At 38.2% G+C, this 576,716-nt stretch overlaps 1 protein-coding gene across 1 annotated transcript; it reads left to right on the forward strand.

Moving 5' to 3' along the window:
• The first annotated feature begins 69,277 nt into the window (after window positions 1-69,277).
• Window positions 69,278-70,962, forward strand: LOC149160099 (uncharacterized). The gene is made up of 2 exons (XM_089433644.1): window positions 69,278-70,353; window positions 70,463-70,962. Exons 1-2 carry the CDS (start codon window positions 69,372-69,374, stop codon window positions 70,480-70,482), a joined length of 1,002 nt encoding a protein of 333 aa, XP_089289770.1. The 5' UTR covers window positions 69,278-69,371; the 3' UTR covers window positions 70,483-70,962.
• The last annotated feature ends 505,754 nt before the right edge of the window (window positions 70,963-576,716 follow it).

The following is a 576,716-nucleotide window of genomic DNA, read 5'->3' on the forward strand; positions in this document are numbered from 1 at the left end:
ATCACTTAGAACCAAATTTCCTAAAAATGTATAAACACTCGAAAATGCATTCCATTCCTATAAGTTCCACTTGCACGCAAGCTACCACCTAATGTATTGTCAAGCTATTTAGACATAAATGACAACAATAGTTCGCTAATAAATCTCCAAAATAAATAGAACTAAAAAATCCAAATTAATTCATATTCATTTCATGGGTTTCCCAAATTTGATCTTGAATTGTAATTGATTGGGATTTGGTAAAGTTATTGATAGGGTTTTAGTAATATTAAGGGAAATAGGTATCACAAGAAGTATAGAAATATGAAATGGGTATGTGTTAATCGATGTGCAAATTTAAACATTACATCTTGCATTAGTCAATGCAATATGAATAATGACCAACACAAAAATCAATTCCTATAGTCTAGGTACTAAAAAATTGATATTTGAAGTGGAGAAATTAATGTCCTACTCACACACAAGGACTTGTATAAATTTTGGTGGATAGTAACAACTAGTAAGTCTTCACATTTATAGTTTTACTCCTACTTATTAAGGTGCTAAGGAACACATAAATAATGGTGGAAAATAACTCTTAGTAACTATATCTATTTACATCTTATTTATGTCCATTTTTTTATGAAAAAACTTGCTTAAATTATCGTAGGTTGTATCTCATGGTAAATATTTTATTTACCTTAGTATGATCTCTTTTCAAAGATTTTAATTTTGGGTGATTTTCCTACAAATATTAACAATAAAAAAATTTCTACAGAGATATTTAAAAATCATGACATGGATATTGCAACTGTAGAAAATCTATGAGATAGTTAACTACATGGCATTGTATTGGTCAAATGATGCAATAAAACCTTCATATCATGGTCTAGTTAAATATTTGAAAAATAATTGGTGCAGCCATATAAATTAAATGGCTAGTAAACACTTATAAGTATCAATTCAATGCTAATGAGTGTCTTCATTGTCCTCATGAAAAATTTAGCAAGTGGATCTGCAAATGAACTATTACCATTATAATACTAAAATAAACAAACAACATCAATAAAGAGTCACATGAATGAAAATGATCTAGATAACTCTAAACACCACAACATAAAGACATATTGTGTAGACTTTGTAAACATAACAACAAACAAAACAAGTTTAAACACATCAATGAAGTGAGAAAACTTGAGCTCTCACACTTGGGCCTAAGGTATGTTTAATAGGGACTTTCATCTTGAAAAAAGAATGAATTAGGCCTACAAATGAACAATTACATTATAATGCTAAAATCCTAGAGTAACAATAAATTGAAATCGCAGATACCCCATAGAAAATTGTATTTGACATAATATACTACTTCAAGAGCACATAAATTAAAATATTAAAATAAATCAACCAAAGGCCAATATTGTTATGAAACCATCTCAAAAAAATATAGAAAAGATAGATCAACGACTTAGAAATTAGCCTCTTCGAGGGGTGTTGACAATGTTAATCCTCTTTGCGGACAGAGATGATCCCTCTAGCCCAATGAGTGGGTCTAGCAACTAAAGTGACAATCAACTAGACATATTCCTATGTTATAATTGAAGAGAAAAACAAAATAGATGACCTACCTCATTCTGATGCTATCCTGATTTCCTTTGTTGAGGGCCTTGAACCGCTTGTGTCATAGACTTGTTCCTGCTTCTCTTAGTGTTTATGTACCTGCACAAGTGATCAAGAGACAACAAAGCATGCCAAAACCAATAGCAAATCCAATAGAAACCTACTTAACTAATCAAAGAATGTCAAGCTAAATAATACATGAACATATATATTTTTGGAAGATGAACCTGCAGTTGTATATTATTAGGAAATAAAGGGAAGCTTATAACCAAAGCCTTGATGTTGAAAGGCTCTCCTTGAGTGGTAATCCAAGTCCAAGCCAAGAAATCTCCAAGGACTCCTTCTCCAAGTCAAATGAATAGTCTTAGGCAGAATCTCAGCATAAGGGTGGAAATAGACATAGACCAATCATTTGGGAATGGGAGAGGATGAATTTATAGATTGGGAAATGGAGTTTCGACAATTTTAGGGTGAACTGAAATGTCAATGGGTAGGGTTGCAATAATGTTTCCCATATTACCCTCCAACAAGATAACATGCACCAGGATAGGTGTTTGAAGTGCAGGTTGTTGGCTAGTTGAATTGTTTATGAATTAAACATTCAAGTACCACATTAATTGTCAACCAGGGAAAGTCTTTTTATTTCAAAGGCTACTGCGTACTGTATGTACTTCAAAGTCTAAAAGCATTGAAAAGCTGTAGTATACGTATTTCTTACGCTATGGCATTACAGTACTTGTTAAAGTAAAAGCAATTAATTAAAACTACGAATCTGGAAAGCGAAATGATGGATGCTCTGTTGGCAGAGGATCAGGACCCTATCCTCCAAATGGGGACGTTCAGCACCTACCCCTGTAATCAGATTTACTAACGCACACTGCACTCTCATTCACCGGTGAGAAACAAACTCAAGTGATTAATGAAACAGAGTACTAGCAAAACAAAGAATACCAAAGGTAATGCTATCAAATCCAAGCAGAGTACCAGAAAGAAACTATTGCACACTTACACACTTGACAAGAAAGTAAATGGGTGAATCTTGTGAGGAAGGTGGGCCCAGTCCCTCTCACAAGATTCCCCAGGAAAACGAAGACGGGATTAAGTGCTCAAAACAGTTTTATATTCATCTGCCAAAAAGATTTAAATACAATTGAGTTTAGACTTGCTGATGTTCTCGGAATCTCTTCTTACAAACTGACCATAGACACTGACTAATCCCTTTTCATGTAGATGTCTCCTCTTTATAGAGGAGACATCTATTACAATAAAGTATTACAGCCTATTCAGTTAACCCATCTTGTCAAAAATAAGCAATTCAGAGTGTTGTTACAACAGTATGATAATACATTCTTTCTTGAGCTTTGGCTGTTACACAGCGGGTAACTGACTTCGACCATCTTCTCGGGATCTTCATATTCCTTTGCCATTTCCCCATGCTGTTCCTGATTTGGGCCATGCTGACTGCGTTCTTCTTTCTTTAGACTTCCGCTTGATTATGCCACGTCAAGGTTCTCTAAATAGTTGCCATCTGTTGCTCGTGGCTGTTACAAAATAGCTTGCTTTAGGTAATTGTTGTTGCTAACTGTAGCAACTACGGAGTTGTTGCTTCTGGTGTTGCAGCAACTGTGTAGTTGTTGTTTCTGGTGTTACAGCAACTGCGTAGTTGTTGTTTTTGGTGTTACAACAACTATACATTATAACTCCTGCAAACTTAAGGCAATTATTTGACAATTTAGTCAGCGTTTCCAAGGATAAGTATAAAGATATTCACGAATATGAAATAAACAATTAAACATAGATATGTGGAAGGTTACTTCATACCTTGGGGTCAATATGTCATTATAAAATAAAATCTTTCGACTTATGACTGCAAAAGGATAATAATACGGCAAAAGATAAGGTCAAAAATAGGTCAATTGTGAGTCCCAACATCCCCCCCAACTGAAGAGATTGCATGTCCCCATGCAATGGCTACTCTGAGTCTGAGTCGGAGAACTGGGACGAACAATGCAGATTACTAAGACAATAGCTGTAGGGAGTAACATCAAACTTGTCTCTGAAACCACAAACAGTTCGTATATGTTTCCATGCTGCTGCCTCTTCTCTGTTAGAAAGTCCAAACTGGCCCTTATACTGATCACCCGACAACCATAAAAGTGGGAACTTAAATTTGTAACCCATCCAATTTTCAGCACAACGCTGCACGCATTCAACATACCGAGGTACCCTTGATAATGCTACTTGCAGATTTGATGGGTTATACGGGTAATATTCCTTCCTTTCTGCGGGGTAGTTATCCCAAAATAGTTTATTTGCTTTAACAACCAAAGATGCTTTGGTCTTCACATACTGCTGACAGTCTGTTAGGACCTCTGTTTGCAGTCTCATAACATGATCCTTCATATCAGCATTGCTTATCATTTTTAAGTGTTGTGAAATGAAAGTGGCAGCGTTCTGTGGTTCAGATCGAATCCACAAAAGACAATTCTGTTCGTTTTGGAGGCCTGAGACATAGGCATTTTGCCAGGTAAGCTGATTAGCCAAAAAGGAGATGAAGGCTCTCAATTGTATGTCACCCACTACAGGTATCATATTCATGTTTGTTTCTTCAGACACGGCCTCATTATGGAGGTACAATTCACATAGCAGGTTTTGGTCGCTTTTGGGTGCCTCTGCAAAGGTCTTCATAAACTGATCCGCTATGACCACTTGATGAGGCCTCCCTTCTTTGATAGCCTTCAGCTGAATGAATGCAAGTCTTTCCCTTAAAAACGTAGCATAGTTAAAAGAGGGTTTCCTTGTGGCGAGCATCCTTTGACATAACTCAAACATCTGGGACATTCTGTGTTTCAGTTCCTTAATTTCTTTATACTGGGCCCTACACTGTTCCAGTGCTTCCCAGTTCTTATAAGCATGATCAAACGAGGTCCCTTTCTGTTGTTCGAATGCTTTGCCTTGAGACTGTTGATATTCTCTCCACCATCTACGTTTCAATTCCTGAAAGCTTTATGTTTCTATACATGCATCACTAACAGTGGGAAGCTCTGTTTGCATACAGGCATCAATCAGGATCATCTGCTCTGTTGAAGTGGGTTGGGATGATCCAACATCTCTCTCCTCATCTCTAATCAGAGTTTCTTCCTCCTGTTGGACTAATCCATTTTGCTCCAAATTGATTTTGGTGGACCAGGGTGAATTTGTCTCTTTTTCTTCATCTGCTTCTTGCTTCTTGCTAGGCGAATTCAATTCTTCTTTATTCCCTTCTGAAACTATTTGCTCTTCTTCCATAGTAGTCTGGGCAGGCCGTGATGAATCTGTGTCTTTTTCTTCCTCCTCTATAATGCTCTGGGTATGCCGAGGTGAATTTGTACCTTTATCCTCATCTTCTTCTATATCTTTTTCTTGTTCCGTAACACTTTCAGTGTTTCTTTCTTCATTTCCTGGTTCTTGTGTAGCTTCTTCTTGCATATCAGATTGGGTAGGCCGGGGTAAGTCCTTGTTTTCTTTTTTCTTTTCTTTCTACTAGGCGTCGGGAAGCTCCTCTGTTTGTTCCTGTGCAGCCTCTGAGGAACTTACTGGTTCTTGTGTGTCAGTAAGTTCTTGATCTTGTGCAACTTCAGGTGAACTTACTGGTTCTTGTGTGTCAGTAAGTTCCTGGTCTTGGTCTTGCATGTTCTCTGGATGACCTGTTGGTTCTTGTGTAGCAACAGGTCTCTCTGACTGCACTTCTTCTGAAGATCCTGTTGGTTCTTGTGTAACAACAGGTCTCTCTGTCTGCACTTCCTCTAAAGATCCTGTTGGTTCTTGTGTAGCAACAGGTCTTTCTGTCTCAGCAGAGAATTGTGGGATTTCTACTTCAGCATCAGCAGACTCCTTTGTTTCATTTTCAGCATCGGGGGCTTCCTTTATTGGTTCTTGTACTACCTTATATCCTGCCTGAGCATATATCTCACCACAACTTGTGCACATATATTCGATATCTTTGCTTTTCTCTGCTGCCGACGCTACTCTTGCTAAAACATGCAGGCTGAATTCTTTCTGATATGCTTCCCTGACCCTTATTATCTCTTCCTGGTAATCGTGAATCTGAGATTTCAGAAACTAAATTTCTTCTTGCAGGGTGGGTATAGTAGGCTGATCCTGTGAGACAGTAGATTCCAATGGGGGCAGAGGTTCTGCTACGTCAATTTGATCAATATTTCCCACAGGTGGTTCTTGTGTGTCACCTGGGGCAGTGGCTGGTTGTTGTGTTGCAGCCATTTGCTCACTATCATTCTGGGTGTCGGCAGCTGGTTCTTGTGTATCAGCTGTCTTAAGATATGATGCCACGAAGCTATGAAAGCTCTGCATCTCAGCCTTTGTGGGTGAGGGAGAGGGGTTTCGAGGAGTGGCTGGAGTGTGCGGTTTTAAAGCGATGGGTGGTGAGCTGGAGGAATTAGGGGATCCAACTACTGCCGATTTTCGTTTTGGTAGAGAGGCAGGGAATTGAGGTATTTTTCTCTTCCTGCTGGCTCTTGAGGTTGGAACAGTAGTCGGGGTGGTAGGGGCTTTGCTTGAAACCCTCGTCCTTCTTCTTTTTGCTGGGGTTTTATTTTCCTGCTGCATTTTTCGTTTAAGCTGCGTAATTGGGATATTATCGTCGGAATCATCACTAGAAATACTGAGTATGGGGGCAGGAGAATTTGTTCTTTTGGGAGACGTGGTTAATTCCGCTACTGCTTGTTCATTCTCTGTAACATGCAGAGGTGTTTGCTGAGGGTTTTCCAAAGGGGTTTGTTCAGGGGTGTCATCCGTTTGTTGAGGAGGCTCCTGGTCTCGCTGAGGTGTGTCCTCAGCTTGACGAGAAGTTTCCTCTTCTTGATGAGGACTTCCCTGCACAGGCTGTGGAATTATTTCCTCCGGATGGGGATTAATGGGGGGTGGAGGGATGTTTAGAGCAAGAGCTCTGTTAATCAGCAATTGGATTAGGAGATGGTGTTTTAGGGAGAGAACTGGATGCTTCGCTTTCATAGCATATCGTGCCATATTTTTAAGACAACCCAGCAAATAATATGGCATGTTCAATAATTGACCATTTCTTAAATGATTTAACAGGACGAAGTCGTGCTGGTAGATTACCTGGTAACGACCTTCGCATGTCAGATATTGCTTGACGAATTCAGTGACTTTTGGCCATGGTTGAGGTAACTACTGCAATGCTACACCTCTGCCCTTGGTTTCTACTTCCTCGCCTGGTCGGAGAAAGCCTTGTTGCGCGTTCAGAATCAGGTGCTTCCTGCTGAACCACCGTGTACCAGTGGCTGGGAGTCCGGTGACTTCAGCTATGAATTGTTCCATAACCGGAACTTGAATTCCTTGGACGACAGAGAATCCTTCTGTCAAATTGCATGTGAATTCCAGGACTTGCTGCTCGTCAAAGTCCGAAAGTCTCCTGAAATATTCTATCCATCCAGCTTGCAAGAAAATTTGGTAAATTTCCGGAAAGAGTTCCAGAACTGCTGTCGTGCCTGGTTCATGAGTAATGAGGGTTCCTCCCATGGCTGTTGTCTCGGTAAATCTTCAGAATTCAGATCCGAGCTACCGATTTCAACTCAGAGTATACATCACAAATGGTAACATGCTGTAGTTTTTACATACAACCGGGAGGATTAAGGGTGGCGGTGGTTGGCGTGGTTTACCATTATGGGAATTGCTTTGGTAATCCCCCCCTTCCTACGTGTAAATGATATGATTGGGAATGCAATCATTTGATGGACCTATCAACCTTTTTCCGCTTATCTATTATTTAATGCTTATTCATAAACGTGCATACCTTCGTCCTTTACCTTTTTGATCGCTACGTCAAAAAGTCTTTTCTCGTCTGCCGTCAAATTATAATCATTACCGCGGATCTGAAAGCACGGGAATATGGGTGATTTATAATGATAATGATGGGAAGTGACAGTGAGGTACTGTAATCATCACGAAAGGTGGTATATTTCGTGCGGAAAGGATATTTCGTGATTAGGAAGCAATATCGTGGCACCGGGATTGGTGTTGCAGCAACAGAGAATTGTCGTTGGGGCAACAGGGATTAGGGGGAAACGTTTGTGAAAACGGGGAATGTGCTGGAGTAATGGAACTAGTGTTACAGCAACAGGAATAATGTTGGGACAACGGGAAATGGTGTTGCAGCAACGGGGGTAATGTTGCAGCAACAAGAAATGGTGTTGCAGCAACGGGAAATGGTGTTGCAGCAACAGGAAATGGTGTTGCAGCAACAGGAAATGGTGTTGCAGCAACAGGAATTCGGAGTCCACCCAGTAATTCCTTTTGAAGCCTTTGTTCTCAGCTACTTCCCCATGCTACATCTGCAAAATCTCGAAATATAATATTGCAATCCTTGGCAGGATTTATTAGTTTCTAAAAAAAAAATGTCTAATCCTAGAAATTACATAAATAATAGAAATTCAAGTGCTTTGAGGGACAGCAAGTTCCCCTGGAAAAGAATATTGTTTTATTGCCATGCAAGTGGCTTTAAAGTCCTCTTTGGAAACCGGCCGCTGATATAACCGAAGTCGGTAGCCATTCACTAACAGTGGTGTTCTGCTTCCATCAATTGTTAATAGTCTAACCGTACCATTTGGGAAAACAGTATCCACTTCATACGGTCCCAGCCATCTTGTTCTCAGCTTCCCTTGAAAGTTCTCGAAACGTGAATCATAAAGTAGAGCCCAGTTACCTTTCTGGAACTGCTTTTGCTTAATGGTTCTGTCATGCCATCTGCTCCTTTGTTGCTGTATCATAGTTGTTTGGTGGACGACATCCAGTCTTTTCTCGTCCAGTTCCTGCAACTGCTACAACCTGGCTGTCTGTGCATCAGTTAAATCAAGGTTAACAGCTAAGGTAGTTCTTAAGGTTTTAATTTCAAACTCTACAGGAAAAATAGCATTCTTTCCAAAAACCAATTCATAGGGTGAAAATCCTGTTGTGTTTCTCCAAGTGGTTCTGTAGGCCCAAAGAGCCTCGGGCAAGCACTGAAACCAGTCCCTTCTATTCTCGTTTATTGTTTTTGTTAAGATAGCTTCTATGACCTTATTTGTGCTTTCCACCTGCCCATTTGCTTGGGGGTGGTAAGGTGTGGTCATCTTATGCTTGATATGATATTTTTGAAGCGTATCTTTGAAACCGTGAGAAATGAAAGGAGGTCCTCCATCAGTGACTAATTCTCTGGGTAGTCCAAATCTAACAAAGATTTCTTCAAATAGGAATGTTAGTACTGCTTCTTCATTAGCTTTAATGAGTGCTTTGGCCTCTACCCATTTAGTCATGTAATTTGTGCATACTAAAATGTAAACTCTTTGATTAGATGGAGGATTAATGGGACCTACGAAATCTAATGCCTATTTCTCAAAGGGTTCGAGAGTTACCAGGGGTTGAGTGGCATTTCATCCCTAAGGTTGGGCTGGCCCATTCTCTGACTGATGTCACAAGCCTTCACATATTTTCTAGCATCTTTAAAAAGTGATGGCCAGTAATAACCCATTCTAAGTACCTTGTGAGCTGTTCTTTTATCTGCAAAATGTCCTCCACAAGGACCATCGTGACAAGCTTTCAATATGTCATAAATCTCAGCTTCCCGAACGCATCTCCTGATTTCTTGATCTATTCCTGTGTGGAACAGACACCCGCTTATCCAGCTGTACCTAGCACTTTGTTGGATGATCTTCCTTCTTTCCCTGTGTGATAGGTGTGATGGTAATTTTCCTGCAACTAGATAATTGGCAATGTCTGCATACCAAGGTGAGTGAGCAGATACTCCAAATAGATACTCATCGGGAAAAGAATCATCTACTGGAACATTTTCATCAGTTTTTAAATGAGAAAGAAAATCAGCAACTACATTTTCTTTTCCTGACCTATCTACAATTGTGATATCAAATTCCTGTAATAATAATAACCACCTGGTGACTCGAGCGTTTGTAATTGATTTATTCATTAAATACTTGATGGCCGAGTGGTCAGTATGCACAAAGGTAGTATAGCCAGTAATATAATGCCAAAATTTATTAATAGCATAAATAACTGCTAAAAATTCTTTCTCGGTTACTGTATAATTTAACTCAACTGGTGTCATGTTTTTGCTAATGAAATAGATAGCATAGGGGAGATTGTTTTCTTCCTGACCCAGGACAGCTCCTATTGCCATATCTGAGGCATCAGAGGAAATATGAAAGGGTAATGCCTAATCAGGTCCTCTCAAAATAGGAGCTGTGGACAACTGATGCTTAAGTTTATTGAATGCATTCTCACAGTCATCAGTCCACTTGAATTCAGCATTTTTCATTAATAACACAAACAAAGGAGAAGCTATTTTAGAAAAATCCTTAATAAATCTTCTGTAATATCCGACATGTCCTAGAAAACTTCTCACCTCCGTTTGTGTTTTGGGGATAGGAAGGTTCTAAATCACCTGAATCTTAGCTGGGTCGACTTGGATTCCTAAAAATGAAATGAAATGACCTAATACAATGCCCTGATTCATCATCATGTGGCACTTTTCAGTGCTTAAAGCGAGGTGTGCTTCTATGCACCTCTTAAGTACTTTTTCAAGGTTTTGCAGGGCATCTTCAAAGGTCACTCCATAAGGAGTAAAGTCATCCATGAATATTTCTAATGAATCGTTTAACATATCAGAAAAGATTCCTATCATCGCTCTCTGAAATGTCGCTGGAGCATTACACAACCCAAATGGCAGTACTCTATAGGCAAAGGTTCCCCATGGGCTGGTAAATGTGGTTTTGTCCTGATCCTGGGGTGAAATCCTGATTTGGTTGTATCCACTAAACCCATCCAAGAATGAGAAGAATTTCTTACCTACTAGATTATCCAATACTTGATCAATAAAAGGTAAAGGGAAATGATCTTTCTGGGTTGCTTTATTTAATGATCTATAGTCTACACATACTCGCCATTTCCCATTCTTCTTTGGTACAATTATGAGTGGAGAAACCCACTCACTGTCAGATATTGGATATATGAATCCTGCATTTAAAATTTTTTGGAGTTCCTCCTTCACAATTTCTCTGAGGTTAGGGTTCATTCTTCGCTGGGGTTGACAGACTGGCCGGGATCCCTCCTTAATGTATATACGATGAGTACATAATTCAGGGGAGATCCCTTTCATGTCTGTGTAGTCCCATGCAAATGCCTCTTTGTTTGCTTGGAGTAACTTTATTAATTTCTGTTTTTCATCATTAGTCAAATCAGGATTTATATTCAGCGTTTTACCAGGTTCAATTTCAACTGTTATGCTCTTGGAAGAGTTGCCTAATGATGTCTGGCATAAGTTTTCATCTTTCATATTCTGCTAGGATTCAGGTTCTAGGATTGCAGCGAAGTGATTAAATGTTTCTGGATTAACCGAAGAGGGTTCAGAAATAAAACTGCTAATTAGTTCATCTTCGGTGGAGTCTTTAAAAGTCAAAGCTTGCCCAATAGTTAATATCGGTTGGGTTTCCTCATCCTCATAGTCTACCCATATGGAATTGTCACTGTTAATCATGGGAGTGGCATGAGGATAGAGGGTCAGCTGTTTAGTCTCTTGTCCATTGGAGATGGTCATTGATCCGGATATACAGCTGATGAAAGCATCTGCTGTAGCCAACTAAGGTCTCCCTAGAATCAACGAATGACCCCCAAACTTTGTTTTAGTTTGTAAGACCACAAAGTCAACCGGGTAGTTCCAGGATTATACAGAGATTATAAGGTCTTCAATGACCCCTTCAGGCTTGATTGTAGAACGGTCAGCTAATTCTAAGATAGTAGGAGTTTCCCTGATAAAGTTTTTTAGCTGGAGCAATTGAGCTATTTCGAGTGTCATGATATTTATTGCAGCTTCCAAGTCTACTAAGACTTTAGAGATAAAGGTTTTTCCGACCTGGACTGTTACTGTAGGGTGACCAGGGTCACCATACTTGACAGGATAATCTTTTTCAGTCATTAAGGCAGTTAATTCCCCCATCACATGTACTGTGAGGGGGTCCTTAGCCTTCCTTCCAGGTTTCTTTACACAAATGTCTCTAATAGTTCTAGCATATATAGGAACATCCCTTAGTGCTTGTAATAATGGGATTTTGACATACAAGTTCTATAACTCCCCTAAAAGATTGAAGGTAGGTTGTTCAGGTGTTTTAGTGAGAGTCAGCCTTTCAGGGAATGGTGGATCTATCGTTTGGTCATTATTGTTAGGTGCTGATTCTACTGTTTCAGCTCTAAGGTTAGCTGGTTTCTCTTTTCTAACCTCTTCTTTGTCGGAGTCCGTGATATCATCTATAATAGGTTCGACTATTCTCCCTGAGCGAAGGTGAATATCATTACATTGCAGGGGAGAAATAGGCTGATTTTGAATGTCAATAACTTGCAGGGCTTTATTATTATTTGGATTGGGGTTAGGTTGTACAGGCAGCTGCGGTCTCATTGCCTGATTATTCGGAGGATTGTTAGATGGTAAGGAGAGAGATTGTTGTTGTTGAGGAAAGGGTATCTATTGAGCTGCCCAGTTTGGGTTCCATTGATTGAAGTATGGTTGCTGGGGATACCAAGGATTCCACATAGTAGGGTCAGGAAAAGGGATATTTGGTTGCTGCATAAGTGGAAAGTTCATTGTGTTGAAGGGTGGGTATTGCATTTGATTCATGGGTGGGTAAAAAGGAGAATTATTATTCCAACAATTGAATGTTGTATTAGAGCTCGTACCTTGTCTTTGCGGCCATTGCCTCCTCTGTGTCATTAGGTATACTGCTTCAGCTTCTTCTTCAGTTGTCTGCAGTGCTGCTTTGATTCCAGGCAGAGAGGGGCATTGCTGTGTTTCATGATCCTTCTCGCAGATTGTGCATATAGGCATCCTATCCAGTGGGCATTCTCTAAGTGGATGTTTTTCTCTGCATTTTGAACAGAAAATTGCCAGAGCAGCTTCTGCTTCTGCCTGTTTCTTCTTGACCTGCAGAGCATCAATTTGTGAAGCAAAAGAACTTAGCATTTCAGTCTTAAATTCTTCTAATAAGTTACCTATCTCAGCTCTTGTTGCTCCTCCACTGGCTGACTTCTGAACCCTTGAATACACATTATCTCTGCTTTTTGATTTGCCTGTCGCTTCCCTTGAACACCGCATACAGAGCCTAGTAATTTCATCAAAGGGTTCTTTAGAAATGTCCCCTTTTCCAAGCATGTTCAGCATGTCCAGGCAATCATCTCTTACCACTTTCAACAGTATGGTCTTCAAAATGTCTTTGCTCATATTAGGATGATCAGACCGCTACAGATTATACTATAATCTTTCCACGAAATCTTCCAAATTCTCGTCCTCTTTCTGGACCATTTTAAACAATTCTTCCTTTCTTTCTCTTGTCCGGCAGTAGTCTTGATACTTAGCCAGAAATCCCTCTTTCATCTGGTCCCAGGTGGTGATTGCCTGAGCTCCTAAGCCCATAAACAACCTCAATGCGTTCCCTTTTCGTGTTGTTGGAAACAATTTCAGCTTCTAATTAGGACTTATGTAATCATAGCTTCTACACAGTATGTCGAATTCAAAGAGGAATTCGTCCGGGTCTTCGGAGGATAACCCATGAAAATTGGGTAATGCCGAGAGTGGAATATTTTTCATGGGGGTTGTTCCTCTCGGGAGTTCCCCAATAGGAAATTCCAGGGTAGAGAGCGAGTTTTCCCCTATCCCTTCTATTCTGTTATCCTCCATTGGTCTTTTCCCTGAATCACTCGCTTTATCTTCTGTGTCTTCTGTTTCTTCAGGCTCCTCTACCGGTTCCTCAGTGTATTCTGGTGCTTCCAGCTTCCTTTCAGGTCCTATTACTTCCTCCGTCTATTGGTCTGTTTGTGAGGAGTATTGGATCTGGGGTCTCCGGGAACTCGTCCTCTGTGATGCTTCGGCCTTAGAGATGATTTCGTCGATGTAAGTCTTCCTTCCTCCTTTGCCACCTGTAAAATTAGGTTTCTTGCGTCCTCTCATACACCTGTTATTTTCAAAAAGAAACCATTAATGCTTTTAGAATTCTTTAGTTGCCTTCCCCGGTAACGACGCCAAAATGTTGGCTAGTTGAATTGTTTATGAATTAAACATTCAAGTACCGCATTAATTGTCAACCAGGGAAAGTCTTTTTATTTCAAAGGCTACTGCGTACTGTATGTACTTCAAAGTCTAAAAGCATTGAAAAGTTGTAGTATACGTATTTCTGATGCTATGTCATTACAGTACTTGTTAAAGTAAAAGAAATTAATTAAAACTACGAATCTGGAAAGCGAAATGATGGATGCTCTGTTGGCAGAGGATCAGGACCCTATCCTCCAGATGGGGACATTCAGCACCTGCCCCTGTAATCAGATTTACTAATGCACATTGCACTCTCATTCACCAGTGAGAAACAAACTCAAGTGATTAATGAAACAGAGTACTAGCAAAACAAAGAATACCAGAGGTAATGCTATCAAATCCAAGTAGAGTACCAGAAAGAAACTATTGCACACTTACACACTTGACAAGAAAGTAAATGGGTGAATCTTGTGAGGAAGGTGGGCCCAGTCCCTCTCACAAGATTCCCCAGGAAAACGAAGACGGGATTAAGTGCTCAAAACAGTTTTATATTCATCTGCCAAAAAGATTTAAATACAATTGAGTTCAGACTTGTTGATGTTCTTGGAATCTCTTCTTACAAACTGACCATAGACACTGACTAATCCCTTTTCATGTAGATGTCTCCTCTTTATAGAGGAGACATCTATTACAATAAAGTATTACAGCCTATTCAGTTAACTCATCTTGCCAAAAATAAGCAATTCAGAGTGTTGTTACAACAGTATGATAATACATTCTTTCTTGAGCTTTGGCTGTTACACAGCGGGTAACTGACTTCGACCGTCTTCTCGGGATCTTCACATTCCTTTGCCATTTCCCCATGTTGTTCCTGATTTGGGCCATGCTGACTGCGTTCTTCTTTCTTTAGACTTCCGCTTGATTATGCCACGTCAAGGTTCTTTAAATAGTTGCCATCTGTTGCTCGTGGCTGTTACAAAATAGCTTGCTTTAGGTAATTGTTGTTGCTGACTGTAGCAACTACGGAGTTGCAGCTTCTGGTGTTGCAGCAACTGTGTAGTTGTTGTTTCTGGTGTTACAGCAACTGCGTAGTTGCTGTTTTTGGTGTTACAACAACTATACATTATAACTCCTGCAAATGTAAGGCAATTATTTGACAATTTAGTCAGCGTTTCCAAGGATAAGTATAAAGATATTCACGAATATGAAATAAACAATTAAACATAGATATGCGGAAGGTTACTTCATACCTTGGGGTCAATATGTCATTATAAAATAAAAGCTTTCAACTTATGACTGCAAAAGGATAATAATACAGCAAAAGATAAGGTCAAAAATAGGTCAATTGTGAGTCCCAACATAGGCGTGGGACAATGAGAAACAAATGCTTCAAGACAGGAAGGCATCACATCAAGGCTGGGAATAAATGAAGAACGATGATGGAGATCGTTCCATGGAGTTTCGTACAGAGAAATGACCTTAACGATACTCTCGTCGATGGGGAATGTCTCATTAAAAGGATCTGGAGAATCCCAAGAATGAAGCCAAGGATATGGCACATAAGTGTCTAGGTTCATACTGAAAACAGTATGACTTTATGAAGTGACCATCGAAGCCAAGACAATTTCTTTATAATTTTTCTCCAATGGACTTAAAGGAATAGAATCACCAAAAGAATCAATTTGATATATGGTAGGGATAATCCAAGGAAACATAGAAACTGAGATCATATTGATTGAGTTAAAATGCGGAGGTGGGAGAGTAAAAGTACCCATTAAAGTAGAATCCTTGAAGAGATCTGCCCCCACACTCTCATAAGGAATTTCAACATTTCCCACGTAAGGGACATTTCTGTTGGATGAACCAAAAGAAAATAAAGATAGTTGATCAACGGTGACAATTTTTCCTTCTTGAGGAATACAAAGCACCCGAAACAAAGAAGAATCCACACAAAACATAACGTGGGTCTAGCTTCACCGGAGAAGAAGATTATAGTTGAAATTCACATCTACAACTTCTACTTCTAATTCAACAATCTTTCCTTCTAATGTAATCAGCAAGTTCGTGAGAATATTGTATGGACGTGAGCCTCTGCCATCAAAGGCTTCCAAGGTGTTCAGGGACTGGTTAATAGAAGGAGATCCAATGGCTTTCCAACATGAAATAGACATGGTGCAAGTAGAAGAACCTTCATCAATAACAGCCCGATGGATCATCTTTCCTTTGATAAGAACTTATATCAGAAAAGAAATCTAATGAGGAAGACAAGGCACATAGTTTTCAACATCAAAGGTAATCAGACTCAAATCAGAAGGATCAATAGCACCTATAGATGACAAAAGTGACTTCCGTTGCATTGTACAGGTTTGGAGAACATCCAAGGTAGACATCATCGAAGGCGCCTGAGGCAAATCCTCAACAATATTATAATGTTGCACAACTCTAGCATTTGGATTATAAGATGATTTATGAAGTACCCCTTTGGGAGGTGGTCGGATTACAGACTCACTGTTAGGGTGCTTGATATGGAGCGGACTAGAACAAGATGGAGTAGAAGTATAAGGGATATCAGTGACTTCTTTATCCACCATCTTCTTATGCATGGTTTGATAGTCCTTTGTTCGAGTAGCAATCGAAATGGGTGATGAATCTTGCATCATGAAAACCTAGGAACTAGAGGAGGCAGAGGACTATGGTTGATCTACCAACTATGTCTACTGGGATGGAAAAGGTTCTTTTAAAATAGTTAGTGTCCCTTTCAAAAAGTGGTCAACTTCATAATGTTGGGTACAATCCTTGGTGTAATGATCCTCCTCACATATGAGGCAAGGATATTTCGGCTTTCTCTTAGAAGCATCATCAGCATATGATTCAGGTGGGTCCTATTTTGGGGCATTAACTTTGGATTTACCTTTTCCCTTCTTCTTACCTATAGAGGCCTTATCTGCTGTGGTAGACTGAACATAATGTACCTTAGATGTTTTACTAGGACTGAATGAATTCTTCGAAGGATTATAGGAACCAGTATTTGAAACATATTTATGCTTCGAAGAAGCTATCATTGAAGTCTGAGACATGGGACCAATCACACCATCCACGGGTGGTACATCAGGAGACTTTGATGTTGTCAGATATGATGATGGTCTCAGACCATCAGGAAACATCTCATACAACGTGCCAGATTGTGAATAGACTAAGTCTACTTACTAGGCACGGGTGATAGCTTGCTCTTCAGTAACACCTCCACCCATAGCTATATCCTTAGAAATATTTCTAACGAATGATTTTTTGAACCATTCAGTCAATAACTCATCAGTAATCTCAAATTTGATGAGGTGATGTCGATGTCTCCATTCATGGATATGATCAAAAATGTGGGTCGCGGTGTCTTTCTTAATGGATGTGAGCAAATGAGTGCCAGTTTCATATTAACCCGGTAATTGGAAGTGGGTGCAAAGGGCCATAGCCATATAGTTGAAGTCAACATACATACCTCGAAGCAACTTAATATATAATTTTGTAGCAGCACCTATGAGGGTTCTCTAAAATAGGCGAAGATGAATAGAATCATCGACATAGGAATTGGAGGAGCACCATAGGTGATACGTAATCACATAGGCTTATGGGTCCTCCTTAGCCTTTCCTTCGAATTTGGGGCAATCACTTGAAATTTTAGTTGGAACTGGAGGTGAGTAAGGCGAACGAAGAATGGTATCATTCATGAGCCTCGAGACATCGGGAAACTCCAAGGTAGCCAAGAAAGGAAATTGCTTTTTGAACGGCATATAGGGTCTTTGAGGAGACCCAAACTATAGGTTCCATCCTTGCTGGTAAGGATTTTCCCCCCAAAGTGGAGGATTTTGCTTGTACGAGACCTAATTTTGTCCCCACTGAGGGTTACCTTAACCATAAGGTGGATTGGGTCCAGGGTAGGTTTGATATTGTCCTACCAAAGGCTGCTGATAAGCATTGTACATAGCGTATGGGTTATAAGGGTGTTGAACCTGTTGACCCTGGAAAAAAGGAGATTGACCCTGCTATTGCAGGGGTTGACCTTGTGCTTGCAAGGGTTGGCCTTATGGATATACATATTGAGACTCCTTCATAGGTTAACCTTGCTGCTGCAAAGGTTTACTTTGTTGCTATAAAGGTTGACCTTGTTGCTGCAAAGGTTTGGTAGAATACTGAACAAACTAAGTTTGCAGCTGTAAAGGCTGTTGAGATTGTGGAAAAGGTTTCCCTTGCCACTGTAACAGTTTCCCTTGCTGCTGCAATGTTTTCCCTTGTTTTTGCGAAGGTTTCCCTTGCTACCGCAAAGGTTTCCCTTGCTGCTGCGAAAGTTTCCCTTGCTGTTGAAAGGGCTACCAGATAGTTCCTTGGGATATACCCTATAGGTATTGATAATTTCTGAATTGAATCTGACCATATCCACTAGGAATGACGAAGTGACTAGGCAAGACATAAGCTCCTTCTTGAGGAATGTAATATGGATTAACCAAGGCCTACGGACCATATGGGACATCAGCCTATTAGAGTGGAATCTGAGCCATATAAGGTTGTTGATATTGGATGTTTCCTAACATGGGTGGACTAACAAGGTTAGGGATACTACCATAATAAGGTTGATTAACTCCAACCATGTGATTTTGTAATCCACTCACATTGGTTCCACCTGACATAAGAGGAGTATTCGGATCTTGCCCCCCAGGTGGTGGAGCATTCTATCCACTCAATGGAGGGGTAGAATAACTAACTAAAACCTGACCTGAAATAGTCAATTGAACCAGAAGGGTCGGTTGAAATGACGAGACAGGCTGTGATAGAATCATAGGTTGAACAAGAACTGAGGTGACAACAGTTTGTACAGAAGTTCGAGAGGGAGCGTTTGGAATGAACGGACCCAATGTAGGCATGGCATTAGATGACCAAATAGGATTTTGTTATAATGATGAAGTATTGGGCACTCTTGAAACCAATTTTACTAAGGTGGTATAACCATGTGGAAGCAAAGGTCTAATGGTTTCAGGGAACGTGCGAGATGGGGTTCTTCCTAAAAAAGGAAAACCTTCAGGAGGAAATTCATAGTCTTGCTCCTCATGCACCTGAGGAGTGTGAGTTGTGGAAACTTCTGGATGACCCTGAGGAGAGTTTTGTATTTCACCCTTTAACTCCATAGATGGAAACAACTGGTGACAAGGAATCCGATATGTGCGAGGAGATAACTCCAAAGGAATACCATGCCGATCATACGAACTGTAAGGATGCTGAGGAGATATCACAACAAAATCGAATAATGGATTCGACAAATGAATAACAAGCCTCTGTGGACTCTCACAGATCTGAATAGGATTATTAGGGGTATCAAGATCAAATTCTTGAGGTGACCAAGAATCCAATGAAGGTGGATGAGAAGACAGGGGTTGGATACTTGGAATAATCCCAAGTTCAAAACCTTGATCTTCAAGTGACTGAGGAAGTTCCAGATGAACTCCTTGGGAGGACCCTTCAATATCAGACAATGAAGGGGAACTGTGAGATGAACTCAATGGTTCAGCCACGATGACTTCCTCTCAAGCGCAGAAAAGGAAAGGATATTCATTGAGGGCTTATTAATCTTGAAATTAAAAGGGAATACTCAATATTCATCCAAGAAGAAAATTCTTGGGTTCGACATGTTGATCGTGGGCAGTTACTTTTAGAAACAAAAACTTTTTCTTTTCATGTTTTAAGAATCGAGAAAAGGATGAAAAGGTGACTCTAGTTGCTTTCGATGGTTTAGCCAGCTTGAAAGGACAAGTTTTTCAATGATCTTTTCAAATTTAAGGAATCAGAAAAGATTGAAATGACCACTCAAGTAACTGTATGAAAAAGGAGTACCAAGTAACTGTGAACTGCAATATACACCTTAGAAAATAAATTTACCAAGGACTTGACGTACGTGCAGGAAATCTCCCCGAATGTTGTGTTCGATGTATCATGTTTACAGGGAGGTAGACTCGGCTTCCTACAGATAAAGGTTCGCAACCTATGGGGGTCTCCCTTTATATACGCGATGGTATGGGGAGCACAAGTCCTTGCTAGCATTGTCTAATGCAGAAGCAAATGAAAATTGCTAAGTTTTAAACTTGCCAAAACACGTCTCTAGCCTAGACCACTAAGTACAAACATTAATGTTTCAAATGCTCCTTAGATTAATTGATATATTTTAAAGTTGATCTTGGAATTATGTTTTGATTTCAAGGCCTTAACGATGTTACCTATTCCTAAAATGCAGCTATATGACGAAATGAAATCCTTCAATTCAATGAAATCTATCTATGTAAGGAAGAAGATCACCCAAATCATGCATCAAACAAGAAAACATGCATCAATGACAATTTCCAATGCTAAATGAAAAACATGAAATCTAATCTTTCACTTCACAACAAATGCAATTCCCAAAAATGATTTCAAAGTAAACTACCTTAAAATGCAATGATGATTTTTTTATTTTTCACTTTTGTACAATCAATGTAATCTAGTGCAAAAAGTAAAAGAGAATGCAAGAAAGCCAACAAACATGAAAATCCCTTTCACATTAATGATTTGAACGCAACAAAAAATGATTTGGAAACTATGAAAATATAAACACTTTCACTTTTGCTTTTCAAAACACAAACTCAAAGCAAACACTTCCTTTCAATTCAAATGAGACAATCAATTTGTAATATATTGCTTGTCAAATGAAACTTAAGCTACTTTCATAGTATCTACTCAATCTGACACTAATGAAACCAACTTAAGACACAAGAACCAAAAGTGATTTGCAAAGGATGACCAATCACACAAAAGACTCTTTAACACAGGTAATTGATCTTTGATGAGGAGATCAACAAGTGGATGAAGGATGACCTAGAAGACCTAGAAACCCTAAAAGGCTAATCAAACTTCAAACACACTTAAACCAAGTTAAAAGGAAATTGCATTTATACAATAAAGGAGTCAACTAAGAGCACACTAGTAAATAGCTGGGAGAAGACAAAAAGAACTGAAAACAAGAAGACAAACCCTAAATTTCTTTAACTTTTGTAATCAATGCACCTATGAAGAGAAAAGAAATGATCATCACTACCGTAATCAACAAATCCATGATATCATCATGACTGACAGGGCTAAAAACATGATGGCCAAGAAAACAAAGAAGAAACACAAAAATCTTCAAGAACAACTCAAATCACCAACTTCAAGCATCTACCAGAGAGTGAGACTGACTACAGACAAGCAATGAAGTTTGAGAATGAATGGTTGATCAAAATTGTCAAAAGACAAGGTGAAGAAAGATAATGAAAGGATCATAGGCTCCCCAGTGGAGTCTCCATTTTTTTGACAAGGTTAATCCTCTCTGAGGACAGATATGATCCCTCTAGCCCAATGAGTGGGTCTAGCAACTAAAGTGACAATCAACTAGACATCTTCCTAGGTTATAATTGAAAAGAAGAACGAAAGATATGACCTAACTTGTTCAGAAGTTATTCTGATTTACTTTGTTGAGGGCCTCAAACCGCTTGTGTCACGGACTTGTTCCTACTTCTCTCATTGTTTCTATACCTGCACAAGTGATTAAGAGACAACAAAGCATGCCAAAACCAATAACAAATCCAATAACAACCTACTTAACTGATCAAGGAATGTCAAGCTAAATAATACATGAACATATATATTTTGGGAAGATTAACCAAAAGTTATATATTATTAGGAAATATTACAACCAAATCCTTGATGTTGAAAAGCTCTACTTGAGTGGTAATCCAAGTCCAAGCCAAGAACTCTCCAAGAACTCCTTCTCCAAGTCAAATGAATAGCCTTAGGTATGATCTTAGCATAAGGGTACAAATAGACATAGACCAACCATTTGGGGATGGGAGAGGATGAATTTATAGACTGGGAAAGGGAGTTAAGACTTTTCCAAAGATAGGATTAGGCCCTCATCTCAAGGAGGTAACTCATAGGGATAAGACCAAGAGGCCAAGCTGAGAGGATTCGACCTCATCTATGAAAAACTCCTGCTCGTTGCTCTGGAATCTTCTAGACCATGAACCTTCTCATCCTCTTTGGGAAAATTACCTCTTTGGGATCATCGTAGGTATGCAAGGGAACAAAGCAATTCCATCACTAGTCAAGTATAGTGCAATAGGCGACCATCATGGTTTTAAGCCTTATAAGAGCGATGACTCTCATTTTAGGGTTTTAAGAGCTATTTCTTCAGGGAAAGTTCAAGGTATTTTCCAATCAAAGTCTTAGGAGGGATCTGAGTTGTATACATAGATGAGTATATTGTATAATGGTCATGTTTCAGGAACTTCAGGGTATGTCACACAGAAGTGCAGGAGGCATGAAAAAATATTGTATAACAATGGGGCAACCCTTTTTACATTAAATAAATGAACAATTCTTGGATGATACAAATGATAAGACCTCCTTCCTATATATAGGATTCTAAGGGGTCATAATATAATCAAAGTCGACATAATAATAATAATGTAAGGGCACAACATTAACAATAGTAGGCTTCTATGGGGCGCAATAATAAAAATATGGGGACTACATGGGCACAACAATATAATAAGGGGGTTTTACAAATAACAATGACGTCACACTAGTAGTATAGGGACCTAACATGCTCTTCTCCTTGAAAAATTGTTGTCCTCAATGCTTGAGTAGTTATGGATGCTTCTGTATAAAATTCTCATCCTCCCATGTGGAATCTTTAGTAGGTAATTTCTTCCACTTGATGAGATACTCTGAAATTGATCGATTTCGTAGCTGTCGGGTTCTTGTTTCCGTGACTGCTTCAGGTTCCAATATGAATTTTCCTTCCTCGTCAAGTTTCGACAATATTGTTTGAACTGGGATCTTGTCACCTATAACCTTCTTTAGGCATGAAACATGGAAAACTGAGGGCACTCGGGAAGATGTAGGAAGCTCCAATTTGTATGCCAAAGTACCAATCTTTTGCAGCACCTTGTAAGGACCATAGTACTTCGGTGATAATTTATTATCCTTAGCTTTCTTGAGGGACATTTGTTTGTATGGTTGTATTTGTAAAAATACCTAGTTGCCTATATCAAAACATCTTTCACTGCAATGTTGATCTACCTGTTCTTTCATTCAATTCTGATCGAAAGTGAGGCTATACTTTTTCTTCTTGATATGTCCTTCTCTCTTTAGAGTTTGAGGAGTGGTAATTCTTGCCAATGCATTACAATATATGGTCAGATTCATTTATTCTTTCTCTGGGTTTGGGTCCTGGTGTATATCCTCTTCTTTTGATGTTTCTTGATCCTTTTCTTCCTCCTCTTCACAATTAATGTAAAATAATTTCTTCTCAGCACACTTATGACCTTTAGTGTATTTTCTATCACAACTGTAAGAAAGCCCCTTTGAATCTTTTTCTTCCAATTGTTCTGGTATCAACCTTGTAGGTTATGGAAGGCTAAGGGAAGCAACACTTCCATCTTTATAGTTGTGAGTGGTAGGCTTCCTTGTTGCCATAATTTTTCTTGCCAACCTGAATGCCTTCTCCAATGAATCAAGTTCCCAAAGGCGAACCTCGTGTTGGATGTTATCCTTTAAAGTCCCCACGAACACATCAATCCTCTGCTCCTCTGGAATATCTTTTAAAATTATATTCAATTTTTGGAAGTCCCCAATGTGCTCCATCATTGAACACTTTTGTTTGAGATTTATCAATTGGCTAAAAAAATTGTTGTTTTTTGTATCCTCATAATGTGCTATCATTTCTTCCGTAAAAATTGGCCAAATGACAATTTTTTTATGTTGAAAATAGAAACAAGAAATGATAAAAATAGAATCGAGAAATTCCAATTTTAATTTTTCCTTGAATTAAAATTGTGAATTAAAATCGAATTTAGTCTCACCAGCTGCTTGGAATTAATTAATTCATTCATTGTGGATTAATTAGTTGGAAAAATTCAAGTTATAATTCTTTCTAAAGTCATGCAATAGTTATCCCTTAAATTAAGGAGATTATCCCTTAATTAAGGAGATAAGATTGAGTTATATTTGAGTTGTAATTAGTTAACTCAGTTTACTAAGTTAAGTCCAGTTAAATTAGTTCCAAATTGTTTGAGGAACTAATTGTGAGTTATCAGTCAGCTGATGCATGCGTGCACTCAACCAGTGTACTCCAGATAATTGAAGATTCCCTCATCAGAAACTCATGCATTTCTATTCTGAGAAAGACCCAATTGAGCTAAATTTCAAGGACAATGTACTATTAGTTGCATTTGTTTTCCTATAATGGAAACTCATGCATGCAGTCAACAAAAAGTTCCTTGAGGATTGCGTAGTTTTGATAGTGTGTTAGAGAAATGTGTGAGAGCAGTGTTCCACTAGGTGAAGGAGATCATCCAAGAGGAACTACGCAAGGAAACAGGAGCTTGGAGGGTAGAGGAGAAGGCTTGTGAGAAGCTTTTAATGCCTATGAGCATCCAGGAGGATTTTACTGAGAGTTGGCTAGCTGTGAGAGCTAAGGCTTTGTATAATCTCTATGTATTTCCACCTTGAATGATAATACAGATAGTGGGGTTTTTAGTTGAGGCTTTCCCATGAGTATTTTCTGTGTTTCATGTGCATTAATTCTTCTTCTTCTAGTTATATTGTTCAGCTCTGATTTAGCTCGATCTTTAAGATTCCGCAAAGCAAATTGATAGTAGAAGTAGATTATAGTATTTTTCTTTGGTATATTACATTATCGGGTTAATCTACAGTCAGATTTTCTACATGGTCTTAGAGCAATACTTGTAGAGAATTTTCAAAATTTGTACATGGTATCAAAGCTAGATGATCTATAGAGAAATTTCTACATGGTATCAGAGCTAGTTGATCTATAGAGAAATTTCTACATGGTATCAGAGCTAGTTGATCTATAGAGAAATTTCTACATGGTAGCGGAGCCAAGTTAATTGGAGCTCTGAATAGTATATGGAGAAGAGAATTTGAAGTTTGAAGTTCGGGGTTGCAGGTGCAAATCAAATTCATATCATACTTCAATTGAGATGGGACATTATTCGACTAATTCCCCATCGAAGAAGTCCAAGAAAGGATCCTCAAAAGGATCGGAAGGTGAGGCATTAGCCTCTCAGTTTGGAATGGACTTTACCCTCATCGCATGCATGGTGTCATCGGTGATGGGTTGTGTTTGGTATCTTGACAGTGGAGCCTCATTCCACATGACCAGTGATAAAATTTTATTCAATTCCTTGGAGGAGAAAGACCTAAATATGCACATAGAGATGGGTGACAACGGAAGGTATAGTGTTACAGGAGTGGGCACAATTACTTTTCAGAGGGAGCTTGGAGCTCCTATCACCTTGACAAATTTGAAGTATGTGCCTAGATTGAAGAAGAACTTGGTATCGGTCGTGATGTTGGAGGAAAAAGGCCACGATGTTGTCTTTAGTAAGGGAAAGGTTTTCCTTAGACACATCACCACGAGACAGGTGAAACAAAACAATTCACGATTTAAGAACCTATATGCTCTTGAGATTCAAGATGCATGCAAAGCCTTGAGGAGCAAGGAAAATGTGAGAGACTTGGTGGTTGAGAGGGAGAGTAAATTACCTCTCAACATGCAGCCCCAGAATAAGTCTCAGACAATTGTGGAGGAGACACAATTGGAGAAGCATAGAGGAGACTGAGTGAAAAGATCCACTCATGCAGATACCTCCATTAGGGGGGAATTTTGATCCAAGTGGGCAGAGGGATCACATGCAGCCATACCTCCAAGTGTGAGATGGGGCAATGTGAAGTGATAGTCCCAAGAAGGCTAAAGTTGGGCAGGGTCCATTGAGAGGTTTTATCTCATTGTTCGTACCTTGCTATAGGAGCACAAAGTACATAGTAGTGGGAGGAATTAGTGGGATTGATGCAGTCAGAGATCAAAGTGACAGAGGCTAGGAAAGTCAGATACTGAATAGCATAGAGAAGGACTAACAACAATGCAGAAAGGCAGAGTCAGTAGAAGCACAAAGTTTTCAGTTGATAGAGGCAATAGCAGTCAAAGACTTTGATGAAAGATGCATCATACTGATTTAGGTTGGATGTTTTTTTTGTTTCCGGAGTTGTTGGAGCAACAGCACTAGAGAGACGTTTTTCATGCATAACATTCCAAAGGTTCACGATTGGGATCAAGTTGAATTCCTTTCTTGTTGAGAGGGAGTGTTGAAAATAGCAACAAGAAATGATAAAAATAGAATCCAGAAATTCCAATTTTAATTTTTCCTTGAATTCAAATTGTGAATTAAAATTGAATTTAGACTCAACAGCTGCTTGGAAATAATTAATTAATTCATTATGGATTAATTAGTTGGATAAATTCAAGTTAGAAGTCTTTCTAAAGTCATGCAATAGTTATCCCTTAAATTAAGGAGATTATCCCTTAATTAAGGATATAAGATTGAGTTATATTTGAGTTGTAATTAGTTAACTCAGTTTACTAAGTTAAGTCCAGTTAAATTAGTTCCAAACTATTTGAGGAACTAATTGTGAGTTATCAGTCAGTTGATGCATGCATGCACTCAACCAGTGTACTCCAGATAACTGAAGATTCCCTCATCAGAAACTCATGCATGTCTATTCTAAGAAAGACCCAGTTGAGATAAATGTCAAGGACAATGTACTGTTAGTTGCATGTGTTTTCCTATAAAGTAAACTCATGCATGTAGTCAAGGGAAGGTTCCTTGAGGATTTTGCAGTTCTGATAGTGTGTTAGAGCAATGTGTGAGAGCAGTGTTCCACTGGGTGAAGGAAATCATCCCAGAGGAACTGCGCAAGGAAATAGGAGCTTGGAGGGTAGAGGAGAAGGATTGTGAGAAGCTTTGATTGCCTGTGAGCATCTAGGAGGATTGTACTGAGAGCTGGCTAGCTGCGACAGCTAAGGCTTTGTATAATCTCTATGTATTTCCACCTTGTATGATAATACAGATAGTGGGGTTTTTAGCTAAGGCTTTCCCTTGAGTATTTTCTGTGTTTCATGTGCATTGATTCTTCTTCTTCAGGTTATATTTTTCAGCTCTAATTCATCGCGATCTTTAAGCTTCCACAAAGAAATTGATAGTAGAAGTAGATTATAGTATTTTGCTTTGGTATATTGCAATATCGGGTTAATCTACAGTCAGATTTTCTACATGGTCTTAGAGTGAGATTTGTAGGGAATTTTCAAAATTTGTACAGTTTACAAGAGAAAATCCATCTATACCATACAAACTGATTTGGTTCCAAATATAAAGTTGCAATGCGTACCTTTTGTGTGTTTTGCACATTATGGAGATCGAAATATTGCTCCATCTAGTATCCATGTAATTGTATCCTTGCCATCAAAATTCCTCATATTGATATTTGGAACAGGGTGGGTCTTCAATCCACTATTAGAGTGATATGGGGTAAAATGCATGGTGTATGTAAGATGAAAACTACCCTCAAAGGCCTTCCTGAGACCTTTGATAGACTGTAAGATTATCTGCAGAAGCTACCAAGTTATGCACATGTTCATCTATCAAACATAAATTGACAACGTATGAAAAGAGGATCACCTTTATTTCCTTCTAGATTTGTTTGGAGATCTCTATGTGGCAAGAAGAACTCCCTCAAGGTCGGCTCCAAGACAATTCCTGCACAAAGGAAAAGGTAAATTAATCACAGCATATGCTCTTGAAAACTAATGTAAGAATGCACAATAAACATATATTAGTGTATAGCTTAACTACTCATCTCGACAAGCATCAGAATGAACAACATTACCGACACTATGGAGTAGGGAACACAACTACAATTCTATATTTATAATGGAAGAGTGATTATAATCATATGTTCTATCAGCCTTCCTTTACCCCTTCTTCCTATCTCTCTCTCCCTCTTTCAGCTCACTTCTTCAAGTTTATGACAGTTCACAATAGCTCAATGGGCTATCCTTCCAAATGCTCTGACCCCTTTCACAATGGCCCTCTCGCTGCTTATGTAGCAATCGAATTAGGGCTGCCAAGCTCCTCTTAGAGTTCATTAGGGCAAAAGCCATGAACCTGCCCTGTTTTCAAGCTTTTTCCCATTTGCCTTCATTCTCAGATTGGAATTTCTCCAAATATCTTGATTTTTGGAGTTTCCTTTCTTTTCTTGAGCAAATTTAGGGATTAATATCTAGATATTTATGAGCAAATTCATTGGCTTGATCTTCTGAACTTACCTTAGGTTCACTAATGCTCCCCCTGGTCTAACAACTTGAGTTAGCAGGGTGACTAACGCTCCTCTATGCTTGGTAACAACCTTTATAAAGCAAGTTAGAAGTGTGCAAAGAGCGTTAGTGTGGAATCAAGGCCTGCAATTGTGGTCTTTGCTTCAGTCATCTTGTCTTTCAACTCTGAGTTCATGAGGAGGTCATTTTTTCCTATAACAGATGCCCCCTAAAGTATGAGATCAGAGGCAGAGACAATGGCCGAAATACTTTAGAAAAAAATGTAATTTTCTGTCAAAATTTTTGTAGAGAGAGAGAGAAGTTTTGGGCGGCAAGGAAAACCTGATACAACACATACATATATATAAACTGCTAAAATCATGTCTTGAGTTGGGCATTCCTATGCTCAGTAGCTATGTCAGAGTAATTTTCTCTTCTGAGATATAACAATGCTAGTTGTCGATAAGCACAAAGCAGATCCAGTGTCATAATAGATCATCCTGAAATCGTTGTCTCCAAAGAACAATATTCACAGCTTGGGAGAGGAAACAAGGCTGAATGATGCAAGCCTCCACCCAAGGTCTTGATTTCCACTTCACTGAATAGATCAGTACATGTGATAATATGTGTTGACTTTGAACATGCACGAAATCATCTGATTACCAGTCAATAATGGAGATCGTTAACAGATGCGAGGAAGGCCACTGATAATGGTGATGGTCTCCAAGATGCACAGTGCAAACTAGCGAGTTTGAAAAATTTATTTGTCATCGAACACTTGTAGAATCGCTTAACCAAGAGCCAATAATGAAAACGCATGATCAAGCACAAGGTAACCTACCACTAATGTCTGCAAGTACCAAGGCACTGAACGTGTTTCTGGGTTATCTTCCTAGACAGAGTGTTGAAGTCGATAGGAAGAAACCTATCGAAAGGTAGGCAATGACGTGTCCTACATCAGTCAACACGAAACCAGACAAGAATGATTTTGTTTTTTGAGGAATATTTTGAGAATTTGGGTCTAAACAATGCAGGGAATGATGAGAGGATATGTATGATCGGTTGATAGAGGAAACAAATGGGGACCCTTGAACAATAGAAGGCACAACAACAGTTTTAACCAGACAGCACTAGACTCATGAACACTACAGAGTGTTAAGATATGGAGATGGAATTACATCAGGGTATATAGGCTAAAACTCATAGGTTGGTAGGGTTCATATTGAGAGGCTATCAAAATGAAGGTTTATCTTAGGGAGTGCCATGTTCAAGGGAATGATTGCTGCCAAACCACACTTTCAAATACGGAATGCAGTTGTATTTTCCACTTTCCCCGTTTGATTTTTTAATGAGTCCAGATGAGTAAACTCATTGATCTTTTCATGTTTAAAGAGTCTGAAAAGGATCGCAAAAAGAACGACTCTTTGCCCTATTTGATTAGTTTAATGAGTCCAAATAGGCAAACTCGTCGATTTTTTCATGTTTTAAGAGTCTGAAAAGTATCGTAAAAAGAACAACTTTGTATCTTGTCTGTGTATTTGAAGAGTCTAGACTAGACATCTCGGTGGTCTTTTCATGTTTAGAGAGTCTGAAAAGATCATAAAGACAGACTCCATGGTGGTCCCTTTATCATATTTTTTAACCCAGTGCGAAAAAAGGTTAATAGTATACCCGGATTGGTTACTTTTCCGTCTTTTAATCTATTGAACCCGGATAAAGAGAAACCTTTTTCCAATAGATGTCGACCTCATTTTGTTACGAGTACGAGGCAACGGACTAAACTCGTGTTTTTGTCGTGAATTTTTAACGAGCCCAGTAACAAAAAATCGAAATTTTTCAATTTTAACAAGCGTGAAAAGTACCTAAAATAATGCTCGGGTCGTCTTTAGCAAGTTTAATGAGTAGCAAGACATAGCTCGGGATTTTTTTTTCTTCAGTTTAAAGAGCGAGAAAAAAGCACCTAAAAAGAATGATCCTTTGGCCTTTTTCAGTTTATGAGCTGGAAAAAGATCAAAAAAGAGTTTCTCAGAGAATCGTTACATATATTTAACGAGCGTAATGATGAAAACTCGAAGATGTTTATTATTTTTTAAAGAGCAATAAAATATCACAAAAATTTCTCTGACCATCATCGCAAAGATTTAACAAGCTTGACAATGAAAACTCAGAGATGTTTATATTTTTTAAAGAGCAATAAAATATCCCTAAAATTGTTCTATTGATCACGGTATATGTTTAACGAGCTCCGCGACAAAAAACTCGGAGATGTTTATATTTTTTAAAGAGAAATAAAATATCTCCAAAAGTACTATATTGATTATGGTATATGTTTAATGAGCCCCACAACAAAAAAATCAAAGATTTTTATATTTTTTAAAGAGCAATAAAATATCTCCAAAAGTTCTCTAATGAGAATTGCATGTAGCTTTTACTGCTTTTCATTCCTGAAAGTACTTTCATCAAAAGCGGTAAAAAGTATAAAAAAGCAGCAATTCCTATTACTGGGTTCATGCATGATAAAAAATCATGGAGAATGGACTACTTCCTCTTTAATTATTGTCAAAAAATCATGTCTCTCAAATTTATATAAGGAGATGCTTTGAGCTTTCACATGCATCATTTTCACTATTTTGAAGTTTGTGAGAGCTTTCTGGAGCTAAAGAGGAGCAGATTTTCCGCGAATCATTACAGGAGATCCAGGCAACCATTTGATGTGCCATCAGTCCCAGGTGAGAGCTAAAACCTTTCTCTATGCCTTACTAAACCTTCCTTAACAATTTTATGGGTGGAATTTTGTAGATCTGAGGTGCCCTAGAGCCTTATTTGCGCACTAACGCCCTCCAGATGACCAGTAGGGAGCATTAAACACTCTGTATGAGCCACTGAAGGGTATTAATCCTCCCTGTGCAGCACTAGGGGTAGCGTTAGGGCTGTAGGGCACAGTTAAAACCCTCATGCATGGATTCCTTAATTGTTTTTTCCCCATTTTAACTATTTTTAAGGTTATTTTGTGCATGTTTCATGCTGAAATGACTCACCTATGGACAGAATGTGCCCATGACAATGAGGAATTTCTAATGAAAAATGATCCAGTATGCATACTTTCATTGTGCCGCTGCAGTTTGTTGAAGCATGCAAAGCTAGAGCTGATGAAAGGACAGGAGGATTTACTGAGATGGATCATATAACATTGGGATGAACACGAGAAAGTATTCAGGATTGAATATCAGGTGTTGGTGATTGCCCGAGATGACATTTACTTTTTGACTGGTTTGTCGTGTCGTGGGGCACAAGAAAACCTTACCGGTGGCAGGTCAGATCCACGATCTACTTCAGAGCTGGTATAGATCTACTGCATCCCTGAGAGTGGGCTAGTCAGCAACAGAGTCCCTATAGAAAGGATTCGATCTCAGTCTGTGAGGGCAGTTTTATGATTGATTGTACAGTTGGCGGGGTCAAAAAATCCCCACGCAGTGACAAAGGCCCAATTGTTGCTTACGATTGACTGTGTCCATCCAGAAATGTTCAACTGGTGTGAAGCAGTGCCTCGCCAGTTGAAGGTAGAATTAACAGCATGTAAGACCCGTACGCAACACAGCTTTGGGTATGGTACTATCATAGTCTTTTTTTTCCTTGAGAGGGTACCTGTCATGCGCCCACGGATGAGCGTAGGTCCCTTTGATCTGAGGGAGCCAAGGCAGGGTCGTTGGTCATCACTCGATTCTCGTATAAGAGGATGTTGTAGATCTATTCCAAAAGATATATGACAATAGAATTCACCCAAGAAATAACAAGATAGAAATAGATAGAAATGCTTCACTTTATTGATATCAAACCCTTAAGGTAGGGCAACACCATACATTCACTCCTTAAGGAAGGAGAACACTCCACAAGCCATATGCCTGTTCATACAATAATACTTCACTCTTCATATCTCTCCATGTGGAGTCTCTAGCCTCTATATAGGCCTCATACATACAATACCATGCATCATTACCATGGTTTCCTCATACCATCAACTAATACCATGGGCCCGTTACATTATTATTAACTACTTGTGGTCCCTTACATGACATGGGTTAACCACCTTATTTATTACTATGGCCCATCCCATTATTACATTATTACCTTGGGTACCTCCCTTGATACCCCATATTATCCCCCCTAGGTATATAACATTCCACCCCCCTATGCATGTTTCGTCCCCAAAACATGGGAAGAACATAAATAATAAGATCTACTCAAAAGAGTAGTCCACTGGTACCATGCACGTGCATCTAGCCAGCCAAGAGAAAGGTGAACCCTCGATCTCGTTGGTGCCTCGCTCGCTTGAGATGGAAGTTGACCGTGGCAGCTCTTCTGTGTGTAGTAGGTGGATTGTCGCTCCTCACTATCCGTCATACGGGGGTTGTTGTCCTTGTGGCTAATTGGTTGCCATCTTGTTGGTTGTTGTATTGCGGGGTGATGTGGGTGATGATATGTTGAAGTTTTAACCCACTGTGTCTTTTTCTTTAATTCACCCTGCTGTGGTGCTTGTTGTGGTGTCTTCTTTTCCAATATGACTTCAACCACTGAACCCTCATCAGATGTGTCAGCACATGATATCTTTTCTGCTTCCGCCTCTGTTTGTGTTTGATTGTCGATCATCACTGGCTCATCATCAGATGTGTAAGTGTCATTCCCTGGAACATCTTCTGCTTCAGCCCCCTTGGACTCTACCTGTTTATTAATGGAAATATCCTGTAATGTAATTTTCTTCTTTTTATACCAGAGCTTCAGGAATTTCTTCTGTACATTAATATTGATAGTACCCACTGATTCCATCCAAGGGTATCCCAAAACAACATCCATGTTATCCTTATCTGAAGCATAAAAATCCCCATGCAACACATACTTATCCATAGAGAGCTTCAAATCCTTATAAAGTTGAATAGCCTCATCATCAACCTATGTATTTTCAATTTGTTTTGGTGGAACTTGCAATTTTTTTGCCAAATTAACATTGATGAAATTATGCTTGCAACTAGGATTTATAGAAACAATGATCTTCTCTTTCTGAATCAATCCATGAACCTGCAATAAGGAGACACCTGTAGCAAATAAGCCCTTATGTGTCGCATTCTCCTTTTTTCTAGCACGAGGCCATTTGTCTAAAATGACCTTTTTCAAATTCTGCATCTGAGAGTTTGGTCAACTGTTTGGCATCAAGTGAGAAATACCATTTGTAAGCCTCATCTTTCAAACCATACCACACTGAATCCCTCCAATATTTTGCCAATGCTGACTTTTTTTGTTTTATGTATTCTTCAATAGTAAGACCATTATCTTTCCCTATAAAATATAGCATCTCCATGAAGAGGGTTTGAAAAAAATTCCTCACTTGGCGGAAATTTAAAATGGCCACAGTTTAGTCAATATTGCTCAGAATCTTTATTATGACCTGTTTTCAGAAATGGAATGACCATTCTGCATCTGCCCATGTGATAGAAATCCTGATCCAGGCACTAGAATTCCAGATCTGCGCTGCAACTCTCCCGCCGTCACCAAAATTTCTGCAAAAAAGAGCTGATTTTAAATCAGCGATATCTCCCTCATCCGGACTCCGATTCGACTGATTTTTTTTTTGAAATTGGGTAATTTTTCTCAAAAAATTCAGATCTACAATTATATTTTGTAGATCTTTCACAAGGACGTCTGGATCTGCGCCACAAACTCGCTGCCCTGAAAATTGTCTGTAACCCCACTGATTTTTAAATCAGTGATATCTCCTTCATCCGGACTCCGATTCAACCGATTTTTTTTTTGAAATCGGCTATTTTTTCGCAAAGAATACAGATATATAATTATATTTTTCATATATTGCACCAAAACGTACATATCTGATCTGCAAACTCACTACCCAAAATCCCTGCAAAAAATATAAAAAACATTTCTCCACAGTTGTGCCCAAGAAAGTGCTCTGATACCACTTGTTATAGATCTGATCCAAAAATATACGAGAATAGAAATAATATAGATAGAAATGATTCTCTTTATTGATATCAAACCCTTAAGGTAGGGCAAAATCCCAGCAAAAAATATAAAAAAAAAATTCTCCACAGTTGTGCCCAAGAAAGTGCTCTGATACCACTTGTTGTAGATCTATTCCAAAAGATATATGACAATAGAATTCACCCAAGAAATAACAAGATAGAAATAGATAGAAATGCTTCACTTTATTGATATCAAACCCTTAAGGTAGGGCAACACCATACATTCACTCCTTAAGGAAGGAGAACACTCCACAAGCCATATGCCTGTTCATACAATAATACTTCACTCTTCATATCTCTCCATGTGGAGTCTCTAGCCTCTATATAGGCCTCATACATACAATACCATGCATCATTACCATGGTTTCCTCATACCATCAACTAATACCATGGGCCCATTACATTATTATTAACTACTTGTGGTCCCTTACATGACATGGGTTAACCACCTTATTTATTACTATGGCCCATCCCATCATTACATTATTACCTTGGGTACCTCCCTTGGTACCCCATATTATCCCCCCTAGGTATATAACAGAGGACCGCTCCAGCACTTTTTTGACAAAGACTTATTCCAGTGGCTTCGTAGCTAGATTGTGATTATTGATGACTATGCCTATGAAGGCATGGACTTTACCGGCGACCCAAACTTGATGCTACCACCCGGGACCAACTGGGGTCCTCAAGGTGAGAATAATTTTGACAGTATTTAAGTATTTTTGCACTTTTGAATGTATATGTAATGTTTTTAAAAGGTGAAATAAGAACTAACATGAAACTTTTATGCTTAACACAGATGTGGCACCAGTACGACCTGCAGGCGAACCTCGCTATGTGCAACAAGGCGGCCAACTACTTGCTGGAGGGGGTGATGCCGATAGTCTCCGCGAGGTTCTGAGGAACCTAGAGGGTTTAACTATGGGTCCCCCCCCTTCCTATGAGGGAGATTCCCGCTCATATGCAGCAGCACACCATTGGTGTTCCTGAGCGGTTTTTGGTTCCTCTTCAGAGGGTAGCTAGAGTTATTTTAGCTTTTCTGGAGCAATAGGCTCTTTTTAGCAGGTGTTTTGGCATAGCCATATGAGTGTTTGTAGCTAGGCTTTAAGCCATTTTGTACTTAAATCATCCAAGTTTTGGAATATTTTGATGTAAAAAACTGGATTTCAATCTATATACATATACAAATATTTTTGGTATTTTGGTGGTGTAAATGTGTTTTTAAATGTTTTTTGTAACAATTTTTTAACTTTAGTAAATGTTTTTACTTCTCATGCATGCTGCTATAAAGAATGAGACAAATGCCAATCCAATACATAGTTAGCTAACAAATCAGCGACTGTATTTAATTCTCGAGGAACATGCTCATATGTGATTATTTCAAATCAACGTTCCAAGAGTCGCACCCTTAGATAGTTACGTAACAAGGCTGGATTACGAACGTGATAATGGTTTGTCAATTGCATAATGACTAGCTAGGAGTCTAACCTGACCACCAGATTGGAGATGCCCCTTGATGACGCTTCCATGAGAAGCGAAACGACGGACATGTACTCGGCAATATTGTTGGTGGCAGTACCAAGAAAGACCCCCTGGAGAAAAATAGTTCTAACTCGAGTGTGTAGATGACCCAAGCAGCTGATGCAATGTGCCATGTGTGACGACTGGCACCATCCACGTATCCTACGTATGCTAAGGGCAATGACGACATCTGCATTGCGAGAAGAATGCATGAGACAAGTACGCCACTAAATAACAAAACAATCCAATCACATCAAAAAAGGTAAGAAAAACTTATGAATACATAAAATTACAAAGCACATGCCTAGTGTAATACTAGGCACAATACTTTTTTAGATAGAGCCCATATTTGGGCTCCTTGAGTGGGATTCCTTCTCGGTCCTGTAGTTCATATGCCCCCGTGGGGAGGACTTTCGTTATGACATAGGGACCTAGCCAAATGGGTCAAAGTGTGCATGCCTCCAAGAGGTTATCTTTTGGATGATAGAGCGATACAAAGTTGCCCTCTTGGAAAGAACAAAACCTAACCTATTTCGCAAATTGGGATTGTACCCGCTCCTTGTGAGTTGTGAGTGCCAAATTGGCATCTCAATGGGTTTTATCCAGCTGTTTAAGGTATAGTAGGCGTTCTTCTTTAGCATTAGGGCCATGCATGGGTTCAACGGTTATTTCTAGGGAAGGGATTGGCCACCCATTTCGTTTTGCCTCGTCGTAAAGTTGGATCTCATGTGCAACAAATGACAGATTAAAGTCAAACATTTCCTCATGAGACCAAAAAAATTCATCATGGAATTCCTCATGTAGGTAGGTGGAGCTTGCAATTTCCTCAGGACTGCAATTTGCTCACATCTGGGTGTCTTCCACGATGCTTTTCATGACTGAAATATATATGGGTAATGACCTGGAAGTTTCATCCATGTTTCCTTCCACATCTAAAGTTTGGATGATTGCGTATGGTGAGAAAACAATTTCTGGTAAGTCAGAGGACAGGATTTCAAGAGGCATCATGTCCGAATTAGATATCGGGGGACAATGTTGCCAATCCTCCAAATGTTTCTCTCGAAAACTCATAATATGCTGAACGGCTTCATCCGTAGGTATGAGTTGATTGAATGGATCTAAAGGAGGAGCGGTTATGGGAAGGGCAGTGGTACTGTCGGCAATAGCCAACATGACCAGAGATGTGGATGCGGATTGAATGCCTTGATAGGTTGATTCAGCTGGTGACAGCGGCATCAGGTCTCCGAATGTGTCAAGGTCTGAAGGAGCCGTTAGGATCCAGGGATCGGTCAGTTCATGAGGAATTGATGAAAGCATGTTGACTGATTGTGAAACCTGGGGTGGCTGAAGAGGAAAACAACCCATAAGGGAAGAAGCCTTTAGTAGACTGGTACCTATACTGACATAACTATCAGTTCCACCTCCTACTAGGGGTACGGAGCCACTTGGTAATGGTGAATAATCAAGAGTAAAGAAAGACAACTGATCCACTGTAATGACCTTTCCATCCAATGGAAATAAGATAATACGAAAGACAGTTAATATGATGGCCATCATGGCATATGTCCAATTGAGACTCAGCAACAGATTATAGTCGAGTTTCTTGTCCATGACTTTTACATCCACCGTTACTGTTTTCACAGCCAAAGTGATGGGAAAACTGGCTAGGTATCCTTTTGGGATAAAGGTGTGGCCATCGAAAGCTTTAAGGGAGTTTGATGGCAGGGATAGGGTTGGGGAACCCAGGGTGGGCCAACATGAAGCCGACATGACGCAGGTTGAAGCACCTTCGTTGATGAAAGTTCTATGTATACATTTACCTTTTGAAGTGATATGCACTTGAAATTCAAGCTGGTAGGAAAGGGGAGGTTTACACTTGTCCATGTCGAAAATAGCAAGCATGGAATCCGTAGGGCCAATACCACCAATAGCAGAAAGCAAAGCTTTCCTTTGGCTGGGGCATGTTTGTAATACTTTGAGTGCCGACATAGCCGATGGCGCTTGCGCCAAATCCTCTACGATATTGTAGTGTTGGGCGGCATGTGCAGATGTATTGTGCATTGTGTGTCGAAGTGCCCCCTTGGGGGGTCAAATTACAAAGTCCTCAACTGGCTTTTCGATATGCAGATCATTGGGCAGCGATGGGTTTTGACCTAAGGATTGTTTTGCTACTGGAGCGACAGGAGCTCCATAAGATTTTGCTCTTGTAGTGAGTTCTACCATTTCAAATGTGTAAATGGTAGAACTTCCTTCACCAACTGAAGGATGTTTCAAACCATCGCTACCCCCTGGCATGGGTTACGGTTGGTTGGCAACGAGATTTTTCTACTGTTGAGTAGGAAAAGGATTTCTAAGGACAGCAGGTGCCTTACCATAATCTCTTTTGGCAAGGTAATCAATGCATTCTTGAAGACGTGGATAGTGCCAGGTTACGTGGTCTTTAAGACAAAGTTTGCATGGATTGCTAGTGCCTTTATCCTTTTCCTCATCAGTAGGCGCAACGGCCTTCTGTTTGGGGTTGGGCTGCTTGGATGACTACTCTTCAGAAGGAGCAGTCTTGTTCTTATTCTTCTTGTTCTTGCCACCAGATTTTTGTGTATATTGCACAGAGTTTATCATAGTGGCAGGAAGAGTAGTCACTTTGGTAGAGGGGTCCACTGCTAGCTTGGCAATGGAACCACTGAGTTGTTTTACAACAACCCCAGAGGTTGCATCGACAATCCCGTCGGCGTGCACTCCGGGGTGCTGAGTGGCGGAAGCATTGGGGTTACCAGGAGCATTGGGGATGATGTCGTAAAGAGTGACAGACTGTGAATAAATCAAATCTAAGTGTTGGGCACGATGTATGGATTGGTCTTCTGTGACCGCACAACCTAGAGTGACATCTCTAGCGATTTGTGGGAGTAAGGACTTATAGAACCGGTATGTTAAGAGAAAATCAGAGATGGGAGCCTTGACTAACCTCTGCCTATGTCTCCATTCATGAATATGATCGGAGATGTGGGTGGCGATATCATGACGAAATGAAGTAAGGATCTCTATCCCAGTATCATAGCGGATAGGTAATTGAAAGTGCTTTAGGAACTCCATCGCTAAAGAATCAAAGGTATTTACTGACACGCGTGGTAACTCAATATACCATTTCACGACATTGCCAGTGAGGGTGTGGGGAAAAAGACGTAACTGGACACTATCATCCACCATAGAGTTTGAAACACACTAGAGATGGTAGGTGGTGATATGGGTACCCGGACCCTCCCCTTGTTTTCTGTCGAACTTTAGAATGTCCGTCGGTATTTTATGCGGGATCGACAGCCATTGTAAGTTGTGGTAGATGGGGTTGTTTGTCAATTTGTATAAGTCAGTAATATACAATGTTGCCAAAAAAGGAAGATTGTTGGGTACCCCCGACTCAGACCATGGTGATGACGGATGACCTGAGGAGCTTTGTGCTCCTCCCATTGTTTGGTTCCTCATAGTGTACATGGGTTGCATGGTGTAGCCGTTGCTTTGCGGTACGGTGTTGTAGAGTGGATTTCCATGAGTATTTTGATACTTGGGTATGAAATTTCCCCGAATATAGGCGGTGCCCCCTTGACTCATTTGAGTCTGTGATTAGGGTGCCCCCATGGAGTGGTTGGGAATCCCTTGTGGATTCCCAACCGACACAAAACTAACCATACGGCTTTGATTAACGGAGGGAACACTCATGTCAATCAGCGACTATCCATGCATGCTTGAGAATGGAGGGGGAACTGTGACATTCCCCACCGGCATGTGCATATTGAGAACCCCCCTAGATATCTAAATCTGGGGGTTGGAACTGTACATTAGCCACTGACCTTGTTGTTGGTAAACGGGAACTGCACCCATAGTGCCACATTGAGTGTTATATGGAGCACTATATGTGGCACTAGTCGAAGGTATGCATTGTGGCACCATAGGAGTGGAACCTGGCATCTGCTGGGTTCCACTTATAGAGGGTGTTATGTGAGTTTCTATACCTGGGACAAATGGGATAGCAGGATTCCACATTACAGGTGTTGTGATGACCGTCGACTAGGGAAGTGGTAGAGGACCAACAGTGTCTCTAAAATTCCACAACCCTTGAGGTGTCGACTAGATAGATGGAAAAGTTCCACCTATTGAAGAAGGAAGTACAGGTACCATGGGATCTGACAGATTTGTAAGTGGAGTGTTAAAGTGAGGAAGAAATACTTTCGTGAAGAAATCCTCTAGAAAACTAGAATCATCGGTCGTCCACACAGATCCCGTGTGATATTTAGGATACTGATTCCTAGAACATGAGGAATCCGAGTCAGTGGAACTCGGCGGATCCTCCACAATGAGTGGAGGAAGTCCTAACAATCGTCTAGAGTGACGATGAGGGCCGGATGTAGCCACAATGATCATTAAGTTTTATCAAATAAATTTTAATGTGATATTATTTAAAGTCTTGAAAATGATAGCACACAGGTACCTAAAAATAAAAAATACACTAAATATATCAAGCAACAAACAGAGGGAAATTACCTCATCTGATAAGCACCGATTACTAGAGATGAAGCCCAGTATCTCAATGAATAACAAAGAAGGATGGCCAAATGTACGGTTACGGTTACTTTAGAACTTCGCCCGAACCATAGATTGAGGGGCCAAGTACTCTTGTGAAGATGAGCACCCTCCCAAAAACTGAAGACAAAGTAGATCTGTTCGTTTTAGGTACCAGGACAGCTCGTCCCAATCATCTTGTGTAAGTACCTAGAAGTTTTGGCCACTAGAGATACCTCAAATCACAGACATTACTAGGGGGGACATAGTTGTAGACGGAACGCTATGTGGGAAGGATACCTGAGTCCCCGACTCAATTCTGAAATCCCTGAAGGGACCCCCAATACATAGAATGCCCAAAGGATTTGTAAGAGAAGGCGAGCTACCTTCAATTACAGTGCAATGTTGTCTCATATTTCGCTCCGTTGTTAGTGGAGTGGTCCTGGTAATATGAGTGCAAAAGGATTTTTCACTCATTAACGACACTAGTTTTGGTTTTCAACCTTGGGCAATTCACTCACATGCTTATCCCAAGGTCCTAATCTAGCTAATGTTGGTTTGCTCAAAAGAGTAATTGGTTGATTTTAATGTAAATTTTAGTGTACTTGATTATTTTTCTTCGGTAGGGGTGTTGATGTATGAATATGGTGAGACTCTCGACTAAATAAATCATGCAGAACAATGCTCTGACAAACAAGTCTTATTCTACACATTCATCTTGTCACATATTCATGGATTCTTCTATGCATCTAAAGCCATTCAACACTTTCATAACCAAAAGATTATTTTCCCAATGTTTACTAACAAATACTGAAAACCAAAATGAAGCAGCTTACAACTATTTCAACAGAAGTATGAATACAATTTATCAGTTTTTCTTTCAAAAGAAATGTATTTTAAGAGAGAAAAACTAAAAAAAATTCTTAAAGATAAATTTTCAAGACACCAAATTTGTTAACATAATACTGTTGCAGATCTTACTTTAGCCCCTGAGACAAGTTTCCTCCCCTTTTGGTCCACAGAATCTTCTAGAAAACATGGAAATGGGAGACTAACACTTTGTTTCAATGTAAACAGAGAGTTAGTTGGGCCACTAATGCTCCCTGTACACAGCGACAGAGCTTTATAAAGCTCTGTTTAGCTTGGTAACCTGCATTTGTGAGGGAAATAGCTCAAACAAAGGGCATTTAGGATCAATTTCTGAGAAGAATGCAAACTAGTAGGATGTAACAAGATAGTTGGTGGATCAGAAAAGGATTTTCAGAAGTAGGAAGTTCTTAGATGAAAGAGAAGAACTGAGAGGAGTCCAGGTAGACCAGGAACTAGATGTATAGTCCCCAGCGGAGTCGCCAATTCTGCTATGGGGTAAAATGCACGGTGTATGTAAGATGAAAACTACCCTCAAAGGCCTTCCCGGGACCTTCGACAAACTGTAAGATTATCTACAGAAGCTACCAAGTTATGCACATGTTCATCTATCAAACATAAATTGACAAGGTATGGAAAGAGGATCACCTTTAGTTCCTTCTAGATTTGTTTGGAGATCTCTATGCGGCAAGAAGAACTCCTTCAAGGCTGGCTCCAAGAAAATTCTTGCACAAAGGACAAAGTAAACAAATCACAGCATACGCTTTTGAAAACTAATGTAAGAATGCACAATAAACATATATTAGTGTATAACTTAACTACTCATCTAGACAAGCATCAAAATGAACAAATAAATGAACAACATTACCGACACTATGGTGTAGGGAAAACAACTGTAGTTCTATATTTATAATGGAAGAGTGATTACAACCATCTGTTGTATTGGCCTTCCGTTACCCCCTCTTCCTCTCTCTCTCTCTCCCTCTTTCAGCTCACTTCTTCAAGTTTATGACAGTTCACAACAACTCAATGGGCTATCCTTCCAAATGCTTTGACCCCTTTCACAATGACCCTCTCGCTGCTTATGTAGCAATCGAATTAGGGCTGCCAAGCTCCTCTTAGAGTTCATTAGGGAAAAAGCCATGAACCTGCCCTGGTTTCAAGCTTTTCCCCATTTGCCTTCATTCTCAAATTGGAATTTCTCCAAATATCTTGATTTTTGGAGTTTCCTGGCTTTTATTGATCAAATTTAGGGATTAATATATAGATATTTATGAGAAGATTCATTGGCTTGACCTTCTGAACTTCCCTTAGGTTCACTAACACTCCCCTTGGTCTAACAACTTAGTTAGCAGGATGACTAATGCTCCTCTATGCTTGGTAACAAGCTTTATAAAGCAGGTTAGCAGTGTGCAGAGAGTGTTAGTGTGGAATCAAGGCCTGCAATTGTGGTCTTTACTTCAATCATCTTGTCTTTGACCTCTGAGTTGATGAGGAGGTCATTTTTTCCTATAACATAGAGTCTATGAAATCATGATTAATGCTTATTTTGTTCTCATCATGAGTTTTCTCTATTACCTTTTCACCATTAGGAAGTCTTTCTTGTAGCAACTTTGTTAAACCTTCCTTCAAACCTTCCACATCTTTCTTCAAGTCTTCAATGTTTTCATTCTTTGTATCATGATTAACATTTATTTTGTTCTCATTCTAAGTTTTTTCTACTACCTTTTTGCCATTAGGAAGCCTTTCTTGTAGCAAATTTGTCAAACCTTTCTTCCAACCTTCCATGTCCTTCTTCCAATCTTCAATGTTGTCTTTCATACCATCCATCTTAGCTTCCACGCCTTTCTTTAAACCATCCATCTTATCTTCCATGCCTTTCTTTAAACCATCCATCTCATCTTCCACATCTTTCTTTAAACCATCCATCTTAGCTTCTATTACTTTTTGTGAGATTGAAATTTGTTTCACTTGGCCTCGTAATTTGATATATGATGTTGCATTTCTCCCTTTTCTTCATGAGTCATGCTAGATATTTCAGGTTTCTTACTAGTTTTTTCCATTTTATTTATTTGGGTAATAAATTAATGATAATTATGCTTCACTATGCCCTTTGAATTCCTTCAAACTAATTTTTCAAACCAGACTTATGCAAAATTAAAAGAAAAAAACTACACACCTTTTATCACTTTGTAGGAGCTCAATATTGAATCTAACATATCTCTGAAATTTTGGATCTCCAAGGTTTGAAATTGCGAACTATGGTAGCCCTTTGAGTCATATTTCCAACGGCACCAACTAGATCAAAATGGATTCTCCAAGAAAGCATTATGCCCAATCTCTCAAGATGAGCTGATTATACACTTTTTCAGTACAACAAACTTGTACGAAGTGACACATGTCAGTGTTTTAACCTTCAAACTTGAAAGAAATTCTCAGAAAACTACAGTTAGTCCTATTTCTGTAACTTCTTACAAAATTTCAATCTGATACTCAAAGAGAAAGGTATGACGATTTTCCCAAGATCACATGTTTGGGATGTAAATCGGGAGCCTGCAAAAACCCTAAATGTATTGAACTATATCTCCAAAAATATAGAGAAACAAGATCTGAAATTCTGGTAGGAGCTTCACCACGATTTTGGCTCAATTGGGTTTAATTTGAGATTCCGAACCTTTGTAGAAAAACAATTATAGTGACAATTCCACGATGACCTATTTGAGATGGAATTATGGAGCTTGCAAAAACCCTAACGTCATCAGATTATATCTCCGAAAATATAGTGAGGCAAGATCTGAAATTTGGAGCCAAGGTTTAGAAATACTTCGACTCAAATGGGTTTTTTTGGTATATTCTGAAACTACATAGAGAAAACGTTATAGCGAAAATTCCAAGATGACCTGTTTGGAGCAGCGAAACCCTAGAATCCAAAGCTCTGATACCAAATTTTATGAAAACAACTCACACAAAGATAGAAAAGATAGATCAATGACTTAGAAATCAGCCTCTTTGAGGGGGAAACATACTTTACATTACATAAATGTACAATTCTTGGATGATACAAATGACAAGACCTCCTTTCTATATATATAGGAGTCTAAGGGGTCATAATATAATCAGAGTTGACATAACAATAATAATGTAAGGGCACAATAATAACAATAGTGGGCTTCTATGGGGCACAATATAATAAGGGGTTGCACTAATCACAATAAGGGGTTACACTAGTAGTATAGAAACCTAACAAATATATACTTAAATAAACCTCCATTAAGATTCAAATGATATACATTCAAATGAATGGCTCTATGAAAATGCCATACTATGTATGTAACACAAGCAAAAGTTTGTGCCAGAAAAATATCTATACCACTTCAAGCTCAAAACACAAAAGATACACAAGATATGTTAAACCTTAGGAATTACTATATTTAACAACCAAAAGCCAACATATACTTAAATAAAACAAAAACTAAAATCTAGTGAAATGTTAAGACACCATGCCTTTAAATTGGGAGGTGGAATTATACAAATGTCACAAATGCCAAAGACTTTGAATATGAGCCTCTCAAAAAATTCCACATTACATATAGATAATAAGAAAATATTTGATAAATCTTCAAGAGAATGATTCTCATATAGTCTTAAATAGAGAAGGTAATCATTGGTTCTATCTACGTCTATACAACACTTAGACTACACAGAAACCTAGAAATAAAGAATTTAGTTAACTTATGAATCCACGGTAACACATGGTGGGTTGGATCCTTTCTAGATGATTAGTTATTCATGGAAAGTGGAATACCTATTACATTTATTGAACCTCAACTAAAATGGGACAAATAATGCAAATTATTTTATTTTAATTAAACTTTTCAAATCAGTTTTTCAAGAAGATGATAATTGATTCTAAAATCAATATGATCCTTGATTTGTGCATACGACTATGAATATTCCTTGGATATCCTTTGGATGTTAAATGCCCATCGTCCACCTATTTTTTTCACATAAATAAATTAATATTATGGAATCACACTTTCGAAATAGACACACCTATCAATTGAGGAATATCACAATAATAAAATTGATCTCTTCTATTTCTTTGTTGATTTGACACAGTTCCACGAGATAAGCTATGGAAGAGACTAGAAGAGATAATGGCTCCTCTCGAGTTGAGGGTTGTTGTAACTAAGCTCTACAAGAATTTTATTTCCAACATTAAGACCACCAAGGGTTGGTTAGAAGAAATTAAATGCAATATCGAAGTTAAGCAAGGGTGTCCCCTATCCCCTGCCCTTTTTGGAATTTACATTGATATGCTAGAAGATTGTTTGGAAGTTGCTAGATGGGATGGCCCCAGGCTCGCTATTATAATTTCGTTTATGATAATAAATACTTGGAGAAAATTTCTTCATACAAATATCTAGGCATTGAAATTCATCCTTAGCTCAAATGGAATTATGTAGAAATTTTGAATAATATGACACTTATTCACAGAGATTATCCCGATTATATACTATTGCGGAATACATGTATAATACATAACCTCCTCTACGTTGATCATCAATTTTGCGGAATTAAAAACAATGAAACATCAATCACATGTGCACATTAACACAGTATGTAACCCAGGGAAAGCATACAGCTGAAAACCCCACACTATCTGTATATTATAATGATTGAGAACATGTAACAATACATAGTACAATACTCCTCACAAGTACTCAGTACTATCTCCACCTATTACACACAAACTAGCTCAGATCTGATGCCTTCAATCTCCTCCACTGTTTTCCTGCCTCCACTGCGCAATCCTGCATGAGAATAATGATGAATGGTTGAAGCAAACTCATATTTCCTTGGCTGAATCACACAATCCTCATTGGAATTACTCAATCCCATTGATTGTGCACGATCTCATGCACAACTATAGTCACAACCGATAGCAATCTCAACCTCTAACACCTGTCTCCATTGAACTGTCCATGCACTGAGTTAACTGATGTATTCTTTAGTTGCTTTATGAATTAATAATTAGTGAATTAATTAACAATTAATTCGCATCACTCATCACTAGTGTATTTTTAGTTAGACTAAATACAACTAGTTCAACCAAGTCAAACTGAACACAACTCCATCAACTCCTCAATCAACTCCACCAAACTCAACCACATGAGTTCTAACTGAAGTCCTACATGCAATAGCTCAACTAACCCATAAGAAAAGCGTATTTCCTTCTAACAGCTGCATGTGCCACATCTGTAGCTCAAACTGAAGTGCTCCAAGAGGATAAGATAATGTTTATAGTCCAAATATTATTATGAGCTAATAATATTCGACTGTTCTATTTTTAGCCTGACAGTCTAAAAATAGAAACTGCCCATATGTCTAAAAATAGAAGTCCATCTATTTTTACCAACATGACCAATCATCCACAAATAGCATCCTGCAACTCATAGACCATGATCCATATGTCTAAAAATAGACATAGTTTAAAAATAGATTTTGCGCCAAAAATAGCATGCGGGCCCACTTAGTGAAGGCAACTTATTTCCACTAAGCTCCATCATCTTGTTGCATTCTCAATACTCCCACTCAACAAGATATGGATTACCAGCAACCCCTATCCTGCCTCGATGGTATTGGAATTTTCTCCTGGTGAGCGCCTTCGTCAAGATATCAACATCCTAATCCTCCGGTGGAATGTATGAAAGTAACATGATTCTCCGCTACACACAATCTCTGATATGATGGTACCTAATGTCAATGTGCTTGGATCTATCATGAAATACTGGATTAGCCGAGAGTTTAATGAAACTACGGTTATCACAATAAATCATTGTAGGCTCCAAGTATGAATCGAACAACCCAACCAGGATCTTCCTCATCCATATAGTCTCACATGCAGCCAAACTTGCTGCCATATACTCGGCCTCTGCTAAACTAAGTGCCATGGATCTCTGCTTCCTACTATACCAAGAAACTATTGTCGACCCGATACTGAAGACCCCTCTCGATGTGCCCTTTCTAGCCGTTGAGCTCCCTGCCCAATCTGCATCCGTGAAGCCACATAGCTTCACCTCATCCTACTGTCCGTACCACAATCCATATCCCGATGTGCCTCTGAGATAACTCAATACATGCTTGCCTGCCTTCTAGAAGAGCTTGGTTGGCTTAACCATAGATTGTGAAAGCTGGTTAACAGCATAGCATATATCGGGTCGTGTATTGACCAGATACATAAGCGACCCCACCAATTGTCGATAAACAAGGGCATCCACTGCTTCTGCTGAAGTAGCATCCTCCTTCCTCCAACCTCCAGGAAGATGAGTGTCAATAGGCTTGCAGCCATGCATGTTGAACTTCTCCAATATCTCCCGAGCATACTTACCCTAAGAAACAAATAGTCCATCACTGCGCTGCCAAATTTCCAATCCCAGGAAATAATGAAGGAGGCCCAAGTCCTTTATCTCAAACTCCTTAGCAAGATCATCCTTGCATGAAAGTATCAACAGCTCATCACCTGTTAGAATCAAATCATCTACATAAAGTACAATGATAAGCAACTTATCCTCCACCACAATCTGGTATAGGTTAGGATCCGCCTCAGTCTTGGAGAATCCAAGTCCGGTGAAATAACTGTCTATTTGTGTGTACCAAGCATGTGGTGCTTGTTTCAACCCATACAGTGCTCTCTTGAGCCTGCACACATGCGAATCGCTACTGAATATCTTGAAACCTTCAGGCTGCTCTATGTACACCTCCTCCTCAATGACTCCATTGAGGAATGCAGTCTTCACATCCATCTGATGAATGTGCCACCCCATCTGTGTTGAGAGAGCAAGAATCGTTCATATGGAAGAATACCTTGCGACAAGTGCAAAGGTCTCCTCATAATCGATCCCCTCCATCTGTGAAAAGCCTCGGGCAACAAATCTTGCTTTGTACTTCTCCACACTCCCGTCAGCTGCCTGCTTCAATTTGTAGATCCATCTCGAACCCACCACTGATTTCCCCTCCAGTCTTGGGACAATCTCCCATGCACTGTTTCTAACAATCGAATCATACTCTTCCACCATGGCATCTACCCATGCGGGATCCTCCACAACTTCCTCGAAAGAGGATGGCTCAGTCACAACACATTTTCTCACAAGAGCCATGTATCCAATGTACCGATCAGGTGACTGTCTCTATCTACGTTGAGTTGTAGGTGGTCCTACAACCTTCTCTGCATCTTGAGCCAGTCGCTCAACTTCTGTAATGTGCTTTCGCCCTCTGATGGTTGGCGCTGCATGAGTGGTTTCTTTCACTCCATGAACTTCATCCTGTGGCTGATCCACATCCTAAAGCTCATCCTTAGGAACTAATAGCTCCTCATTTGCATGCAAGTGTGGCTCCCTCTCAAGTGAACACTTCATGGCTTTCTCCCCCTGAAATTTTATATCCTGTCACACAATAGTCTCGCCACTGTCTGGAAAATACACATGATAGTTGTGGGGCGTATCAGTGTACCCCAAAAATATCCCAACCTTTGTAGTTGTTGGTGGGCCCCAGTATTGTAGCAATAATGCTGCAACTCCTAGAACTCCCTTCTATAATTTTATCAACCCGGTAGTTCGTAACAAACTTGGAAGCGACGGTGCTATATGCACAAGTACTAGCTCTTGCAGCAGCTGTCACTGGATCAGCTAGCACAAGTCCGCTAGGAGCTTAAGCCAACTTCTATGAGCTCTCAGAAGAAGCTTTTAACTGATGGATGAAAGCTAACTCAAAGGAGGCTAATCTACTTGCAAAAAGAAACTGAAAGTGGAAAGGAAATGCAAACCCTAGTTTTACCGACTAACCCTACTGGTGCAAGAAAAATGATGAAAGCTATAGAAAGGAATGCCATTGACTTCTAGGAAGGTAAAATGCATGTGTCTAAATTATCACTATCTGAAGAAAACATCTTTTTGTATTTTTTAATAACCTGTTAGAATTATCATGCATGTGCTTTAACTATTTTTGACTGTGCAGAGGTGGATTGGCGAAAGGGAATGCTTGCAGGAGGTTGGGAAGGTTCAGAGAGGGCCTAAGGGGTCCCTAGCACCCTTCCTGAGAGTTTCACAGTGATCGGATCTCAAGAAACCACTTTCGTGAGCTTCTACAGGAAGTCTACAGGGTTTCTACAGGATGTTCTAGAATTTCTACAGGATGTTCTGTAATTTTCTACAGGATGTTTAAAAATGGAATTTTGGAGGATGGATGGAGGAAGAAAGATGAAGAAGTGGGTATGGAGGTGAGATAAGGGTGTGAGGAGGTCCAGGAATTGGTGGATGGAGTGGAGGACAGATGTAGATGGCTGGATTTGTTCAAGGAGGACTGAAACAATGATGCACAAAAACTAGGGTTATGTGAGCAAATGGAAAATGTAAGGCTAGAAGCTGAGCTGAGGGATGGAGCAAATGGGTTTGATGGAGTACGGATAGGTATAGAAGTGGTACAGGTGCTCTGCAAGTCGTTTTTCCAACTGTACTAATGAAGACTTGTAAAATCAAAGACCTAGTTACGTTGACCTAATATGATCTAATTGCCAGTAAAGAGAATGAACAGAAGTTTGAACTGCAATGAAACCATGTATACGAACTCATGCATCTAAGCAAGCAAAAGTATAAACTTGTAACCAACTTCTACAAATGAAAATCAAACACTAGTGATTGCATGGCAAAGCAAAATCAGTGTTTTTGCGGGCAGCAAGGTCGCCCTGATCCCAGCTCCTGATCCCACTGAGGGAGAGGTGAAATCAGAGGTGCTTGATGGCCTTTTTCTAAAGCTCTTCCCTGTTAATAACCTGTCAACTCAATTTGAACATAAAAAGCCTTTTTGATCATCAAAAGAAATCTAAATAACAAAGCAAGATTTAAATCTAAATAGCAGATTTTATTCTAAGAATGCAGCAAAAACACATAAAGATAAACAAAGGAGGTACTGGGCACTTGAGATGGGCCCAACCCCAAGAACTATAGCCTCCTAAGAGATATTTAGAGCTGGTGCAAAGCTAGATTCATCTTTATTGATCAAAAGAATAGTTACATTCCAAAAACTGTCCACAAGGAAAACTTGAAAATGTGCTGAAATGCAAAGCTAACCTACTGCCTAATAAAAGACTAAAATCAAACTACAAACTAGCTAACTTCTGCCTACAAAGTGAATAACTGAAATGAGGCCCTAAGCCCTCTCATTTATAAAAATTGAGGACCCCAACATCCCTCCTAAACTTTAGGAACTCGGCTGCCAAAACTTGTAGTTAACAGCACTTTTACTAGCACTTGCTCGGCTGCCCTTGTGATAATTGATTTGGTGGCCCTTGAACTCCGAGCTGATGGTGGAGAATTCAAGGTAAGGGCCCATAAATGAAGGGGACACCTTCCTACAAATCCTATCCCTTTTTCTTCCACGAATTTGGCTACCAAGTGCTCATTAAAACCTTTGATTTTGTCCCAAAATTGACTAAAAATCTACACAAAGCACCCATTAGACTTGTTGGCATAATGACTAAACCAATTCACTCTATTAGCATAAATATAATCAAAAACATGCAATAAACTAATGAGAATGGTGGATTAAGTCGAATTAGGAGGTTGAATGAGCCCATGTAATTATCCCTTTTTGGGGCTCATCATCACCCCCTACTAAAAGTGTTGCTCATCCTCTGAGCAAACAATCTATCTCCTCATCTTTGATGGCCTTGGTGGCCTCCATGTCATGCCAAGATTCTGAAGTCATGTCCTCTTCTCAGTCATGAAACCATGCTTTTCTCTCTGCTTCTTCCCACTGCCTGTCCTCCTTTTCCTAGAGAATTCTCAGCTTCCTGTAGAACTGTCTCAACATCATGTAGAGAGGCCTTTATGTCCAACATTTTCATTCTTTCTCTCCAAGTGGATTTCTTCGGGCTTCCCCATTGATAGGTGATGGATGCCTTTGAGGGGGACCTCTCCTTTTGTGTAGCTGAGTTTTCTACAATTGTAATTGGCTCTTTTGACTGTGGTTGGGGTCTGCCAATTTTTACCCGCATGCTCCTTCTTGCCTTAAAATACATGGGAGGCTCCCTCTTCCATTTCCCTTTCTGATTTGGAGATGTGCTTAGGGTGGCCAGCACAGCTGCTACCTCTTTGGCTAAAATCTCCGGCGATTTTTCCTTTTGTTGCCCTGTTTCTAGACTTCCTGTAGAAAGTCATGTGCTGACTGTTTTCTGGCTTCCTGTAGAAACGGTTTTCATGCTTCCTGTAGAAGTTGTTTCAACTGTTTTGGTCTGCTTGGCTAGATGTGGCTCTTCCTCCTTTTTTTCCCTCTTCTTTTGTCTTCTCTACCTCTGTTAGCTTGCTTCCTCATGCTTTGTTTTGGCTTTCTTCTCATCTTGTTTAGCTTCTGCCTTCTCTGCTGTAGTCTTTTTCTTTTCTATTCTTCCTTTGTTTTTCCCTCTGCTTGAATGATTTGTGCTCCCTCATCATTGTTTTTTTTCACATTCTTCCGACTTGATTCTTCCCTAGAATTGCATCACTTCTTTTGCATAAACATGCAACAAATAAAACTGTTTGTTTTCTTCTTCTCTTGAAGCCAGAAATTTTGCAAAAACCCATGTTTTCTTCTAAAAATACAGCTCATTGCCCCTCTTGTAAACTTGTTACTGCTCCTAGAATGTTAGTGTTTTTCACAACAACAACTTCCAATTTTTTTCTCTCTTCAAACTTTTCCAACCTGAATTTGCTTCTTAGTTTTTTGAAAAGAAATCAATTTTTATTTTTTACTTTTTTTACAGATCAGAGAACAAATAACATAGTTTTTTTCTTTCAGAAAGTGGACAGTCTTGCAAATTCATTCTTTCACATAGGCTTAGTTCCTATGGTTGCATCTCTCTTTTTAGAAGAATGTGAGAAAGAAAAAAACATATTTTGGATGCAGAGCAGGAAAACGGAGAGACTGTGAATAACCCAAAGAAGGAAAAAAACACGGGCAGTCTTTTAAGCTTCACTTCCTTTCTTTCAACCCAATATTGTGTCTTTAATCCTCCACCTTATATAAATATCATATGCAGAGCAGTTTCCTGAGCCTACCTCTTTTCAAGCTCCAAACTTGATGAAGAAAAACTCGAGCTTCTCTGCTTCGGAAGGATATACCGTACTTCTTGTAGAACATCTTCCTGTAGAATGCCCCTGCGCCTCTGAACGAGCCCGATATGCAACAGAATCTCGAACTAAGCTGAAAATCTCATGGAGGACGACGGGTTAACAGATTGTGGGAGCAGAGGACATGTACTTCGACTAAGAACGCTACAAGTGCAAATTAATCACCGGGTGGTGAGAGTCAGCCGAGCATTCTTTAATTGCTGTGTGATTTGCGGTGAGGGAGTGAAGTGGCCAACATGTGTGCTGGCCCATGCAGAGGGTGGTTCTGTCACGAAACATCCTGTTTCCTACCTGTGATCACTCCATCAATTACGTTGAAGGTCAAATAGTCACCATTACCTGTTTCCCGATTTCCTCTTGAGATGGTTGAGCGCACGTGTCTCATTCACCCACAGAGTGTTGTTGAACTAGATGGGGGTGGCCAATTAGCTTGCCACCAATTTTTTTAATCCCAATCATCTCATTGCTCATTCAGTTTCCAAATTACATTCATGCAATCAGAGGAATGAGTTTTAGTCACGTACCTGGAAGTCGAATGGTTGCTGTGAGGTGTTGTTTGTTGCTGCATGCATTTGTTTCGGTGGTTGCATGATGGCTTGGCTGCTGATTCATGGCTATTTTTATTGTGCAGGTATCCTCTAGCTAGATCCATGCTGTAGGAGCTGGCTTCACGTTCAGATCTGCACCCTCAAGCTGCTGATGTCGAATTTTCAGAGGACCGAAACTTGTTTTCGCCATTACTCCCGAATGATAGATCAGATCGATCTGAAACTTGTTGAGCATGTTCCTATCATCATTATGCACCTCCCATAGCAAAATTGCAATCAATGGATGCACAAATTTCAAGAAGAATGGAAAATGGCTGAAGATTACAGAGATCAAGTTCTCGGAAACCGTGCATCGGAATCGGCTGAAACTGCTTGGGTAGGCTACTATCACCCAAGTGCATCTCCCCATGAAACAGGTTTTGAAATAGATGGACGTATATGGTGAAAATGAAAAAATGGTTGAAGGTGATGGAGGTTGGTTTCTTGGAAACCATGCACCGAAATGGGCTGAAATTGCTCGGGCATGTTGCCATTGTCCCTATACAACTCCCCTATAACAATTTTTCAAATGGATGCACGGTTTTCAAGCTAGGGAAAAAACAAATTATGTTCTATGTATTTTTTCTTCAAAGGATTGTGCAAGTTTCTGCATGGTAAAAAAATGAGTTTGGGCTGTGATCCAGGCATGGAGATGATGGAGGAGGAGTTTTAAGATTGCAGGAGGACTTCTGAACCCTTGAGGAAGCTAGCATGTTCACCAAACTACCTTTTTGAAATCCATTTCTAGCTTCTTTTAATTTCTACAAGAACTTCCTGTAGAAGCACAATGAGGTGGAAAAAATGATGGAGAAAGGTGAGGGATGGAAACAGGGGTGCTTGCAGGCCTAACCAACAGATTCCAACAATCAGATTCCCTTTTAAAATTGAATTTGGCTCGTCCGAAGGTTCTACAGGATGTTTCAGAACTTCCTGTAGAAATGCTTGGAACTTCCTGTAGAAAAGCCTGGAACTTCCTGTAGAAAGCCAAATCCTGACCTGAATGTGATCAAATCCTAGGAGAGGTAAGTGGCCATGGAGGGAGTGTCTGAAGGGATGTCCTGGAGCCTGGTATGGACTCATGTCCTCGTTTTGCGCGCCCCTCTTTTCCTGCAAAGTATTCACTGCAATCTGCAATTTTTCACAGAGATTAGTCTTGCTTTCTTTTTTCTTTTTTTCTTTTTTTCTTTCTTTTTGGAAACAACTAGGGCACCTCATGGAGGTTTTCACTCTAATTGCCTGCCTTGGGCGCCTCCAAGGGAGGTTTTCACCCAGGGATCTTATTCTCTTTTTTCTTTTCTTTTTTTTCTTGTTTTTTTTCAACCCATTGACCGCCTCATGGAGGTTTTCAATCAATGAGCCAATCTAAGGCGCCTCCGAGGAGGTTTTCACCTTATATTTTTCCTCTTATTTCCATTTTTTCATTTTTTTTCTTTTTTCTTTTTTCTATTTTTTTCTACCCTACCCTACTTGAAAAACAAAATTCTTTTCAAGTATAAGAATACTTCCAATGGAGCCATGTGCACATCGTGATTAGAGACAAGATGATGTGGAGGCTTGAAATGCATGCTTTGACAGCTATCTGGATTTCAGAGACCAAATGATTTGACTTTCAAGGGATCAAACATAGTTGAAGAAGAGAGTACTGCTGCAACTTAGTGACCGTCTGAAACCATATCTCAATATAGCTCCGGTATCCTTGGTCCTTTTGCTGATCTGGATCATGTTTCATGTCACCTTCTACCATGACTTTCTCATCTTCCTCTTTTTGTTGATCTTTCTCTTGAATACATGGAAGATTTGATGGTAACCATGAGGGAGCTTTCTCGATCTCCGATTCTGATCTCTTCTCTTCACCAAGTGCAGCCCATGGTTCTTTGATCTTTTCTTTTGAATCTTCTTTTGCCTTTGGTCCTTCAATGTTGTCAATATAATCTCTGTTTTACAATGCTCTTCCTAAGCTATGGTGAATATCATCGAGCTCAAGAGGAGTCATTTGGACATGTTGTGCCTCAGCTTTGCAATTGGGTTGAGCTATTCCAATGTGTGGGTTTGGAAATGGTGGTATGGGTAGTTGAGTGGGGGTGTATATTCGAGATGGATGTGGATGGGGTTGTGGTTGGGCAGGCGTTTGGGGTTGCCTTGGTGGAGCAGGAGGCGATGGTTGTGGATGAGCAGGTGGTGGAGGAAAAGGAGCGGGAGGAGTGTTGCATTGGGGCCTCCACCCCTGATGAAGTGCATTCCACTAAGGCTGTGGCTGAGCATAAGAGTGAAATGAATGAGTAGCTGGTTGAGCATGATATTGAGATGTGAAGGACCAAGGAGGACGTGTGGACCAGGAAGGATGAGCAGGGGGACCCTAAGAAGGCATGAAAGTGGCTTGATAGGGGTCATAATAGGTCTGGGATGTCCCTTGCATTCCCTGCTGGTAAGGTATGGGTCCATGTGGCCTCCTTTGGTTCATATAATAGAGTGGTTTAGTGGCTCCTTTGGCTCTCTGATATGCAGCTTTAAGTCCAGGCAAGGAAGGGCACTGATTTTTAGGATGGTATTCTTCACAGATGAAACACACTTCTAGGGAGTGCACTAGACATTTGTCCCTAGGATGCTTTCTAGTGCACCTAGGACAAAAGATGTCCAAAGCCCTCTTGGCTTTCTCTTGCTTCCTTTGGATCTGCAAGGTATCCAGTTGCATGGCAAGAAACTACCTCATCTCACTCTTGAAATCTTCCATCTGATTTGCAAATTCATTTTTGGATAAGGTATTGCTCCCAACATTTATGCTTTCATCCATTTGCTCCAGAGGAATTTTTTTCTTCTTCTTCCCTTGAGGTTCTTCAAATATGTCTTGTTGTCCACCTAAGGGTTCTTTAATCACAGCCATCGAAGAAGAGAGAAGGTTGGCTGTGTGAAGCAGTGGGGGTGTTGTGCAATCATTTTTATGAATTATCTCTACTCCTACAAGGCATGAAAGGAAATATTTTTGGTTGATTTTTGTTTTTTTTTTTTTGCTTGTACCTGCAAAAACTAAAATAGATTGAACTGCAACTAACTATCTTGTTGAAATGAAAATGCAGAATTGAAATGAAAGCAGGAAAGGACTAATCTATTTTGCTTAAATGAAATTGCAGGATGAAATGCTAGGCTACGCTTGCAGAATTGAAATGCTAATCAATGAAAGCGGGAAATGCTAATCTACTTTTGCAGAAACGAAATTGCATAATGGAAATGAAATAAACTACTTAGCAGAAGGTTGTGGTGGAAAATAGAAGAAGAGCAGCAATCACCAATACTCTGATGCTTCCACGGCAACAGCGCCAAAAAGAGTGGTGGACCCCAGTATTGCAGCAATAATGCTGCAACTCCTAGAACTCCCTTCTTTAATTTTATCAACCCAGTAGTTCGTAACAAACTTGGAAGCGACGGTGCTATATGCACAAGTACTAGCTCTTACCGCAGCTGTCACTGGATCAGCTGGCACAAGTCCGCTAGGAGCTTAAGCCAACTTCTATGAGCTCTCAGAAGAAGCTTTTAATTGATGGATGAAAGCTAACTCAAAGGAGGCTAATCTACTTGCAGAAAGAAACTGAAAGCGGAAAGGAAATGCAAACCCTAGCAAACCCTAGTTTTATCGACTAACCCTACTGGTGCAAGAAAAATGATGAAAGCTACAGAAAGGAATGCCATTGACTTCTAGGAAGGTAAACTGCATGTATCTAAATTATCATTATCTGAAGAAAACATCTTTTTGTAGTTTTGAATAAGTTATCAGAATTATCATGCATGTTCTTTAACTGTTTTTTACTATGCAGAGGTGGATTGGCGAAAGGGAATGCTTGCAGGAGGTTTGGAAGGTTCAGAGAGGGCCTAAGGGGTCCCTAGCACCCTTCTTGAGAGTTTCACAGTGATCGGATCTCAAGAAACCACTTTCGTGAGCTTCTACAGGAAGTCTGCAGGGGTTCTACAGGATGTTTTGGAATTTCTACAGGATGTTCTGTAATTTTCTACAGGATGTTCAGAAATGGGATTTTGGAGGATGGATGGAGGAAGAAAGATGAAGGAGTGGGTATGGAGGTGAGATAAGGGTGTGAGAAGGTCCAGGACTTGGTGGATGGAGTGGAGGATAGATGTAGATGGTTGGATTTGTTCAAGGAGGACTAAAACAATGATGTACAAAAACTAGGGTTATGTGAGCAAATGGCAAACGTAAGGCTAGAAACTGAGCTGAGGGTTGGAGTAGATGGGTTTTATGGAGTACAGGCATGTAGAGAATTGGTACAGGTGCTCTGCAAGTCATTTTTCCAACTGAACCGATGAAGACTTGTAAAATCAAAGACCTAGTTACGTTGACCTAATCTAATCTGGCTGTCAATAAAGAGAATGAACAGAAGTTTGAACTGCAATGAAACCATGTATACGAACTCATGCATCTAAGCGAGCAAAAGTCTGAACTTGTAACCAACTTCTACAAATGAAAATCAAACATAAGTGATTGCATGGCAAAGCAAAATTGCGGGTAGCAAGGTCACCCTGATCCCAGCTCCTAATCCCACTGAGGGAGAGGTGAAATCAAAGGTGCTTGATGGCCTTTTTCTAAAGCTCTTCCTTGTTAATAACCTATCAACTCAATCTAAACATAAAAATCCTTTTTAATCATCAAAAGAAATCTAAATAATAAAGCAAGATTTAAATCTAAATAGCAGATTTTATTCTAAGAATGCAGCAAAAACACATAAAGATAAACAAAGGAGGTACTTGGCACTTGAGATGGGCCCAACCCCAAGAGCTACAACCTCCTAAGAAAGATTTAGAGCTTATGCAAAGCTGGATTCATCTTTATTGATCAAAATAATAGTTATATTCCAAAAACTGTCCACAAGGAAAACTTGAAAATGTGTTGAAATACAAAGCTAACCTACTGCCTAAGAAATGACTAAAATCAAACTACAAACTAGATAAATTCTACCTACAAAGTGACTAACTAAAATGAGGCCCTAAGCCCTCTTATTTATACAAATTGAGGACCCCAACAGCCCTCCTAAACTTTAGGAACTCGGCTGCCAAAACTTGTAGTTAACAACACTTTTACTAGCACTTGCTCGGCTGCCCTTGTGATAATTGATTTGGTGGCCCTTGAACTCCGATCTGATGGTGGAGAATTCGAGGTAAGGGCGGACACCTTCCTACAAATCCTCTCCCTTGTTCTTCCATGAATTTGGCTATCAAGTGCTCATTAATTTGATTTTGTCTCAAAATTGACTAAAAATCTTCACAAAGCACCCATTAGACTTGTTGGCATAATGACTAACCCAATTCACTCTATTAGCATAAATATAATAAAAAACATGCAATAAACTAATGAGAATGGTGGATTAAGTCGAATTAGGAGGTTGAATGAGCCCATATAATTATCCCTTTTTGGGGCTCATCAGTCAGCTCCAGCTTCTTCTTGGCATCCTTCGTCACATGCATGTAAACGTAGAACCAAAAATCCTCAAATGAGAAATATCAAGCCTCTTACCATAATAAGCCTCCTCGGGTGTACTCATGCCAAGTATCCTGTGAGGACAACGGTTCTGCACATAAACTGTCGTATTGCATGCTTCCACCAACAAGTGAAGGGGTAGGCCCTGATCATGCAACATTGCTCGTGCAGCACCCACGATCATTCTGTTCTTCCGCTCAGCAACCCCGTTTTGTTGTGGGTTATGGGGAGCTATGAGCTCTGTTCGAATCCCTTCTGTGCTGCAGAAGTCCTTGAACTTGCCAGAGATGAATTTACCACCATTGTCGCTCCTAAGAGCCTTCACCTTCTTCCCCGACTCCTTCTCGACTAGTGCTTTGAACTCACAGAACTTTGAGTATGTCTTGCTCTTCTTCTGCATGAAGAAGATCCAGCACTTTCGAGAGAAATCATCAACAAAGATCACATAGTCCCTGTGCTTTGCTGTCGAAGCTACTGAGAAAGGTCCACACACATTTGTGTGAATTCTCTCAAGGATCGTCATGGCACGACTATCCTTCTTGTGAAAGGTGGCTTTCACAAATTTTCCCAAAGTACACCCCTTGCACTGATCTGACTGCGCAAGAGTGCGTTTAGGAAGCCTAGTAGTTATCTGCTACAGTATCTTCAAGGCTCCATGGTGAAGGTGACCCAATCTCCTGTGCCACAGCTCGCCATCATCCCAGCTCACCAATCCTTCTGCCTTGCATGCCATTGCTGTGCAGCCATCTACATGTAACTGATAAAGGTTCCTGACTCAAACCCCTATCTTCCGGGTTTCTCCAGTTGTCTTACTGTGCAGGAAAGCCTTTCCCTCACTGAAAACAACATCATATTCGTTGTCTTCTAACATCGCCACAGAGATAAGATTATTCTTCGATCCTGGAACATGCATCACTTCCTTCAATACGAAGGGTTTACCAGACTCCCTCTCAAAGGAAATAGTACCGATACCGGTCGCACTATATCTACCATCATCGCCCATCTCGATGTGCACTCCAAGATATTTCTCCTCCAGATCAGAAAACAAATCTCGATCTCCTGTCATGTGAAAAGACGCACCACTATCCAAGAACCATACCAATCCCATCACACTTGATACCAAGCATGCAATCAACGAAAAATCAAGCTCAAACTACGAGGCTAAGGCCTCTCCAGCTGCAGATCTAGCAACTTGCTTATTTTTCTTCTTCCGTGGACAATTTGTGGCATAGTGTCCGTGTTGGTGATAGTGAAAACACTTCACCTTGGACATGTCCTGCTTCTTGCCTTTTGCACCAGAATGAGAAGCTTTCTTGTTCTTCCCCTTCTTTCTTTGGCAGCCAAAGCGCAATTTTCTTCATCAGTTGCCTTTGATGAAGATTCGTCCCTGGTATTCTGCCTAATCTCCTCTTGCACAAGATCTAACCAAAGTCTCTCCCATCGTGGCAATTTCTCCTGACCATTGATAGAGTCCTGATAGGAATGCCAAATCTTTGGAAGACCAAGTAGAGCCAAGCTCACCAAGTCCTCATCATCGACAGTCACCCCCACACTTCCCAGCTCATCCCGAAATTGAGTGAACTTCATGAGATACTTGGGCGTACTGTCTCCTTTCTCACACTTAATGTTTCTGAGTTTATCCTTGAGTGCCAACTTCCTTTGATCACTCTTTCTTTGGAATAGATTTGTCAACACTTTCCACATCAAGTATGGAGAAGCCTTTCCATGTAGGCTGGACATAATGTGATCCTTCACGCCCTCCAACAGAATCCTTTGACACTTTTCTGCCTTCTTTTGCCACGCATCAACTTGAGCAGTATCAATAGGCTTTGAGACCTCAGCCTCTATGAACTCCTTCAGCCCATTATCATCTAACACTGCCTCCATCCTGTCTTTCCATGCAATATAATTCGAGCTGCCCTCAAGAGCATACTCCAATTGCAATCTGTTGAAAGACATTTCAACTTTCACACCAAGAAAACACTGCTGCAAATTCAAATTCTACCAGCTCAAAATTCAACCGCTTCTGATCTAAAATTAGTGAGAACAAAGTATTTCTCGTACAGAGATTGACTGTATGGGCTTTTACCAGATATCTCACCTTCCAAAGGAAGGATGAATCCAGAGGCTACCTGGCCCAATTACAGACTCTGCCTGCAGAAATAAAATGTAAACACTTTCTGAATAATAGATCTGATGATCAATAGCTCTAATACCATGTAGAAATTTTGAATAATATGACACTTATTCACAGAGATTATCCCGATTATACACTGTCGCGGAATACATCCATAATACATAACCTCCTCTACGTTGATAATCAATTTTGCGGAATTAAAAACAATGAAACATCAATCACATGTGCACATTAACACGGTATGTAACCTATGGAAAGCATACAGTTGAAAACCCCACACTATATGTATATTATAATGATTGAGAACATGTAACAGTACATAGTACAATACTCCTCACAAGTACTCAGTACTATCTCCACCTGTTACACACAAACTAGCTCAAATCTGATGCCTCAAATCTCCTCCACTGTTTGCCTGCCTCCACTGCGCAATCCTGCATGAGAATAATGATGAATGGATGAAGCAAACTCGTATTTCCTTGTCTGAACCACGAAATCCTCATTGGCATTACTCAATCCCATTGATTAGTCAAGATCTCATGCACAACTATAGTCACAACTGATAGCAATCTCAACCTCTAACACCTGTCTCCACTGAACTGTCCATGCACTGAGTTAACTGATGTATTCTTTAGTTGCTTTATTAGTTAATAATTAGTGAATTAATTAACAATTAATTCACATCACTCATCACTAGTGTATTTGCAGTTAGACTAAATACAACTAGTTCAACCAAGTCAAACTGAACACAACTCCATCAACTCCTCAATCAACTCCACCAAACTTAACCACATGAGTTCTAACTGAAGTCCTGCATGCAATAGCTCAACTGACCCATAAGAAAAGCGTATTTCCTTCTAACAGCGGCATGTGCCACATCTATAGCTCAAACTGAAGTTCTCCAAGAGGATAAGATAATGTTTATAGTCCAAATATTATTATGAGCTAATAATATTCGATTGTTCTATTTTTAACCTGGCAGTCTAAAAATAGAAACCACCTATATGTCTAAAATAGAAGTCCATCTATTTTTACCAAAATGACCAATCATCCACAAATAGCATCCTGCAACTCATAGACCATGATCCATATGTCTAAAACTAGACATAGTTTAAAAATAGACTTTGCGCCAAAAATAGCCTACGGGCCCACTTAGTGAAGGTGACTTCTTTCCACTAAGCTCCATCATCTTGTTGCATTCTCAACAAATTATAGCATTGAGAAATGATGATTGGAGCTTGGAAAGCTTATTATGGTATTAAAAACAATTGTAAGTCAATAGATCTTTGGGTATGGAGTAAAAAAAGTTTCTCTTTTAGACTCTTGTCACCATGTTATTTTGTATTGATGTGAGGTTTTGGGTTGCAGTATATTTAGAGAATCGTCGAGAAATATTGAGTTGTTCCAAAAAAAACAAATTATAACCTACAACCTCAATATCGAAAGAAATATTCTCTACCCTATCATCTTGATTGAAGCCAACCTTTCCTTGTTTGAAAGCAAGGATATGATTAGGTATCTTATGTGTAAGAAGAATCAATATAACCTGGAAGCCAAGAGGTTCCCCAAAATTACTTCTAACTCTAGCCAAAACCCCCACCTCCAGCTCAAGCAGAGATGGCATAAGGATGCCTAGTCTTGGCTAGACCATTTAGGGGTAATGGAGGAGATCATATTGAAGAATAAGGATAATATTATGAATACTATTACTTCCAAATTTAAATATAATTTTTGGGATGATAAAGAGTTAGAGGCAAAAAGGAACCTAAGGTATTATAAGGAGGTGATCAACCCCAATCTTGATAACCTGAATTATCTTTATGTCTTGCCATGTGCTAAGAATAAAATGAACATTACCTAGACAAAAGCTAATTCTCATGAGCTTCAATGCAAAATTGGGCATTGGTCAATTTCCAAAACACCTTGGGATGAAAGATTTTGTCACCTTTGATATGCGAATAGGGTTGAGGATGAAAAACCCTTTATCTTGGATTTCCCATCTCTTACTCACATCCATTCTAATTTTCAAAATCTTTGCCACACTTCCAATCCTCTTGATTTGTCAAAATCAACAAAACTATGATGATCTAGAAACACTTATCTCCCTTCTTTTCGATCATAGAAATAAAATATTAAAGAATCTCAATTAATGTAATACTTTATTAAGGTCTAATAGACCATATTGGTCTTAGTGGATGTTAATCATCATCATCATCGTCGTCAATAATATTGAAAAATAGAAGGGGTGGCAAGAGCGGGAGAGGTTATTCTTTAACTCGATGGAAAATCAAACTACAATACGCTTGGGGATTGGGGGTTGCCACAAAAAATAATGTAGAATACATTGCACTTTGGAAAGGTCTTGATTTATTGATTGTTGGGAATATCACCAAAATTATGGTATTTGGAGACTCCCTTCTTGTAATCTAGTGAGTCCTGGAAACTAAAAGGTATAACAAAAGTAAAACCCCATAAAGAATTTAAATCCAATTAAATAATTTTCAGCAGATATAACTATTTCGTGTGCTTAAGAACTTAAATTAAAATGTATACACATTAGCAAGTAAGGGGTCTCGCATGGATCAAGGAGTTCTAGAAACAAATAATAGTTCTATATCATTATTTCCATTGGCATAATAGACATGTGCATAGTATTTGGTAATATCCATCCTATGAATAATTAGACTCGTCATCAATATAAGGTTGCATATCAGGCGCAACTGGACTCGAGCCCACCAAAGAACTTATTGATACACATTCTATTTTCATTCATGTGCCAAATTTGGGCACAATCGCGATGGTACCATGCATTAATACTTTTCATAATCCCTCCACCTCCTATGTGCATAGGTGTATCCATCATATGGTGATAAACATAGGTATGTGGCTCTATGGATTAGAATGCTCCATGGGGAAAGTATCCCATTTAATTCGCCTTGGGCAGGCTCTCCCTTCATCTCATTTCCATATCAACTTGCAATAATAACAACATTTTCAAGACATTCTTGGTGCGGAACACATCCCTATGCCTTTAATTGTTGTAGGAGAAATTAATAACAAAGGAAGAAACAAAGGTTTGGAGGTTGGATTACCAGTGCTTATATAATGCGGGGAGTTTATAATTTCAATGTGTGGAGGGAATTGAGCAAAAGGATTATCAATTCAAGTGCTACCTCATTGAAGCAAGCATCGTTTTTTTAGTGATTTGAGAAATTTATGTCTCCTTCGATGGCATAACCCCCTATTTGGCCTTCATATGGAACATATAGGATCCTCATCTCAAGGTTTTGAGAATGAGAACATGGGCCCCCTATTGGGACAACTTCTAAAATATTTGGAAGGTTTATTGGCACCTCGTATCATTGTAGTGAAGCTGAGGAATTAGAAAGGAAGTCTTTCCAATTGTTGGCCAACACAAAAATTGAGACGTTGCAGAGTAAACTCAATTGCTTGTAGAGAGAATTCAGGATAAGGATGGTTGTCATCCACTGTAAATTTGACGAGATAAAAGACAATTTCTTAGGTGGATTCTAGTTGGCCCTAATAGAAGCTAAACCCAACTCAGGCCCAACATAGAAAAAAAGAATGAGAACGAAAAAACCAGAACATCATGAAATGCGTATGAATAAATAAATTCATTCTCATCTACTTTAACTATGATATATAATCATTAAATAATATTAATGGTGAACAAATAAAAATATCCAATATTAAACCACCAAGCCTAAAAGAAATAATTAACCTACCAAAAAAATCATCATTACAATAACTTTGAATCTACTGCATCACATGCTAACGATGTGATTAGCGCTTACAACCCAAAAACCATCCACCACCATTATTTATACATATAGCAAGACATTATCTATAAGCAATCCTAAAATTAATTAAAAAAAATTGAATAATAAAATAAACTAATTATAAAAATATAAGTATAATTTATATTAATAATAATTTTAAATAAATATAAAAGTAAAAGTTTAGGTAATAAAGAGAAATATTGTTCATTTTTTTAATCGTGTGACCTGTTAAATTCATAACAAATATTTTTTTACTTTGTTATAATAATTTATAACTTTATTATAATATAAAAATATTAATATTAATAATTTTTATAAATATTTTTATTTATTTTTAATATTATTGAAAATATATATTATAATATGGTATATGTTTTTATTATTATATATTCATAGAACATTGTGTTTTTTAATTATAATAGGAATATGGAATGTAACTTAATTTTAGCTTTATAATAAGTTTAATTGTGAGAAAAAAATTAAATTATAATAATTGAAATTGGAATTTAGTAAAATCTAATAAACATCCCATGATGGAGTGATAAGGAAAGTTACAAGTGGGTAAAAAGCAAGTTTATTGTCACACCATGCAGTAATTAGGGAGGATGTTTCTCACCATGTCTATTCTACTCGAGAAGCTAAGCACCTCCTCATTATCAAGTTAAGTAATGATAACCATTAACTCTTGTGATCACCTTTTCAAACAAGCTCGATGTGATAATAATACTCTAGATTGTGTCACAATGCAGCGCATTTCACCCTTGGATGTCTATTTGATGATGATATACTCCTTTTAAATGTTTCATGCATGTAGAAAATCCAATCTATCAAAAAAAACAAAGGAAGGTTCTCTAATTTGGTTATCAGTGGTTTCCTTCCCACCTCTAGTATCATTAGGAATGTTTCAATTTTAATCTCTCACTTGTGTGCCCAAATGTTAGCCTTGCACTACAAAAGTCATATTAGTGGCTATTGAGCCTACCCTTCCCAACCTAGTCTTCTTTCTACTTCATGTGCTATTCTCATCTCACATATCTCTCTTTGAATTTCTCCCTATCTCATTGTCTTATGTGTTTTCATGCCATGACTCGCCATCGGGGCCAAAATCAAAGAGGAGGTGGAAACCATGGTTACCGTAGTGGTTCATGAACTAGTTTAATGATAGATTCTTTTGCTAAGCTCATTCAAACCCAAGTACCTCTAGAAATTAGGGTGCCAAAAGGGAGGTTTCCTAGAAAAAAGAATCTATGTCAGACTCAAATAAAATTTCAAGCTTTTTGCATGGGTTTCTAATATGAGACGCACTGGAGAGGAAGATGAAATCAATATCTACATACCATTGACCTATAATGGCAGCCAAAAACATACTAGGCAAGGTGCTTCTAGAGTGAACTGACACCAAGGATGAAATCCTTCTTGTACTTGATGAATTGTAGCAACAAATGAAGGATATGGATAACAAAATGGAATACATTGAAGTTCCCTTGGCCTCGTCATTCGACCCAAAGACAACTAGTAAATCTATTGTAAACCCCATTGAAATGGAATTCTCATGTTTTTCATAACTTTTATAAAAGTTCTAAAGCATATGTTCCATTTGCTTTTAAATTTTAATAAGTACTATATAGCTTGTCAACCTTACCATGTTATGCTTTTAAATAATTTCAAATTTTGACTTAGCTATATAATTATTTTTTTATAAGCTTTTTACATTAACATTATTCTAATTCACAAAAAACTTTCTACATTAATATTATTATTTTCTTAATAACAAACCAAAAACTTACAATAACCTTTTTAATATAAAATTAAATTAATAATCAATAAAATTAATATAAAATTAAATTTGATAAAACGTGTTTTGACATTTATTGAATTTGATACGATATATTCCTTAGACTTTTTTAGACTTTTGAATTTGATAAAACATTTTTTTGACATTTATTGAATTTATAATATATATTTCTTAGACTTTTGTTTTAGGTAGGATTATCAATCATAAATATGTAGAATTTAATCATAAATATGTAGAATTTAATGTTTTTAACTAGATTTGATTTAATTACTATTATATACTTATTATAATATAAAATTTATAAATATAATATGAGGTGCTTGGTATATTATAATATAATAATATGAGTAGGTTTGAATAAAAGTTTATTGTAAGATAATTTTCGGCAAAATCACATAGCGAATCTTTTGTCGACGCGTTTCGAACCAACCAGTGTGGTTCATCGTCAGGACAAGTTGAAGAACCAATCTAGCTTAGCGTGAATAAATAGAGTGTGCAGAGATCCCAACGGCTACATTTCTAACGGCTAATTTTGACCAAGAGACCCTGGTCAAACTAAAATTTTTTTTTATTATTATATTTTATTCTATTTTATTTTCTTAAAAAATTATTAAGAATTTTTGTCAAATTATTCAATAAATATTTCTCTAAAAAGCTACATATAGGTAAATATTTGGTAAATTTTAAAATAATTAGGTAAATAATTAGGTGTATTCTTCTTATTATGTACATATTTAATTAAGATGGTTATTATATCCCCTAATATATATCATATTTAATTGTTATTCCAATGTCAAGGTGACCAAACCCTATTTTTACTAGATCAATCAGTTATATAAGTAATTAATAATCTAAATATTCTTGGAGAATTAGCTATATTAGGTGAAATTATAACTACTATTATGGTAAATCATAATTACCTAGTAATAATTATTCCAAGGTAAACTATTATTACTAATAATTTAAGGTCGATAGTTTATTATTAAAACTAATGTAATGGTACCTAAAGGTTAAAACGGTATTTATTAAAAAGATATTTAAATTTATTAAGGTTAATAATGTCATTATTATCTATTATAAGTTAGGTCTATATTATATTTATTATTTAAATAGATTGGTCCAATAGATTAAAAGTTTATTCCTAATCTAAACCATCTTGATAGATCAAAACAATTTGTTCACCTATTATTCCTAGAGTTTTATTATATTAGGTAACTATTAGGTAAATCATAATCCAAAATCTATTCTTACTTATAATCCAAGGTTTTATTAAATATTAAGGTATCTTTAAACCTACAGGTTAAATCACAAATTTATTCCAAATTCTTATTAAGGATAACCATATCAATATTCGTTTAAGGGAAACTTAATTTTAAGGATAACCTAGAGATACTTAAATAGTAATATACTAATATGCCCCATAGATACAATAATAGCCCGAAACAGACTCAACCGTTGAGTCTGTTTCGGGCTATTATTGTATCTATGGGGCATATTAGTATATTACTATTTAAGTATCTCTAGGTTATCCTTAAAATTAAGTTTCCCTTAAACGAATATTGATATGGTTATCCTTAATAAGAATTTGGAATAAATTTGTGATTTAACCTGTAGGTTTAAAGATACCTTAATATTTAATAAAACCTTGGATTATAAGTAAGAATAGATTTTGGATTATGATTTACCTAATATTTACCTAATATAATAAAACTCTAGGAATAATAGGTGAACAAATTGTTTTGATCTATCAAGATGGTTTAGATTAGGAATAAACTTTTAATCTATTGGACCAATCTATTTAAATAATAAATATAATATAGACCTAACTTATAATAGATAATAATGACATTATTAACCTTAATAAATTTAAATATCTTTTTAATAAATACCGTTTTAACCTTTAGGTACCATTACATTAGTTTTAATAATAAACTATCGACCTTAAATTATTAGTAATAATAGTTTACCTTGGAATAATTATTACTAGGTAATTATGATTTACCATAATAGTAGTTATAATTTCACCTAATATAGCTAATTCTCCAAGAATATTTAGATTATTAATTACTTATATAACTGATTGATCTAGTAAAAATAGGGTTTGGTCACCTTGACATTGGAATAACAATTAAATATGATATCTATTAGGGGATATAATAACCATCTTAATTAAATATGTACATAATAAGAAGAATACACCTAATTATTTACCTAATTATTTTAAAATTTACCAAATATTTACCTATATGTAGCTTTTTAGAGAAATATTTATTGAATAATTTGACAAAAATTCTTAATAATTTTTTAAGAAAATAAAATAGAATAAAATATAATAAAAAAAAAAAAAAAAATTAGTTTGACCAGGGTCTCTTGGTCAAAATTAGCCGTTAGAAATGTAGCCGTTGGGATCTCTGCACACTCTATTTATTCACGCTAAGCTAGATTGGTTCTTCAACTTGTCCTGACGATGAACCACACTGGTTGGTTCGAAACGCGTCGACAAAAGATTCGCTATGTGATTTTGCCGAAGATTATCTTACAATATTATGGATCACAGAAGTCTAAATTCCTCAATAAAAGTTTATTGTAAATTATCAAATTTATAAATATAATAATATGAGTTGCTTGGTATATTATAATATAATAATATGAGTAGTTTTGTATAAAAGTTTGTTGTCAATTTGTTAATTATATATATATATTAATAGAGAGAAATTTTATTATAATTTAATTGTCAAATTAATAGTCTCGATGGAAATAATTATCACTTAATAAAGGAGTTGTCTATAATGCGACTTTTTGAGATTCCGGCGGCGGAAGAAATTGAGATGAAATCATGATTTGTTGTAGTTAAAATGGTTTTTTAACTAACCATGTCACCTGATATTACCAGTAAATGATTTTTAAAAAGTAAACTTTCACTTTTATATACTTTTGAATCTTAAACAAAAAACAATTTTAAAACATACTCCATGCAGTATTTTTATTATATATAAAATTATTTTTTATAAAATATTTTTTTTAACATTATAACAAAACATAAACCTAAATAATAAGTTTAGAATAAGAAAAAATCATATATATAATTTTGTAAATTGTATAAAAAAGGTTTTCATGAAAATTAAGTATTTTTTAAAATGATTTTATATGGAAAAGACATTTTGAAATAATACAAATATTTGTAAATCAATAAAAGATGTATGCAACCTATCCCATTGGTTAGCTTCCTCACATAAAACACTCCATTTCTGTTCATTGGCTATTTGTTCTTTTAATTTTTCGCATTTCTTACTCAAAACCCAGCCAAGTGGCATCAATTCCCACCCTGTACAAACACGTTATCGATCCTTAAGTTGCTGCGTATGCCAATTTTCTTCCACCCTCATAAGTCAAAAGTGCAGATTTTGAAGACACTTAAAACTATATCTGCAATACTTCGAACTACCCTTGTTTGCTTCCACAGAAGCTAATCTATAGATTTTGTGGATACCCACAATCCAATTCTGCTCAGGATTCTTGATTTTCTATGGTTAATTATAGAGTAGAAGACACATTAATGGATACGGACTGTGTCGAGACTGATAATAATTTCACGTTCAGTTGTTTTGAAAATGACGATGGACTTTATTTTGATATGGATTTCAGTGGAAACAATAGCCCCAATAGAGAATCGGAAGAATTTGAATTCAGTGTCTCAGTTTCTGCTACTGATAAGCTCAATAAAACAGGGCATGTTTGCGATGTTTCCCCTGCAGATGATTTGTTTTACAGAGGCCAATTGCTCCCACTTCATCTGCCCCCACGTTTAGAGATGGTCAGAAATCTATCTTTCCCCAGCGAACATGAAGCTGACACAACTACCTCTGATACATATTCTTCGGGTTCCAGGGATTCGAACCAGAGACCTGGTTGCTGCAAGGAGTCTCGGTGCAGGCCTGCGGAAAAGGAAGAGAAGACCCACATCCAGTCCGTAGTTAAATCTGGCAACAAATTGAAGGTGAAGGCCCCCATGTTTGGATTCTGCAAGTCTTCAAAAGTGGGCATGGATGATTTTAATTATTCTCCTCCTGAGGGAAAGCCTCTGAAATTCATTATGAAACTCAAGTGCATGAAGGTTACTTCTCTGCCATGTTCAACCACAGATTACAGCACTAAGAAAAGCCCAGACGATACATTTAACAGAGACAACAGGATTAGGACTAGTGCTAAACATATTGTGAAGAAGTATGTGAGGCTGGTGAAGCACAGAATCTCTTCTCAGAAGTATGATGGTGCTCATACTGGTGATCGTCGGCTAAAAATGGATGAGGGGTGTGGATGGCCCTTTATTGCAGGGCCCTGTATTGCAGCTACCTGTATTGCAGATGAATCAGGGAGACAAACCCATGTGGGATTCAGTGACTTTGATGTTGATAGCTGCTTGCCCTCCATGAATTCTTCTCCAAGCTTCTCCAGAGAGGACCTTCAGAGTGCCATTGATTATTGCAAACAATCCAATACTGTAGTTGGTAAGAAAGAAGTTTTTGATTTGAAGTTTTTGTTTGTTGTCCACCTGAATTCAATGTGATTCAGCCCATACATACTGAAAATGAGTTCTACTCATATTTGTGATTGCAGATACCCACAGAGGGATCTGACTATCCAGCATAGCAACCAAGATCTCTCAGCATTGTATCTATTAAAAACTTTCAGGGAAGTACTGTTTTGAAGCTTATTTTAGTTTACAGTATTCATTATAATGTTCTCTACAGTTTCTGTGCATCGCATTCTATGAGGCGGGGTTATCTAAGCTTTTGCTTCTGGGGCAATTTTACATTAATGAAATTGTAACATTTTCGGAAACCCACCATGCTCTGGAAGCCTGTGATGCCTTGAAAACATGTTTCCAGATAATGGTATGAAATGATGAACTGCAATATTGGAATGGAGATATGTTTTCTGATGAGAGTTTGTAAAATTGTTCTTTTCTTTTTAGTTTGCAAATCTCAATCTTGTTTTAATTTTTTAGGGTTGAACTTTTGAAATTCAAAGCTCGGTTCAAATATTAGTCTCTGCTTATAATGCATCCCACATTCTTAAGAGTTACCACTGGCTTTGCACCTTATTAATTTCATATCATGGTTCATCTATATTGGCTACTAAAAGAGCTGAATAAGCTGAGCACTGTAATGTTTTGAAATAATAAAACATGTATCTTTTATAAGTTTATGTGCCATTAATAAAACATGTATCTTTTATAAGTTTATGTGCCATTTATATGTTCATGTGGTTGTTATAAAGTATTATGAAATAATAAAACATGTATCTTTTATAAGTTTATTTGCCATTTATATGTTCATTTTATAAGTTTATGTGGTTGGATGATGGTTCTGTTATAAAGTATTATGTAAATTATAAGATTTAAGATTCAAATTCGATAAATCGATAAACAAAAATATTAATATAATATATAAAAAAATAAAATAAAAATAATATATAAAAAATTAAAATAAAGATAAACAGAATACCAGTGATCCACTGTTATTTATCTTCCTCTTTCACTGTTGTTTATCTTCCTCTTCCATTTATATAGTTTATGGATAAAAACAAAGTGCCTTCATAATTATGAGGTTGAGTGTGAGATCTAAATTGTGAAAATGAAAACTATATTCCAATTTAATAAAAAATTAAATATAATTTTGATAACAATATTTATATTAAACTATCCCATACAAAAACTTATTATATATATATCATCATTTAGAAAAAACTAAATTGAAAAAAAAATGCTTTCCCTGAGTCAAAACATAACGTCTAACTTAAAACTCTTTAGTTATATAAAGCGTAAGTTGAAATGATCTATAACAGAAAAACTTCATTTATTTATTCTTATACAGCTTTGGTTGTCCTGGTTTATAATTCATCTCTAAATTAATTAAAAAACATCATTTTTATTTTATTTATTAAAGATTCTTTCCTGAAATATATTTTTTTATCTGTTGAGTAGATTCCGAATGAAGCAAGAAAGTTCAAGGCCCCAGGTAATAATAGTGGGATTATTGGGAAGTACATTTTTAAATATAGCCATCACGACCTAACCATAATTATTACGTATCTAGATTAATTATATATATATAGATATATCGGTTAGGTTATTTCAAATAATAAAAGGATTTTTTTACTGAGGATATTTTATAATTTAATATATTTGTTGTTAGACAACTGGCCTATAATATTAAAAAAATATTAATAATAATAAAATATTTTAATATAAATTTTAATTTTAAATTTAGAGAAATAAAGTAGGTATATCTTTATATTTTTTAATAGTCAAATCTATGTTTGAAAGTGAATTCTTTGTCAAAAACAAAAAAGTCTTAAACATCATTTTGATGTTTAATTTGACTATGATCTAAAATTAGATTATTATTGATATTAAAGTAAATGAAAGTAAAAAGTTTTTTATTTAGTCAATAAGTACCTTTTATATCTAGTGAAAGACATATATAATTTCTTCAACCTTGAGTTTGAGTTTGAGTTGATATGTATCACTCAAAAAATATTTCAGTATGAATTATAAATAAAATATTTCAATTTCTATATTCAATAAATAGTGTGTTGTTTATTATAAGGGAGAAGTGCAATTCCTTTTACACATAGCATGGAGTTTATATATATATATATACACCTACCTTTAATAAATAGTGTGTTGTTTATTACAAGGGAAATGCCTAATTCCTTTTATGTTCAATATGGAGTTGATAACGAACACATACAAAGATTCTAATTCTGAATTTATTATGCAAATATCAAATCCTTTTAAATATTTTATATTTTTGTAAATTGAGAAAAAACTTAAAACTTAAATTGAACTGATCTCTATCTACATATGATAAATCCAAAATTAAGATAGATTTATGTTAATTCTAAACAAAATCATTATCAACAATAAATTAAGACTTACTAATGAATAATTTTTTTATGTTATATATATTTTCTTATTGCAACCGAGCCGACTATGATAGTGATGTTGTAGTGGTGTAATTGTTTGTTTGTAAATATTTACATGTGACTCAATTAAAAGTAATAAAATGTTAAAATTAATATAGAGCCCAATATTAATAATAAAAAGTTAGGGGGAGAGAGGAGGGGGAGGGGTCATTTTTGGCCCTGGCAAAAAATTAGTTTTTTAATTTGTGCGAGGTCATGCAAGGGCGACACATAATCAAGTAGAGTACCTTCCCCTTTGTAAAGGTTTGGAGCTAGCTAGTGAACAAAGAATTCACTGAGTCACTGTCTTTGGTGACTCTATGTTAGTTATTCGTCAATTCACCAAAGCGAAGAAGGTTATTTGTTCTAAGTCTCTGCCTCTGATTCAAAGGATCCACACCTCAATTTCTCAATTTGATCTGGTGGATTTCTTTCATATTTACAGCAATTTAAACTTGAATGTTGACGGGCTAGCAAAAATGGGGGCTAACATGAGCCAAGGAATAATAGAAATAAAATCAATATTGAGCCCCTCTCCAATCTCTTAAATGATTCTCAATTTATTTAGCAATTGCATCACCATGAAGTGAGCTCATTTCTCCACTCCCCAGGCTAAATTTTAATGGGTTTATTAAGACCCTCCTGCTTGTATGCACTAGTGGAATGTTGGGCCCATTTTTATGGTTGGCTCCTCCCTTTTCCTACCTCCTATATTGCATGCTCTCTCTTGGTGGCACATTCCAACGAACATGTGGAATCAATCTTCGACCATATCCATCCACTGTAGCCATGTCCATTTAATTCCCTTTGGTTTTGAGTTTGGCACTCTACCTTGGATGTGGCATCTTCCATTGTGTGCATGATTATAGATTTATTTCTCTTGTCCTACGATGGGTTTAAGTCTTCTCCCTCCTGCCCTTGTGAGAATTTTGTAAAGATTTGGATTTAGTGGTTTCATAATGGATCATGCCAAGGATTGTGGCTCAATTATATATGGTTTTCCAGAGGCGTCCCACTTCCACACTCGCTCTTTCAGGTTCATGAAATTAGTGGTCAAAATTACTTCATTTCGAGTTATGGTGTTCTGGTTATTTCTTCCCTTCAACCTCAGCCTTGGTCTAGTGGGAAACTCCTTGATGACATGCATGTCTCAATCCTCAAGGACAGGATGGATAGCAGCTTCAACCTCCAAGGTTCTATCAGTGCTTAAGGGCTAATTGAAAAAATATTGGACTCTAATCAAGATCTGGTTGCCTCAATTAACAACCTTGAAGACATGGTCGAGTGACAACGGAGCTCATTCCAACTCTTTGTTGAAGCTAAGTTATTGGTGCATCATGTCAATATGGAGGATTCTATGGATAGGCTTAGTGAGGAAGACTATTGACTCAACGCTCAGGTGGCAGTTTTGGAGATAGTGACATCTCAAGTGGGAAGAACAACAGTTGGTGGAAATGCTGCTAGTCCTTGTATTGATAGAAGGAGATCTCATCGTGTCAGAGACTCAGAGGTTAAAATTTGTGGTCTGTGGTGACTTCATGACCTCATCTGATGAGGCAACTTTTTGGCCTGTAATTTGTTTTATCTATCTCTGGTTTTGTTATGTTGGCCTATAAATTTTTTTTGCTGGGAACTTTTTGTAGAGTTTACAATGATCATCTTTTTTGTCTTAAAAGATTAATGAGTCATGGATGAAGTAAACATTTTGGTTACTCTTTTGAAGACCTACCTTTTGTATTAGATTCAAAATGTAAGGGTTCTAGCCCCTATTCCAGTCTTTTATTAATATAAATACCCTTACCTGTTTAGTTGAAAAAGAAAGTTAAAAGTAATAAAAATAACAAAAATTAATTTGTTATATTGTAATTTTGTTTTTAAATAAAAGAAATCATAATATAAATATCACATTAAAATATATAACATATAAATAGTAGTTATGAATTAATATCTAATTTACCATATAAATTAAAATTATGATTCCCTAATCATATTTAAATTTAATTAATAAGTGCATAAAAACTTAATACTTATAATAAACTTACAACATAACAAGATTTTTAACCATGTATATTATTAACTTGTAAATAGGATTTGTTACAATACCATGGCTTATCAATACCAAATGCCCAAAAACCATATTTGGAATTAGTTGGATCTAAGAGAAACTATATTAACACGTTATAATTGAGTGCAAGTGTGTGCAAAAAGAATTGTTATTAGTGTGTAATTTGTGTACTATGTCTACTCCTCAAATTTATATTTTGGTATCAGAGCTAGAGCTGGCTAATCCCTGAGCCTATTGAGAGGGATTGTGATCATGCAATGTTAGCAATGTTAATTTAGATATATACATAGGTTATCATAGTTTTTTAAGAGTACATAGTTTTGTGTGTTTTTATTTTGTTGACATGCATCTATCCAAAATTGATAGTTACATGTAGACCTGCGAATGGACAACAAGATGCACGTAGATTTTATGAGGTCTACAAGTGAAAGTGGAGGGATATCCTTTTGTCTGTTTAGACCACAATGTATGAGCATTGTATCAAGAATTAATGATTGGTTAACTCATGCGGTTTTTTCTGTTATCACTCCTCTGAATCTCCAAGGCTAAGGAAGAGTCTAGCTAAGGTAACCACATACCAATCTTTTAGCTTAGTAGCTAGCCCTACCAAGCTAGAGAGGGTTCTCTCCAAAGGATCACAACCAGGAGGGCTAGATAGTTTAGGGTTTTAGGCTAGATGTAAAGTGGAGAGGGTTGCTTGATTTAATTTTGGTTGGGTAGTCAAAGGATGAGTGAATTAGGTCAGAGAATGAATGAGGTCAAGGAAAAATGAATATGAATTGCAGACATCTGATGGGGCAAGGTAGGCTAGGTACTTTAAACTCAATAGTATAGTGAGGAGATGGTTTAGACTAGTGAGATGCTAAAAAGAGCATGAGGGTCATGAATTCTTTTTAAAGTGAAGAAAAGAAACAGCCTATGATGATTTTCCCAAAACAGAGCATACAAAGATGAATTGTGCTTATCACACCTTGAAAATCAACATATCATAGAGTGAAATGGATCACGAGAGGTACAAAACATTCATACATATGAAACAGAAGAAGAAACAAGATCAAATTACCATGCCACAAGAATCACACCAAAATAACTGCAACTTCATCCAATATATTCCATGCCAATGTCTAAAAGCTATTACAACATCCAAGAGAGTCCAACATGACTAAGAAAACACCTAATATAGGCCTCAAACCAACTCATCCTAGCCTCAGAGCTTGAATCCATGAGAGGAGGGGTAGTTGCAAGAAAGGATAAACTGATAGCTAGAGTGTAGGGTGGTCAAAATGACTCATCCCTAACTTTAGCAAATTTATTCATTACGTGCCATGTAGGCCATTTGACTGATGTATTTACCATAGATAACAATAAAAAACAGAATAATTACATCATATTGATCAATTACATGAGTAAAACATCAATTTTCCAAAGGTGAAAGTCAATTTGGAGAGAAACAATTGGAGAATACTGTCAAATGCGCCCTTCCTTTGTCAAACGCACCCTCTTAGTGTCAAACGCACCCTCCAACTTCATAGCTGCTTTTGGGTGCCTTCCCAGTGTCAACATTTTCTCCAAGATAGCTCGATGGAAAGCCCTTCATGTCTACTTTCCATATATGCCTTCAATTTTAAATTTGGAGGCCATTTTTCCTATCAAAATTCCAATCTCCCAAGGTTGGTAAAGGTGCAGCGACCAGGCCTAAAAAAGGGTAGAAAGGTAGTTTTTTGATGGTTTTTGACCTTTTTGGCTAACTGGGTTTCCTCCAAATGCTTAGAAAATGCACAGGGTTCATGTCCTCATCACTCTAAATTTAAAAATGTTGGTATTTTGTCCATCAGATTCCCCAAAAAAGAGCACAGCACCCTAGGTGTGGCGCGTTTGACAGGCAACTGGTCAAAGACACCCTCTTTGTGTCAAACGCTCCCTCCATCTTGCAGGGTGATTTTGACTACCTTCCCGGTATCCAAATTGCGCCCAGGATAAATCATTGGAAATATTGTCCTATCTAGTTTCAAAATCTACCTTCATTTTTTAAAATGGACATGATTTGACCCTCCAAATGTTAATTCTCCCAAGACTGGTCAAAATGTGCAGAATGAGGGTGAAAAAATGATGTGTTCTCTTGCAGGAAACGTTTGGAGGTCTTACTCAACTCCAAATTGAGCTAATGATAGCTCATTGGAGATATATTTTTGTATAGTTATCATTTGACTCATCAAGAAATTCATTTGGACACCCCATCTAGGAGAAAAAGTGATTTTACCAAGGTCACTCCAGAAGTGCAACAACTCTCTTGTAGCAATTGTATTATTGAAATTTCTCCAAAACCATGACACCTATGTAAAAACTAAAGGATGTTTCTCATCCTTGGCCCATGATGGAAAAAAACCTCTCTCACGTTTTTCAAATTCATCTATGTTTGGTTAGAAACATAGTTTGAAGAAAAAATGGCCCTATGTGTGGCCAATGATTTGTCCCTTGGAATGACTTCTTGAAAAATGATGGATACCTTATTTTTATGAGTTGGAATGGCCTCATCCTTTCTTATATTACCTCCCTTGTGCCTCTTCTGCTTAGATGTATTTGATTCTATAGCAAACCCTAGCTCAGTGGGAGAGGAAATTAAGGTTTAGTGCTTGTGGAAAATGATGATTTGGATACCCTTGGGAAAAGACAACTCCCTTTGGCATTCACTTAACTTTTTGAAACATTACCCTTTCACTTGACTATTTCCTTTGAAAAATTGATCTTTTGATGGTCTTTGAGAACTCTTTGAATTTGACTTTTCTTTAATGAAGTTGGCATATAGAGATTGAGTTGGTAGCCTAGGAACAATACTTATTACATATAGTGAACATAAAATTACATGATGAAATAAGCAATTCCCTTTACAAATCATCTTCACATGGTGAAGAGATGTTATTTGATCACCCTTTACTTGTTGGCCTTATGCAATGGAATGGATTTTTATTAGAACCTTGGAAAACCTAATGATCTAATGACCTAATGAAGCCTTTGAAAAACCCTAAAAGACCTAATGAGACCTTGAAGGACTGAATTTCAAAATGACATGACTGATGTGATGGCATGATGTCATTAAATTTATGGACAGTGGATACGCAGCAAGGTTGAAATGAGCCAACAAGGGGTAAATTTCTAAAAGGAGTAAAGGAAACCATGATTCAACCTTTAGTGACCAAAGTTTTACATGATGACCTAGTGGAATGAAAAAAAATTTAGAATGGGACCTTAATATGATATGAAAAGAGGATTTTTGATCACTGATGGTAGTATGAAAATACTGACACTAATAGTTTCAAATTTCAAAGAACACAGTCTTCACATTTTGTATTTGAGTGCAACATGATCTCTTTTCGACTTGCATACAAAAAGGTGAATTTTGGAGAAGGGCCAAGCATCTTTCATGTATTTTGAAGACCTTAGATATGATTACATGAAGTTTTTTGAGAGTAGCGTGAAAGCGTCTTCTTAAGGTGGAGCTACCATTCCAAGGTTCAAATAGTCATATCCACTGTGCACTGTCTGTTGAGAACAGACCTACTGGAGCCGCCAAAGGAAAATTAAATTATTCGCTAGTGAACTATTTGTTTGATAAAGGGAAGTGATGTATTCTAAGGAGACTCAAGAGATTTGTTGCATTGGTACAAGATGATTTCATAATTTTTGTAATCTATAGTAGACCAAAAAGGCTTCAAGTAAGTGGTGATGGGAAATGGTAATGTGAACTTGGTTCATTTAAATAGTGCAAGTTCATTTTGTAGTTTAAGTCAGATCTTTCCACATCAAATAAAATACGATGATGAGATTGCAACTCATTAATTGATCACTATATAATAGTACCTTTATCATTCATACAAAATGTAGATGACCTAGGTGCTCCCCTAGAATTTGAGGACATGATGTCCGTTGTTCAAGTTTTGACCTATTTGAGCTAGAGAATTTGGCAGGAATCAACATGAACAATGAGTTCCAAAGGCGGTGGCAATGGTGTTTGGTCAGGTGGTCTAGGCTTACAATGCAATGTCATATTGTTCCAATTTCTTGCATTCAATGTGAGTGCATAGTTATATGTTTTGCTTGAATTGTTCTTTTCATTTTCATTTGTTGTTTTGTTAAATTCATATGTTATATTTGGTTTGTAAAATTTTACCTGATGAAGAACCAACAATAGAATAGTTCAATATAATTTGAATCAATGGTTCTTGTTGTATATGGTGCCACAGGAACATATAGCTGATTTTTTTATGTTTACCTTATGTTATAAAGTTGATGGGTCATGTAAAGCTAGGAACATCAACTAAATGTTATCCTTATATGTTTCTAAGTATGTGTGTGTGAAGAGGTTAAGTTGCATGATTAAATTCTAAACACATCCAATATCTAGAAAGTTATCCTAGATAATTGTGGGATACACAGAGCTACATCATTCCGCATATGGGAGTTTTCCCATAGGATGGTTCAATTACTTGACTATTTATTTTGACAACTACAATGAGCTATATGATTTGGAAGAATAAAGTATGTTAATATTGTTAATCATTACAAGTAAGTCAACAATGGTTGGAGGCAGTTGTATCTAAAATGGGTCAAGTGGTAAGCTCAAAGTTGTGGTGAATAAAGAGCATAGTCTCGAAGATTTTAGAGTGGGTGTAAGTGTTGATGAAGACCAACCAGACAAAGATTATTATTGTAATTGGCGTTTTTAGTATTTGACATATAAGCATTAAGGGAGGGACTTGGAGATAATGCTTCCATGCTAAGTTTAGAGTTAGTTTGGGATTTTGTTGAGAGAATATCTCAACCTCCATATCCATGTTTGGAATTAGTTGGATCTAAGACCAACTATATTGGTATGTTGTAATTAGTGTAAATGTGTGAAAAAATAAATACTAGAAGGAAGTTTGTATCTTGATAAATTTGATCCATCTTAATGCTTAATAAATCTAGAGTTAAAATAGATCTATATTGATTTTCATTTTTACTGTGAAATTTATATTTTCAAACCTTTACCACTTAAAAAATTTAAATAATATTAAATAAACTAATTACATTAGGTGTATTACTAATTAATGTTTTTTCAACTATATATTTATAAAATAATTTTTCTTTTTCAAAAATCCATAAAAATAATATTGGCCGTGAGTTAAAATGTATATTACAGGTGATGATTGAAAAACATGCCCCCAAAAGAATCAAAATCCATAAAAGTAATATTGGCGATGAGTTGAAATGCATATTATAGGTGATGATTAAAAAACATGCCCCCAAAAAAATCAAATCCATTGTGGAAAAAAAACAAATCAAAGTCTTAGTGGATAACATGCATATTATACGTGATGATTAAATAACATGCCCCCCAAAAAATCAAATCCATTGTGGAAAAAAAAACAAATCAAAGTCTTAGTGGATGGTGAGATGTTATCACAATTAGTTAAATTGGAATATATAGATAGATAGATAGATAGATAGATATCATGTTTAAAATAAAAAATTTCATAAAAGTAATATTGGCAACGAGTTAAAATGTATATTATAGATGATGATTGAAAAATATGCCCAAATCAAATCAAAATCCATGAAAGAAAATAAATAAATCAAATTCCATTAAATTATGATTTTAGTGAATGGTGAGATGTTATCACAATTATATATATAGATATAGATATATATACATACAAATGTATATTATAGATGATAATTGAAAAACATACCCCAAAAATATCAAATCAAAATCCATGAAAAAAAATAAATAAATGAAAGTCCATTGAATTATAATTTTAGTAGATGGTGAGATGTTATCACAATTTTATATATATATATATATATAAATAATTTAATTTATATAAATAAAAATTACATTTAAAATTATTAAAATATTGTAGAAGAAATATCATAATTTCATGTTATGTGATGTTACAGTTAAAAAGATAATAACAAATAAATTTATTTTAAATTAGAAATGATTAAATATAAAAAAATAATTACTTAAAAGATTGATTTTTAAAATCATTTTATGTAAAATATTTAATATATTACATAGATTTAGTGAACAGAATAGCATTTTAATCAATATTTATATAGTTCACAAAAATTGTGTTTTAAAAATAAATTAATTAAAAAGTTTAGTGCTATTTTTTTAATAAATATAAATTTAAAATAAATATACATAATATTAATATAATCGAATCTAAAATGTGTTTAAAAAACTATAATATATCTCTTCTCCATATTTTAAACAATAATTTTTAATAATTAAATTAACCACAATTAATTGTTTCCTTTAGGTTCTTACGAATTTAAGTTTTGATGTAAGAAATGATCACAATGGTCAAATGTTTCTAGTTGTCTTCTCATCAGGGTGACATAATCCCCTCGCAATAATTTGAGAAAATTATAAAAAGACATTAAACTCTTTTTCCTAGTATGCTAAAAACTGATTAGGATATGATAGGTACTACCGGAGGATATGAGAGCAACGTTTCTTCTGGCCAGGTGTATGTGTTTTTTCTCCCAGAGCCTTATCTGATTAGTGATGTTTTTATATTTTAAAGAGTTTATATGAAGCACAATACTGAAAAAGTGGCTATCAATTTAATACTTTGGCCACCACCAAAATAGGGTATTCAACTTTTTTATGATGTCATTTGTGATGTATTGCATTCATTGAAACTAGTTTTAAACTTTTATTTTCTTAATTAATTATTTTTTATTTAATATTGTAATAATATATAATTAAATGAGTATCTTTTATAATTTTTAAAAATATATTTTATTTTATTTATAAATAATATTTATTATAATGGTTTTTTAATTAAGTTATATGGAATTATTATTATATAATAATAGTAGTAAGGTATAGTTTAAAAGTCAAACAAAAGGTGTTAAAGATTAAGTAGAGAATAGGGGATATTATTTAATAGTGAATAACCTTATTACATTTACAAATTATGCGGAGAAGTGTGTCAGTAATAATATTAATTTTTTGCGTTATTTTATTTATTAAAAAAAAAGTTTTTGACATTAATGTTTACAATTAATACTTTTAGAATATATTATAAGAGATATCAAGTTATTTTTTTAAGTTGGGAGTTGTTGTGAAATGTTATTTCCAAGTTTAGAAGCATGGAAGGTTGGTCGAAAGAAATTATTTGTAATATACGAGTTAAGTAAGATTGTCCCTTGTTCCCTACCTTTTTTGAAAAATACATGGACAAGTTAGAGAGTTCTTTGGAAGAAGTAAGTTAGATTGATGTAACTTTAGTTGGAATCGTCATCAACCTTACTTATTATGCTAATGATATTGTTCTTATGGTAAGGTGTCTTTATGATCTTGACAAGCAACTAAAAATTCTTGAGGATTTATGCTCTAGTGTGGGTATGACTATTAACATCAACATGAAAAAGGTTATGATAATCAAATCCAAAAATTTCACTTATATGAACTTTGTGTATGATGGAAATAGTTTGAGGGAAGTGACTTGCTATGAATCTCTCAAAATCAATCTTCATTGCAAGTTTAATTGAAACTATATCTTTGAGAAAGGAAGAAATCTAGGTTGGAAAACTTATTTTGGCCTTGAAAACAATTATAAATTAGTGGACCTTTGGTTTTGAGATTATAATAAACTCCTCCTTAAGGCTCTTATCGCTTCTTATTATTTTATATGGTTGTGATGTTTGGAATTGTAGCATCTCTAGAGTATTGTAAAGAAATATAGAGAAAATCCAAATTTGATTTATAACTTGTAATCTTAAATTTAAATGCAAGACACCCTATAATATCCTCACAAAAGCGAGTATTTCCTCCATCGAGAGCATGGCCACGACTAGTTACTTAATGTAGAAAAACAAGAAGAACATGGAAGACAAGAGACTTACTAACAATGTTTCAAACTCTAATGAAAACTATCTTCAACTCAAGTGGGGTTCTTTTTAAAATGTTATGTCATGTCTAAATCATCATGAAATTGAAGAAAAAGTCAATTTGTAGAATAACAATAACATCAAAAATATTATTACGTTTAAATTTAAGGAGAAATTGTAATGTGATAAAGAATTAGAAGACAAGAGAAAATTAAGATGTTACAAAGAGGTGAGAAACAAAAATAAAACTTGTCTCTTTATATTAACTAACATAACAAAGAAAATCAACATTGTTAAACCAACTCTCATGAGCTCCATAATAAAATAGAACTTTGGATAATTCTAAAAAATTCAATGTGTTCATAAAATTTGTCCTTTTTATGAAACTAAAAAAATTGAAAAATGAAAAATCCTTATACGAATATTATATACACTCATATTAAATCTCAATATCAAAATTTAAACACCCACATTAAATTTCAATTTCAAAATTTTGTTATACCTAAACCATACAAACCTTTTACATCATCTAAGCTCTGAGAATTTAGAAATATTTTTCTTAATTTTTTTAAAATAAATTAAATAATTTTTACCTTTTTCAAAATCCAATAAACCAAAATCAAAATCCCATTATCCTCATCAATTATAATAATATTAAAAAATTAACTTTAAAAATATATTGAAAAATCATTAATAATAATATTTAAAAAACAATTTTAAAAGCCCTCATAGTCATCTCTGGTCCTTTTTTAAGAATTTCTTTTGCACAAGTAATCTATTAAAGATAATGAACATTAATTAATTAGGCATGTGAATGCATCACATTGTGTTATATTAATCAGTGCGTTTTCATAAACATGACATTTTTTAACCCTTTGACTAATGTATCAAAATCGATGGAACGTGAGAGGCTCCATTTCCATAGGTGGATGGAACGTTTTCAATGATTCTTTTGACCCATACTTATCACAACAAAAGACATCCCATTATTTCAACAACACAATAGGTACATTTCTTACACCACCATCAATTTAACTTTTATTAAAATATAAAAGATTGATCTCACACACTCTGTACTTACTATCACATGTCAAGTCCATTGAAATATATGAAGGTTTCATGAATAGGAACCATTACCAGTCAAATCCAAAGGTATATTAAAACTGGATTTCGAAGGACTCTTGAGTGGATGCTACAATCAGTCAAATCCCAATGAAATGTATAAAGGGTTTAGTAAGTCATTGCCCATAGCTGTATGGTTTCCTTACCTTTTTGTTTTCTTTATTTTTGGGTTTCATTGGCTGTTGCTGCGACTCTATGAAAGGTTTTTGTATCGTACTTAAGCAACTTTAAAAAGGCACATCAAAAGTGGATTTACTTTGCACTGAATTTCTTTCATCACCATTAATGTACAATGTGGTTTTAATGTACAATGTGGTTTTTTAATTGATTTTAGATGATGTACTTACATGTATAGTTCAAGCTTGTTTACATTCACATTTACAGATATGGTAATATTTGGGTAATTTATATAGGGTTAAATATTTGTGTATATGTTTAATAAGATATGAGAATCCTATAATAAATTATATATATATATATATATATCATTTTTGTTTATAATTTATTTTATTAAATTTGTTTATTTATATATATAGAATAGATTATTGTATAATTTGTTATTTATTTTAATATTTTTTAGTTGAAAAAAAAAATGATTTGGAGGGACCATATTAGAGGTAGGTCTTAGTTGGTTTATTTGGGGTTTAGAAACTTTTAGAGTTAGTTTGGAGCATCAAAAATCGTTTCTTGGGTCAAAACTTCACAAATTTGGTTTTCAACCCCTCAACATTGTTCTACGCATTAAATGCTTTTAGAGATGCCACCATCATCTCAATTGAAGTTTGTATGTGGAAATTATGCCTCCCACAGGTTGATTATTCACGATGATGGTACCTAGTGGATGCACATCAAACCCCACTACTTGCAAATTTGGGCTAGTCATGTGTGGACTCTCAAAAAGATTCTATGGGTCCAACACCTTAAAATAACTAAGGGTTTGGGCATGGAAAGACCTTAAACATAACCCTAAATGACTATCAAACTATGTTAAATATTGAGTTACTAGGAAGAGAAAGAGTTCTATTCTTTTGCATTGTAATTGTCCCATAGTTGAGTAAACCATCTATGAGTATGATGTTGAATCATAACAAAGGAAGAATATGATTTTGTAGTAGCTATTCATGATGCAGTGTTTATGGCAACTCCATAGTGAGTGCCCCTTTCTTTGGGCTCACATTTCATAACTTAGAAAATGAAAGAAAAATGTAGCGCTCATCTGCTAGCTAGGTTTCCTTTTGTATGTTAATTCCCTTGTTTCTTTCATTCCAATTTAAGTGATTTCCATAATTTTGAGCACTGTGATAATAATATGAAATTTGATATCCGATATGACAAATTGTGTAGTAAAAAATCTAAAATATTGTAAGATTTATTGAGATGAAAATTATAATAGACTATCCATGATAGTTTATATATTATTAAGTTTAGCAAATTTATTTTGAAAATTATATATATATGAAACACATTTTAAAGGAGTTCCAAATTTATTTATGTATTATTGGTGATTTTTTTATTGTTCTTAGGTTAATATTTTATATCGGATATTATATTCTTTATTATTATGGAAAATTAAATTATGGAGAATGAGAATTCAAAATATAATATAACATAATTAGTAATTAATAGCCCCATGGGGGTAGCTTAATTGATGATGATTGTGTTATGAAGTATTATGTAAACTATTAGATTTGAGATTCAAATCCCCCCGATTAACCTGTATCTGTGGGAGGGGCATATATAGGCACGTACAAGTTATCATGGTAGCAATCAAAATTTACCAAGTGTTGTGCAAAATCAGAATTATCCTAGTTGTTAATCCTTATAGATATAAAGAAAATAGTAATTAAAAAATAATTAACTATCCTCTAGGCTTGGTTTTGTTGAAAAATGTGTAACTAGGTTCGGTCTTCATAAATATGAAATGTAGTTTTTTATTCTTGTATATTGTAAAGTGAAAGAAAAAATATTATTATTATTATTTTTGGAGCATGGGTTTCATGCTCAAGGTATTTTATTTCAGAGGTCAAGCACCCATTCAGTGCTTCTAGGGTTTGTCCTAGGTCAAGAAGTCAAAGGAGTCATTGTCAAATGTTGAAAAGAGTCATTGTCATACGTTGAAGACCCCATCAGGTGCATTGTAACTTGTAAAAATAATTATTTTTGTATTTAAAAGTGTCAAAACACCCTTCAAGACCAATTCATCTTTCCAGCTAAGAAGTCAGCTTATTTTGAGGATCTTTGTCCACCTTGGAAGCTATATATGGGAGGGAACTCGACCTCCTAGAGATGCATTTCATTCTCTCATTAAGCAAGCAAAGGAGAAGAAGAAAGAGGCTACTGAAGAAGGACAAGGTCAAGGACAAGGATCAAGTGTTTGGGATATTCTCTCTCTCTCTCTCTCTCTTTCTCTCTTCACACGTGCGAAGAAAGGAAGCTAGGGTTTTTGCTGTTGGGTTAGGGTTTTGTTGCTGAAGAATCAAATTTGGGAAAGGAGTAGGAAGAAGGTCAAATTAGGTCATCCTCAAGCCTTAGAAGAAGAATAAAGTCAAAAGAAGGTCTAAGGAAGTCTTGGAAGCCATAAATGAGCTCACACGTGTGGAAGTTGTTGCTGCTGGGAGGGCCTAAAATTTTAGACCCGCAGTAAAGGCCAAAATTATGTTGTTGGGGTTGAAGTTGTGCTGCTGGAAGAAATTTGACTAGGTTTAACTTGGACAGAAAGCAACACATCATCAAGGAGGTTGGACTTGGTCTTGAAAGGGTATTGGTTTTAATCTAGAGGTCTTGGAATTTGTCAATTGAAGAATCTATAAGAAGAGAAGAGATTTTACAGGTTTTCCTCTCAGGTGGAGAGGTTTTGGCCGTGGCGTGCAACCTATATGTTGTGTACTACCGTTCTTATTTTCTAGGTAGTTGTTTTATGATAATAACAAACATAATAATAAGAGAAGAAGCTAACAAGTAAGAAAAAGTAAAAAGATATCACAAGCAATTATTAAGTAAAGAGAAATTATCCTAGCTATTGCCCTATAGATTTCTCAGGATGGTATCCGAGCTAAGGTTGGCTAAGGGCATAATGAAGATCTCCTATACATTGAAGAAGTTCCTAATGAAGTGTAAAATGGTGGCAAGCCATCTTAAGAAGGGCATCAAAGAAGTATGGCATCTCTTATTTTCTCCTAAGAAGGAAGTGACAAAGGCATCTGTTGTCACTCCTAGAGACAGTCTTTAGGTTGACAGGAGACCAGTGCCTAGGACATCCGAATTAGTGCTGTTAAATTTGTTTTAAGGAATTGTAGAACCATAGTTTTTTGCATGTAAATCAAATAAAATTGATTTAGAACCATTCATAAAGATACAATGTGTGAACTGACACATACATAAGAATACATAGGAATACAATCATCAATCGGTGGATGCCAATCAAGATTGAGAGCTTGCAACAAATCATTTGTTAAGACAGATGTAATTGTAGAAGAGAATATAGGAGAAATCCATCATACAGAGCTTAAACCTTAAGAATTCCATATATCTAGATTTATAGAGAAACGAGAGAAATGAAATGTTCATGGAATGCTAAGATACATGGAGCGCTTTTAAATACTTGATTTCCATATTCATACATGTATTATTCATCAATAACTTGATATAAATGAATCTACATCTTATGAGAAATATATATGGTAGCTACATGACATGAAATATGAGAAGAATATTCAACATATATGAAAAACACAAAGAGAGATGAACATATTGAATCTAATAAGTTGGAATCGTAAAAAATCTCACATTAATTTTCTGAGAAACATACATACATCGATATTCATAACATTATCTTTCCAAGTGTTCTTTCCTAAAATTATGCACCTTCTTTTCTTATTTCAAAATGGTTCATATAGGCCTTCTGTGAAAGAGAGAGGCTATTACAAAATATTATTTTCTTGATTTAGTTCATGATGGCTATGCACTTCAAAATTTCAACGTGTCTGACTACACAACTGTAATTAACCGAATTGTAACCATTTAACAAGACAAAATAAAACATATAGTGTGAATAACATAAAATATGTAAATGAAATGTCCTAGATTGACATGATTAAAAATATTTTTCAAGGATGGCGGAATGAAGCAGCACGTTGTGGAGTGCGTTGTGCTTGAGGATTGACGACTCGGATAGTTGGTGGACTAAAAAACATCTCACATTGTTGCCATAATGGTAGAGGTGGGTGAGAAGTAGAGCTAAACTATTGATAATTCACCTTTAAATCAATTATGCTAGAGTAATCCAACTTGCGATGAAAAAGACTTCTAACTGTTCCATGTATCTGGAATTCCTTCTTTAAGAAGTTTACTATTGTTTTACCTTTGATAGTGATTGTTTTCTCATGGGACAAACCAGCCTTACTTTTAGCTTCTACAAGCCTCTAATTGTAATTTTCCTTAGAGAGCAACTCCCCACGAAGTCCCCAACACTTAGGCAACCCAACTTGCAATACTTTATCGAATTCAGCATTAAAGGAGGCCACTTCCTTTTGCACTACCCCAAGGCACTATTCAGCTCTAACCCTTGCTTCCTCTTTCAAAACGAATTTTGATATCTCCATTACATCATTGACCCTATCTGTCACGTCGATGAGTCTTAACTCCACAATTGGCCTCTCGTTCACAAAGAAAATGAATCTCTTGGAAATTTGGGAATTATTTTCGCCTTCTTCTTTAGCATTCATGATGGACTACTTGTAATCCCTACTTACAACTTTTTTCTCATGTATTAATGTCACATGTTCCCATTTAAAATTGATTTCCTCGATGATCTCGTCTCATACCAGTTGTTTAGCCTCAATAAGAGACATATTCCCCTTCAACTTGGTCTTAATCTTAGTAATCTCTTCTGTTGTGGATTGTAGGTTCTTGTTGGCAAGTTCAACATTTGTTACCACGATTTGCAATTTTTTTCTTTCTACGCCATTCTTGCATTTGTAGAATCTAAATCTCTTTGTACCCTCTTCAACTCACTTTCTGAGAGCTGCACTTTAGTAACGGCTTTAGTGAGCTTCTCAGTCGAGTTTTGTGGATCCTTTGGCACTACCACCACACACACATGAGAGCTACTTTTTTTCTTACAATTCATCCACTGCCTGTTTAAGAGCTAGTATCTCATCACTTCTATCTACCAACTCTTTCATCAATTTTTCATTTTCCATCTCAACCTGAACCAACTCTTTAGACTGAACATGTTCACTGTCTGACATCTTTAACCTATGTCTTAATCCCTGGATCTATTTCTGAGATTGTTGAAGGATAGTTTCCACTGTTGTGTTGTCTTTTGGGTTCACCCCCAACCTGATTATTAACTCCTTGTATCTTTCATTCTGAAGATGCAAGGCTCTGGAATTGGCCTTCTCCATTTTCACCTTATTTGAGACCTTTTATAATAATGTCTCAGCTTTGCTAATGGTCATGACATTTTTGCCAAGATCATTGTACAACATCTCCCCCACCTGCTTATGAAGGTTTATTTTATCCAGTAAAGGGACACTTTCTAAGTTCAAAGAGACATCCAAGGTTTTAAACTGAGGCCCTAAAGGTAATGACTGTGCTGATGGGTGTTGTAATGAAATCCTCATCTGATCACGTTCCAGGTCCATAGCATCCAACAACCGTGTTTGGTGAGATGTTGATTTGGAAGCCATCATTCGTTGCATTCTTTCCCTAACCTTTTTATTTTTCTCCTCAATGGCCTTTCTAATAGGCCAGCTAGATTCGGTGGCAGCAACACTGTCCTTAGGGTTAGGGATGGTTACTTCTGCATTGGATGGAGTTTTAGCTGGAGGTGGATCCTCTAAGGTAATTTGAAACCTTGACTGATGTGGTTATGTTTCCACTAGCTGTATCATAACCTCTCTTCTTCTTCTTCTGATCCTTGACTCTTAGCCTTCCTACTTATATGATCTTCTTCCATCTCGGTATCCCTAGCTTGGTCAATAGTCCTCTTTGATGCTATGCCTATGATTTTTGGGGATTCAGTCTCCATTTATGTATTAAGAGGCCATGAATCAAAATTAGCTTTGCATTCAATTTCGGGCCTGGGTTCACGTATGCAAGTTCATTCTTTTATCTTTTCTCTCCTTCAGGAAATGATGCTTTGGGGATCATAGCACCAAGTGTATCCTTTTTTAAAATCCATGGATTCAAGTAAAGCATAAACTATTCTAAAATCTTGTTTCGTGTTCACCAAAAAAGGACCCACAGGTTGTCCCATTTTAAAAATGTAACCTTTTTTTGCAATCATGAAGTGAAGTAGGTCTACACTGAGGACCTGTCAAATGAATTCAAGGGAAAATATTCTCATAGGCATGAACACTGGCAAATGATAGGGATGAAGCTCACACCCGTAAACTCTAAGCTCTGTGTAATCCTCATAGAGGTACCAATCTCATACCATAGCCTCTTTGCTAAGTTGGAGGAGCTATTTTTGCTAAGGGAAAAGTCTAGGTGGCGAGGCCCCATGGATAATCCTGTACGCAATGGCCATGAAGGTTGAGATTAACTAAGAGTACCCGCCAAGGCCAGCTCTTCTTCTTACAGATATATTCCAGTCGAAGATGAAATTCCGTTGTTTATTAGGATACATTACATTAAGGCCCAAACATTTGAACTCTTTGATGTGGGTATACATAAACAGGTAGAACAGAAGGGAGTAGTAGTGAAAGTAAGCAGTGGCAAGGAAGTAATGAAGCTGGAAGGATATGGCCATAGATAGATAGAGAAGAATGTCGAGTAGACAAATAGGTTTCTTCATTTTATGTAGACATCCTAGGATGGACTTATTGATCCTGTGGGAGTTGTCTTCCCAAACAAACATGCTATTGCAGACATAATAGGTTGAACAGACTCTCTGAAGAGGGTAATTGGGAAAGACTCATCCGGGGGTAGGTATTTGACCTCTAGGGAAAGGATTTGGTCTAAGAAGCACTGTTTTTCATGAAGAGGAAGAGTAGAAAAGTGGTGAGCTAGGGTAGCATCGATAAATGACTGCATTGCAAGAGAGGAAGGGAAAATTAGGTCCTTCTAAATCAATGCAGGGGTTACCTCCAGTATTTTTGTTCCTGAACTGGAGATGAAGTAATTATTTTCATCTAGGTATGCAGCAGTGAGCCATGATAAAAATTCTGGTAAGTGATGGACTGAGGGTGTGATTTGGAAATATAAGCTGGAGTCAACAACTTGAAAGGCATATTCTCCTCTCACATGGTCAACAAATAGGTCAAAGCGAAGGTCATCAATTTGGTAACAGAAAGTTGGGTCTGCAATTTGGCTTTTTGAATCCATTAGGGGCTCGAGGTTAGAATAAGACTTAACCTCATGGGTTTTAGGGGATTCGGGCACTGTTTGTTTCATTTTATCGAGCGAACAAAACAAAAAACACAAAACAGGGTGGTCGGGTTACGGGTTACTTAAGCTCGTAGGAGAAGCTGAAAGCGACATTAGGAGGAGGTCCTTAGGTGGTCCAGGTACTTTTAGTGGGAGGTCTTGCGCAGGCGATGAGACTGAGATATTCTTACTGGGAAATTATAGAGTAGCTGTCGGGAAAAGGGAATTTAGGGACAAGCTACTTTATAGTAAGGAGGGGATACATGGCAAAGTGATGACGTCAATGGTAAGAAGATGGAGACATGGAGGCTGAGGGTTGGTCAGGGAAGGCGAACTAGAGAGCGGAAGCAGGGCAATTATAAAACACCTTTACCTTTAGCATTGCGAACATTGGTCATAAGGGGCTAATGAGTGTATCCCACTTAAGTGGTGGGCCTCATTATACTTCAATGGGTAGGCCCGTAGGCATGCAAAATCTTCTCCTCACCCCCAGAATTATTCCGGGACGTTAGATTTGTTAAGTTGTGTTATATTCTTTCCACGACTAGCCCACGTAGTTAGCCATGGGGTTAGAAGGGGGGTAGGTATAGGGGGTTTGAGGGGTGTAGGTAACCCCACTCTATGGGGTCCGGGGCAATGCCCTAGAAAATTTTGTTTTTGGACCCTATATTAGGTTGGGCGGACCTACTTATGGTTTTGTGCATGATTTTTTGCACATGGTTTTAGACATGATAGTTTTCGGTCCATGGTTTTGGACGTGATGGTTTTCAGTCCATGGTATTGGATGCTTCAGCATGTATAAATATGTATTGTAACATTGAAAGGGACATAATGAAAAATCAAGCTGGTAGTATCAGTTTTGGGATCCGGGGGAAATCTCTGTGTATATGTGTTTTATGTGTTATGCTCTCACATTATTTATTTTATGTGTTTTAGAATTCGTATGAAGGTAATTTCTGTACGGGGTTAAAACCTACATTTGGTATCAGAGTTGTTTTGGCTTCAAGGGGATGCCTTTGTTACTGAGGGGTTTTGCTCGAGCTTGTGGTAGACCCTGTTCAGTGGGAGATCTACGGGATCGATTCTGGTAGTGAAAGAAGATGGCGAGTATTGGAAAGGCAGAGATCGAGAAATGTAATGGTCAGAGTTTTGAGTTGTGGAAACTCAAGATGGAGGATCTGTTGGTGGATAAAGGTTAGTGGATTGCCGTAGATCCTGGTACGAAACCAACAGGAGTGTCTGATGAAGAATGGAAGAAGTTGGATCAGAAGGCAAAGAGCACAATACGATTGTGTGTCTCAAATTCAGTATATCTGAATGTATCAGGGGAAGCTACGGCGAAGTCTTTGTGGGACAAGTTAGGGACTTTGTACCAATCTAAGTCTCTAGTAAATAAACTGTTCCTACGAAAAAAGTTGTATAACCTGAGGATGAAAGATGGAGACTCGGTGACAGAGCATATAAATGCGTTTAATACTGTGGTAAGTCAGTTATTGTCTATTGATACCAAAATTTTAGATGAAGATAAGTGCATTAGTTTGTTGTGTTCTCTACCAGATTCGTGGGATAGTCTGGTTATGACAATAGGTAGTAATGCAACTGCCTTGCAGTTTGATGAAATAGTCTCATCCTTGCTGACGGAGGAGATGAGATGGAAAAATATGGAGAGCTAGAATAGTGATTCCTTGTCTGTACGAGGACGGTCCCAGAACAGAAACAAAAATAAGTCATCGAGTGCGAGATCTAAATCTAGAGGTATATCTAAATCTCCAGGAAAACCTATAAAGGTGGTTTGCTGGAAATGAGGAAAGGAAGGGCACTACAAAAGGGACTGTAAATCTAAATCTTTTGACAAAGGAAAGGGATCTGATGATGCTCCTTCTGCTCAGGTGAAAACCACCTCGGATGAAGGTGAGGATGTGTACTTGGATTCTTCAAGTACACATGTAGATCATGAGGCATGGTTGATTCACTCAATTGCATCCTTTCACTTCACTCCCCATAGAGAGTGGTTCTACGAGTATGAGAAATATGATGGTGGTGATGTCTTCTTGGTAGATGACAGGAGGCTAGAATCATTGGTAATGGAAAAGTAAAGTTGAAGTTGCAAGGTGGAAGGGTTAGAACGCTTTTGGGTGTTCTACATATTCCTACATTGGCCAGAAATCTGATTTCCGTAAGCAAGTTGGATGATGCAGGTGTAAAAACAGTGTTTGAGAAGGATACCTACAAGATGGTTCAGGGAGCACTGTTATTGATGTGGGGAGTTTGGATTGAAACTCTGTACATGCTACAAGGTAGCACTGTTGTTGATGGGTGCAATAGTTCCATGGTTCCTGAAAATGGAGCAAAAAATCTAGTGGTCTCTGGAGAGAAGACCATGTTGTGGCATCAAAGGCTTGGACATATTGGAGAGAAGGGCCTTCGAATACTTCATGGTAAAGTTATGGTAGAATGTATGAGTAATAGCTCTCTGGATTTTGATTTGTGTGAAAATTGTGTATATAGGAAGCAGAATTGGGTGAGCTTCCCTTCTGGTGGTAAGAGGGCGAAAAAAATATTAGAGCTTGTGCAGAGTGATGTGTTTGGACCTATGAAGGTTCCATCATTGGGTAAGTCTGTGTAATATGTATCATTTATAGATGACTTCTCAAGGAATACATGGATATATTTCCTTAAGAAGAAATCTGAAGTCTTTAACATGTTTAAAGAATTTAAGGCTCTGGTGGAAAACCAGACAAAGAAGAAGATAAAGGTGTTGAGGACAAATAACGGTGGAGAGTTTTATAGTAAGGAATTTGAAGAATTCTGTAAGAAGTGTGGTATAGCATGATAGAAGACTACTCCATATACACCTTAGCAAAATGGAGTTGTAGAAAGAATGAACAAGACGTTGATGGAAAGGGAAAGAAGCATTCTCAATGGTGTCAGGTTAGGACAAGAATTCTGGGCAAAGGTGGTGGAGACTACATGTTACCTGGTCAACAGATCACGTTCATCAGCATTGGAAGATAAGACTCCACAAGAGGTATGGACGGGTAAGAAACCTTCTCTGTCACATCTGAGGGTATTTGGATGTGATGCATATGTACATGTTGCAAATAAGAAAAGAACCAAGTTGGATAGTAAATCTGAAATGTGCATCTTTATTGGGTATAAGGATGGTTTAAAGGGTTATAAGCTTTGGAACCCAGTAACAAGGAAGGTTGTGTACAACCGAGATGTGGTGTTCAGAGAGGTGAAAGATGTTATTAAACATGAAGTCCAACCAAAGGAACCTGAGAAGATAGAGTTTGAGCTAAAGGAGGAAGAATCAAACTCTACAGCAGAGGAGGAATCAGAAGATGAAGAGCCACAAACTTCGGGTGTGAGAAGATCAGTTCGAGAAAGAAGGAAACCAGAAAGGTATAGTCCATCTACTTTCTGTTCAAATTTTTCTTTATCTATTATTGATGATGATCCCATAACTATGAAGGAAGCAGTAGATTTAGAGGATGGAAAACTCTGGAAAGAGGCCATGATTGATGAAATGACATCTTTGCACAAAAATGAGGCTTGGGATTTGGTGGAGTTGCGGGATGGAAGGAAACCCATTACAAGAAAATGGGTGTTCAAGAAGAAGAAAAATGTAGAAGGAAGGGTGGAGAAATACAAAGCTCGGTTGGTAGCAAAGGTTATTCCCAGGTGTCGGGAATTGATTTTGGTGATATTTTTTCTCCTGTTGCCAAGGTAACTTATATTATATTACTTTTGTCTGTTGCTGCTGCTTTTGATTTTGAGGTAGAACAGATGGATGCAAAGACAACATTTCTTCACAGCGATCTGGAAGAGGAGATCTATATGAAGCAACCTGAAGGCTTTGTGGTGAAGGGTAAGAAAGAACTGGTATGCAAGTTAAAGAAGTCTCTGTATGAATTAAAACAGTCACCAAGGATGTGGTATAAAAAATTTGATACATTTATACGGGGACTTGGCTTCACCAGAAGCAAAGCAAATCACTGTGTGTATTTTAAATTAATTGGTGACCATGTTATTCATCCGGTCTTGTATGTGGACGATATGTTGCTGGTTGGAAATGACAAAGAAATTGTCCATGATTTGAAGACCCATTTGTCCTCCAAATTCGACATGAAAGATCTTGGTGCTACAAACTATATTTTGGGCATGGAAATTAAAAGATATCAGCCAAAGAGGAAGCTATGGTTAAACCAGAGGAAAAATGTTGAGACAATATTGTAGAGGTTTAATATGCAGGACAGTAAACTGGTGAAGGTTCCTATTCTTGTAGGTGTAAAGTTATCTGTTGAACAGTGTCCCAATACACAAGAAGAGGAAGAGGACATGTATCGTGTTCCATATGCAAGTGCAGTCGGTAGCCTGATATATGCGATGGTCTGTAATAGACCAGACATTGCACATGTAGTGGGAGTATTGAGCAGGTTTATGTCAAAGCCAGGGAAGGAGCACTGGAAAACATTGAAGCGAGTTTTCAGGTATTTGCGTGGAACTAGTGATTATGGTTTGTGCTACCAAGGAAGACCAGGATTGGAAAAATTGTTGGATATTTGTGGCTTTGTTGATGTAGTGATCTAGATTTAAATAGGAACACAACAAATTACAGAGATAACCATAAACACAGAGATGCAGTGGAAATAATACTTCATTTCATCAATGTAAAATACTAAAATATGCTTACAAACAAAGTTGGAAATATGCCAGCTAGGGCGATGGTAGCTTATCTCTGAGAAGAGATGTGGCGGCTACATGCCTCTGAACTGTGTTACAATGAGGCTCGAAGGCCTATTTATTGTTGAGAAACAATGGAAAACCCTTAACATTCCAAAACCTAACCCTAGAAGATGAAATGCCAAACTGTGGGCCCTGTTTGGGTAAATTGGTACATCAACTTCCCGGGGTCGTAACTTTGGCATACGATCTTTGTCTAACGTGCACAGTATCTCATTAGAAAGATCTATCCGAGAACTACAACTTTGGGAAGAGAAACATTGGTCCATGGACCATGTTGCTCCCAATTTTCCCAAAAAAACGTTGTTTAGGGCCTCAAAACAACTTCATAAGTTCAGGACCTGAAAAAATGCTAAAAATAGTAAACTGGGCTACAATTAAGGAAACTGAAAAGTTGAAAGAAACAATGGTGGGGGTCCAAGTGGATTTGGTAGGTGGCCACCAATATCCACCTGGATCATTCCTCCCCCCTAGGAAGCAATGGTCCCCATTGCTTTGAGTTCCTTCATGAGATGAGGAAAATTTTGTTGAACTTGGTCCCTAGTGAGCCACTTGCCCTGGTGAAGGAGTTGGCCTGCTTTGACAACTCAATACAGTTGTATACTCTGTTGGCGAGTGTGCTTGATCTGTGTGTCCATGATCTGATCAGTTGCAACTTGTTCCATGCAATCTGGATTTAACTCTGTGGGTGTGAGTTGTTCTGCAATGTCGGATGTGTCCAGTAATGGTGGAAAGTATGGCCGAAGGCAGTCCACATTGAACACTGGATGCAGGGCAAGGAATGGGGGAATGCTGAGCTCAAATGCATTATATCCCACAGCCTTGGTAATGGTGTAGGGACAATATCAGAGTGGTATGAGTTTCCGATAGGGTCCGGTAAGGCGTTCCTTTTGCAAATGAAACCAGACTTTGTCACCCACCTGAAACTTGTATGGCACCCGATGTTGATCATGTCGCTGCTTGTACTTGGCATTTGATTTCTCCAGAATGTCATGGACCTATTGGCGAATATGTTAGATGTGCTCAATGAAGCTGTTTGCCTTACCTGTTTCGGAGTGGACATGAGCCGAATCTGCGTGAGTAGCTATAAATGGCATGGCCACATCAATGGGACATAGTGGCTGGAATCCCAAGCCCACCTAAAAAGGGTTGTGGCCAGTTGAGATGTGGAGAGCCCAGTTGTAGCTGTGTTGAACATAGGGGAGGCTCTCGTCCCATGTGCGTGGATGCTTCAAGTTGTACATGTGCAGAATGTGTACCATCATCCTGTTGACAACCTTTGTCTGCCCATCAGTTTGAGGATGGAAGGTTGTGGACTTACTGAGTTTGGTGTCGAGCATCGACCAGAGACTGGACCAAAATGTACTGAGAAACCTGTTGTCCTGATCTGAGATGATAGACTGTGGGATTCCAAAGTGTACCCACACTCATTCAAAGAAGAGTCTAATAGTGGCTTCTGCTGTGATATTCTTCTTGCAGGCAGCCATAATGGCCATCTTTGAGAACCTATCAACGACCACAAAAACACAGTCATTTCCATGCTTAGTGGAAAGAAGTCCTGACATGTAATCCATGGATATGGATTCCCAAGGTCGACTAGGGGTAGGCAGCAGGGTATAGAGGCCTTGCTTCTTGATGGTTAGTTTGGCAATGGCTTAGGCAGTGCATGATCTAATGTACTTCCTGACATCCTGTCAAAGATTCAGCCAATAGAAATACTTCTATAGTACTGCCACTATTTTCTCGACCCCAAAATGTCCAGCAGCCCAACTGTAGTGTGCTTCCCAAATCATCTTGACACGCTCTCTTGAAGGAACACAAAGGTGACCCAGGTGGCATAACAAGGGATCCTAGAGGTGAAAATCTGGAACATGCTAACCCTCCAAGAGTGTCTGGTATGTGTGGTCGAATTCTTGGTTGCTTTTGTAGAGAAGTGGCCAATCAGAAGTCTCGTGCCCACAAGAGTTTAGCACAGTGGTTAACGCCATGATCGGTGGTCGACTGAGGCAATCTGCAACATTATTGGTGCTACCCTTCTTATACTTGATATTCAAATGGAACTGTTGTAGGTATGTGGACCACTTCTGATGGCGATCATTCTACAATTTCCCTTGGGTCTGTATGAACTGCAGGGGTTGGTGGTCTGTGTGGATGACCGTTTCCTTCCCCAAAATGTAATGCTTCCATTGTCAGTAGGCCTGCACAATGGAATACATCTCTTTATCATAAGTGGGATACTTCCAGACTGTGTCTGAAAGTGTCTCACTGTGATATGCCACTGGATGCCGTGTTGAGTAAGGATTGCCCTAATAGCATAGTCACAGGCATCTATCTCGACATCAAATGGTTGTTGCAAGTCTGGTAATGCGAGCACTGGTGCCGTGCAGAGGCGGTATTTCAACTCTGTGAATGCCTTCTGTTAAGATTCAGGCCAAAAGAATTTTTCTTTCGCTCCTGCCTTGGTGACTTGACTCAAGGGCCAAGTGATATGAGAAGATCCCAACATGAACCTGCGGTAGAAGTTGGCAAGACCTAGAAAGCTGCGAAGCTCTATCAGAGTGGTTGGAGATGGCCAATCTCGAATGGCATGGATCTTAGATGGATCCATATGTACCCCTTGTTCAACAATAATGTACCCCAGATACTGAACTTGGGTCATGCCAAAAGTGCATTTCTCCAAATTGGCACATAACTTGTGTTGCCACAGTGTCTGGAGAACTTGTCGAATGTGGTGGAGGTGTTCTTCCCAACTATTGCTAAAGATCAGGATGTCATCCAAGTATACCGCTACAAATGAGTTGGCGAATGGCCGCAAGATGTCATCCATTAGCCTCATGAAGGTTGCAGGAGCATTCGTCAATCCGAAAGGCATAACCAACCATTCGAAAAGGCCCTCCTTGGCTTTGAAGGCAATCTTACACACATCGAAGGATTCGATTGGTACTTGGTGATATCTTGACTTCAAATTGATCTTGTTGAAATATTTTTCCCCATTCATTTGGTCCAAGAGGTCATTAATCCGTGGGATCGGGTACCTATTACGGACAATGATCTTGTTCAGTGCCCGATAGTCACTATAGAGTCTCCAAGTTCCATGCTTCTTCTGTACCAACATGATTGGGCTCCCATAGGGTGATGAAGTTGGACGAATGTGACCTTTCTGTAGCAGCTCCTGAATCTGCCTCTTGATTTCATCGTTCTCCAGAATAGAGCATCAATAGATTGGTCTATTGGGCAGCAGTGCACCTCGGGTCAGATCGATGGAGTGCTTGACCTGACAGTGTAGAGGAACCCCTGCGAGGGAGGTGAAGGTATCCTCGTACTCCTCCACAACCTTGTCCATCTGTAGTTGTCGTGCGGAGGGGCCCTGTCTGGAGGTCATGGTCACCATCTTCTTTGTTCCTCAAAGGCCTATTTATTGTTGAGAAACAATGGAAAACCCTTAACATTCCAAAACCTAACCCTAGAAGATGAAACACCAAACTGTGGGCCCCATTTGGGTAAATTGGTACATCAACTTCTCGGGGTCGTAACTTTGGCATACGATCTCTGTTTGACGTGCACAGTATCTCGTTAGGAAGATCTACTCGAGAAATACAACTTTGGGAAGAGAAAAATTGATCCATGGACCCATGTTGCCCCCAATTTTACCAAAAAACGTTGTTTAGGGCCTCAAAATGGCTCCGAAAGTTCAGGACCCGAAAAACTGCTAAAAATAGTAAACTGGGCTACAATTAAGGAAACTGAAAAGTTGAAAGAAACAATGGTGGGGGTCCAAGTGGATTTGGTAGGTGGCCACCAATATCCACCTCGATCATGCAGACTGGGCTGGAGATTTGGATTAGAGAATATCTACAAGTGGGTATGCGTTTAACCTATTTGGAGGTGCAGTCAGTTGGATGAGTAAGAAACAATCTGTAGTGGCACTATCAACTACAGAGGCAGAATACATGGCAGCCACTCATGCAAGCAAGGAAGCAGTTTGGTTACAGAGATTGTGTTCAAGTATGTGGTTAGTACAGGGAGATATAAGGATAGACTGTGACAGCCAAAGTGCAATTTTCTTAGCAAAGAACCCTGCATATCATTCAAAGACAAAGCACATTGATGTTGATTATCACTTTGTGAAGGATATGATAGAAGACAAAAAGGTGTTACTGGTAAAGGTGGACACTTTGAAGAATACTGCAGATGCATAGACAAAATCTGTGAGCTCTGAGAAGTTCTCTTGGTGTAGAGAAACAATGGGCATTGCAGGGCTGGATAAATGACTAAGCTCTCTTGTGGCCCCCTATGGAAAGAAAACAAATGGGAGAAGATTGACAACTGACTTTTCAACGCCGACTCAGTCCCACATATTAATCTCCGTGTAAGTTTTGTCTGCAGAGATGGTTCCAGAGAATTGTTGGTTCGCAAGGAATGACAATTGATGTGGAAGAAACAAGGTATTAAATCATATGGTTCCTTGGTCGCTTTGGCTATAGTTTTGGCCTAGACCCCGACAACATGACCTGCCTCGTTGTACATTATTTTTACTTATATATTGATCATGAAAATTTTCCTTTAGGTATGGTTCCTCCCTTGAATTTGGTTTACATAATCCTATTACCAACTTTGGAAAAATATTAAGGTTAGGGAGAACAACATCTACAAAGGGCGAAGGACTATTCTCAGCACTTACTTGCACATTTCAAGACGAGAATATTTGGGTAATTGATATTGGAGGATCAATACAAATGAATGGTCAACACGAGAAACTAAAAAAAATAAATAAAAAGGAAAGTCCTCCTACTCCATAGAGATTGGTGACAACAAGAGATACCCTATGAGAGGAATTGGATCAACCTTGATAAAGTTGGCGAATGGAGGAAACATTCATCTCAACAATATATTGTTTGTTCCAGGTTTGCATAAGAATTTTCTTTCCATTTCATTTCTAGAAGATAAGCCTGATAAAATTGCTTTCATATATGGAAAGGTGGTAGTATGGGATAAAAACGCGAGCATAAAATATGCCATGATGATTGGGATCCATGAAGGAAGACTTTATAGACTAATAACTCCCCTCGCGCAAGCCTTACTTCAAATTGAATTGAGCCCATGTGAACTTTGGCATGGAATGTTTTTTCATCTTCACTACAAAATATTACCAACTCTAAACACAAGAGTAAATGGCATCCCCGAACTCAAGGAAGACCACAAAGGAGTATGCAAGGGATGTGCATTGGGAAAAATCACCAAGAGACCATTTGGAAGCATTTCTTCAAGGCCAAAAGAAATTCTGGATCTCATTCATTCCAATGTTTATGGTCCATTGAATCCAAACTCTCTTAGAGGTCATCTATATTATGTTACATTCATTGATGACCATTTAAGGAAAACTTTGGTTTATTTTATTAAATCCAAGGATGAAGTATTCAACAAATTTCAAGAATTCAAAGCTGAGGTAGAGAACCTTATAGAAAGAAGGATAAAGATCTTAAGATCTGACAATGGAGGAGAATATACTCCAAAAGAACTTGTAGCTATCTATTTAATCATATGCCATGATCTGATTCTCCTTCTTGTCTTGATGATGAATGACACTGGTTGGTTCAAAACGGTTCAAAAAAACTTATCCTATGTGATTATTGTAGAAAGTTTCTCAATAGTTAAAGCATGTATAACAAAACCCTAAATTCAGAAAAATTCCCATACAATCCTGAACAAAATGGAATTACAGAACGAAAGAATCGATCCATTACATAAAGTGTAAAATCCATGCTACATGATCGATATTTGACGAAATTTCTGTGGGTTTGTTGTAGTGGCTACAATGCCCTCCAAAATTTTTGCCTACATCCAATTTCAGAGCCTCCTTTGAGAGTTTTACTTGACGATTGCACACACGCGAGTTCACTCCGTGAGCTCGTATGAATCCTCGCACCCACCTTGCTTGATCATTCCGCTGACAACTTTTGCATGATGTCAGTGTCACGCTTGCGACCATGTTCTAGTCATACTTAAGGCCTTCGCTTCGTGTGTACATGTTATGTTCACTATGTAAACATCCATCACGCTCACACACAGAGTCACATACATTGTCATGCAAGTGTCATCATGGTCAACCAATGATGAATCACAAGTGTCACGCTTGCCGCTCACACTGTCGGCTAGTCATGTTGAGCATGCGTGTCTGGATGGTTTGGGTTGTCTCGTCATCAAGTCATGCAAGTGTGTGTTTGCAAGATCATGTATGCACCTTTCCACTCATTCACACGCTTAGTCATTTTGCTGAAGTTCTGACGACTGGATTCCCCTCTGACAGCTGGACCTTCACCCCGCCATTGACTCCATCGACTGTCGCCGAGAATAGCACTAAAGCACCAAGAAAGTCATTTCAAGGTATGCTTCGCGCAAGAAGATCAATCAACCTTCATGCTGATCAACTAGATAGTTTGACCCGACAGCCACCCCGGGATTGAATCCCCTCAAAAATTGCACAGAGGCTACACACCTTGCCCACTCTGTTGACTGATAAAATTGCATAGATAGGCCAGATAGAGACCCAGTGCCCGTCCTTGTAAATTACATAGTTTTTCCAGCCATCCCTCTTGATAGTCGACCGGCTGCTCACCCAGAAAATTGTGCAATTTTCATGAGCAAGTCCTTTGCTGCCCAACAATTTGCTCAGCTCAGAAACTACGTAGAGGTGATCAGCCGGCCAGCCTCCTAGCATTAGTGCAATTTTTCTCGCCAGTATCTCCCAACAACTGACTACCAGTTCCCTTCAAGAATTGCAGTTGCTGCCAAGCTCCAACATCTGACTGCCAGTTCCCTCCAGGAATTGCTTAGTTTTTGTTGCCAAGCTCCCAAAATCTGACTGCCAATTCCCTCTAGGAATTACACAATTTTTTCTACCAGTGACCCAGAAGCTAACTTCCATTGACCCAGAAACCAACTTCTAGCTCCCTCCAGGAATTGTACAGTTTTGGTTACCAGGCTCCCGCTGCCCACTCCTTCTGAAAATTGTGCAGATTTTGTATGCCAAGCCTTCTCACAGCCTAGACTGTTCCTCCCAAAAAATGTGCATTTTTGTCCTCCAACTGAGCCAGACCCCGTGAATAGTCACTCTTGATCCGGATTTCCCATATCCATCATGCAATGACTACTGCGCAGTTTTCATCAGCAGTGCCCGGAGCCTCGATCCCATCTTGCAACCTTATCTCCTCTCCCGAAGGTTTTTGGATTTGAAGTCGTCTCATCATGAGTGACTATAGATACATTTACACAGACAAACATGGCACAATGACAGATGGGATGAACGAAGGGAGTACATGCAGAAGGACATATTCGCCAAGGAACATACAAACGATGCATGCAAAGAGATGTGCTCGGGAACAAACGACCATGAAAAGATGTGTTCGTTGATAGAAGGACAAGCAAATATACAAGATATGTTTGCAGAAGAACAGCCGAATGAACATGCACTTCCGCGAGTGGATGAACCTATCAAGCTTACCAACATACAAGCAAGGAGCAATGTGGGAATGCAACATCAAGTGAACCAACAATCATCAAAGAATCCATACATGTTTCCATGCGGAGGTGAAGCTATGACACACCATGAGGACATCCATCACCCAGCAAAACTTCAGCTCGACATGCATGGCAGCAGTAGCACGAATGTACCAGCACTATCATGTTGAGTCTTGGCATGAGTCATGTCATCCACATATCTACTATGGGCCATACTTTCAATCAATGTAATGTAACATGGAAGTCCAAGAGACACACTTGTTGTATGAAGATTCATGTAAAGTCAAAAAGTCATGGATGTCAAAAAATCATGAGGGTAGTCGAACAATCACAAGGGTTAGTTTCACCCTTGGCTATAAATACCCCCTCATTTGTACATGCAAGGGAATTTTCACCTCAGCTCCTCCAACATAGCCTTGAGAGTCTGTAATATTTTCTTTGAGGAGTAAGTAGTGGTTCCAATGCCTTGCCCACGGGGTTAGTGATGTATGGTGTAACGATGTGTCTTAGAACTTTCACTTAATTCAAAAGCCTACTAACAGGCCAGCGTTTTCACACATGTATTGTAACTGTTGTAAGATTGATCTTGAACACTTGTGATGCATGTTGCTTTAACCTGTGTTTAACACTTTAACTCATTCACTTGTTTTCATACATATATATTAATGAAAATGTGTTGTATGTGATGTTAACGTTGTCCTGCCCATGTTGGTTACCTCCCCGGACATCAGACAAACCTTTCACATAAAACTTGCTATAACAACCATTGCACTTGTGTGGACTCATTCGTTGAGTGTTGTACATGTTATCTTCCCTTGCATGTTGTGACTGCGCATTCATATAAACTGTTCTTCCTGAAGTTGTGCACATCCTATTATGTTGTGTGTTCCTAACAGAGTTGGGGCTTCCTCCCAATCAACTTGGGACTCACTCCCACCCTCTCCCTCTACATTGAAAGAACCATTGACACAAGTAACACTAGCAATCACCACACATGTGAACCTTACTACTCAAAGATAAAGAAGACCACTCTCCTGTGCTAACAAGCAAGAGTTGAAGCATATCTTTAAGATAATGGAAACCAGACCATCATATTTGATGGGACACCCACACCAAACAATGTGATGTCTAGTTGGGACTTCATACTAGGGTGATCCCTTAAATGTTGGCAGGTCCAGCACCGTCATAGTTTCTGGTGCTAGAAGGAGGGAAGCCAGTTGTGTATGGCTACATGTCCTCTCACACTCACTCATTAACCATCTAGTCAAGGTAGTAACTTGCACTCCCTCTCACCTACGCGCGAATCTGCAATTGGTTACTTCTCACCTCTCAGGACTGAACAAGAAATTCCATATCATCACCTTCGCTTCGTCTGTCCCATCACTCGCCAATTCGTGAAAGCAGTCGAACTGATCCCATGCATACAAAATCTTACATACACATCAAGGAAGCCCAAAGCTACTCCCATAGGGGTTGTTGTATCATCAGTGGAAGAAGTAGTTCTTGACACACTTGAAGGTCTGGTAGGAGCTATTAAAGATAGAGAGGAACCGCCGGTTTTCCAACAAGAGGAATGAGACACCCTTATGATCTTTAGATCAAAATTTGGTACAAGAGGTAGAGGGGAAGGTAGCAGAGGATGTGGAGGCAGAGACGAACCAACAATTTTAGAGTCGGAACCATCAGATTCTGAAAGAGAGGGGGAGGATGATGAAGAAGAAGAGATGGCTGACTAAAATATGGAATGGATTACTCAGGGACCATTGGCTCTCCTGGGTGTTTTGCACAAGATGCTGAAGCGAGCAGAGAGAATGAACATCAAGTTCAACCCTGGCAGCACGATGAAGGAAAAAGATCATTTGGAAAACTTCTACCTACAGCTACAGACCCTTGAGGTACGGCATGATGACGTAGCATGTATATTGTTTCCATGTACCTTGGTTAGTCATGTAGCTGCATGGTTTCACAACCTTCCACCAAACTCCATGCAGAACTGGGGTGCGTTCAAATTCATGTTCCTTGAAAAGTTTGCTGATGACAGGACCTCAGCTATGTTACTGAAAGAATTGGGAAGCCCGAAGATGGAGGGGAAAGAAAAGGTAAAATATTTCAATTATAGGTTTACATGCATATTGAAAAAATTTGCAGTGGACACCAAACCTCATGACTCCATCACTGTTGATTACTTCAAGTTTGCACTATCGACCAACATTGTGTAGTTTGTCAATCGAGCTGCGAAACAAACACTCTTGGAAAACTGCGAAGAGGCTATTTTTGTTGAGAAAGGCCTGTGAGCGATTAGAGTCATCAAGGATGATGAACCGACAAAAGACTCCATAGACGCGAGAAGAAAGTCCCAGGTGATGGCAAGCAAAGGAAGAGACAAGGGAACAAATGATATTTAAACCCTCACTCGCCTAGTCGAGAACTTGACAACAAAAGTGTTCGAGCTTAAAAAGTGGAAATCAGACACATCTACAAGACAAAGACAGGGAAGCAGTTCATCAGGCAGCAATTCGTTTGCTCCAAAAACTATGTAGAGATTTGTGTTCCATCTCAAATAGTGTGCAGATGCTGAGTTCTATTCATTTCACGAAGAAGATCACCCTGAGAACTCTTGTTCAGATTGGAAACGAGTCACGAACTCTGTATACAGTCATACATTCGATGCATAAAATAGTATGCAAGAGAAGCCAGAAGACACTGATAATGACGAAGGTATTGTACTTGATGAAGCATCAAGTTCTAGGCATGTGGTGAACGCGTATCAGTGCTCACAAACAATTTTGAAGAAGAACAATGAGAAGCAGCCCCTAAAGCAAAATGACCACTATAATATTATGAGTAAAGGGCCCCCCCCTACACTTGGGGAAGTACAAGAAAAGATGAGACGGTTGTTGAGGAGGGCTAATCCACTACCCCCTGCAAAGAAGAAAACACAATACAAGTCCAGGAAGACAGCAGTGGACAAGAGTACGTCCATGAGAAGCAAACTGCAGAACACTCTGTCGAACAACACGAACATCAGTTCTACCCCAGACACCTCAATGATTCTACCACCTTTGGACTACAACATTGTATATAGCATGAAGAAAACTCGAGCGAACAATAGTTTGTTCGAGTTAGCTAAGATCCAGAGTCAGTGAGACATCTTGTTGTGTGCATTGGGACAGACAACAGCAGAAAGCACAACCTCTACCAACAAGGGAGCAAGCACACCTCCTGGATCACTTTCTATTGTTCTTAACACATTCCAGATGGAAGAAGTGAACTCATGTTTCCCTCCATTCCTACTATCATTTTAAATCTTTAACTATAATGTTCACAACTTCTTGGTTGATTCTGGTGCGACAACCAACATCATGCTGCTCTCCATTGATAAAAGGATCAATGGAAAATGGAGCGAGACATCTGCGTGAATCATCTAACTTGATCAAACATCAGTAGCATCCATTGGTGAACTTTGAGACGTGATTATCCATCTATCTCATGACAATCGAGTCCACCGATGCACCAACATTGTCGTTGTGGACATACCAAAAGCATGCAGTCTACTACTCAAGAGAGACTGGTCCAACAAGCTGAACATATATTTTTCTACAGACTGGTCGCACCTGTGGCTTTCGTACAAGGGCATATGCAACCAAATCTAGGTGTTAACCAAGAGGCATATGAAGCACAATGTCACTCCCCTTAACAGTGAGAATGAACCATTGGCCTTCATAGAAATCATGTTTGGCAACTGCCTCCTGTAAACAAAGTTTGGGTGTTATCCTGCACAACCAGCTCCAACCCCACCAAACACACAGTTGGGACTCCTTCCTTGCCCAACTTATGGTAATGAAACATGTATAGTACATTGTACCAGTAGTAGTAGCAGTAATAGCACGTCAAACGGTTTGTGTGTAGACAAGTTGTGGATCATGTACTTTGATGGATCAAAGACACAGGACGACTGAGGAGCTGGGTGTGTCTTGATCGAACCATACAACATGAAGCATCTATTTATCAAGTAGCTTGGAGTTTGAGTGCACGAACAACATTGCTGAGTATGAAGCACTCGTGTTGGGCTAGCAGAAAGCCATCAACCTCAATGTGGTTGCACTCAAAGTGGTAGGTGATTGAGAGATAGTGGTATGAAAGGTACATAACACCATTCACTATTTGTCACTGCTTCTCAAAATTTACCAGCAAGAGGTATGTCAACTAATCTCTAAATTACAAGAATTTAACATCATTGTTGTACCATGTATGCATAATGCAACTACCAATGCTCTGGCTAATGTAGCTTCACAAATGTCATTGATTAGGGATAGATTTACTATTGAAATTTTGTACAAACCATCTATCCTAGATAACATAACTAATTTACGATTGTTTAATGATGATCAATAGATATTGTATTTCATGGCCAATGCTGACATCTTCAAAGATGTAGTGATAGATGATGACGAGCACAAGCACTCTCTGCAAGTAGAAGCTGCTAATAGGAAATTCCACCTTATCACAAAAGGTGTGGCAACACTCGAAAAAATTTATGACTTGCAAGAACATTTTCAAGGGCTGAGGAACAACAAGACCCACAGTTCCACCATGATGCACAAACTGATAAACCTGGGAATAGAACAAGAGTCGAAGTTCATCAATCTTGGTACATGTTTCACATAGAAAGATCGGCAAGCCTTTATCAGCTTGTTCAAACAGTACTGAGTTGTGTTCACGTAGACGTATGACAATCTGAAAACCTATGATACGCGGATCATCCAACACATCATTCCAATCAAAGAAGGGGTCAAGACATATTAGAAGAAACTGAGAAAAGTACATCCATCACTTGAACCCCTCATACATAAAGAGCTCACTAAGTTGTTGGATGCATGCATCATATACAAAGTTATTCATTCCATGTGGGTTTCAAACCTTGTTCTTTTATGCAAGAAGTCTGGGGAAATCCGCTTTTGTGCTGATTTTTGGAGCGTGAACCACACCTCAAACAAAGAAAACTACCTCGTGCCATCTATGGACCACATCTTGCAAATAGCATCTGGGGCACAAATGCTTTCCCTTATTGACTATTTTTCAGGATACAATCAGGTTTTGGTAGCAGAACCTGCTAGACTTAAGACTACCGTCCGTACCAAGTGAGGTATGTTTGCTTACACACGAATGCTATTTAGTCTTGTAAAACCTTTTAGCATACCATGCACATCACTTTTCATAGGGTGATGAGCCTCATCTGTTGGGTTGTGTTATATTCTTTCCACTACTAGCCCATGTAGTTAATCGGGGGGTTAGAAGGGGGGCGGAGCCCCCCCTTTGTTGCACCAATTGTGTAGCGGGGGGAGTCATAGGGTTTTTGAGGGGTGCAGGTAACCCCACTCTATGGGGTCTGGGGAATTTTGTTTTTGGACCCTATAGTAGGTTGGGTGGAGCTACCTATGGTTTTGTGCATGATTTTTCGCACATGGTTTTGGACGCGATGGTTTTTCGGTCCATGGTTTTGGACGCGATGGTTTTTCGGTCCATGGTTTTGGACGCGATGGTTTTCAGTCCATGGTCTTGGATGCTTCGACATGTATAAATATGTATTGTAACATTGAAAGGAACATAATGAAAAATCAAGCTGGTAGTCCTAGTTTTGGGATCTAGGGAAAAATCTCTATGTATATGTGTTCTATGTGTTATGCTCTCACATTGTTTATTTTCTATGTTTTAGAATTCATATGCAGGTAGTTTTTGTCTGGGGTTTGTTAGGTTCCTATACCAATAGGTGTCATATTTCATGATTGACTGTTAAAATGCCAAATATGTTTATCCTTTCCATGCTGCAAAGGTTCCATATTTTCAAAATCAAAAAATTAAAAAATCAAAAGAGGGTACGCCCTAAAAGAAAAATCAAAGAGCAAAAAGAATGAATTGGTCAGAAATAAAGAAAATGAACCCCAAAGAAAAGACCAGGAAAGTGTGCTAGTCAAAAATGCCACTACTACCTATTTTTGCAAAGAAGTTCAATGTGCAATCAGTGTTTTCTGCCACACTGGATGGATGGCCAAATGGCTTAATCTTGGCCAGTCCATGTTTAAATTTCTTGTTTTAGCACTAGAGAATAAGATATGTCCAAACAATTCAAGCTTGGTAAATAACTAGTTAGGTAGAGAAGCAAGGGTGCTCAACAGTTAAATCTGAGCCCCTGAAAGAAATAAGGGCAGAATTAGATAGGAGGCAGATAAAAGAAAACAAGCAAGTAAGGGTTTGCTAGTTCAAATGCACCCAAATAAGAAGGAAGAAAAAATGTTAGGTGTATTAGGCTGGGTAGGCAGTTTTGATGTTGCAGAAGCAGGTTTGTGAACAATTTTGTCTTTTTAAGATGTTGCATTTCATGGATATCACAAGTACCATGGAAAGATGGCTACAAAACAAATGGAGCATGACTAATTTCCCTCCTCATTTCTCCAAGAACACTTACTAATTTCCCCACAAGGACATTGAGATCTGCTCAGTGGTCCTAGTTCACTTCATTTTATAAGAAAGACTAAGTGAAACTTTGTGTTTACTTAGGATAATAAAGCCACATTTCTTGTGTAAAAATACTTTTCTTCCATTCTACTAGGTTTTCCAAATCCATAACTTGGATACCTTTCACTCCCCTAAGCCTAAGTTTCACCTTTTTACTTAGTGCTTTTGGTTTGAATATATTTCTCATTTTAACCTATTAACTCTATTATATAACTCCTATGTAATGTTTTCCCACCCCTATTCTATAAAATACATAAAAACCCTGAAAAACATAAATATCATGACCCCTGGCTTACTATAGCCATATGATAATATTTTATGGGGGTTAATGGCTCATCTGGGGCTATTAATAACCTTATGCACGCAAGCAGTGGGATTTATTTAACATTTGGTTGAATAAATAACCACACCCGAACATTTAATCAAAGTTTGTATACATATCAAAACATTACAAAACGTTGATTTATCGCGCGGGTCCCCACGCCGTACCCTTCTGCCAACTCCTTCCAATCTCGACCATCCGATCTGGGCTTTCCCATCAAATGACCCAAATGAATATTGGAACCCCTCCGATGCCCGAACAATAGCGCCTGGGAAAATGGTGGTTTTGTCGTCGTACAAGAACCACGTGTCAGCCGCCCGGTGCTATCGCGACCCCTCCGCCCAAAACAACTTTTGTCCAAAAGCGGTGCCGGATAATACCATATACCGCCCTCGCTTATCGCCACTGACATCATCACCCACGTCGTCTACCACCTCACCTACGCATCATCCGCCGTGTAAACCGCCACATCACTGTCAGGTCAGCCTCCATACCCCCGCTACATGATAAATATTACGTCATGTTGACATCACCTGACCAAAGCGCGTGAAAACCCACCAAAATCAAAATTTTTGTCAAAAAGGCATAAAGTGTCGTTTTTCGTTAATTTTTATTTGTTTCTTCTGTGCGATTTCTGCATGTTGTTTCACGTCCAAAGTAGCATTTTGACTGCACAGTCCGCCACCCAGCTGAATTGACTCCACATCTCGGCCCCTCAGCTCGGTCCGCCACCTGCATTTTGCACAGGATGCCCAATAAAACAGGTATTTACCCAAATCTTTCTCCCAAACCCCGTTTTTCTAGTTTTCTCTATAAATTCACCAAACACACCCAAATTTGAATTAGAAACTCTGTGTTACCTTCAAACCTACGCACTGTAACCATTATTTTACCCATTTTTTCCATGAAATCCCGCGAGCTCCGTCTCCCTCTGCAATTTCTCCCACTAAACTAAATCAGTCTTGGCCTGCAAATTCTCTGAAAAGAAAAACTCCCAGAAGCTATCATTTTACCTACTGTTGTTACATAAAGCCCAAATTTCAAATTGAAAAATCATAGAAGATTGAATAATGGAGGCTCCAGTGGCCCTCAATATTGCCCCCCTCAATGCACCACACAAAGAATTGAAATGGTTGCCCCTTGCTGACAGAGATTTCCAGATTAATGACTTAATTGGTGACAAGCCTCACCTCCAAGCTTTTTGTGAAATTAGGAACAGCTACCGCAACAATGCTGATGTCTATGGAATATGGGAGTCCAACATGCCTATGTACTACCTCCCCTTAGTAAATGTACTCCCTGATATCATCCACTTGTGCTGTGCCAATTATGACCCCACTAAAAGAGCAGTTATGGCTCCATCTGGGACTGTCTTATTTTACATTACCCCTGAATCCATAAATGAGATGCTACACTTTAAGCCAACTCAGCCTCTGGCCCCTCTCTCCATGGGATTCTTGCTTGACCAAGGTGCCAAACTTCCCAATTCAGAGATAACCAGAATAGCTCAATTATTCATGAAGCCAAATTGCCAGCCCCAACAACTTCCTCCTTATATGCATTCTTGGTTCACTAAAGCAGGAAAATTCATTTTAGACATGATTTCCTACATCTTGGGATTTAAAACCAGTGAGTATGTTGATGAAACTACCTTATTTTTGTTGTCCATGTTTACTCTAGGATAGCCCCCAGCTATCAAATATGATTATGCCACCTTCATAGCTAATAATATCCATGATCAATTCATGAGCCTTGATAGAGAAAGAGTGTTTAAATACACGTCATACATATATCATCTGCTGCTATACAATCAACCAGATAGTTTTCAAATTCCCCTTAGAAAATTGGATCTCAAAGGAGAAAGGAGATCTATGATATTTTTGACCTTAGTCTTCCATCAAGTCCATAATTCTCCTTATACTTATTGTGAGTTCATTGACCTGTTCATATATCCAGCCTCTTCTTTATTGATGACAACTCCTCCTGCCAAACTTTTTGGTGAAATGCATAAGATTTTACATCTCTCAAAGGGCTACAGTATAGGTGACTCGTACTTCTACTAGAATCACACTGAGATCAGAATATATGGCTGTGAGTTATGCCCCTATAAACTGCCAAAGTATGTGACTATGAGACTATTTTCCGTGAAATACTTTAGGCAATTTATTAGCTCAGATTTGACTCATTTCTATGTTGCCAAGAAAAAGGCATAGCTCAAAATAAGAAATCAATTGGGCCCTTTTGTCTTCAATAAAAGGGAAGCCTGGGAGGAGGCTAATAAGATTTTTGGGGAGCAACTTAAGTTGAAACAAAGTTTTTATTGGGAACCATATCACCCCGAACATTTCATAAGTTATAGAAAAGTGAAAAAAAAGCTAACAGCATATGTTCACCATAAGATCCCTGAAATTCAACAGTATGCTAACCAACAAGAATGGATAGAAGGCACATTAGTTGAAGAGATTAATGAAGAAGAAAAATTGGAAAGAGCCATGAAAGAGCTTGAAAAAACGCTTGACCTGGACTCTTTTGGGAAGGTACCCTTCAAGCTGCCTCAACACATAGGAGGTGATATATTTTGTGTCGGGACTTCTCAGCATCCCACACAAAAGGACGGCACAGGGTCAGCAAAGGGCTAAGAGTTAATAGGTTCCGAGCAGGACATAATGACAGACCAACCAGCTACATCAAAGGAACAAGGCCAAAGGCAGGTTCCTCCAGTACAAACAAAAGCACCAGAAATCCCTATACTACAGACTCCTCTAAATGAGGAAAGAGGCAAGAAAAGGGATAGGCAAGAAGACACACCGATCAGTGGTCCTGAAGAGCAACTAGGAGAGAAAACGTAGAGATTGAACCCCTATCAGAGGAGGAGTTTATTCAGGAGACCATAGACAGTCTAAGGGAAGAAAGAGTAGTCAGCCGGGACACATCCCCGGTCACAGAAACATCAGCCAGTCCACACAGGCAGGAGATCGGGAGACAACATAGTGTGAAATTTTCATCTGCTAGGCCAAAAAGCAAGCAAAGCTCTGACATTAAGAAGACGTTTACTGAAATAAAGGTAAAAAATGAGCCAATAAGAATCCAACTTTATAATCACTTGCTGAAGATGGAACCCACAAACCAGCAAAGGCTAATGTCGGCATATGATATTCAAGAAGGAAAGATGATTCTTAGTCACTTTAAGCCCAAGATGCTGCAGCCACAGTCAGCTGTTGATTACATTAGGACCAATCTGGAAGTATCATCCAAAGACATTCATCCAATGGACCAGATTGAATTGCATAAACAAACTGGAGAAATGGTATACTCCACATTGGCAGATAAGGCATTCTTGGCCCACAAATTGCAGAATTCATTAAATAATACCTCTGCCCAATTAGAGTTGGAAAACGCTTCCTCTTTAGCCAAGGATAACAGAATCAAGTCCTTGGAAGAGATTATAATAGAGCTGGGACATGATCCTAAGGATGCCAAAGGCATCAAAGCATTAATGAAAAATAAGGAAGAAGACATTACGACTCTCCGGAAATAGCTCAAGCTGCCCATTACCATGCATCCCCAAACTACAGAGATTGTTGAGAAAAAATCACAGGAAGATACGATGGACTTGTTAATGAAAATGAATGAGAGATTGGCAGAAACGGAGCAAGCTTTGGAGAAAGCACTGCAAGGAAAGTAGGGAGAGTCGACCTCCCGACCATCTCAAACAGCTCCAATAGTTACAACTTCTCCCTCTACAGTCACAACAACAGTCCCTCCTACTATCCCAGCATCAACAACACCAAGTACTTCAACAACAACAACAATAAGCAACAACACTACCATGACTGCTGAGCAACTAATAAAGGCTATGGAGGATCTAAGACTCCAAGTGTCAGAATTAAAGGATACTAAAGTGAAATTGGCCAAGTTGGAAATTAGTTATGATAAATCTAAAATGACCGTGGCAGAAAAAACAAGAGAGGTGAAGGCATTAGAGAATAAAGTAAAGGCATTGGAAAAGTACCTCTTATTAGACAAACCTCTGGGAGAAATCAAGAGTATTTTGTGGGCCAAAATTGGCCAATCCGTTACTGATATGTGGACATCAATACGGATAATTCATGAGCAGATTGATTTGGTGACAATAGCTCAAGAAGAAATTCAAAAGGCCAGGGATGCATTGGGACACATGCCCAAGCAGGCCAATAGGCTAATACATTTTTTGAACACCCACACCAAGGAACAACTGGCAACACTGAACATCAGGGATAGGACAGGCACTATCTTAACAATCAAAAGAGTTTTGACCATGAGAACCTTCATAAAAAATCTAGAGAGGAAGTGCGAGGACATGCAAATGGAGATAAATGCTTTCACACAGAAGTTTACAGCTTTGGAGGAAAAGGGTCTGCCCAGTTTATTAACTAATGTCTATAGACTGATGACACATGCAGACTGTGCATAGGTTGAATACATATGTGGATAATCAAGTCACAGCCTCATCAAGTTCTGCAGGAGAGAAGGCACTCCCATCTGGACAAAGCCTGTATGACAATTTAGAAAATCTGTTTTTATTGAACATGAAGTGAGACATCCTTTCATGGTCGAGCCTACTTTCTTCAGATACACGGATGTTGATGAAACTCTAATAAAAATGCACAAACACCAATTACCAGAGGACCACTAGTGGTAGAGTATGCTAGAAATTTTGTAGGCGCATTTCAAATTTTGGTTTATTTTTTCCAGAACACAACAAGATATTATAAAGTGGAGAAAAGAGTAGATAAAAATCGTGGTGGGCAATAGTGTATTAAAGCGCTATTAAAAGCACCCAGGAAAACAAAGCTGGTAGCGCGGGATTTCACTAAAGTATCCATCGGCCGACTCGCTGAGCAAATAATCAATGCATCTCACCAACTGAGCGGCCAGCACAACATCTCTTACTTCTGCATTCATTTCTCTCTGTTCCCAAGATCCTTTACTTCTCCTGTAGAGTAGGTGAAAGAAGTTATTGCAAGATATTATCTATTGGATATATTTTATGAAAATTTTTGTACAAATACCTCCCCAAGCTAAGTGTTAGGGGTTGGTGATACCATTCTGGGACTGCGCTGTAAATTTGAGAACTCTTCTGAATAAAAGGTTGCTGGAACTCTTTATTGCTGAACTATCTAGCTGTGGGATTAATGGCAGAAGAATATGTTGCAGAATTCTCGAATTACTTCATGGATAAATAAGTCTTTTTAACTCTTGTTTTTCTATTTCTATGTTTTATATATCATTTATATATCATGTTGTAAATTACAGGGAACAATAATAACTCAGAACTTACTTAACTGTACTCTGTGTTCAATCCCTATTATTTTTAACTGCTCCTGTTTCCCTGGTTCTTACACTCTGAATATAACTAAGGAATTCTTAACTGCTCCCTGGTAATATTCATCCACTTTCCCTCTGTTAGCATGATGAAGGATTCTTATTTTCCCTTCACCCCTTGACTCCATTTTACCTAATTCCAGCTTACAAATTGTTCCATGGTTAATTACCTTGCTCTGTAGCTCCTCCCTCTGTCAAAGAAACCATACCCAGCAAGTCATTTTCATTGAATCCATCAACCCAATGGACTGAACTTCTCATATTTTGCACCCATGTTCTATTGAATGTCACCACCCAAAAATAAAACAAACACCTGCACTTCATAACTAGCCTAACATACAACAAAACAAAGCTAAATTATAAAGAAAGAGCCCTCTCTGGCTGCAGATTGGCTAGAACCTACATCTAAAAGATTGGTTACTGGTTACCTCGGCCGTATTCCCTTTTTCACAACTTTTGGGGAACAACCTGAGTGATAACATCATTGGCAACTCCACTGGGGACTGAATGAATGTTTGTTACTGTTGTCTATTTTCCAAAGCTACAGATGGAGCCTGAAGTTAGCCAGGTAGCCTTTGAAATTGTTTTTGCTATGTAATTACAGGAGTAAATAAATGCTACTTCAGTTGATCTGCGGTCTAGTTTTAGGCTTTAAACAGTTGTCTCAAAAATTTGATCAGTTTCCTTTTGTTTTCTAAAGATCTTCAGGAAGATTCAAGACTCTCAAAATTCATAATTTCCTAGAAAGATATTTTCAAAAGCTGTGTTCTCCAAATACTTCCAGAAAATACCAAAAACAGATTTAGAAGCTGGCTCCAAAGAAGAAAATCCATTACACTAGATCAAATCTAGATCCAAATCCTCCAGCTATCTTTGAAAATCCTAATTTAATCCCAAAGAAACTTAGAAGCCGAGGTAATCAAGAAAATTCTACTGAGTTAAACCTTGACACACCTCAGCAGAATTCTTTCCAAACTAAGCTTGCTCCTGGAAAAGCAGCAATTCTTTCTTCCATTCCTACAGCTTCTTCTAGTTCACCTTTATTACTTCATAACATCTTTTCCACTCCACCATCCACTCCATATATCTCAGCAGTTGTCCCTGTTCTTCCAACTGTCCCATTTATACTTGTAAACATGGCAAATCAATATGCTCCCCTGCAGTTGCCTGCAAATCCAGGGGCCATGCCTCAAGATTATCAAAGAAAGATTACTTATTTTGATGGTACTGGCACCTACAGAGCACAAAAACATACCAATAAAATGATGGTTTATTTTGAGAATTATGAAATTGATGATAATGATGTCAAAATGAATTTTTTTTTCCAAAGCTTAACCGGTGATGTTAGGACCTGGTTCAAAGCACTCCCTATAAACACTATTGCTGATCCAGATGCCCTTTATCAAACCTTTTGAAAAGATGGGAAAAGAAGAAGGACCCATTACACATCCTATCAGAATATGAAAGTTTGAAAAGAGGCCCACAAGAAACTGTCCAAGACTACTGTGCCAGATTTAATAATATCTACAATGTTATTCCCCAGAACCTTAGACCTCCACCTGACTTGGCATTGATCAAATTTCCTGATGGATTTGATTCTAACATGGCTTACCAGCTCAGGGAAAGAGCTCCTCCAAGCTTAGAAGACATGTAGAGCATATCTGTTAGTGTAGAGGCCAATCTGATCTCTAAAAGAGCACGAGCTAGAGCTGAAAGAAGGACTCCCTTCAAAGAAGAGCCTTCTGCATTTGAACAGAAACTAGATGCAATCATCAAAGGAATGGATAGATTGGGTGATAGAGTAGAAACAATTCAAAGGAAATCTTCTTGGGAAGGTCAACCAAGTAACACTGTAAGAAATCAAAACTTCAAGAAAAATCAAAATCCTAACATCGGGAAGGCTGGTCCCGACCAAAACATTAGACCTCCATTCCAAGAAAACTACACTGAAGCTTCAACCTCTAGCGAGCCAACATAGGATACTCAGATTAATTTGATGGGTCTAAATACTGAATAACAAATCTTTTTAACCCAGGATGACCAAGAAGCTCATACTTTCAATCAATTTCAAACCAAGTTGGGAGAATCATTTGATTTTAGAGAGGGATATGATGCTGCTATCTATGAGGTTCACAAGAAATAAAAATTGAGAAGCAGAACAATAGATGTCCCTAAAATTAACAAGCAAAAAGACACCAAGCAGCCTAAAAAGGCAAAGGATAAAACTTCCCCTATAGAACTCCCTACTAGGAAAGACCTCAACCCAAAAGAGCCCATGATTGAGGACATATCAGACTTATAACCATCAAACAGTCATCCATCCACCTCATTTCCTCCAAAATAATATGTAAACAAAACTCGTGAAATTGACTTTAAACCAGATTTAGTTCATAACAACACTCCTGATAGAGAAAAAACCATTGAAAATACAACAGAAAATGAAAATCTAGCTGCCCGAAATGCAAAAATTCAAGTGGAAAAACCTTTCAACCTAGAAACTGAAATAGGCAAGTTAAAAATAGCCATTCCATTGCTCGAATTGGCTAAACATGAGGTCTATAGAGAATAAATCAACAGATCACTGCAAATTTCAGAACATAGAGATGCAATAAATGTCCTAGATGACCGACCAACATTAATTTTTGGCCCTCAAGCGAATGGAAAATCAGTAGATGGAGGAGTTCCTCCGTTTTATGTAAGTCTAAACATTCATGAAAAAGTAATTCACAATGCAATTTTTGATTCAGGAGCTTCCGATAATCTAATGCCTAAGTCTGTGATGGAAAAGTTGGACCTAGATATCACAAGGCCATATAAAGACTTGTTCTCATTTGATTCTAGCCAGGTCAGGTGTCTAGGCCTAATCAAAGAGTTGTGTGTATCTCTAGTCCAATACCCTACCAAGACAATTTTAATGGATGTGGTGGTAGCTGATATCCCACCAAAATATGGAATGCTTTTGTCCAGATCTTGGGGCGCAAAGCTCCAGGGATCTCTACAGTTGGACATGTCTTATGCTACCATCTTAGTCTTTGGCCAACCAAAGAGATTGTACCGGGAAACTTTGATGAAATATGTGGTTAGTAGTCAAGAGAAACCCCAAAATTTCCCCATTTATTCCATGCATTCTAATATGGACTCTTTCATACTATACAATGCTGAAATTTGTCCCAAAACTGATGACAAGGGTCTAAAATCAGCACAAGGAAGAAGCATAAATGAAAAATCTATTGCTCAAGATCTAGAAATTGCTGAAATAATTGATGCAACAAACACACAAGGAAAATCATATGAGTTACAAAATCCAAATCTGCCCACTAAGAGAGTTTCTAAAACTCCTGATGCTGGTTGTCATCAAGAAATCCTATGGTATCTAGAATTTGATGGGTCAGTTAATAAACTAGGAGCAGGGGTAGGGATCTGGATACATAACATGCAAAATGATCATGCTGAGGGGCATGCATATAGGTTCAATTTTAGATGTACAAATAACATGGCCGAGTTTGAAGCCCTTATACTAGGGCTCAAACTGATCAAAAGTCTAGGGGCAGCTAGGATTTCAATTTTAGGAGACTCTGATTTGATTATCTAACAGATGAAAGGAAACTTTGTCACAAATGATCTCAGGTTAAGAGCTTACAGAGGGGCATCAATTGAAATAGTCAACACCTTCCTAGAATCACAACTTACCAAAATTTGAAGAAACTACAATTTACATGCTCACAGTTTGGTAACATTCGCCAGCACTTGTAAGCTGCCATTTGAGCCTAATCATCGTTTTTCTGCTGAAATTAAACACAGACCAACGGTTCCAGAAAATGTTCAGAACTGGCAGGTGTTTGACAATGACACGCAAATCAACAATTTCTTGACTTTAAAAGAGGAATTTTCCAGTACAAACATAGACACAAGCATCATTTATGAAGATCATCAAATAGACAAAAGTGAGACTTACATTTTAGCTAAAACAACAAATCAAATTTTACATCCAACAAAATTTACCAGCAAAGAAGTGCAAGAGCTGAAACAAATAAACTATGATGAAATTGTTGAAGGAGAGTCTGAAGTGATTGAGTTAGAGGATAATTTTTTATCCATAGATTCGACTCCTCTCGAGGATATTTTTGACTCTAATGATATTCCAAGAAAGCCAAAAAGCAGCCTTTGAATGCAGAAATTGAGGACTGTAATATGGGAACTACAGAAAATCCTAAGATGATAAAATTTTCCAAAACATTACCACCTACCCAAAAACTAAAATACATTGAACTGTTCAAAGAATTTCAAGATGTTTTTGCATGGAGCTATGAAGACCTTAAGTCCTATGATACTTCAGTGATCCAGCATACAATACCCTTGAAAGAAAAAAAAAACCTTTCAAACAAAAACTTAGAAGGGTAAATCTTGTTCCTTCCTCTCATTGAAAAAGAGGTCAAAAGAATGTATGAAGCTGGAATAATTGCACCTATTAGATTTTTAGAATGGATCTCAAATCTAGTGCCCACTAGGAAGAAAATGGGAGAAATAAGACTATGTGTTGACTTAAGAAATTTGAACAAAGTCTCTTTAAAGGATCACTACCCCTTACCCAAGATGGATCACATTCTATAAAGGGTAGTGGGAGCTTTCTGAATTTTACTGTTAGATGGATTCTCAGGCTTTAATCAGATCCTAGTTCACCCGGATGATCAAGATAAGACTGCTTTTACCACACCTTGGAGAATTTTCAAGTATGTAAAAATTCCTTTTGGACTTAAGAATGTAGGGGCAACCTTTCAACGAGAAATGGACATAGCCTTTGCAAAAGAGATTCATGATTTTCTAGTTATATATCTTGATGATCTCACTGCATTTTCCAAATCAGATCAAGAACGTTTAGAACATTTAAGACAAGTGTTTATAATCTGCAGAAAATATGGCATATCATTGAACCCAAAGAAATCATTATTTGGCCTAGAAGAGGGCAAACTGTTAGGTCACATAATCTCAAAAGATGGCATTAGAATTGAACCAGATAGAATACAAGCCATTTTACAAGTTCCTTACACAAGGAATATCAAAGAACTACAAGCCTTTTTAGGAAAGATCAATTTTCTAAGAAGATTCATACCAAACTTGGTTGAACTCATAAGATTGTTGAACAACATGCTGAAGAAAGATTCCAAAGTAAAGTGGACAATAGAATCCAAGCAAGCTTTTGAAGAAATCAAAATAGCTTTAACTAAAACACTAGCCCTCATAAGCCCGAAATTTGATAGAGATTTTATCATCTTTTCCTTTGCATCTGAACATACTATTGTTGTTGTCCTATTACAAAAAGATGACCAGGGATGTGAGAAGCCCATTGCTTTTTTCAGCAAAGCACTTAGAGATGCACCACTTAAATATCAAATCATGGAAAAACAGGCCTATGCTCTTGTAAAAGCTATTAAGGACTTCAGAGTTTACATTCTATACTCTCATGTAATAGCTTATGTGCCAAATATTGTGGTCAAGGATATCCTAACTCAAGAAGGACTTGAAGGTAAAAGAGGCAAATGGATAGCCAACATCTTGGAATATGACATTGAAATCAAACCAACGAAGTTGATAAAAGGACAAGGATTAGCTAAATTTATGACTGAAACCAACTTTCAAGCCCTTGACATCAATGAACTGGATAACGAACAGGAGATGGCGACTCCACAGATCAATCAAGCCTTTTACAATCACCTTGGTATGCTGATATAATTTATGTATTGTTAAACTTGCAAGCTCCTCCAGGGTTGTCCAGAACTAAAAAGAGATTCTTGAAAATGAAAGATTCAAAGTTTTGTATTGCAGACAATGTTTTATTTTGGAAAAATCATGAAGGCATTTTACTAAACTGCTTAACAAAGGATGAAACTGACAAAGTGCTAAAAGAATTTCATGCAGGGGACTGTGGTGGACATTTGTATTGGAAGTCAATTGCTGATAAGATCCTAAGGGCAGGATTTTATTGGCCCACCCTATTTGCTGATGTAAAGAAATTTGTAGTTTCTTGCCATAAATGTCAAATCTTTGAAGGCAAGAGAAAACTGTTACCTCTACCCCTAAAACCCATTTCCACTGAAAGACCATTTCAACAATGGGGTTTAGATTTCATTGGGGAGATTCACCCTCCCTCTTATGGCCAACATAAGTGGATTTTGACTGCCACCGACTACTTCACCAAGTAGATAGAATCCATCCCTTGTAGGCAAGCCAATGATTCAGTGATCATGCAATTCCTAGAAACCAATATCTTGTCTAGATTTGGCTGTCCGGAAAATATTATAACTGACAATGCCGCTGCGTTTAAATCCAAAAGAATGATCAATTTTTGTCACAAATACCATATTACCCTAGGCCACTCCACAACCTATTACCCTCAAGGTAATGGTTTAGCTGGATCATCCAACAAAAGCTTGATCAACATCATTAAGAAAGTATTGGAGGAAAACAAGAAAAACTAGCATAAAAAGCTTGTCAATGCACTTTGGGCAAACAGGTTGACTACAAAGAGATCCATCGGAACAAGCCCCTATGATTTGGTTTATGGTATGGAGGCTGTATTCCCTTCTTCTTTAGGAATCCCTACGTAAAATTGCTGTAAGAAATACAAGCAGAACCCAATTACATTTAGAGGAGAATCAATCAAACAATTCATTTACAGAAGACTAGAGAAGAAGTGTACCAAAGATCTCAAGTTCTACAAGAAAAGCTTAAGAAGATTTTTGACAAAATGACAAAGGCAGAGTATTTTTTCATAGGAGACAAAGTACTGAAGTGGGATTCCAGAAGGAAAGATAAAGGAAAACATGGGAAGTTTGACTTCCTATGGAAGGGGCCTTTTGCTATTCAGGCTGTACAAGGAAACAACACCTACTTTTTGAAAAGCCTGGATGGTACAGAAGAAGAAGATGGGCCATTCAATGGTCAGATGCTCAAGCATTATTTTGATCCACTTTGTTGATATATCAGGACTATAATTTGTACATAATAGTGTCTATTTTCTGCAGTTTTATTACAACAATAAGATAGGGAATAAGATGCAACAAATTTTGAGAAAAAGTCAAAGAACTATGCCACCCTTTTTTTGTGTTACCATTTATTTTATTAGAAGAGTTGAAGAATAAGACTTGGAAGCTATAAATATAATGGAAAACACTAAGACAAACTGTTAAAATAGGGTTGCTATTGTTTGAATGAACTTATGAAATATGTATATATGCTGCAGAGGTACAATTTTGTTTATTTACAGTAAAAGGAAATTTTAGGTTGCAGCAATAGTTGAGTATAAGGCTATTTGACCTACTGTTCTTGGCTTTTCACCTGGAAAATCCATCCCCAAGTGGAGTCAATGTTAGGTTTCGATACCAATAGGTGTCATATTTCATGATTGACTGTTAAAATGCCAAATATGTTCATCCTTTCCATGCTGCAAAGGTTCCATATTTTCAAAATCAAAAAATTAAAAAATCAAAAGAGGGTATGCCCTAAAAGAAAAATCAAAGGGCAAAAAGAATGAATTGGTCAGAAATAAAGAAAATGAACCCCAAAGAAAAGACCAGGAAAGTGTGCTAGTAAAAAATGCCACTACTACCTATTTTTGCAAACAAGTTCAAGTGCAATCAGTTTTTTCTGTCACACTGGATGGATGGCCAAACAACTTAATCTTGGCTAGTCCATGTTTAAATTTCGTGTTTTAGCACTAGAGAATAAGATCTGTCCAAATAGTTCAAGCCTAGCACATAACTAGTTAGGTAGAGAAGCAAGGGTGCTCAACAATTAAATCTGAGCCCCTGGAAGAAATAAGGGCAAACATAGATAGGAGGCAGCTAAAAGAAAACAAGAGAGTAAGGGTTTGTTAGTTCAAATGCACCCAAAGAAGAAGGAAGAAAAAATGTTAGGTGTATTAGGCTGGGTAGGCAGTTTTGATGTTGCAGAAGCAGGTTTGTGAACAATTTTGTCTTTTTAAGATGTTGCATCTCATGGATATCACAAGTACCATGGAAAGATGGCTACAAAACAAATGGAGCATGACTAATTTCCCTCCTCATTTCTCCAAGAACACTTACTAATTTCCCCACAAGGACATTGAGATCTGCTCAGTGGTCCTAGTTCACTTCATTTTATGAGAAAGACTAAGTGAAACTTTGTGTTTACCTAGGATAATAAAGCCACATTTCTTGTGTAAAAATACTTTTCTTCCATTCTACTAGGTTTTCCAAATCCATAACTTGGATACTTTTCACTCCCCTAAGCCTAAGTTTGACCTTTTTACTTAGTGCTTTTGGTTTGAAGTTATCTCTCATTTTAACCTATTAACTCTATTATATAACTCCTATGTAATGTTTTCCTCGCCCCTATTCTATAAAATACATAAAAACCCCAAAAAACATAAATATCCCGACCCCTGGCTTACTATAGCCATATGATAATATTTTATGGGGGTTAATGGCTCATCCGGGGCTATTAATAACCTTATGCGCGCAAACGGTGGGATTTATTTAACATTTAGTTGAATAAATAACCACACCCGAACATTTAATCAAAGTTTTTATACAAGGCAAAGCATTACAAAATGTTGATTTATTGCACGGGTCCCCACGCCGTACCCTTCCACCAACTCCATCCACTCTCGACCGTCTAATCTGGGCTTTCCCATCAGACGACCCACATGAATATTGGAACCCCTCCAATGCTCGAACAATAGCGCCCAAGAAAATGGTGGTTTTTCCATCGTACAAGAACCACATGTCGCCCGCCTGGTTCTATCGCAACCCCTCTGCCCAAAACAGCTTTTGTCCAAAAGCGGTGTGGGATAATACAATATACCGTCCCCGCTTCCCACCGCTGACATCGTCACCCACGTCATCACCCACGTCGTCTGCCACCTCACCTCTTCATCATCTGCCATGTAAACCACCATGTCACTGCCAGGTCAGCCTCCGTACCCCTGCTACACAACAAATATTACGTCATGCTGACGTCAACCGACCAAAGCGCGCCAAAACCCACCAAAATCAAACTTTTGTCAAGAAGGCATAAAATGTCATTTTTCGTTCATTTTTATTTGTTTCTTCTGCGCAATTTCTGCATGTTGTTTCACATACAAAGTAGCATTTTGACTGCACAGTCTGCAACCCAGCTGAATTGACTCCACAGCTCGGCCCCTCAGCTCGGTCCACCACCTGCATTTCGCACAAGACGTCTGCTAAAATAGGTATTTACCCAAATCTTTCTCCCAAACCCCATTTTTCTAGTTTTCTCTATAAATTCGCCAAAAACACCCAAATTTGAATTAGAAACTCTGTGTTGCCTTCAAACCCACGCACTGTAACCACTGTTTTACCCATTTTTTCCAAGAAATCCCGCAAGCTCCATCTCCCTCTGCAAGTTCGCCCACCAAATTAAATTCAAATCGGTCTCAGCCTGCAAATTCTCTGAAAAAAACTCCCAGAAGCTATCATTTTACCTACTGTTGCTACATAAAGCCCAAATTTCAAATTGAAAAATCATAGAAGATTGAATAATGGAGGCTCCAGTGGCCCTCAATATTGCCCCCCTCAATGCACCACACAAAGAATTGGAATGGTTGCCCCTTGCTGACAGAGATTTCCAGATTAATGACTTAATTGGTGACAAGCCTCACCTCCAAGCTTTTTGTGAGATTAGGAACAGCTACTGCAACAATGTTGATGTCTATGGAATTTGAGAATCCAACATGCCCATGTACTACCTCCCCTCAGTAAATGTGCTCCCTGATATCATCCATTTGTGCTGTGCCAATTATGACCCCACTAAAAGAGCAGTTATGGCTCCATCTGGGACTTTCTTATTTTACATTACCCCTGAATCCATAAATGAGATGCTACACTTTAAGCCAACTCAGCCTCTGGCCCCTCTCTCCATGTGATCCTTGCTTGACCAAGGTGCTAAACTACCCAATTCAGAGATAACCAGAATAGCTCAATTATTCATGAAGCCAAATTGCCAGCCCCAGCAACCTCCTCCTTATCTGCATTCTTGGTTCACTGAAGCAGGAAAATTCATTGTAGACATGATTTCCTACATCTTGGGATTTAAAACTAGTGAGTATGTTGATGAAACTACCTTAGTTTTGTTGTCCATGTTTACTCCAGGACAACCCCCAACTATCAAATATGATTATGCCACCTTCATAACTAATAAGATCCATGATCAATTCATGAGTCTGGACAGAGAAAGAGTGTTTAAATACACGTCATACATATATCATCTTCTGTTGTACAATCAACCAGATAGTTTTCAAATTCCCCTTAGAAAATTGGATCTTAAAGGAGAAAGGAGGTCTGTGATATTTTGGACCTCAGTCTTCCATCAAGTCCATAATTCTCCCTATACTTATTGTGAGTTCATTGGCCCGTTCATACATCCAACCTCTTCTTTATTGATGACAAATCCTCCTGCCAGACTTTCTGGTGAAATGCAGAAGATTTTACATCTCTCAAAGGGCTACAGTATAGGTGACTGGTACTTTTACCAGAATCACACTGAGATCAGAGTATATGGCTGTCAGCTATGCCCCTATAAACTGCCAAAGTATGTGGCTATGAGACTATTTTCCCTGGAATACTTTAGGAAATTTATTAACTCACATTTGACTCATTTATATGCTGCCAAGAAAAAGGCACAGCTCAAAATAAGAAATCGATTGGGCCCTTTTGTCTTCAATAAAAGGGAATCCTGGGAGGAGGCTGATAAGATTTTAGGGGAGCAACTTAAGTTGAAACAAAGTTTTTATTGTGCACCATATGACCCCGAACATTTCATAAGTTATAGAAAAGTGAAAAACAAGCCAATATCATATGTTCACGACAAGATCCCTGAAATTCAACAGTATGCTAACCAACAAGAATGGCTAGAAGGCACATTAGTTGAAGAGATTACTGAAGAAGAAAAATTCGAAAGAGCCATGAAAGAACTTGAAAAAACGCTTGACCTGGACTCTTTTGGGTAGGTACCCCTCAAGCTGCCTCAGCACATAGGAGGTGATACATTTTGTGCTGGGACTTCTCAGTAGCCCACACAAAAAGACGGCACAGGGTCAGCAAAGGGCAAAGAGGTTATAGGTTCCGAGCAAGACATGATGACAGACCAACCAACTACATCAAAGGAACAAGGCCAAGGGCAAGTTCCTCCAGTACAAACAAAAGCACCATAAATCCCTGTACTACAAACTCCTCTAAATGAGGAAAGCGACAAGAAAAGGGATAGGCAAGAAGACACACCGATCAGCGGTCCTGAAGAGCAACCAAGAGAGAAAAGGCAGAGATTGAACCCCTATCAGAGGAGTATTCAGGAGACCATAGATATTTTAAGGGAAGAAAGAGTAGTCAGCCAGGACACATCCCTGGTCACAGAAACATCATCCAGTTCACACAGGCAAGAGATCGGGAGACAACATAGTGTGGAATTTTCATCTGCTAGGCCACAAAGTAGGAAAAGCTCTAACATTAAGAAGACATTTACTGAAATAAAGGCAAAATATGAGCCAATAAGAATCCAACTTTATAATCACTTGCTGAAGATGGCACCCACAAACCAGAAAAGGCTAATATCAACATATGATATTCAAGAAGGAAAGATGATTCTTAGTCACTTTAAGCCCAAGATTCTGCAGCCACAGTCAGTTGTTGATTACATCAGGACCAATCTGGAAGTATTATCCAAAGAAATTCATCCAATGGACCAGATTTAATTGCATAAACAAATTGGATAAATGGTATACTCCACATTGGCGGATAAGGAATTCTTGGCCCACAAATTGCAGAATTCATTAAATAATACCTCTACCCAATTAGAGTTGGAAAAAGCTTCCTCTTTAGCCAAGGATAACAGAATCAAGTCCTGGGAAGAGATTATCATAGAGTTGGGAAATGATCCCAAGGATGCCATGTTGAAAAGTGTGCAACAAGAAATGCTTGTTGAGATTGCAACAAGATGATGGAGCTTAGTGAAAAGAGTCGCCTTCACTAAGTGGGCCCGCAGGCTATTTTTGGCGCAAGTCTATTTTTAGACTATGTCTATTTTTAGACATATGGATCATGTCTATGTTTATGGATGATTGATCAAGTTGGGAAAAATAGATGGACTTCTATTTTTGATGAAAGTGTGAGTGATCACAGTGTGAGTGATCAAAGTCTATTTTTAGACTGGCTGTCAAAAATAGAAAAGTCAAATATTATTATCTCACAATAATATTTGGACTATAAACTTGATCTTATTCTCTTGGAGCACTTCAGTTTGAGCTACAGAGGTGGCACATGCAGCTGTCAGAAGGAAATATGATTTTCTTATGAGTCAGTTGAGTTGTTGCATGCATGACTTCAGTTAGAACTCAAGTGAGTTGAGTTTAGTGGACTGGAGGTACAGTTGATGGAGTTGTGTTCAGTTTGACTTAGTTAAACTAGTTGTAGTTAGTCTAACTGCAGATAGACTAATGATGAGTTGTTAAACTAATTATTAACTCATAATACAACTAAAGAATGCATCAGTTAACTCAGTTGCATGTCAGTGCATGTTCAGTTCAACAGGGACAAGTGGTAGAGAATCAGATTGCTATCAGTTGTGACTATAGTTGTGCATCAGATCTTGCACAATCAAGGGATTGAGTATGCCAATGAGTTTGCTCACGTATTTGGCCCACATTTTAGCCTTTTCTCACGTCCACAAAGAGTGAGTGACTATTTTGCAGGTGAAAAACGAGTTTGGTGAGCCATTCTCATCAGTTCTTGAGCAGGTATTGAGCAGTAGAGGCAGGCAAGCAGCGGGGGAGATTTGGAGATCAAATCTGAGCTGTATCGTGTGTAACAGGTGGAGATACTTGTGAGAAGTATTATGCTTTGTAATGTTACATGATTCAATCAATATAATATACAGATAGTGTGGGGTTTTTAGCGAGATGCTTTCCCCGGGATACATACTGTGTTTATGAGTTTGATTGATGCTTCTATGTGTGCCTGTGGATGTTTCTGCTTCTGTAAATTGATGATCAACGTAGAGGAGATTATGTATTATACATGTTCCGCTTAAATTGTATGATCAGGATAATCTCTGTTGAATATGTGTTAAATTATTCAAAATTTCTACATGGTATCAGAGCTAGATGATTTGTAGAAAAAGTTTCTACATGGTATCGGAGCTGCTTGATTTGTAGAAGAGATTTTTACAGGATATCAAGCGAGGATTGATCATCAGATCTACTATTCAGGAAGTGTTTACATTCTATTTCTCTAGGCAGAGCCTGTAATTGGGCCAGGTAGCCTCTGGATTCATCCTTCCTTTGGAAGGTGAAATATCCGGTGAAAGCCCATACAGTCAATCTCTGTACGAGAAATATTGTGTTCTCACGAATTCTAGATCGGAAGCAGTTGAGTTGGTTGCTAGTGGAATTCGAATTTAATTCCAAAGCAAGAGATAAAACTCAGAAACATTCAGTTCGAGAATGGAGATAGTATGCCCCAGTATCTCACGAGGTTCACTCAGTGTCGAGATGAGCTGGGAAGTGTGGGGGTTACTGTTGATGATGAGGATGGTGAGTCTAGGACTCCTTGACCTTCCTAAGAGTTGGCATAACTACCAGGACTCAGTGAATGGAAGGGAGAAACTGCCAAATTGGGAAAGACTTTGGTCAGATCTTGTGTAGGAGGAGATTAGACGGAGCACCAGAGATGGTTCTTCATCCATGCAGGATGAGGAGAACTGTGCCTTAGCGAGTAAGGCGAAGAAGGGGAAGGAGAAGGTTTCTCTTTTCGAATCTTGTTCTTCCAGTGATGGGAAGAAAGTTGACAAGTCGAAGGTGCGATGCTTTCGTTGTCATGAGTTTGGTTCATGGGTCAGGAACCTGTATGCTCTTGAGATTCAAGATGCATGTGAAGCCTTGAGCAGCGAGGCAACTGATGGAGACTTGGTGGTTGAGAGGGAGCATATATTACCTCTCAACATGCAGAGCCAGAAGAAGTCTCAAACGATTGTGGAGGAGCCACGATTGGTGCAGTAGCTTCAGGAGGTTGTGGAGGAGCCACAACAAGGGAAGCTGAAAGGAGATCGAGTAGAGACATCTACTCATCCAGAGACCTCCAGTAGGGGGAAACTTCAAGCCAGGTGGGCTGAGGGATCGCATGCAGCCATACCTCCAGGTAGGAGGTCGGGTGATGTGGATTGATTGTCCCAAGGAGGAGGGGCAGGATCCTTGAGGTACCCAACCTCTTGGATGAGACCTTGCTATGGGAGCCCCGATGTGTAGTAGCAGGAACTGACTGATTGGGTAGAGACAGATGCGGATGGCGCGACAGAGAGAGTGACAGTGCAGGGAATCCCAGGACAGCGCATAGCTAGCGGGCTGTAGCAATGCGAGAGGCACAAGTGTTTTGCACAGTGCTAGGTGGCACAGAGAGGTGTGCAATGGTGCGAGATGCATGGAGATGTTGCAGTAGCGCAGATGTCAGAGAGGGAGCACTTGTCAGCAGCAGGTAGAGCTTCAGCATCAGAGGGTGTTTCTATCCCAACAGGGAGGTCAGTTGGGAGGTGCAGTGCGGATGCAATGCTGGGAGATAGAACCAGTAGCAGCATGGATGCAGTCAGAGATCAAAGTGACAGAGGCTAGAGTAGTCAGATACTGAAGAGCACAGAGATGCAGAGTTTCAGTCGACAGAGGCAATAGCAGTCAGAGACTTTGATGACAGAGCAAGTGGACCAGCCAGATGTGTTGCATGGAGAACATTCCAGAGTTACAGGATCGGGTTTGAGAGGAAGCCTTTCTTGTTGAGAGGGAGTGTTGAAAAGTGTGCAACAAGAAATGCTTGTTGAGATTGCAACAAGATGATGGAGCTTAGTGAAAAGAGTCGCCTTCACTAAGTGGGCCCGCAAGCTATTTTTGGCGTAAGTCTATTTTTAGACATATGGATCATGTCTATGTTTATGGATGATTGATCAAGTTGGGAAAAATAGATGGAATTCTATTTTTGATGAAAGTGTGAGTGATCACAGTGTGAGTGATCAAAGTCTATTTTTAGACTGGCTGTCAAAAATAGAAAAGTCAAATATTATTATCTCACAATAATATTTGGACTATAAACTTGATCTTATTCTCTTGGAGCACTTCAGTTTGAGCTACAGAGGTGGCACATGCAGCTGTCAGAAGGAAATACGCTTTTCTTATGAGTCAGTTGAGTTGTTGCATGCATGACTTCAGTTAGAACTCAAGTGAGTTGAGTTTAGTGGACTGGAGGTACAATTGATGGAGTTGTGTTCAGTTTGACTTAGTTAAACTAGTTGTAGTTAGTCTAACTGCAGATAGACTAATGATGAGTTGTTAAACTAATTATTAACTCATAATACAACTAAAGAATACATCAGTTAACTTAGTTGCATGTCAGTGCATGTTCAGTTCAACAGGGACAAGTGGTAGAGAATCAGATTGCTATCAGTTGTGACTATAGTTGTGCATCAGATCTTGCACAATCAAGGGATTGAGTATGCCAATGAGTTTGCTCACGTATTTGGCCCACATTTTAGCCTTTTCTCACGTCCACAAAGAGTGAGTGACTATTTTGCAGGTGAAAAACGAGTTTGGTGAGCCATTCTCATCAGTTCTTGAGCAGGTATTGAGCAGTAGAGGCAGGCAAGCAGCGGGGGATATTTGGAGATCAAATCTGAGCTATATTGTGTGTAACCGGTGGAGATACTTGTGAGAAGTATTATGCTTTGTAATGTTACATGATTCAATCAATATAATATACAGATAGTGTGGGGTTTTAGCGAGATGCTTTCCCCGGGATACATACTGTGTTTATGAGTTTGATTGATGCTTCTATGTGTGCCTGTGGATGTTTCTGCTTCTGTAAATTGATTATCAACGTAGAGGAGATTATGTATTATACATGTTCCGCTTAAATTGTATGATCGGGATAATCTCTGTTGAATATGTGTTAAATTATTCAAAATTTCTACATGCCAAAGGCATCAAAGAATTAATGAAAAAGAAGGAAGAAGACATTGCAGCTCTCCGGAAACAGCTCAAGCTGCCCATTACCATGCATCCCCAAACTACAGAGATTGTTGAGAAAAAATCACAGGAAGATACGATGGCCCTGTTAATGAAAATGAATGAGAGATTGGCAGAAATGGAGAAAGCTTTGGAGAAATCACTGCAAGGAAAGCAGGGAGAGTCGACCTCCTAGCCATCTCAAACAACTCCAATAGTTACAACTGTTCCCTCTACAGTCACAACAGCAGTCCCTCCTACTGTCCCAGCATCAATAGCACCAAGTACTTCAACAACAACAGCAGTAGGCAGCAGCACTACCATGACTACTGAGGAACTAATAAAGGCTATGGAGGATCTAAGACTCCAAGTGTCATAATTAAAGGCTGCTAAAGAGAAATTGGCCAAGTTGGAAATTAGTTATGATAAATCTAAAATGACTGTGGCAGAAAAAACATGAGAGGTGAAGGCATTAGAGAATAAAGTAAAGGAATTGGAAAAGGAACTCTTATTAGACAAACCTCTGGGAGAAATCAAGAGCATTTTGTGGGCCAACATTGGCCAATCCATCACTGATATGTGGACATCAATACAGATAATTCATGAATAGATTAATTTGGTGACAATAGCTCAAGAAGAAATTCAAAAGGCCAGGGATGCATTGGGACACATGCTCGAGCAGGCCAATAAGCTAATATAGTTTTTGAACACCGACACTAAGGAACAGCTGGAAGCACTGGATATCAGGGATAGGATAGGCACTATCCTAACAATTAAAAGAGTTCTAACCATGAGAACCTTCATACAAAATCTAGAGAGGAAGTGCCAGGACATGCAAATGGAGATAAATGCTTTCACACAGAAATTTACAGCTTTGGACGAAAAGGGTCTGCCCAATTTATTAACTAATGACTATAGACTGATGACACATGCAGACTATGTGCACAAGTTGAATACATATGTGGATAATCAAGTCACATCCTCTTCAAGTTCTGCAGGAGAGAAGGAACTCCCATCTAGACAAAGCTTGTATGACAATTTCGAAAATCTGTTTTTTATTGAACATGAAGTGAGACATCTTTTCATGGTCCAGCCTACTTTCTTGAGATACACGGATGTTGATGAAACTCTAATAAAAATGCGCATACACCAATTACTAGAGGACCACTGGTGGTAGAGTATGCTAGAAATTTTGTAGGCGGATTTCAAAGTTTGGTTTATTTTTTCCAGAACACAACAAGATATTATAAAGTGGAGAAAAGAGCAGATAAAAATCGCGCTAGGAAATAGTCTATTAAAGCGCTATTAAAAGCACCCAGGAAAACAAAGCCGACAGTGCGGGATTTCACTAAAGTATCCATCGGCCGACTCGCTGAGCAAATAATCAATGTATCTCACCAACTGAGCGGCCAGCACAGCATCTCTTACTTCTGAATTCATTTCTCTCTGTTCCCAAGATCCTTTACTTCTCCTGTAGAGTAGGTGAAATAAGTTATTGCAAGATATTATCTCTTGGAGATATTTTATGAGAATTTTTGTACAAATACCTCCCCAAGCTAAGTGTTAGGGTTTGGTGATACCATTCTTGGATTGCGCTATAAATTTAAGAACTCTTCTGAATAAAAGGTTGCTGGAACTCTTTACTGCTGAACTATCTGGTTTTGGGATTAATGACAGAAGAATGTGTTGTAGAATTCTCAAATTACTTCATGGATCAGTAAGTCTTTTTAACTCTTGTTTTACTATTTCCGTGTTTTATATATCATGTATATATCATGTTCTAAATTATAGGGAAAAAGAATAACTCAGAACTTACTTAACTGTATTCTATGTTCAATCCCTGTTATTTTTAAATATTTTCTTCAGGATTAGCATAAACAAAAATTCTTAAATGCTCATGTTTTCCTGGTTCTTACACTCTGAATATAACTAAGGAATTCTTAACTGCTCCCTCGTAATATTCATCCACTTTCCCTCTGTTAGCATGATGAAGGATTCTTAGTTGCCCTTCACCCCTTGACTCCATTTTACCTGATTCCAGCTTACAAATTGTTCCATGGTTAATTACCTTGCTCTGTAGCTCCTCCCTCTGTCAAAGAAACCATACCCAGTAGTTCATTTTCATTGACTCCATCAACCCAATGGACTAAACTTCTTAAATTTTGCACCCTTGTTCTATTGAATGTCACCATCCAAAAATCAAACAAACACCTGCACTTCGTAACTAATGTAACATACAACAAAACAAAGCTAAATTATAAAGAGAGAGCCCTCTCTGCCTGCAGATTGGCTAGAATCTGCATCTAAAAGATTGGTTAGTGGTTACCTCGGCCGTATTCCCTTTTTCACAACTTTTGGGGAACAACCTGAGTGATAACAGAGTTAAAACCTACATTTGGTATCAGAGTTATTTTGGCTTCAAGGGGACGCCTTTGTTGCTAAGGGGTTTCGCTCGGGCTTGTAGTAGACCCTATTCAGTGGGAGATTTGCGAGATCGATTCTGGTGGTGAAAGAAGATGGTGAGCAGTGGAAAGATAGAGATCGAGAAATTTAATGGTTAGAGTTTTGAGTTGTGGAAACTCAAGATGGAGGATCTGTTGGTGGATAAAGATCAGTGGATCGCAATAGATCTGGGTACTAAACCAACGGGAGTGTCTGATGAAGAATGGAAGAAGTTAGATCAGAACGCAAAGAGTACAATACGATTATGTGTCTCAGATTTGGTATTGCTGAATGTATCAGGGGAAGCTACAACTAAGGCTTTGTTGGACAAGTTAGGGACTTTGTACCAATCTAAGTCTCTAGTGAATAAATTGTTCCTATGGAAAAAGCTGTATAACCTGAGGATGAAAGATGGAGACTTGGTGACAGAGCACTTGAATGCATTTAATACTGTGGTAAGTCAGTTATTATATGTTGATATTAAAATTTCAGATGAAGTTAAGTGTATCAATTTGTTGTGTTCTCTACCAAATTCGTGGGATAGTCTGGTTATTGCAATAGGTAACAATACAACTGCCTTGCAGTTTGATGAAATAGTCTCATCCTTGCTGACAAAGGAGATGAGACAGAAAAATATTGAGAGCCAGAATGGTGATGCCTTGTCTTTACGAGGATGGTCCTAGAACAAAAACAAAAATAAGTCATTGAGTGGGAGATCTAAATCTCCAGGAAAACTTGTAAAGGTGGTGTGCTAGAAATGCGGAGAGGAAGGGCACTACAAAAGGGACTGTAAATCTAAATCTCTTGATAAAGGAGATAGATCTGATGATGCTCCTTTTGCTCAAGCAAAATCCACCTCAGATTAAGGTGGGGATGTGTACTTGGCTTCTTCAAGTACACATGTAGATCATGAGGCATGGTTGATTGACTCAGGTGCATCCTTTTAATTCACTCCCCATAAAGAGTGGTTCTGCGAGTATGAGAAATATGATGGTAGTGATGTGTTCTTAGGGGATGACAGGAAGGATAGAAGCGTTGGTTGCGGAAAATTAAAGTTGAAGTTTCAAGGTGGAAGGGTTAGAACACTTCCTTGTGTTCTGCATATTCTTTCATTAGCCAAAAATATGATTTCTGTAAGAAATCTGGATGATGCAGGTATACAAATAGTGTTCAAGAATGATACCTGCAAGATGGTTCAGGGGGCACTGGTATTGATGCGAGGAGTTCAAATTGGAACTCTATAGAAGATGCAAGGTAGCATTGTTCTTGATGGATGCAACAATTTTGTGGTTCCTGAAAGTAGAGCAGAAAATCTATTGGTCTCTGGAGAGAAGACCATGCTGTGGCATCAAGGGCTTGGACATATTGGAGAGAAGGGCCTCCGAATACTTCATGGTAAAGCTATGGTAGAAGGTATGAGTAATAGCTATCTGGATTTTGATTTGTGTGAAAATTGTGTATATGGGGAGCAGAATCGGGTGAGTTTCCCCTCTGGTGGTAAGAGGCCAAAATAAATATTAGAACTTGTGCACAGTGATTTGTTTGGACCTGTGAAGGTTCCATCACTGGGTAAGTCTGTGTACTATGTATCATTTATAGATGACTTCTCAAGGAATACATGGATATATTTCCTTAAGAAGAAATCTGAAGTCTTTGATAGGTTTAAAGAATTTAAGGCTCTGGTGGAAAACCAGACAGAGAATAGGATAAAGGTGTTGAGGATAGATGAATTTGAAGAATTCTGTAAGAAGTGTGGTATAGCACGGAAGAAGACTACTCCATATACACCTCAGAAAAATGGAGTTGTAGAAAGAATGAACAAGACGTTGATGGAAAGGGCAAGAAGCATGCTCATTCGTGTCGGGTTAGGATAGGAATTTTAGGTAGAGGTAGTGGAGATAACATGTTACCCGGTCAACAGATCACCTTCATCAACGTTGGAGGATAAGACTCCACAAGAGGTTTGGACTAGTAAGAAACCCTCTATTTCACATTTGAGGGTATTTGGATGTGATGCATATGTACATGTTCCAAAGGAGAAATGAACCAAATTGGATAGTAAATCTGAAAAGTGCATATTTATTGGGTATAAGGATGGTTTAAAGGGTTATAAGCTTTGGAACCTAGTAACAAGGAAGGTTGTGTACAACCAAGATGTGGTGTTTAGAGAGGTAAAATATGTTATTAAACATGAAGTCCAACCAAAGGAACATGAGAAGATAGAGTTTGAGCTTAAGGAGGAAGAATCAGACCCTACAACAGAGGAGGAATCAGAAGATGAAGAGCAACAAACTCTGGGTGTGAGAATATCAATTCGACAAAAGAAGGTAGCCAGAAAGGTATTGTCCATCTGCTTTCTATTCAAATTTTTCTTTAGCTATTACTGATGATGCTCCTAGAACTGTGAAGGAAGTAGTAGATTCAAAGGATGGCAAACTCTGGAAAGAGGCCATGGTTGTTGAAATGGTATCTTTGCACAAAAATGAGGCTTGGGATCTAGTGGAGTTGCCAGCTGCAAGGAAACCCATTGGCAGTAATTGGGTGTTCAAGAAGAAGACAAATCCAGAAGGAAAGGTGGAGAAATACAAAGCTCAGTTGGTAGCAAAAATTTATTCCCAGGTGCTGGGAATTGATTTTTGTGATATTTTTTCTCCTGTTGCCAAGGTAACTTCTATTATATTACTTTTATCTGTTGTTACTGCTTTTGAGTTTGAGTTAGAACAGATGGATGTGAAGACAAATTTTTTTCATGGGGATCTAGAAGAGGAGATCTACATGAAGCAACCTGAAGGCTTTGCGGTGAAGGGTAAGAAATAACTAGTGTGAAAGTTAAATAAGTCTTTGTATGGGTTAAAATAGTCACCAAGGATGTGGTATCAAAAATTTGATACATTTATACGGGGACTTGGTTTCACCAGAGGCAAAGAAGATCATTGTGTGTATTTTAAATTAATTGGTGACCATGTTATTTATCTGGTCTTGTATGTGGATGATATGTTGCTCATTGGAAATGAAAAATAAATCATCCAGGATTTGAAGACCCATTTGTCCTCCAAATTCGATATGAAAGATCTTGGTGCTGAAAAGTATATTTTGGGCATGGAAATTAAAAGAGATTAAACAAAGAGGAAGCTTTGGTTAAATAAGAGGAAGTATGTCGAGAAAATACTACAGAGGTTTAATATGTAGGATAGTAAATCAGTGAAGGTTCCTATTCCTGTAGGTATAAAGTTATGTGTTGAACAATGTCCCAAGCACAAGAATAGGAAGAGGACATGTCTTGTGTTCCATAAGCAAGTGTAGTCGGTAGCCTTATTTATGTGATGGTCTATACTAGACCAGACATTGCACATGCAGTGGGAGTATTGAGCAAGTTTATGTCAAAACTAGGGAAGGAGCACTGGACAATAGTGAGGCAGGTTTTTAGGTTTGTACGTGGCACTAGTGATTATGGTTTGTGGTACCAAGGAAGACCAAGATTGGACAGAGTGTTGGATATTCATGGCTTTGTTGATGCAGACTGGGCTGGAGATTTGGATCAGAGAAGATCTACAAGTGGGTGTGTGTTTAACCTATTTGGAGGTGTAGTCAGCTGGATGAGTAAGAAACAATCTGATAGTGGCACTATCAACTACAAAAGCATAATACATGGCAGCCACTCATGCAAGCAAGGAAGCAGTTTGGTTGCAGAGATTGTGTTCAAGTATGGGGTAAGTACAGGAAGCTATAAGGATAGACTGTGACAGCCAAAGTGAAATTTTCTTGGCAAAGAACCCTGGATATCATTCAAAGACAAAGCACATTGATGTTCAATATCACTTTGTGTGGGATATGATAGAAGACAAAAAGGTGTTTCTGGTAAAGGTGGACACTTTGAAGAATACTACAGATGCATTGACAAAATCTGTGAGCTCTAAGAAGTTCTCTTGGTGTAGAGAAACAATGGGTGTTGCAAGGCTGGATAAATGACTAAGATCTCTTGTGGACCCTTGTGGCAAGAAAACAAGTGGGAGAATGTTGGGTTGTGTTATATTCTTTCCACGACTAGCCCACGTAGTTAACCGAGGGGTTAGAAGGGGGTCAGAGCCCCCCCTTTGTTGCAGCGATTTCATAGCGGGGGGAGTCACAAGGGGTTTGAAGGGTGCAGGTAACCCCACTCTATGGGGTCCGGGGCAGCGCCCCAGAAAATTTTGTTTTTGGACCCTATATTAGGTTGGGCGGACCTACCTATGGTTTTGTGCATGGTTTTTCGCACATGGTTTTGGACGCGATGGTTTTTCCGTCCATGGTTTTGGACGCGATGATTTTCTGTCCATGATATTGGATGATTTGGCATGTATAAATATGTATTGTAACATTGAAATGAACATAATGAAAAATCAAGCTGGTAGTCCTGGTTTTGGGATGTAGGGGAAAATCTCTGTGTATATGTGTTTTATGTGTTATGCTCTCGCATTGTTTATTTTTTGTGTTTTAGAATTCGTATGCAGGTAATTTTTGTACGGGGTTAAAACCTACATCATCATTGGTAATTATATGGGTCTTAATTCACCTCCTAGCTTAGTCAAATAAACTCTTCTCACAACTTATTACTTGTTTTGATTATATTTTGTTTAATGGGATGAGTTAAAGTGAGATATTATGCCTAGTGGACTAATATGCATTGAATGCAGGTTTGGAAGAGAAAATCAAGGAATTTTGGCAAGATTAAGGTTTCAAACTTGAATGGGATAAGGGAGAGAGATTGTAGGAGGTAAATCATCCTCATTTACTCCTCCCCCATTCAAATATTCCTCCACTAATCACACCAGCTCGGAGTGCAAGTAGCCAAGTCATGAAGATCAAAAGGCAGCTGAGCGAGTGATAGAAAAGAGTTAGTTCATCTCAAGTTTGGGAGCCGAGCCTCCCTAGATTTAAGGAAGTTGTTGGAGACTTTAGTTGTATAAGAGAGAGTCCTAGAGCCTCATTAGGATTTGAATTTTGGTTGTAAAAACACTAGTTATTTTTTAGCTCCACACTTGTGGAAGACATTGATATAATTATCTATTTTGATAATGGAAATGAGCTTTTTCTTAGTCCATGTTGGGCATCAGATCCCCTACAGCATGTTTTTAGTGCTCAAAGCACAAGCTTTGATAAAGTATATTGTAAAGACTCCACGAAGTAAGGGTGTGGAGTGTGAAACATATGATTGAGTCATAGGGTATTCCACCCTAAAATATTGTAATGTAATGTAAAGTCATGTCGGCTTACCAATGGTCCGCAGACCATGGGAGTGTATAAATAGAGAGAGGGTCTAAGTTGTAAAGGGAGGGAAGTAAGGAGAAGAATAGGAATGGTTCAAGCATAGAAGAAGTGTCTAAGTGTATTGGGTCATAGTAGTAGGAAGAGGCTCTGCAGCTGAGTTCACAGAGGCCTAGTAGAGTCGCAGTTGAGTGCGCGGACCCTTGCAGTTGAGTGCACAGGGCGGTGTCGAGTCTGTAATCGGGATTGAAGATTAATAAAGACAAGGTTGATTCTAAATACTGTGTATCTAGGTTTCCTATTACTTTTATGCATTTATATTTTTTGATGATTGCCAAAACTTATATGAATGTTAAATGGTAAATAAGAATATTGGGCTCACACAGATAAGTTAAGTACTATAATAATAATGAAGCAAGTATAAGAAATCAGGGTAATACTTTATTCGTGCTGTAAACAGAGCTACAAGGGACAAATAGCTACATGAAGCAGTGTGTGTGAAGGGTCGAACCTCGAACCTTCCAAAAATCATCAAGACATCCCTAGGGTGTGGAAACCTGGTTCCACCACCATCCCATACTACCTCAAGTGAGACCTCAATCTGCGTACCATGGACTATTGCCGAAAGGGCCGACAGTTTTGAGATTTTTTTGGCTAAATCACCTTTAAACCTGGGTCAGGCCCATACAAGCCAACAAATGGTTTCGCTGCCAGGACTGGGATCTGCATAGGGGATGTTTGATGTCATGCCACTAGAACCCAACAAAGAAAGAAATTGAAGAGTGGTTGGACAAGAAGATTCATGAGTTCACGACACAGGAAAAAAAAAATCCACAAGTATCTAAGGAACAACGGTTGGAGCGCTACTTGTATACGGAAATCCACAAAATTTTATTTGCATCCTTTCTTCCTCAGCTGTATGAGTGGATCGTGAAGTTAGCAGACATCCAGGGAAGGTGTAGGCTTGACAAACCAATAGTGTGGACTCTGGAATTAGTGCACAGACTAAAAATGTCAGAAGATAAGATCGCACGAGCTGTAGACCATTGGATCGACCAAATAATAGGAGGATTTATCACTGAGTTTGTAGTAGACACAACCGTTAGCTATAGTGAGGCAGAACGACATTTTCTCAAGGGACTGTGAGGTAAGTATATTAGATATTTAAACACTTGGATTAAGATTCTACTGTGTGAAAAGCGGGTTATGTGAATAAATTAATGTTTGGGACTACATAGAGTGGGAAGATCTACAAAAGTGGAAGTAGTGAAGAATTAGAAAACAGTCCCTTAATTTCACCCTCGTAGGAGAGCGAGGACGAGCTCGCGAAGGTTTCTTCGAGAAGCACGGTCAATTTGATAAGGCAACGAATTCTGTGTTTACCACCTCCACCCACACCGCCACCTGCTTCACCCCCCTAACTTCCATCTCCACCCACTCCACCTCTGCCACCTCCACAGTTCAGTATGGTGAGTGCAATCAAACTGCCAGTGTTCAGAGGAGTAGGAAATGAAGATCTGGACTAATTTTGGTTCATAGTAAAAGCAGTATGGGAAACACAGGGCGTCGTGGATGATAATATTAAAAGGGTTATTCTGGTGAGCACATTGCAGGATCACACATTAATGTGGTATATCAAGCATTCAAATGACCACCTGAACACAGGAATTGCAGATATCCAAACCGCGCTGAACAGGGAATTTAGCAGGCCAAAATCAGAGACACGATCAATCATCAGGTTTAAGGATATCGCGATGCTCCTGGGCGAGACACCCTAGGAACTGGACCAAAGGCTGAAGAGTAAAATCCACAAATCCAATATGACATTAACAGATGCACACCATCGTGCATGGTTTGTGGCCTCATTTACGCCACACTTAAGGACAACATTGTCACAGCAAAAACTTTCCACCCAAGCCGAAGCATTAGAGATAGCAATGAGATTGCATAAGACCCCTATATAAGACCCTAGGTTGGGAGTCCAACAAATCCATGCGCAATTGCAAAATCTGTGTCTGGAAATGCAATGTTTGAAATAGGATAGGACAACTCGACCGGAGGTGCACGAGGAAGTATTGTGCATAAAATGCAAAGGCCAAGGGCACAACAAGGACCACTGTCCAATGTTCACGAACTACTTCGTAGGGGGAGGGCCAATGCCATTAAGACTAGAGGCATAGGCAGAGCCGAGCGCAATGTCTACATTATGGTGCGCGATCTGCTAGATAAGAGGAAAACACACTATAGATAATTGTCATCTGTTGCAGAAGTATACGTAGACGTCCCAGCAATTGTTTTGTAATTTCTGCAAGTCAGTAGGCCATGATGAATGCACCTGCCGAAGCTATGAACTAATGATGGATTGGACTCCTGCATACCAGGTGCAGGCCAAAATGCGAGCCCTCAACCCAAATGTAGGGATGGTGCGCGCTCAGTTTCAGGGGCGCGGTTGGGGTCGAGGTGGAATGGGACGAGGAAAGGGTCGTAGACAAAAAATTTGTTAGAATTGCAGAGGGCCAGGGCATTATTGCCACGATTGTACAAACTCGACTAGGATATCATGTTGGTACTGTAATCAGTTTGATCATGAGGAAAAAGATTTCCCTTCGCTGATAGCGAAGATGTGCGAAAAGGGGGTACTCGAACCCCCTTCGACCCAGAATTTACAAATGATGAGGTCTGAACCATGCGAAGAAGACCCAAATGTAAACATGATGCTCAGGAGTGGTATGGCCATGGGAGATGATAAATGGAAGTAGCCAGAAGACAGTGTGTGGGTTCACAAGGCTCCTACAAAGGAACCCAAGTTTGACTTAGAACGTGCGAAGGATACATTCATGGAAGCTAAGAAGAGTTTCACGGAGGCCTCCACTTCAGGTTGTAAGGATCAACGAGAACCAGGGATGGATCCTTCAATGATCACTACCTTTCTGGAGACCTACATGAAACTTCTACGCAACAACAAGGTAGTCAAAAGGCTACAAGAACTTATTGCTAGGTGCGTGGGGTCAGGAGTACCGTGCGTGGTCTGAAAACTTAGAAAGCATGCATTGCGCACAGGAAGGGAGATGAGGTTTATTGCACAAATAGGTGAGTACTAAATGGATCAGGTAATCCTGAATCTGGGTTCGGACATGAATGTACTACCAAAGAAAACATGGGAACACATGGTAAACCCATGATACAATGGTCCCCTATTCAGTTATGAATGTAAAACCAACATAAGATTTTTCCCATGGGAAGATTGCAAGGGGTGACCGTCGATATTGAAGGCGTGAGCGCGCAGGAAGATTTTGAAGTGATAGAGATTGTCGATGACAACAATCCATATCCCGTGCTACTCAGAATAAACTGCGCTACCGATATGAATGGGGTCATTAATCTGAAGAAGCACACAATGATCTTTGAGAAAAAGTCATTACGTGTAGTAGTACCACTAGATCTAGCCGAAGGAGCACGATACACTGAACTGGTGTGTGATGACGATAGTGATGATGATCTCGAATGTATTTACAAGATAATTGTGCAAGGAGAGGATTGGGTGAATCCAACTATAGATGGAAGGATTTCATGGGGGTGCGGAAGCTCCTGAACTTCCGATTTGGATGAAGAGATAGAGCAATGGTAGAATCGGCTGCATGAGGTAACAATGCTGAACTGAAACATGATGATTAGGTCATTGCGTTGCATAACAATAGAAGCAAGGGAGCTGCCGAAATATGATGGATTGTTAGTGGTGGATGAATTTCTAAGCAAATTTGAAAATGCAGTACTAGAACAGCAGTGGTTCAATGCGCTGAAGTGGGCACTCCGCGCAACACCCGCACGATGATGGGGTACGCATCAAGGAACTTTTGAAGATTGGCACGGATGCAAAAGGATGATGCACCTACATTTTGGAAAACCCTAGCTTCGAACGAAAGCCAATCAGTTGGGGCAGAACAACTTGCGCGTCCACCTTTCCCGATGGGTATAGACATATGCTGTACAGTTCGCACAAGTGCACATCATCCCTAGCCTAGAGAATTGGAACAAACCACAACAACAGGAAAGGCGATGCACGTTACCAATTGTCCACGACGAGGCATTCCATAGGGTGCGCGGAGTACTGAACCAAGTTCACCGCATGAGATGAACTGATTGGGACCTACCTGTGCCAGCAGTTTGATGGGACTATAGGACCACGTGCAAAAAGCTGAGCATGGAGATTATTCCAAAGATGCAGAACGGAGTCGACACCATAATTTCGGAAGAAAGGAATCCACACGTAATAAATCCCATAGTTGGGACAGTACGTGAAAACCAAGATGAAGGAATCACATAGCTACATGAGGACAAACATATAAGGATTCAGGAAGCCATTCGATAAGGGAACCTTAGACTTCGCGAACTCGAAGAAGAGTGGGTATGATTGAGGAAGAAAAGTATGTTGATGGACACTAAGATCAAAAAACTAGAAAACGAGATCATGTAAGCATGTCTTATCGATAAACCAAGGATGACAAGGCAAGATACAGATAGCCATACTACTACATTAGAAGATTGTCGCCTGAGAATTTATGACTCTACTACCATGGCTACAACTGCACCTTACCAACCGTAGTAACCAGGGGAGCGCACCGCATAAGGCAGAACGCACGGCTCTAACTGTCGCGAGGGTAATTGAGGAGTGACCGCAGACTAGACTGGAAGGTGAATTGAAGTCTCACACAGGTGGTGCGACCACCTGACTAGCCATAGGGAGCATAGTCTTAGCACTCCAAGCAGTTGAAAGAGAGCGCGGGACTATAAAAGAGTCTATGTGGGAGCTGCACGATAAGGGGGTTGCGCGCAGGATCAGCATGTCACAAGGGTCGCACCCACACATAGGGGGCTGCGCTACCACGCGGGTAGGCTAGGAAGTGACCGTTGGTGTCACTATTCATGATGATATGTCCAATTTAAGGCAAAAGGGAGCGGGCAGTGAGCAATTAAGACACGAATTAAGAGCTAGATTTGGGATGATTTGCCACCAAGAATGCATTAATGACTCAGAAGTGGGGGGAATGATCTAATTCAAATTCAAAAGATGCTATAAAACTTCAAGGACTAGCCATGAGACAACACTTGGTTGTTTGATATTTGAGCAGTTGTAGAGTATTGAGCGTCGAGCAATCTTACCATCTTTGAGTACGCGACATAACATATCCTGTGAAAACACGATGACTGCTACCAAGCTAGGTGTGAGATTTGCCGAAGATACCGCTGGAAAGGTTGTGCCACCCCAGATGGTCCATGAGGAGCCCAGAGATGTGGGGGTTGTGCCAGAAGTTCCAAAATCACCACAGACGCCGCGACCGAAGAAATATAAACAAACTATGGGACTAGTTCGCATGTCCCCAAGAAACCCGCGGTTCGGCAAGATATCAATGGAGGAAAAAGGAAAGGCCATCACCATTGAATCAGATGAATAGGAGGAGGACTTATAGGCTCTAATTGATCAAATCGAGGAGCAAGAAGACGTGGAGGAGGACGGTCCACCAATTCCTTCCGTAGCAAAGTTACCCACGTACATCCCTCTATGGAAAGGGAAAGCTAGGGTGCCAAAATACCTGGAGACCATGAAGAGTGCGCTCCAGACCCTGCTCCTCCCTGACAAAATTAATTTTGAATGTCCGCGCCTAGGCCGGGTGCCTACCCTGAAATTCAAATATTGGGACCTCGTGCATAACGAGAAGTTCCCACACCTAGCAATGGAGAGCTTGATGAAACAAAATTTGGAGGGGCCAGTAATCATGCTGGAGCCACGAAAATGGCTACGCAGTGTGGAGAAGGCCGGGTTACTTCATCTACGATGGATACCCCACTTTCACCGTGCGCCCATCACCATTTTCGTCATCAGGAAGCTGTTGTGCTTGGTGCATGATGGGTATCTATGGCTGGAGGAGCCTATTCCCATCACGGCCACCCTCATTCATCGGATTTCTCAACTTCCCTATAAGGGAAAGGACCCCGCGATGATGGTGGGAAAAAGCAGCGATTTGGCTCTCACAGAAGCCATGAAAACTAAATACAAGCTAGAAAAGAAGAAGAAAGGCTATGCAATTGCAAGTATCAAGGATAAAGGGGTGCACGTAGCCACCCAACTCCTGGCTAGAAAATTAATGTAGAAGTGTCGCGCCAGTGAAGTAACAACACCTGTTGTTGCGTTGGCCGAGCAGTGTGTGGAGGGGGTCCAGTTCAACTAGTTTGAGTTCCTCTGTGAGGAGTTTTTAACAAACTGAAAGGAGGCCCAAGAGTAGGGTAAGACCTTTCACTATGCGTGGTTGATCTTATCCATCTTGTTGGTAGTGGGTGAACTACTCAAAGATAAGCAGTTCCCAAATATCGACCAGGACCTACCTGAGGTTGCGAAGTATGCTTCGCTCTGGACCACTAAGGACACGAAGTGGATTCACGAAACCAAGGTTTTTTGGGTGCTAATGGAGGCGAGCATTTGGATGTGGATCAATAGAAGACCACGGTTGTCTCCCACATTGTACGCCACTCTACAGATCTTTACAGAGTTTAAAGTGGACAAGCATAACATTTATGTTCAGGTGTGGAAAGATCTGGCAAAGGAATGGATGAAGCTCCCATTCATTGCTACTAACGATATCATCTTCATGGTGTTGGAAACATGGCCTTCAGAGTGGTGTGCACTGGACTTGGCAGGAATGGAAAGGGCTGCAACTCAAAAAAGGAAGGAGGACGCCAAGCTACACATTGCACAGCTGGCTGAAAAAAGGCACCAAGAAAAAGTAGCAGCAGAGGCAGCCGCATAGCAGAAGATGGTCGATGCAGTAGCAGCAGTGCAGACAACAGAAACAACAACAACGCCAACATAAGAGGCTAAGGAAGGCCATGAGATGTCCACAGGGTAGGGGGTTGTGGACATAGACCTAGCCGAAGAGTGTGTGGACCTAGAAACCACCTCACAATATTTGAAATGGCCACGTGTCCCTAAGAGACTGGTCCTCAGAAAGAAGGTTAAGGCATCAAAGACATCCATCGACCCGATCACGCTTATAGAAGGTGATCTTTTTGACATCAGTGAAATGGTTCGCAATGTCGTTAAGGACACGCTCTGAGAGGTGATGATGGAGTAGAAAACTATTTTGGGGCTTCTAAGAGCACAGTTACAGGAACAACAAGTGTGGCCCCCACAAATAGGAATGATGGCCCCATATGTTGCAGTAGGTACTTTAGAGGCGGAACAGATGTTGCGCGCCCGAATTACCAACAATTTCGTGTTCCCCGAGGGCACGTTAGCAACAATGAACAAAGTTGACCGAGCTGCGGTGGGGAGGATTAAGCAACTGGGCTTAAACTTAGTTGCCCTTAAGCGAGAAACCTTGTACCTGTTACAAGATGGGGTCACAGCCAAGCTCCGCGCTAGAGAAGGTCGCGCACTACAAGTATTGAGCGAACAAAAGATCAATATGGAACAACTCAGTTGGCAGCACGATGAACTAATTGCGCAGACCCAAGGACTTAAGCAGGTGGTAGGCAATGCTTGTAGAAACATCCTCGCATTGTATGTCTTGACAAATCTACTAGTAGCGGAGCGGATCCACCGATTGGCGCCCAGAGCTCGCAAGGCCAAGGCAAAAACGATAAAGGTTCAGTTGGAGCTGAATCTACAGATTGCTGAGCTACGGTTGAAGGCGCAACCATCCATGCCCCTAGAAGTTAGAGAGCAGTGCACCCATGCTATCTAAAATGGGTTGGAAGAAATAGGACGGGCGATACAAGACTGTACCGGTATGTTGGATCAAGTGCTTTCCACTCTTACATCCTTGCACGAGGATCCCAACATACAACGCCTGGAAACAGAGGCACGTGGGCTATAGGAGCAGTATGACAATGTCCAAGGGACTGTACAGACAGTCATCCTCACTCAACAACTTGAAAAAATGCAGCAAGCAAGGACACTAAAGGAGCAGGTGGACACTACGCGAAAAAAGGAAGCAGTACCTAAAGCGCGCATCTAGCCATGGATTGATGAAGCTTTCACGATCATGGGAAATATTGAAGGAAAGATTGCAAAAATGCAAGGAATGTATGTGCTTGGGTAGGTATGTGACCCTACTAAGGAAGATTTGGAGCAACGTGTGCAAAAGATACAACAAACAGCAAAATAGTGTGCCGCGGACCTCCGAGCAGTGTAGGACCTGCTAGACAGACTCCGCGCAAAGATCATTGCACCGACTGAGTGACTCAAGGATGAGTCACGATGTTTTTGTTGTGGACCTGTTCGGCATCAGATCCCTCGCAGCATGTTTTTAGGGCTCAAAGCCCAAGTTTTGGTCAAGTATATTGTAAAGACTCCGCGAAGTAAGGGCGCAGAGCACGAAACGTATGATTGAGTCATAGGGTAGTCCGCCCTAAAATATTGTAATGTAATGTAAATTCATGTTGGCCTACCCATGGTCCGCGGACCATGCGAGTGTAAATAGAGTGAGTCTCTAAGTTGTAAAGGGAGGGAAGTAAGAAGAGGAATAGGAATGGTTCAAGCATAGAAGAAGTGTCTAAGTGTATTGGGTCGTAGTAGTAGGAAGCGGCTCTGTAGCTGAGTGCACAGAGGCCTAGTAGAGTCCACAGCTGAGTGCACAAACCCCTGCAATTGATTGTGCAGGGTGGTGTCGAGTCTGTAGTCAGGATTGAAGATTAATAAAGATAAGGTTGATTCTAAATACTATGTATTTGGTTTTCCTCTTATTTTTATGCATTTATACTGTTTGATGATTGTGTGCACTTATATGAATGTTGAATGATAAATAAGAATACTGGGCTCACAAAAATAATTTAAGTACTATAATAATAATGCAGTGTAGGTTTTAACACCGTACAGAAATTACCTGCATAGGAATTCTAAAAAACAAAAAATAAACAATGCGAGAGCATAACACATAAAACACATATACACAGAGATTTTCCCCTGGATCCCAAAACTGGGACTACTAGCTTGATTTTTCATTATGTTCCTTTCAATGTTACAATACATATTTATACATGTCGAAGCATCCAATACCATGGGCCGAAAAACCATCGCGTCAAAAACCATGGAACGAAAACCATTGCGTCCAAAAACATGTGCGAAAATCATGCACAAAACCATAGGTGGGTCTGCCCAACCTAACATAGGGTCCAAAACCAAAATTTTCCGGGACACTGCCTTGGACCCCATAAAGTGGGTTTATGGTTATGCCTCAAACCCCCTGCGACCCCCCCTCTAACCCCCCGGTTAACTACGTGTCCTAGTCATGGAAAGAATATAACACAACCCAACATTCTCCCACTTGTTGTTTTCTTTCCACAGGGGGCCACAAGAAAGATTAGTCATTTTCTCAGCCCTGAAATGCCCATTATCCCTCTACACCAAGAGAACTTCTTAGAGCTCACAGATTTTGTCAACACCTTTTTGTCTTCTATCATATCCCTCACAAAGTGATACTGAACATCAATGTGCTTTGTCTTTGAATGATATGCAGGGTTCTTTTCCAAGAAAATTGCACTTTGGTTGTCACAGTCTATCCTTATAGCTTCCTGTACTAACCCCATACTTGAACACAATATCTACAACCAAACTGCTTCTTTCTTGCATGAGTGGCTGCCATGTATTCTACCTCTATAGTTGATAGTGCCACTACACATTGTTTCTTACTCATCCAACTGACTCCACCTCCAAATAGGTTAAACACATAACCACTTGTAGATCTTCTCTGATCTAGATCTATAGCCCACTCTACATCAAAAAAGCCACGAATATCCAACACTCTATCCAATCCTGGTCTTCCTTGGTAGCACAAACCATAATCGCTAGTGCCACACAAATACCTGAAAACCCACTTCACTATTGTCCAATGCTCCTTTCCTGGTTTTGACATAAACTTGCTCAATACTCCCACTGCATTTGTAATGTCTGGTCTATTACAGACCATTGCATACATCAGGTTACCGACTGCACTTGCATATGGAACACGGGACATGTCCTCTTCCTCTTCTTGTGTCTTGGGACTCCGTTCAGTAGATAACCTCACACCTAAAGGAATAGGAACCTTCACTGGTTTACTATCTTGCATATTAAACCTCTGCAATATTGTCTTGAAATAATTCCTCTGGCTTAACCAGAGCTTCCTCTTTTCCTGACCTCTTTTAATTTCCATGCCCAAAATATAGTTTGCAGCACCAATATCTTTCATGTCGAATTTGGAGGACAATTGGGTCTTCAAATCCTGGATAACTTATTTGTCATTTCCAACCAGCAACATACAATCTACATACAAGACCAGATAAATAACACAGTCACCAATTAATTTAAAATACACACAGTGATCTGCTTTGCTTCTGGTGAAGCCAAGTCCCCGTATAAATGTATCAAATTTATGATACCACATGCTTGGTGACTATTTTAACCCATACAAAGACTTATTTAACTTGCATACCAATTCTTTCTTACACTTCACCACAAAGCCTTTAGGTTGCTTCATGTAGATCTCCTCTTCGAGATCCCCATGAAGAAATGTTGTCTTCACATCCATCTGTTCTACCTCAAAATCAAAAGTAGTAGCAATAGATAAAAGTAATCTAATAGAAGTTACCTTGCCAACAGGAGAAAAAATATCACGAAAATCAATTCCCGACACCTGGGAATAACCTTTTGCTACCAACCGAGCTTTGTATTTCTCCACTTTTCTTTCTGTATTTATCTTCTTTTTGAACACCCATTTGCTGCCAATAGGTTTCCTTCCAGCCGGAAACTCCACCAAATCCCAAGCCTCATTTTTGTGCAAAGATTCCATTTCGTCAACCATGGCCTCTTTCCAAAGTTTTCCATCCTCTGAATCCACAACTTCCTTCACAGTTCTAGGATCATCATCAGTAACAAAGAAAGAAAATTTTTAATAGAAAGCAGATGGACTATACCTTTCTGGCTGCCTTCTTTCTCGAATTGATCTTCTCACACCTGGAGTTTGTGGCTCTTCATCTTTAGATTCCTCCTCAATGTGCACACATCACTGTGCACAAGCTCTAATATTTATTTCGCCCTCTTACTACCAGAGGGGAAAATCACCGATTCTGCTTCCCATATACACAATTTTCACAGAAATCAAAATCCAGAGAGCTACTACTCATACCTTCTACCATACCTTTACCATGCAGTATTTGAAGGCCCTTCTCTCCAATATGTCCAAGCCTTTGATGCCACAACATGGTCTTTTCTCCAGAGACCATTAGGTTTTCTGCTCCACTTTCAGGAACCACATAACTGTTGCACCCATCAATAACAATGCTACATTGCAGCTTGTACAGAGTTCATACCAAACTCCCTACATCGATACCAGTGCTCCCTGAACCATTTTGTAGGTATCCTTCTCGAACACTATTTTTACACCTACATCATCTAGCTTGCCTACAGAAATGAGATTTTTAGCTAATACAGGAATATACAAAACACCCGGAAGTGTTCTAACCCTTCTACCTTGCAACATCAACTTTACTTTTCTGCGACTAACGATTCTAGCCTTCCTGTCATCCCCCAAGAAGACATCACCACCATCATATTTCTCATACTCGCAGAACCACTCTCTATGGGGAGTGAAGTGAAAGGATGCACCTGAGTCAATCAACCATACCTCATGATCTACATGTGTAATTAAATAAGCCAAGTACACATCCCCACCTTCATCTGAGGTGGTTTTCGCCTCTGTAGAAATAGCATCATCAGATCCCTTTCCTTTATCAGGAGCTTTAGATTTACAGTCCCTTTTGTAGTGCCCTTCCTTTCCGCATTTCCAGCACACCAAATTTACAAGTTTTCCTGGAGATTTGTATCTCCCTCTAGATTTAGATCTCCCACTCGATGACTTATTTTTGTTTCTGTTCTGGGACCGTCCTCGTACAGAAAAGGCATCACCATTTTGGCTCTCCATATTTTTCCGTCTCATCTCCTCCGTCAGCAAGGATGAGACTATTTCATCAAACTGCAAGGCAATTGCATTGCTACCTATTGTAATAACCAGACTATCCCACGATTCTAGTAGAGAACACAACAAACTGATGCACTTATCTTCATCTGAAATTTTAATATCAACAGATGCTAACTGACTTACCACAGTATTAAATGCATTCAGATTCCTTGTCACTGAGTCTCCATCTTTCATCCTAAGGTTATACAGCTTTTTCAGCAGGAACAATTTATTCACCAGAGACTTAGATTGATACAAAGTCCCTAACTTGTCCCACAAAGCCTTTTCCATAGCTTCCCTTGATACATTCAACAATACTGAATCTGAGACACACAAATGTATTGTCCTCTTTGCCTTCCAATCCAACTTCTTCCATTCTCCATCGGACACTCCTGTTGGTTTAGTATCCAAATCTACCACGATCCACTGATTTTTATCCACCAACAGATCCTCCATCTTGAGTTTCCACAACTCAAAACTTTGACCATTAAATTTCTAGATCTCTATCTTTCCACTACTCGCCATCTTCTTTCACCACCAGAATCAATCTCGTAGATCTCCCACTGAACAAGGTCTACCATAGGCCCGAGCGAAACTCCTCAGCAACAAAGGCATACCCTTGAAGCCAAAACTGCTCTCATACCAAATGTAGGTTTTAGCCCCGTACAGAAATTACTTGCATATGAATTCTAAAACACAGAAAATAAACAATGCGAGAGCATAACACATAAAACACATATACACAGAGATCTTACCCTGGATCCCAAAACCAGGACTACCAACTTGATTTTTCATTATGTTCATTTCAATGTTATGGTGGGCTCTAGTATTGTAGCAATGATGCTACAACTCCTGGGACTCCCTTCTTTACTTTTATCAACCCGGTAGTTCGTAACAAACTTGGAAGCGACGGTGTTGTATGCACAAGTACTAGATCTTGTTGCAGGCTGTCACTTGATCAGTGGGCACAAGTCTGCTAGGAGCTTAAGCCAACTTCTATGAGCTCTTAGAATAAGATTTTAAATGTGATGGACGAAAGCTAACTCAAGAGAGGCTAATCTACTTGCAGAAAGAAGCTGAAAGCTGAAAATAAATGCAAACCCTAGCAAACCCTAGTTTTATCGACTAACCCTACTGGTCCAAGAAAAGAGATGAAAGTTGCTGAAATGGATGCCATTGACTCTTGGAAAGGTAGAATGCATGTGTCTAAACTACTTCTAAATAAAATATGGAAAAAGCATCGTTTTGTCTTTTTGAGTAATTTTGCAGAATTATTATACATGTGTGTTAACTATTTTTTACTGTGCAACGGTTGATTAGCGAAAGGAAATGGAGTGGATTCTTGCAGGAGGTTGGGAAGCTGAGAAGAGGGCCTAAAGGGTCCCTAGAACCCTTCCAGAGAGTTTCACAATGATTAGATCTCAAAAAACTACTCACGTGAACTTCTACAGGAAGTTTGCAGTGGTTCTACAGGAAGAGCCGAAAGAGGATTTTGGAGGGTTGATGGTGGAAAAATGGTGGGAAAGTGGAAATGGAGGATGAATGATGATGTGAAGGGGTCTAGGACCTGGTGGATGAAGCTAAGGAGTGATGAAGGTGGTTGGATTTGTTTAAGGATGGAGGGAACAATGTTGCACAAGAATGTAGAAATTAGGTCAAATTGGGAAAGTGTGGCAAATGAAGGGAAGGAATCTTGGATTAGGGGTTGGAGTAGATTGTATGATGGAGGAGGGATAGGCAGGGATGTGTTACAGGTGTTCTGCACACTATTTTCCAAAACTGATCAAACAAAGACTAGAAAAACTAGAGATCTATCTATTTTGACCTAATCTGACCTAAAAACCAGAAACACGATGAACATAAGTTTATAAAAGGGAATCATGCAAGGAAACTATGGAAACTAAGCAAGAACAAATCTAAACATACAAGTACAACTGGTATCAACTTTTCCAACTAAAAATCTAACACTAGCAATTGCATGGAAAGGCAAAACAGTGTTTTTGTGGCAGTAAGTATGCCTTGGTCTCAGCTCATGGTCCCAAGGAGGGAGAGGTGAGATCAAGGATTGCTTGATGGCATTTTTGCAGAGTTTTTCTGTTACCAAACTGTCAAATCAACCTAAAGCATGAAAAGCTATTTTAATCATCAAACACAACCTAAGTAACAAAGCAAGAGCTTAACCTAAATAGTAGAAATTATTTTATGAATGCAAGGAAAACACATAAAAGTACACAAAGGAGGTATTGGCACTTGGGTTGGGCCCAACCCCAAGAGCTACAGCCTCCTAAGAAAGCTCAGAGCTGGTGCAAAGTGAAATTTATCTCCATTACTCAAAAAATAATCATGTCACAAAATTGTTTACAGCAAAAGCTCGAAATGAGTTGAAATGCAGAGCTGCACTGAGGTGCGAAAAACAACTGTTCAATGGCTAAACTACCAAGGCTTGAATCCTTCCTACTTATGCGACATGAGGACTCCCAACAATCTCCTTAACTTTAGGAGCTTGATTTTTCAAAACTGTAGTTAATCAACCACTTCACAAAATCTGCTCGACTGCCCCTTGAAATCATCTTTGGTGGGTTGTTAAACTCCGAGCTGATGGTGGAGAACTCGAGGAAGGGGTAATTTAGTGCAGGAAACACCCTTCCTGAAAATCCTCAGCCTTGTTCCTTCATATTTGGCTGTCATCTTGCTCATAAATGCTTGACCTTGGTCCAAAAGATGTCCAAAAATCTGCAATAAGCACATATTAGACTTTGTGGTCAAGCGACTATTCTCATTCAATCAATTAACATAAATATATTCAAAAGCATGCATAAAGCTACGAAGAATGGTGGATTAATCAAGAACAATAGGCAAAATGAGCCCAATAAGTTACCCATTTTTGGGGCTCATCATGTTACAATACATATTTATACATGCCGAAGCATCCAATACCATGGACCAAAAAACCATCATGTCCAAAACCATGGACCGAAAACCATCGCATCCAAAAGTTTGTGCGAAAATCATGCACAAAACCATAGGTGGGTCTGCCCAACCTAACACAGGGTCCAAAACCAAAATTTTCTAGGGCGCTGCCCCGGACCCCATAAAGTTGGGTTATGGGTACGCCTCAAACCCCCTGTGACCCCCCTCTAACCCCTCGGTTAACTATGTCGGCTAGTCATGGAAAGAATATAACACAACCCAACATGAAACAAGTATATGGAATCAGGGCAATACTTTCTTCGCGCTATAAACAGAGTTGCGTGAAGGAAACTTCACAGTTGCAAGGGACAGATAGATACACAAAGCAGCATGTGCGAAGAGTCGAACCTTGAACCTCCAAAAATCATCAAGACATCCCTATGGTGTGGAAACCTGGTTCCAGCACCCTCCCATACTACCTTAGGTGAGACCTCAGTCTGCGCACCGCGGACTGTTGCCGAAAGGGTTGGTAGTTTTGGGATTTTTTTGGCCAAATCACCTACGAACCTAGGTCAGGTCCATACAAGCCAACAGTCTAGCAATGAGTTAACTCAGAGGGCTGAAGCTCTTAGGTTAGTGCCCAACCCTAGTAGCAAAGGCTCCTGTTTTTGTATCTGTATGCTTAGCTTAGTATCATAGATTCATGGTTAAATTCTCTCTAAAAGTATTTCATTGCAAGTATTGTGGACTTGATTAGTTGTTTATTAGTTTGCTTCCATTTGTGCTTTACTTCAGTGGTCGGTTAGAAGAGATAACAGGAAGCACAACAAAGCTGTCAATAGGTGTCTTGGCCTCACCTCTTTCCTCAAGGATCATGATTTGAGGAAAAGACCCCTAAGCAACCCCAAAAATATAGATTTCCATTTCCTCATAAGATTTAGAGTTTATTGTACTTAAACCAGCATTTGATCATTTTTTCAAGTGTAGGATTTAATTTCCATCTCTTCCATCTTTGGCCTTTTAGTAGATCTCATCCATGATTCCATTTTATTCAAAAATTTTCCTCATGCATGAAGTAGACAACTAGTTCATTAAATTATGCTTTTCTAGCTTGTTAGAATTCTTCTTGTTTACATGACTTTGTGGAAATTATAAATGTTTGATGCAGAGCAAGTGCTTCAAAAATATAAAGGGATTTCTTAGCAGGCAACCACCTTCCAACTTCATCCATTCATAATCATCCCTTGCTTTCACCAAAATCTTCACCAATATCATCATTTTACATAGAAATTCCTCCAAGCATGTTGAGCAAATCTAACCATCTCCTAACCTTGGTATTGAGTTTTGAGTGATCTTAGGCATTTTCTCACTCCATTCCACCCATCCACCACCTTCCCTAAGCCTAACATCACCTCCAGCAACCATTGTTTTTCTCTCGACTGTATCTTGTAGAAATACAGGAGTCCTGTAGGTTTCTAGTACATCCTGTAGGTTTTCCTGTAGTGGCCTATTTTGAGGCCGAATTGAGGGAAAACCTCTAGGAAGCCACACCAGGTCACCCAAGGGTCTCCCAAACCTCCCAACCATCCACCAGAATTGCTAAGACACCTGTCACATCACCAAAAGAGATTACGGTACACTTGATTTTCCATAAAAAGAATAAAAGGAAAAAAACAAATTTATTTCAGTCCTTTACATGCACAGTAGTGAGGTTTGATGTCTTGAATTTCCATGCTTTACATAGTAGCATTTCATACATGTTGGCTTTCCATTCTTGTAAGCATAGTTTCTCAGCAGTTAGTTAGAGAATGGTGTGTTTCTAGCATAGGATTTTAGTCATTTTCCTTATTTGCAGTAGACAAGCTTTCTCCTAAAGTAGATTCCTCTTTCTTTCATCGACAATCAAGCTTCTTTTGAATACATAAAAGCCTGTCTTGAAAACCCTAGTGGTCTCTCGCCAGCTGAACAGTGACAAAAGACATAACCATCACTTTTACTTGTGTATACAACATTGTCACCTCCAAGTTTGTACGAACCTCGGGTTGATAAAGTAAAGATGGTAGCTCTAGGAGTTGCAACATTCTTGCTGCAATATTGGTGCTCATCACATTTTGGCGCCATTGCCAAGGAGGTGTTTGAGTACTATCTGATTACTGCTTTCTTTCTTCTATTTCTTGTTTCTAATGTTCTGCTCTTAGTTTCATTTCTACAAAAGTAATTTAGTTTGCTTCCTTTTTCATTCCGCATTCTTTGCTTTCCTTTCCATTCTACAAGTGAGATTTCAATCAAGTAGTCAATTTTTTCATTCAGTCAATAATTTTCATTTAGTCTGCAATTTCAATTCTCCAATCACTTTCAAAGTTTGAAAAAAAAATGCAAAACCAAACAAAAACATTTCTTTTCATGCCTTGTAGGAATAGGGATAACTTAGGGAAATTTTTTCCGAATACTCTCACTGCGTCAAACAACCAACCTTCCCTCTTCTTCGGTGGCTATGAACTAGATGAACCCTTAGGTGAGAAACCAAACATATTTGAAGAAACTATAGGGGAAGAAGAAGAAGGAGAACCCATTCCTACTAAACCTATGGCTAAAAATAGAAATGACATAGGAAATAGAGAACGAGTTGAGGGTGCCATCTCCATCAAGGAAACCAATGGGGATACTAAGATGAAAAATATAAGCCCTTATGCCCTTCCTCATTTCCATGGCTTGACTACAGAAGACCCAGAAACTTTCTTATTTGAGTTTGCTTTCATATGCCGAACCTATTACTATACAAATGATGAGTAGAAGTTGAAACTATTTCCATCCACTCTCAAGGATGTAGTGTTGTGTTGGTTCATGGGTTTACCTGGAAATAGCATCACAACTTGGGCTCAGATGCAGCAAGCCTTCAACAACAAGTACCGGGACTACTGTAGGTCTAAAGACACCAAAGAGGAAATTTTTAGGATGATCTTAAGCAATGATGAATCCCTAGAGGATTATGAAGAAAGATTCTAGCTTAGCTACAAAAGGGCCAGGTGCACAGTTGACCCTGAGTCACTGAAGTTGGTCCTACTTAGAGGAGTAAGGGAAGACCTTCTGGATACCCTACACTTTTTAGCAGGAGTGGATATCTACCAGTTACCCTATGAGGATATCAAAACTGTCTTTAGAAACTATTCTAGGGAAACTAGGAAAAAGGGTAGGCATAGTTAACCTATGGTCAGTCCATCCTATTCCAATTCATACATCAAGGGTGAAACAAGAAATATGCTGGAGGATCTCAAAAGTGAGATGTTGCAAACCCTTTCCCTACAGATGGACACTATGCACATTAAGAGAAACCAGGAGGAAAAAGAGAGAGCCTTGGCCATTTTTTGTCCTAGATGCACCAGGAGGTGCCCTAGGAACAAATGTCCATTGAATTCTATTGAAATTTTCTTAGCCTATGAAGAAAATGACTCCACAGACAAGTGCCCCTCTTTACCTAGATTCAAAGTTTTATATCAAGGAGCTAAAGAGGTCACTGAGCAGCTCTGCTACATAAATCAAAGGAGACCTCATGGGCCTAGAGCATACCAGCAAGGTATGCAAGGTTCATCCCATACAGATTACAACCCCAACCAAACCAAATCCATACCTTATTGGGGACCCCCTGCTCATCCTTCTTGGTCTACAACTCCTCCTTGGTCCTTTGCACCTAATTATCATTCCTAGCCAACCGGCCAGTCATTTCAACCATATGCTCTACCACAACCTCAGTGGAATGCACTGCCCCAGGGGTGGAGGCCCTAATACAATAATGTTCGAACTTTATTGCCTTCACCACTTACCCAACCACATATTTTACACTCTAATCGACCTAAACAACCCCATATGCCTGAAAGATTAGCCCAACCACTCCAGCCTATCCCAGAAGAGACTGAAATTTTGGGAGAATTGAAAAACCTATGTGTCAAAATTCCACTTCTCCAAGCTATTAAGGATGTACCTATTTACAAAAAGTTGATTAAGGAGAAGTGCTTCAACCACCCATGGAGGAGAAAAAGAGATGCCCCTGCGATTAATGTCATTGGACAACTGTCCGACTTAATGTTTGGGAAGGTAATCTATCTAAATTATTTGGAACCTGGAAGCCATGTAGTAGATGTGCACATCAATGGCACCATTGTCCCACACACTTCTATTGATCTTCGAGCTACCATTAATGTCATGACCAAGAACACCATGCTCAAGCTCAACCTCCAAGGTTCATTGGGCAAGACCACAATAGTTCTGCAACTTGCAGACTGCTCCACAGTGACCCCTGAGGGGATTGTGGAGGATGTGATGGTCTCCATTGATTCTTGGGAATACCCTATAGATTTCCTAGTTCTGCAGCCTAAGGCTAAGCTTACTGGATACCCTCTCATCCTTGGGAGGCCCTGGTTAGCCATTGTCAATGGTTACATTAGCCGCAAAGCTAGAAATATGACCATCAAGAATGGGCATATGTCCAAGAAGTTAGTCGTATACCCTCCTGCTCAGCCATCTAGAGAACATGACTTACCTTTGTGGCTGGAAGAGGAGGATGAAGATGAAGTTCATTCCGTCCAACTCTATACCTTAGAAACAACCATGGGAGGGGGACAACGAGATGAAGATGATTTGATCGAACACATACTCCAAAGTCCAACCCCTAGTACATTGTCCTTAGAGGAAGTAGTAAAGGAAATCCAAAAAAACCATCAATTGGATCTATTCTTAGCCGATTCCAACCCTATCCGTGTCAAAACCATAGAATTCGGTCCCGAGAGAACTTTGAAAATCAATCCATCTCTTTCTGTTCTCCAAGAAGAAAAGTTGTGCAACATGCTAAAGGAACACCTGGATGCCTTTGCTTGGAGTTACCAAGAAATGAAGGCAGTGCACCCCTCGATGCGTACTCACCATATTTATATTAAGGAAGGTTGAAAACCAATCTGACAACCCCAAAGGAGGATGGATCCGGCTCTTAAATATATAGTCAAAGAAGAACTGCAAAAAATGCTAGATGCAGGATTCATTTACCCTATCTCAGATAGTGAGTGGGTCTCTCCTTTGGTGTTGGTTCCAAATAAAAATGGTAAGTGGAGGATTTGTTTCAATTACAGGGAGTTAAATAAAGCCAAAATGGAGGACCATTTCCCTCTACCTTTCATCGACCAAGTGCTAGATGGCCTGAAAGGGAAATTTTTTTTCTCTTTCCTAGATGGATTCAACGGGTACAATCAAATCTAGATCATCCCAAAAGACCAGGATAAAACCACCTTCCCTTGTCCTTGGGGTACTTTAACCTATAGGATCCTTCCTTTTGGCCAATGCAATGCTCCTGCCACTTTTTAGAGGGAAGTCCTAAGTATCTTTGCCGAGTTAGTCCATGATGTGGTAGAAATCTATATGGATGATTTCACACCTTATGGAGGTGATTTCGGGGAGGCTTTTTTCAACTTGGGTAAGGTTCTGCAAAAATGCATTGAAATGAACCTGTCTCTCAGTCCTAAGAAATGTGAATTCTTGATGACTGTAGGGACCATGCCAAGTCATTCAATATCTCAGCAAGGACTACAGGTTGAACCAAACAAAATAGCTATCATCCAAAGGGTCCCACCTTCACAAAAGAAAAGAGATGCCAGAAGTTTCCTAGGGTTAGATGGATACTACTGAAGGTTTATAAAAGTCTTCAGTAAGTTTTCTTCTCCTTTATTTGGGTTATCGGCCAAAGACTCTAAGTTTGTATGTTCAAAAAGTTGTTAAGAGGCCCTGGAGACCCTGAAGGAAAAGTTAACCACTACACCGATTCTCTGAGGCCCAAATTGGGCCCTTCCTTTTCATATTCATGTTGATGCCTCACACAAAGCCATAGGAGCAACCCTAGGCCAGATATATGAGAAATTTCCTTATGCCATTTACTTTATTAGTAATAATCTGTTAAAGGCTGAACTGAACTACACAATGACCGAAAAGGAGCTCCTGGTTGTTGTGCATTCATTGAAAAAATTAGGCATTATATTACAGGCTATCAAACATTTGTACATACTGACATTGCTACAATCAAATATTTAATGAATAAACATGATGTGAATGCCCGGATTATTATATGGTTACTTTTATTACAACAATTTGATCTAAGTATTGTTGATAAGCATGGCAAGGAAAATGTTGTTGCAGACTTTTTGTCCAGATTAACTTTGCTTGCAAGTGAAGAGGGAATGGTTGATGATCAGCTACTAGATGAGCACTTATTCACCATTTCAGTTCTCTCTCCATGGTTTGATGACATAGAAAACTATTTAGTATCTTCACAGTTCCTACCGAATCTGTCCTCCAAAGAGAAAAGCAAGATTGTGAAGAAGCGCTCCCTCTTCACCTGGATTGGGGGAAACCTCTTCAAAATTGGCGCAGATCAAATTCTAAGAAGATGTGTCAGGGAGGAGGAAGTCTTTGACATCCTTCTAACCTGTCATGATGGGCCTTTTGGAGGTCACTTTGTAGCAAAGAGGAAAAAATTTAAAGTGTTACAAGTAGGGTATTATTGGCCCACTCTTCATCGAGATGTGAAAAGATATACTAATCAGTGTGATTGGTTCCAAAGGATGGGAAAGCCTACCCCAAGAGATGAAATGCCTCTGCAACCTCAAGTGACTTTTGAGCCATTTGAAAAGTGGGGCATGGAATTCATTGGACCTATTGACCCTCCCTTCAATAAAAAACAATATGTCATTGTGTGCACTAATGCAACGATACAGGAGAAGGTGGCTAAGTTCTTAAGGGAGAATGTATTTTACAAATTTGGTTACCCTAGAGAACTAGGCACTGATCAAGGCATCCATTTTACCTCCAATGTGATTGAAGACTTGCTCATCTAGCACAAGATCAAGCATAGGACCTCCACTCCCTATCACCCACAAGCCAATGGGAAAGTGGAGGTGACCAAAAAAGTGCTAGAAGGCATCTTGACCAAAGAGGTTAGCAGCAACAAGAAATATTGGGCAGATAGACTAGTTGAGGCCACCTAGGCCTATAATACCACTTGGAAGACCACCACTGGATTCACGCCCTATGAGCTAGACTATGGGAAAAAGGCCCTACTGTCCATTGATTTTGAGTATAGCACATTGAGGATGGTAGCACAACTAGATCTAGATCTCAACAGTGCACAACAAGAGAGATTGCTCTAGTTGAATGGTTTAGATGAATTCAGAATGCAAGACCTCCTAAACATAGAGGTAACTCAACTTCACATGAAGATATGGCACGATAAGAACATCTAGGATAAGAAATTTCAAGAAGGTGATTGGGCCTTGTTATACGACTCCAGATATAAAGACTTTAAGGGCATGTTAAGGACAAGATGGTTAGGGCCTTATGTTATAGAGAGATGTCATGATAATGGTTCAGTGCAGATCAGAACCATAGATTCAGAGGCCATTCCTTTACTTTTTAATGGGCACAAACTGAAAGTTTACAAGATGCCATTGTCAAAGCAAGAGTTCATTGATGGTATCAATAAAACAGTGATTATGGTACCTAGTGGATGCACATCAACCCCCACTACTTGCACATGTGGGTTAGCCATGTGTGGAGTCTCAAGAAGATTCTATGGGTCCAAAACCTTAAAATAATTAAGGTTTTGGGCATGCAAAAACCTTAAACTTAACCTTAAATGATTATCAAAATATGTTAAATATTGGGTTACTAGGAAGAGAAAGAGTTCCATTCTTTTCGCATTGTAATTGTCTCATAGTTGAGTAGACCATCTATGAGTATGATGGTGAATCATAACAAAGGAAGAATACGATTTTGTAGTAGTTATTCATGATGCAATGTTTATGGAAACTCCATAGCTAGTGCCCCTTTCTTTGGACTCACATTTCATAACTTAGAAAATGAAAGAAAAATGTAGGGCTTATCTGCTAGCTAGGTTTCCTTTTGAATGTTAATTCCCTTGTTTCTTTAATTCCAATTTTAGTGATTCCCATAATTTTGAGAACTGTGATAATAGTATTAAATTTGATATTTGATATGACAAATTGTGTAGTTAAAATTTCTAAAATATTGTAAGATTTATTGTGATGAATTGTATTAGTAGACTATCCATGATAGTTTATATATAATTAAGTTTAGAAAATTTATTTTGAAAATTATATATATGAAACACATGTTAAAGGAATTCCAAATTTATTTATGTATTATTGATGATGTATTTATTTTTCTTAGGTTAATATTTTATATTGGATATTATATTCTTTATTATTATGGAAAATTAAATTATGGAGAACAAGAATTCAAAATATAATATAACATAATTAGTAATTAATAGTCCCATAGGGATAACTCAATTGGTGATGATTTTGTTATGAAGTATTATGTAAACTATGAGATTGAGATTCAAATCCCCCTGATTAACCTATACCTGTGGGAGGGCCATATATATGCACCTAAAGTTATAGTGGTAAGAATAAAAATTTACCAAGTGTCGTGTGAATTCAGAATTATCCTAGTTGTTAATCCTTATAGATATAAAGAAAATAGTAATTAAAAAAGAATTAATTTTCCTCAAGACTTGGTTCTGTTGAAAAATGTGTAACTAGGTTCAGTCTTCATAAATATGAAATGTACTTTTTGATTCTTGTATTGTGTAATATGAAAGAATTATTATTATTATTATTATTTATGGAGCATGAGTTTCATGCTCAAGGTCTTTTATTTTAGAGGTCAAGCACCCAAAGAGTGCTTCTAGGGTTTGTCCTAGGTCAAGAAGTCAAAAGAGTCATTGTCATATGTTGAAGACCCCATCAGATGCATTGTAACTTGTAAAAATAATTATTTTTGTATTTAAAAGTGTCAAAATAACCTTCAATACCAATTCAGCTTGCCAACTAAGAAGTCGGCTTATTTTGAGGATCTTCGTCTGCCTTGGAAGATTATATATAGGAGAGAACTCAACCTCCTAAAGACACAATTCATTCTCTCATTAAGCAAGCAAAGGAGAAGAATAAAGAGGCAGGACAAGGATCAAGTGTTTGGGATATTTTTTCTCTCATTCTCTTCATATGTGCAAAGAAAGGAAGCTAGGGTTTTTGCTGTTCGGTTAGGGTTTTGCTGCTAAAGGATTGAAGTTGGAAAAGGAGCAGGAAGAAGGTCAAATTAGGTCATCCTCAAGCCCTAGAAGAAGGCGAAAGTCAAGAGAATGTCTAAAGAAGTCTTGGAAACCATAAATGAGCTCAGATGTGTGGAAGTTTCTATTACTAGGAGGGCCGAAAATTTCATAATTGTAGTAGAGGCCAAAATTCTATTGTTGGGGTCGAAGTTGTGCTACTGGAAGAGATTTTACTGGGTTTAACTTGGAAAAACAGAAGCACATCATCAAGGATGTTGGAATTGGTCTTAATCTAGAGCTCTTAGAATTCGTGAATTCAAGAATCTATATGAAGAGAAGAAATTTTATAGGTTTTCCTCTCAGGTGGAGAGGTTTTTGCCCTGGCTTGCAGCCTATATGTTGTGTACTATTGTTCTTCTTGTTTTGGTAGTTTTTTGATGATAATAACACAAGTAATAATAAGATAAGAAGCTGACAAGTAAGAAAAAGTAAAAAGATGTCACAAACAATTATTAAGTAAAGAGAAATTATCCTAACTATTGCCCTTTAGATTTCTCAACATGGTATCAGAGCTAAGGTTGGCTAAGGGCATAATGAAGATCTCCTCTACATTGAATAAGTTCCTAAAGAAGTGTACAGTGGTGGCAAGTCATATTAAGAAGGTCATAAAAGAAGTATGGGATCTCTTATTTTCTCCTAAGAGACAGTCTCTGGGTTGGTAGTAGACCAATTCCTATGAAATCAGACTTAGTGCTATCAAATCTGCCTTAAGGACTTGTAACACCATAGTTATTTGCATGTAAATCAAATAAAATTGATTCAGAACCATTCATAAAGATACAATGTGTGAACCATCACATACATAAGAATACAATCACCAATCGGTGGTTGCCAATCAAGATTGAGATCTTGTAGCAAAACAATTGTTAAGACATATGTAATTGTACAAGAGAATAGAGGAGAAACCCATCATACAAAGCTTAAATCTTAAGAATTCCATATATCTGGATTTAGAGAGAAATGAGAGAAAGGAAATTTTCATGGAATACTAAGATACATGGAGTGCTTTTAAAGACTTGATTTCCATATTCATACAGACATTATCCATCAATAACTTGATCTAAATGAATCTACATGTTCTGATAAATATATTTGGAAGCTACATGACACAAAATATGTGAAGAATATTCAACATATATGAAAAACACAAAGAGAGATGAAGATACCGCAATCCAATAAGTTGGAATCATAAAAAATCTCACATTAATTTTCTGAGAAACATACATACATCGAGATTCATAACATTATCTTCATGAAACCAGAAAAGAGTCCTTTCCAAGAGTTTTTTCCTAAAATTATGAACCTTCTTTTCTTCTTTCAAAATGGTTCGTATAGGCCTTCTGTGAAAGAGAGAGGCCGTTACAAAATATTATTTTCTTGCTTTAGTTCATGATGACTAAGCACTTCAAACTGTCAGCATGTCTGATTACACAGTTGTAATTAACCGAAGTGTAGCCATTTAACATAACAAAATAAAACATATAGTGAAAATAACATAAATTTTGTAAATGCGATGTCCTAGATTGACATGATTAAATATTTTTCAAGGATGGTGGGATGAAGCAACACATTATGAAGTGCGTTGTGCATGAGGATCGACGACTCGAATAGTTGGCAGATTAACAAAATGCTCACATCATTGCCATAATGGTAGAGGTGGGTGAGGAGTAGAGCTAAACCATTGATAATTGAACTTTAAATCAATTATTCTAGAGTAATCAAACCTGTGATGAAAAATACTTCTAACCATTCCAAGTAATTGGAATTCCCTCTTCAGGAATATTACTACTATTTTACCTGTGAGAGTGGTTGTTTTCTCATGGGACAAACCAACCTTACTTTTAGCTTCTAAAAGCCTCTGATTGTATTTTTCCTTAGAGAGCAACTCCCCACAAAGTCCCCAACACTTAGGCAACCCATATTCATGCAATACTCTGTCAAATTTGGAATTAAAGGAGGCCACTTCCTTTTGCACTACCCCAAGGCACTGTTCAACTCTAACCTTGGCTTCCTCTTTCACAAAAACATTTGATATCTCCATTACAACATTGCCCCTGTCTACCATGTCAGTGGGTCTTAACTCCTCAGTTGGCCTCTCATTCACAAATAAAATGAATCTCTTGGAAATTTGGGAATTATTTCCTCCTTCTTTAGCATTCATGATGGACTACGCGTAATCCCTGCTTGCAACTTTTTTCTCAAGCATTAATATCACATGTTCCCAACTAAACTTCATTTCCTCAATGATCTCATCCCATACCAGTTGTTTAGCCTCCAGATGAGACATATTACCCTTCAGCTTAGTCTTAAGATCGGTAATCTCTTGTGTTGTGGATTGCAGGTTCTTGTTGGCAAGTTCAACATTTATTACCACGATATGTAATTGTTTTTCTTTCTGATCCATCCTTGCATTTTCAGAATCTAAATCTCTTTGTACCCCCTTCAAATCACTTTCTGGAAGCTACACTTCTGTCAAGGCTTTAGTGAGCTTCTCAGTTACGTTTTGTGGATCCTTTGGCACTACCACCACACACAAATGATGTTATCGGGAAAACTAGTGTCTATACAAAGCTAATAGTCCCACTAAGGCTAGTAGCTACCTTAGAAACAAACACACTAAAAACTACTTTCGTTTTCCTTTATGAGAAATAGATGAGAGAAGAATAAGGAGACCAACCTCTGTCTTGCGCTTGGTTCCTTGCTCGTTTACTCTCTCTTCTGATAGGTCTTTGCCACTCGCTTCCTTTTCTACCCAGCTTCAAAGAGTACCTGTAGAAACAAAGCAGCATAACACTATCCAAGAACATAGATCTATTATCATAAACAATATAGGACCAAATGTACATTGACCACACAAATGCATAAATCATCAATCATACAAGAATGTGGAGGAAAACTTGAATAGCTTTATTGATAATCAAGAAAAAGCAAAGAGGATTACAACTAATTGTTCTGACCCAGCATCATCGTCTCAGCAATAAAGCCCTTCTTCACCTCATGAAAAGCTTAGATCACCCAACACTATGATATTGCACCAAGAAACCAACAACACTTCCTTACAAGATACAAAATTCCAGCCTCTGTATCTCTGGGATGAGGGATCAATATATAGATGTCTGCAAGGGAGGTGAGTCAGCTTTTGAGATTTGATTAGTGTCTTCTCTCTGATAGTTCTTGATTCCACTTGGAGATTGATGATCTCTTACTCATCCCTGGTTGAATGCAGCGAGGCAAGTGTCACAGGAGAAGTTTCTAGAAGATTCCATGCTCCTCCACCTTGCGGATTGACCCTTCCATTTGTCCCTTCTCGCCCATCGCACCCCATATAAGGGCTTTTCAACATGCATCGCACCTACTGTGTGTATCCAGGTGGGATGCAATGCACTTTGACTATGGAGCAGGTGAAAAGGTCTAGTTTTGACCAGTTCTTAGTAGTTTTTCATGGAGAACATCTGGGAGATGCTGTAATTAGTTGACCTTATTCTTTTAGGGGTTGGAACAACACCTTTAGGGACTTAGGAGCCCTTAGTTTTTGGAAGTTTATGATTGGGGTTGTAGTGCCCAAAAATGTCTATAACAGTTGCCCCCTAAAGCATGAGGTCATTAATCTTTTGATGTCGGGTGAAATGCTTTATCATGAGGATCCGAAGTTTTTTCATGCTGGAAGGCAACCTGTAATAAGATAAAATACAATACATTATCTTCATAATATTTTCATTATCTAGCTGAGGCGGGCATTCCAATGCTCAACTTTATAAATTCATTTTCATGTACATAGGATAGACAATCGTCTGAGTGTAGACCGATGATTCTGGTAGAGCCATCATCCCTTAGATTGGATGATTATCTGTGCAGCAATGATGTACATTTGATTTCTTTATTTTCCTGAATATATATCGCAGCCCGGATGGATGAAACTAGATCCGGGGTCTTCAATCCCTTTCGATCTTCACTCAAAGTACAAGTCGATCCACGTGAGAGATGTTCTGGAGTCGAACATGGAAAGACATCGTCTGATTACCAGCCAATGATGTAAGTTGTTAACAAGCGCGAGAGGAATCACCGATAGTGATAATGACCCTCAAGGTATTGCAGTACAATTCACGTGGTGTGAATAAGGGACTTGGTGTCGAACACCACGCAAAATCTTTTTGTCGAAGTCCATTGATGTAAACCTGTCGCCGGAAGTGAGAAACTTGCCTTTGAGGCATGCAAGCTTCAAAGTATTGAAAGGGTTGTTCCTAGATCGACTTCTTGGATAATGAGCTGATGTCGACAAGAAGCAATCCGTCATAGGAGGGCCTTACTGAAACCCACATCAATGACACTGAACAGAGTAAATGATTTTAATGGAGGTGAAAACGATCTGGTGATATAAGGTTCAGGGTGGCGGTCATGAAAGAATGGAGCGAAAATGTATTATAGTGGGTGAGACACAGGTGAATTCTCTGAGTGACTTCTCTTGAACATATTGGCGACACTGACATGATGGATTGGTAGCATTAACCCCAAATGTGGATGGTGTGATGGAACCATGGTGATGTGACCAGTGAATGGAACAACCCAACCCGACTCGGATGCGGAGTGAAAGTTTCATGTTCAAGAGCGACTTTCTACCAACAAAATTTCTTCAAGTTTTCTTCCCAATTTTTCCCCAGTCATCACTGACCAGTACCTCTTTATTTTTTTCAAGCTTGAGGAGGATAACATATGCTTGTTCTATAATTTTCCCTTCGGGCAAACCCATCTCTATGTTTTAACGAGCCTAGCGATAGTGAAACTCGTTCTTGTCTGTTATGGACAAGTTTGTCGCTATTAGGTTTGAACGAGTTTAACGACAAAGATAACTCGGTCCTTTTCAATTTTAGAGAGTCTAAAAAGGGATGTAAAGGAAACTCCAAAAATCCTTTTTCATCATCTAATCCCTTAAGTCTGAAAAAGTATAAAATAATACAAAAGGGATGAATTTTCGGTAATTTTAACGAGCCGAACAAAACAAGCACTCGATCGTTTTGTGTAATAATACCTCAGGTCCAAAAAGCTTAAAATCTAAAGGAGGGATAGCACTTTTGGTCATTTTAATGAGATGGAGAGGCCAATGGCTCGGTAATCTTTTCATATTTTACGAGTCAGTTGAAAAGAGCTTAAAGGAGACTCATTTTTGAGGAACAACTGATAGATTCGGGTAGCAGCTGATTCCAGGTAAAGTTTGGAATTTTCCATTCACGGTAGTGTCACAAGGATGGCTAACAAGATCACTCTTCGTAGCTGTTCCTCAAAAGGGGTAAACAATCAAGTGGAGGTGAATGATCGGCCAATACAGAGTGGAGGTGATGATGAGAACACGACCAAGGCTTCAAAGTCTGAACTAATACATTCACGATGGTTATTTACCGGAAATTGGTTCATTTTTTAATGAGCTTAAACGCTGGGGGAAACACTTGCTCATAGCTTATTTTTATTTTTTAACGAGCTTGAATTCCACGTTAAAACTGCTCGATCTAGTCGTATAATAAGGATGTCTCATCTAGGATGCCATTTTTAAGAAGCTTGCACCTTACAAAGCTTTGCTTCGCATCCTTTCTTTATGCAAGTTAGGAAACGACCAATCCTACGAGTTTAAAGGGTTATAGGACCTACAAATTTAAAAAATAAATGGTCGCTCTTTGTTTGCATGTCAAAAGGTTTGCATGCCCCTAGGTATAGTGAAGTAGAGTTTTGAGGTTACCCCTCAATTTGTAGACAAAACATTTGTTTTATCGGGAAAGGCCTACCTTTTCCAGGTTACCCTTCAATTTGCAGACAAAGCATTTGTCTTATCGGGAAAGGCCTACCTTCTAACGGAGGTATCTTATTCTAGTCTAATCCCATTTTCTGAAATGGACGAGTGTGTCAGACTAGTCATATATCCTCCACGGAAACCTACCCTATACCCAAGGTTTTCCTGCCAAGGCAGACCAGGGTGCATGCCCCCTGGGTTTCAGTCATGCCCTACGAATCACTCGCACTCATCAGGAGGATGGACTGGGGATTGATGAGACATTCCTTGTGTGAAAAGACCATTCAGGGTCGGTATATGACTATTTTCTATGGGTGAACCAGGAAATGAAAGCTGGTCTACGAGCTTGACCACTCTTCCTTCGTGCGGAAAACACATTACTGTAAAGAGTGAGGAGACAATGGCTCCCATGCAATAAATATAGTCTCGTCCAAGGAGTAGATTATAATCCAGGGGTCCTTGGACTACCATTACATTCATGTGAATGCTTTTCCTTCTCAATGTTATCGGCACATCGGGAAGGATCCTGAACGGTCAACTGGTTCCTTTGTCAAAGCCTGTTAGATTTCTCATCTCAGGAAAAAGTGATGGCGAACCAAGCACTTTCCAAGCAGTTGAGGAAAGGATATTCACAGAAGCCCCTTCATCTATGATGGTACTGGCCATGACCATTCTATATATTTGAGCAATGATTCGAAATGGTACACTAGCCAGTAGACGGGGTCTGCCTAGTAGATTCTAGTCAAAGGAAACAACCAGGTTGCTTGGAGGTGGGACCGAATAGACGGTCGGATATGATTCTGATGAACTTCCTTCTTGCGATAAAGGAACAGGTAGATTGACCCCATGTTCATCGGAGTTTGTGCTTACGAAGAGAATTTGAACGGTGTCATTCTTGTTCTCTTCGGTGACTGTATCATCTGAAGATGGACCTTCTGAAGGCAAGACCGGGTCAACTGCCGCCTCGACCTTTTGACTTTCATCTGGTATGGATTCAGATGGCTTATCTTCAATGATAGACGCTTCGGATGACCACAAGGGCATGTCAGCCGGATTTTCAACTAGTGACGGACTCGACAAGAGTTTCTTATATCCAGAAGGAAGCCGTAACGGTGAAACCAGACGGTTGTCCAAAACTGAAGGAAAATTTTAAGGATGGAAAATTTTCTTGAAGTTTAAAACATTGGCGAATCTCACTAATCCCTAATATGCAAATTATAAATGTTTATTGATATATTTGTAAAATTAATCAAATTTATAATTATTTTATATATAGTCTCTCTATAATGTTGGCAATTTTTAAGGTAAAATAATTTTATATTCTAAAATTTGGGCGAATCATCTTTTATAAATTTGGAAATTGGCGAATCTTTTTTGTGGAAAAATCATGGAAAATTAGCCCACTAGGCGAACATTAGCCCCTAAAATTTTCCATGCCAAAACTCTTTTAGCTTCATCTAAGAAGGGACAACAGTGGACGACGTGATCACCTTCACACAATTTACAAGGAAATTTATATTTTCCTTTTTTTCCAGGGGCTTCACTTTCACTAGTTGATGGTGTATGATCAACATGATCATCAGAGGTTGATGACACCGGATTGTGCAAACGAGGAGACCAGTCCCTTAAGATATGAGGGATGCAAGGAAAATCTCGATGATAGTGGTCTCCTTTGCAAATGACACATGGTGATTTAGGCCTGGTCGATGCAGTGTGTGGATTTTCGCTAGACAATGTTTGGTTGCCCCTTTTCGCCTTTGGCTCCTTCTTCTTCTCTTTCTTCTTCTTCTCCTTCTTCTTCTCTTTCTTCTTCTTCTCTTTCTTCTTCTCAGTTACTTGATTTTGGGCTTTACCAGCTTCATCAAGCGAAGAGGAAGGAGGAGAGGAAGAATTGGACGAAGTAGAGGGTTGGGGGGTAACTCTAATATCGTTTAGTTGCTGACTTGATTGTTCAGGAATCACGGTGTTCTGAACGAAGTTGAGAAGAGCCATACGGAAAAGCCGATTGTCAATCCTGGAAGAGACAATGTGGCCATATGGGGTGCACCAACATCTCCCCAAGAGGATAAGGGACTAGGATTTCCTCCAAGGGGAACTCCTTGGTTGGTGGACTCCATTTTTCTCAACTTAAGATCAATGTAGGAAAGGTGATGATTATTCCATTTAAAATAAATTTTAGACGCTTTGACACAACTTGTTTTTTCAATTTTTAAGGGTCGAGAAAAAACAAAAGATGACTCTAGTTTCCTTCGATTTTTAATGAGCTTGAAGTGACAAGTGCTCAGATGGACCTTTTCTGTTAAAGAGTCTGAAAAGGAATGAAAGGGACTACTTTGGAAATCTAGACAGAGAGATTACCAAACCAATCGCAAAACTGCAGAATACTTTTTATGGTACAGCAGTCAATCTTCCCGAATGTTGTATTCAGTGCATTGCGATCGATAGGGCGGCAGACATGACTTCCTATGGATAAAGGATTAAGCCTATTGTGGTATCCCAAAATATACTCGATGGTATGTGGGAGCAAAAGTCCGTACTGGCACTTATCGTCTCAAAGTGGAGGAATCACCCAACCAACAGTGAAAACAACAGTTACCAGGCTTTACGACGCCGGAATATGTCTCTAGCATATACTTCTAAATGTTGTGTGTTAGATTCCGAAGTGCTTTTTGATTCATTAAATTTATTTTATAGTTGATCTTGCTTAAGAAATTTTCCTTTCAGGTTCACCGCGTGATGTAGATGTGCAATTCCTAAAATGAAATCTAAGATGATAAACATTCGTTTAATCTTCTTTTTTACAATGAAAATCCTAGCTACTAAGGAAAGAGAGATGGCGTTCTTTCAACAAAGAGCAGAGAGCACACACTATATCCATTGTCCTAAATCAAACAAACAAACAGTCTAAATGTAAATGCACATGCATGTATTTGTTTTCAGCCTTCTTAATGTGTGAATGATAAAAAGAAAGCTAAGCGCAAATCTGAATTATTTTTCAAAGCGACAATTACTAATCAAGTTTCTTTTCAAAACAAAATGAGGACAATGACGACACTTTGTTATTTTGAATTGAAAACTTGCTTTCAACACTTGAAAAACTACTAATTCAAATCAAATACAAGAGTAACAGTGTAATCGACTATCAAGAACAATCAGATTCTCTTATATGACTGAAAACGACACTTGCGACACTTTCAAATCAAGAAACAATAGTACAATTACGCTACTTCTTTGTAAAGGAGAATTGAAAATGACTCAAAAACACATAAAAACATTTACAGTTCTTTGCACAATGGAGGCAGAATAACAGCAAGGAAAGGGGTTTCAACAGAGGTGTACTGACTACAGGTAGCAAAACTCCTGAATAGAGCTGAAAAGAGTGAACACAGAAACCAAAATTTAGGAACAAGGCCTTGTCTGATCAACACACCTATAACACAGTGAAACTGAAATTCAATGCACCTACTACACTTGGGAAGTGCGACGCATTTGAAGTTCACAGAATGGACAGTGCGCTGGACCAGGGATGAGACTTTGATTGGATTCTGGGTCACAGTTTGTAGTTCAGTTCAGGGATTTAGGCCGAGCAAGTGGTAGCCAGTAAATCAATCACAGGGGTAGACCTAAGGGGGTTACTAGAGCCACCATGAGGGCAATTAGAGAGCTTGTAAATCAATCGTTTAATTCATAAAAAAAACCCAGAGATAGACTGAAGCAACGTTGATCTACTTTGCACTTGCCTAGCAAATGCAGTTCGAAGGCTAGCTGGCTTGACTTCAAGCTTCGTCTGTAAGTTTATAAAGTAAACAAATGTAGATGAACAAAAAATCTATTCGCTCCCCAGTGGAGTCGCCATTATCGGGAAAACTAGTGTCTATACAGAGCTGCTAGTCCCACTAAGGCTGATAGCTACCTTAGAAACAAACACACTAAAAACTACTTTCGTTTTCCTTTATGAGAAATAGATGAGAGAAGAATAAGGAGACCAACCTCTGTCTTGCGCTTGGTTCCTTGCTCGTTTCTTCTCTCTTCTAATAGGTCTTTGCCACTCGCTTCCTTGTCTACCTAGCTTCAAAGAGTACCTGTAGAAATAAAGCAGCATAACACTATCCAAGAACATAGATCTATTATCATAAGCAATATAGGACCATGTGTACATTGACCACACAAATGAATAAATCATCAATCATACAAGAATGTGGAGGAAAACTTGAATAGCTTTATTGATAATCAAGAAAAAGCAAAGAGGATTACAACCAATTGTTCTAACCCAGCATCATCCTCTCAGCAAGAAAGCCCTTCTTCACCACATGAAAAGCTTAGATCACCCAACACTATGATATTGCACCAAGAAACCAACAACACTTCCTTACAAGATACAAAATTCCAGCCTCTGGATCTCTGGGATGAGGGATCCATATATAGTTGTCTGCAAGGGAGGTGAGTCAGCTTTTGAGATTTGATTAGTGTCTTCTCTCTGATATTTCTTAATTCCACTTGGATATTGATGATCTCTTACTCATCCCTGGTTGAATGCAGAGAGGCAAGTGTCACAAGAGAAGTTTCTAGAAGATTCCATGCTCCTCCACCTTGCGGATTGACCCTACCATTTGTCCCTTCTCACCCATCGCACCCCATAGAAGGGCTTTACAACATGAATCGCACCTACTGTGTGTATCCAGTGGGATGCAACAAAATTTGACTATGGAGCAGGTGAAATGGTCCAGTTTTGACCAGTTCTGAATAGTTTTTCATGAAGAACTTCTGGGAGATGCTGTAATCAGTTGACCTTGTTCTTTTAGGGGTTGGAACAACACCTTTAGGGACTTAGGAGCCCTTAGTTTATGGACATTTATGATTGGGGTTGTAGTGTCGAAAAATGTATATAACACATGAGAGTTAATTTTTTCTTATAGTTCAACCACTTCCTGTTTAAGAGCCAGTGTTTCATCACTTTTGTATACCAACTCTTTCATCAGTTTTTCATTTTCCATCTCGACCCAAGTCAACTCTTTAGACTGACCATGTTCACTACCCGGCATCTTTAACCTATTTCTTAATCCTTTGATCTAATTCTAAGATTTTTGAAGAATAATTTCCACTATTGTCTTGTCTTCTGGGTTCACCCACAACTTGATTATCAACTCCTTGTATATTTCATTCTAAAGATGCAAGGATCTGGAATTGGCCTTCTCCGTTTTCACCTTATTTGAGACCTTTTATAATAATGTAATGGATTTTCTAATGGTCATGACATTTTTTACCAAGATCATTGTACAACATCTCCCCCACCTTCTTATGAAGGTTTATTTTATCCGGTAAAGGGAAACTTGCTAATTTCAGGGAGACATCCAATGTTTTAAACTAAGGCCCTGAAGGTGATGACTGTGCTGATGGGTGTTGTAATGAAATCCTCATCTGATCATGTTCCAAGTCCATAGAAGCTAGCAACCATGTTTGGTGATATGCTGATTTAGAAGCCATCATTCATTGCATTCTTTCCCTGACCTTTTTATTGTTATCCTCAATAGCCTTTCCAATAGGCCAGCTAGATCTGGTGGCATCAACACTATACTTAGGGTCTAGGATGGTTACTTCTGTAGTGGATGGAGCTGTAGCTGGAGGTGGATCCTCTAAGGTAATATGAAAACCTAGTTGATCTGGTTCTATTTCCACTAGTTGTATCACAATCTCTTCTTCTTCTTTTAAGCCTTGACTCCTAGCCTTCTTACTTATATGAGCTTCTTCCATCTCGATATCCCCAGCTTGGTCAATGGTCCTTTTTTATACTATGCCTTTGATTTCTGGGGATTCGGCCTCCATTTCTATATTAAGAGACTACGAATCAAAATTATATTTACATTCAATTTCGGGCCTGGGCTCATATACGCAAGTTGATGCTTTTATCTTTTCTCTCCTTCGGGAAATGATGCCTTGGGGATCATAGTGCCAAGTGTCTCATTTTCCAAAGTCCATGGATTCAAGTAAAGCATCAAATATTCTAAAATATTGTCTTGTTTTCACCAAGAAAGGACCCACAGGTTGTCCCATTTTAAAAATGTAACCTTTCTTTGCAAGCATGAAGTGAAGTAGGTCTACACTGAGGATCTGCTAGAATGAATTCGAGGGAAAAGATTCTCATAGGAATGAAGACTAGAAAATGATAGGGACAAATCTCTTACCCTTAAACTCTAAGCTCTTTGTAATCCTCGTAGAGGTACAAATATCCTACCATAGCCTCTTCGCTAAGTTGGAGGAGCTCTTTTTACTAAGGGAAAATTTTGGGTGGTGAGGCCCCATCGATAATCCTGTACACAATGGCCATGAAGGTCAAGATGAATTGAGAGTACCCACCAAGGTCAAGTCTTCTTCTTATAGATATATTCTAGTCAAAGATGAAATTTCGTTGTTTATTAGGAGACATTACATTAAGGCCCAAACATTCGAACTCTTCGACATGGGTATACATAAATAGGTAGAACATAAGGGAGTAGTAGCAAAAGTAAGCAGTGGCAGGGAAGTAATGAAGCTGGAAGAATATGGTAGTAGATAGATAGAGAAAAATGTCAAGCAAACAACTAGGTTACTTCATTATATGCAGACATCATAGGATGGATTTATTAATCTAGTGGGAGCTGTCTTCCCCAAAAAAACATGCTATTGCATACAAAATAGGTTGAACAGACTCTCTAAAGAGGGTAATTGGGAAAGACATCCTACGGTAGGGATTTGACCTTTGGGGAAATTATTTGGTCCAAGAAGGACTATTTCTTGTGAAGAGGAAGAGTAGAAAAGTGTTGAGCTAGGGTAGCATCGGTAAACGACTTCATTGCAGGAGAGGAAGGGAAAATTAGGGTCTTCTGAATCAATGCAGGGCTCACCTCCAATATTTTGGTTCCTGAAGGGGAGACAAAGTAATTATTTTCATCTAGGTATGTCGTAGTGATCCATGATATATATTCTTGGAAGTGATGGACTGAGGGCACGAATTAGAAAAATAAGCCGTAGTCGACAACTAGAAAGGCGTCTTCTCCCCTCACATGGTTGGAAAATTGGTCAAAGCAAAGGTTGACAAGCTGATAAGAGCAAGTCAGGTCTGAAATTTGGCTCTCTGAATCCATTAGGGGCTCGAGGTTAGAAGAAGACTTAACCTCATGAGTTTTAGGGGATTTTGGCACCGTTTGTTTCATTTTATCAACCGAACAAAACACAAAACACAGGTGGTTGGGTGATGGGTTACTTGTGTTGAATAATCTAGGGCTATTAGGTGTGGTGTGATTCTTCTTTGCTTGATAAAAATTTGTGGATTATTTTTATTTTTCTTGTTAGCTTAATCTTCTCCTTCTTATTAATGCATGTCTGTGTACCTCATCAAACTGCTACCAAAAAAATAGGAACAAGAACACAAGATGTTGGCTCTCTACCACGGCCAAAACCTCTCTTCTCTTTAGAGGAAAACACTTTAGTAAGTTTCTCTTATTGAAGCTTCTTATTGATCAATGCCAAACCATAAACCCTTGAATATGATATCCTCCAAGCACAAGTCAAGTCTTTCCTCTTTTCTGCATTGTGTTTCCTGACACATGGACTTCCTTGTTCCAACACTTTTCTCCCCAACACTTCATCCTTTTCTTCACTACTTTATCTAGAGATAGGCCTCAACTATGACAGCTTCTTGATGAGATATTCTTCTTCCTTTACTCAAGATGTTCTTCACATAAGGAGACACCCTTCTTGAGACTCTTCTTGAAGTATAGGTGTATGACTGTACAACTGCCCTAATTTTCCCATGTGCGTATGCACCCTAGAGAATTAGGGTCCCTTTCCTTAGCTAGAGAGATAAGCTTCTTTGCTTTACTTTGTGCCGAGCGATAAAAAGGGTATTTTTCACTTCTAATTACCTTCACATTAATTGTCAACCCAGGGATGACTTTTTATTTCGAGAGTGTACTTAGTCTGAGGCGGCTATTTACTCAAGAGTAATGTTTTGCAGTATAGTGCTTAAAATCCAAAAGTAAATGAATGCTTGAAAAAGAAATCTAACAATAACATAAACTCAAATGCTCTGAAATCCAACTATTCACTCAACAAACATCAATTGAGGATATAGTAGAAATAACTCATTCCTCTAGAGATTGATGCAATTGAAATCAAACTATAACAAGACAATCAATCTGGGAACGAGGAAGCAATAACCAATGTTCTCTACAATTGACAGTCCTGCTTTAAAGAAATTAAAAGGAAACAAAAATTGAACTAAAGCTGCCATTGAAAGTAAACTAGGAAAACTATTTAAAAGCAAACTATTGCAATTAATCAATAGAAATGAACAACAAAGTAAATGGAGAGCAAATTGTAATTAAAGGAATTGAATAACCAACAGTCTATAATGAATATCAAGGTCTGAAATGAACAACAAAGCTTTACATTTGAAATGAACAGCATAACAATATACATTGAGAAGGATGATAACCTCTGTCATGATGGAAAAGAACAACCACGCGATTCAATCTCAGCTTGTGCAATAAAACAATTTCATAAAATATTATAACAGCTCGCTGCAAAAACATGAAACTGTAAGGCAATACGATTCAAAGAAATAAGAATTAAATCAAACCATCACACGGCGGAAATTGGAAAGATATAATACATAGCAGCAGCATAATCCACTAGTGGCTGGGCCCTTAGCCGCCAGCAGATGCTGCTGGGCTACTTCAGATGAGAAGAGTGAACAACAACCCTTTTATTTATTCATCATCAAACTATGAAATTATTACAACAACTAAAGCTTTGAGAATTACAATGGAAATGCAACAATCTCCTTTTCCTCCTATTCTATCCTATCCCATCATTATTCTTGAATCTCTAATTCTAAATCCTCAATTCTCCATCATTTTTCCATCCCCCTTTCTGATCTTTGTTTTCATTTAAATAGAGAGAGATCAGAGAGAAGTTACAACAGAGAAAATTACAACATGATTTCTATTACAAAATTAGATTGTTTCCAACCAATTGATCAACAAGAAGATATATTTCCATCCATCTTTCAATAAGAGCAAGGCGAATTTGGCTTTGTAGCTGAGATTTGGAAAATGGCCACACATCGAATTTGAGAAAATCGTGCTCAAAGAACCCTGTGTTTCTCTCAATACAAGCTGAATTTTGGCAAACCATTCTTTAAGAAAGTTAATTTGGTCCGTTCTGGACAAAACCCATGTTCTAGATTTTCTAGATTCATCTTCATTTGCTCAGAATCTCAACCACAAAACTGTCACTTCTTATTCCAGCGCATTTCTGAGTTGGCACTTTTAATGATCAAATCTTCAATCTGGAAATTATCTTGGAGGCTAAAAATGGTGAATAATGTTATAACCAATTTATTAAACTTTAATTATTAAAATCATGCATAATCATCAATTTATTAGAAATAAAGGAGAATAAATAATATTTTTACATAAGAGCATAAATCATTGTAAAATAGAATTATATGATAAATTATGATAAATGACGTGATGAAGAATGGTAGAAATGGGTGGAATAAGCGTTCAAAAGTGACAATAATAATGGTATATTAACGACCCAACATACCCCCACACTCAATATGTTGCATGTCCTCATGCAACCCAAAGACAAAACCCATGTGTTAACCAAGCAATAAAAAAATTTGTTCATCCCAGCTCATGAAATGGATAGAACAAATTAATTCTTCCTTAATTAATGAATATTCAGTTTTAGCACTCTTGATGAAGACATAACAATTTTTTCATTGACGTTCAAGTTATGTGCATATGAAGTTGCAAAAAAATATGATATAAGTGACAACAACCTTCATTAACCATTTTCCCAAAATCTACAAACCAGGTTTTGTGGAAATGTTGCAAGTAAATTTGTGATATATGAATGCCTCTATGATCCAAAAATCAGATCGTTGTGATGCACGGATCATGAGATATAAACAAAATGGCTGTATGTGAGAGTGCATGATTTCCAAATGAACCAATTTATCTTGAAATTATCTGGGTATGTGTATTTTAATGATATATCTGTATTATCCAGAAATCACAAGAATTGAGTTCATAGTTTTTAAAGTATTATGGAAATCAATTTCTACACTGTGTAAAAATGAAACTGTATGCCTTAAATGAGGAAGAAAGTAGAAAACATCCATCATGCATAGCAATTCCTCCCCCTCTCTGAAGAATTAGCATGCCCTCATGCGATGCTAGAAAACAAATAGAGGTGGTTGCTACTAGCTGTTGAATTCTATGTTTGGTGTTAAACAACATGTAATAAGGGAGGTGTTGAGAAGGAATAAGAATAGCAATGGATGATAAAGAATATGAATAACGTGGTTATAAGGAAGAAATGAATTAAAGCAACACTCCCCCAAACTGAAAGATATGTCGCTGAAAAATGTGGGAAGTGGTAAAGATGTGGAATGAAGGATGATAAATAATGCTCAAAATGGGTTTTCATTAAATTCTCCTAAATTCGTAATGAATCGGAAAATTATGCTATTTTACCTCAAGTTTTACCTCCAAAAAGAAAAATGTGGAATGACATATATGTACTAGCAGTTGTTGAAGCTGATGTAGGCAGAGTGGGTGTTGAAAGTGATGCAAAAGGTGGAATCCAGGTAAGCACATCATGTCTGAAGAATTGTTCACATTCGCAAGTTGCTCGAGCCTCTTCTGTTAGTTGCAATAGTGTGGTCATGCTGTGAATAGAATTATGTCCATACTTCTTGTTCTCCTGTAAACAAAGCACTATTTTGCATACAATTTTCTTGAATCCATAGTGTTAGCTTTGAATAGCAACAGATAAGATGCATGCAAAATTTCAATTAGAAAAATTTATGTATACATGCAATACTAATATGTTGTCAAATCAAAAAGTAATGGTAGAGTGCAATAATCATATCGCATGCAATCCCATAATGCATGCATTCCCCCCTCCAATTGGAAAATGGATTCCATGACCATACAACATTTGAAAGGTGTTGTGCCGAGAGCAAGGCAAGGGAATGAACAATACAACAGTAAATGAAGCAGAGTACGCATATCAATGATAGGACAGTGGGAGTTATGGTTATAATGAGAGCGGAGTGTGTAAAGATAGTTATGAATAAGAGATAAGACGCTTTGGATTGACGATAAGTTATGAAAAAGAGAAAAAGGACAGCAATATGCAAAAAAGATGCTTTACTGACGGTATTCTAGCTGAAAATGATGTGATTGATATGAAAATAATTTCTCATGCGTAAAGGTTCAAGATAGGGAAAAAATTAAGGAAATAACTTCTCTGATAAAAAGAAAAAATAAGAAAAGGGTATTATAGTAATAATTGACGATAAGACATAACATCAATACCATAAGCAGAGCCTCTGCTGCCAGCAGGCGTCCATAGCCTCGGCAGGGTTGCTTTTTAACCCATATGAGCCAGGATCCTCAATTTATAAATGGAGAGTTACAGTGGTGTTCTATAGAAGAGATCAGTGTGCTGGGGTGGTAACCAGATAACCACACTTCCATTCACTGGGATGTAGCAAAAGTGATCAGGTCGGCTCGTGATGAGACCTCCTGTTCCAAGGATAATTTGGCTATCCAATGGATCATAGCCCTGGTGTGGTGGCCATAATGGGAATGTGACTTTGTTACAGCCTTATGAACATGGTAGGCTGGCTCGTAATGAGACCCCCTATCCTCCATCTGCGAACAAAATTTTGTTTTTATTACACATTTTTATGATAAAAAGAGGGAGGCTCAGTACTCCTTAAGAGCAGGGATGGTGGAAGAAGTTGAACATGTCAACAGAAAAAAGTATACCCATAATCTCATTTATTATAGACATAGAAGATTATAACTAGGAAGGATGGAACCAACATGGTATTAAGATGATCAATCTAAATCATGTACAACAGAAAATAATGCAGTAAAGTAATATATAAATAATTGTCTCCCTTTTGAAAAAATTCTATAATCAAGGCGTTGTCCTATTAAAGATCATAACGTGAATGATATTAACTCGCTTCAAAAGAATCCATAATTCTTGTCCTCATAAAAGTAGTGTACTTCATGCCATGAAGGGGAATCAGTAAAATGTGGTTGAGATGAACTAGGAATAATCCTACAAGAGGAAGGAAGGGTTGCTCTCGAAAATACTCCCAAAGTGTTGCTTTTTTTTTTAAGGAACAACAAAAACACTCAAAAAGTGTTGTTCTTTGTAGGGAACAACGAAGGAAATGCATGCCAAAAGGCAAAAATACACACGAAAAAATGGTGTTCCCTGTGTTAGCGCTTGAAATTTCACCTCAGGCTGAGAAAGGTAAACCTCAAGGCTACATCAAACCATTTAGCCTTGTAGCTAGCCCTACGGGGCAGGAGAAGGCTCTCTCCGGTCAATCTCGGTAGATCTTCAATGGGATGAGATGACCAACAAGGTAACACTGATATTAGGCTAGTAAACTGATTAAAAAGGTGGATTTGGGGTTTTTTTCGGTTTTTGGTGGCAATTTGAGGAATTGCAATTTTGGGTGCGGGAATTTGACACAGTTTCTGCAGGGGGTTCCTTGGGGCGAGGTAGGAAACAGTATTGATGCCTTAACTTGAGATGGATGATCAGGAATGAAAGATGAGGAGCTAAAGAGAGCAAACAATGACTTTGAATTCCCTTTAGACAGTAGAAAACATGGAAATTAAACAAATTTAAAAGCAGAGCATGGCTAGCATGAATTCCTACTTTAACACTTCATTTGTTTAATGTGTAGCAGTAAAGAAAGGAAATGAATCACATAAAAAAGCTTACAAGAACATTGAGAAACACACCATCAACACATGAGTCCACAAGAATCCCAAAGATGACTGCAAAACCCTGGTCTTCCTTAGCCAAAAATTGCAGAGATACAGTGAAAATATACATTGATAGCTTCTCTCTCAAGAGTCCAACCTTCCAACCCTTGAAAATGATTAAGAAAATACATAATATAGGCAAGCCAACCTCTTCCCTTGCCTCTAGGGGTCGAGCTCATCCTTCTAGGAGCTGTTTCAACTAATTCTAAACTGAGCAATAAAATCTAGGCAGTCAAAACAACTTGCCTCTATAAGCTAGGAAACCAATCCATTCATTAAATATTTACCCTTGACATGAATGAATCTTCTAGAAGTGTTAAACAAGAGTAAAAGTGTCTTAGAGTTACAATAATTACATCAAAGATAATCATCTTCAACCCCAAAAAGTCAAACCAAGTCAAGCTGTGCTTTTCCGAGCTGTACAGTGAAATCTGGCAAAGTCTGCTCAACGGGTCGCGCACATCTTCTCAACAGGTCGCGCACATTGGGAGCTCCGTTTGAGGCACTTGCGGGTATCAGAATTGGGTGCAGGATAGCTCGTTGGAAAGGTCTGTGAGTTTACTTTCCAAAAAAACTAGAATTTTGGAATTTGGAGGTCATTTTCCAAGTCAAAACTCAATTCTCCCAAGACTGCTTTCTGCAACTCAAAAAAGGGGCAGAAAGTCAAATTTTGCATGTATTTTGACCTTCTGGAGGCCCAAAACCCCATAAAAACTCAAGTCCATCCATGGGCATATGTAATTTTGCATGAAAAATCTAGATATGCTGAGTTTTTGCAAAAAGGAGCTACCATGACAAACGGTTTCACCGGGGGTGAGACCCGTTGAGGAGCCAAAACCTGTAAATTTCCAAAAAATGCCAAAATTACCCAAAATTCTCAAAATTTTTTGGGATTTGAGCTGTGGCTAGGCTATTGAGTGCCATGATCTTTGAGTGAAACCTCAGCCAAGATACGGAGGGTATTTGGCTTCTTTCTCCGTTTTAGTGCCTCGGTCAACCGCCTTTGAAACATTTTCATTTTCGCCTTGTAAAATCCACCCCTGCAAATCGGTCAAGGAAGTGGGCTCCTCTCTCCTATAATGGCCACCCTTACCACCCTTACGAGGCCTCCTCTGTACCTCAACCTCTGTAGATGATGAATGGTCATCACTTTGCTCATAATTTTCAGTTTCTGACATGGTTTAGGAGCAAAGTGGACAAACTGAACTGTTGTCTCTGCCTGCAAAAAGTGCTGAAATCTATGTTGTTTCAAGGGGAAAAAGACATGAGGGAAATGTTAGGGGAGGGATCTTTTAACAAGGAATGGGAATATATAAATATTACAGGGAATTTTTAAGGGAAATTTTGCAAATCATTATGCATATAGGAACACATATTTGTAATTGGGAAATCATTTGCAAAGATCATTACATATGGGAAAAATCATGTATGAAAGTGAACATGGGAATATGCATACATGTATTAATAGGGGAAGTAGGGAAACCATACACAAAACCTGCTGATATATTCATCAACATTTTCTTTTGTTTTCACATGAATTTTTCCTTTGTTTACACATGTATATGGTAGAGGGAAATTAGGGTTTTGTATGCTTTGGGAAAGGAGTAGGGTTTACATTTTTATTCATTAAGGATGGGGAAAGATTTGCATTTTATTTGTACAATAATATGGGAAAGGAAATGAACATATAAGGGTGAGTGAAAGAGAAAGGAGGATCAAAGGGAAAAATAGCTTGAAACAACATAAACCTTAGCACCATTTGCTCATTAAAATTGCAGCCATATAAGGAGTTCCACTTGCAAAATTTTAATCATTTTAACATGTTCATGACACCCACCATCATAACCAGCAATTAATCCATGTTTAGAGCACCTACTCGAGCAAATTGATAGCTTGGAAAGAGTTTGAGGTAATTGGTTTGAAGTTTGTAGCAAGGCGGTTCAACGGGTCGCGCAGGCCGCCCAAAGGGTCGTGCACCACCCAACGGGTTGCGCACGTTGCTTTTCTGAACTGCAGAAGAGCTCTCAACGGGTCGCGCACCACCCAACGGGTCGCGCACCTGGCTCAACGGGTCGCGTTTTGCAGGAGGTTTTTGGAGGCCTTCCTAATGTCGGAATTGGGTGAAAGATAGCTCGTTGGAAAGGTCTTTGAGTCTAATTTCCAACCCAATTAGAATTTTTCAATTTGGAGTTCATTTGACATGTCAAAAATTAAATCTCCCAAGACTGGTCAAAAAGTGCCAAATGAGGCTGCATCAAGGAAGAGTGTTGTTACAGTCATTTTTTGAATGCCTTCCTCAACCCCAAATTGAGCTCATGATAGCTCATTAGAAAGATATTTATGTCTAATTATCATTTTACCCATCAAGAAAATCATTTGGCCAACCAAGCTAGTAGAAAACTTTATTTTCCCAAGGTCACTTCAGAGGTGTCTTTGATTCTCCTGATGCAATGGTATTCTTGACATTTCTCTCAAAAAATGACACCTGTACAAAAAGTGAATGAGGTTTTTCTTCTTTGGAATGTTCTGGAAAAAAATCTCTCTCAGTTTCCCAAAATTCATCTTTTATTGCTCTGAAATATCATTTGAGCGAAACTTGTCCCGATGTGTGAAACAAGGAATTCTGTCGAAATGAAGCGAAATGAAGGGGATAGGGGGCTTATAAATTCTTGAGGAAATTTTTGGGAGTGGGGAGGGATGTTAGGAAGTAGGGGAAAGTGGAATCTCAGAGATTGAGCGAGGGGAAGGGGTCCAAAAGGGCAAAACACAGGCCTAACCTAGAAAATTGCCAGGTTGCAGCTAGAAACTAGGGTTTGTGCAAAAATGAGGAATTTGGCGGATCTAAGGGATGGGAAGTGTTGGATAAGGTATTTTAAGGATAGGGGAAGGTGTATGAACATCTGGATACAATTTTTGTCGAATTTGACCGTCCAAGAGAAATTGGCTTCAAAACCCTAGGAGAGGGAAATGAACTTGCCAAAGCACAACTGAAGCATGAACAAGATGTAAAATGACTCATTAGACACTGACATGATAATGAAAACCCTATGAATGATGTTAGACTCAGCTGAATAGTGACATAGATTGGCATTTGGACAACTTTAGAAGGAGTTAAAGCAAACCCTAGACCTAATGCCTAGTGACCAAATTTTGCTTGAAAACTCTTTGAAATGACAAAATTTGACCTTGACACTTCAAAATCACTTTGTAAGAGCATATTTGATCACTGAAGGAAGGCTGAAAAGACTGACACTAACACCCTGTAGGGAACAACAAAAAAATTCATGTGAAAAGGTGTTGTTCTCTAAGAGAAACAACAAGAAATGCGAAAATGATGTTCTTTTGATAAGGAACAGCAAAAATGTGAAGGTGTTGTTCTTTTTTTTTAAAAGAACAAAAAAAATGTGAAAGTGCAGAAGTGTTGTTCCATTCGGAAAGGAACAACAAATCGCGAAAGTGCAGAAGTGATGTTCCATTTGGAAAGGAACAACAAAACGTGAAAGTGCAAAAGTGTTGTTCCATTTGGAAAGGAACAACAAAACGTGAAAGTGCAGAAGTGTTGTTCCATTTGCAAAGGAACAACAGTTGTTCCATTTCGAAAAGGAACAATAAAATTTGAAAATGCATAAGCGTTATTCTAATAAAAAAGGAACAACAAAATGTGAAAGTGCAGAAGTACTGTTCCATTTGAAAAGGAACAATAGTTGTTCCATTTTAAAAAGGAACAATAGCTGTTCCATTTTAAAAAGGAACAACAAAATGTGAAAATGCAGAAGTGTTGTTCCATTTGAAAAGGAACAACAAATTGTGAAAGTACAGAAGTATTGTTCCATTCGAAAAGGAACAACAATTGTTCCATTTTGAAAAGGAACAACAAAATGTGAAAATGCAGAAGTACTGTTCCATTTGAAAAGGAACAGCAGTTGTTCCATTTTGAAAAGGAACAAAAAAATGTGAAAATGCAGAAGTACTGTTCTATTTGAAAAGGAGCAGCAACTGTTCCATTTCGAAAAGGAACAGAAAAACGTGAAAATGCAGAAGTGTTGTTCCATTTCGAAAAGGAACAGCAAAACGTGAAAAAGGAACAACAAAATGGACAATCATAAAATGTAAGCATGCAAAAAAAAATTAGCTGTTCACGGCATTGATGCTGAGGATGAGTTACACTTTGAATGAAGCAACACCTGAAACACAAAATATAAGAGAAATTAGAAAAGAAACAACAAAAAACAGTATGTAAATAAATAAATTAAGTTACAACAACTATGATGTTATGTCAAAAAAATGATTTATTCGAAAAATGTTTTGGCAGCAAAGACATGACATGAATCTTCAAATGGAAATAAATTCTTCATTTTTTCTATTATGAATCTATTGGGTAATGAGTTGGATGAAATTCCTTTGTTTCATTTAAAATTTCTTTCAAGAATCACTCGTCCATAAATTGACATTCTTTTTCTTCTAGGACCTGCAAAAAATGAGTGTCTACCTGCAATAAACATTAAATCATGGAGAAAGAGAGATGCATGGCTCCCCTAATCTAAGAATTATGCAAAAAACTAATAATTAGTTACTCTGTAGAACAAATCCATGGAGAAAATAACAAAGTAAAATTTATTTGTCACTTGCGGGAGAGCAGTGGCCAATCATGCTAACCTGCAGTGTTTTGATCACAACTTCTTTGTTTTTCGTCCAAATTGAGTGATTCCAAAGCCAAATGAGAGCTAATTCAAAGGTTTATCTCCAGTAGTAACATGTTTTAAAAATTCAATGATATGATATTTCAATTTTAGTTAGAACAACCTGCATAATAGAGTCATTTTCAATTACCCATCTTAGACCAACAGTTGATACTTCAAGCATAAATTTTTCGTTTCATGTTGGATTCGAATGATTTAAATTGGTAATGAAATTAGATTCATTTATTTATCTCCAATAGAAATAGGTTTTGAACACAAGAAGAATTGATAGGCCAAATACTATAAGGAACAGCCGGAAAGACATAGTGTTAAGGGTGCTGATTTACGATAGACAGTGAGTATTTTGATCATAAATTCCCCATACGATATCAAAAATGAGTGATTCCAATTGCATTGTAAACTATATTCATAGGGAATCTACCATAGAAATAGGATTTAAAAATTCATTCATTTAGGCCTCCAAAAACTGACTGTCCCAACTCTGTTCCTAAGCTGCCCGCTAGACACCTTGTCAATATTTTGGTTCGAACTTTTTCGTTTCAAATCCAAATTGAGTGATTAAAATTGGGTTAGAAATTAGAAATAAAGGGATACTTAGGATAGAAACAGGTTTTAAAAATATTTCATTTTGGTCCCTCAAAACATGACTATCCCAACTGTTTTTTCAGAAATTTCATCAAGCCCGCAAGCTAAAAAAAATGTGATATTCAAACATTTTTTCAAATTGGTGATAAAAGTGAATATGAGTGTTTGTAGAACTATTATTTCCATTATAAGTCATCTACATACACAAATGAATTAAAAAATTATCACCGATGTTGATTTCCATAGCATGTTGCAACAAAAAACAACTAGCTTTACAAAAATAAAAATAAAAAAGATGTGTTTGTTTTATTTGTTTATTTATTTTATTTTCTCCACTATCCTACTCTTCTTTGAGAATCGAATATGTTTATGTATAAGAGTATTTCCAGTGGAACCATTTTAGAAATAAGGCTTTACGTATGCACATACCCAAATTTGAAAAATGCATGTTGATAAAAATTAGGGTATGAGAAGCCAACTTCCCTTGAAAAGATGGTATCAAAAATTGTTGAAGTATGGAGTGATGATGCAAACATGTGATGGAGTGAAACCAATCTTCAATATATCTGTTACTTTCTTGATTTCCCATCATACCATGAAGTTCTTGAGCTTTTAAAATGGTTTGTTGGTGCAACCTAAAAGAAACCTCATTTTCTTCCATAGCTTCTACAATTTTTGAATTTGAAACATTCTGAATCTCATTGTAAGTTTTCTCTAATGGCACATGTGAGATAGAATGGGTGGGAAGGTTGGGTAAATTTGGCAGTTCAACACTGTAAGCATGTTGTACTGGTTTATTATGGTGAGGGTGTGGAATTAGTTGAGCAGGAAAATGTGTAAGGAATGGAGCATTGTGATGATGTGGTTGTTTGGGTTGAGTGGATGAATTTGATATGCAAGCAAGATATTGTGGAAGAGCTAGTGGAGAATATGGAGAATGTGCTTGTGCTACAAGATGAGGGAGAGTAGTCATGCAATCATAAGGTGAACCATGCCAAACTTGTAGACAAGATTGGTGGTGGTTATATTGCGATTCGCATGGCTGCTCTAACACATTAGTATTCCATAATGGATTATGAAAGTAAGAGAATGGAGAAGAAGTGTTTTGAACCATACCTGTTGACCTTGTTGCAGCTTCCTTATCTCTTTGATATGCTACTTCCATCCTAGATAAGGAAGAGTGAGTATCTATGGGATGCTCCTTTTGGTCATGAGTGAAAAACACTTCATCAAATTCTTGATTTTTATGAACTTGCAAAACATCCAATTTTGCATTTAGAGAGCTAACAAAATCAACTTTAAAATTTTCAAATAAAGCATTGATTGCAGCTCTTATGTCTCCTATTCTTGTAGCATATTTGGAAAAGAAAGAACAAACATCTCTAAAATTCTTACCAGCCTTGGAGATTCCTCTTGAATACCTTATGCACAACTCACAAACATCATCATATGATAACTGAAAAACATCACCTTTTCCTATCAAATTTAAGAGTTCTAAAAATTTATCTTTGATTCCTTTAAGAAGGAGTGTTTTTAAGATCTCTTTTTCCAAATGCTTATATTTTGATTTTTGAATGTTGTATTGAAATCGATCTACATAGTCCTCCAAGCTTTCATCTTCCCCTTGTATCATATTGAAAATATCTTCATCGGCCTTGCAATAGTCTTGGTACTTCTTCAAGAATATGTTCTTCATTTCCTCCCATGATTGGATGCAATTCCCACCTAGGCTCATGAACCATCGGAGAGCTGCTCCTTTTAGAGTAAGAGGAAACACTTTCAATCTTTGATCATTAGTACAATAATCATATCCTCTACAAAGTATCTCAAACTCAAATAAAAATGTATCTGGATCTTCATTTTCTAAACCATGAAAATTTGGTAAAGATGGGGGAATTATGTGCATTTTTGTCACTCCTCCTAGATCTTTGATAGGAAATTCAAAAGTAAAAATGTGAGCCATTTCTTACCATAATAGAAGATGTTCTTCATGTGTTTCTTTGAGGCTCCTTCTTCAAATGTTCCTGTCAATTAGTTAGTGAAATGGGTGGTGCTTACATCACCACTTGAGTGAAATCATGTGATTCATTTTCAAGCTTTCTATTTTTTCCCTAGTCATTCACACAAAAATTCAAACATCTATTTCTACTCTAAGTTCTTTAACAGTTCTGTTGAAAAGCGGGCAGGGGAGCAAGGCTTTTACATGCTCCGTACGTAGGTTCTTACCTTCCATTTTTAATACCCAATTATTTCCTAACAAACACTCATCATATGCACACTTATCTTTTAAAAATGGCTACACTCTCCCCGGCAATGGCACCAAAATGCCTAGCGATAAAAAGGGTCTTTTTCACCTCTAATTACCTTCACATTAATTGTCAACCCAGGGACGACTTTTTATTTCAAGAGTGTACTCAGTCTGAGGCGGCTATTTACTCAAGAGTAATGTTTTGCAATATAGTGCTTAAAATCCAAAAGTAAATGAATTCTTGAAATAGAAATCTAACAATAACATAAACTCAAATGCTCTGAAATCTAACTATTCAGTCAACAAACATCAATTGAGGATACAATAGCAATAACTCATTCCTCTAGAGATTGATGCAATTGAAATCAAACTAGAACAAGACAATCAATCTGGGAACGAGGAAGCAATAACCAATGTTCTCTACAGTTGACAGTCCTGCTTTAAAGCAATTAAAAGGAAATAGAAATTGAACTAAAGCTGCCATTGAAAGTAAACTAGGAAAACTCTTTAAAAACAAGCTATTGCAATTAATCAACAGAAATGAACAACAATGTAAATGGACAACAAACTGTAATTAAAGGAATCAAATAACCAACAGTCTATAATGAATATCAAGGTCTGGAATGAACAACGAAGAAGAAGGATGATAACCTCTGTCATGATGGAAAAGAACAACCACGTGATTCAATCTCAGCTTGTGCAATAAAACAATTTCATAAAATATTATAACAGCTCACTGCAAAAACATGAAACTGTAAGGCAATATGATTCAAATAAATAAGAATTAAAACAAACCATCACACGGTGGAAATTGGAAAGATATAATACATAGCAACAACATAATCCACTAGTGGCTAGGCCCTTAGCCGCCAGCGGATGCTGCTGGGCTACTTCAGATGAGAAGAGTGAACAACAACCCTTTTATTTATTCATCATCAAACTGTGAAATTATTACAACAGCTAAAGCTTTGAGAATTACAATGGCAATGCAAAAATCTCTTTTTCGTCCTATTCTATCCTATCCCATCATCATTCTTGAATCTCTAATTCTGAATCCTCAATTCTCCATCATTTTTCCATCCCCCTTTCTGATCTCTGTTTTCATTTAAATAAAGAGAGATCAGAGAGAAGTTACAACAGAGAAAATTACAACATGATTTCTATTACAAAATTAGATTGTTTCCAACCAATTGATCAACAATAAGATATATTTCCATCCATCTTTCAACAAGAGCAAGGCGAAGTTGGCTTTGCAGCTGAGATTTGGAAAACGGCCACACAGCGAATTTGAGAAAATCGTGCTCAAAGAACCTTGCGTTTCTCTCAATACAAGCTGATTTTTGGCAAATCGTTCTACAATAAAGTTAATTTGGTCCATTCTGGACAAAACCCATGTTCTATATTTTCCAGATTCATCTTCATTTGCTCAGAATCTCAACCGCAAAACTGTCATTTCTTATTCCAGCGCATTTCTGAGTTGGCACTTTTAATGATCAAATCTTCAATCTGGAAATCATCTTGGAGGCTAAAAATGGTGAATAATGTTATAACCAATTTATTAAACTTTCATTGATAGAATCATGCATAATCATCAATTTATTAGAAATAAAGGAGAATAAATAACATTTTTACATAAGAGCATAAATCATTGTAAAATAGAATTATATGATAATTTATGATAAATGACTTGATGAAGAATGGTAGAAATGGGTGGAATAAGCGTTCAAAAGTGACAATCATAATGGTATATTAATGACCCAACACTTGGGAGGCCTTGGAGGCCTAGTTTCAAGCCCAAACAGTACTAGTTTATGGATTGTTTGTCCCTGCTGTCATATCCACATCCTTGAACTTTCTTTCTTCGCATGTGTTACTGCTTCTAGCCCTAGAAACAGTCCTCTTCACTTCGGTTCTCCTTGTCCTTCCTTCATTGCACTAGGAGACCTCTTCTTCATCCTTTTTTACCCTTTTTCTTGCCTCCTTTCTTAGTATATTTTAGATATACTTGGTTTAAGTTGTAATGAAGTGGAAAACCTCTATATATAGAGGACTATCCCTCCTTTTAGGTTGACATGAAGGCCGAATAGAAGACTACAGGATGACATGAATTTATTCCATTGTTTTGTTTCATTTGGAGGATCTTGATGCATGGAGAGGACTTGGACTTTTCTTAGAGGTATTCATTTGACCTTTATACTATTTTATACATAGTGTAACATGCCCTCAATGGGTCTTACATAAATACATTGACTCTTTGACTTCCTAGAAGCACTTAAACATGTGCTTGACCTAATTCAATGAGCAAGAAACTCATTGACAAATATCATAAAAATAATTTCTCTTTTCTTGAGTAAATACAAATATCAAAGATACATTTATGAAGACTGAACCTAGTTACACTTGCTTCAACAACTTGGAGCCCATAGGAGAAGTTGACAACGACGTTGGGAGGAGGTCCTTAGGTGGTCTAGGTACTTTGAGCAGGAGGTCTTGAGTAGTTGACCAAACTGAGATATTCATACTAGGAAACTGTAGAATAACTGTTGGGAAACATTAATTTAGGGACAAGCTACTTTATAGTAAGGAGTGGACATGTGGTGAAGTGATGACATCAATGGTAAGAATATAGGGATGTGGTGGCTGAGGGTTGGTCAGGAAAGGAGAACCGACGAGTGGAAGTGGGGGTATTATAAAACACCTTTGCTTTTAGCGCTGTGAACACTAGTCATAAGGGGCCAATGAGTGTAGCCCACTTGGTAGGTGGGCCCCATTGTACTTCGATGGGCAGGCCTAGGTGAGTGAGTTGTTCTCCTCACCCCCAAAATTAATCCAAGCCATTAGATTGACAACTGACTTTTCAACGTTAGCACAGTCCCACATGTCAACCTCCATGCAAGTTTCATCTGGAAAGCTGGTTCTAGAGTGTCATTGGTCCACAAGGAATGATGATCCCTATGGAAGAAGAAAGGTATTTATTGATATGGTTGGTCGGTCGCTTTCACTGCGGTTTTAGCATAGACCTCGACAACAGACCTGCCTCACTGTACATTCTTTTTACTCATGCATTGGTCACACATTTTTTACTTTAGGCGTGGTTCCTCCTTTGAATTTGATTTACAATTTCCTATTACCAACTTTGGAAAAATATTAAGTCTAGGGATAACAACATCTACAAAGGGAGAAGGACTATTCTCAACACTTGCTGGGAAATTTCAAGACGAGAATATTTGGGTATTTGATATTTGAGCATCAATACATATGAATGGTCAACAAGAGAAACTAAAAACATTATCAAAAGGAAAGTACACCAACTCCATAGAGCTTGGTGACAACAAGAGCTACCCTCTGAGAGGAATTGGATCAACCTCGCTAGAGCTAGCAAACAGAGAAAAAATTCATCTCAACAATATCTTGCTTGTTTCGATTGATCCACTTATAAATTCATTTCTTAGTGGAGAACTACTTATCACACATCCCTTTAGCAAGATTCTGGTCTCGGCAATGGAACCATTTGTTGGCTTGATGGGGCCTGACCCAGGTTGAACGTTATCTGCGCCAACCAACAAAACCCTAAATTGTTGGCCCTTTCGGAAACAACCCGCGTAGCGTAGGATTTAGTCTCACTCGAAGATGTATTGGGGGATGAAAAAACTAGGTTTCTGCATCCAGAGGCCTGTGTGATAGGTTCTTGCGGTTCCTAGGGCTTTTTTATATCTTCATGAACCCTAACCCTTTCGACATAGATAAATTTAGTAATTCAATTTAACAGTATCTAGATCTTCGCGAAGGCTTTTAATTATTCATAACATGCACAAATAGTACTGATCTACCACTTTCACTCACAAGATAAGAATTTATTCATATAAATTGTGATATAGAGTGAAAATACAGAAACTTGCAAAAGTAAGAAATAATACACAGATGCACAAGTATTGGATCAAAAAAATCTTTATTAGATGTAATAATTCAGATATAGACTCATTTTCCCTACAGACTTACCAAGGTCTCTACGCACTCAGTTATAGGATCCTTCCACTTCACCTAAGTATAGGAAACAGACCTTTCATGTCTTATCTTACTTTTCCTTACAAAGATTTCTATATGGGTTTCTTTCTAGACTCACTATGACTCTTCTATTTATAGCCTTTTTGCTTACAATACCATGGGCCGTGGACCATAGGCGGGTCTCAAAATCTTCCTATCACCTACCCACCTAAGGGAACAAAGCCCCTTTGAATTGTACTATCTTTGCACTTACTTCCACAAATTGTGGAGACTTTACATCTTTATAAAAAGAACTTACAAATTTAAGAAAATTTACCCAGGGACCCTATCCCAATAGCTCAAACCTTAGTTGAAATTGAATTGAGCCCATGTGAGCTTTGGAATAAAATATTTTGTCATCTTCACTACAAAATCTTACCAACTCTAAACATGATAGTAAATGGCATCCCTGAACTCAAGGAAGATCATGAAGTAGTATGCAAGGGGTGTGCATTGGGAAAAAACACCAAGAGACCATTTCGAAGCATTACTTCAAGGTCAAAAGAAATTATGTGTCTCATTCATTATGATGTTTGTGGTCCCATGAATCCAAATTTTCTTGGAGGTTATCTATATTATGTAACATTAATTGATGGCCGTTCAAGGAAAACTTGGGTTTATTTTATTAAATCCAAGGATGAAGTATTCAACAAATTTCAAGAATTCAAAGATGAGGTAGAGAACATTATAGAAAGAAGGATAAAGATCTTAAGATCTGACAATGGAAGATAACATATTTCAAAAAAAACTCATAGCTCTCTATTTAATCGTATGCCATGAGCTGATTCTCCATCTTGTCTTGACGATGAACCATAGTAGTTGGTTCGAAACGGGTCGAAAAAACTTATCCTATGTGGTTATTGCTTAAATTTTCTCAATAATTCAAGCATGTATCAAAAAATACTAAATTCGGAAAAAGTCTCATACAATCCTGAACAAAATGGAATTACAGAATGAAATAATCGATCCATTAAAGAAAGTGTAAAAGCCATGCTACATGATCAAGATTTTATGAAATTTTTGTGGGGTGAAGCAACTAAAATCATATATACATTCAAAATCGAAGTCTGCACAAGTCACTAGATAACATGACTCTCGAAGAAGAATTCATTGGGAAGAAACCAAGTGTTGACCATCTCCGAATTTTTGGTTGTCTTGTTGATATTCATATATCAAAAGGAAAAATAAAGAAATTTGATCCTTCATGCATGAAAGAAACATTTGTTGGCTACATTAATACTTCAAAGGCATATAGGATCTACATAAAGGAAGGACATTGAATAAAAGTTAGTCGATATGTGATATTTGATGAAATTATTACATCCAATAAATCCAAAGATTTCACAATGGACTCTGATGATGAAGAAATTCCTTTATTTCAAGAGGAAGGCATAAGGGAGGAAGAAGAAAAAAATCATGAATTTGAAGGTCCCAGTGAACTAGTACATCTGGTGGTCATCCCCAAAACTAGAAAAAGACCTAACTGGTTGAAGTCTACTCTACTAGATGCAAAAGGACATGGAGCAACCTAGGGCACATTCAGGGAAAGTAAGAAGCCCAAAAGATACTCTAGATATGTAACATACATGACAAATATGATAGAAGTAGATCCATCAAACTTTCAAGAGGCTGTCAAACATCAAGAATGGAAGGATTCCATGAATGAAGAGTATAAATTGATAATGACAAATAGAGTTTGGGAAATTGTACCTAGGATTGAAGACAAATCTGTGGTAACTTCAACTGGATATACAATATTAAACACGCAGAAGATGGAAGTATTGATAAGTATAAGGCAAGATTTGTGGCTAGGGGCGTGTCTCAACAAAAAGGCATCAATTATGAAGAGACATTTTCTCCTACAAAAAGGTATACAACTATATGTTCATTGTTCTCTTTGGAAGCATCCATGGGATGGAAAATTAATTAAATCGATGTCAAGACTGCATTATTGAATAACATGATTGATGAAGAAGTCTATATAGAGAAAATGTTGGGATTTTAAGTAAATAATAGAGAGACTTATGTTTGCAGGTTTAAGAAGGGATTATATGGCCTTAAGAAAGCACCAAGGGCATGGTATGTAAGGATGGATGCATACATACAAATATTGAGCTTCACAAAGAGTTTGGTTGAACTGAATCTCTATATCAAGGTTGTAAAGAATGAGCCTGTAATCATTCTTCTATATTGGATGATATTCTCTTGATAGGTGTGGAAGGTTGAATCCAAGCATGCAAGAAGAAACTAATAACAGAGTTCAACATGAAGGATCTAGGGTTGATGCACTACTATCTGGGATTGGAATTTGGGTAGGGACCTGATGAGATTTATCTAGGTCAAGGAAAGTATGTGATCAAGAATCTGAACAGGTTTGGCATGATGGATTGAGAACCTATGAAAACCCCCATGATCACAAACTTGAAAAGGCTAAGGAGTTCCAAATCGAACCTAGTAAATCCTAATAGGTATAGACAATTGATTGGCTCACTAATGTACTTAGTGAATACTCGACCAAACATATGTTTCGTAATGAATGTTCTTAGTCAGTTATAAGTTGATCCAAAGCATGAACGTTGGATAACATCCAAGCAAATACTGAGATATATGCAAGGTACAATCCACTACTTCCTAAAGTATGATAGGAGGAATGATGTCCACTTGATTGGATATACAAATTTCAACTGGGGAGGCATTGAGCAAGATGGAAGAAGAACTACAGGAGGATGTTTTAGTTTGGGATCCTCCATGGTATCATGGATGAGTATAAAGCAAGAATCAATTTATTTGAGTAGTGTGTAGGCTAAATGTATTGCATGTTGTGAAGTAATCCGAGAATTTTTCTCATAGGGAAGTTGTTGTTTGACTTGTTTGAAGGACCAACGGACCCTATAGTGATACATTATGACAACACTAGCTTTATAAGGTTTTATGAAGACCCAATGTTTCATGGAAAGACAAAGCATATAAAAAACAAGTAACACTACATTTGAAAGTTAGTACAAGATGGTGTGTTTCAGCTACGATATATCTCCACTAATGAGCATGTAGTTGACATCTTGAAAACATATCTTCCTAATAAGAATCTTGTGTATTTGAGGAACAATATTGGATTATTTGATATATCTTCCCTAGTTGAGAGGGATAGATAGACACATCATTCTTGTCTTCACTTAGGAAGAAAGAATGGAGGATTGTGTAAGCATATGGCATCCGATAGTCTTTGAGGATGAGGTAGGGAATCCAAGATAACAATAGTCGTAGAGGAATGATATTCTTTAAGGATTGGGAATCTAAGATAAGAATAGTCTTGGAAGATCATACCCTATGGCCACCTAGGTGGGGTATGTACCTAGAGATACAATGATGGAGGTGTCTATAAATCATTGGTCTTACTAGTATTGTGCTCTGATGTTGTGGAGAGATAGAATTGTTAGTCAAGGGCTTGCTATGTGACAATGTTGGTTGTTATGATGCTAAACAAATGGGTTACAAATCCAACTCTTCTTATGAGATATAGGCCACGTGAGCACTCTCTATCATCTTTATACGCCCACTTTTGTTACTTAAATTCCCACTTATTTATTGGAAGGCCAGGTTTACTATTGGATCTTTGTCTCTATGTGGGAGGAGGAGCCTTGTATAACGACCATGAATCCCACCCTCCGTTTTGCGGGTGGGGCTGGCTGTGGGGAAAGAACTTATCTGGTGGGGCCCCTCCTTCGACTCTGGATTTATGCGATTATGAATTTCACTTGACTTTTTTGCCAGCGAGATTGGCTTCAACCTTCCCTTTCTCTCGTTCCTAGCCCCAGGCTTCCTTCTAGGGTTCTAGAGATAATTCCTATTGATTGAGTGAGTTGCCTACCCACTTCACTACCTTTCTGATGGAGAATGTCCATGTACCATTTATGAATACCTCCCTAGTTAAGAGGGAGTGTTAAAAAATGTGTAACTAGGTACGGTATTCATAAATATGAAATGTAATTTTTTATTATTGTATATTGTAAAATGAAAGACAATTTGTTATTTTTATTTTTGGAGTATGGGTTTTATTCTCAAGGTCTTTTATTTTAAATTTCAAGCACCCATTGAGTGCTTCTAGGGTTTGTCCTCGGTTAAGAAGTCAAAAGAGTCATTGTCATATGTTGAATACCCCATAGGGCACATTGTAACTTGTAAAAGAAATTATTTTTGTATTTAAAAGTGTCAAAATACCCTTCAAGACTAAGTCAACCTATTTTGAGGATCTTTGTACACCTTGGAAGCTTATATATAGAAGGGAACTTGACCTCCTAGAGACACACTTCATTATCTCATTAAGAAAGTGAAGGAGAAGAAGAAAGAGGCCAATGAAGAAGGATAAGGACAAGAATCAAGTATTTGGGGTAATTTCTCTCTCTCTCTTCATATGTGTGAATAAAGGAATCTAGGGTTTTTGTTTTGGGTCATTGGTTTGCTGCTACAAGATCAAACTTTGAAAAGGAGTAGGAACAAGCTAGAATTAGGTCATCCTCAAGTCGTAGACGAAGTATAAACTCAAGAGAATGTCTGTAAGTCTTGGAATCCCTAAATAATCTCACACGTGTGGAAGTTGTTTCTTCAAGGAGGGTTGAAAATTTTAGACCTACAGTAGAGGCCAAAACTTTGTTGTTGGGGTCAAAGTTTTGTTGCTAGAAGAGATTTGACTGGGTTTAACTTGGAAAAAAACAAGGACATCATCAGGGATGTTGGACTTGGTCTTGGAAGGGTATTTGTATTGATATATAGGTATTGGAATTCATCACTTGAAGAATCTATTAGAAGATAAGAGATTTATGGGTTTTCCTCCCAGGTGGAGAGGTTTTGGCCCTGGCTTGCAACCTATATCTTGTGCACTATTGTTCTTCTTGTTTTTGTAGTTTTTTGATGAAACAAATAAAAATAATAATAAGAGAAGAAGCTAATAAGTAAGAAAAATTAAAAAGATATCACAAGCAGTGATCAAGTAAAGAGAAATTATACTAACTATTTCCCTATAGATTTCTCAACATATTCTAGCTCACGATTTGAGAACTGAGCTAGCCATGTGGCTAGTAGAGGTTGATGTTTAATGAATGTAATTGTACATCACTTTTCAACACCCATCGAAAGTAAAATTATGCTCGTGATTTCATGTGGGATATGGACTATAAGCTTGTGGCATGCAAGGGAATGGCATGATGTAGTTAATGGAGAACTAATAACCCTTCTCCATGGTACCCCTTGTATGCACCAATTTGTAACCATGCTTAAGAACATAATGGGTTATATAGAAATATTGATTGATATGAATGGATATATTTTTTACTTAGGATCACTCCTCAAAAACACAAAAACAAATACCTCTAGTCTTATACCCCTTATTTGTCTACTACTAGTTGGTGTTTCTTATGTTCTATACTTCATAGGTTTCTTCCTTGCTAGTTGGTCAACAATTAGAGGTTATCTCATCTTATCTATATCCAAGTTTGGTGGTCATGGATTATGTTGGGCTTGTTTCGTTGGGTGATTTCTTATAGTTGAATATTGGTTATTGGTTGCTCCCCTCTAGTGTTACCAACATTACGCACTTGTGCTTGATTGGTTAAGGCCTCCTTGAGGTCATTTGTGCTTCCATATGTGTCTTGGTTAGAGAATGTTGATGAAAATTTGGGGTCTTATCCAAGAATAAAGCATAGTCAAATAGATATTCCTTGAATCTACTTGTAGAGGAGCTCTATCGAGAAAGGGGGACACACACAACCCTCAAGGCATGCCTCTCCTCATTCTCAAGGTATGGGCATTGAGAGGGATGCCTAGAAAGCTTTATTGTGGTTCCAACAATGCATATTCCTAGATACACAATAAGAATTTGAATCTTTGGTGTACTTGATGAAACAACATTGTCAAAATATTTCCTCTCAGAAGATTAGTGCTAAATTTTAGAGTTGGGTCTATGGAAATGTTTTTTCTTGATTTTTGAACACCAAGAGTTTTAGAGCCATGTAATTTTTTTTCCTTACCAAAATCTTGGTGGCCGTTACCCTTGATAACAAAGAAGTTTATGATAATTAATATGTGGATAGAATTAGAATATTGGAATCCAAATTCACAATACTATGCAAAGTTTCCTTAGGAACTAGCTTCAAAGTTTTTGGTGAAGGACCCAATAGGGAGGAGAAGATGGCGGAGCATATGAGAACTTCTACCTCCATAGGAACTAATTTTAACCCTATCATTATTTAGGAAGAACCAATGGTGTAGAAGCCTGATGAAGGAAAGGAAATGGAAGTCGTACTTCATCTTGACTCGTCTCATGTTTCCTCCTTTTTAATCATGACTCAATGTGTTTTATTTAGTTTTGTTCATTAGTAGTTTTCTATTTGTCAATTTGGTTGTAATATTAGGATTTTATATAGTAATATTGTCGCTAATATGATAAATTATATATAAATGTTAAGACACTTTGAAAAATGTTATGGGTGGCTTGCTAAGATGGTGTTTTTTTGTTTGCACAAGCCTCAAACCATCAAATATGTACATATTTTTATATAAATTTAAATCGATTTTACCAAAAAATATTATATATATACATATATATATATATATAGATTAATAATAATAATAATAATAATAATAATTTATTAGTACTATATTTTTTATCTTTGAATTATTTAATTCGATATCACCATCCATATATTTTTCCAAAGAAAAAATCTAGTATTTTTATTTATAGTCAAAATAAAAATACATTGGATGTAGATGCCAAAGCATTGAAATGGATCTTTGGCCCAAAACAATTTAGTCAACATGTTCATTATATTCCATAAAAAATCAAAACATTGATCATTCCCTTATGGCACTGTTCTATCCACCCTTGAGAAATATTCATGAAGAAAAAGGCATAAAGAGGCTCATATCATATTATAAGTACATCAGCAATTATATGCCTAAAAAAATATACACATTGTGTCCCTTAAACATCTTGTCTCTGGAAAAAAAAGAATAAATATATTGTTTCCAAATAGTGTGCCTATATCCATACGCTAAAGCTGCTACATAAGCTTGCTAAGTATATATGAGATTAAAAAAAAAAAAACCCATCAAACATTTAGTCCCATGGATAAAGATTTTTTTTTGTGATTTGGTCTGGTTGAGCTTTTGAGACTTTGCATATTCCTTTGTCCTCTTCTAGTCTAGGCTTGATAAGTCATCTGCTTGTTGGTTTTGAACCCTGTAAATATGAGTAAAAGTAATCCCAAAAAATGTGTCTAGTTTTTTAATGATTTTCTATAAACATGAAGTAGATTGTGATTCCTTAATCTAGCGGTGCCATTCATCTAGTTTATCCTTAAATTTGATTCTTCATAAACATGAAGGGAAGAGATGTGAAGGAAGTGAACAAGTTGTAGGATTTTTATTAGAGTGAATAATTCAACATAATTATTTGTTTCCTAATCAAGGCTGCAAGAGGGAGTTGTAGAAATTGTCATCTGAAAAGAAAAAGAAAAGAGGATAACCCTCGTTCCACCAATTGAAGGATTTTATTTTGTTTCCCACTAAAGAAGCATAAGTCGTATCCTTTTGGATGATCACCTAAGAGTGAGACTTATGTTTCTGGGATTCTACACTAAAGGGTATTTATTCTTGAAGGGCCAAGCTTAATGGCAACCCGAATGAAAGATAGTCCTTGATTCTAGAAAATTATCTAATTCTATTCCGACCATATTCCCTAGTTTACAATTCGGAGCAGAACTCTAAGATATGCATTACGCTATTCAAAGCACCAAGATTTTAAGGATTATTCAATGGATTCCCCTTGATATTTGATATCTTTTCCTTCTTCATTCTAAATATACTTCCATACTACTATTGAGAAAGGACAATGTACAAAGAGGTGAGAGATCATTTATGAAGCCTCCAGGTATAACAAACATCTACCAGGGCCACAAAAATATCTGTTTTGTAGAATTTACCATGTGGGGGCTTTGTATTTTAGCAACAACCACATGAATAGCTTTGTATTGGAAGGATAATGAAATTTCCACAGTCATTTTTCCCACCATGGAGGATGGTGATTGTCTTGTGAGGTAGCTAAAGCTTGATAGCCATATTTTGGAGAATAATCCTTGGTGGGACTTCTTGACCAAACTAGAATATCCTTTGAATGAGAAAACATGACAAGAGGATTTTGTAGCAAACTGTTAGAGCCTAGATTTACCTCAGGCTGAAAAGGTAAGGTTCTAGGTCCACATCAAACCACGCTCAGCCTCGTAGCTAGCCCTACGAGGACAGGAGAGGGCTCTCTCTGGGTCAATCTCAGCAAAATATAATCAGATGGGGCTTGAGATGACTGATTTAACAACTAATCTTAGGCTAGGTATGAAGTGCAAGGATTTGATTTGATTTTTTTGGGGGTTTTTGTTGGAAAAAGGGAAAGGCAAATTTGGGTCCGGGGATGAGGCCAAATTTTTGCAGAGTTCCAGTTGGGGCAAGGTAGGCAGTAGTTTTGATGCTTTAGATTAAATGAATGGATAGAAAAGACCGCTGAGGAGCTGAAGAGGGCAAGAGGGTACCAAGAATCCTCTTCAAACTGAAGAAAACATTGAAAATTAAACAAACTAATAGGCAGAGCACAACAAGCTAATGAATTCTACCTTTTGTCACTCATTTGTTTAATTTCAGAATCAAAGAGAAGGGAAATGGCATACATGAAACATCAATGAACTTACAATTGCATGAAGAAAAACACCATCAAAACATAGAGCCACAAGGATCCCAACAAGTGCTGCAAAACCCTGGTCTTTCCTTTGCCAAAAATGCAGAAATTAGACGTACAATAGAGTGCCAAGCAATCCCAAGTGTCCAACCTTCTATCAAAATCCAACCCCTACACTATGAAATTCATAAAATATCTACATTTTCTCATCCTTGTACTAAGGGATTGAGCTCAACCATTTTCTTCAAAATAGAATTAGTTACATTAAACTTGGGCCGAATTTCTGAAAATAGGTGTTGAATATGACCTCGTATCTCCTAAACCATAGCACCTCTTACAAAACTGAAAGAGGTTTTTGTAGATAAGGTCATTTTGGAGAAAAAACCTCTCAAAATTTGGAAATTCATTTCCAATAGTTGGCAATCTGTTCCACAAAATAATCTCTAAAACAGAAAATCATTAAAAATTTAAATCTGTGAAAATGAGCTGTAAAGATCTAGTCACATATCCCAATCCATGACACCTTTGAATAAACTTAAAGAGGTTTTTATTATATGGATCATGCTTAACAAAAACCTCCTTGGGTTTTTCAAAATTACTTTCCATATGTTGTAAAATAGCCCCGCACTAAAATGACTAAAAAGGTGAAAAATATGAAAATTTTGCTTTGTTTTAATGTAGGCTCCAAATATCACTGTATATCTCCAACATAGTAGCACCTGTGCATAAAATGAAGGAGGTTTTCTTTATTTGGTATGTGAGAAACAAAAACCTCTTTCACTTTTGAAAAATCACTTACCATTATTTCAGAAACTGATTTTGTACTAAACTTGTCATTGTGTGCAACAACTGACCTCAAAACATGCATAACTAAGAATCACTCATTCATTTCTTCTAATCCAGGAACCGGTTACGGGAGTGTGATATACCGTTGGAAAGATTTTTCCGAGCTTCTTCTGATGGACACACTTGTGACATGTTTTGTGTTGAAAATCATGTGCAAAACATCTAACAAAACCAGACATAGTAAGAGCTCATGTTGATCCCTGGTGACAGGCTGCGAAGACTGGAACTAACATTGGCTCCAATGGGGATGGTAGCTCCTTGGAGGTGCCAAGAACTACAGATCTCTGGAAATCAGATGGTGCCTCTTCCATTGGGCATGTATGGTCAAACAACTCATACCAATCCAAAAACATATACATACTGCAACTTGTACATAAACAAATACCGAAAACTGAAATGCTGCCTTGGGTAGCTTATTTATGTACAAATCTAACCCACTTTGCTGCAAAATTGATAGATCAAGTAATTCTGTAATGCCATATCAACCAATCAAGTAATTGTGACAAGGATGCTGCTTGAAAGTGCTTCAACCATGACACAAATGTAAATGATGATAGCCATACATGCACATAACGAGTCTGGTTGTGTAAAAGACAATTCGATCTATCACTTAAACTGAAAAAAAATCCATGTACATTGCAATAGGATAAAAAAAACTAGACTCTGTTTGCTGCCCCAACTCCTCAATACATGCTTCCAGCTGCAAACTATCAATGCAAATATCCACGGGTAGCTCTATTGTTTCTTGTTTTGAAGGAGGGAGAGTTTCCAAGAACTTTTTGGGATCTCGGAATTCATATGATTGAATTTGATCATTTAAATACTAAATCTCCTTCTCAAAAATTTCAACAACTAACTCAAAGAACCCAGTTTTAGCTTTAGGAGGAAACTTCGGAGATCTCAAACATTTAAGCACGACAATGAAAAATGCTTCATCAATTTCAATATCCACTAATTCATCTCTAACTTCTTTTAAAGCTTCAAAAAACATAGGGTCTGCCACATACCCTATCATTTTATTTTAGTGCATGAACGGATTAGTGAGCGTTGGAATCTCTGGATTGAGTTGGAGTTGCTAGGTGAATGTTTCAGCCTTCATATGTGTCTGACTGTTGTCCACCATCAAGAATCAGAGCTAACTTGATACATATACTAGGGCAATTTGCAAATTAGATATTCTGTTTATAAGACTAGACCAGAGATTGATTGAAGTAGCTTTTATCTACTTGCACTAATGCAAAGAAAAATAATTTCGAAGGCTACCTGGCTGACTCCAGGCTCCATCTGTAGTCTATAAAACAAAGAACACTAATAAACAAATAAAATTTTCTTCCCCAGTATGGTCGCCACTATGTTAGAGCCTAGATTTACCTCAGGCTGAAAAGGTAAGGTTCTAGGTCCACATCAAACCATGCTCAGCCTCGTAGCTAGCCCTACGAGGATAGGAGAGGGCTCTCTCCGGGTCAATATCAGCAAAAAATAATTGGATGGGGCTTGAGATGACTGATTTAACAACTAATATTAGGCTAGGAATGAAGATGAGGCCAAATTTTTGCAGAGTTCCAGTTGGGGCAAGGTAGGTAGTAATTTTTATTCTTTAGATGAAATGAATGGATAGAAAAGACCTCTGAGGAGCTGAAGAGGGCAAGAGGGTACCAAGTATCCTCTTCAAACTGAAAAAAAAAAAAAAAAAAAAAAAAAAAAAACAAAACAAAACAAAACAAAAAAACAAAACAAAACAAAACAAAACATTAGATGAAATGAATGGATAGAAAAGACCTCTGAGGAGCTGAAGAGGGCAAGAGGGTACCAAGAATCCTCTTCAAACTGAAAAAAAAAAAAAAAAACATTGAAAATTAAACAAACTAACAGGCAGAGCACAGCAAGCTAATGAATTCTACCTTTTGTCACTCATTTGTTTAATTTCAGAAGCAAAGATAAGGGAAATGGCATACATGAAACATCAATGAACTTATAATTGCATGAAGAAAAACACCATCAAAACACAGAGCCACAAGGATCCCAACAAGTTTTGCAAAACCCTGGTCTTTCCTTTGCCAAAAATGCAGAAATCAAATGTACACTGGAGTGCCAAGCAATCCCAAGTGTCCAACCTTCTATAAAAATCCAACCCCTACACTATGAAATTCATAAAATATATACATTTTCTCATCCTTGTACTAAGGGATTGAGCTCAACCATTTTCTTCAAAATAGAATTAGTTACATTAAACTTGGGCCGAATTTCTGAAAATAGGTGTTGAAGATGACCTCATATCTCCTAAACCATAGCACCTGTTACAAAACTGAAAGAGGTTTTTGTAGATAAGGTCATTTTGGAGAAAAAAATCTCTCAAATTTTGGAAATTTGTTTCCAGTAGCTTGCAATCCGTTCCACAAAACCATCTCTAAAACAGAAAATCATTAAAAATTTAAATTTGTGAAAATGAGTTGTAAAGATCTAGTCACATATCCCAATCCATGACACCTGTGAATAAACTTAAAGGGTTTTTTGTTGTATGGCTCATGCTTAACAAAAACCTCCTTGGGTTTTTCATAATTACTTTTCATCTGTTGTAAAATGGCCCCGCACTAAAATGACTAAAACAATAAAAAATATGAAAAAGTTGCGTTGTTTTAATGTAGGCTCCAAAAATCACTGTATACCATAGTAGCACCTGTGCATAAACTGAAGGAGGTTTTTGTTATTTGGTATGTGATGAACAAAAACATATTTCACTTTTGAAAAATTCCTTACCATTATTTCAGAAACTGATTTTGTACTAAACTTGTCATTGTTGCAGCAACTGACCTCAAAACATGCATAACCAAGAATCACTCATTCATTTCTTCTAATCCAGGAATCGGTTACGGGAGTGTGATATACCGTTGGAAAGATTTTACCAAGCTTATTCTGATGGACACACTTGTGACATGTTTTGTGTTGAACATCATGTGCAAAACATCTAACAAAACCGGACATAGTAAGAGCTCATGTTGGTCCCTGGTGACAAGCTGCGAAGACTGGAACTAACACAAACTAATGTATTCCAACAACTCATCAACCAATTCTTATTCTAAATATATAGATTTAGGGGAGTACCAAATTTGAGGACCAAAAATATGCCTCCTATTTGGGACACATTGTAGATAACAAATATCTTTATCATTTAATTTTTATATCAAATCATCTGACAGGGAGTGTGTGAGATGACTTCCTATCCAAGGATATTTTCCAATGAGTAAATGAGCACCATTTCCAATTTACCACCTTATATTGTTCCCAATGATTTAAAAAGAGTTGATTATAGCCTTACATGTAATGGAGCCCTGTTATGAATACTTTCTTGATGACCTGATCCAATCTAAAATGGAAGAAGAGAAGATATATTTTTTCTTCATAACATATGACCAGAGGCTTGAACGTTGGATTAGTCTCCCTACACCTTTTGCAATAATATTTCTTGAAAACCAAAGGTTTTTTTTTTTAACTCCATCCACGTAGGGATTGTTATAATATGCAACTTCAGTCAAATTCCACTTTGGAAATATCATTTGATGGAGATAATGATTGCATTGAATTCCTATTTTTGAGAGAACCAAAGTTGACCTAAATATCACTCAAATTAGATAAGGGAAAGTGTACTTATGAAGAAAATCCCACATGTGCATATTTGATAAGGTTGACCCTAAATCAAATTGGACACCCTTGTAAGGCTATAAATACAAGTTACCTCAAACTCATTTGGACATCATCATGAGACATTATTCTATTTTATTTCTTGGTTTTTCGCTTGCACAAGTCTAAGGCATGTCTGCGGAGTAATGGGTTTGTTTGAGAATGAAATTGTAGGGCCCGAAGCTCGCATCTTTGTTTAAGGGTTTTGAGTCTCAGTCATAGTCATGAAACATGAACAACTTGACCACAATCACACTCTAATTGGCTCATCCATGTGATTGAAGCTTTTTAGTTGCACGCTCAATGCCTCCTTTATGTGACTGGCATCTAGGGTTTCTGAGTCTCACTTGCAGACTGCAGTCATTGGCTTATAGGATCCAGAGAGAGAATGGAACCTTCCCAATCACACACATGAGTCCTCCTCCATATGATCGAGACCTAAATGATGAAATTTCAATTTTTTGAAGGTTTTTCTCAGTGACCACAGTGTTTGACAGTTGACCACATACATGGACAGTTCATTACAGGCTTCAGAATCAAGATTTTGAGTATAAACATTGTTGGGTTCATTTCATGGATGTTGTAGTTACTTTTGATGAATAGTTGTATGAATGGCGATATGGATCATTGTACTCCCTTTTGCTGAATCATTCGATGACAATCTAATAAGAAGAATAATTTCAAAGGGTTTTCCCCAAAGTGGGTTTTGCTTTGGTCTTCGACCAATCCTAGTGTCTTTATGCATGAATGATTTTCTTCTATTATTCCTTTATGTTCCACTACATTGATCATGATTATATTTTTCTTTCTATATAATTGCATATGTTGTTGAATAATGAAGTAAATATGAATAATGTTATGATGTTATGGGTTGAATGTAATGTGTTAATGAATAAATGATATTGTAAAAGAAAAGATCAATATATCCCTTAGAAAAATTAACATGGTATCAGAGATGGGCTGAAGAAAAGTCATTGAAGATCACCCCTATGAAGACACCTTTGATGGAAACAAGAGAGGATGGAGGAGACCTAAAATAATTCTAGGGTTAGAAGGAAACCAAAGGAAATTTTTGTATTATGGTTTGATGGATATTATGAGGTCAGGGTTTGAGAGAAACCTTAGTTTATAAAAAGGATATGAGATACAAAATCTAGAAACCCTAGCAGGGTCAATGTAAAGATGCACAAGCACTTGTGTCAAAATTGATGAAGCCCTAAATGGGATAGTTTCTATTATGCTTGATTGATGATGAATTTGATCAATATATATTGAAGACATCAAGTAGACTATGGATAGTGATGGCTCTTCAAGGATGACTCAAGTGGGAGATGATCACCTCTCATTGAAGATACATACTTTTCAATTTATGATGCTCCATTATGCCTTTACTTTTGTTTAGACTTATTGATGAGATATGATAAGTGGATCCCTCTTGAGGATCATCTGAGATGCAAGAAAGATGTCTAGTGCAGGAAGAGAAGAACTAATATTAGAAAAGGTAAAGAGAAACATGATGAAAAGGTGACAAAGTGCTACAAGTTGCCTTTGTAAAATAAGAAGATGCACATGTATTTGAATACTACAAGGTATGCATGGTATATTGTTTCAATGTTATGTTTTAGCTGTAATATTGAATGGAAAGATAAACCCTAAGGTATGATGAGAATGTCTTGATCAAAAATGGCTCATGCATATGAAAATGATTTGGATTCATGATTCTTATGATGAAATGATGCACTTGGTATTAAACATTTGTGGCGCAAAATTGTATAAAAATGACTATAATTTTGTCAAATTTTAAGCAAGTGACCTCTGGAGCTCCAAGGAAACTTTATATTTCCTCAATATTCCTTGCAAAATATTCTCCCAAGATTCATCTAAAATCTTTCTCGATTTTCATGCCTCCCTGGGCATAGTTCCGGCCTAGGCGCTCCTGGTTTTACCTACAGAATGATATTCTTTGTCCCAGTTTCGCCACCACTCCCCCCTTTTTTGAATGTTAATGTGTGATTTATATAAGAAATGGGGAGGAGCCACCAATGTGGGGTCGTTGGTCCATTGGTGGCAGTGGCAAATGCGGTAAGGGCAGACTGGGTTCAAATCCTGCCCGCTCCAAATATAGTGCGATTTTCTTTTTGTGTAATGAAATGAGTCAATATACGTTGTAACAATGTTGTGTTTGGTAGCGGTAGTTTGGATTAACACACGCACACACACACAAACACACACAAACATATATATATACACACATGGGGCTGCCCAATTGGTGGGCTGGGCCACCCGGGCTGAGCGAGTTCAACCCCCACCAGCTCCACACTATTTTGATAATTATTGTAAAATATATATGTCAACACCATGTGGTTTGGGCAGGCTTGGGTCTCTTGGTGGCCCAATCCATATTAATTCAAATGTGAAATTTCGACCTTGGGTCTCTTGTGGGGGTGTTGTGGTTGGCAGCCTGCCCCCCCCAAACTTATATTTTTTTTTTGGTATTTTTCAGCCATAATAGTTAAAATTACTCTGTCTGAAAATTAAGGGTTACTAGATGAATTGAGGTGAAAAAATCACCTTTTCTGACTGTTGTTTTTCATGCACCATCCCTTTGCCAAATTGTTGCTTCATTAGTGACTGCCACTTGGCCTAGTTTGACTAGAACTTTGACTAGCTATAACTTGAGCATACAAACTTGGATTTGACTATCATTCACACCGTTGGAATCAGGGAAACGAGCACTAATATCTAGTGTTGGTTTCACTTTCATTTGATGGCTTTGATTTTTGAGCTATCTTCAAGGTCACTTCTATTTCTAGAGCCACCTAGATCATTCCTCCCCACTAATGAGCTTTTGGACCACAAAAAGATATATCAATCAATTGGTAAGTGAGGGAATTTCTCCCTCACTTTCCCCTTTTCCATCCATTAGGCCTTAATTGGATGCATTCCTTTTAAACCAATACGAAGGCACATCTACCTGTCGTGAAGTCCTAGTATTTCTATGAAGAATGATGTCCTTTGGTAGCTTGTCCAAGTATTCTAGTGCAAAACCATCCACTTTATGAGCCTGTCCAACCTCTTCAGTGTCCATGATCAATGAAGGCTCATAAAGCTTCAAGCTTTCAACGTTCACCATTGAGTACATCTGCATGTTGGTGGGCTCCAGTATTGTAGCAATAATGCTACAACTCCTGGAGCTTCCTTCTCTAATTTTATCAACCCGGTAGTTCGTAACAAACTTGGAAGCGACGGTGCTGTATGCACAAGTACTAGCTCTTGTCGCAGCTGTCACTTGGTCAGCTGGCACAAGTCCACTAGGGCTCAAGCCAACTTCTATATGTTCTCAGAAGAAGCTTTTTAAGTGATGAACAAAAGCTATCTCAAAGGGAATTAACCTACTTTGCAAGAATGAACTGAAAGCCAACAAAACATGGAAACCCTAGTAAACCCTAATTCTACCAGCTTAATCCTTATGATGCAATGGTGGGAATGCAACTTCTAAAAGTGATGCCATTACTTCTATTGGGATGAGATGCATGTGTTTAAACTACTTTCATCTGAAGAGAACATGTTTTTGTATTTTTACTCAAGTTGTTGGAGTTATTATGACTATGCTTCTTACTGGGTCTTGACTGTGCAGGGATAGATCAAGGAGGGAAATGCTTGGAAGAGATCAGGAAGGCTCAGAGAGGGTCTAAGGGATCCCTAACATCATTCCACAGAATTTCACAAAGTTCAGATTCCTGGCAACCATGTTTGCAAGCTTCTACAGGATGTCTGCAGGGGATTCTACAGGAAGTTCAGGATTTCTACAGGAAGTCCCGTAATTTCTACAGGATGTTCTGCAATCGGAGTTTTGGGTGATGGATGAGTGAATGAGCTGTATGGGTGGATAGGGAGGTAGGAGGGGAGCTTGTGATGGCTTATGGACAGAGAGATGAGATGGAGAGGGGGTGTGTAAAGCTGGTTGGTCTAGAGGAGGGTAGAGGCAATGGAAGGCCAAAAATATCAAACAACGTGGATAATGGAAGAGTTGGGAGGCAAATGATCTAGCTGGGAGATAAGTAGATGGCTTAGGCATGGCTTAGAAGGATAAGGAAATGATAGAGTGGTGCTGCGCAGTGTAAATGAAACAAATCACCCCTGTCTTGCGTATAACCGAAATGTCATCAACCTACTCTAACTGTTTTATTAGAAACCAAAGAACAACAATGTAGTTTAAAGGGAAATCGTGCATGGTACTGAAACAAAGAGTTATTGCTCAAGATCCAAATGCATGGACACTCCTACAAACGGAAATATTACGTTAAAGCTTGCATGAACATGTAAAACTGTGTTTTTGGTAGTTGGCACGGTCTGCACTCCCAATCTCTAAACAGAGGTGGAAGTGAGTGTGCAATCAACCTTTTTTGGAGCTCTGATGAACTCTAATCCCCTTACTCTAATTTAAACTACTGAAAGCACTTTATCCATAAAACTAACCTACTTAATCACATCAAGAAATTCAACTCAGCAAACTGTGTTTCCAAATGCATGTAAAGGCAAAGAAATATAATGCTGAAAGAAAGACAAGTAACAATACAAAGGAAGGAAGCCTTAGGCTCTCAGGTTGGGCCCAACCCTGAGAGCTTAAGCTCCTTTAAGAACTCAGAGCTGCCTCAAATCTGCCTGCTTATTCATTAAGAGATAATAGTCAAAAGTCTGATAACATGCCAAAAATGGCTTACAAAAAGCAAAACAGAGCTATCAGCTCGTAGTCTAGAATAAACAACAAAGTTCAAAAAGTCCCCATCGAAGGCTACAGCCTCAATATTTATACATTATGACGGCCAAGCTGGCCTCCTAAATTAGTGGGGCTTGGCTGACCAACTAAAAGTAAACTGTTGTTCCCTTAAAATCCGTTGGCTGCCTTCTAGCTCGGTGGTGATAGTTGTTGGAGCTCGGAGTTGGGGTGGAGATCACGAGGAAGGCCATTCAAGGCTGTGGACAACCTTCCTACAAAACCGCAATGCCACCTTGGCTGTCTCCTTGCCTTCATCTGCGTGGTTTTGCTCCATTTAATGTCAAAAAACCTAAAGTAAACATGTATTAGCCACCTAGGAATAGTGACTGCCCTCCTTCCTACAAATAACGTGAATATACTAAAAAATGATGCATAAGTGATGAAAAATGAAGGGTTGAGCAAGGGTAAGTAGGCCAAATGAGCCCAAAATGTTACCAAATTTGGGGCTCATCATCACCCCCCAGCTAAAATATTTGCTCATCCTTGAGCAACTAGTCCAGCTCCTCATCCTTCATTGGCTTTACTGCCACCCTTACATCCAAAGCCTCTGTAGTAGTGTCCTCCTTGCTAATATGGAACCCAGCGTTTCTGTTCACCTCTTCCCACTATTCATTATCATCTTTCTCTGTGCTGCCTTCCATCAATCCTAGCAGCAGTGGTGGGCTTAGCTTGAGGCCAATCCAGTTGGCTTGGAGGTTTTGCATGGATTTCTTATAGAGGGCCACCCATACTAGAGCTTCCCTCATCCGAGTTGGAGTATGATACTCTATGATTTTCAGACTGTGGGCCAATGTATTCCATCTGCGGGTGCAAGCTTGGATAGCGTTGTCTCCTAACAGTCTCTTCATGTCCTCAAAATGCGCTATGGCTTGGGCCTGTTGATCCATATATCTCAATGAAGCTTGAGGGTCAGTGGACAAGTGTTGGTGTGCCGAGATTAGTGCAACTGGATCCCCTGGTTCTGCTCTAATTAGCAATGGCTCATTCAGCTCTCGGTTCATGACTGCTTTGGCTTCTGCTGCTCTTTTGTACTCATGGTTCAACCATGAGGCAAATGCCATTAATTGCATATCTCCCAAGGCCATATTGGGATCCCATGAAATTACATTAGGCAAGGCCAAATTATGGAGGTAGAACTCCGCTAATTTGGCCTTATCCTCTGATGAGCTGGTACTACATAATTCAGTGAATTGCTGCGGGTCTTGGAGCTGAGAGATACCCCTTTGCGCCAAGGTATTGATTTGAAATTGTAGCCATTGGTCTTTCAGGTACAGGCCATAGGATTTGGCCGGCTGTCTGCATTGTATAGCATCCATGGCCCAACTAGCCATGCAGGCCAATTGTGCCTCTTTCTGCTGCAGCTGTTGTCTAAGAGCTTGCACCTCAATTTGTGCTTACTGTTCTGCTTCCTGTAGATGCAAGGTTGGCTCCCCAAGACCGGTTTGCAGTTCCTTTTTGCCTTGCTGTTCTGCTGTGGTGTCCCCAGAGGATGTACCTGTTCCTGTCCTCAGCTCCTGTAGCTGCAATCTAAGCTTTTAATTTTCTTCCTGTAGGAACACTCGTTGGCAATTTTCCACGTGTTTAGCCATGGCTAATTCACTTCTGGCCTCCTTGAGCTGCTCCTCCAAGGGGCCTATGTCCGCCACACCTTTTGACTTGGATATTTTCATCCACGTGTGTGTGCATACTCTCTCTTCCTCCAATGCAAAAAACAGTGGCACAGTGAATATCTGTGGTATAATTTTGCCAGCCTCTAAGAAGTTGTAATATGAACTCAGACTTGGCTGAGGGCTAGGCTCTGGAATATGCTCTTTCTCTACTTCTTTTGGTGGCTCTACTTCGCCCTCCCTCGGTGGTGATGAGGGTGCTTCTCCTTCCATCCTCTCGGTCTCCTTAAGCCGGGCTAAGGTTTCTTGTAGAGCATCCTCAGCATCCTATAGCCGGGTTTTTGAGGCTAACTAGTCCAACCTATCCTTCCAAGTGGTTTTCTTCGGGCTCCCCCTCTCATAGGTGACTAATATCTTTGAGGGGGACCTCTCCTTAGGCGAAGTAGGGGCATCTTCGATAATGATTGGGCTGCTGGACGGAGGCTGTGGCTTTCCCGTCTTTATTCTCACACTTCTTCTAGCTTTAAAATATAGAGGGGTCTCCCTCTTTCTCTTCTCCTTTGGCTTAGGAGGTGTAATGAGGGTGGCCAGCACAGCTGCTGCCTCCCTTGCAAGAATGTCAGCTTTCTTCTCCTTGGGTTTTCTTTTCTCAGGGCTTCCTGTAGAAGGCCCTTTTTCAGCTGATTTCGGGCTTCCTGTAGAAGCCGGTTTCGGTTTTCCTGTAGAAACAGGTGGCACCACTTTAGTTTGTTTTGCTGAATGTGTTTTACTTTTTGACTTGGTTGCGGCTGCTGTCGAGGTGCCTTTGCTGATGTGGACCTTCTCAGCCTTGTCCACTCTGCTTTGTAATCTTTTCTCTCTGGCCGTCAACATGGGTGTGTCATCCTTCTCTTTGGCACCCTTTTTCTCTTGTTTCTTCTTTTGCTCTTTCTTCTGCTCCGTGGTCGTGGTCTTCTGGCCTTTTTCTTTCTTCCCTGCGGGCACTGACTCCTTCTCCTCACTACTAGATGAACCGAGCTCTTCGGTCAGCATCTTTATATCACCATCCTTGGTCAAATTTTTGAAGGCTTCCCATGAGAGAGGAACCTTGTATGTGTGAAGCGCATCCTCCATGAGGAGTTTAATGAGTCCATGGTGGGCTACCTAGTCCGGTGTGCCTTCTTTCAACTTGGTGGCACATTCAATCATAGACTGTAGTAGAAAGTAGGGGATACTTAGTTTGCTTTCTACAGGTAGGTCCATCTGATGCCTTAATTCCGTGAGTAACCTAAAATGGTACCCATATACAATGCTAAACCGACCTTCACAGGTGATGTACTTCATAATCTGAAGGCTAACTTCACTCCAAAGTGCCAGTAAGCTTCTTCGACGAACCCCGTTTTTATCTTCTGAGAATTCCTCCTCTGGGGGGAAGAATTAATTCTTAGCCTTCTGGCCCAATTTCCTCTCTTCTTTATCCTATGGTAATCCCATTGGGAGCTCAGTAAATCGGCTGATGAATCGTGGGGTGAGTCTGAGACTCAAACCCCTGAAGTTGACGGTGGCCAATGTTTTGGATTTCGACTTCAGAGCTTGCAAAAACTCCTCTGCCACCTCATCGTCATAGCCCTGCAATTTGTCGCAGAATGACATCCATTGCGCTTGCGTGAACAGCTCCACCACCTCAGGATTCTCTCTTAGCTTTGTTGAGTCGGTTGGTTCCCTTCTGATGAACCCACCCGACATGGTGAAAAACTTCTGTGTTAGCTGGAGGTGGCGGTTGCGGGAGAAAATTGGCCTACTGGGACAGAGCGTAGAATTACGCCTCTGCCACGCGTACAATTCACGAAAACTTATCTCCCGACGACCTTAACATGGCTTAATTATAAATCACATCCTGTAGGATGACAATTCATGCAATGACAGACAATACTTGCAATTTTTTTTACGACTAGACTGTAGAACGTCGACTCTGCCACCCTCGAAACCAATTGCATGGAAGGTTTAGGCTTACCTTTTTAATCCGCCACCTTTTGACGTGAGGAACCCAATTTCCTGTAGAAGCAGCGCACGAATTCTGGAGGATACTGCAGTGGGTTTGCGCTCTCTGTACTGCTTAACAGGCGTTCGAACGGCCGAAGACTTGGAGTGTCGAGCTTCAGAGGAATCCGGATGCTCACTCGAATTTCAAACGGCGAATGATAAATGCGTGGGGTGGCAATCTAGCCGATTAGATTTGAATCCGGCAGAATCCGTGGCGCGGGGGTGAGCTGTCCCTGCCGGACCGTTGGACGATGTCACTCCATCATTCTTCTGCAAGTTCCCTTACTGCCACATCATTCCCCGCAGATCCGCCGCCATCATTTCTGTTAAAACGCGCTTCTCCCCGACTGGATGGCTCTCATGTGTGCACTACCTGTTCCTTTAGCCACGACCACCGTTTACCATCCGACTAGACCATCTGACTGGTTGACGTGGCCAGTCGAATGGCCATACGACTGCTCAACCCATTCACTTCACACTCGCAAACATTTCAAATTAAAATTCATGCAATTCGACGGAAGAAAGGGCGAGGCACTTACCTGTGCGTCCGTGACATGCTTCTTCAGGCTTTTGGACGACGATGACTAGATTTGTTTGCTGCTACTTGATTGCACAGGCCCGGAGGTTCCTCTTCACAAGCCGCTGACAATGAATCTTATGATTCGGCTGCATGTGCCTGCGTTATCCCTGCATGTTGCAGGTGATGGAATGGTGTACACTCTAGTTGGCTTAACTGCTACGGGACTCCTCCAGGATGTCCTGTAGTAGTTTTTCCTCCTCGGGTGCATGCTGCATGATGAAGACAGTGGCCTCACGATCACGCTCACAGGGCTCTAGGATAGCTGGGATGGGTATGGCATGGCATCTCAGCGTCTTTTTTCATTTAAAAAATTGGTTTCTCTTGAATCTCAATGATCTGCTTTGATTGTGCAGGTATCTTCATTGCATGTCGACAGGGGTGGTAGAAGGAGGTGACAGCAGTGTGTGAGGGAGAAAATGGTAGCTTGCATGTGTCCATACTAGACCTTGGTCGTTAGATCTCCTCATACAATCAGTTCTGGGCCGTCCAAAACTTCTACAGGAAGTTTCCTGTAGAAATACAGAACTTCCTGTAGAAAGTCTGCACCTTCCTGTAGAAAGTCTGTGCCTTCCTGTAGAAAGTCAGTGCCTTCCTGTAGAAGACTTAAGTTGTGATGAAATCGTGCCCATACCTTGGAGAAGATGAGTATTCTTGGAGGAGGTGTTGGTGAGGTCTCCTGGCAGCATGATAAGGATCCTTGACTTTGAGTTGAGAGACCTCCTCTCCTTCATAGAACACCTACAACCTGCATGCATTTCCACATTATAAAATTGTTGTCCCTGTCTTTTTTTTTCTTATTGTTTTTTCTTTTTTCTTTCTTTTTTTTTTTTTTTTTTTTTCTTTTGAAAGATAGCAGGGGTGCCTCAATGAGGTTTTCACCCTTGCCATCTGCCTTAAGCGCCTCAGAGAGGTTTTCACTCAAGGATCTTTTTTTCAAATCCCTTTTTTTTTTGAAAGACAATAGGGGCGCCTCAATGAGGTTTTCACCCCTACCACCTGCCTTGGGAGCCTCAGAAAGGTTTTCACCCAAGGATCTTTATTTTTTTATTTTTATTTTTTTTTAGATCTTTCAGGGTATGCCCAAAGCAGAGGCAGAACCCTTCTCTATGACCAACACTAATTTCTCCACAGTTTTGATGAACTCCTGTCTTGAGAGAGGTTTCCTGTAGATCTTCAGTCGATTCCCATTGACAAGCATGGGGATGGACTCCTCATCAATGGTTCGAATAAGAACAGATCCATTGTCATGACATTTTTCCACTACATATGGTCCCAGCCATCTGGTTCTCAGCTTCCCCTTGAAATCTTTGTGCCTGGAGTCATACAACAGTGCCCAATCTCCTGGCTGGAATTTCTTGTCATTGAGGTGTTGGTCATGCCACACCTTTCTATGAAGTTGAACCACTTCTGAGTGAAGGAGGGCCTGCATTCGATGCTCGTCCAGTCCATTCAGCTGCAATAACCTTTCTTGTTGTGCATGGCTGAGATCTAGGTCCAGCTGAGCTGCCATCCTCAAAGTGTTGTATTCAAATTCAATGGACAACAAAGCTTTCTTCCCATAGACCAGCTCATAAGGTGTGAAGCCGGTTGTGGTCTTCCAGGTGGTGTTGTAAGCCCATGTGGCCTCAACCACGCGATCTGCCCAATCTTTCCTACTGTTGCTCACCACCTTAGTCAAAATCCCTTCCAATGCTCTGTTGGTGACTTCCACTTGCCCATTTGCCTGTGGATGATAGGGGGTGGAAGTCCTATGCTTGATTTTGTGATGAGCTAGTAGGTCTTCAATTAAGTTGGATGTGAACTGGCTTCCTTGATCGGTGACTAGCTCTCTTGGGTAGCCAAACTTGTAGAAGAGGTTTTCCCTTAAGAACTCAGCCACCTTTTCTTCTGTTGCTGCTTTGATTGCCTTAGTTTCTGCCCACTTTGTCAGGTAGTCAGTGCACACAATGATGTAAGACCTTTGCCTCGAAGGAGGGTTGATTGGACCCACAAAGTCCATACCCCACTTCTCAAATGGCTCAAGAGTCACTTGAGGTTGGAGAGGCATCTCATCCCTTTGAGTCGGCTTCCCCATTCTTTGGCATCGGTCACATTGGCTGATATACCTTTTGACATCTTGATGAAGTGTGGGCCAATAGTAGCCTGCCTGCAGGATTTTGAAGGCAGTCCTCTTTGCTGCAAAATGTCCTCCACAAGGCCCATCATGATAGGTGAGGAGGATATCAAAGACTTCCTCCTCCCTTACACAATGCCTTAAGATCTGATCAGGGCCAAGCTTGAACAGGTTGCCCCCGATCCAAGTGAATGAGGCACTTTTTCTGATGATTCTGCTCTTCTCTCTTGAGGATAGGTGCAGAGGGAACTGTGCTGAAACAAGGTAGTTTGCTATATCAGCAAACCATGGAGAGAGTACTGAGATAGCCAAAAGATGTTCATCGGGCATCTGGTCATCCACTGTTCCATCCTCATCTGCAGATAGATCCAATCTAGATAAAAAGTCAGCAACAACATTTTCTGTACCTGGTTTGTCAACGATAGTCAAATCAAATTGCTGCAACAAAAGTAACCATCTAATAATACGAACATTCACATCTGGTTTATTCATTAAATATCTAATTGCAGCATGATCAGTATGTACAAATGTTTGATAGCCAGTGATATAATGTCAGAACTTGTTCAGTGCATGGACCACAGCCAAGAATTCTTTCTCGGTTACAGTGTAATTCAGTTCTGTTTTGGACAAGTTTTTGCTGACAAAGTAAATGGCATACGAAAGTTTTTGTTCAACTTGTCCTAAGGCTGCCCCTATGGCTTTGTTCGAGGTGTCAGTGTGGATGTGGAAAGGTAGGGCCCAGTTGGGACCTCTCAAGATTGGGACAGACACCAACTTGTCCTTTAATTCATTCAAGGCCCTCTGACAATCGTCAGTCCATTTAAACTCCACATCTTTTGCAAACAAGCCAAACAATGGTGAGGCTAGCTTGCTGAAGTCTTTAATGAATCTTCTATAATACCCTGCTAATCCTAAGAAACTCCGAACATCCCTTACCTTTTGGGGAGGTGGAACCTTCTTGATGAGAGCAATTTTGTTATGATCCACTTGTAACCCTTGGCAAGAAATGGTATGGCCTAGCACGGTCCCTTCAGTCATCAAGAATTCACATTTTTCAGGACTAAGGGACAGGTTCATCTCAATGAATTTGGTTAGGACTTTTCCCAGATTGGACAATGCTTCCTTGAAGTTGGACCCATAAGGAGTGAAGTCATCCATATAGATTTCCACCGCATCATGGACCAGCTCAGAAAAGATGCTCAAGACGGCTCTCTGGAAGGTAGCAGGAGCATTGCATAGCCCAAAGGGAAGAACTCGGTAGGCAAAGGTACCCCAAGGACAAGTGAAGGTGGTCTTATCTTGGTCTTCCGGGCTGATTTGGATTTGGTTGTACCCGCTAAACCCATCCAGGAAAGAGAAAAACTTCTTTCCTGCCAATCCATCCAACACTTGATCTATGAAAGGTAGAGGGAAATGGTCTTTCTTGGTAGCTTTTTTCAGTTCTCGGTAGTCCACACATTCTCCACTTCCCATTTTTCTTGGGAACCAACACCAGAGGGGACACCCATTCGCTCTCTGAGATGGGGTAAATGAATCCGGCATCCAACAGTTTTTGCAATTCTTCCTTGACAATGTCCTTAAGGGCTAGATTCATCCTCCTCTGGGGTTGCCTAACCGGTTTACAATCCTCCTTGATGTAAATGTGATGGGTACAGACCGAAGGATGGACTTCTTTCATCTCCTTATAGCTCCAAGAAAAAGCATCTAGATGACTGGCCAATAGACTACACAGCTCCTTTTCTTGGGAAGGAGATAGGGAGGAGCTGATCTTTAACATTCTCTCAGGGCCGAACTCCACTTTTTTGATTCTGGGAGTGACAGGGTTGGTTGCACAAAGGTCCACTAAGTTGTTGGCTTGGGCATCCTCCACCAATTCCTCTAAGGTCAGTGCACTGGGAGGTGGATTCTGGATCAAGGTCTCAATCAAATCATCCTCGGTCGGGGGGTCTCCTCTAGTGGTGTCTAGGGTGCACAAAGGTGCTGAGTACACCTCATCCTCTTCTCCTTCCTCCAACCAAAGTGGTAAGTCATGCTCTAATGAGGGTTGGGCAGGAGGGTATAGGACTAGATGCTTGCACATAGGACCATTTTTTATGGTCAGGTTTCCTGCACGACAACTTATGTAAGCATCGACAGTGGCTAACCAAGGCCTTCCCAAAATAAGAGGATATCCAATGATCTTTGCCTTTGGTTGCAGCACCAAGAAATCTGCAAGATATTCCCAAGAGTCAACAGAGACCAAGACATCCTCCACAATCCCTTCGGGAGTCACGGTGGAGCGATCTGCTAGTTGTAGGACTGTCGAGGTCTTCCTCAAGGAACCCTGAAGGTTGAGTTTGAGCATGGATCCCTGGTCATTACATTAATGGCAGCCCCCAGATCAATCAAGGTGTGAGGTATGATGGTGCCATTGATGTGGACATCTACTACAAGACTCCCAGGATCTAGGTACGTTGGGCAGATGACTTGTCCCAACATAAGGTCAGACAGTTGTCCTATGACATTGATGGTTGAAGCATCCCTCTTTCGCCTGCCTGGGTGTTTGAAACAATTTTCCTTAACCAGTTTGTTGTATATGGCACATCCTTGATGGCTTGGAGAAGTGGTATTTGCACACACAACTTCTTGAGCTCTCCCAGAAGCTCATCCTCCTCTGGGTTGGGTTGTGTGGTGGTTGTTAGTCTCTCAGGAAAGGGTGGACTAGCCTTTGGTTCACTTACCTGTTTGTCTTCCTCGTCCTCTAGGGGAGGAGGTTGGCGATCCAGAAGAGTCTTTCCAGATCGCAGATTGATCTCCTGGATCTCCATAGCATAGGTAGGGAATGATGTTTCCCCAGTGTATACCTGCTGGGCCTGTCTGTTGTTGGGGTTCGGGTTCGGTTGAGCAGGAGTTTGAGGTTGCCTTGGAGGAGCAGGAGGTAATGGTTGAGGTTGAACTAGTGGTGGAGGAAAAATGGCGGGAGGAGTGTTGTACTGGGGCCTCCACCCCGATTGAGGTGCATTCCACTGAGGCTGTGGTTGGGCATGTGAGTGATACGAATGAGTAGTGGGTTGAGTATGGTACTGAGGTGGATAAGACCATGGAGGAGGCACAGACCAGGAAGGATGAGCAGGGGGACCCCAAGAAGGCATAGGAGTAGATTGGTTTGGGCTGTAATAAGCTTGGGGTGCCCCTTGCATCCCCTGCTGGTAAGGTCTAGGTCCTTGTGGCCTCCTTTGGTTGAGGAAATAGAGAGGTTCGGTGGGGGCTTATGTCCCTTGATACATGGCTTTAAGCCCAGGTAAGGTTGGACATTGATTTGTGGGATGGTCCTCCTCACAAATGAAACATACTTCAACCGAATGTAATGGGCATTTGTTCTTAGGGTGTCTCCTTGTACACCTAGGGCAGAAGATAGCCAAGGCCCTCTCAGCTTCTTCCTTCTTCTGCTGGATCCTGAATATATCAAGTTGCATGGCAATGGTCTATCTCACCTCACTTTTGAGATCCTCTAATTGATTTGCAAACTCATGTTTGGAGAAAGGAATACCAGCTGAGAGGAGGTTTCCTCTACCTCGTTTCCGGGCTGCCCTAGAGTGGTTTCTAAACACAGTCTTTATGTCCTCATAAGGCAGTTAGTAAATATCTCCTCCAGCTAACATGTGAAGGGTATCTAAGAGGTCTTCAGGGACTCCTCGGAGCAGGACCAACTTGAGGGATTCAGGGTCAAGTGTGCACCTGGCTCGTTTATAGCTAAGTTGGAACCTTTCCTCATAATCCTCTAAGGACTCATCATTTCCCATGGTCATCCGAAAGATTTCTCCCTTGGTTTCCTTGGACCTATAGTAGTCCTGGTATTTAGTGTTGAAAGTTTGCTGCATCTGAGCCCAAGTGGTGATACTGTTCCCAGGTAAGCCCATGAACCAGCATAATGTTGCATCCTTAAGAGTTGAGGGGAAGAGTTTCAGCTTCTGCTCATCTTCAGTATAATCATAGGTTCGACAAAGGACAACAAACTCAAACAGGAAGGTATCAGGATCTTCAGTAGTCAGTCCATGAAGTGAGGTAAAGCGGAGGGGATAATGTTCTTCATTTTCATGTCTCCATTGGTCTCTCGGATGGGGAAGGCACCTTCTATTCTCTCATCTTCTCCTCTATTGTCAGCCATAGCTTCAGATGGGATGGTCTCTAATTCTTCTTCTGCTATAGGATCTTTGTATATCTCAGGAGGTTCACCTATAGGTTCTTCTGGATCACTGTCACCAAAGAAGAGAGAAGGGTGACCCAGTGATGTAGTGGGGGTGTTGGGTAAGAATTTTCCTGTTTTATCTCGATTCCTACGAGGCATGAAATGGAAAGACTTTTGATTGCTTTTGTTTTTTTTCTCTGGTACCTGCAAAAACTGAAACAGATTGATCTACAACTAACTATCTTGCTGAAATGAAAATACAGAATTGAAATGAGAGTAGGAAAGAACTAATCTACTTTGCTCAAATGAAATTGCAGGAATGGAAATGCTAGTCTACGCTTGCAGAATTGAAATGCTAATCTATGCTTGCAAAATTGAAATTGCGGAATTGAAATGTTAATCTATGAAAGCAGGAAATGTCTATGCTACTTTTGCAGAATGGAAATGAAATAAACTACTTGGCAGAAGGCGAGAGTAGGAAAATAGAAGAAAAGCAACAATTACTAATACTCTGACGCTTCCCTGGCAACGGCGCCAAAAAGATGGTGGGCTCCAGTATTGTAGTAATAATGCTACAACTCCTGGAGCTTCCTTCTCTAATTTTATCAACCCGGTAGTTTGTAACAAACATGGAAGCGACGGTGCTGTATGCACAAGTACTAGCTCTTGTCGCAGCTGTCACTTGGTCAGCTGGCACAAGTCCGCTAGGGTTCAAGCCAACTTCTATATGTTCTCAGAAGAAGCTTTTTAAGTGATGAACGAAGGCTATCTCAAAGGGAATTAACCTACTTTGCAAGAATGAACTGAAAGCCAACAAAACATAGAAACCCTAGTAAACCCTAATTCTACCAGCTTAATCCTTATGATGCAATGGTGGGAATGCAACTTCTAAAAGTGATGCCATTACTTCTATTAGGATGAGATGCATGTGTTTAAACTACTTTCATCTGAAGAGAACATGTTTTTGTATTTTAACTCAAGTTGTTGGAGTTATTATGACTGTGATTCTTACTGGGTCTTGACTGTGCAGGTATAGATCAAGGAGGGAAATGCTTGGAAGAGGTTAGGAAGGCTTAGAGAGGGTCTAAGGGATCCCTAACATCATTCCACAGAAGTTCACAAAGTTCATATGCCTGGCAACCGTGTTTGCAAGCTTCTACAGGATGTCTGCAGGGGATTCTACAGGAAGTTCAGGATTTCTACAGGAAGTCCCGTAATTTCTACAGGATGTTTTGCAATCGGAGTTTTGGGTGATGGATGAGTGAATGAGCTGTATGGGTGGATAGGGAGGTAGGAGGGGAGCTTGTGATGGCTTATGGACCGAGATATGAGATGGAGAAGGGGTGTGTAAAGCTGGTTGGTCTAGAGGAGGGTAGAGGCAATGGAAGGCCGAAAATATCAAACAACGTGGATAATGGAAGAGTTGGGAGGCAAATGATCTAGCTGGGAGATAAGTAGATGGCTTAGGCACGACTTAGAAGGATAAGGAAATGATAGAGTGGTGCTGCACAGTGTAAATGAAACAAATCACCCCTGTCTTGCGTATAACCGAAATGTCATCAACCTACTCTAACTGTTTTATTAGAAACCAAAGAACAACAATGTAGTTTAAAGGGAAATCGTGCATGGTGCTGAAACAAAGAGTTATTGCTCAAGATCCAAATGCATGGACACTCCTACAAACGGAAATATTACGTTAAAGCTTGCATGAACATGTAAAACTGTGTTTTTGGTAGTTGGCACAGTCTGCACTCCCAATCTCTAAACAGAGGTGGAAGTGAGTGCGCAATCAACCTTTTTTGTAGCTCTGATGAACTCTAATCCCCTTACTCTAATTTAAACTACTGAAAGAACTTTATCCATAAAACTAACCTACTTAATCACATCAAGAAATTCAACTCAGCAAACTGTGTTTCCAAATGCATGTAAAGGCAAAAAGAAAAATATAATGCTGAAAGAAAGACAAGTAACAATACAAAGGAAGGAAGCCTTAGGCTCTCAGGTTGGGCCCAACCCTGAGAGCTTAAGCTCCTTTAAGAACTCAGAGCTGCCTCAAATCTTCCTGCTTATTCATTAAGAGATAATAGTCGAAAGTCTGATAACATGCCAAAAATGGCTTACAAAAAGAAAAACAAAGCTATCAGCTCGTAGTCTAGAATAAACAACAAAGTTAAAAAAGTCCCCATCGAAGGCTACAGCCTCAATATTTATACATTATGAGGGCCAAGCTGGCGTCCTAAATTAGTGGGGCTTGGTTGACCAACTAAAAGTAAACTGTTGTTCCCTTAGAATCTGTTGGCTGCCTTCTAGCTCGATGGTGATAGCTGTTGGAGCTCGGAGTTGGGGTGGAGATCACGAGGAAGGCCATTCAAGGCTATGGACAACCTTCCTACAAAACCGCAATGCCACCTTGGATGTCTCCTTGCCTTCATCTGCGTGGTTTTGCTCCATTTAATGTCAAAAAACCTGAAATAAACATGTATTAGCCACCTAGGAATAGGGTTGAGCAAGGGTAAGTAGGCCAAATGAGCCCAAAATGTTACCAAATTTGGGGCTCATCACATGTATGCTGGCAAATCAAGATGAAAGACATTGTCTCCAATCTTATCTAATATGGCGAATGGGCCATATTGGATTGGTCACAACTTCTTTCCTTCCCCTTTCATCTTGTCTTTGCTAATGTGGAGCCACACTTTTTCTCCAACCTGGAATTGGCGATCGACTTGGTGCTTGCTATGTCAAACTTTGTATTGAGCTTGACTTTTCTCCAATTGCTCTTGCACTGCCTAGTGAATCATCTGAATTTGCTGAATGAACTTCTGTTCTTTGTCCCTATCATCTTGCCCACATGAATATTCATCTCCCCCAAAGACCATGTCTAAGGGATCCTTTGGAAAATAGCCAAAAAATGTCGCAAATGGTGAGCTCTGAGTGGATTAATGTGCGGCCTTGTTATATGCATGTTGTACATAAGGAAGTTGCTCGTTCCACAACTTGGGATGCTTGCCATAGTAGCCTCAGAGTAAGTGTATCACTGTGCAGTTTACAACCCATGTTTTTCTATTAGTCTGCAGATGAAATTCCATGCTCCTCTTCAACTTGGTGTCTATCATTCTCCACAAAATCATCCAAAACTATCCAAGAAAGTGAGAGTTTCAATCAGACACAATGGATATGGGCAGCCCAAAGTGGACCCATATAAATTAGAAGAAGAGATGAGAAGTTTTATTTGCAGCGACCTGTTTTTTACAAGGCATTATGACACACATTTTTCTGAATCAATCCACAACGACATACAAATAGTCATTAAATTTCCTAGACAAAGGAAATCTGCCTACAAAATCCATTGACATGATTTCCCATGGACAAATTGGAATAGGGGGTGGTGTGTAGAGCCCTAATTTTCTATTAGTGGGCTTGCTAACAAAACACAACACACATCCCTTTACATACTGAGTCACAACATTTTTCATGTGAGGCCAATAATACAACCTTTGCAAATGACACAAAGTTTTTCCTTCACCAAAATGACCTGACACAAGAGAGGTATGTGCCTCTTTGATTACATGTATTCATTCATTGGTGGGGATAAAAGGTATGCCAAGGTGGTACAACAACTTTCCCTACAAATGGTAATTATCCACCTATGATCCACGAGTCAGCTTTGCATAAACCTCCTTAAAATCATCATCATCCACATATTATTCAGCATAGATTTCAAAAGATAAAGAGGTATTTTGAAAAACTATAGTTGTAGAAACAAGAGGGTGAGAAAACATATCTACCACTTTATGGTTGGTTCCCTTCTTGTACTTTATTACCAAGTGAAACTGCTGAAGGAATCCCATGCATCTGAAATGGCGTACTTGTTGAAGCTTGGTCTATGATTGGAGGTACTGCAAGGGTCGATGGTCTGTGTGAATGATGGTCTTCTTGTCAATCAAGTAGTGCTTCCACTTATTCATGCTTTGAACCCATGCATACAACTCCTTGTCATATGTGGGATAATTCACAACATCTTGGGATAATGTCTCTAAATGGTAACATACAATTTTCCTCCACTACATCAATACTGCTCCCATGGGGTATCCACTAGCATTAGTCTCGATCTCAAAAGGCCGTTGGAGGTTAGGTAAGGCCAAAACTGGTGCAATATTGATATTCTGTTTCAGTGTATCAAAGGATTTTTCTTGCTTTCCTCCCCACTGAAGGTTTGCTTCACACTCTTCAATGCATGTAAGGGGGATGCAATGATAGAGAAGTTGGAAATGAACCTTCTCTAGTTTTGTACTGCACCCAAAAAGCTACGAACCTCTGTAACATTGGCAGGTTTAGAACACTTTAAAATCACATCTATTTTAGAAGGATTTATTTTCAATTGTACACCACCAACAATGTGGCCCAAGTAAACCAAAGAGGTCTTACCAAATTCACACTTCGAGATTTTGAAATACAAGTTTTCATTTTGCAAAACAACAAGCACCTTTTTAACATGACTCACATGTCATCAAGATACACAAGTACAAAATCATCAAGAAAAGGCTTGAAACTATCATTCATCACCCTCATGAATGTGGTTGGAGCATTTCCTAGCTCAAATGGCATCACCAACCATTCAAATAACCCCTATTTCATCTTTGTGGTGCATGCCCCACTTCAGGATCAAAGGATTTGAGTTTTATTTATCCTCTTTGGAGCTTGTTCATGGTTATCATTCACTGATGTAACTCACATCAAGAAGACCTTCTCTGATACCAAATTTGATCTAGATATTTTAACTTCAAGGATGCATACAAAATTTCATATAAAAGAGCATGTAACAAAGTAACTTAAACACATGAAAAGAATCAGAAATGAAAAAGAAACCATGAGATCAAAGGCACACAAATGATTTTATTATGAAGTTCACTTAATGTGGGCTACATCTCTGATCCCTGATCAAAGTGGGAAGGCATTCTTTCATTAAGTGGAAGCAAAGAAATGAATTATAATCAACTTTACAAAAAATGACCCTTATACCTCCAATCTCGATCATTAACTAAAAATGCAGAGCTCAGATTTAGAAACAAACATCACCATTAGATATTTGGTAAGAAATCATATAAAAATGACTATAAATTTGTTAAATTATGAGAAAGTGACCTATAGAGCTCCAAGGAATCTTTAGATTCCCTCAAGATTCCATGCAGAATATTCTCCCAAGATTCCTCCAGAATATTTCTCAGTTTCCATGCTCTCTTGGGTACAATTCTGACTTGGGTGTTCCTAGTTCTACCTGCACAATGATCCGATCTATCCCTATTCCACCAACGCTCCCCCCTTTGTTGAATGTTAAAGTGTGATTTATATAAGAAATGGGGCAGAGCCACCAACGTGGGGTCATTGGTCCATTGGTGTCACTAGAAAATGGTGTGGGGGTGGATTGGGTTCAAATCTCGCCCACCCCAAATATAGTGCAGTTTCCATTTGGTGTAATGCATGAGTCGACATACGTTGTAACGGTGTTATGTTTGGTAGAAACAATTTGGATATATATATATATATATATATATATATATATATATATATATATATATATATATATATATATATATATATATATATATATATATATATATATATATGGGGTCGCCCAATAGACTGGCCAACCCACTCGGGTTGGGCGAGTTCAACACCTGTCATCTCCCCTCTGTTTTGATAACTGCTGTAAAACATATATATCATTGCCATGTGGTTTGGGTGGGCTCAGGTCTTCCGGTGGCCCGAACCATATTCATTCAAATGTTAACTTTCATCGTTGGGTCCATTTGGGGGGTGGCACGGTTGACAACCCGCCCCCTATATATATATATATATATATATATATATATATATATATTAATATATTATTTTTCAACCATAATATTTAAAAAAATTCCTCCGAAAATTAAGGGTTACTAGAAAAATTAAGGAGGTGATAAATTATCCCTTTCCAATTGTTGTTTTCCATGCGCCATACCTTCGCCAAATTGTTATCTTGTTAGTGACTACCACTTGGCCCAGTTTGACCAGAACTTTGACCAAATATAAATTTAGCATATGAACTTGGATTCGAGTGCCGTTGACATAGTTGGAATCAGTGCAACAAGCACTACAATATGGTACTAGTTTCACTTCCATCCGATGATTTTGATTTTTGAGCTATTTTCGAGGCCACTTCTATTTCTGGAGCCACCCAAATCAAGGTACAACAAGGATTTCCTTCTTACTGTCACCTATGTAAGGTCCCTAATATTATGGTCACTAGGGATACCATGTACAACAATCCAATCAATCAGTTCTCCACAAAAGGGAAAGGTATCTAGCCTGAAACCTCCATAGGAATTGCTCAAAGTGAGTTGTATGCCTCTTAAGGAGATCCCAGAGTAATATGTGAAAACCAATAAGACCAACAAAGTAGGGTAGCTCACATTGTTGGCCTGAATGTGACCTTGTGATTGAACTTTGAGTTAGAAGGTCTTCCTAGGAAATGTGCCACTACAAATGGATTTCCACTCAAGAGTAATATGTGCAAAACAATAAGACAAACGAAGTAAGGTAGATCACTTTGTTGGCCTCAATGTGACCTTGGGATTAACCCTTGAGTTAGAAGGCCTTCCTTGGCAATGTGCCACTACAAATGGATTTCCACTCCTTAACTGAAGGCTCTATTGTTTGTTTTGGTACCCTTGGAGAGTTAACCTCACCACCTATTCAAAGTCCCTAAACCCTAGGATAGTGTTGGTGTTCTACCAAATAAAAGAAAAAAATTCAAATAAATTTTATTAAGCATTTATTTTAGAGGATGTTATTTTCTCAAGTGTAATGGCATGTAGCTAATATGATGCGTATTGACTCAAGACCAATCTTAATGCAACCTACATGAAATGAAACTGCTCACTTTCTATTTCAATGAAAGATAACTAAAGAATGGAAAAGAGTCTTTATCCTTTTTAAAATGACAAACAAACTCACACTTACTCTTAATATTCTTTTATGAAATTTGCTAGTTTCACCAAAGAGATTTGATCCAAAAACAATCATAAAAATAGAAAATATCAAACAATAACCAAAGTAAGAGCACTAAGCACTCAAAAACTCAAAATTTGGCTTTGTGAAAGATAATTTCAAAATAAATAGTTTATCTCATATGGAAAACAAAATTTAAGTGCAAATTTTCAAACTCCTGTCGTTTAGTGCAAACAATGAAAAACATGTAGCCACACTGATCTACAAAGGAATAAAAAAAACCCTAAATGAAGGACAAGAATTGAGAGGCTTGAAAACAAAAGAATATATTTATGATCCAAACAATAAAAAATATCACAAATACTTAGTCAGACCCCTTAGATTCGATTTTGCACCACCACAAAAGAAAAAAAAAACAAATACCAATGGAAGAAATCAAACAAGAGAGAGCAACTTTGACAAACAAACCAAAATTGAAAACTGAAACAAATTCACCAAAATCAAAGGCCAACTAAACTATATTTGGTATAGATCTAATCATTAACTAGTAAAATATGATGGATCTAAGGCTCTGTCAGTAGGTTTGAGCAAAAAAAATAAAATTAAAAAAAAAACAGCAAAAATATTCGAAGAAAATCGGTTACTGAATACCTATTAGAAACATATCATATTATATTAAAAATATATCTAAAAAATATATATATAATCTAATGGTTTTGAAGTTATCTAAAACAAATGTCCCTATGAAAAGAAATGGTAAAACTAAATTCACTTAATTGTCATGAAAAATCAGAAAACTAGCTAATTTTCAATATGCCATATCTTCTTCATATGGACTCCATTTTAGATAATTTTATCTTTTTTTTTTTTTTCGGGCATAATTTTGAGAAGAAATAAGATATAAAATCTTTGTTACTCAAAATATGTATGGAAAATTACAAGATTTGATTTGAAACCCACAATTTGGTATTTTCTTGTTTAAAAATAAAATAAAAGGTTTGGACCTAATTTAATGCAAGCAAAAGTAGCCAATAACAAGCCCAAAAAAGGTTGAAAAAGAAAAAAAAAGAGCTTAGAAAAAAAGAAAACCCCAAGATCCAAGCCAAGGATAAAGGAATAAAAGCACTAGGGTTAGATTCCCCAGTGGAGTTTCCAATTCGGTTTTACCAGAAAATGTTTCTGAAACGAGGAGTTATTGATCCAGAAATATTTCCTAAAATCCATTTAGATGGTGTGTGTAGGAATATGTGAATTTCCTATATGCAAATTAAGGACATACATAAACATTGAACTAAATATCCAAAGAACACATACTTGGACCCTCGTAGGCTAGTGAAGATTGTTGAACTTGAATATTTTGTAGGAGAACTTGCTTCTACATGAAGATCCCACTCTTAGCCACTTCGATCGAAATCCCTACACATAGACACCGATAAATAAATCAAATATTTCCTTCTGTAAAGAGTAGACTAGTATGTACAAGCCATAGAAATCAACATATATCTCATAAATGCACAAAATATATCGAAGGAAACTCATAAGCTTTCATTAATAAATCAAAATAGTTACGTTATAACTTCAACACTTTGTTACTCCTCCTCGACCTTCAATCCTGGGCACCCCATAGATAATGGATAGTCTCACGTCATACATAAGCGTAAATGAGCTCTCCCTCTCTCTCTTTATTTCTCTCTTCTCCTCTTGACACCCTTTTGATATGATCATATTATATAGATTTATTCTATCCTCTGGGAGAATATACGAGGACATATAAGGGCTTGATAAGTTAGGAATATTATACAATAATGAACCCCTAGCCAACTCATACACAATTACGTCAAGTTGATCTCCTCGGGAATGACAAACTCTATAAACGTTTCATCAATTATGAAAATTATTGTTTCATAATTATGAAATTGTGACCAAATAATTATGAGAAATTACTCAATTATATAATTTCACCCCTATACCATGTAATAACTCCCTTGTAAGACCCATATAAATAAAATCAAGGGTGAAATAAGGTGCATTCTGGCTAGTAACCAAGGTATGTTGAACTTGTATCTCTCTCACTATAGCGGAATGACAAATATGGTTATAGCAATCATGGCACTGAGTGAATGTCACATCAAACCCATTACTTACACATGTGGATTCTCAATAAGATTCTAGAGGGTCCACCATCCTAACATTAATGGAGTCTTAAGGCATACAAAACCCCTATCCTTAACCCGATGATTATTAAGGATAAATATTGGGTCACAAGGAAGAGAAGGGATTCCATTATTCTGACATTGTTATTGTTCCATAGTTGAGTATAGCATCTAGGATTGGGATATTGAAGCATAACAAAGGAGGGTGAAGAATATATAATAACCCTCTAGGTTGTAGTGTCCAGATAAACTCCATAGTGAGTGCCCCTTTATTTATACTTTCCTTCCATAACCAACAAAAAGAGAGCAAATAATAAACCTTACCTTCTGGTTAGGTTTCCTAGGTCATCACTTGTGTTCATTTGTGTGAATGATATATTTATTTACTTATTTATTTCTTTTCAATTTCATTTTTATTTTCATAATTTTGAACATTATGTTAGTGATATCAATATGAAAATTAAAATAATAAACTCACAATAAAATAAAATTTCCCAATCATATTATAAAAATTTTTGTGATGAATTGTTTCATTGAAATATCGACGACACTTTTTATACCATTTTAGTAAATTCATTTTGCAATATGTATATGAATGCACACAATATTAACGACAAATTTATTTTCCTTAAATTATTGTTCTTAGGTAAATATTTCACATTCAATATCAAATTCTTTATTATTATAAGAAAAAAAAATTATCCAAAACGAGAATTCTTTAAAATAAATAAATAATATAATAAATAAATAATATAAACTAATTAGTATATAATATATATAATTAAACATGTGCTATGTTATATGCCCATTATTGAGTGCAGTGATCCTCAAGTTATCCCCTCGTTTGTATTACGTAGAGCTTAAGGTACACATCACATAGGAACCTCGCTTCTACTCCCTGATTGACATTCTAATATTTAGCATGAGAATCTGAGTGCCCAATTACCTACCCTTACTTAAAAACATAAGGTGATTCTATATAAAAGATTATGAATAATAAAACATAAGGTGATTCTATATAAAAGATGATGAATAATAATATTCCTGATATTATAATAAAACATTTAATTACTACATAACGACTAGTATCTCTCTAAATATTAGACATTCAATTGATGATATTATAATAAAACATTTAATTACAACATAATGGCTAGTATCTCTCCAAATATTAGACCATTAGATTAGTCAAATTCTAACAAGCATGATATTATTATAAAACATTTAACTATAACATAACGGCTAATATTTCTCCAAATATTAGACCATTAGATTAGTCAAACTCTAACAAGCAATAAAAATTAATTATTCTAGATAATATAAAATTTGATATTATTTAATAATAAATTTATATTATCGATATATAATAAATAATAAATATTTAACTACTATATAACAGTTAGTTTCTAATGAGTTATATGGTGTTGTATTTTTTTATGAAGGAGCTTTGAAGGAGGCAGTGTTGCACTGCACCTGATGGTTTAGGTTAACCTCCACGGATCCCTAGCCTCTGTCCTACCTGCCTCCTACCCACAGGATCCCTGGTGTTCTGTTACTGTGGTTATCCCCCCTTTCCCGTAGACTGCAACCACCACTAACCTGCTCCCTGTCGATTAGTCATGGACCTGGACACCGTTGATTATTCCAAGGACCCCAATCCCCATGAAGTTATTTGGACTCGTCCTCGCACCATGAAAGGTTCCCATTCTTTTGGCTCATCTTTGCGCCCTCTGTTTGCTCTGAACAATGAAGTGGATAGACCTAAGCCATCTGTGACCTGCCCGCGGCCCACTGTTGAGCTTGATGATGCCTTCGGCTTGGACTACCCCCCACTCTCGTCGGCTACCTTGAACCTCCTCGGAACCTGCCTTTAGCTATCCCCTACGTTCGACACGTCGATGCCCCAACTACCACATATTTCCACCCCGCCCAAGACCCCTTCTCTCTCAGGAATCCCTCCACCTAGGTCTACTACCCACCCATTCCCTGCATAGGCCAAAAGCACTATACCCAATCCTATCGGCCCTACACCCTGAACTCCCATCTGATCTAGCTACTTCAGTATGCCGGTCCCAAACCCTAAATCTACTCATACTACCCCGCAGACAGTTAACTAGGGCATCAGGGGACTTATATGGGACTACCCGATGGCACGCAGGTCTAAACAAATCAAGAAAGGGAGGTGTCTGAAGGCCGTGGACAGGGATATCAACCTCTCTTTGGGGGAAGACCCTCAATGGGGGAAGTAGTAGACACATGCAAGAAGGTCTTGGTGGGTCGTGTTCGGGGGCGGAATTACACTGTGGAGAGATTACGTCTCTAGATCGTGGAGATATGGGGCATGCTACTTAAAGAAATGCCCACCATTCGGGTGCTCACTCGAGGGCGGTTTGCCCTTAGATTTCACAGGGAAGAGTACACAAACTGGATATTATCAAGGTTTTGGCACATTGAATTTTCTCCGGTATTGCTGAAAAGATGGGATCCATTATTTGATCCTGAGAGGGAACAGATAGGTGTTGGGCCGATATGGGTACATTTACCAGGGCTTCCTATGCAATACTGGTCTCCGGATGTCTTCAAGCACATCGACAATGCGTTGGGAACCTATTTGGAGCATGACCAGTCCTATGAAACAACGGGGAATATGACTATGGCTCATATTCTAGTTCATCTGGATACTAGGGAAGGCCTAGAGGAGACGATAACCCTACATTGGAGGCACTACTTGCACAAAAAAAAATTGGATTATGAAGGTATGCCATTAAGATGCAAAGGATGCCATAAGGTTGGACATCTTTACAAAGACTGTCCACTCATCTCACCATCTTCTCCTCCTGCATCCAAAGGAATGAAGCATCGCCAGACAGAAGACCCGATTGTGGATGAGCAACCCATAGGTCTAGATAGTCCAAAGGAAGCAGCCGGGGACACTATTCAACCATCCTGTGCTGCCCAGATGTCGCCAACTTCCCCACCTATGACTAGATCCTGGTCTACTGCGGTGGCTTCTCCATCAACGGGGAGCACAACGAACTTACTGAACAGCTTTCTAAAGCAACAACGCACCATCCCAGAGGGGAATGGTTGATCCGTGATTACAGACCGAAGCAAATCTACCAGTATTACCACAGACCATATATCGATCAGGATCTGCAGAGGGTTGACAGGCCCTAACTTATTTTCAGTTTTATCTATTGACTATAGAACAGTAATCACCATGGGTGAAATTTTGATTTTTTTCTGAATTTATGTATATAATGTATATGTTTAGATACAGGATGCATACCCTCCTCTGGGTTTTTTGTATAGACTTTTACAGATCTTAATAGACTATAGATGACTATGGTCACTTGTTCAGCATATGCCTATGGCATCTACAACATGTAATTTTCCTTGATAATGAAAATTACGATACTTTTCCTTGGGAAAAAATAGTTAGTTTCTAACTAAATTATTAAACAATTCAACTAATTAACGACTATTTTTCAATTAATTAACAACTATTTTACAATGGCTAACTATAGGCAATGACACATCCCTACTATTTATTCACTTTGATCGATCGATTTCTCACCTTGTCCCGAGAATGAACCACATTAGTTGATTTGAAATGTCGACCAAATCTTAACGATGTAATTAATTTGAAAGACTAATATCTACATTTATAATTATTATTGAATCCTTTACATAAAATTCTTATAGATTTTTTTAATTATATTTATAACTTACACAAACAAAAAAATAATATTACATCAACTATTCATCAAATAATATATGAAAATCCATCGTTATATAAAATAGAGAATAAAAATACTAAAATTTAAAACCATAATTCAAAATTATATATTTGCCCCACATCTTTTTGAATTGTTGTAATAATGTAGTCATTGATCCATCACAATTCCAAAATAATTCAAATTTTTAATAACATATCTACAATACTACACATAAAAATTTAATATCTAAATCAGTATAATTTAAACACTATTATAATTATATTATATATAAATATGCATGTATGCACTAAACGTATAATATTGGTTGACTTATGCATTATCTTCCAATCGATTAGATTGATTGTAAATGATACATTTTAAAGTCGTAAAATAATGGATTTTAAAATAATATAATAATTAGCGTATAAAAATGCACAATGATGGAACAAGATAATGATTTGATGAGTAAGATGTCTTTAGGTGGTACACTGCCACATTTTTCAAAGTTTTTATTTTTATTTTTTAAATGATCATTATCACTATAAGTCTCATATATATTAAAGTGTCTCTATTAGATGCCCCCATCTTTCATTATTTTAAAAATTATTTGTATTATATATTTAGTTATATTATTTTTTAATATAATATCTTTGCAAATTTTGACTTATGGTGATATTGTTATAAAAATGTATACGACATTTGGAAATATACATCAACTCCTTTAGCATATAGTGGAAATATAAAAAAATAAAATATATGGATTTCAATTGATATTGATTTATATAACATCAAAATTGCTTTCGTGTTTTTTCTAACATGATTGAGATGGACTAGGATAAGTGCATTAATTAATTAATAGTTATTAATTATATGGCCAACCTAATACTTTAGGTATTCTATATAGTATATCTCCCATGTAACCTAATGAATTTTCACACGTTAACTTGATTTCACTTATCAATAATTATTGATCGACAGAAGAGTATAGAAACCAATATAGATTCATTTTAAATAGGGATTAAACATGAGCAGAGAGGAATCTAATTTCTTCACGTACAACTTTTTTTATGAGGTGATATTATTTAAATGTTTTGTATAGTTATCTAATTTTTTTAATTTTTTAATATTTTTATTTTGGTCGATATGAGCAAAATTTCAACTTTGATGATGGATGAACATCTTTACAAATCATACCGGGTTGTAAAATAAGCCTCTCGGCTCAACTAGGGATAATTGATTTATAAGAAATGAAACTTGAAGATTAACTTTTAACTAAATAAATCTTTAAAAGAGTGAACTAGACTTTAGATTGGGAACTGCCTTTTATTTCAATGGTTCTTTTATATTAATTACTCAAGAAAGTTGAAATTTTCTTTATTATAGTATTAGGGTGGGATAGAAACATAAATAATTTATAAAGAGATTATATTTTATGTGGTAATTGTTTATCAAATTATTTCCATATGGGAAAATAGTGTATGAAGTTTGTAGATGTTGAATTGAGTTGTAATACTATAATTTTGATCCCAAGTTCAATGTTACATATAAACATGATGAGTGTCTATAAGCTAAATGATTTAATTTGTAATTTTTATTTAAAGTTAATAAAAAGAACATTATTGATAGCAAAAGTTAAAGACAAAAAAAGGGGTATATGACTCCATAAGAGGGGAAAGACTAAGGGGATTCATAGGCTAAGGAAGGGACCTTATTAAGAGAGGAACTAAAAGCCTTGTAAGACTTGGTTATGCCCCTAATTATTCATTGATTATATTTAATTAACTTTGGATGAGATTAGTTCATGAGGGGTACATGGCCCTTTCATGTCATGTAGTTAAAAACTTATCTTTACATGTTAAAAACTCTTATTGTGATTATTTTCTAGTTCATGGGGAGAAGGGAGTTTGAAGGAGATTGTTGTTCAATTAATAGAGAGCTAAACATGCCAAAAATCAAGAATTCACCATATGATTTTCCTTTTTCTAGGAAATATGGGAACTTGCTTATAATGCATTGTTGTGTAGACTAAATTCAAATTGTGAAAGATACAACCATGACTTTAATAAAGAAATTGTGGCTGTATAGAATTACTTTGTATGTAATTTATGAACAATTGGTATATTTGTTAATATTCCCTAGAATCCTAGCAAAGATATTTCTTGACTAGCTTGTGATAGATCCCTATAGGAAAGTGGGATACATTAACAAATTGTTGAGCGGGGGAGGGGATCCCATTTCTTTGTTTGTGTAGTACAAAGGGGAAGAGGGATCCATATTAGGAATTTTTGTACGTGACCATTAACCTAGTTATTTTGATATGAGAAGTGAAATTAAAGATATCCATAGGAAATGTTCACCTTGTGGATTCATAGCCTCAAGTTATCGTTGTCCTCTCTTGTAGTGAGAATTGGTGTAGAAGGAAGCCTATGGTTGTGTGGAACATCCCTCTTTTATAGTTAGTTGGTGTAAAATTCTAATAAATGAGTGTTCTTAATTGTATCTATGAATTGTGTTGAATTTAATATTAAATTGTTATGGTTCTGTCATGGTTTAATTAATTTCCAATTTTTTGTTCTGGTTTCCTTTGTTATCCCACGTATGTGATTTATGGGTTCATGAACTTGAATAGTTGCATCTAAGTTTCACAAATCTACATTTTCATTTTTTTATAGCAATTATTAATAACATAACAATTACTTTGGTTCATTGATGAAATTGGTTTAAATTTCATGTTTAACAAAAGTACTCCATGTCCTCAAAGTGTACAGAGGGTATCTAACATTGATAACTAGAACAAGGAGCCCAACCTCTACCCCTCGATTTATTTTCAAGGGTGGTATTAATAATCTCTTAACAATCCAACTATAGTGTGGAAGTGAAAAGCTTAGAAAAGGTTGAAAAGAGGACTCTCAATCGACATCCTTTGCTCCAATTGGAAGTGACAAAAGAAACGAAATGTGTGGTGGAGCATGGTTGTGAAAGGGGAGAGAATTACATCTTCACCCTCAACCTTAATGGAAACAGGTATAGAAATGTGGTATCGGAGTAAGGAGTATGGACAAGGGTAGTTTCCCTCCTCTCTCTACCTTGACTAAAAGGAAGTGGGCCATAATGTGATGAAAAGTGTGGAGCATAAAAAATAGAGGTGTTGCCTCTTTGACCTCTACCCTATGGAAAATGGAGAAACCAACTAGAAGGTTACAAATGCTAAGGAATGAAAATCATCAAGCCTCTAGAATAAAAGAAAAGCAAACACACTTTAAAGGAATAAAATTTTGATATGTAATCTTTTTCTACAGAGAATACGATAGAATTTGAGTCTTTAGTAACATAATTTTGCATGTCCCTTGGTCTTATATCATTCATGGATTGAAATTGGTTGAGATGAGATAGATAAGGGGTTTGTTTAGTTGTTTTTAATTCATTAGACAAGGTACTTAGGGAAAGATAAAATTTCTACCATTGGTCAATTTAATGGCTAGATTCCAAACAAGATAGTTAAGAGGGAGACATTGAAGAAGGTTGAAACCAAAAGAAGATTGGTTCATGGAGGAAGAATGTTATAAGGAACTGGTCTAGGTAGTTTTTACTTTTTATATTTGAGAATGGACATGAAAAGAAGATCCTTCAATCTATTATATCTATAATTTCCTTAAGATTAATTCAAAGCCAAGAATAAGCTATTTTTCAATGCAATTTTCTGACATTGGGTTCTACAACGTAAATATTTTGTGTTTATTATGTATGTAATGGTGGTTTTCTTACATTTAATTATGATCAAGAAACACACAACCATGAATATATACATTGTAATTTAATATACATCACCATGATATTATATATAATAATGAATATGTGTTGGTGAATTGATTTGATCATAGGTTGATTGATTAAAGACCATATTTGTATCAATGAAGTTTCTCTTGAAGTATTTAGAGGGAATGCCATAGTGAATGTTTTAAATAATGAGAAAAATACAAGGAGGAGATTTGAATCTACAGGAACATGATATTAGAGTAACGAGAGGGAAGAATTAGTCTTAATGTCAATATATGAGAGATTATAATGAAAGTACTGAGTACCAAAATACACAATTTCAAATATAGAAACCCAATTAGTATAAATATCTTTAAGCATGTGATATCTATCCCTAAGCATGTAAAATATGAAAAGGAATGGCATTGTAGTATAAGCTACCATAATGATGGATTGGGAGAAAATGAATGAGATGCTCATGAGTTAAGTTTGATTTATGAAGAAGTTGAACAATACGAGAAGAAATTACATGATAAAGGGGAGCACCAACAAATTCTAAACACCCTTCAAAGTCCAAGAAATGATTAACATCAATCTACATTTACATGAGTTTGATAACATGAAGTTGAATCAATGGTTACAACAAGTTGAGGTTTATTTTATTATGCATGAAAGTGGTGGAGGAAAAATAATCTCTTTTATTTTAGTGAAGTTAGAATGTTATGCATTAGCTATTGGAACAAATGGTTTTGTAGGTCTATCACACCTCTAGATATTTTGAAGATGGTTATTTGATGGTCAAAATTCAAGAAGAGTAGTTTATTGATAAGTAAACTAGGAGGTTAATTGAGGTGTAAACTATTGAGACTAACTTGATAGTTGAATAATAATTTGACTAGTCAACTATTTATGAAAAAATAGTCAACTCAAATAAGTAAACTAGGAGGTTAATTGAGGTGTAAACTATTGAGACTAACTTGACGGTTGAATAAGAATTTTACTAGTCAACTATTTAGGAAAAAATAGTCAACTCATGCATAGAACAAGGAATAATTGAAGATTTTTCCATGCACCTTAACCATTTTATGTGGACTTCATATTACCTTCTTCAAGGAAGTTGGTTACATATTTTTTCTATACAAAATGGAATTATGGGTTTATTTTTTATATGGTGAACAACATTTGTGATCATGGTTATGCATTGTGTATGAAATATTTTGGTTTCTTACACTTCTTTGTATATTGATCTATGCTTAATTGTGCTTAAATACTATAACAATTTATTAGACACCACCTTTCTTTTGTAGTACTATCTCTTTGATCTACTCAATCCTCTAATTCTCTAATATGGTATAATAACTACTTCTTTGAGATCTAACTTGTTGTCCACAAGTCTCATGGAGGCTATCAACACTCCTAACAAGTTGGACTTGTCTAGTATATTTACTTAGGGTTTTGAACTACATATTAAATCTATGATTGTATTAGTATATAGACATTATGGGTTCCAATCTAGAGCATATGGTTTTGAATGTCCACAACTATGGAATCTAGGTACAAGATACGTAAACCTTGTTGAAGAGTAAAGTGATGTGGTAATTTACAAGAATTATGGTTATAGACTTGAAGGATGACCAACATAATTTTGCTAATGATGTGAATAAGGATGAGGATGTGGGATTCATGACACGATACATCTCTAGAGATGATTTCTTTCATATAAGTGGGATCAGATGTTCAATTTATATTTAGAAAAAGCTAAATACCTCATTTGGGAAAATTGGTGAAATTTCGGTTATGTATATTGAGAAAGGGTTAATTTCTTTGGAACCCCCATTTTTTATAAAATTGAAGATTATTTGAACCATGTGAATGAATTTCAATTAATATTGAATAAAGGTGGAGATTATTTTCCCAAGAAATATAGTCAACTCATAGAATTAATCATAATGAACCTAAAGAACTCATACGACATAGTAAGTTGAAAATTCAGTGACAATTGGACCTACCATTAATATTATGGTAAGGATTATACCTTTAAATATTTTTGTGTTTTAATGGTTAAGGAATTGGATAATTTCTTGGGTAAGGGAAAATTGAGGTGAAGTAACATGCCCAATTGTTGAATGGAAGAAATTAATAGAACTACAGAGAAATAGATTGACATAACTAGAATTTGACTAAGGTATGAAGAAGAATGGATATTGCTAGTGTGGAAAATTGAGACATATGGAGAAGGATTGTTGGTAAAATACCGAGAACCTAGAGAAGATATTGATGAAACTTAAATGAGACATGTTGATTGGAAGATTGACAAACATGCATAACCAAGCTTAAGAAAGTAAGGTGAATAATTATAGATTTTCTATTAGTGCTTATTAGGCCTTGAATTCTCATACTTCTTATAGTTAAAGGATAGTCAACTTTGGCTAAACCCATCACATGGCTAAATATGCTTCAAACTTTTCTTCATCAAAATAAACTATAGGAAAAAAACTATTATAGTTAATGATTATGCACTTACTACTATCGGTTGTCGTAATATTTAATGTTAAAATGGTGTGACCATTGATGTGTATCAAGTTCCTATATCAAGTTAAAATTTGTTTTCAATACCCTAAATAATATATATTAGTGAGAAAGAAGAGCTTTATCTAGTTAAGATTCCTTGAAGAACATAATAATTGACTTTGTTATTTGGTTTTACAGCCAAATGATCAACTATAAAAAAAAATTGACCTTCCTAAGAAATATCATGGATGGTTGCATTTGATGAGTCCCGTCAATAGGCATATTTTGAATATCATTATGCCATCCTCTAGCCTTAAAACTATCCTTCTTTCACATTAATTCACATTTTTTGTTATATTATGCTTAGTAAGAGAAGTAAAAGGTGTTTGTCATAGTATGTGGCCTAATGTGGTTTAATTGCAGGAAAAATAAGAATTTCTTAGGCTATTACTGGGCAGGGGCTTGATTGAGACAACTATGAGAGAATCTAGGGGGGTTTTTCCACCTCCTTAACTCCCTAACTCAGATTGGGATCATGGTATCCTCTCTCACTAATTCGAATTCATTGGTAGCCGAGTGGCTCCTAGTCCAAGTGAAGCTCACGAGGTAAAATATCCACCATTTTCGAGATCAAGGAGGGAATCACTCCTACTTTCAAGGGAGCTGCTACTAGTTTCCCTTTTGTATAAATAAATAATAATAAGAGCTCATTATGATTCAAAGTTTTTGTTCAGCTAGGTGTATCATTTGAGCTTGAAGCTTGACATTATTACTTTGAACTTTTATGTGATGTATGAGAGTTTTACTTTTGATAATGAGAAGTTGGATTTTAAGCTACATCTGAGTTAGTTTAAGAGGGATGAGACCCTTGGGTTTGGGCCCAAACCAGAGGCTTTGGTCCCTCTTTTTGTACTTATGTTTCTTCTTGATTCTAAGCAGTTCATAGTTTCTTTCATTTCAGTAGAGATTAATCTATAAAAACATGTGGTTGTAGCCTCTACATCACCTCTCTTGTGGGAGAATGAGTGGAAGGATTCACAACCACAAACCAAGAATGTTGTGTTTATGATTTCTTGGAAATATATTAGTGTTAGTTTCCTTGTTTTACATTTTCTTTCTATAGCTTAGAAGTCATTTTAGTGATTAGATTAGTGTTATGACATAAACTAGATGTTATTTAAATTACTCATATTTTCCATCATATGTTATCTCATTTTATTAATGATAAAGGGTTGCATGCATGTGATTGATTGCAGGATTGTGTTGATATGTAGGGAAAGGAACCTTCACACTTCCTTCTTGAACTCCTTCATCTTCTCTTTTCACCTTCAATTCTATCCCAAAACTCTATTTTCATAAGTCAATTTTCCTAGTGAATTTAGGACATTGTGAGCACTCATCATAGTGCAAAACAAGCCTCTAAGAGGTCCTGGGCTTGGCTAGGGGCTAAAAAAACCTCCCTTTATTTTATTCAACTTCCATACACCTCTCCATACCATAAAGACATCATTTTAACCTTCAAAAGCCACTCAGAAGCCCTCCTATAGCATTACAGACCCTCCTGTAGCAATACAGGACCTCTTGTAGTAGCCACCTGTAGAAAGCCTGTAGCACCACTTTCCTTCATCATTTTTTATCCCCACTACGAATTTTACTTAGTATAGATGAATAATGACCCCCAACTATGATTTGATGATCAGGGGAAGCTCTTAGGCCACTCCAAACATTTCTTTTATTCACTACAAAAAATGAGTAGAGTTAGTTTTTTCATCACAAGTATGATGCAAGTAGGTTTCTGATTTACAAGAAAGTATGAACTATGTAGATGGTACATGTAATCATGATTAGTAGTTTGATGAATTCTTCAAGATAAATTAGCTTCCTTTATGCAATTAGATTTGGTAGTTTGATGAATTTTTCAAGATAAACTAGCTTTCTTTTTGTAAGTAGATTAGACTTTTCCCTTTAATGAGTTGAATAATTAGCACCTACAAGCTGAGTCAATGAAATTCCACTTTCATAGCGTGAATTAGTTTTATATTATACCTTTATTAGCAATATTTCATTTTAATTTAGTAGGAAGAATGGTCTTTGAGCACTTTTGATCTAATGTCATGACTAAGGGTGGCATGAGTAGAATCCAATCTGGTGTGCATATAGCACTGTCACCTCTAAGTTTGTACGAACCCCAAGTTGATAATTTGAGTTGAGGATCCCTTGGGAGTTGTAACATTCTTGGTGCAATACTAGGGCTACTTTTTGGCATCGTTGTCAATGAGGTGTCTAAGTAGATGTTGTTTATGCTTGATAATTGTTTTCTGTTTTGCATATAGTTTTTTTGAAAAAGTGAAAAAAATAAATAAAAATTAGATATTTTATGCCTCAGAGAAGTAAAAATTCTTACCAAAAACCCCCACACCCTCAAATAGTCAACCTTCACTCTTCTTCGGTGACTTTGATCTTCCTTCTTTGACTGTAGGGAAGTTAGAAGACCCTTTAGGTGAGCAACCTGAAATTTTTGAAGAACCCGTTGGGGAAGAAGAACCCACTTTAACTACCCAAACTGTGGCTGAGAACAAGGAAAAAGATGTTTTCCCTATCAGAGATACCAATGGAGAGTTTAGAATGAATAACATAAGCCCCAATTCCCTTCCACACTTCCACGGATTAACCTATGAGGATCTTGACACCTTTATGTTTGAATTTGTTGTTGTTTGTAGGACCTATGACTATGTCTCTAATTAGAAAAAGATGAAGGTATTCCCTTTTACCCTTAAATATGCAACCTTGCGGTGGTTTATGGGTCTAACCAAGGGTAGCATCACTACTTGGGGCCAAATTTAACATTCTTTCAGTAGCAAGTACAAGGACTACTGTAGGTCCAAAGAAATAAAGGAAGAATTTTTTAGGATGAATCTTAGACATGATGAATCCCTAGAAGACTATGAGGAGAGATTTCAACTCCGTTATAGGAGGGCCAACTATACTGTTGATCCTGGGTCACTCAAGCTAGTTCTTTGAGGGACCAGGGAGGATATGTTGGAAACCCTCAACATGTTGTATGGAGGAGATATCTATCAGTTATCCTATGATGACATCAAAACTATGTTCAAAAATCACTCTAGGGTTGCCAAGAAGAAGGGTAGGGCTATTCAAAGCTTGTTGTGTTCCTCTCCCTCCACAACATTCATCAAGAATGATATAGGGAACATGTTGGAGGATTTCAAGAGTGAAATGCTACATACCTTTGCATTGAAAATGTATACCATGCAAATCAAAATAAAGCAGGAGGAAGAAGAAAGGGCACTAGCCATTTTCTTCCATAGATGCCCCAAAATACATCCTAGGAATGAATGCCCATCGAGTTTCATAGAAGTATGCCTATTTTGTGAAGAAAATTATGCAACAAAAAGATTCCCTTCTTTTCTAGGACTAAAAGGTGTATACCAAGGGGCATAAGGTGGGTCAAAGCAACTTTATTTCATCAATCAAAGAATGCCTCAAGGACCTCATCCATATCAACATGGAATGCAAGGTGCACAATACTCTTATTACAATCCAAATCAGAATTCACCTTCACAACCTTGGTACTCTTCCACTCGTCCATCATGGTCCACAACTCCTTCTTGGCCTTATGCTCCTCCATATCCTCCCCAACCTATCAACCATCCTTTTCAGCCATATCCATGCCAGTCTTCTCAATGGGGAAACCCATTAAAAGGGTGGAGGCTTCAAGTTAACCAACCTCCTACTTTACTACATCCATCCCAACCTCAACCACATATCACTCATCCTACTCCAACTAAGTAACCTCAAATTCCTACTCAACCTAATCCAAACCTAAACAATAAGCAAGAACAATAGGTCTGTAGTGGAGAGGCATCCTATACTACTTATGTTGTGGAAATCCAAGACATTAGCCTTCGGTCTCAGAGAGTGCTTCCAGATAACCACCCACCTTCTCCACTTGAAAAGCTTGAAGAAGAGAAGGAAGAAAGTGTTCCTCAAGTCAATTCACCTCCCTTTCCTAAGAGGTTGATCCACCCTAGCCATCACACCCAAAAAGAGGTTGAACTTCTAAGATAATTGAATAATTTGTGTGTTAAGATACCCCTTCTCTAGGCCATTAAAGATGTTCTCATCTATAACAAACTCATCAAGGAGAAATGTTTCAAAAATCCTGGGAGAAGAAAAAGAGACACCCCCACCATAAATGTTGTTGGGAAATTATCTGATTAGATGCTTGGGAGGGTGACCTTCCCAAAATATCTATACCATGGAAGGCTAGTAGTAGATGTGCACATTGATGGACTTATAGCCCCTAATACCTTGATTTATCTTGGGGTTGCAATCAATGTGTTGACTAAGGAAACCTAGCTAAAGCTGAATATCCAAGGGGCTTTGAGAAATACCACCATAGTGGCACAACTTGCAGACACATCCACCGTAGCTCTTGAGGGAGTTGTTGAAGATGTTATCATATCCATTGACTCTTGAGAGTATCCTACTTATTTCCTAGTTATCTAGCACGAAACCAAGTTTAATGGCTATCCTTTCATCTTAGGAAGACCGCGGTTAGCCATTACTAATGCCTACATTAGTTGTAGGGATGGGAACATGACCATTAAGAATGGACATCTATCAAAACATATGGTATTGTATCCTCCTACTCAGCCTTCTATAGAGCATAACTTATCCTTGTGGTTAGAAGAGGAGGAAGAAGATGACTTGTATCACACCACCCCCCACCCAATCTGCACTCTAGATACTATTACAAGATTGGGGAAGCCTGATGAAGATGACATCATTGACTATATCCTTCATAACCAACCTCCCACTCCCATACCAATTGATGATTTGATGAAATAATCTGAGAGTAATCCTTGGAATGACTTATTCCCTATTGACTCAACTCTAGAACCTTAAATATCAACCCTTCTCTCTCGGCCAAACAGGAAGAACACTTTTGAAAATTACTAAGGCAACACTAGGATGCTTTTTCTTGGGATTATAAAGAAATGAAAGGTGTGAATCCCTCAACTTTTACTCATCATATTTACATCAAGGAGGGATGTAATCTTGTGCTCCAACCCCAGAGAAGGATGAATCCTACTCTTAAATGTTATCTAGGTAATCCATTCTATAGATAGAAGCGATCCCTCTAGCCTAATGTCTGGGTCTAATAACAACCGTGACAAAACATGAAAACGTCCCTAACCTAAATTAGAATGACAAATGAGAAAGGGAGATGGAATACCTCTCTCCTATGCACTCAACCTTTGATGATGATCCTGATCACTTAGCTCCCAAGCTCTCTCCTCGCTATTCCTTGAATCCAAATATCCGAAAGAGAAATCAAAAGAAAAAAACACAAGAGATAATAGCATCTACGTTCCAATATAATCTACACAACAGATCAAAGTATTGTACTAAGAAAACCATCATAGACAAGCTTATGGGAAGTAAAACATGCTATGTATTAATGATTAAATTAGAGAGGGAAACATACAGTGGCACCTTGATGTTGAAGGCCCATGATGATTCCAAGTCCAAGCCAAACTTAACAATCTCTCCTTTCATCTCTCACAAAAATGGCAACATCTAAGCATAATTGAGCAGAAGAATGGCAACCAGCAATGCCCAACCCATTGAGGAAAGTGAAGAATGGATTTATAGTGATAGAGAGGAGGTTAAAGATCCACTAAAGGGGGAAGAAGGTCCTATTCCAAAGGTAAGATCCCAAAAGGTAGGATCAAAGGATCTAAATGGGAGTAATCGACAATATCTTCATCCAACAACTACCAACTCATCGTTCTCAAGGCTTCTAGTAAGAGAAGCTTCTACTCCATTTTTGGGGAAACTGCATGAAGAGGATCCTCACATATTTTCCTATCAAATGTTGCACTGTTAGTGTTGGAAATAATACTGAGAGGGGGGGGGGTGAACCAATATTATCAAATTCTTTTCAATATGCCTTCCAGATTTATACTTTAATTTATTCTTCAGATATTGATCATTAAGTTGTATGCCAGTGCCATATAATAATGAACAAGAACAAGAAAAATAGATAAGCACACCAAATAACACCAGATATAAGGTGGAAACCCAATGTGGGTGAAAACCACCTGCTGCAATATGTCTCTATCTTCTTTCAATTAGAAACTTATTTTACAAGGATTTTGTACTAGTGCAGTCCTTTACCAGTACGTAGGCTGCAACCTGCAGAGAGCTACAACTCTCTCTCGTTTTCCAGTCTCTCCTGGAAGGGAGCTATAACCCCCTTTTCTCTTTTACTTCTTTAGGGACCACATTTCATTAATTTTCAAACTGGATCCAAGAAGATCAAATAATCATCAAGTGCATTCAAATCACCCAATCACCTTATACAATCAACCAATGAATCACCCAACTTCTCAGAATGCTGTAAACAGAAAAGTAATGCTAGAAATCTAAACCCAGAACTCTAAAGCAATAGATAAAAGACATCCAACAAATGTTTCAAGATAGGTCCGCAACTTCACCAATAGTGGCCTGCGAATACCCGCGGCTCTTCTGTGTCTAAACTGCGTAGATCTGCACCTGGTCGGTCTACTTCTCTACGTATCTTCACACCACTCGTTCTGCTACCTTGCATACCTCTGCTCAGATCCGCACCTGCACTGCCCGCTTGACAGTGTACCTCCACGACTTGTTCTTTTGTTTCCCTCCGTACCTTCGCACTGCACCTTCTCCTGTGCTGTGTACCTCGCACTGTGCCTTCTTCTGTGCTGCGTACCCCCGCATTGCGCCTTCTCCTGCACTGCGTACCCCCGCACTCACGCCGTGGATTGCCTGCGAACCTCTGATTAGGGCCAAATTAACAGTCCTCCAATGTGCCACAGTCAGTCAGATCCACAGATCTGATCATGCGCCCGAGAGATCATGACTTATCAATAGATTCGCCTTAAATTTTCTCCTTGATTTAGATCTAGCTCTTAAAACCAATCACCCAAAATTTCAGATCTTAAGATATTCAAATTTCACAAGTGTCTAGCCAAGTGATCTCTTTTCCTTTTTATAGGCAAGCCCTTATTCAAACCATGGGACAAAACCATCGAAAACCAATACAAGGGATCCAAATAGGGGTTCAAATAATTTAGATCCTAAACCACAGCCCAAAACCATAGGATCATGAATGACGGGCTAAATACCAAGGGCCAAAAATAAGAAACCCCACGTGAGAACGCTTCTTTGCATTGGAGAGAGTGAATTGGGGGATCGCACCTTATGAACGGATAACCTACGGGTATGTCTGCACTTCTTGGACGACAAACCTGCGGGTCCACACCTTTTGAATGATGCACCTACGAACCTCTTATTTTCCATCATTTTGAGAGCCTGAACAGAATTTTGCCACTTGAGTGAGTTTCCATCAAGTACAACACCTGTACCATAGAGCCAAACCAGAATCATAATGCCAACAATCTCCTCCTTTGGACTTGATGGCAACCTCAAGATCCTCAACTTCATTCTCCCCCTTTGACATCAAGGGCAAAGGGTTATGCTCCCCCTGAGAACATGCTCCCCTTGACTATAAACCAGATATGCAAAAGGAAAGAAATTTCTTCAAGAAGAACCATAATCCACCAAACACCATAATTGACCATGAAAGAGATAGAGACATATTGCAGCACTATTCAAATCAACATCCATGATCTCCTTCTGTACTTCCTCCAAGATCTTCTACCATAATGCCAACAATGCATTATATGCTCCCCCTGAACCTGTGCCATTCGATCTTCGACCAATCCGCAACCCAACAAATGTACGCGTATACCCCATATGAAACTTGCATACAACCAACAACATATGAGATTCAACAATAGGATGATGCATCAACAACCCCCAGCTTTTTCCTGAGGTATTCAAAGGTCTCCCTGGGCAATGGTTTGGTGAGTATATCAGCAACTTGTTCCTTAGAAGGAACATACTCCAACTTGACCTTTTTTTCAAGCACTTGTTCCCTGAGAAAGTGATACTTGATCGGTATGTGCTTGGTCTTTGAATGCATGACTGGGTTCTTTGAAATGTTGATTGCACTTGTATTATCACATAAGATGGAGATAGGTGGAGTACAAGTGATCTGAAAATCCTGCAAGGTCTGCATCATCCAAAGGAGTTGAGTGCAGCAAGATGCAACAACCACATATTCTGCTTCAGCTATAGATAAAGCAATCGAACTCTGTTTCTTACTGAACCAAGATACTAATATGGAACCCATAAAGAATGCACCACCACTTGTGCTCTTCCTGTCATCCACGCTTCCGGCCCAATCTGCATCTGTATAAGCATGAAGTGTGAGATCTGTATCTCTAGGATACCATAAACCATAGTTTTGAGTTCCTTGAAGGTACTTGAAAATTCTCTTCACTGCCTGAAGATGAGTTTCCTTTGGATTTTCCTGAAATATTCCAACTATTTCCACTGCATGCATGATGTCTAGTCAAGTACCTGTCAAATAAAGAAGACTTCCAATCATAGATCTGTAGGTTGGTTGATGCACTACTGCTGATTCATCATTTTCACTAAGGCTACATCCTGTGACCATGGGGGTACATATTGGTTTTGCATCTTCCATGCCATATTTCTTTAAAATTTGCTTGAGATACTTTGTTTGAGACAAGAAGATCCCGCCTTCATTTTGTTGGATTTGCAGTCCAAGAAAATATGTCAGTTCTCCAAGCAAAGACATTTCGAATTCTTTCTGCATCACCAAGGCAAAGCTTTGACTCATAGCTTCTTTACTGCTACCAAAGATAATATCATCGATATACACAACAAGTATTAGTAATTTGTCATTTTCAATTTTTATATAAAGATTGCTATCTGTTGATCCCTTTGAAAAACGTTGTTGATGAAGATATTTGTCCAAGTGGTAGTACCAAGCCCTTGGAGCCTGTTTAAGACCATAGAGAGCCTTTTCTAGTCTGCATACAAGATTTGGATCATTCCCAAGGATGAACCCATCTGGTTGCTCAATGTACACTTTTTCTTCTAAGTCTCCATTCAGAAATTTTGATTTTACGTCCATTTGAAATACTTTGAACTTCTGAAAGCTTGAGAGAGCAAGGAACATTTGGATGGCCTAAAGTCTAGCAACGGGAGAAAATTTTTCTTCAAATTCTATTCCTTGTTATTGAGCATACCCTTTACAAACAAGTCTAGCATTGTTTCTAATTACTTCCCCATTTTCATTCAACTTATTTTTGAAGATCCATTTTGTCCCTATGACATTCTTATCTTTTGGTCTAGGAACCAACTCCCAAGTGTTGTTCTTTTCGATCTGCTCAAGTTCTTCATCCATTGCCTTGACCCATCATTCATCTTTGCATTCCTCTCTTACATTTTTTGGTTCAGTGGATGAGAGTAATGCCAAATAGCTTGAGGCTTCTGCAATTGTTCTTCTTGTTTGTACACCTGCCTCTTTCTGCCCCAAAATCTGAGATTCTGGATGATTCTTCTGAACGTACCTAGATGGAGTCTTTTCTTCTATCCTTATCTGTTCCTCTGGTGCCTCTTGAGGTTCTTCTTCATCATCAATCTGATTTTCAGAGTAGACTTCATCTTTTCATAATTTACTTGCCTAGGAATGTATCCTTTTTCATCAACCACAACATCAATGCTGTCAACAATTCTTCCAAGTCTTTTATTGTAACACTTATATGCTTTGTTGTGGGGAGAATAACCAAGGAGAATTCCTTCATCTGCTCTAGGTTCAAGTTTTCCAAGCTATTCATCATTATTATTAATATAGCATTTGCTTCCAAAAATTTTGAAATGCTTTACCAAAGGAGTCTCACCATACCAGAGCTCATGAGGAGTTTGAGTGCTGTTCACTCGAGCATTTGTTTTGCTAAGAATAACAACCGCGGCAAAGGCAGCTTCACCCCAGAAGGTTGTGGGAGTCCTAAACTCATCAAGCATAGCACGAGCCATTTGTTGGACCGTTCTGTTCATCCTTTCCACCACTCCATTTTGCTGAGGAGTCCTAGCTGTAGAGAATTCCCTTCTTATTCCATGTTCTTCACAGAAATTGAAAAATTCATTTGAGGTAAACTCCCCACCTCTGTCAGACCTGAGGCACTTAATTTTGTGATCTAATTCTTTTTCAGCCAAGGCTTTGAAAGATTTGAATTTTTCGAATGCTTCGTCCTTGTGTTTCATAAGTCCCAACCAAACCATCCTGGAGAAGTCTTCAACGAATAATATAAAGTATTCTTCTCCTCGAGGTGACCTTGTCCTAAATGGAACACATACATCTGTATGGACTAGTTCAAGAGGCCTACTGGCTGATCCTTCCTTCTTAGGGAAGTTATTTCTGGTTTGCTTACCAAACTGACATGATTTGCATATGGTGTTGCCTGGAATTTTGATATCTGGAAGACCACAAACTGCCTCGTATTTGCATGCTTTCCTTATTTGTGAAAATCTTAGATGCCCCAACCTCCTGTGACATAACCAATGTTCATCGTCTTTGCTCAAATAGCATTGTTGTTGTCCTTCTTCAAATATGTATAGATTATTTGGAGTTCTTCTGCCTTTGATCACTGTTTTTCATGTATCAAGATCACGAACACTACATCCATTTGATCAAAATATTACCTCTGTCCCTTGATCGAACATCTGACTGACACTTAGTAGATTATGCTTCAAGCCATCAACATACAAAACATTTACAGCTTTGACCTTTTTTTCAACTGAGCAGTGCCCTTTCCTTTTATGGCTGCAGGGGTATCATTTCCAAAAGGAACTTTCTTTCCCTTTTCTAAAGCAGTATATGATTTAAGTTTTTCTTTATCACCTGCCATATGCTTCGAACATCTACTGTCGATGTACCATAGATTTTCTTGTCCTTCTGCATATAATTCTATTCCACATCTTTCTGTTTGTGGTTCCTCTATTCTCCATGTTCTGGTGCTTGAGGCTTGTTCCTTTGTCTGCCGAAACCTGCTCCTGCATTCAGAATCTTCATGACCGAAGTTATTACAAATAGAACATTCAATTTCATTTTCAAGGGCAAAAAAGTTGTTATAGGTCCTTTTCGTAATCCCAGTCATACTTCTTTGTTTTTGAGCTTCTCTAGTCATGATTGTCTTATAAGCAACACATTGAGCTACTTTGTGACCGAAGTTATGGCAAGAGAAACATTGGCCATTGAAGAAACTTCTGCAATTATCAAATCTACCAGCCAAATGATTGTAATTTCTATTGTCATCCATTCTTGAAGCAAATTGAGAAGTTTTTACCTGTGGTTGGTTGTAGCTTTTGTTCACCCTTAAGATGGATTGTCCCTGGTTTACCTGGTAATCTTTGTTTGTTCTTGATGTAATTCGTCCCTGCCTTACCTGGTGATCTCCATTGGGCTTTTACTCATTCCTCCTTGCTGCATCAAGATAACTCTTTGAGTTGGATGCTTGAGATGTTTCTCCATTATAACCCAGACCTGTCTTGATTAGTGGAGAACGTTGTACATTGATAATCTCATCTAGAGTTTCAGATCCTTTAGCAAATTTAAGATTAAGAGCCTTTGTTTTCTCAATTTCTTTTCTAAGGCCAACAATTTCACATTCTAACTTCTCAAGAGATTTTTCTTTTTCATCAAGTTGGAATTGCAGAGTATCAATGATCATATCTTTTTCTTCTAAACATATTTTGAGTTGAGAAATCTCTTCATAAAAACCATCTACATCTATAGCGTCCATGTAATCATCATCTTCAAAGGCCATTAAAAGTTTATAATCATTACCTCATTCATCTTCATCACTATTTGATAGGTCGTCACTGCCTTCATGAGTGTAGTAACTTTACTTAGTTGCATTATGTTTCTTGTTCCATCTAACATGTTCCTTCCCTTTGTCAATATTATCCTTGTGAGGACATTTGGTAGCATAGTGACCGACTCATCCACAAGAAAATCATTTGAAAGGTAACTTACCTCGGAAACGACCAGTACCCCGTTGAAGATTTCTGACAAAATTTGATTCTTCTTCTTCTTCTAACATGTGTCATAAATCATAGTACTCTCCTTTGCCTGAAGCCTTGAAGGAAGCTTCTCTCCTGTCTGATGGACCTCCTTTCCTCATTTCATAAGCAGTTAGAATTCCGTGTAGCTGTGACATTTTAAGGCTTTGTAGATTCTCTTTTTCTTCTATTGTAGAAACTTTAGATTCAAACCTAGGGGACAAAGATATTAGAACTTTTTCAACCACAACAACCTCTTTTATTTCTTCACCCAAATTTTTCATACAATTACAATCTCATCTACATGAAGAAAATAGTTAGCCACACTTTCATCATTATACATCCTGAGATTTTCATACTGAATTCTGAGGGTTTGAATTTTTGCTCATTTTACCTGATCATCTCCTTCATAGCTCAGAACAACCTTGTCCTATATCTCTTTTGTGGATTTAAATTGCATTACCTTAACAAGTTCTGATTGAGATAGGCATCCTAATAGATTATTAACCACATTTGCATTTGTTTCATATTTCTTCTTCTCAGCCAGATCTGTAGGAGTTTCTAATGGAAAAGTATACCCTGTATCTATGATATCCCAGACTTCTGTACCAAGAGATTGAAGATAGGCAGTAACTCTTACCTTCCAATAAACGAAGTTTGTCCCCTCAAAAATCGGTGGCCTAATTGATGCTTCCCTCTCGTAGTTGCTCATGATGAAAGATCTTTCTTCAAGCGATCAAGCTTCTTCTGAAGAACCTGCTCTGATACCAATTTTTGGAAATAATACTGAGAGGGCGGGTGAATCAGTATTATCAAATTCTTTTCAGTATGCCTTCCAGATTTATACTTTAATTTATTCTTTAGATATTGATCATTAAGTTGTACATCAGTGCCATATAATAATGAACAAGAACAAGAAAAATAAATAAGCACACCAAAGAACACCAGATATAAGGTGGAAACCCAATGTGGGTGAAAACCACCTGTTGCAATATGTCTCTATCTTCTTTCAATTAGAAACTTCTTTTACAAGGATTTTGTATTGGAGTAGTCCTTTACCAGTACGCAGGCTACATCCTGCAGAGAGCTACAACTCTCTCTCGTTTTCCAGTCTCTCCTGGAAGGGAGCTACAACCCCCTTTGCTCTTTTACTTCTTTAGGGACCACATTTCATTAATTTTCAAACTGGATCCAAGAAGATCAAATAATCATCAAGTACATGCAAATCACCCAATCACCTTATACAATCAACCAATGAATCACCAACTTCTCAGAATGATGTAAACAGAAAAGCCAAAAATCTAAACCTAGAACTCTGCAACAATAGATAAAAGACAACCAACAAATGTTTCAAGATAGGTCCGCAACTTCACCAATAGTGGACTGCGAAAACCCGTAGATATTCTATGTCTAAACTACACAGATCCGCACCTGGTCGGTCTACTGCTCTGCGTATCTCCACACCACTCATTCTGTTGCCCTGCGTACCTCTGCTCAGATCCGCACCTGCACTGCCCACCTGATAGCGTACCTCCGCGACTTGTTCTTCTATTTCCCTGCGTACCTCCGCACTGCACCTTCTCCTGCGCTGCGTACCTCGCACTGCACCTTCTACTGCACTGCGTACCCTTGCACTGCGCCTTCTCCTGCGCTGCGTACCCCCGCACTCACGCCGTGGATCGCCTGTGAACCTCTGATTAGGTCCAAATTAACAGTCCGCCAATGTGCCACAGTCAGACAGATCCACAGATCTGATCATGCGCCCAAGAGATCACAACTTATCAATAAATTCGCCTTAAATTTTCTCCTTGATTTAGATCTAGCTTTTAAAACCAAACACCCAAACTTTCAGATATTAAGATATTCAAATTTCACAAGTGTCTAGCCAAGTGATCTCTTTTCCTTTTTATAGCCAAGCCCTTATTCAAACCACGGAACAAAACCATCGAAATACAATACAAGGGATCCAAACAGGGGTTCAAATAATTTAGATCCTAAACCACAGGCCAAAACCATAGGATTAGGAATGATGAGCTAAATACCAAGGTGTTACTGGGAATAGTGTCTATGCAGAACTTCTAATCCCACTAAGGCTGGTAGATACCTTAGAAACAAACAAACTAAAACTACTTTCGTTTTCCTTTATGAAAGATAGATGAGAGAAGAATAAAGGAGACCAACCTTTGTCTTGCGCTTGGTTCCTTGTTCGGTTCCTCTCTCTTCTGATAATCCTTTGCTACTTGTTTTTGTACCCAGCTTCACAGAATAACTGTAGAATCAAAGCAGCATAACACTATATGAGAACATGGATCTATTTTCATAAGCAATATAGGATCAGATGTGTATTAACCACACAAATGCATAAAACATCAATCACACAAGTGTACGGAGGAAAACTTGAATAGTTTTATTGATAATCAAGAAAGAGCCAAGAGAACTAAAACCGATTGTTCTGACCCAGCATCATCCTCTCAGCAAGTAAGCCCTTCTTCACCTCATGAAAAGCTTAGATCACCCAACACTATGATACTGTCTCAAGAAACCAACAACACTTCCTTACAAGATGCAAAATTCCAGCCTCTGGATCTCTAGGATGAGGGATCCATATATAGATGTCTGCAAGGGAGTTCAGTCAGCTTGAGATTTGATTAGTGTCTTTCCTCTGATAGTTCTTGATTCCACTTGGATATTGATGGTCTCTTACTCATCCTTGGTCGAATTCAGAGAGGCAAGTGTCACAGGAGAAGATTCTAGAAGATTCCATGCTTCTCCACCTTGCGGATTGACCCTGCCATTTGTCCCTTCTCGCCCATCGCACCCCATAGAAGGGATTTTTGAAATGCAACGCACCTACTGTGTGTATTTAGGTGGGATGCAACGCACTTTGCCTATGGAGCAGGTGAAATGGTCCAGTTTTGACCAGTTCTGAGTAGTTTTTCATGGAGAACTTCTGGGAGATACTGTAATCAGTTGACCTTGTTCTTTTAGGGGTTGGAACAACACCTTTAGGGACTTAGGAGCCCTTGGTTTATGGACATTTATGCTTGGGGTTGCAGTGCCCAAAAATGTCTATAACAGTTGCCCCCTAAAGCATGAGGTCGTTAATCTTTTGATGTCGAGTGAAATGCTTTATCATGAGGATCCAAAGTTCTTTCAAGCTGGAAGGAGACCTGTAATAAGATACAATACAATACATTATCTTCATAATATTTTCATGATCTAGCTGAGGCGGGCATTCCCATGCTTAGCTTTATAAATTCGTTTTCATGTACATAGGACAGACAATCGTCTGAGTGTAGACTGATGATCCCGGTAGAGCCATCATCCCTTAGATTGGAAGATTATCTGTGCAGCAATGATGTACATTTGATGTCTTTATTTTTCTGAATATATATCGCAGCCCATATGGATGAAACCAGATCCGGGGTCTTCAATCTCGTTTGATCTTCACTCAAAGTACAAGTCGATCCATGTGAGAGATGTTATGGAGTCGAACATGGAAAGACATCACCTGATTACCAACCAATGATGTAAGTTCTTAATAGGCACGAGAGGAATCACCGATAATGATAATGATCCTCAAGGTACTGCAGTACAATTCACGTGGTGTGAATAAGGGACATGGCGTTGAACACCACGTAAAAAATTTCAGTCGAAGGCCATTGATGTAAACCTGTCGCCGGAAGTGAGAAACTTGCCATTGAGGCATGCAAGCTTCAAAGTACTGAAAGGGTTGTTCCTAGATCGACTTCTCGGATAATGAGCTGATGACGACAAGAAGCGATACGTCATAGGAGGGCCTTAATTAATCCCACATCAATGACACAGAACGGAGCAAATGATTTTAATGGAGGTGAAAACAATCTGGTGATATGTGGTTCAGGGTGGCGGTCATGAAAGAATGGAGCGAAAATGTATTATAGTGGGTGAGACACAGGTGAATTCTCTGAGCGACTTCTCTTGAACATATCGGCGACACTGACAAGATGGATTGGTAGCATTAACCCAAAATGTGGATGGTGTGATGGAACCATGGTGATATGACCAGTGAATGGAACAACCCAACCCGACTAGGATTCGGAGTGAAAGTGTCATGTTCAAGAGCGACTTGCTACCAACAAAGTTTCTTCAAGTTTTCTTCCCAGTTTTTCCCCAGTCATTGCTGACCAATACCTATTTATTTTTTTCAAGCTTGAGGAGGATAACATATGCTTGTTCTATAATTTTCCCTTCGGTCAAACCCATCGCTATGTTTTAACGAGCCTAGCAATAGTGAAACTCATTCTTATTTGTTATGGACAAGTTTGTCGCTATTAGTTTTTAACGAGTTTAACGACAAAGATAAATCGGTCCTTTTCAATTTTAGAGAGTTTGAAAAGGAACATAAAGGAAACTCCAAAATCCTTTTTCGTCATCTAATCCCTTAAGTCTGAAAAAGTATAAAATAATATGAAAGGGATGCATTTTCGATAATTTTAACGAGCCGAACAAGACAATCGCTCGATCTTTTTGTGTAATAATCCCTCAGGTCCAAAAAGATTAAAATATAAAGGAGGGATAGAACTTCCGGTCGCTTTAACGAGTTGGAGAGGCCAATAGCTCGGCAATCTTTTCATATTTTACGAGTCAGTTGAAAAGAGCTTAAAGGAGACTCGTTTTTTGAGGAAAGAGTGATAGGTTCGGGTAGCAGCTGATTCCAAGTAAGGTTTGGAATTTTCCAATCATGGCAGTGTCACAAGGATGGCTAACAAGATCACTCTTCGCAGTTGTTCCTCAAAAGGGGTAAAAAATCAAGTGGAGGTGAATGATCAGCCAATACAGAGTGGAGGTGATGATGAGAACATGACCAAGGCTTCAAAGGCTGAAGTACTACATTCACGATGGTTATTTACCGAAAATTGGTTCATTTTTTAATGAGCTTAAACGTTGGGCGAAACACTTGCTCATTGCTTATGTTTATTTTTTAACGAGCTTGAATTCCATGATAAAACTGCTCGATATAATGGTCATTTCTTGACTTTACCATTAATGACTTTGTTCCTTCAAAGGTTGCGCTACATGCTCAATTGCTTCATCAAACTAGTTAGAATTGAACAATGCATGTTTGGAAAATGAGTTAAGACACTAATATTTTACTTGAATTACGTAAAAAGTAATTTAAAAGTGCTTTTACCCCTCATTTTACCATTTCATTTTAACTTTGGCTTGTTGGAGCTTTGGAGGTGCTTTCCCCATTTGATTTTCACCCGCTGATTCCGGGAGATTCTGTGGATGATTTTTGGAGCCGTCTAGACCAGGTAGGAGCCAAACCTGAGCTCTTTCATTTCATCCTTTCCATTTTGTATTCTGAGCCTAATTTCCGGTTTTAGTGAGCCCCTGGGGTTTGAAAAACTCACCCTGGCTCCATCGCACCCTTTCTATATCGAAAGGTGCATTGCATGTTGGTCTACCCACTAGACAGTTAGCATGCAATGCACCCAGGACACTGCTGGAGGTGTGATGGTTGCAAGGAGGGAAATTTGTGCACAGTTTTCAATGGAAATTTTTGCCTATTTCTCACCAAATCAAGATCTAACTCCTCTCTTGTTTGTTTTCAAATATTTATTGGAGAAAAATGACTATTACATGGCGAGAACATGAGCATGAAGAAGAGGACATTCTTGATTTACATGATCTGGTTACAGTAAACGCATTGCAGAACTATGGCCTGTTGAAGTTTTTCTGCATCTCTAGCATGAGGCAAAAAATCAACTTGCTGCAGTATTTTCTCGATGCTTGGGACCATACCAGCCAGGTGTTCCAGATTAGGGGCAAATCCATCCCCTTGACTGTCATGAACATCTATTTTTTGGCCGGCTTATCGAGGCAGGGTGCCCCTATCGCTTTATCAAGTTCGGCCCGTGGAGGCAAATCTGTGAGAGATTACGTTCATAGGTATTGTAGAGAGGGATCTCAACCGAGTAAATATGACAAGATCATCTTCCGAGATGTCACTGATAGGTCTTTGAGGACCATTCTGTTCACTTTTGGTAGGATGGCTGGTGGTGCGGCTCTTCATGTGGCCAACCGGTCTTATATGCAGTATGCCTTAGAATGTCTCGAACCGAAGGTGTTCAACTGGTGTGATGCAGTACTCCTTGTGATGAAAGAAAAGGTGACCAAGGTGAAAAATGGTAGATTGAATAACTTTGGATATGGTTCTATTTTGACCGCCTTCGCCTTGGAAAAGATCCCACTGATGCAGCCGCAGTATATTTCACTTGGTTTACCTCCACCGACTAAACCACGGATGCAGAGATGGGTCAACCATATGTCTAGACATGCTGGTCAATCTCACATTTCCTTCTCTGATACCTTCTTCGGGTGGTTCGATCATCAGGAGATGGTTTTATTCGAGTATCCATATGCTGGTACGGACTTCTGGGGTGACCCGGATTTGGTACTGCTGGCTGGTGAGCAGTGGGGTGCCATTGGTAAATTTTTTGACCGTTTTTCTGTTTATCGTTTCTCTTTATAATTCCCTTGTGCTTTATTCTATGAAGACTAATCAGAACTCATCTGCTCATGCAAATATTGGTCCTGTGCGGCCAGTAGTACGCCTGAGAGTGCCGACCGCCGCTCTAGCAGGAGAGGCTGTGGGAAGGGCTATCCTTCGCGACCTTGATTTGGCCGAGACTCTTTCAGCATTATAGGATCAAGTCGAGGGTCTCACTCTCGGTATTCCAGATGTGAGGACTGACGAGCTGCCTCTGAGGTTGCAGCGACATACCACTGGCATGCCAAGTTAATGGACTAGGCTTTTACGCATGATTGCACATGCAGTGACTTGTTATCACCAGCATCATTAGACTAGGGTGCCCCTTAGCATTTTGAGTTTTGGGTCATTTGACCAATTTTGTCTTGGTTACAGAGCATTATGAGTAAACCATAAATAGTTATATATATATTTTTGATTTTCTGAGTTTTATTTTAGTTAAGTTACATAATCCGAATGCAAATATTGATGAAATGCTTCCTTTTATAAATGTTGCAAATGTCTATTTAACACATAATTTTCCAATGAGTCAGTTAATGTGTTTAAGCTTATGGAAATATGCTGATATTGAATAAAATCAAATCGCCTTTCCAAAATCTTGACCCTTAGGAACATGCAATAGATAGTTGGATTTTAGACGGAGTAGATACCAGTGAGTTGTAGTATGACGAGCTGTGAGTCTAGCCTGACGACAAGTCAACGTATACCATGTGTGATGGCATCAGAGAGAAGTTCTATCAACGCACTATATTCAATGATGTTATTCGTTGATTGACCAATACATACCCCTCTGAAACTTACTAACTCGCCACTTGGATCAAAAAATGGCCCAGGCTGTAGAAGATAGGTTCTGCGAACTACGACTTGCTTCGTTGGCATATCCAACAAAAGATTCCAATAGGTTCGACATCTGCGACAAATGTAAAAAGTGGATTTACTTGACCAAAATGATTACCCTTAGCGAAAACAAAAATGTAACAAAAGCATATAGGTTACCATATTGATTATGCATAGTAACGCTTAAGGTACAACCCGTTACGGGGTTGCACCAGTGGAATTCTGTCGTAATCCATTAAATCATAGGCTCCTTTTGATAATACACGTTTAACAATATAGGGGCACATCCATAAAGACTTGAATTTACCTACTCCCAATTTATCGGATTCTTGGTCATAAAGTAAGACCAGGTCACCTTCTGAGAAGACATGGGGTTTGAAATTCTTGTCAAACTACGCCTTGACTCATTTCTTATGGGCTTTGTTAGCCTAAGCGGTATCACGACGGGTTTCATCCAATTGGATTAGTTCCAAGAAACGAGGCTCTTCTTCTGAAGTTGCGGGGAGAAGGTCGATTGCGAGTTTGAAGGACGAGATTTCACACTGAACTGGTAAGATTGCTTCTAGGCCATACACCAGTTGGAAGGGTGTAAACCCAGTTGCATTCCTTACTGATGTTCGGTATGCCCACAAGGCTGAGTACAGGATTAGGTTCCAACTCCTTTTGTGGACTCCAATCATCCTTTGCAGCATGTGCTTCAGGATTTTGTTGATTGCTTCAACTTGTCCGTTGGCCTACGGGTAGTATGGAGTAGAGCTGTCGTGAGACAACCCTAATTTGGCAGCTAATTCAGCCATCATGTGATTGGGAAATCCATGATCTATGACTATAGCCTGTGGAACGTTGAATCTGGCGACTACATGATTAAAAAAGAAAAGGGCAGCTATTTCACCAGTGTTATCTAATGTAGGCATCACCTCGGACCATTTGGTAAAATAGTCCATTGCAACTATGATATACCCATGCCCCCCGGTCGAGGTGGGGTTACATGTCATGAAATAGATGCCACATTTGGCGAATGGCCCAACAACAACTATTGGATGCAGAGGTGCAGGTGGTCTTCTGGTTTTGCTATCAAAAATTTGACAGGCATGGCAACTTCTGACTGCGGTTATGCAATCTTTGAACATTGTTGGCTAGAAGTATCCTTCTCGTAAAAATTTTTGCACCATAGCATAACCGGATTGATGCCCCCCACACGCGCCTGAATGGAAATAATTCAGGACTTTTTCGGCTTCCTCATGGGTGAGGCACCTCCTTAGAACTGTATCGACACCACGACGGTAAAGCGTGTCACCGATGATCATGTAGTCTTTTGATTGGTACCGAATACGTTTTTTTTCGGAGCGGGAGGTATTAGGCCTATATTTTTTGGTTTGGAGATAGATGATTATATATCCATACCACAGATTGCTTGAAGATATCAGAAACAAAGATTCATCCACGATTGCTTCTTCGGATGTTTCATCATTGGACGACGATGGGAGATCGCATAATAATTCTGTGAAAACCAGGGATTTCTTTGACTTGGATTTTACAAATTCCAGATCGAAATCTTGTAGAATTGCTATCCATTTTGAATATTTTCCCCCCAGCAACTGTCGCGACAATATATAAGTCACGGGGTTGCAATCTGACATAATGGTAGTTTTTCGAAAGAGGACATAGTGTCGAAATCTCTGTATCGCTTGAACAGCTGCGAGTGCTAGCTTTTCAACATAAGAATATTTGCTTTCTGTATCATTTAAGTTCTTACTTAAATAATATATAGGATGTTCAATTCCGTTGTCTTCTTGAACTAAAACCATTGCGATGGTTGTATTCGCTGCAGCGAGATACAGGTTAAAGTCTTTTTGATAATCAAGAGCGTACATTAATAATGCTTTCATTAGGGATTCCTTTAAAGCATCAAAGGAAGCTTGCACGACCTGATCCCAGACGAAGGGCACTTCCTTTTTCAATAGACATGTGTAACCTTTAGCAAGTTCTACGTAATTTGGAATGAACCTCCTCAGAAAGTTTGCTTTCCCTTCGAGTTTTTGAATCTGAAGCAAATTTGAAGGTGGAGGCAAATTTATGATTGCCTGAAACTTGCATGGGTTGAGATGAATCCTGTCCTTTGAGACTACAAAGCCAAGTAAGCGACCAAAACTGACACAGAACACACATTTGTGTGGATTGAGTCGTATCTTGTAGTGTCGGAAACATAGAAATATCGCTCTTAAATGCTGCGGATGATCAGTCCGCTTTCACGAATGAGCCAGAAGGTCATCGAGATATGGTTGAACGATGTTTTTGATGTCATGGGAGGCATAATTCATTACCCTTTGAAACATTACCCCTGCGTTCTTTAAACCAAAGGGTAATTTGCGGTATGTGAATGTGCCCCACGGGCAAATAAATGCAGTCTTTGACTGGTCCAGTGGGCGGATATTTATTTGATTATACCCAGAGAATCCATCCATGAATGAAAAGATTTCGCATCCGGCGCATTCATCAATTATCTGGTCAATAAAGGGTGTAGGGTAGTTTTCTTTTGGAAAAGCTTGATTTACATCCCTATAATTGACGCACACTCTAATCGTTCCTTCTTTTTTCATAACACGAACAATGTTTGATACCCAATCGGTTAGAGGAACCGAGTAAATGAGACCAGCATGGAGAAGATTTTCAATTTCTGCCTTGATGGCAGGGGCTTTCTTGGGGTGCCCTGCCATAGCTGTTTTCGTACTAGTTTGACATCTGGATACATCTTAATTTCGTGTTCAACTATACTCGAGTCAATGCCTGGGATTTCATCATATGACCAAGCAAAGACATCTATGAATTCATGAAAAAGAGCAATATATATTTCCAGTTATGAAGGGGAACAACATTTGCCAAAATAAATATTCTCTAGAACATCTGTTTTGGTCGAGATATTTATGGCGATAGTCTCTTCAATGTTGGACAAGTTTCGCTCGGAATCCACCGTGTTTACAGTATTTGATAGGAAATCAAAAACTGACGGATGATGAAGGTCATCAAGAGTATCCTCTTTACAAGTTGGAAGATGAGAATGATCATGGTAATCTTCCCACGGTGCCCCTTCAATTACCATTGATTGAACAATTTCTTCGTTGGTGTAATGTACTTGCGACCAAGGATCTGAAGGGGTGCCATATTCCTTAGACCTATCTATCCAAATGCTTGATGAGCATTCATTTGGGTTTGCCTCCCATGCTAGAAACATTGATTGCTACAATATTTCCATTTGGTTTGGAGGCAACACCAATCGATGATCCATGTTAATATCATTTTCTGAGATCTTGTTAATAGAAGATATCATATTGCAGGTTCCTATCGCTACCACTTCCGCCAGATTGATTGGAGGTGGGAGGGAAAAAGTACCCATTAATATAGGGTCTTTTAGTAGACCTACTTCGATATTTTTAAGCGAATGGGGGCTTCCATGGATCATCAGAATGCTTCTCGTAACTTGGGAACAATTGGGGAGGAAAGTTTGACGATCGACGATTGTAATCCCTCCTTGAAAGGGAAATGCAATCTTCCTAAAATAGGTCGACACAACAACAACCATAGCATATATCCATGGTCTTCCCAATAGGACTACTAAACCAAGGTCTATTAAGTCCCTAAAGGTGTTGTTCCAGCCCCTAAAAGAACAAGGTCAACTAATTACAGCATATCCCAGAAGTTCTCCATGAAAAACTACTCAGAACTGGTCAAAACTGGACCATTTCACCTACTCCATAGGAAAAGTGCGTTGCATCCCACCTAAATACACACAGTAGGTGAGTTGCATTTCAAAAATCCCTTCTATGGGGTGCGATGGGCGAGAAGGGAAAAATGGTAAGGTCAATCCACAAGGTGGAGAAGGATGGAATCTTCCAGAAACTTCTCTTGTGACACTTGCCTCTCTGAATTCGACCAAAGATGAGTAAGAGATCATCAATCTCCAAGTGGAATCAAGAACTATCAGAGGGAAGACACTAATCAAATCTCAAGCTGACTCACCTCCCTTGCAGACATCTATATTTGGATCCCTCATCCTAGAGATCCAGAGGCTGGAATTTTGCATCTTGTAAGGAAGTGTTGTTGGTTTCTTGAGACAACATCATAGTGTTGGGTGATCTAAGCTTTTCATGAGGTGAAGAAGGGCTTACTTGCTGAGAGGATGATGCTGGGTCAGAACAATTGGTTGTAATACTCTTGGATCTTTCTTGATTATCAATAAAACTATTCAAGTTTTCCTCCATACACTTGTGTGATTGATGTTTTATGCATTTGTGTGGTTAATATACATTTCATCCTATTTTGATTATGATAATAGATCCATGTTCTCATATAATGTTATGTTGCTTTGATTCTACAGGTATTCTGTGAAGCTGGGTACGAAAACAAGTAGCAAAGGACTATCAGAAGAGAGAGGAATCAAGCAAGGAACCAAGCGCAAGACAGAGGTTGGTCTCCTTTATTCTTCTCTCATCTATCTTTCATAAAGGAAAAAGAAAGTAGTTTTAGTTTGTTTGTTTCTAAGGTAGCTACCAGCCTTAGTGGGATTAGCAGTTCTACATAGACACTATTCCCGGTAACAAAATGGTGACTCCGCTAGGCAGCGAGTAGATTGTTTGTTCATCTACATTTGTTTACTTTATTTTGTTACCGGGAATAATGTCTATGCAAAACTGCTAATCCCACTAAGGTTGGTAGCTACCTTAGAAACAAACAAACTAAAACTACTTTCGTTTTCCTTTATGAAAGATAGATAAGAGAAGAATAAAGGAGACCAACCTCTGTCTTGCACTTGTTTCCTTGCTCGATTCCTCTCTCTGCTGATAGTCCTTTGCTACTTGTTTTCATACCCAGCTTCATAGAATACCTGTAGAATCAAAGCAACATAACACTATAGGAGAACATGGATCTATTATCATAAGCAATATAGGATCAGATGTATATTAACCACACAAATGCATAAAATATCAATCACACAAGTGTATGGAGGAAAACTTGAATAGTTTTATTGATAATCAAGAAAGAGCCAAGAGAATTATAACCAATTGTTTTGACCCAGCATCATCCTCTCAGCAGGTAAGCCCTTCTCCACCTCATGAAAAGCTTAGATCACCCAACACTATGATGTTGTCTCAAGAAACCAACAACACTTCCTTACAAGATGCAAAATTCCAACCTCTGGATCTTTGGGATGAGGGATCCATATATAGATGTTTGCAAGGAGGTGAGTCAGCTTGAGATTTGATTAGTGTCTTCCCTCTAATAGTTCTCGATTCCACTTGGAGATTGATGATCTCTTACTCATCCCTGGTCGAATTCAGAGAGGCAAGTGTCACAGGAGAAGTTTCTGGAAGATTCCATGCTTCACCTTGTGGATTGACCTTGCCATTTGTCCCTTCTCGCCCATCGCACCCCATAGAAGGGATTTTTGAAATGCAATGCACCTACTGTGTGTATTTAGGTGGGATGCAATGCACTTTTCCTATGGAGTAGGTGAAATGGTCCAGTTTTGACCAGTTCTGAGTAGTTTTTCATGGAGAACTTCTGGGAGATGAATTAATTAGTTGAACTTGTTATTTTAGGGGTTGGAACAACACCTTTAGGGAGTTAGGAGCCCTTGGTTTATGGACATTTATGCTTGGGGTTGAAGTGCCCAAAAATGTCTATAACAGTTTCCCCCTAAAGCATGAGGTCGTTAATATTTTGATGTTGGGTGAAATGCTTTATCATGAGGATCCGAAGTTCTTTCAAGATGGAAGGATACCTGTAATAAGATATAGTACAATACATTATCTTCATAATATTTTCATGATCTAGCTGAGGCGGGCATTCCCATGCTCAGCTTTATAAATTCATTTTCATGTACATAGGACAGACAATCATCTGAGTGTAGACTGATGATTTTGGTAGAGCCATCATCCCTTAGATTGGATGATTATCTGTGCAGCAATGATGTACATTTGATGTCTTTATTTTCCTGAATATATATCGTAGCCTGGATGGATGAAACTAGATCCGGGGTCTTCAATCTCGTTCGATCTTCACTCAAAGTACAAGTCGATCCATGTGATAGATGTTCTGGAGTCGAACATGGAAAGACATCGCCTAATTACCAACCAATGATGTAAGTTGTTAATAGGTGCGAGAGGAATCACCGATAATGACAATGATCCTCAAGGTACTAAAGTACAATTCACGTGGTGTGAAAAAGGGACTTGGCGTCGAACACCACGTAAAATATTTTGGTCGGAGGCCATTGATGTAAACCTGTCGCCGAAAGTGAGAAACTTGCCATTGAGGCATGCAAGCTTCAAAGTACTGAAAGGGTTGTTCCTAGATCGACTTCTTGGTTAATGAGCTGATGTCGACAAGAAGCGATCCGTCATAGGACGGTCTTAATGAATCCCACATCAATGACACGGAACAGACCAAATGATTTTAATGGTGGTGAAAACGATCTGGTGATATATGGTTCAGGGTGGCGGTCATGAAAGAATTGAGTGAAAATGTATTATAGTGGGTGAGACACAGGTGAATTCTCTGAGCAACTTATCTTGAACATATCTGTGACACTGACATGATGGATTGGTAGAATTAACCCCAAATGTGGATGGTGTGATGGAACCATGGTGATATGACCAGTGAATGGAACAACCCAACTCGACTAGGATGCGAAGTGAAAGTGTCATGTTCAAGAGCGACTTGCTACCAACAAAGTTTCTTCAAGTTTTCTTCCCAATTTTTCCCCAGTCATTGCTGACCAGACCTCTTTATTTTTGTCAAGCTTGAGGAGGATAACATATGCTTGTTCTATAGTTTTCCCTTTGGGAAAACCCATCGCTATGTTTTAACGAGCCTAGCGATAGTGAAACTCGTTCTTGTCTGTTATGGACAAGTTTGTCGCTATTAGGTTTTAACGAGTTTAACGACATAGATAACTCGATCCTTTTCAATTTTAGAGAGTCTGAAAAGGAAAGTAAAGGAAACTCCAAAATCCTTTTCGTCATCTAATCCCTTAAGTCCGAAAAAGTAAAAAATAATACAAAAGGGATGAATTTTCGGTAATTTTAACAAGCCGAACAAGACAAGCGCTCGATCTTTTTGTGTAATAATCCCTCAGGTCCAAAAATATTAAAATCTAAAGGAGGGATAGCACTTCTAGTCGCTTTAACGAGCTGGAGAGGCCAATAGCTTGGAAATCTTTTCATATTTTATGAGTTAGTTGAAAAGAGCTTAAAGGAGACTCGGTTTTTGAGGAACGAGTGATAGGTTCGGGTAGCAGCTGATTCCAGGTAAGGTTTGGAATTTTCCAATCACGACAATGTCACAAGGATGGCTAACAAGATCACTCTTCGCAACTGTTCCTCAAAAGGGGTAAACAATCAAGTGGAGGTGATGATGAGAACACGACCAAGGCTTCAAAGGCTAAAGTACTACATTCATGATGGTTATTTACCAGAAATTGGTTCATTTTTTAATGAGCTTAAATGCTGGGGGAAACACTTGCTCATTGCTTATGTTTATTTTTTAACGATCTTGAATTCCGCGATAAAACTGCTCAATTAATCTAGTTGCATAATAAGGATGTCTCATATATAAAAATGACATTATTTCAAAGCTTTGCGCCACATCCTTTCTTTATGCAAGTTAGGAAACGACCAATCCTACAAGTTTAGAGGGTTAGAGGACCTACAAATTTAAAAAATAAATGGCCGCTCTTCGCTTGCACGCCAAAAGGTTTGCATGCCCCCAGGTATAGTGAAATAGAGTTTCAAGGTTACCCCTCAATTTGCAGACAAAACATTTGTTTTATCGGGAAAGGCCTACCTTTTTCAGGTTACCCCTCAATTTGCAGACAAAAAATTTGTTTTATCGGGAAAGGCCTACCTTTTTCAGGTTACCAAAGATTGTCCTATTTGTGTCACAAACAAAACATTTCTTCGGTGATGTCTACCGAAATAGACAAAGGTGAGTGGCGCAGACGCCTCCACTCACATAACTTTGACGAGGGAATCTTATTCTAGTATAATCCCCTTTTTCTAAATGGACGGGAGTGTCAGACTAGTCAGATATCCTTCGCGGAAACCTACCCTATACCTAAAATTTTCCTTTCGAAACAGGCCAAGGTGCATGCCCCCTGGGTTTCAGTCATGCCCTCCGAATCACTCGCGCTCATTAGGAGGATGGACTGGAGATTGACGAGACATTCCTTACGTAAAAAGACCATTCAGGGATGTTATATGACTATTTGTTATGCATGAACCGGGGAATGAAAGTTGGTCTACCAGCTTGACCACTCTTCCTTCGTGTGGAAAACACATTACTCTAAAGAGTGAGGAGACAATGGCTCCCATGCAATAAATATAGTCTCGTCCAAGGAGTAGATTATAATCCAGGGGTCCTTCAATTACCATTACGTTCATGTGAACGGTTTTCCCTCTTAATGTCATGGGCACATCGGGAAGGATCCCTAATGGTCGACTGGTTCCTTTGTCAAAGCCTGTTAGATTTCTCATTTCAGGCAAAAGCGATGGCAAACCAAGCGCTTTCCAAGTAGTTGAGGAAAGGATACTCACAGAAGCCCCTTCATCTATGATGGTACTGGCCATGACCATTCTATATACTTGAGCAATGATTCAGAATGGTATACTAGCCGATAAACAGGGTTTGCCTAGTAGATTCCAGTCAAAGGAAACAACCATGTTGCTTGGAGGTGGGACCAAATAGACGGTCGGGTATGACTTTGACGAACTTCCTTCGTGCAGTAAAGGAACGGGTAGACTGCCCCCATGTTCATCGGAGTCTGTGTTTACAAAGAGAATTTGAATGGTGTCGTTCTTGTTCTCTTCGATGAATGTATCATCTGAAGATTGATCTTCTGAAGGCATGACTGGGTCAACTGCCGCCTCAACCTTTTGACTTTCGTCTGGTATGGATTCAGATGGTTTATCTTCAATGATAGATTCTTCAGCCGACCACAAGGGCGTGTCAGCTAGGATTTCAACTAGTGACGGACTCGGCAAGAGTTTCTTATATCCAAGAGGGAGTCGTAACGGTGAAACCGGACGGTCGTCCAAAAATATTTTAGCCTCATCTAAGAAGGGACAACGGTGGACGGCATGATTGCCTTCACACAGTTTACAAGGAAATTTACATTTTTCTTTTTGTCCATCGGCTTCACTTTCACTAGTTGACAGTGTATTTTCAACATGATCATCAGAGGTTGACATCATCGGGTTGTGCAAACGAGGAGACCAGTCCCTTAAGATCTGAGGGATGCAAGGACAATCTCGATGGAAGTGGTCTCCTTTGCAAATGACACATGGCGATTTGGGCCTGGTCGATGCAGTGTGTGGATTTTCGCATGCTTGGTTGCCACTTTTCGCCTTTGGCTCCTTCTTCTTCTTCTCCTTCTTCTTCTTTTCCTTATTCTTCTCAGGTACTTGATTTTTGGCTTTACCAGCTTCATCAAGTGAAGAGGAAGGAGGAGAGAAAGAATTGGATGAAGTAGAGGGTTGGGGGGTAACTTCGGAATCGTTTAGTTGCTGACTCGATTGTTTAGGAATCACGGTGTTCTGAATGATGGAGGTTGAGAAGAGCCATACGGGCAAGCCAATTGTCAATCCTGGAAGTGACAATGTGGCCATATGGGGTGCACCAACATCTCCCCAAGAGGAGAAGGGACTAGGATTTCCTCCAAGGGGAACTCCTTGGTTGGTGGACTCCATTTTTCTCAACATAAGACCAATGTAGGAAAGGTGATAATTATTCTGTTTAAAATAAATTTTTAGAAGCTTTGACACAACTTGTTTTCTCAATTTTAAAGAGTCGAGAAAAAACAAAAGATGACTCTAGTCGCCTTCAATTTTTAATGAGCCTGAAGTGACAAGTGCTTAGATGGACCTTTTCCATTAAGGAGTCTGAAAAGGAACAAAAGGGACTGCTCTGGAATCTAGGTAGGGGGATTACCAAACCAATCACAAAACTACAGAATACTTTTTACGGTACGGCAGTCAATCTTCCCGAATGCTGTGTTCAGTGCATTGCAATCGATAGGGCGGTAGACACGAATTCCTATGGATAAAGGATAAAGCCTATTGTGGTCTCCCAAAATATACTCAATGGTACATGGGAGCACAAGTCCGTACTGGAACTTATCGTCTCAAAGTGGAGGAATCACCCAACCAGCAATGAAAACAATAGTTACCAGGCTTTACGACGCCGGAATACGTCTCTAGCCTAGACTTCTAGATGTTGTGCGTTAGGTTCCAAAGCATTTTTAGATTCATTAAATTTATTTTATATTTGATCTTGTTTAAGAAATTTTCCTTTCAGGTTCACCGCGTGATGTAGATGTACAATTCCTAAAATGCAATCTAAGATGATAAACAGTCATTTAGTCTTCTTTTTGCAAATGAAAATCCTAGCTACTAAGGAAAGAGAGATGGCGTTCTTTCAACAAAGAGCAAAGAGCACACAGTATATGCACTGTCCTAAATCAAACCAACAAATAGTCTAAATGAAAATGCACGTGCATGTATTTGTTTTCAGCCTTCTTAATGTGTAAATGATAAAAATAAAGCTAATGCGCAAATCTGAATTATTTTTCAAAGTGACAATTACCAACAAGCTTCTTTTCAAAACAAAATGAGGACGATGACAACACTTTGCGATTTGGAATTGAAAACTTGCTTTCGACACTAGAAAAACTACTAATTCAGATCAAATACAATAGTAACAGGGTAATCGACTATCAAGAGCAATCATATTCTCTTCTATGACTGAAAACGACACTTGCGACACTTTCAAATCAAGAAACGACAGTACAATTACGCTACTTGTTTGTAAAGGAGAACTGAAAATGACTCAAAAAATACATAAAAAAATTTACAGTTCTTTGCACAATGGAGGCGGAATAACAAAAAGGAAAGGGTTTCAAATAGAGGTGTATTGACTATAGGCAGCAAAACTCCTGAATAGAGTTGAAAAGAGTGAACACAGGAACCAAAATTCAGGAACAAGGCCTTGTATGATCAGCGCACCTGTAACACAGTGAAATTGAAATGCAACGCACCTACTAGAATCTTGCGCTTGGTTCCTTGCTCGATTCCTCTCCCTTCTGATAGTCATTTGCTACTTGTTTTCGTACCCAACTTCACAGAATACCTGTAGAATCAAATCAGCATAACACTATACGAGAACATGGATGTATTATCATAAGCAATATAGGATCAGATGTATATTAACCACACAAATGCATAAAACATCAATCACACAACTGTATGGAGGAAAACTTGAATAGTTTTATTGATAATCAAGAAAGAGCCAAGAGAATTACAACCGATTGTTCTGACCCAGCATCATCCTCTCAGCAGGTAAGCCCTTCTTCACATCATGAAAAGCTTAGATCACCCAACACTATGATGTTGTCTCAAGAAACCAACAACAATTCCTTACAAGATGCAAAATTCCAGCCTCTAGATCTCTGGGATGAGGGATCCATATATAGATTTCTGCAAGGGAGGTGAGTCAGCTTGAGATTTGATTAGTGTCTTCCCTTTGATAGTTCTTGATTCCACTTGGAGATTGATGATATCTTACTCATCCCTGGTCAAATTCAGAGAGGCAAGTGTCACACGAGAAGTTTCTAGAAGATTTCATGCTTCTCCACCTTGCTGATTGACCTTGCCATTTGTCCCTTCTCGCCCATCGCACCCCATAGAAGGGATTTTTGAAATGCAACGCACCTACTGTGTGTATTTAGGTGGGATGCAATGCACTTTGCCTATTGAGCAGGTGAAATGGTCCAGTTCTGACCAGTTCTGAGTAGGTTTTCATGGAGAACTTCTGGGAGATGCTGTAATCAGTTGACCTTATTCTTTTAGGGGTTGGAACAACACCTTTAGGGACTTAGGAGCCCTTGGTTTATGGAAATTTATGCTTGGGGTTGCATTACCCAAAAATGTCTATAACACAAGGGCCAAACATAAGAAACCCCACGTGAGCGCGCTTCTCTGCATTAGAGAGAGTGAACTGGGGGACCGCACCTTATGAATGGATAACCTGCGGGTATGTCCGCACTTCCTGGACGACGAACCTGTGGGTCCACACCTTTTGAACGATGCACCTACGAACCTCTTATTTTCCATCATTTTGAGAGCCTGAACAGAATTTTGCCACTTGAGTGAGTTGCCATCAAGTACAACACCTGTACCATAGATCCAAACCAGAATCATAATGCCAACAGTTAGCGCTAGTCACTAGTTAGACAAAAGGTTACCAATATATGTTTACCTACTAAAAGTATCGGCGCTCTTGAAAATTAGGGTTTTCACAAGTTTTTCAAGAATTGCTTAAATACATTAGTTCTCCATCTCTTTAGGGATGTATTAAGCATACAATTCATGGTGAATGAGTTTACGTAGCTTTTGTCACTTTACGACATTTGTGACAACAGTGGCACAAAGGACGAAACTTTAGGTATAGAGTTGGGAATGTGACAAAATATTGTGTAATAGATGCCCCCTAAAGCATGAAAGTAGAATAAGAAGTGATGGTTGAAGTGCTTTATTAGTTAAGGCAAGGAACTTGGAAGACCACCATTAGGAGACCTGCAAATAAAACATGATACAATATATGACATCTTTGATATATACATATGCTTGATAATACATCTGAATAGGCATCAAAATATAATACATGAATCCATGGTATGGACACAACCATCCATCTAAAAAGGATCATGTCTATGGATCCATGGCATGGATGCAACCATACATATGAAAATGATCATGTATACAATCATGAATACTCAATAACTCCTCACAACTTGGATTTTAACAGATGATATCCAGGGTCTTCATCTCTATCCCAATCAAAGTATGAATCTAACCATGTGAATAGATGTGTTGATGTCAAACATGGTAGAAACCACCTAATTACCGGTCAATAATGTAAACCGTTAATAGGCATGAGAGAAACCACCAATAATGACGATGGCCCTCAAGGTACACCAGTACAATCTACAAGTGTGAATATGTGAGCTGAAGTCGAACAATTGCTGAATCATTTGATCGAAGGCCAATGGTGTAAGCCTGTCGTAAAACACAAAGAACTTGCCATTGAGGCATGCAAGCTCCAAGGTACTGAAAGGGTGTTTCTAAATCATCTTCCTAGATAATGAGCTGAAGTCAAAAGGAAGTGATCCATCGAAGGAGGGCCATAAAGTTTCCCACATCATTGACACGAAACATAGGATATCTCAAAATGATAGGAGTGATTCAGGATTGTTACAGAGAGGGTCACATAGGTATAAGAGGTTTGAATTTTGCAAATAGGACTTCTCTTGAACATATCAGTGACATGACTCCGGAGTTCGAAGACACTTCACTCAAAATGGAAGTGGAGGTCATGATGAGAATAGGGGTGATTGAATCAAAGGAAAATGGGTTTCCCAAACCCAGGAAGGAAAGTGGTGAAGAGAGGATATCCCAAACCTGACATGAGATGCAAATGAGTGTCATTTTCAAGAGTGACATGTTGCCTTTACACAAAATACAAGACATGTTTACTTCCATTTTTCCCCACTACCGCTAGCGAGTACCTCTTTATTTTTAATCAAAAGCTTGAAGAGGACACCATATGCTTGTCATATAAGCTCATCCTTCAAATGAGTCCATCCTAGTAAGTTTAATGAGCCCTAGGAAGGAGTAACTCAGTCTAGTCATGGTGACAACTCCTGCATCATCTAATTTTTACGAGTCAGACAAAGGGGCAACTCGACTTATTTTCCATGTTTATATAGTTTGAAAAAGAGGTGAAAACGGAAACTCCAAAGGTCCCTTTTTGTAGCTAGTCCATCGAATCTGAAAAGGTAGAAAATGATATTCGAGAGAACCTCTTAATAATGGTCGACTAAGGTATTCCTTTTTCATACAAGAGTCTATCTTAGTGCAAAAAAGGGTTAAAATTATACTGAATAGACGTATTTTCATTTACTTTTATGAGTTTTAAAAGATGAGTGATCGATAATCTTTTCATATTTCGAGAGTCAGAAAAGAGTTGAAATATCAATATGCCTGGAAGAATGAGTGGTATAAAAGGATAGCAACTAGTTCTAGTCATGATGGAACTGCAAACATGCAAAGGTCAAGAGGCTAGCTAATAAGACCACCCATTGCAAATGTTCCTCATGCAAGGTTAAAACAATCAAGTGGAAAGTGTATGATGGGCCAAAGAGATGGTGATGATGGAATGGAAAAACCAAGGCTCTTATGGAAAAAGTAGACTGATAAAAATGGAAATCATGAGAAGTAAAGTGAGAATGGTTTCATTTTTACACAAGCTTGAAAACACGGGAAACTATGCATAAGAATACTTGAAGATGGTTTTATTTTTTCACAAGCTTGAAACATGAGAATAAACTATTCTTGGATTTGGTTTCATTTTTACACAAGCATGAAAACATGGGAACCTATGCTTGAGGATACTTGAATATGGTTTCATTTTCTCACAAGCTTGAAACATGAGAGAAAAATATGCTTGGATTTGGTTTCATTTTTACACAAGCTTGAAATATAGATAAAATATTCTTGAGATGAGTTTTTATGCCCACAACATAATGACTCAATTCGAGGTACATTCCCCCCAAGCTTCATTTGATTCACCTAAGTAGACTATTGGTTACTAATAGGTGGAAGGAATGAAGGTTCACTTATGAGATCAAATGAAATATTTGAATGGGATTTTATGAGATCTAATCAAAGACTTTAATTGGAAGGGGATTTGTTTAAATTTTTAACGAGCTTGACACAAGAAAAGAACCATGCTCATGACACCCTATTTAATTTTTGAACTAGCTAGACACAAGTAAAGGAACTCTACTCCAACACCTTGTTTCATTTTTTAATGATCTGACACATGTAAAAGAACTCTGCTCATGGGGACGTATTTCGTTTTTTAACGAGGTTTACATAGTAAAATAATTATCCTTATGGGAACCTTTTCAATGAGGTTGACATATTAAAAGAACTATCCTCATGACACCTATTTCATTTTTTAATGATGTTGACATAGTAAAAGAACTATCCCCATTACACCTATTTCATTTTTTAATGAGGTTGACATAGTAAAAGAACTATCCTCATGACACATATTTCATTTTTTTATGAGGTTGACATAGAAAAAGAACTATCCTCATGGGAACCTATTTCATTTTTTAATGAGGTTGAAATAGTAAAAGAACTATTCTCATGGAAACCTATTTCATTTTTTAACGAGGTTGACATGGTAAAAGAACTATCCTCATGACCTTGATCATGGACCACAAGAGACCATGGCTTCCAATAGGTTCTCATAAGATGGGAGAACAATGCTCTGGAAGGGATACATGTCAATGGATGTAATGGAAATATCAGGATCTGATGCCCCCAGTACATGATGCACTATATCACTGGCTAGATCATCAATAGGTGCAGGCACATAATGGGTGGCCACATAATTAACCTATGGTGGGGGTGATACCACTTGCATAAATGGACCATTTAGGGAATATGGTTGGTTGGGAGCCATATTAGGACCAACAAAAGAAAGCTGATCAATGGCCACAATTATTCCTTCATGCGGGAAACATATGACACAAAAGAGAGAAGAGACACGAGATCCCATGACATAACCATAGTCACAACAAAGGAGTAAATCAAAATCCAAAGGGCCTTGGACAGCCATCACATTGAGGTAGATGATTTTTTGTCCCAAAGTAATAGGAAACTTAGGAAGGATCCCTAATGGTTGAATGGTTACTCTGTTAAAACATAACAAATTCTAGGTAACGGGCACAAGTTTTAGAGAACCTAAAGCTTGCCAAGTAGTTGAAGACATAATACTAAGATATGCACCTTCATCTATGATTATGCTAGGTACAGGTATACTACAATCCTATATTGTGATCTAAAAAGGCATGTAAGAAGGAAGGAGATATCATGTCAGTTGACTCCAATTAAAGGAGAGGACCATACTACTTTGAGGGGGGTGCCATGGGAATGGGAGACCTGCTCGCTTACATGATGGGAATAGGAGGATCATCCCCCTATATCATGGGAATGAGAGGATTTCCCTCCAATTAATTGGATATGATGAAACAAGAAGAACGTGAGTAGTATGAGGTTCACTCTCTATATGAAAGGTGCGATGACATGAAGGTGGAATCGAGTCAACCATTTCCTCAAGCAATGGTTGGTTGGAAATGGACACATGAGAGTCACCTTAAGAGAGAGTGGGATTGATTGAAGATGAGTTTTGATCAATCACTTGATCAACTAGTGGAGGATCAAGGAAAAGATTCTGATAACCTGTCAGAAGACAAGGTTGAGAAGAGGTAAGGTCATCCAACACTTTTTAGGCTTCATCCATATGAGGAAAAAGGTGAATAGGGTGACCCCCTTCACATAACTTACAAGGAAATTTGACTTTTCCCTTTTTCCCATGGGTTTTATTGTCACTAGTTGAATGTTTATCACCAGCATGATCTCCAGAGGCCAATGACAAAGGTCGATGTGAACTTGTTGACCACACTTCTAATATCTTGGGAATACCAGGACATTCTTGAAGACGTTGGTCACCCTTACAAATCTTGAAAGGGAATTTCACTTTACAAGGTTGATTGAAAAGTTTCTCAACATTATTTGCATCAGTAGCATTGACGGCTTGGTTGCCCCCTTGCTTATTTTTCTTCTTCTTAATCTTCCTTTTATTCTTCTTACTATCCACCTGGTTACTAACTTGCATGTTTTCACCAAACGAAGAAGAAGAAGCAGAATAAGACCAAACAAGCGAGGAAGGGAAAGGGTAAAATTTAATATCAATTGGAGGTTGATATGGTTTAGGTGGAGGATAATCGAATTGAGGAGCAGTTTGGACATTCAGAACAATAGGGGTCTAAAACAACCAAACTGCAAAACCAATGGTAAATCCAAGGAGGGACAAAAATTCCATATATGGAGCACAAACATTTCCAAAAGAATGAAAAGGACTAGGATACCCATTAGAGGGGTTTCCTTGGTTGGTGAACTCATGAACTAGTGCCATTAGTCTCAACCTAAAATCTACTAAGGAGTATTTCCATAGGAAGGATGTTTTTCAGCGGTCAGTTAACTAATTTTAGAAATTAACAAAACAAAATAAAATAAGGGTAAGATAGGAAAATATGGTTTACCAAGTATCCATGAACTGCAGAATACCCCTTGGAAAACCAAGAAGTACAGGCAGGAAGTCTCCCTGAATGTTGTGTTCGGTGCATCACATTTACAAGGCGGTCGAATCGATTACCTATGGATGGATATCAACCTATAGGGGGCTCCTAATATATATTTTATGGTACATGGGATTGCATTCCATAGAAATGTTGTTTAATGCATAACCATTTGATGAGAGAATTCCCATATAATTACCATGCATAGAACACCTCCAGTATAACCGAAAGTACAGGAGAATTGTCCTATACACTTCTACACGTGGAATAGGATTCCATACCTAGGACAGAATGATGGAAAATAATGACAACTCCTACCTTTAACGATGCTAGAACATGTCTCCAACCGAGACCTCTAAATGTTTGTGTTAAGTTCCAAATGCTCCTTAGGTTAATTTAGGTAAATTTTAAGTTTGTCTTCAATTAAGTTTCGGTTTTAAGGCTCAAAATGATGTCACATGAACACCTATGATGCAAATATCATGAGAAAATGATTCTTTTTGTTTCAATGAAAGCTAATGTAGTAAGGTAAGAGATTCAAACAATGATGCAACAATGAAGAATGTAGCAAACAAAGCTTTCCTAACTAGATCTTTCACTTTCACTTTCCAAATGCAATGCCAAAAAGTAAAAATGATTTTCACTTTTCCTAAGATGCACTTATATGAATTATGCTTTTATTTTTTATTTAAATGATTTAATGCAACTAATGCACCATTTAGTTTTCAATTATTGAAAAATGTGATCTATTTCCAATAATTAATTCCAAAACATAACTTTCATGCAAGAGATCTAATGCAATTTTATCGAAAAGTAAAATTTCCAAAATGAGAGCTAATTCAATGAAAAAATGATTCCTTTAATCAATGACAAAGAGAGATCATTGTTTAATTAATAGAACAATCAATAATTTTCAAGCACACAAGTAGTAAACAAAGATCTCAATCGACTCAAAACTTGAAAAAACTCAATAAAAATATGATTTTTTACCACTTCAAGAAAGAGACAATATTTTGCATTCCACAAAGAAATCAAAAGCATACAGACATAGATTGATGTAGATAAAGTAGAGAGGAGACCTTAGATACCAAGAAAAACTAGAGTGTTTAGTAGAGACCCTAAAAATTCTCACATTCAAGGACCAACGCTACTTAATATAGAAAAACTCGTGCTGATAGGGTCATCAACTCTACTTTTCATAGAAAAACCCATGCTGGTAGCACTACTTTTCATGGTAGAAATCGTGTTGGTCTTCAGCGCAGGTAAACAATGGAAGACAAGGTTTTCAGTGCAACTGTAAAGAGAAAATTAGGGTTATCAGTGCGTCTGTCACTGGTAAAACACACGCTGAGCGAGGAAATTTTAGGACAAACAAGAAATACTGAGGAAGAAACTCTAGACCTGATACCATAAGAGACCAGCAATTCATAGTATTGACTTAAAATCAATCCAAAGACAGGGTATTTTTAGGTTTGGCCAAACTTAACGAGAAGGAAAAAATAAAAGGAGGATGAAAAGGCTATAGGTTCCCTGACAGAGTCACCAATTTGTTATATAGTAAATACCTTCTATGGATAGAAGTGATCCCACTAGCCCAATGTGTGGGTCTAGTAGAAACCATTACAAAACAAGAAAACTCCCCTAACCTAAATCATAATGGCAAATCAAAAAGGGAGATGACCTACCTCTCTCCTATGCGCTCAACCTTTGACCATGATTCTAATCCCTTAGCTCCCAAGTTCACTCCTCGCTATTCCTTACGTCCAAATACTTGCAAGATAGAGCAAAATACAACAACAAGAAAGATCATAACATATGACTTCCAATATAATTTATACAGCAGATTAGGGACTATTGTACTAAGAAAACCATCACAGACAAGCTCATGGGAAGTAAAACATGCTTTGTATTAATGATTAAATCAAAGAGGGAAGCATACAACTAGTGCCTTGATGTTGAAGGCCTCCTTCAGGATGATTCCAAGTCCAAGCTAAACTTGAAAAGCTCTCCTTTCCTCTCTCACCAAAATGGAAGCATCTAAGCACAATTACGTAGAAGATTGGCAACTAGTAATGACCAACCCATTGAGAAAAGTGAAGAACTGATTTATAGTGATGGAGAGGTGGTTAGAGATCCACCAAAGGAGGAATAAGGTCCTTATCCCAAAGGTAGGATCAAAGGCTCTAAATGGGAGTACTCGACGATATCTTCATCCAGCAACTACCATCTCACCATTGTCGAGGCTTCTAGAAAGAGAATCTTCTACTCCATTTTGGGAGAAACTGCCTGAAGAGGATCAACACGAATTTTCCTATCAAAACTCGTGCTGCCAGTGCCAGTCACTAGTAGAAAAAAGGTTACTAGCAAAAAATTTCCTACTAAAAGTAGTGTTGGTCTTGCAAATTAGGGTTTTTAACAAGTTTTTCCAGAATTGGTTCAAGGCATTAGTTATCCATCTCTTCAGGGATGTATTGAGCATATAATTCATGGTGAATGAGTTTACATAGTCTTTTTCACTTTATGACATCTATGAGGACAGTGGCACAAAGGAAAACACTTTAGGTGTGGAGTTGGGAATGTGACAAAATACTATGTAGCATTAAGGACATTATGAAAGAAGAATTGCAAAAACTACTAGATGCACGGTTCATATACCCCATTTCAAATAGTGAGTGGGTGCCAACTCTTGTTTTAGTTCCTAAGAAGAACAGGAAGTCGAGAATCTGTGTTGATTACTAGGAACTTAACAAGGCTACAAAAAAGGACCATTTTCCTTTTCCCTTCATTCGCTGAATCCTAGATGGCCTTAGAGGGAAGAAATTATTCTCCTTCTTGGATGGATTTAGTGGATAATACCAAATTTAGATTAGCCCTAAAGATGAAGATAAGACCACATTCACATATCCTTGGGGTATCTTTTCTTATAGATTTGTTCAATTTGGTTTGTGCAATGTCGTTGCTACTTTCAAGAGGGTAGTTTTGAGTATTTTTGTTGAACTTGTTCATGACACTGTTGAAATATACATGGATGACTTCAATCCTTATGGGTGTGAATTCCATGAAGCTCTCTCCAACCTGTGTAAGGTATTGTAGAAATTCACTAAAATGAATCTCTCCTTGGCCATTCCATAATCAAGGAAGTGATACAGGTAGACCTAAACAAAATTTCCCTCATCAAAAGGGTGCCTACCCCTCAAAATCAAAGAGATGTCGGGATTTTCATTGGACTTGTTGGGTTTTATAGGAGCTTCATCAAAGACTTTAGTAAAGTGGCTTCACCTTTATTTGGGTTATTGGCCAAAGATTCAAATTTATTTTGGGCCTGCAACTATGAAGAGGCCCTTGAAGTGTTGAAAGAAAAGTTAACCACTACACCCATGCTAAGGGGTCCCAACTGGGCATTGCATTTCCATATCCATACTAATGCATTAGGTAAATCCATGGGGGGAGACTTGGGAAAAGTAGAGGATGAGTTTCCTTATGCTATCTATTTCATTAATAATAATTATTGAGCACTAGAGAAGGTATGTAATTATCACCTATTTTGTCATGTTTTCCTTAAATTCATAACTTCTTTACATTATGAACTAAGTATATGGCGAAAGATTATGATAAAGTCTAGAATATTTGTGTGCAACGTAAAATGACTAATAATTACCCTTTTCCTATGCAGAAAAAGGGGAAAACAGAAGATTGCCATTCCAAACGAAAAGACAAGACAAAGTTAACTGCTGTCCCTTTGATAGGGAACTGCATCCAAACAAGGCGATCCAAATTGGAGCGTATCAGCCAGGAAAAGGAAGAGGATATACCAAATCAGTGCAAGAGAACAAGAAGATAACTGAGAGCTAACAGTATGATGAATCCCTTAGGATCCTCTAATCCTGAGGGATTGCTACCCTAACGATTCTTTGTACCATTGATATCTTCGCTCAGCTGCTATAATAAGGGGTAGCATTTCTAGAACAGGGGATGGACTATTGTTGATTTTATGAAATTCACTGTTGTAATTGAAACTTTGATCATCGACTCTCTCTAAAAGAGTGATTACTATAACTTTGTTTTGATGCTTAAGATATAAACTTTGTTGCTGTTCCATCTTTGATTCTGGAGTAATCCTAAGCAATGCGTCCCTGGAGGCTAACGACCCGGCTCTGGTGGATCACTTGCTCCTGTACCATTATTTTCTGATTCATGTGTGGTTTGAATTCTCTAATTCGCTCTATTCAGTAATCTACTATTCCTTATTATTTCACATATCGGTTATGTTATTTTTCGTTCCTATTTGAATAGTAATGTTCTTCTCTGTAACGGGAATGTTATGCTATTCATTCTAAATTTATATCGCATCACTGTTCCTTTAACAAACTGATATTATCATATAACATTGTTGTTCCTTCCAGATTGCCATTGCTGTTTGATTACAGAGTGACAACGTTGTATATTCATAAATCGGTATTACTGTGTATTTATCTACGGTTTACTTTTAAACGTGATTGTTTTTCATTTGGGATTGCTGTTCCACCATGATCACAATTGTTGTTTCTTCATAACTGTGATTAATAATTGTTATGCAGAAACTCAGATTACTGTTTCTTTCAATATAGAAGTGTTGTGTGCAATATTTGATTTGTTTTGCTATGCATTTACATTTGATTCAGGTTGTTGTTCAATATTTCATTTCCTTTAGTTTGCTGTCCTATTTTCGTTTGCTATTCAAATCATTTCTAAAGTAAAGATTGTTACTCAATTCCTGTATATTATGATTACTGTCTCATTCATTTATGTAGGTTAATACTTTTCTATTCAATCTTGTTAAATAGATTAATCGATGTTCCATTTCTTGTCATTTGAATTATCATTGCTTTGGTGTGCAGAACGATCTGAAACTATAGTGAACATTGACATGTGTTGTCCAGTTCCTAGGTTGATGATCTTTTCCTTGATTACTTTTTAATTGCATCAGTTTACAAAGGGAAGAGTTACCATTACTATACCCTTGACTGATAAATTGTTGTAGCTTTCTGAGTGCATGATTTAAGTCTTCAGTTTCTCTTTTGTAAGTAGATTTTATTCCCAACATCCATTTACTCTTATATTTAAAGCACTATACTACTAACATTACTCTGACAAATGACCAACTCAAACTGAGTACACTCTTTGAGATAACAAATCGTTCCTAGATTGATAATTAATGTAGGGTAAATAGAGGTGAAAAAGACCCTTTTTACTGCTCAACATTTTGGTGCCGTTGCTGGGGAAGAGTGTAGCCATTTGCTTCTTTTTCAGAGTAGTGTAAGTACCTACTAGGAGAGAATTGGGTTTTAAAAATGGAAGGTAAAAACCTGCGTACAAAGCATGTAACAGCCCTGCTCCCCTGCCTGCTTTCCTGTAGATTTGTCGTTCTTTTTGGGTAGAAATCAACATTTAATTTGTGTGCATGATTAAGCAGAAAAAGCCTGAAAAGAATCCGAAACCACTACCCAAGCCTGATAAAGCTAAGGGGCCGGTGACCCTTGGCTGATCGACCTTTATAGATGAAATCCTTAAGAAAGCAGAATCTCAACCTTCAGTAGGACCTAGAAAAGTCACTTCTAGACAGCTTACTAGTTCCCTTCAGGCCACAGGATCACCATCTATAGCCTTTGTTGAGGTGCATAGCCAAATTGAGGAGCAAGATTTTCAAGAAATTGAGAATTCTAGCCCAAAATCATTGCAAGAAGGGAACCTTAGCAACCTCTACGAAGGAAGAGGAGAAATAGGGGAAAATGAAGAACCAAGATCTCCTCTTGGAATAATTCAGCCATTAAGTAGCCCATATAAGGGAAGTGCTGCAAAAATCATTCATAATGAAATTGAAGAACCTAAAGAGTCGAAATCCCCCTAGACATTAGGAACTCTCATCATCCCAAACAAAGGAAGTGCTGTTAAGGCCATTCTTGTTAAGGCCATCCTTGGTCCATCTAGCCAACCTAAGAATACCCTCCTATAAATCCTGGAAGGTTATTGGAAAATATTTGACCAAATGGCCCAGAACCAGCCAAACACCAAAACCTCCACACTGTAATATCCCATTGTAGATATTGCAGCCAATGCACCTATGAAAGCAATTCCTCTCCAGCATATCCCTACATTTCATGGCCTAACATCAGAAGACCCAGATGCATTTTTATTTGAATTTGATGTGCTATGTAGAGGATATGACTATGCCACCGACCCTCAAAAGCTGAAACTATTTCCCTCTACATTAAAAAGAGCTGCTTTATGATGGTTTATGGGGTTGGGTGCACGTGTTATAAATGATTGGGATTAGATGAAAGGTGCTTTCCTGAAGAAATATCAAGATTATTGTAGATCCAGAGAATTAAAAGATGAAATATTTCAGATGGTAGCTAGACCTAATGAAACATTAAAAGAATATGTTGAACGTTTTCAGTATAATCTTCAAAGATCTCCTTATGCATCATTACCCTTACTTGATAATGTATTAAAAAAACATTAATTAAAGGTATGAAGGAACAATGGATTGAAACATTGAATATTATGGGAAAATGAGACATTTATCAATAAAGTTTTCCTAACATCATTGGTTTATGTTTCAGGAGCTCATGAGGAAGTACAAGGCTAAGACCATCAAAACATGACAGGTTTACAAGAGACAACAAGATGTCTGGAGAAGGAGTAACTCGCGTGGAAATTGGAAATTTATTAGAAAATTTAAAAACTAACATATTGGGGACTCTGACAATGCAGCTTGATATTATGCAAGAAAAGCAGAAACAAGCAGAGGCAGAGCAGAATCTGGCAATATTTTGTCCCAGATGCAGAAAGAAACACAACCACAAAGAGTTCCCATTAGATGCGGTTCAAGTTTGCGCCATTTTCACAAAAGACCACTCGACAGAAAGCTACCCCTAACTTCCTGGTTTGAAAGCAGTATACAAAGAAGTGGAAGAAGAACCATAACCAGTGTACCTACTTAATCAACACCGTCGATGGTAGCCACGACAACCATGTATGTTCCCTGATCCAGCTTCTTCTTTTTAGCCTCCATAATATCATGCTCAACAATATAATACAATGTGGAAAAATCAACCTCCCTTCTCAAACTGGTCACATCAACCATTTCCTTCATCATCACCATGGCCGAACCAAGCAAGCCAATCTAATTGGCCAAATTTTCCCTACACCCCACCATATTGGCAAAACAATGCATATCCAACACAATGGTCCCCTCCTACTTCACAAAGTCAAGCTTGGCAAACAAACTGGCAAAGACTAATGAATCGGCCAGTAGGAACTATTCCTCTCCCTCAACCTACACTGTTGTTGGGTCATTAATATGCCATTATTATTGTCACTTGTGAACGTTTATTCCACCCATTTATACCATTCTTCATCACGTCATTTATTATAATTTATTATATAAATCCATTTTATGATGATTTATACTCTTACATTATTTATTCTCCTTTATTTCTAATAAATTGATGATTATGCATTATTTTACCAATGATAGTTCTAATAAGTTGGTTATAACATTATTCACCATTTTTAGCCTCCAAGGTAACTTCCAAATTGAAGATTTGATTTTTAAATCTGCCAACTCAGAAATTCGCTGGTTTAAGGAGTGACAATTTTGCGGTTAAGATTCTGAGCAAATGAAGACGAATTTGGAAAATCCAGAACATGGGTTTTCTCCCGAACGGGCCCAATTAACTTTATTACAAAACGATTCGCCCAAATTCGGCTTGTACAAGGAGAAACGCAGGGTTCTTTGAGCACGATGTTCTCAGATTTGCAGTTGCGGCCGTCCTCCAAATCTCAACTGCAAACCCAAATTCGTCTTGCTTTTGTTGAAGAGATAAAGGGAAATATATTTTCTTGTTGATCATCTGGTTAGAATCAACCTAAATTTGTAAAAGAAATCATGATTGTAATTATCTATGCTCTGATCCTTCTCTATTTAAATGAAACCAAAGATCAGAGGAGGGGGGATTGTTTTTTGTAATTTTACAGTTTCAGAATAAACTTTGATCGTTGAGTCTCATTGAGACCTGATTTTGTTATACTTTTGTGGATGTGATTAATATAGAAGACTTGGTGTTCATTCCGTCGCTGCATCTGGAGTAACTTAAGGCAGTGTTCCATTGGCAGCCAAGGGCCCGGCTTCGAAGGACACTTGCCTTTGTATCATTATACGGTGATCTGCGTGTGGATTGTTTATCTTTATTATGTAGTAATCTGATACATCTTTTATGTGATATGCTATGCTTCGTTATAACTGATATCTGAATGAGTTCTTTATCTCATGTCTCTGCATTGTATAAGTGGATCTATTCGAATTGCATCTTTCAGGTATTTCTATAGCGGAATGTTGGTATGAATGTTATTGTTATCAGATCCATGTGAAATAGTATTTGTAAGACTTGAAAGCAATATTACTTCGTTCAGAAACATAGTCATATCATCCATTACTCTCAGATTGTTGTAGTAGTAGAGAACATGTACATACGGTTGAGGATTGCTGTTCCATTAGTTTGTTGAATGTATATATGATTGACGTTCATGTTTTATAATGAACTGTTGTTCCATAATTCATTTGTAAATATCTTCTCGTAAAGTAAAGATCATTGGAATTGCTTTTGCCGATTGTTATTTGATTGCGGAATGAGAGTTTAGTTCTAACTCGCGAGATTTAGTTCTTTTAATTGCTGTTTCATTTACTGCTGTCCATTTCGTTTCATTATGTTTTTTGCCATTCCTTTTACTTGCATTTATTGCTTTGGAGTGAGAGGAGGTCCAAGGCTGTCGTGAGCCTTAGCAGACGCTACCACGCTCCCAGATCCATGGTCCATACTCTATTCCATCAATTTCTAGAGGAATGAGTTATTGCTACTATATCCTCGATTGATGGTTGTTTGAATGAATGATTTAGTTTAGAACATTTCAGTTTCTTGCTGTTCCAATTAGATTTTGTTTCAAGCATTCATTTACTTTTGGGTTTTAAGCACTATACTGCAAAACATTACTCTTAAGTAAATAGCCGCCTCAGACAGAGTACACTCTTGAAATAAAAAGTCGTCCCTGGGTTGATAATTAATGTGAGGTAATTAGGAGTTCACAAGACACCTTTTTATCGCTCCACATTTTGGCGCCGTTGCCGGGGAGAGTGTAGCCATTTCTAAAGAGTAGTGTGAATCTGATGAGTGCCTGCTAAGGAAGAGTTGGATCTTAAAAACGGAAGGTAAGAACCTGCGTACGGAGCATGTAAACGCCCTGCTCCCCCGTCCTCTTTCCAGCAGGACTGTTAAAGAACCTAGAGTAGAAATAGATGTTTGAATTTTTGTGTGAATTATTAGGAAAAATAGAAATTAAAAAAAAAAAATGAATCACATGATTTCACTTAAGTGGTGATGTAAGCACCACCCATTTCACTAACTAATTGACATGAACAACTGAAGAAGGAGCCTCGAAGAAACACATGAAGAACATCTTCTATTATGGTAAGAAATGGCTCACGTTTCTACTTTTGAATTTCCTATCAAAGATCTAGGAGAAGTGACACAAATGCACATAATTCCCCCATCTTTACCAAATTTTCATGGTTTAGCAAATGAAGATCCACATACATTTTTGTTTGAGTTTGAAATACTTTGCAGAGGATATGATTATTGTACTAATGATCAAAGATTGAAAGTGTTTCCTCTTACTCTAAAAGGAGCAGCTCTCCGATGGTTCATGAGCCTGGGTGGGAATTGCATCCAATCATGGGAGGACATGAAGAACATATTCTTGAAGAAGTACCAAGACTATTGCAAATCCAATGAATATATTTTCAGTATGATACAAGGGGAAGATGAAAGCTTGGAAGATTATGTAGATCGATTTCAATACAACCTTCAAAAATCAAAATATAAGCATTTGGAAAAAGAGATCTTATAAACACTCATTCTTAAAGGAATCAAAGATGAATTTTTAGAACTTTTAAATCTGATAGGAAAAGGTGATGTTTTTCAGTTATCATATGATGATGTTTGTGAGTTGTGCATAAGGTATTCAAGAGGAATCTCCAAGGCTGGTAAGAATCCTAGAGATGTTTTTTCTTTGTTTTCCAAATCTGCTACAAGAACAGGAGACATAAGAGCTGAAATCAATGTGTTATTTGAACATTTTAAAGTTGATTTTATTAGCTCTCTAAATGAAAAATTGGATGTTTTGCAGGTTCATAAAAATGAAGAATTTGATGAAATGTTTTGTTCTCATGACCGAAAGGAGCATCTCATAGATATTCACTCTTCCTTATCTAAGATGGAAGTAGCATATCAAAGAGGTAAGAAAGCTGCAACAAGGCCTACAGGTATGGTTCAAAACACTTTTTCTCCATTGTCATACTTGCATAATCCATTATGGAATGCTAATGTGTTAGGGCAGCCATGTCAATTTCAATATAACCACCTATCTTATTTACAAGTTGGGCATGGTTCATCTTGTGATGGCATGACTACTCTCCCTCATCTTGTAGCACAAGCACATTCTCCATATTCCCCACCAACTCTTTCACAACACCTTGCTTGCCCATCAAAACCATTCACACAACCCAATCAGCCACATCATCAAAATGCTCCATTCCATACACATTTTCTTGCTCAACTAATTCCACACCCTCACCATAATAAACTAGTACAACATGCTTACAATGTTGAGCTGACAAATTTACCGACCCTTCCCACCCATTCTATCTCACATGTGTTATTAGAGAAAACCTACAATGAGATTCAGAATGTTTCAAATGCAAAAATTGTAGAAGCTATGGAAGAAAATGAGGTTTCTTTTACTATGCATCAACAAGCTATTTTAAAAGCTCAAGAACTTCATGATATGATGGCTATGCGAAATCAAGAAAATAAAGGATATATTGAAGATTGGTTTCACTCCATCATTTGTTTGCAACATCACTCCATGCTTCAACAATTTTTGATACCATTTTTTGAAGGGAAGTTGGCTTCTCATACCCTAATTTTTACCAACATGCACTTTTCGAATTTGGGTATGTGCATACATGAGGCCTTATTTCTAACATGGTTCCACTGGAAATACTCTTATACATAAACATAATCAATTCTCAAATAAGAGTATGATAATGGAGAAAATAAAATAAATAAAAAAATAAAACAAACACATTTTTTTATTTTTTTTGTAAAACTAGTTGTTTCTTTTGTTACAACACGCTATCGAAATCAACATCGGTGATAAATATTTCAATCTATTTGTGTATGTAGATGAATCATAATAGAAATAATAACTTCTAAAAACACTCATTTTCATTTTTATCACCAATTTGAAAAAATGCTTGAATTTCATTTTTTTGGCTTACGGGCTTGATGGACTTTCTGGAAAAACAGTCGGGACAGTCACATTTTGAGGGACCAAAAGTAAATATTTTTAAAACCGGTTTCTACCCTAAGTAGCCCTTGATGTCTACTTTCTAACCCAATTTGAATCACTCAATTTGGATTTGAAACGAAAACGTTAGAGCTAAAACATTGACCGGATGTCTAGCGGGCAGCTCAGGAACAGAGTTGGGACAGTCAGTTTTTGGAGCCCTAAATGAATGAATTTTTAAAACCTGTTTCTATGGTAGATTCCCCTATGAATCTAGTTTACAATGCAATTGGAATCACTCATTTTCGATACCGTACGGGGAAGTTATGATCAAAATACTGACTGTCTATCGTAAATCAGCACCCTTAAAACTATGTTTTTCCGGCTGTTCCTTACAATATTTGACCTATCAATTCTTCTTGTCTTAAAAACCTGTTTCTATTAGAGATCAATAAATGAATATATTTTTATTTCCAATTTGAATCATTCGAATCCGACGTCAAACGAAAAAGTTATGCTTGAAATATCAACTATTGGTCTAAGCCGGGTAATCGAAAATGACTCTATTATGCAGGTTGTTATAAACAAATTTGACATATCATATCATTGAGTTTTTAAAACCCGTTTCTATTGGAGATACACCTTTGAATTATCTCTCATTTGGCTTTGGAATCACTCAATTTGGACGAAAAACAAAGAAGTTGTGATTAAAACACTGCTGGTTAGTATGGTCGACCACTGCTCTCCCGCAGGTAACAAATAAACTTTACTTTGTTATTTTCTCCAATGATTTGTTCTACAGAGTAACTACTTGTTAGTTTTTTACATAATTCTTGGATTAGTGGAGCCCGCGCACCTCTCTTTATCCATGATTTAATGTTTTATTGTAGGTAGATACTCGTTTTTGCAGGTCTTGGGAAAATAAGGAAGGTCAATTTATGGACGAGTGATTTTTCAAAGAAGTTTTTATAAAACAAAGAAATTGTATCCAAATCATTACCCAATGGATTCATAATAGAACAAATGAAGAATTGATTTCAATTTCAAGATTCATGTCTTGTTACCACTGCCAAAACATTTTTCAAAAAGATCAATTTTTTTTACATAATATCATAGCTGTTGTAACTTAATTTACATATTGTTTTTAAATAAAATGTTGTTTCTTTTCTAATTTATTTTATATTTTGTGTTTCAGGTGTTGATTCATTCAAAAGCATCAATGCAGTGAACAGCTAATTCATTCTTTGCGTGTTTGCATTTTATGGTTGTGTATTTTGCTATTCCTTTTCCAAATGGAACAGCTGTTGTTCCTTTTCGAAATGGAACAGCACTTTTGCACTTTCATGTTGGGTGTGTTTTTGCTGTTCCTTTTTCAAAAGGAACAACATTTGGTGTGTTTTTGTTGTTCCTTTTTCAAAAAGGAACAACAGTGTGTGTTTTTGCTGTTCCTTTTTCAAAAGGAACAGCAGTTCGAGTTTGTGCTGTTCCTTTTTCAAAAGGAACAGTAGTTCGTGTTTTTGCTGTTCCTTTTTCAAAAGGAACAGCAGTTCGTGTTTTTGCTGTTCTTTTTTCAAAAGGAACAGCAGTTTGAGTTTTTGCTGTTCCTTTTTTTCAAAAGGAACAGCAGTGCGTGTTTTTGCTGTTCCTTTTTCAAAAGGAACAACAATTTGAGTTTTTGTTGTTCCTTTTTTCAAAAGGAACAACAGTGCGTGTTTTTGTTGTTCCTTTTTTCAAAAGGAACAACAGTTTGGGTTTTTGCTGTTCCTTTTTCAAAAGGAACAACAGTTTGAGTTTTTGCTGTTCATTTTTCAAAAGGAACAACAGTTTGAGTTTTTTGTTGTTCCTTTTTTTCAAAAGGAACAGCAGTGCGTGTTTTTGTTGTTCCTTTTTCAAAAGGAACAGCAGTTTGAGTTTTTGCTGTTCCTTTTTTCAAAAGGAACAGCAGTGCGTGTTTTTGCTGTTCCTTTTTCAAAAAGAACAGCAGTTTGAGTTTTTGCTGTTCCTTTTTTTCAAAAGGAACAACAGTGCGTGTTTTTGCTGTTCCTTTTTCAAAAGGAAAATGAACAACAGTTTGAGTTTTTGTTGTTCCTTTTTTCAAAAGGAATAGCAGTGCGTGTTTTTGCTGTTCCTTTTTCAAAAGGAACAGCAGTTTGAGTTTTTGCTGTTCCTTTTTTCAAAAGGAACAACAGTGCGTGTTTTTGCTGTTCCTTTTTCAAAAGGAACAACAGTTCGTGTTTTTGCTGTTCCTTTTTCAAAAGGAACAGCAATTTGAGTTTTTGTTGTTCCTTTTTTCAAAAGGAACAGCAGTGCGTGTTTTTGCTGTTCCTTTTTCAAAAGGAACAACAGTTTGAGTTTTTGCTGTTCCTTTTTCAAAAGGAACAGCAGTGCGTGTTTTTGTTATTCATTTTTCAAAAGGAACAGCAGTTTCACATTTTTGTGTGTATTTTTGCTTTTTTTTTGGTATGCATTTTCTTTGTTGTTCCCTACACGGAACACCACTTTCTTTTTGAGTGTTTTTGCTGTTCCTTCAAAAAAAAAAAAAAGAGCAACACTTTGAGAGTATTTTTGAGAGCAACCCTTCCTTTCTCTTGTGGGATTATTCATAGTTCATCTCAACCACATTTTCCTGATTCTCTTTCATGGCATGAAGTACACTACTTTTATGAGGACAAGAATTATGGGTTCTTTTGAAGCAAAGTTAATATCATTCACGTTATAATCTTTAACATGACAGCTCCTTGATGATAGATTCTTTTCAAAAAAGGACACAATTATTTATATACTACTTTACTGCATTGTTTTCTGTTGTACATGATACTGATTGATCATCTTAATACCATGCTCGTTCCACCCTTCCTGGTTATAATCTTCTCTGTCTGTAATAAATGAGATTATGGGTATATTTTTTCTATTGACATCTTCAACTTCTTCCGCCATCCCTGCTCTTAAGGAGTACTGAGCCTCCCTCTTTTTATCATAAAAATGTGTAATAATAACAAAATTTTGTTCACAGATTGAGGATAGGGGGTCTCATTACGAGCCAGCCTACCATGTTCATAAGGCTGTAACAAAGTAACATTCCCATTATGGCCACCACACCAGGGTTATGATCCATTGGATAGCCAAATTATCCTTGGAACAGGAGGTCTCATCACGAGCCGGCCTGATCACTCTTGCTACATCCTAGTGAATGGCAGTGTGGTTATCTGGTTACCATGCTAGCACATTGATCTCTTCTGTAGAACAACACTGAAACTCTCTAGTTATAAATTGAGAATTCTGGCTCATATGGGTTAAAAAGCAACCCTACCGGGGCTATGGACGCCTGTTGGCAGCAGCGGCTCTGCTTATGGTATTGAAGTTATATCTTATCATCAATTATTATTATAATACCCTTTTCTTATTTTTCTTTTTATCAGAAAAGTTATTTCCTTAACTTTTTCCCTGTTTGAACCTTTATGCATGAGAAATTGTTTTATGATCAATCACATCATTTCAGCTAGAATACCGTCAGCAAAGCATCTTTTTAGCATATTGTTGTCCTTTTTCATTTTGCATAAACTATCATCACTCTAAAGCGTCCTATCTCTTATTCATAACTATCTTTACACACTTTGCTCTCAATATAACCATAATTTTCACCGTCCTATCATTGATAAGTGTACTCTGCTTCATTTACTATTGTATTGTTCACTCCCTTGCCTTGCCATCAACACCACCCCTTTCATATGCTTTATGGTTATGGAACCCATTTTCCAATTGGAGGGGGGGAATGTATGCATTATGGAATCGCATGCGATATGATTACTACACTTTTCCATACCTTGTTGATTTGACAAAATATTAGTATTCCATGTATACATAAGTTTTTCTCATTGAAATTTTGCATGCATTTTATCTGTTGCTATTCAAAGCTAACACTATGGATTCAAGCACATTGTATGCAAAATAGTGCTTTGTTTACAGGAGAACAACAAGTATGGGCAGAATTCTATTCGTAGCATGACCACACTATTGCACTTCACAGTAGAGGCTCGCGAACGTGAACAATTCTTCAGACATGATGTGCTTCTCTGGATTCTACCTTTTTGCATCGCTTTCAGCACCAACTTTGCTTACATCAACTTCAACAACTGTCAGTCCATATATGTCATTTTTGGAGGTAAAACTTGAGGTAAAATTGCATAGTTTTCTAATTTATTATAAATTTAGGGGAATCTAATGAAAATCCATTTTGAGCATTATTTGTCATCCTTCATTCCACATCTTTACCACTTCCCCTTTTTCAGCAGCATGTCATTTTCAAGTGTGGGGGAGTGTTCTTTTCATTCATTTTTTTCTTATGACCACGCCATTCATATTCTTTATCATCCATTGTTATTCTTATTCATTCTCAACACCTCCCTTATGCCATGTTGTTTTACACCAAGCATAGAATTCAACAGATAATAGCTACCACCTCTATTTGTTTTCTAACATCGCATGAGGACATGGTAATTTTTCAGAGAGGGGGAGGAATTGCTATGCATAATGGATGTTTTCTACTTTCTTCCTTATTTAAGGCATACAATTTCATTTTTACACAGTGCAAAAATTGATTTCCACATATTTTTTTTAAAAAACTATGAACTCAATTCTTGTAATTTTTGGAAAACACATACGTATCATTAATACAAACCCACACAATTTCAAGAGATATTGGTTCATAAAAATTTCGGAAATCATGCACTCTCACCTACAACCATTTTGTTTATATCTCATGATCTGATTTTTGGATCATAGAAGCCTTCATATATTACAAATCTACTTGCAACATTTCAACAAAATCTGGTTTGTAGTTTTTGGGAAAATGGTTAATGAAGTTTGCTGTCATCTATGTCATATTTTGCTGCAACTTCATACATATAGTTGAATGTCAATGTAAAAATTGTTATGCCTTCATCGAGATTGCTAAAATTGAATATTCATTAATTAAGGAAGCATTCATTTATTCTCAAATTTTTATTGCTTGGTTAACACATGGTTTTTGTCTTTGGGTTGCATGAGGACATGCAATATATTCAGTTTTCGTTGCATGAGGACATGCAACATATTGAGTGTGGGGGTGTATTGGGTCGTTAATATGCCATTATTATTGTCACTTGTGAACGTTTATTCCACCCATTTCTACCATTCTTCATCACGTCATTTATTATAATTTATTATATAAATCCATTTTATGATGATTTATGCTCTTACATTATTTATTCTCCTTTATTTCTAATAAATTGATGATTATGCATTATTTTACCAATGATAGTTCTAATAAGTTGGTTATAACATTATTCACCATTTTTAGCCTCCAAGGTAACTTCCAGATTGAAGATTTGATTTTTAAATCTGCCAATTCAGAAATTCGTTGGTTTAAGGAGTGACAGTTTTGTGGTTGAGATTCTGAGAAAATGAAGACGAATTTGGAAAATCCGGAACATGGGTTTTGTCCAGAACGGGCCCAATTAACTCTAATAAGGAACGGTTGCCCAAATTTGGCTTGTACAGGGAGAAACGCAGGGTTCTTTGAGCACGATTTTCTCAGATTTGCAGTTGCGGCCGTCCTCCAAATCTCAGCTGCAAACCCAAATTCGTCTTGCTTTTGTTGAAGAGATAAAGGAAAATATATTTTCTTGTTGATCATCTGGTTAGAATCAACCTAAATTTGTAAAAGAAATCATGATTGTAATTATCTATGCTCTGATCCTTCTCTATTTAAATGAAACCAAAGATTAGAGGAGGGGGGATTGTTTTTTGTAATTTTATAGTTTCAGAATAAACTTTGATCGTTGAGTCTCATTGAGACCTGATTTTGTTATACTTTTGTGGATGCGATTAATATAGAAGACTTGGTGTTCATTCTGTCGCTGCATCTGGAGTAACTTAAGGCAGTGTTCCATTGGCAGCCAAGGGCCCGGCTCCGAAGGACACTTGCCTTTGTATCATTATACGGTGATCTGCGTGTGGATTGTTTATCTTTATTACGTAGTAATCTGATACATATTTTATGTGATATGCTATGCTTTGTTATAACTGATATCTGAATGAGTTCTTTATCTCATGTCTCTGCATTGTATAAGTGGATCTATTCGAATTGCATCTTTCAGCTATTTCTGTAGCGGAATGTTGGTATGAATGTTATTGTTATCAGATCCATGTGAAATAGTATTTGTAAGACTTGAAAGCAATATTACTTCGTTCAGAAACATAGTCATATCATCCATTACTCTCAGATTGCTGTAGTAGTAGAGAACGTGTACATACGGTTGAGGATTGTTGTTCCATTAGTGTGTTGAATGTATATATGATTGACGTTCCTGTTTTATAATGAACTGTTGTTCCATAATTCATTTGTAAATATCTTCTCGTAAAGTAAAGATCATTGGAATTGCTTTTGCCGATTGTTATTTGATTGCGGAATGAGAGTTCAGTTCTAACTCGCGAGATTTAGTTCTTTTAATTGTTGTTTCATTTACTGCTATCCATTTCGTTTCATTCTGTTTTTTGCCATTCCTTTTACTTGCATTTATTGCTTTGGAGTGAGAGGAGGTACAAGGCTGTCGTGAGCCTTAGCAGACGCTACCACGCTCCCAGATCCACGGTCCATACTCTATTCCATCAATTTCTAGAGGAATGAGTTATTGCTACTATATCCTCGATTGATGGTTGTTTGAATGAATGATTTAGTTTAGAACATTTCAATTTCTTGCTGTTCCAATTAGATTTTGTTTCAAGCATTCATTTACTTTTGGGTTTTAAGAACTATACTGCAAAACATTACTCTTAAGTAAATAGCCGCCTCAGACAGAGTACACTCTTGAAATAAAAAGTCGTCCCTGGGTTGATAATTAATGTGAGGTAATTAGGAGTTCACAAGACACCTTTTTATCGCTCCACAACTACCAACATTGCAACAAAACCCCCAGTCCAACTTAAGACCACAACGACCAGCCCAACCCAACCCAAACCCAAATAATAGACAGGTTCAATCTGTTCAAATAATTGAAACACCAAATTTAGAAACCAATCTAAGGGGGTGCAATGACCTTCAATTAAGGTTTGGGTGCATTATAGAGACCGAGGGAGATAAAAATGTTCAAGTTGAAAATCAGTTACCCATAGAACAACCATTACAAGAATAAGATGTGGCTAGAAAGCAGACTCATGACTAAGCAACCACATCTTCTCCCCCATTCTTAGAACAATTAATTATACCATGACCTATAGAACATCCCAATTTTGACATTCTGGGAGAACTTTAAAACCTGTACAAAAAAATCCCACTCCTCCAAGCCATCCAAGACATCCCAATATATGCAAAGACCATCAAAGATCTATGTATAACAAGCCGAGGAGAATAACAAATAACCCAACAGTCCAAGTAGTTGGCACCTTATCTGACCTGTTATCAGGAAAAGAAGCACCTGTCAAATATGAATACCGAGGAAATCCAATAGTGACAATACAAATCAATGGACAAACCTTTTCAAATGCCTTAGTTGATTTAGGGGCTGCAATTAATATCTTAACAACCACCACTTGTCAAAAACTGGGCATTACATCAATAGAACTAACTTCCACTTTATTAGAATTGGTTGACCAATTAGTGGTTAGGCTAGAAGGCACACTACATGATGTCATGGTATCCGTTGATTCTTGGGAATTGTTGGCATTATGATTCTGGTTTGGTTCTATGGTACAGGTGTTGTACTTGATGGCAACTCACTCAAGTGGCAAAACGTTGTTCAGAATCTCAAAATGATGGAAAATAAAGGTCCCCAGGGGCATCGTTCAAAATTTGCAGACCCGCAGGTTCGCTGTCCAGGAAGTGCGGACATACCCAAAGGTTATCCGTTCATAAGGTGTTGTCCCCCAGTTCACTCACTCCAATGCAGAGAAGCGTGCTCACGTGGGGTATCCTATGTTTGGCCCTTGGTATTTAGCCCGTCTTTTACGATCCTATGGTTTTGGCCCGTGGTATAGGATCTAATTTATTGAACCCCGGTTTGGATCCATTGTATTGATTTTTGATGGTTTTGTCCCATGGTGTGGATAAGGGTTTTGACTATAAAAAGGGGAAGGAGATCACTTGGCTAGACACTTGTGAAATTTGAATATCTTAAAATCTGAAAGTTTGGGTGATTGGTTTTAAAAGCTAGATCTAAATCAAGGAGAAAATTTAAGGTGAATCTATTGATAAGTCGTCATCTCTCGGGTGCATGATCAGATCTGTGGATCTGACTGACTGTGGCACATTGGAGGACTATTAATTTGGCCTTAATCAGAGGTTCGCAGAGGATCCATGGCGTGAGTGCGGGGGTACGCAGCGTAGGAGAAGGCGCAGTGCGAGGGTATGCAGCGTAGGAGAAGGCGCAGTGAGAGGTATGCAGCTCAGAAGAAAGCACATTGCGGAGGTACGCAGAGGCACAAAAGGACCAGTGCGGAGGTACGTTGTCAGACAGATGGTGAAGGTGCAAATCTGAGTTGAGGTACGCAGTTAAGCAGGAGGAGTAAGTGCGGTGGTACGCAGAGCAGCAGAAGGATACAGTGCGGATCTGCACAGTTCAGGCAGAGAAAGACTGCGGATATCCGCAGGTTTATATCGGTGAAGTTGCGGACCTGTCTTGAAACATTTGTTGGATGTCTTTTGTCTATTGTTGTAGAGTTCTGGGTTTATATTTCTGGTATTACTTTTCTGTTTACAACATTTTGAGAAGTTGGGTGATTTGCATGTACTTGATGATTATTTGATCTTCTTGGATCCAATCTGAAAATTAATGAAACGAGGTCCTTAAAGAGGTAGAAGAGCAAAGGGGGTTGTAGCTCCCTTCCAGGAGAGATTGGAAAATGAGAGAGAGTTGTAGCTCTTTGCAGGTTGCAGCCTGCGTACTGGTAAAGGACTGCACCAGTACAAAATCCTTGTAAAAGAAGTTTCTAATTGAAAGAAGATAGAGACATATTGTAGCAGGTGGTTTTCACCCACATTGGGTTTCCACCTTATATCTGGTGTTCTTTGGTGTGCTTATCTATTTTTCTTGTTCTAGTTCATTATTATTTGGAACTAACATACAAATTAATGATCAATATCTGAAGAATAAATTAAAGTATAAATCTGGAAGGCATATTGAAAAGAATTTGATAATACTAATTCACCTCCCCTCTCAGTATTATCTCCAACAATTGGTATCAGTGTAGGTTCTTCAGAAGAAGCTTGATCGCTTGAAGAAAGATCCATCATGAGCAACTACGAGAGGGAAGCATCGATCAGGCCACTGATTTTTGATGAGACAAACTTCGTTGATTGGAAGGTAAGAGTTACTGCCTATCTTCAATCACTTGGTAGAGAAGTCTGGGATATCATAGATACAGGGTATACTTGTCCATCAACAACTCCTACAGATCCAGCTAAGAAGAAGAAATATGAAACAAATGCAAAGGTGGTCAATACTCTATTAGGATGCCTATCTCAATCAGAATTTGTCAAGGTAATGCAGTTTAAATATGCAAAAGTGATATGGGACAAGATTGTTTTGAGCTATGAAGGAGATGATCAGGTAAAACGAGAAAAACTTCAAACCCTCAGGATTTAGTATGAAAATCTCAGGATGTATAATGATGAAAGTGTGGCTAACTATTTTCTTTGTGTAGATGAGATTGTTAATTGTATGAAAAATTTGGGTGAAGAAATAAAAGAGGCTGTTGTGGTTGAAAAGGTTTTAAGATCTTTGTCCCCTAGGTTTGAATCTAAAGTTTCTGCTATAGAAGAAAAAGAGAATCTACAAAGCCTTAAAATTTCACAGCTGCACGGAATTCTAACTGCTTATGAAATGAGGAAAGGAGGTCCATCAGACAGGAGAGAAGCTGCCTTCAAGGCTTCAAGCAAAGGCAAGTACTACAAGTCAGGACACTTGTCAGAAGAAGAAGAAGAATCAAATTTTGTCAGAAATCTTCAACGGGGTACTGGATGGTTCCGAGGTAAGTTACCTTTCAAATGATTTGCTTGTGGAAGAGTCGGTCATTATGCTGCCAAATGTCCTCACAAGGATAAGATTGACAAAGGGAAGGAACCTGTTAGATGGAACAAGAACAGAATGCAACAAAGAAAAGTTACTACACTCATGAAGACAGTGATGGCCTATCAAATAGTGACGAAGATGAATGATGTAATGATTATAAACTTTTAATGGCTTTTGAAGATGATGATTACATGGATGCTATATATGTGGATGACTTTTATGAAGAGATTTTTAGACTCAAGACATGTTTAGAAGAAAAGAATGTGATCATTGATACTCTGCAATTTCAACTTGATGAAAAAGAAAAATCTCTTGAAAAGTTAGAATGTGAAATTGTTGGCCTTAGAAAAGAAATTGAGAAAACAAAGGTTCTTAATCTTAAGTTTGTTAAAGGATCTGAAACTCTGGATGAGATTATCAATGTGCAGTGTTCTCCACTAATTACGACAGGTCTGGGTTATAATGGAGAAACTTCTCAAGCATCAACCTCAAAGAGTTATCTTGATGCAACAAGGAGGAATGAGCAAAAGCCTAATGAAGATCATTAGGTAAAGTAGGGACGAATTACGTCAAGAACAAATAGAGACTACCAGGTAAACCAGGGGAAATCCATCTTAAAGGTGAACAAAAGCTACAACCAGCCACAGGTAAAAACTTCTCAATTTTCTTCAAGAATGGATGACAATAGAAATTACAATCATTTGGGTGGTAGGTTTGATAATCAAAAAAGTTTCTTCAATGGCCCTTGAAAATGAAATTGAATGTTCTATTTGTAATAACTTCGGTCATGAAGATTCTGAATGTAGGAGCAGGTTTCGGCAGACAAAGGAACAAGCCCCAAGCACCCAAACATGGAGAATAAAGGAATCACAACCAGAAAGATGTGGGATAGCTTTTTATGCAGAAGGACAGGAAAATTTATGGTACATTGACAGCGGATGTTCGAAGCATATGACAAGTGATAAAGAAAAACTTGAATCATATACTGCTTTAGAAAAGGGTAAGAAAGTTTCTTTTGGAAATGATACCCCTTAGCTATAAAAGAAAAAGGCACTGCTCATTTGAAAGAAAAGGTCAAACTTTTGTATGTTGATGGCTTGAAGCATAATCTACTAAGTGTCAGTCAGATGTACGATCAAGGAACTGAGGTAATATTTCGATCAAATGGATGTATCATTCGTGATATTGATACAGGAAAAACAGTGATCAAAGGCAGAAGAACTCCAAATAATCTATACATATTTGAAGAAGGACAACAACAATGCTATTTGAGCAAAGATGATGAACATTGGTTATGGCACCAGAGGTTGGGGCATCTAAGCTTTTCACAAATAAGGAAAGCATGCAAATACCAGGCAGTCCATGGTCTTCCAGATATCAAAATTCCAGAAAACACCATATGCAAATCATGTCAGTTTGGTAAGAAAACCAGAACTAACTTCCCTGAGAAGGAAGGATCAGCCAACAGGCCTCTTGAACTAGTCCATACAGATGTATGTGGTCCATTTAGGACAAGGTCACCTCGAGGAGAAGAATACTTTATATTATTCATTGACGACTTCTCCAGGATGGTTTGGTTGGGACTTATGAAACACAAGGATGAAGCATTCGAAAAATTCAAATCTTTCAAAACCTTGGCAGAAAACGAATCAGATCACAAAATTAAGTGCCTCAGGTCTGACAAAAGTGGGGAGTTTACCTCAAATGAATTTTTCGATTTCTGTGAAGAACATGGAATAAGAAGGGAATTCTCTACAGCTAGGACTCCTCATCAAAATGGAGTGGTGGAAAGGATGAATAGAACGGTCCAAAAATGGCTCGTGCTATGCTTGATGAGTCTGGGACTCCCGCAACCTTCTGGGGTGAAGCTGCTTTTGCTGCGGTTGTTATTCTCAACAAAACAAATGTCCGAGTGAACAACACTCGAACTCCTCATGAGCTCTGGTATGGTGAGACTCCTTCAGTAAAGCATTTCAAAATTTTTGGGAGAAAATGCTATATCAAGAACACTGATGAACAACTTGGCAAACTTGAACCTAGAGCAGATGAAGGCATTCTCCTTGGTTATTCTCTCCACAACAAAGCATATAAGTGTTACAATAAAAGACTTAGAATAATTGTTGACAGCATTGATGTAGTGGTTGATGAAAAAGGATACATCCCTAGGCAAGTAAATCATGAAAATATCGAAGAGGATGAAGACTACTCTCCAAATCAGACAAATGATGAAGAAGAACCTCAAGAGGCACCTGAGGAGCAAATAAGGATAGAAGAGAAGACTCCATCCAGGTACGTTCAAAAGAATCATCCAGAATCTCAGATTTTGGGGCAGAAAGAAGCAGGTGTACAAACAAGAACAACAATTGCAAAAGCCTCAAGATATTTGGCATTGCTCTAATCCACTGAACCACAAAATGTAAGAGAGGCATGCAAAGATGAATGCTGGGTCAAGACGATGGATGAATAACTTGAGTAGATCGAAAAGAACAACACTTGGGAGTTGGTTCCTAGACCGAACGATAAGAATGTCATAGGAACAAAATGGATCTCCAAAAATAAGTTGAATGAAAATGGAGAAGTAATTAGAAACAAGGCCAGACTTGTGTGTAAAGGGTATGCTCAACAAGAAGGAATAGACTTCGAAGAAAATTTTGCTCCCGTTGCTAGACTTGAGACCATCCGAATGTTCCTTGCTCTCTTAAGCTCTCAAAAGTTCAAAGTTTTTCAAATGGACGTGAAATCAGCCTTTCTGAATGGGGACTTAGAAGAAGAAGTGTACGTTGAGCAACTAGATGGTTTCATCATTGGGAATGATCCAAATCTTGTATGCAGACTAAAAAAGGATCTCTATGGTCTTAAACAGGCTCCAAGGGCTTGGTACTACTGTTTGGACAAATATCTTCATCAAAAAGGTTTCTCAAAGGGATTAGCAGATAGCAATCTTTATATAAAAATTGAAAATGACAAATTACTAATACTTGTTGTGTATGTAGATGATATTGTATTTGGCAGCAATGAAGAAGCTCATTGAAGAAGAAGTGTACATTGAGCAACCAGATGGTTTCATCCTTGGGAATGATCCAAATCTTGTATGCAGACTAAAAAAGGCTCTCTATGGTCTTAAACAGGCTCCAAGGGCTTGTTACTACTGTTTGGACAAATATCTTCATCAACAAGGTTTCTCAAAGGGATTAGCAGATAGCAATCTTTATATAAAAATTGAAAATGACAAATTACTAATACTTGTTGTGTATGTAGATGATATTATCTTTGGAAACAATGAATAGTTGGAAGATTTCAGGCAAATCCAAAAACTCATCTTCATGCAGTGAAGAGAATTTTCATGTACCTTCAAGGAACTCAAAACTATGGCTTATGGTATCCTAGAGATACAAATCTCACACTTCATGCTTATACCGATGCAGATTGGGTTGGAAGCATGGATGACAGGAAGAGCACAAGTGGTGGTGCATTATTTATGGGTTCCAGATTAGTATCTTGGTTCAGCAAGAAACAAAGTTCGATTGCTTTATCTACAGCTGAAGCGGAATATGTGGTTGATGCATCTTGTTGCACTCAACTCCTTTCGATGATGCAGACCTTGGAGGATTTTTAGATCACTTGTACTCCACCTATCTCCATCTTATATGATAATACAAGTGCAATCAACATTTCAAAGAACCCAGTCATGCATTCAAAGACCAAGCACATACTGATCAAGTACCACTTTCTCAGGGAACAAGTGCTTGAACAAAAGGTCAAGTTGGAGTGTGTTCCTTCTAAGGAACAAGTTGCAGATATACTCACCAAACCATTGCCCAGGGAGACCTTTGAATACCACAGGGAAAAGCTGGGGGTTTTTGATGCATCATCTTGTTGTTGAATCTCATCTGTTTCAGAGATTGTTGGTTGTACGCAAGTTTCATATGGGGTATACGCATACATTTGCTGGGTTGCGGATTGGTCGAAGATCGAATGGCACATGTTCAAGGGGAGCATATAATGCATTGTTGGCATTGTGGTAGAAGATCTTGGAGGAAGTACAGAAGGAGATCATGGATGCTGATCTGAATAGTGCTGCAATATGACTTTATCTCTTTCATGGTCAATTATGGTTTTTGGTGGATTATGGTTCTTCTTGAAGAAATATCTTTCCTTTTGCAGATTTGGTTTATAGTCAGTGGGAGCATGTTCTCAGAGGGAGCATAACCCTTTGACCTTGATTTCAAAGGGGGAGAATGACGCTGAGGATCTTGAGGTTGCGATCAAGTCCAAAGGGTGAGATTGTTGGCATTATGATTCTAGATTGGTTCTATGGTACAGGTGTTGTACTTGATGGCAACTCACTCAAGTGGAAAAACTCTGTTCAGGCTCTCAAAATGATTGAAAGTAAGAGGTCCGCAGGTGCATCGTTCGAAAGGTGTGGACCCGCAGGTTATCCATTCATAAGGTGCGGTCCCCCAGTTCACTCACTCCAATGCAGAGAAGCACGCTCGCGTGGGGTATCCTATGTTTGGCCCTTGGTATTTAGCCCATCCTTTACGATCTTATGGTTTTGGCCCGCGGTATAAGATCTAATTTATTGAACCCCGGTTTGGATCCCTTGTATTGATTTTTGATGGTTTTGTCCCATGGTGTGGATAAGGGTTTGACTATAAAAAGGGGAAGGAGATCACTTGGCTAGACACTTGTGAAATTTGAATATCTTAAAATCTGAAAGTTTGGGAGATTGGTTTTAAAAGCTAGATCTAAATCAAGGAGAAAATTTAAGGCGAATCTATTGATAAGTCATGATCTCTCGAGTGCATGATCAGATCTGTGGATCTAACTGATTGTGGCACATTGGAGGACTCCTAATTTGACCTTAATCAAAGGTTCACAGGCGATCCACGGCGTGAGTGCGGGGGTACGCAGCACAGGAGAAGGTGCAGTGCAGGGGTACGCAACGCAGGAGAAGGTGCAGTGCAAGGTACGCATCTCAGAAGAAAGCACATTACGGAGGTACGCAGAGGCACAAAAGGACCAGTGTGGAGGTACACTGTCAGACAGACAGTGAAGGTGCGAATCTAAGATGAGGTACGCATTTCAACAGAAGGAGTAAGTGCGGTGGTACGCAGAGCAGCAGAAGGATGCAGTGCATATCTGCGCAGTTCAGGCACATAAAGACTGCGGACATCCACAGGTTTATATCGGTGAAGTTGTGGACCTGTCTTGAAACATTTGTTGGTTGTCTTTTGTCTATTGCTGCAGAGTTCTGGGTTTAAATTTCTGGTATTACTTTTCTGTATACAACATTCTGAGAAGTTGGGTGATTCATTGGTTGATTGTATAAGGAGATTGGGTGATTTGCATGTACTTGATGATTATTTGATCTTCTTGGATCCAGTCTGAAAATTAATGAAACGAGGTCCTTAAAGAGGTAGAAGAGCAAAGGGGGTTGTAGCTCCCTTCCAGGAGAGACTGGAAAATGAGAGAGAGTTGTAGCTCTCTGCAGGTTGCAGCCTGCATACTGGTAAAGGACTGCACCAGTACAAAATCCTTGTAAAAGAAGTTTCTAATTGAAAGAAGATAGAGACATATTGCAGCAGGTGTTTTTCACCCACATTTGGTTTCCACCTTATATCTGGTGTTCTTTGGTGTGCTTATCTATTTTTCTTGTTCTTGTTCATTATTATATGGCACTGACATACAAATTAATGATCAATATCTGAAGAATAAATTAAAGTATAAATATGGAAGGCATATTGAAAAGAATTTGATAATACTGATTCACCCCCCCTCTCAGTATTATTTCCAACAGGAATATCCTGTCGACTTTCTGATAATAAACCCCAAAAAATGACTTGATGGACACCCATTACTTTTAGGCAGACCTTGGCTTGCGACCACTGATGCTTACATTGGCTACTGACAAGGCAGTATGACCATAACTAGAGGGACCAATATCAAGAATATAGCCTTATACCCTCCAACCCAGCCAAGTGTCACAATAATAAAAACTAAACAAACATCCAGCATCATACCTTACCGAAAACATTAGATCCCCATTAACTATAGAAGATTCCCTCGATTTCAAAGATCAAACAGAGGATGATGCTATTAACAACTTTATTAACTAAGCTGAATCTATGTCCCACATACAATGTCACATGATAGAGGCCGCATTTGATAATGAATTGGAAGAAGATCCTCTCAAAGAAACTCATGACCAAATGATACCTACTACCTCTATTTGAAATAGAAAAACTGTATAGATTGAGCTAGGGAAAACTTTAAACATTAATAGTAACCTGACTCTTTGACTCATGAACAAGAAGAGAAATTGATCCAACTACTAAGAAAATACAAGGAAGCATTTGGATGGGATTATCCGGACATGAAGGGAATCAATCCGAAGCTATGTACACACCACATTTATATAGAAAAGGATGCAAGACCTATTCACCAACCCCAAAGAAGACTTAACCCTCATCTAAAAGACATTGTGAAAGCTTAACTACAAAGACGTTTAGATGTAAACTTTATTTATCCTATCCTCGATAGAAAATGGGTCTCTCCACCTGTAGTGGTGCCAAAGAAGAATGGGAAGTGGAGGATTTGTGTATATTACAGAGAATTAAATAAAGCAACACAGAAAGACCACTATCCCCTTCCATTCATTGACCAGGTATTAGATACATTAGTAGGAAATAAATTCTTTTCTTTCTTAGATGGCTTCACTGGATACAATCAGATTCAGATTGCCCCTGAAGACCAAGACAAAACTACTTTTACCTGTCCTTGGGGAATGTTTGCCTACAGAGTTTTACCTTTTGGCCTATGCAATGCCTCTGCCACATTTCAAAGGGATATCCTCAGCATCTTTTCAGATTTAATAAATCAAGGGTTCAAAGTATACATGGATGGTTTCACACCATATGGAGATGCTTTCGACCCAGCACTAGACACATTGGAAAAGGTGTTGCAACGATGTATCGCTACCAGGCTCTGCTTGAGCCATGAAAAATGCTATATGATGATGATTGAAGGACTCATCCTAGGTCATTATATCTCAGTAGTTGGAATACAGGTAGATCCAACCAAAATTCAAATAATTTTGTTGATACCGACTCCTACCACACAGATGCAGGTACGCAATTTTCTTGGATTTTCTAGTTATTATAGGAGATTTATAGAACATTTTTCTCACATTGCTGCACCTCTATACGCACTAACAAGGAATGTTGACTTTGTTTGGATAGATAAATGTGACCGTGCTTTTGAGGATCTGAAAAAGCTTGTGTCAACAACACCAGTACTCAGAGGTCCAAATTGGGACCTGCCATTTCAAATTTCATCAGATGCTTCAGACACAGCTATTGGAGCAGTCCTTGGGTAGGAAGAAGACAAAAAACCATATGCAATTTATTATATTAGCAAGAATTTGTCTCCTGCTGAGTTGAACTATACTGTTACTAAAAAAGAATTTTTAGCTGTCATACATGCTATAAATAAATTTAAGCATTACATTAATGGATATCCTGTTGTTTTATATATAGATCACTCAGCCATAAAATATTTAGCAAATAAACCAATCACAAATGGTAGAGTAACACGATGGCTGATTTTATTATAGGAATTCGACATCACAATAAAAGACCGACCAGGGAAAGTAAATCCTGTAGCTGACTTTCTCTCACGAATTCCAAAGCCAGTGGACGCAGTAGTAGTCGAAGATCAATTTCAAAATGAACATTTGTTTGCTTTTACTGTCAAAACACCCTGGTATGCTGATGTTGAAAATTATTTAGCAGTAGGAAAATTACCCAAACATCTGACCCCAAATGAACGAAAGCAGATTGTCTAGCGTAGTACTTAATTTTCCTGGATTGTGGGCTACTTATTTCATAAAGGGGAACATATGCACATCAGGAGATGCGTCAATGAAGATGAAATTTTTGACATTCTGAAAGCCTGTCACGACAGAACGTGTGGTGGAAATTTCAGAGATCGACAAACTGGTCACAATGTTTTGCAAACAGGGTATTATTGGCCCACAATCTTCAAAGATTCAAAGAAATTTGTTCAATATTGTGACAGTTGTCAAAGAGCGGGACACCCTGGACAGTTTGATGAAATTCGCCTGAACCCACAGCTAGTCATTGAACCATTCAAATGATGGGTGCTCAATTTTGTTGGCCCGATCAATCCAAGATCAAACTAGAAAACATATTTTTTGGTAGCAACATAATATGTCACCAAATGGTTTGAAGCAGAGGCATTACCAAGAGCTACAGAGGATTCCGTCTACAGTTCCTGTTCCACAATTTTGTGTGATATGGCCTCCCAAGAGATATAATTATGGATGGAGGACCACAGTTGTTGTGAATAAAATCACTGCAACACTAAAAAACTACCATATTCAGCATAAAATTACCTCTCCTTACCACCCACAGGCAAATGGCTAAGTAGAGAGCACGAATATAGTAATAGATGAAATACTAACAAAAACCATTGCGTCACATAAACACGATTGGGCTACAAGATTGTCGAAAGCCTTGTGGGCATACAGAACAACATGGATAAGCACTACTAGTTATTCACCATATCAGCTAGTATTTGGAAAGGAACCCATCTTTCCAATAGAATTCGAAATACAGACCTTGTGAATAGCACAAGAAGTCGGTCTAGATTTAAACGAGGCCTAGATTAATAGATTACAACACATCAACGAGCTGGATGACATCAGGCTCTCTTCTCTTCAACATACCGTTTTAATCCAACAGCAGTGAGCCAAATGGCACGACGCCCTCATAAAAAGGAAAGTCTTCCATGAAAGAGATTGGGTGCTCCTATACGATTCCAGGTTTCAGGATTTTTCGAGGAAACTACAGACTCGCTGGATGGGACCATACGAAATCCAGAAGGTACATGATATTGGCACCATTACTCTAACCACCATTGATGGATCGAGACATACCTTTAAGGAAAATGGCCACCAAGTTCGATTATACCGCAAATCACTCACTCGGGAATCCTTCTACCAGCAACTCCACGAAGACTTTGACATGTAGATTCTGGTTGAGGAAGAGAAATCTTCCTCACCTTTGGTTCATTAAGTGATTTGATCGCTTTTACATTTTGTACATAATTCTTTTATTTTGTTTCTGTAAATTACTTTTTGTACATACTTTTACATTGTTGCAACTTTTGCATTTTGCTGTTCCTTTTGGATGGAATAACATTTTCACCATTTTGCTGTTCCTTTTTGAAGGAATAACACTTCAGCATTTTGTTGTTCCTTTCAGAAGGAATAACATTTTCACCATTCTACTGTTCCTTTTTGAAGGAACAACGCTTCTACATTTTGTTGTTCCTTTCTGAAGGAACAACAGTTCCACCATTTTGTTGTTCCTTTTCGAAGGAACAACACTTTTGCATTCTGCTGTTCCTTTCCAAAGGAACAACATTTCCGCCGTTTTGTTGTTCCTTTCCGAAGGAACAACACTTTCACGTTTTGTTGTTCCTTTCTGAAGGAACAACACTTTCACATTTTGTTGTTCCTTTCTGAAGGAAAAACACTTTCATGTTTTGTTGTTCCTTTCCGAAGGAACAACATTTCTACATTTTTGTTGTTCCTTTCCGAAGGAACAACACTTTTGTTTTCTACTGTTCCTTTCCAAAGGAACAACACTTTCATTTTTCTATTGTTCCTTTCCGAAGGAACAACACTTTTATTTTTTTTCCATTCCTTTCCAAAGGAACAACATTTTCACATTTTTTTGTTTGCATTTGTTTTCTTTGTTGTTCCAATTAAGGGACAACTGTTGTTCCTCTTAATGAACAACAATTTCGAGTATATTTTTCCTTTTGCTTGTGGTTTTGTGTACAATAGCTATTCTATCTTGAGAATAACATTTTTAGAGTGCATTTTCTTCTTTGTGTGTTTTACCATTTAGATCATTTTTGAGAATCATGGTCTTTTAAAGCATAGTTATACATTTATGCAATGAATACAAAAACTAGAGGATACTGAAATCAACAGATTACATAAAAATTGTTATCCTTAGAAGAAATTGCTTTGAATTGATGAGAGAAAAGAGGAAAGGACATAACTATTGATCACCTTGCTGTCATTATTCTACTAATACCAATATGATTGATTATTTTTATCATGATGGTTCTTTCTAAATCCCCATAATTCTCTTTGATCATTATTATTGAATAAGAATAAGGGCATATTCTTCTCTATTGAGATGTTAAGAATTCTTCCACCATCCCTACTCTTAAGGAGTGTTGAACCACCCTCTGTATATAAATAGGAAAAGTGCTATATAAAAGAAAAAAAAGAAAAAGAAAAATGTTTATATGATTGCTAACATGATTTGTCAAATGAAGGATAGGGGGTCTCATCAAGAGCCAGCCTACCATGATCATAAGGAGGAAAGTGAAGTGGAATTCCCACTATGGCCACCACACTAGGGATATGATCCAAGAGGCACATCAGAAAAAATAAAGAGTCCTTGGAACAGGAGGTCTCATCACGAGCCGACCTACCCACCTTTAACTCCTTCCTGGTGAATGGAATTATGATTCATATGGTTACCAAGCTAGCATAATGGTATCCATTCTGACATTGCACAGCACTTTCCTAGGCATACACAAAGGATTATGGTTCCAAGGGTGAAATAAACAACTCTGTCAAGGTTATAGACACCTGTGGGCAACAGAGCTCTATTGATGGTATTGAAGTCCTATTTATTATACACCAATAACAATTATAAAACCCTTCTTCTTATATATTTATAAATGATTCAAATGAGACTATGTATGTAACCTTTAAGAAACTTTGATACATGAAAATCAATTACAAATCAATTATGACGGTAAAAGTTGATAATGATCACATAAGACCTTTTATGCACGTCAGTTGTACTATCCTCCAATTCTCACATCATATCATGCCATTTCCTTATTTATTAAGTGATTCTATTATTTGCCTTGATTTTGGCAATCTTCTCATCATTGTAAACATGGCATTTCTGCATACGTTGTTCCTTTATGACTCTATACTATGGCAGTTCAACACGTTGCTTCTTCATTTGACGGCCGAGGTCAGCCTATCACATTGCAGGGGGGGCGAAGGTGACTAGGTGATCCCCATAAGTAGTAAACAAAGATCTCAATCGACTCAAAACTTGAAAAAACTCAATAAAAATCTGATTCTCTACCACTTCAAGAAAGAGACAATATTTTGCATTCCACAAAGAAATCAAAAGCATACAAACATAGAATGATGTAGATAAATTAGAGAAGATACCTTAGACACTAAGAAAAACTAGAGTGTTCAGTAGAGACCCTAAAAATTCTCACATTCAAGGACCAACGCTACTTTATATAGAAAAACTCGTGCTAACAGGGTCATCAACTCTACTTTTCATAGAAAAACCCATGCTGGTAGCACTACTTTTCAACGTAGAACCCGTGTGGTCTTCAGCACAGGTAAACAATGGAAGACAAGGTTTTCAGTGCAAATGTAAAGAGAAAATTAGGGTTGTTAGTGCGTCTGTCACTAGTAAAACACACACTGAGAGAGGAAATTTTAGGACAAATAAGAAAGACTGAGGAAGAAACTCTAGACCTGATACCATAAGACACCAACAATTCATAGTACCGACTGAAAATCAATCCAAAGACAGGGTCTTTCAAGGGTTGGCCAAACGTAACAATAAGGAAGAAAACAAAAGGAGGATGAAAAGGCTATAGGCTCCCTGACAGAGTCACCAATTTTTTATGTAGGAAATCCATTCTACGGATAGAAGTGATCCCACTAGCCCAATGTGTGGGTCTAGTAGAAACCATTACAAAACAAGAAAACTCCCCTAACCTAAACCATAATGGCAAATGAGAAAGGGAGATGACCTACCTCTCTCCTATGCGCTCAACCTTTGATGATGATTCTGATCCCTTAGCTCCCAAGTTCACTTCTCGCTATTCCTTACGTCCAAATACCTGTAAGATAGAGAAAAATACAACAACAAGAAAGATCATATCATATGAATTACAATATAGGTTATACAACAGATCAAGGACTATTGTACTAAGAAAACCATCATAGACAAGATTATGGGAAGTAAAACATGCTTTGTATTAATGATTAAATCAAATAGGGAAGCATACAACTAGTGCCTTGATGTTGAAGGCCTCCTTCAGGATGATTCCAAGTCCAAGCTAAACATGAAAAGCTCTCCTTTCCTCTCTCACCAAAATGGAAGCATTTAAGCACAATTACGTAGAATATTGGCAACCAGTAATGACCAACCCATTGAGACAAGTGAAGAATTGATTTATAGTGATGGAGAGGTGGTTAGAGATCCACCAAAGGGGGAATAAGGTCCTTATCCCAAAGGTAAGATCCCTAAAGGTAGGATAAAAGGCTCTAAATGGGAGTACTTGACCATATCTTCATCCAACAACTACCATCTCACCATTGTCGAGGCTTCTAGTACAAGAATCTTCTGCTCCATTTTGGGAGAAACTACCTGAAGAGGATCAACATGAATTTTCCTTTCAATAGTCGTGCTGCCAGTGCCAATCACTAGTTAGAAAAAAGGTTACTGGCACAAATTTTCCTACTAAAAGTAGAGTTGGTCTTGCAAATTAGAGTTTTTAACAAGTTTTTCGAGAACTAGTTAAAGACATTCGTTCTCCATCTCTTCAGGGATCTATTGAGCATATAATTCATGGTGAATGAGTTTACATAGTTTTTTTTGCTTTATGACATTTGTGAGGACAGTGGCACAAAGGAAAACACTTTAGGTGTGGAGTTGGGAATGTGACAAAATACTGTGTAGCATTAAGGACATTGTGAAAGAAGAGTTGCAAAAACTACTGGATGCAGGGTTCATATACCCCATTTCAAATAGTGAGTGGGTTCAACTCTTGTTTTAGTTCCTAAGAAGAATGGGAAGTGGAGAATCTGTGTTGATTACTAGGAACTTAAAAAGGCTACAAAAAAGGACCAGTTTCCTTTTCCCTTCATTGGCCGAATCCTAGATGGGCTTAGAGGGAATAAATTCTTCTCCTCCTTGGATGGATTTAGTGGATAATACCAAATTCAAGTTAGCCCTGAAGATGAAGATAAGACCACATCCACATATCCTTGGGGTATCTTTTCTTATAAATTTGTTCCAATTGGTTTGTGCAATGCCCCTGCTACTTTCAAGAGGGTAGTTTTGAATATTTTTGTTGAACTTGTTCATGACACTGTTGAAATATACATGGATGACTTCACTCCTTATGGGTGTGAATTCAATGAAGCTCTCTCCAATCTGTGTAAGGTATTGAACAAATGCACTAAAATGAATCTCTCCCAAATCCCTAAGAGATGTGAGTTATTGATGAATGACGGGACTATCCTTGGCCATTCCATATTCAAGGAAGGGATACAGGTGACCCAAACAAAATTTCCATCATCAATAGGGTCCCTACTATTGGAAATAATACTGAGAGGGGGGGGGGGTGAATCAGTATTATCAAATTCTTTTCAATATACCTTCCAGATTTATACTTTAATTTATTCTTCAGATATTGATCATTAATTTGTATGTCAGTGCCATATAATAATGAACAATAACAAGAAAAATACATAGGCACACCAAAAACACCAGATATAAGGTGGAAACCCAATGTGGGTGAAAACCACTTGCTGCAATATGTCTCTATCTTCTTTCAATTAGAAACTTCTTTTATACGGATTTTGTGCTGTTGCAGTCCTTTACCAGTACGCAAGCTGCAACCTACTAAGAGCTACAACTCTCTCTCATTTTCCAGTCTCTCCTGGAAGGGAGCTACAACCCCCTTTGCTCTTTTACTTATTTAAGAAACGCGTTTCATTAATTTTCAAACTAGATCCAAGAAGATCAAATAATCATCAAGTACATGAAAATCACCCAATCTCCTTATACAATCAACCAATGAATCACCCAACTTGTCAGAATGTTGTAAACAGAAAAGTACTACAAGAAATCTAAACCTAGAACTCTGCAGCAATAGATAAAAGATAGCCAACAAATGTTTCAAGATAGGTCTACAACTTCACCAATAGTGGCCTGCAAATACCAGCAGCTCTTTTGTGTCTAAACATCACAGATCTGCAGTTGGTCGGTCTACTGCTCTGTGTATCTCCACACCACTCATTCTGCTGCCCTGTGTACCTCTGCTCAGATCTGTACCTGCACTGTCCATCTGACAGCGTACCTCCAGAACTTGTTCTTCTATTTCCCTGCAAACCTTTGCATGGTGCCTTCTTCTGCACTGCGTACCTCACACTGGGCCTTCTATTGCGCTACGTACCCCCGCACTGCGCCTTCTCCTACGCTGCGTACCCCCGCACTCACGCCATGGATTGCCTGCGAACCTCTGATTAAGGCCAAATTAATAGTCTTGCAATGTGCGACAGACAGTCAGATCCACAGATCTGATCATGCGCCCAAGAGATCACGACTTATCAATAGATTCACCTTAATTTTTCTCCTTGATTTAGATCTAGCTTTTAAAACCAATCACCCAAAATTTAAGATCTTAAGATATTCAAATTTCACAAGTGTCTAGCAAATTGATCTCTTTTCCCTTTTATAGGCAAGCCCTTATTCAAGCCATGGGACAAAACCATCGAAAACCAATACAAGGGATCCAAACAGGGGTTCAAATAATTTAGATCCTATAACACGGGCCAAAACCATAGGATCATGAATGACGGGCTAAATACCAAGGGCCAAACATAAGAAACCCCACGTGGGCGCGCTTCTCTGCATTGGAGTGAGTGAACTGGGGGACCGCACCTTATGAACGGATAACCTGTGGGTATGTCTGCACTTCCTGGATGGCGAACCAGTGGGTCCGTACGTTTTGAACGATGCACCTGCGAACCTCTTATTTTCCATCATTTTGAGAGCTTGAAACAGAGTTTTTCCACTTGAGTGAGTTTCCATCAAGTACAACACCTATACCAGAGAGCCAAACCAGAATCAAAATGCCAACAATCTCCCCCTTTGGACTTGATGGGAACCTCAAGATCCTCAATGTCTCCCCCTTTGACATCAAGGGAAAAGGGTTATTCTCCCCTTGAGAACATGCTTAGGCCTTTGCTTTGCTGATCATGCTCCCCCTTACTAAAGATCAAATCTGCAAACGAAAAATTCTTCAAGAAGAACCATAATCCACCATACACCATAAATGACCGTGAAAGAGATAGAGACATATTGCAATAATATTCATATCAGCATCCATGTTCTCCTTCCGTACTTCCTCCAAGATCTTCTACCATAATGCCAACAATGCATTATTAGAAGAATATATGCTCCCCCTGAACCTGTGCCATTCGATCTTCGACCAATCCACAACCCAGCAAATGTATGCGTATACCCCATATGAAACTTGCGTACAACCAACAATCCCTGAAACAGATGAGATTCAACAACAAGATGATGCATCAACAACCCCCAGCTTTTGCCTAAGGTATTCAAAGGTCTCCCTGGGCAATGGTTTGGTGAGTATATCAGCAACTCATTCCTTAGAAGGAACATACTCCAACTTGACCTTTTGTTCAAGCACTTTCTCCCTAAGAAAGTGATACTTGATCGGTATGTACTTGGTCTTTGAATGCATGACTGGGTTCTTTGAAATGTTGATTGCACTTGTATTATCAAATAAGATGGAGATAGGTGGAGTACAAGTGATCTGAAAATCCTGGAGGTCGTCATCATCCAAAGGAGTTGAGTGCAGCAAGATGTAGCAGTCACATATTCCACTTCAGCTGTAGATAAAGCAATCAAAATCGGTTTCTTGCTAAACCAAGACACTAATCTGGAACCCATAAAGAATGCACCACCACTTGTTCTCTTCCTGTCATCCATGCTTCCGGTCCAATCTGCATCTGTATAAGTATGAAGTGTGGGATCTGTATCTCTAGGATACCATAAGCCATAGTTTTGAGTTCCTTGAAGGTGCTTGAAAATTCTCTTCACTGCCTGAAGATGAGTTTCCTTTGGATTTGCCTGAAATCTTCCAACTATTCTCACTGCATGCATGATGTCTGGTCGGGTACCTATCGAATAAAGTAGACTTCCAATCATAGATCTGTAGGTTGGTTGATGCACTTCTACTGATTCATCATTTGCACTGAGGCTACATCCTATGACCATGGGAGTACATACTAGTTTTGCATCTTCCATGCCATATTTCTTCAAAATCTGCTTGAGATACTTGGTTTGAGACAAGAAGATCCCGCCTTCATTTTGTTGGATTTGCAATCCAAGAAAATATGTCAGTTCTCCAAGCAAAGACATTTCGAATTCTTTCTGCATCACCAAGGCAAACCTTTGAATCATAGCTTCTTCATTGCTGCCGAAGTTAATATAATCTACATGCACAACAAGTATTAGCAATTTGTCATTTTCAATTTTTATATAAAGATTGCTATCTGCTGATCCCTTTGAAAAACCTTGTTGATGAAGATATTTGTCCAAACGGTAGTACCAAGCCCTTGGAGCCTGTTTAAGACCATAGAGAGCCCTTTTTAGTCTATATACAAGATTTGGATCATTCCCAAGGGTGAACCCATCTGGTTTCTCAATGTACACTTCTTCTTCTAAGTCTCCATTCAGAAAGGCTGATTTTACGTCCATTTGAAATACTTTGAACTTCTGAAAGCTTGAGAGAGAAAGGAAAATTTGGATGGCCTCAAGTCTAGCAACGGGAGCAAAATTTTCTTCAAAGTCTATTCCTTCTTGTTGAGCATACCCTTTACAAACAAGTTTGGCCTTGTTTCTAATTACTTCCCCATTTTCATTCAACTTATTTTTGAAGATCCATTTTGTCCCTATGACATTATTATCTTTTGGTCTAGGAACCAACTCCAGGTGTTGTTCTTTTCGATCTGCTCAAGTTCTTCATCCATCGCCTTGACCCAGCATTCATCTTTGCATGCCTCTCTTACATTTTGTGGTTCAGCGGAGGAGAGTAATGCCAAATAGCTTTAGGCTTCTGCAATTGTTCTTCTTGTTTGTACACCTGCCTCTTTCTACCCCAAAATCTGAGATTCTAGTTGATTCTTCTAAACGTACCTGGATGGAGTCTTCTCTTCTATCCTTATATGTTCCTTTGGTGCCACTTGAGGTTCTTCTTCATCATCAATGTGATTTGGAGAGTAGTCTTCATCCTCTTCGATATTTTCATAATTTACTTGCCTAGAAATGTATCCTTTTTCATCCACCACTACATCAATGTTGTCAACAATTCTTCCAAGTCTTTTATTGTAACACTTATATTCTTTGCTATGGGGAGAATAACCAAAGAGAATTCCTTCATCTGATCTAGGTTCAAGTTTGCCAAGTTGTTCGTCATTATTCTTAATATAGAATTTGCTTCCAAAAATTTTGAAATTCTTTACCGAAGGAGTCTCACCATACCAGAGCTCATGAGGAATTTGAGTGTTGTTCACTCGGACATTTGTTTTGTTGAGAATAACAAACGCAGCAAAAGTAGCTTCATCCCAAAAGATTGCGGGAGTCCCAGACTCATCAAGCATAGCACGAGCCATTTGTTGGACCGTTCTATTCATCTTTTCCACCACTCCATTTTGCTGAGGAGTCCTAGCTGTAGAGAATTCTCTTCTTATTCCATGTTCTCCACTGAAATCGAAAAATTCATTTGAGGTAAACTCCCCACCTCTGTCGGACCTGAGGCACTTAATTTTGTGATCTGATTCATTTTCAGCCAAGGCTGTGAAAGATTTGAATTTTTCGAATTCTTTGTCCTTGTGTTTCATAAGTCCCAACCAAACCATCCTAGAGAAGTCGTAAATGAATAATATAAAGTATTCTTCTCCTCAAGGTGACCTTGTCCTAAATGGACCACATACATCTGTATGGACTACTTCAAGAGGCCTGTTGGTTGATCCTTCCTTCTCAGGGAAGTTAGTTCTGGTTTTCTTAGGAAACAGACATGATTTGCATATGGTGTTGTCTGGAATTTGATATCTAGAAGACCATGAACTGCTTGGTATTTGCATGCTTTCCTTATTTGTGAAAAGATTAGATGCCCCAACCTCCGGTGCCATAACCAATGTTCATCATCTTTGCTCAAATAGCATTGTTGTTGTCCTTCTTCAAATATGTATAGATTATTTGGAGTTCTTCTGCCTTTGATCACTGTTTTTCCTGTAACAAGATAACAAACACTACATCCATTTGATCGAAATATTACCTCAGTTCCTTGATCGCACATCTGACTGACACTTAGTAGATTATGCTTCAAGCCATCAACATACAAAACATTTCCAGCTTTGACGTTTTCTTTCAACTGAGCAGTGCCTTTTCCTTTTATGGCTACAGGGGTATCATTTCCAAAAGAAACTTTCTTTCCCTTTTCTAAAGCAGTATATGATTCAAGTTTTTCTTTATCACCTGTCATATGCTTCGAACATCCGCTGTCGATGTACCATAGATTTTCTTGTCCTTCAGCATAAAATGCTATCCCACATCTTTCTGTTTGTGGTTCTATCACATGGAATAAGTCGATCTTGTGGACAAGATAGACCTTCCTAAAATCTAAAGAAGACCTAATGACAAGCAAACCAACTAGACACTATCTTTCTCTAAATATGCTTTTATAAACAAAGGCAAACAAGTGTTTTTAGGGCCGACCTTAGATCCAATGCAAGTTTGTGGATGCCCTCGCTCCTTTGATCCAAATGAGCTCCTTTGTCGTGAATCTGCAAACACAAACAAGGCAAACAAATTAAATAGCACCTCAAAAGCCAATATCATAAAACATATTCAACATGAAAGTCAAGGAGTCCATGAAACAAATAACATGAGATACTTGTTGAGAAAAATGAGTTTGATTGTATTAATTCAAACGAAGAAGAACTTTACAACCTGTGCCTTGACACTGTACAAGCTCCTCCCAGGGTCCAGCAAGAAGTCTCCTCTATTTTGACAAGTTTCACTCACTCTCCAATGAAGCCAAAAAGGTATGTTATCTCTCCTCTTAAGCTCAACTAGGAAGTCTTGATTTCACCAGAATTTACCCTCAAAAATGTTCAGCTTCTAACCTCCCTAGCAACCAGCCCAATGCCTGAATTTATAATGCAATGGAGGGAGGTTACTAGGTCCTCCCTCAATGGGATAAAGCCCTCCTTCAAAGGGATAGCTCCTCTCATCAAGGGATTAGCTCCTTCTCTTTTGGGATGCATGAATCACCTCAGAGAGAAAAATCCACGTCAAAATTCCTTCTAGAATCCTCTAGAATTAACCCAAAGTGAGTTTTTTAAGATAAAACTTGCAACTTTTGACTTTCACAGGGGTCCGCACCCACACCTTTAGGAACAGAGCGGGCAGGTCCGCAGTTTTTGTAAACAGAAGATGCAGGACCGCAGGTGACAGTGAGAGAAAGTGCGGAACCAGATCTTCATTGATTTTTAATGTCTTTCTCCCATTTTCAAAGCTTGACTTGAAGAGCTGAGGTCTAAGACTACTTAGGAGGATAGTACAAGTGATGATAGACCCATACTGACTGCAAATAATCATGGTGACGATATTTTTGTGTAATAGATTGCCCCCTAAAGTGCGAAGTCTGTAGTAGATGAGGATTTCATTTATCATTTAGGAAGAGTGAAGTACTTTATCATTTCGAGGATCATCTTGTGGAGAGCCCGGTTGGAACCTGTAAAAATATTCAATGCAAGATATATATATGAAGTCATATCATCGCTGAGGTAGGAATTCCCATACTCAGATCAAAACTGACTAGAAAACTAACTACTGCTTTGATACAGGAATGATCTTGTACAACATCACAAGTATAGACTCATGTGGACATAGTATGGACACAGCCACCTGTTTATGAATAGTCCATTATATAATGAATACAAAATTCCTCACAGCCTGGATTGTGGAAACTAGATCTAGGGTCTTCATTTCTACTTCCCGAAACAGTATGATTCTATCCATGCGAATGGATGCGTTGATGTCGAACATGGTAGAAACCACTTGATTACCAGTCAATGATGTAAACTGTTAACAAGTGTGAGAGAAACCACCAGTGATGTCAATGGCTCTCAAAGTACCCAGTACAATCCATGAGATGTGAATAAATGTGTTGATGTCGAACATGTCACGGAATATTTTGATTGAAGGTCAATGATGCAACCTATCGTCAAAAGCGAGAAACCTGCCATTGAGGCATGCAGATCTCAAGGTACTGACGATTTCTAGATCATCTTTCTAGATAATGAGCTGAAGTCGATAGAAAGCGATCCGTCGTAGGCAAGCCCACAACACGAAATCATAGATCAAGTCGAAGAAATTTAGTTTCAAGGACTGACTTAGGGATGGTCAAGATGAATGATAGATATTTTGCAGATGAATGACTTATTTGCAGTGACCTCTTGAACACATAACGACACGACAGATGGTTTGGTGACAATTGACCCAAAGTTAATACCCAGAAACCGGCTGAAGACTTTCAATGTGGTTTGATCAACTATTAGGTAAAGGATTTCCCAACCCAGGTGAATAAAAGTGTCGTGTTCAAGAGCGGTTACAAAGTATGACAAACAGGCTCATTTTTCTCTCTTTTCCCCCACCATTTCTAGCAAGTACCTCTTTATTTTTGACAAGCTTGAGGAGGATAACATTTGCTTGATTATAAGCTCATCCTTCAGATGAGTCCAACTTAGTTTAAATTCAAACCCTAAGAAGGAGTGGTCCGTTCCTGTTTGTAATTGAACAGGTCCTTTACTGTGAAATTTTAACGAGTCCAGTATAGGAGAAACTCAGCGTTTTTCAATTTTAGAGAGTCTAAAAAAGCTTAAGAAGACTCCAAGGTTGACCTTTTTCGTAAATTTGTGTCTCCCAAGCCAAAAAAAGTATAAAATATTACTTGAGAGAACCGCTTGATCTTTTATGACCAAGGAGTACTTTTCGTCATTAGTGTCCCTGATCCGAAAAAGTAAAAAAGCGATCAACGACACGACGTTTTATAACCAATATCGAATTTGAAACGACAAAAATTCGGTAATCTTTTCATGTTTTTACGGTCAGAAAATATCTGTAAGTGGAGCGTCTTTTAATTCCGTTTTAACGAGTTTAAAAGAAAAAATTGGCAATCTTTCCATATTTTAGGAGTCAAAAAAGAGCTGAAAGGTGACTCTAAATGTTTTTTCGTTCGAAAACGATAGATTTTGCTTGAATAATCCGTTATCCTACATAAAAACACAAACGTTACTCATACCTATTTGAAATGGATAAAAATGTCGCAAAAATACCTTTCCAAAGTGAAACATAAACAAATTTGCAATTTATTTACTCAAAAAACTTATAAAAAGGACCTTCGTCAATTCATTTTTACCGTTTGAGTTTTGGGTGAGAAAATAGTGCTTTTGCTCAGAAAACTTCCCATGAAGATTGCGTAAAATCCAACCGTCGGAATCGAACATCGTCTTCTCCAGGTAATCCACATCATCTTACTCTTCATTTTTGACCATTTTAATTTTTGTTTTAGTCATTCATTTCATTTTTTTGGAGGGTTTTTAGGCTCAAACCCACGCACGGGGGCCCACAGGTTTACCACTGCTGGCCTGCAGACCCCGACTTTTCTCCATTGGGAAAAAGCTAGGGGTCCGCACCTTCCATGTAGACAAGGTGCGGTCCCACGCACTGTGTCTAACCCGGAGGGTGCAGACCCCGTCGCAAGGGTTTTTAACCCAAGAATTCTAAAAAATGGACCACACAAAATAATTTCTACCATTTTAATTTATCTTTATACTTGATGCAGAGAGTACATCATGCTAGATTGGCGTGAACGAGAGCATGAGGACGTGGATGCTGCCGCATGGAATCATCAACCTTCACTTGATGCTTTGAGGGCGTGTGGCTTGTACAAATTCTGGGCCATTCCTAGCATGAGGGCTCAAGTAGATTTCTTACAATGGTTGGTTGACAGATGGAGCATACAGGACCAGTGCTTCTTCATTGGTGGTCACTAGCTCGAAATCGAGCCGGAGGACATACATTTCTGGACTGGTTTGCCTAAGAGAGGCGAAGACTTGACTCTGTTTGGGGCTAGGCCAAGTGGCCAGTCTGTCGATAGCCTCTGGTTAGAGTACTACAACAGCCAGGCTAGAGACAAAGGGATAGACATAAAGACCATATTCCGTCCTGAACTCATGGTGATTGCATTTACTATCACCAGACTTTGCGGGGCTGCCGCGTTACATATTGCCACCAGATCCCAGATGCGCATGGTAGTTGATTGCTTTCGAGGCACCATCTTCAACTAGTGCGATGCCGTGTTGGCCAATCTGAAAGGCCAACTAACCAGGGCCAAAAACGGACAACTAAAGACCTTTGGTTATGGGGCTCTAGTTGTGAGTTTTGGCCTAGAGAGGGTTCCTGTGTTGATCCTGCAGCACCTTACTATTGGAGCTGGGCTTCCTCGAGAGCCCAAACTGATGCGATGGGTTGCAGTTAGGGCCCGTCACCCGGACGAGTGGACAGAGGTTACTCGATTCAAACCTGAGTATTTCCAATGGCTGGAAAACCAGGTCTTTTCTATTCAGGACTTCCCTTACGCTGGGATAGATTTTCGTGGTGACCCAGACATGGTTCTTCCACCAGGAGAGCAGTGGGATGACTCAGGTAAAATCATTTTCAACATTTTCCTATTTTAAATTTTTTTTATTATTTTTCCATCGTCTGAAAACTGATAACAAAAGTTTGAAATGCAGATGTGGGTCCACAGTGACTAGCCACTATCCAACCTTATGAGAGGAAACAATCAGTTGCAGCCGCGCCAACCCCACAAGACGAATCAACAAAGGTTTTGGCCGAGTTGGAGGGTCATCTCGAGCGCTTGACAGGAGATATTCTGGAGACCACTATAGATGAAATTCCTCATCGACTTCAGCGCTATGTGATTGGGGTCCCGGGACCTTTTAGGAGGTTCCTTTGCAAGGTGGCCCATGCAGTGGTTTCTTATAGAGATCATCACCAGTGATAGGATGATCGCCTATTGTGGGCACATATGACATTTTTGTTTTTTGTGCTTATCATTTTTGCCGATCATAAGGTGTTTTTCAACCTATGATCAAGGAAGATTTATTTTTTGACACACTCCCATATATCTATATATATATATAGATACATATATCACTATTAACAGCTTACCTTGTACATCATGTTATGGAATGGTTTTAAATTTACATGTATGATTATTGCAAATGTCTATTTAACATTCGAGAAGCAATTGCATCTGCTAATGTATTTAAAGATCTTGGAATATGCTGATATTCAATATAATCAAATTCACGTTCCAAGAGACGCACTCTCAAAAATAATCTTAATAACACTGGATTTCTAATGGCATACACTCTATTAAGCTGTAATACAACGAGTTCAGAATCTAACCTCACTATCAAACTCCGAATCCCAAATGAAATAGATTCAGATAATAACTCAATCACTGCACTATACTCGGCAATGTTGTTCGTTGTTTGACCAAGGCTTACCCCATGCATAGATACTAACTCATCAGAGGGCAAATAGATAACCCAAGCTGCGGAAGAAATGTTCCGTGTATTAAGACAAGCACCATCAGTGAAACCAATGTATGTTTGGAGAGGCATCGACATCTGCAATATCAAGAGTAAAACCAAGATAAGCAGGAATAATGACAAAAAAAACACTCTCTAAGCTAAGCACACTATTTAAACTAAAATACACCAGCTAGAAAGAAAAACTATTCTAACTAAAAATCTCCATACCCATTCTTTAAGCATAATACCTCTTCAAGTAAAGACCATTTCTGGGTTTACCCAAAGAGTCCCTGTCAAAGTCTACCAATTCATAGGCCCCTTTTGCTAGCTTTCGCTTGACAACATAGGGACCATGCCACGTTGGAACGAATATTCCAGTGCCTAATTTATCATTAGCTTGATTGTAAACGAAGACTAGATCTCCTTCCGAAAAATTTCAAGGGGTCACATTTCGATCATACTGAGCTTTCATGCGTTTTGCGTGAGCCTCGATCGCCAATGTAGTATCACGTCGATTCTCATCTAATTGAGCCAAGTATAACAAATTCTTTTCCTCTTCGGAAGTGGCTGGAAGTAACTCGATGGCCATTTTCAGTGAAGGGATTTCGCATTCAATGGGTAACACAGCTTCCAAACCATAGACTAGTTGGAAAGGAGTGAACCCTGTTGATGTTTTTACTGAAGTTCGGTACGCCCAAAGCACTGAAAATAGCATGTTATGCCAATTCGACCAATGAATCACATTGATTCATCGGATCATGGTAACTAAAACTTTTTTGATGGATTCAACCAAACCATTAGCTTGTGGATAATAAGGGGTTGAACTATCGTGACGTAAACCAAGCTGGCTTGTAAGTTCGGTCATCAAAACATTTCGAAAATGATGCCCATGATCAGTGATTATTTCTTGCGGGACACCAAACCTAGCAATTATATGATTGAACACGAAAATTGCAGTTGTCTTGTCGTCTGCCTGAAATGTAGTCATCGCCTCGGCCCACTTGGTAAAATAATCTACTGCAAGGATGATATACGCATGCCCCCCGGCCGAGTGAGGGTTACGTGTAATAAAATCGATACCCCATTTGGAAAAAGGACCAACGGCAATTATAGGGTGGAGAGGAGCAGGTGGAGTGCGCATCTTTCGATAAAAAATTTGGCAGTTGTGGCATTTTCGGACCGCCGTAATACAATCTTTAAATAAAGACACCAGAAGTAGCCAGCGCACAATATCTTTTGGGTTGTGGCATATCCAGACATATGACCACCACATGCTCCAGAGTGACAGTCATTTAGAACCCTTTCAGCTTCCTCATGATTTAAGCAACGTCGAAAAACAGAATCCGCCCCACGCCGATAAAGAGTATCTCCAATAATCCTGAATTGTTGGGATTGGAATCGAATTTTTCAACGTTCTGACCTTGAAATTTCTGGCCGAAAGGATTGGGTCTGGAGATAAACGATGATATTCCCCTACCATGGATCTAAAGTGCTGATTAGAAACAAGGATTCGTCCGCAATGGGCTCCTCTGCCACAGTTTCCGTGTCAGCATGCAGGAAGTCACACATTAATTCCGCAAAAACTAAAGATTTCTTAGACTTGGATTTCTCAAATTCCAAGTCGAACTCCTGCAGGATAAAAATCCATTTAGAGTACTTGCCCCCTAGCAATTTCTTGGTCAAAATGTAGATCATAGGGTTGCAATCTGAAATTACTGTAGTTTTACGTAGTAAAATGTAGTGACGAAAATGTTGGACAGCTTGAACAGTTGCCAATGCCAATTTCTCCACATGTGAGTATTTTAGCTCAGTTGGATTTAAAGTTCTACTCAGGTAATATATCACATGTTCAGTTCCAAATTCATCTTCCTGAACTAAGACCATTCCAATGGTGGAATGAGAGGCGGCGAGATACAAGAAGTAATCCTGGTTGTAGTTGGGAGGATGCAATAACAGTGCATGGGTCAACACGTGTTTAAGTGCATCAAAAGATTTCTGAGCTATCTCATCCCAATAGAATGGAGTATTCTGTTTCAACAACTGGGTAAAACCCTTTGTAACCTCGGCGTAGTTACGAATGAATCGTCATAAGAAGTTTGCTTTCCCTTGCAAACTTTGGAGTTGGTGAAGACTCGAAGGAGGAGGCAATTTGATGATAGCTTCAACCTTCGAGGGATCGACACGAATGCTGGCTTTCAAAACGACAAACCCCAGTAATCGACCCGTTTCTATACAGAAAACACATTTGTGTGGGTTCAACCAAATCCAATAATGCCTACACCTCATAAAGATTGCTCATAAATGGACGAGGTGATCAGCTCGATGTAATGAATGAGTAGGCAAGTCATCGAGATACGGTTGAACAATGTGCTTGATGTCATGAAACGCATAAGACATGGCCCTTTGAAAAGTTGCTCTGGCATTCTTGAGCCCAAAAGGTAACTTGCAATAAGAAAATGTCCCCCATGGACAAATGAAAGTCATTTTTGGTTGATCGGCAGGTAGAATATTGATTTGATTGTATCCAGAAAAACCATCCATCAAGGAGAATATTTCGCTGCCGACACAATCATCAATTATTTGATCGATATAGGGAGTTGGGTAATTGTCCTTTGGACAGGCTCGATTAATGTCCCTATAATCGATGCATATTCTTATTGTTCCCTACTTTTTATTAACCAGAACAATATTCGATACCCAATCCGCTAACGGGATCGGATAAATGAAACCTGCTTTCAGTAATTTTTCAACTTCTGCTTTAATTGCAGCAGCTTTTCTTGGGTGAATCTGACGCAAATGTTGCCAGACGGGTTTAGCGTTTGGGTAAGTCTTGATCTCATGAACAACAATCGCAGGATAAATTCCTGGCATTTCCTCATAGGACCAGGCAAACACGTCGCGGAATTCTTGAAATTGGGCCTTATATATTTGAATTTCGTCATCTGTACATGAGGCACCTATATGAATGTTCTCAACAATTCCAGGCTTAACCGAAATGTCAATAGGAATAGTTCGAGGGATGTTTCCGAAATTTAACTCTGAATCAGGATGTTTCATTAGATTCATAGGTTCCTTGACATATTCAGTTGTAAAAATTGATGAGAAATCATTTTCAAAACGATCATTCTCGGGTAAAAACAAAGATCTGTGATGAAGATCTTCCCATGGTAAATCATCTACACATAGGATTTCACGAATTTGCTCGTCAGAGTGAACAAGTTCAGAAAACGTGATTAAATCTGAGGTTGATGTGAAAAGTGATTCCTTACGGACCACATTCATGAAGTCATTTTTGGTTGAAAATGGGTCGGTAAACGATTGCACGACCTCATACGCAATTTCATATGGACTCAAAGGCATGACATCACCAAATGAGTCTATCTCAGATTCATAAGGAATGATCCAAGGATCATCATAAACAATGGTGTCTAATGTAATCATACAAATGGTTTCAAATGAAGACGATGCGTTTATCGGAGGAAAAGGAAAAGTTCTCGGTAAATCGGCGTCTTTAACTAGTCCTACTCCAACATCCTTATATGGGATAGTCGTTTTACTGACATGCTGAATACTCTCAGAAGAGGCTGGGTCGGATGAAAAGTAAGCCAGCTGGTCTATTGTTACAATCTTTCCATTATGTTGAAACTTTATTACTCGAAACACCGATGAAATGACCGCTGTCATAGCGTAAGACCAAGTTCAACCCAAGAGAAGGTTGTAATATAGAGGGGCATCAACCACCTCCACATCTAAACTAATTTTTTTTCCTTCGACCCCTATAGGCAAATCCTGTAGAATTCCATAAGGATGAAACCCACGACCATCAAAGGTCTTTAGAATCGTCGGGGATTAATTTAGCGAAGGAGAACCAAGAAATCTCCAACACTGTATTGACATAATACACATTGAGGTTCCCTCATCAATTACAGTTCGATGAATAGGCCTGTTTTTGACTATCACTGGAATCTAGAAAGCCATTTGATGAGGAAAACGCGGTGTACTATTTTCTAGATCGAAAATTATTAGGTTCAAGTCCTGAACATCAACAACTTCTATAGCCTCCCGGATGCGGGTGGAGAACAGGCGGGATAGACAGGTGTCGGCGGAGGCAAGTCACGTGGGCGGTCGTAAGCCTGGACATGCCACAACGCACCCGACCGTAGAGGCAATAAAAGTGATGGGAGGCTCCACATACTCGGCTTCAATGCTGGGTTTATGGCTGGTTCGATGTGCATTCATTGCGCAGCTCAGTTCGAGGCATATGGCGCTCGTTATTTACGCTCCCCCAGTCGCCTGGATTCATACCTGCAAACATTCCAAGCAGAGGATAGCGGAGGCGATTCTGAGCACAAATTCTCTGTGGGATTTTGGTTCGAAGGTTGAATTGACGATGCCGCAGGAGAGGCCAAGGATGGGTAGTCGTCGGGGTGGTTCACGGGGCAGCTCTACCGCCCAGCGCCCAGTCAATTCGCCCTCCTCCTCGGCGGAAATAGCATATGAGAACATCAGAAGCTCAAATAGACCTATTGGACGCGGAGCTATGCGTGGGTGGGGAGAAATTCCGGAATGTGGGCATCTGGAGCACCCGACTGTTCGTTACTGAATTCCTTGTACGCTGGAAAACAATACTCTGATAGTTTCAGTCATGGTGGAACACTGCAATAACCACAGAGGTCCTTTGGATAATCTGGGCGCGCCAGTGGTCGATATGCAGGTCCCTGCGGTCGATATGCGAGGGCCTCCCCCAAATTACGCTCCCCCAACCACTCAAATGGACGAAGCAGGCCCTAGTGTTCCAGTTCAGAGAGCGTTGAGTGCGGAAATGAGGGTCTCACAAAAGCCCAAAGGGCAGGTGAAGGATGGGGAGGTCGTGCAGAAGCTTAAAGGTCCGGCGAAGGAGGAGCCCCAAACGACCGATGAGGATTAACTCCGCTGTCATCACGCTCAATGCTGCCAGGAAAGAAACTCTTTTTGCTCCATGTCGATATACTGTGCTCTTTGTCTTTCTGTCTATGTGTCGTCCATATCGGACTTTGTATCCACTATGTCAGTCCACCGTGTCAGTTTGTCGGTTTGTCAATCCACCGTGTCAGCTCACATATCCATTGTGGCAACTTCTAAGTTTACTGTGTCGAATCATTTTTGTAATGATGCTACTCTGAAGGTTTTTCATGAAGACAATCCCGCTGAAGATGCAGGGCCACAGCCCTGGTGTAACTTTGCTGTAAATTTTGTTTTTTGTAATATAAATAAGCTTAGATTTACGGAGAAAAAAAAACAGCTTCTATAGCCGACAAAAGTAATTTATGTTGTGCTGGACATGATTGCAGCACTTCCAAAGCTGACATTGCTGAGGGTGAAACAGCTAAATCCTCAACAATGTTATAATTCTGAGCTGCTCTCGCATGTGGATTGAAAGCTGACTTTCGAAGTATACCCTTGGCGGGCGATTCCATTACCAAGTTTGGATTAGATTTCTCGATCTATAGTGGATCGGAATCGGGAGCTGAGGTTGATGGATTAGAATGAGAAGATTCTGCTTCTTTACCATCAACAGGACTTTTACTACCATAATCTTGTGATCGAGTCGCAATCCGAACATGGGACATCATCAGTATGGGTTCTTCATTGGCACTCAAGGACGAACCTATCATCTTACTGTCTTGAGCTGGAAAAGGATCCTTCAAAATAGCAGGAGTTTGGGAACCTTTGACAATCTTTGCAACCTCTGCACGATGAGGGTAGTCTCTTGTAAAATGTTCATCGTCACAAATGAGACAAGGATAACGAGGTTTGCGCTTTTCACCATTGGATTCCGATTTTTCAGGTTTCTCCTTTGAATTTTTGTCTGTTTTATTCTTCTTTTTTCCTTTCTTCTTCCCACCAGATTTTGATTTGGCTGTAGATGACTCTACAACATGAATATCGGCGGAAATCTCTGCAGAAGAATCTCCTGTTGGGGAATCAGGAAAGGTTATGATAGGAGAAGAATTCTTGGAAGATTTCTTCTTACTTTTAGTGTTAACCGTACCAATCATACCATCGGCGGCATGAGATCCCAAAGGAGCTGCAGCGATTTGATTTTGCTTGGGAAGGTCGGGGATTTTCTCATATAACGTACCTGACTGAGTATAGACCAAGTCAAGGTACTGTGCTTGAGAAATTACTTGCTCCTCAGTAACAACTCTGGCTTTAGCTACATCTTCAGTGATCTTTGGCAACAAAGATTTTACAAACCACTCGACCAAGATCTAATCCAGAATAAACACCTTCACTAAACGCCGTCGACGTCTCCACTCATGAATATGATCTGAAATGTAAGTGGATGTCGATTGTTTTAACAAAGTTAAAAATTCCGTGCCATTGTCATATCGGACTGGAAACTAAAAATGAGTTAAAAACGAGGTAGCTAACTGACTAAAATTATAAAAAGTGCCTCGTGGTAACTCAATGTACCACTTGGCCGCGAGACCAATTAGAGTGCGCTCGAAAAGTCTAAGATGGATTGAATCATCTGAAATGGAGTTAGACGCACACCAGAGGTGGTAAGTCATCACATGGTTCGACGGGTCCTCTCCTGATTTACCTTTGAACTTAGGAATGTCACTAGGCAACTTATTTGGAATTGGCGGCCAAAATAGAGGATAATTAATGGGATCATTCATTAGGCGTGACAAGTTAGGTAAGTCCAAAGTTGCGATAAACGGTAACTGACGATTAGGGTCCCTAAAACTCTGGGTCATGAGACCAGCCCCAGGGGGAGGATATCTAGGATAACTAGGAATAGGAATTGCGTTTGGGATATTGTATCCTCCCGGAAAACTAGGATTAACCGGACCGTACTGGGGTTTTGAGGTTGTTGATAAGTGTGCCCAGGGTACGGTTGATACTGATAGACTGGTTGCTGCACAGCAGGACCGAATTGGTACTGTCCCTAGTACGCTTGATAAGTAAATTGTGGTTGACTTGTGACAACCGTACTTGAACCAGGTTGTCCTACAGGCATTTGAACCAAAGTTTGAATCGTGGATCCAGACTGTGATAATGATGTCGGAGGAGCAGATACAGGAACAGTAGAAACCGGAGCTGTCGATACTCCAGAAGTAGGTGGGGTAGATTGAACAGATGTTGTGGCAGTTGTAGAAGTCGTTTGAGGCGGAGTACGAGGAGTACTAGGTCCAGGCTGAGAAACTACTGAAGGTATAGAAGTTTGAATGTTAGACTGGACTGTTTGCTCGGGTGTACCAGAAACTAAGGATTCTCCAGTTTGAGATGACAACTGTACATTTAACTGCAACACCTGTTGAGTTTGTGATGGATCCCACACTATATTCATTCCGAGGTACTGACCCATAACAGGTTGAGAATATTGAGGACCATAACCGGGTTGAGGTTAGGATTGATAATTAAAAGGTACATTTCCTGTTCCTTGCATATATGCTTGACCAGAGGGTGGTTGGAAACCTTGTTTTGAGTACTGACCTTGGGGTTGATACCCTTGAAGCACGTACTAATACTGGGGTTGACCTTGAGGTATAAATTGATACTGGGGTTGACCTTGGGGTACATATTGAGTCTGGGGTTGACCTTGAGGAATGTACTGTCCCGTAGGTATGTATTGTCCTTGAGGTTGCCCCCCAGCTGCAAATTGGGTACCTTGAGGTTGCCCCCCAGGCGATAATTGAGGCTGCACCCTAGGCGGTAACTGGCCACCTTGAGGTTGAGGATTGAGAATAGAACCTGACATCATAAGAATGTCTTCTACGCTCAATGGCTTAGTACCATTTCTTCCAGTTAATAACTCTTGCTCAATGGGTTGAGGAGATGCTCCCAAAAACGTACCAGAAAGAGGCTGATACCCAGAGGGAACAGAAGGACCACCATACAAAAAATATTCAGTCGATTGAGTAAACATGGACGACTGTCCTGACATATTTAAGGGAGGATAATAACCTCTAGGTGTTGGGTGATAAGGAGCGCAAGGTGGTGAAAAAATTAACCCTGGTTTTCTAAGAAATTAGTCAAAGAAAGATACCAAGTACTGCTCCTAGGTGGACTGTAAAAAATTGATTCATGCTCCCTTAGCTCAATAACAGGTTGATTTCAGGGATAGGGATGCCTACTTCTTCTTCCGGAGTAGCAAGTTCTTCAATAGCAATAAGTCCAGAAGGAAGATCTTGGGTGATTACTCTTTCTACCCTAGGTGAACCAGGATCACTAGAAATTGGAGAAACAAACCCTGATGTCGGAGTAGCAGCAAATTCACTTTCAGGCTCAGATATTTCAGGTTCCTCACCTATATCACTAGTAGATGAAAAGCTACCAGTAACTTTGGAAACAGACACTGACTGTGGATTATAATCTTCCACTAACGTTTGAAAATCAGGAAGCACTATCAAAGAATATTTTCCTTCTTTAGGTGACCCAACTCTACTATCTCTAGGAGTTACGAGGACTTTCAAGCCTTCAAGCAGGCTCGGTACTTCTTCAGGAGGTTGGCGCCGAAGTCTACGGGACTTCCTCAGTAATTCAGCCACGTTTAAAAACTCAGGAGGTTGGCCCTGAAGTCTACGGGACTGCCTTGGTAATTCAGCCACAGTTAAAAAATTTTAACTACTTCACACGCAAACAAAGTAAAATTTCAATGAAAACCACCTAAAGCCTCTAAAGAACCAAACAAATTTGAATCACACGCCTAAAGAATCTAGGAGATCAAACACACACAAACAGTAACTTTCCGTACTGAAAACACTAGGCTGTGATGAAATCCAACGTCACAGAGTTCAATACAGAAATGGCGGTTGGAACAGTTACCCCAGCAACCTGCTTAATGAATAGGCTGGCACAAGTTCCTCCACTTAACCGTCTCGAGTGAAGAGAATCCCCCAGAAAATCCAAGTGAGTCTAGCCGACGTCTACTCTAGGTACAGTGGGATCTTCCCACCACTGTCACCTTAGGAAGAATCCTAAAGAATATGGCCACTAAGGTTACCAACTAAAACAAATATACCTGGGGGAACAGTCTACGATCCGATACGCGTGCAAGGGCAGAGTAGCAAGCTCAATCCCCTTGAAGGCTCCTTGACATAATCCAAGGTTTACCAACAAGTGACCCCAGGCTCCTCGACAATGGTTAATCCGAGGTTTACCATTTTTAATATGTGAATATCTGGCGTCGTTCCCAATGAGGAAGGATTGATTCCCACACTGGTTCAGACATGATATCATGCTTCTCCTTTAAGAGGAGCTTTCCCAGATCATAAATGCAACAATTGGATTTCTTCCCTACCACAAGATACAACTACTTGTTTGTGACTGCCTTGGAAAGTTAATTACTCTCCTACTCCAAGACACTAGCCTAAGCTACGTTGGTGTATCAGAGCCCTAGAAATAAAAATGTTACTAGATGAATTTTACTTTAAGCGTTACTTTTTATTTGTTTTTGTTTAAGTCAAAAGGTGCGGAGATGAAACTCGTGGTATGAAGACTCGACTCAAAATCACTAAAAATGCACCTAAGATGATTTAAACAATCTTTTTCTCTTCGATGAACTTCTAAACTAAGAAAGAGTTTGAGAATGCAAGTACTTTTGTAAACACAAATCTTTCTTAATCAAACAAATTAAAAGAAGAGCTTTTTGCCTTCTCCAATGCACTCAAAATGAGACAGCTAGTTATTTCACAAAAATTTCCCTTTTTTCATTTCAAAGCACTCAACCACTACAAAAAGCAAACTTTTTTCCAAAAGAGATTTTTATATTTTTTATAAAACACTCAAAACTATGGAAATGACTAACTTTGAGATCTATAAACTTTAAAAACCTATTTGAAGTCAAAGCCTACTAGATTTCTTTTTTAAGGATGTTTTACTTAGCTAGATGTAAGCTAAGGACCAATTTATGCAGAATCACAAATCAGTCAAGAACAACCAATTTCGTTTTCTTTTTGAAAATGAAAATTCAAACTTTTAAACACAAGCTTTTCAAAGTTTTGTAAAGAGAAAACTCAAAGCGGATTCCTCAACAAGGGGAGATTTCATAAATGGTCAGACTCATAAGAAGGCTGATAGACACCAAGGTGATCTGAAGTCGCTACAGCTTCTAAGTTCAGAGCCACTACACAACCAAAATGAAAAACAAGCCCAACAAGCAAAACTCCTAGGAATTTCACCTAAAACCCTAACACTAATGAAATCAACCTAAGGAAATCTTCTGACAGGTTATATGCAGGTCTGGGTAGTGGATAGCAATTTATAAACAAAAACTAAGCTGACTAACAGAGGAAATCTTAGGTTTTTCAAAATTTTGACAGGGTCCGCAGGCCCACAGTTTGACACAAGTGTGGTCCCGCTCTGTGCTAAAAGCAAAGGTGTGGATAGGTACACATTGTGTCAAAGGGTTAGGGTGCGGTCCTCTCCCAAAGCTATTAAAAATAAAAAAATAACTCTGGATCTACAAACTCTACCCAATTTTACACACAACAAGCCAAAAACAAAAACAAAAACATAGTTTCTCAGGTCAAAGTAAAAACAAGGAAAACAATCAAGTCCCCAGTGGAGTCGCCATTTTGTCACACGAAATAAGTCGATCTTGCGGACAAGATAGAACTTCCTAGAACCTAAAGAAGACCTAATGACAAGCAAACCAACCAGACACTATCTTTCTCTAAATATGCTTTTATAAACAAAGGCAAACAAGTGTTTTTAGGGCCTACCTTAGATCCAACGCAAGTTTGTGGATGCCCTTGCTCCTTTGATCCAAATGAGCTCCTTTGTCGCGAATCCACAAACACAAACGAGGCAAACAAATTAAATAGCACCTCAAAAGCCAATATCATAAAACATATTCAACATGAAAGTCAAGGAGTCCATGAAACAAATAACATGAGATACTTGTTGAGAAAAATGAGTTTGATTGTATTAATTCAAAAGAAGAAGAACTTTACAACCTGTGCCTTGACGTTGCACAAGCTCCTCCCAGGGTCCAGCAAGAAGTCTCCTCTATTTTGACAAGTTTCACTCACTCCCCAATGAAGCCAAAAAGGTATGTGATCTCTCCTCTTAAGCTCAACTAGGAAGTCTTGATTTCACCAGCATTTACCCTAAAAAATGTTCAGCTTCTAACCTCCCTAGCAACCAACCCAATGCCTGAATTTATAGTGCAATGGAGGGAGGTTACTAGGTCCTCCTTCAAAGGGATAAAGCCCTCCTTCAAAGGGATAGCTCCTCTCATCAAGGGATTAGCTCCTTCTCTTTTGGGATGCATGAACCACCTCAGAGCGAACAATCCATGTCAAAATTCCTTCTAGAATCCTCTAGAATTAACCCAAAGTGAGTTTTTTAAGATAAAACTTGCACCTTTTGACTTTCACAGGGGTCTGCACCCACACCTTTAGAGACAGAGCAGGCAGGTCCGCAATTTTTGTAAACAGAATGTGTGGGACCGTAGGTGACAGTGAGAGGAAGTGCGGAACCAGAGTTTCATTGATTTTTAATGTCTTTCTCCCATCTTCAAAGCTTGACTTGAAGAGCTGAGGTCTGAGACTTGCTTAGGAGGACAGTACAAGTGATGATAGACCCATACTGACTGAAAATAATCATGGTGACGATATTTTTGTGTAACAGGTTCCTTTATTCTCCACGTTCTAGTGCTTGAGGCTTGTTCCTTTGTCTATCGAAACTTGCTCTTGCATTCATAATCTTCATGACCGAAGTTATTACAAATAGAACATTCAATTTCATTTTCAAGGGCAGAAAAGTTGTTATAGGTCCTTTTCGTAATCCCAGTCATACTTCTTTGTTTTTGAGGTTCTCTAGTCATGATTGTCTTATAAGCAACACATTGAGCTGCTTTGTGAAAGTTATGGAAAGAGAAACATTGGCCATTGAAGAAACTTCTGCGATTATCAAATCCACCAGCCAAATGATTGTAATTTCTATTGTCATCCATTCTTGAAGCAAATTGTGAATTTTTTACCTATGGCTGGTTGTAGCTTTTGTTCACCCTTAATATGGATTGCCCCTGGTTTACCTGGTAGTCTTTGTTTGTTCTTGATGTAATTCGTCCCTGCCTTACCTGGTGATCTCCATTGGGCTTTTGCTCATTCCTCCTTGCTGCATCAAGATAACTCTTTGAGGTGGATGCTTGAGATGTTTCTCCATTATAACCCAGACCTGTCTTGATTAGTGGAGAACGCTGTACATTGATAATCTCATCCAGAGTTTCAGATCCTTTAACAAATTTAAGATTAAGAGCCTTTGTTTTCTCAATTTCTTTTCTAAGGCCAACAATTTCACATTCTAACTTCTCAAAAGATTGTTCTTTTTCATCAAGTTGGAATTGCAGAGTATCAATGATCATATCTTTTTCTTCTAAACATATTTTGAGTCGAGAAATCTCTTCATAAAACCATCTACATCTATAGCGTCCATGTAATCATCATCTTCAAAGGCCATTAAAAGTTTATAATCATTACCTCGTTCATATTCTTCACTATTTGATAGGCCATCACTATCTTCATGAGTGTAGTAACTTTTCTTAGTTGCATTCAGTTTCTTGTTCCATCTAACAGGTTCCTTCCCTTTGTCAATCTTATCCTTGGGAGGACATTTGGTAGCATAGTGACCGACCCTTCCACAAGCAAAGCATTTGAAAGGTAACTTACCTTGGAAACGACCAGTACCCCGTTGAAGATTTCTGACAAAATTTGATTCTTCTTCTTCTTCTGACACATGTCCTAACTCATAGTACTCTCCTTTGCCTGAAGCCTTGAAGGTAGCTTCTCTCCTATCTGATGGACCTCCTTTCCTCATTTCATAAGCAGTTAGAATTCCGTGCAGCTGTGACATTTTAAGGCTTTGTAGATTCTCTTTTTCTTCTATTGCAGAAACTTTAGATTCAAACCTAGGGGACAAAGATCTTAGAACTTTTTCAACCACAACAGCCTCTTTTATTTCTTCACCCAAAATTTTCATACAATTAACATCTCATATACATGAAGAAAATAGTTAGCCACACTTTCATCATTATACATCCTGAGATTTTCATACTGAATCCTGAGGGTTTGAAGTTTTTCTCGTTTTACCTGATCATCTCCTTCATAGCTCAGAACAATCTTGTCCCATATCTCTTTTGCGGATTTAAACTACATTACCTTGAAAAATTCTGATTGAGATAGGCATCCTAATAGAGTATTGACTACCTTTGCATTTGTTTCATATTTCTTCTTCTCAGCCGGATCTGTAGGAGTTGCTAATGGAAAAGTATAACATGTATCTATGATGTCCCAGACTTCTATACCAAGAGATTGAAGATAGGCAGTAACTCTTACCTTCCAATAAATGAAGTTTGTCCCATCAAAAATAGGTGGCCTGATTGATGCTTCCCTCTCGTAGTTTCTCATGATGAAATATCTTTCTTCAAGCGATCAAGCTTCTTCTGAAGAACCCGCTCGGATACCAATTGTTGGAAATAATATTGAGAGGGGGGGGTGAATCAGTATTATCAAATTCTTTTCAATATACCTTCCAGATTTATACTTTAATTTATTCTTCAGATATTGATCATTAATTTGTATGTCAGTGCCATATAAAAGAACAAGAACAAGAAAAATAGATAGGCACACCAAAGAACACCAGATATAAGGTGGAAACCTAATGTGGGTGAAAACCACCTACTGCAATATGTCTCTATCTTCTTTCAATTAGAAACTTCTTTTACAAGGATTTTGTACTAGTGCAATCCTTTACCAGTACGAGGGCTGCAACCTGCAGAGAGCTACAACTCTCTCTCATTTTCTAGTCTCTCCTAGAAGGGAGCTACAACCCCCTTTTCTCTTTTACTTCTTTAAGGACCAAGTTTCATTAATTTTCAAACTGGATCCAAGAATATCAAATAATCATCAAGTACATGAAAATAACCCAATCTCCTTATACAATCAACCAATGAATCACCCAACTTCTCAGAATGATGTAAACAGAAAAGTACTACCAGAAATCGAAACCCAGAACTCTGCAACAATAGATAAAAGACAGCCAACAAATGTTTCAAGATAGGTCCGCAACTTCACTAATAGTGGCCTGCGAATACCCGCATCTCTTCTGTGTCTAAACTGCACAAATCCACACCTGGTCAGTCTACTGCTCTGCATATCTCCGCACCACTCGTTCTACTGCCCTGTGTACCTCTACTCAGATCCGCACCTGCATTGTCCATTTGACAGCGTACCTCTGTAACTTGTTCTTATGTTTCCCTGTGAACCTCCGCATTGTGCACCTCACACTGCGCCTTCTGCTGCGCTGCATAACCCCGCACTGCACCTTCTCCTGCACTGCGTACCCCCGCACTCACACCGTGGATCACCTGCAAACCTTTGATTAGGGCCAAATTAACAGTCTTCCAATGTGCCACAGACAGTCAGATCCACAGATCTGATCATGCGCCCGATAGATCACGACTTATCAATAGATTCGCCTTAATTTTCTCCTTGATTTAGATCTAGCTTTTAGAACCAATCACACAAAATTTCATATCTTAAGATATTCAAATTTCAAAAGTGTCTAGCCAAGTGATCTCTTTTCCTTTTTATAGCCAAGCCTTTATTCAAACCATGGGACAAAACCATCGAAAACCAATACAAGGGATCCAAACAGGGGTTCAAATAATTTAGATCCTATACCACAGGCCAAAACCATAGGATCATGAATGACGGGCTAAATACCAAGGGCCAAACATAAGAAACCCCACGTGAGCGCGCTTCTCTGCATTAGAGTGAGTGAACTGGGGGATCGCACCTTATGAATGGATAACCTGCGGGTATGTCCGCACTTCCTGGATGGAGAACTTGCGGGTCCGCACCTTTTGAATGATGCACCTGCGAACCTCTTATTTTCCATCATTTTGAGAGCCTAAAACAGAGTTTTGCCACTTGAGTGAGTTGCCATCAAGTACAACACCTGTACTAGAGAGCCAAACCATAATCATAATGCCAACACCTACCCCTCAAAATTAAAGAGATGTCGGGATTTTCTTTGGACTCATTGGGTATTATATGAGTTTCATCAAAGACTTTAGTAAAGTGGCTTCACTTTTATTTGGGTTATTGGCCAAAGATTCAAATTTATTTTGGACCTGCAATTGTCAAGAGGCCCTTGAACTGTTGAAAGAAAAGTTAACCACTACACCCATCCTAAGGGGTCCCAAATGGGCATTGCATTTCCATATCCATATTGATGCATTAGGTAAATCCATGGGGGGATCCTTGGGAAAAGTAGAGGATGAGTTTCCTTATGCTATCTATTTCATTAGTAATAATTGTTGAGCACTAGAGAAGGTATGTAATTATCACCTATTTTGTCATCTTTTCCTTAATTTCATAACTTCTTTACATTATGAACTAAGTATATGGCGAAATATTATGATAAAGTCTGGAAGATTTGTGTGCAACATAAAATGACTAAAAATAGAAGATCACCATTCCAAAAGAAAAGACAAGACAAATTTAACTGTTGTTCCTTTGACAGGGAACCACATCCAAACGAGACGATCCAAATTGGAGCGTATCAACCAAGAAAAGGAAGAGGAGATACCAAATCGGTGCAAGAGAACAAGAAGATAACTGAGAGTTAACAGTATAGCGAATCCCTTAGGATCCACTAATCCTAAGAGATCGCTACCTTAACGATTCTTTGTATCGTTGATGTTAGCTACCTATACCAATAGGTTTCATATTTCATGATTGGCTATGAAAGGACCAAATATGCTCTGCTTTGATGACTCAAAGATCACATATTTCCAAGAGAATCCAATCTGTGCTTATAACTTGGTATGTACTTAAAATTTTGATGGATGATCCAACATTCTAATCTGGATCATTCCATGGCTTAAATTTGCAGTTGTAGATTAGAGAAGAAAGTCTGTCCAAACTGTTTAATCTTGGCAGACAAGTAGTCCACGTAGAGAAGAAAAGCCTCCCAACAGCTTAATCTGGGACCTTGGAAGAAATAATGGTAGAAGTAGATAGAAAAAACAAAAGAAAAAGCCAAAGGAAAGAAAAGGCAAGTAAGGGTCTGCAAGTCCAAGTGCACCCTCTAAGAAGAAATAAAAAATGCTAGGCAAGTAGCTGGGTAAGTAGTTGGGATTGCAGAAAGGTTATCTTCACCATTGCAGATATGTTAACTGTGTTTACCAAAGCAAAGTCAATCAATTGACAAGGTGTTCTTCTTCATCAAGTTGCAGCAGGAAGCATGACTAACCTCCCTCCTTCCCCCTTCCATTTCATTACTAACATCCCCTCATCAGCTGAGATTCATGGAAGAAGATTATGGTTTCATGGTGGTTCTTGTTCATTCAAAAGCCACATTTCTTGTGTAAAAATCTTTTCATTTTGATCTACTCTTTAAGCCAAGTGTTTCACAAATAAACTTAGTGTTTTCTCCCTTCATTCACCCCCCCCATCCATATTAACTCTAACTGTACTATATAAATCCCCTATATCACCTTTCCCCTACTAATACTAACACCATGGTGTATAAACCCCAAATTTTGTATAAATACCCCTCCCCTTGGCATTATAGCCAATAAGTCCTATGTCAGGGATCAAAGTGACATCTGGCCACTTGGATGAACCTATACCTCATCTCTCCCCCTTGCTTCAAGTCATTCCACTCATTAAACCATTATTTGCAAAGAAAAACCCTATACAAGCCCCTTTTTACCCATAACCCCTTTGAAATCATGAAAAATCCAAAAAAACCCACTTCTGCCGTTTAAACCAAAGTCTCGGCGCATATATTTGTTTTTTTCGAAATACATTGAAAACCTTACTAAAACACTATACCCCGATGATCCTCCGCCTAAGCGCGCATCCCGAAAATAACTATTAAATAATGTCGCGCCTTTGCCATATCCACTATGCATGTCATCGACCCGACCGCCGTCCGATCGGAGCTTGAACATCCAACGGCTCTTATCACATCGGAGCGGCTCCGACGTCTGTTGTTTACCCACCATATCTACCGATCACATCACTCCCCCGACAGCCGTTGGATCGGGCCCTCCAGATCCGACGGTCATCGTTAATATCGGAGCGGGTCTCACATCCGACGGATATCGTCCGATGTCCGTAAAAAGGTTACGTCACTCGGCAGCCACGCGTCCCCGCCACAGCTCGTCGGAGGTACGTCTGACAGATTCCCCCCCGTACCATGAGTGGTGCGATATGAAACTGCTGGCTGTTTCCGGTTTTGGCTATTCCGCCTATACTACGTCACCTCCACATCATCCCACGTCACTTCCACCATGCCGTCGCATCAACCGTTGCGCCCGACCATCTGCCGATCTGTCCTGCCACTTCACCATCCCCGTGGACCAATCAGAGCCCGCCACCTCACCTATGACGTCAGCCGGCCCTGACCCCACCTATGACATCATGCTGACGTCAGCAGAAAAACGCGCCAAAGTCCAAAAAACCAATATTATGGTGAAATTTCGTGTTTTTTCCCATTTTCTCACAATAGACTTTGTTGCGCCTGCATGCGATTTTCACGTCCAAAGTCCGCCAACCTGCAGAACCTGACCAGGAGACCGGCGGCGCGCCATTCCACAGTCATCCGTGACCATTGCCTACTCCTCACCAGGTATTTTCCGCTATAAATCCTTCACGTACCTGCTTTGTCTGTTATTTCCCTCAAAAGAGCTCATAACAGAAAAAACTCTTGAATTCGCCGGCAGAAATCCTTGCACCTGCCCCTTTGACAGTTGTGAACTCGAACAATACTAGCCGAGCCTTGTTTACCTGCATTTTCATTGAAAAACCAAGCTCTGTCTGCGCAATCGCGGCAGACTCATTCAAACCGAATTTAACTACTGAGAGAGACAGAGTGAGGCCAAACATTTGTCCTATTTTGCACTGCAAATAGTATTTCAATTGCTATTTACTAGAACTACTCTCTGTTCCTGATAATTTCACCTCCCTGGTAAAGAGACATTCCTCTGTACTGTCCTGCTCAATTAAAACCACTTTGCACTCAATTCAAAATCCTCTTGTGCAATGGAGACACCTGTAGTACTAAATGTTCAGCCTCTGAATGCCCCTCAAAGGAACTTGAAATGGCAAGCCTTGGCAGATATGGATTACCAAATTACAGAAGAAATGCTTATGAGCAGCAAATTCCACATTCATCTGTTGAATGAGTTGAAAGCCAAGCATGAAAATGGGACAGATATATTGGGCTTATGGGACTCTTTCCTCCCTATTTTCAAGCTCCCTCAGGTCAACCAGTTCCCTGAACTAATCCACCTGTGTGCTGAACAATATGATGTTTCTCAGAGGGCTGTTGTTGACCCATCTGGTTCAGTACTTTTCTATGTTACCCCTCAAGCTATCAGAGACATGCTTTGCTTCACCCCTCAGAAGAAGTTGGTCCCTTTGTCACTAGTGAACCTGATAAAACAAGGGGATAAACTGACAGATGCTCAAATTATCAAACTTAATCAATTATACATTAACTCTGACATTGTGATGTACCCTCCAATTGTTCATGTATATCTCAATGAGCTGGGCAGAGACCTTGCAAATATGATTTCTCCTATCTTGGGATATAGTTCAATTGAGCATATTGATGCAACTGTGCTGGTAATGATGCTTATGTTTGCTCCTGGCAAGTCACCAATCTGCTATGACTATGCCACCTACATATCAGACAAGATTCATGAGCAATTGATGAATTTGAGGAGAGATAGGATGTTCAGATACACCTCTTACATTTACCATTTGATCTTGTACCATCAACATGAGAAATTTCATTTTTCAATCAAAAGAATGGATGCCCAAGGCAATCCCAGATCAGTGGTCTATTGGTCTTCTGTCTTCCACACTAGACCTGAGTCTCCATACACTTACTGTGAATTCATGGATCTGTTCATCCATCCGGCTATCGCAATGCTGATGAGCTCACCTCCTCCGAGACTCACTGATGACATGCAGAGAATTCTTCAGCTATCCAAAGCTTACAGCATTGGGGATTGGTACTTCTACCAAAACCACACTGTCATCAGGATATATGGGTGTGATCTACCTCCATTCAGATTACCTAAGTATGTGCCTATGAGGCTATTTGCCCTAGAGTACTTTAGGCAATTTGGCAGAGTTGATGTGCTTCACTTTTCAGGAAAAGGCAAAAAAGCACAGTTGAAGGTGAAAAGCCAACTTGGCCATTTTATCTATAATGAGAGGGAGCAAGGATGGAGGGAAGCAGAGAGAATGCTTCAGTCCCTTGGCCTGCAAACCAGTTTCCTATGGGCACCCTATGACCCTAATCATTTCATAACTATGAGGAGGCTCAAATATAAGTTATCTGCCTATGATCACCATAGTATCCCTCATATTGAAAAATATGCAAACCAAGACAAATGGAGGAGAGGGACCTTAGAAGAGCCCATGTCACAAGAAGAGCTAAACCAGAGGGCACTAAGGAATCTAAGGAAGATGGCTAACCTTGAACTTTGTTCACAGGTATTCACACTTCCAAGCGCACAAGCGGGAGCAGTTGCATCCTCCTCAACTGCCAAACAACAAACTACCAAGGCCACTGAAAATATATCCAGCAAAGGCAAAGAAAAGGAAATGGAGACAGAGCAAGCACATCAAGAGAAGGAGCAGTCACCTCCAGTGACTCAAGAGCAGGCATATAAAGAAAGGCAGCAGCAGGCAGAGCAACAACAGCAACAAGGATTGCAGCAAGAAGAAGGGCAACATGACAGACAGAAGCCCTTACAGCAGGAAAGAGTAATTGATACTCCAACTTCCACTGAGCAACAGGCTTAGAACATAGTGCCTCCTAGGCCAGAAGTCACCACTGATGCCTCGGTCCTCCAAACTCCACAGAAGTAGGACTTAAGCAGAAAAAGGGATAGAGAAACTCCTCTGACTTCATCTATCAACCAGGGAGAGAAAAGACAAAGATTGAATGACTTTTCGGAGGATGACATAGCAATAAGACAAGCATTGGGCATGGGCCCACCTAGTAGAGAAGCTTCAACAAGTTCCTTCCTGCAGGAACAGGACAGGACTATGGGAGGGGAGGTCAGCTCCTACAGCCAGCAAAAAGAAGGACAAGTAAGCATCAAACAGCAATTTATAGACCTCAAAAGGAGGAGTGATCCTATCAACGAGAGGGAGCAAGGATGGAGGGAAGCAGAGAGAATGCTTCAGTCCCTTGGCCTGCAAACCAGTTTCCTATGGGCACCCTATGACCCTAATCATTTCATAACTATGAGGAGGCTCAAATATAAGTTATCTGCCTATGATCACCATAGTATCCCTCATATTGAAAAATATGCAAACCAAGACAAATGGAGGAGAGGGACCTTAGAAGAGCCCATGTCACAAGAAGAGCTAAACCAGAGGGCACTAAGGAATCTAAGGAAGATGGCTGACCTTGAACTTTGTTCACAGGTATTCACACTTCCAAGCGCACAAGCGGGAGCAACTGCATCCTCCTCAACTGCCAAACAACAAACTACCAAGGCCACTGAAAATATATCCAGCAAAGGCAAAGAAAAGGAAATGGAGACAGAGCAACCACATCAAGAGAAGGAGCAGTCACCTCCAGTGACTCAAGAGCAGGCAGATAAAGAAAGGCAACAACAGGCAGAGCAACAACAGCAACAAGGATTGCAGCAAGAAGAAGGGCAACATGACAGACAGCAGTCCTTACAACAGGAAAGAGTAATTGATACTCCAACTTCCACTGAGCAACAGGCTCAGAACATAGTGCCTCCTAGGCCAGAAGTCACCACTGATGCCTCGGTCCTCCAAACTCCACAGAAGGAGGACTTAAGCAGAAAAAGGGATAGAGAAACTCCTCTGACTTCATCTATCAACCAGGGAGAGAAAAGACAAAGACTGAATGACTTTTCGGAGCATGACATAGCAATAAGACAAGCATTGGGCATGGGCCCACCCAGCAGAGAAGCTTCAGCAAGTTCCTTCCTGCAGGAATAGGACAGGACTATGGGAGGGGAGGTCAGCTCCTCCAGCCAGCAAAAAGAAGGACAAGTAAGCATTAAACAACAATTTATAGACATCAAAAGGAGGAGTGATCCTATCAAAATACAGCTGTACAATCAACTGTTAAACATGGCTCCCACCAATTAGCAAAGACTCATGTCTGCCTTTGATGTAAGTGAAGGCAAAATGATCATGAGTCATTTTATGCCCACAACACTGCATCCCCAATCTGCCTCAGATTACCTCAAGACCAACCTGGAGGTCCTGGCCAAAGACATACACCCAATGGATAAAATTGAACTGCACAAACAGACTGGTGAGATGGTGTATGCCTCCTTGGCAGACAAAACATTAGAAAATTACAAGCTAGAGAGCAGCCTTAATGCCACAGCCTCTCAACTGGAATTGGAGAGGGCATCATCCCAGGCGAAGGACAACAGAATAAGGTCCCTGGAAGACATAATCATTGAAATTGGGCATGATCCCAAAGATATTTCAGGAATACAGGAAATCTTGAAGTTGAGGGATGCTGACATGGCTGCCTTAAGGAAGAAAATCAAACTCCCAGCTACCATTCACCCTCAGACAGATGAGGTAGCCCAATAAAGGCATGAGCATGATACCATAGATTTGTTGATTTCCATTTATAAACAGCTTGTTCAGGCACAAGAGAAATTGGGAGAATCTGAGGCTACACAAGCGGCCCTGCAAGCAGCATTGAAACAAAGAGAAGAGGGTCAGACCTCTCAGCCTCCTCCTCATATCATCAATCTCGAGGAAACTGCTCCTATCACTGCTCCTCCTCCTCAACAGATTGAACAGACAGCAACATCTACTTCAGCAGCGCCAACAACTACAGAGCAGGCCCAAAGCCTGGATATGCAAAAGCTGAAGAATGAAATCCAAATCCTGGAAGCTCAAATGACAGAGTTAAAAGAGACCAGGGAAAAGTTAGCCAAGGTCAATGATAGGTATGATAAATCCAAACAAACTGTGGCAGAGAAGGACAGGGAGGTGAAAGCCCTCAAAAACAGAATAAAAGAGCTAGAGAATGAGCTCAAGTTAGATAAGGTGGTGGCTGAGCTTAAAATAGTGCTGTGGGCTAACATTGGTCAATATATCAATGAGCAATGGCAATATATTGAAACTATCCATGAGCAATTAGAGCTCATCCCAAAGGCACAGAAGGAGGTTCACAGATCAAGAGCTTTATTGAGCAATATGCCTGAAGTGGCCACCAGAATGATCAACGTACTTAACCATAAAACAAGTTCTCAGTTAGCTACTATGGGAATTACAAAAAGAACTGAGACTATCCAAATGGTCAAAAGGGTTCTCACACTGAGAACTTAGTGCAGACATTGGAAAGAAGAACCCAGGATATGCAGACTGAGGTGAACAGGTTTTTGGAAAAGTTTCAGGTGTTGGAAAACAGAGGGCTCCCTGGCTTACTGAACAGCGCAGGGAGATTTTTCACACATGACCAGTATGCCAAAAGGGTCAACACATTTTCCACTAGTCAGATCAATGAGAAGCCCAACACCTCAGAGGAAACAGGGCCAGCCACAGGACAGACTCTCTATAACAGAGTAGAGAATCTATTTTTTATAATGAATGAGATCAATCACCTGTTTGGGGTGGCTCCCAATTTCTACAAGTATACAGAGGCAGAGGAGACAATGGATGCCATTCTCAGGCATCAACTCCCTACGCAAGACTGGTGGACAAATGCAATACAGAAGATTTTGTAGACAATGAGCCACTCACCAATTTTTGTTTCTTAAAAAGTATCAGTTGTCACGCAGAGCATAGTTTAACAAAAATCAGCATGCATTGTGGATTAAAGCTGAGCCAACTCAGCAGATGTATCGGCCAACAAAGCAGAAATAGAAAACTGCAGGTGGCAGGGCCGAGAAAATACAGCGCAACAAGAAATAAAGACACATTATTCAGCGTTAAAGAAAAACGGCTCAACCGACTCAATGACCTCCAAAGGTCAAATTATCCTCTGACAAACATAAAGAGCATTTATGCTGCATTCAAAGTTGTAATAACTTCTTTTCTACTTTCTGTACGAATTTATGAAGATATTTTCTCTCTGAGATGACTCAATGCCTGAGATATTTTGTATAAGCATTCCTATAAAGTCCCCTTCGCAAGCGCTTGCAAGGGTTGTTGTTGATTTCTCCTGAAGAAGTTCTTATGCTGTAATCCTTTCAGAAGTTAATAAAGAAAGTGATGGAATTTCTCGGATTTCTGAAGTGTTGAATGCGTCTTGGTGTCTGTTGGAAACTGCTGGATTCCTGTGTATTTCATCATACAATAAGTCTCTGTACTCTCTCTGTTATGTATTTTGTTTGTTAAAATCCATATGTTATCTAATTTTAAATATTTAGCAACAAGGAAAAAGACTAACTTTCAGGATTTATTCAATGAATACCCTGAGTTCAATCTGTGTTGTTAATAAATGTTTTCTTCAGATGCAATCTTGATAAGTGTAATTCTTAATTGCTGCACTTTCAGAATACATCTTTCACAGTGACCTTTGTCACAGGAATTCAAGTTTTGCTCCTGTGCAACGTGCTACACTTTCACCTCACCAGCTAAATAGAAAATTCTTAATTGCTTTCTATTGGTTGACATACATCATCATTTAAGCTAAATTTGTTTGTCTAAGATACACAACAGGCCCTGCAGTTTGAGCACCACCAATCCTTCATTTCTAAGCACTTCACAACTCCACACTCCATTGCCCAATGATATTTTACTCTCTAAACAGTATATCATAAGACCTGAAAGAAATCCTTCAACCAAAACATAAACCAAAACCTGAGCATAATAGCTAGCCTAAAACGCCATCATAACAGAGACAAATCATAAAGAGAGAGCCCTCTCTGATTACAGTTTGGCTAGAAACTGTGATCCAAAGATTGGTTAGTGGTTACCCCGGCCGTATTCCCTTGGGAGTCATAGGGAACAACCTGGGTGCTAACAGTTGATATCTCCACTGTGCTACTATAAGAAGGGGAAGCATTGCTAGCACAGGGGATGGACTATTGTTGTTTTTATGAAATTCACTGTTGTAATTGAAACTTTTATCATCGAGTCTCTCTAAAAGAGCAATTACTGTAACTCTGTTTTGATGCTTAAGATATAAACTTTGTTGCTGTTCTGTCTTTGATTTTGGAGTAATCTTAAGCAATGCATCCCTGGAGGCTAAGGGCCCACCCTTGGTGGATCACTTGATCCTGTACCATTATTTTCTGATTCGTGTGTGGTTTGAATTCTCTTATTCGCTCTGTTCAGTAATCTACTATTCCTTGTTATTTCATTTATCGGTTCTGTTATATTTTGTTCCTATTTGAATAGTAATGTTCTTCTCTGTAACAGGAATGTTATGCTATTCATTCCAAATTTATATCACATCGTTGTTCCTTTAACAAACTGATATTATCATATAACATTGTTGTTCCTTCCAGATTTCCATTTCTGTTCAATTACAAAGTGACAGCGTTGTATATTCATAAATTGGTATTATTGTGTATTTATCTACGGTCTACTTTTAAACGTGATTGTTGTTCATTTGGGATTACTGTTCCACCATGATCACAATTTTTGTTTCTTCATAACTGTTATTAATAATTGTTATGCCGAAACTCAAATTACTTTTTCTTTCAATATAGAAGTGTTGTGTGCAATATTTGACTTGGTTTGTTGTGCATTTACATTTGATTCAGGTTGTTGTTCAATATTTCATTTCCTTTAGTTTGCTATCCTATTTCCGTTTGCTGTTCAAATAATTTCTAAAGTAAAGATTGTTCCTCAATTCCTGTAGATTATGATTACTGTCTCATTCATTTCTATAAGTTAAGACTTTGTTGTTCGATCTTGTTAAATAGATTAGTCGTTGTTCCATTTCCTGTCATTTGAATTATCATTGCTTTGGTGTGCAGAATGATCTGAAACTGTAGTGAACATTGACATATGTTGTCCAGTTCCCAGGTTGATGATATTTTCCTTGATTTCTTTTTAATTGCATCAGTTTACAAGGGGAAGAGTTACCATTACTGTACCCTTGACTGATAAATTGTTGTAGCTTTCTAAATGCATGATTTCAGTCTTAAGTTTCTCTTTTGTAAGTATATTTTATTCCCAACATCCATTTACTCTTGTATTTAAAGAACTATACTACTAGCATTACACTGACAAATGACCTCCTCAAACTGAGTACACTCTTTGAGATAACAAATCATTCCTGGATTGATAATTAATGTAGGGTAAATAGAGGTGAAAAAGACCCTTTTTATTGCTCGACATTTTGGCGCCATTGCCGGGGAAGAGTGTAGCCATTTGTTTCTTTTTCAAAGTAGTGTAAGTACCTGCTAGGAGAGAATTGGGTTTTAAAAATGAAAGGTAAAAACCTACGTACGGAGCATGTAACAACCCTGCTCCCCTGCCCACTTTCCTGCAGATCTGTTGTTGTTTTTGGGTAGAAATCAACATTTGATTTGTGTGCATGACTAAGCAGAAAAAGATTGAAAAGAATCTGAAACCACTACCCAAGCTTGATAAATCTAAGGGGCTGGTGACCCTTGGCCGATCGACCTTTATAGATGAAATCCTTAAGAAAGTAGAATCTCAACCTTCAGTAGGACCTAGAAAAGTTGCTTCTAGACAACCTACTAGTTCCCTTCAAGCCATAGGATCACCATCTCTAACCTTTGTTGAGGTGCATAGCTAAATTGAGGAGCAAGATTTTCAAGAAATTGAGAATTCTAGCCCAAAATCATTGCAAGAAGGGAACCTTAGCAACCTCTACAAAGGAAGATGAGAAATAGGGGAAACTAAAGAACCAATATCTCCTCTTGGAATAATTCAGCCATTAAGTAGCCCAGATAAGGGAAGTGCTGCAAAAATCATTCATAACGAAATTGAAGAACCTCAAGAGTCAAAATCCCCCCAGACATTAGGAACTCTTATCATCCCATACAAAGGAAGTGTTGTTATGGCCATTCCTATTAAGGCCATCCTTGCTCCATCTAGCCAACCTAAGAATACCCTCCTAGAAATCCCGGAAGGTTATTGGCACATATTTGACCAAATGACCCAGAACTGGCCAAACACCTAAACCTCCACACTGCAATATCCCATTGTAGATACTACAGCCAATGCCCCTATGGAAGCAATTCCTCTCCGACATATCCCTACATTTCATGGCCTAACATCGAAAGACCCATATGCATTTTTATTTGAATTTGATGTGTTGTGCAAAGGATATGACTATACCATCGACCCTCAAAAGCTGAAACTATTTCCCTTTACATTAAAAGGAGCTGCTTTACGATGGTTTATGGGGTTGGGTGGAGGTGTTATCGATGATTGGGATCAGATGAAAGGTGCTTTCTTGAAGAAATATCAAGATTATTTTAGATCCAAAGAATTAAAAGATGAAATATTTCAGATGGTAGCTAGACCTAATGAAACATTAGAAGAATATGTTGAATGTTTTCAGTATAATCTTCAAATATCTCCTTATGCATCATTACCCTTACCTGATAATGTATTAAAAACAACATTAATTAAAGGTATGAAGAAACAATGGATTGAAACATTGAATATTATGGGAAAAGGAGACATTTATCAAGAAAGTTTTCCTAACATCATTAATTTATGTATCAGGAGCTCATGGGGAAGTACAACGCTAAGACCAGCAGAACATGATAGGTTTACAAGAGAAAACAAGATCTCTGGAGAAGGAGTAACTCGCGCGGAAATTGGAAGTTTATTAGAAAATTTCAAAACTAACATATTGGGGACTCTAAAAATGCAGCTCGATATTATGGAAGCAAAGCATAAACAAACAGAGGCAGAGCAGAATTTGGTAATCTTCTGTCCTAGATGTAGAAAGAAACACAGCCACAAAGAGTGCCCATTAGATGCAGTTCAAGTTTGCGCCATTTTCACAAAAGACCACTCGACAAAAAGCTACCCCTCACTTCCTGGTTTGAAAGCAGTATACAAAGAAGCGGAAGAAGAACTAGAACCGGTGTACCAACTTAATCAGCACCATCAATGGCAACCACGACAACCATGTATGTTCCCCGATCCAGCTTCTTATTTTCAGACTCCACAATATCATGCTCAACAATATAATACAATGTGGAAAAATCAACCACCCTTCTCAAACTGGTCACAACAACCATTTCCTTCATCATCACCATGGTCGAATCAAGAAGGCCAATCTAATTGGCCAAATTTTCCCTACACCCTGCCATATTGGAAAAATAATGCGTATCTAGCATAATGGTCCCCTCCTACTTCACAGAGTCAAGCCTGGAAAACAAACTAGCAAAGACCGATGAATCAGCCAGTAGGAACTATTCCACTCCCTCAACCTACACTGCCATCATTGCAACAAAACCCCTAGTCCAACTTAAGACCGCAACTCCCAGCCCAACCCAACCCGAACCCAAATAATAGACCAGTCCAATATGTTCAAATAATTGAAACAACCGATTTAGAAACCAATCTAAGGGAGTGCAATGAACATCAATTAAGGTCTGGGCGCATTATAGAGACCGAGGGAGATAAAAATGTTCAAGTTGAAAATTAGTTACTTATATAACAACCATTACAAGAAGAAGATGTGGCTAGAAAGTAGACTCATGACCAAGAAACCACATCTTCTCCCCCATTCCCAGAACGATTAATTATACCACCACCTATAGAACATCCTAATTTTGACATTCTGGGAGAGCTTAAAAACCTGTACATAAAAATCCCACTCCTCCAAGCCATCCAAGACATCCCAATATATGCAAAGACCATCAAATATCTATGCATAAAAAAACAAAGGAGGAGAATAACAAATAACCCAATAGTCCAACTAGTTGGCGCCTTATCTGACCTGTTATCAGGAAAAGAAGCACTTGCCAATATGAAGATCCAGGAAATCCAATAGTGATAGTACAAATCATTGGACAAACCTTTTCAAATGCCTTAGTTGATTTAGGGGGTGCAATTAATATCTTAACAACCACCACTTGTCAAGAACTAGGCATTACATCAATAGAACCAACTTCCACTTTATTAGAACTGGTTGACTGATTAGTGGTTAAGCTGAAAGGCACACTACATGATGTCATGGTATCTGTTGATTCTTGGGAATATCCTGCTGACTTTCTGATAATAAACCCAAAAAACTGACTTGATGGACACCCATTAATTTTAGGCAGACCTTGGCTTGCGACCGCTGATGCTTACATTGGCTACCGACAAGGCAGTATGACCATAACTAGAGGGACCAATGTCAAGAATATAGCCTTATACCTTCCAGCCCAGCCAAGTGTCACAATAATAAAAACTAACAAACGTCCTGTATCATACCTTACCAAAAAAATTAGATCTCATTAACTATAGAAGATGCCCTCGATTTCAAAGATCAAACAGAGGATGATGTTATTAACAAATTTATTAACTAAGTTGAATCTAGATCCCATATACAATGTCACATAATAGAGGAAGCATTTGATAATGAATTGGAAGAAGGTCCTCTCAAAGACACTCATGACCAAATGATACCTACTATCTCTGTTTCAAATAGCAAAACTGTAGAGATTGAGCCAAGAAAAAATTTAAACATTAATAGTAACCTGACTCCTGAACAAGAAGAGAAACTGATCCAACTACTGAGAAAATACAAGGAAGCATTTGTATGGGATTATCCGAACATGAAGAGAACCGATCACCAGCTATGTACACACCACATTTATATAGAAAAGGATGCAAGACCTGTTTGCCAACCCCAAAGAAGACTTAACCCTCATCTAAAAGAAATTGTAAAAGCTAAACTACAAAAACTTTTAGATGTAAACTTTATTTATCCTATCTCCGATAGAAAATGGGTCTCTCCACTTGTAGTGGTGCCAAAGAAGAATGGGAAGTGGAGGATTTGTGTAGATTACAGAGAATTAAATAAAGCAACACAGAAAGACCACTTCCCCTTCCATTAATTGACCAAGTATTAGATACATTAACAGGAAATAAATTCTTTTCTTTCTTAAATGGCTTCAGTGGATACAATTAGATTCAGTTTGCCCCCGAAGACCAAGACAAAACTACTTTTACCTGTCCATGGAGAACGTTTGCCTACAAAGTTTTACCTTTTGGCCTACGCAATGCCCCTGCCACATTTCAAAGGGCTATCCTCAGCATCTTTTCAGATTTAATAAATGAAGGGCTCCAAGTATACATGGATGATTTCACACCATATGGAGATGATTTCAACCTAGCACTAGCCACATTGGAAAAGGTTCTGCAACGATGTATCGCTACCAGGCTTTGCCTGAGCAATGAAAAATGCTATATGATGATGACTGAAGGACTCATCCTAGGTCATTATATCTCAGCAGCTAGAATACAAGTAGATCCGACCAAAATTCAAATAATTATGTTGATACCTACTTCTACCACACAGACACAAGTACACAGTTTTCTTGGATTTTCTGGTTATTATAGGAGATTTATAGAACGTTTTTCTCACATTGCTGCACCTCTATATGCACTAACAGGGAATGTTGACTTTGTTTGCACATATAAATGTGACCGTGCTTCTAAGGATCTGAAAAAGCTTGTGTCAAAAACCCCAGTACTCATAGGTCCAAATTGGGACCTGCCATTTCAAATTTCATTAGATGCTTCAGACACAGCTATTGGAGCAGTCCTTGGGCAGGAAGAAGACAGAAAACCATATGAAATTTATTATATTAGCAAGAATTTGTCTCCTGTTGAGTTGAACTATACTATTATTGAAAAAGAATTTTTAGCTGTCATACATGCTGTAAATAAATTTCGGCATTACACTACTGGATATCCTGTTGTTTTATATACAGATCACTCGGTCATAAAATATTTAGCAAATAAACCAGTCACAAACGGTAGAGTAACAAGATGGATGATTTTATTATAGGAATTCGACATCACAATAAAAGACTGACTAGGGAAAGAAAATCCTATAGCTGACTTCCTATCACGAATGCCAAAGCTAGTGGACGTAGCAGCAGTCGAAGATCAATTTCCAGATGAACATTTGTTCGTTGTTACTATCAAAACACCCTGGTATGCTGATGTTGCAAATTATTTAGCAGTAGGAAAATTACCAAAACATCTGACCCCAAATGAATGAAAGCAGATTGTCCAGCGTAGTACCTGATTTTCTTGGATTGGGGGCTACTTATTTCATACAAGGGAAAATATGCACATCAAGAGATGCGTCCGTGAAGATGAAATTTTTGACATTCTGAAAGCCTGTCACGACGAACTGTGTGGTGGACATTTCACAGATTGACGAACTGGTCACAAAGTTCTGCAAACAGGGTATTATTGGCCCACAATCTTCAAAGATGTAAAGAAATTTTTTCAATCTTGTGATAGTTGTCAAAGAGCAGGACGCGCTGGACAGTCCGATGAAATGCACCTGAACCCACAGCTAATCATTGAACCATTCAAACGATGGGCGCTCAATTTTGTTGGTCCGATCAATCCAACATCAAACCAGAAAACATATATTTTGGTAGCAACATAATATGTCACCAAATGGGTTGAAGCAGAGGCATTACCAAGAGCTACAGAGGATTTTGTCATACAGTTCCTGTTCCACATATTTGTGCGATATGGCCTCCCAAGAGATATAATTACGGATGGAGGACCACAGTTTTTTGGTAATAAAATTACTGCAACACTGAAAAACTACCATATTCAGCATAAAATTACCTCTCCTTACCACCCACAGGAAAATGGCCAAGTAGAGAGCACGAATAGAGTAATAGAAGCAATACTGACAAAAACAATTGCGTCACACAGAAATGATTGGGCTACCAGATTGCCGAAAGCCTTGTGGGAATACAAAACAACATGGAGAAGCACTACTGGTTATTCACCATATTAGCTAGTATTTGGAAAGGAACCCATCTTTCCAATAGAATTCGAAATACAGACCTCGCGAATAACCCAAGAATTCAATGTATATTTAAACAAGTCCTAGATTAACAGATTACAACAGATCAACAAGCTGGATGAAATCAGGCTCTCTGCTCTTCAACATACCGTGTTAATCCAACAACAATGAGCCAAATGGCACGATGCCCTCATCAAAAAGAAAGTTTTCCGTGAAAGAGATTGGACGCTCCTATACGATTCTAGGTTTTAGGATTTTTCGGGGAAACTACAGACTCGCTGGTCGGGACCATACGAAATACAGAAGGTACATGATAATGGCACCATTACTCTAACCACCATTGATGGATCGGGACATACCTTTAAGGAAAATGGCCACCGAGTTCGATTATACCGTAAACCACTCACTCGAGAGTCCTTCTACCAGCAACTCCGCGAAGACTCCGACATGTAGATTCTGGTTGAGGAAGAGAAATCTTCCTCACCATTGGTTCATTAAGTGATTTGATCGCTTTTACATTTTGTACACAATCCTTTTATTTTGTTTCTGTAAATTACTTTCTGTACATAATTTTGCATTGCTGGAACTTTTGCATTTTGTTGTTCCTTTTGGATGGAACAACGTTTTCGCCATTTTGCTGTTCCTTTTTGAAGGAACAACACTTCAAATTTTTGTTGTTCCTTTAAGAAGGAATAACATTTTCACCGTTTTGTTGTTCCTTTCCAAAGGAATAGCGTTTCCGCCGTTTTGTTGTTCCTTTCCGAAGGAACAACACTTTCATGTTTTGATGTTCCTTTCTATAGGAACAACAATTTCACATTTTTTTGTTCCTTTCTGAAGGAACAACACTTTCACGTTTTGTTGTTCCTTTCCGAAGGAACAACATTTCTGCATTTTTGTTGTTCCTTTCTGAAGGAACATCACTTTTTTTTTCTGTTGTTCCTTTCGAAAGGAACAACGCTTTCGTTTTCTGATGTTCCTTTTCGGAGGAACGACACTTTCATTTTTCTATTGTTCCTTTCCGAAGAAACAACACTTTTATTTTTCTACTATTCCTTTCCAAAGGAACAACATTTTCGCATTTTTTTGTTTGTGTTTGTTTTCATTGTTGTTCTAATTAAGGGACAGCTACTATTCCTCTTAATGAACAATATTTTCGAGTATAGTTTTCCTTTTGCTTGTGGTTTTGTGTACAGTAGTTGTTCTATCTTGAGAATAACATTTTTAGAGTGCATTTTCTTCTTTGTGTGTTTTACCATTTAGATCATTTTTGAGAATCATGGTTTTTTAAAGCACAGTTATACATTTATGCAACGAATACAAAAACTAGAGGATACTGAAATAAGCAAATTACATAAAAACCGTTATCTTTAGAAGAAATTGCTTTGAATTGATGAGAGAAAAGAGGAAAGGACATAACTATTGATCACCTTGCTATCATTGTTCTACTAATATCGATATGATTGATTATTTTTATCATGATGGTTCTTTCTAAATCCCCATAATTCTCTTTGATCATTATTATTGAATAAGAATAAGGGTATATTCTTCTCTTTTGATATGTTAAGACTTCTTCCACCATCCCTACTCTTAAGGAGTGTTGAACCACCCTCTGTATATAAATAGGAAAAGTGCTATATAAAAGAAAAAAAAAGAAAAAGAAAAATGTTTATATGATTGCTAACATGATTTTTCAAATGAAGGATAGGGGGTGTCATCAAGAGCTAGCCTACCATGATCATAAGGAAGAAAGTGAAGTGGCATTCCCACTATGGCCACCACAGAAGGGATATGATCCAAGAGGCACATCAGAAAAAATAAAGAGTCCTTGAAACAGCAGGTCTCATCACGAGCCGACCCGTCCACCTTTCACTCCTTCCTGGTGAATGTCATTATGATTCATCTGGTTACCAAGCCAACATAATGGCCTCCATTCTGACATTACACAACACTTTCCTAGGCATACACAAAGGATTATGGTTCCAAGGGTGAAACAAACAATTTTGTCAAGGTTATGGACACCTATGGGCAACAGAGCTCTGTTGATGGTATTGAAGTCCTATTTCTTATACACCAATAGCAATTATAAAACACTTCTTCTTATGTCTTTATAAATGATTCAAATGAGACTATGTATGTAACCTTTAAGAAACTTTGATACATTAAAATCAATTACAAATCAATTATGATGGTAAAAGTTGATAATGATCGCATAAGACCTTTTATGCACGTCAGCTGTACTATCCTCCAATTCTCGCATCATATGATGACATTTCCTTATTTATTAAGCGATTCTATTATATGCCTTGATTTCGGTAATCCGCTCGTCATTGTAAGCATGGAATTTCTGCATACATTGTTCCTTTATGACTCTGTACTATGGCAGTTCAGCACGCTGCTTCTTCATTTGATGACCGAGGTCAGCCTATCACATTGCAAGGGGGGCGAAGGTGACTAGGTGATCCCATAATTCATTGGCATACATGTCAGCTTATCATTCATAGAATTAATGACTCAGGAATAGCAAAGCTTAATGGTATTTTGTTTTCCCAATATGCATGGCTTGCTATTTTGAAGCTATTTCCGTGTTTTGCTCTGCAAAAATTAGCAGTAAGTTTAGCTTGCTATTCCGTCATCTTCTCCGTGTTTGTTAACGGTGAGCTAAAAACTGAAAAACCTGTTGTTCCATTGCCATCTTTGTGTTTTTTACAGTGTGCTAAGTATGGGAGGAAGATCAATTCACAGTGAGCCACAGGTGTTGATGGTCTCCGATGCTACACAAGAGATCCTAGCAAGGGAAGGATGGATAGTTTATCTTAACCATATACAGTAATCCAACGAGACGGTGGCAATTGATTTTTTACAGAACCTGCAAGAACATCATTCCATGGTGAAAGGGAGATAGATAGTAGTCATTGATGAGATAATTGCAGAGGTTTCAGGACTGCCAGCCACTAGACCTGTGTGGACTCTGAAAAGGTGATATTGCGAGACGCCATGAAAATCTTCCAGGATGAAGGGCAGAACCTGATTGTAAAAGGAAAGGGAGTTTTACCGGCAATCTATGGAGAGCTTTGGGCAAAATTAGCAAGAGTTATTCAAAGCTACATCACTTGTGATGGCAGAAAAGATGTGGTAAGACCACGAAATCTTAAAATTTTAGCTGTGTTAAAGCAAAAGTGCATTGTGAATTTGCCTATGTTTTTAAATTCTTTATTAAATGATGTTGCCCGAAGTATGAAGAAATCTCGCCATTTAGAGTCAGTAGTAAGCCACCATGGGTTAATACGACTGATAGTCAGCCACAACCTTGCCCAACAACAGAGTAGTTGGGAAGAACTAATTTTTACGATAGACGGAGGACTGACTTTGTTGGCCCAAAAACGAAAGCATGTGGCTAGTACATCAATCAGACCATTGAAGCGGAGAAAATCTGTTAGGTGGCAAGGATCAAAGGAACATTGGGAAATTCCCAGGGGAATATTAGTCAGCCTATGGAGATACACAATTCAGGAGACAAAGAACCCCCACAATTGGAAGGTGGGGAGAATGAAAATGAATTGGAGGAAAACGATGAAGGAGAAATGGAGGAAGAGACTGAGCAATCCGGTCAGGAGGAAGAGAAAGTAGAGAAACACAGTGAAAATCCACTACAAAACCCACTACAGGAAGATGAATTGGCCCAGATTCTGGCCAATATGGGCATATATGTCCAAGTTCATAGCCCACTTAACCCCCACAACGAAGAAGGACTGTAGGAGAACTCTGTTCATGACAAAAGTGCACCCAAGGAACTGGGTGGTGAGGAAGAAGGACCCCAAGAGCACTCTGTTCATGACAAAAGTGCACCCGAGGAACTGGGTGATGAGGAAGAAGGATCGCAGGAGCACTCTGCCCATGAAAAAAATGCACCTGAAGAACTGTGCGATGAAGAGGAAGGAGAAGAGGATCACTCTGATGAGAGTGTATCTGGAACAAAGAGTGATGAGAATGAAGAAGAGGAACAATCTGTTCCTAGTCAGAATACACCAGAAGAATTTCTCGATGAATAAGGGGTAGAGGAAGAGGTTACCCAGGAAGCAGCAGAGCAAGCTAGGGTTTCTACCCCTACACAACCTGATCAGCATAGCACTGAAGAAGCACCTCGAGAAGAAAATAAGGAAATTGGCCAAGACGAAGGCAAAACACTTGAGGTACAAAGTCCAGGCCATAGTAAACGAACAACTGTTCCTTCCAAGAAAACAGAGGAAATTAAAAGATTGCAAAAGGAACAGAAGAGACTGCTTAACATGATTAAGCAACTTTGACAACAGATAAGGGTTTTGAAAATGGGGAAGAAGTCAAAAGGAACCTCTGTGGTAAAGCAGGTAACCACTCAGACAAAACCCCTTAGGAAAAAGATAAAGACGATGCAAGTCCAACGTGCTATTCAAAATTGAAAGGAACAACATCTGGCTGTTGCCCACGTCGAAGTACAAACAGACAACGTATTGGCCTGTGACAAGGAAATTCAGACAGAGGCACCATCCTCTGAGGAAACTCGGACCATAAAGATAAGACGTAGTAATAAGAAGATCCAAGTAGATCTCTTACCTACAACTATTATGCTGGATAATGATCCGAGGACAGTAACTCTGCGGACTGATTTGTCACACACCCAACAAACAATAGATAAACTTCGAGAGCAGACTGTCCCTTGAGAAAAATATGATAAATTACAACATCAGTTGAGGAATGTTAACATATCTGAAATCTAGGCCTTTGAAGGATGGCGAAAGGAAGAAGAAAGAGTCAAAAAGGTAACTCATAGACTAGACATAGTCATCAAACAAATGGATACCTTATGTTCTCTATATACTGACGTTCTAGCATGTAGGGCACCTGCTAGGAATTATGCTTTGTTTTTAATGGAAAGATATTTACAATTGAAAATTAAAGCTATCAAAGTAGGAGTACCTATAGAAATAAATACCATTGATGACTTTATAAATTATTGTATGCATTATGGAGTGAAATTTCAGCGGCTGTTATGCGAATTCTATTTGCACAATCTTGTATTAGACGGAGAAACAGATCAGAACCCTAGCCCTTTTGTGGGTGATGTCCAAATACAAGAATTCATTTATTTTGGTGTTGATCAAATAAAGTGGCTTAAATCCTATAATGTCTTTCAAAGACAGGAGAATAGACTAGACTTATGGGTAAGAGGCGAACCTAGAGACCCATGGAAATTATGGAACAAACATAAGAGCCTAATGAGAACTCGGGGAGTGATTGAGGCATTGGGACCTATCCACACAGGAGTCATACGACAAGGGGTATAATAATTCTCTATTATCAAAGACCTTGCCATAGCAACAGCCAAATTTTGATACCAGACATCTAATCCGAACATCCAAAACCAAGAACCATGCAATTATGAGAACTTCAAGCTAGCTGCTAACGACTTGGGTATCTATGGTGACCTCATTTTGAGAGAAGGCTCATCTTGGTTAGGCTGTAGGTTTAGAAGTCCAATTATTTGGCACCCTGCACCAGGATATCAAGCCTTATATGAAATGCCTGAAGGACAAACATGACATTTCTTTGAATTCCTAGCTAGCAATCATGGTTGTAGACCACCTCATGAGATCCCTTCTCTAGCCTATTCCCTTACTACCTTGCATGTCAATTACACTGTTTTCATGAGGGCATGAAAAAGGGTAAGCAGGGGGGTGTGTTGAGCACCAGATAAGGTATGTAATTACCACCTATTTTGTCATTTTTTCCTTAAATTCATAACTTATTTACATTATGAACTAAGTATATGGCGAAAGATTATGATAAAGTTTAGAAGATTTGTGTGCAACGTAAAGTGACTAATAATTACCCTTTTCCTATGCAGGAAAAGGGGAAATCGGAAGATTTCCATTCCAAAGGAAAAGACAAGACAAAGTTAATTGTTGTCCCTTTGATAGGGAACCGCATCCAAACGAGGAGATCCAAATTGGAGCGTATCAGCTAGGAAAAGGAAGAGGAGATACCAAATCGGTGCAAGAGAACAAGAAGATAACTGAGAGCTAACAGTATGGCGAATCCCTTAGGATCCTCTGATCATGAGGGATCGCTACCTTAACGATTCTCTGTATCGTTGATATCTACGCTCGGTTGCTATAAGAAGGGGAAACACTGCTAGCACAGGGGACGGACTATTGTTGTTTTTATGAAATTCGTTGTTGTAATTGAAACATTGATCATCGAATCTCTCTAAAAGAGTGATAACTGTAACTCCGTTTTGAAGCTTAATATATAAACTTTGTTGTTGTTCTATCTTTGATTCTAGAGTAATCTTAAGCAGTGCGTCCTTGGAGGCTAAGGGCCCGGCCTTGGTGGATCACTTGCTCCTGTACCATTATTTTATGATTCATGTGTGGTTTGAATTCTCTTATTTTCTCTGTTCAGTAATCTGTTGTTCCTTATTATTTCACATATCGGTTTTTTTATATTTCATTCCTATTTGAATAGTAATGTTCTTCTCTGTAACAGGAATTTTATGCTATTCATTCTAAATTTATATCGCATCACTATTCCTTTAACAAACTAATATTATCATATAACATTGTTGTTCCTTCTAGATTGCCATTGTTGTTCGATTATAGAGTGACAGCGTTGTATATTCATAAATTAGTATTATTGTGTATTTATCTACGGTCTACTTTTAAACATGATTGCTGTTCATTTGGGATTGTTGTTCCACCATGATCACAATTGTTCTTTCTTCATAACTGTGATTAATAATTGTTATGCCGAAAATTAGATTACTATTTCTTTCAATATAGAAGTGTCATGTGCAATATTTGATCTGGTTTTTGTGCATTTACATTTGATTCAGTTTACTATTCAATATTTCATTTCCTTTAGTTTTCTGTCCTATTTCCGTTTGTTGTTCAAATAATTTCTAAAGTAAATATTGTTACTCAATTCCTGTAGATTACGATTACTGTCTCATTCATTTATGTAGGTTAAGACTTTGCTGTTCGATCTTGTTAAATAGATACTCGTTGTTCCATTTCCTGTCATTTGAATTATCATTGCTTTGGTGTGTAGAACGATCTGAAACTATAGTGAACATTGACATATGTTGTCCAGTTCCCAGGTTGATGATCTTTTCCTTGATTTCTTTTTAATTGCATTAGTTTACAAAGGGAAGAGTTACCATTACTATACCCTTGACTGATAAATTGTTGTAGCTTTCTAAGTGCATGATTTAAGTCTTAAGTTTCTCTTTTGTAAGTAGATTTTATTCCCAACATCTGTTTACTCTTGTATTTAAAGCACTATACTACTAGCATTACTTTGACAAATGACTGCCTCAAACTGAGTACGCTCTTAGAGATAACAAATCATTCCTAGGTTGATAATTAATGTAGGGTAAATAGAGGTGAAAAAGACCCTTTTTACTACTCGACAATAATTTGTCTAAATTTAAGTTGAATTACACTGTCACTGAAAATGAACTCTTAGCTATAGTACATTCTTTAAACAAATTTAGGGACTACATCATTGGGTATAATAATTTTATTGATACTTATCATGCAACCATTAAATATTTGATTAATAAGCCTAATTTCAATGCTAGGATAATAGATGGTTGTTATTGTTACAACAATTTGATTTGACTATTATTGACAAACTAGGGAAAGAAAATGCGGTTACATATTTTTTGTCTAGGTTAACCTTGCTTGCAGGTAAGGAAGAGATGGTGGATGACCAACTGCTAGATGAACACCACTTTTTCATCTCAGTTCTTTCTCCTTGGTTTATTGACATAACCAACTACTTGGTTGTTGGGAGGTTCCCTCCTAATCTATCGTCAAGGGAGAAAAGAAAGATTGTACGGAAAATATCTCCTTTCAATTGGATTGGGGCAATATTTTTAGATTGGGACCAAATCAGATCTTGAGGAGATGTCCAAGAGAAGAGGAGGTATTTTACATCCTCTTATAATGTCATGATGGACCTTGTGGAGGTTATTTTGCTGCAAAAAGGACAAACTTTAAAGTTTTACTGGATGGTTACATTTGGCCCACTTTATATCAATATGAAAGGAGATACACCACTAGATGCGATCAGTGCCAAAGGATGGGAAATCCCACACCCAGGGATGAAATTCCCCTATAACCTCAAGTGGACTTATATCCATTTGAAATGTGGGGCATGGATGTCATTAGGCCAATTGATCCACCATTAGGACAAAATAAGTACATCATTGTGTGCACTGGTTACTTGACAAAGTGAGTTGAGACAAAGGTAGTCAAAAAAACAATTGAGCAGAAAGTGGTTGAGTTCTTAAAAGAAAACGTCTTCTACAAGTTTGGATATCCCAAGGGAGGTAGTCACTGTTAAAGCAACACAATTCAAATCAAATTTGATTGAATATCTCCTGAGGAAACACCATATCAAGCACAAGACATACATTTCCTATCACCCTTAAGTAAATGGGAAAGTAGAGGTCACAAATAGAGCATTAGAGAGCATCCGTACCAAGGTTATTAGCAGTAGTAGGAAAGATTGGGTAGAGAGACTAGTAGAGGCCATTTGGGCCTACAACACCACTTTGAAAACCACCTCTGGATTCACTCGATATGATTTGGTTTATGGGAATAATGATTTTATTTATATTGATTTTGAATATAACACTTTGAGAATGACAGCTTAGTTTGACTAAGATGTCACTACAACAAAGCAAGAAAGGTTTCTCCAATTGAATGGATTAGATGAGTTCAGAATGCAAGCTCTCCTACACACTAAATTCATAGAAATGCAAAGGAAGGTCTAGCATGATAATCATTTCAAGGAAAATACTTTTCAAGTAGGGGATTGGGCCCTGTTATATGATTCTAGGTTCAAATATTTTAAAGGGAAGCTAATGGCAATATGCTTGGGTTCATACCTAGTAGAAAATTGTCATGAAAAAGGATCTTTCCAAATCATAACTACTGATGAGGAAGGAATTCCCTTTCTTGTAAATAGTTATAGGTTGAAGCTATATAGAATACCTCAGTCAAATGAAGAATTTATTAGTTCAGTTAACAAAGAATTAAATGTGGTTGGGAGTTTCATAGTTTCCAGTCCACATCATTCCTAGAAATTTGAAAAAAATAAATAAATAAATAAAAATTCCTAGATGAAAACCTTTATGATGCATTTGAGGCCAACTCTAGGGTTGAGAACCTCTCTGAGGTAGCCTAGGAGAAAAAAAAAGGAGAAAAAAATAATAAAGATCCCTATGTGAAAACCTCTTCTAAGGCACCTAGGGCAGGGATACAGGTTGAAAACCTCCTTTGAGGTACTTGTTTTTCTTAAGAAAAATAAAAATAAAAGGACAAAAAAAAAGGGAAAAGAAGAACACTAGGAAGAATTTTATACCATGTTTTCTAACCTTTCTCTCATTTTACAAGATTGCAGACAATGGAAGATTTCATGGATACAATCCAAATCCTACAATTTATCATCTATCCCTCCATCCATACATCTCATATAGATCCTATCCATTCATATAACCATCTCTCTCCACCATCCCATCAACAAAAAAATAAATTTTCACCTCCTCTCTGTGATGTTATAGGAAGGACCCGTATTGCTATAGGAGATCCTGTAATCGATCACCCATCCACTCCATTTCACCAAAACTTTGCTCAAATTCTCCACTCTGTGCTACCTTAAAAAAGTAAAGAAGCCACCATTTTCTATTTCTAAGTATCTACACTAATCCTTCATGACTCTAACCCTGTCCTCATCACTTGTCATCATATCCACTAGTAGTATCATGCAAAATGAAGACTTCAAGGGGGGATCAAAAGACTTCTACAAGAAGAATATCCTCTTGTAGTAGCATGTGCAACCACAACATCAGTCATTGATATTATTTTTTTCGACCACCAGAAGGGATGATGGAGCCTTGTTTGAAACTATGAAGAGACACATCATTCTTAGGGAGTCTTTCCACCAATAGAAACAACTTGAACATCAAAGAGGAACCTTCTGTTGAAGGCCCCGAAAATTGCGTCGACAACAAGGGGGATACCAACCCGGTCCGGACCTTGGTTGGCAGCTCCTTATCCATTTGGTATAGCGGGTCCGACTAGGGATAATGGGACCAGTTTCCCAATCTAAGGGTGTGTGTGTGTGTGTGCAGAGTTGGATGTTGCTGATCTAAGAATACTTAAAGCTAATCTAATTCAAACTTTTAAACTAACTTTATGCTATTGTAATCTAATGAAAAACAACACATCTAATCTATGCTAACCCAGGATGTATTTCTTCTATTATGCGATCTAAAAAGATTTCAGACAATAACTGGTAATAAAGATCATTCAACTATCATAAGAATGGAAATCAATTAAGATAAACCACTTTGCATAAAAAGTTAGGCAAAACAGTTGTGAACAACATATCACATAATAAGTTATTCATATATCAGACATAAATAAATGGCTCCACTATACAAAAGTGCCAAATGGTAACTCACACATTCATGCAATAACATATAAACAACTATAGACTGTATATCACTTTAGGAATATAAGCAGAAATGGCCAAGAGATAAAAGTACCATTTATGACTGGTTCTACTCATAAGCTTCAAGCAACAATGATCTATCTCTCCTTGCTCTAACATCTACTAAGAGTACAGAAGTGCAACATCAGTAGCAGATATCAAATGCAAGCTTTAATAAACCTTGATCCATCCATTCATCAAAACCCCCTCCGAGGGTGAAAAAGTGCATGTTCTAAGGACAAGTTTTTGACAAATTTCTGGACCCTTCTCCAAATGCATGAGAAGGGTTTAAATACTGCTAACTGAAATAACTTAATTACATAAATTTCAGATATTGTTTAAATGACCGCCCTTTTTCTTAAGCAAAACTATTTCTAAAAATTGAATCTAATTCCTAACTATTTCTGTATTTGCTCCTCAGTGCTGCGAGCATGCAACATTCGCCTGGGAAGAGTCGGCTGGTCGTCTTCTGCTTTTGTTTGAGCTATGAAAATAGAAATGGCAAGCGCTGGCACCACTTTCTAGTAAACTAGAAGATATTTTTGAGAATCTTTGGCTGGGTGGATTTACTGCGTGTATACTTGGTAATAACCCAAATTTCTCTCAAACTGCTTCTGCTTTTGCTATTTCGGTTTTCGGCCTTGCGAATGACTAAGCAAGTTAGGGACTTTGCTTTCTGAACAATTTTCTTAGCGATGCGCGCATCGAAAACTGCCTCCGTTCTTTGTTCCGGGCTTTTCTGGTGCATTTTCCGCCTTTAGTGCTTTTCCTTCACTGGGTAGAAGTTTCAGTATTTTTCGTAAACATGCCGCTTTTGTGAGCTTTCTGACCCTGAATGTTGAATCACCTATTGACATCAGCATCTGTTGAGTGATACTCTGGAATCTGCGGTTCTGTTGCATGCGGCATCCGTTTATGAAGGCATCTCTTCTCTGTTCTCCGAGCATTGACGCTTTCCCCTTTTCCTTAGATGTTTCCTGCTCATTGCTTCATATTGTTTCCTGTTTTTCATTCCTACAGTTCATGCAAAGGAAAAGAGTGATGATAATCAATACTGATACGAAAGCTCTAACCTCTATGAATGTATAAAATCATGACACTCATCGTGAACAGACTCTTCGAAAAACACAAAACTGTCCTTCTTGAATACTTTGGCGTACATTCATTAATTTCTTTTAAGGCGCGTGCCCAATTTTGGTTTATAGACAACTTTTCTTGAATGTTGAGCCGAGGAAATTTGCGATGGGCGATAGCAGCATCGCGTCATCGCATTACCTAGATGTGTCATCGCAACTTTTTCGGATTAGATTATCGCAGATCGCAGATCACAGATCGTGTTTATCGCATATCGCAGATCGCAACGAGTTGTTAAATCATTGGGTGTTGCTTATGCGATATTGCGATATGCGACGTCGCACATCGGCCGTCGGAGATTTCCTAAGATTTTCATTTAAGAGCACTTCATAATGTACGCGATGCGATGAATTTCATGTCGCCTCTTTGCAGTTTATTATGCTCATAAGGAAATGCTTTATTCTCTTCTCGCGATGCGATATAGTTTTAAAGAGTTAAATACAAAAGTTTTTATAAAAAAAAATTTGGATTTTTATTAAGGGTCCCCATTCGCTTAGTATTATTGCTAATACTAAACAAGAGGGGGGTTGTTTGTGGCCACAACAATGGCGATTCACCTAGAAGAACCAGTTATCTCTGTTTTTCTATTGAATTCTAACTTCCAAAACAGAAAAATTTTCATAGGTCTAAATTTCGTTATGGACAGATAGAGTACATTATGCCTTATCCTATTAATGATATTTTGTTGCAACCTTTTTCTATTCTAATCGCTTGCTTCCTCAGGCTTTTTCCTTGTATTTACCTCAGCCATTACTTGGTCTTGTAAAGGTAAAATAAAGTCTTCTCTATGTGCCGACTTTTAAAATATGATCATTTGTCGTAGGTAGAGCCTCTGCTGCCAACAGGCGTCCATAGCCTCGACAGGGTTACCTGTTACCCAGCAATGATCCTTTATTCGGCTTAAGGCTATCTACAACGTTCGAAGAAAAATCCAATTGACACTTTTTCATTTTTTATTCTCTAAAGAACAATGTCTTGGTTTGGTAGCCAAATTATGACACAGTCATTCACTTGATTTACACTTTTGTTGAACAAGCTCGCTCGTGATGAGACCCCTTGTCTTTTGATTGCAACAATCTTGAGTCATTGCCCTATTTTGGTAGACAGTATTGGCAAAGTCAGCAAGTTATAATATCTGTGATCATGATAAGCCGGCTCGTGATGAGACCTCTTATTCTTTTAAGAAATAGTGTTTCTTGGATTGTTCCTTTGAATGCTGCGATTTTCTTTAGCGGGGAGGAAGTCATTGTTTTTTCCTTAAGAAAGCTCTGGTGAAAATAATAAAGTTTGAAAACAACAATTTTATAGAGAACCCTTATTTTGCTATTGATACCTTTCATTGTGCTGATATAAAACAATTTCTTCGCTAAAGGTTGCTTTCATCAAATTTTTGAATTTGAAACTAGCATCACATCTAGGCTAAAGTTTTTTAACTCTATCTGTCTATAATAAAGATCAGATTTATGAAAAATTTTGTTATTTATACAAGCGAAAAGCTCAAAATCTAAAAGAGAATTGGTGTCTTTTCCGTGAATACCTGTAGTAACCATTTACAACTGGTTTTATTATGCAAAAGAAAAGAAAAACCAAAACTATTCTACAAAATAGAAGAATAATCTTCTATGGAAAATATTTTTTGAGGCTTTGTCCATTAACAGGCGAAGAATCCCTTCTACCTGCTAAATCCTACAACACAAACGTTGATGGACCTATGACTTCAACAATCTGAAAAGGACCAAGCCACATCTTTTGAAATTTCGTATGTTTGCCCTTTTCTTCATGAGCCTTATCCCATTTCAAAACTAAATCTCCCATCTGAAAATTTTTCTGGTCATTATGCTTGAATCAAAAGAGGATTTTATCAACGCTTGGTGATGAGCATGGGTTTTCTTATCTTGTTCTCGTTGTTCTTCTAATTTAATTATTTCCATTTGTCTTAGTTGCATGGAGGAAGTAGATACTTCACCGATGTATTGTACTAAAGACAAAGAGGGGATGACTAAGTGAGTTGGAAGAACCACTTCCTTCCCATAAACTAAATTAAAGGGAGAAGTGCCGATTGAAGCTTTCTTCGTTATTCTATCTGCCCATAAAGCATTTACCAAAGCTTTGTGCCAATTCTTTTGGTTCTGGTCAACTGTTCTTTTAATAATCCTGATTAGGTTTTTATTTGTTGACTCAGCTAACCCATTACCTTGCGGATAGTAGTTGGTTGAATATTTCATTTTGAACTCTCTTTTAAGTGCAAACTCAATCATTGCATTCCCAGAAAAGTATGATGCATTATCAAACATTAAAGCCGTTGGTAATCCAAACCTAGTGATTATAAATTGATCTATGAATTCAATAATATTTTCAGAATTAGTTTTCTTGAGGGGAACTGTTTCTACCCATTTAGTAAAGTAATCTGTTGCTGTGAGGATGTATCTATGCTACTTAGAAGAGTGAGGAACGATCTCACCTATTATGTCCAAGACCCACTGACTGAATGGTTGCTCGATGTTTACTGGCTGTAGTGGCAGGGACGGCTTCTTTTGTCTTCCAGCAGTTGTTTGGCAGACTTGACATTTCCTTACGTAACTGTGTGAGTCTTTGAACAGCGTAGGCCAGTAATATCCTGCACGTAAGATCTTATGTGCAGTAGCATCTCCAGCATAATGTCCGCCTGCTGGTCCGTCGTGGAGTTCCTGCAAAACTTTTTCAGCTTCAGTTTTCTCAAGACATCTAAGAAGAACAGAATCATAATTCTTTCTAAAAAGAACATCATTTATGAGCTGATATTGTTTAGCTTTCAATCTCAGAGCTCTTTTCTTAGTGTGATCTAGGTGTGATGGAGCATATCCGTTCTTAAGATAATAAATGATGTCAGCATATAATGATTATGCACTATTTAGGCTTACCTCATACAGTTGTACCTCTTCAGATGGGACTTCAAGAATTTGCGATGCTCCAGCCAACATTTTGCAGAAGCCTTGACCTCTTACAATGTTTGATGGTTTGATCTCAAGGTTGTATTCCTGTAAAGCAGTGATCCAATTTGCTCTTTTCTCACCCACATCCTTCTGTACTAGAAGATTTCTTACCGCTGGAAACGGTACTATGATCTTAGTATGGGTTTTAAGTAAGAAAGGTCTAAAATATTTGACCGCTTTGAAAACAGCATAGGCCTATTTCTCCACGTCTGAATAATTGAGTTCAGCACCTTGTAAATTTGAGCTAAAAAACGCAATTGAAGCTTCCGCTTTTTATTGATTTTCTTGAGTTAGAATCGCAGCATAAGATTTCTCTGAGGCAAATGTGTATAAGATAAAAGATTCTGAAAAATTCGGGGTTGCTAAAGATGGAGCATTAATAATAGCTTGTTTGATCAGGTTGAATGCTTCATGTTCATCTTGACCCCATTTAAAATTTGAATTCTTTTTAATCATGGTTTGCAAAGGAGACACAATTAGTGAAAAATCTGGGACAAATCTCTTTACAAAATTGATTTGACCAATGAAAGATTGCATGGATTTTTTATTATGAGGTAGGGATATTTCATAAATTTCTTTGATTCTTTCAGGCTCAATGTGAATACCAGATTTTGACTCTATGAATCCTAGAATTTTTCCTTCACTTAATGCGAAAAAAGATTTCTTTGGGTTAAGTGAAATCCCATACCTTAAACATCGTTGAAAGATCTGTTTTAAGTCTCTGATATGGTCGCTTCACTTCTTGGAGTACACTGTTATATCATCCAAAAAAATTACTACGGATTTATTGACTAAACCCTTGAATGCGATGTCCATGGCTCTCTTAAATGTAGCGCCGACATTGATCAAACCAAATGGCATCTTCCGATATGCGTATGTGCCCCATTTAGTTCTGAATGTGGTTTTAAACTGATCATCGGGATGTACCAGCACTTGATTATATCCTGAAAATCCATCCAAGAAAGACATCAGTTCTGAGCCTGCTATTGCCTGTAATATCTGTTCCATAGGTGGGAGAGGAAAATTGTCTTTTTGACAGGCTTTGTTGAGATTCCGAAAATCGATACAGATTCTAATGTCTTCGATTTTCTTTCTAACTGGTACCATATTGGAAACCCATTTTGAATGTCTGACGGGGAAAATTATTCTGGCTTTTAATAACTTGTTTAGCTTAGTTTTTATCTGATTTTCTAAATTGGGGTGGATCTTTCTCAGTTTCTATTGGACAGGTTTTTCGTTGTCAATCATAGGTATAGTGTGTTGATTGATAGAAGTGTCGTACGTCTTCAGCTCATCGTAATTCCAGGCAAAGACATTTTTATATTGTCTCAAAAGATGAATATACGCTAGTTTTTCTTCCGGGGCCAGGCCTATGCCTAGAGTAACGTTTTGTGGTTTATCATCGGTCCCTAGGTTTACTAATTCGTAGTTCAGAGTTGAACTGTAGAGCTTTGAATTGGCAGGCCTTTTAAACCGATTTTTCAAATCGTATAAGTTTTCTAACTTAACCACCGATTTAGGTATAGCATTATCAGTGCCATTTTGTTGTATTTGTCGATCGTGATGGTCTTCATCAATTATCTGATTGGAGTAGGATCCTTCGGAAGTGAGGAAATTTACAATATCAGGATCGTCGTTGAATACTCTCCAATTTGTAATGTTGCCAGGGATGGATGGTCTAAAGATCAATTCTATTGAGAATCTATCTGGACTAAACTCTTCGGAGGGAATAAGCCTAGAGGCTACGTTAGCAAAAGGTCTGCACTTGCGTTTTGGAGTCTTGGGATTGAAGAAATATTGAATGCTATGAAATGCTCAGTCAGATCTTGTACTAAAGATTGATAATGTTTTAAATGACTTGATAGGCAATGTATAGTATTACGTACCTGTTTTCTGACAATCTCAGAGTCTCCGAAGACTTGAAGATACTTGACATTCAACCCGTTTGCTTTGTATAGGCCTTGCACCAAGGCTTCATATTCTACTGCATTGTTTGTGCAATCGAATTCGATTCTGCACGTAAGCATGGTCTTATTTCCTTCTGGACTAATCAGAACGCATCCTGCTCCTGCTCCTTTGTTAGATTTAGAGCCATCAAAATATAATTTCCAAAACAAAGATGTATTTACAGGTTTATCTACAAAATTAACACACTTTGAATTATTAGTTTTGGAAAAAATTTCGACTTGGGATAAAACTGAATTTTCTAAGTAAGGTGATGTATGAGCATTAAAATTGTCGAGAAAAGAATCTATCGAGTAATTGCCTATGATACTGTTGTTATACGTTATTGCTTCATTTTCTCCCTCCAATTCCGTTACTATGTACTTCTGGTGTAATTCTCGTTAAACCTTTATTTGATTCGCTTTGCCATTATAGGGTAACCACATGTGTGACCAGTCGGTTGAAAAGTATCCATGGAGTTTCTCGGACCAATCCCTGCTAAGAATCAAGCCATAAAATTCTGGGATATCAGCCACTAGAATGTCAATAACCTGACATACCTTCGGGTTAGATGACAATCTTATGGTTACTTGATTAAGTTCACCAATCACTTCTACTTGAGATCGATCAAGCTGAACTATGCGCACTGTGGATTTTTGTGGTTGGACATTTAACTTGGCACATATTGATCTGGGTAAAATATTCGTTGAACCACCAAAATCTACCAAACAATTGCGCACATTCTTATTGAAAATTTCATAAGTGAGAAGAAAAGGGGGAGTGTGAGATCTTGATCTTCCTCCAATCAAGGCGATGTCATTTGGATCAATCTTATTGATCGTGTTGGTTGGAGGTCTTCCCATGTTGTGGGAAGCTATAGCTGTAGGCAAATATGTAATAGGCACGGCATGTAATTCTTTCATCATTATCTTTTGTTGATGTTTCAATTTGCTCAATTCGTAAAGGGTAATATTAGCCCTAGTCGTTTTCATGTCATCCATAATATTGTATTCCATTTCATCTGACACTATCAGTGTTCTTGATGGAGTTGTTTGATCTGGTTGGACTGGGCTAGATTGAGTCGCTTTAGCGGTCGTTTTCTTTGTTGCGACTTTATCTTTTATTGCAGAGCTTGTGCTTTTCTACTTAGGGTTAGTTTGGGGAGGATCAAGTTGATTTTTGCTTCATGTGCTAACCAAAAATGCTTCTTGATATTCTTCTTGTGGGAGGATGAAATCCCACATTCCTTGTAATTCCACAACTTCTTCGTCATCAGTATGTCCTTTAGTGGTACTGTCTTCTTCTTCCTCTTCTTCGGATTCGACATTTGAAATAGCGTTGGGTGGTTTCACATCCATTGAAGGACCTCTTTTAAAAGCTCTGTAGGGATTTTTTGAAGAAGCTTCTGCTACTTGTTTTTTTATGTCAATCATATCATTGGACATGGTCTTTAATACTTTCTGCAATCCTTCCAAATCAAAAGGGTCTTTTGTTTGTTTCTTCTTGGAGTCTTCTTTGAAGGTGAGACTTGCGTTCCTCTAACGCAGATCTTTTTTCCAGGGCTATTACGCATTTCTCTACTGTTATCGCTTCTGTCAAGTTTTCAACTAAGGTTGTTTTATTTGCCCTATCCACGAAGATTGCTAATTTTGATGGTAAGGCCGTAATATACCATTCACATCGTACTTCTTCGCTAGGTTGGGAAGCAGTGGGAATTTTGTTGAGGATCTTATTGAACCGTAAATTGAAATCTTTGATGGGTTCTCTAGCCTCGGCTTTAAGGTTGGATAGATCATTGATTAACGTTTTCGTTGATCTTTCATCACCAAACTTGGTGAGGAATTTACTTTGAAAAATGTCCCAACATGTGATAGACCCGGAGGGTAATGAAAAGTACCATGACCCAGCTGTTCCTTGCATTGTATAGGGAAAAAGCCGAACAACAGCATCTTCATTAGTAACTCCGTTGAGAATGACAGAAAGCATGAAATTGTTTATGTGTTCTTCTGCTAGCATGCCTGCTTCTGGATTGAATTTGGGTAGCCATTTCTCAGGATGGGCCGGTATTTGACTCAAGGGTGGAGGCATTAAAACTACCCCAGGATTATTCCATGGAGACTAGGCCATCGTCGAGTTGCTAGTGAATGAAAGTGCAGAAGATGATCCCTGTGGCTGGGAAGATGAGGATACTATGATCGTATATGATTGAAGAAGGGTTGTCGGAGTTCCAGTAAGCGGATGAATGATGGTTTGGAATGCAGATGTGGGTGGCTGACTTCGCGGTGAGGGAGTTGAAATGGACGATGTAGATGAAAGAGTCTCACTGTCAGACTCTTGCGGTGTTTTCATTTCTCTTTTCCTGGTGGGGAGAGGGAATTCAGTTGGCTAGATGCCAAATTTTTCACTCTTTAATCTGGTCAGGGGATGAGCAGGATTGTACTGCGAAGTCACGCTGCTTTGAGATTTATCAAACCTCTGAGTAGAAATGGAAAATCCGTGGAGTTTGTGAAACAGAGTTTGAACTTCAGGGGGTTCAATGGTAGATTGGTCTAAAATATTAGGGTGTGTAGCAGTGGTTAATACTCGAGTGACTTCTAACTCAGGATTTAAACTTGCTGGGGAAGTCAGGGGAGTTGATGAGGGCGATTTACTCTCAGAATGGTATTTAGATTTTGACTTAGGTGCCATTCATAGTTCGTGCCCTCCTTCTAGCGCCAAATATGTTGAAGGCCCCAAAAATCGGGTCAACAACAAGGGGGATACCCACCCGGTCAGGACCTTGGTTGGCAGCTCCTTATCCGTTTGGTATAGAGGGTCTGACTGGGGATAATGGGACCAGTTTCCCAATCTAAGGGTGTGTGTGTGTGTTCAGAGTTGGATGTTTGCTGATCTAAGAATACCTAAAGCTAATCTAATTCAAACTTTTAAACTAACTTTATGCTATTGTAATCTAATGAAAAATAGCACATCTAATCTATGCTAACCCGGGATGTATTTCTTCTATTATGCGATCTAAAAAGATTTCAGACAATAACTGGTAATAAAGATCATTCAGCTATCATAAGAATGGAAATCAATTAAGATAAACCACTTTGCATAAAAAGTTAGGAAAAACAGTTGTGAATAGCATATCGCATAATAAGTTATTCATATATCAGACATAAATAAATGGCTCCACCGTACAAAAGTGCCAAATGGTAACTCACACATTCATGCAATAACATATAAACAACTACAGACTGTATATCACTTTAGGAATATAAGCAGAAATGGCCAAGAGATAAAAGTACCATTTATGACTGGTTCTACTCATAAGCTTCAAGAAACAATGATCTATCTCTCCTTGCTCTAACATCTACTAATATTACAGAAGTCCAACATCAGTAGCAGATATAAAATGCAAGCATTAATAAACCTTGATCCATCCATTCATCAAAACCCCCTCCGAGGGTGCAAAAGTGCATGTTCTGAGGACAAGTTTTTGACAAATTTCTGGACCCTTCTCCAAATGCATGAGAAGGGTTTAAATACTGCTAACTAAAATAACTTAATTACATAAATTTTGGATACAGTTTAAATGACCGCCCTTTTTCTTAAGCAAAACTATTTCTAAAAATTGAATCTAATTCCTAACTATTTCTGTATTTGCTCCTCAGTGTTGCGAGCATACAACATTCGCCTGGGAAGAGTCGGCTGGTCGTCTTCTGCTTTTGTTTGAGATATGAAAATAGAAATGGCAAGCGCTGGCACAACTTTCTATTAAACTCGAAGATATTTTTGAGAATCTTCCTTTGGCTAGGTGGATTTACTGCGTGTATACTTGGTAATAACCCAAATTTCTCTCAAACTGCTTCTGCTTTTGCTATTTCGGTTTTCGGCCTTGCGAATGACTAAGCAAGTTAGGGACTTTGCTTTCTGAACAATTTTCTTAGCGATGCGCGATTAGCGCTAGGCGCTAATCGCGCATCGAAAACTGCCTCCGTTCTTTGTTTCGGGCTTTTCTAGTGCATTCTCCGCCTTTAGCGCTTTTTCCTTCACCGGGTAGAAGTTTCAGGATTTTTCGTAAACATGCTGCTTTTGTGAGCTTTCTGACCCTGAATGTTGAATCACCTATTGACATCAACATCTGTTGAGTGATACTCTGGAATCTACGGTTCTGTTGCTTGCGGCATCCATTTATGAAGGCATCTCTTCTCTATTCTCCGAGCATTGACGCTTTCCCCTTTTCCTTAGATGTTTCCTGCTCATTGCTTCATATTGTTTCCTGTTTTTCCTTCCTGCAGTTCACGCAAAGGAAAAGAGTAATGATAATCAATACTGATATGAAATCTCTAACCTCTATGAATGTATAAAATCATGACACTCATCGTGAACTGACTCTTTGAAAAACACAAAATTGTCCTTCTTGAATACTTTGGCGTACATTCATTAATTTCTTTTAAGGCGCGTGCCCAATTTTGGTTTATAGACAACTTTTCTTGAATGTTGAGCCGAGGAAATTTGCGATGGGTGATAGCAGCATCACGTCATCGCATTACCTAGATGTGTCATCGCAACTTTTTCAGATTAGATTGTCGCAGATCACAGATCGCGACGAGTTGTTAAATCATTGGGTGCTGCTTATGCGATATTGCGATATGCGACATCGCACATCGGTCATCAGAGATTTCCTAATATTTTCATTTAAGAGCGCTTCATAATGTACGCGATGCGATGAATTTCACATCGCCTCTTTGCAGTTTATTATGCTCATAAGGAAATGCTTTATTCTGTTCTCGCGATGCGATATAGTTTTAAGGAGTTAAATACAAAAGTTTTTATAAAAATGTTTTTTGGATTTTTATTAAGGGTCCCCATTCACTTAGTGTTATTGCTAATACTAAACAAAGAGGGGGGTTGTTTGTGGCCACAACACCTTCACACACACAGTAAACACAACAATCAAGGTATCATCAAGAATGAAGACATGCATAGGAAACAAATCAAATAAGTAAACTCCCTTGATCAAAATGATATATGGCCCAACTTCAACATGTACCCCTCTGTAGCAATTCAATCCACAAGTAGGATTAGGTATGGAAACCTTAACCTCCTCCCTATGCATCAAATGACTAAAATGTGTTTTGAGTGAGAAAATATGTTTTAATAGGTTGGAGGTATTGAACTTGGCCACCCTAGACTAGTAAAATCAAGTTTACATTTAGTGGAAATTTCAACTCAAAACAAAGTTTTATCCTTAGAGAGTGGGGTGATAATCACAAGGAGAGAGAAATGATTACATTTAGTGGGGAAAACAGTCCAAAGGAGGAAACTTGTGTTAATTCCAAGTCATTAGAGTGCTCCAAGATTTTAACTAAAAAAGGATATTAGGTGCTAGGCTTGACTTCATTTTCATCATCACTCATTCCAAAAACAGGTTGAGGAAGGATGAGCTAGTGCATTAGAAAAACTAAGGTACCACCGAGGAGCTTTGAAATTTGTTGGTAAGTGCTACAAGAGAAAGTTATTGGCAGGCTTGCAAGTACTACAGGAGGGTTGAGAGGAGCTATAGGAGGAATTGGGAGGAGAAAAGGGAGTCACAGTGGCTTGATATTGTCTCAAAAACTTCATGCAAACCCAATTTTTTTTTTTACAAGAAGTAAGTGACACCATCCTTCTTTGTTTCTAAATCCATTTTCATGAGAAGTATTCTTGAAATAAAGAGCGTGTAATAGTTAATTTATCAATAAGAAGTATTTGTGAAGTTTTTTGTGGTTCAAAGAAGAGAAAAATAGTTTGGTTGATATCAATTCGAGCACCCCTCTTCCTCAGTACTACCAAGAACTTTACCACTATTCCACCACTGAGACTGTTTGATTTTTTTTTAATTACACACCTACATAGCATCAAGGAGAAATAGAGAAGAAATGGGGGGAGGATTTAACAGAAAAGAACCCTCAGACACCGAGATAATTCATCAACACCCTCTTGTAGTTGAAATATTCATAAGACACCAGTGGTTGGGTTTCTCGAAGTTTCTAAAGGGGTATGATGATGATCTTGCCCATGAATTTTCCATGACATTAGACTCTAAAGAGGAAGCTAATGCCACTACTATTATCAGAGGGTTGGCCATCTCTCTCAACCCTAAATCCATAAGAGGAGTGACCAATTTTCCTCTAGGAATTAGGTTGAGAAAACAAGATAAGAAAGTAAGTGTCACAACTAGGAAAAACTTCTTCCTTTCAAAAGAGAAACATGTAGAAGATAATAATGGAGTGAGAAGGGAAAGTTTAACTTGCCCTCTAGATTAGGTAGCTTACCATATCCTTAAATATATATCTTGTGAAGGGAGATTAAGTGTGGTTTATTCCTACCACTTCAGACTAATCCATGAGCTAATATTCAAGGAAAAATTGCCTCTCCCTCAAAGACTTAGTGTCCCCCATTTCCTTCTGTAGTCATTCATGGAGGTGAGTTAGAAGGTGAGGGAATGAAAGCACCAACATTTAGCTCACTGTGACCTCATTATGTTAATAATGGTGGATGCTCTAAACCACTTGATGATCCCTATCATATGGAACAAATTTGTGGACATGGATAGGGAGGCTTCCATAGAAACCCAAGCCATGACACCAGGAGAGACACTCGCCTCTAGTATTGGAGGTAAAGAAGGAAACAAAAAGTAAGAATAAGGAGAAAAAATAGCGGAGGAAGAGGCAACAAGAACAAAAGAGGAAGAGAGAGAAACATAGGAAAAAGGGGCAACAAAGATAGAGGAAGGAGAAGTAGAGATGAAAGGAGAAAGGGGGGAGAAGAAAGGAGAAGAAAGAGTAAGCCCTTAGGAGACTTCTCAACCCCAAGGAGAAAAAGATAATGAATAAGAAGTAGTTGAAACATTAGCTACATTGGGCACTCCTATCAAGCCCAAAAGGAAGGAATCAAGATAAGGTCAAATGTATTTCAGAACTAGGAAGAGAACTAGAATTAGACAAGGGGAAAAAAACTCCTACAAAAGTTGCTATAATTATTAATGATTCAGCAAGAAAAAAGGAAGAAATAGGACCCAATGAAGGAAATATTGAGGAGTTTACTCCTCCTAAAACCAAAACCAAGTCACCTATAGCACCTATGAGTAGGCATACCACTAGGTCTATCACCTTTAAGAAGCTAAGGACACAATCTACCTTTGAGAAAGAAGAAAAAGAGAAGCTACAGGAGGATTAGGGTTTGATACAAGAGAGACGGGGTTTGCTACAGGAGGGGTAGATTATGTTACAAGAAGAATAAGGGAAGCTATAAGCGCATAAGAAATAGTTACAAAAGGAAGCCACCATGTCAAACTCAGTTGGAAAATACCTACAAGAGCTCCAAAAGCCTGGCCCACAACCTAGCTTGGGTTCCTACTACAAATTTATTGAAGGAGGAAGGATTATCCCTCAAATTTCTAAATCTAAGAGTGTGGAAGATGTAGGCCTCATGGAAGATAAGGTCATTCAAATGGGAAAAGAGTTAAGTAATTTGAGAATGAGGGAGTCTATGATGAAGGAGAAAATACAGGTAGAAAACACAAGGTTAAGAGAGAGGTTGTAGGAGAAAGAAACAAAACTTTCCACCATGACAAGTCTCTCTATGGAACCCTTGCAATGCAGGAAACCATCAAAGTATTATGCTCTCTTTCTCAAAGGACAGTGGTTGCAGTTCCAAATCAAAACTCTAGCACAATATGGATCTATGTATTTTCAGGAGTACAGGAAGTTTATTGGTTTTTCCAACCAAACTAACATGGAAGACAAGGAAAAATTAGTTGAATTTTATATGCACAAGGTCACTTTGAAAAATTTAAATTTTTTGGATCCCAATTAAATATTGGGAGATATGCAACTGATGGCTTAAGCATCCTAGATGACTCATGAGGAGACAAGAGTTAAGGAGGTGAAAAAGGTAATGGAAAAAGAGGATAAGGAACCACTATATATCATACCAAAGCTAGTGAGCCCTAAGGTTGTTATTAGCAACCATAACATCATCTCCAATGATGATACTTTAGCACCCATACCATCATATCCAATTATGATACTTTAGCACCCAATACATTGCTACCCAAGAAGAAGCCATTCTACACATTGAATACTAATTTAGGATGTTGGTAACAGAATGTTTGCAAGCCTGCCAGAGAAGATGGTATGCCTTACGCCACAAGAAAAAAATCAGGGAATATCACTCTCCTGAAAGGCTAAGGAATGCCTTGGAGAGAACAAAATTATACAAGAGGATCATGAAAAGGATGAAAATCAGGTGAATAGGACTCAAACAGAGTCCACCCTTGCGTCTAGGCTTACAATAAGGAAGAGATGAAGCATAAGAGCAGAGGGGGTGGACATAGATAAAAAGGAATGCAGATTTTTACCCATGAGAGGGTACACCATCTAAGGAGCCTTGTGATGATAGGGAGGCCACCAAGGCCATGAAAGAGCTTCACATGGATGAATGAGTTGCTTAGAGGATGAGAAACACCTCCAATAGGGGGGAGATGATGAGTCCCATCAATAGATATATTTTGAAGATCATTTTCCATACTCCAACCTTAAAACTATCCTTCTTTATCACAACTATCCAAATGTTTGTTGATCTTCCAAAGTTGACCCTGAAGAGTCAAGTGGTAGAACTCCTAAATCCTCTATACTTTAGGGAGATCCACTTTATATGCAAGGATCACACCTACTCAAACATTCTCAACCCATTGGCCAGATGGGGAGGAAATCACAATAAGCCTTGCTTGTGGGTAGGATGCATATTGGGGTATACCCTATCAATCATGGTAGTGGGAGATATTCATCTTGTCATAAGTGAAAATGATCATGCACACTCTATGGTGACAATATGTAAGATCCACTTACCATTGAGGGTAAGGATCATCACCATCCTATTCTCTAGAGATGCCTCAACCCTAAGAGATCTCAGGCTCAATTCCTCTCCATGTGAGCTTAAAAAGGGGAGAATAACATAGCTCAGTGTCCTCAATTAGTTGGGACTCATACCTAAGAGGATCACATTCGTCAGTCCAAGCTTCTCTTTGAAGACTAAGAATTTCGCTTTTTACAAATCCTTGGTGAGTATATCCACTGTCTACTTGTTTGTTGATATTCGATGGAGTCTTATGGCTCCTCTCTATCCCATGTCTCAAGTGCAGTGGTTCTTAATGTCAATGTGCTTGGAATTGTCATGAAATACGAGATTCTCTTCTAATAGGATCCTACTCTTGTTATTGGAATATATCATATTAGTATCCAAAAAATGCTCAAATAGCTCTCCGAAGAGCTTTCTCAACCAAACTGCCTAATAGCTAGCCATGCTAGTAGCAATGTATTCTGCCTCCACCATGCTTAAAGCTATAGACTTTTGTTTCTTTCTCTTCCAATATATCATAGTGGATCTCAATCTAAAGAAAAACCCTAAATTTCCTTTCTTATCAATAACATTTCCAGCCCAATCAACATCAATATATCCATGCAGTTGTACATCTCTGATAGAATATCTCAAACCAAGGTGAATAGACCCATGCAAGTATCCGATAATGTGTTTGGAAGCAACCCAATGTGCATGTAGGGGATCATTTATAATATGACTTAAGGTGTTCACTACAAAGCATATGACTGGATGAGTGTTCACAAGAATCATCAATGTCGCAAACAATTGTTTATACTAAGAAGGATTAGCTAGGTCAGGTCCGACAACATCTCTGCACAACTTATTGAAATTCATTTCCACACGGGTGGCGAAGGATTTTCATTCTGTCATTCCAAATCTCTCAAATATGTTCACAACATATTTTCCTTAAGAAAGTAGAATCTCTCAAGGTCTCTACCAAACTTCTAGTCCCAAGAAAAGGTGAATCATACAGATATCCTTTATTTTAAACTCAAAGACAACCTCCCTCTTACACTAGATCATCAGGGTCTCACTATCTGTTAATAATAGATCATCAACATATAGAACCAAAATCAAAGGCATACCTTGGACCACCTTGAAGTAGAGATTGGGATTAACATTTCTTCTCATGAATCCATAGTTCACCAGGTAATTGTCAATATGAGAATACCATGCTCGGGGGGTTTGCATGAAGCCATATAATTCATTCTTCAACTTGAAAACATGTGTCTTATGGACCTTCATTTCAAATCCTTGTGGTTTCTCAATGTAAACTTCTTCCTATAACATACCATGAAGGAATGTTGTCTTTATATGCATTTGGTAAAGATTCCATCCTTAACTAGAAACAAGGGAAACGATCGATCTAATGGTTGTGCAACGAGTAATGGTAGAAAATATATCATCATAATCTTCTCCCTCTTCTTGGGAGAACCCTCGAGCCATGAACCTTGCCTTGTATTTATTGATGCTTCCATCAACACCCCGCTTAATTTTATATAGCCATTTTGAAGTCACCATTGGTTTCCCTTTCGGCCTCGGAATGGCATCCCATACATCATTCTTCATAATAGATTCATATTATTTATCCATGGAATCCTTCTAAACTTTTTCCTTCATATCTTCTTCATAGGTAGGTGGATCACCTTCAATGATAGCATTCATGGCTACAAGGTATCCTTGATATCTACATGGGTTATTTATATATCTAAAAGTCCCTCTAGCAGGAATGTGTCTCTTAGCATCCTATAATGTATCTCAAAGCCACAATGGTATTTTCCTAATAGGAGGATCACTTGGAGGAGGGTACAAAGGATCCATGGGATCGATAGGATCATCAAATCTCTCTTTTCAGGTTCAGGCATAAAAGGAACTTATACAATATCCATATCATCATCTTTCTTCTTAGGAGAAGGAGGTAGAGGAAGGTTCCTTACTTTTCCAAGGGCAACATCTTCATAAAATGTTACATCCCTACTGATATCAATCTTCCTTTTACCATGAATAATACTCTAAATGATTTAGAATTTTCATAGTACCCAACAAACATACCTTTTCTTCCGGTGGCTTCCAATATTTTCCTCTTGTCCTTCAGCACATAAATATATATCGAGCAACCAAATATCCTAAGATCGACAATTTCGGGGATGACACTTGTGAACATTTCTTCAGGATTTTTGTTGTCCAATGCATGATGAGGAACCCTATTTTGAACATGTACCATTGTATTTGTTTCGTCTCCCCAAAGGAACTTCAATAGCTTTTGATCATGGATCATAGCTTAGGAAGCTTCCACAATAAACCTATTCTTTCTCTCATCCACTCCATTTTGTTTGGGATTATATGGCACAATAGTCTCTTTATTAATACCTTCCTTCTTGAAAATGTCTATGAATTCATTTGAAATGTACTCTCCACTATTTTTAGACCAGAAGACATTTATTTTCTTCCCTATTTTATTTTCAATGTATGCCTCAAAGTCCTTGAACATATCAAAGGTCTCATCCTTATGCTTCAAGTAATATATCCATGTCTTCTTGGAGAAATCATCAATGAAATTTATGTAGTAGAGATGGCCACCAAGAAAATTCACAAGCATCGGTCGACATAGGTATGAATGAATGAGTTTGAAGATCCCATGTTTGCAGCAGATCCCCCCATAGCAGGTTTTTGGGGCTTGTGGCCCAAGTTTTGGTCAAATGTAACGTAAGACCCCCCGAAATGTAGGCGCGAAGCGCAAGAGTCTTAGGTTCTCCACCCTAAAATAATATAATTTAATATAGAATGTGTCGACCTACCCATGGTCCGTGGACCAGGGGAATGTATAAATAGAGCAAGGCTCTAAGTGTAAAAGGCGATTTTTATTCTAAGCTTTGAGAAGTAATATGGTTTTGGGATAAGGAATTCGCTCAGAGGTTGCAAGTCTGTGTCTTGGGTTGTAGTAGTAGGAAGAGGCTCTGTAGCTGTGTGAGCAGAGGCTTGGTAGAGTCCATATCTATGTGCGTGGACCCCTGTAGCTGAGTGCGCAGGGCGGAGTTGGAATTGTATCGGAACAAAGGATTAATAAAAGATAAGTTACTTGTGGAATATTTTGTGTCTATACTTTTGGTATATTTATGAATCTCTTTAATTTTTATGATTTCGCGCACTTGTTATGAATGTTGAATGATTAATAAGAATTTTGGGTATATGAAATTAAGTTAAGATCTATAATAATAACAGAGTAAGGAATAAGGATCTATAGTCCCTCTTCGCACTAGTTACAAAGCTACGCGGAAGCAGTTGCATAAGTTGCGAAGGATAGACGACTGCGTGAAGTAGCACAAGTGTGCAGATTGGTTCATGAACTTCCCAGACTTCATTAAGACATCCCTCTGGTGTGGAAACCTAGTTCCAGCACCCTCCCATACTACCTTGGGTGAGACCTCAATCAACGCTCCACGGACTGTTGTCGAAAGGGCCGGTAGTTTTGGGATTTGGTTGGCTAAATCACTTCTGAACCTAGGTCAGGACCCAACGAGCAAACAAATGGTTCCGTTGTTGGGACCGGGATCTTCCTAAGGGATGTCTGATGTTGGAACACTGGAATCCCATAAAGAAGGAAATTGAAGAGTGGTTGGATCAAAAGCTTCAATAATTCATAACACAGGAAAACAAAACTCTGCAGATATCCAAGAAGAGGTGGCTGGATCACTACGTATACACATAAATTGACAAGATCTTCTTTGCATCCTTCTCTTATGAACTGTATGAGTGGATCGCGAGGTTAGTCGATAGTCAAGGAAGGTACAGGCTCGATCAACCGATAGGGTGGACTCCAAAGTTAGTGCGCAGACTAGAGGCATCAGAAGATAAGATTGCGTGAGCTGTGGACCATTGGCTCGACCGGATAATAGGGGTACTTATCACTGAGTTCGCGATAGACACGGCTGTAAGCTATAGCAAATTAGAACGAAATTTTCTCAAGGGACCGCAAGGTAGGTACATTAAATCCCTGAATACCTGGATTAAGATGTTGTTATGTGAAAAATGTGTGATGTGAATACATTAATGTTTGGAATGACGTCGATCAGAAAGATGTACAAAGGTACTGAAGGATTAGGAAACAATCCCTTAATTTCACCTTCGCAAGAGAACGAGGAAGAGCATGCTTGGGTCTCTCCAAGAAGTGCGATCAGTTTGATAAGGTAGCGCATTCTGAAGTTACCACCTCCACTTGCACCACCACCTGCTTCACCTCATTCACCTCCATCTTCACCCACCCCACCTACACCGCCCCCACAATTCAGCATGGTGAGTGCAATCAAGCTACCAGTATTCTGAGGAGTAGGGAATGAGGATTCGGACCAGTTCTGGTTCATGGTAAGAGAAGTGTGGGAAGCACAAGTGGTCACGGACAACAACATTAAGAAGGCCACATTGGTGACTGTGCTACAGGATCGAGCGTTGACATGGTATATCAAGCACTTGAATGATCACCCAAATGCAGGAATAACGGACATCTAGAATGTGTTGAACATAGAATTTAGCTAGTCGAAATCAAAGACACAGACAATCATCAGATTTAAAGAGATCGCGATACTTCCAGGCAAGACCCCTTGGGATCTAGATCAGAGGCTAAAGAGTACGATCCGTGAGGCTAATATGACGCTAACAGATGCGCAACATCGTGCATGGTTTGTGGCATCTTTGACACCACACCTGAGGATGGTGCTATCATAGCAAAAGCTTTCAACCCAGGCTAAAGCACTAGAAATGGCGATGAGGTTGCATGAAACACTGATACAAGATCCAGGATTGGGAGTCCAATAAATCCACACGCAACTACAAAATCTATGCTTGGAGATGTATAGTTTGAATCAGGATAGGGCGCCACGGCTAGAGGTGTGTGAAGAAGTGTGGTGCATAAAATGTAAAGGCTAGGGCCATGACAAAAACCACTATCCAGTATTCGTGAACTACTTGGCAGGAGGGTGACCAATGCCGTTGAGACTAGAGGCACGAGAAGGGCCAAGTGAAACACCCACGCTCTAGTGCGCGATTTGTCAGATAGGAGGAAAGCACATGATTGATAGTTGTCATCTGTTGCAGAAGTATACACAGACTCCCCAACAATTGTTTTGTAATTTTTGTAGATCGGTGGGCCACGATGAGCGAACTTGTCACAACTATGAGTTAATGATCAAGCAGACCCCAACATATAGAATGTAGACATAAATGTGAGGCCTCGACCCAGCCATGGGGATGGCACATGGTGGATTTCAAGGTTGAGGTTGAGGATGAAGAGGAATGGGGCTAGGAAGGGGCCGAGAACAGTTAATATGTTACAATTACAGAGGACCAGGGAACTACGCTCACGATTGTACCAACCCGAAAAGAGTATCTTGTTCATACTATGATTAGTTTGATCATGAAATGGTAGATTGTCCTGCGCTGATCCCAGAGATGTGCGAGAAAGGGGTACATCAGCCTACTTCGACTCAAAATATTCAAATTATGAGGTTTGAACCACGCGAAGAAGATCCAAATGTGAATATGGTGCTTAGGAGCGGCGCGCCCATAGGGGAGGATAAGGGGAGGCAACCTAAGGAAGATACATGGGTTTGCAAGGCTCCTATAAAGGAACCTGAGTTTGACTTGGAACACACAAAGAAGACATTTATGGAAGCTAAGAAGAGCTTCATGGAGGCCTCTACTTCATGTAGCAAGGATCAACCAGAGCCAAGAATGGATCCTTATATGCTTACTACCTTTTTATAGACATGCATGAAATTTCTGCATGCAATAAGGCGGTTAAAGGACTATAGGAATTGATAACTAGGTGCACAGGGTCAGGGGAACCACGTGTAGTCCGGAAACTGGGGAAACATGCATTGTGCACCGGGGGTGAAATGATATTGATGGAACAGATTGGCGAGTATGAAATGGATCAGGTAATCCTAGACCTAGGTTTGGACATGAATGTGTTAACAAAGCGGACATGGGAATGCATGGGTAGGCCTACGTTGCAGTGGTCCCCTATTCAATTACAAATTGAAAACCAACAGAATATTTTTCCCATAGGGAGGTTGTAATGAGTAATAATTGATATCGAAGGTGCGAGCACGCAGATGGACTTTGAAGTGATAGAGATTGTTAATGACAACAATCCTTATCCCGTGTTGCTAGGAATAGACTGGGCCACTGATATGAATGGAGTCATCAATATAAAGAAGTGGAAGATGATATTCGAGAAAAGGTCCTTACGCATAGTAGTTCCACTAGACCCAGCCGAAGGAGCGTGCTACACTGAACCCGTGCACGATGATGGAAGCGACGATGAGTTGGACTGTATCTACAAGATAACCATGTGAGATCAGGATTGGGTGAATCCAATTTTAGATGGAAGGATCTCATGGGAGCGCACAGGTTCCTGCACCTCGGATTCAGACGAAGAAGATGAACGTTGGAATAATTGGTTGAACGATGTGACAATGCTGAATTACAACATGACAACTAGATCATTGTGTTGCGTAACAAACCAAGCCCAAGATCTACCAACATATGATGGATTACCCACGGTGGATGAATTATTTAGCAAGTTTGAGAGTGCAGTATCAGAGTAACAACGGTTCGATGCGTTGAAGTGGGCGCTACATGTGACACCTGTGCATTTGTGGGGAACACATCAAGGAAATTTTGAAAACTGGTGCGACTGTAGAAGGATGATGCGGCTATGATTTAGGAAACCGGAACTACAGATAGTAGATAAATATGATGGATGCAATGACCCACGCACGTACCTTGCAAAATGGACCAAGGCCTATGGAGAAGAACCTTAACCGGAATGGGTACACTTATTCTACCATACCATGGATGTCATACCCATGAATTAGTATACTGAGACGTAACTCCGACATGGTACGAGCGAATGGGATTTCTTGCATGAGGGATTTTTGTTAAAATTCACATTTAAAGATCGATGATCGGATACTATTGACGACCTGCTGCAAGCCATAAAAGCTGCCATCTCAAAATACCATAGGAACCATGGGAAGTAGTTCAACCAGCATGGGCAACCGAGTTAAGCAGTGCCCTAGAATGTTATAACATACAAGTAGAGGAGGATGATGAAGACCCCCAAAACATCAATATTTGATTTGAAAATGGAATGTACTTGTTTCAAGGTGCAAGGTATCCAGTTTCATTTATGTAAATGAGTGCACAAATACTCCAAGTTTAAATCTTCAAATATGTGAACTTCTTATTTCTAATACAGAGATTGTCTGTAGGGGAATTTACTGGATATGTCACCTCTAAATAGAGGATGAGATCTAGAAGCTACCTAGCCCTCTACAGACTTTGCCTAAAGAAATTTTAAACACTCAGATTCAATTAAAAACAAGACCTTTTTTGAACTTGACATTATGCGGAAATTTAGCTTGAAAGAGGTGTATGTATTTTCTTCGGTTTATGTGTTTTAACTTGATTTGTTTCAGATGATATTAAACATATATATCATACATATAATGCAGAAAATAAACATCACACATAACAACAAATTTAATAAGGAGTTCACCCTAATCTAGTGGGCTATGTCTCCTGTGAGCTCTAGTCAACTAGACTTGGCTCTTTGGGATTATGGCTTGAATTCATTTACAAGTTCCACACTCAACTCCAAAAGGTTACTGACTGAACCTATGGGTTTAGAAAAACCACATACATCCCTATCATGGTTGTCCACTTTGTGCAGGCAGATCTAGGCTCCCTTGGACTTGATTCCTTCAATAGGTGCACTAAGCTTCCTTGAGCTCCTTAATGGCAAAAAATCCTTCAAAATGCTTCAAATGTCTCTGAAACCTCTTCTACTATCTCCAGAACATATCTGACATAAACAAATGACTATTCATTTGCTCAAAATGAGCACTGCATCCCCAATTTACGCCTTCTCCCATGGATGGCTCTAGGGTGCCTGAAACTTCTCTTTAGCATCTTGGCCTTTAGAAGTCTCCAAATTCTTCTAAAAACACCTTAATTGTATTCAGAAGGTTCCTTACATTAGAAATAGGCTTTTGTTTGACCTCAAACAGATGAACCTAGCCCAACACAACTCAATCACTAAAATGGACCTAGTGGCCCTGAAAGCTTCCCTGAGGCTAAACAGTGAGAAGAATGCCTCAATAGGAAAAACGAGCTGTAGAAATGGATTCGGAATGCTGAAAAACTTCAGGAATAACCTTCATTCCACATTCACTGGCTGCACAATTCCCAATGCAGCTCCCAAACATATTTGGCCCTAGTGGCTCCTAGAACTTCCACGAAGCTAAAACACCTACAAACAACCTCAGATGGCTGTGAAACCTATTCCAATGGCTTTATAAGGTCGAAGAGACCCAAAATAAAAAAAAATTCCAAAAAGGACTTTCCTAGCTAATGTTATGGCTCATTAAAGTTTCTCCAGTATGCCCTAGAAAAACTCTAGATAAAACTATCTAACTGCCAGATAACCCCGACAAATAGGCAATTCCGCCATTTTTGGAGTGCTACGCCAAATCCTCCACCAAACCCTGACCAGACCGTTGGATTTAAATGTTTGGTGTTAAAGCACATGTGAACGAATTTATAACACTGGCAATCTTTCTCGGATTGTGTGCCCAAAATTGTGGTTGACAAGCGTTTAACCTGGACTTTGGGGACATGTGACCACAACGTATTATAACCGTTGAATGTTATTAGCGTCGACGGTTTAGTAGATAGGCCCGTGGTCTTGTGTTGTGGTCTCATGAGTGGGGGTTGGCCCCCTTCGGGCCCCGCCTTAATACAATACCAAACTTTATAAAAATTTCTGCCACTCATATAACAAATTTAACCATGGTGGTGTGTTGGTAAGGCGTGGTTGTTTTAAACTGTAGGTTGCGGGTTCAATACTTAGAGCTCCCAAAAATTTTAAACATGCACCCCAACATACTTGCTGACGTCACCCGGGCCACGTGGTGACTTGCGATTCGCTGCCCAAAACAGAATATTCCAAAGAATATTCTATTTTAATTTTTTTTGAAAAATTCAAAATTTTCAATGTTATTGGACCATTCTTCTTTTTGGCATAACTTTCTCATACGATGACGGTTTTCCGAACCGTTCGCGGCGCTGGATCAGGAAGACAAGCTCTATCTGATTGGTCAGGTTCAAATCAGTTCTGAGCACTTTCATTTTTAACCATTTTACGACACTTGGTCCTGAGCTCCTGATCAATATTCCAGAAACTGAACGGTGTTGCGAAGTTCGAGGACCCCGACATCACTGCGCCACTAAAAAAAAGTAGGTAAACATTGGTATAGATGTAGAGATGAAGTACAAAATGCTTGGGGATTATTGGGATGATGCTACGGTAGATATGGTTGCTGAGTTACTCTACGAGTATCAAGACTTGTTCCTCACCAAAATCACGGACTTAAAGGGGATCATTGGCAATTTAGGGATGAAGAAGATCACTCTAAAACTGGATGTGAAGCCAGTTAAGCAGCGACGTTACCATTTGAATTCGAAGTATAAAGAAAAGTTCCACAAAGAATTAGACAAAATGCTTGCAGCCAGAATTATTGAACCGTAGGAAGAATCCAACTGGGTGAGTCCTATGGTAGTACAGGAGAAAAAACAGAAGGGAGAACTTAGAATCTATAATGACACCTGTGTTCACGATCCATTCCCAAAACTGTTTACAGATGAATTATTGGAGAATGTTGGTGGATAGGAAGAATACTCATTCACGGATGGCTTCTCAGTGTACCATCAGACCAAGATCGCGCCGGAAGATAGGAGCAAGACAACCTTCGCAACTAAATGGGGTTGTTTTAAATACCCCGTTATGCCCTTTCGACTCAAGAATGCACCAACAATATTTTTCCACATAGTGGTGGCTGCGTTCAAGGAATACATCCAAAAGTTCTTCGAGGTCTATCTGGATGATTGGACTGTATTTGGGTAAATTAAACACCATATAGTGAGCTTACGATTGATGTTGGATACTTGTCGACGACACTATATTGCGCTAAATCTTAAGAAGTGCACCTTCCTCATCCCCTTTGGAAATCTACTCGGCCATGTGGTCTGTAAACAGCGTCTGATGGTTGACCCTATGAAGATTGCCATTATTCTCAATCTAGAAGTGTCGTGAAGTGTCAAACAACTACGCGCCACATTGGGGTACATTGGTTACTATAGATAGTTTATTAAGAGCTATGCACAAATAACAACACCAATGGAATAATTATTGAAAACGGACGCTACATATTGTTGGAATGATGATTCTAAGAAAATTTTGGATGTTCTCAAGGAAAAAAATGGCATCTGCTCCCATCTTGGTCTTCCCAAAATGGGACATCAAATTTCACGTACATGTTGATGCATCGTGTATTGCACTGGGCGTTGTACTTACGTAGGAAGGTACAAAAGGCGTGGATCACCCAATCGCATTCATGAGTCGGCGGCTATCTAAAGCTCAAAAGAATTATTCTACTACTGATCACAAAGGATTGGCAATGGTATACGTGCTCCAAAAATACCGCCACTATTTACTTGGTGGGCACTTCAAGATGTATACCGATCATTCCACGTTGAAATACCTGGTGAACGAGCTTGTGTTGGGGGGGGTGCATATGCAGATGGTTGTTACTGTTTCAAGAATATGACTTCGAGGTCATCATAAAGCTGGGATGCCTAAATGTAGGACCAGATCACCTATCACGAATTGAGACCAACGAGGAGCCAAAAAATTTGGAGGAAGGATTACCTGATGCACAACTCTTTGTGGTGCGTGTCATGAACGACCACTTTGAAGATATAATCCATTTCTTAACCATAGGGGCTGCACCATAGGAATATTTAGTCTAGTAGAAGAAGGAATTGGTGGTACGTACGTCGGACTTTTCTGTCATCGCAGGGCACCTCTACAAAATGGGAAATTATGAGATATTACAAAGATATGTACCTAAGTTTGAACGAGGAGAGATCCTCATGGAAGCACATGGGGGGGCTACAGGAGGACGCTATGCAGGACGGGCAACGGCACAGAATATTCTTTACCCTGGGCTATGGTGGCCAACCATACATCAAGATTCAAAAGCATACTGTCAGGCCTGTGACGTATGTCAACAGACTAGGAAACCCTCATGAAGGGATGAGATGCCACTCAATCCATAGCTAACGGTGCAACCATTCGAAAAATGGGCAATAGACTTTGTGGGGCCAATCAAACCTCAGGGGAAGATGGGTGCACGCTACATCATCACCGTGACAGAGTACTTGACTTGATGGGCAGAAGCACAACCGGTTAAGGACTGCACATCCACCACAACTATGAAATTGTTGCTCGACAATGTGTTGACATGGTTTGGATGCCCAAAAATTTTAATGAGTGACCGTGGAATGCACTTCCTAAATGAAACTATCAGTGAAATCAGAAAGGAATTCCAGGTGTATCATCAACAAAGTACTTTGTACCATCTGCAAGCTAATAGGACAGTAGAAGCATTCAATAAGATTCTTGAAACTGCACTGACCAAAGTATGTAACGCGTAGCGAAATGACTGGGAGTTGCATATACCTGACGTATTATGGGCATACAGAACCACGTGCAAGGAATTGATGGGTCAGACACCTTTCAGGTTGGTCTATGGCATGGAAGCAGTCATTCCAATGGAATACATCGTACCCATTTTGCAGAGAGCAGTGATGACAGGGATGTCAGGCCGTGAAGCCTTGGAAGAGAGGCTTTCACAATTGGAAGAACTAGAGGAAGAATGGTTTCTGGTAGGATTCCATCAACAAGTACAGAAACAACGTGAGAAATATTGGCATGATCACCATATCAAGTTGCGCACATTCAAGGTAAACATTTTAGTGTTTCTATATGATAGCAAGTTCAAAAAATTTCCTGGAAAATTCAGAATGCATTGGTTGGGACCATATGTGGTAAAGGAGGTCACAGATGGAGGCGCAGTCCAACTAGTCAAACTTAATGGAGATCCCTTCCCAGGAAGAGTAAATGGTAGTTTCCTGACGCCCTACACGAGTGGGTGGGCTGTCTGACTAACCGATCGAAGCACAGTCTTCGCAACCCGACAAGCCAGACAGAGGTGCAGGACTATAAACGCAGGCACTAGAAGCCGACATCACAGTAGAGAATCAAGTGAGAGGCAAATGATTCTGAAGCAGAAAGGGAGCAAATACAGACAATGACAACTAGGCGAGTTGTGGACCTTCACACTACATAGGCACAATTGGATGGATTTCGCACAAGGATTGCCACACCAGTCACGTGACTTGGGACGAGTCACGATGATTGTGTTAGGGGCCTGTTGGGTAGCGGATACCCCCATAGTAGGTTTTTGGTGCTTGTAGATAGAGTTTTGGTCAAATGTAGTGTAATACCCTGTGAAATGTGGGAACAGAGTGCGAGAGTCTAGGGTTGTTCGCCATAAAATAATGTAATTTAATATAGAATGTCTTGGCCTACCCATGGTCTGCGGACCAGGGGAAATTATAAATAGAGTGAGGCTCATACAAGTCAGTTTTTAGTCTAAGCTTTGAGAAGTAATATGGCTTTTGGATAAGGAATTCTCTCTGAGGCTGTAAGTCTGAGTCTTGGGCTGTAGTAGTAAAAAGAGGCTCTGTAGCTGTGTGTGTAGAGGCCTAGTAGAGTCCGCAGCTGTGTGCGCGGACCCCTGCAGCTGAGTGCGTAGGGCAGAGTTGGAATTGTATCAAAACAGAGGATTAATAAAAGATAAGTTATTTGTGGAATATTCTGTGTCTATACTTTTGGTATCTTTATGCATATCTTTACTGTTTATGATTGCGTGCACTTGTTATGAATGTTGAATGATTAATAAGAATATTGGGTATATGTAATTAAATTAAGATTTATAATAATAACATAGTAAGGAATAAGGATCTAGATAGTCCCTCTTCGCGCTAGTTACAGAGCTACGCGAAAGCAGTTGCATAAGTTGCGAAGGACAGACGGCTGCAGAAAGCAACACAAGCATGCAGATCGGTTTGCGAACTTCCTAGACTTCATTAAGACATCCCTCGGGTGTGGAAACCTGGTTTCAGCACCCTCCCATACTACCTCGGGTGAGACCTCAATCCGCACTTCGTGGACTGTTGCCGAAAGAGCTGGTAGTTTCAGGATTTGGTTGGCTAAATCACTTCTGAACTTGGTTCAAGCCCCAACAAGCCAAAATCTCATTATTATTATTCTTTCTAAAGGGGAATGGCCCCCTTGTCCTCTTCCCATTGGCACACCCTGGTCATACTCCATCGAGTCGAGCTTAAACATCAGGAATTCCAGAGACTAACTTATTCATTTTTGGAACAGTTTCATAATATAGATGTGTCAATCTTCTATTCCATATCTCACTTTGATGATTGAGGTCATGGACCATTGCTAGGAGAGGTATTCCAGTGACTCTATAGAGTCCTTCCACTTTGGATCCAAATCTGAAGGCATATTCTGTTCATGATTCCTTCAGCTAGTGAGAAATTTTCCTTTTATGAAGACTACTCCCATTCCTTGATCCTCCAAACCAAAAACAGATACCAAGTTCTTATTTATTTCTACAACATACATCACTTCATGAAGAATAATGACTTCTCTAGAGTCCAAATCAAATTTGACATATCCAAGGCCCTTCATGGGATATTTAGTGTTGTCTCCAAGAACGATATTTAACCTTTTCTCCCTCTCAACCAAATTTGAGAGGACCTCCTTATACCTAGAAAAGTGTCTAGAGGACCTACTATACTAACCAACTAATATGTGAATCTAGAGGAGAATATCTAGAGAGGTTATAAATAGGAATATACTCAAATTGATTAGCAATTGCATTACTTCCATACCTGGAATTTCATTAGAGAAATTTAGAGGTAAAAAATGGGGCTCCGAACAAAAATGTACAACAAAAATCAACTTTATAAGAACCAATTGAATTAAATATGATGATGTCAACCATGGGGGGTGATCCACCATTTTTGGAGTAAAAAGGTAAAAAGATAAAAAAATGAAAATGAAAAAATAAAAAATACTTTTTCAACTCGTATTTTCAACTTATCTCCCAACGATTTTACTCAAATTTTGAGTTGAAGCACTCGTTGGATGCAAAATTTATTTTTTCATCCAAGGAGTACACTTGTTGGATACTTTCAATGGACCCTACTACACGAAAAATGTGATTGCATTCACATTTTTCATGTATTTCATATTTTTCATGTAGTAGGGTCCATCAAACATATGCAACATGGATATTTCTTGGATGCAAAATTAAATTCTACATCTAGCGAATGCTCCGACTTGAAATTTGAGTAAAATCATTGGGAGATAAGTTGAAAATATGAGTTGAAAAAGTAGTTTTTTTTTCTCTCCAACACTTGATAAGGTAATATAATATTATTTTATTATTTCCACTATTATTTTATAATATTCCTTACCACGCCCATTTTATACCTCAAAATTTCTCTGATGTTTGACTTCTTTTGAGGATGATGGCCTTTGTCTTGATCATATGGAGTATCTCTTCTCCTTCTATCATCTGTTCCTCTTCGATAATATCTTCTTGTATTATTGAACCTTCTATTGTTGAAGCCATGATTATTGTTGTATCTTGACCTTGGAGAATCCCTTCTTTCTCAGAAATATTGAGTATAATGACCAAACCTATGACAATTGTAGCACTCAATGTTTAACACCTCCTTGTCTCTTCTTGGTTTCCTTCAATTGAGGTCTTGGGGTACTGGATCAGAATTTCTTGAATTAGATGGTCCTCCTCTACCCTTCCTCTTCTTGTCTTGAGTAACAAAGGAAGTTGGATCTCCTTCTCATTCTTTTGAATTCTTCCACGGGAAATCATCCCGGATTCTTCTTGAGTGCATTATCCAACAAGCTCATCAAATGTTGGGAGCTTGTTATTGTTTCTTATGGTAGTAATGAAGGTTTCCAAAATATGAAGAATGCCTTGAAGATTGATCACCATGAAAACTCTATCAGATACAAGATTTCTAGCAATTTGCAATTGATCTCTCAATTAAGACACCCTCATGATGTAATATTGTACAAATTCCCCCTTATTCATCTTCATTTCTTTGATATTGTTATTCAAGGAGAGGATGTGGTTCAAGTTGTTTACTTGATACATCCCTACAAGCTTGTCAAACATGTCCATGGAATTCTTCAAGTTACCAAAATAAACAAGTAAATGATCTTGTAAACCATCAATAATAATTTTATTTTCCTTGTTCTCACCTTTCTTAATGTACTTGGACTTGGTGGTAGTAGGAGCATTCTCCATAGGCTCAGGAACCTTTCCTTCCACATATTCCAAAACATCATTTTCATCCAATATAACTTCTTACTTGATCTTCCATGAAAAAAAGTTTGACGAGTCACCTAATTTCTCATTGTCCTTGAAGAAAAAGGTAGTCATCTTTTCCAAATCAAGAAGGCTCCTTTAGCTTCTTTCAAGTATGATTTCTCTTGCTTCTTTTCTCTTTGGGATTTTCTCTTCACCTTAACTCTGATACCATGCTAATTTTCCATTGCTCTATGTTATTACACTTACTTCAGCCTAATTCTTAACTTTAATTAGCAATAAAATTAATCTTCGAGTAAAAAATAACAATTGTGGATAGAACAATAATGACAATGAGCAATAAGAGACAACAAGTGACACTAAGATTTGGTCAAAGACCAAGGGAAAACCCCACAAAGGTGAAGCCCTTTCAAATTCTTCTTCTTATTAGATTGTCATAAAGTGTTCAACAGAGAATACAATGAACCAAAATAATCAACAAAAGTCAAATTCTAGTTTTTGACTTATCCAACAAAACAACCAACCAAGATCTATAACATGAGCTAATAGTCAAATCTAGTCAAAGTCATCAACAACAACAACAACAACAGCAACAAGAAGTTAATGTTCAATGTTCAATATTCCTCCAAATGAAATTGGTCATCAGTTAAATAATGCGGCCTTCTCAACTAGTTAAAGTGTCACAAAAATAGTCCCAAAAATATCCTTTAATTTTGGTCAAAGCCAAAGTCAAAGGCAGGTAAAACCCTAGTTTCATATCTGAAGTCAACCACAATCAAAGTACCCATAAATTCTTGATTTTTGTGACAAGAATTTTGGTCCTCCAAAATAGTCCAAAATCCAAAGTCAAAACAAGTCAAATCATGCCCAATTACCAAAATTCAAACTTGGTCAAAATGTTGGTGAAAACAAATTTCAGTATCCTGTAACTTTATCCTTCCTCTTACTCACATGTGTGGGAAATGATCCACAATATTTCAGATTGCATGAACCAATGAGAGAAGATAGAGATGCTTGATGTGATAGCTCCAAATGAGGCTCCTTGACTTGAATTTATAGGCATCAGAGGAGGTTTAATTAGCCTCTTAGACCGAACTTAACTTTTGTGCCAATTCGGGTTTCATCTCCAAAAGGATATTTTTCCTTAACCAAATTGGGTGCTTCCAGGGTCGATTTTGGGTCTCTCTTAATCAGGAATAGTGTCCAATGGAGGGAATTTGACCACGAGCTTCCAAATTAATAGTATATAAGTTATATAATTTATCAGACATCAATTTCTTGCTAGTAATAATGATTCCCACTGATCTAACCATATTTATTTTCCATACCCCAAGATTTTTCAATGAAATTTTCTTTTAATAACCCATACTGCAACATATGTTAACCTTGAAGAGCTAAATGATCTATTGCAGAGTGGGTTCTTCCAAAAACTATATTTTAATGATACTCACACAAGTCTATATACATCCAAAAATATTTGTGAGGGCTTAGTAAAAATATTTTCCAATGGTGGATAATTTCAATGTATGTCAAGAGGCACTTTTTGTACATGATTCTATCTTTGTGTGACATTGTTTCAATAATGAAAGAAAATAACAGCATGAATAAAGAGGAAAATTTAGAGAAAGGTGATACAAAGGCTCACACTTATAAAGATCTAATGAATATTGTCAAATTCAAATTTATTGCCCTCCACTTTGACTTTAGGTAAAATACCATGTTTTTCCATTCGAGTGAAGGAAATATGAGATAAGAAGGTAGGCATGTAGTCTCACTCCTAGTTTGTTTCATCCCAAGTATTAGGTAAACAATTGCTACTACATGGAAATTGAATATTGGTAGCCTATTTATTGACAAAGCAATTATTCAAAGGAAATAATAGCTAAGTGCACATTGTGAGGAAGAGAATCAAACCTCAAACCTTGGTGTGTTATTGCTGAGAAAAACAAGGGTATGCTTCGACCTCTGATTTATATTCAAAATTATAGTTCTCATCTTCTCCCTTCACCTTGAGTTGCTTCCACTAAGTTCATACCACTCATAAATATAAACCTAGAAATAACTAGATGGATATTCTATCATGTTGATACCTTTTTTTATGGTAACAAAGATTAATTTCTTACCATCAATCCCACTTGCATTTTATACTTTAGTAGGAAGCCTTAGTTGCAACTTCTTCTTCCTTCCAAAACAAAAAATTAAAATCCTGAATGATGATGAACATGTTGTAGATAAATAGGGCACATCAAATATGCATTAAATATTTGGAGAAATGTGTGTCCACTTTTGGCCCTTTATTTGCAAATTCCAATCCATATGATCTATCCATTCCCATTCCATGTTTCACGGAATTCTAATCATATTATGAGCATGACTATCAATTCCCCCATCAACATGTTGTTAAAAATGGAATAGTGAATTAGTAGCATAAAAATTCTCAGGAATGATGATCTCAATGAAGTCCCTAAATTATGAAGCAAACAAAAGTAATGGAGGGAAACGTGGGCCCAAATTAGATGGAACCTTGGTGTAATTGAAAATGGCCTCAATAAGAATGTTTGATGATTGTTTGGGAGTTATAATTAATAAATAAAAAATTTGAAAATATTTTGGAAAGGCTCTTGAGCCTTTAGTGATGGTTAAGCATGGAAAAATTATTTTAATTAAAGGCATTTCCAATCTTAGGAAATTACCATAGCATCACCAAGGATTCAAAAATAGAGGTACACAACTTCGCCATTTACAAATGTGCACAATAGAGTGGTGTAAAGGTGCCCATGTGAGGAATTTGCAACAAGAATTAAGAGATTTTTCTCAATAAGGAGCATGGATGTGGCTTGGAACATTCAAAATCATAGAAGAAGTGGCCTTAGCTTATGAAAGACTAACTCTAAAGATGAGGGGAGCTTGTGCCTTTCTCAACTTTCCTCTTCACATGGTGGAGGCAACCCTCTCATGTGAACTCAAAACCAACTATATGAGCCTACCCACTTTCAACACACTAATCCCTTAATATGAAAGATGAAAGCAAATCATTGTGCAATAAAATCCCAAGTGGATTGATTTCAAAGATATTTCATTCATCTACAAATTAATTTGAAAAGGTGTGGCTCAGATGGTTACGTAAGCAAGGATTGAATTTGTTTGGCCCACAAATGGTAAGATAGGTGGACACAACATTTTTTATTATATTTTTTGTTTTAAAAGAACATGAATATTCAACTTCTTATAATATAACCATAAATGACATATATATTCTAAATACACACATGCACATGTATGGAAACAAATGGAAATATATGTTATACAAAATGTAAATCATTAATATAATATGGTTAAAGATTTAAAATTTGGAAACATTAATTTCTTTCAACAATGATTTACTGGGACTCTAAATGTTTGGTGCTTCCACTAATTTTTTTTCTCTACTTCTATTGGCTTTGGTAGTCATGTCCATAGGAGCTTTAAGACCATTTTGAGTTAATGTTTGACTTCATATTTTAGTGTGTCTTCCACACTCTCATATATTATTTTGAAGTCTTTATAGATTGAAGATTTCATATGGAAACCAAAGATGAATATCATTTGTGTCTCATAAACACTAAATTTCTTGTAATTTCTTCTTTCAACTCTGCTATTGAAAGAGTACCTCTTCCACGATGTATAACATGGATTTGAAATTGTATTTCAAATGATTGTGGACCCACAATTTCTAACTTCAATTAATATATAAATAAAAGTTGTCTCTTTATAATAGTCTCAAAATAAAGTAAACAACAAAACCATGTTTTGTTAAAAATGCATAAAATATTTTTTTAGAGATAACCCTAAATAAAAATGAAAACAGTTCCAAAAGCTAAATGGTAAAATATATGAAGAACAAATGTGTAATAATAAAAATGATGGTGTAAAATTGAATTGTATGGAATAAATATTCACATATTAATCCATCTCAACACATGACGGATGGAGTGTTAAGATGGATTTACTCTCTTTTTTTTCACACATACACAAAAATATATATGTGTGTATGTGCAAGGGCCACATACCAACTCCATGTTTATCATGGAAAGAATCCCACATTTCCCTCATATTGAGAAACACAACATTTAAATGTTGACTCCTAGTGTAGATCCATATTAACTTTGCATCTATCATGAGGGACCAAAGCCCTTTAAATGAAAATAATAATCTTGAGAGATTTATCAATACTTGATTGATAAAACGAATATAGATCCAACTTAAACATAAATATTGCAAGCACTGGGAGGAATCAAATATATTTTAGAATGAAAAATTTGAACAAAAGTTTACACCTCAAAAAAATCAATTCCTTTGAATGCTTATAGATAAGTGCTTTATCTATATATATATATATATATATATATATATATATATATATATATATATATATATATATATATATATATATATTTGAATTTATCCAGCAGGTTTTCTGCAAGCAACCATGGTGGGGAGGAGCTAGGGGTTCTGCAACTGGTCATGGCCACTGCATTAATGGTTCCAAGGGTTTGGCCTGTCATTACTCCTTAATACACAAGTTTTTTTGATATATTATGTTACTGCCTAGTGGTTTTCAATCTCAATGTCACATTTTTCTTGGATTCCTATGTCTTATCATTCCTAGAGACCTTATGATCTACATTTTTTTGGGTTTTCCTATTTGGACCCTCCTTTTATGACTAGGTGATGACCTAGCCCAAAAAATGGGGAATTTGTATCTTCTTGAAAATAACAGGGGCTCATTGGATTGTCAAGCTGCTTGGGACCGTCAATATTATGTTAGCCCAATTTCTCATAGTACACCTGTCAGTTGCTCGAATGGTTTGTCACATTCTACTATGGAGTTTCCCCTTATGCATCATTTCATGGGTCCTAGACTGATATGTGGAAACCAGGTATTTTATTTAGTTGGGGTTTTGACTTCCAATTATTTTTCCTTTGCCTCTGACATTTTTCAAGTTTTTCATCCTTTTCGATGGGTTTTTGGTCTTCATACTCCTCCCATGATGCTATTTGTTTCCTCTGATCCTCTAGAACTATGGTTTGGTTCCCTTTTCCCTATCATTCATGCCATATCTTTCAAGGGCCATGTTTTTCTCTAGGGTTTTATATACCCTTAGGGTTATTCAAGGGTCTCTCTTCCCTTCATTTATTTTGATTTTCCCTCATCTATCAACATCTTGAAGGAGATGGTTTCTCAAGAACTATATGGAAGGTTTCATTTCAAGGGTCTGGAGGTTAGGTGAGGTGTTATGAAAATGATGGTTTTCTCGAATAAGAAGAAGGTCCATCCAACAAAGAAGCGAGTCCCTCTCAAGGTAAATAAAATAAGGGAAATTTTATGAAGTTGAATGCGAATCTGTAGATGGATTCTACTCTTGGCTTAAATGTAGCCATTCAACAAGAAAAATACTTTAGAAGAAAATATATGTTTGGAAGGATTCATGGCCACAAAATCAGTTTACCTTTTCCTCATAAATGCATGGAATCCTTAGTTTGGATTTTAAAAATAACCCTATCTCTATTTGAGTGCTTGTGAAAGGCTGGGTTCACTTGATTTTTCAAGATAAGGAGGATGAAAAACTATTTTTTTGGATGGCTCTTAAACTTGACTCCTTTCCTATTTTCAAATATTTGATCTGCTTCTTTGATGTTAGGCAAGAGAAGGTAGCCACTTTTCTTTTTTGGGTTTTCATTCCTGATCTCCTGCTGCATTTGTGGCAAATGAAAATATTGCGTCACATTGGAAACTAGATGGGGGCCTATATGGAGCATGAATCATCATACTCTTCCACTAGTGATACTTGAATGGATCACATTCTCATCAATGTTGATATCTATGGGGAGCTTCCAAGTGTTATGGACTTAGGGCCTCAGATGGACCATATTGTCTTAGACTACGAGGGTATTCCATTTCAGTGTCAGCGTTGTCACCAACATGGCCACAATGTGAAGGGATATGTTCTCTTGATGTAAAAGAAAGTGTATAGACCCTCTGGAGTTAGTCTTGTGGGTGGTTTGGTTTCGGATTCGTATTCTCAGGCATTGTTGCCCCTTGCTTCCTATTTGATTTCCCTTGATGCTACTGCAATGGACCATGGAACTATCCTAGTGTCTAAAGTATTGTGTCCATATATCCTCCCTCTCATTTCCTTGGCTTTAGATGGTGAAGGCATTATGTCATGTCCTTCCTCTTCCTTTTCAAATTATTTTTTAGTCGATGCTATCATTTATTTTACTCACAACCCTATTAATTATCCTATGGATTATGATGTATTATTCAATGAAACCTTCTCTTGTCTTCAAAATTTTCCTCTCATTTGGTCCCTACCATTTTCCATTTTTCTCTTGCCCTAGGAGACATATCTTCCCACTCTTCATCTCACCTTTCCTTCCCTCCGAGAGTCATTTCCTTGACAATGTTAGTTATTATATTTGTTCATGGCTGGTAGTCCCCTTGGGGGGGAATTTGTTTTGGGTTTGGAGTAGATTTCTCATTTTTTTGTGGAATTTCGAAGCTATGGGTGTAATTCATTCCTTTAAATTGTAAAGGAAAAAGACAAATTTGACCTTTTCATTAGTAAACAAATTTCAATTCATGGGGCCCTTAGAGCAAGCCTAGCCTTTGATGCATCCCCTTAATGAAAATTATGTCCTTCAATTGGAGGGTACTCACTTGAACCTCTAAAAAACAAGCCCTAAAAAGGCTTGTTGAAATTAATTTATTAGCTATGATCTTTCTTCAAGAAACACTAGGGAATAATAAGTCAATTTCTTCTTGTATTGAAGGCATCCTGAAGGGTCAATTCCTTTTGGTGATGGATGATTTTAGTCATCCAATGGGACTTGCTATGGGTTGGATCCCGTAGCATGTCCTTGGTCCAAAATTTTAGGGTTTAGAGATGATAATGGGCATTAAGGTTTCTCCTTCTTTCAACTCTACTTTTATAACTCTCATCCCCAAATCTTGTCACCCTCTCTCGTTCTCTAACTTTTGGCCTCTCTCCCTCTCTAATGCTATATAAAAATTTATTGCAAATATAATCATTGTTATACCTAAGCCTATTCTCTTGATATATATTTCCCTTTAATATTTTTCTTTCCTTGAAGGTAGACAAATTCATGAGACCATTGGTGTCGCTCAAGAAGGCTTACATAGTATGAAAACTCAAAATATGAAAAGGGTTATTATTAAAATCGATTTATATGAAGCCTATGATTGGGAAAATTGGATTTGTATTAGAATTTTTCTTAGTCATCTATGATTTTTCCTTGAATTCATAAATTGGGTTATGTCATGTATTCAATTTGTTTCTTTCATTGTTTTGATCAATGGTTCAACCTCCCCCTTTTTTAATTCTCAAAGAGACCTACATCAAGGTTGCCCCTTATCTCCTTTTCCTTTTTTACTAGTGGTGGAGGGTTCACATTAGCTTCTCGTTGATGAAAAGAGATGAGGGGCTTTCCATAATGTGCTTATTGCTCAGAGCCTATCTATTACTCATATGTTATTTATGGATGATATTGTTATATTCTATGGTGGTGATGTTAGGGATACATTGGTGTTAGTGGATTTAATGTCTATATTTATGTAGGCCACCAAAATGTATATAATTGTTCTAAAATCCTCAATTTCACATCACAAGCTTTTTGAGATGGAGATATGTCACATGTCCCAATTTGTTCCATACATCTCTAGGCCTATGGAGCACGGCTTAAAATACTTGGGTTTTCAGTTGAAGCCCAATGTTTATTGTAAAGAACATTAGACCTATCTAGTTTCTAAAGTGGATAAACAATTGAATTAATGGAGTCATAGATGGCTCTCCCATGTGGGTCATCTATTTCTTATTAAATCAATGTTGAAGGCCATACCAGTTTATTGGGGTTTCCTGGCTTGAAACCTAAGGTGTATTTTGGAAAAAAATATGATACTTTTCTCCTTTTTTATTTGGCTTGGGAAAAATGAAAAATGGATCTTTCCATTGTTCATATGAGAGTTCATTGCCAAGCCAAAAGGTCTAGGGGGTTGGGGTCTAAGGGATTTATTTCATTTCTTAAAAGTTATGTCTACAAAATGTTGTTGGTGATTAAACTCTACAAATATTTTTTGAACTTCAGTTGTCAAACATAATTATATCACTCCATTATCTCTTGAATATTGGCTTTGGAGGCCAAAAAAACTGTGATCAAATATTTCAATTATCTCAAGTTCTATTCTTAATTCATTAGATATTACTGGAAATAAGCTTTATTGGAGGGTTGGAAGGGAAAATTAGGTTCATCTTGGTCTTGAACTTTGGCCTAGTAGTAGTCTTCATCACATGTCCCCCTCCTACCATTGATATTTTGGCTTAGGCATATTGTTTTTTGTAAGATGGCTCATATGGCCAATCTAAACCTCTCTTCTTTCTGGCGTGAAGGTTGTATTTTTACAAAGGATTTGGGTATCAAGAAAGAATATAAGGTATATTGGAAAGATTGTATTCAAACTCTTATTGATAACCACATTCGTTGAATTGACATATTGGATGAAATAATATGGTGTTTTTCCCCTACTAGTATCTACACTCCTAAATTTCTCTTTGTTTTCCTTATTTCTAATAGATTGGACCTTTTTGAGAAATTGTGGTGGAAGGTTGTTTGGAAGGCTAAATGTCCTCCTAGATCAAAAATATTTATGTGGTTTCTCATGATGAAAATGGTTCCTACTTGGGAAGTCCTCCAATAGAGGTTCATGTGTGATCCTAGATGGTGTTCTCTTTTCCAAAACAATGAGGAACATGAACTTGATGTTTTCATGGAATTCCCTTTCTTTTAAAAATTCTGGAAGGTTTATGGAACAAATCTAGGACATTTAATTTATTGGATTGGTTCTGATTTGGAGGGGCATCGCATTCGTGGCATTCTGATCCCATATATCATCCTTTAAAATACCTCCCTCTAATTGTATGCTCGGGGAGTTGGTTAGCTAGAAACGAGGCAATTTTCATGGATGATGTTTTGTTCCCTTATCACACAATTGATGATGTGTAGGCTATCTTAAACCATTTCCCCTGAGAAAAGGAATCTACTACCCCCAAAGTGATTTCTCCATAAAGTATTGATTTCTCAAATCCATGGGGTTATTTCAATGGTGCGTCCATTAACAATGGCAATAGTGTGGTGGTGGTTTTATTTTATTTATCTCCTCTTCCCACTACTTTAAATTTAATATGGGATTGGGTTTGGGATCAAAGGGAAAAATCCTTGCTCGTAAATATTTTCTCTTGTTCGCAAAAGAGAAGGGATTCTCACATATACACATATTTGGGGACTCAAATCTATCCATTAACTAGCTCAATAACATTATCTCCCATGGGAACATTTACCTTAGTCTTAATATTAAGGAAATTATTCATATTACTTGATTCTTTTACTTGTTTCTCTCCTTCACACATTTATAGGGAAAAGAACGTTGAAGCAAATAACTTATCTAAAGATGGAAAAAATATGGAAAAAAATATTTTTGAGTCATAGTGGAGCATGTCAATAATCAGTTTGTGGAGTCTTCCTGTCAGTTGAAGCAAATAACTTATCTAAATATGGACATCATATAGAAAAAAAAAATTGAGTCATAGTGGAGCATGTCAATAATCGGTCTGTGGAGTCTTCCCGTCACCTTTATGGAGATCAATTTTTTATTCCAAAAAATGACAATTTGTATCTTTCAACCTAATATTTTTTACTATTTCAACTTGACAATGCATTCCTTTACATATTTATTATCTACAATTAGTTACAACTTCACTTAGGTTCTAGTTTTGACAAAACCATTGCTCTATGGAATGTCCAGTTTTTAAAATTATTATAGGTTATATATACATCAATGTTATGGATGTGCTTTATTTATTAGAACATACATAGTCATCACATTTTTGTACATATTGTTGGTATGTTTTACTCTATTTTGGTACTTCTTCCTATTATTGGAAATGAATTTATGCAACCCAACTTCTCAGTGAAATGTTAGTATCCCTGATAAGATTTTATTTTTTTTTGTAGTTGTTTGATTATATATATATATATATATATATATATATATGAATTCAACACATTGATTTTTTTTTGGGCATTCTGTAAACTACATTGCAATTTCAATCAATTATGTAAATTTCAAACAAAATTGATTAGAAGATATATCACATTGAAATTCTCTTTGGGCATTCTGTAAACTACATTAAAATTTCAATAAATTTTGTAGATTTCAAACAAAATTGACTAGAAGATATATCTTAAAAAGGATCAGGGTGTCAAATAGCGAAACTATTTGGAATCTTTTAACCATAAAAAGTATTTTTTTCAATTACTTTACTTAATATATGCATAGTTTTTATTTAACCATATATACAATATATATGTAGTTGCCATCTAATTATTTTACTTAAGAGAAATATTGAAATATTTTATTTGTTTTGTTCACAATTAATTATTTTTATTAATAATTTTTTAAATGCCACATATTGATTTTATATTAAAGATTAGATGAACTACACATTTCCTTCTTATTAGGTAGTAATTGAATTTTTTTACTTTCAATTACTTATTCTCTTTGCATATTGAAATATTTTATTATGATAAACATTTTTTTTAACACACATACACACACTCTATAGTTGATATTGAAACCAGTATAGATCCATATTAATATTAGGCATGGATTTAACATGGGCACAGAGGGATCAAATCTCTTCATGTGAAAACTTCTTTGAGAGTGCAAAATACAATGTGTAATTTTTCATTGATTAAGTTGTATTTTTGAATGTTATATAAAGTACATAACTTAAACTTGTAAGTCCAAAAAATATTTGTTGGATTTCCAAAAAAACACATATACCTAGAAAAAGACCAAACTATAAAACATTGACAGTAATTCAAATGTTTTAACCATACTTTTTTTCAATAGCTTTATACAATATATACATAATTTAAAAATAAAAATTGATATATATAGTATACATAGTTGACATTCAAATATATTACATAACATTTGCATGGACACATTTTATCACATTAAAATGGTTTTTTTGTTATTCATATATTTTTAAGTATTGCAATATTTTCTTGATAACCCACATTCAATATTTTTATTATATACGACATTACAATATTTTATTTTAATTTTTTTTTTTTTACTTTTAATTACTTCACACAAAATTATATTACGTTATTATAGGGAACATTGCTCTTCTTTTTAGAGAATATTTTATTTTTATTTCAAAAGTTACACATGTCAACTCCATGTTAAAATGAGTCTCTAGGTTCAATAAATTAGTTAACATGCATATTCAAATAGTTTATTTAACTCTTGTATTAAAATACTTTAAAAAATGTATAAGAATTATTTGTGTCACTCAAAAATGAAAATATAAGATTTTGTAACTTTTAATTATTTTATCAATGAAAGTGAAATGTTTGATGTTTTACAATGATTTTTTTAATTATTACTAACCAAACATGTATATTCATTTTCTTTTATTTTATTTGAAGTATATTTTGTTTTTATTTTAAAAGAAATATGTTTCAATTCCACTTCGAGCATGAAAGGAATTAGACATCTCCCACACACTAGGTTGGTTTTTTTTTTAAAAGAGACACTTGTCAATTAGAGGTTTAGTATGAAAGAAATTACATATCTCCCACATGTTGGGTTGTCCTTTTTGGGAAAAACACAAAACATGAATAGATGATATTTGAGGAGGTCACATATTTTCATAAAACCACTCAAACTACATCCAATTAATATAATAAAAAATTAATAACATATAAATAATGAAATTTAATGAATTAGTAATTTTGTAATTTATTTATGTCAAATAATTTTAGTTGAAGTGGTTTGGTGAATAGTTTGTTTCACTAAATGGGTTCAAGTCAATGAATATATGTTGTAATTATCATGTTTGTGGCATTTATGAAATAGTTATATTTAGTGTAATAGTGACAACTAATCTAATTAAACTTATAAAAATTCTCCTTTAAATTAAAAAAATTATAGTTTATAATTTTAATTAAATTTTTTAAATACATGTAAAATTAGTTTAAATAAATTTAATAAAGCATTTTATCATAAATAATTAACATGTTACTATTACAAATATTTAAATTAAATATAATAATAAATAGTAATAAATAATATAAAATAAAATGTAATACTCATTGTTTAAGTTTTCAGCATCAACATATTCATCCATAAGTAAGTTTGTTTGTTCTTTTAATTGTTTCATATTTCTACAGTAGACATGTAAACACAACCTGCAATGTAGTTTTGCATTGTGACTACTTTAAGCACAACTTGATTTGAGCCATTATAACGAGGCTTTTGTGTTACCTCTTTTGTTGATTCAATATGATCAAGAGATTTATTGTAAATTCTGGTCATAAATTAATGTCAATCCCATGAAAAGAACAATATTTGTGAAATAAGTTTCGAACAAAAAAACATAATGTGCATGAATTATGTAAATATTCAAAAGTGCATTCAATATCATCATGTAAAGGGACTTGATAGTTTCACCAAAAAGGGATAATTGTCAAAACACATCACCATTACAAACATAAACATAAAAGAAAAAACTTCAAATATTTAAGATTCTTCTTGCTTTAGCATCTTTTGAGATGTCATATACCTTATCCCATTCCACCATCATGAATCGAGCCTAGTTAGGGGCACTATCATCAAGACATCCAATGTAGCTAATGATGGTTTTGTTGTTCAAACATTCTTTATTATCTTTTTTCTTGATAATCCTCTCCCACATGCAACTGTACTTGCAGGAATGGTAAGTATTGCCTGTCATAACTTTGACATGTTAGAAAAATTTGTATGCAACCTTGTAATATAAAAAACCCTCCAAGAATCTTTCATGGATGATCCCTCGTAGTTAAAATGAAGAGTGTCAACAAATGGATGAAACTCTTTCAAACAACCTTCAAAATCAAATGTTGTTTTGTTTTCTTCACTTTCACAATACAAATGTTTTAAGTATTGAAAAAGTTTTTCAAGCTAACAATTTGAATTTTGTTCTCTGCCATGAACATCCTCTAAATAATGGCTATGGATTAACAACCTTGTTGAGTTGAAAAATCCAAGATCAGGGAATCTTCCTTTCAAACTCTCTACAAGAGTTTGAACATAAATTTTTTCATGTTGTTCGTAACTCTTTGTTGAGCCTTTAATACAAGGTTACCGTGATTTTTTTGTATATCAACACAGTCATCATATGCATATGGAATTGCTACAAATTGTAATTCATGTATGTGAACAAGCCCCTCCTTATCACAAATTTCTAGAAAGCCAAATTTAGAGGCTTCTAAAAAATTAAATAAATAACACATTCCATCTGCAAATGTGTCACTTCTTAAAAACCACTTTTTTAAAGTGTTTACATTGAAATTTATGGTTACCCCTAAAGAGGTGACATCAACGCACTCTTCTTGGAAAAAAAATGAGCTTGTTTAATTCACACATTATATCTGCAAGCATATGTAAACAAAATTGTATTGAAAAGATCCTTGCCTTATCATACCATGAGTCTTTTTTTTCATTTTTCCACAATGTTAATATGGGAGGCATAAGTACAACAAGGGTATTCTTTTTGAAGGATTTTATGTGGCTATAGTTTAACGATAAGAAATACAATGAACACCTAAAAGATTAGGTACATCTTTCTTCAATAATGTAATAAAACCATTTTCATTACCAACCATTGAAGAAGCACCATAAGTGGAAACTCTTATCAATATTTCTTTCGAAAGGCCCCTTGATTCCATTAAATATTTGATTACATCATAAGTTGTTTTCCCTCTTCCATCACGAACATTTATGAACTTTAAAAACTGTGAAATCGAAGGCCCCAATCCTTTTGAGTTTGAAAACATAACATAAACCACAAGATGTTTTTCTAAACTATGATCTATAATTTCTTCTAGCATAAATGAAAAGAAAGGACTATCTAGCATTTTTAAAATTTGTAGCTCTTCAAGAAATTGAGATATAGAAAAAAAATAATTCTCTTACAGCCATGTGATTTGTATATGATTTATAGTCTTTATCCTTGGGCATATTTGGTGTTCGTAAGGACATTGCGAAAAAACAAAGAGATTCATATTTTGAGAGTAGTAGATCCTCTTGCACCATCCAATACACTAATTTTATAGTAGTGATGACCTTTTTTTTCCTATTGTCAATGCATGCAATGTATTATATAATAGACTTCATTTTCTTCTCATTTCCACATATCCTCTTTGCCTCGAAAATTTTATTTCTATTTGAACTAGCATGAACACCTGTAGAATCTTGTTACAAGGTAGAGAAACCAATGTAAATTCCCCATGGCCTCGTTGCCTTGTGTGTTTAACAATATATGCATTTCATAACTGCTTTTCCTTCATGATTTTCCTCTCTCAACCACTTAAATTTCCATTGTTCATGAAACTCTCTTTTTACTTTCATTTTTTTCTTTTCTTTTGGGTGCTAGGTTCCCCCCTCAAAATTCTTCATCACATTCTTCATTATGCCCCAAGATATCAAATTCTTCATCATGTCAAAGATATATAAGCTTTATTTAGATCAAAATTATGTTCCTCTTTATGAGACGATGAAACTTGAGATGTAGCAGACCATCCAAAGAAATTTTTGATAGAACATTGATTCCCATTTTTTGAATATATTTTTTGATATACAATACCTATATAATAAAAATAAATAAATTAGATATATATGAATTTCAATTCATCAATTAAAAACATATTAAAAAATCAATCTTGCACGAACTTAATAAATTACCAAAAAACTCTATTATCAATCAAATGTGTCAATCTCATGGTTTTTTAAAATCTCATAAATTTCACACCATCTCATAAATTTCACGCCATATCATAAATATAAAAATGCTAAAAAGCATGGAAGGATATGTTATTCAAGACCACTCATGATGATGAATCATGACACTAACCAATTTTGGATTAAGCACGTAGAGGGGAAGAATGGAGGAGGAGCTAACAGATCTTTCAGTAAGGCACTCATGTTAGATTTGATCCAATGGTATCTTTCTATCTTTTCTCATTGTATTTTGATGGAAAAGTTAGTTTTATTCGGTGAAATCATTTTGAGACAAATTTGTTTTGAGTGTAAAAAGCAGAGTATGAGTGAACTCTCCTAAACATAGGATGTATAAATAACATTTCATAACTACTAACAAAAACCAAGGATCGAAGGTCATTCATTTGTATTCATTTAATGATGTTTTGATTTGGTTTAGTTCTCTTCCTTCTTAGTGGTCAACATGAAATTGAATCACCAAAATAATTGAAGGACTGGAGCTAATAGCACAATGAACAACTCACCGATGGTGCTTTTTTGTGTACTTGTTCATTTTTAGGGGATTTTAGTGATTTAGAAAGTGTTCCTCGAGTCATTCGAACCGAGAATAGTTGCAACAACCTCGAGTCAAGTTTCCATGTAAATAAATAATGTATGGGCATTATAAAGGCAAAGTAAAACCAAGGTCATGAGAAACGTATTCCAAGATGAATGAAGGAAAAAACATTACATTGAGAATCACTTGTGGTTAATTATTTACTAGCTATGGAAATTGACATTGGCAAGAGGAAAAGGACAATAAATGGAAATTTAATACAAGAAATAAAGGAAAATGAGATAAAAGGAAGATGAAGAGACAAGAATATGCATGAAAGATAAATTAAAGAAAAAGGAAAATAAAATAAAGAAATGGGGAGAGACTTAATTCTAGTACATTCGTTAATTTTTGGAAAAGAGAGGAAAAGAGGAGAGAGAAAACTACAACAAGAGAGAGAGCACTTGGACACAAGGAAGAAAGAAGCAAGAAAGCAGGGAGAAAGAAAGGAAAAGCAAGGGAGCGTGAGAGGAAATTTGGACAACAGTAAGAAAGGGCATAAATCAAGGCGAGAAAGCACAACCAATATGAGGAATTTTGCAGGTAACAGTTTGCATGTGTGTTTATCTTTCTAGGATTTGAATGCCTCGTTCATGCATTTTGTTTATTGTTTATTTTGTTGTCATTGACATGGGATTTTTCTGTACTGATAGTGGTTTACAACCTTTCCTTTTCCATTTACTAGATAACCATAGTATATTGGGTATTCATTTTGGTTGAGCTTTGGATTGTCGGTGGATTTGGATCCGGTTGAGGTGATCTTAGGAAAAATACCAGGGGTTGGTAGTGGAGATGGATTTCTTTGGGATGTTCTTGACATATGGGTGGAAGTAGGAAAATTCCTTTCAGTATGGTGAAGAAATCTTGAGGCATCGAAGACTTTTTTGGTTTTGGTGATTTTTGGATTGATTTACCTTAAATCACTGTCGTTGAGGGTGAAGGTGGTTTAACCTCTAGATTTCCTGGTTTGTTTTGATTTGTTTTATCCCATGTGATCCCACATTCATGCTTGGAATATGGCTCAAAGGTGATTGGATAAAAGAAATATTTGGTTCAACCTAATCTATGGTTGGGTGGTACATGGAAGTCCCTGACTTGGTTGACACTATACATATGTTATTATTTGTTATTATTACTTGAGATTAATGAACACACGTCCTGATTTGATGTGTGATTATATGACTAGTTTTTCATGGTTTCATTCTGGTTAAATGTTGGTTACATGCATGGTATATTTCTCAGTATATCACGTTCTCTTGTTATTGATATTTTTCATGGTTTGAAAAGCTAGCGAATAGTTATATGAATGAATGAGTTAATATGTGTTTGTTACTGTTAGCTCTGCTATAAGACTAAGTTTTTGATGGGTAAAAAATAGGTTTGGCAGTGCCGGTTGTGCTTTCAAGAGGTTCGCAACAGTTGGTTTCATCTCCCCCTTCATTCTCCTTATTCTCCTTTAAACTCCTTTATCTTTTTTTTTCTCCCATAACCCTGTATAAGCCACCCTCCACCTCGTTCATCCTCATTTCTCCTTTTTCCCGGGGGTCCTTTGTTTAAAATAACTTATAAGAGTTTTTTCTCTTAGCCCTGAGCACAGAGTTAAAATGGCCATATGACTATTTCCTCATAACTGCATGCTTTTACAAAGTCCCTAGCCCGCAAATTACCCTGTCACATCAATCGATAAACTTGTGTGTTTAAACCTCCCCCGTCCGATCCTCTGCCTCGTGATCCAACAATACATGCTACTCCCGCTCTTGTAAACTGCACGCATGATAGCCCGCGGGGAAAGTGGTTTCCCGCTAGACACACCAGCCACGCATCACAATTATATTGGATCATGCCCCCGCATATGGATACCGCCTGCCTCCGATAAGCGGTGTGGGGAAACCACTTCCCTCCATCCCGTACGACCCCCGCGCTTTATCTCCCGTGCATCTTCTGCTCCCAATCACCATCCGATCTACCCGTATAAGATTCGACGGCCCTCATCTATTCCGATTGTCCATCTCCCGATTCCTCTTATCAAATGATCTCAGCAGTCCATCTATTTCATCCAACGGCTCACATTTGTTGTTCCCACTTCATCCCGATAGCCATTGCAAAGTGCTCTCCGCCGTCGATCCACGCTATCCAATGGTGGATCTTCCTCCATGCTGCCCATGTCCATAGCCTGTTCTCTGCTACCGAAGAACGAAGGCGATCAGCTACCCTGTACCTGGCGCAGTTATTTCTCAACCACTGCATTCAATAGAAAGGATGGCCAAAGAAGGAAAGGACAACCTCAAGCAGTTACAAGCATTTATCAGTCATGGAATGTCTTTTATATCATACTCTAGCTGCTTAAGAAGGACAATAGAGTACCTAAAAGGGTCATTTTGTTCATTAAAACAGTCAGATTGTATCAGAGACCCCTATCAAATAATTAATGTGGTTGGTGGTCCATTATGACCCATCCACGCATAGGATAGCAGATATTTTTGTAATCAACCTCCATATATACCTAGAAACAAGATGTAATGAGGGTTGATGGATATTGTATTGATGTAAGGTTCAACTTCTGGAGACTGTAACTACTGTGATACCTGCAACATCTGGTCTTCATTTTCAGCTAATACAAGCTTCTTTTGTTGTTAATTGCTCACTTTCCACTTATTCTATGTTCTAGGCTGTGCCTGTTATGTAATTTTTCATGTGCTCTTGATGTTTAGCATTAGAGGGGCTGTCATCCCACCTATGTGTTAGGATCTAGTATGTATTATTGAAGGTGTATGCAAGTTTCTGTTTTCTTGGTGCCAGAGAGCTATCATCCTATCTGTGCATTAGGAAATATATTTACAGACCTTTTAACTAGGTGAAGCCGGCCATCACATGGTATTGTACATTTGCTGGTGTGGTCAGTATTCTCCATCATCACCTATTCTTAAAACTGTGAGTAATTGGTGGTCTAAAGCCTTGTAGTCTGGGGGTGTTCACCCATGTCTTGGGTTATGCATAGTAGAAGTGGTTATCTGGCTTTAATATGCATCATTACTTCCATTCATCTACCATTTTCCAAAATTTTTGTTGAGTTTGTAATGTTCCCGAGCATTCGATATACAACCTAGGAGAGTTTCTTGGGTGATAACATTAATTGGCGTCGTTGCTGGGGAGAGGAGATTGAAGCTCAGCTTCCCTAGGAGAATGACACTGTTCCAGATTTTGATGATAGACAAGGTTTGGGCACATTTATAGTTGTAATCATCTATCTGGCGACTCCACTAGAGAAAGACCATCCTTTGGCGACTCCACATTGAAGTCCTGGCTCAATTTGTGAGGCATACTCGAAGAAATCCTCAGAAATCACCAGCTGAACCAGTGCCTGACCCTTAGAGGACTGTCAAATTGAAGAAAGCATCACAAAAAGGGGCATCACGATTAGGTAAGCCTAAGAAATCTCATGCATCTCTGAAAGATAAATTTATAGCTGAAGATATCCAGTTTGAAGATTTAGAGCCTAGCACTATTAGTAAGGAAATTCCTTCAGAGATTAAAACAGCCCCTTGTTTAGTTAGTTCCCCTTGTCCAAAGAAAGCTTCCCATATAGTCCATAGCATCCCTTTGTCTCTGCCATCCATCACATTACTTCGTACCATTCAATTTGTCAATGTTCTTCCACATATCCTAATCATGGCAGGCCAACAAGCACCCAAGAGGATAGAAAGAATTGTAGCTACCAGGTATGGACCTTTGGTCTTGCCCGTTCCTTTGAATTCTATGCCTATGGGAGAATACCAGAAGTATATGCCCAAGTTTACTGGTACAGAGGGAGTGACAGTAGAAGAACACCTTGAATCATTTTATAGTTATGCTGATAACTTAGATATAAGTGAAAATGATGTGTGGATGAGAGTTTTTGTCCCGACCCTTGATGGAGAGGCCAGAAAGTGGTTCAGAGAACTAGCTTCTAGATCTATTGCTCATATTGAAGCCTTAGATGATGCATTTTTGAAGCACTGGGGAGATAAAAAGGACTTGTCGTATTATCATACTGAGTTTGGTAACCTAAAGAGGGAAAATGGGGAATCATTGCCTAATTTTAATAAAAGATTCAATCGTATGTATAGTAAGATACCAGCTAAGGTAAAGCATACCCCCACCTCTGCCAAAATCACTTATGCCAATGCTTTTGACTCTGATTTCTACCTATTGTTGAGAGAAAGGAGATGTGCTACTCTCGCTGATATGCAGGATGTAGCACTAGAAGTAAAATCCAACATCATGGTTGCAGAAAAGCTCAAAGGTCAAGCTGACAGAAGGAGGCAAAGAGGTCAGGTTTCTACCTCCTCTACATCATCTTCAGAACCTAAATTGGATAAAATGACTAAGATGATAGAATCATTGGCTACTGAAATTTCTAAGCTAAACGTTGAGAAAAATTCAGGAAAAACAAGGCTGCAGAACACATTTGCTCCAATAAATCCAAATCCATTCAGAAGAGAAAATGAATAGTTACAAATAATCTAGAGGGGAAAAGAACCAAATGAAGAAAAAAATGTTAAAGCTCCTTTCCGAAATGTAGTCATGGAAGAGGAACAATTTGAAGAAGATGAGGATGAAATTCACCGCATGGAAGATAAAGGCAGTGCTACATTTTTGACATTGGCTGCATATCAAGAATCATTGCTGCAAGAACAAGACAGTTAGCAGTGGGACAGAGAGGCTATTCTGCAAACCGGTGAACAACAGAGATACAATCTGAGGTCAAATGCAAAAAATGTCAAGCAGAATACTGCCCAAAGAGTTTTCGTCCAAACAGAGTCATAGAATATTAGGCAAAGAAGACCAACAGCTGATCCAGTCATCCTCAAAGCTCTAGTTCAATAGGTAAGAGGTTCTGATAAATTACCTTCCTCTTTCAGCTTAGAGTCATAAGTTTAGAAATTGAAAATATCTGTGCCCCTGATAGAATCAATGAAGAGTGAAGTATTTAGAAAGCCTATCCTTGAAGTTCTTGAGCTGGAAACCACAAAAACCTCCACTGACTCTGTCAATTTGCAAGATGATAAACCCGCAATTGTGCTTAGCACTATGATTCAACTTGCTGATAATAATTCTCCATCTTTTTATGTCTCCATGACGATTCATGACAAAATCCTCCACAATTGCCTGCTAGACACAGGGGCCAGCCACAATTTGATGCCTAAAGCTATCATGGAAGAGTTAGGCCTTGATATCACTAGAACTTATCATGATTTATTCTCTTTTGATTCAAGGAAAGTGAAATGCCTAGGATTAATCAAAGACCTGGCCATTAGCCTAACATATCTTCCCATGAAGAGTATAATGATGGATATTGTGGTAGCAGATGTCCCTCCTAAGTTTGGCATGCTGTTGTCCAGGGGATGGATTAAGAGACTAGGTGGGACATTACAGAATGATCTATCTTATGCCACTGTCCCAGTTTTTTGAGGAGAAAGTAGGAGATTGTACAGAGAAGCATAGTTGGAATACATCATCAATGATGAGAAAAATCCTACTAATCATCCCATATATGCAGTGGAAACTGATTTTGGAGCATGTAATCTCCAAATAGAAGAATCTCATAAGGCCTCAATGCAGATAAGGAAACTAGCAGTTCAGGCCGAGGAAGAGCAAGGAAGTCAGGTTTCGGAGATGTTATTTGATGGAGCATGTTCCAGAGAGACGGTACAAGAAAGGGTGGTGCTGATATCTCCAGAACAAAAAAGCATACAACTGTCTTTTAAGCTGGCTTTTCAAGTCACAAAAAATATAGCAGAGTATGAGGATATGCTATTAGGCCTTTATGCAGCAAAAGACAGGGGAATCAAGAATCTGAAGGTATTTGGAGATGCTGATTTGATCATTCAGCAAGTAAATAAAACATTTCAGGCAAAGCACCCAAGGCTGAAAGCATACAGAGATGAGGTATGGAGACTCAAATATTCCTTTGATAATTTTTGTATTTCATATATTCCTAGAGCCCAAAATCAGCTTGTTGATTCCCTTGCTGTTTCTGCTAGTCTATTTATCCCTCCAATGCCTCCCAGACTGGGGTATGAAGTCCAAATGAAATATAGACCATCCTTGCCTGGCAATGTCCATCATTGGAAAGTTTTTGATGATGATGAAGAAATAAATAGGTTTCTCCATGTCATTGATGAGTTTTCCGAAATGCAAATTGACCAAGATAATGAAGCCTTGTTAGAAAGCTCTGAATCCCAGCTTAGAAATAAAATTGGTAAAAATAGCATTGTCCAACTTCCCAGCAATCATATTCCTAAGGGTTTAATTCCTATAAAGATATTGTTTGACTAGAATGATGTGCCTTACAAGGCTGCCCAAAAAAAAGATCAATCTGCAGTTTGTAAGCATGACATAGGGGGTCCAGGTCAGCCTAAATTCATAAATCTGTCTTCTCATCTGTCTGCTGACTGAAGTGTTGAATATTGCAATTTAATGAAGAAATTTGCTTATGTGTTTGCCTGAGAATATAGTGACCTGAAAACATCTGATAAAAAGATTATTCATCATAAAATCACTCTAGAGAAAGACACCATACCTTTCAAGCAAAAGCTAATACCAATAAATCCGATGCTTCTTCCTCTGATTGAAAAAGAAATTAAAAAGTTGTTGGCTGCCAAGATCATAGTCCCTCTCTGATATTCAAAATGGATAGCCAACTTGGTGGTAGTGAGGAAGAAAAGTGGAGAAATCAGACTATGTGTTGATTTCAGAAACTTAAACAAATTCTCCAAAAAAGACAATTACTCTCTACCCAAGATGGAGAATTTGCTGCAGAGGGTCTCAGGAGCCAAGGTAAGGTCTTTCCTGGATGGATTTTCAAGGTTTAATCATATTGATGTGCATCCAGATGATCAAGAAAAAATTGCATTCACCACTCCTTGGGGCACTCTTATGTATGCGAAGATGCCTTTTGGACTGATGAATGCTGGAGCCACCTTTCAGAGAGCTATGGATATAGAATTTGTGGGAGAGAAGGATAAATTTTTCCTTATCTACATTGATGATATAATAGTATACTCTAGCAACCATCAAAACCATTTGTAACATTTGAAAAAGGTGTTCCTGAAGTGCAGAAGGTTTGGGGTTTCAGTCAATCCTAAAAAATCACAATTTTCTTTAGAAGAAGGTAAGTTGTCAGGACATGTTGTTTATGTTGCAGGTGCCCGAATTGACCTAGAAAGATTCAAAGAAATACATACTTTTTCTGTCCCGAGATCAAAGAAGGATATCCAGTCCTTTCTGGGCAAGATTGACTTTGTAAGGAGGTTTATCCCAAATTTTGCTGAATATGTGAAGCATGTTACCTCCATGTTGAAGAAAGGGGCAGAAATCAAATGGACTGATATAGCAAGAAGATCTTTTGAGTCCATTAAGAAAGCTATTATGGAGGCTCCCACTTTAATAAGTCTAGATTACAGCAAGGAGTTCCATATATTTTCATTTTCCTCTGAAGACACCATCGCAACAGTGTTATTGCAGTCATATGAAGAAGGTTTAGAACATCCAGTAGCATTTTTCAGCAAGAACTTGAGGGATGCTGAACTAAGGTATGATATTATTGAAAAACAAGCATATGCCCTTATCAAATCCTTGAAAGCTTTCAGAGTTTATATTCTGCATTCCAAGATAATTGCATATGTACCCTCTGCTGCAATAAAACATGTCTTGACACAACCTGATGCTAATGGAAGAAGGGCTAAATGGACTACAAAGATGATTAAATTTAATATAGAGCTGAAGCCCACCAAACTTGTCAGAGGTCAGGGTCTTGCCAAGTTATTGGCTGAAGAAAATTACAGATCATTGGATATTGGTCTCCTGTACACAATTGCAAAAATTGGTCAAACAGGTGAAGTAGAGGAAGCAGTTGAACTAGAAAGAAATCAGATACTGGCCGAAAATCTGGCTTCTTGTAATTGGTATTCTGAAATAGTTAAATTCTTGCTAAAGCTAGAAATCTCTCCAAGATTAAGCATAAGTCAAGACAGAACTATAAAGCTTAGGGCAGCTAAGTATTGCATTAATGAAAATATGCTCTACTGGAGGGATCCATCTAGAATGATTTTGAGGTGCCTGGAAAAATAACAATCAATAGAAGTTATGTAGCAGTTTCATTCTAGCATGTGTGGAGGGAACCATTATTGGAAGACTACAGCCCTATTGATGCCTCGAAAATCGCTGCAACAACATTGGGGGATGAACACCCAGTCTGGACCTTAATACAGCTCCTTCTCCGTTTGGAATGGTGGCTCCGACTGGGTATAATGGGACCAGTTTCCCAATAATGAATAAAAGGGGTGGATGAACGTTTGATTATCTAACGATAGGTGAATAACTTAATCTATCAGCAAAAATAAAAGAACTACTACTAATCTCAGGAACTATTATTCTTTGAAATGTAGCGCTTGATGATCTTTGTCTATTGACAGGCATATAGATGACTCTATCTAATAAACATAGACATTTATTCATTCAATGATTACTTTATTTAAATATTTAAACAAAGTGTTTAACACAATATTGCTACACTTATCATTTATATTATCGATACATATATGATCAAATGAAAAGCATACTGTAAACATCCAATAGTGGAAGGAATAAAGAATGTTGTTAAAAACACATCCATATATTTGATAATAGCAAAAGCGATCAAATGACAATTCATATAAAAAGAATGAACTCGGACACAAATAATAGTACCATATGAGCTTCTAATCACTCCCAATATCAATCGCTATTTTAAATTCTTCTTCCGACTCAAAAATACTTTCAAACAAAGACAGTAGTGCACATCCGCATAAAAGCTTCTTTGTCAAAATCAGAATGATTGGCCCAGTTTTATAAAAGAATATGCCTGAAGTACAGTAGTGCAACTTTAGGTTTTAAGTCATATACAAAACTTACGACCCTTTCTAAATACATGAAAGGGTCTATAAATACTTAATTAAGCTAACTACCTATGAAACTAAAATCCTACTTAATTGGTATCACTTGATTTTGAATATCTCCTTCACGGCAACCTGGCAGTCGGTGACATGAATCATCACTTAGGTTGTTTTCCTTTAAACTTGAGCTGGCATATCGCAAGCATTGGCTCCACTTCTGGTGGTCTGTTGAGACGAGAATTGAGTTGGGCAGCATAGGTGGCATCCTGTATATCGGGAATGATATACCCGATTGCATCTGTGAGGCATTTGAGGGCGGCTCTCTGGCTGTACGGTTTGACTAAAAAAACCAATAGGTGTCCCATGTCAAACTATTAATTCCTGTGATTAATCTCCCATTTTTCTCTAGTTCCGGATAACATGACTACTCCAATGTTTTAGCCACTGTCAATTTACCTGGAGTACATTGAGAAATCATGTTAGACAAGTAGAGAGTATCATTAATCAATTCAACCAAATTACTTGTGGTTAATTTGCATCTTGAAATTTCTCTCTCTACTTTCATTAACTGGGACTTCCATTCCGTAAATAATATCTCCTTATGTGATTCTAGGATTTTTGGAAAATTAGCCGCCTGTCCCTCATCGGTGTCTTGCCACTCAAGAAAATTAGTTAGTGTTTCATCGGCTTGATCCAAGTCTATTCTAGCTTTTTCCGATTTTTCACCTATTGATTTCGTCAAGTCGCATAAAGGTTCCGCCTTGGCGATTTGTTGACATAAAAGCTTTATCTGTGTTATCAATGCCTTGTTTATCTGTAATGCCTCTGCTTTGAATTCAGCTAGTTGTGGAAGATTCTTTGTTTTCTCTAGCTGGGGTGATAGTTGAGCAATTTTCTCATCTTTCGACTTCAACATTTGTGCATTCGCTGCTTTTAGTTGTGCCAATGCCTCAAACAGCTATTTCTTCTTTTGAACTACACTGTAATCAATCCTCTATTTCTCTTCCTGCAATTGTTTAGTTAATTGATTATTTATTTGTTTTTGTGTAAACAATTGCCGTTCTGCTTGCTCTGCCTTCTGTTGTGCCTCCGATAGTTGTGCTTGTAGTGAAAATATCTCCTGGCCTTTTCCTTTTAATAAATTACTCACCTATGATGCATTGTCTATTGTCGCTACCGAATAGGCTCCAGCATATTGGGATAGTTTTGTTAGGTCATCAGAGGGGTCAAATTCCTCTTTCCAAACCATGTTGTCGTCACTGTTTGTTTAGGGAATAGGGAAGGTTGATCAGTCCTTCTCCTTTTCCGTTGTTGTTTTACCACAACCTTATGTCTTGGGCTGTAAAAGACATCTAAGGGAGGAATTTCTTCTACTTGCAAAATAATCTGATCAAAGGGATCCTTAGGGATTATCTCTACTTCTTTAGAACTGGGTAGGCCGCTGGTTCCACTTGAAACCTGTTTTGAAGTTGTCTCCTGTGTGTCAGCCGCTTTTGATTTTTCGGCTTCCTTCGAGCGCTCAAGATTACTGATGATTGAGTCGAATTGTTGCCATTCCTAGAGCAATTTCGGGTCAATCTGGGCATCTACATTCACCTCTGTGCTGCTTTGTTCCTGCGCTTTTTTCTGGGTTTCCTCTTTTTTTTTCATATGCACTTCCTCCTGTTCTTTTGATGTAACAGGAGGTTCCTTAGTGAGTCGTTTCTCAGGCTCACTTGATTCTGTCATTGGGGTTGTTGCTAATAGATCTAGAGGTAGAGTTTTCAACCTCTGTTCTCTAAGTCTGTTGAATTCAACTAACCCATCATCTTTATATTCCATTCTGGCCAGCGATTTAACTTGGGACATTGACTCAGCTGAGGAGAACAGGTCATCGAACTTATCTTCTTTATGATCAAACTTTGTCAATTTTGCCTGTTCAAGTGCATTATAGGTGACTTTGTTGGGATCAAATCGCCTATTAGGAAGAGTTGCTAGACTTAATGCCTTCATTTTTTCAGCTTCTTTCTCTGCATGTTTAAAGTCATGCAAAGCGTAGACACCGCATCTTAGAGGAAAAGAGGGCCAAACCTGCTTCTTATTTTTCTTTAGAGTTTGTGTAACTCCTTCGGATATAATCTGATAGGCTATCTCCCTAGCCAACAGTTTATCAGGTATGTACAAAGGGAGGACATGAGGTTTGGCTTGGCTGCCGAAAATTCTTATATAAGTAAATTTTTCCTCTGAACCATCTTCCTATGGATGTCAAATCAACCCCTGCTTGGTAGGAAATCTTAGGAGCAGGTTTACCAAAAATAGAGTAGTGAATGGGTAACATAAAACTATTGCAGACTTGGTATAAATGGTGCTTATAGTAAGCTTTCCACAACTTCTGATGGTATATATGAATGAGCATGGGGTCTTGTGGAGTCCACCTCCATCCAAGCACAGGAAATTCAGAATTAAAACACAGGGTGTCCAAGATATAAGCACTATAGTAGAATGGGGGAATAAACTTTTCAGTGATGCGGGTTTTGCTTCTAAAATCAAGAACTGTGGTTGCTAGCTTATCTGACAGTACAGTTGCCCAATCCATTATTTCACTATTACATGCCGCCTCTATCAAAGGAACCATTTCTATAGTGAAATTTGCAGAATCGTGTAACCCCCAAAATATACACATCATTATCCCAGCATAAAATAAGGAGAACATAGAGAATCAACAGAGTACTTACCCGAAGACTCATGCTTATGTTTTGCTGGATTTTGCCTCCAATCCCGAATGGGTTCAGATTCAATTTCGTTCTCTTCTCTGAATTTATCTAGGAATGCCTTATTGTACTTCTTCTCTGGTACAGGAAAATGATACATTTGCCTCAAATCATTAGGTTGAAATGAACCGAAGATTCTCCCATCTATGGTGCAAAAGGTTCTATCTGTAATTGGGATTTCTTCAATTGTCGACCTCACTACATCCGTATATGGGAGAATTTGTTCCCGGGCTGCTATCCGATGAAGGAAAGAGTCGGCTAAATCCTTTAAAGTAGCATCAGATTTTCGAGTCGTATCTACTGTGGCTTGTACTACTGTCACCTCGGGTTCTTCGGCCTCAATCAAATTATAGGTATTTTTCCAAGTAGTTTTTCCGAGTCCTAGACATGCAGTGTCGGATATCAGTCCTTTTCTTTTAGTTCTTGGATCAACGATGAGTTGTCCTGTGGCTGGCGAAGCGGAGGCTATTGCAGTTTTCTTAGACTTCTTCCCCATTCTACTTGAATCTACTACTTTGGAAGAGCTCTGCACAGGAGTGAAAATGAATGTAATACAGAGAATTGGTAGCGCAAACCAAATATGAGTGAGATATATTAATCAATTCATGATGAAGGATTAACTTAAAGTGACCGCGGATACAATCTGTGAAAATATTTTTAGACTTACTATTTCATTAAATGGCCATTAAAACCCGTCAATCCTTTAAATTCCCATCATATCGTTTATTGGCCGAATGATTCATTTAAGTGTGCCTTGGATGTTTTGGCGGTTGAGTGCAAGTGAATCGCTATTGGGAAGATAAGGCCTTTAATATGAATTAATCGTAATATCCCTGCTTTATCAATTTTTTGAAATTCGCGCTTTTAGCTTTATCACAATCGGCCGTCGGGGAAAACTTAAATCTTATATTGGTTCCTTTTGGAATCCCCGATTGTCGATAGCGATATCGCATCGCATCGGGAGTATTAACTAAGAACTTTTAAAAGCATGCATGGTACATCTCCGATCGCCGATAACGATATCGCATTGCATCAGAGCGAAAGGGAGTTTTGTTATGATAACTCGTTATTTTTGATATCTGATAGCCTTTTGCGTGTTGTCGCGTCGGAGAAAACCAATGGGTCTTTAAGTTATCCTCCTTTGTCATTGCGACATGCGATCTTGCGATCGCTTTATCGCAATGATAAAAGATTACTTATTTATATATTATAAGACCAATTAATTGGTTTATCAAAAATGTTTTGTAATGTTTTCATTTTGTTTTCGGATCTTTTTGAATAATACTAAGTTGATACCAATTAAAATAAAAAGGGGCCCATTTCATATTATAGTTTTGACAATAAACTTGATATGAAATGGGGGGTTGTTGTAGAGCACAACAATTGGCGATTCGCTGGAAGAAACAGTTATCTCTGAAAAGTACGGAAATACTTAAACTTTTTCAAAATAGGAATATCATCAAAGGGGAAAATTCTAATATAACTAGGTATATATGCATTCCAAATAAAATGAAACTATCTTTGCTAATTTCCTCTCTTGTTTAAAATTAGATACATTCTAAGTTTTAAATTGGCCTCTATTGGTTGATAATGATAAAACAGAAAACCTTTCCAAATCATCTTTTAAAATTGACTCCTTTGTCATAGGTATAGCCTCTGCTGCCAGCAAATGTTCATAGTTTCAACAGGGATACCTTTTAACCATGTTATTGTCCATTATCCCATCCATTTCATAGTATGATTAATAGAATGAATTCAAAACATGCTTTCATATTTTTCATTTTTTTTCTACTTTTATGTTCTTTTGTAAGATAAAAAGCCATTGTCCTGGTTTGGTGACCAACTGAGTGACAATGCCATTCACTGCTAGTAATTTAACCGAACAAGCTGGCTCGTGATGAGACCCCTTGTCTTATAATCCTAAGCCATTACCCTGTTTTGGTATGCAGTATAGGTAATGTCAGTTAAACTATTTCCCTATGATCATGGTAAGCAGGCTTGTAATAAGACCTCTTATCTTTTATATCAACTATCTTAGAATTACACTTTGAGTAATCATAAGCTTTGGTGAGTGGGATGGAAAATTTTCTCCTTAAGAGTAAATGGATGACAGGGTAAGAGTTAAAGATGTTGAAGTTATATTAGTTCCTATTTTGATATTGATAACCTCTTTGTGACCAATTTGAAAACATAAAATGATTTACAATACTTCTAAACTTTGAGAAGCGTTCACAAAAATTGAAGTGTGGTTTCAAAATGCAATTATACCTTGTTTCCTAGAAATTATCCCTTTTGTTTAAGACTTCTATTATTTTAAACGCAAATATCAACACTACTTCTTTTGAGCAACTTTTAAATACAACAAAGTTCAATGGAAGATACTTTACAACTTTATTTTCTAATGGTCCTACAAACTACAAAATTCTACTAAACTAAAAAGGAGAAGGGGTTACCTCCTCAATTGAAGAATTTTTTTAAGATAAGGCCATTAACAGGGAGAGAATCTCTCAAACCTGATAAATATTGTAATATGAAGGTTGAATGGCCTATCTTCTTAGAGATCTGAAATGGCCCAAGCCACATCTTCTGGAACTTGGTGTGTTTTCCCATATCTTCATGGGCTTTGTCCCATTTTATAACTAAATCACTGACTTGAAATTGTTTTGAACCGGATGAGGCTGAATCAAAGGATGACTTGATAATTTGCTGATGTTTTGCATGAATAACCTTGGCTTTTTCTCTTTCCTCTTCTAATTTTAGAATTTGGTCATGTCTAAGTTGAATAGAAGAAGAAGGGCTTTCCTCAATAAACTGAACTAGGGCTAGAGAAGGAAGGACAAGATTTGTTGGTAGAACTTCTTCTTTTCCATACACGAGATTGAACAGAGAAGAACCTATGGAAGCCTTCTGCATTATCCTATCAGCCCATAGTGCAAATATTAAGGATTTGTGCCATTTTTTATGATTCTGTTCGATAGCCCGCTTAATAATTTTAATCAAATTTTTATTTCTGGATTCTGCTAAACCATTACCCTGGGGATAGTAATTAGCAGAATATTTCAATTTAAATCCTCTTTTAATAGTGAAATCAAACATAGCATTGCCTAAGAAGTAAGATGCATTATCAAAAACAAGAGCATTTGGGACACCAAACCTAGTAATGATGAATTGATCTATGAATTCTATAATTACCTCAGAATTTGTTGTCTTTAAAGGAATTGCTTCAACCCACTTAGTAAAATAATCAGTTGCGGTAAGGATATACTTATGCTGTTTGGAAGAATGTGGAGTAATTTCTCCAATGATGTCCAATCCCCATTGCTCAAATGGCTGTTCAATGTTGACTGGTTGCAAAGGGAAAGCTGGCTTTCTTTGTCTTCCACTAGAAGTTTGACAATTTCGGCATTTCCTTACATATTCATGAGCATCTCTAAACAGAGTAGGCCAATAATATCCAGCATGAATGATTTTGTGGGCTGTTGTGTCAGCTCCAAAATGTCCTCCTGCTGGTCCATTATGTAATTCCTACAAAACCTTTTGTGCTTCAGATTTTTCTAGGCATCTTAATAAGATTGAATCATAATTTTGCCTAAAAAGCACATCATTAATAATTGTGAAATTTTTTGCTTTTAATCTATGGCCCTTTTGTTTTTGTAAGACAGGTTAGGAGGTGCATATCCATTTTTCAAATAAAATATCAAGTCAGCATATTGTGATTCAGAATCAGTAATACTTATCTGGTCGATCGCTTCGGTTTGATCTGTATCACCTGATTCTTGAATGTTGGATGCTCCTGCCAATAACCTGCAAAAACCTTGGCCTCTAACAATCTTTGCTGGTTTAATTTCCAAGTCATATTCTTGAAGTGTTGTAACCCAATTTGCCCTTTTTTCACCTAATTACCTTTGGATTAATAGTTGCCTTACTGTAGGGAAAGGAACTATAACTTTTGTATGGGCTTTTAAAAGGAAGGGTCTGTAATGTTTGACAGCTTTATATACAGCAAAGGCTTGTTTTTCTACTTTGGAGTAATTCAATTCAGCACACTGAAGATTTGAACTATAGAATGAAATGGGTGCTTCCAAGTTGTGATTGTTAATCTGTGTGAGTACTACATCGTAAGACAAATCGGATGCGATAGTATACAATGTGAAATGATTAGAAAAATTAGGAGTATTTAAAGCGGGGGCATTGATTATTGATTGTTTGATTAAATCAAACGCTTCTTTTTCTGCTGATCCCCATCTAAAGACTGAATTTTCCTTAATCATAGTTTGAAGTGGCAAAATGATTTGAGAAAAGTCTGGAATGAATCTTTTGACAAAATTGATTTGGCCTAGAAATGACTGCATGGATTTTTTATTATGAGGGAAAGAGATTTCAGAAATTTATTTAATCCTATCCGGATCAATATAAATGCCATCTTTAGAAACAATAAAGCCTAAGAGCTTTCCTTGGTCAAGAGCGAAGAAGGACTTTTTGGGATTAAGTGAAATACCATACCTTTTGCAGTGTTGAAAGATTTGATTTAAATCATGCAAATGATTGGATTTCCTTTTAGAAAATATAGTAATATCGTCTAAGTAGACAACTATTGTTTTGCTAATTAATCCTTTGAAAGCTATATCCATCGCTCTTTGGAACGTGGCTCTTGCATTAATAAGTCCGAAAGGCATTTTCTGATAAGCATAAGTTCCCCATTTTTTTCTGAATGTGGTTTTGAGTCGGTCATCAGGATGGACCAAAACTTGGTTATATCCTGAAAAACCGTCTAAAAAGGACATCAACTCAGAGCCTGCCACTGATTGTAGTATCTGCTCCATAGTAGGTAATGGGAAATTATTTGTTACGCTTGCCTTATTCAAATTTCTGAAATCTATACAAATCCTGATGTCGCCATTTTTCTTTCTGACAGGCACCATATTGGAGACCCAGTTTGAGTGCCGAACGAGAAAAATAATCTTAGCTTTCAAGAGTTTATTGAGTTCCGATTTTATTTGACTCTCTAAGTTTGGATGTATTTTTCTCAACTTCTGTTGAATTGGTTTCTGTTCGGGAAGCATTGGAATGGTATGTTGGATGATGGATGTATCGTATGTCTTTAAATCGTCATATTTCCAAGCAAAAACATGTTTATTTTTCCGTAACAGTCTAATGAATGCTTCCTTTTCTTCCACGGAAAGTCCTAATCCTAAATTAATGTTTTGAGGATTTTGCTCAGTGCCAAGGTTTATCAATTCAAACCTTAAGGTGGAACTTTGGAGCTTTGTATTGGTCACAGGTTTAAACCTGTCTTTAATATCATAAAGATCCTCAAGCTTCACAACAGGCTTTGGTATTGAGTTTTCCTCGTGTTTTCCTCTAATTTGAAGGTCATGCTCATTTTCCTCAATGATTTGATCATCATAGGACTTTTCGGAAGTTAAAAATTGTAAAATGTCTTCATCATGATTGAATACTCTCCAATTAGTGACATTGTCAGGAATCGATGGCCTAAAAAGTAATTATATTGAAAATCTATCTGGGCTATATTCTTCGGAAGGTAGGAGTTTGGAATTTTGAGACCTGGGGATGGAAGAAATATTGAATGCCGAAAAGTGGGAGGTGAGTTCCTGCACCAGTGACTGATAATGTTTGAGATGGCTAGAAAGACAATGAATTGTATTCATTACCTGTTTAATAACAATTTTGGAATCTCCAAACACTTTCAAATATTGAACCTTGAGGCCAATCGCTTTATATAGTCCTTGGACTAAGGCTTCATACTTAGTTGTATTACTCGTGCATTCAAACTCCAACCTACAGGACAACATTGTGTTTTCTCCTTGAGGGCTAACCAAAATACATCCTGCTCCTGAGCCTTTGCTAGACTTAGACCCATCGAAATATAGTTACCAAAATAAAGAAGTATTAACAATTTTATTTATAGTTTCCTCAGTATCATTAAAACATATTGACCTATCTGTTTGTGAATAATTTTTGATCTGAGATGTAGAATTGTTTACCGAGAAAGGAGATGTTTGGGCAGTGAAGTTGCCAAAGAATGACTCAGATGAATAATTCCCCAAAATTTTGTTATTAAATGTTATTGGTTGGTTTTCTTGTTCAAATTCTGTAACTGTATGGGTCATGTGTTTCTCCCAATCGATTTTTATTTGATTTGGCTTTCCCTTGTAGGAAAGCCACATATGGGACCAATCGGTAGAAATATACCCATGGAGTTTTTCAGACCAATCCCTACTTAAGACCAAACCATAAAATTCAGGTATATCAGCAATTAAGATATCAATTCTTTGAACTACTCTAGGATCAACTGATGGCCTGATAGTTACTGAGTTGATTTCCCCTAAAACCTGGACTTTAGTCCTGTCTAAATGCACAATATGAATAGTGGACTTTTGGGGTTCAATGTTTAGTTTGGAAGAAACCAAAGCTGGCATTATATTAGAGGATGCCCCTAAGTCAATCAAACAATTGTGCAGGCTTCTATTGTAGATCTAATAGGTTAGAAGGAAAGGTGGAGTATGAGAATTTGATCTATCTCCAATCAGAACTGCATCAGTAGCTTCGACCATACCAGAAGGTGGTTGACCTACATCATTTGCAGCTTTAGCGCTGGGAAGGGGTGAAGTAGGAACAACATTTAATTCTTTGAGAAACAATTTTTTCCGATGTTTCAATTTACTAAGTTAAAACATGGTAATGTTTGCCTTAGTCTTTTTCATGTCATCAACAATATTGTAATCCATTGAATCGGATACTACCAATGTCTTAGATGTTGACGAAATATTTGAGGTTGAAGGTTGGTTTTGCGGAACTGTTGCAAGTGGCTTCTTTGGGGGCACCTTTTCCTTTGTTGTAGTAGCACCCGCACTCCTTTTCTTTGAAGTTGTCTGAACAGGTTCGGAGGTACTTTTACTCCTAGTAGTGACAGGAAATGCTTCTTCTTCATTTTCTGTATCGGAGTTAGGCAATATAAAATCCCACATTCCATGACATTCAACAACTTCCTCTTCTTCATCAATTGGTGAGATCGTTTCTTCTTCTCCTTCTTCAAGATTTGAATCTACATTAGACATAACACTCGATGGTTTTGATTCGGTTTTCTTGTAATTCTTGAAGGGCCTTTTGGTTGAGGTTTCAACTACTTGTTTTTTAATTTCAACCATTTCATTTGACATAGTCTTGAGGACCTTTTGTAGACCCTCCATGTCATATGGATCTTTAGGGGTTTTCTTCTTTGAATCATCTTTAAAAGAAACTTTTTTGGTTTTTCTATCTTTAAGAGCAGCTTTCTTCTCTAGAGCATTAATACGTTTCTCCACAGCAAGTGCTTCTTTCATGTTTTAGCTAAAGTTGGTTTTCCAGCCCTGTCTACAAAAATAGCTATATTGGCAGGTAGGGCAGTTATACCACTCACTTTTGATTTGCTCACTTGGTTTGGAGGCCATTGGGATTTTATTCAAGAGTTTATTGAATCACGCATTAAATTCTTTAATCGGTTCCCTATGATTTATCCTAAGATTGGAGAGATCATTTATTAGTGTAGCTAAACACCTATCATCACCATACTTAGTAAGAAACTTTTCTTGGCAAGTCGTCCAATTGGTAATGGAACGAGAAGGCAAGGAAAAATACCAGGATCCTGCTGATCCTTGCAAAGTATAAGGGAAAAGCCTAACGACAACATCTTGCTTTGTTACTCCCTTTAAATTAACTTCTAACATGAAGTTATTAATATGTTCCTGAGCTTGTGTTCCACCATCTGGATTAAACTTGGGTTGTCATTTCTCAAGACCCTCAGGTAATGCATGTTGACTGCACCAGGCCTGGTCCATGGATCTGCCATTGTAACCGCAGTAGTGGATGATACTACTGTTGAACTTCCAGATGTCTGGGAAGGAGTTGATATTGAGGATTGCGCAGGTTGGGATGTCGAAGTTGCTAATCCCTGATGAACAACAATGTGTGATGAGGGAGTGGATGGTTGACTTCGCACTGGGGAAGATGAGATGGAGGATGTGGATGAAAGTGCTTCACTGTCAGATCCTTCAATGTTTTTCTTCGCCTTTTTCCTTTTGGGTAAATGGAACTCAGTAGGTTCAATACCGAGCTTTCCACTCTGAAGTCTGGTGAGAGGGTGAGGTAATTGAATTGCGAAGTCACACTGCTTTGAGATACCTCAGATTTCTGTGGTGATATCGAGAAGCTCTGAAGTTTATGGATAAGAGACTAAACTTCATGAGATTCAAGACTTAATTATTCTGGAGTATTGTGGGTTTGAGCAGTGGTAGTTGATTCCTCTTCTTCTTGTTTGGATACTGGAGAACCAGCATGCAATTGGGAAGTACGAGTTGATGTGGAGGGAGAATTACTCTTAGAATGGTATGTAGATTTGGGTTTTCTTGCCATTCATAGTTGAGGCCCTCCTTCTAGCGCCAAAAATGTTGATGCCTCGAAAATCGCTGCAACAACATTGGGGGATGACCACCCGGTCCAGACTTAATACAGCTCCTTCTCCATTTGGAATGGTGGCTCCGACTGGGTATAATGGGACCAGTTTCCCAATAATGAATGAAAGGGGTGGATGAACGATTGATTATCTAACGATAGGTGAATAACTTAATCTATCAGCAAAAATAAAAGAACTACTACTAATCTCGGGAACTATTATTCTTTGAAATGTAGCGCTTGATGATCTTTGTCTATTGACAGGCATATAGATGACTCTATCTAATAAACATAGACATTTATTCATTCAATGATTACTTTATTTAAATAGTTAAACAAAGTGATTAACACAATATTGCTACAGTTATCATTTATATTATCGATACATATATGATCAAAAGAAAAGCATACTGTAAACATCCAATAGTGGAAGGAATAAAGAATGTTGTTAAAAACACATGCAATATATCCGATACTAGCAAAAGCGATCAAATGACAATTCATATAAAAAGAATGAACTCAGACACAGATAATAGTACCATATGAGCTGCTAATCACTCCCAATATCAATCGCTATTTGAAATTCTTCTTCCGACTCAGAAATACTTTCAAACAAAGACAATAGTGCACATCTGCATAAAATCTTCTTTGTCAAAATCAGAATGATTGGCCCAGTTTTATAAAAGAATATGCCTGAAGTACAGTAGTGCAACTTCACATTTTAAGTCATATACAAAACTTACGACCCTTTCTTAATACATGAAAGGGTCTATAAATACTTAATTAAGCTAACTACCTATGAAGCTAAAATCCTAATTAATTGGTATCACTTAATTCTGCATATCTCCTTCACGGAAACCTGGCAGTCGGCGACATGAATCATCACTTAGGCTGTTTGCCTTTAAACCTGAGCTGGCATATCGCAATCATTGGCTCCACTTCTGGTGGTTTGTTGAGATGAGAATTGAGTTGGGCAACATAGGTGGCATCCTGTATATCGGGAATGATATACCCGATTGCATCTGTGAGGCATTTGAGGGCGACTCTGTGGTTGTATGGTTTGACTAAAAAAAACCAATAGGTGTCCCATGTCAAACTGTTAATTCCTGTGATTAATCTCCCATTTTTCTCTAGTTCCGGATAACATGACTGCTCCAATGTTTTAGCCGCTGTCAATTTACCTGGAGTACATTGAGAAATCATGTTAGACAAGTAGAGAGTATCATTAATCAATTAAACCAAATTACTTGTGGTTAATTTGCATCTTGAAATTTCTCTCTTTGCTTTCATTAACTGGGACTGCCATTCCATAAATAATATCTCCTTATGTGATTCTAGGATTTTTGGCAAATTAGCCGCCTGTCCCTCATCGGTGTCTTGCCACTCAAGAAAATTAGTTAGTGTTTCATCGGCTTGATCCAAGTCTGTTCTAGCTTTTTCCGATTTTTCACCTATTGATGTCGTCAAGTCGCATAAAGGTTTCGCCTTGGTGATTTGTTGACATAAAAGATTTATTTGTGTTATCAATGCCTTGTTTATCTGTAATGCCTCTGCTCTGAATTCAGCTAGCTATGGAAGATTCTTTGTTTTCTCTAGCTGGGCTGATAGTTGAGCAATTTGCTCATCTTTCGACTTCAGCATTTGTTCATTCGCTGATTTTAGTTGTGCCAATGCCTCGGACAGCTCTTTCTGCTTTTGAACTGCATTGTAATCAATCCTCTGTTTCTCTTCCTGCAATTGTTTAGTTAATTGATTATTTATTTGTTGTTGTATAAACAATTGTCATTCTGCTTGCTTCGCCTTCTGTTGTGCCTCCGATAGTTGTGCTTGTAGTGAAACGATCTCCTGGTCTTTTCCTTTTAATAAATTACTCACCTCTGATGCCTTGTCTATTGTCGCTGCCGAATAGGCTCCAGCATATTGGGATAGTTTTGTTAGGTCATCAGAGGGGTCAAATTCCTCTTTCCAAACCACGTTGCCCGTCACTGTTTGTTCAGGGAATAGGGAAGGTTGATCAGTCCTTCTCCTTTTTCGCTGTCATTTTACCACAGCCTTATGTCTTGGGCTGTAAAAGACATCTAATGGAGGAATTTCTTCTACTTGCAAAATAATCTGATCGGAGGGATCCTTAGGGATTATCTCTACTTCTTTAGAACTGGCTAGGCCGCTGGTTCCACTTGGAACCTGTTTTGAAGTTGTCTCCTGTTGTCACACAGAATCAGTCAAGGGTGCGGACACAACTGACCTTCCTAGAAGTCTAAGACATTCTAATGACAAACAAAACAAACTGGAGCTATCCTTCTCTAAACATACATTATGATATGAGAAATCAAGTGTTTCGTTCTTACCTTTGTCTAAACGCTGTTGTAGAAGTCCAAGCTTTGTTGATCTGGATGAGCTCCTCCTTTTCTCCAAAACCTGCAATCACCAACAGTCAAACAATTAAATAGCACCTGATTATAACATAAAACAAAGCATATTCAACATGTAGACCAAGGAGTACATGAAATAACCCATAAACAACAAGTTATTGAGAAGAATGGACCAATTTGCATTAAAGGTAATCAAAAGGAACCATTACAACCTGAGCCTTGGTGTTGTGCAAGCTCCTTCCAGGGTCCACAAGAGTCTTCCTCTACTTTGACAAAGCTCACCTACTTCCAAATAGAACAAGTAAAGATGGCAATCTCTCCTCACAAGCTTCTAAATGGGAGTCCTAATTCCTGCAGCATTTACCCTTAGAAATCTATAGCTTTCAACCTTCCTCCTTCTAGCCCAATGCCTGTATTTATAGTGCTCAAGAGGAAGTTAATCAGGTCCACCATCAATGGGATATTCCCCTCTTTGGATGGGATCACTCCCTTATTGATGGGATAAGTTCCTCTTTGGTAGGAGTGCATGAACCATCTGGAGGCGCTCAATACACGTCAAACAACCTTCTAGAATGCTCTAGAAATGACCACAAGTAAGTTTTTGAAGATAAAACTTGCGCATTTTAACCTTTTCAGAGGGACGCACCTGCCCCTTTAGATACAGAGCGTCCTTGGACGCAGACCTTATGAACAATAGGTGCGTACCCGCAGGCAAGGTTTGAGAGAACCTGCGTACCCAGAGATAAACATATTTATAAAGACTTTCTCTCTTTCTTGGAGTTTGACATGAATAGCAGAGGCATAAGACTTGCTTAAGAGGGAAGTATGACTGTTGATAGAGCCATACCAACTGTAAATAGCCATGGTGACATTTTTTAGTGTAACAGATTGCCCCCTAAAGTGCGAAGCCTGGAATAGATTAGGGTTTTGTATTATCTAGGAAGGGTGAAGCGCTTTATCATTTCTAGGATTATCTCGTGGAGAACCTGGTCAGAACCTGCAATTTTCAACACAAAATACATGTATAAGATTATATCATCACTGAGGTAGGCATTCCCATACTCAGATTAAAATTTTAACTAACAGACTAACTACTCTGATACAGAAATGATTTTGCAGTACATCATAATCATAGACTTTTGTAGACACAGTATGGGCGCAGCCATCTGTTTATGGTTAGTCTACTTAGATAATGAATACAAAACTCCTCGCAGCCTGGATGGTAAAGATTTGATCCAGGGTCTTCATTCCTACTTCTCAAATTGGTACGATTCTAGCCATGCGAATAAATGAGTCGATGTCGAACATGGTAGAAACCACTTGATTACCAGTCGATGATGTGAACTGTTAACAAGCGTGAGAGAGACCACCAGTAATGTCAATGGTTCTCAAAGTACCCAGTACAATCCATGAGATGTGAATGAATGAGTTGATGTCGAACATTTCATGGAATCCTTCGATCGAAAGTCAATGATGTAAACTGACGTCAAAGGCGAGAAACCTGCCATTGATGCATGCAGACTTCAAGGCACTGACGATTTCTAAGTCATCTCTCTAGATAATGTGCTGATGTCGATAGAAAGTGACCCGTTGCAGGCAAGCCCACAACACGAAATCATTGTTCAAGTTGAAGAAATGTTGCTGTAAGGACTGACTCAGGGATGGTCAAATGGATGACAAGTATTTTGCAAATGAAAGTTTTGTTTGCAGACCTCTTGGACACATAATGACACGACAGATGGTTTGGTGCTAAATAACTCAAAGTTAATCCCCGGAACCCGGTTGAAGACTTTCAAAAGTGGTTTGATCAACTGTGAGGTAAAGGATTTCCCAACCCAGGTGAATGAAAAGTGTCGTGTCCAAGAGTGGTAATAAAGTTTCTTCTGAGACAAAAGGTAACAAATAGGCTCATTATTCTCTCTTTTCCCCCACCATTTCTGGCAAGTACCTCTTTATTTTTAACAAGCTTGAGGAGGATAACATATGCTTGATTATAAGCTCATCCTTCAGATGAGTCCAACCCAGTTTTGATTCGAGCCCTAGGAAGGAGTGGTTCGTTCCTGTTTGTAATTGAACAGGTCCTTTACTGTGAAATGTTTAACGAGCCCAGTATAGGAGAAACTCGGCGTTTTTCAATTTTAGAGAGTCTGAAAAACTTAAGAAAACTCCAAGTTGAACTTTTTCGTAAATTTGTGTCCCTCAAGCCCGAAAAAGTATAAAATAATACCTGGGGGAACCGCTTGATCTTGCGACCAAGGAGTACTTTCATAATTAGTGTCACTGACCTGAAAAGTAAAAAGCGATCAAGGACACGTCGTTTTATTTCCGTATCGAGTTTGAAACGACAAAAACACGGCAATCTTTTCCTGATTTTACGGTCAGAAAAGAGCTATAAGGGGACCGTCTTTTAATTCTGTTTTAACGAGTGTAAAAGAAACGCTCGGCAATCTTTTCATGTTTTAGGAGTCAGAAAAGGGCTTAAAAGATGACTCTGATATTTTGTTTGTGAAAAAATGACAATTTTCCCTCTAAGTCCCTTTGTCCTGCACAAAAGCGACACATTACTCATACCTGTTTAAGATAGGCAAAAATTCATCGAAAAACATCTTTCCATGGTGAAAAATGAACAAATTCATCCAAAAAACCTATAAAAAGACTTTTTACCATGTCATTTTTACCGTTTGACTGTTGAGGTTGAAAAAGGAGCTTTTGACAAGAAACTTCCCGTGGTCGCTGCGGAAAATCCAACCGTTAGAATCGAACGCCATCTCTTCCAGGTATTTCACAACATCCTCCTTGTCAATTTCATCCGTTTAGAATTTTATTTTAGGTTTCATTTTTATTTTTGGGGGGTTTTGGGTTTTGGAAACCGCTCTGCGGGGGACGCAGGTTTCCTAAAGGCTGGCTTGCGTCCCCCGACTTTTTCCTACACAGGGAAAAGGTCGGGGGACGCAGGTTACCTTCAGGCCACCTGCGTCCCGGCGCACTGTGCTCCAAACGCGGGGTGCGTCCTCCGCAAAACGCGGATTTTGAAACCCCAAGCTCTCAAATTAACCATTGAAATTACCCAAATTTTATTTTAATGCATGTTTGTTCATGTGTAGGGCACTTATCATGCTGGATTGGAGAGAAAGAGAGCATGAGGAGGTTGATGAAGCTGCAATCAATCATCAACCTTCCCTCGATGCCCTAAGAGGATGTGGATTATACAAATACTGGGCCATACCCGACATGAGAGCTCAGGTAAGATTCTTGGAGTGGCTGGTCGAGAGATGGAATGTTCAAGAGCAATGCTTTTATATCGGCGGGCAACAACTCGAGATAGAGCCCGCTGACATTTACTTTCTCACTGGCTTGCTGAATAGAGGTGAGCAACTCAATCTGGCTGGGACTAGGCCGGGTGGCCAATCCCTTGATAGTCTCCGAGCAGATTGGTGCCTACCTGATCGACACCATGCGAAAGGCATAGAGATCAAATATGTCTCTCGGCCTGAACTCATGGTCTTAGCTTTCACTGTGACCAGGATTTGTGGCTCAGCCACTTTACATATTGCTACTGGGTCTCAATTTCGGATGGCAATTGACTGTCTCCAAGGCACCATTTTCAACTGGTGTGATGCGTTGTCGGCTAACTTGAAAGCCCAACTGACCAGGGCAAAGACCGGGAGACTAAATACCTTTGGATATGGGCCTATAGTCGTGAGTTTTTCCCTAGAGAGAATTCCAATGCTGATCCCTCAGCATCTCACTGTTGATATTTCGGGTCCTCAGGAGCCAAAGCTGGTACGATGGGTTGCGGTGATGGCCCGGCATCCGGATGAGGGTGCGGCAGTTGTTCGATTCACTGACAGTTATTTTCACTGGTTAGAGGACCAGGGGTTTGCGATTCAGGACTTTCCGTATGCCGGAATAGATTTTCGAGGTGATCCGGACATGGTTCTTCCACAGGGAGAACAATGGGATGACAGAGGTACTTTATTTTTCACGAGTTTTCAAATTATGTATTTTTTTTTGTTTTTTATATATATCGTCTCAAAACTGACAGTAGAATTTTCAAAATGCAGATGTTGGTCCACAGCGTCCAGCCAACCTCCGGCCTTTCGAGAGGAGACATCCAGTTGCACCGGTACCGGCCCCACAGGACGCGGCGGCTGCAGAGGTACTAGCTGAGTTGGAGCATGATCTGCAGCGTCTGATGGCGGATATACCTGAGACTACTATGGATGATATTCCTATCAGACTTCAGCGCTATGTAGTCGCGGTCCCTGGACCGTTGAGGAGATTTTTGCGCAGGGTAGCCCGTGCAGTGGTGTCGTACAGGGAGCACCACCAGTGATTGGCTAGTCACTTTGTAGACACATGTGACATTTTTGACTTTTTGTACTTATCATTTTTGCCGATCATAAGGTGTTTTTCAACCTATGATCGAAGACGATGTATATTTTTTGACACACTCCTATCTATATATATATCACTATTACCGGCTCATCTTGTTTAACATGTATGATGAAATGTTTTTAAATTTACTTGCATGATTATCGTAAATGTCTGTCCAACACTCGAGAAGCAATTGCATCTGCTAATGTATTTAAGGACCTTGGAATATGCTGATATTCAATGTAATCAAATTCACGTTCCAAGAGACGCACTCTCAAAAACAATCTTAATAACACAGGATTTCTAATGGCATAAACTCTATTAAGTTGTAATATAACAAGTTCAGAATCTAACCTCACTATCAAACGTCGAATTCCAAATGAAACAGATTCGGATAATAATTCAACCACTGCACTGTATTCTGCAATGTTATTCGTTGTTTGACCGAGGCTTACCCCATGCATAGAAACTAACTCGTCAGAGGGTGAATAGATAACCCAAGCTGCGGAAGAGATATTCCGTGTACTACGACAAGCACCATCAGCAAATCCAATGTATGTTTGGAGGGGCGTCGACATCTACAATATCAAGAGCAAAACCAAGATAAGCCAGAATAACGACGAAAAACACATTCACTAAGCTAAGCACACTGACTAACTAACAATCATACAAGCTAGAAAGAAAACCTAACCTAACTAAAAAATTCTCCATACCCACCATTTAAGCATAATACCTCTTTAGGTAAAGTCCATTTCTGGGTTTACCCAAAGATTCCCCATCAAAATCTACCAGCTCATAAGCCCCTTTTGCTAGCTTTCGCTTTACAATATAGGGTCCATGCCACATAGGAACGAATTTTCCAGCACCTAGCTTATCGTTAGCTTGATCATATAAAAGCACTAGGTCTCCCTCCGAAAAACTTCGAGGGGTCACATTTCTATCATACTGAGCTTTCATTCGCTTCGCGTGAGTCTCGATTGCCAATGCAGCGTCACGTCGAGTCTCATCTAATTTAGCTAAGTACAATAAACGTTTCTCCTCTTCGGAAGTAGCTAGAAGTAATTCGACAGCCATTTGAAGTGATGGGATTTCACATTCAATGGGTAACACTGCTTCTAAGCCATAAACTAGCTGGAAAGGAGTGAACCCTGTTGAGGTTTTCACTGAGGTTCGGTATGCCCATAGCGCCAAAAATAACATGTTGTGCCAATTCGATCGATGAATACCAATGGTTCGTCAGATCATGATAACCAGAACTTTGTTGATAGACTCAACCAAACCATTGGCTTGCGGATAATAAGGAGTAGAGTTGTCATGGCACAAACCAAGCTGGCTTGTAAGTTCAGTCATCATGGTGTTTTGAAAATGGCTCCCATGGTCAGTAATAATTGCTTCTGGGACACCAAACCTAGTTATTATATGATTGAGGTTTTCACTGAGGTTCGGTATGCCCATAGCGCCGAAAATAACATGTTGTGCCAATTCGACCGATGAATACCAATGGTTCGTCGGATCATGATAACCAGAACTTTGTTGATAGACTCAACCAAACCGTTGGATTGCGGATAATAAGGAGTAGAGTTGTCATGGCGCAAACCAAGCTGGCTTGTAAGTTCAGTCATCATGGTGTTTCGAAAATGGCTCCCATGGTCAGTAATAATTGCTTGTGGGACACCAAACCTAGTTATTATATGATTGAATATGAAAACTGCAGCTGTTTTGCCGCTTGCGTCGAATGTAGGCATCGCCTCGGCCCATTTAGTGAAATAATCAACCGCGAGGATGATATACGCATGCCCCCCGGCCGAGTGAGGGTTACAAGTAATAAAGTCGATACCCCATTTGGCGAATGGACCAACAGCAATTATAGGGTGGAGAGGAGCAGGTGGTGCGCGCATCTTTCGATCAAACACTTGGCAGTTGTGGCACTTCTGGACTGCAATGATACAATCTTTAAACATAGATGGCCAGAAGTAACCAGCGCGCAACACCTTCTGAGCTGTGGCATACCCAGACATATGACCGCCACATGCTCCAGAGTGACAATCATTTAAAACTCTCTCAGCCTCTTCGTGAGTTAGACAACGTCGAAAAACTAAGTCTGCCCCCCGGCGATAAAGTGTATCTCCAATAATTTTGTATGGCTGGGATTGAAACCTAATTTTTCGACGTTCTGCCTTTGAAGCTTCAGGCCGAAAGGTTTGGGTTTGGAGATAGATGATTATATCCCCGAACCATGGGTCTAAAGTACTGATAAGAAACAAAGATTCATCCACAATGGACTCTTCTGCCACAGTCTCTGTGTCAGTACGCGGGAAATCACACATCAATTCCGCAAAAACTAAGGATTTCTTAGACTTGGACTTCTCGAACTCCAAGTCGAACTCTTGCAGGATAACGATCCATTTAGAGTACTTGCCCCCTAGCAGTTGTTTTGTCAAAATGTAAATCATAGGGTTGCAATCCGAAATAACTGTAGTTTTACGAAGAAGAATGTAGTGACGAAAACGCTGGACAGCTTGAACGGCTGCCAGGGCCAATTTCTCCACATGCGAATATTTTAGCTCAGTGGGATTTAAGGTCCGACTGAGATAATATATCACATGTTCCGCTCCGAATTCATCTTCTTGAACTAACACCATTCCAATGGTGGAATGCGAAGCTGCGAGGTATAAGAAGTAGTCCTGGTTGTAGTTGGGAGGATGCAACAACGGTGCATGGGTCAACGCGTGTTTAAGTGCATCAAAAGATTGTTGGGCAATCTCATCCCAAAAGAATTGAACGTTCTGTTTCAACAACCGTGTAAAACCTTTAGTGACCTCGGCGTAGTTTGGGATGAATCGACGTAAAAAGTTTGCTTTCCCTTGCAAACTTTGGAGTTGGCGCAAACTCGAAGGAGGAGGCAATTTGATGATAGCCTCGACTTTCGAGGGATCGACGCGAATGCCGGTTTTTGAAACAACAAATCCCAGCAATCGACCTGTTTCTATACAGAAAACACACTTGTGGGGATTCAACCGAATTCGATAATGCCTACACCTCATAAAGATTGCTCGTAGGTGGTCAAGGTGATCAGCTCGACGTAAAGAATGAGCAGGCAAATCATCGAGATACGGTTGCACAATGTGCTTGATGTCGTGAAATGCGTAAGACATCGCCCGTTGAAAAGTGGCCCCGGCATTCTTAAGCCCAAAAGGTAATTTGCAATAAGCAAATGTCCCCCATGGACAAATGAATGCCGTTTTTGGTTGGTCGGCAGGTAGAATATTGATTTGATTATAGCCCGAAAAACCATCCATGAAGGAAAACATTTCACTTCCGGCACAATCATCAATAATTTGATCGATATAAGGCGTAGGATAGTTGTCTTTTGGACAAGCTCGATTGATATCCCTATAATCGATACAGATTCTTATTGTTCCTTGTTTCTTATTGACCGGAACAATATTCGATACCCAATCCGTTAACGGGATCGGATAAATGAAACCTGCTTTCAAGAGCTTTTCGACTTCTGCTTTAATCGCAGCCGCTTTTCGAGGGTGAATCTGACGCAACCGTTGCCGGATGGGTTTAGCATCCAGGTAGGTTTTGATTTCATGAACAACAATGGCAGGATCGATTCCCGGCATTTCCTCGTAAGACCAGGCAAACACATCGCGGAATTCTTGGAATAGGGCCTTGTAAGTTTGGATTTCTTCTTCTGTACATGCGGCACCTATATGAATGTTCTCCTCAATTCCAGGCTTCACTGAAATATCAATGGGAATAGTACGAGAAATATTCCCTAAATTCAACTCTGAATCAGAATGTTTCGTTGGATCCTGAGCGTCTTTGACATATTCAGCGGTAAAGATAGATGAAAAATCATTTTCAAATGCATCATCCTTAGGTAAAAACGAAGATCTGTGATGGAGATCTTCCCATGGTAGATCGTCTACACTTAGGATTTCGCGAAGTTGTTCGTCAGATGACACGACTTCGGGAAATGCTATCCGTTCTAAGGTTGAGGTGAAAAGTGATTCTTCACTGACCACATTCATTTGGTCGACCTCGGTTGAATGAAAGTCGGTAAAAGACATGAGAGCTTCATAAGCAATTTCATATGGACTCAAGGGCATAGCATTACCGAATGAGTCTATCTCAGAGTCAGATGGGACATACCAAGGATCATCATAAATAATGTTTTCTGATGTAATCATATGAATTGTTGCAAACGAAGGTTCTACGCTGAGTGGAGGGAGAGGAAAAGTTCCCAGTAAACCGGAATCCTTAACTAAACCTACACCAACGTCCCTATAAGGGATTGTCGTTTTACCGACATGCTGGATACTCTCTGAAGAGGCTGGGTCGGATGAAAAGTATGTCAGCTGATCAATAGTCACGATCTTACCGTTATGTGGAAACTTAATTACTCTGAAGACCGATGAAACGACCGCTGTCATAGCATATGACCAACTTCGACCCAAAAGAAGGTTGTATTCTAGAGGGGCATCAACCACTTCCACATCCAGACTAACGGTTTTACCTTCTACCCCTATAGGCAATTCTTGTAGAATACCAAACGGACGGAACCCACGGCCATCAAAGGCCTTAAGGATGGTGGGGGATTGGTTCAACGAAGGAGAACCAAGGGATCTCCAACATTGAATTGACATAATACACGTAGAAGCTCCCTCATCAATCACAGTTCTATGAATAGGCTTGTTTTTTACTATCACTGGGATTTGGAAAGCCATTTGATGGGGGAGTCGTGGTGTACTATTTTCTAGATCGAAGATCATTAGATTCGGATCCTGAACATCAACAGCTCCTATAGCCGACAAAAGCAATTTTCGTTGTGCTGGGCATGATTGCAGCACTTCTAATGCCGACATTGCTGAGGGTGAAACAGCTAAGTCCTCAACAATGTTGTAATTCTGGGCCGCTCTCGCATGTGGATTGAAAGCAGACCTTCGAAGTACACCCTTGGCGGGTGGTTTAATTACTAAGTTTGGGTTAGGTTTCTCGATCTGTAGTGGATCGGAACCAGGAGCTGAGGTTGATGGGTTAGAGTGAGAAGATTCTGCTTCCTTACCATCAACAGGATTCTTACTACCATAATCTTGCGATCGAGTCGCAATCCTCACATGAGACATCATCAAAATGGGTTCTTCACTGGCATTCGAGGAAGAACCTATCATCTTATTCTCCTGCTCCGGAAATGGATTTTTTAACACAGCAGGAGTGGGAGAACCTTTGACTATTTTCACTACCTCGGCCCGATGAGGGCAATCTCTCGTAAAATGATCCTCTTCACAAATAAGACAAGGATATCGAGGTTTACGCTTTTCGTCATTGGTTTCCAAATTTTCAGTTTTGTCCTTCGGATCCTTGTCTGCTTTAGCCTTCTTCTTTCCTTTCTTCTTTCCACCATTTTTTGATTTGGCCGTAGATGACTCTACAGCGTGAATATCGGCGGTAAGTTCAGGAGAAGACTCTCCTATCGGGGAATCGGGCAAAGTGATAATAGGAGTAGTTGAAGCCTTGGAAGACTTCTTCTTGCTCTTTGTATTCACGATACCAATCATACCATCAGCGACATGAGATCCTGAGGGAGCAGCAGCGATTTGATTCGACTTTGGAAGATCCGGAATCTTCTCGTGCAATGTACCCGACTGCGTGTAAACTAAGTCAAGGTATTGTGCCTGAGCAATGACTTGTTCCTCAGTAACTACTCCGACCTTAGCTACATCCTCAGTAATCCTTGGTAATAATGATTTAACAAACCATTCAGCTAAGATTTGGTCCGGGATAAAAACTTTCACTAGCCTTCTCCGACGTCTCCACTCATGAATGTGATCTGAAATATACGTGGAGGTTGATTGTTTTAGTGAAGTTAATAACTCCGTACCGTTATCGTATCTGACCGGTAACTGAAAATGAGTTAAGAACGAGGTAGCTAACTGGCTAAAATTGTAAAAAGAGGCCCGTGGTAACTCAATGTACCACTTGGCCGCGAGACCAATGAGCGTACGCTGGAAAAGACGTAAGCGGATTGAATCATCCGAGATGGAATTTGAAGCACACCAGAGGTGGTAAGTCATCACGTGATTGGACGGATCCTCTCCAGACTTACCTTCGAACTTGGGTATATCGTTGGGCAACTTATTTGGCATTGGCGGCCAGAATGGAAGATATTGAATTGGATCATTCGTTAGGCGCGTCAAGTCTGGTAAATCCAAAGTTGCGATAAACGGTAACTGCCGGTTAGGATCTCTAAAACTCTGGGTCACAATACCGGCCCCAGGAGGAGGATATCCAGGATAACTAGGAACAGGAGTTGCATTTGGGATATTATATCCTCCTGGAAAACCAGGATTAACCGGACCGTACTGGGGTTGTTGAGGTTGTTGATAAGTGTACCCAGGATACGGTTGATACTGGTAAACCGGTTGTTGGGCAGCTTGCCCAGGTTGATACTGTCCCTGGTACGGAGGTTGAACAAATTGAGGTTGAGTAGTAACAACCGTACTTATACCAGGTTGGCCTACAGGCATCTGGACTGTGGTTTGAATCGTAGATCCAGACAACGGTACAGATGTCTGAGGAGTGGTTACAGAGACAGTAGAAACCGGAGCCATCGATACTCCAGAAGTAAGTATGGTAGATGTGGCGGTAGTTGCAGCAGCCGTTTGAGATGGAGTACTAGGTGCAATTGGTGGCTGAGTAACTACCGAAGTTACAGAGGTCTGAACACTTGACTGGACAGGTTGCGGTTGCTGGGGTGGACCAGAAACTACAGGTTGTCCTGCTTGAGGTACCGACTGTATACTTGGCTGCAACATCTGTTGACCCTGTGACGGATCCCACACTAACATTCCAGGGTATTGACCCATAACAGGTTGAGGGTACTGAGATCCATAGCCGGATTGAGGATAGCATTGATAACTGTAAGGTGCAGTTCCCATACCTTGACCATATGATTGACCTTGAGGTGGTTGATAACCTTGACCTGAGTATTGACCTTGAGGTTGATAACCTTGAGGTAAATACGGGTACTGGGGTTGACCTTGACCTTGAGGTTGGTATCCTTGAGGTTGATACCCTTGGGGTTGATACCCTTGGGGTTGCCATCCTTGAGGTTGCCATCCTTGAGGTTGATATTGATACTGAGGTTGACCTTGGGGTACATATTGAGGCTGGGGTTGACCTTGAGGTATGTATTGCCCCATAGGAGCGTACTGACCTTGAGGTTGCCCCCCAGACACGAATGAAGTACCTTGAAGTTGCCCCCCAGGCATTAACGGAGGCTACCCCCCAGGCGGTAATTGGCCACCTTGAGGTTGGGTAACGGGAACTGAACCTGACATCATGTAAATGTCTCCTACACCCAATGATACATTACCACTGTTTCCAACTAATAACCCATGATCAACGGGTTGAGGAGACACTCCCGCAAAGGTACCAGAAAGAGATTGATACCCAGTAGGAACAGAAGGACCGCCATGTAAAAAAGATTCAGGACTTTGTGTAAACACAGATGACTGACCAAACATATTTACAGGAGTATGAATACCTCCAGGTGGGAAAAGGAGTACGAGGTGTGGAAAAACCTAACCCAAAGTTGTCTAAATAATTGGTTAACGAAAGGTACCAAGTAGTACTTCTAGGAGGACTGTAAAAGATAGATTCATGCTCCCTTAGATCAAGGGTAATTTGATCTTCAAGATCAGAGATGCCTATTTCTTCCTCTGGAACAAGTTCTTCAATAGCAATCAAACCAACAGGAAGATTTTCGGTGATAATTCTTTCTATTCTCGGTGAATCAGGAACACTAGGAGTCGGAGTAACAGGTTCGGATATTTCTTGTTCTTCGCCTGTATCACTAGCAGACGAAAAACTACCAACAAGCTCAGAAACTGTAACAGCTTCGGGATTATAACCTGTTTCTAAACTTTGGTAATCTGGATGGACTACCAAGGAAGATTCTCCTTCTTCAGGTGAACCTACTCTACTGCCTCTAGGAGGAGTTACAAGGACCTTTAAACCTTCTAAATGACTGGACTCGTCTTGAGGAGGTTCACCCCTAAGTCTACGGGATCTTCTCAACAATTCGGCCACAGAAACAACTTCAGGAGACTGGCCCTGAAGTCTACGGGACTGTCTCGGTAATTCCGCCACAGCTAAAAACTTTTAACTACTACACACGAAAACAAAATAAAATTTCAAATCAAACCACCTAAAGTCTCTAAAGAACCAAACAAATTTGAATCACACGCCTAAAGAATCTAGGGCGTCAAACCAAACACAAACAGTATTCTTCCGGACCAAAAGCGCTAGTTGGTGATGAAGCCCAACCTCGCTGGATTCAGTACAGAAATGGCGGGTGGAACAGTTACGCCAACAACCTGCTTAATGAATAGACTGGACCAAGTTCCTCCACTTTAACCGTCTCGAGTGAAGTGAACCCCCCAGAAAATCCAAGTGAGTATAGCCGACGTCTGCTCCAGGTACAGTGGGACCTTCCCTCCACCGTCACCTTGGGTAGAATACTAAATATTATGGTCACTAAGGTTACCAACGGCCACAAGTACACCTGGGGGAACAGTCTAAACTCCGACAGCACGCAAGGGTAGAGTAGCAAGCTCAATCCCCTTACCGGCTCCTTGACAGTAATCCAAGGTTTACCGATAAGTGACCCCTGGCTCCTCGACAATGGTTAATCCGAGGTTTACCGTTTGTAATACGTACTATCTGGCGTCGTTCCCAACGAGGGGGGAATGATCCCCTCACTGGTTCGGACACGAGCTCGTGCTTCTCCTTTAAGAGGAGCTTTCCCAGAGTGTAAATGTAACAATTGGATTTGATTCTATCACAAGATCAACTACTTGTTTGGTTTTACTGTCTTGGAGAATTAATTACTCACCTACTCCAAGACACTAGCCTGATCTAAATTGATGCTTCAGAGCCCTAGTAAATAAAAGTTACTATTTCAATTTTACTTTAAGCGTTACTTTTATGGTTGTTCTTTAAAGTCACAAGGTAGTGGAAGTGAAACCAATGGTGTGTAGACTCGACTCCAACCACTACAAAGATGCACCTAAGATGATTTATGCTACTTTGCTTTTTCAATGAAATTCTTAACTAAGAGAGTTGAGAGAATGCAAATTTTTAGAGAAAACAACTTCCTTAGAAAAGACAATCAAAGAAACAATTCTCTTTTTCTTTTCAAGCACACAAACATAACCACTCTTTACTTGCACGAAAAACTCTTTTTCTTTCAAAACTTTCAAAACTACTTGAAACAAAACTTTTCAATGGAGATGTTTTTGTATTTTCTCTTTTTAATAAAGCATGTAAACCTACCTTTAACAAAAAACAATCTCAAAAGCTACAAAACTATGAAAACTTGACTCACAAGCAAATCAAAAGAGAGATTACTCTAAGCAAACCTAACAAGGCAAAAGCTCACAAAGATGATTCTAGGTTGTTTTACTTGATCAAAATCAAATCAAGGACCAGCTAATGCAGAATCAAAAGACTAGTCAAAACAAAACTCAAATCTTTTTGTTCTTTTTGTAAAATGGAATTCAAGACTTAAACAACAAGCACTTCAAAATTGGCCCAAAAGACAACTTGAGGGTAAGTTACTCTCACAGGTAGACTTTATGACAGGTCTGACTTCTTAGAATGTTGACAAAACCAGAGAGATCTAAGGCTTGACAACTCCTACCGCTAAAGTCACTACAAGACCTACTCAAAAATCAAACCCTAGGGCTTACACTTTGATGAAATCCACTAAAACACTCAATGCTATTGAAACAAGTTCAGGTGAAGATTCTGGGCAAGGGACTAATGAATCTGGGCAGAAGAAACTAAGAAAAAACAAAATCTAAGAGCAAAAAAAGGCAAAAAATGGAATTTTCTCAAATTTTGGCAGGGGACACAGGCAACCTGTTAGCCCAGGTGTGGGCCTGCTCTGTGCATACAGCAAAAGTGCGTCCAGGGACGCACTGTGCAGCACTCAGAGGGTGCGTCCTACTGAAAAACTCAAGAAAACCCAAAATAAAACTAATCCTAAGCTAACCCACCCAGAGACAAGGTCACAGAGCCAAAACCAGAAAAATAAACCAATTTTCTCAAAGCAAAGTTCACACAAAAGAAAAGACTCTTCTCATCAATGGAATCTATCCCCAGTGGAGTCGCCAATTTGTCACACGGAATCAGTCAAGGGTGCGGACACAACTGACCTTCCTAGAAGTCTAAGACATTCTAATGACAAACAAAACAAACTGGAGCTATCCTTCTCTAAACATACATTATGATATGAGAAATCAAGTGTTTCGTTCTTACCTTTGTCCAAACGTTGTTGTAGAAGTCCAAGCTTTGTTGATCTGGATGAGCTCCTCCTTTTCTCCAAAACCTGTAATCACCAATAGTCAAACAATTAAATAGCACCTGATTATAACATAAAACAAAGCATATTCAACATGTAGACCAAGGAGTACATGAAATAACCCATAAACAACAAGTTATTGAGAAGAATGGACCAATTTTCATTAAAGGTAATCAAAAGGAACCATTACAACCTGAGCCTTGGTGTTGTGCAAGCTCCTTCCAGGGTCCACAAGAGTCTTCCTCTACTTTGACAAAGCTCACCCACTTCCAAATAGAACAAGTAAAGATGGCAATCTCTCGTCACAAGCTTCTAAATGGGAGTCCTAATTCCTGCAGCATTTACCCTTAGAAATCTATAGCTTTCAACCTTCCTCCTTCTGGCCCAATGCCTGTATTTATAGTGCTCAAGAGGAAGTTAATCAGGTCCACCATCAATGGGATAGTCCCCTCTTTGGATGGGATCACTCCCTTATTGATGGGATAAGTTCCTCTTTGGTAGGAGTGCATGAACCATCTGGAGGCGCTCAATACACGTCAAACAACCTTCTAGAATGCTCTAGAAATGACCACAAGTAAGTTTTTGAAGATAAAACTTGCGCATTTTAACCTTTTCAGAGGGACGCACCTGCCCCTTTAGATACAGAGCGTCCTTGGACGCAGACCTTATGAACAATAGGTGCGTACCCGCAGGCAAGGTTTGAGAGAACCTGCGTACCTAGAGATAAACATATTTATAAAGACTTTCTCTCTTTCTTGGAGTTTGACATGAATAGCAGAGGCATAAGACTTGCTTAAGAGGGAAGTATGACTGTTGATAGAGCCATACCAACTGTAAATAGCCATGGTGACATTTTTTAGTGTAACACCTGTGTGTCAGCTGCTTTTGATGTTTCGGCTTCCTTCGAGCACTCAATATTACTGATGATTGAGTCGAATTGCTGCCATTCCTGGAGCAATTTCGGGTCAATTTTGGCATCTACATTCACCTCTGTGCTGCTCTTTTGTCTGGGTTTCCTCTTGTTTTTTCATATGCACTTCCTCCTATTCTTTTGAGGTAACAGGAGGTTCCTTAGTGAGTCGCTGCTTAGGCTCGCTTGATTCTGTCGTTGGGGTTGTTGCTAACAGATCTATAGGCAGAGTTTGCAACCTCTGTTCTCTAAGTCTGTTGAATTCAACTAACCCGTCATCTTTATATTCCATTCTGGCCAGCGATTTAACTTGGAACATTGACTCGGCTGAGGAGGACAGGTCATCGAACTTATCTTCTTTATGATCAAACTTTGTCAATTTTGCCTGTTCAAGTGCATTATAGGTGACTTTGTTGGGATCAAATCGCCTATTAGGAAGAGTTGATAGACTTAATTCCTTCATTTTTTCAGCTTCTTTCTCTGCATGTTTAAAGTCATGCAAAGCGTAGACACCGCATCTTAGAGGAAAAGAGGGCCAAACCTGCTTCTTATTTTTCTTTAGAGTTTGTGTAACTCCTTCGGACATAATCTGATAGGCTATCTCCCTAGCCAACAGTTTATCAGGTATGTACAAAGGGAGTACATGAGGTTTGGCTTGGCTGTTGAAAATTCTTATATAAGTAAATTTTTTCTCTCCGAACCATCTTCCTATGGATGTTAAATCAACCGCTGCTTGGTAAAAAATTGTTCCAACACATAATAAACAAAAAGTTGGATATATAGAAAACAATTTCTTAATGGCCTCCAAAGATAGACACATGGAAGTTGTTATTAGGGAAGAATGAAAAAGAACATTTGATTTTCCAAGATTATATGTTCTTCAATGGAGCTTCGAATGGAAAATTCTCTTTAATTCCTGATTTCTCAACTTGAAAGTTAAACATTCTAGTGTGAACTTGTGTTATCCAGCTTTGGAGGGCATGTTTGAGCGGACATTGTCACATTGCCGTCAAAAGTTATTTTAATTACTCATGCACCTCTTACTTTATTGCTTTATGAATTGGAACTTTAATCAATTCCAATTCCATGTACATCAACATTTTGTGACCATCAAGGTTTTGTGATGTCTTAGTTGTGATCCCATAAGTGGAAGAAAAATTCAAACCAAGGAGGCATGTTCTTAGCTTGTTATTGAAATATTGAGCTTTCATATTGTATTCTACTAATTAAGTATGTAATTATAAACAATTCATTTTTACACATGAAATTATCTAAGTCTATTGTTTTCAATCCAATATTATTACTTTTTTTGTCTCTAAATTATTTAAGTTGGAATCTTTTCACACTTCCCATGAATGATTTTTTTTTTACTTCGATAATATTTAGTCATTAAGTGATTCTAAATATTATGAAAGTAAGACAACTAGAAAAAGAAAATTGCATTCATGAACAAAACTTCTGCACTATTGGTGATTTTTGAGTTTAAGTTGTTTGAGAAAGATATTCAACAAAACTTTTGTGTTTCCTTCATTTTTAGATTCAAGTCTCTTTCCCCCTTCAACGTTTGTGTTGTCCAGAAACTCTATGGATTTAATGATGTCACAAACCCTATCTTTGTACTCTTGCAGCCGCATCATAGGGCACTTGTACAAGTCCTAAGACACAAGGTTAAACTGTGAAAATGGAATAAGATCCTCCAATACCAGTATTCTATTATTTGACAATCGATATCCTCCTGTGATTTAAGCCTTGCTTGCACCAGATGTTTGACGTTGCCGAAGATCCTGTTATTATTAAGAACAAGGCACTTATATGAGACAAGGAAGGAAACTCTTCTAGAGAGGTCAGGCCATCACTAGCTAATGATAGTTGTTGAAGCTATGGAAACTACTCAAATAGATCCGCAAAAGGAAACCTACATAATCTACCTTTAAGAGCATCGTCTAGGGTTAAAGAAATATTTATGTAGCTTCAACTTCCTTTTCCTATGTTTTTTCCATCTTTCTATGATTCAAGCTTCCACAAGAAGTTCAAACCCACCCACTCAAAACACAAGAATAAACTGCTTTTCCCAACTAAATCACTTTATTAGTCATGTGTTTAATGTTATTTTTGTTGGTCAAAACCATAACTTTCCTAAGCAGAATCACTCACTTTTTACATCTATTAATCATTCTCTAATGTTTCAAAGGGCCCTACCAGGACCAAGCTTTTCCTGCTCTAATGTTTTAAAGGGAAACATTGTAACATGGTTAGGAGCTTGCCACAAGATAGCAACTAGTCAGATCTAGAGAATGAGAGTTCAGTGGAAATTCCTAGGTGGGCCTCATGCAAGAGAGGCGCTTGCATGAGGTCCAAATGCATATCATTTGTTTTAATTTTTTGTCTTTTGTTTTTTAAATTTACTATTTCATTTTAATTTTTTTTAATTGTTTTTTTATGGCCCCGTATTTCACTTCAATAATTTTTCTTATGAATGAAGATGGGAAAGAGCTTCCCTCGATTCCAACCTACTTAGTTTTGTCTTGTACGTATTTGTTTCTTCCCTATTATCATGATCATCATTCCCCATGTCTTCCAACTAAGACACATTTGTGTTACTATCTAAAGGTGCACTTGCAAGCATTTTAATCTTGCTAGTGTTTTCATTCTTTGTTTCAAACATACTACTATCTTTTCTTTATGATAGATGGATTTTGTTTAAGTTTTGACTTTGAATTGGCAATTCTATTCTTTAATGGGGGGTTTCTAATGGCTACTAAGACCATCATGGACAATGGTAATGTTGGAAGATTTTTTAGGTTGATAATCGAGAGTTTCACACAAGACATGTTGATAAATAGAGAAGCATGGCTTCAACACAAAGAGCAATGTGCAGAGAGGTTAGTTGCATCAAAATCAGGCAGAGGAGGTCTAGAGCTTAACCGATAAATACTATATACAGAGCAAGTTGTTCTGGCCAATTTGGACTCGGGAATTGACGCTTTAGAAGAGGCCATAAGTACATCCAATATATAAAACAAGGAAGCTCGATTAGAATACATAGAGAAGATGTTGCATATTTTTTCTTTGTTGGATGCAAGGCAAAGAAAAAAGGAAAACCACTATAGCTCCAAAAATTTTGGGGGCTAATATCAATCATTTGGGTAATTTTTCTAAAATATTAGTTAATTGAAAATGAATATTAATCAAATATCTATAAGATAAAATTATTTTATGTGAAAAAATGCCATAATTTTTAAAGAATATTTAAATCTTTCAATTTTTTTTCAAAAGTTTGACTAAATATTTATAATCCATGTTTTAAAAATTATAAAAATTCACCAAAGCTTCTGAGCTTTCTAGAAAATTAGAACTTCATACTACAGGTGCTCCTATTTCCTCCATGTCCGTGCTTGAAAATAGTTGGCCAAATATTTACGATTGATATTCTAAGAATTCTAGGAATTCACCAAGGTTTCTAGGCTTGCTAAAAATTAAATCTCCTAAACAATTTCCCCGTTGTAGGTGTTCCTAATTCCTATCTATCTTTTTCTATACTTGAAAGGATGTTTGAACTGAAAATTTTATTTTAGTTAATTTTCTGCTTTGTGCTTTGATATCTAATGAAGATCTGAACGCATACTCACACATGATTACTAGGGCCCAATGGAGAGTATTTTCTTTGCTCGATCTTCCCAATGGAGATTATTTTGTGTCTCCGAGTATGCCAGATTACTAGGACTGATATTCACAATCATTGTTGTCTGAAAAGCCCCTCCTAATGAATCCTTCAATTCACCAAGGTCTATTATAAGTTAGTGAGGATAAGCATCCATGCCTTCTCAACATAAAGTAGGATGATAAAAAAACTCAACACTGGACTAAACAATGTTTTCATATCCCACTGATCACTCAAGAATTGTTCATTGCCTATACTTATGAATCTCTCTAAATGAGTAGTTAAGCAATAACCTTTTCCAGAAAACACAGGAGGATTTAGATAAGTAGTTAAGAAATAATACCATTCACACCTTGAGAAGTTGGGTGAGTTTAGAATTTATGTATAGAATGTTCCTTTTCCCTTCAACTAGAGCTTTATGCAGCTACTAAGGGCAACGAGGGAGCGATTTATGTTTGCCCCTTCTAGAGATATGGTTTTTCTTTGGTATGTGGCTAGAGATCTCTCAGAAATAGTCTGATCTACAAGAGACAATTTTCCCACATGAGTAACAACACTCGATCCCTCATTTACTTTGTATTCTAGCACAACCTACAATGATAAAAAATCATTTAATAATGAGTATATTCTTGTAGGTCTACTAAAATAAATTTGTGTAGAAGAATTTCTAAAGAATATGACATGTTAAAATTGCAATCCAAATACAAGTTCAAAGTAGTATTACTTGGAAAATTGCATGAGATCAAGATGAAGTTTCATTAACTCGAGTTGGCTATGTTTTTCTTCTTTGATTGCCTTGATGAAGCTAGGCCATCACCTTCAACCACCGATTGCAGGAAATTGACATGATTCAACATATTTAGCATATATGTGTCTAAATTTTAAACATGCCAGATTCTTAAGAGAAACCATAACTCTTCAACATAATGTGTGTTTCATGTAACTTATATTGGAAAAGTAATTAAATTTTGTTAATTTCATTGGCATTCAATAGAAAGGAAATTAGATTTTGTAGCCAACATAAATGTAAGTCATATGGAATACAAAGGATCATGGGTTGTCTGTATTAAATTCATATGTCTTATGAAAGAAATGAAAACTTGACCAATAAGCTTGTTGGAATTTTATTTTAGAAGAAAAATAGTATAGAAGTTCACCAATATATCAAAGTCAGTAATAGCTTGTCACAAATCTCCAAAGTTTGTAAGTTGTTTATCACAAATCCCCAAGAACAATTGAACTTGAGACTCAGAGAAACTTTTATGTTTTCCAATCAGTCAAGGTGAGGACTCCTCATATAAATACTCTATTGTTTTCAGTTGGAAAGGTAATTATTCAAGTTAATTTCATTGATATTCTCTAGAAATGAAATTAGATCGTTGTAGCAAAACTTAAATGTAAATTCATATGGAATACAAATAAATATGGGTTCTTGGATATGTCAAATTCACGTCCTTTCAAATAAATGCAAAAGTGAGCAATAGGCTTACTAGAATACTATTTGAGAAGTTAAATATAACAATTATATTATATCAATGTTGGTAAGCAATTTGCCACAAAACTCCCACAACAGTTGAGGCGTATGGGCCTTTGGATTATTCTAAGGGGTGTTTAGATCACAATGTTTTAGCAATTGAAGTGTTTGCTTCAGTATTGAGGTTAATTAGAAGGCTTGGAACTTTAAGGTATACAAAATTGTTGGGAATTCATGTTGTCAAGTTAATACTAATTATATGGTTAATGCAGTAATCAAATACTTATTTCCTCCACTTTTTACTTTGTTTATTTGCAATCCAAATATACAACTATATTTAGTTTCCCAACTTGCTATTGATTGCCTTAATTGATATCCTCTAGTTGTTTTCCATTGTATCTAATTATTGACACTAACATAGTCGACCCCCTTAGCATAGTGGACGTTAGAAGAGATACTCAACCTCTAAGTTTTTTCGACCAACTAACCTCTAAGCCAATTTGACTAGTTGATCCTCGACCACTAGTGAAGCATTAGAAACCCTTCCATTTCAAATGTTATTGTATATATATTCAAAGGGTTTAAAAAACCCCAAAACACTGTCGGTGTTTCTTTGCACCTCTTGGTGCAAATGCTAGTTTTAAAATGCTAGCTATAAAATGCTTCACAACTTTTTTGGAAAAATATTCAAATTTCTAACTATTTTATATAATTTTTATAAATTTTTAGAGTAATATTTTCATCTTATATAATTTGGCTAAATCATTTTAGGAAAAACAATAAAATTAATAAATCATTAAAAAAAACAATAGATATTATCTAAAATATAATGGACAATGTGAAATTTTAAATATAATATAAGCAATCACTATTTAAAAAAGTTATTTAGACTGAAACTTTAATTCAAAAAAATTACTAAACACTTGATACCATATCACTTTTTTCCTAGTCTCAATGATGATTGAACATGAATACTATGTATCTTGGAATGGTATAACAATTGAAATTACTCATTTGGTTCTCGAGTAAGACATAAAATTGCTCACAATTGACTATGATCTCATCTTTTTTGGATGTAAGGAAATAAACTAATAATGGTGTTACTTATTTGTTTTTGGAGTAAGACATGGTACCAATTGACTATGATCTCATCTTTTTTGGATGTAAGGAAATAGACTAATAATGGTGTTACTCATTTGGCTCTAGAGTAACACATGCTCCCAATTGACTATGATCTCATATTTTTTGGATGTAAGGAAATAGACTAAAAATGGTATTATTCATTTGGTTTTAGAGTAAGACATAATATTGTTGCCAATTGAATATGATCTCATCTTTTTTGGATGTAAGGAAACAGACTAATAATGGTAGAATTAGACGCACATGACAAGAGTAATACTCCCTTTATGGAACACTCACAAATCATTTTAATTGTTGCAGTCATTACTTAATAACAATGATGAGTCAACCTATATTTATGGGTAGTATGACTATTCAATATTTTTTTTTTGGTTGGAATTTGATGATACATTCTTTGGTCAGACTTTAATTTCTCATTGTTTAAAATCCTTTTTTGAATGCATAAATGGATTAGGTGCCCTAAGAAACTCTTGGAGGATTTTGATTTTGCATAGTAAACAACTCAAACTTACGATCCTCATAAATCCCTACTATATGTGAAGAAAAATTAGTTTTTTTTTTCCTATGTAGGTCATAGTCCCTAGAGATTAGTGATCGTTACATCCACAAAATATTGTTCTAAGAAGATCCACTGGAAAAAATCACTTCCTACCAATTCAAACACAAAGCCTGACCCCAAGAGTGTCAAGAGATTTAAACGTGTAACATTTTAATAGTAAAAATACTTAACAACACAAACTCAACCAATTAAACTAACCCTCTAAACTATTTTAAACAAAATTAATTAAAAAAACATGTTAAAAAACTAATTAAACTATATTTTTAAATTATAATATATTTTTAACTAATAAAAAAATAACATAAAAAATAAAAATATTTTTTTGAAAGTTTAAAATAAATTGGACATTAATTTCTCATGTGAATGTACCAAAAAGTGATAGTAGGGTTAGAAATTAATATAGAAATGATGACTCTATGTAAAAAAATTAAATTATCACACCACCAAAAAGTGATAGTAGGGTTACAAATTAATATAGAAATGATGACTATATGTCAAAAAAAATTATTACTCCACATGTTTATTTCCTTATGATTATGATTAAGAAGTTTACATTTTCGATTTCCTTATGATTATGGTTAAGAGAAGTTTACATTTTCTATTTCCTTATGATTATTGTTAAGAAATTTTCTTTTTCTAGTTGACTAATCTATCAAAATTATAGGGCATTGATGGCTCCACCGACATAAGTAGGTTGATGGAACATTTTCATTTATTATCATGAATTCTACTTACAACATCAATGACATGCTAGGAATATGAAATCAACTTCAAAGCCAAGCCAACTTTTTCAACAACTTGTCATTTCTTCTTAATCAAATGATGTTAATCAACTTGTCATTTATTGCTAGTCAAATCACATCAAAATGTAAGAGATTTTCTAGAGTGCTTTGAAAAACTTTATAGTTTCCTTGCAATTTTGTACGTTGGTTATTGTTGTGTTTCAAATATTTCTTTTGGGTCCCTTTAAAAACACTGGATATCACATCTTTATAAAGGAACATGGATCCCGTAAATTTTATGATTGATTTTGGATGATAAACTTACATGGATTTTGGATAATATATTTACATTTCAGCTAAAAAAAGTATTCCCTCTTTGTTGGCATCGTGATTTTGGATACCACATTAAATTAATTTGATTTTATATTACCATATATATATATATAATATTTAATTAGTTTAGTTATTAGGATGGGAATTGATATCTTTCATATATGTGAATTTTTTTGATACATTTTATTTGGAAAATAATTTTTAAGTATTTTAAATTTAGAATGGTTTATTATTTTTTTACAAAAAATAAAATTTTTTAAACTGGAATTTTTAATTTTTTAAGTAAATTTCAAAATTCACAACACTTTAAATATTTAAATAGAACATCATCTTAAATATTTTTTGTTTATTATTTTTAAGCTATTTTATTATGAATATTATAAACAAGTCAAGATTTATCTCAATTTTGGATTTACCAAGCATTGAGAAGGATCAAATCTCTTTTCACTTTAAAAGAGATTTGCATTTCAAGAAATTTGATCCCATCTGAGTTAAGATGGATTTAGGTTGGTTTAATTCCTCCCTCTAGATATGCTATATTCCACATGAATAACATGGGTTCTCATAAACCTAGAGGTCAAAATCCACTCGTAACTTGACCAAGTTAAGTTTACCTTAACTAAACAACTAACAACAACAAAAACAACAACATATTATTTTAATTTTAATTTTAAGTTGAAGTTATTTTTATTTTTAACGTATATAATTTTATTTTTATTTTTGTTTTATTTTAACCAAATTACAATAGATACATGACATTACAACATCTCTATCATACTAGACTACAGAGCATCTGTACAATGACATAATAGAAAGTTGTGCAATGACATAATAGTAAGCTCATTGGTGCTATGCCACTAATTGCCCATCATGCACTTTCAAAAACTTCCTCAATTTTCTCATTCATTAAATTTGTAATTCATTATTTAAAATATGATTAGGAAAATAATTTTTGGCATATTTTATATATATATATATATACCCGTCTATTAGCAGCAGCAGCCGGAGAGAACCTATCCATAGCAGCAGAGGAGGTGCTCCCGTTCGTCACATTACCGTACCAACCGTCTTCTATATACTCTCACAGTAACAAAACCAAAATTAAGTATATATAGCATTTATTCTTAAAATAGTTTTTATGTTTTTCTACATGAAATATACCAAAATTCAAATTTTGAAAATTGAAGTGTTATTTTCATTCCTTATATACGTAGCTTTTTCAATTTAGTATTTAAGTGAGGCTTCTATAAACCATGGACTGAAAGTTTAGTTATTCTTATCTTTAAAAATGTGAGTAAAACTAATCTCATTAATCATAGGACTATTATGATTAGGTACATTCTAGTTAAGATTTATGGAAGTATTTTTGAAAAGAATATAAGCACGTGACTTTAGAGGCATTGAAAAATAGCTAAAGGACAAATTGGCCTTTGGGATATCATTTGACTATGGATCATCTTATTGTATTGAGAACCATAATGGAAGAATTTTGCAATATTGAAACCGAGCCCCTTTGTTTTTCACTTTAGAAAAACTTTCGACACTAGGAATAACCCTTAAAATAGGTTAGGAAAACTCAAAGGTCCTTAGAAGTTGAGATTTGTTGTTGTATGGCTATATGAAAGTGGCATTGTAATTTTTAGGAACATTAAGGGGTTGTAGGAAGAAGTTACTCAGAATATAGGAGTTAGGAAAGGTTGTCCCTTATCCCATACTCTCTATGGAATTTATATTGATAAGTTATAATGTTGGTTGGAAGAGTTGGTTGTACTAGCCCACTTGTCAATAGTATAGTCATCATCCTTCTTCTTTATGCTAATAGTATTATTCTTATGGCATGGAAACCCTATGACCTCAATAATGATATCATAATCCTTAAGGAATCTTACTCTAATATGGGTATGACTATGAACACAAACAAAAGAAAGCTTATAATAATCAAATCACGTAATATCACTTACGATACTTTCATATATCACAATAACAATTTGGAGGAAGTTCCTTCACACAAATATCTTAGAATCAATATTCACCATAGGGTCAATTGGAATTATAGTGTTGAAAAAATAATAAAGGGAGGACAGAATACTCATAAAGGGTTTGAAAACAATTTTAAATTAGTATGTCTATAGTTGTGGGATAAGAAAAAAATCATATTTGATACTCCTATGACTCTTATTATCTTATATATATGTAAAGTCTAATGATTTAATGTCTCTAGACAATCTTGGATAAAGATAGAGAAAATCCAAAATAATTTTATAACTTAATATTCAAAGAAAAACAACATATCATATCCTATCCTCCTCATAAAAGCAAGCATCTCTTCTATTGAGTGCATGACCATACATAGGTGCTTCATGTACAAGATCAAGATAAAAAACATGGATGACAAGAGGCTTCATAATATTCTTTTGTAGCACATACCCCCCCTAAACCTTGAACCAACCAGAGTTAGAAGGAGGTGGTCAACATGTTGACCCAACCCCCAAAGTAAAATTATAGGGAACATATCTAAAATTTTCCCCATTTCTAATTTCTTCATAGTTGTGTCTATATCATTGAGAAAATTCCAACAATATAAATTTCATCTCAATCTCGCTTACAGATCAAAAGTTATGGCCCTCTAAAGATAAGTCATTCCAATCCTTCCAAGTCATGATGACCTACACGTGGAAGTAGAAGGATGGCCCATGTGGCACCTAACTCACCTACACTGCCAATGTGGATAGGTACACATGGTAGGCACTCAACCCTATGAAAGTCGGAGCTTACCCCCCTTCTACACTGCAATGTGTTATTTCAATGTAGGGCCCAACCCCTGCCCCCTAGCTTAGGGGTTGGCCTGACCTCTCCTAGCTTTTGTATTTAATTTGGGTTGGGACTAGCCCAACCCCAACTTGGACAACCATCCTAACCCCCAATTCAGTTGACTAGCTTGTAATTTGACCGTAGGCCACTAACTACACGGTCCACCGGCCATAGGTTGGGGAAAATCCCGCCTGGGGTCAGACCTTTTTGGTCGACCTCCTACCTCCAACTTGGTTGACCTATCAACCAAAAAACTTGTCTTTAACTTTCTTTTCCTCCAGTTTTCAACACTTAGAAATTTTACGATCTTTACATCTTTTAAGGCACCGTGTCAATCACCTATTCATTGATAGATACAGGTAACTTAATGACAACTTGGAAAACAACCAATCATAATATTAACACTAAATTAATAGTGTTTTCAAGTTCATTTCTTCCCAAATTTAGAGAGATTTGAAACAACTCATTCATAGAGCAGGACATGATCTGCTTACTCAATCGCTCTCCCAGATGAGCAAGTAAATGAACAAGGTTCAACAACTCATGCATATTTAATAAAATGACATAATACAACTAGAAGTGATGTCAACAAATCCTCCTTCCCTTCAATCGTGAATAAGCTAGATGGAATTCAAGAAAGCTATTTTAATATTTATTCAAGAGACTAAACCTCCATTCAACATAAGTTACCAATCACTCCCCAATGTTCATCAACACTAACAGTGCAATCACATTAGCTAGTGCAATTCAACACTATAATGGTTAGATGGTCCCTGTAAACAAGATGTTAGTGTAGAACCAATAATTTCAAGAGATCATTCATTCCCATACTCATGTGGATAAAAATCAGCAAGTTACACTTATAATCACAGGTAAACCGAGAACTTGTCATGTAATCAATCAGTATATCATTCATTCAAAATTTAACATAGAATTCATACAAGGTTATACATGAGGAGACTTATCTTGGATTTTGTGTTGAAGATGGGCAACTATGCTAGGGACTACAACTCTCCACCGAACCATATACAAGTTTCAACGAAGCTTACTTGTATTTATTGCCCCTGAGCCAGATTCCAAAGATTGAGGTTGTCTTACTCAATCGAATATGCACCAACTTTCAGCTGAAACATGGACTCTAGAGGTTCTGCTAGCTCCACCCACTAGCTACTCAACATTCAACCAATGCACATGGAATCTAGAGGCATCCTTCCCCCACTGTTCAACTATCCAATAATCATACACACTCTCCAGGGAATCCAAAGGCTTCACCTCCACCCTAGAATCATGCAATATAGTGGTTTTACCCAAAGAAGGGAATCTAGAATTCACTGTTAAGAACCAAATGAGAAATAAGCAAAGGAGACTCAAGAGCTTCTCCAACCATGAATACAAGACCTAAATCTCTACCCCATGCTGTCAAGATAATCTAGAGAACACGATCTCCAACCTCCAACACACCCTCCCCCAAGGGTATCCTAAGATTAAACCTCATCTAAAGTGAGTTTGGTTGTGCTCCTATTTCTCAGTCGAAAGTGTAAGTTTCTTCCTAAGTGCAATGAAAGAAGCACATATCCTTTAAATTGTTGTACGTGTCGCTGGTTATTTTATAAATCAAGCATTCTCCATACCCCTGTTTCTCACATCAAAACACCTTATGTATTCTTCGGTGTGCGTGTCCATCACCACCAACGCGCCTCCTTGGTATCTTTTATGTGCGTGCAAGCAAAAGTTTTCTCATTGATATGCACTATAAACTCATATGTGTTTCTTGTGCACGATGTTGAGGATCCTTTGCAAAAGCTCATTAACAGTTCTTGGGCATGCCTTCTCTGCTTTGTTGAAGAAAATGTTCATGAAACTCTTACTTATTCCTCTGTGCATTCCCTTTTCTTGTCTTCTCTAGGAGTTTTTTATCTGTTCAAAATAATCTCCCCTCTCATTTCATGTGCATGTACACTCTTTTCCACATATTTTCCTTTCTCCTCAACCATAAATTCCCCCCCATGCAATTCAATTCCTTTATTTTTCCAAGTCTCTCCTAGTTGTGTACACATCTCGTGTTGATTAAATTTCCATCCTTTTCTTGTCTTATGCAGTTCCTAAGCAAGCATGGGATGTGTTCCTTCTTTTGTAGTTCATAAATTCATAACACTAGCCCCATTAAAACACCACACCAATTCCATTACGAACACAACTACCAACCTCCAATGGTTGTCACAACCATCCATTTTTTTTAATTACAACGTGTAAGATGAACTTCCCAAGCAATTGACCTCCCTCAATGCCTGGAAATATGTGTCCTTTACTCAGCCCATTTTAAATTTAAAAATCAAAATACAAGAATATTTACATGGTATACATAAGCCAAATGCGATCAAGTTGTCACAACTTCCAAGTCCAACCATAACCACTAGTAACTAAAGTGAGGATGACATCAAGACATAAGCCTTGACTAAATCATTGGGGAGTATAGGAAGATGTCATCCTTTAGGATATAGATAATATTAAAATTATTATTATGTCTAAATTTATAGAGAATTTGTGATGCAATAAAATGTTTGAGAATAAGAGGAAACTAAGATATTACAAGGATGTAGTCAACCCTAATTTATCTTTAAATTTTGAATAGCACAAAGAAATAAATCAACATTGCTAAAATGTGCACCAACCCTCATGAGCTTCATGGCAAAACTAAATATTGAACAATTACTCGAACACTATAATATACACAAACCTATCATTTTTGTAAAATTATAATGATTAAATACAAAATACATTTTCTTCTAAATACCTTATTTATACCCAACTTATTTCAATTTTGAAATATCTCTTATAATATTAACCTTCCTAATTTCTTATCCTATATATACCCATTAATCTAGTTTCAAAATAACTCTTATAATAATAACCTATTAACCTTCCTAACCTCTTAGAATATTATAATTATAATAATCTTTAAAAACTTCTAATATTATTTTCTAAACATGAAAATAATATTAAAAACTTCTAACTAATCTCTATCTTTTTAAAAATATAATAAATAAATTATATTTTATTTAAACATAAATCACTATTATTATTATAACTAACTAATCATTAATTATTATTATTTAAAAAATATAGTCCTTTTCCATCTCATAGTATTTGTCACATGTAACCTAATTAAAGTAAGTTTTAATGTTGTTCCACTTAGATTTGAGTTCGTTGTAACAGATTTTCCGTAACTTTAGCATTATTAGGAGATTATGGATACATGAAAAGTGCATTTATCGTGAATTTACAGGGAATAAAAATTACAGGTCATTGATTTAAAAAAGGTGCTTTCATCATCGATTTTCCTTAGAATATTAGGGATTGAAATTCAAGGATTTTTGCGAAATAGAAAGGTATATAGGGTTATGGTTGCAAATTGAAATAATTAATCACATTAGATCCACCCTTAAAATTATTTATTTATATTATTTTATAATTAATATAGTTTATTAATAAAAAAATAAAATACAATTATAAATAATTTTATTAATAAGATAAAATAATTTTATTAATAAGATTAAAAGGTGTTTATTTTAAATTAATAATAATTTATTAAATTAATAAAAATACTTAATTAATATAATTTTATCAAATTTCAAAATTTATTAAATAATATATTCATCAATATATTTGTAAAATGTATACAAATTATATAATATTAATTGAAATTAGATAAATTCTTAAATCTACATCATGTTTGTTTTTCTTTTTCTTTTTTTAATGATTAGGTTGAGCTTAGATCGAGACTGTTTATTGGATAGAGAAAGAATGATCAATCCACCCTGGGATGCTTATGAGAAGGATTGTGTGAGGATCAATTAAACCTCAATGTCTCTTGGGAAGTTTAATTCTCTCAAAGTGGCTTTCATCCTCAACCCCTTCCTATGAGGTTTGAACCTATAACCTAGCAGGGACTAAACCCCACATAAACCAATAGGTCTACACCTCATGAGTCAAATGCATGTCATCTTAAAATGGCCATGAATATAGTTGAATTTGTAAATATTCAAAAATCATATAATATCAATTAAAGTTATATGAACTTATTAAATGCACATCACCTTAAAATGAATAACCATAAGTTCATTTACTTTTTAATTTTTGTTGGACCTCTTTTAAAAGATTTTTGGTTTTTATTTAGTGCATGCTATATATATATTTTTATATGTGTTCAATTTTCATAAGCCAGGCACTACAGTTTATGTTTCTATGTTTATCATTCCTTTAAATTTTCTCATGAGATTTTCATTGGGAAAGAAATAATAACTTGTTACAAATGAGAATAAATGGTGCTCATAACTTCTATGATTCTTACCATTAACCCTAACCATTATCCCTAAATATAAATGGGGAACATCAATATTACTTACGAAAAAGAATATCAATATCAATTATCACATTTAAAGTAAAAAAGAATATCAATATCAATTATCACATTTAAAGTAGTGATATTCACGGTACATACTAGAATATACAATATAAGTATTTGTGAAATTGACATAATTGATATTGTAGACTTTTATTATTTAAAATATTTATTTTGAAAATTTGTATACACATATATCTCGTCAATTTTAAATTATGTCATTTTTATATAAGCTTTATTCCGAAGAATATTTTTTGCAAAAATTATATTGCTTTCAAACCTACTCTCATGTCTTTTTTCTTAACAATGTTCTTGATATTCTTAATTTAGTTTATACACCTTAATTCGTTGGTACATTTTTTGAAATATTACTTAAGTTTTATCAATTATTCATTCTTTCTAGATCTACCTTCATTTCTCCTTATTCTTCAAATTTGTCTTTGAAATTTTTTCAATATTTTTTTTTTTTACATTTTTCCGCCTTAAGTAATATTTTCTTATTAAAACTTATTTATCCTTATTCTTCATATTTGTCTTTGAATTTTTTTCAATAATTTTTTTACATTCTTCCACCTTAATTAATTTTCCATATTAAATCTTATTTTCCCAAACATAACAAATTTTCATTTAAATTTGTTGTCATAAAATAATATACATTTTTATATGATTTTAAGTTACACATGTCTCATAACTTTCTAGAGTAAACCACAAAGTAACTTTCTGAAGTAAACTATAAGACTGAATTGCATCATAATAAAAAGAACCTATATACCTTTCATATCTTTACATAAAATTCCACTTTGAATATTCTCTTTCCCATAGGGAATAAAAAATCAAAATGAGATCAACTTCTTCACTTGTGTATGGCCAATAATCCTTAATAACTTAACTTGCTTATACTTAAAGGGAAAATTTCCTACTCCACTATTGAATTTAACATATGCTTTGGAAAAACAACTTGTTTCGTTAATTAAGGCACCAAAGTCAAACATATGAAAGTACATTTGCTATAAAATACTTTCCAAATATTTCCAGGTTTGTAATCGTTTGATATTTTATTGATTCCCTATTTCTTCTAGCTCAATATATCATATTATAGGCCACCACATCTTCCAATAGTGTATGATTTCCATCTTCGTAGCCCTACCAAAGTTGTAGACACCTACTATTGAGGCCTTAACTAGCCCCGAGTCCTTAAAATTGAGGATTCCCTTTTTCTAATTAAGTATTGCCTCTTGATGTACACATCATGTAGATGTTTAATTGGGGACAAATTGAAACCTAATACTTTTAAGGTAGGTTTTTGTGGTATGCTTTGTTTCATGTTTTCTTGATAACCTTAGTCTATTATGCTTCTTACCTTTGAGCACTTGTTTCCATGTTTTACTTTAAGGTTTTGTTAATGGGTCACATGCAAAGGAAAAAATTGCATGCATGAGTGTAAATTGAATCTTGTATATTATTATTTGGTTTTCTAGAAAAACTTCATTGAATCTCACTGTGCTTCTTTTCTTTGTTTCCTAGTTTATTTTTGAGAATGTTGTAATAGTTTATTGGGCGTATTTTTAGTACCAAAGGTTTAACATATTTAAATGGGTTTATTAGTTCATTAGGATACATTTAACTTTCAAATGAGACGTTTTTCATAATGCAATTATGGTTCACTATAATAACTCAGGGTTTCGAACACCTAAATCTTTTGTTGAATGGGGAATTCCAAGGAAGCATATTCATATCTTTGGAATATGATTGATAGTTAATTGGGAGGCTTTCAAGGTTCCATATTTACCTTCTTCAAACCCATTGGATAGTTCATGAGGTTTTATTTTCGAAGTATATCTATCAAAGTTGTTTGATAGTTTATCAAATGGCTCTAATATTTCAAATGAAGCATCATTTATAATGTACTAATGTTTCATTAGACCATTTTTAAAGTTTTCACCTTTTTGTCTTTTAAAATAACTTGATGGTTGATTGAGACATTTTCAAACTTCTTACCACCCATCTTTCAAAATTGGCTTAATGGTTCATTGGGTTAATTTCAAATATCATCTTGGTTAGTTAGGGAAGTTTGGAAAGTGCACTATATTTTTCCAAAATCCATCGATGGTTCACCCAAATGTTTTGAAACATTTGAATGATATATATTTTGAAATTACCTAATGGTTCATTAGGCCACTTTGAAGTTTCACACTGTGAATCATTCCAAAGTCTTGATACTTTATTGAGTGTTTTTGAACCTTTAATTGTACAACCTCAAATTATCCTAAGAGATAATTAGGCGTACTCAATTTTATTTTTTTTAATTGGCTCAATAGTTCATTAGGTAAATATTGAAGATATTCATTAAAAAAATTCCAGTTGACTATCAAGGGGCTTTCAAATTTAAAAAAAACACATGTTTTGACATGATTTGACTATTCATTGAGGATGTTCCAAGGATATACTTTGAATTATCCCAAAAGTTCATCATGCATCTTTGAATATGTTTTCTTTAATGCCCCAAATGGTCTACAAAGAGGTTTGTAACTTTCAAATGATACATATTATTACATTTTCCAATGATAATGTATCAATCCCCACCATGATTCAAATTATTCATTTATCACACAAATATGAAAAAGCCTTTGAATTCAATGCAATACATTCAATTTTACCCTAATAAAATATTTACATGGATTTGAAGTTATGCCACACATTTAAATAAAGTGACATAGCTAGGATCCAATAGCCTCTTTAAAAATATCCATAGCATTTGAATGATATGTTCTAGCTTGCTAACTATTTTAACTTGTTGTATGATAGAAAAACCTTCAAATTACAAATCCCCTAGTTCTTATTTAGCCTTCAAGGTTTCTATAGATTTTGAATTGTTAGAGACATATTCCTTAGGATATCAAAGTTTTCATTAAGATATGCCAGGTAGGCCTATAGGCCCTTTCTCTATCTATATGTGTCACTTTACACATTATGATATCTATGCTTCCAATTTAAAATACCGCATCATGAGGATGGTGAATTGACGGAGGTGATGCCTTATCCATGCATTCTTAAAATGAGAACATCCCATGTGGCAACCATTTTTTATACTCCTCTTTTAAATGTCATTATGAAATGTAATTCACATAAATAATGTGGAAATGTAAACATTGACTGGGTTGGAGGAGTGTACATACATTTAGAGCCCGAGGAGGAGGAGTTGCTTGTAAACCCAAGCCACTGAATTCATTTTATCACTTATCTACGTGAATAAATTATGGTCTTTCTAGTGAAAGAATTGAAGAATGTATGGGCTTCCTAAATGTGTCCTAAATAAAGGATGAGCCCATACATTCTTTGTTTGGCGAAACATGTTGGAAAAGTCAACACACAAGGGGCATAAGGAAAGGAAAGAAGGAGAGGCATGTGAGAGGATACACATCATACAAAGATAATTATCTTGTGCCATCTACAAAACAAATCCTCTATACAGTATCTAGGTCCGGGATGTTCTCGCTGCTAGATGGTTTTTTTGGCTACAATTAGGTGCTAGTGGTAGAACCAAACAACCTGAAAACTACTTTAAGGACCAAGTGGGGAACTTTCACCTTTAAGTACATGACATTCAAACTTATTAATGTTGGAGATACATTTCAAGGAGCAATGGACATTGATTTCCATGCCCTGATTGGCCAAAGTGTGGTAAGCTATCTAGATGATTTAATTGTATTCTCTAAAAGAAGATCATACAATTTGTGTCAACTAAAACAAATATTTGAGTAGTGTCACAAGTATGGGATTTCCCTCAATCCCAAGAAAATCATCTTTGGCATGTCAGAAGGCACTCTCTTAGGACACATCATTTCCAAGAGAGAAATCAAAGTTAATCTAGAAAGGGTCAAACCTATAGCTCAAATCGCGTTCCAAGTAAACAAGAAGGCTATGCAATATTTCATGGGAAATATTAATTTCCTGCATAAGTTTATCTCTGATTATGCCCAAATAGTTAAACTATTGCAAGAGATGATTAAGAAATATCCAATCTATAAATGGGACAAAAGGGTAAAGGATGTTTTTCTCATATCAAACATGTTATTTCTAATGAGCATGCATTGTTCATTCCTGATTATGGCAATGATTTCCTTCGTTATAATTTCACCTAAGATTAATCTATTACGGTTGTGTTGACACATAAGGATGTTGAAGGGAATGAATGACCTATTTATTTCATGAGTGCTAGCTTACAGGGGTTAGAGATTAACTACCCTATCATTGATAAACAATATTGCTTTTTATATAAGGAAGTTAAGTATTTCAGGCCCTACCTCATCAAAGCTCACATGATCATATATGTGCCTCATCCAGCTGTCATAACACTTTTTTTGCAACAAGAGTTGGGTGAGAAGAGGGAAAATTGGATGACCTGTTTGCAAGAATATGATCTGGAGTTTAAGCCAATTCATACTATTAAGGGTCATGGCCTATGTCAACTCATAGTAGAAGCAATAAATGCTTCGAAGCAAGACCTTTCAAGATGGGAGGAGGAAATAAATATTGATAATGTTGAACAAGTTCTCGAGGAAACCTCGATAAAGCCATGGTATTTAGATATATGGAAATACTTAGAGCACAACACCTTTCCCACACATTTATCGAACAAAAAAAAAAGGGAAATTATCCTTAAAGCTCTATCTTGTCAGCTTGTTCATGGAGTGCTTTTTAGAAAGCACCATAATGGTGTCTTACTAAGATTCTTAGAGCCTCAAGACACAAAGAAGTTATTAATATATTTGCATGACAGAACAACAGGTGGACATTATGCAAGTGATACAACTACAAATAAAGTAACGAGAGGTGATTATTATTGGCCTACCTTATTCAAGGATAGTCATGCTTATCCCTGTAAGTTCCCAACTTGTCAAAGATATGTCGGTCAAGAAAAAAAGTCAGTTGCCCCACCGCTACTAGTAGTAGTTGAGGAACCTTTCCATCAGTGAGGACTAGATGTTATTAGAGAAATCTTTCCACATTCATCAAAGAAACAATGATACATCCTAATATCAACAAATTATTTCACTGAGTAGACTGAAGAAGTTCCTTTAAGATAATTCAATGACCAATAAATGAGTAGGAAGTCATCCAATTTCTAAAGTATAACATTATAAATAGGTTTGGCATTCCAATCTCTTTTGTCTTTGATAATGAAACTTAATTTTCTGCATTGAAACTTTATGAGGTGGCATTATAAAATGGTATTGTATTAAGACATGCATAAAATTATTACCCAGAGGGAAATGGTTTAGAAAAATCAATAAACAAGAATCTCATTCACATATTCAAGAAAACCATTTTATCTTAATAAATGAACTAACATAATTCTTTGGTAAATGCATTATGGGTTTACCATTTAACTCCTAAAATTTTCCTCAAAAATTCACCATGCTTCTTGCTATATGGTAAAGAAGTTATCTTGCCTCCTAACCTGTATCACCCAACCTTACAACTCTCCCAAGACACAAGAGTCCCAAGGTAGACTATGCCTTATGGTTCAAAGAATGATAGATACTTTTCTTAAACTTGAGGAAGAAAGGCTCAAAGCTAAAGAAATATTTTCCATACACCAAAATCATATTAAGCATTGGTTCGATAAGAAATCTACAGGGATTAAGAGTTTCGATGTGGGTGACTTAGTATTGAAGTGGGATGAAGACCCGAAGAGAAAGGAAAACACATGAAGTTTCAATATCTATGGATAGGTCCTTATACCATCAAAGAGAAACTTGGCCATAATGCTTTCAAGTTAAAATATTTAGATGGGAGTACTAACCCTCTTCCTGTTAATGGTCAAGATTTGAAGTTCTATTTCTAGTGGCAACTCTGAGTTGTGTTCCTTGTACAAATTGTTTCTTTATCCTTCATTGTTAGTTTTATGTTTCTCGTGTTGAGTAATTTCCCATCTTGTTTTTGTGTCCTGGTCATTGTACATAAATAATACCTTGTGTGAAAAAGTGTACAACTCATTTGGGATTTGTGGTGTAGTAAAAAGGAAATGTCACAACCACAATGCTTGGATATATGTTAGCTATTATTCTTTGTTTGGGAATATGCCATAGATTGAGCTAAGTCTAGATGGAAAATCCAATACATCGAAGAAGAAACCCTTGAGATAACCCATAATATCCTCATCTATTATAGTATCTCAACTCCTCAAATTGGTGTTAAATCTACTTGGTCTTTCTACATGCTTATCTAATCGTGTAGAATGGATAAGGGGAAAATCTATAGCGAGAAAACCAATATTAGAGGTTATATTAGTACTTCTGCAAAGGGGCAACCTCTTCTTCTCTCAATAAGTCAGGATTCCTCTTCTTCCCATTGAAATAATAAGTGTTGAAGCACAATTCTATTACATAAATAAATAAAGGGTGAAAGAAGAGAAAGGCTTCCCCCACAAGGAGCTGAAGCATGTGACTTCGTTGGGGTATTGTCCAGGCTTGTTGGAAGCGAAGCAATGCTTGTGCTCCTATAGTGACTCTGATGTGGTACTACTCAGGCCTTCTGGTAGTGGATAAAAAGTAGAGATGAAACTCATAATTTAGATATTTTAAACTCACCATGCACATATTATCCTTTCCTAGATTTAAGAAATTGTGATATGGCATATATGTTGTGTGTTTAAACCAAGCAAAGGAAAGTAAGGTGTTATGTATATAACTGTGTCAAGACGGTAAGCCAAGGATATATAATTGGTGAATCAATATTTCCGAAAGGACTAACCCTTCAAATCAAAATATATTCCTAGGTAGAGAAGCTGAAGTTTTCCAAGTGTTTTCTTCACTACAACACCCTCCAAAACTTCACTACATTCAAATTTCAGAGCCTACCAAATTGTCATATCACTTGTCACTTTGGTTATCAAGTTTCATTTCAAGTAATTTCACATGAGTAAAGTGCTTGTAATCATTCCTAAGTGTCATTGCATAGTTTAGAACATCTCTAGTACACTTCATGGTTATAATGCCTTTGTTGTTGTAAAATGACACTTTTGGTCGCAGCCGCACACACTCTGTCTATTGTGCTTGGAGGTTGTTTGTAAAATGGAATTTTGATGTTTATTTCTCATTTTTTGATATTGTATAAGTCTTATTTATGATTTGGTATGTGTCGCACTTTATTTTATGTCTAAAATCATTGTGTTTTCCCCTTATTTTATCTTTCAGAATTAGAAAAATTTTGGTTGCACAAGTTAGCCCATTAAGGCTAGGAGGGTGAATAACACACTCTTAAGCCTCATTCGGGACCCCTTACCTATTCGGATTGTTCCTTGCACCCTCCAAGGGTGCATAGCGTACTCCCAAGCATCATCCTATCCTTCCCTTTGTGAACTGCATCCTTTAAAGTAAGTCTTCCTCCTTGTGGAGAGCATGGCACATCAGTGAGCAACATTATGTTCCCTTCAATCTTTAGCCTTGCACCCTGCACCCATATTGGCCTCTTTTGAGCACACAACGCACTTGGGAAGGCCCAAACTTGTCCCCTTCAACATTTAGACTTGCACCATGCACCCTTCTTGGCTCCCTTGAGTGCATATCACACTTCCATGCCTCAGTGGCCTTCCTTCACCCTTCAGACCTATGCCTTGCACACTCCTTTAGCGTTTTCTCTCCTAAATAAGTGTACAATGCATCCTTGAACCTTAAGAACTTATCCCTTCATCCTTTATATTGTGCCATGTTCCCATAAACCTCTTGTTTCCTTAGCCAACGCACTGATAAATCATGAACATATAGTTTACATCAAACGTGTTAGAATAGGATATTTTTCATATTGATGTTTACTTTCCATGAGTTATCTCAATTGCAGGTATTCCAGAACAACATGTCAAAAATGCTTGAAAATATAAGATAAAGAGGGAAGTCAAAGGAAGCATTCAAGAATGAATAACATGTGACATGAAAAAATGAAGAACATTGAAATCTTGATGATCGAAGCAATGCAAAAGTCTCCATCTGATAAAATACCCTTTGGAGGTCAAACACATCAACAACATGGAATTTGCATGCAAGATCAAAGACACAAGTCACAACATTGTCACCTATCAAGAAAGTCCATGTCATTAGTTCCTATGAGCCCAAGTCATCAATATTAGTCACTTGCCATGTTCACACCACATGATGTTGTGGAAACCATGATGTAATTATATAATTATTATAAATACGAAAGTGGAAGTCCAAGATTCATGTATGGACAAAAGATCCATATGAAGAAGTTCAAAAGACATATAATTCCAAAAGTCATTTAGAATTCCAAGAGATATATAAAAGTATAAAGGTCATTAGAAGTTGAAAAATCACAAGAGAAACTCAAGATTCATGGGGATATGAAAGTTAATGCCTCAAGTTATAATAGCCTCATTACTCAAGAAAATGAATTTTCACCTTGGATTCTCCCACGACACATTAGAGAGATAGAGATAGTACTTTTGGGGAGAAAGTAGTGGCTCTAACACTCCATTATTGGAGCTAGTGATGTTCATTGTATTCATGTATCTTGGAACCTTTTCTTAATACTTGATTTCCTTCGACCATCATAGTTTCATGCATGGATAGTGGATTTTTTGAAACTATTCTTCTAAAAATTACGGTTCATGTTGGATTTCATATGTACTAAAGTAATTGAACTATTTCGGTGACTTTGGTGCTAAACTTATTGGAAATGTGTTGTGATGATTTTAATGATCATTACATCTACGTGAACTATTTAGCTTGATGTCTAACAATTTTTCCTTGTTTATGTGAGTGCGCCTTTACTAGATTAGTATTATTACTTCTCTTTTAGATACTCACTTTTCTTCCTTGTAGTGAAAGAACCTTTATACATTTACAATCAAACATTCCACAAGGCACATTCTCGTGCTCATTCAAAAGCACATGTGTGCTACTCTCTCATGCTAATTTCCTAAGACAGGGCAAATATCTAAGTTAATGGTAGTCGGGCCATATTTTTGGATGGGACTCCTACACCAAACAGTATGAGGTCTAATTGGGACCTCATATCGGGGAGATACCCAATATTTTGTCTGGATCTAACACCATAAACACTTGGTTACATCCTTTGGGGAATTTGGAAATAACATAATCAAATAATTTTCAAAGGGAATCCTATATCTCTGGACTCCACTTGGTACTCCATAGTTAGCTAAATCAAGGGATCAATATTAGTCTCATCCTGGTCTTCTCAGGACTGAAAGGATTCAAGCCATGAAGTGAGGATTTTGAATAGTTGGTTCCCATTTTCTCCTAAGGAGCTGCAATCATCCTCTGCTTCCTCTGGCCATGCCTCTAGACATATCAATTGGATCCCCCATTGGCCTCTTTTCTAAAGTTAAACGTTGATGGTGCATCCAAATGTAATATGGGGCCTATGTGATATAGGGAGATATTTGAAACCACAATGGGTTTCCCTTCTTCATCTACTCTTACACAATTGGAATTAGTAGCAATAAAATTGTAGAATTTATGTGTCTTTTTATGGTCATGGAATATTCTCATGTGCAAGCCTTCTCCAAGCTCATAGAGGAAGGATAATCCCAATCCATTATAAATATGCTTAAGAAGCTCCAAAATGGTAGTCATATTCACAAGATTTCATCAAGTTGGAGATTGGAATTACTTATGGAATATGTCTCCTCTCTTATCTCCTATATTCCTACTCTAATTCCTGGACATATTCAAAGAACTGGAACAAAATTGTTGGCCTACTGGCAAACTATGATTATTTAGAATACTCTCACAACTGGCATCAACTAAGAACCTCCTACCAGATTCTCCTTTCAAGGTTACTTTTTGGTAGTTAGATCCAAAAGGATTATTTAGCGTCTGATGGGATGACCGTAGAGGCAAAGTGGGGAGTGGAACACCACCACACCTCTTAGAAAATGATCCAGGGGACATGAAAAGTTGTCTCCAAAGAAGTTAATTGTAGAAAATGTAAGAGCATGATGGATGCAAAGCAAAGGCCATTAATTCTAATAGTAAGGAGACAAAAACAGACTATGGTTGGAGAGAGAGATTAGTTTATGTTTGTGATGGAAGAGTTTGTTATCGCCTCACCCAACTTACTAAAACCACAATGAAGGAATGTTGGATTCTCAGTTGTAGGAAGGGGAAAGAAGGTGGTGGAGTTTGAGCTAGCCTCACTAGTGACAAGGACAAATGAGTTAGGAACCTATAGCAGTTATGAAGGTCCTTGTAATGTAAAGCTACAAACTTCTCAACTAGAACTCCATCAAACTGTAACTAGTGTCCTCATCCAAGTGTTTCGGCTTGAAAAATTATCTCATATTAATGTGTCTATCTTCCATTTTCTATTGTTTTAGTTATTTTTGAATATTTACAATGTGTTCTGTGTGGTGTTTGGGCGAGGTTAGTGATCTTGGATTTTTCCCATTTAATTTTTCTTTCCCTATTATTCTAGGCATGACTTTCTAATTGCACTTCCTAGTAATTTTTTTAATGATGTTTTAAGCCCCTTTCCATGGTTTACTTTTGAGTTTTATGCTCCTACATCCCACCCTCTTCGAGAATTGTTGTTTCCTTTTTTCCATGAAGAATATTCCATTCTAAGAGGAGTGTTGATTCGTTGGTTTATTAGTCTTTTTGTTGGTTTGCATTGTGTGGGGAACACGTGGTTGGTAGGCCATTCTATTTCCTCTTCTTCTCTTTGATTTCTATATATATCTTTGAGCAAGTCATTAGGTGGTATATCTAGCCTAGTCCTTTATACACTCTTATACTCCCATCTTGTGAATGGTGTTAGTTCCTTGTTTTCTTGTAGCCTTTATTTTTCTTAGGAGGTGGTTATATCGAGGGGTTATTTTCATAATTGGTGGTTTACTTTGGGTAGGGAATTCAAGGTCAGAGGACTTGTTTTTTGCTTCTCCATATATAGGGTTTCTTGGTAGTTTTCTTATGTGCAATGTTTTCTTGGGGAGACACTACACTTCTCACATCTTGATCCATGCTTGTTCTGCCTCCGAATATCTTCTATTGTGGGTATAATCCCCATGCCATGCCAATGGGATCGATTTAGAAGAGGAGTTGCATATTATTCAGAGTGGACCTACAAATTACACATTTTCATGCACCATAGATTAAAAGTATTTGTATCTCAATATCGAGAGCTTACACCAGTGAATTTTCAGGAAGAACTCTATCGTTCTAAGGGAGAAGAAACCTCTAATACGATTACTATCTTGGACACTAAGGTTATGACTAATGAGATGATTAGATTCCATATAGTAGGGGAAGATTTAACCAATACATGTAAATTGTAGACCTTTACTAGCATACAAAGTTTTTACTAGGATAGACTATCCTGAACTAGCATGAGAACCATATGGATATACTACACTCCCTTTAACACTTGCAAATGCATTTGAGAGATATGGACCAAAGAACGGAGATGATCAAATGACACCTTGGCATTCCTCTAGTGGCAAGTGGTACTATAGAGCACCCAAAAGCACCCATCTAGATTGTAACATCAGATATAAATCCTTTAGTTTATTTAGGTTATAATGTTTGTCATGGATCATATGTTTTTTAAATATCTATGTACTAGGCCATTTAGGCTAGTTTATTGGCCTCAATTTTTTTTTTCCTATGTTAGAACTCATTTATCCCTATCCTCCTTAAGGAGAGACTACTTTTGGATATGGTTCGGTCTCCCAATGAGAGACTGAACTAATGATATATATTTCACTATGTTAATTTTCCGAAGGTAATACAATTCAACCCGCAAAAAAATGTAAATATAATTATGAAATCAAATTGCATAAAGTAAAATAAAGAAAAATACCACGATTATCTCATGTGGTGAGATCAATCTAAAAATAATTAAGGAAGAATCTTATACTATAACATCTTAAAAATAAAGCAAAACATGCTATATCTAAATCTAAAGAAAACAAAAATCCATGTGAAAGGAAATATCAAGGAGTTTTATTCTACTATGTGATAAGATGGAATATTATCCTAAAGTCCTCTTTTTGAATGTGGAATAAAATCTTATTTATACATAAACTTTACTTGAAATTGAAGTAATATATATTAAATGCAAATCCACAAATTTTTGATGTGGTTACAACAATTTGATAATAATTAGTAGGTCGATAATATGTCCAAGATATTTGCTAACAAATAACAACTGAACTCTTCAAAATCTCCAAGGTTCTTTCCATGTCTTGGATGATTTAGTAGCGACCCCAAATCCATGGAAAATCTTCAATGGCTAAAGAGGAAATTCATATTTGGAGCTAAGTGATAAACAAATGGATTATTAGAAGGTCTAAATGTTCATATAATCATCAATAAACTAACGTAATTGTCAAAGATAAGTGAAAGTATGTTATTTGTATAATATTTAGTTATAAATTAACTTAAAGTGCATTGAAATATATTGAGCCTAATACCACATATAGGCATGAAAATGGAGTAAATCAAAATTATAGAAAAGTTGAAAAAGGTTAAAAATCAATGGAATAGGATGTGAAAAGATGGTCTTTTATTTATTCTGTAGACCATACCACTACTTGGAACCCATTTTAAGAAATCTTCCTCATCCTAATAAATAAAGGTGAATTTATTTTATAGAAAATATTGAACATACCAATCCATTCTCACTAAATCAGAGACCCTACACATACTCTAGGTCTCCTATCGAAAAATTTAAAACCAATGTTAGCATGGACATGGGGGAATTATCTTAAAAAGAATCACATGTGTCTTAGTTAAAAAGAGGATATTTTAGGGTCTAATCCCGCCATGAAATGAGGCCAATGAGAACCAAATGCCTCACTACAATTCCAACCCCCCATAGAAACCATTGGGTTCCTTATTGATTTATGTTGTTGGCATCATTTAAAACTTATATATAACCACCTTGTTGAGTGGGTGGGGTGGGAAGGGGGGATCCCAAGTCAATACCCTAATATCTCTTATAACTGCCTATTTTCCTACTTTTTTGCATTTATCAAATAAACTTTATATTTTCTTAGTTCTACCACTTGGGACCATGTGAACTCCATATATAAGAAAATCATATTAAGGATTGAGAAGAGTATTTTATTGGCCATGAATCCTCAACCTATATCCCAAAGTTTGAAATCTAAGTAACATGGTGGAATCTAAAATGTACCTTTCACTATGAAGGTTAAGAATAATAAGAACCAAGCCTTTTTGAAGGAATGATACCCATACTTGTATGGAACCCCCTAAGTTGAAGTTTGTGAGGAGACCCACAATTTCAATTCCAATTCATGAGCCTATCTTGTTCTTTCATCTATGAGTTTGGATTATATCATTTCCTAAAATTCATAGTTTAATGTGGATTTATCATTTCTATGAATCACTTGATCCAATATTGGAGGGTTTTCTATTCAAATATTACATCCCATTTGAAAGTATCTTGATCGTAAAGGATTCATTATGTTTATTATTGAGATCCATGATCTCTACATGTAGGCAATCCTTAGGTAGGTGGATACCTTTTTTATTATTGACCTAATTCATAAAATATTTTAGGAAAATAATTTTGGAGTCTATATTTGAGACATGACTAGTGAGAGAGTGAATTTCTCCCAATAATTTGAAATTTGTTAGTTCCATCTAATCCATTCTCTTAAATCAAATCTATAAATCAAATTTTGGATTTGTCATAGAGCTAGGAGGGACCTAATTTCCAAAGGTTGTATTGTATTAGGGTTATCCCATGTCTCTATTATGTTACCCATAAAATATCCTATATGAATATCACTCACCAATTGATATTCCTCTATTATATTTTTTTATAGAATACAAATGTTCTTATGATTTATCCATGTGAAGGAGGTTTAGGGTGGTTGTAAAGATGGATAATAAAGTGGATTTATAGGTAAGAGGAGGATATGAGGAATAAGAATAAAGGAGATTAGGGAGAGTGTGAAAAGGGGATGAGTGGGAATGGATTACATGTGAGGTATTGATATGGAAAGATGGTAGGGATAGAATGGAGAAGGTGAGGGAGGAACCATGGACCATAGCATACGATACTGTAGGAAAGAAAAAATTCTCAAAAAAAATGAATGAAATAACTTGAATATGGTTGTGTAGACTAGAGTTATAGAAAACCTAATACAACTTGTGCTTACATCAAGAACTATGCATTGAAATATATGTGCACATGTTATAGGCCAGTGCATGGGTTATGAAGTATGAAAATTTTAGTGCCCAAGAAAAGAGCTACATGGATTATAAGTCTTGAACAAAGGTGTAATAAATTTTAAACGTTTAAGATGACTTACGTGTTGTTAGGGTTGACCTACTAGTAGTTAAGATTACATTTTCAGGATTGGAGTTGACATACAAGTTAATAAGGCTAATCTAAGAGATGTGAGGAAGCAATTGACAAGCTACATGTGTGTATGGATAGTGAGAAAAGTAAATATAGAGAAATTTTTAGTTATAATTTTAATTATGCTAGAGCTCTACAACTATCTTATATTGTTTTTTTTTTCTCACACAAATGAAGGTTGAAAGTTCCCCTTTGTATGCCCTTAACCAATTTTTTAATAGAGGTTTGAGGAGAACCACTAAAATAGTGTTGTGGACACCATTACTAAAAACCATTAGGTTTGAGAGAACCTTGAAGTTGAATGGACCCAAGATAAAAGGATCCAATTCCACCTCACCACTCAAGGATATGGATTAGATGTAATATTCTACTTTAATATAGTGTTTCATCTCTTCCCCCTCCCATATTTTCCTACAATAATTTAATGTTTCTATCATTAAAATGATCAATTAGAGATAAAATTGTTTTCACTTTGTTTTTCATTTTTATCGATGATTATGTTACTTGTAAAATAGGAAGGTGTTTTTTCATGTCTTGTGTGCAAGATTCTTAGAGCCAAGTCCTTCTTCTCTTACTCATTCTTTCAACATTGGAAGATCCATCAAGAAGTATAAGTTACATGTTATCTCTTCCTTTCTTTACTAAGACCTTAATTGTATCTTAATTAATTAACTTATTGAAATGAAACTTGATTTATTTATCACTAACCTTCCAATGAAAATCAAATAATGCATTCATTTAAAAAAACTATCAACATTAACTATTATATATTAAAATACAAAACTAATATAATTGAGGAGAGAGTCTCATTGACCCAAGAGGCTCACTAGACAACCGTGTATGGGTGTGATGTGTAATTTTGTCCGTCATCAATGTGGAGTTGACAGGCATCCCTTTTAAAAAAAAAAAAAAAAAATCTTTAAATTAAAAAATAATGACGGTTATTAAAAAATAAAAACATATTTGGCTAGTCTTACTTAAAGGTATTATAAAATGTAGTCCCAATATAATTGATCTTGATTTATTGGTTTTTGAAAGTAAAAAGGAGATATGGAAAAAATATTTCACTCTCCTTAATTATAAATAAAATATTCAAGTCATTTTGGGGGGATGAGGAGGATGCAGGTTTTGGAGCTTTGGCGATGGCGGCCTACCCAGCAGCCTAGTTTATAACTTTAACCGTCCCACTATCCCTCATCATAGACAATACCCTCTCGCACTCCCGCCACCCTCCTCGGTTTTCACCAACCCAGTCCATTATTGGCAACCTAACTGCTCACCTGTCTGACCCGACATCTGTCAACGAGGGGTTTTTCGTGAGGTGGTTATCATTTTGTTGTCAGTTAGCATGGAGGGTGATATAGTGGATTATTCTAAGGATCCATTTCAACTAGACCCCAACTAGTTAGTTTTCTCTCCTCGTTTGTCGGTCTCCTCCTCGAGCATTTCTCTCGACATCACCATATCTCTTGTTGGTGCCCCTAGGGTATTCTCAGTGCAAGACTACCTGGTTTTTCCGCTTCCGGTGTCGCAGCCTCACTCATTTCCCAGTCCGTCATCTATCTCGTCGTCGCTCACTAGATACCGTGAAGCGGCATATTTCCCCCCGACCCCACATTTTCCCTCCTATCTTTGGCTTCCCTGCAATTTATTTCATCTTGCATAAACCCTATCGTGCCCTCACATCCATTGCATCCCTTTCCAACTAGTTTCCCGGGAACTTCTCTCACTGCTCATCCTCATCCATCACCCTTTTCCCTGACCCATCCACTGGTTCCCACTACTTCCCCCCCACCCCCCTCTCTTTCCCAACCCCCGCACCTCCGATTGTTTTATGGATTCCTCCCCTCCTCACACAGGTTTGACTGGGATTACCCACTTGGAGGTTGACTTGATTCCTACCTCCACTCCTAAGTGAAGACCACCCCCTAACTAAACGGGGTGACCATCCAAGAGATTTAAAGGGGTGAAGACTGGTACGAAGAAGATTTCTCTCACCTTTGGAGACGACATATAAATGGGGGATGTGATGGATACCTCCGATCATGTCTCGGTGGGTCGGGTTTGGGGCAGGGCATATTCAGCTGCGTGCCTCAAACAATGGGTCTCCGAGATTTGGGGGCAGGTCCTCACTGAATTACCATCAGTAGTCACTCTTTCTCACAGATGGTTCGCCCTTCGCTTTCAGCAACCTAAATTTATTCCATTGGTTCTATCTAAGCACTGGAACATTGAATTGTCTTCGGTACTGCTCAAACGTTGGAGTCCCCTCTTTGACCCCGAGAGAGAACACCTTGGGGTTGGGCCTATATGGGTTCGATTACATGAACTTCCACTACACTTTTGTTCAGAAGAAGCTTTCAAATGGATTGGGAACACCCTTGGTCGATACATGGATTATGATAAATATTATATGTTAATAGGGAATATGTCCATGGCTTGCATACTAGTTCATCTCGACACTAGGGAGGGTCCGGAGGAAAATATGCAGTTGCATTTGCAGGACACTTGCAGAGTACAAATATTGGACTATGAGGGGTACCTTATCGCTACAGGAGGTTTCATAAGATTGGAAACCTATACAAATACTTCCCACTACTCGTATCCAACTCTAATTCGGTTGTGCGGCCTGAACATGCAGCTATCAACCTGGTTAATGATCCGTGAGGGAAGGCGCCTATCCAACATGAGGAGATTCCACATTTGGACTCTCAGACAATTCACAATGCTCGCAAGGTGAATATTCGCCCCTAATCCCCATGTATCACCAAATCTCACGCAGCTGTGGTGACATTTTCCTCTGTTGCGGGTACTTTCAGTATCCCTCCATCTCTCCCTTTATTTTCATCTTCTTATTTTCCTTGCTCTTCATGTTGTAATGTTGTTCCTATTATTTTCTCCCCCTCTATTGTATGCACATTGTCCCCATCTGCTCCCATTTTTTCCCCCACTCCTCCTACCATCACTGGTATCTCAGAAACACTCTCCCCTGTAGAGCCATCCAATGAATCTTGTAAGGGTCACAATTATAACCTTTGATCTTTGACCCGCATATCTGAGGGGGATGGTAGTGGCATTGGTATCACCCCCTTGGCTACGTACTCGAAACAATCCCGAGGTAGACGCTCCTTCATGTCTAAGGCCATTTTCCAGGCTAGTCTGGAGTTGGCTTAAGGTCAGCAACAACCCATTGACAAGGTTCTTAGAGCATTAACCTCCCTCCCCCTTAGCCTCTCATGAAGTGGACCTCATTCAACTGTCAGGGTTTGGCTAGCCCCGCTAATAAATTAGATTTCCGACAGATGATGGAATCAAAATTGGTGAACATTTTATTTCTATAGGAGACACTTGTTGTCATCTCTTAGATTATTCCCATCCTTGAGGCCATCTCCCCTAGATGGCATTTTCTTGCACTGGATGCTCATGGGCGATCTCGTGGTTTGATAATAAGTCATGATCTTAGGTCCATCAGATTACTGAATTCCTGGGGTGGGGAAGGGTTCATTCGTGCTGATATATACTCAAGAGAATTTGGCCAGGAGCTAAGAATCATAAACGTCTATGGGCCCTGTATCAACAGGATTCCATTCAGGCACAAAATAATAAACTATGGTTACATTTAGGCATAGAATATAATTATAGGAGGGGAACTTAATTTCTCTTTTGGAAATGCTGAATCTTGGGGAATGAATGCTCAAATTGACCCTCTATCGAATGAGATCTGGTCTCCTTTGGAGGATCATGATCTGATTGATATTCCGATGAATCGTCTAAGACCCACCTGGCGAATCAAATTCCCCTATATCACCAGTGGGTGGGTTTTGGGGGATGGTCGAATCACATGCCCATTTACCTTGAGATTGCAAATGGAGTTCGTAAACCCAAGGCACCATTTAAGTTTAACTCTACATGCCTAAAATATGATAGTTATATATAGATGGTCACTAAGAATTGGAAGACCTGTATTCCCCAATAGGGAAAATCAACCTCTGCAAATTTTGCATATAAAATGTTCTCCCTAAAAAATAAATCAATTGATTGGGAGAAGGACAAGAGGATCAAAGATGAGCAGATCCTGACGGACACAAAAATGGAGCTTGAACATTTGGGTGACAAGGAAAGTCAAGGTTTTGTGACTACTAAGTCAAAAGAATTTTTTTTCAGATTAGAGATAGAGCAGAATAGGATATTGAAATACCGAGAGGAAACATGGCGACTTCATAGTAGGGCTACTTAGCTATTGGAAGGTGATGAAAACACCAAGTATTATAACCACATTGCTAATGGGCGACGGGGTATCAATACCATTTGGCAACTTGAGGACGATGATGGCACTCATGATAAGAGCTTTCATCAGTTGGCCAACCTTGGAATTTCTCATTTTGGAAGATTATTCAGGGCTCCTCCAAAGGTTAACCTTGCTGAGATCATTAGGGTTGCAAGACACTTCCCTAGATTTATGGACCAAGATACAGGAGATGGATTACTCACTCCAGTAACCATGGGGGAATTAGAGGCCACTATTAAGTGGTTCAAGAGGAAAAAGATCCTTGGACTAGATGCATGGTCGATTGAATTTTACATAGCTATTTTGACATAATTGGGCACGAGCTCCTCCAGATAATTGAAGAGTGCCTCACTAGTGGGTGGATGTATGACACATTCAATTCTACATTTATTGCCATTATACCCAAGACTGATGATCCTCATTCTTTCAATGATTACAAACCCATATCTATCTGCAATTGTATTTACAAGATTATTGCAAACTGCCTCAAGCCCATATTATCTGAACACATATCATCAAAACAATTTTCTTTCCTTGATCATCATCATATACATGAAGTAGTGGGCATTGCACAAGAGGCTCTACACTCCATCAAAATGAAGAAACTCAAAGACATGATTCTCAATATTTACTTGGCAAAAGCTTTTGACTGTACTAGTTGGCTCTATATTCGAATGCTATTGACCCATCTTGGCTTTCCCCTATCATTTATCCAATGGATTATGTGCTGCATATCCAATGTATCATATAGTGTATTGATCAATGGATCGACATCATCCATTTTTCATGCAGAAAGAGGCTCGGGACAAGGATGCCCCCTCTCTCCCCTTATTTTTCTATTGATCATGGAAGGTCTAAGTAGGCTCATCTGGGTGGATCGTCAACAGGGAAGACAAGAGGGTATCAAGATTATAAACAACTGAATCCTCACCCACTTGATATTTGTGGATGACATACTCATATTTCTAAATGAAACACTAGGGGATGTCATTGCATTTATAGCTGCATTTCAATTAGTCTACTCCGCTACTGGTATGCAATGCAACAATCTTAAATCCATGCTATTAGCTTTTGGTTGTAATCCTCATGAGATTCATATTGCACTACAGTACTTCCCATTCACCACTTTATAGTTCGAGGAGGGCCTTAAAGATCTGGGCTATAGGTTAAAACCTTCCAATTACTGGATTGAAGACTGGGTATGGTTGGTGGCCAAAATTGAAAGAAGACTCAACATTTGGCATCATAGATGGTTGTCCAGGGCTGGGAGACTGATACTCATCAAATTAATCCTGGAGGCCACCCCGATCTACTAGATGTCACTGGCCTGGATCACAAAGGGTATTATTAGAAGAATACAACAACTGTGCTGTAGATTCCTATGGAAGGGAAAACAAGAAGGACACATATATGAAGGGGCTAGCTGGGATAAAATTGCACTTCCAAATAAATGGGGGGGATGGGGATTGAAAAAACTAGAATCCTTTGCATGTGCACTAGCAGCTAAGATGGTATGGAATGTTCTCTCATCGAAGAATCTTTGATTTGATGTCATTTATAAAAAATACATCTCCCCCCTACAAATACTTGACTAAATCAGGCTTCCTACATAGGACAGGACTAACATTTCAATAGTCTAGAGGGCAGTCATCAATACATTGGCCTACGTCAGCGATGGACTGATTTGGAAGATTGGAAATAAAAGATCAATCCATATTGGAATGTACCCTTCGATTGGATGTGGGAATGTGCATCTACTACGACAAGCACTGATACAACAACTCTTAGACTCTGGCTACACCAATTTGGTACCATTAGCAGATTTGGAGCATACTGATATGTTCCGGTAGGTATGGATAGATACTGACACACTGGGCATACCCCCACATTGCTAGGACAATTGGTGGATTTATATTAATGCGTTGAAGGAATCACGTGTTAGGTTATCTAAGGGGGAGGATGAACTAAACTATAAATACTCACCAAATGGGCAATATTCCCCCAAATATGGATACCTACAATTTTTAGCAGATCACATACCTTTCACTATGGAATGGTGATGGTCTGCTCTACGGAAGTTGAAGGCCGCTCCCCAGTGAAAATGGTTTATGTGGAGCATCCTTTGTAATAAGGTTCCTACAACTAAAAATATGCAAAAACGTACCTTTCATGGACCATCTTGGTGTGTTTTGTGCAAAGAAGAAATGGAAACATGTGATCATCTTTTCCTGAAATGCACTACCACTTCCTCCATTTGGGCTGAGGTCATTGCTCAACTGTAGATTTAGAACAATTGGCAGGGTCCAGAAATTCGGGAGGCATGACACCATTGGTGGACTAATGCACATGCACACAAGAGCTGGAACCTACCTGTTATGGTTAGTTGGTGTATCTAGCTACATAGGAATAAGATTATATTCATAGACACTATACCACGATGGGCACATGCCATTTATCACCTTATCACATCATTCGATTTCCTACTAAAGGAAACCCGAGAACCACCAACACACAATATCTTTGTAGAAAACATAGATCATGACTCCCCATGGGCTTATTTTGATGGATTAGCGCAACAACATGGATGTGGTGGAGGCATACTCCTCCATATCACACATTCCCATTTTTACAAGATTTAAATGGGATTGGGGGGAGGGACAAATAACTTTGTTGAACTTATATCTCTCTGCCATTTATTATACTTTTCTCTTGTTAAAGGATGTGGAAAATTGTAGATATTTGGTGACTCATAGATCATTATTAAATGCTTTAACCAATAGTTTGTTTGTCACACACACACACTTCGTCACATATTGGATGATGCCTTGAGATTGAGAGCTCACTTTGAAATTATTTATTGTCAACACATATATCGGAAATTATTTATTGTCAACACATATATCGGAAATTATTTATTGTCAACACATATACCGGGAGCACAACAAAGTTTCCAATCTACTATCTAAGGAGGCCTTGCACCAGCCAAGGGGGGTCTAGTTGATTCATGAACAACAGGATTTGGACACTTACAACTACTACCATAGGCAATTCATGGATGAAAAATATTGATGGGGCCAGGGGCCCTGTTTTATGAGTTTTATTCGACACAATTTTGATGTAATTTTTGAGTTATAACATATACATATGTCTATATATTACTGAACTTTTCATATATAAATATTCATCGTTGTCTCCCTTAGATGGGATTGACATACTTTTGATACATAACAACATAGATAGTGGCCTGACCACTGATATTTTATATGCTATCAAGCATCTTCAGCATGTAATTTTCTAAATTAATGGAAATTATGATTTTTCCACTGGAAAATAAAATAAAATATTTCCATATCCATATGATAATTTTATATAAACTTTTAAATTGTTTTAAAATAACTACAAATAATAAATAAAGTTGATATTATTTATATTTTCATATTTCAATTGCATACGTAAAGAAACCATTTTAATATCCATGTTAATTGATTTATTTTCATATCAATTTTAGAAAAGCATAAACATATATAAATATATATATGAACCTTAATAAATTATTTCAATGTCCAAAGAAAAGAAGTAATTGAAAGTAAAAAGATTCAATTCCTTCCTTATAACAATAATAAGGGGAGATGTGTAATTAATTCATTTTTTTATATAAAATTAATATGTGATTTTTAAAAATTATTAATAACAATTAAAAAATTCAATGTTCATCATAAACAAAAGTATTTCAATCTATAAAATTAACTAATATTGCAATGCATTTAAAAAATAGATTAAAAGAAAAAAATAACAATAATAAGGGGAGATGTGTAATTAATTCATTTTTAATATAAAATTAATATGTGATATTTAAAAATTATCAATAACAATTAAAAAATTCAATGTTCGTCATAAACAAAAGTATTTCAATCTATAAAATTAACTAATATTGTAATGCATTTAAAAAATACATTAATAAGAAAAAAATATTTAATGTGGACAATGTAATCCACAAATAAAACATCTCAATGCACATATTGACTAAATTATTTCAATTTCAACCATTTACATATAGAATATGGTTTAAAATAATAATAATAAAATGTCTATATTATACAAAGTAATTGAAGAATATATATATATATATATATATATATATATATATATATATATATCGAGAGAGAGAGAGAGAGATTTTAACCATTATCTATCAAGTCCCTAGAGGAATGCAATCTTTGGAGGTACAATTTTTTTCTTCAGTTTTGCACTATGTTGGGCATGGAATCCCCCCAAGGCTTTTTTTGGGGCTTAAAGCCCAAGTTTTGACCATATCCTTTTGTAAAAGCTCCACGAATTGCAGACGCGGAGCGTGAAATCATAATAGAGTCACAGGGTTGTCTGCCATAGTTTGTTTAATGTAATGTCGGCTAGATAGACCTACCCATGGTCCGCAAACCATGGGATTGTATAAATAGAGTGAGGCTTTAAGTGTATAAGATAACAAATAGAGTCATAGGAGGATGAGCAGTCTAAGTGATTGAGTAAAATTGTAAAGTGTGTCTTTGGGTCGTAGAGTAGGGGAAGGCTCTGCAGCTAAGTGCGCAGAGGCCAAGTAGTCCACAGCTGAGTGTGCGGACCCCTGTAGCTGAGTGTGTAGGGTAGGTCGAGTCTGTAACCATTGGAAGAATCAATAAAGAGAAGTTTACCATATTTCTGTGCATCTTTTCCTGTTTTAATATATGATTGGGTATAATTTGCAAGTATACTGTTTATATGCTGCGCGAACTTATTTGAATGTTTTGTATAACTAATTATAGTGTAAGACATCCAAGTACAAGAAGGTAATTAATTGGTATAGGAAGATAAGTAAGATCTCGGGCAAAAGAACAAAGCATGGCTCTAGTAGCGCAGAAGCTCCACAACCCCTGGTTAGGGCTGCATGAAGGCAGTGTGAGGGCGTGAGGAACATGGAAGTGCGCAAAGTGACCTATGCGCAGGGACAAACAGTGGGACCAGTTGAACCTCTCAGACATCTTAAGGGTGTGGAAACCTAGTTCTAGCAACCCCCCATACTACTTTGGATGAGACCTCATTCCGCTTCCCACAAAGTATTACCGAAAGGGCCAATAGTATAGGGATTTTTTTGGCTAATTAACTCCGAACCTGGGTCAAGCCCCATCAAGCCAACAAATGGTTCCATTGCTAGGATTGGGATCTGCATGGAGATGTCTGATGTTGTATCAATGGAATCTGAAAATAAAGGAATTGAAGATTGGTTGGACAGGAAGATTCACGAGTTCGCGGCACAGGAAAACAAAAATCCGTGACTATCGAAGGAAGAGTGGTTAGATTGCTACTTATATACAGAGATCCACAAAAATTCCTTTGGATCCTTCCCCACTGAGTTGTACAAGTGGATCGCGAAGCTAGCAGATAGCTAAGGAAGGTGTAAACTCGACAAACCTATTGTGTGGACTCCAAAATTGGTGCACAGACTAGAAGCATCGGAAGATAAGATCGCGTGGATTGTCGATCATTGGCTCAATTGAATCATAGGAGGATTCATCACCAAATTCGCGGTAGATACTTCAGCTAGTTATAGCGAGGCAGAATGATGCTTCCTCAAAGGACCGTGAGGTGAGTACGTTAAATCTTTGAACACTTGGATTGAAATTCTACTGTGTGAAAAAGAGGTTATGCAAATAAATTGATGTTTGGGGCTACGCGAAGTGGGAGGATCTACAAAAACGAAGGTTGCACGGAACTAGAAACTAGCCCTTTGATTTCACCTCCCTGAGGGGGTGAAGAAGAGCTTGTGAAGGTCTCGCCAAGAAGTGCGATCAATATGATAAGACAGAGAATTCCCCGCATACCACCCTTACCCACACCACCGCCATTTTGACCATCTTCACCCCCGTCTTTGTCTATACCACCTCCGCCACCATCATGAAGCAATATGGCAAGCGCGATAAAGCTACCAGTGTTCAAGAGAGTAGGGAATGAAGATCTCGACTAGTTTTGGTTCGTGGTAAAAGCTATATGGGAAGCAAAGGGAGTCACAAATGACAATATAAAGAAGGTAATGTTGGTCAGTGCTATGCAGGATCGCGCGCTGACCTGGTACATTAAGAATTCCAATGAAAATCGAAATGCAAGGATCGCAGATATCCAAGCTGTGGTAAACAAAGAATTTAGCAGACCAAAGTCAAAGGCACGTTTGATCATTGGGTTCAAGGAAATCACAATGCTACTAGGCGAGACCCCGTGGGAGTTGGATCAAAGACTGAAGTGCACAATTCACGAAGTGAACATGACATTAACAGATGGGTAACACCGCGAATGGTTTGTAGCATCGTTAGCGCCGCATCTACGAAACACATTGTCGCAACAAAGGCTAAGAACTCAGGCTGAGGCCTTGGAGGTCATGATGAGATTGCATGAGACCCTGATATAAGATCCCAACTTAGGAGTTCAGTAGATTCACGTGCAGTTGAAAAACTTGTGCCTTGAGATGCAAAGTTTGAAACAAGATAGGACAACCCGCCCAAAGATGCACGATGAGGTGTGGTCTGTAAAATGCAAGGGCCAGGGGCACAACAAGGACCATTTCCTAGTGTTCGTGAATTACCTTGCGGGAGGAGGGCCAATGCCACTAAGACCAGAGGCACAAGCAAGACCAAGTGTAGCGCCTGCACTATGGTGCACGATTTGTCATATAGGAGGAAAGCATGCTACAGATAACTGCCATCTATTACAGAAGTATACACATAATTCATAGCAGTTGTTCTGTATTTCTATAGGTAAGTGGGACATGATGAGCATGCCTGTAGAAGTTATGAGCTGATGATGGATCAAACTCCTACCTACAGAGTTCAAGCTGAAACACGGCCCCTCGATCAAAATGCAGGAATGGTGCACACCGGATTTCAGGGGCATGGATGAGGCTGAGGTGGAGGGGGACCAGGAAGAGGTCGCAGATAGCTAATATGTTACAATTGCAGAGGGCCAGGGCATTATGCCCGTGATTGTACGAATCCAACGCGACCATCATGCTTGTATTGTATGTTGTTTGATCATGAGATGGAGGATTGTCCCACACTAATAGCGAGGTTGTGTGATAAAGGAGCACTCCAACCTCCCCCGACTCAGAACTTGCAAATGATGAGGTTTGAGCCGCGTGAGGAAGACCCTAACGTAAATATCGTGCTCCGGAGTGGAATTATGATAGGGGGTGACAAAGGAAAGTAGCCTAAATAAAGCACCTGGGTTCACAAGGCTCCAACGAAGGAACCAAAATTTGATTTGGAGCGTGCTAAGGAGACCTTCATGGAAACTAAGAGGAGCTTCGCTGATGCCTCCACTTCAGGAAGTAAAGATAAACTGGAGCCAAAAATGGACCCATCTATGCTCACTACGTTCTTGGAGACATGCATGAAGCTGCTACACGACAGCAACATTGTAAAGGGGCTGCAAGAACTCATAACTAGATGCGCTGGGACCATGCGAGGAGAATCGCGCGTAGTCCGGATGCTCAGGAACCACACAACGAATAGGAAGTGAGATGAGATTGATCGCGCAGATTAGGGAATATGAGATGGACCAATTGATTCTAGATCTAGGATTGGACGCAAATGCCCTGCCAAAGCAGACATGGGAGCGCATGGGTAGGCATGCGTTGCAATGGTCTCCTATCCAACTGAAAAGGCCGAACCAACAAAAGATCCTACCTATGGGGAGATTGCAGGGAATCACAGTAGATATCGAAGGAGCAAGCATGCTAGGAGATTTCAAAGTGATAGAGATTGTTGATGACAACAATCCCTACCCCACACTATTGGGAATAGATTGGGCCACTGATATGAATGGAGTGATAAATCTAAAGAAGCGCAAGATTATCTTTGAGAAAAAGTCTCTGTGTGTAGTGGTACCTTTAGACCCTACAGAAGGATCCTGCTACATGGAGCTAGTGCGCGACTACCATAGTGATGATGATCTGGATTGCATCTACAAGATAACCGCGCAGGAGCAAGACTGGGTAAATCCAACCGCGGATGGCCGAATCTCATGGGAGCATGAAATCTCCTACACATCAGATTTTGACGAGGAGATAAAACGATGGAAGAACTGGTTACACGAGGTAACCATGCTCAACTATAACATGAAGACGAGGTCATTGCGCTGCATAACAATAAAGGTGAGAGATTTTCCTACATACGATGGGTTAAGCGAGGTTGATAACTTCCTAAACAAATTTGAAAGAGAAGTGCCGGAATAGCAGCGCTTCGACGCTTTGAAATGGGTACTATGAGTTATGCCCACAAGATGGTGGGGTACGCATGAAAGAAGTTTCGAGGATTGGCGCAACTACAGAAGAATGATGCACACATGGTTTGGGAAGCCTTCGATGCCATTAACAGACAAGATTGTCAGACAAAACGGGCCGTGCACCCACCTATTTAGGTGGATACAAGCATATGGTGTGAAACGTTCACGAATGCACACAGTCCTTGCGGTAGGAGACACGATCAGTAAGCAGGTGCTAGTAAGGCAATGGCATGAACGACCCCTCTGGTTGGGACCATGAAGTATGGAAAGACCAAGTGTGCATAAGGATATCCATGCAAAAGCCTTTAACAAATCACGTGAAGCACTAAACAAGGTCTGCAATGTGAATCGGATTGACTAGGACCTACACATACTAGGGGTTCTATGGGCTTATAGGACCACGTGCAAGAACCTGATGGTGCAAGCACTGCCAGGGCTAGAGTATAAAGAAAACACTGTAAGCCCTATAGTACATGAAAAGCTTAGACTGCACATGATAGCACTGGTAGATACAACGGTTTGTGGAACCTTGGAAGAAGAAATCAAACAAGGAAATTATAGGCTCCAAGAACTTGAAGAAGAAATGGTACGATTAAGGAAGAAAAGCGCTCTGGTAGACGTGGAAGTCAAGAAGCTGGAGGACGAGATAAGGGAATATTTTCTCGGTAAAAATACCATGGTGATAAGGCATGATGCACACAATCACGATGACAAGTTTGAGGCCTATCGCTGTGAATTGATCAGTCTGATGCCTTGGATTGGACCACACCTTACTAAGCGAATCAACCAGGGTAGCGCATTGCAGATGATAAAGTGCACTATTCTACCTGTAACAGTAAAAGGTGGGTATTTTTCAGGAAACGTGATGGATGATAGGATGAAACTTTACACAGCTGGTGCAACCACCTGACTAGCCAAGGGAAGTACAGTCTTAGCACTCCAGGTAGTTGAAAGGAAGTGCAGGACTATAAACTACTCTGCCAGGGAGCTGCGTGATGTTGGAGATGTGTGTAAAAGTAAAGAATCACAAGGTCCACGACTGTGCATGGGGGGCTGTGCTACCGTGCGGGTTGGCCAGAAAGTGACAGTTGAAGTCACTATTCATGATGGAATGCTTGAATTGAGACCAAATGGAGTGGGTGGCAGGTATTTAAGACACGATTTATGGGCAAGATTTGGGAAAATCTGCCGTAAAGGGAGCATTAATGAACTAGATTTGGGGGAAACGGTCGAATTCAAATTCAAAAAGTGCTATAAATTACAAGGGGCTTCCTAACAAACAACATTTGGTCATTTGTGAATTGAGCTATTGAGAAAAGCCCTGTTTGTTTTGTGTCAAGTGTTGATTGAGCACCTGAGTTTGCAAGTGATAGATTTATGGATGGACATAATGGCAGCAGCTGAGGAAGTTATGGAAATAACATAAATGACCGCCGAAGAGGCCGCGCAAGCCCTGACTGTGGGGGCTGCTCCGGAAGGCATCGGGATTGTGGCAGAAATCCTGAAATCATCGCGCACGCCAAGACCAAAGAAGGACAAACAAGCGATGGTTCCCATACGTGTGTCCACGTGAAACCTGCTGCACACCATGCTATCAATGGAGGACAAGGGGAAAGCTGTCATCATAGAGATCATGAAGAAGAAGAAGACTTGGAGGACCTTATCATCGAAGAGGATGAGGACGAAGGCATGGAGGAGGAAAGTGAGCCTACACACCCCCGACAAAGCTGCCCACCTATGTCCCACTACGGAAAGGGAAGGGTAAAGTGCCCAAGGACCTCGACGAGGCCAAGAGCTCACTCCAGAGCTCGCTCCTCCCAGACAACATTATTTTTGAGGGCACGCACCTAGGATGGGTGTTGAGCTTAAAATTTTAAGATTGGGACCTCGCTGACCACCAGAAGTTCCCTCACCTTAAGACCTCGCACCTCATGAAGCCCAAGAAGAAATCTGCAGCGGGGGTTATCGAATTAGAGTTTCGAAAGTGGTTGCACAGAGTAGAAAAGGCCATGCTACTTAACCTGCTCTAGGTGCCACATTTCCACCATGCCCTAATAACAATTTTCGTCATCAGGCAGCTAATGAGCCCCAAATTTGGTAACATTTTGGGCTCATTTGGCCTGACTACCCTTGCTCAACCCTTCATTTTTCATAACTTATGCATCATTTTTTAGTATATTTATGTCATTTGTACGAATGAGGGCAGTCACTATTCCTAGGTGGCTAACACGTGCTTATTTCAGGTTTTTTTGACATTTAATGGAGCAAAACCACGCAGATGAGGGCTAGGAGACAACCAAGATGGGGTTGACGATTCGTAGGAGGGTTGTCCAGCATTAAAAGGCCTTCCTCGGGATCTTCACCCCCAACTCCGAGCTCCAGCATCCACCACAACCGGATTTAAAGACAGCCAAACGGATTTTGAGGAAGCAGGAGTTCACTCTTAGTTTGGTCAGCCAAGCCCCACTGATTTAGGAGGCCAGCTTGGGGCCTTGAGATGTATAAATGATAGGGCTTTAGCCTTCGAAAAGGACTTTTGAAACCTTGTTAGACATTCTGAACTACGAGCTGCTAGCTCTGTTTTGCTCTTTTGTAGCCATTATTGGCATGTTATTTGACTTATGATTATTATCTTTTAATGGAAAGCAGGCAGATTTGAGTTCAGTTCTGAGTTCTTAAAGGAGCCATAGCTCTCGGGGTTGGGCCCAACCTGAGAGCCTAAGGCCTCCTTCCTTTGTATTGTTATCTTTCTTTCAGCATTATGTTTTTTTTCCTTTACATGCATTTGAAACATAGTTGTTGAATTAGATTTCTTGGTATGGTTAAGTAGGTCATTGGTAGAAGATAGATTTGCTTTAGCTGTATAGAATAAATTGAAGAGATTAGAGTTGATAAAGGTTCCAGAAAAGGGTTGCTTTCACACTCATTTTCACCTCTTTCTAGGGGCTGGAACTGCAGACAGTGCTTCCCACCAAAACCATTGGTTTCCACGTTCATGCATCTGTGGTGTAATATTTTCGTTTGAAGAAGTGTCCATGCGTTCAGATCTCTTGGAATGTTTCTTTGTTTCAGTACCATGCATGATTCTCCTTAGGAATAACATTGTTGTTCATTGGTTTTATTAAACAATTAGAATAAGTTAATAAAATTTCGGTTATGTGCAGGACGTGGATGATTTGTTTCGTTTACACTGTGAAGCGCTACTCCCTCACTCTCTTGTCCTTCTAAGTCGTGCCCAGGCTGACTACTCATCTCCCAATCAGACCCCTTCTCTCTCAACTATTCTATTACCCTCGTTATTCTACCTTCTTCGGCCTTCGATTCCCTCTACCCTCCTTATTCTACCTTCTTCGGCCTTCGATTCCCTCTACCATCCTTTAGACAAACCAGCTTAGCACACCCCCTAATCATCTCATCTCTGTTTCACTAAGGCATTACAAACCCCTCTCCTACCTCCCTATCCACCCATGCAACCTCTTCCACTCATCCATCACCCAAAAATCCGATTGTAGAACATCCTGTAGGAATTACTGAACTTCCTGTAAAAATTTTGAACATCCTGTAGAACCCCTGCAGACTTCCTGTAGAAGCTCATAAACACGGTTGCTTGGCATCCAAACTTTGTGAAATTATCTGAAAGGATGTTAGGGACTCCTTAGACCCTCTCTGAGCCTTCCTGACCTCTTCCAAGCATTTCCCCCTTGATCTACCCTTGCACAGTAAAGATCCAGTTAGAAGCACATGCATAATAATTCCAACAAATGGAAATAAAAATACAAAAAAGTGTTCTCTTCAGATCAAAGTAGTCTAGACACATGCACCTCACCTCCCTAGAAGTAATGGCATCTCTTCCAGTAATTTGCATTCCCACCTTTGCATCAATAGGACTAGCTGGTAGAATTAGGGTTTGCTAGGGTTTGCGTTTCTTGTTGGCTTTCAGTTCTTTTTTGCAAATAGATTAGCTTTCTTTGAGTTAGCTTTCATCCATCAGTTAAAAAGCTTCTTCTGAGAGCTCATAGAAGTTGGCTTGAGCCCCTAGCGGACTTGTGCCAGCTGACCAAGTGACAGCTGCGACAAGAGCTAGTACTTGTGCATACAGCACCGTTGCTTCCAAGTTTGTTACGAACTACCAGGTTGATAAAATTAGAGAAGGAAGCTCCAAGAGTTGTAGCATTATTGCTACAATACTGGAGCCCACCATCTTTTTGGCACCATTGCCGGGGAAGCGTCAGAGTATTAGTAATTGTTGCTTTTCTTCTACTCTCCTACTCTTGCCTTCTGCTAAGTATTATTTCATTTCCATTCTGCAATTTCCTTTCTGCAAAAGTAGTATAGACATTTATTGCTTTCATAGATTAACATTTCAATTCCGCAATTTAATTTCTGCAAGCGTAGATTAGCATTTCAATTCTGCAAGCGTAGTTTAGCATTTCATTTGAGCAAAATAGATTAGTTCTTTCATGCTTTCATTTCAATTCCGCATTTCCACTTCAGCAAGATAGTTAGTTGCAGTTCAATCTATTTTAGTTTTGCAGGTACCAGAAAAAAACAAAAGAAATCATAAGTCTTTTCATTTCATGCCTCGTAGAAATCGGGATAAAACAGGCAAATTCTTACCCAACACCCCCACCACATCACTAAGTCACCCTTCTCTCTTCTTTGGTGACAGTGATCCAGAAGAAACTATAGGTGAACCTCCTGAGATATACGAAGATCCTATAGCATAAGAAGAGTTAGAGACCACTCCATCTGAAGCTATGGCTGAAAATAGGGGAGAAGATGAGAGAATTGAAGGTGCCTTCCCCATCTGAGAGACCAATGGAGACATGAAAATGAAGAACATCAGTCCCTCCGCTTTACCTCACTTCCATGGACTGACTACTGAAGACCCTGATACCTTCCTATTTGAGTTTGTTGTCCTTTGTCGAACCTATGACTATACTGAAGATGAGCAGAAACTGAAACTCTTCCCCTCAACCCTTAAGGATGCAGCATTACGCTGGTTCATGGGCTTACCTGGGAACAGTATCACCACTTGGGCTCAAACGCAGCAAGCTTTCAATACCAAGTACAGGGACTACTGTAGGTCTAAGGAAACCAAGGGAGAAATCTTTCGAATGACCATGGGGAATGATGAGTATTTAGAAGATTACGAGGAAAGGTTCCAACTCAGCTATAAACGGGCCAGGTGCACACTTGACCCTGAATCCCTCAAGTTGGTCTTGCTCCGAGGAGTCCCTGAAGACCTCTTAGATACCCTTCACATGCTAGCTGGAGGGGATATTTACCAACTACCTTATGAGGACATAAAGACTATGTTTAGAAACCACTCTAGGGCAGCCCGGAAAAGAGGTAGAGGAAACCTCCTCTCATCTGGTATTCCTTTCTCCAAACATGAGTTTGCGAATCAATTAGAGGACCTCAAGAGTGAAGTGAGACAGACATTCGCCATGCAACTTGATACATTCCAAATCCAGCAGAAGAAAGAGGAAGCTGAGAGGGCTTTGGATATTTTCTGCCCCAGGTGTACAAGGAAACACCCTAAGAATGAGTGCCCATTACATTCGGTTGAGGTATGTTTTGTCTGTGAGGAGGACCACCCCACGAACCAATGTCCAACCTTACCTGGGCTTAAAGCCATGTATCAAGGGACAGAAGCGCCCACTGAACCTCTCTATTTCCTCAACCAAAGAAGGTCACATGGACCTAGACCTTAGCAATAGGGGATGCAAGGGACACCCCAAACCTATTACAGCCCCAACCAATCTACTCCTATGCCTTCCTGGGGGCCCCCTGTTCATCCTTCCTGGTCTATACCTCCTCCATAGTCTTACCCACCTCAGTACCATACTCAGCCCACTACTCCTTCGTTTCACTCACATGCCCAACCACAGCCTCAGTGGAATGCACCTCAACCGGGGTGGAGGCCCCAGTACAATACTCCTCCCGCCATTTTGCCTCCACCACCAGCTCAACCACAACCATTACCTCCTGCTCCTCCAAGGCAACCCCAAATGCCTGCTCAATCGAACCCGAACCCCAACAACAGACAGGCCCAGCAGGTATATACTTGGGAAACATCATGCCCTACCTATGTTGTGGAGATCCAGGAGATCAATCTGCGATCTGGGAAGACTCTTCCGGATCGCCAACCTCCTCCCCCAGAGGACGAGGAAGATAAACAAGAAAGTGAACCAAAGGCTATTCCACCCTTTCCTGAGAGACTAACGACCACCACACAACCCAACCCAGAGGAGGATGAGCTTCTGGGGGAACTCAAATAGTTGTGTGTGAGAATACCACTTCTCCAAGCCATCAAAGATGTAACGATATACAACAAACTGGTTAAGCAAAAGTGTTTCAGACACCGAGGCAGGCGAAAAAGAGATGCTTCAACCATCAATGTCATGGGACAACTGTCGGATCTTATGTTGGGGCAGGCCATCTACCCAAAGTATCTAGATCCTGGGAGTCCTGTAGTGGATGTCCACATCAATGGCACCATCATACCTCACACATTGATTGATCTGGGGGCTGCCATTAATGTGATGACCAGAGATACCATGCTCAAACTCAACCTCCAGGGTTCCTTGAGAAAGACCTCGACAGTCCTACAACTAGCAGATCGCTCCACCGTGACTCCCGAAGGGATCGTAGAGGATGTCTTGGTCTCTGTTGACTCTTGGGAGTACCCTGCAGACTTCTTGGTTCTGCAACCAAAGGAAAAGCTTACTGGATACCCTCTCATTTTGGGAAGGCCTTGGTTAGCCACTGCAGATGCTTACATAAGCTGTCATGCAGGAAACATGACCATCAAAAATGGTCCTATGTCCAAGCAGCTAGTCCTGTACCCTCCTGCCCAACCCTTATTAGAGCATGACTTACCACTTTGGTTGGAGGAAGGAGAAGAAGATGAGGTGTACTCAACACCTTTGTGCACCCTAGACACCACTAGGGGAGGTCTCCCAATAGAGGATGATTTGATTGAAACCTTGATCCAGACTCCACCTCCCAGTGCATTGTCCTTAGAGGAATTGGTGGAGGATGCCCAAGCCAACACCTTAGTGGACCTTTGTGTGACCGACCCTATCACTCCCAGAGTCAAAAATGTGGATTTTGGTCCTGAGAGAACGTTAAAGATCAGCTCCTCCCTATCTCCTTCTCAGGAAAAGGAGCTGTGTAGTCTGTTGGCCAGTCATCTAGATGCTTTTGCTTGGAGCTATAAGGAGATGAAAGGAGTTCATCCTTCGGTCTGTACCCATCACATCTACATCAAAGAAGACTGTAAACCGGTGAGGCAACCCCAAAGGAGAATGAATCCAGCCCTTAAGGACATCGTCAAGGAGGAATTACAAAAACTGTTGGATGCCGGATTCATTTACCCCATCTCAGATAGCGAATGGGTGTCCCCTTTGGTGTTGGTTCCCAAGAAAAATGGGAAGTGGAGAATCTGTGTGGACTACCGAGAACTGAACAAAGCTACCAAGAAAGACCATTTTTCTCTACCTTTCATAGATCAAGTGTTGGATGGACTGGCAGGAAAGAAGTTTTTCTCTTTCCTAGATGGGTTTAGCGGGTATAACCAGATCCAAATCAGCCCGGAAGACCAAGATAATACCACCTTCACTTGTCCTTGGGGTACCTTTGCTTACCGAGTTCTTCCCTTTGGACTATGCAACGCTACTGCCACCTTCCAGAGAGTCGTCTTGAGCATCTTTTCTGAGCTGGTCCATGATTCGGTGGAAATATATATGGATGACTTCACACCTTATGGGTCCAACTTCCAGGAAGCATTGTCCAATCTGGGAAAAGTCCTAACCAAGTGCATTGAGATGAACCTGTCCCTTAGTCCTGAAAAGTGTGAATTCTTGATGACTGAAGGGACCGTGCTAGGCCATACCATTTCTTGTCAAGGATTACAGGTGGATCCCAACAAAATTTCTCTCATCAAGAAGGTTCTACCTCCTCAGAAGGTAAGAGATGTTCGGAGTTTCTTAGGATTAACAGGGTATTATAGGAGATTCATTAAAGACTTCAGCAAGCTAGCCTCGCCATTGTTTGGCCTCTTGGCAAAAGATGTTGAGTTTAAATGGACTGACAATTGTCAGAGGGCTCTGAATGAATTAAAGGACAAGTTGGTGTCTGCCCCAATCTTGAGAGGTCCAAACTGGGCCCTACCTTTCCACATCCACACTGATGCCTCGAACAAAGCCATAGGGGCAGCCTTAGGACAAGTTGAACAAAAACTTCCATTTACCATTTACTTTGTCAACAAAAACTTATCCAAGGCAGAACTGAATTACACTGTGACTGAGAAGGAATTCTTGGCCGTGGTCCATGCACTGAACAAATTCTGACATTATATCACTGGATATCAAACATTTGTACACACTGATCATGCTGCAATTATATATTTAATGAATAAACTGGATGTGAATGCTCGTATTATTAGATGGTTACTTTTGTTGCAGCAGTTTGATTTGACTATTGTTGACAAGCTAGGTAAAGAAAATGTCGTTGCTGACTTTTTGTCTAGATTGGATTTACCTGCAGGGGAGGATGGAACAGTGGATGACCAGATGCCCGATGAACATCTATTTGCTATCTCAATACTCTCTCCATGGTTTGCTGATATAGCAAACTACCTTGTCTCAACACAGTTTCCTCCGCACCTATCCTCAAGAGAGAAGAGCAGGATCATACGTAAGAGTGCCTCATTCACTTGGATCGGGGGCAACCTATTCAAGCTTGGCCCTAATCAGATCTTAAGGCATTGTGTAAGGGAGGAGAAAGTCTTTGATATCCTCCTAACCTATAATGACGGGCCTTGTGGAGGACATTTTGCAGCAAAGAGGACTGCCTTCAAAATCCTGCAGGCAGGCTACTATTGGCCCACGCTTCATCAATATGTCAGAAGGTATATCAGCCAGTGTGACTGATGCCAAAGGATGGGGAAACCGACTCTAAGGGATGAAATGCCTCTCCAACCTCAAGTGACTCTTGAGCCATTTGAGAAGTGGGGTATGGATTTTGTGGGTCCAATCAATCCTCCTTCGAGGCAAAGGTCTTACATCATTGTGTGCACAGACTACCTGACAAAGTGGGAAAAAACCAAGGCCATCAAAGCAGCGACAGAAGAAAAGGTGGCTGAGTTCTTAAGAGAAAACATCTTCTACAAATTTGGCTACCCAAGAGAGCTAGTCACCGATCAAGGAAGCGAGTTCACCTCCAACTTAATTGAAGACCTGCTAGCTCATCACAAAATCAAGCATAGGACTTCCACCCCCTATCATCCTCAGGCAAATGGGCAAGTGGAAGTCACCAATAGAGCACTAGAAGGGATCTTGACTAAGGTGGTGAGCAGCAGCAGGAAAGATTGGGCAGATCGCCTAGTTGAGGCCACATGGGCTTACAACACCACTTGGAAGACCACATTTGGCTTCACACCTTATGAGCTGATCTATGGGAAGAGAGCTCTGCTGTCAATTGAATTCGAATACAACACTTTGAGGATGGAAGCTCAGCTGGACCTAGATCTCAGCCATGCCCACCAAGAAAGGTTATTGCAGCTGAATGGATTGGACGAGCACCGAATGCAGGCCCTTCTCCACTCAGAAGTGGTTCAACTTCAGAGGAAGGTGTGGCATGACCAACGCCTCAATGACAAACAATTTCAGCCGGGTGATTGGGCGTTGTTGTATGATTCCAGGCATAAGGATTTCAAGGGGAAGCTGAGAACCAGATGGCTGGGACCATATGCAGTGGAAAAATGTCATGACAATGGATCTGTTCTTATTCGGACCATTGATGAGGAGGCCATCCCTATGCTTGTCAATGGGCATCGACTAAAGATATACAGGAAACCTCTCTCAAGACAAGAATTCATCAAAACTGTGGAAAAATCAGTGCTGGTCATAGATTAGGGTTCTGCCTCTGTTTTGGGCACACCCTGAAGATCTTAAAAAAAATTAAAAATAAAAAATAAAAAAAATAAAGATCCTTGGGTGAAAACCTTTCTGAGGCTCCCAAGGCAGATGGTAGGGGTAAAAACCTCATTGAGGCGTCCCTACTATCTTTCTGAAAATGGTTGAAAAATACCCTTGAGTGAAAACCTCTTTGAGGTGCTCAAGGCAGAGGGTAAGGGTGAAAACCTCATGGAGGCGCTCCTGCTGTCTTTCAAAAAAAAAAAAAAAGAGAAAAAAGAAAAGAAAAACAAAAAAAAATAAGGAAAGCAAGTTCACAATGTGGCAATGCATGCAGGTTGTAGGTATTCTATGAAGGAAAAGAGGCCCTCAACTCAAAGATAAGGGTCCTTACTATGCTACCAGGTGACCTCACCAGCACCCCCTCCGGAAACACTCATCTTCTCCAAGGTATGGGCACGATTTGATCACAGTTAGTCTTCTACAGGAAGCTACAGGACTTTCTACAGGAAGTTCTGTATTTCTACAGGAAACTTCCTGTAGAAGTTTTGGACGGCCCAGAACTAATTGTGTGGGGAGATCTAATGCCCGAGGTCTGGCACAGAGGCATGCAAGCTAATATTTTCTCCATCACGCACTGCTGTCACCTCCTTCTACCACCCCAGTTGCCATGCAATGAAAATACCTGCACAGTCAAAACAGAACATTGAATTATCAGAGGAAGCGCTTCTCAAATGGAAAGAAGATGCAGAGATACCATGCAATACTTATCCAAGCCATCCGAGGGCCCTGCAATCATGGCTATGATGCCACCGTCTCCACTGTCTCAGCATGCACCCGAGGAGGAAAAAACTGCTACAGGACATCCTACAGGAATCCCGTAGCAGTTCATCCAGCTAGAGTGTACACCATTAAATCGCCTGCAACATGCAATAATAGAGCGGGCACATGCACCACCCGCAGCCAGGTAATAAGCATCGTAACTATCAGCAGTCTGCGAAAAGGAAGGACCCCCGGGCCTGTGCAAATAGCAGTAGCGAGCAAATCTAATCACCATCGTCCTGAAACCTGAAAATCATGTTGCGGCCACACAGGTAAGTGCCTCGCCCTTTCTTTCGTCGAATTACATGAATAATACTTTGAAATGTTTGCAAGTATGAAATGAACGGGTTGAGCAATCGAATGGCCATTCAACTGGCCACGACGACCAGTCAAATGGTCTAGTCGGATTTGGAAAGTGGTGGTCATGGCAAGCTAAACATGTAGTGGACATGTGAGAAGCGTCCAGTCGGGGAGAAGCGCGATTTAACGGAAATGGCGGCGGCAGATCTGCGGGGAATGATGCGGCAGTCGGGGAGATTTGCAGTGAATGAGTAGGTGACGTTGTCCAACAGTCCGGCAGGGACAGCTCACCCCCGTGCCATGAGTTTGGCCGGGATTCAAATCTACCAGCTGGATCGCCACTCCACTCATTTATCATCAGCCGTTTTGAAGTCAAGTGAGCGTCCGAATTTCTCTGAAGCTCGTTACTCCAAGTCTTCGGCTTGTTCAAATGTCTGGTAGCAACACAGAAGACGTAGAACCATTGCCGTGCTCTTCGGAACCTGTGCACTACTCCTACAGGAAAGCTACGCTACAGGAAGCTCACTGCCACGAGGAAAAATGGTCCCTTCACGTCAAAGGTGGCGAATTGGAAAAGGTAAGCCTGAACCTATTCCTCCCATGCAATTGGTTAAAAGGGCGGCTGAGTCGACGCCTTCAAAAAGTCTGAGCATACAGTTGCAAGCGTCGTCTTCCTTTTGCATGAATTGTCGTCGAAGTATATGTGGGGTTCTCTACAGGATGTGATTTATAATTGAGCCCCTGTCAAGGCTCATCTGTAGATAATCTTCACGAATTGTGTGCGTGACAGAGGCGTAATTCTACGCTCTGTCCCAAAGAAATCTGGAAGGCCATCTTTTGATACACACCCACCACCTCCGGTTAATATAAGCAGGTTTTCACCATGCCGGGTGGATTCATCAGAAAGGAACCGACAGACTCAAAGAAACTAAGGGAGAACCCTGAGGTGGTAGAATTGTTCACTCGGGCGCGATGGATGTCACTCTGCGACAAACTTCAAGGCTATGATGATGAGGTGGCAGAGGAGTTCCTGCGCGCGTTGAAACCAAAATAAAAAACGCTGGCCATTGTTAATTTCAGGGGTTTGAATCTCAGGATCACCCCACAATTCATCAGCAGAGTCACTGACCTCCCAATGGGGGTACCATGGGACAAAGAGGAGAGGAAATTAGGCCAGAAGGCTAAAAAGGAGTTCTTCCCTCCGGAGGAGAAATTCTCAGAGGATAAGAACGGGGTTCGCAGAGCTAGCTTACAGCCACTTTAGAGTGAGGTCAGCCTCCAAATTATGAAATACATCACATGCGAAGGACGGTTCAGCATTGTGTATGGGTACCATTTCCGGCTACTCACTGAATTGAGACATCAGATGGACCTACCTGCAAAAAGCAAACTAAGTATTCCCTACTTTCTCCTGCAGTCTATGACTGAATGTGCCACCAAGTTGAAAGAAGGCACGCCAGACCAGGTAGCTCATCATGGGTTCATTAAGCTCCTCGTGGAGGATGCACTCCACACATACAAAGTCCCTCTCTCGTGGGAAGCCTTCCGGAATCTAACTAAGGATGGCGATATCAAAATGTTGACCGAGGAGCTCACCTCCTCCAGCAGCGAGGAAAAGGAGTCAGTACACACAGAGAAGAAAGGGAAAGGCCAAGAACCCATGGCCAAAGCACCGAAGAGAGAGCAGAAAGGAAAACAAGAGAAAAAGTTTGCCGAAGAAAAGGATGACAAATCCACATTGACACCTAGGGAGAAAAGGTTACAAAGTAGGGTGGACAAGACTGAGCAAGTCCACATCAGTAAAGGCACCTCGACAGCAGCCCCAACCAAGTCAAAAAGAAAAACCACCGCAGTCAAAAAAGCTAAAACGGTGCCACCTGTTTCTACAGGAAAACCAAAATCGGCTTCTACAGGAAGCCAGAAATCAGCTGATACAGGGCCTTCTACAGGAAGCCCTGAGAAAGGAAAACTAAAGGAAAAGAAAGCCGAAATTCTTGCAAGGGAGGCAGCAGCCGTGCTGGCCACCCTCAGTACACCTCCTAAGCCAAAAGAAAAACGAAAGAGGGAGACCCCTCTATATTTCAAAGCTAGGAGAAGTGTGAGAATCAAAACGGGCAAGCCCCAACCTCCATTCAGCAGCCCAATTACTATAGAAGATACTCCTACCTCGCCAAGGGAGAGGTCCCCCTCAAAGATATCTGTCACTTATGAGAGGGGGAGCCCGAAGACGACTACTTGGAAGGAGAGGATGGACCGGTTGGCTTCAAAATCCCGGCTACAGGATGTTGAGGCCGCTCTACAGGAAACCTTGGCCCGGCTTAAGGAGACAGAGAGGATGGAGGGAGAGGCACCCTCATCACCACCGAGGGAAGATGAAGTAGAGCCACCAAGGGAAGAGAAAGATCATATCCCGGAGCCTAGTTCCCAGCCAATTTTAAGCTCATATTATAACTTCTTAGAAGCTGGAAAAATTATACCACAGAAATTCACTGTGCCACTTTTCTTTGCATTGGAGCAAGAAAGGGTACGAACCCACACGTGGATGAAAATAGCTAAATCAAAAGGTGTGGCAGACATAGGCCCCTTGGAGGAACAACTCAAGGAGGCAAGAAAGGAATTAGCTCTGGCTAAATACGTGGCAAACTGCCAGCGGGTGTTCCTACAGGAAGAGAACGAAAAAATTAGACTGCAGCTACAGGAGCTGAAGAAAGAAAAAGGCACATGCTCAGGGGACACTATAACAGAACATCAAGGCAGAGAAGGACTGCAAGTTGGTCTTGGGGAGCCAACCTCGCATCTACAGGAAGAGGAACTGCAAGCACAAATTGAGATACAAGCTCTCAAACAACAGTTGCAGCAAAAAGAGGCACAACTGGCTTGCATGGCCAGTTGGGCCATGGATGCTCTACAATGCAGACAGCCGGCCAAATCCTATGGCCTGTACCTACAAGACCAGTGGCTGTAATTTCAGATAAATGCATTGGCACAGAGGGGTATCTCCCAGCTCCAAGGCCCCCAGCAGTTCACAACATTATGTAATAGCAGTTCATCAAAGGATAAGGCCAAACTCTCGGAGTTCTATCTCCATAATTTGGCCCTTCCTAACGTGACTACATGGGATCCCAACACAGTTGTACGGGATATGAAATTGATGGCATTTGCCTCATGGTTGAACCATGAATAAAAGAGGGTAGCATAAGTCAAGGAGGTCATGGACCGGGAATTACATGAGCCACTGCTGATCAGAGCAGAGCCAGGGGATCCCACTGCGTTGATATCGGCCCACCAACACTTAGTCACCAACCCTCAAACTTTATTGAAATACATGGATCAGCAGGCACAGGCCATAGCAAATTTCGAGGATATGGAGCGACTGTTAGGGGACAACTGTGTTCATGCTTGCACCCGCCGATGGAACACATTGTCCCACAACCTTAAAATCAGAGAATATCATACTCCAACTCAAATGAGGGAAGCTCTAGCACGGGTGCCCCTCTACAAAAAGTCCATACAGAACCTTCAAGCCAGCTGGATTGGCCTCAAGCTAAGCCCACCTCTACTGTTAGGATTGATGGAAGGCAGCATAGAAAAATAAGAGAAAAAGCAGTGGGAAGAGGTAGAAAGGAAGGCTGGGTTCCATGCCAGTGAGGAGGAGACCACTTCAGAGGCCTGGGATGTGAGGGTGGCAGTGAAAGCAATGAAGGACGAGGATCAGGATTAGTTGCTCAAGGATGAGCAATCATTTTAGCTGGGGGGTGATGATGAGCCCCAAATTTGGTAACATTTTGGGCTCATTTGGCCTGACTACCCTTGCTCAACCCTTCATTTTTCATAACTTATGCATCATTTTTTAGTATATTTATGTCATTTGTATGAATGAGGTCAGTCACTATTCCTAGGTGGCTAACACGTGCTTATTTCAGGTTTTTTTGACATTTAATGGAGCAAAACCACGCAAATGAGGGCTAGGAGACAGCCAAGATGGGGTTGAGGATTCATAGGAGGGTTGTCCAGCATTAAAAGGCCTTCCTCGGGATCTTCACCCCCAACTCCGAGCTCCAGAAGCCACCACAACCAGATTTAAAGACAGCCAAACGGATTTTGAGGAAGCAGAAGTTCACTCTTAATTTGGTCAGCCAAGCCCCACTGATTTAGGAGGCCAGCTTGGGGCCTCGAGATGTATAAATGATAGGGCTTTAGCCTTCGAAAAGGACTTTTGAAACCTTGTTACACATTCTGAACTACGAGCTGCTAGCTCTGTTTTGCTCTTTTGTAGCCATTATTGGCATGTTATTTGACTTATGATTATTATCTTTTAATGGAAAGCAGGCAGATTTGAGTTCAGTTCTGAGTTCTTAAAGGAGCCATAGCTCTCGGGGTTGGGCCCAACCTGAGAGCCTAAGGCCTCCTTCCTTTGTATTGTTATCTTTCTTTCAGCATTATGTTTTTTTCCTTTACATGCATTTGAAACATAGTTGTTGAATCAGATTTCTTGGTATGGTTAAGTAGGTCATTGGTAGAAGATAGAGTTGCTTTAGCTGTTTAGAATAAATTGAAGAGATTAGAGTTGATAAAGGTTCCAGAAAAGGGTTGCTTGCACACTCATTTTCACCTCTTTCTAGGGGCTGGAATTGCAGACAGTGTTGCCCACCAAAACCATTGGTTTCCACGTTCATGCAATTTGTGGTGTAATATTTTCGTTTGAAGAAGTGTCCATGCATTCAGATCTCTTGGAATGTTTCTTTGTTTCAGTACCACGCATGATTCTCCTTAGGAATAACGTTGATGTTCATTGGTTTTATTAAACAGTTAGAATAAGTTAATAAAATTTCGGTTATGCGCAGGACGTGGATGATTTGTTTCGTTTACACTGTGCAGCGCTACTCCCTCACTCTCTTGTCCTTCTAAGCCGTGCCCAGGACGACTACTCATCTCCCAATCAGACCCCTTGTCTCTCAACTATTCTATTACCCTCGTTATTCTACCTTCTTCAGCCTTCGATTCCCTCTACCCTCCTTTAGACAAACCAGCTTAGCACACCCCCTCATCATCTCATCTCTCTATCACTAAGGCATTACAAACCCCTCTCCTACCTCCCTATCCACCCATGCAGCCTCTTCCACTCATCCATCACCAAAAAATCCGATTGTAGAACATCCTGTAGGAATTACTGAACTTCCTGTAGAAATTCTGAACATCCTGTAGAACCCCTGCAGACTTCCTGTAGAAGCTCATAAACACGGTTGCTTGGCATCCAAACTTTGTGAAACTCTCTGAAAGGATGTTAGGGACTCCTTAGACCCTCTTTGAGCCTTCCTGACCTCTTCCAAGCATTTCCCCCTTGATCTACCCCTGCACAGTAAAGATCCAGTTAGAAGCACATGCGTAATAATTCCAACAAATTGAAACAAAAAAACAAAAAAGTGTTCTCTTCAGATCAAAGTAGTCTAGACACATGCACCTCACCTCCCTAGAAGTAATGGCATCTCTTCCAGTAATTTGCATTCCCACCTTTGCATCAGTAGGACTAGCTGGTAGAATTAGGGTTTGCTAGGGTTTGCGTTTCTTGTTGGCTTTCAGTTCTTTTTTGCAAATAGATTAGCTTTCTTTGAGTTAGCTTTCGTCCATCAGTTAAAAAGCTTCTTCTGAGAGCTCATAGAAGTTGGCTTGAGCCCCTAGCGGACTTGTGCCAGCTGACCAAGTGACAGCTGCGACAAGAGCTAGTACTTGTGCATACAGCACCGTCGCTTCCAAGTTTGTTACGAACTACCGGGTTGATAAAATTAGAGAAGGAAGCTCCAGGAGTTGTAGCATTATTGCTACAATACTGGAGCCCACCAGCAGCTACTCTGCCTGGTGCCTGATGGGTGTTTATGGCTGGAGAAGCCCATCCCCATCACGACAGACATGATTCACCACATTTCCCAGCTTCCATGGAAAGGAGAGGACCCTCCAGACATCTCAGGAGGGAAAAGCAGTGACTTGGCCATCGCGGAGGCCATGAAGAAGAGATACAAGCTAGCAAAGAAGAAAAGGGGCTACGCCATATCCAACATCAACGATAAAGCCGTGAGAGTGGCAACCCAAATATTGGCCAGTAAGGTTATGCGCAACTGCCGCACAGAGGAGGTACCCGCACCAGTGGTATCACTTGCTGAACAATGCACAGAGGGGGTCTAGTTTAACTGGTCTGAGTTCCTCTACAAGGAATTCTCGGAGAATTGCCACAAAGCTCAGGAACAGGTGAAAACATTCCACTATGTATGGATTCTGCTGTCCATAGTACTTTTGGCAGGGGAATTGCCAGAAGATAGTCAATTCCCCACAATTGACAAGGATCTGTCGGAGGCTACGAAGTACGCTTCGCTCTGGGCCACAAAGGATGCCAATAGGATCCGCAATAGTAAAATATTCTGGGTGTTCATGGAGATGAACCTCAGAATGGGGATCAACCGTAAGCCACGATTGTCGCTCACTGTCTACAACAGCCTATGGAGTTTTGCAGAATTTAAAGTGGACATCCATAGCATATACATCAGAGCGTGCAAGGACCTGGCCAAAAAATGGAGAAAGCTACCCTTTGTAGCCACAGACGATGTCATCTTTAATGTACTAGAGACATGGCTACCGAAGTGGTGCACTCTAGACATCGCAGAGATAGAGAAGTCGACGACACAGAGGAAGAAAGAAGAGGACAAACTACACATCACAGAGTTGGTAGAAAATAGAAGGAAGGAGGCAGCGGTAGCAGAAGCGCAGGCGATGTGGGACGCTGTACATACAACAACTGAACAAGAAAAGGCCACAATAGCAAAAACAACGCAGGAGGTAGCCACGAAGGCACGCGAGGGCCAAATGTTGCCTTCGCATGGGCAGGAAGCAGAGGAAGAAGAGGGAGGCGTGCACCCACAAACCGCGTCAACACAGTTGAAGCGCCAGCACCCAACCAAGCGGATAGGGCTGTGCAATGAGTTCAAGGCATAAAATTTGTCTATTGACTTGATCACCCTAACTGACGGTGATCTGCATGACATCGGTGAGACAGTGCGCGATGTCACCTCCGAGGCCCTCGAAAATTTCATGCAAGAGAACCAGATTGTGTTAGGGGCCCTTAGAGTGCAGCTACAGGAGATGCAGGTGCACCCTCCTCCAGTTGGTACCCTTTCCACCAGCCTCACAGTCAAAACAACAGTAGTAGAATAGATGTTGTGCACTCGAGTAACGAATACCGTAGTGCTGCTAGAAGGGGCACTAATGAAAACAAATGAGGCCAACAGGCCTATGGTTAGCATGTTGAAGGGTCTTAGCATCAACATGGCTGCACTCCCGCGGGAGACCTTATATGTTCTGTAGGATGGGATAGCTGCAGAACTGTGGGCTAGGGAGAGCCGTGCACTCTAAGTCCTCAGCAAAAAGAAAATCAATATGGAACAATTGAGCTTGCAGTGAGACAAAGTGGTGTTACAGAATTGACAGTTGGTACAGGTAATAGATGAGGCTTGTCAAAGTGTCCCGGAGCTGGCCATCCCAGCAGACACACCAGCAGAGGTGCGCATCCACAGGTTAGCAGTATGGATGCCTGAGGCATGGGAGGAAATGACAAAGGTTTGGCTGGAGTTGAACCTTCAGATCACTGAGCTGTGGTTAAAGGCGAAGCCGTCCACCCCTTTGGAAGTCAGAGAACAACGCACTAGCGCTATTACAGCGGGACTGGATGAGATTGGCAGTTTAGTGCGAGACTACACCAACATGTTGGAAGAATCATTTGAGGTCCTCACAAATTTGCAGGAGGACCCCAACATCAAATGCTTAGAGACAGAGGCGCGAGAACTCCAACAACAGTATGACAACATTAAAGGAACTACGCAGACGGTGGCCCTCACTTAGATGTAATAGGCCAAAGCACTAAAAGAACAAGTGGACACGACACAACACAAGGAAGCAGTCCTAAAGGTGCACGTTCAGCCTTGGATCGACGAGGCCTTCACCATCATAGTAGAAATTGAAGGCAAGCTCGCACACATGCAAGGGATACAGGCACAAATGCAGAGAAGCACTTCTGACACCGCGGTCTTGGAACAATGAATGCAACAGATCCAACTGGCAGTAGCTCAGTGCACTGCCAACCTTGCAGTAGTTCAAGCAGAGTTGGAAGGACTCTGCGTGAAGATCTCTGCGCCAACAGAGTGACTCGATGATGAGTCACGATGTTTGTGTTAGGGGCTTGTTGGGCATGGAATCCCCCCAACGCATGTTTTTGGGCTTAAAGCCCACATTTTGACCAAATCCTTTTGTAAAAGCTCCGCGAATTGCAGGTGTGGAGCGCGAAATCATAATAGAGTCATAGGGTTGTCTGCCCTAGTTTGTGTAATGTAATGTTGGCCAGATAGACCTAACCATGGTCCGCGGACCATGGGATTGTATAAATAGAGTGAGGCTCTAAGTGTATAAGATAACAGATAGAGGCATAGGAGGATGAGCAGTCTAAGTGATTGAGTAAAAGTGTAAAGTGTGTCTTTGGGTCATAGAGTAGGGGAAGGCTCTGCAGCTGAGTGCACAGAGGCTAAGTAGTCCAGAATTGAGTGCGTGGACCCCTGCAGATGAGTGTGCAGGGCAGGTCAAGTCTGTAACCATTGAAAGAATCAATAAAGAGAAGTTTACCATATTTATGTGCATCTTTTCCTGTTTTAATATATGATCAGGTATAATTTGCAAGTATACTGTTTATATGTTGCACGAACTTATTTGAATGTTTTGTATAACTAACTATAACGTAAGACATCCAAGTACACGAAGGTAACTAACTAGTATAGGAACATAAGTAAGATCTTGGGTAATAGTGTAGAGCACGGCTCTAGCAGCGCGGAAGCTCCACAACCCCTGGTTAGGGTTGTGCGAAAGCAGTGTACCAGGGCGTGAGGAACAGGGAAGTGCGCGAAGTGACCTACAGACAAGGACAAACAATGGGACCAATCGAACCTCTCAAACATCTCAAGGGTGCGGAAACCTGGTTCTAGCACCCTCCCATAATACTTCAGGTGAGACCTCAATCCACATTCCTTGGATTGTTGCTGAAAGGGCTAGTAGTACATGGATTTGTTTGGCTAATTAACTTCGAACCTAGGTTACGCCCCATCAAGCCAACACACTATAAAAAAAAAATCACCTTAAGAGATTTGATCTCTCTCAACTCTTGATAGATCCATAGTAGTGATTGTATATAACTTAATTGCATAGTAAAACTGATATTATAAATATTATACTTTAACAAACACCTACCTAAAAATTAAAAAATAGTAATATATTCATATTAATAAACACAACATAACTACAAATAAATTAAATTGTTTATCTACCTAATAAATCAAAGTAACAAACAACCAAATAATTGCAATAATCCATGAATACCCAACAAAATCAATACTTAATACATAAGTAGTGTTAATATTAAAGAAACTAATAAAATTCCCTGATGGGGGTGCTAACGCATGAGGAGGGAGAGTTCCTTAGAATTTGTGCTATATGCATCATAGGTGTCTCGACCTAGAGGAGACGTGGCAATAGATAATTGGAAGACTTGGGATTGTTAAATGGAGGTCTGGTCGATTTAAATGTTTAGTTATGGCGTTGAGGTGACCAAAATACGTGCAATGTGGGAGTCGAGGTGGGGATTTATCCTCAACCTCCTTCATATGGTTTCATTTGAAGTTGCAACATTTTGTTTCTTGTCTGCTAGATGCAGAGCTTTGACTCTTTTTTAGTTTGATTCCAAATATTTGGTAGTGATTTTAGAGGTATCCAATTTTCTGGCACTGTATTGTATAAATGATAACTTGTCCATCTTACAAGGTTTACATGTCTCTAGGAGGGTTAGTGTTACGTTAATAGAGGTGTGTCTTTATCACTTCATCTCATTTGGGTTCAGATGTGTTACTTTGAATCAATAATCTAAGTAAATTTCGGTTTCTCTACATCAATGCATGTGATATCATTTTCAGTTACTATATGTTTCACATTACTAGTGATGTTGATTGATTTGGGTGTTGAATTTACTCTTTTCTTTGGAGTTTTCATTTCTTATTATGGTTTTGGGGAGATTCATATGTTATGCTTTGTGTTGTGTTGAGTTTAACAATTTTCTAAAATTTGGTCCTCTAGTGTGGCAATTGGGGGATGATTTGTTGATTTTTAGGTTGGGGTTACAAGGATCTGTCTCATCCTTTTTCTTACTTTGCTAGTAGAGGGTCTCTTATTAGTTTACCAGCTTTTTCCCTCATCACTGTAACCATGCCTCCTCACTAGAGAGTGGTAAGTCCAAGGGTGGAGTGGGTAATTTCAGGTTCAACTAAATTTTCCCTTTTTTCCTATGATTCAATTGGGACTTTCTTTGATACAGTTCCTCTAGAAATGCAAAAGGAAATCCTTTTTTTGGAGTCTAAGGAGATTAGGGAACATCTGTATCACTCAAATTTAAATGTTTTAGGAGATGTTATGAATAGGGTTCATGATCTTGGTAGATTCAAGAAAAGGAGGCTTAATTTTCTGAATTTTTCAGCTCTACACTAACAAATGGAAACCGTGCTACATTTAATTTTTAAAGACAAACAGTTTGAGAACTATAATGTGTTATCCTAACTGGAGGACATCAAACGTATGCTTAGGAACCTAAAGTTTTGTTTAAATAATGTGGATTCTTGATTGGCCTAGGTGGAAAGATTTCTGGCGTCGGATTCAGCCTCTAGTGTTGTCATTGACCCGTAAGGTGATACTACTAACTTGTTGGTTAACAATGCTTAGGATCTCAATATAATCTCCTCTAACTAGGAATAACATTGGTTTGTATTATGCTCTTTTGTTCCTATTTTGGCAATCGATCTCCAGGTATGGTCTCGTCATGGCAGTTTCAGCTTGTTTTGTCTTTTACATTCAGTGCAATGACTTACGATGTTTGTATTATAATTGTAATTTTATGGGAAAACTTAGCTTTTCCCCATATCATTATTTTGCTTGCACAGTTCTATCGTTGTTTTTTCAAATATGGGCTTGCTGGGCGTGAGGTGGTTTCTTGGCCTCTCTAGATTTTATGTAAGGCTGATGAGAGTAGTGATTTCAATATCATCTTTGTCCTTCAATTCATAGATGCTGGTGTAATGTTGTCTGTTTTTTAGACCCATTATTGGTTGGTTCATTTATCTTATCTCAACACTTCTCCCTACTATTTTGGATTCTAGGTTGGCCTCCATTTCACCTTGGTTGTCTATGTTTATTGGCCTCTATTTCGCCCCGTACCTCTATTTTCACATGTCGTATATGCTCTGGTTATGTTGTTTGTCGGTGGGTGTGGTTTTGATTTGCTCTCGATGTAAGAGGAAACTCATGTTTGATAACACTTATGGCTTTGAAGTTTCCTCGGTTAAGTTTTATCACACAAGGTGCTTTGGGTGTGCACTACTATTTCATTCCCAAGTGTTGTAGGGTATATGGAGAACAATGTAGGTTATATTATGCTGGAAATGCTCCTGGGTCTTGAGCTCGAGTATTCTAATTTGAATTACACAAATTTTTTGGATAATGTATGAAATAATTGGAAAATAAGTTTTAATTTGTTGTTATCTTGAAAATTAATTATACTAGTGTATCTCTTTATTTGCTAAAATGTAAAGTTGTCCATAAATGTGAACCTATTCACTATATCACTGAATATGAAGTCTTGCCATTAAAAAAAATTAGGAAAATTTCTGTTGTAATATAAATATATTACATATCATACAAATGACTTAATTGTGTTTTTTTTCATCCGAATCGAGACTTCTTTGCAAAAAAAACGCTATGCATGTCAACCTTTAAATATATGAAAATACCATTAATTTATAAACATAATACTCATAGCTACCTTTCAAATACATAGTTTAATGACATAAATAACTTTTAGTAACACTACTAATTTTATCTGAACAATAATCGTAGGACTTACTATGGTGGGGTTGGTTAGATTTCATTTAATGGAATATCAATATGAGTTTGAATCTAACTATTGGGATTTGGAATTGTTAATAGAATTCAAATATCATTCATAATTAAATTATGTTATTTTAGTTTAAAAGAGGAGGTTTAAAAAAAAAATAGTGCAAATGGAATAAGCTAATTTTATAATATTTTCCCTTATTTTTTAAAAGTTCAATAATTTAATAAAATAAAAATTATGTTCAAATTGGTGAAATGTTTGTGAAAAATATATTATGCAAAGATGATTTGATATGTTAGGTTGATTGTGACAGGTAATATGATATGGCACGTGTAATATGATATCATATGGCAGACATGTGAAGTGATAATGAAGTTACTCTTTAGTCTATCTTCACGTGAACAAATATTTTGTATCTTCGGTCTTTTTTATAAATTCATCAACGTAAAGTCAAGAGTCATGTATATTCATACTATTTGTTTAAAATACTCACTCAATGACATAAAAATAGATAGGTTGTATTATCATATCTTAATAAATTTAAAAAAAAAATCATTGAAAACCAGTGATATTGATATCATTGCAGTAATTTTGTTTTATATCAATCATATGAATTATGTTCTAGTTATTATAGAAGGTGAAGCCAAGCGACATTGCAAAATAAAAAATATATAGGTGTCAATATAATCCAACCTCATAACTTCACATTTTCAACTTGAATGATGAAATCTTTTTAACTTAAATGCTAACCATCTTTTATTATTTCAGTATAATTCTTTATTTTAATTTAGAAATTATAAGAATACCAAATTTTGCTTCTTTAATTGTAATATATATAGTAATATTTGACTATGATTTTTATTTATATTTAAAAAGCAAAATTATATATGATATTTTTTATAGTTTAATATTGTTTTCATCAGAAGATTGATATGTTGATAAGTACATAATAAAAATTTACCATCAGAGTAAACCATTGACGTGGTAGCTAACCAACCATACAAAAGACGATAAGAGATACTTATAGTTGATCATTTTATCATGCTAAAGTGAGGATGTAAAAAATATAGTAACAACCACCAGTTGTGAGACCACAAGATAGAAATAGAAGCAGAGATCGACTTATTCATCCAGGATAGTCGTCGGGTGATTTGGAGAGGAGTCTGCATTGAGCATATTGATTAGTTGAGAATTTATAACCACTTCATTAACTGGAGGAGCATTGGAGTCAGTGTTAGAGTCTGAGATAATATAGCATTCTATTTTGCTCAATCTGACCATAATTTCATCCATGTCATAGCGGATATCCCTGAGAATCTGCTTCAAATCCTCCTGACCCACAAAGAGCTTATAATTATCAACCTGCTTGTCTCGGAGCACCATGTGAAGAAGAGTCTCCATCTGCCTATGCGTAGATATAGAATGCATGAAATATAACCTCCTCTTCCGAAGTTTACCAGGGTCTGGCACCCATTTGGTGTTGCCACTACAAACCTCAGAATCTAAGAAATACATACGATCTCCAAACTCTTTAGCTTCCAAGGTGCAAATTTCCTTCCGAACCTACAAGGGAACTGCATTAATAAACTTTGTACAAGACTCCCATCTAAAGAGTCTTCGGTGTCTCAAAGAGGATGCCCTAGGTGTGCCTGCCCTGTAGCTGAGTAATCATTGACGGGCGGTCAGGAAAGACCAATACCTACACAAAAATAGAGCCTTAGCAAATTTGGATAACCAGGTGAAGTGACTTGGACTAAAGAGTGGATGAGATAGCCTAGTTAGGACCTAAAGGACTGAGTGAAAATTATCATGAGGCTTATGCTTATGAACAAAAAATCCAAGATATATATCATCGAGAAAAATATAGATGAAGGAGCCCTAACCCAATGGAACATTAAACCTTTTATGGATAAGAACCCGAGAGTACTAGACAAAAGCCTTTCTGGGAAGCTAGAAAGATAAAAAAGTCAAAACCAAATTGAAAAATACCCACTGTACCAATTGCCCGTGACCAGAACTAGGAATTGAAAGAGATTTTTGAGGTCTCGAGGGATTGAGGGTCAAATGTGGGAAGAACAACAATGAGATCAAACGAAGGCCCATGCGAGGTATTATGAATAAAGCACACAAAGTACATTGGCACTCTTGTTGTAACTCATTACCCTTGACCGTGAGACACCTTAGAAGAGTACAATAAAACAAGGGCCTACTAAAAGACTTTAGATAGCCTAAATAGTGAAATTGCAGGACAAATGACAGCAGAATCCGTGAATAAAAGTGTTACAAAACTTTATGCAGACCTCAAATAACACATGAAAACAGCCAACAAAAGAATTTAGGTTCACATGAAGACTCTAAGGAAGGACTAGAAACTAGAATTGAAATAGCTCTCTGAAGACAAACAATATCAACTAAGTGAGTAATGTTGAGAGGAAGGCAAGGAACCAAAGCGAGCCATGTATGAAAGACAAGAGAGGTTCACCACCTTAAAGTCACCTGAAGAGTTCCCCACCCTACTTCATGAGACAAACTGTTATATACTGCAATTGGCGAAATGCAACATTTATCAGACGCAAGCCCAAGTTGAATCAATACACCCACCAAGTGCCAAGTGTGATACTTCTCCCACGAAGCTATCATCCCAAGAATTTGTAGGATGGTGAGGTCATAAATGGGTCTCGATCACTTGTCAGGGTGATGCCCTGCCATATCCATTCCCATGTATGAGCTCGCAACCTTACCTACTCTGAGTAACAAGTTCATTTTTCTATAACCCTCCCAAATGCACATTCCTCATCCTTTGTCCTCACAAATTTAATGTGGAAATGCCTTTGGCATATAAAGCCTCTACATAAACCAATATGTCGCCACATGTGATGTGAGATTGCCAAGTGGAGGCCAAGGCATGACCGTTTGCATGTTAATCATGAGCAACATAATATTAATATTAATTACAAAAGAATATTAAATTACATAAAACAATTTCATACAAAAACATGGGAAACATGTATCTTATGAATGGACTCAAGTACAAAACCATGGGAAACATGTATGTTAGGAATAGATTCAAGTGCTAATATGTTTGGAAGATGTATTTAACTTCTCAAGGTAGTGTTAATTAAAATATATTTAATTAAAATAAATAAATAGTTATTAAAATTACGATATTTTTAATATTTAATTTTTAGAATTAAAATAAAAAATAAAAAAGTAATATATAAAATAAATTTATGTATATTTAAAAATAGAGAGAAAAAAAAAAATCAAATCAAATAATAAAATTTCTAAAATTTCGATTCAAAAAAGATATGTCAAAAAAATTGAATAAAACATTTGAATTTAAATGACTACCTAACCTAATACCAAGTAATATTATTACTTTTAACCAATGACAATTACAAAGATAAAAATGATAAAATATATTATTCAAACTAATGTAATATGTAAAGACCAATCAGTTTGGTTTGAAAGATGATTTCAAAAGTGCATTGGATGCCAAAGTTGTATCTAATAAAATTAGGCCTAAACTTAATCACGAACATCACCATCAAGGGAGCTAAGAGTTAGAGTTGTATCTAATAAAATTAGGCCTAAACTTAATGAAACTAAATAAAATTAGGTCGAAAGTCTATGTCACTAACATCAACATCAAGGGAGTGACGTTGAAAAATAGCTCAACATAGAAAATCTGTTTAACAAAAAAATCATTACAATAATACATTGGTAATTAAGTAAATGTATTAAGTATGTATAATAATAAATTAACATAAAAAAATATTAGGTTAATAAAATTTGAAATTATTAAATAATAAAATTATGAAAATATTAATTATTTTAATTTTAAATTATTTATAAAATATGTTGTAATAAATATTATATTATATGAATCTTTATTTTAATTACAATAATATTATTGATGTTTCTAAATTAATAACATTTAAACCTAATAAAAAATATTATTAACCCCATTAATATTTCTTTTTTCACAATTTGATATATTAATATAATATATTTATTTCCATAAACAAGCTGAACAATCCTTTTGATTTCGTTGTAAATCTCCATACACATACTCCCTTTACAAAGATTTTATTGTCATTATCACTTTCATGAATATTTTTCTGTACAGATTAGTAATGTTGTTGGTAAAGTAATAAATTATTAAACCTAAGTTAAGATGCTCTGGTCAGAAATATACCATTATGGGAAATTTATCTTAAATAATTTGCATTGATTCATTAGATGATTATTTTACCTATTTCATTATTTTGATAAAAATAAAAATATATTTAATGTAATTTATTAATATAAAATATTATTTAAAATTAGTATAGATCTATTTTTATGAATTTAAGATGAGTTGAGAGAGATTTAATTTCTTCATGTGTGAATTTTTTTATGAGTGGACATTATTTAAATGTTTTGTATAGTTATTTTTTTCAATATTTTTAGATTTTTTATAATTTTTATTTTGGCGAACATGAGAAAAATTTCAATTCAATTTTGATGACAGAAGACACCGTTACACATCATACTGTCGCCGTTACACATCATACTGAGCTATAGAATAAGCCTATCAACTCAAAAACAAATCTTATCTTTTGTTATGCCTAAATAAAAATATTATTATTCTTGTTATACAATAATATAAAATCTATTTTCACCCTTAAAAAATCAAAATCACAATCTCAAATAATGAAATTAGTTTGTTATATAATAACTTAGTCAATAACATATTAACATATATATAGATAAAAATGCAGATAATTTGATCATGTAAACATAATCATTCACGATAAAATATGAATAGGTATAGATCTTGCCGATAAATAAAACTAAAAAATTGAATGTATAAAAGAAAAACAAATAATTTAATCATGTTTACCTTGATGGTAATAAAATATAAATAAATATATTATAAGAAAAGAAATTAGTAGAATTAGATTATTTTTAAATTAAGTATTGTTTAAGGGTGTAGAGTAGATGGTGACATGGTGTATTATTAACGCATTTTGAGGTGTAAAGGTTATTGGCACTTTGAGGTATAATGGTCATCGATTTAAAATTCAGTCTTAGTTATTGAAACCATAATGTGCTAACCATTTCTAGCTATTGAAGTCACAATTTGCTAACCATTTAATAATGTCAATGCCAATGTCTCTGTTTGAGAATGTATTTTGTTACAGGTAAATAAAATAAGAAAAATATATTTACTCATAAAATCTATAAAGGAAGATTGAATTATCTATTTTAGAAGAAAAATGAGATTTAAATATTTTGAAGAGCAAGTTCATATAAACACTTACTAATTGTAAATTAGGTATTGACACTATTATAACTAAATATATTCATACCATCTTTTATAAAATAACATTATAAAATAAATATGCATTATTTAATATGTTCATAATAAGTGTACAATATATTATATTTATAATATATACTTTAATATATATAATGACATTTAAAAATATTCAAAAGATTAAAATAGTGCTAATATGGACAAATTGTACACACATTTGTACAAGTTAGATGGAACTTTAGGTCAAGAAAAAAACATGTACAAGTGAAGCATTCCCAACTGGAAGCATCTTGAATATAAAAAAATTAAAATGTTTTCCAAAGTGTCATTAAAAATTCAATTATTGTGGGTGCACCAAAGGCAGGTTTTACCATATGCCACACCTTTCTTTCAATAGTTGTGCGGGTTTAAGAAAGAGCACCGTCAACATCCCAAGGCCACTCCGTTTGATCAAGGGTCAATCTCCTTGAAAGTACTAGCTCAAACAACCAGTTTTGAGTTGCTTCAATTCAAGTTTGAAGATATGCATCCCCCAAGGAATCCCCTTGTCCCAGTCCCCAAGTCATTTTCTCATTAATGAGCCAAGTGAGGGAAGGAGTGATTCAAAATCCATAAATTCAAGGGATTGGAGAACCAAAAACTTAGGAGAAGTTTGAGCATCGTTATACTATCAAAATTGCCCCAAGCAATCAATAATTACATTACAAGAGGAAGGATTCTACCAGCTTTGAGAGTTTTTCTTCACTTCTTTGAGAGAGAGAGAGAGAGAGAGAGGAGATTGGAAAGAAATTCCTTGTTGAGAGGCATTGAGCACCATTTCTATAAAATCCCTTTATGTGTCTTTAAAATATATTGTATCTCTTCTACTAGCAATCAATAAAGAGGGCCCTTTTCCCATTAACTTTGTTGATTTTCTTCCCTCAATTCATGAGTTTGTTTTCCATTGTTTTCTTTAGTTTTTTATATGTGTTGTTCTTCTTCAACTACAATGCTTTGTTTGGATCACATTTGATCACTAACATTAATCATTTTTTGTGTGACTCTTTGTAGGATTCAACCAAATACAAGGAAAGAGGATTTGGGACACATATACTACCAAATCCAATACACAAATTGGTGATTCCATCGCTTGCTTTCTTGATCATATTGGTTGATTGCAGGCCTTTTCTATCTATCATTTTCATTTTGTTCGATCACTTAACAATATGTGCAAGTTTGCAGGTAATCTCTAGACCTATTCGCAACCTAATTAGTCTCTTTTTTAGTTTCCAAGTTTCCCTCATGGCTATCGAAGAAACAATCATGACATACTCATGATTGTACAAAAAAAACCCATGAAACTGTAGAGAAGACCAATTTTTCATTGTAATTTCCTATTTCCTAAGTGACAGGATACCTTTAGTGAATTGTCTACACTCTTGAAAAAATTTCACATATTGATTGGGCTTTAATTTTTCTTTGCTAACCATTATAGTAGGATATTTTTGCTTATCTTTTGTTTTAAAATTTTGTAAGTTGGGACTATGAGTAATGTGATTAAGAAAGAAAGTAGGCTCTCCCCCTTGCACCATTTGGCGAACCTATGGGGGATTTGAATTTTTTTTAAAGAATTACCTACCATCTCCCTGTTAATTGGAAATTCAAAGCTATCCTAACTAGGAGGGAGTAAGTGGCCCCTTATCTACACATGTTTTCTTATTTTGCAATCAATTTTATACTAGGACTAGGAGTTGGTGTTAGTAACAAACAGAGTACACTCTCCCCCCTTGAACCATTTGGCAAACCCATGGGGATTTGAAATGTTTCTCAAAGAATCACCTTTCCATCTCCCTATATGATCACATAACTTAATTAGGAAGAGTAAGTGGCCCATTATCAACGCATCGTTTCCTTTCTGCAAGGAAAAACAACACATAGTGTAATTAGGGGGATTTGTAATGGATCACCACATATCCACATTGTCGCAATTAAAACATTTTGTATTCTCACCATTCACCTTGCACACACATCCCATCACACACTAAATTCATTTAAACTTTGTGCAAAGGGTATTCTCTCTTGCAATCTTTGTGCTTATTTTATTCGAATCATTTGGTACACCCCAAGCAAAGTAAGACTCTTTAAAAGAAACATTAAATTGAAACCTAAGCTTCCTTTCAAATGTTTTTAATGTGGAACAATTGTTCATTATGCATCTAAATGTCCTTATTCCAAGATGAATGATAGTGATGATGAATCAAGATTCAAACCTAAGTATCAAATGAAGAAGCAAATGTGAAAGAAAAATATTTCTTTCTCAAAGTAACAAAGCAATAATGAATGAAATGAAAGTGTAATTCATGAATAAAGGAATGAAATACTATTCATTGTTGAGGCTAAAGAACCCAACGCAAAAGTGTATCTTGAGGGAGAACATAAAAGTGCAGTGAAGGAAACTAGGATTATAAGGAAAAGAAAATTTTGATTAATGCATCAGCTTCAAGACAAGAGTCTAAATGAAGACACGGTTATTGAACTAGAAGAATAAAAAAGAGTGCATGAGTGTTTATCTGAATAACTAAATGAGAAGGAACAAATATGTGAAATATTTGAAGAGGAAGTTATCCTTTTGAGAGAAGAGATGGAGCATATCAAGTCAAAGTTCCAAAAAGGAACTTAGTTCCTTGATCATATTATTAACACCCTGAGTTCCTCACTTATTAAGATAGGTCTTGTGTATCAAGAATACATGGAATCAAAAAATAATGATCCCCAAGCTCATCAACTGAAAGTTATCCCAAGAAGATTGATAAAACATTTATAGCATATAACAACAACTCACTTGAAGATCCAAACAATTAGTACACTAATCCAAGCATATTCACTTGAATGACACTTAAAGTTATTCCAGAAAGGAGCATAATAGAAGAAACCAAAATGAAGAGAAAGGATCCATGAGCATAAATAACGTAGGGTAGACTGTAAATATGGCTCATCACAAAGCATTTACAAGCAACATTGGAATAGGTATTGATTAAAAACAAATGAGTAAGGCTCATGCAGGGGTTGAGTGAAAAGGATACATGGCTCCTCCAAGATGTATCTTCAGAATATCAAGAGCTCCTTCTCTGTCTTGGTGTTAAAGTAAGTTCTTTCGTTATCATTTCTCATGCACAAAGTTTGAACACAAATCGTATGATTATAGAACCTATGATGTGGTTAGGTATAGAGGATATGATCAGGTACCTATATGGAGGGAACAAATCAAAAGAATGGCATCGTCATTTTCGTAATTGTTGAAGCCTGATGTCAAATCTGATATTTATATGGTTTTATGTTGGTTATAAGCATGGTTGAATGACTGGTTTATGTCATGGTTATTTCATATATTTACTTTTAACTATTAACTGGATGGATGTAAGACCTAATTGATGATGTAATAGTATAATGGAGAAGGAGGTGATCCTTCTGGTTATGTTTCATAAGTTGTTGCAGTCATTTATGCTCTGTCTTATATCTTAGACCTGTAGGTTGCATTGATGGCAAGTGTTTGATAGAATGTCAGTCCCGGTTGGGGATGCTCAAGCCTAGTCCTGAGGGTGAATTTTTATTAATCAACATTGTTATATGTTTTTAATGAATTTTGGAAGTTACAACAATTTCTGGGAAGAGGCCAGGATTCTGAGCTAGAAAGGCGACTTAAATCCCAGGGTCGCTGGCATAGAACTAGCAATTTTGGTCCACACTAACTGAAAATAGGCCCGTGAGAGTGACTTTGGGTTTATGGTTGCTCCCCTACCCATAGCATGAGAGGGGCTATGGCCTAAGAGCTAAAAAATAGCAGTGGGACCTAGGGATAGGTTGTCTGAGTGGCTGACTTGTCCCCTGAGGATTTTGTTGATGATGTTGGATGATTGTATGTGATGTTTTGTCGATTCCACTCTCTTAAGGTGACATAGGAGGTCAAATCTGATTGTAGTAACATCTCTCCTCATGTTTACCCTGGTTGGTATGGTTACTTTGGGTAGACCTGGTAGGGAGTGTTACAATAAATTTCGTTTCCCTATTTATATTATTAATAATGTTACCTCTTATTTTCCTTATTTATGTTATTAATAACTTTACCTCTAGTTTTGTAATTCAGATTCTTATTATTCTATATTTTTATTATTGTATTTATTTTAGTCATATATTTTTTATATTATTATATATTATATTAATTTTTATTTGTATTATTATTAATTTTATTTTTTCATTCTTTTATCTAGGGTTTTCTTTTCTTTTTAATGTGTATCTTTGACTTATGATCTATATGTTACTCTCCTAGCCTTGATTGAATTTCTCATATTTCAATGAGTTATGAGCCACACACATGGAAAACATGGAATACGATTCTTAACCATGGAGATCTACCTCCACTTATTATATAGATTTTTAATATGTAAATAGACCTTGTTACAATACCATGGTATCAATACCACACGCCTAAAAAGCCATAACTAACTTCGTATGACAATATTTTAATTAATCTATTTAATTAAGAATGTAAAAATGGCATAATCACTATAGAGGTAAATGTTAACCATTTTTTTATGTACTATTATAAATATTCTAAATATTCAGTTGAAGTTGAATTCCTACCATTCATTTAATAATTATTAATAATTAAATTAAAAATTTAGAAGCTTTATACTATCAACATAATTATTGACACGACTTGGAGTATGCCCTAAAATTGTTTATGTTTGGCTAAGAGCTTGTCTTTCTCGGATGTAAGGAAACATGTTAACGACCTAAGACCCACAAAGATCTTATAGGAGTGGTAGCCTTCCCCCTTACAAACCATTAATATGCTATTCTAGATGACCTAATTTTCCTTAAATAATAGTAATGAATCAACCTCTAATAATAATTATCCCCACTACTAATTTAACAACTAAATTACAATAAATTTTCTCACTGTATAAAAAAATAAATATAATCATTAAAAATTAAATTAAAATTATAAAAAATTTATTAATTTTTTTTTTCCACCCATCCATATACTTATTGAAAATCCTAAAAATATATTATTCTCAAATAACAACTTAAGATGGTACCGATACGATTTGATATGATAAGTTTGGTCGTGACGAAGTAGCGCACGTATAAAATGATGAGCCACTAATGTTAATTTAGAAAAGTCAATTCAACTCATCAACTCATCATTACATATGATCTTCATATATTTTAAAACACCTAAAGTGATCATGAAGATATTATGCTGTATCTTGAATAAGTTTTTTGATATATATTATTTTGACCCATGAATAATTGTTATATGATAAGAATTCAATAATGAAATAGTACAAAATTGAAATATCATTCATATTTACAAATTTTCAAGGTGGTTGGAAATAAAATTATGAAAATGTTAATTATGTCTATTTCATGAACAAATAAAATATGAGTAATTACAATCAATCCAAAATAATAATTAAATCCATAATAAAATACGAGTAAATACAATAAATCCAAAATTATAATTAAACCAAAGGTAGAAAGGGATATGTGTGAAACATCCCATTATTTCTTATCTACTTGCAACATAGTACTAGCAAGTTGAATAATAATTTCACAATTTAAAATGTGGAAGGAGAAGGAAAAAGGAATTTGGAAGAAGGAAGCATAGATTTTTAATATATCTTAAATAACAAATAAAAATATGGGACAATTTAATAGCGGACAATTTTTTAATGTTATTTTAATTTGGAAATAAATTTTATTGTATGGAGATGTATATCTTACATTTTAATATGAGCGTGATGTAATTTAATTTGTGCTTAATATGAAGTTGATACATGTTATTTTTTAAAATTAATATAAAATATTTTCTAAATAAAAAACGATATAGACTATAATAAAAAATAAAATATTTTCTCATTAAAAGCAATATAGATCATAATAAAAAAATAAATTGAATATAGTTAATTTTAATTAAAAGAATAAGAAAACATGATTAACTTCACTATCACTATGTTCATGTTAGTCCCTATAATATTAGTGATTACCCCATTACTTTTGTCATTGTATCCCTTATTGTCATTGTTGTGGCCCTATTGTCCACATATTTTTATTATTGTGCACCCCAGAAGCCCACTATTGTTATTTATGTGGCCTTATATTATTATGGTTAGGTCGGCATGGGTTATATTGTGACCCCTTAGACTCCTATATATAGAAAGGAGGTTTTTTCATTTGGATCATCCAAGAATTGTTCATTTGTATAATGTAAAGGAGGTTGCCCCCTCGAAGAGGCTAAATTATAAGGCGTTGATACATCTTTTTTATCTTTTTTTGAGATGGTTTCATAACATTTGGTATCATAGCTATGGATTCTAGGGTTTCGCTACTCCAAATAGGTCATCGTGGCATTTTCGCTATAACCTCTTTTTTTTTTTTTTTTGTTCTGCGACGTTTCAGATGCTAAAAAAAACTCATTGGGGTTGAAATCGTTCTAAACCTCGGGTTCGAATTTCAGAGTTTCTTCGCGCTATATTTGCAGAGATATGATTTGAGGAAGTTGGCCTTTTTGCAGACTCCCGAATTACATTCCAAACAGGTGACCTGGGGAAAATAGTCATAACTTTTGTTTTGAGCATCAGATTGAAATTTCGTAAGAAGTTATAGAAAGAGGACGGACTGTAGTTTCTTGTGTATATTTTTCAGATCCTAAGGTCAAAACAATGACACGTGGCACTTCATACAAGTTCGCTCTTCTGAAAGGGTATATAATTAGGTCATCTTGGGAGATTGTGCATAACTCTTTCTTGAAGAATCTAAATTCAATCAGACAGGTGGCATAGGAAAGAGGACACAGAGGGCTACTGCAGGTCGTAATTTTAGAACTGGAAGATCCGAAATTACAGACATACATCAGATTCAATATCGAGTGCCTACAAAGTGAAAAAATGTGTGTATTTTTTTTTAAATATTTGCATAAGCTTGGTTTGAAAAATTAGTTTGAATGAATTCAAAGGGCATAGTGAATAATTATTGTCGGTAATTGATGCCCCGAAGAAAGAAAATGGAAACACCTAGTAAACAACCTGAAAGCTCTAGCATGACTCATGAAGAAGAGGAAGAAATGCTACATGATATATCAAAATTACGAGACCAAGTGCAACAAATGTCACTCTCAAAAAAGCTAACAGAAGCTAAGATAAATGACATGGAATCTAAGATAAATGGCATGGAAGCTAAGATGAATGGTGTTGAAACTAAGATGGATAGCATGGAAGCTAAGATGGATGGCATGGAATCTAAGATGGATGGTATGAAAACATTGTTACTAGAAAGACTTCCTAATGGAAAAACGGTAGGAGAGGAAACTCATAATGAGAACAAAAGGAATGTTAATCATGATTTGAAGAATGACAACATGGAAGATTTGAAGAAAGACATTGAAGGATTGAAGGAATGTTTGACAAAGTTGCTACAAGAAAGGTTTCTTAATGGTGAAAATGTTGTAGAGGAAACTCATGATGAGAACAAAAGAAATGTTAATTATGATTTCATAGACTCTAACATTGGAATAAAGACCCACCATGTTCCAAAGATCGATATGAGGAAGTTTGATGGCAAGGATCCTGTAACATGTATACTACAAATGGAGCAATTTTTTGATCTCCATAATGTGCAAAACACACAAAAGGTACACATTGCAACATTATATTTTGAACCAAACCAGTTTGTATGGTATCAATGGCTTTGCTCTCATAAACAAATTGTGACTTGGGCATTTTTTATGGAAGAAACGACAACAAATTATGAGGATATGAAAAACAACACTTTTTTAGCCAATTGATAAATCTCAAACAAAAGGGTTCAATGAGGGAGCACATTGAGGACTTCCAAAAATTGAATATAAGGGTAGAAAATATTCTAGAGGAGCATAGGATTGATATGTTCATAGGGATTTTAAAGGATAACATCCAACATGAGGTTCGCCTTTGGGAACCTCACTCATTGGAGAAGGCATTCAGGTTGGCAAGAAAAATGGAAAGAAAAATTATGGCAAAAAGGAAGCCTGCCACTCACAACTATAAGGATGGAAGTTTTGTTTCCCTAGCCATCCACAACCTACAAGGTTGACACCCCAAAAATTGGAAGAAAAAAAAGAAAAAGGGCTTTGTTATAGTTGTGATAGCAAATACACTAAAGGTCATAAGTGTGCTGAGAAGAAATTATTTTACATAGATTGTGAAGAGGAGGAAGAAAATGAACAAGAAACACCAAAAGAAGAGGATATACACTAGGTACAAACCTTAGAGAAAGAAGAAATGAATCGAACCATATATTGTCATGCATTGGCTAGAATTACCACTCCCCAAACTATCAAGATAGAATGACATATCAAGAAGAAAAAGGTAATAGTGTTGATTGATTCAGGATGTACCCATAATTTTATTCATTGTAAGATAGCCAAGGAATTGAATTTCTTCTTATATCCAGCACCAAAGTGTCAAGTGATGGTTGCAAGTGGGGGAACCATAAATTGCTCTGGAAAGTGCCATAATATCAAGCTATCCATGGGAGAATATGTATTGAATATCCCAATGCTTTCCATTCCAATGGGTGGTGCTGATGTCGTATTAGGAGACCAATGGCTACAATCCTTGGGTACAATAGCTTTTAATTTTCAAGAACTTTTCATGAGATTTTCCTCAGAAGGAAAGGAAGTTGAATTAAGAGGTATCACTGGGAAACCATGAAACATAATCAGGTCTAATGGGATGAGAAAGCTTCTAAGGAAAGAACAACGAGGCATAGTTGCACAATTATAATCGCTAGAGGTTCCCACATCAAAATCATCTATTTCTCTAGATCTCCAATGAGTCTTGGACAATCATTCCAAGATATTTGAGACTCCAAAAGTTCTCCCACCTATTCGTGATCATGATCATGCTATTCATTTGATTCCAGGAAGTGTTTCTCCAAACATCAGGCCTTATCGATATCCCTATGCCCATAAAAGTGAAATTGAACGTATGGTTGTAGAAATGCTAGAGGCTGGTATAATTCAACCTAGTCAAAGTTCTTTCTCTGCTCTAGTAGTATTGGTGCACAAGAAGGATGGATCATGGCGCATGTGTCCGGATTATAAGGAGCTCAACAAACTCACTATTAAAGATAAATTTCCCATTCTTGTCATTGATGAACTATTGGATGAATTGCATGGATCGATTTACTTCACCAAGTTGGATCTTCGTTCATGATATCATCAAATCAAAATGAAGACTGAAGACATTCTGAAAACAACATTTAGAACTCATGAGGGTCATTATGAATTTTTGGTCATGCCTTTTGGCCTTACCAATGCACCTTCTACATTTCAAGGTTTGATGAATTCCATTTTCAAACCCTTCCTTAGAATATTTGTATTAGTATTTTTTCATGATATACTAATCTATAGAAAGTCTTGGAAGGATCATGTTCAACACATTGATAGGGTGCTCAACCTATTGAAGGAGAAACAATTATATGCAAAAAGTTCCAAATGTTTCTTTGGAGTACAAGAGGTGGAATATCTGGGTCATATTGTATCTCATGAAGATGTTAAGGTAGACCCTAGCAAAATTAAAGCCATTAAGGAATGGAAAATCCCCACATCCATAAAGCATCTGCGAGGATTTCTCGGGTTGACAGGGTATTACCACAATTTTGTTAAGAATTATGGGAGAATAGTAACACCTCTAACAATATTATTGAAGAAAGATTCATTTTTATGGACTCCAGAAGCAACGAAGGCCTTTGAACATCTTAAAGAGGCAATGTGCCAAGCACTAGTCTTAGTTATGCTGGACTTCACAAAAACCTTTACTGTGGAATGTGATGCCTCAAGAAATGGAATTGGTGTTGTTTTAATGCAAGAAGAAAGACCCATTGCTTTCAAAAGTAATCCAATCAAAGGAAAGTATTTACACAAAGCTATTTACGAGAAGGAAATGTTGGCAATACTACATGCACTTAAGAAATGAAGACCATACCTAATGGGAAGACACTTCAAGGTAAAAAAAGATCATGATAGTCTTAAATACTTTTTATAACAAAGATTATCTTCAAAAGAGTAGCAAAAATGGGTCACAAATATGTTGGGTTATGACTTTGAAATCATCTACAAAAAAGGGAAGCAAAATGTTGTGGCAGATGCACTCTCAAGAAAGGATGAGGATGTGGAAGCATTGCTTTGTGCCATATCTATTATCCAACCAGATTGGATAAATGAGGCAAGGGATGAGTGGAAGAATGACGAAGAAGTGGGGGCACTCATTCAAAACTTACAACAAAATCCCAGTGCATCTAATACATTTAGCTGGAAAAATGATTCATTATGGTACAAAGATCATTTATACCTATGTAAGAATTCCCAAATCAAACAAAAGATTCTTATGGAATTGCATTCCTCTACATTAGGAGGGCACTTAGGATTTTTAAAGACTTACCACAGGGTTAAGAAGGATTTTTTTTGGGATGGCCTTAAATCTGATATTCAAAATTTTGTGGCGGAATGTTTGGTTTGCCAACAAAATAAAGTTGAAACGATTAAGACCCTGGGTCTACTACAACCTTTATCCATTTCAAGTAAACGTTGGGAGGAGGTTTCAATCGATTTTATCATAGGTTTGCCCAAATTAGAAGGGAAGAGTGTCACCATGGTGGTAGTTGATATACTTACCAAGTATGCACACTTTTGTGCATTATCTCATCCATTTAAAGCCAGCACAGTTTCTACTACATTTATGGAAACAATTCAAAATCTACGTGGAAACCCAAATATTATTGTAAGTGACAGAGATCCCATCTTCACTAGAAATTTTTGGACATAATTATTTTCTTGTCTTGGTACTCAGTTAGCTCATAGTTCATCTTATCATCCTCAATCTGATGGGCAAACCTAGATAGTAAACAAATGTTTGGAAGGATATCTTCATTGCTTTGTATTTGATAAACAGACACATTGGGTCAAATGGTTTCCTCTCGTTGAATGGTGGTATAACACTTCCTTCCATACTTCAACAAAAATGACCCCATCTATGGCACTTTATGGATATCACCCACCATCCATCACATCATAATTAAGAGAAAATTCTAAAGTTCAAGCAGTGGAAGATCACATCGAGAATCAACAACAAGTTCTCCAACTCTTAAAGGATAACATCAGCTTGGCGCAGAATAGAATGAAACAGTAGGCAAATCAACATCGCAGCAAAAGAAGTTTTGATGTAGGTGATTGGGTATTCCTACGGCTAGAACCATATAAACAAATGTCCTCAAGCAAGCTAAGAAGGATAATAAATTATCACCAAAGTATTGTGGTCCATACAAGGTGTTGCAAAAGATAGGTACAATGGCATACAAATTGGAGCTTCCTGCAGCTTCCCGAGTGCACCCAGTTTTCCATGTTTCATGCTTAAAGAAGGTTATAGGTGACAAGCTCCTAGTTCAAACAATATTTCCAGAACTTGACGAGGAAGGAAAGATCATATTGGAACCTGAAGCAGTTAAAGAAACAAGAACTCAACAGATTCGAAATCGATCAACTTCAGAGTATCTCATCAAGAGGAAGAACTTACCCGTTGAAGATCCCACATGGGAGGATGAGAATTTTTTATAGAAGCATCCAAAACTACTCAAGCGTTGAGGACAACCCTTTTTTGAAGGAGAGGGACATGTTAGGTCCCTATAATACTAGTGATTACCCCATTACGTTTGTCATTGTATCCCTTATTGTCATTTTTGTGGCCCTATTGTCCCCATATTATTATTATTGTGCACCCCAGAAGCCCACTATTGTTATTTATGTGGCATTATATTATTATGGTTAGGTCGGCTTGGGTTATATTGTGACCCCTTAGACTCCTATATATAGAAAGGAGGTTTTGTCATTTGGATCATCCAAGAATTGTTCATTTGTGTAATGTAAAGGAGGTTTCCGCCTCGAAGAGGTTGAATTATAAGGCGTTGATCTATCTTTTCTGTCTTTTTGTGAGCTGGTTCCATAGCAGTTCACTTGGTCAATTTTTGATATACACTAAAATATTTCACTCTTACTCTCAACCATAAATAAAATATTTTGATATCTATGTTAAAGTACCCTAATTTTATATGAAACTTTAAAGAGAGATAAATTAATTGAAAAATAAAAGTTATATTTTCACTTTCAAATAAGAAAAAGATATAATATTTATAATTTTAAAAATTATTTAATATAATACTTAAATAAACTATCCGAATATAATATCAACTAATATATAGGTATATATAGAAAGAGAAAATCTAGGGAAAAAAATACTTTAATGTTGATCAAATAAAATATTTTAATATGAAAAAGAAAAATGTCAAAAAAACATCAATTACTTTTCAATCAGAAAGATATGTGTAATTCATTTAGTTTTTAATATAAAATTAATATTTGGGGAAAAATTTAATATACCATGTTAAATATTGACATATGTTTCAAAATATATTAATTATAAAAATATGTTTTAGTAAGATAATGTAATTCATAAATAAAACATTTCAATATATTTAAATATCAAAAGTATATATGGTTAAAAAAATATTAAAAAATTGCATATATTATATTAAGAAATTATATATATATAACATTTCAAATACTCTTATTATTGTACATGTTATCCCTTCTAAAGTATATTTTCTAGTTATGTTTATTTAAAAATTAGTAAATTTGGTGGAATTACAAGTTTAAATTATTAGACTACAAAATCCAAATGTTAATGTCGATTTTCAAGGCATTGAATACATGGTGCACTCTAAAAGAGGTTTGTACCTCAAGGGATGTGATCTCTCTTGAATATTAATAAATATATTATTAAGATAAATCTATACTAATATATCTATATATATATATATATATATATATATATATATATATATATATATATATATATATATATATATATATATATATATATATATCTATATCTATATATCTATATATATATATATAATAACAACAAATGAATAATTATATGATTATACATATTCATGACTTATGTAATAATGTTTTCGAGAAAATACTAGTTTATTAGGATAAATACTCTTTACTAAAATTATAAACGCAGGTTGAAAATGATTGATTTGAGGCTTTTGCGGTTTATATTTTGTGTGGTGTTATCTTTAGGAGTCATCGCATTCATATAGGTTGAAAATGATTGATTTGAGGCTTCTGCTATTTATATTTTGTGTGGTGTTATTTTGGACCACAAAGGATGGTTCGAAATGTCGATTCCAAAAATATGAATGCAATGACTCCGGAAGATAACACCACACATTATAAATGCATTTAAAAAAATATGAATACACATAATATTAAAGAAAAAATTAGATGAAATTGATATAATTCTCTTTTAAAATGATACACATGTTGAAATAAATCATGTTGTAATAGGCTACCAAACTAAAGTGGGAAACATATTATTTTGAAAAATGGAATTTATATGTTTATAATAGAAAATGTATAGATATATAAAATAATTTATAATAAATTAAATTATATAAATGTTGTTTCCATAATTATCTAGGAAAAGCAACCAACAATATGGTTGAGCTCATGGCGATGGAACTATGCTTGGAAACATTGCTCAAGCACAACATTCACAATGTCATCATTGAGGCTGACTTGGAATTAGTCATAAATTTGGTGAAGAGGGTTAATGCTGGCAGTACACCTGAGAAAATCTCAGGCCACTTGCGGCTTCTGCAAGTCTACCAAAGAATCCAATCACACCTAAGGGTGTTACAAACTCTTAGGCTGGTGCATGTCTGCAGGGAAGCCAAAAAAGTTGTAGACTGGCTTGCCAATGAGGGGGTTCGAAACAAACATATCGACTTGTGCTACTGGTGGGAGGAGGTAACGGATGACAGGATGAAGAAGGAATGCTCATCCTGGGCCCTTAGTGACAGACAATAGTTTCAGGAAAATTCAAGAGACAAAATCTTATCTCATCTCAACGATGAATAAGTTCACTTCAGACAGTCTTTCAGAGGATTTGCACTATTGGTTCTCCAAGGGTGCTTCTAGAAACAAAGGCAGAAATTGAGACAGTAGTTATCTGCTCACAGGAGAAGGGATTCCAGGTGACATTCCATGTAGGAGGCCATCCTTCTGGCCTGGTTTTCCTCGTACAAGACGGCGGAGGTCAAAGGAAGATATTACCGGGGTCAAAAACTGCTTGAGATATACCACCTGCTCTGGGCGCCCTCTACAGTTTTCTCGGATGAAAAGCTATGTCATTCAGCTTATGATCTGTGGAGTGGGGAGAACAAGGTTTACCACCTTCTTTTCTGGGTATTACACGAGCGGTTGTGAGGTCCGATTTGTTTTGTGGTCGTCGAATTCGGAGAAGGAAGATCTACGACCACCTTTTGGTGTGCATGTTAGTGGGCCCGACAGGACAAAACCACCAGTGGTTTACCACCCACATTGGGCGCTATCTAAACCAAAGTCGGTTTTTTCCAAAAGCTAGCGATTCCACTCAGGAGGCAACACATGGTGGAGGTTGGGAAAAGTAAACCGCCTTCATCGCGCGTTATTCTGTGGGCTTTTAAGCCGCGCGATTTGGACACCAGCCATTGGATCTGAAGTATCAGATCAATGGTCAGCGTTGACAGGGCTACTTGGGGTTTTACTGTGGGATTGGCCTCTGCGTGGGTTCTTTTTGACCGTTGAATCGCTAGGAGTCAGATCTTTGGTGGGTTTTGGGGAGCAGACTTTGTTTCCACTTGCCCGCTTTCGGTTCCAGGGCAGTCCCGACTTGGTTCCTATTTGTGTTTTGGAGGTTTTGTCGGATCTTGGAGTTTTTTCACTCTCCCTTTGTGGGAGTTCGTTGTATCCTATGTAAAATCTGTAATTTTTTCCTAAGTGAATAGAAGGACCATCTCTTGCTTTAGCAATAAATTATATAAATGTTGTTGAAAAAAAAAAAATTAAATAAAATATTAATTATTTGAAATATATATGTATATATATATATATATATATATATATATATATATATATATATAGTTTTGATTTTGAGGTGCCTATGTAGTTTTTTAAAGATTTGAACTGGAATCACTTCAATCATAACACTTTGATTTTCATAATCTTGTCAGTCAAGCTACCCCCAATGGGGCTTAGAAAAAGGTATAGTTATATTAAGATTATAAGGTATTTTTTTCATCATTTAGATGATGCTTCTCAATTGGAATGAATATTCACTTTATCAAAGGAATTGAAATATTGATTTTTTTTGGATTTCTTGGCAGTCACTTGTTTAGATCGTGTGGATTTCTCCACTTAACAAATTCAACAAATGAAAAAAAATGAAAAATGTAACTACATATCAAAATAATTATATAGAAAATCAACATAGATTCATCTTAATTTCATATTTATCAAGTTTGAGAGGGGTCAAATTTTCCAAGATGCAAACCACTTTTGAGTATAAAATATGAGGCAAGGTTTACAACTAGAGAGATTTGATTCGCTTCTATGCTTGGTAGATCTAAAGTTAAGATGAACCTATGTTGGTTATTAATAATAGTATTGTAGCCATATAAATTAAATGGTTGGTAAATGTTGATAGACATAAATCCATCATAAACACCAAAGTAATTCATAATACATCTCATGTTGTCAAAATTTAAAAAATCATTAAATTAAGTAAATTGTCGCATAGTCAAACTAATAGATGAAATGACCTTTTTAGAGCACTTTTTCTAGTCAATTATGTCCAAAATCGGTAGAGATTTTGATGAATAATAAGTTTAAGTTGTTTAATTTGCAATGATTGATAGCCTTAAGGGTTTTTAAGGGTATTGAATTTATTCATGCATTCTAAATTGCATTTTAAACAATAAGAAATCACAATCTTGATTGAAATTTCATTGGATGATTCTGACTAAGAAGGCTATTTCATTTATTAGTTAGAACACACCCTAAATTATCTTTATTTGAAATGTTATGAATTATAAAAAGAATTAATACATAAGTTAAACATATATACATTTGGAAAACCATGGAACAAGATTCTTATCTATAGAGATTTATCCCCATTTTACCATGGAGATTTTTAATCTATAAATAGGCTCTGTTACAATACCATGGGCCAATAACATGGCTTATCAATGCCACATGCCCAAATAATCATAACTTATTTCCAATGTTTTTTTTTTAAATTAATCAATTTAACTGAAAGAGAAAAGATTACATAACTACAAAGAGATAAATATCAACCTTTGATTTATGTATACTACTAAGAATATTCTTGAATATTTTGGAGGCTAAATGCCTAGCATGCACTTAGTAATTATTGATAGTTAAATTAAAATTATGGAAACCGTATTTCTATAGAAACCCTATTACAAAATAGACATGTCTATCAAAATAACTATTTATATTTACATAAACTTCATATCTCTATAAATCTAAATATTCTTATTTTTCATTTTATTAAAACCATGATAATGTTTTATAATTTTATAAATAAAAAATAACATGATATGCATCATATTCATTAATTTAGATATTATATTTTTATTTATTTATTTATTTTCCCAAAAAAATGTAATTCTATTTATGAGTGGTAAACAAATTACACAAATATGTGCATTTAGCATTTAGTTGGCTTATACCCCAAGGGAGGTGGAGGTGGGTTCTCTCTAATCATCAAAACAAAAAATAGAGGAATATCATTCATTTTAATTGTAATTGTTTTATATGTTTGTTTATAATCATATATAATATAAATTAACTGTATATCATTCAAAAGGGAATTTTCTGTTATATGTCTTTACAATGTTCATATAAAAAATCATTTTTAAAAACAACATATGAAAAGAAACAATGTTAGATGAAATTTCAGTTATTTTCAAGGGTCGAGAATATATTATTTTTATTGTCCTAGCTCTGTTTTTACTGACTTTGCATGAGCCTCTGTACATATATAGTCCAATTTTGGAGAGAACGTTTGCGTGTGTGTTCTTGTGCCATTATACATGGTCAAGGGAGATCTCAAAGAATGTGCCTCTTAGTTGACACATCTTTTGAAACAATGGTAAAAGAGAATAAATTTTTAGTTGAGTTGTTCCCAACATCCATTTTATAATTATATGACTCTTAGTTGACACATCTTTTGAAACAATGGTAAAAGAAAATGCTTTTTTAGTTGAGTTGTTCCCAACATCCATTTTATAATTGTTTGAGAATCTATCATATATATGTAAGTTGAAAATCCCTTGGTCTCTGGCTAATTGAAAAATGAGTTTTAGAGAAGTTGTTCCACAAAATTATTTGTATCTAGGTTGATATTAGTAAAGATGGTGAAAGAGGTGTTTTGGTTTATATTTAATATTCCTCTGGACTCTCCTTCAAAGGGTAAATTTTGGGATGGACCATTGGAAAAATCCCAGGGTTATCAATTTGTATATTGAGTTCTTGTGGTTGATGATTTTATTTTTCCTGATAAACTTGTGTTTGAGTCGCTAACTATAGTCAAACTATTGGTGGCTACTCTAGTACTAATCCAGATTTATGCAGGAATGAAATGAAATACAAATATAAAAAGGAACAAAAAGATACATTGAAAACAAAACTTTAATTCATTAATGATAAAGTATAAAAAATTGTTTACATGCTGAAAGGAAATAAACTAGCTCAGGCGATGGTAGCTTATCTCTGAGAAGAGATGTTGCGGCTACATGCCTTCTGAACTATATTACAATGAGGCTCTAAGGCCTATTTATCATTCAAAAACAATGGAAAACCCTAAAAATCCAAAAAACCTAACCCTAGGACATGAAGTGCCGAAAATGTGGGCCTCATTGGGGTAAATTGATACATCAACTTCTCGGGGTCATAACTTTGGCATATGATCTCCATTTGATGCACACGATACCTCTATAGAAAGATCTATCTGAGGACTACATCCTTGAAATTATATTTATAGTCGTGTCTCAAGTTTGTCTTTTTTCAATAAAACGTCATTTAGGTCCTCAAAATGGCTCTAGAAGTTCATGGCTCGAAAAATTGCGAAAAATAGTAGATTTTGCTACAATTACGGAAACTGAAAGAAATTATGGTACAATGGTGGGGGTACAAGTGGAATAGGCATGTGGCCACCGATATCCACATGGATCAACCCTCCCCCCTTACGAAGAAATGGTCCCCATCGTGTTTAGTGCCTCCATGAGATGGGGAAACTTCTACTGAACTTGGTCCCTAATAAGCCACTTGCCTTGGTGCAGGAGTTGATCAGCGTTGATAACTTGATATAGTTGGATATCTTATTGGTGAGTTTTCTTGATCTACATGTCTATGATTCAATCAATTTGGGCATGTTCTCTGCAATCTGGGTTTAGCTCTATTGGTGTGATTTGTTTTACAATATCTAATGTGTCTAGTAATGGTGGAAAGTAAGGACAAAGACGATCCAAATTGAACATAGGGTATAAGCCAAGTAATGGAGGGATACTGAGATCAAAATTATTATCTCCCACAACCTTGGTGATAGTGTAAATCTCATATCGGAGTGGTCTCAGTTTACAATGGGTTCCAGCAAGGCGCTCTTTCTGAAGATGTAACCAAACTTTGTCGCCCACCTGAAACTTGTTGGGCACCCAATGTTGATCATGTCGTTGTTTGTATTTGGCATTGTATTTCTCCAGGATGTCATGAACCTACTGGCAAATGTCTAAATGTGCTCAATAAACCTAGTGTCTTTATCAGCTCCAGAGTAAACATGGCTATATTCTTCCTGTGTAGTTGCAAAAGGAAGTGTGACATGAAGGGGACATAATGGTTGAAATCACAAACCCATGTCAAAAGGATTGTGGCCAATAGAGCTATGGATAGATCTGTTATAGTTGTGTTTCACATAGGGAAGGCTCTCATCCCATATCCATGGATGCTTAGAGTTGTACATCCGTAGGATGTGCACAATCATCCTGTTGACCACCTTTCTCTGGCCATTTGTCTAGGGGTGGAATGCAGTCAACTTGGTGAGCTTGGTGTCAAATAATGACCAAAGGCTCGACCGAAACACACTTAGAAAACTGTTATCCTGATCTGTTATAATGGTCCGTGGGATCCCAATATTTACCCACACTCATTCAAAGGAAAGTCTGGCAGTGGCCTTGATTGTGATACTCTTCTTGCAGGAAGCTAATATGGCCATCTTAGAAAGTTTGTCGATGACCACAAATACACAATCATTTCCATGCTTGGTAAAAGGAACGCTAGACATATATTCCATGGATATGGAATCCCAGGTTCGACTAGGAGTAGGAAGAGGAGTATACAAGCCTTGCTTCTTAATAGTTAGGTTGGTGATGGCACAAGCAGTGCAAGATCTGATGTATTTTCCAACATCCTGTCGGATATTTGGCCAATAAAAATACTTTTGTAGTACGCCACATTTTTTTCCAACCAAAGTGTCCTGAAACGTGACTGTAGTTCACCTCCCAAAACAGCTTGGCATACTCACTCGAAGGAACACAAATGTTGCCCACATAGCATAATAATGCATCCTAGAGATGGAAGTATGGAACTTGATTTCCATCCACCAGAATTTGGTATGTGGTGGCGAACTTTGGATCATTTTTATATAGCTTTGGCCATCCAGAGGTCTCATGGCCACAAGAGTTGAGAACAATGGTCAGTGTTGCAATCGGTGGTCAATTGAGGCAATATGCAACATGATTGGTGTTGCCCTTCTTGTATTCGATATTTAAACGAAATTTTTGCATATATGTGGACCACTTCTAATGATGATAATTTTGTAGCTTCCCTTGGGTTTGTATAAACTACAAGGGTCGGTGATTTGTGTTGATGACTATCTCCTTTCCCAGAGTGTAATGTTTGTATTGTTGGCCAGCCTACATGATGGAATACATCTCTTTATTGTAGGTGGGGTATTTTAAAATTGTGTCAGAAATTGCCTCATTGTGATAGGCCACTGAATTTCCTTATTGGGTGATAACTGCACAAATAGCGTAGTTAGAGGTGGCTGTCTCAATTTCAAATGATTGTTGCAGGCACGGTAATGTGAGTATTGGTGCAGAGCATAAGATTTTCTTAAGCTCAACAAACACCTTCTATTGGGACTCGGACCAGAAAAAATTTGCTTTCGTTACACCCTTGGTAACTTGACTAAAAGGCGAGGTGATATGAGAGAATCCCAACACGAACCTTCGACAAATATTGGCAAGGCCCAAAATCTTGCGAAGCTCTGTTAGGGTGGTCATGTCTAGCCAATCCCGAATGACTTGGATCTTAGTTGGATCCACATGAATGCATTGGTCATCAATAATGTAACCCAAACATTGGACTTTGCCTGTGCCAAAGGTGGATTTCTCCAAGTTGGCACATATTTTGTGTTGCCACAGGGTTTGAAGGACTTGCCGAATGTATTACAAGTGCTCTTCCCAAATCTTGTTGAATATGAGGATGTTATCCAGGTATATAACCACAAAATATTTGGTAAAGGGATGCAAGGTGTCATCCATTAGCCTCATAAATGTTGCAGGGGAATTTGTCAATACAAAAGGCATGACCAACCATTCAAAAATGCCCTCCTTGGATTTGAAGGTAGTCTTCCATATATCTATGGGTTCTATTGGAACATAGTGATAACCATACATTAAATCGATCTTAATGAAATACTTGGACCACTTGAGCTGGTCAAGAAGTTCATCAATCCGTGGGATTGGGTACATTTTCATGACAATGATTTTATTTAATCTCCGATAATCGATGCAGAGTCTCCAAGTCCTATCCTTCTTTAGTACAAGTAAGATCGGGCTCCCACAGGGTGAGGAACTTGGTCAAATGTTCCTTTTTTTGTAGCAACTCATGGATCTATCGCTTGATTTCTTCATTTTCTAGAATAGGGTGATGATATATTGTCCCATTGGGTAGAAGTGCTCTAGGAGTTAGATCGATCAAATGATCAACCTAATAGTGTGAATTTACCCCTATGGGTGAGGAGAAGATGTCCTTGTATTCCTCCACAACCTTATCCACCTACTTCTTTTGCATGGCAGAACCCTTCACGGGGGGCCACAGATGTGACCACGATCTCCCCCTTACTTTGATAATGAATAAAAAAGGAAATAAATTTCCCAGTCTAGGAAATTATCTTACTGCATTGTTTAGTAGAGATCAAAGAGATGATGATAGATGGGGCTACCTCCGGTATTATGTATAACTTTTTCCCAAAGAAATAATAGTAGTGCAAGGCCTCGACTCATACACAACATGACACTTCCACAAGTAGGTTTGGCCTAATAATACATTATAAACTTCAATAGGAGAAACATCACACAGTACCTCATCCTTGAAGGGTTTTATTTTGTAGCAAAGGTGATACTACTGGCTAACACGAAGATCTCATCCTTCGTGAAGCCAGCCGATGGTGTACGACTACAGGTCTGGTGTGGCCTGTAGGACCATTCGATTCATGAACTCTTCTTAAATGAGCTTTTTTTGGCTCCCACTATAGACAATGAATTGCAACAGTGAACCCTTCACCCACATGTGTGAGCGGAAGAGATGCTCCCCCTCCTCTGGATCTTGGGGATCAATCTTCTGGATCTTGATGGTGGAAATGGTGGCACTTAGCTCTGGATCAATAATAGGTTTCCCTTTGTCATTCCCCTTATTAGGTTCTGACTTAGAGTTAGAACATGTATCTGACTTTGAAGCCTTCAATTCGGCCACTAGTGACTACTTGGCTCGACACTCACTTATGTTGTGAGTAGGGCTCTTATGGAACTCGCACCACTTTCATGTTTCCTTCTTTATCTTCGTGGTATTTTTATTTTCTTGTGGCTTTGATATGTTTTCCTCGATCACCCCTCCTTGGCTTTTTCCTTTGTTTTGTAGTATGGGAGCACCTTTCCCTTGCTTCGTTTTCGCAGATCCAAAGTATCACTTCTCCTGTTTAAATTTTTGCTTGATCTTGACAACGTATTGATAGGCGACGGCAAGTGAGGAGATGTCAAGGAAATCCATATTGTCCTAGATGTTTTTGTGTATATATTCGTGGTACTTGAGTACCATATTCTGCTCAAAATCCTTGATACCCAACTTCATGCAAAGTGTATGAAAAATATCTTCGAACTCTCACACATCTTAGTCCCTTCCTTGTCGCAGGGTGGTCCACTTTTTGTTCTTATCTTCATAACTCTCGATAGTGTAATACTGCTCCTTAATGGTGTCTCGAAAAGAATTCCAAGTGGGTGTGGTTGATATAGTGAGGGCTGCCTCTTATCCCTCTACTGACAATGGGTTTCCCACTAGTCCTTGACATGGGGGGCGACTTTGAGGAGTGCAAAAGTAATCTTTTCCCTTTTGGAAAAATCATGAATTGAAAAATATCCTTCCAACATATTTAACCATTTATCTATAACATCGGTGTCTATCTGGCCTTCAAATATGATAATTTCAAAGTTGACTTGTACCTTAAAGGGAGTGGCACCTCCAGGGTGGTTGTTGGATGAAGATGAATTGCCTGTGGGCATCCACCAAAGGATCTAGGAAATGTTCTTCATAATCTCGTTCCTTTGTCGGTTGAGGGCTTCTTCGAGAAATATTTTGAAAGGATATCCCACTACCTTGTCTTTCTTTTCTTTCGCCATGGGAGGCCATCAGAGTTGGCGAGGCTGGTCTTGTAAAGCTTCAACCAGTTCAAACCCTGACTCCTTATATCCCAACCTCATTGGGGACATGCACAGAGAAAAAAAGAAAGAGTAGACTACTTTGATACCGCCAATCCAAATAAGGAATGAAATGAAATACATATATAAATAGAAACACAAAGATACAATGAAAATATAACTTTAATTCATTAATAACAAAGTACCGAAAATTGTTGACATGCAGAAAGGAAATAAACTAACTAAAGTGATGGTAGCTTATCTCTTAGAAGAGATGTGGTGGCTACACGAATTTTGAAGTGTCTTATAATGAGGCTCGAAGGCCTATTTATCATTGAGAAACAATGGAAAACCCTAAATATCCAAAAATCTAACCCTAGGAGATGAAGCACCAAATTGTGGGCCTCGTTGGGGTAAATTAGTACATCAACTTCCCAGGGTCATAACCTTGGCATATGATCTCCTTTGGATGTGCACGATATGTCATTATAAATATCTATATGAGGAATACAACTTTTTACTGAAAACATTAATCAAAGACTTGTATTTTCTCGTTATCCAAAAAAACATCGTTTATGGCCTCAAACGGCTCTAGAAGTCCAGGACCCGAAAAACTAATAAAAAATAGTAAATTGTTCTACAATTATGGAAACTGAAAGAAATAATGGTACAATGGTGGGGTTCCAAGTGTAATAGATGAGTTCCCACCAATATCCACCTAGATCAAGTACAAATTGAAGTTATATATTCAAAAATTGTATGATTTCTTTCTAGTCGAATTCCCAAAACTATCATGAGAAGAAGGGATTTATGCTTTGGGTTTTTCTATAGCTTACAACTATCTGTTTAAAAATTTCAGCTATAGAGTTAGCATCCCAAAATATTTTTTGGATTTCTATTTGACTTATTTCTTTGGATGATTCATTGGATAAAGAGCATTGAATGAAAACATGATTGATAGATTTTGGCTTAGCCTTGCACAAGGGATGATAACCTAGTCCATGGAAGGATTGTTTCATAAGATTTCCCCAAGTAGGAGCCTTATTTTTTTAGACTAACCACATGAATAATTTAGATTTCATAGAGCACTTTAACTTTTAAATTTTTCCCCAACTAGGGGGGTGAAATAGAGCGTATGATGAAACAAGAGTCTGATATCTAAATTTTGGAGCATATACTCCACTTAGGCTTGGGATATAGATAATATTATTGTCTAAATCAATGATGGTAACATTTGAGAATTTAAATCCTTGAGTGTATGAATTCTCTCCTTGAAGCTACAAATTTTCTACAAAGATCTATTCTTGTTGTCCCTAGGTGGTAGGAGTAATTGTTATTTGATTTAAGGAGTACCATCCTTGTTCATTTCGGATGTGAATAAGTGAATCCAAAGTGTTTCCTACCTATCTAGAGGTATCTACCAATATGGAATTGTGTGCCACTCGTAACCTTCCAGCAAAGAAAGTCACTAATTAATGGAAAACCTTTCATGATTTCCTTCCAAATAATGGAAACATTTCTACATATTTTTGTGAGGATCTAATCCAATATAAAATGCAAAGAGAGTTGTTGTACATATTCTAGGTTATTTATGCCTAAACAGCCCTTCACTTAGATCATATTCCACACCCCTTTAGTGGCTAGGGATTTGGAGAACCAGGTGAGGAGTTTTAAGCCCCAACCTCATACGGCTTTTGGAGTAGCTATATACTTCCATGCAATGAGAGAAAAGGTATTTTTATCTTCTCTTCCTACCCAAAGAAACTTATGATTATCTATTTTAGTTTATGGAGAATTATAATAGGGTCCAAGTTAACAAGGGCAAGAAAAATAAGAGGGCTTCTAGAACTAATTTCTATATTACCAGTCTCCCTTCCATAGATAGCCATTTGTTGCACCAAATACAAATTCCATTTTTCACCTTTTTCAAGAGCCATATGTAGTTTGATTTTTGATATTTAACTTGTTTTAGGATGAACCCAAGATATTTGAAACCCAATCCAAACAAACTAAAATATGTAGAGAAGAAGTCTCCATGGAGGATTTCACCGTACCTAGTATCCTCCAACTAAAAATGGATTATTTTTCATTGTTTATTAACATTCATATAGCATCAAGAATAACATAAATAATTCTTTTAATACCTAGAGGTGGGATGCATTTCATTAAAAGAGAATTAATTTAATATACAAATAGTAGATGTGAGAGGATGCAACTTTGAAAGATATCAATTCCTTTGAAGTCTCCTCTTGATTTCACATCCAAAATTAATTTTCTAAGACATTATATAACAAGGAGGAAGATAAGGGGAAAGAGAGGGAAGCCATGTTAGACGCCTCTTTCTCCATGGAATAATGAAGTAGCTACTTCATTAATCGAAAGGGAAAAATAGGATATGTTAATATAGTTCATAACATGGAAAAATTCTAGGTGGATTATGAGTTGTCTTAGATAGATCTAACTAACATAATCAAATGATTTTGAGAGACTGGGTTTATAGAGGATGAGTCTTTATTTATTGGTATGAATAGAGTGAATTCCTTCCTAAGAAATACCAATGGCATCATAGATCTAATGATTTTGATGAAACTAGATTTTTGTGGGGGAAATGTGATCAGATAAAATGTACTTAAGGAAGAGGGAATACGTTTTGAGATGATTTTGTAGATAGAGTTTCACAAGGAGATTAGACAAAATAGATAGAAGGATGTAGGAGAGTATGATTTTTGGATAAGGGTGATAAAAGTAGCATTGAAGTCGGGGAGGACATGACATGAAATATTGGAATATTCCACTATAGAGAGGAGGTCATATGCTATGAAATCATAGATTCCAGATATAACTCTATAGGATGTCAATCTGGTTATGAACGTTTTCCTTTATGGAAACTATGCAAAACCTTTCGGAGCTCCTATTTTGTAACCTCAGGAATTTTAGTCTTGATTAATGAAGCTCATGAATATTTTGGGCACATTTAAAGCATGTTGAATGGTGGCTCTATGAGGGAGGGAATAAATTTCCTTGAAATAATTGCACCCTTCATTAGAGATATCTTTAGAAGAGGTTGCATAGGATCCATATGTAATTTTGATCTCCAAAATAGTGTTTATATTTTTCCATTAATTTGAAATCCTAGAAATTATTTGGTGTTATCATCCGCTGCTTAAATCTAGATGGATCTACACTTCAACCACCATTATTTCTCCTTATATAGGAGAAATTTCCTTCTCTTTTCCTCCAACACTTATTTTTTCCTTTTAGTCCATTGACGCATTCTCTAGGATTTTTTTCTCATAGAATAATTTCAATTGGGCTTCCATATCTGCAAGTGATTTAGTGTCAACTTTATTTTTCACTTTTCCCAACTTACCAATCAAAAATTTTGACCTTCTCAAATTTTGGTGGAATTGAATCAAAGGGGATTCAAGGATAGAGGGGAGAAGAGAATTTAATTAAATTTCAAGACTTAAAGAAGGGAAGAATGATCACAGAAATATGGACTCAAATTGAAGGGTTTAGGTGGTTTAGACAAGAAAGGTTCTATACTCAAAAAAATAGGATTATCGTCTAATTCCCCACCCCCCACCCTCCACCAATGATATTTGACCAAATATGATGCCAATTTCAAGGAGGACCTCTAAAATGAGAAAAAAAAATCTAGTATTTAGTAATTCATGCAGATCCTATCTTGTTATTTGTCTAAGTGTGAATAAGCTTGGATGGAAGAATGTCACAAAGGTTAAGATCGTCTATCAGATCTACAAGTAAATCCATAAGTAGATCAATACTAGCATAGGAACCCCATATCTTAGTATCTCCCAAAGATAAATTCAAATCCCCACCCATATTTACACTTCCCAAGTCCAAAATGGTGAACCTAGAAAAGTTTGACTAGAAAACTTAATGGCATACAAAGGGACCATATACATTCAAGCAAAGGAAATCCTTTCCATATCCATAGAATAAATGTAAATTGTGAGCCCTAATTTAAAGGACCGTATAGAAATTTATGAATCCCAACTTTTGTCCCATTTGTTAGAGCCTAGATCGACCTTAGGCTGAAGGGAGGCAAATCCTAGGATAACTACAAACCATGCTTAACCTGGTAGCTAGCCCTACCAGGCCGGGAGAGGGCTCTCTCCTTGTCAATCTCACTGAGGATAGTTTCAATTATATCTTGAGATGACTGAAATGAATTCTGATTTTAGGCTAGGTATAGTAGATTAGGGTTTCTGGTTTGATTTTTAGGTTTTGTTTGCTGGATCAATTGGAGAAGGCAGATGGGTTTGGGAAATCAACTCAGGGATACAGTCATGTTCTGTGAGGTGAGGTAGACAAGGGTTTATGTACTCGAAATGGATTGAGATGGTAGATTAAGACAACTGAGGAGTTGAGGAGGGCATAAAGAAACTATGAGTCCTCTTCAAACAGTTGAAAACATTGAAAACCAAATGCATTCCCAAGACAAAGCACAACAGTGTATTTTGTCCATTCACCTTGATTCATTTAGTTTTAGAAGAGAAAGATAGATTTGGATACATATAAAACATAACAAAAACTCATTGCAAAGAAGAAACAATACATAAACTCACTGTCACAAGAATCCCACAAAAATAGCTGTGAAACTTGGTTTTATTCCTTGCCAAACTGCTGATACAAATGTTCAATGAGTGCCACCACTTCCACCAAAGTCTAACCTTTAAAAATCAATAAAAAAGTACATGATATAAGCAAGGAAAATACTCAAGAAATCTATCAGGGGTCGAAACCATGAGAAGAGGAGTAGTTTCAACCATATCTAAACTAGGAACACAAAGGTAGGCAGTGGAACAACTTGCCTCTAAAACTTAGGAAACCAATTCATTCATCATCAAAACCACCTGAAACTTGATCTATATACCCTATAAGGTATTTTTCATTCATATTTACATCAATTTCATCATTTACCATGCATACATTTACCAAGGAATGAGGAAAAAGTCGATTTCCAAGAAAACTAGGAAAAAACTGGAAATTTAGGCAAAATTGGCAAAATCAGTTTAATGCATAGCGCCAAAATTTTAATGCGTAGCACCATTTCAAGGTCAGTTTTGGAAGCCATCTTGGGGTCCAAATCAGGTGCAAGCTGGCTTGTTGGAAAGCCCTGTCTGTATAGTTTCTAGAACAATTTAATTTTTCTAATTTGGAGCTCATTTGCCCCTCCAAAATGTTATTCTCCCAAGACCACATCCTGTGTAGCAAAAAAGTGGCAGAGAGGGCACTTTTTGGGTGTTTTTTTCCCTTTTGGTGATCAAGACCTTGTCCAAAATTTCTCACTATTTTCAGGTTTACATATTTTTCCATGTTGATTCCAGATATGTAATCTATTCTGCAAGAATATGCCTCCATCAAAAGCACAGCGCCACTGGTATTCTAAAAGCCTGTTTTTAAATTTCAAAAATTCAGAAATGTTAAAAATTTCTCCAAATTTCTTGAAATTTGGCATAAGTGATCCTTGTTAGGTGCTTTGTTGAGCCAATGATGCTTCAACCAATATTTTGAGTTTATCTTGCTCTTTCTTGTTCCTCAAAACTCTTCTTAGCTTGGCTTTTAGCCTCTTTGTCCTTACATTGCAAATCTTGTTCTGGATTAAATAGTGATAGGCCATGTGGCATAGCATTTTCTTCTCTTTATTGGCCTTCTCAAGTAGCTTCTCTAAGTGATTTTTCATCCTTTCTAACCAAGTTTCTCGATCATTTTCAATTTCTTTCTCTATAGAGGTCATCTTGACCTTTGCCTTCTTTACCTCTTGCCTCTCTTCTCTAATCATTTGCAACTCCATAATAACCTGCTTTTTAGTTAATTGCTTGTTTTCTTGCTCAAGGTAATTGATGATCCACTTTGCTCTCTCAAGGTTAACTGACAAGGCTCTTATTTTGGCCTCCTTCTCTTTGATAATCATGTCCTTGTTTCTTGAGCCTTAAGGGCCCAATTCAGTGACATCTTCCTCAATCAAAGTAAACTCTTTGTCTTTCCCTTTAGTAGGGCTCTCCTCATGCATCTTTTGCTTCCCTTTGTCTCTACTCTTTGACTGCTAGCCAACCTGTATAGTTGGAGAAGAGGGAAAAGTCCCTTCCACCCCGGGTGGAGATAGCATTTGCCTGTAATTTGGTGAAGAAGGCGAGACCCCTTCCACTCCTGGTGGAGATAGTACTCGCCCGACAGTAGCAAAAAGACTCCTTGTGCCTCTCTCATAAGTAACAAATACTGGCACACCTGTAGTCTCGGTCTCATGGACACCTGGCTATCCTGATGGTCCTCCTTCCTCCTGAGGCACTGATGAAACCTGAGGGCCTTTGAACATCTCATGGGCAATAAAGGTCTCCCATGGTATGTTCAACAAGTTTAACTGGTGCAACACAACAATCTTAATCAATGAGAAGTGATAAATGCTGCTGAGTTGCTGAGGAAAAGGTTTTCTTTGAACATAATGGGCCATCTTCTCAATGTTCCTGTATATAAAGTAAGGGAGGTTCATCATCCTCACCCTAGTAAAGTGCATCAACAACCTGATATGATATGCATACAAGTGGGAAAACCTTCCTTCACAGGTGAAATATTTAATGATAAGCTTCATAAGAGGAACAAAACTGTTCTCCAAGTATTTGAAAGGAAATACTCTGCTGATTTGGCTGTGATATCCAGCCTTAATGTAAGGCTCATAATGTTCTTTGTCCACATACTGCCCTTTATTCCATTGCTCACCTACATTAGGGATGCATGTTGCTTCTGAGATGGTGGTAGGTGACAAGGTGAAGGAGACACCAGCAAGATTCACTTGGCCATTATGTAGATGGGTGACAAACAACCAGGCAAGCTCATGATGAAACTTTACCCTCTCCACCATTTCACAAAACTCATAGCAAGACTGATGTCTGAAACTAGATATAACAAGAGGACAAGCAAGCAATTCTGTCAGGCTGATAGGTTCCTTTCGGATGATCTTTCCCCCTTTGTGTGGCTTTCTTGACACATGTGCTTCTTTGGAAGTATCAGTGAAAGTTTCCTCCTCCCTCTCATAGTCTGAGTCTCTCTCCATGGTCTTTTGGTGATGTGATAAGTGATGAGAAATGAAAGTTTGTAGTGAGAACAGATGAGTATGAAGATATTTTAAAATATAAGATAGATGAAGTGTAAGATGTGGTGTGAATGTTTGAGGGAGTTAGGGTATAGGGTTGATAAGGGAATGGGGGGTAATGGGAATGTAAGAATTGGGAATTTGGGTAAGTGAACAGTATATTAGGGCTAGGGTTTGATGTAGAAATTAGGGTTTAGGGAATAATGTAATAGGGCTAGGGTTTTGTAAATGAAAGTGGGATTTTTAGGGAGTGAACTTTGATGATTGTGGGATAAATAATAGGATTTGGAAAACTCACTGTGAATGGAGTATGAGAGAACAACAACAACCTTTGATAACTTATGAGAGGTGGTTTAGTAATTATTTAGTGTTTGGTTTCAACAATTTGTTAGGGTTTGTTCTAACGGAAACCAAACATAACCCTAGCAATCAAACATACTCTTCAAGGCATGGAAGAATGATGTACTTACTTAGAACAAGCATCAAAAACTTTTTAAGGAAGTTTGAAGGCGATTTGAGGCAATTTCAGGCTTCTACAATAGGTGCATAGCGCTCACTAACAGGTGTGCAGCGCCAGTTTAATGCGCAGTGTAGGGCGATAATTAGGGTCTCTCACACCACCAATTATTCCACATTATTAAGTCAATCCGGGAACGTTTTGTTCTTTCAAGGAGTAACTCAATCCGAGGCTGTTTTGTCCAAGTAATGCTCGGTAGTATAGCGTTCTAATGGTTTGAAAGGAAACAAACACTAAGCTGTAACTAAACCAACTCAACAGATAAAATCACACAAAGTAGTTGATCAGTCAAGGGTACGGAAACAATAACCCTTCCCTTTAGAAACTGATAAAGAAAGAAAACCAAAGCATGGACTTATAGGTCTGGGAGCTAGGCAGCGTCTTGCTGGGCTCACGACAGCCTTAGGCCTGCTATCACGCAAAAGCGATAAAGGCAGATTAGCGAAAGTAAAATGGAACAACAATTCTAAAATGGAACAACAATTCTAAAATGGAACAGCAGTAATCAAATGGAACAGCAGTAATTAAATGGAACAACAAACTATCATAAACAGGAAACGTCAATCATATAAATTGGAACAACAAACTCAAATGGAACAGCAAACTCAAATGGAACAACAAACTCAAATGGAACAGCAAACTCAAATGTATGTACACGTTCTAGACTACTGTAGCAATCCGAGAGTAATGTATGATGTGACTATGTTTCTGAACAAAGTGATGTTATCTTCAAGCCTCGCAAATACTTATTTTATATGAATCCAATGATGATAACATTCATACCAATATCTTGCTATAGAAATGGATGGAATTCGAATAGATTCACTTTGTGTAATACAGAGACGTGGGTTAAAGAACTTATTCAGATTCAGATATTAATTAGGAAGCATAGTCTATCATATAAAAGATATATCAGATTACTGAAACAAGAGAAATAAGCAAACCACACAAATCACCGTATGATACAACAGCAAGTGACCGTCGGAGCTGGGCCCTTGGCTACCAATGGTACACTGCTTAAAGTTACTTCAGATGCAGAAACGAAGTGAACACCAAGTCCTTTATATTGATTGCATTAACAAAAGTATACAAAATCAGGTCTTAACAAAACTTAATGATCAAAGTTGTTCTGAAGCTTGTAATTACAACAACAGTCGTCCCCCACGCTCGATGGCGTGGTACCTTTATATAACAGAAATGACAGAGATATCTAGATACAAAAGATAAGCTTAAAGAAGCGATCCCTCAGGATCGAAGATCCTGAGGGATTCGCTAATCATTCAGTTCTTCTCTTTCCTTTCTTGCGTTCTCCGTCTCGGTATCCTGCGTTCTTTTCCTGGACTATTCGGCTCTAATTTTACTTGATCTTGTCCGCATCCGGTTCCCTGTCGACGGGACAGCAGTTACTTTCCCTTCGCTTCTTGTTTTTACTCGATGATTCCCTATTTCTGCGTCCTTCTGCATAGAAAAAATCAATTATTAGTGATTGAGCTTCGTTTGTCCATTTTCACACAATTTATCAAAACCCTTATATTCTTTAGACTCATAATGCAGAAAAGGTTAGAAATATTATTGAAAAACCACTAGATTTCTTGTCAAAAAGCATACCTTCCAAGTGCTCCACACACCCCCCTACTTACCCTGTTTCATGTCCTCATGAAAACGTTATAATTGACATGCAAGGCTGTGAGAGAGTAGGCCGGAGAAGGGATCTCACGAAGAGGTCGACAACCATGATTAGCAACTAGATGGTCAAAGAACTGATTTAACTGATCTGCAGGCATCTCATATAGGGCCTGATATCCAGGTGCAGGATGCCAAATAATTGAGCTGCGAAACCGATACCCCAACCAGAATGGTCCTGCTCGCAGAATCCATTCCCCATAGAGACTCAATCGACTGGCAGCCAATTCAAAATTCTCAAAGTTAAAGGGTTCCCTGAGCTGGATGTTTGGGTTAGAGGTTCGGTAGCGAAACTTTGCAGCATGGAGGGCATGGTCTTTAATAGTCAGGAAATACTCCAGACCATTTCGGATCAAGTCTCCATGCATGGGACCTAATATCTTCATGACACCTGGGATCCTCATCACACTCCTATGCTCTCTCCATAATGCTGCTGGGTCCCTAGGTTCAGCTCGTACCCATAGGTCTAAACTATTTTCTTGCCTCTGGAAGATGTTGTAAGCTTTAAGCCATTTTAACTGATTCACCCCAAATGAGATAAAGGCTTGGAATTGTATATCGCCAACGAAAGGGCCAGGATTCAAATCAGTTTCCTGGTCTAAGACAAGATTGTGCAGGTAAAATTCACATAACAACCTTTGAACTTTAACTCCATAGTGCTTGCAGCAGTCTATAAAATCATTAACAGTGTTGATATGGATAGGTGCTGCCGCCCTAAAAGCTTTTATTTTTAATCTCAAATATCGTTCAAGCAAAAACAAAGCATAATTTTTAGCAGGGGCTCTACAAGTCAAAACATCAGTATACAAGGAACACAGGGTGTCCATCTGCTTAACAACACTATCTAGTCGACGAGTTACCTTAGCAACCTTTTCCTGCTCCTTCTGCCATCCTTCAAAGGCCTGGCTCTCAGACTGACTGATGTTTCGAAGTTGCTGTTGGAGCTCTTCATATCTTTCCTTGGGGACCGTCTATTCTCGCAACTGCTCGGCCTCCTGCTGGGCTTCCTTCATCATTTTATGCAAGGTTCTGGTTTTTGGGTCTTTCTTCCACACAGCCGTAGAAGCTGGGAGTTTAACCTGGACCTTCTTATTATGTTGTTTGGAATTTTGGACCCGAATTACACGCGAGGGGGGTGCTTCTGTTTGAACCTCTTTACTATCCGTTTCCTTTTTAATGCGAACAAAGGGTTGTTGTGGTCTTCCTACCACCGGAGCCTCTTGCTGTTCCATTGGAATGTCCATTCGTTCCTCCGGGCCAGATCGAACATCAGTTTCGATTGGAACAACACCTTGTTCCTCATTATCATTTGGAACAGCAGAATGTTCCTCGACAGTAGGTCTCCTGATGGGGTTTCGTCCATCAAAACGAACTCTAACCCTCGGGGTTCTTGCTGCCGTGGTCCTCTTCCTTTTCCTTGCAGTTTTTTGTATTCTCAGACTGGCTTTCAACATTCTAATTTGTTGCCGGAGTCTGGCTATCGTGCCCAACATCCTCTGGTGCTTCTTCCTCAATTTTTCAATTTCCCTTGCCTCGGCAGAGGGTTTGGCCTTCAATCTTACTTCTTCTTCCTCTCCTGGAACATCTTCCAGCATCCTGGGGACAAATTGTCCCGGATTGATGTCTTCTGCTTCATTACCATAGCCAGGCAGGTTTTCTTCCCCTGCCTCTTCTGCATGCCTTTCCTCGGGTAATTCTTCTTCTGTGGGGCCATCAAGGACGCCTCCTGTACTAGAGGCTTGGCCGTATCCTCTCATATTGGCCAGAACTGCTGCCAATTCCTCTTCTCCTGGAGGGTCTTGCAACGAGCTACCCATAGATTGTGCGTTTTCTTCTTCTTGATTGTCTCGCTTGGTGGTCTCTTCTCCTTCAGATTGGTCGTGTCCTTCTTCAATTCCTCCTTCTGGCTGGTTAGTTCCAGCCTCTGATTGCTCAGCATTTCCTTCGGGTAATTCACCTTCCCCGTCCGGAGGTTCGTCCTCGATTTCTATTGGTTGGGCCGTAGTTTTCTGAATCTTTTCCAACCTTCCCCATATTCGAACCAATCGAGCTGACTTCCTAGGTCTTTCAGGCAGGTTGGGAGTGCCAACAGGTTCTCTAGGTTCCTCTGGTCGTTCCGGCGTATCGGAGGGTCACTTCCGTTTCGAAACAGCATGCTTTTTTGCCGCCGACTTCTTACGTTTCTGTGATTGTTCCGGTGTGCTGGAGGACTGCTTTCGTTTTGAAACAGCATGCTTTTCTGCTACTGGCTTCTTATTTTTTTCTGAACGTTCCAGTGTGCTGGAGGTTCGTTCAGATTTTGGGGGTGGTACAGCCAGTCCCTCTTTAACTGTTTCGACCAATTCCTCCCAGGTGCCTTGCTGTTGGGTAAGACTGTGGCTTATTATTAGCTGAATCAGTCCGTGGTGGCTAACAACCGTATCTGTGTGCTGAGCCTTCTTCAGGCTTCGGGCCGCATCATGTAATAACAAATTTAAAAGGGCAGGGAGATTTACAGAACATTTTCCCTTTAAAACAGCTAGAAGTTTTAAGTGACGAGCCCTTACCACATCTTTTCTCCCTTCGCAGGTGATATAGCTCTGCACTATCTTCGCCAGCTTGGTCCAGGGTTCCCCCAGTGTTGTCGGCATAACTCCTTTCCCTTTGACTGTCAGACATTGGCCTTCGCTTTGGAAAATTTCCATTACTTTCTGTAGTCTTTCCTTCTTCAGCTCCCATCTGGGTCCAACAGCTGGTAATCCTGAGGTTTCTGCGATAATGTCCTCCGTAACTTCTATCCGCTTTCCTCCGACTATAGAGTGGTTTTCCTGCAAATTTTGCAGGAATTCCAACGCTACAGCCTCATTCGATTCTTGCAGGCGGTTGAAGTAATTCAACCATCCTGCATTTTCCAGAATTTCGCGGGCAGCAGCGGACGCGGTCAGCTTGTGCGGTTCACTTCGGATTGTCCTCCCACCCATAGCTTACTCCAGAAATAGACTCAGGAATGAAAAAACAACTATTTGCAGTATTTACCAAGCAGAGAGGATACTTGATGCTAATTTTAGGAAGGATCTTCGCAGAGCATGCAGCAAAGAGAAAGATCGTGGATGGCAGTCCGTAGAATGAGATCATCATACCGTTAAATCGTGTCATTATTTTGCCCGAATGGTGTGCAGCCACGTAACCATTGGAGTAATGAGGTTACCTCCCCCCCGTGATCTGATAGGCTACCCCTAGCCGTCAAAGAGAGGAGCAGAAGCCAGTCGGGAGTCAAATCATAAAGTACAGCAGGTAGAAATTATGCGATGTTGTAAAAGGACAATGGAGTACCGAAACCGAGGCAGAAAAGTGGATCGCTTTTTAGATAAGCCAGTGTGATATAATGAGGAACCGAGGGGTTGGACGTCTATCAACTGTACCAAGTCTCCAGTAGTCATTGTCAATTCCGTTGCCATGATTGGTGATAATGTTCATGCGATAATTATATCAGGGTGTGACATATGATACATGGAAAGGATATAAAAGACAAACAGACTTAATATCATACCTGTTGGTGTAAATATTACGACTCCAATGCCATTAACAGAGCTCTGCTGCCAACAGGTGTTCATAACCTTGGCAAAGTTGCTTATCTCACCCTCCGGAACCATTATCCTTTGTGTATCTACTGAAGAGTGCTTTGTCAAAATGCAGGCCATTATGCTGGCTTGGTGACCAGATAACCATAATGACATTCACAAGGTAGGCACGAAACGTGGTCAGGCCGGCTCGTGATGAGACCTCCTGTTCCAAGGTTTGTTTGTTATTTTACCTTTGGACCATATCCCTGGTGTGGTGGCCGTAATGGGAATGCCACTTCGCTTCCATCCTTATGATCATGGTAGGCTGGCTCTGAATGAGACCCCCTATCCTGCATTTGACGATTTCATATCTTGTTTTTATTTTTTCTTCTTCTTTTGCAGCACACTTCTCTTTTTTCTTTGTTCAATTACACATAAGGGTGGTTCCGCACTCCTTAAGAGTGGGGAATGGTGGAAGAAGTCTTACAATCCCAACAGACAGATATAAATTGTTTGCTCATATTCCTTAGTAATGATCAAGAAAGTTTTTAGGGAGATCGACATGATAAAAATTATCAAACCACGGTTCGGGAATAAGATAATGACAGTGAAGATGAAAGTTAATGTCCCTCCTCTTGTCTTCTTATATATACTGACTGTTAAAATAGTAGCGATTTATGATATGCTGGTTTCGGTATATCATGCTTTATGTTCATTGCATAATGTCATTGCTATATCTAAAGGATTTAGGAGAGCATAATCGCAAAACGTCCAAATAGGAGCAGAAAGGTTCTGATGGTGTCCTCTCTGAGAGAAGCATGTAAATGAGTTATCTTGTGGAAAAGAAATAGCAGAATTAGCCAAATTCTGTATCTTGGAAAAAGAAATATGCGAGTGCTGTTCCTTTTCGCAAAGGAACAACAAAGCACAAAGAGTGCTGTTCCTTTTCGCAAAGGAACAACAAAAATCCACACGTGCTGTTCCTTTTCGCAAAGGAACAGCAAAAATCCACACGTGCTGTTCCTTTTCGCAAAGGAACAACAAAACAAAAAGTGCTGTTCCTTTTCGCAAAGGAACAACAAAGCCAAAAAAGTGCTGTTCCTTTTCGCAAAGGAACAGCAAAAATTCCAAAACACAAAAGTGTTGTTCCTTTTCGCAAAGGAACAGCAAAAAAATTCCAAAACACAAAAGTGTTGTTCCTTTTCGCAAAGGAACAGCAAAAATCCACACGTGCTGTTCCTTTTCGCAAAGGAACAGCAAAGCAAAAAGTGTTGTTCCTTTTCGCAAAGGAACAGCAAAGCAAAAAGTGTTGTTCCTTTTCGCAAAGGAACAACAAAGCAAAAAGTGCTGTTCCTTTTCGCAAAGGAACAGCAAAGAAAAAAGTGTTGTTCCTTTTCGCAAAGGAACAGCAAAGCAAAAAGTGTTGTTCCTTTTCGCAAAGGAACAACAAAGAAAAAAGTGCTGTTCCTTTTCGCAAAGGAACAGCAAAGCAAAAAGTGTTGTTCCTTTTCGCAAAGGAACAGCAAAACACCAAGTGCTGTTCCTTTTCGCAAAGGAACAGCAAAACACCAAAAGTGTTGTTCCTTTTGAAAAGGAACAGCAGAATCACACGAGTGCTGTTCCTTTTGAAAAGGAACAGCAAAATCAAACCAGTGTTGTTCCTTTTGAAAAGGAACAGCAAAATCAAAAAGTGTTGTGCAAAATAAGGTAACAAAAATACTACAAACAAAGATGAAAAGAACATATGTACAGGATGTTATGTACAAATTATGAAAAACGAGTTGCTTAAGTTATAGGTGAGGAAGATTTCACTTCCTCTCCTAAGATCTCCAAATCAGTATCTTGCTGTAGCTGTTGACAAAAGGATTCCCGAGTAAGAGGTCTTCGATAGAGACGAACTCGGTGGCCATTTACCTTGAACGTATGTCCAGAACCGTCAATTGTGGTCAGAGTGAGGGTCCCATTGTCATGCACCTTCTGGATCTCATATGGTCCTAGCCAGCGAGTCTGGAGTTTTCCCGGGAAATCCTGGAACCGAGAATCGTATAACAGAACCCAGTCTCCTTCATGGAAGACTTTATTCTTTATAAGTGCATCATGCCACTTAGCTCGCTGTTGTTGGATTAATGCTGTGTTTTGTAATGCAGAGAGCCTAATCTCATCCAATTCGTTGATTTGTCGTAGTCGATTGATCTGTGCCTCATTCAGATCTAAGCCGACCTCTTGTGCAGTTCGTAGTGTTTGGATCTCAAATTCGATAGGAAAGATTGGTTGTTTCCCAAACACCAATTGATAAGGTGAATAGCCTGTCGTACTTCTCCATGTGGTTCTATAAGCCCACAATGCTTCAGGTAGCCGAGCAGCCCAATCACGCCTGTGTGATGCGATAGTCTTTGTTAAGATTGATTCAATTATCTTGTTACTATTTTCTACTTGTCCATTTGCCTGCGGATGGTAGGGGGTAGTGATCTTATGTTGGATATGATAGTTGTTAAGTGTTGCGGCTAGTTTATTTCCAACAAATTGTGGTCCACCATCTGTAATTACTTCTCTCGGAAGTCCATAACGTACAAACAAATGGAACAAAAATTGTATTACCGAATCTTCTGTAGCCCTAGCTAATGATTCAGCCTCAACCCATTTAGTAACATAGTCTGTTGCTACCAGGATGTATGTCCTCTGGTTTGATGGTGGATTAATGGGCCCGACAAAATCGAGAGCCCATCGTTCAAATGGCTCAATAACCACTTGTGGTCTCAGAGGCATTTCATCAGCTTGACCAGGTTTTCCTGCTCGCTGGCAGCTGTCACAGGCTTGTACAAACTTTTTCGCGTCCTTAAAAATTGTAGGCCAATAGTATCCTGCCTGTAGTACTTTATGTGTTGTTCTTTTGTCGGCAAAGTTCCCCCCGCATGGTCCATTATGACAAGCTTTTAAGATGTCTAGGATCTCATCCTCTCGAATACACCTCCTGATTTGCATGTCTGCCCCTGTATGGAATAAATGGTCTGCAATCCACGAAAATCGAGTGCTTTTTTGAACAATTTGCTTTCGTTCCTGAGGGGTTAGGTGTTTTGGTAACTTACCCACTGCAAGGTAATTGGCGACATCAACATACCAGGGTGTTCGAATGGCAATGGCAAACAGATTTTCATCAGGGAATTGATCTTCTACTGCTGCTGTTTCGATTGATTTGGGTATTCTTGAGAGGAAGTCGGCTACAGGGTTCTCCTTGCCAGGTCGATCCTTAATTGTGATGTCGAACTCCTGCAACAGGATCAACCATCGAGTTACTCTAGCATTCGTGACAGGTTTGTTTGCTAGATATTTGATAGCAGAATGATCTGTATATAACACAACAGGATAACCTGTAATATAATGCCTAAATTTATTAACAGCATGAATTACAGCCAAGAATTCCTTTTCAGTAACAGTATAATTGAGTTCGGCAGAGGATAAATTTTTGCTAATATTGTAAATAGTGTATGGCTTCTTATCCTCTTCTTGTCCTAGGACTGCACCGATTGCTGTATCCGAGGCATCAGATGAGATCTGGAATGGAAAATTCCAGTTTGGTCCTCGAAGGACTGGGGCTATTGACAGCAATTTTTTCAATTCTTTAAAAGCCTGGTCACATTTCTCTGTCCACAAGAAATCAACATTACCAGTTAAGGCATATAGAGGTGCTGCAATTCGTGAATAATGTTCTATAAATCGTCTGTAATATCCAGAAAATCCAAGGAAACTACGTACCTCTGTTTGAGTAGTGGGGGTAGGGATGAGCAAAAGAATCTGAATTTTAGCAGGGTCTGCCTGGATGCCAGCTGCTAAAATGTAGTGCCCTAGAATGAGCCCTTCCGTCATCATCATGTAGCACTTTTCGTGGCTCAGGCAGAGTCTGGTAGCAATGCAACGTTGTAGAACTTTTCCCAGGGTATCCAGAGTTGGATCAAATTCATCCCCATACGGTGTGAAGTCGTCCATATACACCTCAAGTCCATCGTTTATTAGATCTGCAAAAATACTGAGAATAGCCCTTTGAAATGTAGCAGGGGCGTTACATAGGCCGAAGGGTAATACTCGATAGGCAAACGTTCCCAGGGGCACGTAAAGGTAGTTTTATCCTGGTCTTCAGGGGCAATTTGGATTTGGTTATATCCACTGAAGCCGTCCAGGAAGGAGAAAAATTTCTTCCCTGCTAACGTGTCCAATACTTGGTCTATAAATGGGAGGGGAAAGTGATCCTTCTGTGTAGCCTTGTTTAACTCCCTGTAATCCACGCAAATCCTCCATTTTCCATTTTTCTTGGGTACCACCACAAGGGGAGAGACCCATTTACTGTCAGAGATAGGGTAAATAAAGTTAACATCTAAGAGCTTCTGAAGTTCGTCTTTTACTATCTCTTTTAGGTGAGGGTTGAGTCTTCTTTGTGGCTGACGGACAGGTCTTGCATCTTTCTCTATATAGATGTGATGGGTGCATAATTGAGGATCAATCCCCTTCATGTCAGGATAATCCCACGCAAATGCATCCTTGTATTTTTGTAACAGATTAACAAGCTTTATTTCTTGATCTGATGTAAGGTTGGCATTAATATTCAGAGTTTTACCAGGTTCAATTTCCACTACTTTGCTATTGGCAACAACAGTTACTGGTATTGTCTGGTCATGTGGATCTTTTAAGGGATCTTCTTCTAGCTCACTATCAAATGTTGCTTCTATCATAAAACACTGCATATGTGTTCTAGCTTCAGTTTGACTAATAAAATTGTTAATGGCATCGTCTTCTGTTTTATCTTTAAAGTCTAAAGCCTTCTGTATAGTTAATGGAGATCTGATATTGTTGGCAAGATGTGACACAGGATAAGAGTTAGTTTTAATCATTGGCAGGCTTGGCTGTGCTGGAGGATATAAAATTAAATTTTTAACATCTGGTCCTTTAGTTATAGTCATGTTTCCCTGCCGGCAGCCAATGTAGGCATCGACAGTAGCAAGCCAGGGTCTGCCTAGGATTAACGGATGTCCATCTAGTCGGGTTTTAGGATTAATTACCAGGAAATCTGTGGGATACTCCCAGGAATCTACGGAAACCATGACATCATTCAGAGTACCTTCTGGTCGAACTACAGATCGATCTGCCAATTCTAACAGAGTAGAGGTAGGTTCTACTGACGTGATGCCAAGCTTTTGGCAGGTGGAGGTTGTCAAAATGTTGATTGCAGCTCCCAGGTCAACTAGAGCGTTAGTCAGGGTTTGGCCATAGATTTGGACAGTTACAATTGGGTTCCCGGGATCTTCATATTTGATAGGTGCCTCTTTTCCGGATAATAGGTCGGATAACGTACCAACTACTTGGACTCTGGGGTTAGTATTTGTATTCCTCCTTGATTTTTTGATGCACAATTCTTTTATGGTTTTTGCATATATAGGAATATCTTGTATGGCTTGGAGGAATGGAATATTTATATACAAATTTTGTAATTCTCCCAAAATGTCGAAGTTTGGAGATTGTATAGGTCGAGATATGACTAATCATTCTGGGAAAGGAGGAGAGGATGTACTTGCTTGTTTATTGTTTTGCTCTTTGTTTTCATCCTTCTGTTGTGGGGGTTGTTCTATTGGTAACTGATCTTCAATGCGAATTGTTTTGTCTCCCTCTGTTTCTATTATTCGTCCATATCTTAACTGAAGATCATTGCACTCCCTTAGGTCAGATCCAATCTCTGATGTGTCTATGATTTGGATGGATTGGACTGGCCTATTATTAGGATTGGGATTGGGTTGGGCTGGGAGTTGCGGTCTCAGATTAGACTGGGGATTTTGTTGTAAAGCTGGCAGAGTTGGTTGAGGGAGTGGGATTGATCCTGCTGGCTGATATGTCGATCTTGGCCAGCTTGTCTGTCAGGATGAGCTTTGTGAAGTGGAAGGGGTCCACTGCGGAGGATATGAATTATTCTTCCAATATGGTGGAGGATAAGGGCAGTTTGGCCAACCAAATTGGGACATCCAAGGATTCAGAGTAGGAAACATTTGAGGTGACCAATTTGAAAACGGGGGTTGAGACTGGTTTTGCCACATATTCTGTTGCTGAGTATTGAACTGCGGGGGTTGAAAAGAAGAGGAGGGGTCTGAAAACATACCTGATTGCCTAGGCTGCCATTGACGACGCTGGTTAATAAAATATGCTGGTTCTGGCTCCTCTTCTGCTTCTTTGTATACTGCCTTCAAACCAGGAAGTGAAGGGAAGCTTTCGGTCAGGTGGTCCTTGGTACAGATAGCACATATTTGGACTGTATCCAGCGGGCATTCCTTGTGGCTGTGTTTCTTCCTGCATCGTGGGCAAAAAACTGCTAGATTCTGCTCCACCTCGGCTTGCTTCTGTTTAGCCTGCACAATGTCAAGTTGTGTAGTTAATGTTCCCAGGATATCAGTTTTAAAATTTTCTAGCAAATTTCCAAGTTCCACCCATGTTACTCCCTCTGTTGATGTTCTGTTATCTCTGGGGAAGCGATCATATTCCGCTGGTTTTATCCTCGTGCTGCCTCTTGAGCTCCTCGGTGGGAGAGAGAATAAGTACGCAGTTATATTATAATAGAATGACTGAGGTGTTTATCCACGAACACAGATCAATGATATCAACAAAATTTTCCTGATAAATGTCTCCTTTCCCCATAATGTTTAACGTTTCGATCCATTGTTCTTTCATACCTCTAATTAATGCAGTTTTCAACACGTTATCAGGCAGAGGTAGCGATGCATAAGGGGATCTTTGCAAGTTATATTGGAAATGTTCCACATATTCTTCTAGGGTTTCGTTTGGTCTGGCTGACATTTGAAAGATTTCATCTTTTAGTTCTCTCGACCTACAGTAATCTTGATATTTCTTTAAAAAGGATTCTTTCATTTGATCCCAATTGTTAATAACCCCACCACCTAAGCCCATAAACCATCTTAACGCAGCCCCTTTTAATGTAGAGGGGAACAATTTCAGTTTCTGGGGATCGGTGGTGTAATCGTATCCTCTACATAATACATCAAATTCGAACAAGAATGCGTCCGGATCTTCTGATGTAAGGCCATGAAATGTGGGAATATGCTGGAGAGGGATGGCTTTCATGGGCGCATTTGCTGCAGAATCTACTATCGAATATTGCAATGTGGAGGTCTGGGTGTTTGGCTGATTCTGCGCCATGGGATCGAATATATGCCAGTAATCTTCAGGAATTTCCAAGAGAGTGTTCCTTGGTTGAGGAGGGGTAGTCTTAACAGGGATTGTCTTAACACCACTCCCTTGATCAGGGATGATAATGGCCCCAACTATCTGCGGTGAATGAATTCCTTCAACAAGGATTTTTACAGCGCTTCCCTTGTCCGGGCTATTTAAAGGCTGGTTTAATTCAATAGGAGATCTAGGTTCCTCGATTTCCCTTGTTTCTCCTTCTCCTTCACAAAGGTTACTTTGGGTCCCTTCGTGCAATGGTCTAGGAGTCAAATTTTCAATTTCTTGAAAATCCTGCTCCTCTGTTTGACTGTGCACTTCAGCAAAGGCTTCAGATGGTGATCCCGAGGCCTGAAGGGAACTAGTAGACTGTTTAGAATTGACTTTCTTATAACCTACTGATGGCTGAGAGTCGGCTTTCTTATAGATTTTGTCTATGAAGGTCGTTCGTCCAAGGGTCACCGGCCCCTTGGCTTTGGATGGAGGCTTTTGATCTTTCTTTAACTTTTTCTTCTTAGTCATGCACTCCAATTAAACTGCTAAATCCTATTTAACCAACAATTCTACTAAGAGAGCGGATGGTGGAGCAGGGCTTTTACATGCTCCGTACGTAGGTTCTTACCTTCCGTTTTTAAAATCCAACTCCCTCCTAGCAGATTTGCGCACTACTCTATAAAGGACAAATGGCTATTACCCCTTCCCCGGGAACGACGCCAAAATGTAGGGCGATAAATAGGGTCTCTCACACCACCAATTATTCCACATTATTAAGTCAATCCGGGACCGTTTTGTTCTTTCAAGGAGTAACTCAATCCAAGGCTGTTTTGTCCAAGTAATGCTCGGTAGTATAGCGTTCTAATGGTTTGAAAGGAAACAAACACTAAGCTGTAACTAAACCAACTCAACAGATAAAATCACACAAAGCAGTTGATCAGTCAAGGGTATGGAAACAATAACCCTTCCCTTTAGAAACTGATAAAGAAAGAAAACCAAAGCATGGACTTATAGGTCTGGGAGCTAGGCAGCGTCTTGCTGGGCTCACGACAGCCTTAGGTCTGCTATCACGCAAAAGCGATAAGGCAGATTGGCGAAAGTAAAATGGAACAACAATTCTAAAATGGAACAGCAATTCTAAAATGGAACAGCAGTAATCAAATGGAACAACAGTAATTAAATGGAACAACAAACTATCATAAACAGGAAACGTCAATCATATAAATTGGAACAACAAACTCAAATGGAACAGCAAACTCAAATGGAACGACAAACTCAAATGGAACAGCAAACTCAAATGTATGTACACGTTCTAGACTACTGTAGCAATCCGAGAGTAATGTATGATGTGACTATGTTTCTGAACAAAGTGATGTTATCTTCAAGCCTCGCAAATACTTATTTTATATGAATCCAATGATGATAACATTCATACCAATATCTTGCTATAGAAATGGATGTAATTCGAATAGATTCACTTTGTGTAATACAGAGACGTGGGTTAAAGAACTTATTCAGATTCAGATATTAATTAGGAAGCATAGTCTATCATATAAAAGATATATCAGATTACTGAAACAAGAGAAATAAGCAAACCACACAAATCACCGTATGATACAACAGCAAGTGACCGTCGGAGCTGGGCCCTTGGCTACCAATGGTACACTGCTTAAAGTTACTTCAGATGCAGAAACGAAGTGAACACCAAGTCCTTTATATTGATTGCATTAATAAAAGTATACAAAATCAGGTCTTAACAAAACTTAATGATCAAAGTTGTTCTGAAGCTTGTAATTACAACAACAGTCGTCCCCCACGCTCGATGGCGTGATACCTTTATATAACAGAAATGACGGAGATATCTAGATACAAAAGATAAGCTTAAAGCAGAGATCCCTCAGGATCGAAGATCCAGAGGGATTCGCTAATCGTTCAGTTCTTCTCTTTCCTTTCTTGCGTTCTCCGTCTCGGTATCCTTCATTCTTTTCCTGGACTATTCGGCTCTAATTTTACTTGATCTTGTCCGCATCCGGTTCCCTGTCGACGGGACAACAGTTACTTTCCCTTCGCTTCTTGTTTTTACTCGATGATTCCCTATTTCCGCGTCCTTCTGCATAGAAAACATCAATTATTAGTGATTGAGCTTCGTTTGTCCATTTTCACACAATTTATCAAAACCCTTATATTCTTTAGACTCATAATGCAGAAAAGGTTAGAAATATTATTGAAAAACCACTAGATTGCTTGTCAAAAAGCATACCTTCCAAGTGCTCCACACGCAGCGCCAGACCAAATTGACACTGTGAAACTACAGTAGGTGCGTAGCACCAGGGAAATAATGCGCAGCGCTAGCAACTCTTTGCCAAATTTCCTTTGTTTTCCTCCCTTGGCTCAAAATTGCGTTTTCAATTACTCTTAGCTCTTCAATAAACAAGGAATGAATAAAATATATGAATTGGACCTTTATACATTTCCTCTTTTGATTTTTCATCAACCAAAACCCACTTTTCTATAGTTTTGTCACTTTTGAAAAATACTCTGTCTTTCTGAATTTTGGACTTTTTTGACTTCTTGCAGGTGGACTTACTCTCTTCATGGACCTTTTGTAGTGGCAGGAGCTGACATTGTTACCAGGTTACTAGGAACACTTATGAAGGATTATTACATATCAGAACTATAAAATTACATAATTTACATGAAATGAAACTATGAAGTACAAATGCTCTGTTTCACCTCAAAATAGAGTTTGGGGGTGAAAGAGCTTTATTTCAGCATATCAGAAGTAAACTCATGACTATATGAACGTTTTTATCCTCCTCATGTGCCTGCTGACCTTTTTATTCAATCTTGGATGACCATGATGACAAACCCTAAGACCTAGTGAAACTAAACCCTAAAACTTGTTTTTATAAATGAAATGAATTGAAATGACTATAAATGATTGAAAAGAGGTTTGAACAAGCTAGTAGGTATATGACATGATGGAAACTGAAATGAAACCACTGCCATCAGTTGATCCATGACCTAATGGAATGTAGCTGATTGAATGAGACACCTAACATGCATGCGAGAAAGAGCAATTTTGATCGTTGATGGCAGTGTGAAGATACTAACACTAACATTGGCTCCAATGGGGATGGTAGCTCCTTGGAGGTTCCAAGAGCCGCAGATTTTTGGAAAGAAAACCAGTTCCTTATCCATTGGGAAATTTGGAGTCAATAACTTCAAACACTCAAAAACTGACACTATGAAACTGTGACTCAAGACTCATAGTTGAACTGACTAACAACTGAAACTAACTCAAACAACTGACACTAGACACTCAAACACTGAAACTAGATATTCAACCTTATAGCCTTCACTTCGGACCCCAAGCTAAATGAATGGTGATAGTACAAACTTTTACAATAGAATGAATAAAATGGTATGTACAATGATGGATATGATAACAAAAATCTCCTTAGAAATAGTATTGTTTCAGAATTCAACCATTTACTGGTTTGCCTGGACAATCTTCCCCATTCATTTCTTTGAGTAGAAAAGCATTTTTCCCTCTATATGCAGCAATTATGTATGGTCCCTTCCATACGTTCTCGAAATTTTGTGCTTTCCTTTATCCTTGTTTCTAGCATCCCACCGTAACACTATGTCTTCAATCTGAAATTTATCCTCCTTTGCCTTTCAATCATAAATAGTTTTAATTATCTCCTGTAGCCTAAAGGTATTCTGAAAAACTTCCTCTCTCGTCTGCTGTAAATGGATCATTTGACTTATTCTTTGCTGAAAATGATCTTCCTCACTGCCAGTTTCCTGTAAAAGTTTTACAACCGTGATTGCAAGAGATGTCAAGAATACCATGTCAATACCGTATACAATCTCGAACGGAGACATTCCTATTGACTTCTTTTGGCTCACCTTTTCCACCCATAATGCATTAACCAATTTTTTATGCCAGCCTTTCTTATTGGTTTCCACCAAATTTTTAATGATGTTGACCAATGACTTGTTTGAGGATTCGGCCAATCCGTTACCTTGCAGATAATATGTAGTAGAATGTCCTAAGGTAATTTTGTATTTGCTACAAAAGTAAATCATCTTTTCAGACTTGAAAGCGACTGCAATATCTATAATAAGTTTGTTAGGACAGCCACAACGTGACAAAATATTTGTTTCAAGAAACTGAATTATTACCGAGTCTGTGGCTTGCCGAGTGGGGATTGCCTCAATCCACTTTGTGAAATAATCTGTCCTTATCAAAATCCACTTGTGCTGAGCTGAGGATGTGGGATGAATCTCTTCGATGAAATCAAGGCCCCATTGCTGAAACAGTGCACTAACTTCGACTGGCTTGAGAGGTAGAGGCTGTAACTTTTTTCTTCCCTGAAAAATCTGGCATTCATGATAGCTTGTGACAGTTTTGTAAACATCGAAAAACAAGGTAGGCCAATAGTAACCTACTCTCAAAATTTTGTTAGCTGTCGTCTTCCAAAATAAGTGACCTCCACAATCTACCTTATGAAAATCACTCATGACCTGCTTTGCTTCATCTTTAGTTAAGCAATTCAGCAAAATTCCTTCGAGATCCTTCCAATAAAGTGCATTGTTTAGAATGAAAAATCTAGTAGCCTTAATTTTTAGATTTCTACCTTTATTTTTAGCCATCCCTGGTGGTGGAGAAAGATGCTGAAGCACATACACAATATCTGAATACCAAAGAGATTGGAGAAAAATTTCAGACACCTGAATCAACGAACCATCATCTTCTTCTTCTTCTTCAGACATGGCTGCAATAAGATTTATATCTAATGCATGTAGATTGGACTCCGCCATTAAATTTTCTAGACCCTACCCCTTGATTAGCTTTGGAGGCTTTATCTCAAAGTCATATTCTAGCAATGTTGCGATCCATTTTCCACGCCTTCCTTCCGGATCTGTTTGTACCAAAACATCTTTAACTGTTGTGTTAGGGATTTAAGCAAGGATATGAAAGTGCAAAATATATACTCAGAAATCTTTCAAAGCTTTAACTAAGGAAAGAGCTTGCTTCTTAATGATGTTGTATTTCAAGGCTACATCCCTAGTTGTCCTACTGAAAAAGGCAATTGGTTTTTCTAGCTGATCTCTTTTTTGCATTAGAACTACTGCCATAGTATGTTCAGAAGTGAATGAATATAATATGAAATCCTGTGAATAATCTGGACTAATCAAAATCGGGGCTGATGATAGAGCCAACTTTACCAAGTTAAAAGACTTCATAGCGTCCTCAGTCCACTTTACCACACTATCCTTCTTCAACATATTAGTAATTTGCCTCAAGTGTTCAGCTAGATTAGGCACAAATCGACGTAAGAAATTCATCTTACCATTAAATGCTTGGATATATTTCTTATTACGAGGAAAATATATCTTTTGTATAGCTTCCACCCTTGCAGGATCGATGTGGATTCCTTCCTTTGATATTATATGATCAAGTAGCTTCCCTTCATCCATAGCAAAAAGGATCTTTTTGGGATTGAGTGATATTCCATATTTTCTGCAACGCTGAAAAACAATTTTCAGATGGTAAAGATTCCCTTCATTTGAATTTGAAAATACAGTCAAATCATAAGATATACTACTAAAAACACATCTTTTTCATTTTCGAAGGCAATTTCCATGGCATGTTGAAATGTTTCCCCAACATTCTTTAAACCAAACGACATCTTGGCATAGTGGAATGTTCCCCAAGGAGTGGTGAATGTTGTCTTGTCCTTGTCATCTTCATGCACCAAAATTTGATTGTAGCCTAAATATCCATCGAGCAGCGACATACGAGATGCTTCAACTACTCTCTGGAGAATGTGGTCCATTTTCGGTAGCGGGTAGTTATCCTTTAATGACACCTTATTCAAATTTCTAAAGTCTATGCACAATTTGATCTCACCTGTCTTTTTCCTCACTGGAACTAGATTGGAGATCCAATCTGAAAATCTGATCGGAACGATTATACCAGCTTTGTACAAACGATTCACCTCTTTTTCTATTGATGCAACAATTTGGGATTTATCCTTCTCAGCTTTTGGTGAAACGACTTCTGATTTGGCTTAATAGGAATTATATGCTGAATTATACTTTTGTCATACTCCTTTAAATCTATATAATCCCAAGTGAATACATCAGAAAATGAGGACAATAAAATAGTGTATTTAGCCTTTATGTGAGGAGATAATGTTTTTGACAATTTCACCAACTTTGGATTCTTGGCTGTCCCAATGTTTATATCTTCAACACCCTTCTTGGTCGGCACTAATCTTGGCTTTTGGGTTACATCATCTTGATCAAGTAGTTGCTCTAAAGGTATAAGACCCTTAGGGATGACATTGTCTTTCAACTGTAAAACTTCCATCTGATTTACCTCGATTTCTGGTTCATCCTCATCCCGCTCACTATCTATGGAGGTATCTTTATAGCTGCCTTCATTCTTTAAGAAAATTATCAATTTCCTTGTCATCTTCAAATACTTGCCAAAATCTCAAATTGTCGGGAACAGCCGGGCAATGCTTAACATGGATTTCAAACTTATTATTTGTGTTCATCGGGATCTTTAAATTGCTTGCAGTTGTAGCAAGTGAGTCTGCAATGACATTTTGTGTACGTGGAACACATGTCAGGGTAAAATCTGGAAACATCCTCAAGATATCTAAAACTGCATTACGGTAAGCCCTCATTCGTAGATGTTTGGCTTGGTATTCACCCTTAACTTGTTTGATTACTAACTCTGACTCTCCATAAACAGAAATTCTCTTTGCATTCAACTTCTTGAGTATCTTCAACCTTGCAATCAGTGCCTCATATTCGGCTTCATTGTTAGAACAATCGAAAGCCAATTTATATGAACAAATTCTTACATTGCTTGGGACTTTATTTGGTAGGAAAATAGGGCTGTGTATCCAAATCCCAATACCTACACCATCCTTACCTACTGCTCCATCGAAATCCATACTCCATAAACTAGCTTCTTCCTCCAAGTGCTGGGATTCTGTCTGCTCTTCTACCTTTGGCTATTGTCCATCAATTTTCTTTTGTTGTCGGAACATAGACTGCTCAACTGTACTTGAAAGCTTTTGTCTTTCTTGATCAAGTACTGCTAAGAAATTTTCTGTTATCTCTGGAACATATTCCACTTCAACTAGCTGGCTATTTACATCATTAAAACCACTATCTGAATAAAGAACAAAACATTCTAAATCTATATGTACAATTTTAATTGGATGATTCAATGGTTTCTCCTTTCTTGTGATCATATACTTCATCTTCTTTTCTTTATATAACTTTCTTAACTGACCAAATACTAGAATTGCGACATAGGAGAAATCTAACTGTATAGTCCCTTTGAGCTTCGCTCCCCAAGATCTAGATAGAAGCATGCCAAAATGAGGAGGGATGTCGGCAACAACTACATCCATGAGAACATTCTTTGCTGGAATCCGATCTAAAGTCACAACCAAATCCTTGATGATACCAATACATCTAACCCTACCAGAATCAAAAGAATAAATATCATGATATTTATGAGTGATGTCAAGACCCAATTTTTCCATAATAGCCTTTGGCATCAGATTGTGGGATGCTCTTGAATCAAACATGGCATTGTGCAAGACATACTCATGCAATCTAAGGCTGATGTAAAATGGGGGTACTTCACTATCCTCAGATTGGCCTTCTAGTGCAGGACCAAAAATAAGCTCGGGTTGGTCATCCTCCACATTAACCATATTAGACAGGGGGTCTACATTCAAAATTTTTGACACTTGACTCTTATAACTGCTATTCTTCATCAATTCTGTCAAAGGTATCAAAACTTTTAACTTAGCAATCTCATTCTCTAAGCTAAAGGCTGTAATTTTATCTACCTCTTTGACCAGAGAATCCTTCTTTTCAGGCTTTTCCTTTGTTGTACTTGGCTAATTTGTCTTCTCATTTGCAGATTGTACTTTACTGGAAGTAGGATCTGTTGGCTCCTTTCCTTTTTTCTGAACATTTGAGGAATCGTTCTTAGGTTGTGCTGCTTCATTTCGTTTTTGGACCGGATTGATTGGTACATCCCTGCTCCTTAGTGAATATTGTTTCTGCTGCACTGACAGTGCATTCATATATCCCCTGTGATATTCATCTGATTCTTCTCCCAAGATGATTTCATTGGCTAGTATAAAATCCTCATATTTCTATACATCCGGGATCTCTGAATATTCCTCATCCTCTGTGATATATATAGGCAAACCATCACCTGTAAAGAAGTGATTTTCCTCCCCTATTGGATCCTCATCATCTTCAGACTCTGGGCCATGCACATAATTCTATTGTAAAGGTGTTTTGATTTGTTGCTGTGCTGATTGATCTTGTGCTCTCTGCTCCTGTTGTTTGATTCTAAATTTTGGTTGCTGCTAACCGCAGAAATTTGGATTTCTAATTGGTTCCTTAGGCTTATTTGCAATTGTCAATCTGTCAAACATTTTCTCAATTTTACGAAGAAAGTGATCAACCTTTACATCCGAGAAAGAAACCTCTTCCTTTATGGTCACTTTCTTCTCAGTCTTCATCCTAGCTCTTTTAGCTAACAGATTTTCCTCCACACTCATGGCATTTTTCTGCATATCCTCCAATGTAGTAGGATCTCATTCTCTCAATTGGTATGCCATGTTGGGATCAAAACCATCAGGAAATTTTATCAAAGCCAACCCCATTGGTGGCTTGATATGAGCTGGAATAACATTATAGATAGTATTGAATCTCACCCAATAATCATTAACGCTTTCACCAACATTCCTCTTTATATTTTCGTACTCGGAAAGAATTTGGAGTGGATTTTTCTTTACCCCCCAACGATCTAGGAATTGTCTGTGGAGAACCGACAATGTAGTGATAGTCCTTGCAGGTAGTGCTCTGAACCACTTTCGAACCTTTCCTCCAAAACTTTGCACAAACAATCGCATGGTTACATTCTCTTCATCTATCTCATGAAAATCGAAAAAGTCATTCATCCGGTCGACATGCTACTGCGCTATGATACCCTGAGTGGCATCAAACAATGGTATCTTACTTTGGTAATCAGCAGGCATAGCATCCAAATTCTGAGGTAGAACGAGAGGAGCATATCTGGCAGCCATGGCTCGCGGCGGATTTGAAACTGATGTTGAAATAACAGAGGGATTTGTGACAATGAGAGGAGTTGATGACACAGAAGAGACAAGTATTTGAGGTGTAATGACAGGCTATTGAGGAATTGAAGGTATGAACAGAGGAGTCAATTGATGCTCTGAAATTTGAGGAAATGATGACGAGGTAAGAGATGTTGAAGCTAAATCAGAGAGTTCAGGAATTCGATCAGTGGTGATAGATGACTGAGGAGAGTTTCGACGATTATGGTTACTTATCAAATTGGCTCGTTGGATTTCAAGCTCATCGATGAATACAGGATTGGAAACTAAGTCTAGTAATTCACTGTCCGATGAGGTTCTAAACAAGGATAAACCAAATTGTTCATCAAAAGGAAGATCTTCGAGGTACACCCACTTCACAGGACATGAAAAAGATCTGAAAACCGGTCTAGGACTTGATAAACTCTCTTGTTTGAGGATCATGGGAATGAGATTATGATTTTCAAATACAGGAGGAGGATTGGGATCAGGATTGGACCTGGTGTATCTTTTTGAAGCCAGTGTGTTTAATTTTCCCAATTCTTTCAGCCTAATGAGTTCTAAACCTATCATCCAAAAGTATAGAACTTTGTTTTAAAAGTACTGGGGTAATATATTTCAGTTCTTCCCCAGTATGGTCACCACTATGTTAGGGCCTAGATTGACCTTAGGCTGAAGGGAGGCAAATCCTAGGATAACTACAAACCACGCTTAACTTGGTAGCTAGCCCTACCAGGTTAGGAGAGGGGGCTCTCCTTATTGATCTCAGTGAGGATAGTTACAATTATATCTTGAGATGACTGAAATAAATGCTAATTTTAGACTAGATATAGTAGATTAGCGTTTCTGGTTTGATTTTTAGGTTTTGGTTGCTGGATCAATTGGAGAAGGCAGATGGGTCCAAGAAATTAACTCAGGGATACAATCATGTTCTATGGGGCGAGGTAGACAAGGGTTTATGTACTCGAAATGGAATGAGATGGTAGAGTAAGATAGCTGAGGATTTGAGGAGGGCACAAAGAAACTATGAATCCTGTTCAAACAGTTGAAAACATTGAAAATCAAATGCATTCCCATGACAAAGCACAACAGTGTATTTTGTCCATTCACCTTGATTCATTTAGTTTTAGAAGAGAAAGATAGATTTGGATACATATAAAACATAAGAAAAACTCATTACAAAGAGGAAACAATACATAAGCTGTGAAACCTGATTTTATTCCTTGCCAAATTGCTGATACAAATGTTCAATGAGTGCCACCACTTCCACCAAAGTCCAACCTTTACAAATGAATCAAAATGTACATGATATAGGCAAGGAAACTACCCAAGCTAGCTATCAGAGGTCAAAATCATGAGAAGAGGAGTAGTTTCAACTATATCTAAAATAGGAACACAAAAGTAGGTAGTGGAACAACTTGCCTCTAAAACTTAGGAAACCATTTCATTTATCATCAAAACCACCTGAAACTTGATGTATCTACCCTATAAGGTATTTTTCATCCATATTTACATCAATTTCATCATTTACCATGCATACATTTACCAAGGAATGAGGAAAAAGTCGATTTCCAAGAAAGCTAGGAAAAAACTTGAAATTTAGGCAAAACTGGAAAAATCAGTTTAATGCACAGCGCCAAAATTTTAATGCGTATTGCCATTTCAAGGCTAGTTTTTGAGACCTTCCCGGGGTCCAAATGAGGTGAAAGTTGGCTTGTTGGAAAGCCCTGCCTGTCTAGTTTCTGGAAAAAATTGATTTTTCTAATTTGGAGCTCATTTTCCCCTCCAAAATTTTATTCTCCCAAGATCGCTTCCTGTGTAGCAAAAAAGTGGCAGAGAGGGCACTTTTTGGGTGTTTTTTTCCCTTTTGGTGATCAAGACCTTGTCCAAAATTTCTCACTATTTCCGGGTTTACATATTTTTCCATGTTGATTCTAGATATATAAGCCATTTTGCAAGAATATGCTTCCATCAAAAGTGCAGCGCCACTGATTGGAAAAACCTGCTTTTAAATTTCAAAATTTCAAAAATGTCAAAAATTTCTCCAAATTTCTTGAAATTTGGCATGAGTGATCCTTGTTAGGTGCTTTGTTGAGCCAATGATGCTTTGGCCAATATTTTTAGTTTATCTTTCTCTTTCTTGTTCCTCAAAACTCTTCTTAGCTTGGATTTTAGCCTCTTTGTCCTTACATTGCAAATCTTGTTTTGGGTTAAATAGTGATAGGCCATGTGGTGTATCATTTTCTTCTCTTTATTGGCCTTCTCAAGTAGCTTCTCTAAGTGAATGTTCACCATTTCTAACCAAGTTTCTCGGTCATTTTCAATTTCTTGCTCAAGAGAGGTCATCTTGACCTTTGCCTTCTTTGCCTCTTGCCTCTCTTCTCTAATCATTTGCAACTCCATAATAACCTGCTTGTCAGTTAATTGCTTGTTTTCTTGCTCAAGGTAATTGATGATCCACTTTTCTCTCTCAAGGTTAACTGACAAGGCTCTTATTTCAGCCTCCTTCTCTTTTATAATCATGTCCTTGATTCTTGAGCCTTAAGAGCCCAAGTCAGTGACATCTTCCTCAATCAAAGTAAACTCTCTATCTTGCCCTTCAGCAGGGCTCTCCTCATGCATATTTTTCTTCCCCTTTGTCTTTGCTCTTTGACTGCTGGCCAACCTGTATAGCTGGAGAATAAGACAAAGCCCCTTCCCCCCCGATGGAGACAGCATTTGCCTTTAATCTGGTGAAGAAGGTGAGATCCCTTCCATTCCTGGTGGAGATAGTACTCGCCTGGCATTAGCAAAATGACTCCTTGTGCCTCTCTTATAAGTAACAAATACTGGCACACCTGTAGTCTCGGTCTCATGGATAACTGGCTGTCTTGATGGTCCTCCTTCCTCTTGAGGCACTGATGAAACCTGATGGCCTTTTAACATCTCATGGGCAATAAAGGTCTCCCATGGTATGTTCACCAAGTTTAATTGGTGCAACACAATAATCTTAATCAATGAGAAGTGATAAATGCTGCTGAGTTGCTGAGGAAAAGGTTTTATTTGAACATAATGGGCCATCTTCTCAATGTTCCTGTATATAAAGTAAGGGAGGTTCATCATCCTCACCCTACTAAAGTGCATCAACAACCTGATATGATATGCATACAAGCGGGAAAACCTTCCTTCACAGGTGAAATATTTAATGATAAGCTTCATAAGAGGAACAAAACTGTTCTCCAAGTATTTGAAAGGAAATAATCTGTTGATTTGGCTATGATATCCAGCCTTAATGTAAGGCTAATAATGTTCTCTGTCCACATACTGCCCTTTGTTCCATTGCTTACCTACATTAGGGATGCCTATTGCTTCTGAGATGGTGGTAGGTGACAAGGTGAAGGAGACACCAGCAAGATTCACTTGGCCATTATGTAGATGGGGGAAAAATGATCGGGCAAGCTCATGATGAAACTTTACCCTCTCCACCATTTCACAAAACTCATAGCAAGAGGACAAGCAAGCAATTTTGACAAGCTAATAGGTTCCTCTCGGATGATCTTTCCCCCTTTGTGTGGCTTTCTTGACACATTTGCTTCTCTGGAAGTATCACTGAACGTTTCCTCCTCCCTCTCATAGTCCGAGTCTCTCTCCATGGTCTTTTGGTGATGTTATAAGTGATGAGAAATGAAAGTTTGTAGTGAGAACAGATGAGTATGAAGAGATTTTAAAATATAAGGTAAGTGAAGTGTAAGATGGGGGTGCGAATGTTTGAGGGAGTTAGGGTATAGGGTTGATAAGGGAATGAGGGGTAATGGGAATGAAAGAATTGGGAATTTGGGTAAGTGAACAGTATATTAGGGCTACGGTTGATGTAGAAATTAGGGTTTAGGGAATAGTGTAATAGGGCTAGAGTTTTGTAAATGAGAGTGGGGTTTTTATGGAGTGAAATTTGATGATTTTGGGATAGGGAATAGGATTTGGAAAACTCACTGTGAATGGAGAATGAGAGAACAACAAAAACCTTTGATAACTTATGAGAGGTGGTTTAGTAATTATTTAGGGTTTGGTTTTGACAATTTGTTAGGGTTTGTTCTAACGGAAACCAAACACAACCCTAGCAATCAAACATACTCTTGAAGGCAAGGAAGAATGATGTACTTACTTTGAACAAGCATCAAAAAGTTTTTAAGCAAGTTTGAAGGTGATTTGAGGCAATTTCGGGCTTCTCCAAAAGGTGCGTAGTGCTCACTAACAAGTGCGCAGCGCCAGTTTAATGCGCAACGCCAAACCAAATTAACATTGTGAAACTGCAATAGGTGCGTAGCGCTAGTTTAATGCGTAGCGCCAGGGAAATAATGCACAACGCCAGCAACTCTTTGCCAAATTTCCTCTATTTTCCTCCCTTGGCTCAAAATCATGTTTTCAATTCTTCTTAGCTCTTCAATAAAAAAGGAATGAATAAAATATATGAATTGGCCCTTTATACTTTTCCTCCTTTGATTTTTCATCAACCAAAACCCACTTTTCTATAGTTTTGGCACTTTTGAAAAATACTCTATTTTTCTGAATTTTGGACTTTTTTGACTTCTTGCAGGTGGGCTTACTCTCTTCATGGACCTTTTGCAGTGGCAGGAGCTGACATTGTTACTAGGTTACCAGGAACACTTATGAAGAATTATTACATATAGGAACTATAAAATTACATAATTTGCATGAAATGAAACTATGAAGTACAAATGCTCTGTTTCACCTCAAAATAGAGTTTGGAAGTGAAAGAGCTTTATTTCAGCATATCAGAAGTAAACTCATGACTATATGAACCTTTTTATCCTCCTCATGTGCCTGCTGACCTTTTTATTCAATCTTGGATGACCATGATGACAAACCCTAAGACCTAGTGAAACTAAACCCTAAAACTGGTTTTTATAAATGAAATGAACTAAAATGACTATAAATGACTGAAAAGAGGTTTGAACAAGCCAGCAGGTATATGACATGAGGGAAACTGAATTGGAACCACTACCATCAGTTGATCCATGACCTAATGGAATGCAGTTGATGGAATGAGGCACCTAACATGCATGCGAGAAAGAGCAATTTTCATCGCTGATGGTAGTGTGAAGATATTGACACTAACACCATCCAAAGACAATTCCTCCTGATCTTCCAGTTACATCTAGAGCTAAAAATCCCAATGGGAAAGGATCAATTTAAGAGAGAAGATGGAGTTTTCTTCTGCCATAATTGATTCTTGTAGGAATTGGATGAGAGGGGAGTATATGTCCATAATTCATTTGATAGCCACCTTTTTTGAGGGATTTTCTAGTCCATTACAATTCAATGAAATTATCTTCATTTGTGAGAAAGAATGGTACCAAATTCTCTAAGGTCCTGAATTATGGATTTTTATTTTATATATTTGATTTTAGAATGAGATAGGTTTTGAGAAATGGATAAAGGGGTTTTTTAGCCTATACTTAAGGATTTATAATTCCCTTCAAGTGAAGAGCCTTGACCTCTTCCTGGCTCGAGTAGGAGGAAGCCCAAGGAGTCAAAAGAAATGGAAAGATGGGGATGGGTGAAGAGCATAAATTGTACCTAGAGGAAATGGGGGGGTGAATTAGGAATGGAAACCAGAATAGATGGTGAGAGGATGGAAATAGATGTAATGGGGATAGAAGAGGGGATGAACAAAGGATTTAAGGAGTATGAGAATAGGAGAGAGGATATAAGGGGATCAAAATTAGAGAGCTTAGTTAGGGAGACATCACTTATAAAGGGAGAAGAATTCTGCAAAGCATGAAAGGGCTTTGAAAAAAAATTAAATTAAAAAAAATAAAGGGTATTGCAAAACTAATTTCATACATTTGGAGGGTTTTCCCTCTTGATAGCATAGCTAATGGGTCTTGGGTTTTTCACCAAGATGTGAAGGGGGAATGATAGGGCCCGACACAGTCTCCAGCAAGATCGAATCTTCATCAAGAAGATTTGTGCATGGAGACCTT

This window comes from Pinus tabuliformis, chromosome 5_2 (genome assembly GCF_031772625.1).
Source record: "Pinus tabuliformis cultivar Carrire ecotype Pingquan chromosome 5_2, CPIR1, whole genome shotgun sequence".
Lineage (NCBI taxonomy): Eukaryota > Viridiplantae > Streptophyta > Pinopsida > Pinales > Pinaceae > Pinus > Pinus tabuliformis.

Bases quoted from the DNA above. Each gene is read 5' to 3' on its own strand.
- LOC149160099 (XM_089433644.1), top strand. From the start codon at position 69,372: ATGGTTAATTATAGAGTAGAAGACACATTAATGGATACGGACTGTGTC. The intron at 70,354-70,462 runs GTAAGAAAGAAG...TTGTGATTGCAG, and splicing joins ACAATCCAATACTGTAGTTG to ATACCCACAGAGGGATCTGA.